Genomic DNA, 469,178 nt, shown 5'->3' with positions numbered 1-469,178 from the left:
AATGACCATCTGATAATAAAAATATTGGGGGTTAAGGTGAGGAAGTTAAGGGAGATGGGCAGATATATATAAGCTAAATAGGATATTGTAAAGAAAATCTAAAAGTTTTATTACCTTTATTTTTTCCAGTTTCTATCATTGCACTTGAGATTGAGTATAGTTTGAATTTTTCTCTGTGATCTTATTTCTGTACTAGAGCCAGGAAAGGTAAAATGGGTAAGATTTTAAGACACTGTGTTTCCGCCATCCCATCAACTTTTTCCTTTACCCCCATTGCGGATGCCTATAATTCTGCCATCAGAGCAAATTTCCTTAGTCAGATGGCAAAGAGGGTTTATTCTGAATTGAGTACTAATCTGAAATGTCGTAATGGCTGCCTAGGACACAGTGCTTGTAGGGATCATGAGGCCAATTTGATGGATCAGTTAACCCACTTTTATTTTAATTTTAGGCATGTGCAGATTGAGGTAGTTGGGGTATCCAGGTAAGATTACCCAGTGGGCAGTTGAATATGCAGGTCCAAAGTTCAATAGTGACAATAGAGATAGACATTTGAGACTTAAGTATAAAGTTGAACCTCTCACTACTCTCCACTTCTATCCGTAATAGACAGGGTGAGCCACTCATGCACTTGTTTCTTCTGAGTCCAGCTTGTTTCTCTGTACACTGGTGATCAAAGCCACCACCAACAGATAGTTAGAATCAGATATGAAAAACAATCTTCATTACAAGTTGTATTAGGTTGGTGCAAAAGTAACTGTGGTTTAGAATTACTGCATGTTTAGCACTCTGGGGGCTAATACAACAGGACAGTAGTTGAGGAAGTGTTTATGATAGTAAGATCATTATTCAAGTGACTGACCACGTTATTTAAGTTGGACAAAGAAAGAAAAAATCAGGAATAAACTTTAAAATGATTTTTTCCTCATGAGTCCCAGTAATCACTATGCCCAGGTACTGTATTTTCTTGCCTGGTTTCCTTAGCTCTTGTGAGGATATTTTCATGCATAGATACTTGTTCAAATTGATGTTTCTGCCGGGAGATGGACCTGGAGAATGCTATTATGCCATCTTCCTGAGGTCTCTCCCAAACCCAAGAATTGAAACCAATAGAATTCCCCTGTATTGTGCTAGCCATTTCTGGGATCAGGCATACTTTTCTCTCCCTATGTTAAATATGATTGAGAACAAGCAAAAATTAGCCTACCTCTTTGCTCCATAAATACCTGCTCCTGTGCACCTATTTAAACTGTTTTCATTTTGAGAATAACAGCTTCTCATGGTGTGAGTACTTCAAGATCCTCACCTTACTGGGCCTTCCAATCTAAAAGTATCATGTTATAAACTGCCCATTCCAACCAGTCCATTTCACAGGGTTTTAGGAATTCAGGAACTATCTAGTTTGTCTTTGTAAGCCTAAGCTGAAACTTGAAAAGAAACCTGGAGTATAAGGATAACCTTTCAATCACTTAGCAAATTCCAGTTTTTGTTGTTGTTGTTTTTGTTTGTTTGTTTGTTTTTTGAGATGGAGTCTTGCTCTGTCACCCAGGCTGGAGTACAGTGGCGCCATCTCAGGTCACTGCAAGCTGTGCCTCCTGGGTTCACACCATTCTCCTGCCTCAGCCTCCTGAGTAGCTGGGACTACAGGCGCCTGCCACCATACCCAGCTAATTTGTTTGTATTTTTAGGAGAGATGGGGTTTCACCATGTTAGCCAGGATGGTCTCGATTGCCTGACCTCGTGATCCATCCGCCTTGGCCTCCCAAAGTGCTGGGATTACAGGCATGAGCCACCACACCTGGTCACAAATTCCATTTTTGTTAAGTATCCCTCATAATCTCATACAGATACATGGACACACCTCTTACAGTGAATTCCTGTATCGTCTTTGCTACTGTCAGCAAGGAACTGCGCGTGTGTGCATGAGTATGCGGTGGAAGTGGTAACCTCCCACAGATTTCAAGTCCTTTTTCCTATAGTTAAAATGCAGGTACCATTGGGTGGGTAAAGTTCTGAGTGAATTGCTTATCAAGCATGAGCCAGATTTTGACTATTGTGTTGTGAGTAAGCCCACTCTCTACTGGGAAGTACTTGGGGGCTAAAGTGCTTGCCTGTATTTCTTCTGCAGATGTCACACCTTGTCACCAGCCACCCCCACTGTGAGAACACCCTGCAGGCATCTGTTCCCTTTGAGTAAATGCCACCCTCCAAAGTGTTTTATTCTTTCTACAGGATAAAACATGCTTTGTGAAAAGTCCATTCCTGATTCCATGATGGGCACACACGCCAAAAAAAAACATTCTTCTTAGAAGTAAATAAATGATCTAAAATACAGAGGATACAAAGTTTTGTGTTTTTCCCACTGGCTGCATCTTATCAAAGGAAAGATTCTTACTGCTGAATTATGAACAACTGATGGTGTGCATTAATTAAGTTATTGGAGTGAAAAGAAAAAAGGGAAAACTAGTAAGTATTTTGGTCAGCAGACACAGGAGCCTTTCCATGTAACAGAGTAGAGAAAGCCTGGTAAGATGTATTTTGTTGGATTTCTTCAGTGTTTGCCTGGGGCAGTGCAGCCCCTGTCTTTGAACAAGGTCAGGTGCATTGTGCATGCCCACGATTTAAAGAGCATTGAAAGATTCCTGCAGGGGGTGTAACCCCAGGAACAAATGGCTCTGTGGAGGAGAAGGGACCCCACACAGACTGCCTCTTTATCTCCCAAAGGTAGGGGCCCTGCAGGCTCTTAACTCGTGGGGGTGGGTTAACACCTGCTCCCAGAAAAAATGTACTCAGGCTATCTGGTCACAGGTAGCTGACTTCCTGATAGGCAAGGCTGGAGGCCCCTTTCATGGGGAAATTTTCTCTCTCCATATAAATGCAAAATGGATTGTAGATAACTGTATTATGTTTTCCAAGTTGAAGGTCAATAGGCACTAACTCTCGAAGCACGTAGCAAGGAAATCCCCCCATGAAAGTGTCAAATATGTGTACACATTTGTATGTTGTATATAGTTGTCCATTTTTTTATTTCAACATTACCTTTGGATATATTTTTATTAATCATTATGGTACACTTGATTAAGTAATTAAGAAAATTTGGGATACCTGGAGTAAATCAATCGGATAATTGATATTTATATTGAAGCTTACCGTGTGTGGCTACCAGAAAATATGTCATTTAGGGAATACTTTAATGACAAGTCATGGTCCCTGCTTTTAAGCAGTTGGCAGATTATTTGGAAATGGTGCATGCACACACATAACATTTCTAGCAAATCAACGAGTACCAACTTGTACAACATACCGCAGTATTAATAGAAGATATCAATGCTCAGGCTCTGTCAAGTGGAGGAATAAATAGGAGTTAATCAGAGCTGTCTTCCACAAGGATTTCTCATGTTATTGTAGAGGATGTGGCTCTCACTCCAGAGACTTGTGCTTGAAAGAAATGTCATTTATTTACCATTTTCAAATGAATTAATTCAGATTTTTATAATGATCAAAAGCCAGTGAATTCACCTTTCTTCTGTGAACACATAGCAATGACAGATGAAATATTTTTAAAAAGCAGGAAAATCTAACTAGGCTCTGGTTCAAGATAAACATCTCTGTGGACCAGAAACAAAAAAAAATCCCATAAATCATGGGTTGTCTGGGCTCTGGAAGTAGACACTGGTGACTGAGAGTTTGGTCCCTATGGGAAAAGGAGTTTTAAATGTGAGTGAGACCTGGAGCAGAGCCAGGCTTCCTATGTGATGCCAGAGGCGAACAAGGCTCGCTGCTCTATTATGACTATGGCTTCAGATGAAGCTGCAAGCCTGAAGAGACAAAGGGCGAAGATGAAGTGTGACTCCCAGGAACTGAGCCAGCACCACGCACTCAGTAATGGATCTGCTATACTCCACAATGTCCCCTAGGGGCAGTACATCCCAAGCTGGATTGTAAACCTGATTCTGGTTTAGAGTAAAAGGGCTGGGCTAGGTAAAGAAAACCACCAAATTCTTAGGGAGGGAAAAGTTTGAAAGGGATGCTTAAAATAAGCCTGCAAACCAAAGTTCCAAAACACATGAAGAAGTCTAATTTCTCAAAGGACAGCCAAAGAACAAGACTTGGTAGGATAGTTCAGAAAGAGTAATTCACCCAGATAAAATTTATTTTAGAGAATAGCCTGAAAATAGGCCAGAATAAATTTGTTGAGGTGGTTCAAAGACATAATAAAGGCATTTTTACATTAAAGAAATAAATTATGGAACATAAATAGGCAGAAATGAAATATTAAATCACATCATCAGTTCCTACATTGTTGGAAGAGCTGGGAACCAGCCTATGTAATAATCAGACTCCTTCCCCTACCTCGGAAGGAACGATAAATCTATGAGGCTTACCTAAATTATAAGATGAGTGAATGATCCCTATGATTAGTCCGTCCTGGTCATTGTTACTATCCTCGTGTCTAGGCTCTTATGGTCTTCCATGATGACTGAGCTACTTGAGTTACAGGTGGGCAGAGGTTATACTGAAGCTGAGACCCCTCCTGTTCACAGCTGAGACTACCTCAGAAGTCATGTCACTGAACAGAATGCCACCAAGAAGGAGGACACTTTCTCTCTTAGAACATTCCATTACTACTGTATTTAAATATATAGCTTCTCAGGCTGGGCTTGGTGGCTTAATGCCTGTAAATTCAGCACTTTGTGAGGCCAACGTGGGAAGATTACTTGAGCCCAGATATTTGAGACTAGCTTGGGTAACATGGAGCGATCCCATCTCTAACCAAAAAAAAAAAAAAAAAAAAAAATTAACCAAGGGAGGTTGCCAGTACCCAGTACCTGTGGTCCTAGCTACTTGGGGAGACAGAGGTAGGAGGACTGTTTGAGCCCAGGAGGTTAAGGCTGTGGTGAGCCATGTTTGTGCCACTGCACTCCAGCCTGGGCCTCAGAGTGAGACCCTGTCTCCAATATATATTTTATATATATCAGATATATATCCATATATATAACATATATATAATGTGTGTGTGTGTGTGTGTGTGTGTGTGTGTGTAGGGGAGAGAGAAAGGTTTTCAGAAATTTTGATTCCCCAGATCTGGGGCAGGGCTTGCTTAGAAATTAGCATTTCTGACAAATTCCCTTATGATTCTTGTGCAGCAGGCCCATAACCTGGAAAACACTAATACTGTTTATAATCCCCATTTTTCAAGTGATGAAATCAGGCAGAACCAGAGAGAACAATACTTGCCCAGGTCACACCGTTAGTTGTTGTTATAATAAAGCCCAACCCTTTTTTTAATGCTCATTTTGGGTTTAATTCTCTCCTGTTTGTCTAGTTTCTTGGGTGGAAACTGAAGTAATTGATTTGAGACCTTTCTTCTAATATAGGGGATTAGTGCTGTAAACTTCCTCCTATGCACTGCTTTAATGGAATCCCGCGAATACTGGTATCTTATATTTTCATTTTCTTTCACTTCAAAATACCTTTTAGTTCCCATTTCAAATTCTGTTTTGATCCATAGATAATGTATAGGTGTGTCACTTATTTTTCAAATACTTGGAAATTACCCTCCCTGGACCACACTGGGAAACTGTTTCTAGGCAATAAGTTGGGGGCACTTATAGGGCTCACCTCATTTGTTTCCTGTCTCTCAGATATCACTAGCCTTCATTGCCTGATGTCCAATGTCCTGAACATGTTTGCTTCACATATTTTGTTCAAGATTTTAGTTGTTTCAGGTGGGAGGGTAAATCTGCTCCTCGTTATTCCATCTTAAGCAGGAGGCCACTCCAGCCCCTACCTGGCCCCACAACACAGCTGGAGGGTCAAAGCGGGGCCATGCCACAGCTCTGTGTCCATACAAGATCCTCTCAGGGCAGTATGGTGGCCCCTCCCTGCTCAACCTCATTACCCTAATTTCAAGTTTCCTTCTGCTGCAGGGAAGCCTGGTCCTGCCTGCAAAGGGAATGGAGCTCCTTGAAGAAGGAACTATGTTTTCTCCAGCAGCTCACCAATGCCCAGTATACATTAGGGGCTCAGTTATTGTTTGTCTTATTTTCTTGACTCTACTCTGACGTATGACATGTCACTTTCCCCTCTTGACCTCCATATTGAGATCTGTGAATAAGAATAAGTGGGTAACATACCTTCTACCTTTAACTATAGAGCAAACCCTGAAATTAGAAGCAGAAGCTGAGGACTTGTGAATGGGGCATTTTCCCTGGCATGATGGATAGGACCTACAGATGTGGCTATTAGGATGTTTGCTTGCCAAGTGAATGTTTCTGCAGAATTTGACTCTGGTTTTCAAATCAGACTCAAGAATGACCTTTAGTGTTGGTGTATTTTGTTTGTTTGTTTTTTTCTGTGAGTTTGTGTATTTCGAGACTTTGACACAACAGCTTCTGGAAATCTTTTTCACAGAGAGTATGGAGGCTTCTTTGGCCAAATTGGGTGGGTGCAGGCTCCCATGTGCTTGGCAGCTGCTGTGTGAGCTGCAGCATGCCCCATGCATCCTGCTCTTCTACAGAGGTTTCTTCAGACATTACCCTGTGTCTGGCCATGTCATTTGTGACAGATGTAAAAGCAACAACCGAAAGCCTGAAGCTGCTGGGATGAGCACCTGCTGCGGAATCCCTTACAGATGTACTAAGAAAGTGCTCCCGCCCTCCGCCCTGCTCTTTCCAAAAAGACAGGCCACTGGGACTGCCAGGATCCAGCTCCCTGGAACACCACAGTCTGTGTGGGCAGCAGGCCTGGTGACAGCGGCCATGATGGTGAGGGCTGAGAGCCAGATGATTGGATTAGAAAAACAGTGGCCTGGCCTCCTGAGAGCAGAGAGATTCGGCCTCCATTTCCCACTGGGAGCCGCCATCTCATCGCGGCTTTCCTCAGGAGCACTGGGAAAGCTTCCCCAGGACCCCGTTTCTCAGCTTCCCTTAGCAGGACTGCCAGTGGGCTGCGGCGGCTGGGGACTGGGAGCAAGGAGGGGAGGGGCAGCCAATGGGCCTGAGATGGACTGACGGCCAAGGGGCCTCCACAGGGCCTGTCCCTCCCTAGCTCTGGGCCTGCACTGCCGCCACAGCCTCCGGGAGCCCCGAAGACTTAACAGATCCGAATTGCCCCATAGCTTCCAGAATGCAATGACATTTGCATGTCTTAATTTTTGTAAATAAAAGAAATCTGCTTCCTACACCCCTTTACCAAGGTTGATGGGAAGATTGACTATCAGGGCGTAGTTGACACTCTTAATCTTACAAGAACCTCAATCTTACATTGCCATGAAAAATGGAAGATAACCGAGTTGAGGTGGAGCTATTTTCTCTTATTTCTCAGGCCTTTAAGGGTATACCAACAACTAGCATTGCATACAGTCCCTCCAGCATTCTTCCACACTCCCACTAAGCTCAGCTAAGGAAATCTTTGCTGGGACCTCCAAGTCTATGCTGCTTGGCTGCCAGTTTCACAGAGTCATTTCTATGAGATTCTACCATCTCTAGAATATTGTAATGCAGTGACCTCATCGCTTTGCCCAGTTGCAAGAAAACTACCATACTCCAGGGTCAGACCCTGTAACATAATAAAATCTAGTATATTTGGTCTCAGCCCCTGGTTCCTGCCATAGAGCTCCTAAAACCCTTGTAATTTCCTAAGTGCTAGAAGTTTTAGAAACATCTTTTGTAAAATGTGGTCTTTGATCCTGGTTCCTGACACAGAGTGGCCTAAATCCCTTAGAATTTCCTGGGGAGGATAAAAGTATCTTGTGTTCTAATGAGGCAACTTTGGATAGGCTTCTGGCTAGCTTCAGGATGGGAACTGGTACCCCCCATAGCCATGGTTAGAGCTTGGAACTTTCAGTCCTACTCCCCATTCTTCAGGAAGGGAAAGGGGGCTAGAGATTGAGGTAATGGTCAGCTATGCCTCTCTAAAATTCCCTAAAGTGTGGCATTCAGAGAGCTTCCAGGTTGATTAACGTGCCCATGTGCAGGAAGGGTGATGCATCCCAATTTCACAGGACAGAAGCTCCCGGGCTTGGGATCCTTCCAGATCTTACTCTCTGTATCTCTTCATCTGGCTGTTCACTTGTATCCTTGGTTATATTCTTTATAATAAATCAGTAAATGCAAGTAAATGTTTCCCTGAATTCAAAGCCATTATAGCAAATGATCAGACCTGAGGAGGCAGTCATGAAAACCCTCGGTTTGTAGCCAAGTTGGACAAAAGCGTGGGTAACCTGGGACTCACTACTTGTAATTTGCATCCAAGCTGGGGGACAGTCTTGTGAAAGTGACCACTTAACCTGTGGGGTCTGCACTAACTCCAGGTAATTTAGTGTCATAATTAAATTGTAGGGCACAATTGGCCCCTGGAGAGTTAGAGTACTGGTTGGTGTGAGAATGCCCTGTTCCCACATTTGGTATGAGAAGTGTTGTGAAAGTAGATAAAAACAGTTTGTTTTTCCTATTTAGGCCCCTTTCCTCTTCCACCTAAACAGCACCAAGTCCCCATCTTGTTCTCTTTTCAGACAATGCAGCCCGTTCTCTCAATGGTCCTAAAGCAGTGTTTTTTATAGTGTGGTCCAAAGAACACTGGTGGTCCCTGGCAGCTCATCAAATCAGCTGCATGTGTTTCAACAGTTTCAGATAAATAAAAGCAAGTAAGCAACTTTGTTTCCAACCAGTTCACAAATTGGAAATGTAAGATTAATTATGACTTTTACAGAAAACCCATTGGATCCTTTGTAATAAACCCAAGCTTACCAGGAAGCCTCTGCTGGAATAGATGCCCAGAGGAATAAGATGAGATAGTGTAAGAAAGGACTAGTATAGGAGATAAGCCCTTGGTGTTTTGTAGGTAGCATTAGGCATTAACCAATGTGACCTCTGCAGAAGAGCACAAGAGGTCTCCTCACACAATATCACTCATCTTGTCATCTCCTTCAGCTTCCCCAATAAAAAGAGTGCAACGCAGCTGAAGCAGGATCTTCATTACAAGAAAATGCTAACACACCTCAGGGTTTAGAGTGCGTGACATGAAGACCCAACCACTATGCCACATAAAATAGTAACAGGATTGATGGTAAATGAAATCATGTAATGGAATCTACTGTCTTTAAAATCTCCGTCATTAGTCTCCATGAACATTGTTAGACATTTTAGGAAAAGTTAGAAAACATTTTTAGGAGAGAAGAATGAGTTTAGCCAGTGGGATAAAAGCTACCAGGTAAAAGCTTAAATTAGCACCCCTTTCCCCATGGTAACCCTTCCCCATCGCCCTCAAATTCAGCCTAACACATCATAACTGTATTGGTATATTCTTTTTTCTTCCCTGACACTAGAGTAACTAATAGGATCTGATATCAACAATCATGAAGTGGTCCCAGAACAATGCAATACAACCAAGAACAAGATTTTTAAAATGCTGCCTAAGAGCTGCCTCCTCCATAGTTACCTAACAAAGCTGTGCCCTAATCATCTCTCTGCAACTGCTTCTTCATTTCTAATCTATACTATGCAATTAACACCTCATTCTACCCCACTTTGTTCTCTGGACTTGATTCTTTAGCACTTTGTTTTGTCAATATAAAATATAGTTAATTATCACATTGTCTTCTCACTAATTGCTATTTGAGATTATTTTGTTTCCCCAACTAAATTTTAAACTTCTTGTGAACAAAGAGTATTGAAACTCTTTGGCATGCTATAATGACTAATATAGGCATAAATACCTAATTAAATGATCAATAATTGGTTGACTCTCAGGTTTAAATCACACATCAAAAATAAAACAAAATTGGATTATTTCTTAGTTTCTTTCCTTCTGAATTAGATGTTACCTCAGAGGCACTACAAAATATTAGACTTTTTGGTTATAAAATCCATTTTTTTTAAAGTCACTCTTAGTAAGCTAGTCAGAAAAATGCAACACCCCAGAGACATAGGGACATCATAGGAGAGTGAGGATAAAATGAACTTTCTCTTAGGGAATTATTTTAATTTCCAATTTGCATCTTTGATTGGACTAATTAGATTAAGAAGGATGGAACCATTCCTCAGGCATGTTCAGAAGAGTCAAATTTGGAGTAGGAGGAAAACTAAGGATACAAAAACAGGAGTCAGGTCAAAGGTCTTCCCCAGAGAGAGGCTTCATGACTCTGCCTGATGAAACCCTTACTGCCTGTCACTATCTTCAAAGCACAGAACAGTACACAGCCCAGAGCAGGCCCCAAGATGTATCTGCCCTGTGATTAGTTGACAAGATCACTGAATTGTGGGCTGATGACCCCAGTCACTGATGGAATCTGTCGGGCTCACTTTTCATCATCCTGGTACCCTTTTGTGAATAACTGGAGTTTCCTTCCTTCCTTTCCTGTCTGGTTTGCATCACTGACAAATTCCACTTTTTCTCTCTTGAGAAAGACATTCTTCCTCAGCCCAACCCATTATAATAGCACATTCCATTTCAAGATGAACTGGAAGATAGCCTTCATCATAAAACAACTGTAAGTGGTTGAGATAAAGCACCCAATAAAGCAACTGAAAGCAGAAAAAGGCAGAAAGAATTTGTGCCTTCTTATGGAGCAATACTCCCCATCCATCAGCTAAAAAGGAAAATCTGGGACACGGCTTAAAATTTTCATTAAAATGGAACAGAGCATCAGGAAGTCAGATTTAGACCAACAACCATGAGATATTTTTCTTACAGTTCCTTTCTCCTGGACAGTCTTGCAGTGGGCTTCAAAGTTCTCTCTGTGACCAAGTTCATCAAAGTTGCTTTTTCCTCCTCTTTGATTGTACCAGAGCTTTGGGAAGGGCAGTGAAGTAAGCCGAAATGAAATTGCCAAAGTTATGGTTCTCAAGTAAATGAGATTTTCTCTAATGCTTACCAACTGTCACCAGGTCAGATGGATTTTTCTGCTTGAAGTCCCCTGATGCATTAATTTCTTTGCTGTCTTATGGTATCCCTCCAAAAGTAACCCCAGCAGCCATAAAAGCATAAAAAGAAAATATATAGCATAACTGGTGCACAAAAGGATGGCAAGAAATAAAAAGTGGGGAGAAGGCAGAAAGAAAGGTCTTTAGAAAAGCATGTTGTTTTCTTGGCTTTTAACTCGGGGGACAATTCACATATCACTCCACTCAGACCTACCGGAAAATAGCATGATGTGACAGGTCTGGGTTGGCTGAACTAGAAATCCTTAAAGGTGGGTGCATGGGTTCTTTTCTTGATTCATCTAGTACAGTGATTTGGGAGAACATTTTTAAAGCAGTGAAACCACTATATATAAATCAGCTGAAAGTAGAGTGACAGTGGCTGAGTTAGGGATCTCACTAGTAGTGCTTCCCCTCCCCACAGGAGTAGCCCATATGAGTCTCAAAGTAATTGCAGGATTGGAGGTGCGAAAGTCACCACTCTAGAGGATTTTTGGTGATCCATCAAGTGACAGCACCAAGACTTAATTTATCTGAATACAAATGACTATCATCTAAATTAGGGAACAAGAAGATAGTCTCTGTTTCTCTCTAATGTATTCACATACAGTTTCCTCACTGACTCTGGTTTATTGGGCTAAAAATTAGCGTCATTTTTTAATAGAGATCACAAGTCTTATCGCCTACCAGCTAACTGCCCTCATCTTCCTTCCTTCGTAAAACATTTCAACAGATGTTTATTGTATCCCTCTTTTAGGTCTAAGGCACTATCTTATTGTTGAAAGTTACAAATAAGTATAATAGTAGTAGCAGTAACAGTTTAATAATGGTAAAAATAATAGCAAATATGTAGATAGTATTAACTTCCAAACACTGTTCTAAGCTCCTTATATATGTTAAATCATTCAATCATGTAAATGACACTCTAGGAAAGACATGATTATCATTTCCAGTTTATAGATGAATAAATCAAGGCAAGAATGATGAATCTGCCTCAGTTTAAGTTGATTTTCATTTCTCTTGCCTACCAAACCAGCAAACAAGCAGTGCACATAACATATATAAGATTAGCTAGGTGTGGTGGCTCATGCCTGTAATCCTAGTGTTTAGAGGGGCCAATGTGGGAGGATCACTTGAGGCCAGGAGTTGAGACCAGCCTGGACAACATAGCAAGACCCCATCTCTGCAAATATTTCTAAAAATTAGCCACCATGATGGCATGTGCCTGTAGTCCCAGCTACTTGGAATGCTGAGGCAGAAGGATCACTTGAGCCCTAGAGTTCAAGTGACATAATCATAGCTCACTGCACTCCAGCTTGGATGACAGAGCAAGACCTTGTTTCTGATATAAAAATTTTAAAAAGAAAAACAACAAGATTAAAGAGTAAAGCAAATAGCTGTCATTCTCCAGTTCCTTCTGTAAAATTCAGTGTTCCACTGGAGTGAGGATTCTGCTGTGTTGGAACACATAGACCCATGGGTTTATAGATTTATTATTCAGGAGTGCCCTGGACTGGGTCAAATACCCATACAAGTGCCATCTATTATGGCACAGTCATATCTCACTGCAGCCTCAAACTCCTGGGCTTAAGCAATCCTCCTGCATCAGCCTCCCATGTAGCTAGGAGTATAGCTACTAGTGTATGCCATCATGATCAGTTAATTTTTTAAAAAAATGATTAGGAATTTCTTGCAGCACCACTCTGCTTCTAAGTTCTATCACTTACTGCATCACTGGGTTTGTAGCAGGCCTGGCCATGGCCTAGTGACAAATAAAATCACTAATGTTTTATGTGTCAAATAAAAAAGTGCTGTCCCTGCCAGATACCGTTGGGTATCTTGTCTGGACTGGGTGTGAGACTGTCTGTGTAGAGTGTGAGGTTAAACAATACAACTTCCTGAAAGTCTCTTTGGTTTTCTAAGCAGAAAGCCCCCTGTTGTAGATATTTACTGAATTTTTTAAATTAACTTAGAGTACCTGAACATATTTAAAACAGATCCCCACTAATTTTACTTGAATTTTATGGAAACTTGGAGACCTATGTCAAATAACTTGCATCCTCTGTATAATGTGGCTTCAGACATTACAGACCCATTGGATGAACTAAGTATTTTCCAAGAGAAGCAAGCTATAAGAAATGGAACCTGGACCCCTGGAAAAAAAATCATCTTGAAAGATGAAACCTGTCAGGGAGGCTAACTAAGCAAGAAGGGCTAACACTTTAGTTCTGAGTGGGGATTAAGGCCCTCACGTACACAGCCAGATATAACCCCAACCCCAGAATGCCTGGGGGCTCTGCAAAAGAGAGGAATGAGGAATAGAGAACTTTGTCTTTAGAGGCCCTACAGTTCTGCTATAGGAGGCCCTTCTGAAAAATCTGGTCAGTCAATGAGAAAGTACTTCCCTAGTAAATTATGGGGAAGAGCAGCAGTGGCAATTGGTGAATTAGAGGAAGTTGGGAGCTGTGCAACAGGAACCTGTTGACAGCATAGAGACCAGTGGTTTCTAGGGCAGGCCAGGTATGATCAGCAGTATAGTCAGCAGGCTCAAGCTTGATCAGTTTCCTGTGGTGGTGCAGACACCAGTCTAGAGGAAAACTGACGGTAATATGGGTAGCAGCAAGGGCAGTGTCCAGTGGGTGGCTAAGTGGCAGCAGAAAGGTGAAAGTTCTGCAAAACTGCATCCACTGGGAGATGATACCCTAACCTGGGACTCCTGGAGGGAGACTAACTCCATGCTGAACCCCTAAATCCTAGAGGAAGAGTAAGGAGGAAGCTAGAATCATTCAGAATACACCTGTAGGCACACCTGGGGACTCTCCACTGTCTTTGGGGAGAGGAGATGACTTATTATCAATTAGGCAGGCAGGGGCTTTGAAGCATTGAGATTCCAGCTATTACTATAAATGTGACACTCTCACTGTATGAAGTCTGGGACTTAACAAGCTACATATATAACATTTGGGGTTTTTTGTTTGTTTGTTTTGTTTTTGAGACAGAGTCTTGCTCTGTCACCCAGGCTGGAGTGCAATGGCGTGATCTTGGCTCACTGCAACCTCCGCCTCCCGGATTCAAGCAATTCTCCTGCCTCAGTCTCCTGAGTAGCTAGATTACAGGCGCCTGTCACCATGCCCAACTAATTTTTGTACTTTTAGTAGAGACGGGGTTTCTCCGTGTTGGCCAGCCTGGTCTCGAACTCCTGACCTCCGCCTCAGCCTCCCAGTGTGCTGGGATCACAGGCATGAACCACCTAGCCTGGCCCATATGTAACACTTCAATCTTAGTCCCAATGAATGCAGTCTTCGTTATTTGTAAAGGAGTGCTGACAGAGTTATGTTTCAGTAGATATGTCTTTGGGGGCCTCTTTAGTTCATATGCTTCCATGTTTCTTAATTTATCAAACATTTATTGAACATCTATTATATGTCTGACAGTAGGCCAGGGGTTGAAAATATAAAAATACACACATCAAAATAAAGATGGTGTAGTCTCTGATCTCAACAGTCTTACAGGTTAGCAGGGCACTAATCTGTTAAGCAATGATGGGATGTGAAGTGGTCAGTGTCACAGAGAGGTACGGCCATGTGTAGGGAGAAGCAAAGAAGGGGCTGGTGAGAAGTTGCAGAACGTGGCATAGTGGGTGAGCTACACAGGGCATAATAGGTGACAATGAATTTGCTAGGACAACAGATGGGAGGCCGGGCATTTGGATCTGTAAGGGTAAATGGAGAATGCCCAGCATAATCTCCAGGCTTCTCCCTTCTTAGTATGCTGTGAGTTTGACTTCTATGGACTGCGTTCCCTCTTGTTCCCTGCCTTTCAGGTTTACATTTCTGAGGGGAGGTGCCAGCAAGAGGAAAGAGAGATATTTATTCCTCCACCTCCCTCTCCATCCAGTTTGATAGTAGCTTTGTTCTTCCATCTGACAAGGACTGCCTCCCAAGTTCTAGCAAGAGAAGGAAACAGTTACTAGAAGGGACCAAGGTTGGCAGCTGCCTGCTGTTGCTGGCCCCAGGGTAGGCACCTTCCCTTACTGGCTTCACTAATCCTGCCCACATCTCTACAGAGAATCCCTTTACTTTACTACCTTCCATTACCTTTCTGGGTGCACCACCTGTTCCCTGTTGGGACCCTGCATGATATAGCACTCTGAGTATAATAGTATATGTAAAGGAGATATGAAATGACACTGCTCAGTTAGGGAGCTAGTATTAGTTCACTGGCTGTAGGCAGAGCTCAAGAAGCAGAAGCAAGAGATGTAGCTGAAGAGGATGCCAGGGGCCAGGTCGCATGGAGCCTGGTGTGCTATGTGTGAGAGGCTTTGTCCCAGAGACTCTGCTAATACAACTGGTGTTCATGTATTTGACTTTTCTGGTGATTTCCTCACAAATCCTCAAAATTCCTTAAAATCTTATATTATCATGGCATTAGATTAAAAGTGTTTCTCTGCCTGTGAATTATAGAACACAGCTTTCAAATAACCTGGTTGAAAAGTAATAGAACTCCTCTATTTTCTGCCAAAAACCCCTGTGAATTACTCTTAGGAATGAGAACACAGGATTTGGTTGAAGGTAGTAGCTTTCCCCTTCCAATATGTATAATCCTTAAACAAATCATGTTCTGGTAGATGATCCAGAATTGAGTGTTTCCCTAGAATTCAACATCATTGTTCTTCACTTTTTATTTTTCTCCTAAACCAGCACAGAATTATGTAGGAAAGGTTAGTCAGATGAGAGAGTCATTGCAAGCCCAGAGAATAAAAGTTCTCAGTATATTCCATATTCCTTCTCAAATACAGACCTTCTTGCTAGCTGAGAGCAGAAGAGCCAAGTGGAGGAGAAGGCAGTTCTTTACTTATTATTAAGCACAGTATAGTTAATATAATAGGATAGTATTAGTGGAGTGATTGCTCTAAAACAGAGATACTTAAACTCTCCGGCCAGCCCTGAAAGAAACAGATATTGTAGGTGGGCTGATTCACACCCATTCACAACATTTTTCCCCCGTCAGCCTCTATCATAGAGAGTAGAAAAGTTAAATATTCATTTTACACACTTCCCTTGCATAATGATGACCAGCCAATGAAATGTAAGTGGAAATCTGCTAGGGATTTCTGGAAAAGCTTTTATAGCTCTGATAAAAAGAGACAATCATAGTTAGCATTATCCTCTCCTCCTTTCATTTTGACTTAAACATGGAAGGGCTGTCTGGAGCAGCAGCAGCCATCTTGTAAGCACAAGGTAATGACTAGGAGGAAAAAAAGTACACAAAGAGATTGAATCCAGCATGGCATTACTAAGCATTTAAAAGAACAACAGCAATGTTTCCAGATTTTTTGTTATGTTAGATTCTTTGAGGCTAATATTTGTTGAGCAATCTGCTCTTATACCTAAATATATTCTTAACAAATACACAGGAATAACAGAAAAACCAAAGATATTTGATACCTCTCATTTCTCAATTAGAATTAGTGCTTTTGTTTTTAAGATAATAGCATGTCTTGTATAATGAGCCAGTATTTTTTTCCAGAATACCTTGACATATCTCTACACAGAAATTAATGTTCCTATCTCAACTGACACGCGTTTGGCAAGAACAATAAGCGCACTTCCATTCTAGTTAAGTTTAGATTCCATGGTCATTGTTATAATAATTTTTGAAAAGACCTTCCCCTCTTTAACCCCTCACTCCCTCTTTCACAATCAATTGGCAAAATCTCAATAATAGTGAGATCCAACCATCCTCTTCTTGTAGGCACCCAAGCTGCTAAATACTGTAGATTGGTTTCATGTCAAGTCATAGTTGAAAACCTCAAATGGGTCCACAACTCTGCCCCCAAACCTAGTTATGTTTCTTTAGGGCTTACATTTCTACTCTCTAAGATAATTTTTATGCCTTTATCTTCTCAAATGTCTTATTCAACTTCCCCCTCCCTCACTCTCAGAGTTTACTTAGCAACTAGAAACTATCAGGTAACTGCCCCCGTCCCTGCCACCTCCGCAGCTACCCATCTTCTCTGGCTTCCCTCCTCTTGCAACTGAAGAAATGTCATTTCTTCAATTAAAGGCATAACCCTTTATGTACTACCCTTGCTACTCAAAGTGGTCTGTGGACCGGCAGCACCAGCATCACCATCACCTGGGAAAATGCAAGAAATGCAGACTCTCAGGCCCCATCGTACACCTACAGCTTCACAGTCTGCCATTTAACAACCTCTCCAGGGGTTTTCTGTGTTTATGTACACAAACACTTGAGAGCACTACTCTTGACTTTATTCCTTCTTAAGAACTTCATGCCTTTGGTAATCCTCATTCTTCTAAGTCATCATTTACTTTTCCCCTAGTAATACAATAGTTGATTCCTATCAGTAAACTAATAGTGTCTGAATTTTTATATCTAAGAAAACCAAACAGTCCTTTCCAATGACTACTCTGTCTCCCTAATTCCCTTTACCAGGTCCCTGAGATATTTTCTGAGTGTGCTGTTTCCACTTTCTCAGCTCCCACTCACTCATAACTCAACCTGCTATCTGTCCCCTCTACTCTACCAAAACAACCTTGTCCGGGTCATTTCTCATCTTCATGTAGTTAACAGGGCTCAGAACATACTACCCCAAATTGTGGTGCCTGGGCATACTGAATATTTGAAGCTGAAGGACACTGAGAAAATCACTGAGAAAATCTGACCTTCTCTCTCCCTTCTCCCACAAAGTAGGTCTTAAGGCCTTTTATTAACATTCTTATTCATGAAGGAAGACATGGGAACACAGAAGAATCTGAGGAAACAGGCCTTGCCAGGTTCTTCCAGTTTAGTACCATTAGATCATACCCCTTTGGTCCAATCATTCATCTACTTGACTGTGCACTCTTCATCAAACTGAAGCATTAAAAATACACAATTTCCCTGTTTCTTTGAGTCTTCATTTCTGAAGGATCCCATGTTGTATAAAACTTATCTTAAATAAATGTGTATGCTTTCCTCTTATTAATCTGTCTTTTATTATAGGGGTCTTAGCCACGAACCTAGTGATGGGTGGAGAGAATATATTACTTATTCTCCCCTACATAGCAAAACCCTCCCTTCTTTGAGCTTTTTCTTCCAGATCTCTCACAGTTGAGTACTTCTTCTTTTGTATATATTCTTTCCTTGCCCTTTATGAGCCTGCATTTTCCAGGTTTTCTTCCTTCCTCGTTGGTGGCTCCTCTGCAGTCTCTTTTGCCAACTTCTCTTCCTTTACCTCTCCATTAATTATAAGGGTTCACAAGGCTTGATCCTTGATCCTTCTCTACCTTGTCCCCAGGTGATCTCATCCAGCTACAGGCCTTTAAATACCAATCTGCTTATGTTTCTCAAATGTCTATCTCTAAGCCCTGAATTCCTTACTGGAATATTCACCTGCTATGTGACAAGTTCTATATGAATATCTTGTTAACATCTCAAAGTTGTCATGTTTAAAACTGAGCTCACTTTATTTCCCACTCCCACCTCTCAAAACCTTTTCCTCCCCCAGTCTTCTCTATCTCAATAGAGGGCACACCGGCCCCCCAGTGGCGTAAGGCAGAGATTTAGGAGTTATTCTTCATCCCTCTCTCCCTCACACCCTACAACGTATCAACCATTAAGAACTATTTTACCTTCAAGACACGTCTCAAATAGTCTACATCTCTTGGGCTCTACATTTTACCACCCAACCAAGTCACTACCACCTCTCACTTGAAACACTACGAAAGCCTCTCCTCTGTTCTCCCTTCTTTACAATTTTGCCTCCTCCAGTCTACTCTCATATGGAATCCTAAGTAGTCTTTTAAAATCATAACTCTGATTAAAAGTACCTGAACTGTGTAAATGGCAGTGAAAAGAAGACTCCAATGTCTTCTAATTGTATTTAGAATAAAATTCAAGCCTCTGCAAGTGTATGTATATTTGACTCTTGCCTCTTGCTACTCTCCTCTTCTCCCTCTATACCTTACTTCCCTTCATTTCCTTGAAAATGCTGAATCTTTTCTATATCCAGAAACATGCTGTTTTCTCTTCCCCACTCCTTCTAATCCTTCAGGGACCAACTTAAATGTCTCCTCCTTAGGGAACCCTGTCTTGACCACCATATTTCAATACTGTCCCTCATTCCCTTTACTCTCTATCACTGTACCCTGTTTACTTCCCAGCACTTCATATGTACATATTTGCTTACTTACCCACCGACTAGACCGTAAGCTTCATGAGTGCAGAGGTGGTACCTTCTTTATTCCCAAATAAAATGTAAATCTGGTACCTCCTGCTGTGCCAGTGAATAATGAACAAGCTCACCCATCCAACTATCTCCATCCTTACAACAACAAAAATAACAACAACATATTGCTTATCATTGTGTTTTTACACTGATAATGATTTAAATATCATAGGACAGAGTGCCCTAGCAAAGGCTTTTGAAACTGGGATGGATAGAAGTTAAAGAAAATGTCTTAATGATTGCAAAAAGTGCTCTGTTTCTCCAGGGGTAGTAGGTTGTTTTAATCTTGGGGAAGGCAGTTTTCTCAATTTGGGAGAACTATTAGAAGAGGACCTTTGCTTTCACATAAGTAAATCAGGTTCTTACCAAATTTTGTTTGGGAAAACTTTGAAGTCCTCATTGAGCTAAACCATACATACTTTAGTCTGGATGCTAAGTGCTCCAGGCAATCTGAACCATTAAGAATAATTAAAGCAGAGGGATGTCTTTGCAGAAAATATTCCTCACCCCTTTTTATGGGTTAGGGCACAAGTGTTTTATCAGGTAGGTTGTATATTGCACTTTGCCTGCAATTATCTCTTGTTCTTCAAAAGGCCTGGGTACATTCTTTTGTAAACAGAAGCTCACTGAGGCAACGACGACTGTAGAAAGTCAATAGCGAGGCTATTATCTAGTTCTATTATGTAGAGAACTTACTACAAGTCAGGCACTAGGCTAAGAACCTGGTAGATATTGTCTCAGTTTATCTTTTGACTTGTCTTTGAGCTAAGTAGTCTCTTTGCCCCATTTTATATTTGAATAAAACAAGACTCAGAGTGGCCGAGCTACTCTTTTTTTTTTTTTTTTTCCAGATGGAGTCTCGCTCTTGTGGCTGACTTACTCCTAAACTGTGATTTATTAGGTTGGTACAAAAGTAACTGCAGTTTTTGAAATTAAAAGTAATGGCACCCACTCCATAGCTACTTTTGCAGCAATCAAATAGCTGCTTAGCAGCAAAGCCAGACATTCAGCTGAATTCTGGGCACTGTTAAGGAGTGTGTTAACTAGGCAGCATTAAGTGCCATAAGTTAAGGAATGTCATAGGTTAAGGAGTGACCTTCACCACGTGCTGGAAGAGAGACACTAACAAAAACAACTCAACTGGACTGGACTGGTAGGGCACTGTCCTACACAAGATGTTGTTAAAGGCTGAAGGCATTATTAACCAGTATGTGCTGAGCCATCAGCCTGCTGGGACTGGTGAGCAACACCTTGTTCTTGTGGATGAGGTGGGCTTCCTCCACAAGAGAAGCCATTTCCACTGTTCACTGTCTTGGAAATAGGTTGCTTCTAGAAAAGGAAGTAATGTTTGGGGAGGTGGGCCTTAGACTGGAGAAACTAGAAATTGGAGATACTTTGGTTTCTTGACCCCCAACTTCTGGATATAACAAGTATCTAGCCTCTCTCATTCATTCATTACTTAATATCTGTGGAATTATATTTCTGGTTACAGGCTAGTGAGAACTTTTCTTGTTTAAGGTGACATTTTTTTACTATAACTGGAATTTTGTGTTTGTATTTTTGTCAAAAACCCTTAAGATGCTGCGGCAGAAATCCAACTTAACTAGCTTACGCAGGAATGGGAATTTTTTGGCCCATTGGCCTAGAAAGGCTAGAAGCCTGGGGCTCAAATGTCTCAAGCACTCCATGAAGCTCCCCCACCCCTCTCTCCTGGCTTTGCTATTCTTTGTGCTGGCTTCTTTCTTAGGCAGATTCTCCCATGTTGTGGCAAAGATGGTCCTTGCAAATCCTAAGTTTTACTCTCTTTACAGATAGCAATTCCAGATGAAGTATAAGAAAGGGTCACTTTCCTAAAAGCTCCCATAAAAATCCCAGAGAGGCTTTAGGGGTGACTTGGTTTAGGTCACATATCCCCACCTGAACCAATCAGGGTTCAGGCTAACAGGATGGGGCCAACCTGAGCTGGGTACCAGAGGAGGGGAGATAATGCAATTAGACAGCCCCTCCAGGCAGGTAGGTCCTGAAAGAAAATCATGTTGGACTGACAAAAAAGAAGCATATGTCCCTTATTAAAAGAAGAAAAGGGATGACAAGAAGCAGAAAAAAGGTTAAAATGTGTTGATTCCAAAATAACCAAGGAGCTGGCACACAATTGAAAATATACCACAAATAATAGGAGTGTCCATGGTTTCCGGAAGATACAGAAATGATTCCTAGAGCTGAAGCCCAGAGAGATACAACCTGAGACGATGTCATTCCCTTCAGAACCAAGGGAGAAACAAAGACTAGTCACAGATTGGAATTTAAGATGCAAGGGGGAAAAGGTGTCCATAAAAAACAATCACAGATGTTAGGTTTGTCCTCTATTATTTCTTCTAAATTAAATTTCTAGGCAGAGTATCCATATTTTTAAATATTTGAACGAGTTCTGAGCTAACAGCAACTACTTTCCCTAAAGCAGAATACCAGGGGATCTACATATGATCAAAGTGACATGAGTGTTTGCATGTAATATTTAGGGTGGCCAAAGACAGAGAGAAAGAAACTGCGTGTTGATGATGATCTTGAGATGCCATCTGACCCCAAAAGTTTGTAATCAGGCCCAACTGATATCTCAGCCAGTCAGTCTCTGGAACAGCAGCCTGACTGTGGAATCCTGTTAAAAAGCAATCTCAGGGAGCAAGGCAGATTTCATAGGCTATACATGATCTGGTATTAAGTATGTAAGTGACTTCACTTCAGAATTCCTTAAAAATAGGAAAGGGCATATAGATAGGGACAACATACAGAGGGAGAATGAGAAAAGGATTGGGGAATATATTGCACCTAGCACCTTATTTACACAAACAAAGAAACTTAAGAGAGGAATGTATAGAACTCCATAAGGCACACAGTAGCCAAGGGCCTCCTTTAGCACATAGTGACCTCATCACAGAGGGATGATCCCCATGGCTTTAGCCAAAGGACCAGCAGAAAGATGCCTCTGATTTTTAGCATTTCTGGTTATCATCTTTCCTTCACAGTGCCCCAGTCCTTTGCCCATAGCCATCCTCATAGTGCTGGGAATCTCTTTCAGTGGACAAGACATCTAACGATGTGAAAAGGATCAAAAAGTCCAGAATAGGTGAGAAAAACACACAGGGCTATGTAAGTGATGCAGCGGAAAGGTAGAGTGCTGGTGTCTATCTCAGCCAGCCCCTTAAGGGGGCTAACCAGTTCCATAGGAAATTGTCAAAACAACTGTTCCATTGAAACTTAAACACCAGCCATCATCCCTGTTATATCGTTTTGTAGGCACCCCTCATCTTTCAACTTCAAGAGCTAGGACACTATATCGCTTAGTTTTGAAAATATACTAATAAATACCATACCTTGCAGATTCATTTTAATCAGCCTTGTCTTGAAATAGCTGTTTACTAATTTTGCATAATATAATTAAATTCCCAAACACTATACTTAAGAACCACTAAAGATGTGACACCCTGATGAGAGTTGGGAAATTCCAAATTTAGGATGTCTACAATCCCTGGTGTTGTGAAAATAAGATTCTCCACGAGGACAGCAAATTGGAACGAGAATTAAAGAATACAGTTTCCCTTTTATTAAATATTACAATACATAAAGCATACAAAAGGCAGGAGGCTCAGACAGGCTGAGAATCTGGTTCAACATTTTCTCCCCTGGTGAATCCAGTACACAAACACTGATTTTGGCATTAGGTTTCACAAGCTCCTAGCTGCAAGAGTTTACAGCAAAAGGAAGAGAGGTGTGGTGAAGTGAGTTAATAATTTCTTCCACCTTCCAGACTGCTGATTCTTTCTCTTTCCTTTAATGTCTCTCCCTCTACCCACCCTCCACCACCAAGCAGGACATCCTTAATTTCTCCCTCTTCCCTTCGCATATTTTGACAGTCTCTTATCCATCCCACATGGCCTTTGTCCTAGTGAGGCCCTCATCGTGTTATACCTTATCTGGTTTATTGCAAAGGTCTCCCAATTAGTTTCCCACCCTCCAATATCTTTTTACTCCAGTCTTTGCTACTCACGCTGTCAAATTAACCTCTAAGAGTTGTATATTTCACTTTTGCTACTCAAATCCCACCAGTATTCCTTCAAACTCTTGTAGGCCATATTTCTAATATATTTTGAATGCTCCTCTACTCAAATGCCTCTGCCTCAGTTGAATTGATCTTCTTTCCCCCTAAAAAAGTAGGTAAATGACCTAGACAGTGCTTGGTACATAGAGGGGAGAATAAGAAATATTAGTTTATTCTGCTTGGGATAAAATAAAGCTATTATACTCCTAGACCTTTGCCTGTATCTTCCCTTTTATGTAATGTACTCCATTCTCTTAGCTGCCTGTCAAAATATGGTCTTTTTAAAAAAAGATAAAGTTTCACCTCTTCTGTGAAGCCTTTTCTATTCAGCCATTGTGATTATTCCCTCTCTAACCTTCTGTAGCAGTTGCTTCTCCATAGCACTATTTGGTTCCAGTCCAAGGGAGAAGAAGTTGGGGTATTTGCCCACTAACTCCCATGTAGCACAGGTTGAGAGCTGCTTCTGGGAGCATTGGCTCCCTGGCATGTTGGCCTGCCCCATGAATTGACCAAGAATGATTTCAGTCCCCCACCAACTGCCCCCCGACCACCCACTGCAAGAAAAAACAAAAACAAAAACACTCAGCCAGAAGAAAGTCTTGCAGGTCTTGCAATAGAAAGCTGTGGAAATGTAAGGGCATACTGAGGTCCTAGGAGCATGGGAGGGGCATCCTTCCATGGTGTCTTATTGTAGGGAAGTACTAAAAGTTTCCCCAGGGAGCCTCTTATATGTCAGATGGCCTCTTTCCAGCTCCCATGCTGTAGCAGTCACCCTAACCCCTCAAAATGTCAGTGTCAGCAAGTGACTTTAAGAACCCCTTTCTCTGCCTGCTAGACCACTGGCAGGAGGCACCAAAATGCCTAGGCAGCAGTGGATTCGTATGATGTTCTCTGGAATGTCAAGATAACCAAGATCCTTTGGATTATATGCTGTCAAAAAGCAGTAAACACCACCCTGGGGTAAGGTTCTGATTGAGTACAGCTGTTCATCCCAGGTGACTGGAAGCTGCTTTTGATCCTAATTCCTGATGCAACCTGAAGGGTATATATGCCAAATAAATAGTCCACATACCAAGTGCCCAAGTGTGAGATGCTATGTAGATATGTTCTAGAACATGTCAACACTGATACGACACTGCATCCAGCATAGCTGCTGTGATTGAGGCTATTTGATTAAGCTTACAGTGGTCAACCATAATTTGCCATGATCTACCTGGATTTTTTTCAAGGGCTAGGTTGGCATATTAAATGCAGTACCCTGGGCTTATACTCTGAAGCTTGTCTACAGAATCTTTGACATCTTAATGGAGATACTAGGAATGAAAAACACAGCTGCTTTCAACAGGGAAGAGTTGGAGACTTGGATCCACTTAGATGGTTTGATCTGAGAAAACTACAAGAATCAACCATTGATTTACGTAAATGATAGATACCATTACTAGAAATATAAGGGTTGTGAAATGCTCTGGCTATACATTGTCAAATGGTTGAAAAGTTACCTATGTGAGAAGCAGCAAAAACTGGCAAGGTAAGGGGCTGGGACCTCAAAGTAAGAAGCAAGAATGGTGGTGAAAGCCTAGGTCCTAAACTTATTCATGAGAAGTAGCTGTGGTCACTTCTGGACCAGGCTGGATAAAGCTTAACCTTGACTGTATATCCTACACATGGTATTTAGACTGAATAAGTCAGACTTAGGGAAATACACTTGTGTTTTTTGTTTTGTTTTGTTTTGTTTTGTTTTGTTTTTAGACAGGGTCTCGCTTTGTCACCCAGGCTGGAGTACAGTGTCATGATGAGATCAGGGCTCACTGCAGCCTTAACTTCCCCGAGCTCAGGTGATTCTCCTGCTGCCTGAGCAACCCCCCACCCCCCTAGTACCTAGGACTACAGGTGCAGGCCACCATGCCCAGCTAAGTTTTGTATTGTTTGCAGAGATGGGGTTTCGGCATGTTGTCTTGGCTCAAAGCAATCCACCCGCCTCAGCCTCCCAAAGTGCTGGGATTACAGACATGAGCACCTGGCCACACTTGCGTATTCTGATATCATTTTCCGGTGGTGATAAAAAGTCAGGGTTGGGCCTTCCCTGAGGGACTGGTTGTTTCCACTCTCAGTCATCCTGGGAAGAGTCAGCTCCTAGGACAAGATAGAGATTATAGACAGGTTTCCAAGGACATAATACTTTGAGAAGAAGATAAGCATATGAGTAGTGATTATTAAAATAAATAATTATAAGAAAAAAAAAAAAACAGAACTGAGTTATCATTCTTTTCATCACAAGTTTAGCTGCCCAAGCAGGTTTAGCCTGCAATCCTATGAACCAGTTCCACAGAAGGGAAACACACAACCCTTATCAAAGACCCACACAACTAAAAAGCAACTGTTTCATCCTGCAAAATAATTTCCAAGATGATAGAAACTATGCCAAGAAGAAATGGACTAAGGTCAAGGATAGAGGAATAAGCAAAAGAGCTCAGAAAAAAAAAAGGCAGTGGTTGGCCGGGCGCGGTGGCTCAAGCCTGTAATCCCAGCACTTTGGGAGGCCGAGATGGGTGGATCACGAGGTCAGGAGATCGAGACCATCCTGGCTAACACGGTGAAACCCCATCTCTACTAAAACTACAAAAAAATTAGCCGGGCGTGGTGGCAGGCGCCTGTAGTCCCTGCTACTCGGGAGGCTGAGGCAGGAGAATGGCGTGAACCCAGGAGGCGGAGCTTGCAGTGAGCCGAGATAGTGCCACTGCACTCCAGCCTGGGCGACAGAGCAAGACTCCGCCTCAAAAAAAAAAAAAAAAAAAAAAAAGGCAGTGGTTACACTGACTTTACTCGTCTCAAAATCTTTGATGGAAAAGACCAACTCTCCATGGACAGTCAAATATTTCTAGTGATGCTGCTGGAGGCTCTTTGAGGTTATAGTAGGTTATTACTGACCAGCTCAGGGAACTAACTTGCAGGGACAGGCCTTTGTCTGCATCTTCTCTAGTAATAACCCCCTCCTACTGCTCATGGGATCCATCAGCGGCCTGTGTAAGGCATTGAATTTCTACAACCCCATTATCAGAATGCAGAATTTTCTCTCCATGCCTCTTAAGGAATTTTGTTTTATGACATCATTTGATTTTCAGTGTCCCATCTGCATTGATTTCCAAGGCAAATAAACCTACTAAAGCTCATTAGAAAACCAACACTTCATGCAGTTACAAAACCACCCCTATCTATAGGGCATATGCTCTTAGGTATTATTAGGTAATATTAGGTATTATTCTACCACCACTGGATAGATCTTAATTATTGCCAAGTTTATAATAATAAAAAGTAAGTACATTAGTTCAGGCTTCATATCACATTAAAAAATGCTAAACATTACACCTGTGAACTGGTCACTTCTTTTCACAAATGTGTCCCTTTTTGCCTTTGTTCACAGTGCTGCCAAATGTTATACTTCCGTCTGATGCTAATGGATGTGCCTCTACTTGGTCTACTCTCAGCAGCTGTGACCATCATCTAAATGAATATAAGAATTGAATTAACATGGAATGAGTGCCCACAGTGTCCTGAACTATATTAAAAATGATGATTGATGGCTCTGTGGAGTAAGTTCCTATTTTCTTTGAAGCTCAACATCTGTGTGAGGAATAGATTAAAACTATCCCATACATAGTTTACCTCCCAACTGTGAACTAATAAGATGGATAACTCTACTATAACTGATTCTGGAGTTTATTTCTTTACTAACTTGTAGAGGTGTGGATAAGATTTTGAGAATTCATAAAACTGTAATCAAAATAACAAAACCACTATGTGAAGCTCTGTCTCTGCCAGGAAGTTGTTCAGTTTCCTCTTGGTATTTCATTTCAGACTGAGGAAGCTATCCCTGTATTCGTTGGGACACACAGAAAAGAGAAGGCATGCTCTGATGGGGTTTCTGAAGAGATTGTAATGAAAGACTTTTTTGCAGAGGTTTGGGTGTGATCAAGGAAATCTATAGGCAAAGCTGAGGATTCCAAGGATAGTACCAGGGCAAGTCAGTACCACCCTGAGACCTGAGCCCTGACAGAGTGAGGGAAGATACATGTCATTGGATCCTGGGAGAGCTGAAAGAGAGTAAGGGGCTTTGCTGGGGAGGCAAGATCATCAGGGAGGGATGCATTTAGCGCTACGGCTGCAGTTCCAAGCAAAGGGAGCGGGGAAGACACACTCTGACCTCTCTCTTCCTGCTCTTCCATCTCTTGCATTGCTTCCCACTGGCCAAGTCCAACCGGAAACCAGAGGGCAATGGAACCCAGATGATGGAGCCTGTGGAGGTCAGGATAGAGGAGGGTAGAGAATGGATCTGAGGAAGGGCAAAAGGTGAATGACCAACACAATCACCATCTAGACTAACACAAAATGCCACCCTCTATTGAACTGTCTTTTCTTGCTCTAAGATAGTATTTCCCCAAATATATTCCAGATGGGTGCTCTGTGTTGGGGGGATTTGGGGAGAGGAGAATTTCTTGTGCATACATTCATTTGGGAAACACTGGATTAACGTATTAAACTCACACTAAACAGAACTCTTTACTCAAGGAATTTTCAAAGCTGTACTATGTACATAATTTTTTAACAATAATTATTGAGAGTTATGATGAACCAGGTTCTGCGCCTAGCTCGTGATACGATGAATAGGACAGATACCCACACTTGCAGGACTCACAAACAAGTGGAGCACAGACAATAAGCAGTAAACCAAAAACTAATTAATTATAAAGTGTCTGATGAAGCTCCCAATGGGAATGAAATGTGCAGCATATCTCATACATTATTTAGCTTCATAAATCTTTGTTTCTGGAAATCTTTTGGAACGTGAAAGACTCTCTTTGAGAAAGACCACTCTAAGTTTTTATCAACTATTGGTTACATATTTTGGTCTGGAATTTACATGATTAAATGCTGGACACCTAGTTTTTGATAACAGCTTTTCACCCTGCTGGCCCTACACAGTCAATCAAAGAGCAAATCTGATACTTACGGAAAATGGGGAATGGGAAGATAACACAAAAAAGGAGAGGCAAAAAAAGGAGAACACATAAAAGAAGAATCTTAGTTGTCAAAGCCATTTAAATCAACTTAGCATTTTTCTTGCAATGTAGACTTTTCCTTGGAGTCCATCCTATAAGGCAAGGTGATATTGTTACTAAAGTTAGCATGAGGGTGGATGTGCATGAAGAAGGTAAACCTACTTCCAGGTTTTAAAGTAAAGTCCGCAGGGGTTCAACAAAGACGGAGAAAGCAACTGTCTGGGGTCATTTGTTCATTACACACATGTACATGACTTTTCGTTAGAAAGGTCTTCACAAGAAAATGTATGGCTTGTTTGTCACAGATGTGATTTGGTGCCCCACCTCCATTCTCTTTACTGGGCCTGTGCACGCCACCCCAGCTGTGAGTATTGCTTACTATTGCCTCCTAAGAGCTCACAGCTGCCCCTTCTCCAGCCTCCTCTGCCCTCCCCTCTTCCAAGGGGCAAGTGCTCTTGAGTGTTTTATGCCAGAGGTGCCAGTGAATCAGGCCAAGCCTCCGCTTTTCCTGGGCCACATCCTTGCTGACTCTTTCTCCTTCGCTCCTTCCCTCATAAATTCTTCCCAAATAGCCTTTCCATAGTTGTGGTCCCCTATTTTCATCAGGCTCCACAGGAAACGAATCAGAAGAGATTTGAAAAAAGTCACCCAGCAAGGTAATGCCAGGACATGAAAGACACCATCAGCCTCTTTATACTGTGCTCACTGGTCTTTTCATTTGCCCCATGGAGATCTAACACATTTGCTCATTTAATAGTTTTCCATTTTGATTTATCTTCAAAAAGAATATATGTGCAGAAAAGCTTATTGAACTAGCGTTCTCCACACCTATGAGAAGCTATTGTCCACATCTATTATCCACATTTATGAGAAGCTAAGCTGTTCAGATCATTTGTCATGATTCTTCTGTTGACCATCGATGCAAATTATAGACATAAATATCTATGAAGAAAATTTAAAATGTGAACTTCCAAGACCAGCACTCCAGTAAACTCTTTAAAGTGATAGCAAAGGTTACAATCCTTAAAGAATCTTTGCCACATATTAAATATTGTTAGCATATATAAGCATTTGCATTGCATATTATGATTTATAATACACTATCATAAATATTTTATTCATCCTCCCAGTAACCGTGTGACTGGAGTAAAGTATTGGAATCTCTATTTTATAAATGAAGAAACTGAAGTTCAGGAATATTAAGGGACTTGGTCAATGTCTAATAGTGATTAAGTTGCATAGTGAAAATTTGAGTTTTTTTATTAGCAAATTTTGAGGCTTTCTACTTTATTGCCTATTTTATCTACTTTGTCACATTGTATCATTTCTTAAATTGTTAGACCTTATAACATCAGTGTATCATTTAGTCATCATAAAACTCTGTAGTATTATTTGTATTCTAGAACACAGGACCTTCTAGAATTTCTATGGCATAACAAAACAGACTGCATAATCAAACATTTATCCTATTTCTAGGAAGTTGATGTGTCAAAATTTTTATTTCTCTCCACTTGTTATAAATTTGACTTGTGGTTCTATAAAATTAATGTCCATTGATTTCTTAGAAAACAGTGCATTCCCTACACAGACGGTTTGGTTTTCAGAAGAACCAAACAGTACATCATTATTGATTATGTATTGCCTTTCCTTAAGAGCTATTGAGAATGTGAATACTTTTCTAAATGGCTACACAGACATAACACTTTATTTAATTCATTTCCAAAATTCAACCAGTCTCCTAGCCAACTACAACATAGTTTAGTTTAGAAATATCAAAATATTGTTTCAGCAAAAAAAAAAAATTCAAGTAAGAAAATATTGCCCAAGTGTTAGCTTTTATATACAGAGAAAATATATGGTTTCAACTTGGTAGGAGAAAATAGAAATCATTTCTTCTCTGTGGGTTAAAAGAATATACCCTCCACGTACAGTATCTTCTTGAGTCTGTGCAGTTAAAAGTGACAATGGGACTGTTGATGAGCCAGAGAGAGAACACAGAACTATTGAGGGTCTCATGAGTATCTTAAAAATTATCATTCCAAGTGCCTTATGCACTTACTTCTAACTCTAGGCATGCATGAAAACAGCCAAGCAAATTTCATGTAATTGCCATACTCTTACAGTTCCAGAGGGAAATTACTGATCACAGTTATTTACTTAAACACAAATGGGAAACTAAAGTAACCTCAGGGTCACACTGAAACATGCCTTGACTTGGGTTACAACTTCAAAATTAATGGGAAAGAGCAGGCAGTAAGGTCATTGGGGTGCACTGAGCAGCCTCACCATAATTAAAGACCCGCAGGCAGACAAATGACATTATCCGCTGCTCTGGGAGGGGAGACAGTTTACCCATCCCAGCAGATCTCTAAACATCGGTAGTTGTGAGTTCTTGCCATATGGTTCTATGCCTTTAAGAAAGCAAGCTTCCTTCAGTGTTGTCGATGAACTGATAGTCATGGAAAGTCTTTTTAATTACTTTTAAATCTTCAGTAATCATGCTACCAAAGGATTTAAATATCACCCCCCACTTCAGGCACCACACACAAAAAGTATCCATAGGCCAGGCACAGTGGCTCATGCCTGTAATCCCAGCACTTTGGGAGGCCAAGGTGGGCGGATCACCTGAGGTCAGGAGTTTGTGACCAGTCTGGCCAACGTGGTGAAACCCTGTCTCTACAAAAATTAGCTGGGCGCGGTGGTGCGACACCTGTAGTCCCAGCTCTCGGGAGGCTGAGGCAGGAGCTTGAACCCAGGAGGCAGAGGTTGCCGTGAGCTGAGATTGTGCCACTGCACTCCAGCCTGGGTGACAGAGTGAGACTCTGTCTCAAAAAAAAAAAGAAAAAAGGTATGCATGTACAATTGGCTCTAACAAGCATAGAGAGCTTCACTCTGCAATCTTCAAACAAACAGAACTTGCATGTTGATCAAGTCACTCAGAGCCAGAGATCTAACCTAGATTCTTGGAAGTACAATACTATTTGGAAGATTATTATAATAACACGATGAAGTAAGAGTTAGAATAGAACAAGAAACACATGACGAGCCCAGCCAACCAAACCCTACTACCAGTTCTGCCACGTGAACACATTCAAGCAACAATTTAAACCTGTGGATAGGCTGAGATCATTGCAGTCATCTGGCTATTTCATTATGGCTGGGTTTGGGTCACTCTGTGAGCAGTCTTTCCCCAGAGGTGTGTCTTCACACAAGGAAATAGCTCTGCTCTGGGGCCTCCCAAAACTTCTACTTTGGCCGCTACTTTTTAAAATGAAGATGTCAGAGGGCTCATTTTTGAGAAAAATATAAACATAAGCAAGGCAAAGAACGCAAGTGATATAACAATAATGGAAAAAAGATTGTTTCTTTCAAGATAGCTGATAAAATTAGCAGAAATTAAGGTTTTTGTTTTTGTTTTTTGTTTGGAATGTAGTGTGTTTTTGTTTTGGTTTGCTGTTTTGGGTTGTGTTTTAGCTTTATCCACATAATTGCTTCTGATCTGCCTGGCCTTGGTGGTGATACACTAGATGTCGGGGCCCTTCGTAGGGTCCTGAAAGATCTCGTTAGAACCCAAGGTTGGGCTGCGCGCGGTGGCTCATGCCTGTAATCCCAACACTTCTGGGAGGCTGAGGCGGGCTGATTACCTGAGGTCAGGAGTTCAAGACCAGCCTGGCCAACATGGTGAAACCCCGTCTCTACTAAAAATACCAAAAATTAGCCAGGCATGGTGGCACGTGCCTATAATCCCAGCTACTCTTGAGGCTGAGGCAGGAGAATCTCTTGAACCCGGGAGGCAGAGGTTGCAGTGAGCCAAAATCATGCCACTGCATTCCTGCCTAGATGATAGAGCGAGATTCCATCTCAAAAACAAATGAACAAACAACAACAACAACAAAAGAAAAAGAAAAAAAACAGAGTTGTTACAGGAGCAGCTAACTTGATTCAGATCAAGGCCACCATTCCCTAAGCTTTCCTGGCTTAGAAGGAGTGATAACAGCACTTTAGAGACCAACAGTAAGAACGAGAGATTTTATTTACACTGCACTTTCCCACATGACATTTGAAAGGCACAATTGCTCTGAGAAGTTGAATAATGAGGAAACTGAGTCAAAGTTGAAGAATTGCTTGCCAGTTGAAGAACTATTTCTCTATCAGAGAAACAGAGCCACCTCGCCCAGGTGCAGTAGAGCCTGCTTGTCAGTGTAAGTGTTTGGGATGAGCCGGCCACAAAGACGCCCGCTGTTCTTCAGTGAAACTGACTCTCAGCAAGCACCTGAAAATAGTCATGTTTTTGTGTCTCTCTCTGATTCACCAGTATCTTCCTTTGTCATAGATTTCTACTTCATTTCCACCTTATACTTTTTTTTATATGCAATATCAAATTGCTTACAAGTACTTACAGAATTCTAGATGTGATATCTGGAAGATTTGAATTTTTAAAGTTTCCCATTCCCAAGCACTAATGTTCATGCTATCTTCTTCCCAGTATAACTGAATCAGATGAATAGACAAAACTAGGATTCAAATACTCATATTGTAGGCAGACTACAGAAACATCCGTATATAACAAGAATTTCTGATATAACAAAATATTCCATATGCTTTCTCTCCAATTATTGCACATTGTGTTAATTTTTTTTAAAATCATAAATATTTAATATTTAAGTGAATTGTTAAACATGCAATGCTGGCGTACTTGCTGCTGAGTACAAAAGCAATTTTAACATGCCACTCGGTTGATTAAGTCATGTGTATACAAGATCACACATGACATACATTCCTTCAAAGTTGCCTTAAGCACAGGGCCTACAACTACCTCCCTAGACAGTAGGATCAGAAGCCTATAATTTCTTCCAAAATCTTCTATGGCTCTTTAAATGAAAGCTTAGACAGAATACAAATTAAGCTACATGCAGAAAGAGGCATTTAAAAAAAAGAAGTTGAGGAGCTACCCTAATATTAATCTATCATTCTTGTTTTAAAGAAATCTATTGTGTGCTTTTATAATTAATTAAAGAAAAGGAAAATTACTCATTTCAGAAAAGTAAAGTTAGGTCATTTTTGTCTTCATGTTTTTAATGAGTCATAGGCAGGGTTTTTTTTTTTGTTTTGTTTTTGTTTTTTTAATGAGTGTTCTCTTTGTTTTTTGAAATAAATATCATCTGTTCTGAATGTAATGCTTTATTTTCAATTAATCCAAGACCTGAGAGCATTAGTTATCTTAGCAGCAAGTCAAACTAAAACACTGATTACAGACATTTAAACTTTGACCCTAAGAAATAGTTACTCTTCAACATGATTCATTTTATTTTTTTCTCCAGAAGTCTAATCTTTCAACCCTTCCCAGACAACCTATAATTCTGTTCCTTTGCCCTCTCTGAAATTACCCAAGTGCTGTCTGCCTTCGGGGGAGATTTATGGTCCTAATGGTAGAAGTGGTGAAGGTCAGCTGAAAGCTTCAGGTCTGTCTACCCAGGAACAAGGAATTCCTAAATAATTTCAGCAGGCCTAAAAATAATGATCGGTTTCAGCAACTCGATGACAGATAAACTACTACCCCACTTGGCAAAAGAGTTTGTTTCTCCACTGGGAAGAATTCATTTGCTGAGTTTCTCTGTATAATGACGATAACTGTGGGCAGAGTCAACGTGACTGACCGTGTAACATCATAAACAAGCCATTAAACCACAACCACGTCTCCTGGAGTTTGTGGGGTGATTTTCATTGCTCCCTTTTAAGTGGCACACAGTGATGGTTCTCATGCCAGATCTTTCACTTGTTTTCCTTAGGGCCGTGCAAGGCACTGTTTTATCATCCATCATGAAAGCTCTTCAGACCTGGCTTTTCCCAGCTTCTCTTAAAAGTTGTATGAGGTGGTTTCAACTAAGTTCTTTAGAGGCTTTGGTCTTGAACTAGGTTAATATCCATCAACTTTGTGAGCTAATAGTTGACTCTGATGGCTTAAGTCAATATTCTCTTACCTGAGAGGGGTTTACCTGTGGCTCCCCATGACTTCCTACCCTGCCTGTGGGTCAGTGCATGAAACGTTAAAAGACTAGATGGTGGGGGGAGGAGAATGTGAAGGTACCAGAGATTAGTGTAAGTACCTGTAGCTCAATGTCCTTCACATGGCATGACGAAGGCAGATATTGACAGCCACTCATTTGGTGTTCACTAAGCCCATTTATTATTAACTCCTCAGCACCTTCCATATTCTTCCCTTACTAATTGCATGCTTAACTTCTTAAAAAAAAAAAAAAAAAAACCTTGTCACAGGCATGGCACCACATTTGTGCACAACTCCACAAGTATTTGTCTAAACAGTGATTCTCTTAATCAATTTTTCAGTCTCATGTGGACAAAAAGTAGAAAAAGAAACATACCAATAGCATAAAGCAAGGATCTGGAAATATCAGACAGTTGAGTTCCCAAGACTTGGTTTAAACATATAGGTGGCATCATAAAAAAAATTATTGGGGGTGCAGAGCAAGATGGCCGAATAGGAACAGCTCCAGTCTCCAACTCCCAGCGCGAGCGACACAGAAGACCGGTGATTTCTGCATTTTCAACTGAGGTACTGGGTTCATCTCACTGGGGAGTGCCGGACGATCGGTGCTGGTCAGCTGCTGCAGCCTGACCAGCGAGAGCTGAAGCAGGGCAAGGCATTGCCTCACCTGGGAAGCGCAAGGGGGAAGGGAATCCCTTTTCCTAGCCAGGGGAACAGAGACACACAACACCTGGAAAATCAGGTAACTCCCACCCCAATACTGCGCTTTAAGCAAACAGGCACACCAGGAGATCATATCCCACACCTGGCCGGGAGAGTCCCACACCCACAGAGCCTCCCTTATTGCTAGCACAGCAGTCTGTGATCTACCGGCAAGGCAGCAGCGAGGCTGGGGGAGGGGCGCCCGCCATTGCTGAGGCTTAAGTAGGTAAACAAAGCTGCTGGGAAGCTCGAACTGGGTGGAGCTCACAACAGCTCAAGGAAACCTGCCTGTCTCTGTAGACTCCACCTCTGGGGACAGGGCAAAGTAAACAATAACAAACGCAGCAGAAAGCTCTGCAGACGCAAACGACTCTGTCTGACAGCTTTGAAGAGAGCAGTGGATCTCCCAACATGGAGGTTGAGATCTGAGAAGGGACAGACTCCCTGCTCAAGTGGGTCCCTGACCCCTGAGTAGCCTAACTGGGAGACATCCCCCACTAGGGGCAGTCTGACACCCCACACCTCACAGGGTGGAGTACACCCCTGAGAGGAAGCTTCCAAAGCAAGAATCAGACAGGTACACTCGCTGTTCAGAAATATTCTATCTTCTGCAGCCTCTGCTGCTGATACCCAGGCAAACAGGGTCTGGAGTGGACCTCAAGCAATCTCCAACAGACCTACAGCTGAGGGTCCTGACTGTTAGAAGGAAAACTATCAAACAGGAAGGACACCTACACCAAAACCCCATCAGTACATCACCATCATCAAAGACCAGAGGCAGATAAAACCACAAAGATGGGGGAAAAGCAGGGCAGAAAAGCTGGAAATTCAAAAAATAAGAGCGCATCTCCCCCGGCAAAGGAGCGCAGCTCATCGCCAGCAACGGATCAAAGCTGGACGGAGAATGACTTTGACGAGATGAGAGAAGAAGGCTTCAGTCCATCAAATTTCTCAGAGCTAAAGGAGGAATTAAGTACCCAGTGCAAAGAAACTAAAAATCTTGAAAAAAAAGTGGAAGAATTGATGGCTAGAGTAATTAATGCAGAGAAGGTCATAAACGAAATGAAAGAGATGAAAACCATGACACGAGAAATACGTGACAAATGCACAAGCTTCAGTAACCGACTCGATCAACTGGAAGAAAGAATGTCAGCGATTGAGGATCAAATGAATGAAATGAAGCGAGAAGAGAAACCAAAAGAAAAAAGAAGAAAAAGAAATGAACAAAGCCTGCAAGAAGTATGGGATTATGTAAAAAGACCAAATCTACGTCTGATTGGGGTGCCTGAAAGTGAGGGGGAAAATGGAACCAAGTTGGAAAACACTCTTCAGGATATCATCCAGGAGAACTTCCCCAACCAAGTAGGGCAGGACAACATTCAAATCCAGGAAATACAGAGAACACCACAAAGATACTCCTCGAGAAGAGCAACTCCAAGACACATAATTGCCAGATTCACCAAAGTTGAAATGAAGGAAAAAATCTTAAGGGCAGCCAGAGAGAAAGGTCGGGTTACCCACAAAGGGAAGCCCATCAGACTAACAGCAGATCTCTCGGCAGAAACTCTTCAAGCCAGAAGAGAGTGGGGGCCAATATTCAACATTCTTAAAGAAAAGAATTTTAAACCCAGAATTTTATATCCAGCCAAACTAAGTTTCATAAGTGAAGGAGAAATAAAATCCTTTACAGATAAGCAAATGCTTAGAGATTTTGTCACCACTAGGCCTGCCTTACAAGAGACCCTGAAGGAAGCACTAAACATGGAAAGGAACAACCGGTACCAGCCATTGCAAAAACATGCCAAAATGTAAAGACCATCAAGGCTAGGAAGAAACTGCATCAACTAACGAGCAAAATAACCAGTTAATATCATCATGGCAGGATCAAGTTCACACATAACAATCTTAACCTTAAATGTAAATGGACTAAATGCTCCAATTAAAAGACACAGACTGGCAAACTGGATAAAGAGTCAAGACCCATCAGTCTGCTGTATTCAGGAGACCCATCTCACACGCAGAGACATACATAGGCTCAAAATAAAGGGATGGAGGAAGATTTACCAAGCAAATGGAGAACAAAAAAAAGCGGGGGTTGCAATACTAGTCTCTGATAAAACAGACTTTAAACCATCAAAGATCAAAAGAGACAAAGAAGGCCATTACATAATGGTAAAGGGATCAATTCAACAGGAAGAGCTAACTATCCTAAATATATATGCACCCAATACAGGAGCACCCAGATTCATAAAGCAAGTCCTTAGAGACTTACAAAGAGACTTAGACTCCCATACAATAATAATGGGAGACTTCAACACTCCACTGTCAACAATAGACAGATCAACGAGACAGAAAGTTAACAAGGATATCCAGGAATTGAACTCATCTCTGCAGCAAGCAGACCTAATAGACATCTATAGAACTCTCCACCCCAAATCAACAGAATATACATTCTTCTCAGCACCACATCGTACTTACTCCAAAATTGACCATGTAATTGGAAGTAAAGCACTCCTCAGCAAATGTACAAGAACAGAAATTATAACAAACTGTCTCTCAGACCACAGTGCAATCAAACTAGAACTCAGGATTAAGAAACTCAATCAAAACCGCTCAACTACATGGAAACTGAACAACCTGCTCCTGAATGACTACTGGGTACATAACGAAATGAAGGCAGAAATAAAGATGTTCTTTGAAACCAATGAGAACAAAGATACAACATACCAGAATCTCTGGGACACATTTAAAGCAGTGTGTAGAGGGAAATTTATAGCACTAAATGCCCACAAGAGAAAGCAGGAAAGATCTAAAATTGACACTCTAACATCGCAATTAAAAGAACTAGAGAAGCAAGAGCAAACACATTCAAATGCTAGCAGAAGGCAAGAAATAACTAAGATCAGAGCAGAACTGAAGGAGATAGAGACACAAAAAACCCTCCAAAAAATCAATGAATCCAGGAGTTGGTTTTTTGAAAAGATCAACAAAATTGACAGACCACTAGCAAGACTAATAAAGAAGAAAAGAGAGAAGAATCAAATCGACGCAATTAAAAATGATAAAGGGGATATCACCACCGACCCCACAGAAATACAAACTACCATCAGAGAATACTATAAACACCTCTACGCAAATAAACTGGAAAATCTAGAAGAAATGGATAATTTCCTGGACACTTACACTCTTCCAAGACTAAACCAGGAAGAAGTTGAATCCCTGAATAGACCAATAGCAGGCTCTGAAATTGAGGCAATGATTAATAGCCTACCAACCAAAAAAAAGTCCAGGACCAGATGGATTCACAGCTGAATTCTACCAGAGGTACAAGGAGGAGTTGGTACCATTCCTTCTGAAACTATTCCAATCAATAGAAAAAGAGGGAATCCTCCCTAACTCATTTTATGAGGCCAACATCATCCTGATACCAAAGCCTGGCAGAGACACAACAAAAAAAGAGAATTTTAGACCAATATCCCTGATGAACATCAATGCAAAAATCCTCAATAAAATACTGGCAAACCGGATTCAGCAACACATCAAAAAGCTTATCCACCATGATCAAGTGGGCTTCATCCCTGGGATGCAAGGCTGGTTCAACATTTGCAAATCAATAAACATAATCCAGCATATAAACAGAACCAAAGACAAGAACCACATCATTATCTCAATAGATGCAGAAAAGGCTTTTGACAAAATTCAACAGCCCTTCATGCTAAAAACGCTCAATAAATTCGGTATTGATGGAACATACCTCAAAAAAATAAGAGCTATTTATGACAAACCCACAGCCAATATCATACTGAATGGGCAAAAACTGGAAAAATTCCCTTTGAAAACTGGCACAAGACAGGGATGCCCTCTCTCACCACTCCTATTCAACATAGTGTTGGAAGTTCTGGCTAGGGCAATCAGGCAAGAGAAAGAAATCAAGGGGATTCAGTTAGGAAAAGAAGAAGTCAAATTGTCCCTGTTTGCAGATGACATGATTGTATATTTAGAAAACCCCATTGTCTCAGCCCAAAATCTCCTTAAGCTGATAAGCAACTTCAGCAAAGTCTCAGGATACAAAATTAATGTGCAAAAATCACAAGCATTCTTATACACCAGTGACAGTCAAACAGAGAGCCAAATCAGGAATGAACTTCCATTCACAATTGCTTCAAAAAGAATAAAATACCTAGGAATCCAACTTACAAGGGATGTAAAGGACCTCTTCAAGGAGAACTACAAACCACTGCTCAGTGAAATAAAAGAGGACACAAACAAATGGAAGAACATACCATGCTCATGGATAGGAAGAATCAATATCGTGAAAATGGCCATACTGCCCAAGGTAATTTATAGATTCAATGCCATCCCCATCAAGCTACCAATGAGCTTCTTCACAGAATTGGAAAAAACTGCTTTAAAGTTCATATGGAACCAAAAAAGAGCCCGCATCTCCAAGACAATCCTAAGTCAAAAGAACAAAGCTGGAGGCATCACGCTACCTGACTTCAAACTATACTACAAGGCTACAGTAACCAAAACAGCATGGTACTGGTACCAAAACAGAGATATAGACCAATGGAACAGAACAGAGTCCTCAGAAATAATACCACACATCTACAGCCATCTGATCTTTGACAAACCTGAGAGAAACAAGAAATGGGGAAAGGATTCCCTATTTAATAAATGGTGCTGGGAAAATTGGCTAGCCATAAGTAGAAAGCTGAAACTGGATCCTTTCCTTACTCCTTATACGAAAATTAATTCAAGATGGATTAAAGACTTAAATGTTAGACCTAATACCATAAAAATCCTAGAGGAAAACCTAGGTCGTACCATTCAGGACATAGGCATGGGCAAAGACTTCATGTCTAAAACACCAAAAGCAACAGCAGCAAAAGCAAAAATTGACAAATGGGATCTCATTAAACTAAAGAGCTTCTGCACAGCAAAAGAAACTACCATCAGAGTGAACAGGCAACCTACAGAATGGGAGAACATTTTTGCAATCTACTCATCTGACAAAGGGCTCATATCCAGAACCTACAAAGAACTCAAACAAATTTACAAGAAAAAAACAAACAACCCCATCCAAAAGTGGGCAAAGGATATGAACAGACATTTCTCAAAAGAAGACATTCATACAGCCAACAGACACATGAAAAAATGCTCATCATCACTGGCCATCAGAGAAATGCAAATCAAAACCACAATGAGATACCATCTCACACCAGTTAGAATGGCGATCATTCAAAAGTCAGGAAACAACAGGTGCTGGAGAGGATGTGGAGAAATAGGAACACTTTGACACTGTTGGTGGGATTGTAAACTAGTTCAACCATTATGGAAAACAGTATGGCGATTCCTCAAGGATCTAGAACTAGATGTACCATATGACCCAGCCATCCCATTACTGGGTATATACCCAAAGGATTATAAATTATGCTGCTATAAAGACACATGCACACGTATGTTTATTGCAGCACTATTCACAATAGCAAAGACTTGGAATCAACCCAAATGTCCATCAGTGACAGATTGGATTAAGAAAATGTGTCACATATACACCATGGAATACTATGCAGCCATAAAAAAGGATGAGTTTGTGTCCTTTGTAGGGACATGGATGCAGCTGGAAACCATCATTCTTAGCAAACTATCACAAGAACAGAAAACCAAACACCGCATGTTCTCACTCATAGGTGGGAACTGAACAATGAGATCACTTGGACTCGGGAAGGGGAACATCACACACCGGGGCCTATCATGGGGAGCGGGGAGGGGGGAGGGATTGCATTGGGAGTTATACCTGATGTAAATGACGAGTTGATGGGTGCAGCACACCAACATGGCACAAGTATACATATGTAACAAACCTGCACGTTATGCACATGTACCCTACAACTTAAAGTATAATAATAATAAATAAATTTTTTAAAAAATTATTTAAATAATAGAGAACTACAGTTTTTTTTTTTTTTCTACTCTGTACCATCTCCTTTCAGTTTTAATTTCTAGGATTAGGATTACTTAAAAAGCACCAAATGAGACACCAACCACGTACTGTTCACGATCTCTGCTCTCAAAGAACAGTCAATTGTACTATTTTCCATAAAATCTTCACAAATCATTATCTTCTGTTTCTTGGCCCTCATCTGCCTTTCTCAAGGGGTAACATTGACTTCCTCCCTTAATGTATACAACATCAGGGATCTCATCTCAGACTTAAAATGTCTTCCAGGAATTGTTCTTTCTTAAATTTCTTCACTGTCTTCACCATTTCTATTATGTTCTGCTTCTCTAATTTCCTACAAACTTCCCCTAGTCATTTAGTGTTGTTCCTTTTTCTTTTCCAAGCTGAATTCATGTACAAATTAAATGACACAAACTATACATATATGCATGAGCTGTTTGGCTTATTTTTGTCCTTGCTTTAAGGTAAAACGCATTCAGTTTTAACAACTAATTATTTTATATCATTGTGCTGGTATGTATACCCCCAGAATACACACAGAAGAAAAGTTATTGGTTTTCTAAATACTAGGGCATTACCTCACTAATTGCTATTCTTGTTTAGAGCTATTTATGCAAGCTTGAAGGTCATAATTTAGCCTGGATTCCTTAAATAAGTTTCTGCCTCATTTTTCTTCCTTTATTTAAACTTGCTTTGTCCCTTTTTTCATCCTTCACTTTGATTATTAATCACTTGTCCTTGTTTTCCACCAAACTTAGATTAAATTTCTTAATAAAAATCTCCCAAATACTAAATCAGCATTTCCTATGCAGCAAAAGACGCAACTATTCACATTGTGCTGATGATTTGCCATCTATCCACAATAATATCTGCTTCCAAAAACAAAGTCAGACGTATGACTTTTGTTGATTTTTATAGTTTTGTTTCTGGCTTTCTCAGATGCTCTGGATTTATTGCCCCATTACTATGATTTGGTCCCTTCTTCATCTTTGTATTGTTGACCCTTCCATCTATTCACTGATACAATTACTTTCCTTCAAAAATGGAAATAAATCTGCCCAAACTTGGGATGGAATTATAATTTATTCTTTCAGTTGACTTCCTTGATTAGTTTCTTACTTTTCTTTAAGAGTAGTGGATATTTCACATCATCTCTTTGTCCTTGCTTGTCTACTAGAGTCAACACCTTACAGTAATTTGACAAAAGTCAGGTAGCACTGGTTACACACACATTTTTCTCTCACCCAATAAATTCTACACTCGTTCCCTAAGGTTTAATCAAGATAACCTTTCTAGTTCTTGGCTGAACAAATGAACCTTTCTTGATGTTTTCCAGTGAAGGGAACTAGCATTTACTGTGTGCCTTCCCTGCATCTGTCATTATACCACATTAACTCGTTTAATTATTGCCAACAGACTCATGAATTATGTACTATTATTCCTATTTTGCAAATAGGAAATAGACCACCTCACAGGTGGAGCGACTTTGCACAAATTACATAGCTGCTAAATAGCAGATGGAATTAGTGCCCACGCTAGCCTGACTTCAGAACTGCTGCCTTGTCTACAATATATCATTCTGTCTCTAAACCAATTCTACCTTTCAAGAAACAGAAGAACAAGACCTACCAACCAACCTTCTCCCCACGTCAGAATAATAAATAAATACAATTCACGTTTTTTGTAATGGTTCACCATATATTATTCCCAGGCGAGCTGGGGCAAGCAAGTCATTCCATAAGTGTTCATGCTAGAAAAACTTCTTATAAAATCATTTGTTTCCTTTAATTCCTAAAGTTTATTTAGATCTCTATTCATACTATTCTTATAATTTAGTATCACCAACACCTAGTTCCTTGAACTAAGCCAAAAATCATTAGCTTGTTCTTAAACATTGTTGATTCTGAGTATATATAGCATATTTGTGTCTACAAAATAAGCATTGACCATTAGAAAATTTAAAAAAACTTTTAAAATTTATCTCTATGATTCATCTAACATTAAATAATTGAATATGTATTTGAAAGCATCTGGATTTTTGACTACATGTCTTCATTTTCTCCCAGCTGTTAAGCATATAAATTCTGCCTGTCATTATCTCTTATTTGTTCTTCCTTTATAGAATTTTCTTTTTTTTTTTTTTTTTTTGGTTTTGCCTCCTTCAGTCCATTCCCATAAACTTATTCCATGGATTTTTGTTCTTTTATTGCTATAAAACCTTCCTCTCTCTGCCTCTAATTCATCTGACATACCATAATAACCATTGTAATCTTCTTAAAGCTTTGCTTCCATCCTTTTACCCCCTTGAACAAGCATTTCCAATTTCTACCTGTTTCATCAAATATGAAATTTCTCTAACTGCTGAGCTCTCAGAAATCGTGCCCTGCTCCCATCACACTCCTTTCTCACTGTTCCTCAGCACAAAACCTTCACTCTGATTAGGCTAGTTCTTTCTTTGGGTTCCATATGAGTCTTTGCTATATAGCCTAAGTCCCAGATCTGAGCCAATGTCATGTGGCTGCCTTGATTTAAAGCCTTCTCCACATCCTACTCCTGTTGTATAACTGGATGTGCATATGATGGAATGAACTGCTGGTAGACAGCCAGAGCATGAAGATCAAAGACACCAGGTAGCCTGGAGAAGGTAAAGGGAGCTGTCCTGCCAGGGAAACTGAGCACCAGTAATGGACCTGAGAGGGATGAGGAGTAGAAAGAAGTGGAAAGAAGGGAGGAAACTTATGGAAAAGGGGTTAAACCAGTGTTACCCTTACTGGAACAAGGGTCTTGAAGAAGTAAAGCATGAGTCATTTCTGGACTTTAGGAACTAATGGGAGATCACCAGATGTCAATGAACTAACTGGAAAAGTTTCTATTTTCCTTGTGTAGAAGCAGAGAGTTTAGATTCTCAAGACAGACTTACCCATACCTGTGGGCAAGGTGACTCAAGGCTGCAAAGATCAGAAAATGATCATATCAGGGTACCAAGTAGAGCATCACAGCATTGAAATTCCCAAGGGCAATTCAGCAGCTTTAAAGAGGACCATGATATGAGACTAATTCCCCCTTTCACAGAGGGCACGTTTGCTCAGTCTTACAATGCTCGACATCTTCCCTGTAACACCAGAACAGTTTCTAAGCTTATGTGAAACTTACATTTTCGCTTATGTAAGTGTGTGATTGCAGGGGAATGGTCTTTAATACAAATCCTAAAGCTGGCAGAGCTAGGCCAAAACCAGGTCTTTGAATTTTTTTTCCCTCTTGAAACTCATAAATCTTTTTATTCAACTATATATGAATCTGGAGATCTGTGGGTAGAAATTAATCTTCCTAGAGCTTCAGAGTGCCAAGGGGAATTTCATTTTGGAGTATTTGGATGGCAACAAAATAATCCTAAATTTGCTATTTGTATTATTACCCAACATCTTCTCTGGTAAGAGAAAGTGGGGTCCAGAAGTTTGTCCACAAATACTAAATCTCTAACAATAGCCTTAACCAGTCTAGGACTGGCTGTATTCTAACTTGGGACAGGAGTTTTAAAGAGCCTCTTAATTTTGCAGTCAACATTGGGAATTCAGCAAAAGGTTTATTTTCTAGTGTGATGCTCTTGAGGAAATGTATAGGCATAGCTGGTGAGCTCTGTCAAATTACTTAAAGTCTTTAAGTCCCAGATTCCTCAACAATAAAATATGTATAATTATAGTACTGTGGTCTAATAATATTGTTGTGGGAATTAAATGACATCATACATGCAAAAACCTGAGCACATCTTCTGGGACATGGTAAGTGTTTTATTATGAGAAGCTACCTAACTTTATTGATAGTGCATACAATAGCCCCTTTTTTGCTCATTGTTTGGAAATACAATGTATTTTATAAGTGACTAAAGCCTAATTCTGTATTAAAACTTTAAGATGTCCTTTTTTTTTTTAGTTGAAAGTATTTCTAAAATGTGTTTCATACATTTGTATTCTTCTTAATTACATAAGATAAGTAAGGTTCATTCTAGGAAAAGGGCAGAGGGGCTTTGTGGAAGGATATGGTACCTCCTGGATTTTCAGTTGTTGTATGTTTAAAAAAAATTAGACCCCAAGATGATGCTGACAAGGACTAAGAATTTCAAGACTAATAACAAATTTGTTTCAATTTTAGTCTTTATTTTCATCCTCCCCAAACACCTCTCAAGCCCTGAAGGGAAGGAATTAGCTTGTTTATTTAACAAATATCTATTGGGTGCCTACTTTGTGCCAGGAATTGTTCTAGATGCGGAGTAAATAGCAGGACATAAAACAGGAAAAACATCCCTGTTTATTCAGATAAACAAACAAAATGCCAGATAGTAAAAGGTAATAAGTACTGGGTAGGTTGGTAGGGGGTATACTTTTCAGTAAGCAGTCAGGCAAACCCTCGCTGGTAAAGTGATGTTTGATTAATGTCATACATTTGTTTAATATAGTTGTTGCCTGGGTATCCAATTTTAGGCCTGATATAAATTGTTGAAATCCAGGTATACCCTGTCACCTTTGCCCTGGTTAAAATGTTCCCTCCCGTGTGGTTGTTTTTGGATAGCCCGCTTATTCCTCATCTCACTGACCCAAAACTCAACACTCCCCACAGCTGCTGATCGTGATAAAAACCTAATGGCCAATGCTAGAGTCATGTCAATAAGTTCCCGCCTTGTGCATGTTTTCCTTAAACTAACCAATCCACAACATGTGAAGGAAAGCCTAAGGGATAATACCATGGACATTAAGAAAGGCATAGTTCCACAGGTTCTTTCTCTCTTTCACACCAGTTGCATTCCCTGCCACCATTGGATTCCTCACATCAGCACCCCTAACCTCTCTGGGTCATATGCATAATAAATTTATTCTGTTTCATAAAGTCTTTTGGTTTCATCACCTCATTGCATTTCACCTCACATACACACACACACACACGGGAACCTAGTCCCCACCCCCGCAGTCTCTCCTGGAGAGTGACTATCTGGGCTTATGGCTACCCTCAAGAGAGAGATCTCAAGACCCAATTAGAAAAGATCACAGCAATCAAAGACATGAAGGAAATGTAGGAGGAGGAATATAGAATAATGGAGAAAGTGCATTCCAGCAGAGGAAACAGTGCCATAAAGGCCCTGAGGTAGGTAGAACCTCACCTGCCATCAAGGAACAGCAGCAGGGAAGGGGATTGTGATGAATAAGACAGAAGGGAGTGGTAGGAAATGAGGTCAGAAAAGGTTTGTAGGATATGAAGGTTATTTTCAGGACCTTGGCCTTTTCTCCAAACCAAGGGAAAGTCCCTCCAGTGTTTTGAGCAGATAAATAATTTGACTTAAGTTTTCAAAAGGTCTTGAAACTCCAGCTGCTGAAAATAGACTCTGGGGAAACGGGTGGGGACAGAGATCAGTATAGTCATTTGGGTGGGAGATGGTGTGGCCAGGGAAGTGATTACATTCTCGATGTATTTTGAAAGTAAAATTGCTGATGGAATTGGTGTAGGATGCAAGAAAGAGTATCCACAATCATGCCAAGATTTTTAGCCTGAATGATTGGAAGAATGGAAATATGATATATTGAGATGGAGAAGACTACATGTAGAAGAAATTTGAAGGGGAGGAAGGAGCACAGTCCGGGAATATGTTTAACTTGAGATGTCTATTAGACACAATAGACAATGTCAAGTAGGGCATTTGAAAATGAGTCTGGAGTTTTGCAGAAAAATCCAGAAACAACCCCTCACATTAATAACCAATAACAAATCATTAAAATAATTAAATAGGGAAATGATATTTTCAATAGTTTCTGCAGGAAGTAAGTATTTACATAGAAAAAAGTAAACTTGGGTTCCTACCTAACACCATACCTATACATCAATCTGAAATGGATTATACATCTAATTGTAAAAGACTAAAAACTTTTAGAAGAAACATGGGAGAATATCTGCACCACCCTGAAGTAGGTAGATTTATTAGACCAGACACCAAAAGAAACACCAAGTGTAATGTGGAAAATTCATAACTCAAACTTCATCAGAATTTTAATCTTCTTCTAAAAATTAAGTCTCAGAATGACAAAATATTTTCAATATATCTGATAAATAGCATGCCTCCAAAATATACAGAGATCTCTTATAAATCAATAATAAAATAACAACCACATTTTTATACAGAACTCTTGAATAGTCACTTCATTTAAAAACATACAAAAATAATCAATAAGCATGCTCAGCATCATTAGTCATCAAGAAAGTGTAATTATAATACCCAAGAGTTAGTACTTCAAACCTATTAGATTATCTATAAGCAAACTTTTTTTAAAAAAATAATTTTTAACATTTATGGGTACATAGTGTATATAAGATATCTTGATATAGGCATACAATGTGTAAATAATCACATCAAGGTAAATGGGGCATCCAGCACCTCAAGCATTCATCATTTCTTTGTGTTACAAACATTCCAATTGTACTCCCAGTTATTCTAAAATGTACAACAAATTTTTGCCGACTGTAGTCACACTGTTGTGCTATCAAATACTAGATCTTGTTTACTGTATCTGACTATATTTTTGTGCCCATTAGACATCCCCATCTCCCACTCCCAACTACTCTTCCTAGACTCTGGTAACCATCATTTTACTCTCTTTCTCCATGAGTTCAATTGTTTTAAGTTTGAGCTTCCATGAGTTAGAACATGCCAAGTTTGTCTTCCTGTGCCTGGCTTATCTCACTTAACATAATCTCCTCCAGTTCCACTTATGTTGTTGGAAATGACAAGGTCTGATTCTTTTTTATGGCTGAGTAATACTCAATTGTGTATATGTACCACATTTTCTTTATCCATTTGTCTGCTGATGGATGCTTAGGTTGATTTCAAATCTTGGCTATTCCTAATCATGCTGCAATAAATGTGGGAGTGCAGATATCACTTCAATATACTCATTTTGTTTCTTTTGGGTATATCCAGTGGGAATAAATAACAAATGTGGGAGTGAGTGCAGATATCACTTTGATACACTGATTTATTTTGTTTTGGATATATCCAGTGGCATTGCTGGATCATATGGTAGTTCAATTTTTAGTGTTTTGAAGAACCTCCATCCTGTTCTCCATAGTAGTTGTACTAATTGTCATTCCCACCAACAATGTATGAGGGTTCTATTTTCTCCACATCCTTGCCAGTATTTGTTATTGCCTATTTTTTGGATAAAAGACATTTTTACTGGGGTGAGATGATACTCATTGTAGTTTTGATTTACATTTCTCTGATGGGCAATAATGTTCAGCATCTTTTCACATAGCTTTTCAACATTTGTGTGTCTTCTTTTGAGAAATATCTATTCAGATCTTTTGCCTATTTTTTAATTGGATTTTTAGATTTTTTCCTATTGAGTTGTTTGAGGTCCTTATATGTTCTGGTTATTAATTCATTGTCAGATGGATAGTTAGCAAATATTTTCTCCCATTCTGTGAGTTGTCTCTTCACTTTGATGATTGCTTCCTTTGCTGTGCAGAAGCTTGTTAACCTGTAATCCTATCTGTTCATTTTTGCATGGGTTGCCTGTGCTTTTGGGGTATTACTCTAAAATGTTTGCTAAAACCAATATCTTGGATAGCTTCCCTGATGTTTTCTTTTAGTAGTTTCATAGTTTCAGCTCTTAGATTAAAGTATTTAACCCATTTTGATTTAATTTTATATATGATAGAGATCTAGCTTTATTTTTCTGCATATGGATATCCAGTTTTCTCAGCACTATTTATTGAAGAGACTGTCCTTTCTCCAATGTATATTCTTGGCAACTTTGTTGAAAATTAGTTTACTATAGGTATATGGATTTATTTCTGGGTTCCTATTTCTTTTCCATTGGTGTACGTGTCTACTTTTATGCCATTACCATGCTGTTTTGGTTACTGTAGCTCTGTAATATAATTTGAGGTCAGATAATGTAGTTCCTCCAGTTTCGTTATTTTTGCTTGGGATGGCTTCGGCTATTTTGGGTCTTTTATAATTCCATATAAATTTCAAGATTATTTTTTCTATTTTTATTAAGAATATCATTGGTATTTTGATAGAGATTGCATTGAATCCATAGACTGCTTTGAGTAGTATGGACATTTTAACAATATTGATTCTTCTAATCCATGAACATGGGATATCTTTCCATTTTTCTGTCATCCTCAATTTATTGTATTAATGTTTTACAGTTTTCATTGTAGAAATCTTTCACTTATTTGGTTACATTTATTCCTAGGTATTTTATTTTATTTGTAGCTATTGTAAGTGGAATTTCTTTCTTTCTTTTTTCTTTCCTTCCCTTTCCTTCCTTCCCTTCCCTTCCCCTTTCTTTCTTTCTTTTCCTTCCTTCCTTCCCTCCCTCCCTCCTTCCCTCTTTCTTTCTCTTTCTTTCTTTCTTTCTTTCTTTCTTTCTTTCTTTCTTTCTTTCTTTCTTTCTTTTTCTTTCTTTCTTTCTTTCTCTTTCTTTCTGAGATGGAGTCTCATTCTGTTGCCCAGGCTGAAGTGCAGTGGCACAATCTTGGCTCACTGCAGCCTCTGCCTCCCAGGTTCAGGTGGTTCTCTTGCCTCAGCCTCCTGAGTAGCTGAGACCACAGGCACATGCCATCACATCCAGCTAATTTTTGTATTTTTAGTAGAGATGGGGTTTCACCATGTTGGTCAGGCTGGTCTTGAACTCTTGACCTCAAGTGATCTGCCCACTTCGGCCTCCCAAAATTCTGGGATTATAGGCATGAGCCATTGCACCTGGCCATCTTTTTCCTTTTTCAGATTGTTCACTTCTTGCAGATAGAAATGCTACTGATTTTTGTATGTTGATTTTTTACCTGCAACTTCACTGAATTTGTTTATCTGTTGTAATAGTTTTTCAGTGAAGTATTGAGTTTTTTCCAAATATAAGATTATATCACCTGCAAACAAAAATAATTTGACTTCTTCCTTTCTAATTGGGATGCCCTTTATATCTTTCTCTTGTCTGATTGCTCTAGCTAGGAATTCTAGTACTATGTTGAATAATAGTGGTAAACGTGGGCATCCTTGTCTTTTTTCCAGATATTCGATAAAAGGCTTTCAGTTTTTCCCCATTCAGTATGATACTAGCTGTGGGTCAGTTGTATATGGCTTTTATTGTGTTGAGGTATGTTCCTTTTATACCCAGTTTGTTAAGGGATTTTATCATGAAAGGATGTTGAATTTTATCAAATGCTTTTTCAGCATCAATTGAAATAAACATATGGTTTGTGTCCTTCATAGTATAGCTAAAATTAAATGTTGGCTGTTAATACCAAATTTTAGGAAAGATGCCAAACTCTAGAAATAACCCAAATGTGCATGAACACGTGCATGGATAAAACAAGTGTGAAATATTCATACAATGAAATTATATTCACCAATAAAAAAGAAACAATTATTGACTCATAACAATATGGATGCATATCAAAATCATTTTGCTGACTGAAAGAAGTCAGGCCAAAAAAAGTACATACTATAATAATATTCCATTCGTATGAATTATAAAGACAGAGAAATCTAACCTATAATGTTAGAAAACCAGAACCGTGATTATTACTTCTTTAATTAGATAGGGTTGACCAGAAATAACATGAGAGAATTTTTTGAGGTTACAGAAACGTTCTCTCTCTTGGTTTGGGTGTTACTTAAATGGGTATACTCACTTATTACAACTCATCAAGCTGTTTGAGTTCTGTTATGTCTTATTGAATAAAAAGTAATCTTGATTTTAAAATAAATTTGCTCTGTACAGCTGGTCAAAGTCATCCTCCCTGTCTTCCACATAAGCAGTTTTCCTCCCTGTTCTCCCATGTTATCACAAGATTCTCCTCAAAGAAATCAAGGGAACCCACAAGCAGAGTGTGAGCCTCCTAAGCCCTTTTAGGTACTGTTACTTCTTCTTAGATCTTGAGATGTTGGGGGTGAGAGGGAAGAATTTATAGAAAAGGCAGAATTCATGTTTATAGATATGTCAGAGCTATTTCTTCCAAGATTTTACCTTTCTCAGTTGTACCGAAGGTTAAAAATAACCTGATTTAGGTAGTTATGCATGTTGCAGAACAATATTACAAAATTTGCATGTTCCACAAGCAATTTTCCAAAGAGAAGAACGCACACTTGCTAAGTAATTGGCTCATTATTTTGTGAGCTGATTTAAATTTGTATTCCTTTTTAGTTCTTCTATATTTTGAACAGATCACAAATAAGGGCTGAAATTTACTACATAACATCCAGCTGGTAGAACAGGGTCTGGGTATTCTCCATTCTTCACAATAACCCAGTTCAGTCTGAGAGACAGACTCTGATTCTAAGAATATGTGAATGCTTATTTTTTATAGACTGAATTCTTTATGAATATCAATCATTTAGTGAAAGTCTCAGAGGTTTTGGAGATCTTTAAAGAAGTTTGACTTTTATTTAGTAATGCCAAATAATTTTTATTGAATTTCCAATACTACTTTGTAGTGTTTTCTGTCTCTCACCTTGTAGTCAAGCTAATCACAATTATTTCTATTTTTCCAACTTTATCAAGATATAATTGGTAAATAAAAATTGTATATATTTAGAATGTACATGATGTTTTAGTAGGTGTATACATTTTGACATGATTACTTCATTAATTAACATTTCATCACCTCACATAGTTACCTTTTGTATGTTTATAGAGAACATTTAAGATCTACCCTCTTAGCAAATTTCAAACATGTAGTACAGTGTTGTTAACTATAATTACCATACCATACATTGGATCTCTACAACTTAATTATCTTGCATAACTGAAATTTTGTCCCCTTTGACCAATATCTCCCTGTTCCTTTCACCCCCAGAACCTGGTAACCCTCCTCTTACTCTCTTGATTCTACAAGTTTGACATTTTTAAATTCCACATGTAAGTGAGATCTTCAGATATTTGTCTTTCTGTGTCAAGCTTATTTCACTTGGCATAACGTCTTCCATGTACATCTATGTTGCCACAAATGGCAGGATTTCCTTGTTTTATTCTAAGGCTGAATAATATTCCACAAAATCATTTCTTGATATATTCATGCTTCCAAGACCCTTGGGGTTACTTCCTATAATTTGCTAAGGGCCAGGAAACTAGAAACCCAGTCAAGCATTGTGTAAATTAAGTGCATATTCAACAATAATTGAAACTAGTATAATATTGATGCAGAAATGTATTCATTAATACAGCATAGAAATTGAAGAAGAAAATGCATATATAAGAATTTTAAATATTTTAAATAAATGAAAAGGGGGTGGATTATTTATTACATAGGTAGGGTTAAAAGACTAATAATTTAGGAAAAATAAAGACGTCTCCCTATTTATATCAAAATGAATTCCAAGTTGATTAAAGTTTTAAATGTACAAAAAAGACACCATAAAAATAACAGAACAATATAGGTGACTATTAAGATATTCTTGGGATGAAGGTGTACTTTCTATCATACTCAAGGCGGAAATAAAGAAAAAGGTAATTGATTTACAACATAAAACTAACGATTTTATCCGTGTAGAATGAATACAATTACAAGGCAATAAACAGATAGAAAAATAGCTATACATTTATGGCAGCCTAAGGATTAATGAGTTTAGTATGTTCAAAAATTCAATATAAAAATCACCCAAATGAAAAATGGAGAAAGAACATGCAAGGGCAATGCATGAAGGAAATATGTCTGCCAAGAGTAAGTATTAGAGAGACTCTCCTAAATAAAGAGGCACGTGGACCTGGGATTTATGACTACTATCTGGGTAATGTTATGGTCTTCCTAGCCCCCTTCTTGGTCCCTGAATGGTTAAATTTGCCAGTTAAAAGTATAGAGGTAGAGAAGGATTTTTATTGATGAAGCAGCATTTTCACTGGGTTTCCATTAATCTAAGACTACACTTATAAGACAAGTAGCTTAGGCTAAGAATGCAGATCATGAACATGGAGTAGATAAAAGTTCCTTTGTGTTTACAGCCTAGAATCCATGGTTTTGTCCTCATTTATGTAACTGGCCTACGTTCCTTAAAATAAACAGTGCTATGGACTGAATGTGTTTACACACAATTTTTATGTTGAAATCATAACCCCCAATGTTATGGTACTAGGAGTAAGGGCCCTTGGGAGGTAATTAAGTTATGAGGATGGAGCCTTCATGATGGAATGTGCATCCTTTTAAAAGGGATGTCAGAGATCTCTCTGGTCTTCTTTCCACTCTGTAAGGACACAAGAAGATGGCAATTTGCAATCCAAGAAGCAAGCCCTCACTAGAACCTGGCCATGCTGGCGTCCTGGTCTCAGACGTCCAGCCTCCAGAATGATGAGAAATAAATGTCTGCAGTTATCACCAGTCTGTGATAATTTGTTATAGCAGCCCAAACTCACTAAGACAAACAGCCATAGACAGACACCAAACGTTGTCTTCCATGTCACTGGTGCAGAGACAAAGGTGTGGAGGCAGTTCAGTGGAGTGGTTAAACTACAGGGCCTACACTATTCTAGAGTCATGGTTACCTCATTTTGAATCCTGGCTCGCAATTTGCAATCTGAGCTCTTAATCTCACAATCTGAGCTCTGAGCCTTACCTTCCCAACTGTAATATAGGGATAATATTATTAACTACCTTCTAAATTTCCTATGAACATTTAATGAGATCATGTTTATAAAGCCCTTAGCACAATTGACTGATAACATAGGAACTGCTCAGCTATTGGCTATTCTCCTTGTTATGGGCAAAGAACCTTAATTCTCTACCTTCTGAATAAAAAACATGCTAAGATATCACAGGATGATTTAGGTTGTCTTTATGTGGACATTTACATGGCATCTTGGGAAAAGTGTAGTACTTGGGATCAGGAGATCTCATCCTAGTCTCAACTCTGCCTAACCACATAATCATTTTGGGCCTCAGCGTCCCCATCTGTTAAAGTTGTTGAACTATTTATTGCTATATACGCTTTTCGGTCCAATGTTATGCCCTGGAGAAATGCAAAAGAACAGATAAATCTGGGTCTTTAAATATGGTTATATCTACAGTAGGTAATAATCAGGTCTTCGAGCTATAAGTCGAAGTGTTTAAAGCCTAAAAGAAAATATTTATTAGTTTGCCAAACAGCAGGAATTACATCAATCTGTTATAATACTGACTACGTCACATCAATCAGAAGCTCCAATTAGCAGTTAAACATCTTTGATTAATGTTTCAAAATTAATAAAATTTATTGTGTTATGAGATATGGAAAGCTCTTTAGTGGTAACATGTTTGTGAACCATTAGCCTGTGTGCTTAGCATTGATGAAGATATCCCAGCCACTAACAGTTTTATAAGAAAGCAGAAGTTGATGCTAATTTACAATGCAGAGCACATAGCAATAGTAATAATGAAAATGCCCAATAGTGTTGACCATTTATAGTGAGGCCACAACTGTCTCAATATCTTGTGTAGATTACCTCCTTTAATCCTCATAACAACCTCTTTAGTATTTCCATTTCACAAATAAGAAAACTGAAACTTGAAATACAGCTGGAATGTCCATAACACAAAGAAATGATGAATGATTCATGATGAATAACTCATTTACCCTGATGTGATTACTACACATCGTATGCCTGTATCAAAATATCTCACCTACTCCCAAAATATATATAGACCTACTATGTACCCATAAAAATAATTTTTAAGAAACCTCAAACTTAAGAATGGGATCTATTGTCATCTAAATAGAAGAATTTCCAACACTGCAGTGTTTCAAGAATCAAGAAGTCTACAAAAAACAGCTTGAAAACATTGAAATTAAATGTACCTTTTTTTCAGGCGAAGTATTGATAATATGCATATGAAATAGCTCTTACTGTTGAAGCCCCAATTTTTCGGGGAATCAGGGGTTGGTAAAATATGTAAATAACATATTGTTGTCATTTAGAAAAATTAACTGGATTACCCCCTTAAGAATTCTTACTGGGACAGTTTTACTCTACTCTTGATGTCTTCTTGCTATTCAGCACCCTCGACATTTGTAAATTTACGTAATTAGTGTGAAAGTGCAAAAATAAAAACATGAACTTTAGTATTAACCCAAACAAAATGTAATTAAGGAAGTAAATCTACACCAGAAAAAAAGAAAACCGTATAATATTTTGCAGTGCCCAAGAAAAATGGCTTTTGGATTATCTGCTATTAGGAATTATTTTGCTCATGTTGCCTTCTCTTTACTCATTTACATATTCATTTCATAATTATAGGGAACCTGCCAAATATGCAGGAATATGACCCTGAATTAAGGCAGATCACGGAAAACTGACGATGCTGAATTGATGTTGAACAACTGTTATCATGATTAACCTGAAGTTTCTTCTAGAAGTGTCCTTTGATCTCCAAATACAGCTGCAAAAAGTAAAAAAGAAAGAGAAAAGTCAACATCGGCCACAATTAGGGCTTTATCTTTTGGTCAGAGGGTTGAAGGCGGATTTACAGATAAATCTTTCACAACTGATTCCAATTATACCACTGAGTCTCACACACCATTGGTGTCGTCCTAATATCCCCCAAAATACAGAGGTCACTTTGAAAGTGTCTTAAACTCTCTCTCAATTACTAGGCTTACTTGCTGTTTCTTTGAAAATGACTTTCATGTGAAAATGCTCCAGCAACATAAAAGTTAATCACCCTCTATCATTACTCACATCTAGCAGCAGGGTAAAAAGGAAATTAAATTCTTCTTCATTCTCTCCTACAAAATGAATTAGAACCTCACTCAATCTTCTCCACATTATATGTAGAAATGGAGCACAACCCAATTCTTCTCTCTTTTCTTTTCTTTTTCTTTTTCAGAAAGCAAAAGGTAAAACACAGAGAATGTTCTCACATTTTCATAGTTGGAGAGGAATTCCAGGGAGAGTTGCATTTCTGCTAGAGGTGTATTGTGAAGGTGTGGAAATACAAATTAACGAGAGGTTAGTTCTCTACCAAACGAGATGTGACTTATTTACATCTTCAACATAAACCATGGAAAGCTAAATAATAAGTCTGTTATCCTAGATATTTTATTGTCAGTGTTCAGCAAATCCTTTATGTTCATTATTTAATAATGAGGCCCAATCCCCAAGCTTCCTTCTATTTCAAACTTTTTCGTAGACTGGCCTGAGTGTGAAATAGAAACCTTGTGCTTTACTAACTCCGGGGTGCTCAGCTTGAGCCCTATGAATAAAATATGACTCTGATCATTAAAATGTAATAAAAGCTGGTACTTTGAAGCCTTAACCTAAACAAGTTTGCTCTCTGATCTTGGGGGCAAACTTCAGCTGTTCTCTCAGCAGGGCCTCCTCTGCAGAAAGCCCAGGCCTCCTAGAAACGACTGCAACCTGGTAATCTGTGACCTGCACAGCTAAACACACAGTCAGAGCCATTTCCACAGTGAGATCTCCCAGTGTCTCTCAGTGTCTCGTCATTTTCAGGCTACCACAGCCTTCCCAATTTTCTGCCAGAAAGAACAGTGCACGAGGCAGGTGTCCGGCTCAGGTTGTAGAGAGGCTAAGTTTGAAGTTTAGCGTCCCTCATTTTTATCTTCCCAAAAATCCCCTTCCAGGAGAATAGAACAAGGTGACTTTTTGGTCAGCTCATTCTCTAAGGGAAGGCTGGACAAATATTCATGAAGATTGGCCAATAGAATTGAGAGAGAAGGCCGTCAAGTAAATAACAAAGAAATGGTGCAATGTGATCCGGTTGTGCTCTTGGAATTTCCTTTTGATTGGTGCTAATATAAGCTACTCAGTAGTGGTTGAGAAATATCCCCAAACTACAGCTGTTGCTGCCGCTGCCAGGATTGCCTAAAAAGGATATTGAACACCCAGAGAAAGATGTCCTAAGGCTTGTGCTCCAATGCTGTGGGGAAAAGGCCAACTTCACCTCACATCCCAGAAGAAAGTCACTTCTGTTTAAGAGAACATAGTGCAAGGTTTCTCTCCCATGATCACAGCATGGACAGAAAACAGAACTACTTGACTAGAGAAAAAAGATTTCATTGAAGAAAAAGAAAGCAGTAAGGAAATAAATAATCCCAGGCACTTCTCAGAGAAAGGAGAAAATATCTTAGCAAAACTAGCAATTAAATTCTTATACTTAAAGTAACTTTGGGACATCAAGTAAAAAGAGTGATAACTTCTGGGAAAAAAAATACATAAACAAAAAACTAAGAGTGTAAATTTAAGATCTCAAACATCCTAGTACTAGGGAGGTGTGACTATATGAAAGTGCTGGGGTTTGAGACTACTGAAATACTAATAACTGTAAGTTTTTACTCATAATACACAGCTAGAAGCAGAGATAAAAGTAACTGGTGGCCAAGCATCCCCTCACCCCCTGCCTGCCCCCTACACACTAAGCGATATCTGAATTTGGTATGGGGTTTTCGAAGCATACGGCCAACCTGTAATGTAACTCTTAATGTATGCTTATCCCAGATTTGGAACTCTGTTGAGCAAGTTTCTGTTTAAGAGGTTTGATCAGGCCGGGTGTGGTGGCTCATGCCTATAATCCCAGCTCTTTGGGAGGCCAAGGCGGGCAGATCACGAGGTCAGGAGATCAAGACCATCCTGGCTAACACAGTGAAACCCTGTCCCTACTAAAATACAAAAAAATTAGCCGGGCGTGGTGGTGGGCACCTATAGTCCCAGCTACTCGGGAGGCTGAGGCAGGAGGAATGGCGTGAACCCGGGAGGCGGAGTTTGCAGTGAGCCGAGATCATGCCACTGCACTCCAGCCTGGGTGACAGAGTGAGACTCCGTCTCAGAAAAAAACAAAAAACAAAAAAAGAGGTTTGATCAATAGCTTGAATCTTTTAAAGAGATCAAATCATCAGATAACATGGGATCAAGTTGTTGTTTAGATACAACACTGCCAAAGTTCTATGCTCAACTGAAGTATTATTTTTCACCTTAGCTCCTTACTAGGCAGGGTGCCCCAAACAAGCATAGCAATCTAATCCCAAAGTTATGCTGATATCTGGGAAATATCTATATCATTGACTCAATTTTTCTCTTTCATTTAAGCTAGAGTCAGGAAGGCTGGCCTTCAAACCACATCTAATCCTTGTACTCATTTCTTCCAGCCTACCAGATGACAAAATTTTTATCAGTACAGCTGAAACCCAGAGAATAACCCTTCAGTGCTGGGTGTAGTGACAACCCCATTAACACAGGGGTGACATTCAAAGTGTTTGCCAACCAGTCATCATGGATCCCTGAAGCAGGGATCTGAAGACTCTCTGCTGGTCCAGAGATTAACCCTTTGGTCACTGACAGTGAGGAGTTTTGTTCCTGAGAAGGGGCTGAGACATCAGGAGCAAAAAGGGCTGGGTGGGCAGGTGTACCTCTGGGCTGAGACCATCTGCAAACTCAATATTACAACAGCTGCTACAACTATACCACTTCATCCTGGCTGAATCTAAGAAGCAAGTGGCTCACAGATTGCAGAAGAGAACTAGACTTGTGAAATTTGAATATCCATAAAATCAAAACTTTAAATGCCTTGTTTAATGTACCTGATAGTGAACCACAACTAAAGATTCCTTCAAAACACCTCTGCTTCCCTGTAACCCATTTCCACCTTTCTCTCGATTGTCTCTCATTTTTCTCCATTATTTATCTTCCATTTAATACCTTGACTCTCCCATTACCTCTTTCCTTTAAAAAAAAATATACTTTTACATTTCTCTCTTTGCTCCTTTTCTTGGCTGTTTTCCCTTTCTTTTCCATTTCCTGTCTTATCACTTCTCTCCATTCTCTAAAATGTACTAAAGTGCATTTATTTTTTAAGTGTTTTTTGTAAGTCATTGTGGCTCACTCCACTTAAGAGCTATATGTAAGAAAATATACACAAAAGAAAGTAAAGTGAAAAATAAGCCTTTGTTTTCATTGTGTGCAAAAGAGGAAGGCATCATTTCAAAATTACTAGTTTGAAGATTCCCCACCTTGGCTTCCTTGGGTGCATTACGAAAGTCATCCTGTTCTTAACCTTCCCAAACCAACTGGCCAGACTTATTCCCATAAATCATTTAATTGCATTGTTCAGCCAAGGTCATGAGTTTGGCCATTGGGCTGCTTACCCCTCCTTTATCTTCCAGCTGCACTATCTACCCTCCAAATTTTCACAGCCTTGGTGGAACCTAAGGAGGACAGTCGTATCCCTTCCAACTGATAGTAGCCTAAGCCATAAAGCTTAGTCAGCAGATTTCAAGAGCTACTGCCACGGCCAGCAAATGGCATGCATAAAAACAGGTAGGATCTTCCAAATAAAGCAGGAGAGGATTGTTGGTATCCCATGGCACAGCGGTACTGAGTACACTTTGCCATCCTGGTTCTCTTTGCCTTAGATTGATTCCTTGCCCTTTCCCCACTCTGTTCTGTTTCCCTGGTTCTCAGGTCAGTTGGTTTCTGGCTGGGTTGGCCAATAGAAGACACTGTCTGGAGGAAGGAGATGCCAGTATGTTTCTCCCGTTTCCTATCTGCTTTGAACTCTTTCCCCGCTACTCTTCTGCTTTAGACAGAACTCTGGCTTGGCAATCCACTCCCTGGTTGGTTTTTTAGCCTCTTCCATCTTTTGTGAAATCAATCTCCTGAATCAAATTCCCTCTGTTTTAAGTGCTCACAATGGTTTCCATTATTCTAGTTGGACCTTGACCTTAATACTACTCCTTAGGAACAGCCACTTCCCTAACAGGCAACACCATTCTTGCCTACCTCCACTCCTCTAACACTCCCACTCCACACCCACACACATACTCAGGCACCACCTACACAAATCCACACCTTCCTTTTTGTCATTCTAGTTCAATTCCTGTCATTACAAGAACTGCAGACCTACCTTTTCTCCACTAGAGGAAATACAAGGCCAGGGTCTGGAATCAAGCAGGTCTGGATTCAGAACACAGAAGAATAGGTGCTGTCTCTCCAGCACCCAGCGTCTGTGCCTAACCCCAGCCAAGTCATTGTAAACTCAGCAGAGAAATGACAAAAACTTCCCTAGAGCCCCCTGGATAGATGCCAGGGAATCAGAAAACCTCATGAGCTAGCATGTGAGATTTCATTCAAATGTATCTGTTTTATTTTTATTGGGAGATGGTCTATTTATTTTATTGATTTCTCAAAGGGAACGTAAGCCAAAAACTAGTGAAGAAAAATGTAACCACATCAAAACTTAAAACTTCAGAGCATCAAAGGACACAATCAACAAAGTGAAAAGGCAACTTATGAAATGGGAGAAAATACTTGCAAATTGTGTGTTCCGATAAGGGATTCACATTCAGAATATATAAAGAACTCCTATAACTCAGTAACAAAAAACCCAACTAGACTAAAAAATGAGCAAAGAACATGAATAGATGTTTTTCCAAAAACATATACAAATGACCAACAAGCACAAGAAAAGATGCTTAACATCACTAACCATTCCTGGGCAAGATGGCCAAATAGAAACAGCTCTGGTCTGCAGCTCCTAGCAAGAGCAATGAAGAAGGCAGGTGATTTCTGCATTTCCAACTTAGGTACCCGGTTCATCTCATTGCTGGTTAGACACTGGGTACAGCCCATGGAGAGTGAGCAGAAGCAGGGTGGGACATCACCTCACCCAGGAAGCACAAGAAGTTGAGGAACTCCCTCCCCTAGCCAAGGGAAGCCATGAAGGACTGTGCCATAGGGACAGTGCTATCTGGCCCAGATACTACACTTTTCCCACGGTCTTCGCAACCCACAGACCAGGAGATTCCATCAGGTGCCTACACCACCAGGTTCCTGGGTTTCAAGCACCAAATGGGGCGGCTGTTCAGGCAGACACCAACCTAGCTGCAGGGGTTTTTTTTGTGTGTGTGTGCACCAGTGGTACCTGGAATGCCAGTGAAACAGAACCGTTCACTTCCCTGGAAAGGGGGCTGAAGTCAGGGAGCCAAGTGGTCTTGCTCAGCAGATCCCACCCCCACAGAGCCTAGCAAGCTAAGATCCACTGGCTTGAAATTTTTGCTGCCAGCACAGGAGTCTGAAGTCGACCTGGGACTCTCGAGCTTTGTGGTGGGAGGGGCGTCCACCATTACTGAGACTTGAGTATGTGGTTTTCCCCTCACAGTGTAAACAAAAGCCTCCTGGAAATTCAGACTGCGCGGAGTCCACCGCAGCCCCTTAAAGCCCCTGTAATCAGACTACTTCTCTAGATTCCTCCTCTCTGGGCAAGGCATCTCTGAAAGAAAAGCAGCAGCCCCAGTCAGGGGCTAATAGATAAAACTCCCATCTCCCTGAGACAGAGCAGTTGGGGGAAGGGGTGGCTGTGGGCACAGCATCAGCAGACTTAAATATTCCTGCCTGCCAGCTCTGAAGAGAGCAGTAGATTGCCCAGCACAGCACTCAAGCTCTGCTAAGGGACAGACTACCTCCTCAAGTGGGTCCCTGACCCCCATGCCTCCTGACTGGGAGACACCTCCCAGCAGAGGTCAACAGACACCTCACACAGGAGAGCTCTGACTGGCATCTGGTCAGTGCCCCTCTGGTATGAATCTTCCAGAGGAAGGAGCAGGCAGCAATCTTTGTTGTTCTGCAGCCTCCGCTGGTGATACCCAGGCAAATAGAGTCTGGAGTGGATCTCCAGAAAACTTCAACAGATCTGCAAAAGATGGGCCTAACAGTTAGAAGAAAAACAAACAAACAGAAAGCAATAGCATCAACATTAGCAAAAAGGATGTCCATACAAAAACTCAACGCAAAGGTCACCAACAGCAAAGACCAAAGGTAGATAAATCCACGAAGGTGGGAAAAAAAAAGCACAAAAAGGCTGAAAATTCCAAAAACCAAAATGCCTCTTCTCCTCCAAAGGATCACAACTCCTCACCAGCAAGGGAACAAAACTGTACAGAGAATGACTTTGATGAATTGACAGAAGTAGGCTTCAGAAGGTGGGTAATAACAAACTCCTCTGAGCTAAAGGAGCATGTTCTAACCCAATGCAAGGAAGCTAAGAACCTTGATAAAAGGTAGAGGAATTGCTAATTCGAATAACCAGTTTGGAGAAGAACATACGTGACCTGATGGAGCTGAGAAACACAGCACGAGAACCTCGTGGAGTATACACAAGTATCAGTGGCCGAATCGATCAAGCAGAAGAAAGGATATCAGAAATTGAAGATTAAATTAATGAAATAAAGCACGAATACAAAATTAGAGAAAAAAGAATGAAAAGAAACAAACAAAGCCTCCAAGAAATACGTGACTATGTGAAAAGACCAAACTTACGTTTGATTGATATAGCTGAAAATGACAGGGAGAATGGAAGCAAGTTGGAAAACACACTTCAGGATATTATCCAGGAGAATTTCTCCAACCTAGAAAGACAGGCCAACATTCAAATTCGCAACTACAGAGAACACCACAAAGATACTCCTCAAGAAGAGCAACCCCAAGACACATAATCGTCAGATTCACCAAGGTTGAAATGAAGGAAAAAATGTTAAGGGCAACCAGATAGAAAGGTCGGTTTACCCACAAAGGGAAACCCATCAGACCAACAGTGAACCTCTCTGCAGAAACCCTACAAACAAGAAGAGAGTGGGGGCCAGTATTCAACATTCTTAAAGAAAAGAATTTTCAATCTGGAATTTCATATCCAGCCAAACTAAGCTTCATAAGTGAAGGAGAAATAAAATCCTTTCCAGAAAAGCAAATGCTGAAGGATTTTGTGACCATCAGGCCTGCCTTACAAAAACTCCTGAAGGAAGCACTAAATATGGAAGGGAAAAACTGGTACCAGCCACTGCAAAAACAAATCAAAATGTAAAGACCTTCAACATGATGAAGAAACTGCATCAACTAATGGGCAAAATAACCAACTAGCATCATAATGACAGGATCAAATTCACATATAACAATATTAACCTTAAATGTAAATGGGCTAAATGCCCCAATTAAAAGGCAAATACCAGCAAATTGGATAAAGAGTCAAGACCCATCGGTGTGCCGTGTTCAGGAGACCTATCTCAGGTGCAAAGACACACATAGACTCAAAATAAAGGAACGGAGGAAGATTTACCAAGCAAATGGAAAGCAAATATAAAACAACAACAACAAAACAAAAAACTGGGTTGCAATCCTAGTCTCTGATAAAACAGACTTTAAACCAACAAAGATCAAAACAGACAAAGAAAAGCATTACATAATGGTAAAGGGATTATTGCAACAAGAAGAGCTAACTGTCCTAAATATATATACCCAATACAGGAATGCCCAGATTCATAAAGCAAGTTCTTAGAGACCTACAAAGAGACTTAGATTTCCACACAATAATAATGGGAGACTTTAACACCCCACTGTCAATATTAGACAGATCAACAAGACAGAAAATTCACAAGGATATCCAGGACGTGAGCTCAGCTGTGGACCAAGTGGACTTAATAGACATCTACAGAACTCTCCACCCCAAATCAACAGAATACACATTGTTCTCAGCATAACATAGCACTTATTCTAAAATCAACCATACTGTTGGAAGTAAAACACTCCTCAGCAAAGGCAAAAAAAGGGGGGGGGGGGGAAAGGAAATCATAAGAAACAATCTCCCAAACCACAGTGCAATAAAATTAGAACTCAGGATTAAGAAAATCACTCAAAACCACATAACTACATGGAAACTGAGTAACCTGCTTCCACATGACTACTGGGGTAAATAACGAAATTAAGACAGAAATAAATAAGTTCTTTGAAACCAATAAGAACAAAGATGCAACATACCAGAATCTCTGGGACACAGCTAAAGCAGTGTGTAGAGGGAAATGTATAGCACTAAATACTCACATCAGAAAGTGGGAAAGATCTAAAATTGACACCCTAACATCACAATTAAAAGAACCAGAGAAGCAAGAGCAAACAAATTCAACAGCTAGCAGAAGACAAGAAATAACTAAGATCAGAGCAGAACTGAAGGAGATAAAGACATGAAAAACCCTTCACAAAATCAATGAATCCAGGAGCTGTTTTTTTTTTTAAAGATTAACAAAATAGATGGACTGCTAACCAGACTAATAAAGAAGAAAAGAGAGAAGAATCAAATAGCACAATAAAAAATGATAAAGTGGATATCACAACTGATCCCACAGAAATACAAACTACCATCAGAGATTACTATAAACACCTCTATGCAAATAAACTAGAAAATCTAGAAGAAATGGACAAATTCCTGGACACATACACCCTCCCAAGACTAAACCAGGAAGAAGTCGAACCCCTGAATAGACCAATAACAAGTTCTGAAATCGAGGCAGTAATTAATAGCCTACCAACCAAAAAAAGCCCAGGACCAGACGAATTCACAGCCGACTTCTACCAGAGGTACAAGGAGGAGCTGGTACCATTCCTTCTGAAACTATTCCAAACAAAAGAAAAAGAGGGACTCCTCCCTAACTCATTTTATGAGGCCAGCATCATCCTGATACCAAAGCCTGGCAAAGACACAGCAAAAAAAAAAAAAAAAGAAAATTTCAGGCCAATATCCCTGATGAACATCGATGCAAAAATCCTCAATAAAAGTCTGGCAAACCAAATCCAGCAGCACATTCAAAAGCTTATCCACCACCATCAAGTCGGCTTCATCTCTGGGATGCAAGGCTGGTTCAACATATGCAAATCAATAAACATAATCCATCACATAAACAGAACCAATGACAAAAACCACATGATTATCTCAATAGACACAGAAAAGGCCTTTCATAAAATTCAACACCCCTTCATGCTAAAAACACTCAATAAACTAGACATTGATGGAACATATCTCAAAATAACAAGAACTATTTATGACAAACCCATAGCCAATGTCACACTGAATGGGCAAAAACTGGAAGCATTCCCTTTGAAAACCAGCACAAGACAAGTATGCCCTCTCTCACCACTCCTATTCAACATAGTAGTGGAAGTTCTGGCCAGGGCAATCAGGCAAGAGAAGGAAATAAAGCACATTCACATAGGAAGAGAAGAAGTCAAATTATCTGTGTTTGCAGATAACATGACTGTATATTTAGAAAACCCCATCGTCTTAGCCCAAAATCTCCTTAAGCTGATAAGCAACTTGAACAAAGTCTCAGGATACAAAATCAATGTTCAAAAATCACAAGTGTTCGCATACACCAATAATAGACAAACAGAGAGCCAAATCATGAGCAAACTCCCATTCACAATTGCTACAAAGAGAATAAAATACCTAGGAATACAACTTACAAGGGATGTGAAGGACCTCTTCAAGGAGAACTACAAACCACTGCTCAAGGAAATAAGAGGATGCAAACAAATGGAAAAACATTCCATGCCATGGATAGAAAGAATCAATACCATGAAAATGGCCATACTGCCCAAAGTAATTTATAGATTCAATGCTATTCCCATCAAGCCACCATTGACTTTCTTCACAAAATTAGATAAAAACTACTTTAAATTTCATATATAACCAAAAAAGAGCCCATATAGCCAAGACAATCCTAAGCAAAAAGAACAAAGCTGGAGGCATCATGCTACCTGACTTCAAACTACACTACTAGGCTACAATAACCAAAACAGCATGGTACTGATACCAAAACAAGTATATAGATCAATGGAACAGAACAGAGCCCTCAGAAATAACACCACACATCTACAACCACTTGATCTTTGACAAACCTGATGAAAACAAGCAACGGGGAAAGTACTCCCTATTTAATAAATGGTATTGGGAAAACTGGCTAGCCATATGCAGAAGACTGAAACTGGACCCCTTCCTTAAACCTTATACAAAATTTAACTCAACATGGATTAAAGATTTAATGGTAAGACCTAAAACCATACAAGCCCTAGAAGAAAACCTAGGCAATACTACTCAGGACATAGGCACGGGCAAAGACTTCATGACTGAAACACCAAAAGCAATGGCAACAAAAGCCAAAATTGACAAATGGGATCTAATTAAACTAAAGAACTTCTGCACAGGAAAAGAAACTATCATCAGAGTGAACAGGCAACCTCCAGAAAGGGAGAAAAATTTTGCAATCTATCCATCTGACAAAGGGTTAATATCCAGAATCTACAAAGAACTTAAACAAGTTTACAAGAAAAAACAAACAACCTTATCAAAAAGTGGGCAAAGGATATGAACAGACACGTCTCAAAAGAAGACGTTTATGCGGCCAACAAACATATGGCAAAAAGCTCATCATCACTGGTCATTAGAGAAATGCAAATCAAACCACATTGAGATACCATCTCACACCAGTTTGATTGGCCATCATTAAAAGGTCAGGAAACAACAGATGCTGGAGAGAAAGTGGAGAAATAGGAACACTTTTACAATGTTGGTGGGAGTGTAAATTACTTCAACCCTTATGGAAGACAGTGTGGCGATTCCTCAAGGATCTAGAACTAGAAAAAAATTTGACCCAGTAATCCCATTACTGGGTATATAACCAAAGGATTATAAAAATCATTCTACTATAAAAACACATGCACAAGTATGTTTATTGCAGCACTGTTCACAATAGCAAAGACTTGGAACCAATCCAAATGCCCATCAATGTTAGACTGGATAAAGAAAATGTGGCACATATCCACCATGGAATACTATGCAGCCATAAAAAACAATGGGTTCATGTCCTTTGCAAGGACATGGATGAAGCTGGAAACCATCATTCTCAGCAAACTACCACAAGAACAGAAAACCAAACACTGCATGTTCTCATTCATAAGTAGGAGTTGAACAATGAGAACATATGGGCACAGGGAGGGGAACATCACACACTGGGGCCTATCGGGGTGGGAGGAAAGGGGAGCGATGGCATTAGGAGAAATACCTAATGTAGATGATGGGTTGATGGGTGCAGCAAACCACCACGGCACATGTATACCTACGGAACAAACCTGCACATTCTTCACATGTATCCCAGAACTTAAAGTATGATAAAAAAGAAAAAGAAAAAGATTTCAAATAGTTTTACCACTTGCAAAAAAATATAACTAATCATTACAAAAATGCAAATCAAAACCAAATGAAATGTCACCTTGTAGCCATAGGATGTTTGCTACAAAAATACACAAAATAACAAATGTTGGCAAGGATAAGAAAAAATTGGAAACCTCATTTCCTGTTGGTGGAAATGGTGCAGGCACTATGAAAAACTATATATATAGCAGTTCCTCCAAAAACTGAAAATAGAATGACCACATGATCTGGCAATTGCACTTCTGCATATACATCCAAAAGAGTTGAAAGCAGGGTCTCAAAAGACCTTTGTATATTCATGTTCATAGCAGCATTAGTCACAATGCCCAAACAGTGGAAACAACGCAAATGTCCATCAACAGATGAATGAATAAACAAAATATGGTATATGCATATAATGGAATATTGTGTAGCCTTAAAAAGGAAGGCAATCCTGATACATGATACAATGGATGAAACATGAGGACATTATGCCAAATGAAACAAGCTAGTCACAAAAGACAAATAGCATATGATTTCACTTATATGAGGCACCTAGGGTAGTCAGATTCATAGAGACAGAAAGAATGGTGGTTGCAAGGGCCTGCAGAGAAGGGAAAACAAATGGGCAGTAGTGATTTAATGGGTACCAACTTCCCATTTCACAAGATGAAGAGAGTTCTAGCCATTGGTCACACAACAATGTGAATGCACTTAATGTATCATTAGATCATACACTTAAAAATTGGTAAGAAGGAAAATTTTTAGTTACTTGGATTTTACCACAATTTAAAAAATTTTTTTTAAGTTTTTAAAAGGAAGAAAATAAAACCTACCATATACTTGAGAATTTATTTTGTAGCCCAAAAGAATGGATTAAGGAAGATTGGATTTAGGTCACATTATATTTTTTCTTCTTCACAGCTTAAGTAATTTATTGGATTGAGGTTTGGTTAGAGATGTGTAACTGGCCAGAGTTTCTCGATGAAGATGGCTTTGAAGATGTAGTTTGCAAATGCTGATTTGGTTTTAAATTTTAATGGATATCATATGGCATATAAGTTTACTGCTATGCAGCCAATGCTAGTAGCTATGTCCTCTGGTAAAAAAGAAAGCAACATGATATTATAAAACATGATATGATAAAAGGAACATTAAACCTAGAGTCAAATCTGGGCCAGCCTGGGTGCGGTGGCTCATGCCTATAATCCCAGCACTTTGGGAGGCAGAGGTGGGAGGATTACGTGAGGTCAGGGATTCAAAACCAGCCTGGCCACATGGTGAAACTCCGTCTCTACTAAAAATACAAAAATTAGCCAGGCATGGTGGCACATGCCTGTAATCCCAGCTACTTGGGAGGCAGAGGCAGGAGAATCGCTTGAACCTGGGAGGCAGAGGTTGTGGAGAGCCGAGATCGCACCATTGCACTCCAGCCTGGGTGATAGAGTGAGACTTCATCTCAAAAACACACAAAAAAATCTGGGCTAAATCCTTGTCCTACCCCTTGTGACCCAGGGCAAATCAAACAACTTCTCTAAGTCTCAAATCCTTCTTCTATAAAATAAGGCAGATAATACCTGTTCCCTTATTTCACTGTTAGGAGCCTCCAATAAGAAAATATATGTGCATATACTTTATAAACTGTAAATGTGATTTCAAAGAAGGTATTAGTATAATTTCCACTTACGATCCTTGGTTTATGTTCTCTTTCAATTATTTTTACATCACTTTTCCAAATCAATCTATTATTTATTAGTTCTTTTAAGCAACTTAGCACACAATGAAGACTATAATAAGTGATTAATACCAGCCTTATGAAAACTATCTCCCAATCTTTATTAATGTACAGGCACAAATCTCTAATTATAATTAGCTGTTGCATGCCACTTTATATACTGTCTTTTCCATTTAACATTATACACCATTCTCAGGTATTAACATGCCATGTAGAATAACTATGGCATTGCAAACCATCAACATGCCATAGTTTGCAGCACGGTTCCTGAATGAGCATTGGTATTCAAATATCAACCAATAAACAGAAAGCTTTAGAGGAAAATCTATGTGCTGGATATAGCCTTGTACAAAACTGCCAGAATATAATCTGATGGGGTTGGGAGCAGAGGCAGTACCTACCTCCTTGGCTGAAAGAATTCTGAGGCAATAACTGAAGGAAGACAGTAATGATGAAAATACTCCTACAGGACAGAGACCTGAAGCCTGCCAACTTACTAACCAAGAAACAAGACTAGATTGATCACAAGTCAAAGACCAAAAGAGTCTGGTAGGGAGCAAGGAGACTGTGTACAAAGTGGCCCACAATTTCAGTAGTGGAATTCATGAAAACTTGAGTTTGAGTTCTGAATCTGCCTCCAATGAGGGCCACTTACTTACCATTGGTACTTCACTTTTATAAGTCTTCATTGTTCCATTTATAAGAAGAGATAATAGTAGCATCTTACTCATAGGGTTGTTTGGAAAAGCAAATGAGGTCATACACATAAAACACTCAGCAAGTGCTCAAAAACAGCAGATATGAAATTAAGTTTGGCACTATGTTTCTATACATAACCAAATACAACGTAAAGGCTAAATGAGGTCTCTGCAGAATATGCAAGTCATATCAATCTTGTGGGAATCGACATACTCACCGAAGGGGTGCTGACTGAGTCCTTTTTTAGGGATATTAAATATTTTACAAAAGCAGCACTTTGTTTGCATTCAAACAGTCAGTGAAAGGATAGCACCCATACCTTCTACTCTAAAGCCTTGACTGTCCCCTAGGTGCAGATCCAAAAATTCTAATTATCTAACACTAATAAAGCAATGTACCAGGCAGCCCTACCTGAAGTCTCAGAAAACGTCAGGTTGCAATTCACCCTTCATTAGATAGCTGTATCTATTAGCAAAGGAAAATATCAAAGTCCACTTCCAGATGTTACAGAGTTGTTAATGCGAAGAAGCTTTATCCACATGTGAAAGCGAATTCTGTGGCCTGAGGAAGGCAGGAGCCCTGAAAGCAGCACCTTTCATGGAGACTCACAGAGTTACTAAATTCTAAGGGTCTGAAACTGCCCAATAAGCCATGACACCCAGCAGCTTCAGAATGCATGTTTCTCCTTTTAGTATTGACCCAGAAGTAAAGGTCATCTCCTTGCTTCATGTGGCAGAAAAGATAGTTTCCAACATGCAGAAAACATTGAGGAGTTGATGTAGAGAACGGAAGTTGTGGAATTTTTCTCTTTTTTCCCAAATTTGTTCATTACAGGCATACCCTGTCTCAGACTCCAACTCATAGGTATATACTCAACAGACAGGCTATAAATGTGCACCAAAATACATGTACAAGAGAGCAATGGTAGCTTCGTTCCTAATGGCCCCAAGGTAGAAACAACCCAAATGTCCACAATTGGAATGGATAAATAAATTACAGTATATTCATATAAAGGAATAATAACCAGCAAAAATGAATAAACTACCACAGTACACAATATAAATGAATCTCCTAAACATAATTTTGAATAAAGAAGTCAGACAAATAAAGAATATATACCATATAATTGCTTTTGTAAAAAGCTCAAAAATAGGGCAGCTTAATCTATGGTATTGGAGGTTATGTCAGTGGTCACCTTTGGCTGGGGAAAGGGCAGGGGGAAGAAGGGCTTAGGGATTGGGAAAGTGTCAGTGAGGTTTTGGGATGCTGGGAAGGTTCAATTTCCTGATCTAGATGGTAATAAATGAGTGTGTTAACTTTGTGCTAATTCATCAAACACTTTGATTTGTGCATTTCTCTATATGCATATTATATTTCAATTAAAATTCTTACCAAAATAGATTTTTATTTTATTGTAATTTTTAAAATTTTCTGTATTTTATGTTTTGATGTCTTAAAAAATCTTTCTGGCTAGGGAGAAGCTGCCCTTCTTGGGGCTGGTCAATTCTTACAGGTAGAAAAGGGCCCAGCCTGGGTCACATCTATATGCGAACTAACCAATCCAGAGCCACACCTCCTCTATCTGGCCATACACCCCAGGGGGTAATATTTTTTTGTTTAATCCTCCCCAGGCCAGGTGCCAGAAACTAGGCACCACACCTAAGTCTAAAGCCTATGGAAATTATTCAAGCTAACCAGTCCAAAACTATTTACCTGGCCCTGCCTTGTCTTTTTCTGGGGAACCACAATAAAGTCAGTGACCTAAACTCTTCTTCCTTCTGACCATCTGGTGTCTTTCTCATGTGGCCCTGTGAGGTGTGGCATGACTTCCTCTTGTCTTTAGGATCTGTAAGCATCACAGACTTTGTTTTCCTGAACCTCTCCTATCTCTCTTCTTATGGTCACACCCAACTGACCATCTCATAAAAGAATACAGCACATTTATCAAATTGACTAACACCTTAAAAAAAGGAGATATTGCCTTACTGTATAGGACTGATGAACAATTCAATCTAATTTTCTTATAATGAAACCAAGAAAATGAAACCATGTGTTGAAGTTGCCAACCGGGGCATTATCATTAAGTTAAACTTCCTTCTTTTGTCCAAATAACCTGATCTGAAGCTCTAATCTAATAATTCATTATTACCATCTTTAAGTTTCATTATTTTTATTTGATCTGATAAGTTTCAGATATTCATTATTGCTCTGAAACTATTTTTTTTCATATGTACTAACAGTCTCTTTTAAACCTTGAGGAGTATCCCACCTATCTTAATAGGCCAAAATTTAATCAACAAATTCATTTTCCTTTTTCATAATTGTGTTAACGTGTTTGGTATATTCTCTCTGAATATTCCCAGCTTCAACATTTCTAAGGTTTCAGAAGCTGCTGATGAAACGCCAGTGTTGGAGTTTCTTTTTATACATGTCCTTCTGGCTTCCTGATCATTTTTGTTGCCTTCTTTGGACTGGGTCCATATTCATTATGTTTTTCCTAAGTTCACAATGTGCAGTGATTACATAGGAAGTGAGGAAGCTCTGCAGTGAGGAGACTCCCTCCATCTCTTGCCCAGCCTTTCCTGGGCCTTTGTGGCAGCTTTAAGGAAGACAGCGACTGGTCTGGTTGGCCGGGACCAAAGCTGTTAGCTCACCTTTCATACATGTTATTTAAAAAATGCATTATTTGTATATTTGCCACATTGAAGCTCATCTGCCTCATTTTGAAACACTCCAGAACAGATCCTTCTGTTAGCTTTCTAAAAAAAAAAATAGCTACCAGACATTCCTTGAGTTTGAGTAATTTTGCAAAGTTGGCAACTTCTGTTCTCCTGCCTTCAAAACAATTACAAAAGACATAAAAATATATAGGCCCAGCACCAGCTCCTACACGACCTCACATTTGGCCTTGCTGATCCAGAGAAGTACTCTTGTAGTTCTTAGTTTACATTTGCTGGCATTCGTCTGGTTTCTTATCCTTGATAACATATTTTCCAAAGCCTATGATAATACATTTTTAAAAGATTTTCACATGAAACCTTGTCTGACATTTCAAAATCCAATACATACATCCAGTAGTTGACGCATTCAAATAGTGACAATAATAATAATAATTCACATTGGAAGCTTATCGCGTACTGAGCCCCTCGCTAAGTGATTACATGCGTTTCTCTCTTTTAATCCTTTCAAATATCTGATGAGATAAGTACTGTCACCATTCCTGAAGTCACCTTTTTCTCCAACAGCATAGTCTTGATGAGAATTCTGGCATGTCTGATGCTGTCCACACTCTGAACACATTACTACCCCCTTTTCAGCTTACTTACTTCCTTAAATAATTGAACTAGATACCACATGTTGTGTGAAATATCTTCATGATCCCATCTTAAAATTAAAGCACCAAAGTGCATTTCAAAGCTAAATTGAAGTCAATTTTGGATTAGGAACACTCCTAAATAATCTGCCACTCTTAGCATTGGTAATCCACATTTGAATGTAAATAGTAACAATTAAAAGAGTAATTGGAAAAAACATTTGACTTAAAGTTTTGGTACAAAGAAAGGAACAGAAGGAATCCCTCCTTTTGTCCCACTTCCCTGCTGCATGCGAATGTGATTCCATTGCACTGGAGATGTTGCTAGCAAGCAAATATGTAGGCAGGCATATTCGATGTCTTTATGTTTGCTACTTTATTGTTTCACTATTGTTCTCTCTTCTCCAGTAAGAAGACAATGGGATTAGTGTGCCAGCCACTTATTTAATGTTAATATATGAATTGTACTTTAATTTTAAAGGACCATTACAAATGCCCAGATGCTGGTCTACAGAAATCTCAAGAAAGTGGTACTTAAATTTTCAGAGGAAAAGTTAAAGGCCAAGGAGTCACTGAGAACATTATGCTAATGTATACAAATACTCATAAACAGAATCCACTAAATTAGAAGCTTTGAACTGAATTGGTAAGATAAGTGAGGGTCACTATGACAATGTTCCTCTAAGACTGCTCCTCTAAAACAGGCTCAAATGAGGACAAGGAGATTTTAAAAGGCTTAATTTGAAACAAGCTGAAAAAAGAAGCTTGAGAGTGAAGAACTGCTGGACAGAAGTGAACTGGCATAAATTTCATTTTAGAAGAAGTATTTTTATGCTCAACATCATTAGCTCTGTGACTGAATCAAGAAGAACGCTTGAAAATTAATTACTCCTCTATTCAAAAATGGAGATAAGCCAACACATACAGGCCAAGAAAAAGCTCGTTAGCCAAGCGTGTTAATGCGAAAGTTCTGAGGTCATGGAATACTCTGTGCATACCTCAGTCACCTTTGGGAATTGGGCAATGAAGAAAGAGAGCTGATGGGACCTAAAAGACATCTATTCATCTCAAGTATAAGCCAATTTCACCAAGGTTGAATTGTCTCCTTGGAGGGGATGATAAAATATTCACCAGGAATAGGCTTTTCCATGGAGAAAAAGAAAAAGAAAAAAAAAAAAAACCTTAGATCTTTTCACTGCATCTGCCTTACTTGTCCTAACTGCAGTTGTAAAAGGAAGAAAGAGGGAAGGAGGGAAAAGCAGAAGGGAGGGAGGAAAAGAAGAAGGGAGGGAGGGAAAGGTTGCCAAAGGATAACTCTTCCTTCTTTGTCCAAAAGGCTATCTAACATTTACGGTGAGGCTAAGACTGTGGTATTTAAATTTCCCACCACTATCACATTTTATTCTTTTACTCTGTTTTATTCTTTTCACAGTGCTCATTGTCATGTGCTGGTTGTCATATATTTTCTCCACTGCAATGCAAGCTCCATGCAGGCAGGGGTGTTGTCTCACTGCAGCTGTGGCTCCAGGTCCTAGAACAGTGCCTAAAACAGTAGGCACTCAATAAATATTTGTGAAATGACTGCACAAATGAGTGAATTGCTGAGTTAATTAATTAGCTAGGGTACCAGAATATCTTGTTTTGTTGAAATATTAATATCCAGCTTCCTTTTCCTCATCAGCCATATTTACACGGAGGTAAGATGATTCTGACACCCTCAACCCCAAGCCCAATTTAGGAGCACTGTCTTATGCACATACACACACAGACACACATTTTTGTTGCAAGAAATTCAAGCTAAAAAAAATACACTCTGGTGGAAAGGGAAAAGATAGGAATGGACCATTTTTAAAAAAGAAGAGAAATAGCAAAAAAATACACCCTCTGCATTAAAGAAAAAAAATTAAAACAGAAATGAGATACCAATTTTTTTAAATCTTTGCCATTGGGATGCAAAAAAGCAATAATCACTTTTGCAAGTGTACAGGGAGATGAGCACTTTTATATGATGCTAGTAGGAGTGTCAGATGTTAAGTATTCTCTTCACACCACGTAGTCTTCATAGAGCTGTCAACTACAATATCCGTGCTTCTGCCACAGAGACAAACCCAAGATGGTCATAGGATCCAACAGAAGGAAGAGAAGAAGTTGTGCTTGGAAGACTAATTCTTTCCCTGATGCAGATTACTACAGATATATAAGGGCATTGAACTAATTCAGACAAATCAGTGACCCAAGGACTGATCTACCACTCTTCAATTGGCCATAAGTACATATGGACTTTTGGAGAAGGAGCAAGAAAAAGAACATTTCTTTTTAAAGAGACAAAGCCAGAAAAGATGCACTATCTAAGGCAATGGAAATAAAACTACCCTGTAAGTGTCCGGTTCCTATCAAACCAAAACCCCATAGAACGATGTCATTATCTAATAACACAGTAATGAAGAAAGTCAAAAGGAAGTGCCTCACTGAATAATGTGCTAGGAATTATGTGTGATCCTCTCCCTGTGTATGTTTCTTTCTTGAAAGATAGTAGGTATGTTTCATAAGTTATAATCAATTTTTATCTATATATATACTGGAAGAAATATGAACAATTTGGTGTTTAGTATCAATACTAAAACAATCTTAAATGGATTTTCATTTGCTTTGGCTGAACATAGATTAGTTAGATAACAAGTTATTTTTTCAATAAAAACCATCTGGAAATTTTCTGTTTCACTCATCTTTTTTCTAAAGTGATTTCAAGTAAGTAAATGCAAATGTATTCTCTTTTCAATATAATTTAAAGAGAATCAAGAATAATTTTCAGAGTTTTTAAATAAAATATCCACCACTAAAATAGTACACCAGGAATGTCATATCTATTCTGTCACTTCAGTGATGTAAAAGTCAAATTATTGAGTCCCCAGACCCATCTGGTGACAACAGGGGGAGGGATGATACTGACTCATCACTTTGCAGGAGTAATGGCAGATTTTGAATCAAAGTGATTCTGGGTAAGATTTCTGAGTTATATTTTTTATTATTTTCTCCATGTTTCCTCTTTAGGGATTCTGGAAATTACATTTGGTTGAATGGGAATGGTAAAAAATAGAAGAACCATGGTCTGTCTACTGCTGAGTAAAAGTTCATGGAAAGGCCATATGCCTGTTCCTCCTTTCCTTCCTACCCTTCCTACAAGTAACAGAATGTTTTTCTGAAAGTAAATGAGAAAAACAAGCCTTCACTTTCACCATCAAATCCAGAGCCACTGAACTTCCAGAATCAGTTGGCTCTAGATCTGATTCTTTATTGGCACTTATCTTCATAGTCATAAAATAGCTCAACGACTGAGCTCCAATCATCATACAATCACTTTACATTACTGGAGGCAGAGAAAATCATATGATTTATCATTCAAACTAGGCTACTTTTATTTTATCTCTTTTATTTGATTTTTCATTTCAATAGTTTTTGGGGTACAGGTGGGTTTTGGTTACTTGGATAAATTCTTTAGTGGTGATTTCTGAGATTTTAGTGCACTCCTCACCCAGGCAGTGTACATCATACCCAATATGTAGTCTTTTATCCCTTACTCCCAACCTTCCCCCCTGAGTCCACAAAGTCCATTATATCATTCTTATGCATTCTTATATCCTCATAGCTTAGCTTCCACTTATAAGTGAGAACACACCATGTCTGGTTTTCCATTCCTGATTTACTTCACTTAGAATAATGGACTCCAGCTCCATCCAAGTTGCTGCAAAAGACATTATTTCATTCCTTTTTGTGGCTAAGTAGCATTCCATGGCGTGTATATACCACATTTTCTTTATCCACTCATTGGTTGATGGACACCTACATTGGCTTCATATCTTTGCAATTATGAATTTTACTGCTATAAATATGCATTTGCATGTGTCTTTTTCACATAATGACTTCTTTTCCTTAGGGTAGATACCCAGTAGTGGAATTGCTGGATTGAATAGTAGTTCTACTTTCAGTTCTTTAAGGAATCTCCATACTGTTTTTCATAGTGGTTGTTTACATTTCTAACAGCAGTGTAAAAGTGTTCCCTTTTCATCACATCCACGCCAACACAAACTAGAATATATTTAAAAGTGAATGAAGCACTATTCATAATTATACAAGAACAACACATATAAACCAGTGCCATCTCAGGAAAATTGGGATATATGCTCACCCTACTTATTAGAGACAAAAGCATTTCCCAGAATCCCTGGGAGTTTGAAGGGGGCTCTCCTTCTCTGAGCACTTTGTCACCTATATATGCTTCTGTTAGCAAGGAAGAAGATGGATTTGCTGTTGAGTAGGCAACAAACTGTATACACCATAATCCCAGCCCTCAGTCCAGGTCTATGATAATAAACTGAATTTGCTCTTCAAGTCCTAGAAATAAAAAAGGTTGCCTGCTTTTCTGAGAACAAAGCTGTAGGAGGAAGAGATAGATATTTAATGGTGGTAACCATTCTTCCTCCTGGCTTAAATCCTCACAAATCCCATTATTAGACACAAAACCCTCCACTGTCCTATTTGAGTTAGTATTCTCATGGTGTGAAGAGCAGTACCCTATCCTTGGCAATGCCTGCACTTGGCTTTTCAGTGAGTGTGCAGTGGGATAATTATGGAATCAGAGAGACCGAGGGGTTGAGGAGGAATTATTTAATTATTTAGGTGCACCGACCCAGTTGGATTAACATCCAAAGGACTGAGCCCTGAACAAAGACTCAAGCTACCTTTTAAGCATTTTGTGGGGTGGGGGGAGATTTGTGCAGGGGGGAGCATACTTCAGAAAAGAGAAACAAAGACAGTTATTCAATTAAGACATGCATTGCATTATTTCTTACTTTTTAAGGAACATGTTTTATGACTTGAGATTATCTGTCTAGTGATCTTGCAGCTGCACAGCCAGAGAAACAGAGTCTTCACAATGCCTGGGAAAGGGAGAGATAAGGCTCACTAGCCACAGAAAAACAGGCAGTTAATTTTAAAGGACTCCAGCTCTTTCTCTTCTTCCGGGGGAATTGGGTTTTCTTACATACAACTGAGTTTTTGCTTACACATTCTTTAATTTCTTTTAATTCCTGTTCCAAGTGGACATTCATTCCCTAGCCCAAAGCACATGAATGCACATGCAGGCAAGCAGAGACACATTTCACTCTCACTGTCAGGTTGGATGGCATTTATATTCTCAAAGTTGAGAATTACAGAATAAATATTTTAAGATTTTATTCTAGTGTCATTCTCCAAGTCATAATAATAAAATATTGCCTCTTATATAACCTCTAACCATCCTATTTAAAAAAAAATCATTTGATGCAACTTTAAACCAAAAAGCATCGAAGTCCTGAAAGGTTATTGAAAAGTTTGGAAGCAGTCAAACAGATGTGCAATTAACATCTTTGGTGTCCTTTTCAGATGCCATCAGAAAAGGACACAAAATCAACATTCTGTTCTAAGACTTTGTTTCTTATGGTGTGAACACGTATATAACATGCCTTAAAAACTAAATGCTGAGAGCACTGAACCAATTCAAGTTCAATATGTTCACAACCAAAGGGGAAATACTTGCTGTCAGATCTTGACTTCCCTTCACATTTATAAAGTATGATGGTTAAGCTCCAAAAGCCAAGGCTTTTATATTCAGGATGAAAATAATACTATTAACCCTTAGATTTCTATTATTCAATCTTCATTTCTATCTGGAATAATTGGCAATGAAAAGTAGAAATGAAGAGAAACATTTTTACATTTGCTTAACTCTGACGCCTGACGTAAGAAGGCAAGTTGAGATTATGAAGACCATTGGCTAGAGCAAATGGTCATGAAGAGAATGCTGTAGGATGCATGTGCTTGCATGCGTACATGTTCCAGGATGATGCTGGTCACTCAGGAAGAACTCTGACTTAATCGCCACACCTCTAAGAGCATCAGTTCCAAGATCCCTGAAAACAGGAAGTTAACCTATATGTCGACTACTGATCCTCTCAGCTTGTGAAATACAGAAAACTTCTAATTAAGTGGAAGGCAATAGAAACCAGGTAAGATTCTCCATTTTTAAAATAATTATAACCCCATCATTCTAAACTGATAACTTCTACTTAGTTTTTAGTGTGTGGTAAAGAGGCACCATTCTTTCTTATTCATTTTTATTTTTTTGAGATTGGGTCTCGCTCTGTCACCCAGACTGGAGTGCAGTGGCACGATCATGGCTCACTGCAAACTCGAACTCCTGGGCTAAAGGGATCCTCCTGCCTCAGTCTCCCGAGTAGCTGGGACTACAGGCATGTGTTACCATACCCAGCTAATTTTTGTATTTTTTGTAGAGATGGGATCTCATTATGTTGCCCAGGCTGGTCTCAAACTTCTGACCCATGTGATCCTCCTGCCTCAGCCCCCAATGTGCTGGGATTACCAGAAGGAGCCGCTGCACCTGGTCAGCATCTCTCTTTCCATAAATGTATAATGTGCCCAAGAAAAGAGAGAGCCCCAACTCTACTTTGGCTTCTGTGGGCATTTACCAAGGAAAATTGGTATTCTCATTAACATGCTTCCCAATGGTTGTGTATATTCTCTCCTAATCAGTCTAGTTCATTTTTTTTTTTACATGATCACTAATATTTCACTATTATTTTCAGCCACATTGAATTAGTTAAAAACAAAAAAGAAATCAATTCAAACATTGAAAAACATTATATTTCTCATGAATTAAACAAAAGAGCAATGCTACCTTAGTAGTGGTCTCCTTCATGGCTCTTTTTTTTTTTTTTTCATGCAACAACAAGAAATGATGCAATGAAGAAGATATTAAATAGAGAAGTGCTTCTCAGGAATAGCAGCTTTCTGAATTTAAATTATTGCCAGTAATTGGAGGGGAAAGGAAAGGGGCTGTTTTGTACCTGTCAGACAAAAGAATTTTCCTTCAGTACATTGCAAAGTGAATTTGTACAGTCTCCTACTAAGATCTCAGTTTGAACCCTACAAGCATCACAAAGTCCACCTTCTACCTCGGAAGGCTTAGCTGATTTCTTTGCTTTGCAGTTCCTCATGCAGAGATCACATGTCAAACATATCATCCCAGGAAGAGCACCAAAGTGAAATGCAGTCAGGATCCTGTCCAAGTGTATTAGAGGGTTGACAAACAGTCAAAAAGACGCAGGTAAAAATTTTCTTATTCAGAGATGGCCTCAAAAAGCCACAGGGACATGTTTTACTTCTTTGCTTTTAACATGCCTCATTTATGTAGCCTAAAATTGTACATTACTTAGCAAATGGGCAGATAATTTTAGTCAGAGGACAAATTCCATCAGACAATGGATTATTTGCCCCATGCTTCACAGGCCTCAATGGTGATTCTCAGGAAAAGCACACCTAAGTCAGCATTCAAGGGAAAAGGATTAGAAAGCAAAATAACTCCAATAACAAGAAACAATTCCCTAAATAAGTAAATTTGTTCTCAGTATACAATCACTCTATCCTCTTCTGTGTATAAAATAAGTCTCTCCTATAGATTGGGGTGCTCTGAGCTAGCAACACTAACATTTAAGAATTTCATAGCAAAGTCATCCTTCACACTCAAAGCTATTGAAATAAAGCTTCTCTGCTTCTATGTGATTCTTCTGTCCCAGAACTTGAGATCCCCTTTCACCCCAGTATTATATCGTGATATGAAAAGAAGGTAGGTTATAAAAGTTAAATGAAAAAAATACAAAACACAGAAATATGGCAATAATAGTTATTCTTGAGGTGTGAATATTAGTACTGTGGGTAGTACTATTTCTCCTTTTCAACTATTCCTAGGGTTCTTCAACCCTATGTTATTTGCATAAAGAAAAATAAATGCATAAAAACTAATAGTCACAATAATTATATTGTTGATATACTCTCATTCTGAAATAAAGTATCTGTATTTTTCTTTTTTTTTTTTTTTTTTTTTTTTTTTTTTTTTTTTTTTGAGACGGAGTCTTGCTCTGTGGCCCAGGCTGGAGTGCAGTGGCCAGATCTCAGCTCACTGCAAGCTCTGCCTCCCGGGTTCACGCCATTCTCCTGCCTCAGCCTCCCGAGTAGCTGGGACTACAGGCGCCGGCCACCTCGCCCGGCTAGTTTTTTGTATTTTTTAGTAGAGACGGGGTTTCACCGTGTCAGCCAGGATGGTCTCGATCTCCTGACCTCGTGATCCGCCCGTCTCGGCCTCCCAAAGTGCTGGGATTACAGGCTTGAGCCACCGCGCCCGGCCAAGTATCTGTATTTTTCTAAATGAAAATTTTATGCAGTTCTCTTCAGGAGGTTTATTTCCTATTCAACTTTTGTCTTTACTTTTTTTCATTTCATTAGAATTTCCAGTTTTCTTTTATCTTACATTGGAAAGGGTTCTCTCTTTGATCCTCTTTAACAGAACGTTTAGACATTAGTTGAATACAAATAAGTTATATATACTGTGTTGTAACATATAAATATCTTCCAAGTATCTATGTATTGTTCCTTTACAGAAAAATCTCTTGAAGGTAGGGAAATTATTTTTCTATGCATTGTGTACAGCTGTAACTATGAGGGCTTAAGTGGAAAAGTAATACGGGCCTATTCTCTTACTTGAAAGAAAGTTTTATTTATCCATTATCTGTTCAAATGTTCCCAAAACCCATCAGCTGAAGTCCCAGAGTCCTGACTGATAAAGTGTGGAAGAGATGTCCTCTATCTGGGCTATTCTGAGAGTAAGGTCTATCAACCTTCTGCTGCTTCCAAATATAACCTTAAGATTGTGCCAGTGGAATACTTGTTTTTTGAGGAAGACTGCATACCAATGAGCCTGCCAGGTCAGTTAGCTACAAATGTACTTCCAGGTAAATCATTTAAGCATGCACAGCGAGCCCTTTTAAATACAGTTTCCACATTGAATTGAAATTATTCACATACACCTTATCACTCTGGACATGAGGGCTCCATGAGGACAGAATTTCTCCTTCTCCTTCCTGCCCAGTTCTTATCAGAGTGCTTAGTATATAGTTAACACTTATCAAGTATTTATTCAAACTTACTTAACAGTATAATTGATTATTTGAACTTTTAGATGAACAAGGCTATTACCAGGAAAATGTTTTTTAAATCAGACCTGTGTGACCGACACAGATTAGCCAAGGCATGACACTTCAACATCTCCTTCTGCCCAATCCTGCTCCCCCTGCCCTTCCTCTCACAGGAATTGATCCTTGGTTAACACTGTGCACCTCAAAGTCTGTTTCAGCTTCTGCTTCCAGAAAATCCAATCTATGACTGCTGGGAAATAAAATATAAGACAAAGTAGACTTCAAGGCAAAATACCTTAATGGCCTCTGATCGAACGTCACATCCTCAAAGAGGCCTTTGCTGAACCCCTCTCTAAAACAGATCCCCTTGATCACTCACACACGCTTCCCTCCTCTTCATTCCCCTCATATTGCTTTTTCTTTCTGGCAATATTTCTTCCTGGATTGTCTGCTTGCTTACTGTCTCCCTGTACTAGAAGATAAATTCCATAAAGCAAGGACTTTGACTTGTTCATTGCTGTAAGCTCAGCACCTGAGAGCACTGCCTGGAATATAGTAAGCATTCAATAAATATTTATTGAATGAATAAACCATTACCACATTTATTATCTTGGAAGCATAAAGGGAAAACCTAGAAGCCGGGTTCTACATAGTGAAATTTTAGTAAGAGTTTCTTATGGTTAAACTTAAAAATATATATCTGATATTCTAAATAGTCTCAACTGTTAATTGGATTCCATGGTTGTAACTATAAGCCTTTGTGCAATCATGGAAATAATTACAAATTCATAAATCCCGAAGAAATAAAAATCTGAGAGGCATTCCTAAGAGAATCATCATCTACCTTTCTCCACTACTGTATTTGGGTTTGGTTTCCGTGTCACCTTCTTTTGTTTTGTTTTTAGGGAAAACTTCAAGGGTATTTGATTTAGGATGTTCTCATGCTCTCAGAGGCTAGAGGAGGAGATTGTAATAGAGGGAAAATGCTGTGCCAAGGAAGAGAAGGATATGACATTATTCCGTATGAGCTCAGCCTAATCATTAATTTGCTTTAAAAGTGTGCATTTGCTTTTAAAATGATGTATTTAAAAGCATAGCAACATAGAGATAACTTGTAAAGCCTTGGAAGTAGATCCAACTACCTAGGAGAGAGCAGGTTTTCAACACTGGCTGCTCATTAGCGTTTATATTGTATCCCTTTACACTTCACCTCTGACACTTCACACTCCTTACCTGGTATTTCCTTCCTCACACTCCTCACTTCACGCTTCCTGTTTCCCATTCACAAATGGAAAAGTTTACCACAGTGTAATTCTATTGGCCTTCCCGTTCATCCTATGTGCCATTGTTGTCATCTCTTTTCCTTCTATATTCATAATAAACTCCACCTTAAAATGTTACTTTTTTGCTTTTAGTTAATTTATTTATTTACTTTTGAGACAGAGTCTTGCTGGAGTGCAGTGGCGTGATCTCGGCTCACTGCAACCTCCACCTCCCGGGTTCAAGTGATTCTCCTGCCTCAGCCTCCAGAGTAGCTGGGATTACAGGTGCTCACCACCACACTCAGCTAATTTATTTTTGTATTTTTAGTAGAAACAGGGTTTCACCATGTTGGCCAGACTGGTCTTGAACTCCTGACCTCAAGTGATCCACCCATCTCAGCCTCTCAAAGTTCTGGGATCACAGGTGTGAGCCATTGTACCCAGCCTGTTTTTGCTTTTAAATAGTCAGATGTCTTTTAAGAAAATTAGAAGGGAAAACCATATTCTTTTGTTTAGGTGATAGATTATGTACATTTTTCAATAACCATAGAACAAAATACTACACAGCAACTAAACCCATTGTGTAAGTAAAGTCAGTGATATTGAATATAATCCTTTCCTATTATAGTAATTGAGAAAAGGTTACAGAATAAAATCTGTAATATTATCTCAGTTATAACAGAATCCACATATATTTAGAAAATTGTATAGGAAACATATTCTTCAAAACCTCAACATTACTTGTTTTTGATCCAGAAACACTAGAATGTTTAATTTTTTTGTTTTTCCCTCCAGTTTGATATTCAGGTTTGTTGTAATTTCTATCAAAATCTCAGCAAGATTTTTTTTTTTTTAGTTTTTTAATTTCAATCATTTTTAGGGAAACAGGTGGTTCTTCGTTACATGGAAAAGTTCTTTAGTGGTGATTTCTGAGATTTTGGTGCACCTGTCACCAAGTCAGTGTACACTGCACCCAATATGTAGTATTTTATCCCTTAACTCCCAACCTTCTCCGTCAAGGCCCCCAAGTCCAGTGTATCATTCCTATGCCCTTGTGTCCTCATAGCTTAGCTCCCACTTATAAGTGAGAACATATGATTTTTTGTTTTCCATGTGTGAGTTACTTCACTTAGAATAATGGCTTCTAGCTCCATCCAAGTTGCTGCAAAAGACATTATTTCATTCATTTTTGTGACTAAGTAGCATTCCATGGTGTGTATATACCACATTTTCTTTATTATGGCCATTCTTGCAGGAATAAGGTGGTATCACATTGTGGTTTTGATTTGATTTCCCCGATCCCTAGTGATGTGGAGCATTTTTTTCATGTTTGTTGGCCATTTGTGTATCTTCTTTTGAGAACTGTCTATTCATGTCCTTAGCCCACTTTTTGATGAGATTGCTTTTTTCTCACTAATTTAAGTTTGTTGTAGATTCTGGATATTAGTTCTTCATCAGATGTACAGATTGTGAAGATTTTCTCCCTCTCTGTGGGTTGTCTGTTTGCTTTGCTGACTGTTACTTTTGCCATGCAGAAGCTCTTTAGTTTTATTAGGTCCCAGCTATTTATCTTTGTTTTTATTGCATTTGCTTTTGGGATCTTGGTCATGAAATCCTTGCCTAAGCCAATGTCTAGAAGGGTTTTTCCAGCGTTAACTTTTAGAAATTTTATAGTTTCAGGTCTTAGATTTAAGTCCTCAATCCATCTTGAGTTGATTTTTTGTATAAGGTGAGAGATGAGGATCCAGTTTCATTCTCCTACATGTGGCTAGCCAATTATCCCAGCACCATTTGTTGAAAAGGGTGTCCTTTCCACACTTCATGTTTTTGTTTGCTTTGTCAAAGATCAGTTGGCTGTAAGTACTTGGGTTTATTTCTGGGTTCTCTATTCTGTTCCATTGGTCTATGTGCCTATTTTTAACCAGTACCATGCTGTTTTGGTTACTATGGACTTATGTATAGTTTGAAATCAGGTAGTGTGATGCCTCCAGATTTGTTCTTTTCACTTAGTCTTGCTTTGGCTATGCAGGCTCTTTTTCAGTTCCATATGAATTTTAGAAGCATTTTTTCTAATTCTGTGAAGAATGATGGTGGTATTTTGATGGGGATTGCATTGAATTTGTAGATTGCTTTGAGCAGTATGGTCATTTTCACAATATTGATTCTACCCATCCCTGAGAACGGGCTGTGTTTCCATTTGTTTATGTCATCTATGATTTCTTTCAGCAGTGTTTTGTAGTTTTCCTTGTAGAAGTCTTTCCACTCCTTGGTTAGGTGCATTTCTAAGTATTATTATTATTTTTTGCAGCTATTATAAAAGGGTTAAGTTCTTGATTTGATTCTCCACTTGGTTGCTGTTGGTGTATAAAAGAGCTACTGATTTGTGTACATTAATCTTATATCTGGAAACTTTGCTGAATTCTTCGATCAGTTCTAGGAGCTTTCTGGAGGAGTTCTTAGGGTTTTCAAGGTAAATGATCAGACCGTCAGCAGTGACAGTTTGACTTCCTCTTTACTGATTTGGGTGCCCTTTATTTCTTTCTCTTGTCTGATTCCTCTGGCTAGGACTTCCAGTACTATGTTGAAGAGGAGTGGTGAGAGTGGGCACCCTTGTCTTGTTTCAGTTCTCAGAGGGAATGTGTTTAACTTTTCCCCATTCAGTATTATGTTGGCTGTGGTTTTGTCACAGATGGTTTTTATTACATTGAGGTATATCTCTTGTATGCTGATTTTGCTGAGAGTTTTGATCAAAAACTGATGCTGGATTTTGTCAAATGCTTTTTCTTCATCTATTGAGATGATCATGTGATTTTTAAAAATTCTGTTTATACAGAGTATCACACTTATTGATTTGCATATGTTAAACCATCTCTGCCTCCCTGGTATGAAACCCACTTGTTCATGGTGGATTATCTTTTTGATATGTTGTTGGATTCAGTTGGCTAGTGTTTTGTTAAGGATTTTAGCATTATGTTCATCAAAGATATCAGTCTGTAGTTTTCTTTTTTGGTTATGTCCTCTCCTGGTTTTGGTATTAGGGTGATGCTGGTTTCATAAAATGAATTAGGGAGGGTTCCTTCTTTCTCTGTCTTGTGGAATAGTGTCAAAAGGATTGCTACCAATTCTACTTTGAATGTCTAGTAGAATTCTGCTGTGAATCCACCTGGTCCTGGACATTTTTTTTTGTTTGTAATTTTTAAATTACTATTTCAATCTAACTGCTTATTATTGGTCTGTTCAGGGTATCTAATTCTTCCTGAATTAAGCTAGAGGGTTGTATTTTTCAGGAATTTATCCATCTCTTCTAGGTTTTCTTTTTTACGTGCATAAAGGTATTCATAGTAGCTTTGAATGATCTTTTGTATTTCAGTGGTATCAGTTGTTATTTGGATTTTTCTCTCGGTTAATCTTGCTAATGAACTGTCAATTTTATTTGTCTTTTCAAAGAAACAACTTTTTGTTTCATTTATCTTTTGTATTTTTTTGTTTCAATTTCATTTAGTTCTGCTCTGATCTTGGTAATTTCCTTTCTTCTGCTGGGTTTGAGTTTGGTTTTGTTCTTGTTTCTCTAGTTCCTTGAGGTGTGACCTTAGAATGTCAGTTTGTGCACTTTTAGTCTTTTTGATGTAGGTGTTTAGGGCTACGAACTTCCCTCTTAGCACTGCCTTTGCTGTATCCCAGAGGTTTTGACAGGTTGTGTCATTATTGTCATTCAGTTTGAATCTTTTTTAAATCTTCATCTTGATTTTTGTTTTTTACCCAATGCTCATTCCGGAGTAGGTTATTTAATTTCCATGTATTTGCATTATTCTGAAGATTCCTTTTGCAGTTGATTTCCAGTTTTATTCTACTGTGGTCTGACACAGGACTTGATATAATTTCAATTTTCTTAAATTTATTGAGGCTCCTTTTATGGCCTATCATATCATCTATCTTGGAGAAAGTTCCATGTGCTGTTGAATAAAATATGTATTTTGTGTTTGTTGGATGAAATGTTTTGTATATATCTGTTAAATCCATTTGTTCCAAGGTATAGTTTAAATCCATTGTTTCTTTGTTGACTTTCTGTCTTGATGACCTGTCTAGTGGTGTCAGTGGAGTACTGCAGTCCCCCACTCTAATTGTGCTGCTGTCTATGTCGTTTCTTAGGTCTATTAGTAATTAATTTATACATTTGGGAGCTGTAGTGTTAGGTGTGTATCTATTTAGAAATGTTATATTTTCCTGTTGGACAAGGCCTTTTACCATTATATAATGTCCCTCTTTGTCTCTTTTAACTGCTGTTGCTTTAAAACTTGTTTTGTCTGATATAAGAATAGCTACCTCTGCTCACTTTTGGTGTCCATTTGCATGAAATACCTTTTTCCACCCCTTTACTTTAATTTTATATGGGTCCTTATATGTTAGGTGAGTCTCCTGAGGGCAGCAGATAGTTGGTTGGTGAGTTCTTATCCATTTTGTAGTACTATCTCTTTTTAAGTGGAGCATTTAGGCTATTTACATTCAATGTTAGTATTGAAATGTTAGGTGCCATTGCATTCATTGTGCTCTTTGTTGCCTGTGAACTTTGTTATTTTTTGTTTTTCATTTTTGCTTTTTAACATGTATTTTTGTTTTATAGGTCCTGTGTGATTTGTGCTTCAAAGAGGTTCTGTTTTGATGTGTTTCTAGGATTTATTTCAAGATTTAGAGCTCCTTTTACCAGTTCTTGTAGTGGTAGCTTGGTAATGGCAAATTCTCTCAGCATTTTTTTGTCTGTAAACAACTGTATCTTTCCTTCATATATGATGCTTAGTTTTGCTTAATACAAAATTCTTGGCTGATAATTGTTTTGTTTGAGGAGACTGAAGATAGGGCCCCAATCCCTTCTAGATTGTCGGGGTTTCTGCTGAGAAATCTGCTGTTAATCTATTAGGTTTTCCTTTATAGTTTACCTAGTGTTTTTGTCTTACAGGTCTCAAGATTCTTTCCTTCGTCTTAACTTTGGATAGCCTGATGACAATGTGCCTAGGTGAAGACCTTTTTTGTGATGAATTTTCCAGGTGTTCTTTGTGCTTCCTGTATTTGGATGTCTAGGTCTCTAGAAAGACTGGGAAGTTTTCCTCAATTATTCCCCTAAATATGTTTTCCAAGCTTTTAGAAGCTTGGAAAGTTTAGAAGTTCTCTTCTTCCTCAGGAACATCAATTTTTCTTAGGTTTGGTCATTTAACATAATCCTAGACTTCTTGGAGGCTTGTTCATATTTCCTTATTCTTTTTTCTTTGTCTTTGTGGATTGGGTTAATTCAAAGACCTTGTCTTTGAGCTCAGAATTTCTTTTATCTACTTGTTCAATTCTATTGCTGAGACTTTCCAGAACATTTCACATTTCTAAAAGTGTGTCCAAAGTTTCCAGAATTTTGTATTGTTTTCTTTAAGCTATTTATTTCCTTGAATATTCCTCCCTTCACTTCTTGTATTATTTTTTGGATTTCCTTTAATTGGGCTTCATCTTTCTCTGGCCCCTCTCTAATCAGCTTAATAACTAACCTCCTGAATTCTTTTTCAAGTAAATCAGGGGTTTCTTCTTGGTTTGGATCCATTGCTGGTGAACTAGTATGATTTCTTGGGGGTGTTGAAGAGCTTTGTTGTTTTATATTACCAGGTTGGTTGTCTGCTTTCTTCTTATTTGGGTAGGTTCTATCACAGGGAAGGTCTAGGGTTGAAGGCTGTTGTTCAATTTATTTTGTCCCATGGGGTGTTCCCTTGATGTATTACCCTCCTTTTTTTCCTACGAATGTGGTTTCCTGTGAGCTGAACTGCAGTGATTATTGTCTCTCTTCTGAGTCTAGCCACCCAGCAAGTCTATCCAGCTCCAGGCTGGTACTGGGGGTTGTCTGCACAGAGTTCTGTGATATGAATCATCTATGGGTCTCTCAGCCATGAATGCCTGCTCCTGTTCCATTGGAGGTGGCAGAGGGTACAATGGACTCCATGAGGGTCCTTAGCTTTGGTGGCTTAATGCTCTATGTTTGTGCTGGTTGGCCTCCTGCCTGGAGGTGGCACTTTCCAGAAAGCATTAGCTTTAGTAGTATGAAGAGGGACCGGTGGGGAGTGGGACCCTAGAACTCCCAAGATTATATGCTTTTTGTCTTCTGCTACCAGGGCCCATAGGGAAGGACCATCAGGTGGGGGTGGGGCTAGGTGTGTCTGAGCTCAGACTCTCCTTGGGTGGGTCTTGCTGTGGCTGCTGTGGGAAATGGGGGTAAGATTCCCAAGTTACTGGAGTTTTGTACCTAGGAGGATTATGGCTGCCTTTGCTGAGTCGTTCAGGTTGTCAGGGAAGTAGGGAAAGCCAGCAGTCATAGGCCTCACCCAGCTCCCATGCAAACTGAAGGGCCAGCAGATTGGACACAGCAGGATAGAGAGTCACTGCGCCCCCCACCACAACATCCCTGAGGTCTGTTTCCAGGTGAAGGCTTGAAAACTTGCCCTGGGCTACCCACCTTTGAGCTGCAAAAGAAAAGGGCTTGGTTCTTCCCCTACCTGTAGAGTCTGCATACCTGATTTGCACCTTCTGCTGAGTTCTGGCCAGGAGGCTTCTCGCCCTGTTCAAATTGCCACAAACTACAGCTAGAGATTTCCTTCTCCCTGTGGAGTTTTACCCCCTGCTCCTCTGGTCACCCTCCTGATGGATCCCTGTGGTGCAAGGCAGGAATGGTCTGCTAGGGGATACAGCGAGCTCCCAGTGCCTTTCTGCTGCTTTTTCTACCCATGTATTCCACTAGGCTTTCTAAATTGACTCAGCTCCAGGTAAAGTCAGAAACTTCTCCCACAAACAGACCTTCAGATTTTCCAGTGGGGATGTGTGTTCGGGAGAGGAGGGTCTCCCTTTCCCTCTTCCATAGCTGGGTACTCACAGTATTTGGGGTGTCAGTCCTCTTCCTTCAGATGGTCTGTCTCAGCTTTTTCGAAATATTACTACATTGTCTTTTGGTCTCTATTGTTTTTGATGGAGTGTCCAGCCATAATTCATACCTTCATTCTCTACATAATGTGACATTTTTCTCTGTTTGCTTTCAAAATTATCTCTTATCTTTGAATTTTAGCAGTTTTACCACATATGCCTGGGTGTGATTTTCTTTGTTTTTTTGTTTTTGTTTTTTACTTGGGGAATCACTGAGTTTCTTTAACATCTAATTTGAGGTTTTTTTATCAAATTTGAGAAATTTAGACTATTTACTTTTTCAAATTTTTTTCTGCCATATATTGTCTTCTCCTTAGACACCAATTATACATATATTAGACCATTTTATATTTTCTATAGGCACCCAAGGATCTATATATTTTTCTTCAATCTTTTTTCTCTCTTTTCTCTAGATTGAATACTTTTTATTAATCTGTCTTCAATTTCACTGACTCCTGCTACCTCCAATCTGCTGTTTAGTCCACCCAGTGAATTTTTAATGTCAGTTATTGTACCCTTTAGTTCCAATGAGCTTTCTATAGAGTTGAGAGTTATCAAAAGGTATGATGTTAAAAACTGAGAGTCTTAATTTGGCAGCTTTTCCTTTTGGCTAGAACTGTGGGAGAAGTTTGTGGCTGAGACAGTCAAAGAACTGAAATGTTAGGGCATCAATAGAGTTCAGAAAGGTGAGAAAGTCTATGAATCTAAAGATAAACTGGATACCAGTTTATACCAAACGAAGAACTTTGGAGCAGGGAGAGAGAATAGGAGATGTACCAATCAATGCAGAAAATAGTCCAGGTGATGATGGATACCTGGAATAAAGAGTGGGACTATTAGAAGAACAGAAATAAACATGAATGAAACATTGTAGAAGTTTTGAAGCTTCCCTGGAGAGTAAGAATATAGTTCTAGAATAATGGATTGCATATTTAACTTCTTTCAGCTCAAAGCATTCTGGCAGTAAAATGATTTGCACCAACCATATGCAACTCTCCCAAAAGTCTCTGACATAGGCGTGGATAGGCTGATGATAAACTCTACCTCAATAGCAATATCTACTCTGCCCAAATATTTTTTGCAAAATTCATGTCATATTTCTATCTAGCTTTGGTATTCACCAACTATACCTAAATCGACTCAACATAATAACTTGTATAAATGTATAGATGGAGATGATTTTTCAATTTACAGAAGAAATGAATGTTAGAACTCTTTTTGTCAATCAGCATGCATCTGAGTTTGATCATGACAAAGTAGAAACATGTTCTTTTTACAATGGGATTATTACACTCAAGTGTGATTTACAAATGTAGTCTGGAGAAATTTCAATACTCTCCAGATTTTGGATCAAATGAAGTAGTACTGAAGAAGAACATGGATGTTAGAACTTGAACTCAACATGTCCAGCACAGCTCCTTAGGAAATTATCCCAGCCTCCTTCATGCTTGTAAGCTAAACAAGCAAACTGTGGCATCATTTTTAAAGAAAAATCCCTTCATTACACAAAGGTAACACAGTAAGATGATAATCTCATACACTGATATGGTTTGACTGTGTCCCCACCCAAATCTCATCTTGAATTGTAACTCCCATCATCCCCACCTGTCGTGGGAAGGATCTGGTGGGAGGCAACTGAATCATGGGGGCAGGTTTTTCCTGTGTTGTCCTCGTGACAGTGAATAAATTTCAGGAGATCTGATGGTTTTACAAAGGGAAGTTCCCCTGCAAATGCCCTCTTAAAGGAAAACACCCAGACTTTGTCTCCAAAAATGATATAATTAATCTGCCCAAATAGTAGCAATGGAAATACACTTCTTATACCCTACCACATACCTGTGATCCCTGAACTATTCCCTGCATGGCCCTGTGCAGCCATAGTACTTTGCACTGCTTTATGTATTTCCTTTGTGGACATTAAGATTTTTCACATCTGAGTTCTGTTCTTATCATTACAGTAAAGATTTACAAAAGAATATGCTCTTTACTTCTTTCCTTTTCTTCTGTGTCTCTGCCTTTCTTTCTGCCTCTCTCTCTCTCTCCATCTCTTTTTAACTTTCTCTTTATTTAGTCTCTGAAGGAGTTATATTAATTTATATGTCTCTTTATATGTCTCCTCATTTACTCCCCTATTCCCACCCTCACCCTTAACTTCCAGGCTCTCTCATAGTCTTGGAACTTTCTTGGGTAAAGGGAAAAACCTTCCATGCAGAAGGAATAGTAAGAATTGGTCTTGGAGGGTATGTAGTTAACTTCATTGTACTTCTTTTTTGGTGCATCTCTGTGAGACACAGAAAGTTATGAGAAGATTATGGTTTACCTTGAAAGTTGTGCCATTTACCTGGGGCAAGAAAACAATGTCAGGTCTTGAGACTGCAGAGTCAGGGACCAAATTTGACCTCAAGAGCTTATACAAAGAGGTAGAAGAAGGGCTCTTTCCAGATGTAGTTTGTAGCCAAGATTAGAAACCCCTCAGACTCATCTATCTGCTATCACAGCATACAAATGCCTGGAGAAATGTTTGTATTTAAGACCAAAAGTAGCTGGTAACTTTGGAAGTCCAATTCTGGGAAAGCTTGAAATGAGTTTAAATGAGCAAAATAATTGAAGATAAAGACTTTCACCTTAAACCCAGGACCACTGATGTAGTCAGTGGCCCTAGATAACCCACATTTTCTTCTTTAGTGAGTATATGTCACCCCAAGCTGCCAGGCTACTGTATTTCAGTGTCACATCACTGCAGGGCTTCTAGCTACAGGCTGGCATGGCACCTGATGGCCTAAAATCAGTGTTTCAGCAGCATAAAGGCAGCAACTACCAAAAAATAAGAGGACTGTTAGCTGACTGAGAAGGTTTCCTGGATTTCTGTCAGTAAAAGATGGTATCAAATTAGGCCTAGATCCTAAGACAATGTGGACACTGCTGGAGTTCTTAGAAAAATTCCGGCCGGGCGCAGTGGCTCACGCCTGTAATCCCAGCACTTTGGGAGGCCGAGGCGGGCGGATCACAAGGTCAGGAGATCGAGACCATGGTGAAACCCCGTCTCTACTAAAAAATAGAAAAAAATTAGCCGGGCGCAGTGGCGGGCGCCTGTAGTCCCAGCTACTCGGGAGGCTGAGGCAGGAGAATGGCGTGAACCCGGGAGGCGGAGCTTGCAGTGAGCCGAGATCGCGCCACTGCACTCCAGCCTGGGCGACAGAGCGAGACTCCGTCTCAAAAAAAAAAAAAAAAAAAAAAAGAAAAATTCCAGGAAGGAGAATATCAAGGAGGGAAGAATGATATTATGTGTGATAGACAGAATGGGACTCCATGACATTTAATGTGAATATTAAAAGTAACGAGCTGCTGTTCTATGCCCTGAGCTGAAGCAATTTTTGCCCCTAGCCAACCCAGAGGTCACATGCAGACAATTCCAGCACACACCAAAGTGCCTGCAGCTCTTTCTGTCTCTCCCCCCAATCCCCTTTATCTCTCTCTCTTTCTCTCTCTCTCTTTCTCTAGAAGGAGCCATAGGAGCATGTTCAGCTAGTGAACAGCAGCCTAGAAAAATTGGGAGTTAACAACCCAGAAGCAACCCTCAGCCCTTTGGGAATTCGTGGATAAATGTCTCAACTTTCTTGCTTCTCAAGGAGACAGTTCGTAGTTGTGGTCCACAGTATCTCAAAAGGCCCTAGGAAGATTGAGCCTCAGGTGCCCATGGCAGTAACCTACTCATTTGCAATCTCCTTCCTTCCCTACCCTATCTTGCTTCTTCACTCTTTCACGGTACTGTCTACAACTTTTTTCCCCTCAAACAAAGAAGAGACAGAGATGGGGGAAAAAAACTAACTTGTACCCAAATCCTTGCCTCAGGCTTTGCTTTGGGGGAAACAAAACTGAAACAAGCCTACACTATGAAGAGGGACGCTTCTGTTTAATCTATTTGCACATCTGGCTTCCTACTAGACTCAACTCTTGGGAGAAAAGGACTCAGTATTCTTTGCATCTACCACATCCTGATATTTTAAAATTAAAAAGGCTTTATCAGGTCTTTAAATATTTATCGAGCAAATGAATGATACCTGAAAAAGTCCATGTAAGCTACCACATTTTCTATCCTATAAGTAATGTGTTCAGTTTATTGGGTAAAATCAAATTGGTGACAACTATGATAGCCAATGAATGGTATCTACTTCTAAATAAAATGTCCATTTTTGCTTTTAGCATAGTGAGAAACAAAGATGAACTCACTATGCTAAGTGCAAAATGGGCATCTTTTGCTAGGCCTACCAAGAATTCACTGAAGAATTATCCACCACACACACAAGGACACATACACACTCACACACATGCACATACATACAACCATGCTTGCATACCCATATATACATGCACACACACACACACACACGACTTCTCCCAGCAAGGCAATACCAATACTATGCATGTCAGGAAGAGAAACAACACAGCTCAGGCAAAATGCCTTTTCATCCACCCAAAAACATTTGACAGAGTCCATCCAGACTGGTGAAACAAACTTAAGAGAACCAACTAGCTGCTGTCAAAATGGAAAAATATCTGAGACCCCGCATTGAAAGACAATAATTCCAAATGTATTTCTGTCCCTTACTTCTTCTGCTAACTTTTGTATCTTTCTTTTTCTACCACTACCCCAAATTAACTACATCTCTAATAGGACAAAGTATGGTCCGACATCAGTATGTTTTTCAGTCTTATTTTTTGTATAATCATTTTTGAGGTAAAGAAGCCATAACATACCATCGGGGTGGGAGGTGAGTCTCTTGGATGAAGTGGATATTCCAGTGCAGTATCATACTGAGATGAGGCAGCTTCTAGAGTAGGAACAGAGGGCTGGGAGACAGGCTAGGAACCCAAAGGGGAAGAAACTCCTCTTATTTTCTGTGTCAGCTACAGATGGGACTTCAAATAAAGCATTAAAATGTTCAATAAATTCCTGCTGGTTAGGGGTGGAAAAAAAAAAAAAAAAACCTTAGACAAATTACATTTAACAGAGTCTAACTGAGCAAGAACGATTTGTGAGTTGAACTCCCAAACCAAGTTCAGAGAGATCAGCCCTGCTGCGTGGTCGAAGAAGATTTATATGCATAGGAAAAGGAAAGCAATGTTCAGAAAACGGAAGTGAAGTACAGAAACAGCCAGATTAGCCTAATCAGCCTTTGCCTTACTTGAACATGATTTCGGCCACTTGTGATTGGCCGAAACTCAGTGGTTGGCACCGGAGTATAGTCTGTTTACATATCCATTTAGGTTAGATTCACTACGTATGAAGAAACCTTTACAATATGTAAAGAGGCAGTTTTAGGCTAAAGTTAATTTAGCCTAAAGGGAGGAGTAGTGGCAAATGGGGAGGAATTGTCAGCTGGCTGCTGGCACAGGGAGGCAGGCCGGGGGTGTCAGGGCTTTGTAGAGTGACCCTGTGCAACCACTTTATGAATCAGTGGTCAGTTATTTTGTGCTCTACTTCTTCAAGATGACCTAACCTTCAGTAAAGTTGTGTTCAAACTTTGCAGTGCAGCCTTAGCTAGCAGAGATTAAGAGAGAGGATTAACGTAGGGGAGGCCATGCCCTGCTCTCTAAGTCCTGAGTGGTGTTAACAGGAGCAAACAGCAGGAGAACAGAAGACAGCGTGTTTAAATAATGGAGAAAACAGAGCAAAAAGACCCAGGGAACCAGTTTCTACAGAAAACAGCACTCAGGACAGTTTTTACAAATGACAAGAATCACTTCTTGATTGTTAGCCCCCAGGTCCTTTTAACGTGGTCGTGGCTGACCCTTCACGGAAGTCTTCAGTTATGTGCAGTGGGAATCTGTTTGTTCTGTGTGATGATGATGACACCAGATTCCTTGAGAGACTCCCATGGTAGCAGGCTAGCTAGAAGTGACCTCTCCTTCTCTTGAGAGTCCATTGCAAATATTGCCCAGACATTTTTCATCTCCCAACTATTTGGCAGGAAAGAATAAATATCACTTATTGATTACAGTGCTAGTTTATTGCAATGACCAAGGTTAATGATTTGTTCATTTTAACCAGACTGATGTGTTTACATTAATCATTAGGGTCCAGGAGCAAATTTTATGGAATTTGAATTTTCTCCTTGATCTTGGCATTTCAAAATGTAATTCATCAGTCTCTGAATTCTTTTCTGCCACTTGGACATCAGCCTGTTGGACTTTGCCTTTTAATGTAAATCCATTAGGGTTAATCCATGGATGTTAAATTCTAGTTCTCCACCATATCGATTTCTAGGGCCCCTTTCTCTACACCAACCAAAACAAAACCTACATGTAGAATACTGAAATGCATTAAAAATTGAATATTGAATAAGACTATGTTTCTGAAATTTTTATATTAGGGCACATTTCCAAAGAAGCTCTTATACACCGATAGTCCAAATATCTTGACCTTCAAGAAACATGGGAGACAACCCTGTAGCCAGCCCTTGGCCTAATTCAGTTGAGTCCCCAGAGCTGACATTATTTATGGCAACATAAGCGGTTGGTTGGAAGAATGCCCAGGGACCTTGGCATCATAGGTACTTAAATAAATCAAATGATCCAGAAAACCAGGATTATGTGAGACCTCCACTTGAACTGCCAGCTCCCCCATACCCATTGGCAAATTCAAAGGGCAGGGAGGACCCTCATCTATTACAATGGAGAGCAGGGCCAGGGAGAATGAGGGAACCCAGCCAGGCATGCCCAGTGTTTAACGACATGAAGACCTTGTAATATCATGGTAGGGGGCAGAAAGAGATCGTGCCCTCGGAAATGAGATATGCTGACGAGAGCGTTTCCAGTGCAAACTTGGCTTTGAGAATCCAGGTTGTTCCTCGGGACCTTGTCCCGAAGCTCCACTAAAGCATACTTGCATTTTAAATCAGGTTTTGTCTTTTATTATTTCTATCATTTTACTAAATACCTTTACCCCTGTGGCTTGAGTTTTTAAAAAACGTGGTTATCTTGCAGTCTCAAACATTTCTCAGAAATTTGCCCCTAGGATACAAAAATTCTACCTGACTATTAAAGAAATACAACCTTACCATCCAAAAATTCAGGATAAAGACCAAAAGATCTAATTGAATATTGACCACATAAAAGCTATCTTGTTTATTCCTTACTTTCATATTCTTTCTTAAAGCAAATTTAAGCAATCTAGTCAGTTTTTCATTAGATCTTCCAGCAAGATCAGCAGGAAATTGGAAATGCTGCATTAGGATATTTAGATCATAAGTCTCCAAAACTGGAACCACATCTGTCTGCTGGTTCAATGAAGGCTTGGAAAGACCGATGAATATTACATCAGCATAACAGAAACACCAGCAAATATGCAGTGAGTTACAACTTGAATGCATCCAAGACGGACTGTACTTCCTTAAGAGTTAATTAGTCACTGTACATATAAATAATCTCACATGTTCTAATTCTCTATCCCAGGCAGGGTACCCCTGGATTGCAGCCTCTTGCTCCATTTCATGACTAGGTGTTGATGTGAAAACTAAGAGCAACTAATAAAAGGGGTTGGTCCCACGGAAAAGCAAGCATTCTGGGCTGTTACCTCTCTGACCTCCTTCTTTGTGTCTCTGGATTTTACCCTTGTATAAACACAACCCCCACAGGCCAAAACAGTGGAACAAAGAGCATTCCCCACCAGAACTTATCTTCAAAGTTTCAAGTCAGTGAAAATCTGATAGCAAGCAAGTCATGGTCTTATTACTTGAAATTCAAATGCAGATAGAATAAATTTAAAGATAGGAAAGGTTTGAGTATGGAAGTGAGAAGAGAGACCAAGAGAGAAAAGTGTCCCCACATTGCCACATTTAGCTTTAAAAAGTACCTCAAAGGTGTGTCCCCACATATTATTTGGGGTGCTGGCCAATCACAGTACCTAACCCACCCACATCCACTTTTAAAGGAAATTGCCCACCTAGCTGCTATGGGCAACACCAGGCACCCATACCCCCTTGCCTGTAAGCCATGCTATTATCCCCACTCTTGGACCACAGTTTCCTGGAGCAGAGGCAGCCAGCTTCTAGGCTGGACAGGGTCCTCTGTGGGAGCCTAGAGTGGAAATGACTTCCAAAACAAGAAAGCGCTGAGCAATTCAAATTATGCAGTAGGAGCAAATGCAGAAAGGGTGTAAGGTAAAAAAGTGACAAAGGCCAAAAGAGCCAGAGTTATGAGGGATTTGAACATCTGAATAAGCAGAAGCTACATCGTAGAGAGAGGGTCAGGGAGCCAGTTCCTGGGAGGAGGGCTAAAATGAGAAGACACCCAAAGGAAGTATAATTGGAAAGTCACATTAAAGGTATTGCAGTAGAGAGAAGATCCAAGCTCTTGTGCTTTATAAGGGTCTTGAATCCCAGTGGGCCTTTAGTTCCAGTCTCAGAGAGAACTGTCTGAACCACATTCTGTTCTGCCCAGGAGGCCTGGTTTCTACATTGCCTTGTAGCTGAGAGACTCGCTTTCTTTTTTCCCCACATAGAAAAACTAAGCCTCAGATAAGCTGGGCTAATGCTTTTCTGGTGGGCATATTAAAGTCTCCTTATGTAACAAGCATCAAGGACAGCATAGGAACACTCCAGATGAATTTACTTTTAACTGTCAAGTGCAATAGAACTGTTACCCATCAACATCTTGAGAAGCAGGCAAAAGAAGGATAATTAAACCCAGCCTTTCAAATAAGCAGCGTTGCAAAGGTTACAAAACACTGCAGAGTTGCCAAACTTGGTGAAATCAATTTCCATTTTGTTGCACTATGTGTCATGCAGAGATTGCTGAAACCAACAAAATGAAAAGCATTAATAATTGGTATTAATAGCTTGTACAAATTAATGTGCTTATTTGCCTAAAAAAATTAGCCAAACAATGCATTAAATGGAAGCCTTGCACATTATATAGTGTGAAGCATACAGACTTCCTATTGTTTTTGAAAATGAGGCATTTGAAGATGAGGAAATCTAAGCAGTTGATGAAAACTAAATGGAAATCTCATTGTCAAGAAAATGAAGTCAATTTAATGGAGTGTGGAAGGGGCATCTTAGTGACATCAAAACCACAGAAAATATAAAAGGTAGTGAATAAAATATAACCGATCTAAAATGAAATGGAAATAATTTATGTCTGTAGTTGTTTTGCAGCACTTGCCGACTACTAAATACTTCAAATAGTCATTTCTGGATCCTCCTGCAATGCCTTGGAGGGAGATGGAGAATAAATAATAAGTACAATTGGGAAACCAAATGCTAATGAGTTAAGTACCTTGTGAAAAATATTTCATGGATTCAATTCAAACAGGTATTGATTGTTGGGCAAAGCCATGGTTTACCTGTTGGCTTAGTACAGGTATCAGTGCTGGGCATGGTGGGAGGTGTAGGAACAGGGAGTTGAAGACCCTCTGTGCCCAATGTTTTGTTTATAATCATATCTCATCATATGCCCAGGCCATGTTCACTTCTTCCAGGACTGAGGTACAGGATTTCATGACTGTTAGACTCTGGGCTTCTTTCTCTGTTCTTCCTGTTCGTCTGTCTGTTCATCTTTATTAAGGATTCCACAGAGTTTGGTTTCTAACTGCTAACTACAAAGGATGAATATATCAAAAGTTGGCTAAAATTACAGAGTCTTAGAAACGTATCATAAAAAGGCAGAACTTCAGTTACATGGGGCAAAACTGGGAGCGGGAAGAACCTGCCTCTCAAATGGGATAACATATGAGATTGCAAAACCATTTCCTAGTCACATCTTATAAATTACTCACCTTCACACCTATTGACCTGCACAACACCATCCACCCTTCCTCCATTCAAGAAAACCACAAGCAGTAAGCTATTCTCATTCAGCTACTTGATCCCGAACACCTACTCTGAACCAAGCATCTAGTACATTAGGGCATAAGTCATTTAAACTCTAGCTACTTACAAACTCTCAGAACAGAGCTGCAAGAGCCAAAGCTGGCTCCCTAAGGGTAAACTATTGGGCCAGGCTTGCCCCTAGATTTAAGGCACTGCTGAACACTCCAGAGATCTCAAGAGAGCAAGCATTGCCAAGCCCCTCCGTCTGTGTGGTTTTCTTTCTCATCTGTGCAAATCTCCGATTACACTTTGCCTCAAGGCACTGCGGGTTTCTCTCAGTAAAAGAATTAAATGCTTATTAGGATTCTGCACGTGCACCCTGGGAACTGCATCCCACATACCACGGTGCTGTCCTTGCATCGTTAGCACAAACACTTACCCACGTCTGACAAGGGACATCAAACCACTTCAGGTAATTGCATTTCCAGAGCAGCTGATAATGAAACAGGGAAGATTTAGCCTTATCCCTTGCCTCACTCAAAAAGTAGATAAAAATCCAGCATTTTTGCTTTTTTTCCCTTCAATAATCCGTCAAAGTTTTGCCTTAAACTATTTGACTGTTTTCTCTCTAATCATGAGCTCTAAGTTTTTAACCATGTTCATTTGTTTGCAATATCTGCTTTATTATCTTATTTAATCATGGATTATCTTTCCACTTAATTAAACTCACTTTTCATTTTGAAACTTTACATTAAAAAGAAAAATACAGAAGTCTTGTAGAATTATTCCACTATTCTATCAGTCAAATAATAGTTCCCTGCCCTTACATAGTTAAAAACGAGACATTGTTACAATTATAATCAAAATCTTTCTCTTGTCTTTCTTCAATTCCAGAATTCTTAAAGCCAGGTAAGTAGAAAAATGCTCAGATCCTAAATACTGGTGAAAAAAACATCCTCCAAAATCAATGTTGGACATTCAATTTAGGATTAATTATAAGAAAAAATACCACCAAAACAAATGTGGGCATATTCATCCGTTTTCACACTGCTACAAAGAAATATCCGAGACTGAGTAATTTATAAAGGAAAGAGGTTTAGTTGGCTCACAGTTCGGCATGGCTGGGGAGGCCTCAGAAAACTTGCAATCATGGCGGAAGGGGAAGCAGGCACCTTCTTCTCAAGGCAGCGGGAGAGCAAAGAGCAGGGGAAGCTGCCGCTTTTAAAGCCATCAGATCTCGTGGGAATTCACTTGCTATCATGAGAACAGCATGGGGGAAACCACCCTCACAAACAGTCACCTCCCTCCCTCGACACCTGGGGATTACAGGTCCCTCCCGCCACAAGTGGGGATTACAATTCGAGGTGAGATTTGGGTGGGGACACAGAGCCAAACCACATCATATCAGTGGGTTTACCTATGTTAGTTAAAATACTTCATTATTCCTTATTTTACATTTCCACTTAATTATGTATTCATTTCCTTTGTCGGATAAGATATAAAAGGACTTTCCTTGAAGATCTGTCCAGAAGGGAGGCATTCTCTCAGTCCATGAATGAATTTTGGTTTAAATTTATTAGTTACAATGAGGATAAATCTTAATATTCAGGACTCATCTCTGACTCAGGATTGATTTCATAGTAAATCTAGTAATATACAGACATAACAAATGACTGACAACTTCAGAGAATTCTTCAGAAGACATATGCAAAGAGAGGAAACAAGAACATACAATCTTCAGGAACCATTGACTTCTTGATTGATTTACAGTTGAGCCCTAAGGAGTGGTGGGCATGAGTGGGATTAATATCCATTCTAGACACTGAACAGTGAACAAACATAAGGACAAAACCAAAGAAAAAGTATTTGAAGCTTCCCCTTTTTAAGGCAGTTTTTACATTTTCTGCTTCTGCTCACCTGAGGATGATGGCAACAGGTCTGTACAGGTAGGAGCCTATGATCTCGGAGAAGTGAGTGTTTCTGAATGTTTAAGGTTTATTCATTCAGCATGCATTTATTAAGTACCAGGATATACCATGTGTTTTAGGAGTCAATGTCTTACCCACCCCCATGCTTTGCAGGTTTCCCCTGATACCTGTCTACATTTGTAAGGTTGTGTACACAAAAGTGTACTCTGTGGAAACCAGATGCTCGGTGAAACAATGTTTCTCTCATGGAATAGTTTGGGAAGCGCTGCGTGCTCTTTCCCCGCCCTTGCAGATTTACAATGTACATTAATCACAATGGAGCACAATGCGAATTACAGTAGGCATGGGAGCTTCTTTATCAGTGTCTGCTTCTCGCTAGCTGTGTGCTTCGGGCAAGTCCATGCAGCTCTTAAAGACAAAGGCTCCCTCTCTTATCTCTGACATGATAGCATTGCCTCAGTCACCTTAACAATGGCCTCGCCACACAGCCTCACATTGTGGGAATCTGTAGCAGACAGTTCTGGTTGCTTATCTAGATGCATTTCTTCCTGCCTCCTTTCTCATTCCTGCTTTGTTCACATATCTAGCCTCCACCGTGCACCACACATGCCTCGTGCACCACACATGCCTCGGGGACACTGAGCTTCCTTTAGCTGAAGTAAGCCAAGGGTGAACACAGCTTTCTGGCTTGTGATTTGCTGGAAAGCTGGGCAAAGGCCTTTGCTTGGAGAGCTTCCAGAGGCATCCCCCTGCCTGTTTCCCTGGACACTGGGTAGGCAGTATGCCACAGCTATAGCCATCTAGTTACCAAAAGATATGAGGGAAGGGAGAATCGATAGAACAGCACAGAATGGGGCTGGAACCACTGGACTAAGTCCACCTTGAAGCCCTGTCTCTCTCTCTGAACCTCCAGTAATGTAAGCCAAGAAATTCATTTATGCCAATTTGGGACTCTCTGTTATTTGTAGTTGAAGCTATCTGATGGCTACAGCATTCTATAAAAGATGCCTTCCCTGACTGAGGATACTCAAAAATTGAATCAGAGTTTATCTTCAAGACCTGCTTGCCCCATGTTGCCTGTCCTCCAAATATTTGGAAAATATTTGCATTGGAACTGATTTTGAGTCTGTGCTTAGGTCCTGTGGATGGACTCACCTTGCGCATTGCTTTCCATGGCTTCTTACTGCCGCACTCAGCTATGATGCCCAGGGATTCAAGTCAGTGCTCAGAACCCTTGACATCCCGCTTGCCTGGAAGGGCCCCAGAATCCCTTCCTGGAGCTCCCACTTGTCGTAGGCAACTCAGGGCCATTCTCAATGTGTCAGCTCTGCCAATCCACAATGTCCTCCATGTGTTCCCAGACCCTTAGCTGGAACCACTTTTCATGAACTAAAAAATTCCTTGTGTAGTGGCTTAGGAGACTGTGAGCTCTCAACACAGAGCTTATGTTGAGGGCCTGGGTTTGTTTTTTTCTAAAAAATGATGCCCTAAGACTCCCAGGGTGAGAATCACCAATATCAGAATCTGATGCTTGTTAAAAATGAAGATTCTCAGACCTGCTAAATAGCATTTCCGGCATTGAGCTGCAAAAGCCCTATTTTTCACAGCCCCAACCAGAATGATCTCAACTCTGGATCACCGTAAAGACAGCTCAGCTTCCAGTCTCAGTATCTGATGAAAGAGAAGCCAAGGCAAGGAGTGAGGGGGGCTGGGCAGGAGACAGAATTGTGAAGATGAAAGGGGAGTGGGAAGAGTCATAGAAAGATGCTGCACTGTTTCAGATACACAGTAGAGGAACTGTGCCTAAAGGCGGACTCAAATCACAACAACTGTTTTTCAGTTTCTTGGACTTTCACCTTTGCGCATTTGTTAGCCTTTGTCTTCTGGCATGATTTGCACCCAGACACAACCACCATCACCATGTCACCCTCCACAAATCCTATAGTTGACAACACATAATGAGGCAAAAATAAAATAAAATAAAACGTCCAGGATCCAAAGGTCATAGCAAACTTTGTAACTGGTGAGCTACATGTCATAAAAGTTTTGCCTAAGGATCATTTCACGAATGTAAAACATAGTTTCCGATTTCATGCCACACCTCACCTCCCATGTCCATGCGTGTCCTCATTGTTCATTTCATGCTTTGCGTGGCTTCATAAGTTCCTTTCCAGTGAGAAAGAGAAACCAACTCACCTTCGCCTTCTTCCTTTTTCTTATGAAATATATTCCACCCAGTGATTGACATGACAGAATGCAGATTGTATAGAAAGTAATGCCGATAATTTCTGACTGCTTTCACGCAGAATTGAATTTAGGGAGAGCATTTACACATGGGTGAGGAAAAGGTGTTAGGTGACTTTTTTTTTCAAGGAATGATTGATGGATGGAATTCAAAGTTTATTCTAGATGTAGATCTATTGAAAGTGGACCTTTGACAGGCCATTCCCTCAGATCTTCCTCATATTCATAGCTAATCCCCTTGTCTCTTTTATACTAACAAATCTACATGTTCCCCATCTTTCTTCACTCCACTACTGGGATTCTCGTTGGACATTTTGACACTAAAGTATTTCTCATTTTCTTACCCACAAGGGGCAAATTAAATTAATCTGAGGCCTGGGATGCTTGGCCATTCCAGGTCCCTATGCAATGGACTTTAAATATCTATGCAGTGAACTCTAATGATTGAATTTATTTTTTGCATTCTAGTTTTTAAATAACATTGAAGATATCACAGAGTCAACTTAGAGTGCATAGGGCTTTCAGATTAGAACTCAAAGGTCAGGTGTTGGAGTCTGGGCCTTCTGATCACCAACATCACATCCATCTTTTATTCTTTCCTTTGGTGGCTCCCCAAGTGGCTGTGTTTCAGAATCATTTGAGGAACTTTTTTTAACTACACATTTTTTGACTCAACGCAGCGAATCTGACTTTGTGAAGTTGGGGCCCAGATTTCTTTTTTTTTTACAATATCCCCCAAGCAATCAGGCAGATATCAGGGACACATTTACTGAAGGCTTTTAGGGAGCACTTCTATCTGGTACAGGGGTTCTTAAACTTGCACATGCATCAGAAGCACCTGGAGGCCTTGTTAAATCACAGGTTGAACCCGCAGAGTTTCTGATTTAATAGGTCTGAGACGGAGTCTGAGATTTGCATTTCTAACAAGTTTCCAGGTGATGCTGTTGGGCCACACTTTTAGAGCCATGCCTGTAACCGAGGTTGCTTGTGTCTGTGTTTATTACTCATCAGCATACCTATTATGTGCCCAAAGACCAGGCTTCAGAAAAAGGAATGATCCTCTTACATCAGAGGTAACACCTGGATGAGCATTATAATCACCTGAGAGCTTTTTTTCTATTTGTTTAAATTTAACTTTCAGCTATTGGGGGTAGGCTTCAGCTTCATCTCAGAGCTACTGAATCAACAGCTCCAGAATGCCCTGGGGACTTGTTTTGTTTTGGAGTTACTCAGAAGATTTTATTACAAGGATTCGAAAACATTTCCTTAGATGAGCCAGTCTTGTGAGTTCATGAATAACTTACACAAAAAATTATTTTTTATCTGAAATTCAAATTTGATGCGGCATCCCATATTTTTATTTGTAATTCCCTGTTCACTCAGCTGCCTTTACCAGAAGCTTGTTTCCTCTGCACTCCTTCCTTTGCTCAACATACCCCGATTTTAAATGCTTAAGGGAGTGGAGGTGAGACGTGAAATCCATATGAACTTGATATTCAGGGTAAAGAAGAGAAATTAGATATTTCCTCAGGAAAGAAAAAAACACACACAAAAGAAACTTCATTAATCTATACAGCAGAAACAAAATCAGGAAAAAAAAAAGTGCTGTCTGCTAATGGTTTTTTTTTTTTTTTACACCAGACAATTTGTCAATTACACAGTCTAAAGAAACCCTGGGGAATAAAAAGATGCCAAAGATGCTATTAAAATTTCCAAGCGAAGCCCTACATAATTAATTTCAAACAAGTATAAGCTATGAAAACTCAAATACTTCAAGGTGTTGAGTGAAAGATGGGATAAATCTATATTAGGCTTCAAAACTGATGCTACCAGGTGAGTCTAAGTTTGGGCCAGAGACAGGAAGATAATGATGTCTGTTCCCTCCCTGTTTGATAGGACGCTAAGGAGCCTTAAGACGAAATGCTCCCGGTGCATCAACGATGAGAAAAAACATAAATACAGCTCAGCCCCTGACATTAGTACGTAACTACTAAGATGGAATCAGATACATGAAACAATCAAAACAGAAGACAAATTCACTGACTCAGAAGACAGAGAAAACAAGGGAAGTGATTTGGCCAACCATTGCTCAGGCTGAGTAACCACCATTAGCACCATGGTCCCTGCAAAGAAAGCTTCTTTCTCCTTAAGCAGTCTTGACATCCCATAGATTAGGGGTCAGCAAATTTTTCCTGAAAAGGGCAAGATAGTAAAGCTTTTAGCCTTTGCAGACTATACAGTCTTTGCTGCATCTCGGCAACCCTGCCATTGTAGCACAACAGGAGACACACACAATACATAAACAAGTGGCCATGGCTGTGTTTTAATAAAGACTTATTCACAGAAATGGGTGGTGGAATGTATTTGGCCTGTGGGCCATAATTTGCCAAATCATGTCATAGGTGAGCCCATGTGGCAAGGATAGCATCATTAATAGAGTGTACAGGGCACCCAGCATTCTAATGATGGATATTTAATTAGGGGAAAAAACCCATTCCATTAACTCATCACTATAAATACAAGGGCAGAGTGTTTAAAGGTCATCCCAAAGTGTGACTGAAGGCAGGAAATCAGAATTCTAGAAACAGGAAGAAGATGCTCATTCGAAATTCAGAGATTGCATTATAAGTGGAAAGAGAAGAGAATGGGACCAAATAGTTTAGCGTGTATTTACAGAAGTTCTCTTGGTAGACATGCCATGCATAAAGAATATGACTGAAGGAGGAAAAGGGACCCCCCTTGCCATTTTCTCTGACTAGAACTTTTGAAGCTACTACTGCTAAGGGTGCATCATATGACAAGGTGTCATCTTCCTTTATCAGGGAGGTTTCCCAGATATTCTCAGGTCACTAAGTTTGTATTAGCATCCTAAAATGCATCTCTCCCCCAAAAGATAAAAGCTAAGTAGCTTTAGCATAGAATTTTATAGTATAATACATATCACCAACGGTGCATGGACACAAATGTCAGTGACCTATTTTATGGTCCTGGTAACTGTTTCACCAGCGGTCTCCACATCAGTCAAGAAACACACAAGCATGCATTTACATTGTATAATTTAAAAGCTTTATTTCCCCCCACAATTAGCAAATAGATTTCATGTTAGTTCAACTGGAAGTTTTCTTCGTGGCAGTTGCCTTTCTCATTCACTAGTCTGTTGGTGGGGAAAACTGCTTTCTCGTGAGGGGAAGGGTTAGATTTCATAGAGACGCTCTGAGCTAATCACATAAACAGGAGGGTTTGACCTGGCAGCCTCTGAGGCAGTCAAGGAGGTCAAGAAATTCTTTCAGCTAAAGGCCTAGTCAGGTGGGACTAGTTGCCAGGATCCACTCTGCAGAACTGACCAAATGTAGTTCTCTTTGACCAGGAAGCCTGGAAGTCAGACCATCTTCTCAGGCCCTGCCAAATTCCCATCCTCAGTCCTGTGGCCTCATGTGGGAACATTTTATCAAAGCAAACCACTGGCTTTCGCCTTGGGGTCCAATGTGCACTCTTCACCAAGTGCAAGATTGATCTTCACTCCAAAGTTCGCCGTTCACACAGTTTTTGGCTTGTGCTTTAGAGGCTGGTCTCTGCCTCTCCTAGGAACGGTGGCATCACAGCAATGGAAGCACAAAGACCCAGGCGAGCACTGGTAGGTAGGGTGTGGGGGCACTGCTGCCAGATGTTCTCTGAGTGTGCATTACGGCAAACACTGCATTAGTGTGATTGGTGGGTAATTCTACATTGCAGATCATTCCTTCACAGCAAGACCTACACTCCTGTTACAAAAAGGAGAGAGGAAAGGACCGTGAATAATAGGAAGAAGAGGGAAGAGGCAAAAGAAAGAAAAAGAAAGAAAGATAAAAGAAAAGCTTCTTCAGCTCTATCTAAAGACAGACAATTGGAGTTGGTTATCCAATTTCGCGTCATCTAGGCTCTTGGGTACCCTTCCCCCACGAATGCCAATGGAATGGAAGGGAAAAACCATGCTGAAAGTCTTTTATCCTAACTGTGATTTATCTGCATCAAACCCAACCCAAGCATTAGCAAGGCAAAGAGGAAGAAAAACTGAATAAGAGTGCTTGATTGAATCCACAAATCTTCTAAAGGTTTGTAAGGGAAAACACTCAGACAAAAATGAAAGCTAGGAACCTTTGGGATTAGTCATTGATTTTCTTTCCTAGTGCTACTTGTTAGGGGATAATAATGACTCTGTATTGTCTATGCTAACACCTGATTCTTATCATTACAGCAACAATGGTTTGCTAATTATGGTTGCTGAGTGGTGTAAGAAAAAAAAAAGCTTGTCCCTAACAGGTGTTTTCAGGGGATGTTTTCAGGTAATACCAAACCTTGCCAGGTACAATGCCTCAACCTGATAAACCCAGCCATTCATAGAGGCTTCCAGGATGACTAGGTATGATAAAGGCATCAACTTTAGGCATCCATATCAGTGGTTCTCAACCCTGGCTGCACATCAGAATCACCTTGGGGAACTTTTTAAAAAGATCCTGACACCCAGGACCCTACTCTGAGGTTCCATTTCAACTGGTCTGGAAAGCCTGCCGGCCCACATCCCTCAACAACAAGCAGAGTGTGTAAAAGCTACCCACGTGATTCTTGTGTAGCTAGAGCTAAAAGCCACTGATTTAAGAATCATTTTCTGTACTTACAGGGTAAATCAAATTCTAAAACCTCATGAAATGAACGTACTTTCAAGTAATTCTTTTTTAAGCATTTCAGAATTCCAGGCATATAGAGGAGTGAAATGCTCATTTAGAATGATAGAATGAGAACATTACAGTGATCAATTGATCTAAAAGGTACCTAGAGTTCATCATATTAAACTGAGGCTAATCCTTCAGACTCCCTTCCTAATCTAAGCAGAAGCAGCAGATAAGACAAGGTTTCCTTCATAAAAACTGTCACCATAGTCCTCTTGTCATCTTCCAGTGTCCCTTTGCAGTGTTCTTGGTGACTCCTGGCCACCAACAGAGCAGAGCAGGCTTTGCCATTTTCTTGTGGATTGTTTGCTCTCAGGTCACCAGAGTTGGCCTTACATCATTCACCCACAGTCTGAGGTCTAGGGTCTAGCTCTGGAGTCTGGGAAATGCCGCTTGTTTATAGTAACATTATTTCTTTTTGAAGGACAGAAAGTCCAACTGTTCTTTGGTCTGCATTTTATCTTTGTATGGAGTCTTTCCTCAAAATGTAAACATGGTCAACATATTACTATCCTTCCAGCCTCTCCTTTGATCTACGACTTACGTTACTAGCATGAAAGTTTAGACAATAACACACACACACAATCCTTACCGTATGTTCAGAATCTCGGCTGTGGTGGCAACCGACAAAATGACATTCACTTCTGGAGGCGCACTTTTTAGTGATGGATGTGCTTCTTCCATGGCTGGTAAAGTGATGAACTGTCAAACAGTACTGTGTGTCTAGGCAAGAGGAAACAAAAAAACAAAACCGAGAAACAAGGTAATTTCATTATCCACATTACAAAAGAGATCGCTCAACAATTAATGCAGAAAGGACTCAAATTCAGGCCAGTCCTGGGGTTTCTAGGCAAGACATTTCATAGCAGTGAACTCTGAAGTTTCTAGGGGATATTTTTCAAGACACCAGCTTCTGAAGCACATGCGTGTTTTGAAAATGAATGTAAATGGGCACTCATCCTGTGGTTTCGGTTAGAGCTGAGGAAAAACTGAAAGCATTTATTTTATCAAACCATGGGTCTGCTCATTTGTTATGAAAATATTTATGTCTCTGGCCCTCTCTCTCTCCCTCTGAAGCACGTTCTTGAAATCTAAAATAAAATGAAAATTGTGAAGGTAAAATGCAATGGGGCAGAACACTTGTTTCATTATTCATCATTTTTCTCTTATATACTAATAGGCCATGTGGTGAGCTGGGGTGAAAAGCAGGTGCTTTGAATTACTCATCATGATCACCTTTTTCACTCATCTGTTAATTGCAAACACTGCATTAATTTTGCACCAACCTAATAATTTCTATTCTGGTTTTAATCCTACCAATATGTTAGACTTTTCTCATCAATGTATTTCCATTTTTCTCCTCCTCTTTAATTAACTCTTACTTTCCCTGTTTCCCACCCACCACCTCCTGCTTAGTATAGCTACAATACCTCATTTCTACCCAGAATTATCCTTAAGGCTTTATGCCACTCACATTTTATTATTTAGGGTTCTTTCGAGAAGTTTCATTCAATATCCTAGGACATTATTCTTTGGTTCTGTGTTTCTTTTATACTGGAGGCCAGTGAAATGCTTCTTAGTTTATTGATCAGAGACTACAACAGCAAGTCCAAAAAATTGGACTAAAGTTGAGAAGATTGGGCTTATGGAACTGCCTCTATCATAGGTGAGCAAGTCATGTTAGATCTTCTGAGCTCATTTTTTTTTTTTTTTTTTTGGTTTTAGGAAAATGATGATAGATAATAAGTGTCTTGGTGCTTTGATAGGGTGGTGGTAAGCTTTACATAATACAAGCAGTAGCAAGCCCATACTGAATGTGCACCATCAGCCAGGTACTCCTCTAACTTGTGTTCAAGCATTCAATCCTTACCATAAGCCTTAAGGTAAGTCACATTAACAGCCTCATTTTACAGTAAATTGAGGACAATTTCTTGCTTATGGTCACATAGAAAGAAAATGGTGAAGAGTAGGATTCTAACCCAGGAGGTTTTCTAGGGCTTGCACTTTTAACCAGAACATGATTCTACTCCTCAGTATACTTAATATTTAACCACGTGGCAACTGATACAGTTTGAATCTGTGTCCCCATCCAAACTTCATATCAAACTGTGAGCCCCAGTGTTGGAGAGGGGAGGTGATTAAATCATGGAGGCGGATCCTTCATGAATGTTTTAGTGCCATCCCCTTAGTGCTGTTCTTGTGACAGTGAGTGAGTTCTCATGAGATCTGCTTATCTAAAACTGTGTAGCAGCTCCCCGCTCTCTTTCTTGCTCCTGCAACCACCATGTGAGATGCCTCATTCCCCCTTTGCTTTCTGCCATGATTGTAAGTTTCCTGAGCCCTCCCCAGAAGCCAAGAAGATGCCAGCCTCAGGCTTCCTGTACAGCCTATGGAACTGTAAGCCAATTAAAGCTCTTTTCTTTATAAATGACCCAGTCTCAGGTGTTTCTTTATAGCAATGCAAGAACAGACTAATACAGTGATATAATGTAGAGTGCCCTACAAGAGTAGTTGACTTCCAGATTCAAAAGGAAAGGGAGCCACTAAAAGTTCTGGAGAAGACATTTCAATTTCTATTCCAAAAAAAGAAGAATCGAAAACTGGTAGCTGCATGTGTTCATACAGAACAGCACATATGCTAAGGCAGCCCTAAAAAGTCAGCATAAAAGCCAGGGTAAATAAAACAAGAAATGTCATTCTTGTCATATCCTGTTACACAGAGAACTTCTTTTAACAACCCCAACAGACCACAGAAGTGAAGCTGTAAAGTGAAAAGGAAACCTGAGATGACAAAGAACAATAGCCGTAGGCCTATTTGCCCCCAGAAATGGTTGACTATCTCTCCCTGAAATGACAAAGTGAAAAGTAAGAAGTTACACCCTCAATTAGAATTCCAGGTGGTTAGTGTCTTTGGGACCTGCCTGGCCTATAGTCAAGAATGGTCCTGTTATGCCATGCTGGAATGCAGGGCCATTCCGTATTGAGCCCATTAAGAGTCAGCCTCTCAGGTGGATGCCGCAGAGCTGACTCTCTTCCACCCTTCCCAGCTCTGATGTTTTTTTTGGTGATGGAAAGCTGCAGCTTCTCCTTTGGTTCAGCCATGTTTCAACAGAGAAGAAATCCTAAAACCCAGAAACAGCCACACATCATCTTTGCCTGCATGCTAAAATGGCTTTGGTTAATGACAAATTGGAGCATTACGCACAGACCTAGTAGGAACAGTGTTTTGGTACAATTCAAAACAATAGCATGATCCATGAAGATAAGGCCTAATAGGCTGGACATCAGTGCCGCAGTTTACTACTGTTCTAACCCTTGCTGTGCAGTTTTCAAGGCAACTTAAAGCAAATTGTTAAAGGATGATACTCTCTGAAACAAAGTAGTAAAGAGAAGCATCAACAAACCTTGAAAACTTTGAAATAAAGATACATTTCTGTTGAAAATGTAGAAATAAATCCCCAAATATATACAATCACGCATGCACATACACTCATAAGCGCACACACAACTTAAGTACGGTCCCTTGACAGAAATGTAAAAGAACCTCAAGAAAAACATATTTTGGTAATTAATTATTCTTGAAAATAAATAACAAAAAACACTGTCCACATGGATGTCACAGCCATTTGTGCTAAATTATGGCATAAGATTCTCAGGCATAGTAGAGGTCTCCAGTGTGTAGTATTTATTGGCTCCACACATTGGTTTTAACTGGAAGAGATAAGGCTATGCCACTGCTATAAATAATGTGGTATTGGAATTTCCAAAAGATTCCTGGCAACAGTAGACCAAAACTAGTTATCTCTAATTCCGTAAGAGTTTGTTTTTCTTGGCCTTTTATATCTGAAAAACCTAAAACACAGTACATCCTAAAATCTGAACAACGCAATCTCCTCAGAAGTAGGGTTTTAACATTTCAATTCATCCATCAGCACAGTCTGTCTGCTTTACTTCCAAGTTCATATGCATTCAATCATTCACCTCCCCACCTCCTCTGCTCCTACCAACCTAGTTCAAATTCTCATCTTCTGTCTGAAGACAAGAGTCGTCATTTGGTGTTCCCTTCTACTCTTGTCCTCAACCCTCCATTCTCCACACAGCAGCCAGAGCAATATTTTGGAACACAACTGCTGTGTACTCCCTAGCTTAAAACTCCCTACTGCCTTCTCATCACCTTTACAATAAAATCCAAACTATCAGAAAAAAGAAGCTCTTGCATGTCCTGGCCCTTGCTTCCTTCTCAGATCCTTCCTCCATCTCCCACTAAGCCTCTGCAGCCAGTCTCCTTCCTGTTCATTGAAGAGGCCAACTATCAACCTTGAAAACTCTGCATTTGTGATTCCCTCTTCCCGGTATGTTCTTCCTACAGATCTCCACATGGCAGCTTGCTGTGGTCACTCAGGTCTTAGTTCTAAGGTACAGTTCTCAGAGAAGATTTCCCTGACTATCTAATCAGAGACTTTCATTCATTCTGTCAGCAAATATTTACTGAGAAAACATGGGCCAGGCACTGGATTAGGCACTGGGATATATCAGTAAACTAAACAAACTAAAAAGATACTTGAAAGTTTGTTAAATGAATGAATGAGTTTCCCAAATATCAATGTATCTCAAGAGTACAGAAATCATCCTTTGTTTTGAGACGGTAAGTATGACTTTTCTAGATGTATAATCAAGTATTTCTGAAATTCTGAGAATGACTTAATCAATATTGTGGTCTATGTGTTCTCCCTGGTAAATAACATTTAAGAAACTCTTTCTTAAGGTACTCAACTTCAATTTGAGGCTTTGACACCAGCTTCCAAGAACTCTCAATATAGTCTGATGTTCGGATAGTCTCAGAAAAAAATACATCTGATTCCTAAAGTACGTCATCAAATCGGGAGAGATTCAAAAGAAATGAGATCACAGAAGTCTTCCAAACTCAGCACACTTACTTTGTGGACACCATTTGTCTTCTGCCCATCTATTGCAGTTATAATTATCCCCTGCATTTTCACAAGTAAAGCACTTGAAGCTATTTGGAAATGGTGTAGCTTTAAAGAAAAAAGCAAAGTGAAACAGTAAGTTACAGAAGACAAAAGTTTCAAACATCAAATATGGCACAAAATTAGCAACTTTAACAGATGAAACAAAACTTACAAGCTTTCATCCTTAAAATATCTGTTTCTAGAGAGCTAGATTTACCCATCAGGCTTTTGGGGACTTTTCTTTATTCCCTTTTGTTTAAATGTCTTCTAAGAATTGCCACTATAGAGTAATGAAAGTGGTCCCACAGCTACTTTGAAAGATGCATAGTATTGTTCTATTATCATTTATAATTTGGGAATAAGTAGGGGCTGAGGGGGTGAATGAGGGTGGGAGAGGTATTGGAACACATGTGTCATCCCTGAAAAGAACTGGAGTCAGATTAACCTGAGTTTGAATTCTGTTCTTCCCACAGATTAGTTGTGTGATTTTTAAAATTCTAAGCTATAATAATATTTATATTAATAATGAAGATGCTCATGACTTGCAGAAGTATAATGATTAAATGGGGGGTTGCAAGCAAATACCTTGTAGTCTCTAGCACATCAGATCATGCTGGTTTCTGTCCATATGCACTTCCAATACAGCTACCTTTAACCTCAAACAAGTAATCTCATCTGATAATATGCCAATTATTACAACATTAGACCTTGGCCAGGAATATAACATTTAATATGAGGATGATAGTAATTCTTAAGCCCTTATAATTAGACTAGTTTGTTATGGAAAGAAGGATTTCTGAGTTGCTGGCAGTCTGGACTGAGAGCAACTTGTCTTTACGCCTTTTTTTTTTTTTTTTTTTTTTTGCCTTCTTGTATCTTGTAACTTTAGTGGACAAGAAGAAAAAACTAAAATAATTTGACATTTCTGTGTAGACCAGGTATAGGACCCTGTGTACAACTTTCAATTCTCCCATTTTTGTAAGACAAAGACACTGTTTCATCCTCTTCATTCTATTAGTAAGATGGTAACCATCCTAGTAATATAACTAGAAGTTGGGGTGACAATCAGAAAGCAGTGGGAATTTCAGATAAAGGGGAGGATATGTATGGTAGCATAAAACAAGAACAAAATATCAAAAGCTAAAGTTTGGAGGACAAGAAGTTAAATACTGAGGATATATTTCAGTTTTGCCTATGTTCGAAAGTGTATTAGGTAAATAAATAAATAATGACATCCATTTTCACCAATTAAATCAGTACAGTTAAAAAATACTAATACTCAATGCTGGTAGCTAAATGGTTAAAGTATAAATTGGCACAACCTTTTTGATTTAGTAATTCCAATTCCAGGAAATCTATTCTAAGGTCATTAGCCAACTGAAGAGAAAGTGCATTTAAAAAGATAATCAGTGAAGAATTATTTAACATTTAGGTTGCTTGTGATTTATTTTTCTTTCTGATATAAAGTGTGGGGGAATAGTGAAATAAGCTACAGACCAGCCTTATGATTTTTTTTTTTAATGTAGAAGACATTAAATTATCTTCAAAGACATTGGGAAATATTCAAAATATGTATAAACAGAGGAAAAACTGTGTAAAACTAAATTTGTACCATCTCAGTATATCACATATGTAAATACACATACATAGAAAAAATACTGGAAGGAAAATATTCCAAAAGAAAAACTCCTTTGAATCTTGAGGTTATGAATAAATTTTATTTTCTTCTATATGTTTTCTGTCTCAGGAATTTTCTATAATGAACATGTATTACTTTTTTTTCTTTTTTAAAATTATTTTTTTCTCATCATAAAATTGTACTAAGCTTAAAAATTTCAAAATTTGTAAAGAAGTTAGGGTCTATGAAAATGATGTCTGTGCCATGTCTTTCAGCTATCAGTATATAATTATTACCAATTTAGGAATGTATAACGGTAGTTCAAGGTGTATATGTGTAGTATATGTATGTATATGTACATGTGTAGTATACATGTGTATATATGCACACACACAGAGATAACCATCCCAAATAATAAAACACAAAGTAAAGAACAGTAATAATATAGATCTCATTTAGGAGTAGTATAAGAAGAGGGGGTTCTCACACCTGACCATGTATCAACAGTATCAGGAGAGCTTCTTAAAAAAGAAAAGCAGGGAAAAAAAGAAATAAATATATTCTGCATCTCACCCTCTTGACTATTAAATCTCTGGAGAAGCGATTAGGGATATGCAGTTAAAAATCCTTTCATAATGATTCTGATATTCTTCCAGGCATGGGAACTACAGGCACTCACATGTATACCAAATAATTTTTTATTTATAAGAATCACTCTTTAATAAAGTACATCAAAGAAGTTTTACTTGTCTAAAAAGAAAGGAGGGTTAATGACATATGTATACAAACATGTATCTATACATATGTATGTAAAATGTATTAACATATATGTCCTGTAGATGACATACACTAATATTTGCCTATTTTTAAACTATTAGTGGGAAAGTTGAGTCTTATGTAACCTTTGCTAATGGTGATTATGCGTGGTAGTAATGAAAATCCAGGTGATATTTCCTTCCAAATTTCAAACAAATAAATCTGTTTTCAAAATCCTTAATGGCCATTTGAAAAAATTAATAGATCATTTATGCAGAAACATTCAACAGCCAATTTCCTTCTCCATGGAAGACACAAAGAACAATGAATTTCCTCTACTATGCCATGATTAGGAATGGTGTTTCAGAAGAGTGTGTGTGTGTGTGTGTGCGTTCTTTTTTTTTTTTTTTTTGAGACGGAGTCTCGCTCTGTCGCCCAGGCGGAGTGCAGTGGCCGGATCTCGGCTCACTGCAAGCTCCGCCTCCCGGGTTCACGCCATTCTCCTGCCTCAGCCTCCCGAGTAGCTGGGACTACAGGCGCCCGCCACCACGCCTGGCTAATTTTTTGTATTTTTTAGTAGAGACGGGGTTTCACCGTGTTAGCCAGGATGGTTTTGATCTCCTGACCTCGTGACCCGCCTGCCTTGGCCTCCCAAAGTGCTGGGATTACAGGCGTCAGCCACTGTGCCTGGCCCCAAAAGTGTTTTTTAAAACAAGAATGCTATTAAAACTTCAGCAGGAAGCCAGACCATTTTAAGAAATGGAGAAACTTTCACTTACCATACGCTTACCCATAGAAGTAATGGAGACTTTCTGTTTTATTCTAGGGATAAACCAAAGGTTCTGGGAAAGACGAAGTTACAATAAATGGAAAAGGGGGCTTCATATGAACACTCTGACCCCACAGCCACGAACTAGGATGGCAACCACCACTACTTACGGTCGAGAGGAGGCCTCACATTATAGAAGTTGATGTTCTTGGCAAATGCCCAGCTTTCTGAGAAGATAACGATCTGGACAACAGCTATAGCGAGAGTGTGACAGAGGAGCAGCATGCTGACCTTGTGTGCTGGGCGGTCCAAACTCTTCTATCTATGGTGAAAAGACACACTGGTTCAGTTTCTTCATATTTTACACATCAGTGGGTGTTTGTTTTGCTTCTGTTTGGAAAGCTCCATTATTCAAATATATCCAACCATCTAACCTGTTCTGTAGGGCCAGGACCTGTGAGTAAATTGCATTGTTTTTGATCAGATGAAAGGTGAGTAATGACCTCCTTCTACTGGTCAGGCCTCTGCACTAGCCAGGTAGGCTTTAGCAGCACACACGATGGCCTTTTGAGTTCAGAAAGGACAAGCAGGCAGAGCTGGCCTTGCTGCACCCCATTCCCTCAGTGCCTGCGGCTAGCTGGTTTCCTCTGTGCTGAATCACCGGATTTCTTAAATCAACTGTGGTTCTGAGGCATGTTGAGCCAAAGTCACTGGACCACCTATCTGTCAGTTCTATTCCTTGAGTCAACATTTACATTTGATAAATTTTGCAACTCTTTCAAAACCTGGAAGAAACAATAAAAGTGGGAGCAGTGAGAAGGATGGCAGGGGAAAGGACAAGGAGTCTGAGAAATCAAATCTCTGCTAGATCCCAGAGCACACTGATAGTAAGAAGAGAGACAAGAGTCGCTGTAAACTGCCAGCCCCTCCTGTTTCTGTCACCCTGGACACAACAAGCTGCCAGGAGGTTCTAGAGGAAACAGAATAAAAGTTGTCTGAAAAACTGACAACCATATAATGTTAGTCCTGGTCCACAAATACTACTCACTGTGTTTATAGACTTTAAGTAGGCAGGGGAAAATCCCAACAAAATGACAGACATGTACATAGCACTGAGGAAAAGCTATGACATCTTAAGCCCCCTGGCTCTGCTCCCCCAGAGGCAGACCTGGTAGCAAGAACATTTATAATGTCACCATTGACAGGTTTCCTTTGACAAGGGGGAGGTGTGGGCAGCAGAAAAAGTATGTTAACTGGGAACCCAAAGACTTTGGTTTAGGTGCTGGCTCTGCTATTTATTAGCTGCCTGACCTTAGGGAAGCTCTTTAAACTCTATTAACCTTAATTTCCTCATCTATGAAGTGGCTTAATAATACCTACACTGCCCACATATGTAGGTAAATGTGAGCATCAAATGTAGGTTCAGAAGGAATCACATAGGATTGTGTACATAAAAGAACTCATCATAAAAGTTCTGTGAACATACTGGAATACTAGAGTTCAATAATATTGGCTGAACTCCTTCTTGCTGAATCAACCGGTTTCAATGGGTTTAGGGAATTTTTCAAAGGAAAAAATTCGATCTCTGCATATACAAGCATAATCCTTCACATGCACATTTTGTTTGAAGCCAGAGCAATAATGCATAGATTCTATGAATTTTCTTCTCTCTCTTATTGTGGGTATACTGATTTTGCATGTGTCGCTAATAAGGCCTGCCTATGGGGATGGAACTAAGTTATTAGACAATATGTAGCCACAACATCCTATCATCCCTATTGACGGCGTTTGCCACTAATAGAACTGAGTTGCTAAGAAAGTACTCAGAATTATAAAACAACAACAACAACAACTTGTGTGAGTATGTTTCAAAAAACAATAGCGAGACTTTCTACCTGCATTATAGCTCATGTACATAATCATACCTAGTGATATATAAAAATATATATAAATCTTTCCTGGTTCATTTTAGAAACCAAGATTGGCCTTTCAGTTATTGGATTTCTAAATTCTATTCTTATGCTCTTTCTGAAGAAATGGACAGTTAGCAAAAAATATTATCCCTTACAGTCAAGTGGTTGTACCGATACAGATTCTGCTTCTCCTATTCATTTCTCTGAATTGGTCTATTCCATAGTCATTATTGTACCCTTCTTTATACCAGTAGAGACCCTTTGAGTGGGGGAGACTAATTAATCCCTTTTTCACAGTCTCAGAATGACTGTTCCAGTAGCAATCCTCAAGTGTTCTTATAATATGGAGAGAAGGCCTAAGATACAGGTTTCAGTGTCGTGTTGTCTATATTCAAATCTCTTTTTCACCACTAAGCAACTATGGGACCTTGGACAAGTTGCTGAATTTCCAAGACTTGGCTTCCTCATCTCTAGAACAAGCATAGGATAGTACTTACCTCATAGTTTTGAACCGAGGACTGAACGACCCAGTGCATAGGAAGCGAAGCACATAGTTCGCATGCACTGAGTCATTGAGCTGAGCACATGTGCTGAGTGCATGGTTAAAGCTCTATTTATTGAGCACTTTCTATTCAATAGTAAAGAGCATTGGCTCAAATACCTGCAATCAAAACTGCTATTTGGTGCAAGCTCCTTAACTTCCCTGTACCAAAAATTTTGCATCTATAAAATGGGAGTAATAATACCCACTTCATAGGGTTGTGGGAATTAAATTAATGCCTGTAAAGTACTTAGTTACATGCGTGGGATTTTACTAATTTTTACTAAGTAAGCACTTACTATTATGAACAAATCCCCAGTTTGGTACCACAAGTAAAAAGTTTGGTTTTCCTCATGTAATCTCAGTGTGAGACAAAAGCCCACTCATTCATTCAACATGTTGTTATTGATACCTAATAAATAACAAGTTATTGTTATCACTAACTCCCCAACAAGGTCTTGACTCTAATGCAAATTGCATTTTAGAGGGAGAAGACAGGCAATACATGTGGGCAAAACATAATTTCAGATAGTCATAAGTTTCATGAAAGAAACACAATAAGGCGAGACGATAGTGAAGAGAAGGTGCTACTTTACACAGACAATGGACCCAGTGTGTCTCTCTGAGTAGGTGACATTCGAACAGGTAAATTAAATGATGGGAAAGAATCAGCCAAGTAAAGAATCAAGGGAAAAGTAACGAAGGTCCTAAGATGGGAAGAAGCTTGCCTCATGGGGAGAACTCAAAAAAAGCAGCCAGTGTGGCTGGAACATGAAGAAGTAGGGGACTGGACAGTCAGGGAGTCGGCAGGGCCAGATCACACAGATGCTTACTTGCCACGGCAAGAATTTTGAGTCTAGCAAAATCAAGATATTGTTTAATTTAGAACATCTAATCGTGAACAATGCCAAGAATGCTTTTTCTCTATCAAGTAATTAGTCCCAGATTCCTAGCCTTATCTCTAGTTCCTGAAACAAAGCGATACAAACGATAGTGAACATAGAGGAATATGGAATTCAGATACACTGCAAAAGTCTCTCTAAGAATAAATGACAGACAACTTAAAAACAACTGATCGAAAACAAACACAAGGATTAGGCTTCTTTCTGGTTTTTCTATCCTTTGAAATAGCACCGTAGGAACCCTAGCTTCATTATCATTGTACAAGTGAGGAAACTGTGGTTTGGCGGCAACATATGTAATGATCCCAACACAGTTCTCAGAACATAGTATCCTCTCAAAACACTTCCACATAGCACAGCCTAGCCTGCTAAACTTGAAAGCTAATGAGAAGTATACAAAAAAAAATTGCTTCCATATAGACAAAATGTATTTTCATTTCCATTTTTAACTAAAACAGCATAGACTTATTCTATCAAAATTCTGCAAAACTGCCAAAGTTTTGCCTGTCAAGTGAGGAAAGTACTAAATAAAAATGTCTTCTATTTCCAGAGCATGTTTTCTAATCTCTTACCATCTACTGCTTCTTCCTGAGGACTTATATCTATCTCTATCTATTCTTCAGTGTGTAGGTTTGTGTTAACATGACTGTTTTATTTTTCACAACTCAAACACATTAGGATAATGAAAAAGTAAATGACTAACTCTAGTAGCTGACAGTTGTTTTACATTTAGAATCATTTCACAGAGACTCTGAACTAAAAATTATCTGCTGAGACTTTGCTGAGTAGGCTTTCATTGCAGCCTCTGTGGCAGAACAAGGTCATGAGAGAGCTTATATTTTGCTCCAGAGGCAGAGAAATCTTTCATATGGATTAGATTAAGTCATTCAGGTTATTTTCTCCAAAGCCATCACATAGAGCAGTGTTACTTCTTCATACGCAAAGACAGGTGGCCTATGAGTGTCTTTAGGTTATTTGCAAAACTATGTGTCTAGACATGTTTTCCCTCTGGGTGGAGTATCTCAAAGGAATCCACATAATTGATTGTAGAGACCTACATAATGGTTAAGAGCGACTTCTTGCTGTTTCAGAATATGGCTATAATAATTTGGCTTCCTGTGACTTAGACATTTTCATATTTTGACACTAAGAGAGAAAGTTCCACATATATATTAGGTATCTGGTCCACTTCGTGAACTCAAGGGTAGCTCAAAACATTTTTCCCAACACAGAGCTTATTACCTTCATCCATCTTTCCCACATAGTAGGCCTGGTCAGAAATCCCTCACCGATGATACTGATCTTTCCTGTGTTTTATGAGTCCTCCCTTTGGAAGATACATTAATACTTGCTCCAGAATACAGAGTGCTTCCTTGCCAGAAGGAAGGGATTTCTGCAAGGCATATTTATAGGGATACAGCAGGGATGGGCGACTCTCAGGCTTCCAGAGAATCGCAGGTAGCCAGATTTGTAAATTTAGGAAGCCCCACCTGAGACTTTGGCCTATTACTGACCAGAATCAAGGACTTACCTGGCACTTGGTCCAGAAGCATGACTATTTCCCAAGTTTGAGTCTGGATAATCACCTCATCCAACATGTGGCATTTTACACTTCCAGGGAAAAGACAGAAAGTTGATGGGGTCTTCAGGAAGCAGCACATCTTTGACATCATAAACTCTTTTGAGGTAGGAAAATGACCCACATTTTTTTGTTATATTCCCCAGGCCATGCTCAGTGCATGCTAGATACTCAGCAAATACTTTATGGAATAGAGCCAACCTCATTAGCTATGACCTATAAAGACTGCCTTAGTTAGTAAGCAAGACAAAAGTGGTGGGCCGTTTAGAATTGGCAGGGTGTCCAAAGATGATAAAGAAATGATGAAAGGTGATTTGAAAAAGAAGAGACTAAACAAAGGTGGTAAATGCTGGCATTTCTTGCACAATTGCTAAAAATGAGTCAGCAAGCACAAGGCCAACTTCAGCTGCCAATAAAATAAATGAAATAGATAATGTAAGGGGAACAGCTCTGGTAAGTCCAACATGCCTATCAACACTCACATTCACACCTTCCTGCAAGCACCACTTATCTCACAGTAAGACACTTTAATGACAATCTTTAACAGGCCTGCCTTCCCTTGTAAAAAGAATAGAAGGCAAAGTGGAAATTCAAACTGAAAGCTGAAATTTTACTCAGAAAGAGTGGAAAAGACAAAAAGACTCTTCTTCCAAAGGGAAATTAGCCAGAAAAGTTTACCATTTACAACAAGGGTTGTGCTACTTGCCTCTGGCTGTTAGGCCAGCTTGGCAACTGGAGACATGCTGGTTCCCATTAAATTTAGGAATAACACTGGTGGGGCTTAGTCAAGACCAGGTGCTCACTCCCTTCCTTGCAGGGGAACTGAGGCTCCAGTTCCTAACCTTCCCTGGGCGTTGGGAACCTAGTTCCTACAGCTTCAATTTCTCTTTGCCAATAGGTTCTCTATTTCTGGTACATGGAGGGTTGTTTTCCCCCACAAGTTTAAATATGAATTATTTTAATTTTAATATATTTAATCTAGCATTCTATGTGCCTGAAGCAGAATAGGAGAGAGAAGTTGAGCTTACAATCAACCCCAGATCCATCGAGCACAAGACTTTACTCTTGGATAACAACATTCAATAGGGAAAAATAAAATCATGATTCAGGCTTAGCCATCATTATAGCTTGTCTGAATCTTGAAAGTAGTGCAATTAAAAGTCATGCATTTGTACCAGTTACCGTACTGAGCACACTGTCCCCGTGCGCTCAAAAATTATTGGGACCAAAAGTCAATATGAGCCACTGGTAAGATGTGACTGACGAGAATTAATAACAATCATCTTTGAGAGGAGGAATAACAATGAGCTTTAGGTTCAGAAATACCTAGAAGAAAATTCTGGTTCTACATTTACCAACCAGGTGACCACAGAGTTAACAAATATTGTGCCCATTTGCCAGTAAGAAAAGTGAGTCTTAGAGTCACGCAGGAAACTTCTAAGTTGTGGTGTGGATTGAGCACAATTACATAAGTAAAATACATTTCACTTAGGTGGGGTTCAAGAAATCTTAGGTGCCTGCTTCCCCCATTTCTCCCTCCTTCACCCTTGCTTTAGACATTATTAGCAGCATAATAGAAATCAGATCAAGTGGCATAAATGTTCAGCTTCATTGCATACTGGCTAGAGTACACCTGGTCAACAGGCTTGAGTTCTGTTCACTGATTTCTTAAGAAGATTTAGAAATTCTCTCTATTGCAACCAAAGGAAAGTTGGAATGAATGACTGCCAAAGTCCCTTCCACTTCTAATATTCTATACTTTTTACGGAAAGAGATTAATGAAGAATTCTAGTTATTGCATACAGTCATAAATGTAATACAGCAGTCCCATCACATTTCAGATTCCTGCTGTACTGCTTTAAATAATCTAAACTTACAAAAAATCTCATCAAGCACAGGATCATAAACTCAGAGAAACAAGTAACTCATTTTTTAAGTATAAAGGTGTACATTTTGCAATGCCAAAAACAGAGCTTTTTCTACTACATGCAACCTGATCAAAGAGAATGTCTAAAGCAGCACCGATGTTAAAATAATTTCATTATGCAAATCAATTTTAAATCTAATCATGAATTAATCCATGGCCCATAAGTGTATAATTTGGGTGGAGAAACAGTCTAATCAATTTTAAAGACATCTTTTTAAATGTGATTCAAATTTTAAGAAAAAGCTAAAAGACTCTTCTAAGGTAACAGCTCTTCAGCTACATTTCTGTCACAGACAGGATTTTATACCTTTTTGGAGAAGCCTTTCATGACATTAGAAAGGCAACGAGGTAAGAGGTCCACATAGACAAAATTTAAGAGCAGCCAGGCATGGTGGCTCATGCCTGTAATCCCAGCACTTTGGGAGGCCGAGGTGGGCAAATCACAAGGTCAAGAGTTCAAAACCAGCCTGACCAATATGGCGAAACCCCATCTTTACTAAAAAAATACAAAAATTAGCTTGGCGTGGTGGCACATGCCTATAATCCCAGCTACTCAGGAGGCTGAGACAGGAGAATCGCTTGAACCTGGGAAGTGGAGACTGCAGTGAGCTGAGGTCATGCCACTGCACTCTAGGCTGGGTGACAGAGTGAGACTCCGTCTCAAAAAAATAAATAAATAAAAACAAATAAATAAATAAATAAACAAAAGCTTAGATGTTTAGGAATTAGAAACTCCCTTAAAAAGAGTCAAGACTGGCTTGTCATGTTTTATGCAACTATTTGGACAAATGGTAGGAACCTAATAAGAATGCGTTGATCAAATTTGAGAGTCTCCTTCACACAGGTGGCATAATTTTTACCCTCTTTGCTTCTATAAATGATTTTTAGGAGGCTTATGCCAAGTCATGTATGCATTAAAGCTCTTACAATACTGAATAAAAGCCATATTGGATGAGAGGATAGTAAAGATCCTAATCCCTTCTAGGAACAAAGCACTCAGCTGTGGGTTTCCCTTTGCTCTGCACTTCCTAGAAGCCAGGGGAGACATGGGACACACTGATTCTCATTATTTGAGAAAAGATAACTCTTCCTGATACTTAATTCTCTAATTAATGAGTCATACCATTACAATATAGGGGGCACCAAACAACGTATGAATAATGTCTGAAATTTGTTTTGAGGACCTCCAGATGCATTCGTCATTTGGCCATTTATTTATCTATTTATTTATTTATTTTTCTTGAGACGGAGTCTCACTCTGTCATCAGGCTTGAGTGTAGTGGTACGATCTCGGCTCACTGCAACCTCTACCTCCCGGGTTCAAGCGATTCTCCTGCCTCAGCCTCCTGAGTAGCTGGGTCTACAAGGGTACGCCACCATGCTCAGCTAATTTTTGTATTTTTAGTAGAGAAGGGGTTTCACCATGTTGGCCAGGATGGTCTCGATCTCTTGACCTTGTGATCTGCCTGCCTCAGCCTCCCAGAGTGCTGGGATTACAGGTGTGAGCCACCATGCCCAGCCTGGCCATTTCTTTGAAAAAGCCAAGGACATAACATTGAAAGGTAATTCTATACAGATACTTCTCCTATCAGGTATACAAATGAAAGATTTGTTTTTCTTTTCCATGGAAGAGGAGTGTCTTTATACTTGAGAGAAAGATATAGCTGGACAGAAGTTCTGCAGGAGAGCTGCTCTCTTTACTGAATTCATTTCTTTCAATAACCAATCAAAGCTCTCCTAAGAGAAATCGAGGCTGAAATGTCCAGCAGCTGGCTAAAGGTCCATTACTTGACATTGGTTGAGTAGAGGAGTGTATCATGCCACAAATGCAGTCTAATACATGACACTCAGTTGAGGAAATTTAGCATTCATCGTCAATCAGTGTGTAAGGTGACAGCTAGCGCTTTTTGACTTCATTTAGCCTCAGCTGACATAGAAAAATGATTGTAAAAATAAAGTTTTCATACAGATGTGTTTCTCACTTGAGAAATTTCTCTGTATATGTGTGTTTGGATAGGTGTATATGTGCATACATACATATATATATTTTATTGAATGAATTCATTGCTTAAGCACGATCTATGTGCCAGATTACAAAATTGTCCCTAGAACTCTGTTTAAGAGACAGTATTCCCTATCATCTCAGCTGCCTTCAGCACCCACATGGTTAAGTGGGAGAGCTGCACAATGCAGAATTGTTACCAGGCATCTGTCCCGTCTTTTTACTTCCGTCCCAGGGTTTTATGTCACCGACCATTGTTTATAAAGCCCCCACTCACTCAACTTCATTCTTGAATCTACATCTAGAAATATATTAACCAAGTAAAGAACATGTTTATTGATATCTATCATTTTGAAACAGGAGGGCATTTAAAAATGAACAATAAACTGCATGCTACGGCAAAAGAATATCATGCTGACTTTTGCATAGTCACAAAATCCAGAACAGATTATTCAAAGAACTCTCTGGAAGCTGACAAGCTTATAAAAGCAATCCTAATAAAAAATTTCTGCGTTCTGCATATATAACAAAGTTTACAGAGTGTCACTTGCTCCATAAATTGCCACTATTACCACTTGGAGCAGAAAGAACTGTACATAGATAAAGATATATATGTGCATAATTTCATATTCCCAGAGGAAACTGAAAAATTATGTACATTAGTGTTTTAATTGCAACATGAAAAACTACATTAAATGGTTCATGATATGGTTCCTGGTCCCACAAGGGTAAAGTCAAGTGTAAATGCTGACTAGTATAATGGGGAGAAACCGGCCTTTGGAGGCGCTCAGGCCTGGGGGCAAATTCTAGCTCTGTCCAGGATCTACTGCCTCTAGGTGATCACTGGATTGCTCTGAGTCTGTTTCCCTATCAGTAAAATGGAGATATCACATACCTATATTACAGAGAGTTTTGTGGAAATTAAAGGAGAATAAAAAATAAGCCCCTACTTATTTCCATTTTTGTCAAATTATTAAATCAATTAGAAAGCTTAATGCAGAGATTTATTGTTCCTCTATGGATGATCATACAGGCCAATATTATTAAGGCCATACGATAGCTGACAAGATTTAAGACTGAAATTCAATATACATATTTTCAGCTCTCAAATTCTATGATTATCTGAGCACATATGACAGCAGAATGTAAAATTCCTTTGAAGACCAATTTTAAGAAAACTACTCTAGCATACATGTGAGAGTGATATTTAGGCCTCACTGGAGTGTTTCCATTTATCAGCCTTCTAGTAAATCTATATGATTTGCCTATACTCATAAATAACATGCAGTAGTTGTAATAGCATTTGTTTTAAAAAGCAACAGGCTCTGTGCTTTCACTCGTATCACTGTTTTATTGCCTCAAGTGTGTGTCACACTCCCCATTCTGCTTTGAAGGTCCAGTTCAAATACTTTTCATTCACAAAATCTTTCCATGCCTACTCCAGCCCATGAGGTACTCTCTAGCCTGAAGAAAGCTTGGAGTTTGCTTGTGGACACAGACTGTCCTCCCTTGCTTGGCTATGGGTTGGGCAGAGAAGGCCCAGTCCATGTTTGGAGACGGGCTGAAGGTCTCCAAGTGAACACAGACCTCATACACTTGCAGATATTGCGAATTTTTAAAAATGACTTTTCACATTTTTACCATCATAATTGCCATTTCTATTTTGATTGTTTATTTAAGTGAATAATCTTTTAAGTTTTGTGACAATCTTTTAACAACACTCTTTTCAGTTACCCACGTGGGGATTATGAGAACTCCATTTTCAGCAACTGAAGGTCTGTTCAACAATGGCCTAGTACATTCGCCTGTGATTCAACACACACTGTGTGGGGCCTGAAATACACTACAACCACACCACCTTCCCAAGCTATCCCAGTCGGTGAAAGGGAAATGAACTCTGCTTGGCTTCTCTCTTTGCTTCTCCAGAAACACCCTCTATCCCTCTCCACCCTACAATGTGCTCTGGGAAGCTGAGCTAAAGAACACTCACACGGTTCCCCTTCCACTGGCTGCTGGTTTGGTTTTGCCAATAGCAGGTGCTGGTAGATTGGAAGATGGAAAGACAGTGAGATTGGGCATTTATTCCCCTGACTCCCTCCCCATCAGGTTATCATCATGCCCCACAGATCCTAGCAGGGGGCCAACTCTGCAGCTCCCATCTCCTGGATTCTGGCAACTGTTTTCTCCTGTCTTCTAGGCCTATAAAACAATACAGTGGGCCGGGCGCGGTGGCTCAAGCCTGTAATCCCAGCACTTTGGGAGGCCGAGACAGGCGGATCACGAGGTCAGGAGATCGAGACCATCCTGGCTAACACGGTGAAACCCCGTCTCTACTAAAAATACAAAAAACTAGCCTGGCGAGGTGGCGGGCGCCTGTAGTCCCAGCTACTCCGGAGGCTGAGGCAGGAGAATGGCATAAACCCGGGAGGCGGAGCTTGCAGTGAGCTGAGATCCAGCCACTGCAGTCCAGCCCGGGCTACAGAGCAAGACTCCGTCTCAAAAAAAAAAAAAAAAAAAAAAACAACAATACAGTGGAAATGATTTTCTCTGTTGCTAACTCTGGAATCTGTTACTACCCCTAAATCTGGCCCACATCATTGTAAACAGTCCCTTTATTAACTCTCTTAAATAACGCCAGGTTGTTTATACCGGGTGGTTTCTGCCATGACCCTGACTGAGCCTTGAATCTTGGCTAGAAACACCAGGAAAAGAGCCATTCTGGACCAAAGCATTATGGCTTGTTTTAGCAGAGGTATTACAGGCAATGTTGCAATGAATAAAGGGTAGCCTCTTTACTATGAAGTGTAAGGGCAATTGTTATGATCTATTAAGTTATAGGAAACCAACAACTAGATTTATGCTACAAACCAATCAGGGTAAGAAGGAAGACATTAGTAAGAAAACGAGAATGAGCAGTACACCAGAAAATAAATCTAGCTGAAGAATATTTTATAATTTCATACAAATATCACCACCCTCTCAAAAATTTAGCTTTTTCTGCTTCTACCATCACTAAAGCACATCATTAAATAAGCAGAGAGAGATGGGCAAGATTCTCAAACTTTAATAAAAGGGCTCAGAAAGATGGGCACATGTTGGTATGGACATAGCGTTGAAGCCCACTGAGGCTATACTATATTCTGGGCTGTACCCTTTTACTGCATTATTATACCTATCAATATCTACAGAGATGTAAGTTTATTTGAATATAATAAATTCACTGAAAACTGGAATCCTCTATTTGTGTGATGATGCTTGGCCCTATAGTTTCCTTTCTAAGATCGAGTATTTCAAGAAATAACACTAGTTTCCTACTTGACAAAAGGCTTCTCACTTAAATTAAGAAACTACTCTTGAACTGCTGACTGCTTATTATTCTGGCGGCCTCTCATATTCCACAGTCCCAGACCTTTTCACTGCGATAATGTTCTCAGGAGCCTCATGTGTCCAGGGAAGCCCTTTCCTGCACCTTCCAAATTTACTGTATCCCCTTTCTTAATCAATTTTATTTCCTCTTCACCCTCTTCTTCTCCCTGCTACCCTCACTCAAGGTCACCTCAAAGAGAAAAAAACGTTTAAAAAAGAAGCTGGAAACGCACACTGAGATCTCATTCATATTCTGCACTGATTTCCAGACCATAAAACTCCTAGAGAAAGTGTTCTTTGATAATGCCTAAAATAGCCCCTTTTAGCTTGTGTTTTGAAAAAAGCACACCTTGGATGTACCTTTAAAAGGAGTTGCATATAACAACAGAACTGAAAGAGGCCAAGAAAAAGGATTCATCTCGTTTTTATTCCTTTTTTTTAATTAATGCAGAGATTCTTCTCACTAAAAGTGCCTAAGAGAGACTGGCCAAAGTACTTGGTGAGGTGGCCATCTGGAAGGTGAGAGGACTGGGGAAGCACCAATGACCCTAATTGTTCACAGTGTATGGGATGTGGAGCCCACTGTACCCAATGCCCAGCTCACATCCACTGACGGGAAAGACGACTTCTAGTCCACAGACTCACAAGTCTGGCAACTGTCTTCTGCTGTAGGTAATAATCACTCCAGCAGTGAGCACAGCTCATCACTCTCCCACTTAACACTCCCCCAAAGTCCCCCAAAGATTGCCCATTACAGTTTGTACAGGATAAACACTTGGAACATAATCATTGAATAAACGCTTGATTGAGGTTGACTTCACCATTCTCTTCAGTTTGCAAACCCCACTCCCCTGGCTCTAAGGCAGATCAATTTCCATTTACCCTTTAGTGTCTGTGTTTGGACAGTGGGCAGTTATTCCTAATTGAGGGCTGAGAGGCCTCAAATGAACACATTCCCTATACCACATGATTCATCTTTAAAGAACTTTCCCATCCGAAACTAATTAATCCTCTCCACATCCCTGTGAGGTAAGAGTGGTGTGATCATCTCCAGGGTATAAGGAAATTGGGGATGAGGAGGTTACAAGCTGTGCCAAGGGTAATTAAGGGTGTCTGCAGGGGAATGAAGTCATGATATACCAATCCCAGGCCATTCCTCCACCTTTCAGCATGCTTTGACCGACTGAACATTCTCTGGGTTTTGGTGAAGACATAGACAGAGTCCAACAGACATGAGCATTTCGGGGGAAAAAAAAAAAAAGACTTGCCCCTGCTAAACACTTGAGATGTCTTTCCTACAATAAGTTGGTATTAGAAGTCACTTCTTTGCTAATATCAAAGATGGTATCCAAGAAAAAAAAAAAAAAGCCACTTCTCTTAGTTTATTCTCCATAAAAATATGTCGTTAGGTAAATTTAATACTGTCTCCCGGAAAGAAGGCTGAGAAAAACACATCTTCATCTGTCTTCCTGGGAAGCACACAGTGAGGTTCACTCTAACGTCTTCAGAGGCACAAGCCAGCCCACTGGCAGCCTTGAGGTTCAGGGTTGCTGCCTGTCCAGACCTGTGATCTGCCCGGAGCAGGATGATAGTATAGCCCTCCTCAACACACTTTACCCAGGCCTTGCTTCTCTGCAGCGTGTCTCTCAGCAGCTCCCCAGAGAATGGCATAAAGCAAATATTTCAGCCATCTCTATCCTAGACCTTTCTCACTTTGATGAAGAAGAACCAGGATTGGTGATTTCCAATTCAACCACCAAAACCGTATCCTTTTTCCTTTGCTGGCTCCTCTTCTTCCTCCCACCTGCCCCAAGCTTCAGGCTTTTATGTTATTACTATTTACTTTCTCATGGTATATTAGAATATAACTAATATATAACTATATAATAGGAGGATGCTATTACGAGTACTTTCATTAGGGACCACATTCACTGTCACACATTTGACTCCCATTTCTCTACTGCCGGTTTCTAAATCACCAGGCCTCTCCCTGACCTGAAAAGGCTGCATTGTAAATTATAATTTTCTTCAATTTTTATATAGTATGAGTTGGAGTAGGTAATTTACTATTTCGTTTGGAGAATAACTAGTCCTAATAGTGAAACTCTGTAATGTGCCAATAATTAAAACAGTATAGACAGGACTAGCATATGATCAGACAGACAAATGAAACAGAATAGGAAGTCCAGACATAGACTCAAATACATATAAGAATTCGTTGTGTCACAAACATAAACTAGTAAAGTAGGGATATACACTTAAAGAAGTTGAGTTGGGACAACTGAGTGACCAGGAAAAAAATAAGGTTGGATACATACCTCATACTGTACACACAAAAACAAAGCCATAAGCATTTCCAAAAAGAATATTTGAACACAGAATAATTTTATTAAGTAATTTTACATTATTTAATTAAGTTTTTAAGGAATTGTTATCTTACTGGTTTAGAGGGTATATTCTAAAAAGTCCATCCTTATATGTTATTGGTACATATATAGATGCACTTATGAAGAAAATAATATATCTGGAGTTTGCTCTAAACATTCTCAAAATAGGTATTAGAAAATAGATAAAATAAGATTGGCAAAATATTCCTAATTGTTGAGGCTGAATGATGGATAGCTGGGGTCTATGATACTATTTTCTCTATTTGTATATGCTTAAAATTGTTCATGATAAAATGTGTTCTTTTTAGTGCCAGAAGAAAATATGAGTGACTTCCTTGGAGTGGGGAAAGGTCTTTCTAACTATGATTCAAAACACAGAAAGTATAAAATTAAAGTTTGATAAATTCAACTATATTAGACAACTGTATGTATAACAAAAAAAGTCATAAGCAAATTTAGAAACAAATAACAACTTGGAGAAAATATTTTCAACTCCGATCATATTTAAAATAATAGATAATCTCACTAGTATGGAAATAGCTACTAGAAATCATAAGAAAACCATCAGAAATCCAATAGAAAAATTGGCAAAGAAAATACACATTTCATAGAAAAATCCATCAAATGGCCCTTAAACATCATGAGAACAGTTGAGCATCTTTTTGAATAGGAGAAATGAAAATTAAAATTATACTTCATAACTTCTAGATTTTGGCCAGGCTGATAGATGAACATGTTTGCTTAACACTTTCCTTTTGAGAAGACTATGGGAAATCACATTTTAATATATTGCTTGGGGGAATACAAACCCTGTGGAGCAATTTGGCAACACTACTGAAATTTCAGATGTACTTACCCTTTACCCCAAAAATCCTACTCTAGTTTTATTCTACAGGTAGACTTGCATATATGTACAACGATGTATTGGCATCATATCATTGTAGCACTGTGTGTAATAGTAAATGTCTGAAAACAACCCAAGTGTCCATTAAAAGGAATACAGATATGTGCACACACACACAGACACACACACACACATTACCTATTGTGTTACCAATGTTACTTCATATGTTACCTATTGTGTTAGAGAGGAAATAGTATGAAAAACACTATATGTGTTTACTCATATATGGATAAATATACTCGTAAGAATACTTAGGAAACTAATAAAAGTGATGGCCTACAGGTGGAGAGCCAGGGATAAAACAAATATAGTACAAGGGAACAGAAGTGAGAAAAGGACTTCTCAGAGTATAACTCATTTCATTGTTTTGATTTATAATCCATGTGAATGCATGACTTATTCAAAAATTAAATTAAAACAAAACAATTCAATTGGCTCTATAGTTTATGGTTAAAGCTCAACAGTTCTCTCTCATGGACCAATGACTTGGAAAATTCAAACAGCAGATGGTACAAAATAGCATTTTTTTGTTTGGCTTTGAAATGCATCATTTGGAGGTGGGTGTAGGGGTACCTGACAATTCACCATCCTAATTACATTTTGCAAATTGCACTGATAACGTCCCCTGAGATCCTGGTAAGAACACATTCACAGTTGTCTGAAATAAAAGCCAATTAAGAATGAAGGTAAGGAAGATCAACAGCCAGGAAGCATTGCCTTGCTTCCCCAATAGGTTTATTTCCATGTATGTATACAGTGTTGTGATGTGCTGGCTATTAGCAGCACTTCTCCCTTACTCTATAGACCAACAGGCATCAACTTTTCTGTCTCCCAGATCTATTTCTATCTTGCCCCTGTGCCTAACTTCAGATTCCATGTTTAGAAGGATTTATCTAAACTCTACGTAGAAGATAATTCATTATCCATTTTTAAGATTAAAAGCACATAATTGCCATAAAAAGTGATCCACATGAGATAATTACTATTTAACATGATGTATACATATATACATGAGATATATATATAATGTTGGACAAATCAAAAAATTGTTTTTATACACTCATTAGCCCATATTGTTTTATTGCCCTTGAATAGACAATTTATTTTATGCTTTGTGAAATATTAAAAATAGCTCCATCTCCCACGACTACATTTGAGGTTCTGGGACCCCAGATTTCAGGCTGCTGAGTAGGCAAGAGAAGGAGGCCTGAGAATTCTCACCCTTTAGCCCCTGGTATGAAGTCTTCATAGGAAGAGGGGCTACCATCCACTCCAATAGGAAAGGAAGCAATAGTTTCTTGTACATATATATGAAGGGGGAAATTCCTGTTATTTAGCTTAGTGAAAAAGCTAAATATTTTGCCACACCTGGGCTATTTCTCAGCATTTCAGTTTCCTTACATGTAGAATCAGTCTTAAAAGTTAGAGTATAACATTGGGCAAGTTACTGAATCTCCCAGTGCCTCAGTTTCCTCATTGCAAAAATGACAGAATAATAGAAAACAATGACCTCAAGTAAGTGAGTTAATTTGTCTCAAGGCACTTAGACTAACGGCAGGAAGAGAAAAAGAACTCCATAAATACTAGCTACCCACATGAGACATCTTAGAGGTAAGTAGGTTTAAAACTACCTCTCTGGAGCCAGGTGACCTCCTGAGATGTTAGGAATATATCCTCTGTCACCATTTTCCTTAGACTAATTAGCCATAATACAAATGGAAAATGATTGATTTTCACAACCTCAACTTTACTGGGTGTTGAGTGATTTACATAACACTGTAGCTAGGAAGTCCCAGAACTGCATTCCTTTCTTTGGCAAATTTGTATGTCTTCCTCCAAAGGTAATATTTATTCATCACATCTTGTCTGAGTAATGACTCTGGGCTGGGGTTAGGTGAAGAATGTCAATCCTTTTTCCCACCCTCGGTGCAAGGGCTTAGAACATGGGAGCAGAGGAAGACATCACATTCAGATAAAGTCAGAACCAACCAGTCCATGGCTTGACAAAAGAGTTTAGAAGAGATCCAAGGTAGGGCCTATTTATAAGTGAAAAAACAAGGCCTCCAATTTGCCTCCAGAATCTGACACCGCTGAGTCTCTACTTTGCATCACAGAGGGGATATTAAATTCATGATCTAGAAGTAAATGAGAGAAAATAATGTGTATAATCAGTAGTTTAAATGTGCACTTGTCTCTCTCCTATACTGTCTCTTCACAACATCCAAAGAGGTGAGCAAAAGAAACTAGGAATGCTGTACCCAGGAAAAGACAATTTTACAAAAATGCTCCCCCAGTCATTGAATCTTAGGGAAGAAAATGGAACCAAACTGTGTCCCTGATGGGAAATGACAAGAATAACTAAGGTTTTCCCAGCTAAAAGTTTGAAAAATATGCTTTGCCACATTCAAAATCTTCACCCACTTCTTTCTTTCCTTACACTTTCCTTACCAAAAAGCCACATTTTAATTAATTTCATAAAATAATCCAATTTATACCCTCTAAGGCAAGCTTGTCCAACCCATGGCCCACAGGTCGCATGTAGCCCAGGACAGCTTTGAATGTGGCCAAACACAAATTTGTAAACTTTCTTAAAACATTTTGAGATTTTCTTTTGCAATATTTTTTTTCAGTTTATCAGCTATCGTTAGTGTTAGTGTATTTTATGTGTGGCCCAAGATAGCTCTTCTTCCAATGTAGCCCACAGAATCCAAAAGATTGGAGAAGCCTGCTTTAAGTAACTAAATACGTTTATTCAGTTACTCAACCAGTATTTACGGGGCACCTACGATGTGTCAGGCGTCATTTTGTTCACTGACGTTGCCTGAGTTCCTGCTTTCAGGGAATCTTACTTTGCAATATTCTGCTGGAAATGTCTCTTCTGCATTTCCTTTGTTTGGTTTACTGTGATTCTCATCTTCTTCTGTACAATGTCTTTCACATCTAGAAAATTATAATCTTATAACAATTGTATCAAGTCATGAGACCATGACAGAGCAGGCTAAGAAATCATAGCCATTTGGGCATAAATATTTAAATACATGCAATACACTTCATTTAGTGCATTATTCAAATTCTGGGCTTATACAAACATGTTTCCGGAAATTACCAGCTGCTTCCTTTTGTGAGCTCAGTAATTCTTGAAAAACAAGACTCAAAGGACTTACAGGCATACCTCAGAGATATTGTGGGTTTGATTCCAGAGTACTGCAATACAGCAAGTCACACAAATGTTTTAGTTTCCTGGTGCAGACGAAAGTTACGTTTACACCATACTGGAGTCTATTAAGTTGTGCCTACCTTAATTTTAAAATACTTTAAAATGCTACCAATCATCGGAGCCTTCAGCAAGTCATGATCTTTTTGCTGGTGGAGGGTCCTGCCTCAATGTTGATGGCTGCTGACTCATCAGGGTGATGGTTGCTAAAGGCTAGGGTGGCTGTGGAAATTTCTTAAGTCAACAATAAAGTTTGCTACATCAATTGAGTCTTCCCAGCATCAAAGATTTCTCTGTGGCATGTGATACTGGTTAACAGTATTTTACCCATAGAACATTTTTAAAAATTGGAGCCAATCCTCTCAAGCCTGCTGCTGTTTTACCAATTAAGTTTCTGAAATATTCTAAATCCTAGCTACTCAGGAGGCCAAGGCAAGAGGCTCACTTGAGTCCAGAAAGTTGAGGCTGCTGTGAGCCATGATCACACCACTGCACTCCAGCCTAAGTGACAGAGTGAGACTTTTTTCTAAACAAACAAACAAACAAACAAACAACTGTTGTTTAGTGTAGCTACCTTCGTCAATGATCTTAGCTAGATCTTCTGCGTCACTTGCTGCAGCTTGTCCATCAGCACTTCCTGCTTCACCTTGCACTTTTATGTTATAGACATGGCTTCTTTCCTTCATCCTCATGAACCCACTTCTGCTAGCTTCAAAGTCTTCTGCAGCTTCCTCACCTCTCTCAGCCTTCATAGAATTGAAGAGAGCTAGGGCCTTGCTCTGGATTAGGCTTTGGTTTAAGGGAAAGCTGTAGTTAGTTTTGTCTTCTATCCAGACCACTCACACTTTTTCTGTATTAGCAATAAGGCTGTTTTGTTTTCTTATCATTCATGAGTTCACTGGAGTAGCACTTTTAATTTCCTTCAAGAACTTCTCCCTTGTATTCTCAATTTGGCTGTTTGGCACAAGAGGCCAAACTTTCAGCCTGTCTCAGCTTTTGACATGCCTTTCTAGGTAAGACTAATCATTATTAGCTTCCGATTTAAAGTGAGAGATATGTGATTCTTCTTTTCACTTGAACACTTAGAGGCCATAGGGTTATTAACTGAACTAATTTCAATATTGTATGTCTCAAGGAACAGCGAAGCCCAAGGTGGGGAAGAGAGATGAGGGAATGATCAATCACTGGTATGGGCAGAACATCCATAGCATTGATGGATCAAGTTCACCATCTTAGATGGGTATACTTCATGGTGCCCCCAAACAATTACAATAGTAACATGAAAGATCGCTAATCACAGATCACCATAGCAGGTATAATAATAATGAGGAAATTTGAAATATTATGAGAAGTACCAAAATGTGATGCAGAGACAAAACATGAGCACATGCTGTTGGAAAAATGGCATTGATTGTCTTGCTTAAACCTTTCCATAAACCTTCCATTTGCAGAAAACGCAATCTCTGTGAAGGCAATAAAGCCAGATGCAATAAATACATGTAGGCCAGTATTTTCCAAATCAGCCTCCTTCTACTTACATGAGGTCATTGATGTCATTTGCCTCCTTTTCTGCCAGCCCTAAACTAACTAGGGAGGAGAATCAATTGGAATTCCTTCTCCCTAATAGCTTTCTTTCCTTTTTCTCCAAACCTTGTATTTTTCCCCACTAAAACCACCTATGCCAAAACCATAGTTCAGTGAAATGAGTGTGATTAAGCAAATTATAAGCCAGCTCAGGGAGTCGCTCTAATTACTCTAATCAGGGATAGGTTCCCAGCTCACAGGAGGCCTGACTGGCCTAGAACTCTTGCTTCTACTGGTGGGTGGTGTGTCAGCAGATGGCAATCACTGCTGCTATTTCACCAGCTTAATGTGAGATTGTTCTAGTTTTGGGCTTCAGACCCTCATTATTTTTCAATTTCTTTAATTGGTCCACTGGAAAAAATCTTGCCTTTAATCCCTGAGTGCCCCAGAAGCCCATGCAACAGTTGGGCATGGTGCCAGATTCTTCAGGAAGAAGAATACGTGTATAGGAGGAGATGCCGGTCTCCCTTTCTTACCGTATTCGAGCTCCCTGATGGCAGGAGTAATCTTTCATCCCTAGAAATGAGCCTGACATGGAGCAGAGACCCAAATGTTTGCTGAACATCTTGGAATGAACAAAGAAGAGAAAGCGAAGTCATATTTTCTTTCAAGAGGCACTTTATGGGAAAAAGGATTTAATAAGAAAAAAATGCTTGTACAGGGAGCATGCCTATCGCATACTACATTTAAATGAGAACACATACTACATTTAAATGAGAAGACAGAGACTTAGGAGTGTTCTAAGCCACGTGGCCACCACTCCATACACACCTGACAGCAATGCATATCTGGTTTCTCATCATTAACTCAAAACAGTCAGAGGTGGCAAGTCTGTATGAGAAAGAAAAAGAAAGAGAAAGAGGCTGGAGTGCAGAAGAGAAGTACCAAGCTGGTATCAAATCACAAGCTTCCATCAGGAAAACAACAGCCAAGCTACAATCAACATTCTAACAAGCTTTATTTGGTTATAAAATTCTTCAAGGAAAATTCTAGAACTTCAGGAATATAATACCTTAATGAGGTCTACTAGGTGGTGGTATATCAAAATAATTGCTATCCCTTCTTATACTTCTACTTAACTTTCTACATATTTTGGCAATGGTAGCTCATAAAAGAAAACTGAGAGATGTTTCAAGAGTTTCTTTATGAGGCTGAGTTCCCTGGGCCCTGCAGAAGGACAGATGTAAGAAAACTTGGCAAAGTTCACAGCTGCTCCACGGCCACACATTGATGAATGTATCCCATGTTGTTGGCTTCCTTCCATGTAGATAATTATGTTGCACACTGGATTAGAAAAGCCATGTTTTGGCATCATCAATCCAAATTTACCTTTGGAGTTTCTCTCAGTGGAGAAAGCATTAATCAAATAAAAAATCAACTTTTTTTATTTTATTTTTTTTTTTTTTGAGACAGTTTCGCTCTTGTTGCCCAGGCTGGAGTGCAATGGCACGATCTGGGCTCACTGTAACCGCCACCTCTTGGGTTCAAGCGATTCTCCTGCCTAGGCCTCCCAAGAAGCTGGGATCACAGGCATGAGCCAACATGTCCAGGTAATTTTGTATTTTTAATAGAGATGGCGTTTCTCCATGTCAGTCAGGCTGGTCTCAAACTCCCAACCTCAGGTGATCCGCCTGCCTCGGCCTCCCAAAGTGCTGGGATTATAGGCGTGAGCCACTGCGCCTGGCCAAATAAACTTTTAAAACTGAAAATACAGGCATATACATATATATGTATACATATACATACACATATATGTATATGTATTTTCCTTTTATTCACTGAATAAACATTCTCGAGCACTTACTGTGCGCTATATGAGGAACTAGAAATAAAAATTTAAGTAAGACATGGCCCATGTCCTAAAGTGATTTGAAGTAGTGATGAAGGCAGTCCATGTACAAACCACAACCATGTGGCAGTTGCTATAGGGACAACGAGTTATGGAGCATTACTAACTCTACAACATGAAATTTTCTAAAATGCCAGCAATTTCTGTAACTTATAGTAGGTAGGGAAGCATATTATTTATGCTGAAACCATGCAGAGATGTTCCCAGAAATAAGCACATCTGCAGAAAACAAATCTACACACATTGTAGATTGGCCAAGTAGAACAAATGGCTCAGGGAAAAAAAAAAAAAAAAAAAAAAAAAATTCTTTTCTTAAAAAAACAAAAAAAGCATGCACACTGGTTGGGATTTTCTGCAGATGTCATCAGAATAAATGGATGGGTACAGACAAGTGCTTAGGTTTGCAGTATGACCAGGTATCTTGCTGAGGCTCAGCCTACACACCCTAAACTAGGAATTGGGCAATTTCCTACTTAGAGGATTTCCAGCAAAGTCCATAGCTCTATCTCCATTTTTGGTTCAGAAATTTCACCCTTCCAGCAAAGTTTACTTCTTCCAGAAGCGTAAGGTACAGTAGATACATCAAGCTTGAAAGGGAAAAAAATTAAATTTTACTGATCACCAACTTACCCTTTGCAAATTAAATCTTCAGTGTATTAAATGGTACCCAGAATGCCCGCTTCTCTGATAAGAATTTATCACAACAGGTTCACCTTATTTTCCTAAAGGTATTCTAGTTATCTAAAAGAAATGGTATATTTCTCTGTGATCCAAAATGAAATAATTTCCACTTACATGAAGAAGTATTTGCCATCCACTTACTGAAGCACTGAGAGCATTCACTTTTATAATGGACATAACTTAATGCAGGAATCTTTTCTCATGGAAAGTATTTGACTAGGAAAAAATCGAATGCAAAGTAATGTGGGCTGTTAAAATATATAATCCCTTGACCCTATCGAAGGGCATTTTGGCTATTTCTGAAGCAGCAGCCCCTTCGGTAAATAACAGCAAATCCTGACAGTCTGAGATGCTTTCCTACTGAAGGGGACTTTCTCCTTGTTGGTTGTGAGCATCCACAGAGCTTTAGAGAGGCAATGCTGACTCAAGGGACAGACAGCTGGACTCATTCTAACCAGTGCTAGGACTGAGTTCCATTTGAGTTAATTTTCAAGAGAGTATCTCACCTAAGCAACTTATTTACTGCTCCTTCTTCAGGTGTTCCATGTCTGTTTTAAATCCTTAGAATTTCAATCTTGCTGTGGGAGGACTGCCAAAACTTCAAGTATTTCTCTGATGATTAAATGGCTGCTACTGCCAGCACACCAAAAATAGTAGGTGTTGGAGGATATCAGAAATCAAAGTTCTATTAAACAGATCCATATGAAGTATGTATTGTGTGGTTGACTCTGTGAGAGCCACGGAGTTTTAAACCATATGAAAACTCTTCGACCCAAAAAACTGATGATGCATTAAATAACTGGAGTAAGCACAGAGCAGCGTATAATAAAGAATTAAAATGAGTGCTATAGGGTACAGAAAATGATTATGATTATACCTCATAAATACCTTACTATCAAAAAACAAAAATTATAAAATATAAAGTGCTTAAATTAGATGAAATGCATTCACATACAATACCTCTTTGACTCTTATAACCACGTGGTAAGGTAGGTGAGGCAGATATTATATTATTAACCCCACTTACAGATGAGCAAACTATAACCAAAGAGGTCAAGGGGCTTAGGCAATAGCACCCTGCAGATACACGGCAGAATTCCAGAGGGCAGCCATGGTGCTCTCTTCTGGTTCCCTAATCTTGCTGCCACATCACGCTGCCTTTTCCTTGCCGTGGGAGGGAGAAGAAAGAAGAACTTGAAGGGTGAACTGTAAAGGATATTGTTGAATGAAAAATAGGATGTAAGATTTTTCATGGGGAAAGGCAAATAGTGAGAGGGGCAAAGAGCATGACCAAAGGTTTAGAGGCAGAGACTAGAAGAATGATTTCGTGAAATGGATATGTATTAGAAGGAAGTGTATTAGAAGGAAAACAGGGTGTGATAGGAAAATGGAATTATCCATGGAGGCTTCAGAAAGGCAGGAGTTGAGTTTGAGTCTTTCAAGCAATGAGACTTTTTTGCAAAGGAGACTGCCAGGATCAATGCAAAGTTTAAGGAAGTTGATATGGTGTTCCTGTGCTAGACAGGTTCAAGGGATGGCAGGTGGGAGGCAAAGAGTCTGGGCTTCTGGAATCCAGCAGGAAGTGGCTGGGGGCCTGATGTAGTTCTGAGATATCAAGGTGGGTATGCCTGGCAGAATTCATCACAGATGCCTTTGTCATTTCATGTCACTGAACAACATCAAAGCTGAATGACTCTGGCTACAAGGGACAGGAGATGATTAGTGTTTACAAACTTAACATGGATTAAGCCATTTTAGGTTGGTTCCCTTAAAACCTGCAAGATACGCTGTCTCCAGGATTCAGGATTAACAAAGCTAAAATTACCTGCATTTTCAGGCCTCTGTTTAATGTGACTTCCTGAACTCAGCCAATCTGTTATTAGGCTGGAATGGATGGGGGCCTTACAACCCTGCTGGAGTTCCAACGGATGAAGGGGATTTGAGAGGGGTTGAGGGGTAGGTACTCTGGGTCCCTCACCCCCTTTAAATGAGAATAGAATTGATTTTATAAAATTGCTTCTTTTAGGATCTTTCACAAAATTTTATTTGGGTAAAGGCTTCCATAGCTTAACACATCTGAAAAGCCAACAATCTAGTCCATCCCCAGCCACAGACAGAGTGGGAAGCAGGACCAGTGAAGTGCAGGGCCTGGTCTCAGGTCACAGAGCAGGTGAGGCCCCCTGAGAGGCCTTTTTAAAGTACGTCAAATTGGGCAACTGAGGACTGAAAGAACAAAAATCATTTCGTGTACTTTGAAGCCCCAGGGTCAGGATTCTTTCCAGGCCCTTTTTGTGCCTGTGGCAGAGCCGGTTCCCAGATGTCCTAATGAGGACAGCACACACAGCCAGGATGGAGGATCAGGACGCAGCTCTCGGCCACCAGCAGCCAGGCTGGGCCTCAGATCGCGGGAAGTGAGACCGGGAGCCTGTCTCAGGGCTGAGCCTCCTGCCCACAAATTAAGCTTAGGATGCTTCCAATAGGAAAGAGGGTCTAGTTAACACTTCCTCTGACTCATTCATAGTTCAACACTTGATAATTTCTTTTCTTCCTCACTTCAGTCTCCTTTGGAGGGGCTAAGACTAAGGCCAAAACAAAGTAAAAATCCACCTCCACCACCACCAACAAAAACCACCTTAAGAAAAGGGCTGTCATGCCCTGGGGAAGATAAAGAAGAGCTGCAAGTTTGGAATTCTCACAGTTACCAAAGAATTATGACCCAGAAGCAGGGAATCATTAAATCCGGCTGGTTTCACTCGTATAACAGCATGTAACATTGTACCAGCTCCTGCACTGCCCGCTGAATCAGGAAGTTTAGGGAGAAAAAAACCCAGCAGAGCCTCTAGTAAATCTGTCTTTTTGTATTCAAATCCTAAAAAAGTATTCCCCACACCTCTTCACCTAAGGCTTACCGTCACCTTAACTATGTTTATCGAGACAAAGTGTCTTCGCAGATGCTACAGCATTTCTCTTCTTTGACAGCAAATACTGATTAAATCTTCCGGGAGAAAAGTTAGGCAAACCCAAACCCAGTTTCTCTCCAGTTACAAAGGGACAGACTTTCCATTTCCGATATTTCCTTTCCTTTTCTTATGGTCAGGAAAAATAAAGAAATAAAAGTGACAGAATTTTGTAGAAAATGTCTCCTGAAGATATGGTGGTTTTGGTTTTAACTTAGGTTGAATGATTTCCTACCGGTTTTGTGAATTATCTAATCTAACTAAAAGAATTCCTAAACCAATGAGGCTTCCTATTAATTTAGAAAAACTGGGGAGAATGTAGATGCTACACAGACCAACAGTGCCAGGTGAGCTTTCCGCTGGCAGGGCGGCATACTAACCTTTCAGGATGGAGGATGCTGAGGGGACTGACTTTGCTGGCAGTGACATTAGTGGCAAGAGACTGTATATTATGAATTAGCACATCTCTATGAACTGATTAACTTCTGGATATTCTGAATGCCTGGTTTAAAAAATAATAAATCAAAATGACCTTTCAGGCACTCACCAACACTGCTAACAGAAACATCCCAGTTAGAAATCTGGGTGGAAAACATGTTTGCAGCACATATGCTGATCTGAGCAATAGAGCCTGTCTCCTTAATCACCCCTGTTAAGAATATAAAATCTCCTGAAAATAAGTCACACAGCTCTCTATACATCATGAGTAATTCACCAACATAAAAGCTACAGATTTTATCACCATTATCGGCACTGCCAGCTAGCTGCTAAGAGTTATTGAGATGAGTAGACTTGGTTTGAGGGTTAAAACAGTGCGTGTGCTGTCTCTGAAAATCATCTGCGTAACTGCAGAGCTTTCTAATTCACGTTGAAGACCCATCATTATGTCAGGAGAAATTGAGGCTCTCAGGTCCCCAGCCTGATAACGCAATACACAAGCCTCCCTTCGGGTTCTTCCTGAAGGACCAGCATCACGGTGGGAGGTGGCAGTGGGCCAGCCAGCCGGCATCCCCTCGTCTCCTGCCTGCAGCTAGCTGGTGATTCTGAAGTCAGTGTGTACCGCTGCGACTTTCTTTCCCCACTCCCAAACTTGGGAATCTACAAATTGACTAATGAAGGAAAAATAAGAAATCTCATGACCATGGTAGTAGACAGAAATGAAAACTGATATATACTGTTATTCTTGAGTTCGATTTTAAAAGCAATCTCCATTCCACCAAGCTCTAAAGGGCTGCCTCTCATTCCATCGGGGAAGGTGGAGAGCACGTTTGTGCAGACTAGCCTGGCCTTTGACAGATTTATTGACAAGACCCACTGGCTAGAGTAAGTACAGGGATGCATCATTTGTTGAGAAAGAGAAGAATATATACCACTGACAGGTTTTCAAGAGCTCATAAAACAGCCGTTAGGCCTAGAAGATCATGTCTACAATGTATTAGTATCAGGAAGAGAGCATTAAAGGCATTTCTCAAGTTTAACGGAAAACAAAATTTCAAAAGCAAGGTGAGTTAGCTGCCAGTGTCTGAAGTTGATGGAGACGCAGAGTCCCTTGACTTTGACAGGCTCTGCTCTGTGAACAGGGACTACACACTGCATGGCGTCAGTCACTTCGTTGTTTGTTGTCAGCCGAAAGGACAGACCGTTCAGGTAGCACTGTTTAGTCTCACGGGGGTAGGGGAAGTAAAGTGATAGGAAATTGACTTTTAGTTAATTTTGCACTGACCTCTAGATCACAGTGGTGGACAAGATGTTGTCTTTATAATATTTTAAAATAGATTTCTAAAAGATGAAAACTAAATATGAAAACCCTGAAATTACGGGATGGCGAAAGAGAAAAGAACAATGGACACTGTCTATATGCTGAATCCACATGGAAAGATCGTGCTGGAAGCCTAATTACCTCTCAGCCTGAGCATTTAAACCTCTGGCCCCTAATGGAACACGAGTTCTTCTTAAGACTTAGTGTATTTTAGATTTAATTGGATTCAAGGATATTTTTCTCAGATCCTCAACTTAAGAACTATTAGGCACTGTTTAACCTGAAAAAAACAAATACTTCTTGGAGTCTCAATTTTCTCATCTATAAATCAGGACAGTAATACTTCCATGTTAGGGATATAGTACAGAGTAAATTATAAAAAATGCAGTGAAAAAATACAGTGAAAATAAAATTAATAAGTACAAAGTGTGTTTTACAATGCCTAGCATATAATAAGTGCTCAACAAACATTACCTTACTTCCAGTTCTACTCACTTTCAATAGTACAAACAAAACAAAACAAAAACAAAAACAAAAACAAAAAAGCTCTTGCAGAAGGGATACAGTGCCAGGTTGTGTAGGAGAAATGCAGTTTGAGCTTTCTTGTTGTTTGGGCAGCAGATTTCGTGAACCACCATCAGTCCTATAAACAGGCTCTGCACATCGCCTGCTAAAGCTGCTCATTGCAGAGAATGGATAATGAAGCACCGGCAGGCATGAGATTTGCTCACAGAGCATTAGCCATCTACTCCAATCCCTTGCAGATCCCATAGCAAAGCATCCTGCTGTTGACTCCCAAAATGTCGGGCCTCTAAGCCAAAAATCAATGTATGAGTTGTTTCATTGCCCCGGGTAATTTGCATCCATTTTCTTTACAAAAAGCAATGCTACTGGCTGCCAAAGTAACAAGGTGAAGGGGAATAAGAGACAGGAGGAAATAGCCAAATGGGAGCAGAGCTAAGGTAACCAAATAAACATCTCTCTTTACTGCCAAGATACTAAAAACATAATCCCAGCCAGCTTTGTGAGTTACCACCTTAGCCACATGGCTACATATTTGATGGAAACAGAGATCCAACAATGGAAAAATAAAAGCATTTCCCCACCAAATGAGTAGCTGGAAATGCATTTGAAGAAGAATGGCATTGGGGTGTTCCAGGCTGACCCTCTCTCCAGGCAACGCTAATCAAATTTACCCAGTTCACGTGCTTGGGGGCCATTTCTCTAACCACAGATGCTGCCAGTTCCACCTGCAATCTAAAAACCCAGACTGTGCATTCGGTTCCTCAGTTTGCAACAATAATAACTGAAACACCATTTTTCATGCCCTACAGAATGCAAACACAGCTGAATTGATCCACTTCAAATCTTCATAAACAATTCAACTGAGGATGAAAGCAGGTAAGACGTTTCAAAGTGAGGATGTTTAGATGACCAGGTACATGGGGATGGTGTGTGTATGGGGAGAGGCACTTTCTAGCAGAGTTATTACTGGTTTAAAGCACAGGTGCTACTCTAATTTTAAAGTTTGTCAGGTATGCATACTATATGGCTGCATGGGACATCTTTTAGAATCAAATCCACTGCCTTCTGTAGTCTTTGGGGTGGCTGCCATGCTAGCATGTAGGTGGCCCTCAGGCAGGCCTTATCAACTGCCTGTAGTCCCCTGTTTAGCCCGAATGCCCCACCAAAGAAAAACATCAGACATAGTTTGGAAGTCTGTGAATCAAATGGTTGAGGAAAGGGCAAGAAAGTCAGTAGATAACATGACCAAGTACAAGCCACAGGTCAGGGGTTAGGAAGTCACGGGGGCAGGCAGAGGGGTCTTTGCAGGCATTTGCAGTCCAGCTCCAGAGAGCTTATCAATGGAGATTTTATTCCCCTGTTTCAATACCCTGCCGCACTTTTTGAAACTAGTGATTGACTCCTTACTCTGTAAGGCCCAGTTCAAATTTTACTTCCCTTGTCCTGAGCTCACCAGGTGGTTGTCTGCTCTCTTGGACATATATTTACTAGGTATGATTTACTCTCTTACGTTTATAAAACTCCATATTTATTATACAAGTAACACAAACACACACGTGTGTGCATACACGCACATACAGTCACATGCTGCATAATGATGGCTTAGTCAAGGATGAACAGCGTATACAACAGTGGTCCTACAAGATGATAATGGAGCTGAAAAACTCCCATCCCTTATTGACTTCATAGTCATAACATCATAGCACAGCGCATTACTAACATGTTTGTGGTGATGCTGGTGTAAACAACCTTACTGTGCTGCTTGCTATAGCACAGACAATTATGTACAGTACATAATACCTGATAATAAATGATTATGTTACTGGCTTATGTATTTACTATATTTTATTATTATTTTAGAGTATACTTTTATTTATTTGTTTTAAAAAGTTAACCGTAAACAGCCTCAGGCAGGTCCTTCAGGAGGTATTCCAGAAGAAAGCATTGTTATCATAGGAGATGTCAGCTCCATGCATGCTATTGCCCCTGAAGATCTTCCAGTGGGACAAGATGTGGTCGTGGAAGACAGTGATATTGATGATCCTGACCCTGTGTAGGCCCAGGCTAATGTGTGTGTTTGTGTCTTAGTTTTTATGACAAAAGTTTAGAAAGTTAAAAAAAAAAAAAAATTAAAAATTTTAAAAAAGAAAAAAGACTGATAGAACAAGGATATAAAGAAAAAATATTTTTGTATACCTGCAAAATGTGTTTTAAGCTAAATGTTATTACTTAATAGTCAAAAAATTAAAAATGTTTTGGTTTATAAAGAATTACAGTAAACTAAAATTAGTTATTAAAACATATTTTTAATAAATTTAGTGTAGCCACTGTAAAGTATAAAAACACTAAGTATAGTGTTTTTAAAGTCTACAATAATGTCCCAGGCCTTCACATTCACTCACCACTCACTCACTCACCCGCCCAGAGCAACTTCTAGTCCTGCAAGTTCTATTCATGGTAAATGCCCTATACAGGTGTACCACTTTTTATCTTTCATACAGTATTTTTATTGTACTTCTTCTATGTTTAGATATATTGGATGCCCAAATACTTCCCATTGTGTTACAACTCTCTGCAGTACTCAGTATAGTAACATGCTGTATAGAATTGTAGCCTAGGAGGAATAGGCTATACCATATAGCATGGGAGTACAGTAGGCTATACCATCTAGGTTTGTGTAAGTGCACTCTGTGATGTTTGCGCAATGACAAAATTCCTTAATGATGCATTTCTCAGAACATATTCTTATCATTAAGTGACACCTGACTACATACACACATATACACATACACACACACACACACAGAGATGAAAGAGATTATGCACAGAGTATTATAATTATATATCTCTTCCCTTCCCTAGACTATAAACTTTATTTTTTTATTTCCAACTCTTATTCTAGGTTCAGGGGTACATGTGCAGCATGTGCAGGTTTGTTACACAGGTAAATGTGTGCCATGGCAGTCTACAGCACAGATCATCCATTCATACAGGTATTAAGCTCAGTATCCATATTCTTCCTGATTCTCTCCCTCCTCCCAACCCCCAACCAGGAATCCAGCAGCACATCAAAAAGCTAATCCACCACGAACTAATAGGCTTCATCCCTAGGATGCAAGGTTGGTTCAATACACACAAATCAATTAATGCAATTCATCACACAAACAGAACTAAAGACAAAAACCACATGGTTATCTCAATAGATGCAGAAAAGGTCTTTGATAAAATTCCACATCCTTCATGTTAAAAACTCTCAATAAACTAGGTATTAAAGGACCACACCTCAAAATAATAAGAGCCATATATGACAAACTCATAGCCAATATCATATTGAATGGGCAAAAGCTGGAAGCATTCTCCTTGAAAACTAGCACAAGACAAGGATGCCCTCTCTCACCACTCCTATTTTACATAGTATTGGAAGTTCCAGCCAGGGCAATCAGGCAAGAGAAAGAAATAAAGCGTATTCAAATAGGAAGGGAGGACGTCAAACTATCTTTGTTGGCAGATGACACGATGCTTTTTCTAGAAAACATTGTCTCAGCCCAAAAGCTTCTCAAGCTGAGAGCAACTTCAGCGAATTCTCAGGATGCAAAATCAATGCGCAAATTACAAGCATTCCTTTACACCAAGCTGAGAGACAAATCATGAATGAACTCCTGTTCACAATTGCTACAACAAGAATAAAATATCTAGGAATACAGCTAATAATGGAAGTGAAGGACCTCTTCAAGGAGAACTATAAACCACTGCTCAAGGATGACACAAACAAATGGAAAAACATTCCACGGTCATGGATAGGAGGCATCAATATTGTGAAAATGGCCATACTGCCCAAAGCAATTTATAGATTCAATGCTATTCCCATTAAACTACCACTGACATTCTTCACAGAATGAGCCTATAAGGTTTGTGAAAGCAGGAACCATGTCTTGCAAATTGAGTACTAGACACAACACTGAACATTCACAAATAAACAAATCTCTGAATCAATAAATAAAGGTGCAGATTAATGTGCAGATAAGTAGCTGGTTTGTAAGCAAAGAGAAAAAAAAGGAAGTGATTAGTTAGGTCCAGGATGTGTATCATAATGTAAAGTCAAGTCAAACAAATCTCCCTTCTTTTGTGACAAGATATTACATCAGTTAAATTCCATACACAACCTAGATTTTGGCAAAGCAATAAATAGAACATTCTATCCTTAGGGAAATGATAGCAAATTATGAGCTGCCAAATAATTTTTTTTAATAGATAAGTCTCAACCCTAATGTGTTAACAGTATCCTGTGGAACTCTGTCCTTTACTGTAGTTAACATTTTTATCAATTACTTGAATAAAGATAAGACATTTTATCAAAGTTACTGATGGCACAAAGCCAGGAATAGCAGCTACTATGTTTCATAGCAGAATCAAGATGAAAAAAAAAAAAAAAAAAAAGGCCTGATAGACTAAAGCATCAAGCTGAAATCAACAAGATGTTAAAGATAAACTTATGGTTCAAATAATCAACAGCACAAGCAAAGAGTAACCAAGACCTCGCTAGTTAGCAATTCATCTATATGAATTATAAATAATTGCAAACACCGTGTCTTTTTTTTTCTTTCTTTTTTTTTTTTTTTTTTTTTAAAAACACAGTAATAGTACTGCTGCTTAGAGAAACTAATGCACAATGGAACCTCATCCTGAATCAAACAAAATTCTTCTTCTTCACAATTGTATTAGTCAGGGTTTTCCAGAGAAATTCAACCCATAGAATATATATATATATATTTATTAAAAGATACTGGTTCATGATATTAGAAAGGCCAAAAAACCCCATCTGCAAGCTGGAAACCCAGGAAAGCTGGTGGTATAGTTTGGAGCCTGGAGAGCTGGGATCTAATGGTGTTGATTCCAGTCAGAGTCTGAAGGCCTGAGAACCAGGAGCGCTGAAGGCAGAAGATCCATGTCTCAGCTCAAGCAGTCAGGCAGAGAGAGCTAATTCAATCCTCCTCTGCCTTTTCGTTCTGTTCAGGCCCTTAATGGATTGGACAGTACCCACCTACATAGAGGAGGGCCATCTACCAATTAAAGTTTAGCTCATCTCTTCTAGAAACATCCTCACAGACACACCCAGAAATACTGTTTTACTAGCTATCTAGGCATCCCAGACCTTCATGATGAGTGTGATCACCATTGGAATATTACATCCAGTTCTGATTAGGAGGTTCACAGAACAGATGTCCTGGTTGGACCACTGAACAAGGCATGTATCAACTCACATGCTGTATCAACTCTGACCTGAAATCACCTCTCCAAGAAGAGCTTTGCCCTTACAAATCCACGCATGTGGTCGGGTAGGTTTTGAAGCCCATGATGACTGGTCTGAAGGAGGAGATCCTGCTGCTGATACCTTAATGGAAGGAGGGTGATACAGTTTGGCTGTGTCCCCACCCAAATCTCATCTTGAATTGTAGTTTCCATAATCCTCACATGACATGGGAGAGACCCAGTAGAAGGTAATTGAATCACTGGGGTGGCTATCCCCATGCTACTATTCTTGTGATACTGAATGAATTCTCACAAGGTCTAGTAATTTTATAAGGGGCTTCTCCCTCTTTTGCTCATTCTTCTCCTTCCTGCTGCCATGTGAAGAAGGACATGTTTGCTTCCCCTTCTGCCATGATTGTAAGTCTCTTGAGGCCTCCCCAGCCATGCTGAACTATAAGTCAATTAAACCTCTTTCCTTCATAAATTACCCAGTCTCAATATATCTTTGTTAGCAGCCTGGGAACAAACTAATACAGAAGCATATGGAAATTGAGGAGGAAATGAGCCAAAAGGGCAGAGGGTAGAAACCAGGGGCCTGGGAGCCATAAAGCAGGGTGCTTGAATTGAAGACATGCAATTCAGGATGGAGGGGAATCACAATGCCTTGGGCTCTCACATAGATCACCAGTTTTTATTGTAGATCCTGCGAAAGAAACCACAGAGCAAATTTCAGTAGTAGAGTGTTTTCTCCCTAAACCAACACATCTTCAGCAGCATAGTGCCAATGTTCTTACATCTTTAAATAGTGGAGAAGAGCGTTGAAAAAATATTTTTCTCATTCAAACCCTTTCCCTGCCATCCATATGTTATTGTAAACATGTGGCATTTCTTGAGTCCTCTTTTCCATATACTCCTTTCCTCTCCACCCATCCCACTCACAGATATAAAGTAACAACAAGAAAATAGACTGGGGATATGGGATCAAAAAAAAAAAAAAATCTGACTTCAAAAAAAAAGCTCTCACATAAGGAATGAGAAAAACAGAATTCCTATCCTTGAGTTATAAAAATTGAAAGGGAAGGGGAATTTTGTAGACCCAGAAAGTGATGAAATGAGGAGAAAGACATCAAGTTTACCCAAAAGGTAATAAAATATTTTATTTGTTTTTTGATTATGAAAAAGAAAATAAATCATTAAAATGACTGTCAGAATGCCTCAAGGACAAGAGCATGGAATAGGACTTGGTTATAAATGTTGTGGAGAGTAATAAAAGACTTGGTGTTGTTTCCTTAGCATTTACCTGGGCTGAGCCTTCCTATTTCAACACAGGAATCACAGGCAATGGTAAAGTCAATCCGCTCCTGGGCACACATTATTGCCTTTCCATTCAGGCCTTATCCGAGAGCACCAGAGTGGCTGCTCCCACCTGCAACCAGGTCCTATCTCACACTGATCCAACAGGACATGCTGGCAAACCGCCAGGGCTTCAGGATCACCATTTGTTTTATTTTCACAGCTACTAATTATTTCATATATGCCTGCTTATAAAACATTTATTTTTCTTAGTTCTCAGGATTCAAGATGAAGAAGACAAGGTTCCTGCCCCAAGGAGCTCTGTCTAAAGTCTAAAGGGCCTTGGATTAATTCTGATGTTGTTTAATGATGTATTTATTTCAAGTGCCTGAAGACACAGAAAGGTGACAGGATAGCTCTTATAACAGTGACTGTTGGTTTTATTTAAACCTAGGAAGGATTAGTTGAGAATCTGTAGAAAAAAGGTAGGATTTTCTATTAACCCACAAACTTACATTCAGCATTCTGCCTTGAGTATTTCCTTTTGATTTTCTACATGCCAGGTTCTCCCATAAGCCATGATGTTTCAAAATACAGCCCCTACTCAAAGCTATGTGTCTCTAGATCTGTAATAAATATTAAGACTTTTGAAATAAACTGAACCTTGAAATGAACTGAACACACATGGCTATCAATATGATTTCTATAACTACCCATACATCCAAATTCAATCCAGGACAATGCAGTCTCACATTTGTCTCCCAAATCAGGCACAACAGGACCTAAGAATAGCACAGAGAACAGTGACGTGATAGAAGACAGATGGTATTTGTAAAATGGAAATGACTCCAGCTGCCTTTCAATACTCCTCATCTATGATGGCACATGTCAAGTGTGAATGCCCTCTCAGCACTGTCACAGAACAAGGCCTGAAAAAAGGTTTACTAAAATCCCCCATGAATACTGAGTGGCTAACATGCAACATGACTATGAAATTACAGGCAAGAGGTACAGGCAAATAGCTATCCATTTTCATAGCTGTATCTTTGCCCTTGTGACCAACCAGACTAGCTGTATCAGCTGGTCACTCATATAATCACTCTGTACTCACCATTAAGATGTCCACTTTTGGCAATACTGACCAATACAATTTCTCAAATAGAGACATGGCTGAAGACCTGGGCCTATGAAATATCTTTCTAGAAGGAGCCACAGCTTCCATGTCCAAGGCACATTTATATAATTCACATTACTAAATAGAAACCATGGCCCTAGACTCCCATTGCCTGGAGATTTTTATTCAGTGGAAACCAAAATGCACCAGCCTGGATGACTCAGGGGGAGTGGTAATGATGGGATGAGTAATCACTCTCTTGAAGTTGCTAGTTAGGATAAGAACAGTTGTTCATTACCTGACGGGACAGGTTTCTCAGGCTGGCAGGGAACAGAACAAATAAATCAATGTCGCTTTCCTCCCTAACATCTTAAAACCCTGTATTTAAAGTCTGCATTTCAGCTCACAACTCAAGAAAAACAATCCCCAGAACTATCCATTTGGCCTCTGGTGATAACAGGGATCGACTGAAGATAGGTGAAAAATGGAAGAGAAGAGATGTGTAACTTTAGTTTCAGGAGAGAAATCCTATGGGAACACTAGCTGGTTGTCTCTCTTAGGTCACTCCCTTGGTTATTTTAGGAATCCCTTGCATACAACTAATGCAATGTCTTTTTGAAACAAGCCAAACACACACGTTGACAAGGAACAGTAAAAGCCTCTAAAATGGCAGTCCAGTTTAAAGACTTGACAATTGAGAACCTTATCCCCTTCAAGGTCATGCTCCAATTAGACTTCCAGAGTACCACTTTCTCCTGTTTGGTCAATCAGGACTACCAATGCCTGCCAGCTTTGCTTTTTAGTAGGTTTGGTTAATTAACATGAGTTTGCCTTTGGTTTTTGCTAACATTGTCTGTTTTGGGGAATCAGTGGTGCCCAGAAGAAGGACGTGAGTGTGATGTGTGTGTTGAAGACGGACAGGTGAGAGACAGCTGGGTCTCTCACCTAGACCCCCAAGAGCAGGTCCATGAATGAATTAGGGTATTTCCTAATTAATCTGAATTAATCATTTCCTAATTAATCTGAATCTCCTTACCATTTCCATGCTGCATTACTCTAATTTACCCTTTTTGAGGGGATATGTTAAAATACAGTTTAATTACAAATGAAGCACTATTTAAAAACCTATAGAAAATACACTGATTTAATAGATGACAAGTAACTGTCTACATAATTGTTGTCCATGAGAGTTTTGTTAGATAATACCTAATAGGCTCATACCATGTGTGATTTTGGCAACAGTCTGTTTGGGTACCCTGCTAAGGCCCCAAAGTAAACCTAAAAAGACTTGACCACACGTTTGATCAAAGCATACCTGAGGCTTAATGCAAAAGAGAAGTTAGGCCCCTATGATCAGAGTGTGTGCTGCAGGTTACATTATTGTCCAAACACATTCATTCATCGTCTATCTGGCGGTTACACACATCTGCCATCCAGGAGTAACAACCTTTACTCTTTTTCTTCTAGCAAGGACCTACATTCAGAGAACAGGCATGGGGAGACACAGCTGATAGCAGACAGACCTCAATATTCACAGTTTAAATATGGACATGACTATGGTGAGAACAGGCAAATCATGCATGGGCTTGCCATGTTGAGACACAGAAGAGGTTTTCATCTCCATTCTAGAAAGACTTCCTGAGGATAAAATTTCAAGAGCAGCTTAAGGTTAAATTTTGAATGCAATGCTTTGGTTGGATTGTTGATAACAAGCTTTAAAGAAGGTGCCACTGAGGATTATGAGAACGTTGCTAAAGTGGCTGCTACTGTGGACTGGAATCTGACGGGTGCATGTGCAAATGTGTAAATATGCCTTTAGCCATTCAAAGCACCATCCCCAGTTCGTCTTCCTCGCCAAGAGCCAGCCTAGAGCAAGGTTCTTTTTTTTTTTCTGAGACAGAGTCTCACTCTGTTGTCCAGGCTATAGTGCAGTGGTGCAATCTCTTGGCTCACTGCAAACTCCGCCTCCCTGGTTCAAGTGACTCTCCTGCCTCAGCCTCCTGAGTAGCTGAGACTACAGGCAAATGCCCCTGCACCTGGCTAATTTTTGTATTTTTTGTAGAGATGGGGTTTTGCCATGTTTGCCACGCTGGTCTTGAACTCCTGACCTCAAGTGAACCACCTGCCTAGGCCTCCCAAAGATTACAGGCATGACCCACCACACCTGGCCCAAAGTTCTTTTATAAAAAAACAAAAAACAAACATAAAAAAAACCCCTCTTTCTATGTTTATTATTGTTAAGCAATCATCATCACTGCAAAGAAAAAAATCAAAAGAAGGGGCTCCCACAGAGTTTCAAGTATTGTCTTTCCTGCAACACTGGTCATAAAACCAACAAGAAAGGGGAACAATTAAACCCAGAAATCCTAGGGTGAGTCAGAATTGCAGTGATTTAAAGGAATTGCCACATCTGAAACATCCTCTATGGGGACAAGGTGAATAAAACCTCCCTTTCAGGAAGCACGATGACTTACTCATGCACGTTGAGGACCCTGTGGTAAACCACAATTTTCTGAGCCCACTAAATCATGCCTGCTCCCCCACTGTCCCAGAAGACCCAGCTGTCTCTCATCTATACCTCACCACACACATACCACACTCACATCCTTCTCCTGGGCAGCACTAGTGCCCCAAAATAGGCAATGTTAGCAAAAGCCAAAGGCAAACTCATGTTAATCAACCAAACCTCCTAAAAAGCAAAGCTGCAGGCTTTGGTAGTCCTGATTGACCAAACAGGAGGCAGCAAAAAGGACACTGGTAGGTTTGCCAGATACATCACAGAAAGCAATTAAGTTTATGGTAGGGTAAAAACAGCTCCAAAGCCCTCTGAAACAAAAGACGCTTCCTGCCTGTGGTCTGTTCTGGGCCATTCTGTCATAATGGCAGGCTGAGCTATTCAGCTGCAGCAGCCAACAGTAAAACACTGTTTGGAGAGAGAACCATCCCGATCTCTACTGCAGAGACCTGCCTGTCAGGTTTTCATTTCTATGCTAGAGGATAAACTGTCCCAGCTGGTTTGAATAAGAAAAGAGGAAAGTGAGCATCCACAAGAGAAAAAAAAAAGTACTTGATGCAGGAGAGGATTGTAAACTCTTCAAGATTAGTTGAAGGAAAAGATTATGAAGGTAACAGAGTTTCCAATGGTATGGGGAAAATATCCCTAGGATGTCGTGGTCGACAAGCAAGAAAGCTGTCCTTCTGAGGAGTTTTTAGTGTGGGAAGGTGAGCGATGATGGGACGGGCGGGGCAGTCTGCAGCCTGGGTCTCCCTAGTCCCCAACCTGTGATCTCTCCTCTCTGGTGGGGCCATGCATGTCCAGATTGCCCATTTTCCAGGTCAGATTCTAGCTGGAGTTCACATTAGGGTGAACATGAAAGTTCTCACGAGTGCAAAGTTGTAGCAAACACTCTTGGTAGCAATGGAACAGACATTGATGCCAACCTGAGCCCACATAAGACGAAGAGGGTGTCAGAAGGAGGCCAGTTGTAGAGTCAAGAGACAAGGATGGGATTTAAGGGAGATAAGATGCTAGACAGCCAGAGTGACTTCCCTTAAGTCTTAGATTGGCAGTCTGTCCCTCACTCCAGAGCTAAATGGAGAGTAAGACATGGCCATCCTGGAGACGCAAGTCTAGTTCTGGCTCCTATATGTGTTCTATGCCCCTCAAACAGAAAGGGTCCCTAATTTATAGATGAGAAAACTGAGGCACAGAGAGGTTAAGTAACTTCTCATTGTAACTCATATTGGTACTATGAGTCACTTTATTCATGGCTGCAAGGATGACCTCAAAAATGTCGGCAAAATTTGTCATTTTTCTTAGATAAACCACCTGTTCTACCTGGACACTGGACTGAATTTAGTTCAACAAACCATAGATTAAAAAGACTATCAACCCACCCTTTCCTTGGGATAGTCCTTAAACAAAAAGCTAAATAAGCACAACATTCTTTTCTTTGGGGCTAAGTCTTTCGGATTACTTGAAGCCAAAAAATAAGAGGCTATCTGAAAGGTTATAGAGGGCGTTATTAAATATCCTCATTCTTCAAATGCCTGTCAACCAAAGAGAAGAATAAGAACCCTCTACCCCCACCCCTATCCCCAGGAAATACCGTTGGGCTCATTACTCTGTGTTCCATGGCATAATGAGTGTCTTTATTACATCTAATTAGGGTCTCCTATAATGTGACATAACCATTTTTGGTCACTTGGGTGTACCCAGAAAGGCCTAGCAACCATCTCTAAATAGCCAATCCCCCTGTCTCTAGAAAAACCACACAGTCCAAGACAGAACTCTGCTAAGAGTCAGGAAGATGTAATTTCCATTAACTCAAGAAGCATTAGGTTAACATGCAGACTCTGAAGCCTGACCTCCTGCAGTGGAATCCCAGGTCTACCACTTAGCTGTATGACTTTGAGGGAAGTTACTTAACCTCTCTGTGCCTCAGTTTCCTCACCTATAAGTTAGGGATAAAAATCATACCTATTCATAAGATTTTGTAATGATCAAATGAATTATGATATGTAAAGGACTTCTAGTAGTGCTGGGCATATAGTAAAAACAATATTAGTGCCTGCTTGTGTTGTTATTAACTTTATTATATTCTTAGGTACATTAATGAAGACCTCCACTTTCCAGACTTCTCTCAGATGGGCTGACAAGACCATCCCTATTCCAGGATTTTTAAAAGACAAAATAAAATAATTTTAAAGTAATTTCAGATTGCTTTTATAACAAAGTTAAGAGCCTGCAATAAATTCAAAATGGCCATGAATTCTTTGCAGCTACTCCAAGTTAGAGGTGGAGTCTATTTCCAGTCCCCTCCCCTTGAATCTGGGCTGGCCCTGTAGCTTTCTTTGACCAACAAAATGTGGCAGAAGAGAGGCTGTGTAATTTCTGAGTTTAACTTACAGTTTTTGCTCTTGTCCTCTTGCCAGAAAGTCTGTCATGTGAAGGAGGCTGAGCTAGCCTATTGGAGGGGGAGACGATGGGCAGAAATGAGTCATCCCAGCTGAGATCCCCTAGAGGGGATCACCTAGCTTCCAGGTACCAGCTGAGCGCAGGGGTATGAGTGACCCCAGGTGAAACTAACAGAAGAATCACCCAGCTGAGCCCAAATGGAAATGTTAGTAAAAGTGCCCAAATTGCTGACCCACAGAATCATGAGCAAATTAAACAGTTGTTGTTTTAAGCCACTATGTTTGAGGTGGTTTGTTATGCAATAAATAACTGATGCAGAGCCCTCGCTGATACAAATAAGGCTTTATTATCAATAGCATTTCAAACACACACACATAAAACCAGGCCACTTGGTTATTTGCCAGCAGGTTTACCAACCATCACATGGTGCTTCCAAGCTCTTATCTCACTGACCTAGGGCCAGTGAGGCAGCACATTCACTTGGAAAAAGCGAAGACCAATTACTGATCACATTTGGGAAGATGGAGGCAAGCTTTCAGCACCAAGGTAGGGTGCCAAGTTAGATCCTTGTAGAGGGATATCGTGGGAATACAGGATTTTGTTTGTTCCTTTTAGTCTGCAATAGAATACAAAGCCAGAAATGCCTGAATTTGGCTTCCTTAGAAGCAGTGTTATTCCTGGGTCTTGGATATTGCACAACAGTGTGGGTAGATACCTTCATGGCATGAGTCAGAAAATTCAAGGTCAGCATCACTAAGGGAGAATCAGGGGAGCCAAGTCAGAACCAATTGTGTCATTTCCATGGTCCAGATATGTGGTTCCAAGAATGCAGGAAGCCCTGAATGCCTTCATTTTATTCTGCTGGTCAAAGCAAGTGAAGGACTTCAGGATATGCCACTCCAAAACAGGCTGTATTAGTATGATTATTTTGAGCTGAAGGCATTCGAAAAACAGCAAATGCAGAGAGAGGCTTTCTCTGAGCTCCCCTTATCTGCCTAAAGACAGACAGACACTCTAAAAGAAACTAGGTTGTCATCAATTCCCTCTACAGAAGTTTCATCAACCAGGGGAGATTAACTCTTATCACAGGTCAGGAGACTAGAACACACACCCCACCCAGACAAACTCTGTCACAAACTACCGTATCTCCCATCTATTCTTCTGCGGGCCCATTCATCTTCCCAAAAAATCATTTACTCTTCCCTTAGTTGCCTACATCCCTCCTCCCCTCTCTCCTGCAAAGAGAATATATGAGCTCCTAAATCTGACTGTATCTTTGGATATTGACTTTTTTTTTTTCCCTATGATGCACTCATGCATATAATAAATTTGCATACCTTTTCTCCTGGTAATCTGCCTGTTGTCAGTTTATTTCATAGACCCAGTTGTTGACCCCACAGGTTAGAGTGAAAGTCTTCCCTTCCCAACACAAGAGAATGATTACATTTTAAGCTTTGATTTTACTGTGACCTAAGCAAAAGGTTACTTCACTCCAGGGCACAGGGGTAAAAATAGCAAGTTCCATAAATCAATGTTCCCTCACCTGTAACATGAGGGAAGAACTGATACCCAAATTTATAGGGAAATTACTCTGAAATATGTGATGAGAGGCTCTGGAAGCTTAAGTCTCCATTTGTTATAAACAAAGCTACCACATTGAAATGAAAACAATCTTATGCAATTATTTGATAAGCTGGACAGCCATGGTGCTAAAGGTTATTACACAAGCCTGGTAGCCTTTGTCTGTGCATTACTTATTTATTCATCTGTTTGTTGATTTCATACCTTGTACTATTTTGTGGGTATGTCAGCATGGAGGAAAAAGTTTGTTGAGGGTGCAGAAGCGAGAATGGTAAGAATTATATAAAAGTAAGACACCTCTCCTTCCAAGAGCTTACAGGTCTGATCATCTTGAAAAACAAAATTCCCTGCTTAAGCATCTCAGAGTAACTCCACTCAGCCCAACCAAAATTGCTGCATCTATTGAAACTCCTCAGGTTATGAATCAAGAGGGTTCAGAAAACTCCTGACTGTGTGGAATCACAGAGCTGATGAGATGTTCACAGATGAAGATGCCATAAAATAAAGTAACTTACCCAAGAACTTGCAGCTAGCTTTGGCGCGGAGCTGAATCTGGGCTCCAGGCAAGCAGGACTCCTGCCCCACCCCACAGAGACCCCTCTCAAGACGCAAGGTATTTACAATGTGAGGGGATACAGGCACCCCACAATTCCAACCCAGTTGCCCAGAAAACAGAAATTAGCTATCATATACGGTGAGCAGAAGCTCCACACTTATCATGTAGGAGCAAGTCAAGGATATAACTTCTTGTGGTGTAGACTTAAGGCTCTCTAACCACACACATTTAATAGAGTACTCAGCAGCCATTAAAATAGGCAAAAGCACAAGAAACGACTTGTGTTACATTTAAAGTTCAAAACTTAAGTACATACAGACTATGTGAAGAAAGTCAATATAAAGGGGAAAACAACAGCAAAATGCACTAAAGTGTTCATGACTAAAGTGGCATCTTTTAAAATTGAGTGATTTTTACTCTTAATTCTTTCTGCTGTTCTCCATAGGCCAAATATACTTTAACGATCTTGAACTACTAAAATGCTCTTGAATTTGTTGGCTACCTTCAGGCAGAAGAGATAGCTAGAGTGTCAATAGTAGGTGGTGGTTGGGGCAAAAGGGAACATGAGCAGGGGCGAGTGTGGACATTGAGTAAAGCCCAGTCGTAAATACTCCGTGTTGGTTGGCCCCATTCGGTGCCGTTTAATTGGTTACATCCCAGTTCTGCCACTTTTTGGGTTGATTGTCTAACTTTGGGCAACTTACTAATCTCTTAGGTAAGCCTCAGTTTCCTCAACTGTAAAAGGTGGATATTAATAGACCCTTCCTTACAGGAGTGCTGTGCAGATTGAGTGATAGAATGCGTACAAAATGCTTAGGGTGTTGCCTGGTAGACAGTAAGAATGAATAAATGTTACCTGTAGTGATGGTGGTGATAGAGATGGTTAATAATAGAGTTACATCTTACCACCACAGTGGTGGTGATGATGATGATGATCCTGACATTGTTTAACACTGTAACTAACAATGAATTACGTTTCCTTGCTTTGGAAAACGACCCAATGTTCCCATATGTCTTATGACTACACCGTCATTCCTCTGATCTTCATGTCCTTTGGGTTTCTTACTAGCAGATTCTCAAGTGGAAGTTACAGCTCACATACCACCCAATATGCCCTGGGGAAAAGAGTGATGATAATATACAAATTCCTGCTTGTTGCCTTGGACCTTATTAGCGTCATAAAATGTTATCCATTTAGAAAGGCATCTTAGTAGATATTTTACAGAATGCTGCTTTGTACTTGAAACATATAATTAACACACACAGGGGCTAACAATTCAATCTGCTCTTTAGGCAAGAAACAGGAACATAAACATGGCCCTGGCCAGATCAGCACATAATCTTAAATGATTTCCTTTGCATGTTTCCTCCCTCTCTTCCAGCCATCAGATGCAAAGTGGGAGGCCTGTTTGACAGGCAGAAGGCCTCTTGGCTTGTAGTTGATAGTCTTGATAGCCAAGAAGACCACTGAGACAACCAGGCCCAGTCCCTGAAGCCTCACACAAGCATTCCTTGGCATTTGCCACCTGCTCTCAGAAAAACCAGACCTCTGATTTGATGTCTTCACCTAAAACAATGGAGTCAGGCCTGACACACTAACCTGGTCAGCCTGTGCAATAAGCACCACATCTAAAACCAAAAGGCAAAATGCATCAAGTAAAAAGCAATCATCAATTAAACACATAACTTTCAATGTGCCCACGTCCATCCATCCTGTCTCTCTTCTTTGTTGGGGTAACACTCTTGTCCTGTTTTAGATCACTAAATATTTTCTAAGGCTTAACATGTAAAGGTCCTATAACTACAAATGCTCAATAATTAGTGCACATGTGTTCTAAGTGTATTTAGCAATGCATTTCATTTAATGCAGACACTTTTGAACACTGCTCCACATCCCCGACACACCCCCTATCCACCACTGAGAAGACTACTCTGAGGAAGTTCTCTTTCAATTGACCAAATTAGCTTCTGTGGTAAGCAGAGAAGTCTTTGATCTACTAACCATTCGCTGAGCATGGGGACTCCCCTTTTTGGTTCACCAGAATTGTAACTTAAGCTCAAGCCAGGCTTCCAAACCGCAGGATCACAGTGAGCAGTGAGGGCTTAGGATGGGAAACCCAGCAAACTGCCGAGGAGATGGGAAAAAGACACGATCCCAGGACTTTCAGGAGTCCATTCCCAACAACCTAACCGGAGCTCCCAGATGAAAAGCCGAAGGCTGCTGTAACAGCTGCCATTCTTACCTTAAGAAAGAGAACGTGGTTGTCAGGCTCCTCTCTGGAACAGTGAAAAGGTTTGCACTCAGAATAATCAGCCTACCAGAGATAAAAAAGATAAGGTAAGAGCCACTGCTGATGATGAGTAACGTTCTTGAACAACTGGAATGTTTTCTAACAAAAGGCAGGTTTCTGGATGTTTGGAGACGTTTCAGAATAGAACAGCAATACAGTCAATTGAACAATATCAAATGCATGAAATCCCTGGAATCAAGTCAAGGTGGGGCCGTTAACATTACAGAGAGTGTGAGCTAGTGTTTTATTAACACACACCTGGGCCCCATCTAATTAAGAATGGTAATAATTGGTGAAATCATACACCTCATCACATCACTCCACAAAAATGGCTGTTTACCAAAGAGCTGGCAGAACTCTCTATAACACCGGCATATATCAGGGTATTTGGCAGGCTGTAGCATTCACACATTCAACATATCCACAATGAAGACTCTGTGCCATTTAACCTGTTTGGAAGACAGTCCTACCAGCTGATGAAATAATGACAACATGAGTCTTGAACCCAGATGAGGAGGTGGGAGGGAACTGGAATGTTTCCATATATGCATTCAAATGAGCAAATATAAAAGACAAAACTTATGCCCAATTTTTTCTATTATATATTTATACCTTTTTTTTTTGTAAGAGATGGGATCTCACTCTGGCCCAGGCTAGAATACAATGGTATGATCACAGCTCACCGTAGCCTCAAATTCCTGGGCTCAAGCGATCCTCCCACCTTAGCCTCTTGAGTAGTTGGGACTTCAGGCATGTACCACCACACCTGGCTACTATGATAGTTAATTTTATGCATCAACTTGGCAAGGCTATAGTGCCCCTCTGTTTGGTCAGACATCAGTCCATGCTGCCAAGAAGGTATTTTTAAGATGTGATTAGCATTTAAATCAGTAGATCTTGAATAAAGCAGATTATCTTTCATAATGTGAGTGGGCCTCACTTGATCAGTTGAGGCTTCAAAAGACTGAGGACTCCCAAGAAGAAATTTTGCCTCCAGCCTCTCTTTGGACTCAAAATTGCAACAGTAACTCTTCCTTGGATCTCCAACCTGGTAGCCTGCCGTATGAATCTCAGACTTGCCAAGCCCCAGAATTGTATGAGAAAATTCCTTAAAATAAATCTCCTTGCCCCTACTCTCTCTCTTTCTACACACACACGCACACACACTCTCTCTTGGTCAGGGTTCTCTGAAGAACCCTAATTAGTGCTAGTATGCCATCTAATTTCAAAAAAGAATGAGTTCATTTGCAAAACATATATACTATGTAGAGAAGACAACATAAAAAGAGGCTATAAGAACACGAGAAAAAGTCCACAGAAATGTATGTTGTAAGGTGCTAAATTATTACTAGATGTGGTTCATAAATTAGGCTCTGAGCATGCTAGTAGCCAAAGCAAAGAAGAAAATAGACACACTATGGTCACATTGAACAAAATATAAAATACCATACACATACTCCTCAAGAGTGTTAGCTTCATGTCATTGAGAAATGTCTTCCAAGGTGTCCCTACCTCAGGCAAATTCTTACAGGATCCTTTATCATCCACATTTGGGGAGGAAGAGGACAGTAATTAATTAACAATGTCTCTAAGTATACACATTAGGGGGTCTCCTATAATGTCTTCTTACTGCATCCCACAACATGAAATATGACACCAAAGTACAACTCACTAAAGTGATCTGGCAAGGAAAAAAAACACATAAAAATCTGATTATCTGGCTTGATCCAGGGATAAAAGTTAGAATTTCTGAAAACACTAATGAACTCCATATCCTTCGAGATATTTTCCATAAATGTTATTATTTCTTGCAACAAAAAGTTGGGTAGGAATTGGGCTATAACTGTCTGAGACTACAGTCCTGGCAACAGCCTGGAGTAGAAGTTTTCTCTATTGCTGATTAGTGGCAAATCCATAGAAAAACTGCCCTCGGGCAGGTTTTTAAGCTCAAGTAATATATGTCTAAGGAATACAAAGTTTAAATTGTGTATGTTTGTATGCATGTAAGTCTGAAATATGCTTTCTGCATTGGAATCAATGTTTTAAAACTTTTTATTATGGTAAAACAGGCATAATAAAAAGTTTATCATTTTAGCCATTTTTAAAGTGTCTAATTCAGTGGCATTCAGTACATTCACAATGTTGTATGACTATCACCATTATCCATTCCTATAACTTTTTCAGCATCTCAAACAGAAACTTTGTACCCATTAAACACTAATTCCCCATTTCCTCTACCCCCAGCCCCTGGTAACCTCTATTCTACCTTCTGTCTCTTCTAGTTTGTCTATGTTAGGTACATCATATAAATGGAATCATACAATATTTGTCCTTTCTTGTGTCTGGCTTATTTTACTTAACACATTGTTTTCAACTTTCATCCATCTGGTAGTATATATCAGAATATCATTCCTTTTCAGGGCTGAATAATATTCCATTGTAAGTATATACCACATTTTGTTCACCCTGGAATAAATTTTTATATAGTTAATTCACCAAGTAACTATAGAGTACTTACAATATGAAAAGCCTTTTAAAAATATCAACTATATTCTTTAGAACTGCATATAAGGGGTAGAAGAGCTACTCCACAAGAAACCAGTTTATCATACAAATCCTAGTTTCAGAATCAGTAGTAGCAGCAAGAAAACAAAAGTCTGTTAAATAGTTTTTCTTCCCTAAGGGTTTGGTAAATCTCCCCACCCCAATCTTAATTAATGTTCTTCATATTTAAAGCTGAAGCGAAACTACAATATCCCCTGCTATGTCTAACTCTTCATACCATGTGCCTAAAGCTTAGAATGTGTCATTTCTGACCCCCTACCCAGTGTTAATGAGCTTCTGTCAAAAAGCTGATGTCAAGAAGTCAGATACTGCAGTAACCTGAAGCATTGGTTTCTATCCCTGCTGGTAAAATATCATCCAAAAGTTTTTCACTTCTAGGGTATATAAATAAGGTAACCAGCCTTCTATGTGCAAACATAAGTCCTCAGAAGAACACAGCTCTCAGCAAGAGAATCTAATAGTTGAAAGAAAAGAAGAGGCTCTACTGCTGGTCTTCACTTTCAACGTGTATAGAAGGGCAGATGGCATGAAGCAGGCATGTCAATGCACACCTGAGTTCACAAAACTGACACAGTGTGAGTCATCTAAAGATGTCCAGAGGAATTCGACAAAAAACAACCATTTTTGCACACTGGCAAGGGAATTGCAAGCAAAATCAATAGCCATAAAGGATTCAGGCCACTTTGTTCAGCATAAACTTCTCAGCTGGGAGGATCTGCTGTCATCCCAGATTGTTAGCACTTGGCTGAGTTGAAGTTCATTCACTACTTTTGTGTTCAGGTAGTTGGGAACATGCCATTTAAACAACAAAAGCTGTCGTAGAAAATTATAGAGAATTAAGTCTGGAATTCCTCCTGTGTGTTTTTAAAGACTGACTTCTAGAGCAACAGGTTTTTTTTTTTTTTTTTTTTTTTAAAGACAAAATGAATACTGTTAAGATTGTTCTTTTTAGTATATAAGCAAGCAGTCCTTTACCTCTAAAACAGGAGACATTCTCACAGGCTGCAGAAGCTGGACCCCAACAGGCTGAAACTAGGATGCTAACACAAAGGATCTCAAGTTAGCCGAATCAGGAGCCCCCGAATGAAAAAGGCACTCAGCTCTCTGTCCCAAGTAATTACTTACCCCATCTCAGGACATCAGTAATATGTATTCTGGATAGATGAGATGCACAATTTGAGCGCTAAACTTTTAACTGTGAATACCATTCCTACCCTCCAAGTGTAATTAAGTTAATTCAGGCCTTTTTGATGTACAACCACACCCCTACTCCTCCCAAAAAAGTCCCATTGGCCTGAATCCAATTATCAAAGGTAAGAACCCCAATAAGGCAATCAACGTTTATCAGTTATGAAATTGAACTTGAACTTATAGAATGACAATTCCCTTCTGTTGTGGGCTGAACTGTGTACCCTGACCTTACCACACCACATTAATATGTTGAGGTCCTAATCCCCAGTACCTCAGAATGTGACTGTATTTGGAGAGTTTTAAGAGGTAATTAATTTAAAATGAGGTCATATGGGTGAGCCCTAATCTAATCCAATAGGTGTCCAATAGAAATAGGGACACAGACATACTGATGGAAGAAAATATGAAGACACAGGGATAAGACCAGATATAGGCTATGGAGACAGGCCTCAGAAAGACCCAACCTTGCTGACCTGACACCTTGATTTTGAACTTTCGGCTTCCAGAAGTATGAGAAAATAAATTTCTCTTATTTAAGCCACATCATCTGTGGTGCTTTGTTGTGGAAGCCTGAGCTAATACACCTTCCTTTCTCTTTCCCCTCCGATTGCATGGATTCCCAGGGAAAAGTCTGGAAAGGTCACAGGGACACTCTGTGTCCTACTCAAAGACCTCACTGTCATTCATTCCCTTATCCCCAAGCAGGGTAATCTCTAAATCCAAAGACAGTGACAGACAGGAACACCTCATAAACATCGTGAAGATCCCGACTCTGAAACAGGAGACCACTGCCTGCCCCATGCCCTCTGATCTCCATAGCATGGGACCGTTCCGCACCCTTCTCAAATGCTCTGCGCTGACTAGAGGTTCCACTGCAAACAGCATCTTTGGGATGCTGTTTTCAAAAATCATATCCTCACTTCTCTTACCTTGACACCCAGGGCTGGCTCAGATGCCTTAACCAATCATAGTTTCCTCCCTTTCTGAAAAGAAAAGGAAGAGTAGGGGCAAAAATCCTTGCACATTACAGAAGCAAGTCCAGAGTAAGACATTATCAGCAACAAAAAGACTCCCAGTTGCCTCAAGGCTTGATTCATAAGTAATCACTTTTTCCTTCACTGGAAGAGTTCACACAGGAGAAGTGATTGATGTCCTTTGTCAGTGCTGGGAGCCATGAACACCATAGTTAATTTCTACAGCCTCCACAGACAATGTTTGACCTATAGCATAGGTGGGCATTAGGTCCGACTCCCAATCCTATGGCTCAAAGGAGATTGCAGTGTATTCAGAGGGGGAATAAAATAAAATGGACGCTGGGAGGCAAGTCATAAGTGACAGTGGTAGAATGAGGGACCACTTAACCTGTCCTCATGTCCTACATCCATTACACTCCCTGGTCTTGCTCCCCAGCCTCCGGACAAAGCCAAAACAAGCTGAGTGCAGTTTTACCCAGAAGTATCCACAAATTAATACAAAATTTCCTTTGTTATTAGAAGTAATGCCCACAGCACTCCCTGGGGCAGTAAACAAGGCCCTTGGATCTCTCCAGGCTGCAGTGATGGGCTGGGAGTTCTCTCCAGGGCACATTGCAGCCGCAGGGCAATACTGACACTTGCACCTGCCAAGTTGCAGCAGTGGAAGGAAAAGGAGAGGGCCTGATGCAATTAGCCAGGTGAATAGAGAACTTGTCAAACCATTTAGATAAGACAGTCCATGAATGCATTCAGTTCCCATGACCAGAGGGTGATTGTGCTTCTGCCGGCTGCTGATTCTGCAGGCTGCAGAGCATTTTCCTAGCAAGGAAGTGAGAAGCAAAAGGATGATTTCTCAGCCTGCAAGTTCCAGGGCTCTTGTGGTAATTCAGCATCCATCATGCCTCAAACCAAGAGGTAATTTTACTTTAAGGGATCAAGAAACATACCCTTGACACTGAGTGACTTTGTAACAGAATCTCAAACTCGATGGTAGATTTTTTTAAAAAATCAAGTATGCAATTAATAAAAAAGAAAAAAGCTTCCATATGCAGTTCAATATTCCTTACTTCCCTTACCAATTGGTTATGTATTAGCTTTGCTAAATGGTTTTGTTCCAATTGTTGGATTGTGAGTATTTGGGAAGTCCATATGGAATCATATTATCTTGTATCTCTTTCAGTACCTAGCATATAGCATTGGACACAAAATAGAAATTCAATAAATGCTCAATTACTGATTGCTTCTTGCTTTTGAAATAGTTTTTCCTGTAGGGAAGCAAATCTACTGTACCTGCCTCATTTTTGAATAACATCACTCCGCCACTCTCCCCACCCCACCCCATCCACATCACCAAATGTTGCTAACATCAGCAACAGGATCTTCTCAAAGAATATCTATCTTTTCAGTGGATCACATAAAATAACAAAGTTTAGGATGGAGCTGGTGGTAAATTCTTGTGCTCTATGTTTAAATCTGAACATAATCTGAATTAGTTTCCTAGGTCTGCTATAACAAATTACAAAAAAAAAAAGGTGGCTTACAACAACAGAAATCGATTCTTACACTTCTGAAGGGCCAGAAGGCCATAGTCAAAGGTGCTAGCAGGGTTGGTTCATTCTGGAGGCTCGGAGGAAGATGTGTTCCAGGCCTCTCTCCTCCTAGTTTCTGGTAGTTCTAATAATCATTGCCATGCTTTGGCTACATAACTCCAATCTCTGCCTTTTCTTCACATGCCCTTCCCCTTGGGTCTGTGTGTCCCCTCATTTCTCTTATAAGGACACCAGTCATTGGACCTAGGGTCCATACTCAATCCAGGATGAGCTCATCCTGAGATTCTTAATCACATCTGCAAACATACCAGAGGTTGGGACTTGGATTTTTTTTTTGCGGGGGGTGGGGGGGGGAGCCGCGGGGAGAGGAGATACAAATTCATATAATATTCAAAATGAGAAGACGTCATCTTTACCACAAAACTCCATCTTCTTCCCCATTCTCTTCATATTATTAGAATCACCATCCTCCTAGTCAGGGGCCAGGCTGAATTCTTGAGTCATCTTCAAGGGCTCTCACCTTGTTGCTCCCCAATGCCAATAAATTCCATAATCCACAGTAATGAAGGACAACTGAATCAGCTGTGCCCTGCAAAAGTGATCACGCCTGTCCTCTCTTTTCCATGCCTGCCGTCACAATCACCCTGGCCCTAGCTGGGATCACCTGTCTTAGACCAGGTCAAGACTTTTTTTTTTTTTTTCTTTTTGTCACAGAATCTCGCTCTGTCGCCAGGCTGGAGTGCAGTGGCACAATCTCGGCTCACTGCAATCTCTGCCTCCCAGGTTCAAGCAGTTTCCCTGCCTCAGCCTCCCAAGTAGCTGGGACTACAGGAACACACCATCACACCTGGCTAACTTTTTTGTATTTTAGTAGAGACGGTGTTTCACCATGTTGGCCAGGATGGTCTCGATCTCCTGACCTCATGATCTGCCTTCCTCGGCCTCCCAAAGTGCTGGGATTACAGACATGAGCCACCGCATCCCGCTAAGACTTCTTCTTAACTATTCTCCCAGTTTCCTTTACTGATCATACCACATACTACTGACGATCCCATGACACTGTCCAAAAGCTTTCAGTGGCATTGAACCAAATAAAACCCAATCTATTTATAACCAAGCACCCAGGCCCACTAGAATGGGTCCCAAACCCCTCTCACAAGCTTATTTTCCACTGCTGTCCTCCATTTGGTCCAAGCCCTCGTCAAAACAGATGACTGACTGGCCTTAAAGAGAGCCTCCAAGTCTTGGAGGACTCTGCCTGGGATTTATTCATTAATTCAAGAAGCCCCTATCTCAACCCGTGTTCCTTGTTAATATCTTACACAGAAAAGCCTAGCTCAAAACAACTCATCTAAAAGACCCTGTTCAGCTTTTATCAACCACACTGGATTCCTCCTTTTAAAATTTAACAGCATGCTTGACAGATGAGGGATTCTTGTTTTCTCCTCCCTTAGGGTATTTACTGCTCCAATAGGGGACTTAGTGCTTCCTTAGAGCACTTGCCATAAGCCTCACGGCAGAATATAGATGGAACTGTTACCCACTGCAATGCCTAGGTGACTTAGCTGGACCCCTACCCTACTTTTGTTGCCCAGTGTTTATGCAACATACCTAAATGCCTACTGAGCTTTAACCCTGCTTATTTTTAGGAAACAGGATGTCTGGGGTCAGAAGTCCTTCTTAGGCAGCTTACTCAACCTCTGAAGAACCTTTAGCTTCATTATAATTCAATTTCCATACTGAATGACACTCCCACTAGTGCTAAGACGGTTGACAATCACAATGACAATGACTGGATGAGACGAAAAAAGGACAAAATAAAGGAAACTCTTTGATTCCTAGAAAATCTTTATCCCTTTCGAAGAAAAAGCATGAATATGCCTCCCACTGTTCTTAATGCCCAGCCCCTTCATTAAGGATGCCCCATATCCGTAACTTCCAGTTCGTAGGAACCCAGAAGTTGATTTGTGAGCTACACTCCCACTTGTCCAATTCCATAGCCATTGACTAAAGCCTGTGGTGCCTGACACTCACTTTTGGTTTTGTGTGTTGGCTTCATGAAAATGAACAGGAAAGAGCCCCTTTCTGGGGTAACCAGGACCCCGGGTAACAGAACTCTGCTTTAGTTACATACATACCCCATGATCTAGCACAGGGCCTTGCATATGACATGCACTCATAAATATTTGATCAATAAAAGATATATAGAACAGGTGAATAATACAGCCCCTGCCTTTAAGGAGCTTGCATTTGGGGACCGGGGAGAATGCGATAAGCATAAAAGTGAGTAACAGTGACCTATACCATAATATTCTAAGTATCATAAAAGAAATATAAATGAAATTATGTAGGGAGCACAAAAAAGAAAGCTTTTCAAAAGAAAGGAGTCTTATGAAGGAGGTAGAACTTAAAATAGATCTTGAAGGAGAAACAATATATTGGTGAGCAAATGTCAGAGAGTGAAGGAAAAGAGTTAAATACAGAACCAAAAGCATCTGCAAAAGGCACAGAATGGTGAGTAGTGGAAGGCAAGGCCAGAAAGTGAGGCCAGCATCTGGAATACCACAGTAAGGAATTTGAAATTGAGTCTGCAGGAGACAGGAGCCACGGAAGGCTTTGGAGCAGAGGTGTGATGTAGCCACATCTGCATTTTCAGATGACCATTTACACAGCATCGCAGAAACCAAGCTGGGATGTGCATCAGAATCACCTGGAGAGTTTCCAAATTGCTTAATATATACAGAAAAGTACAAATAACAATACAACACTTCTCCATTCTCCAACAGCTTGCTAACAAGACACCAAGAACCAAGCTAACTTGTTCTATAGAATCCCTGAGGAGTTTGGCACCTAAGGACATCCATTGGCAAGAAGGCAGGAGTGAATCTTAGGTTGAAAACAAGGTGATTTTTAAAAAGTAGACAGAACAACTTAGACCTCCAGAGCATCTCCTGAGCCCTATATGGCACGGCACTGATCCTATAGAAGACTAGAGCTTCCTCCTTTTGAAAAATTTAACTAGAGGGTTCTCTGGACTTGAAAGCATCAGGCAAAATGAAGCAGTGGATAAAGTATGGCACGGAGAACTGGGAGATTCAGCCACAGTCTGAACACTGAAGCACCCCGCACCTATACAGCTGCAGAAACACAAGCCTTCTCCCTGTGTCCTCCTTCCCACCTGGCCTCTCTCCTCCAGGAGACTGGAGAATTCTTCTCTGGAGAAACTTCAGGGTCCCAGAGGATACCATACATACCTACCATACAGCACCTACAGGAGAGCCCCACCTATTCATACTGAACTTTCAGCTTAAAGACAGCCCAGGATCACCAGACATTGGAGGCAAACCTCCCACATGAAAAAGTGGGCCCAAAAATAACAAATAATACATGGACCTCAGAGACAATAAGGCATATGAAAACTATGTATTTTTTTCTCAAAAGATAAAAATGTCATCTGGTTATTGTTTTATAGATGTAATATTTCTTTATAAAAGGAATAATGAGAATAGGGTAGGACTCTTAGAAGTAAAAAGAAGTTAGAAATTTTTTAAAAATCAGTAGAAGGGTTAAAGATGATGTCAAAGAAATCTTTCAGAAAGTAGAAACATTTGTGAAGGGAAATGATAAAGGCACAGATCAGTACACGAGCCAAACGAGTTCTAGAAACAATCAAAGGGAAGAAAAACGTAAGCTAAGAAATAATCAAACAAATATATATTTTTAATTTTCTACTACTAAAATACATGAGTCTCCAGTTTGAAAGGGCTCAGAGAAGGCCCAGCAAAATGAATGAAAAAAATACATGTACATTATTGTGAAATTTCAGAACCAGAGAAAATCTTAAAAGTTTCTGGAGAAGGGGAAAAAATTACAAATAAATGATCACAAACCAAAATGACATCAGACTTTTCCATAGCCACATATATAGAAAAGCATGGAAAGTAACTACAAAATCTTAAAACAAACAAACAAACAGCAAACTATTTCACTCTTTGTTCAGCCCTTAAACTTGAGAGATAATTTTTCTGATACAGAATTAAAGATACTTTTAGATATGCAAAGGGTCAAGAATTTGACCTCCTATTAAAAGATGCCTAGGAAGAAATCAGGGGGTGTGCACCAGCAAAACAAAAGAGTAAGCAAATAAAGAGGATGATGGATTCAGAAAACAAGAATATTGTAACAAAGAACCACCACAAAGGGAAATAGCAATACAACAGCTCCACACCAAGCATACAGAGCAACCCATCCACATTAACGCAAGAGGACTCAGGGTTCCAAGCTGCTTGTAGCAATGATGTTTACATATAGTCAGTCAATAATATTCTAGGTAAAGTGAGAAGATATACAAGAAAGGGAGTAGGTGATCACAGTACATGTTGGGTAAGCAGTGACAAACTGCAGAATTATAATGTCAATTGTTACCACTAATTTAACTAGAGACTTTTGATATAACAAAAGGTCATACATAACATCTAAAACTGGTAAGACAAGAAAGAGTGGTATATGCATGTTATTTAGAAATGCAGAGGTCAATACCAAAAGAAACAGCTACAACAATAAAGGAAGGTGGTCTCTACAGAGCAGGACTAAAGGATGTGGATCACAAGGCTTCCATTATATGCCCTCTAGAGGTTGTATGGAGATAAAGAAAGGGGAAGGATTGATTCATGGATACTTTCTGAGGGTAGATGATATGAAGGAAAGTTGAAGATGTTCTTCTACAATTAGAAGTAGGGGAGGTTGGTTATACATAGGGAATGAATCAGGGGGTTAGGGAGGGTGAGAAAAGAATTTAATCAAGGAACCCATATTATGGTGCATGTGATACATTCTTGTTCCTTGTGCAGAAGTCTTCCCTGGCTGCTTGGAATATGAATTCCTCAAAGGCAGGTACTTCCTTTGTACCTTCTACAGGAATTTGCATTCAGTAGTTATTTTAAAATTGTAAGTTGAATGTTTGAAAAATCAACTAAGATTAATAGGGCCAGCAATTACTATGCAGACAGGACATAGGGGTGTGTGTGTGTGTGTGTGTGTGTGTGTGTGTGTGTGTGTGTGTGTGTAGGATTTGAGTACAGGAGGAGACTAATTTATGTAATTTATGCTCAATAAACTATGAATGAAAGAAAAATAGAATATAAAAATCACACACAAAATTAACTCTTGGAAATCTTTCTAGAGAGCTTAGTTTCTTGGTTTGGGCTTTGTTTTTTACCTATAAATGAAGAAAATAACATGTGAAGACACATAATTCAAGTTCCTTCTATTAGGCTGGAGCAAAAGTAATTGCAATTTTGCCATTACTTTTAATGGTGAAAACTGCAATTACTTTTTCATCAACTTCATAGACCTCTGGTCATTCTTGTGTGACTCCAAATGCCTGGAATGTTCTTCCTACCCCCACCCCTTGTCAACGTATCCTTCAGGTTTGAGTTTAGCTTCTTTCTTAAAGGTCTTTCCACGCCCTCTTCTGCTTTGGTTAGTTCCCTGGGTACTCTCCCTCATATACAGCACTCACCACCTCTTCACAGCACTTAGCATCATTTCCAATTACATATTTGATTTGGTGTTGCAACTACTGTTTGCTCAATAAGACTGCAGGTTGTAGAAGTCTGTAACACACATGTTCATCCACTGTCCCATAATCCTACTCTTTTCAGGTCAGCCAAGGGCTCTTGTCACACCTGTGAGCCATTGCATCCAGGCTTCCTCAGCACTGCTCTAAATAAGAGGAGGCAAACTGGCAATCTAGAGGGTACAATGGCCCAGAGAGGTGTTTAGTTTGGCTAACACAGTTTTTTAAATGGAAATATTCACACTAAAGTCTATATTTCTAACCTCTATTGAAATAACAAAAGGGCTGGCCATTTCTGCTTTACATGATAACACCACATGTCTGGAACTAGAGTGAGAAAAGAGGCCAAAAATGTATAAGCCTGGACATCCCTCTAAGGAGATGGTTCAGAGCTACAATGAATTTGCAAAAGGTCCATGACCCAAAAAGAGATTAAGAGCCTTGAAACAGCCCCTCTTCCTTCCCCAACATTTTATCATCTTCTAAGTGTTTTGCCCTCTGCTCGCCCCACATCTGTAGTTTGGCAAAGATCCGAATTTCACTCCTTTAATCTCTTTTCAGTCACTGCCTCCAGCCCTTAATGACTTTTATGACTCTTTCCTAAAAGCCTCCAATTTGTCCAAATCCAACTGTGAAGTCCTGCATTTCTTTTCCCTGGAAAGATGTAACACAGTTTAGAATTACTAAGCAAGGGTTCACCTAAAAGCTTTTAGAAGAAATATCCAAGATTTGACATGTTAAATCAATTTTCACATGCAGCTGCTCAATTCAGAAAGGAAAATGCAGGGCACTCCAGAGAACGGGAGGCACTGGGATATTGCGTAGAGATATTTCCTTTGCCTGATTGTGTACTGAACTGACGGGCAAATGGGTCAAGAGAGATTTGCTCCATTAGCCATCCTGAATATCCTGAAAACAGAAGAATGGAAACTACCCATAGCTCAGAACACATGACTACCATCATTTCTGACTATACACACACACAACTCAAAACACCCTACACACACACACACACACACACACACACACACACACACAGGCCCACGTGCATAAATTTGCAATCAGCCAATCAGCCAGACCTGCCCTACTCAATCTTGAAGCTTCTTGTAGTCACAGCAAAGCATCACTCAAGGCTGGGCACGGTGGCTCATGCCTGTAAACCCAGCACTTTGGGAGGCCAAGATGAGTGGATCACCTGTGGTTAGGAGTTTGAGACCAGCCTGGCCAACATGGTGAAATCCTGTCTGTACTAAAAATACAAAAATTAGCCAGGCGTGGTGGCGCTCGTCTGTAATCCCAGCTACTCCGGAGGCTGTAGGGGGAGAATCACTTGAACCTGGAAGGTGGAGGCTGCAGTGAAATAAGACTATGCCACTGCACTCTAGCCTGGGTGACAGAGCGAGACCCTGTCTCCAAACAAAAACAAAAACAAAACAAAACAAAACAAAACCACACACACAAACAAACAAACAAACCCTCAAACAAAGCATCACACAGTGTGATCTGACTGGAGGTAGTCACAATACATAAATAAATTCCTATCAGATGAGAATTCATTTAAATTCCTCTCAAAGCTTTTCAAGAGGCAGAAAAACCTGTTCTTCAGCAATACCCTCCCCTGGATTAATGACTTGGGTTACCCTGTTTATCACAAATTAAGGTAACTTAGTAGTTGGATTGATAATAGCTCTTCCTCCTCAAATTGCTTCACCATGGGGTTTCTGCTTCATTTTTTGTTTTGTTTTTGTTTTCTTTTGAACATGTAGAGTCTGGGGCCGCACATCTACCCCCGAACCTCCTGGAAGCAGAGTAGGCATCAGGGCCTTGGGCAAAGCAAGGCTCAAAGAGAATCTGAGTCAACGCTCTGGGAACCGCTGAGAAGCTGGGGTTCTGCTTCTCTGCCCTGGAGTCTCAGACCGTGTGGGAGGAGCCCTTCATCTGACCATCCCCAGCAATCCCACTGGAGGGATGAGGCCTCAGGAGAGTGCCTGTATTTGTGATACAATTCTAGAACTTTCCATGTGTGCACCTCCAGTTTCTTGTGCCCTACCTGACAGTGTTGTGAAGAAATAAAAAATAAAAATAATTTATAGAAGATTCTACAGTGTTTGAAATATGTTCCAGCAGGTAAGCACAAGGGTCTTCTAATTCCACAGCTACCAGCCCTAAAGTCTCCAATGCCTATTGTTCGTTACTATCAGAATTTTCCTGGAGTTGCTTTTCCTTCACACATCCTTGGGGTTGTTAATATTTGGAGTCTCTGGGGAGTGGTCTCTAACAGCCATAATTCAGCCAAGACTGTCTAAACTGAGAGGGTCTTTAAGATCTAGGGGTTCTCTTTACTGGGCCTTCCAAATGACCCCTAACCTGATTATAATACTTATCTACAAAAATGCCTCCAAAGGCTCCCACTGCTCCTCAGACAAATGCAAACTCCTTTCACATAGCCTGCTGTGGCCCGGCCCTGCTGCCTACCTCCCATCTTGCCACTGCCATTCTCCCTCATTCACACGGCCTTCTTTCTGAGGTTCATATTTGCCACGCTCCATCCTTCTGCAGAGCCTCTGGATACAGCATCCCGCCCCTCCCCTATGGTGCCCCTTCCTCCCTTTCACTTGCTCGTAACTCTTAGTCTTTCTTTCTATCTCAGTGTATGCACCACTCAGCCTGGAGAACCTGGCCTCTCTCACCAAGATTAACTCCACCTAATAAAGGTTCACAGCACAGTCCATTCCTCATTCTCCCATGAGCATGCCAAATCATTGCAATCTTGCATGTGCTTGTATAATGACATGATTAATATCTGTCCCTTGCATTGGATATTAAGCTCTGCGAGGATAGGACCGTGTCTGTTTTTGTTCACTCATATCATCATTGGTACAGAAGAGTTTTAATGAATATCAGATGGACATGCAGATGGAGGCATGAATATGCCATCTCAGCAGAACTGTCTTCTTCCCTGCCCTAGTTTGCATACCTTATCCTCTCCAGTTTTCACCTCTGGCCATATGTTTCCTCTGCCCAGAAGTTCCTTTCCCCCAACTGTCACCTGTTTTCTTTCAGAGGTCTGCCTCCCCTACTATGAGGAACAAACCTTGTGCACCTTCCTGGATTCCTTAAAGCATTGCCTTTATTTCTATTTCTTTTGATTGGCACCTTCACTTTCACTGGGTCACCACTCTGTTTTGCATTGACCAGAATGCCACACCACGGAGCTTCCTGAGAAGTCTCTGGGGGTGGAGGATGCCAACTTCAAGTGAAGTAGCATTAGCAGCTCATGGGACAAAATTTTGCTGATGTTAAAAGGGAGAAGAGAGGGAGACTGGCAGATACATCCACCCCTCTTTCTCTCTTCTATGGGCTGTTTCAACATGTGGCCCCTCCTTGTGATCCTCCTGCATTAGGTGCAGAAGAGACAGATGTGGTTCTTCAGGCTTGCCGGAAGGCATCAGTCAGCACAATAAAGTATCCCAGTGTGTTCACTGTATCTTCCCCTGTATCACTTCTCTTTTCCCTCACTCTCGCCGCTGGGCTGTGTCTTCCGAATAAATTGTTAGTATCTTAATCTTTTTCTCAGACTCTGCTCTCTTGAGCATCCAGGCAGATATCCTGTGATACCCCAGGTCCCCTCAAGAGCACAACTGCATTTATCGTCCAAGCACACAATCCAGTAGTTTGAGAAGGGTTTCTCTCTAAATATCCTGTGAAAGGATGAGGCTATTGGAAACTTGGCCTGGACTAACAGAAGGAAACTCATAATGCCTCTGCTTGAATCTGCTCTAGTCAGAACCCACCATCAGTAGCACTGATTTTAATTCTGAGAAGTCTAATTTAAAACTGTGTTTCTCAACATTTTCAAATGATGGACCGCTTAAAGAATCTGATGGAGGCTATGAACCCCTCTTCCCAGAAAAAATGCATATATGCATCTGTTCACTGTCAGTTTAGGGGGTTCTCAGGACCTCTGAAACCCCATTCGTAGATTTCGTATTAGGAAACACAATCAATGGGCAGTGACAGGTAGAGCAGTTGACACCAGGTTTTATAGGGAACAGCGGAAAGAACAAATTCAATACAAATCAGGGGTGGAAGAGGTGCAAGTTTGTGTATTTGAAGGCATGTCAAGTGGAAAAGCCATTAAATGTTTGTTCCTATAGTATCTCCTCTTCTGGGGGTGACTTCTCTAATTTCCACAGAAAGGTTTTGCTGTCCTAGCCTCATGAGTATGCTGTAATTCTTACTTATAAAATACTACTAGTTTTGGCCGGGCACTGTGCTCACGCTTGTAATCCCAGCACTTTGGGAAGTCAAGGCAGGTGGATCACTTGACCCAGGGGTTCAAAACCAATGTGGCCAACATGGTGAAATCTCATCTCTACTAAAAATACAAAAATTAGCCAGGTGTGGCGGTAGGTGCCTGTAATCCCAGCTACTTGGGAGGCTAAGGCAGGAGAATCCCAGCTACTTGAGAGGCTAAGGCAGGAGCTCAGGAGTTCAAAACCAGTGGGGGCAACACGGTGAAACCTTGTCTCTACTAAAAATAAAAAAAATAGCCAGGTGTGGTGGTGGGTGCCTGTAATCCTAGCTACTTGGGAGGCTAAGGCAGGAGGTGGAAAGCGCAGTGAGCTAAGATCACGCCACTGCACTCCAGCCTGGGTGACGGGGGAGGCTCTGTCTTAAAAAAAAAAAAAAAACCCAAAAAACAAAACACACACACACACACACACACACACACACAAAAACAAAAACGAAAAAATAAAACAAAACAAAGAAAACCTAGTCTTTCATCTAAAGGGCCAGATAGAGGTTCCACTTTGGACAGAAATGTCAAAAAAGACAGTGCCCAAAGACCTCACCCCCATTCTAGTTTTCTTTCTTCTTCATAAAAGTCATTCTGAGCTTGTGCGCCATACAGAAACTGGCAGGAGGCTGGCTTCAGGCCATAGTTTGCCATCCTCTGCATTAAGCTGAAGCCACTAATGAACCAGTCCATCTCCCCCATCATACTACAAGCTCCTCTGAGGCAGAAGTCATCATTTATTTTGCCCTGGGGCCCCAGTTCTAACATAGTGATGAGTACACAGTCGAAGGTTAATATATGTATGTTAGATGAAAGAATCCGCCACAAAGACCTCCCTTATCATGCAGTTTGAACTGATCTCATCTCATCTCTCAGGACCTGCTGACCACACTTACCCAATTATGTGGAGTGCAGTGGCTGTCCACTGACTTGAGAGGCTTAACAAAAAAACCAGAGAATCCTTTCTTTGCCAATTTTCAGGTTGTTTTTTCAGTTTCTGATGTGAAAAGCATAAAATAACCACTCACTACTTATTTCCATAGCTAGCCTTTTAAAAGTAATATTCGAAGTGGGGATGATGCCAAGAAATCTGTTAAATATTCGTGTGCAGCTGTTCACATCTTAGCATTTAATTAGTTATAATTGCAATTTAAAAACAATTAAACTCTGTGGGAGTTATTTACTGCATCTCGTGGTGATTCTGTCCTTATGCTCCTCAGAGGAGACAACTGGAAGGAGAGATCTGCTGAGATTGATAAGACAAGTTATTGTCACCCATAGTTAATTTCCCTTGTCATTGTTTTAGGGTGATGGAGGTGTGACGATTTTTTTGTTGTTGTTGTTGTTTTGCATCACATGTTACAATTTTAGAACACAAATTTCTGAACTTTTCAAATGGTATAGTCAAAACATGGTGTAGATCTGTAGTTTTCTCTCACATCCTCAGCATAGCAAGACCAAGAAGAACCACCATTTCTCACCAAAGGTCCCTGCCCAGATCATAAACTCATTGTCTTAAAGTTGGAACTAAAATTTACATACAATGACCCAAGAAGCTGAGATGGAAAAACAAAGGGGAATTCGAGTGTGCTAATGGTCTCATCTCGTACAAATAGAAACTACCAATTAAATTAAACTTTCCTGGGAAATAAGTGGATTTATACATCTTTTTAAAAGTGTAGTCCATACATGTAATATCATAGATGGGATCATGTGGGAAATAATGGACAAAAGGAAAAGATCTAAGGAAATCTGAATAAATATGGACGTTAACTAATAATAACATATCATTATTGTCTCATTAATTGTGAAAAATGTACCATACTGATGTAAGATGTGAATAATAGCAGAAACTGAGTGTGGAGTATATGTGAACTCTTCGTACTATCTTTTCAACTTCTCCATACATCTATAACTGTTCTAAAGTTAAAAGTTTATTAATTTCTAAAACTAAGGGTATTCCCTAAAGAATACAATTAAGATATGTAGGTTGTAATCAGATGAAGGAGGAAAAAGTAGGTTTAAAAAAATATTTAGTTCAAGAGGGCAGGAAACCAGGTGTAGTGGCATGCCCTTGTAGTCCCAGCTGCTCGGGGGGCTAAGAAGGGAGGATCACTTGAGACCAGGAGTTCAAGGCCAGCCTGGGCAAAATAGTGAGACCCTGTCTCTAAAATTAAAACATTTATTTTAAAAAAGACAGGAAATAAGAAAAAGTTGTCTATGGGGGGAGAGGTTGATAAGCATTATATACAACACACACAAAAGAAAGTGGCAAAAGCAAGGTTTGTATTTTAAGGATGCAGTATCTCCTGTCCTGTTCCCCTACTTTAATATTTGGCTGGCACTCTCCAATTCCCTTCTCATTCAAAACTTCTTTCACTCGTATCCCAGACCCCTTATCAGTGATCTGCGATTCAATCAACCAATGAACAAATATTCACTGAGCCCCTGGTGCTGGTGTAAGATCCTCAGTAAATGCTACATGACCCCATTCCTGGAAAAAAGCAAGGCAGCTGCCCCATGGGTCTTCCTCAGGGGCACCTCCCAAGCCCGGTGCAGTGCTCAATACACATTGGTCCAGATTGTCTCCCCGGCCTGGGTCTGCACCCTGGCTGCGTGATGAAATCACCTGGGGAACTTTTAATAAACGCCAACGCCAATGCCCAGAGCCACGCCAAACAAGATTCCAATTTAACTCGTCTTAAGTGAAGTTAGCCAGAACACCAGTATTTTTTAAAAGCTGAGCAGAAGTTTTTAATATGCAGCAGGGTTTCTTATACAGGAATCCATAAGGTAAGTGATAGCAGACTAAGTCTCGATGTTATCAGTTAACAATATAACAGTACAGGTGTGAGAGTTCTAAATTAGTACTATCGTCTTTCCAGCAGCTACCAACTCACTGTGCAGACAAGACTGGAGTTACGCAGTTGCAAACCAGGGAGCACCAAAGACTGCCAGCAAGCCACCAGAAGCTGGAAAGAGGAGAAGAAAGATTTCTCTACAGATCTTAGAGGAAGCATGGCCTTGCTGACACCTTGATTTCAGACTTCTAACACCCAGGACTATGAGACAATAAATTTCTGTTGTTCTGAACCATCCAGATTGTATTACTTTGTTACAGCTTACCTAGGAAATTAAAATTAATACAGTTTCCAATTAGGTACAGGGGGTAAAAGAAGAATAAGATAAAACTTCATAATCCAATAGAAGGTTGGAATTTTTTTAATAGTAAAAGGAAAAAAAGAAAGAAAGATTTCATATAACAAATACAAAATAACATGGCAGAAATAAATTCAATGTATCAGTAATTCAGAAACTAGGGACACATTACATTCACTTGGAATGCAAAACGTTGAATGGCTTTACAAATCTGATTCATTGCTATGTAATTCCTAGTGACATTTCCAGAATAACAGAACAAAATGATAGAAAATATATAAAAAATAGAGAAGATGAAAAGACACACCAAACAACTTTAAAAAAAAAAAAAAAAAAAAGCTGAGATGGTAATACTGATATCAGAGGCAAAAGGCAACAATTCATAGTGACAATGCACCAAGAAGATGTCCCTAAACAACACAGCCTACAAAAATTTAGAGGAAAAACTGACAACTCTGAGGAGAAATGGAAAATCCCACAGTGGAAAGTCAGTAGGGCTACAGATGATGTGAACATGACCAGCAAGATGATTCTAAAAATACGCTGAAAATTTTACTCCCTGTGAACAGAATTCACGTTCTTTTCTCTTTTTTTAAGTACCTGGAGTATTCATAAAATGAACCATGTACAGGTTTCCAAGAAGTCCCAATACATTTCAAAGAATCCGGGTTACTACAGACAACACTCCTTGACCAAAATACAATATTTTTTATCACTGAATTCAACTTAACTTTGACAGAAATGCGAATTAAACTAAAATGAAATTGGATTTTTCAATTACATTGCAAATACAAAAGAACAGTAACATCCTGTGTTGGCAAGGATAGGAGAAAATGGGGTGCTTGGCCATGGCAGAGTGTATATGGACAGTATTTGGCAGTATCTGTCAAAATTTAAAATATACATTTCCCCCTTTGTTTCCAATCCATTTCCAGGAATTTTTCTTACAGATACACTTAACAAATGTATGAGGATTGTCATCACAATATTGATTGTTATAACAAAAGATATAAAAACCTTAATGTCTATCAAAGTGGGAATGACTTAATTGCAGTTTTCTCTTATAGTTAAATATTAATAAGAATTAGGCAGCTCCATGCTCACTAATTGGAAGAGCTCCAAGACCTGCAAGGTGCAAAGCAACATATATAGTCACAATCTTAGTGTTTACAAGGAGAGGAGTATTTACATTACATAACCAAGAACCTGCTAACATTAGGTGCTTCTGAAAAGAAGTACAGGGAGACAGGATAGACCTACTTTCACTAAATACCTTTTTGTAGTATTTGCATTTTTACCATGTTTATGAATTACTATTTAAATAATAAATAGGCAGAAGTCTCTAGTCATTTTATTTATTCATTTAAAATGAAACATCTAAATAAAATGAAGTCTCTGGTGATAAGCCTAATAAACTTATTGCAGATATTCCAAATTCCTTTGCACAGTCCTTTTAAATTCACTTATTGATGAACTGTCAGGGCTAACTTGTCTTTGCAATGAAACCAGCAAACACGTTCAACAAGGCTTTCAAGGAGGTCATTACCTGATTGGTACATGCAAACGTACTCAGTAAAAACTGCAGGGCAAGAACAGTGCAGACAAATGGAAGACTTCCCTAGCAAAGCAATGTGATGAATGCTGGCTACCTCCCTGATTTCTCTCCCAGCTGTACCCCATGTGGATGCACCAAGTACAATTGTGGCCCTGCCTCAGGACCTTTGCATGCATCGTTCCTACTTCCTGGAATGCTCTGCCCCGGACAGTCACATGGCTTACTCCCTGGATTCACTCAGCTCTCTGCCCAAATGTCACTTAGTCACAAAAGCCTGCCCTGACCAGTTTATCTAAAAAAAATTCTACCCTGTCGATCTCTATTTCTTTACCTGGTTTTAGTGCTTTTTTCATCACTAAGCACTACTTGATGATTTTTGTTGGCCTCTCACATTAGAAGGTAAGCTCCATGAGGACAGGGACTTTTTTACTGTTATCTGTCAGTACCTATAGCACCTAGTAGGCACCATATAAATATGTGCCTCTATCATAAAATTTGCAGATGGGAAATCTAAACATTGTTTTCTTTATGTTTTGGCCAAACCCCTTCTAAAGTGTTTGTTTATTTTTGCAAACTGCAGCTTCCTCTCTCCTTTTATGCCTAACTAATGATCAAAGATAGGACAAATGGAAAAAAGTTTTCTCTGGAGAAAGAAAATTCAAGGATGGAGAGGAAGAATTTACACCATGATGCTGGATTTTGTGGAAATTCACTAGGCATTTATTTCCTTGGTCACCCAATCATAAAAGTGAAGGAAAAAACCTTCTTTCAGCCAGTGTGGGGAATACAACAATGCTACAAAAGTACTGGCATTCTAAATGCAACGATGAGCTTAAAGAAATTATTTGAATCTAAGAGTGTGGGAGGGACATTGGTTCTCATGGTCCAGCAGGTGTGAGTCAGATCTAGCTAACTCCCCGAGGATCAAGGATTCAGCTGCCATGCCCTGAACAGACACCCCCGATTCCTACAAGTTCAACTCTCTAGGAGACTTCTCCCATTTACCTTCTCTGGACCTCACTTAGTGCTAACCTATGTGAGGGAATCACTGGGACAGAAGGAAGCCTCCTCGCCCTGCCACTTCCCAGCAGCCCTGCCCTGAAGGAACTCCCCACACTTTGGTTCTTTAAGGGAGCCCCACATCATGCAAAGCACTGAGCCACAAGCTCGCTCATTGCCTTGGTGTCACCAGCACTGACCGGGAAAAGATGGTGGTAGGTGTAGGCTACAAGCCAAACACTCAGGGTCCCCAGCCCTTTCCCACCACAGCCTGTCACCCAGGAAATAGAGAACAAATCTTTCCAATCCCTCCCACACGCACAAGGTCCTCTGGAAGCAGGTTATATACATTTGTGAATTTATACACAGCCTGGTGTCAGGCCAATAAACTACTTCTGGAATTCAGTTCCAGTAAAGAAAAAAATAAATAAATAAAACCCACCCCCATGCAACAATGAAAAAGGAAGGAAGCAAGAAATTTTAAAAAGAGGTGAGTCTTCTATTCTTCCTACCTACGGGCTTTTCCAGTCTCTAGGAAGTTCTTCTTATAGTCTAACCTAATTTCTTTTTGAACCAATGTAAGACTTATATGTCTCCAATTTTCATGGGAAATGGAGAGGAGCTCACAACTATGATCCGGATTACCTATCTTCAAATACTTCAGGGCCTCTCTCCGCCTTCTGTTCTCTAAGATAAACAAGTTCTCTTCTTTAAGTCTGTAATAAAAATCCGATTTATTTCATGGCCCCCTTGATCTTGAAACACTGCAAATTTGAATAAGAGATTTTTTTTAAAGTAGTTATGTTGCTGCAAGTTCTGCTCCTGTAATACTTAAACTTCCCCCATTATGATACCTCTTTGCTTGTTATATTTTAAACAGTGCAGGGAATGCGAAAAGATTTGCCTTGCTAGCATCTGTCACTGCCGACCCTGGGTTGCCTCTGAAGTGTATGCTTACAGCATTTACCTAAAATTATTAAGTGCTCTGGTGACATTATTACAAGAGGGGGCAGGAAGAGTGTCAACCTAATGAAGCGGCAGATTCTATCTGATGGTTTCCATCTGAAAATGGGCACAGGCCAGGCTGTGTGCTAATTAAGCCACCAAGGGCCCTTCACCCTTGGACAACAGTAGCCTTTGACTACACCTGAGAGGAAAATGAGCTGCCCCCTTTCTAGTGCTAATAAGCTTAGTGGAGAACGGGTTATGTTTCATGGGAAGAGCTATGCTGTCCCCTTCCAGGGCAAGCATCCAAAGCATAGGGGCTCCAGGAGGCAATAAACCATTCCTTCCCAAGTTGGAACTTGAACTACCTTGCTGGAGGGCTGACACTGTGGCCTTGAGTTCAGGACTGCCAGCACTTCACGGTGCTACATGTCATAGCGTTTCCATGTATCCTTATTGAATAAATGAATTAATGAGTTATTAAGATTTACATTTGGTTCTGAACTTCCTAGTAAACAGCAAGAGGAATATACCAGTTCACGTAGTTTTCATGTGCATAAGACAGAAGAGAACATTACTTTAGAAAATATAACACTGCCAAAATTGTTTTGGAGAATGTTGAACACACGCTTCTGTGTGTTCTTAAAGTCCTCTGCTGATGGTCATGTGCAATGGCTCACACCTGTGTAATACCAGCAATTCGGGAGGCCAAGATAGGAGGATTGCTTGAGGCCAGGAGTTCAGGAGTTCAACACTAGCCTAGGTAATATAGCAAGGCTCCATCTCCACAAAAAAATTGAAAATGAGCTGAGTGTGATACACATACCTGTAGTCTTAGCCACTTGGGAGCCTGAGGTGACAGGATCGCTTGAGCCCAGGAGTTCAATGATACCGTGAGCTATAATCATACCACTACCCTCCAGCCTGGGTGACAGAGCAAGACCCTGTGTCTACTTAAAAAAAGAAAACCTCCTCTGCTGAAAACCCTTGCAAAAGGTCAGTGCTCTTATTCTTTATTTGCTAATGGAAAGATCTGTTGGTCACACATGGATTTTCCCATCCACATCTGCACCTGCTTATACAGCAAAAATAAAAGTCAGTAGCTTCTTCTCTACATCTTTAATAGCCAACATGAATATACTATGGAGTCACACTCATTCAAACTGTTGGGCCTGGAACAAGAAATCACATGGAGTACTATTCAGCAATAAATTGTTTCTCATCAAGTGGTCAGATTCTACCTGCTAACAATGTGCAACTAATTCTAGACTTCCTTTCCCTCTCTAGGTTCATATTTATCAATGACAAGAGTCTGAATCCATATATTCAAACAGGAGTTCAGAGAGTAGAAAAGAGAACATAATTTGTGTTTTTTAAAAAAGTAATTTCAATGAATAATGTCATCACACAAACTCTTTCAACTCAGCAGGAAAGAAGCCACAGGACATTCTAGCTTCTAAGCAGGATAAATAGAAACTTGGAGGAAGCAATTAGCCTTCTGAATTTTGGAATTTAATGATACTTTATAAAGAGTGAAAAGATTAACTCCTAATGTTAGCCGGGTTGACGTGAAAACAGATAATTTTACATGGTATTAGAGGTAATGGTATTGGCACATCATACCAAATTGCCCCAGAAAGATTGTATTAAAATTTAAAATATGTATTCCTTTGACCCAGCAAGTTTACTTCCAGTAATCTATTATAATGAAATAATAGATTATTTCTTTGTAAGTTACAAAGATATATGTATAGGGATTTATTTATAGTACAGATGTGTTGTTTATGAAAGAAAAAATGAAAAAATCTAAATGTCTACTAACGAAAATTTGATTAAATAAGCCCTGGCATATTTAAAGAACTATAATGATTGTTTCACTCTTGTATGCACAAATATTTATTGAGCATCTGTTATGCCGAGCGTGGTTCGAAGCACGAGTTATATCACATAAAATATACAAAAATCTCTGTCCTTGTTGAATTTATATTCCAGACAAAAGTTTTTGAATAAAATTTTAATTGGTAAATTTTGAAATACCTACATGTTTTTGAAATAGAGACATACATATATTTCAGAGATACATATTTTCTTAAACATAGATAAGCCAGATGTGCCCTTAAATGAACCCTCTGCAATCTCTCTGAAGCCCCTGTGGGTCCCTTACTTGCAAATGGGAAACCACTGGAGTATCTTAAAAATAAAATAATAGCAGCCTGAGCTTTGGAACACACTTAAATGGATTCACTCATGGCTTTGATATACACACTAACTGCATGATCTTAACAATTTAATTAACCTCACTCATCCAGTTCCCCCTCTTTGACTCACAGGATTACTATAAGAGTTCAAAGAAAAAAAAATACCTAAAATCCTTTACACAATGCCTAGAAAACAGCAGATGCTCAATAAATATCTGCTGCCTTCACTCTCTCCTTAGACTGCCTTGGCATTCAAAACACAACTTCTCACTGCCTTTCTTTACTAAGTTATTATCCAACTTAAAAGGAAATGCATCCATCCAAAACATTTAAATGAAGAATTATTGTTGCTGGATCAAAGGATTTTTAATTTTCCTCTCTGTCCTCTTTCTCTATCTTGGCCCATATATACACAGCAAAAATCAATCAATCTTCTTTCCTTCAGCAACCACATCTTTGTACTCCTTAGCACTGTTCCCTCTTCACAGAATAAGCTGCCTAAAAACATTTTTTAACTAGGCCAATATTCATTAGCTTACTTCCACCAGTATTCACATTTTTTTCACAAAATAATTATTTTCTCACAAAGCTTATAAGTCAGCAAGGACAAACGCCTCTGCGGAATTTGGAGGAACCATACCCTTCTAAACTAACGGCAGCACCCTCACAATTTGTTTTCTATTGGATGTTTTTCCTTAATTCACACACTTCACTTAATGCTTCAGCACAGAAAAATCTTTCAGCAGAATATCTATTAGATACTCGCAATCATGAAAATAAAATCCAGTGGCATACAATAAGATGGCTTGTGACCCACTGCCATCTGCGAGTGAGACGTTGTACCAGTAAATCTGCTAAGAAGCTAATGAAGACTCGGAATCTCTGGATGCTAGAGTTGGCCTCTGGCTGTCAGGTTCTACCAAAAGCCACGGTAATTCTTTCATTTAGTCCAGGGCACTGGTAGCTTATGAAATATTGAAAATAATGTTTCCTGTGAAACTCACTGTTTCATCAGATAAATACTTTCAGGCACTTGGCACCAAGGGGATAAAAATGCAACTTCCGAAGTAATGCTCTGTTAGGCTTATATGCATATGAAACTGTGAAACTAATATATTTTTCTTTTTGCTTTGCTTGCCAGAATGTTCTGAATAAGATACAAATCTTAATAACTCATTCATTCTTCTACGTAGTCAATAAACATACACGGAGCCGCTATTACATGTCAGCCACCATGCAAACTGCTGGTAATTTTAAGCTCAAGGACACAGTGTCAGCCTGCCAGAAAGCCATGAAAAGATATGAATTAGCAGGTAGCGATGACTATGATTAGACATTCATGGGATACTCTGGGAACACAAAGAAAGGGTACAACTCCCAGCCTGGGGTGGGGAGGGATGGCAGGGAGAATCAAGGAAAATATCCCCTTAATGTAACATAAGATATCAGCTCTGGTTCTTAGTAAATTATCTCTCATTTGATTTATGAGGTTTCTTAATTCTTTCTTTAAAAATGTTTTAAGCCTCTAGAAATAGTTTGGAAAAAAACCGCATTTTTTTTTTTTTTTTTTTTTGAGACAGGGTCTTACTTTGTTATCCAGGCTGGAGTGCAGTGGCACAATATTGGGTCACAGTTGCCTCCACCTCCTGGGTTCAAGCGATTCTCCTGTCTCAGCCTCCTGAGTAGCTGGGATTACAGGCACCTGCCACCACCCCCAGCTAATTTTTGTATTTTTAGTAGAGATGGGGTTTCACCATATTGGCCAGGCTGGTCTTGAACTCCTGACCTCAGGTGATCCACCCACCTTGGCCTTCCAAAGTGCTGGGATTACAAGCGTGAGTTACTGTGCCCAGCCAAAAATACCCATTTCTTTATTCATACATACACATATTTAAATATGCACACAAAGCTCATTAAACAATAGCCTTTTAACCTAAAGGAATTCTCAAAACTTACAAAAAAAATAGTTTACAATTGACATTACAAAGGGACCCTGGGAAAATCAGACACAACCACAAGTAAATTTTTTTTTTTTTTTTTTTTTTTTTTGAGACAGAGTCTTGCTCTGTCACCCAGGCTGGAGAGCAATGACGCAATCTTGGTTCACTACAACCTTCGTCTCCCGGGTTCAAGTGATTCTCCTGCCTCAGCCTCCCAAGTAGCTAGGATTACAGGCGTGCATCACCACACCCGACTAATTTTTGTATTTTTAGTAGAGATGGGGTTTCACCACGTTGGCCAGGCTGGTCTTGAACTCCTGACCTCAAGTGATCCACCTGCCTCAGCCTCCCAAAGTGCTGGGATTCCAGGCATAAGCCACTACACCCGGCACTACAAGTAATCTTCAAAGATGGTTCCTGTAAATATTTCCCATGATTCTAAAATAACTTTGGTTTTTAAATATTATTTTATGAATATAGTATGTTCTTAACCTTGCATGCCTCGCTACTCTTTATTCCAGCACACCAATTCCAAAGATCTTGATCAAGTAGCCCTGGGCTGGTAGACAGTGATTGACAACCCAGATTTGACTACGTGGTCTCAGGATGGATCTTGGCTTGCTTCCAAATATGGCTAATGCAAAGCTCTTGCATTCCACTGCCTCCTCTTATACCAACTTTTCCCTCTGCCACATCATATACTGTGAGAGAATGGGGTTGTTGGCATAGCTTCAAGTTATATCATTGATTCAAATCTATCCTAAGCAAACCTACTTTTATTTCAGATGAATATTCTCTAGTGATCTGAATTGCAGGGGCAGTAAAACAACTCTACATTTATGTAAGCATTCCCATCCCCCAAGGAATAGTTTTCCAGGTGTACAGATACCTTAGAAGCGATAAAGAGTTTAGTAGGCTAGAGTCTTTTTTGTGGCTTTCTAAAGAATCAGAATTCCATGTAATTGAAATATAATGAATTTGGTGCTTAACAACAACAACAACTGCCTTAATAAAGTACAATCTAGGCATAATTCTCATTTAATAGCAGCCACCTCATAAAACTACGGTTAAAATGAGAATAGCCAACTTGTAAATCAGAAGCAGCCAAGGTAGTAAGATGTGACTGCAGAGAAGAGCGTAGGGAGAAGCTGACTCCATACCATTAAGCCTTCTGTCCGGTCCTTCTCCAGCTCAAGTACACAGGGCTCGCTCTCTCTCCTTTCTTCAGGTCTCTGCTCAATGTTCCCTTCTCGGAACCACACTTCATAAAATAATACCTAAAGCATTCCCCAGCCCCCTTCCCTGCTGGCGTGCTTTGCTTACTCTTCCTTCCTTCTTCCTTCCCTTCCTTCCTTCATTTATTTGTTTATGCAGAGCACGTGCCACCACTAGAAACATATTGCTTGCTGGTCTTTCCTCTCCCCTCAATATAACATATCCCCAGAGAACAGGAACCATGGTTTGTTCACTACTGTATCTACAGCATCTAGCACCAAGTAGGCATTCAATACATATTTGCTACATGGATTTTCTTTATTTCACTCTTTTAGCTCACACACATTCTCTCTGTGCATCTCCATACTGACACCGAAGCACACTGAATGAAGGTAGAAAGAACATTCTCTAACCTTCTCTTCTCCCTGATTCTAGCAAAGGAAAGGACTCTACAAAAAGTCAAAGCCAACTGAAGCAAGTGCCCCAAGAAGTTCTGCTAATCTTGCAGTAATACATCTAGGATTATACCTTACAGACTGACATGTGAATGTATTTTGACTTAGTGGTTCTGATACTCTTGAAATATGCCCAACTCTGCCTGGTTCCCAAAACTATTCTCTAAGATATTCCCAAAGGGAGGAGAAATCAATAGCAATGCCTAGTTATGATCTTGAAGTGAAGCAGATTTACGCTGGCTACCCTACACCCTTTCCAGCACCTAAAGTCAAAGGACAGGGAGGAAGGAAAGGTACTAAGACCCACTAATTATCAATGAAACTATACTAATGAATATAGTGTTTTATTGATAACCACTGGGTCTTAGTACCTTTCCTGGATCTTAGTACCTCATTAAACTGACCACAGAGCCTTAGTACCTTTCCTGGGTCTTAGTACCTCATTAAACCGATCACATAGCCCCAGTTTCCCAAGATTACTTTGCAGATTAGAATTGCACTAGCCAAAGACATTCAATTTCCTGAATATGAGTCTGTGGGCCCTTTAAATCTTAAGTCTGGCTAAAGAGGAAGCAACCCAGAGGTACACAGAAATGAGAGGCTGTGGGCCACATAATTCACTGGAGATCTAGAACCTAGTAAAAACAAAACTCTGAAATATGATTAAATAAGCACTACAGTTCTCGATCCATAATTGTTCTTGGTCTGTTGCTACAATGAAATGCACCATAGAAAAACATTTTAAAATAAGTAAATAAATAATAGCATCAGTTTCCAGAAGCTGAGGGCTTTGGACAGACTTTGAGACATTCTAAGTCTCAGTATTCTGTGTTGGTGCTTGCTACCAAAGTGTTCTAATAAATTGCCTGCCAAGCAGCAATGAAGCAGAGCCCTAGCAATTCATTCAACAAGCTACCAAGAGTGGAAGGCTAATTTAATGGGGCAGGGCCAAGCACAGTTAACAAACTGCACATCTGTAAAATGGAAATAGGTTGTCCCCAGTCTTTAGCAGTAAGACTCCTTGCTAAGTAGCTCTAAAAAGGCTTCAAAGCCTTTCTCCTTCTCGGTGTGTAGCTGCCAATGAGTTCATTTCACTTCCATCTGCGGAAAAGGAGAGGGAGCCAGAATGTGGGGCTTTGGCCCCACACCCACTAGAGTTGCCAGGTTGAGAAATCGAGCTGCATCTAACCCCTTCCCAGGAGAAAGGACCTACGCAATCATGTTCCACTTGTCAGTAACCTATGTGCCTTTCTATGTCCCTTTACTTTTGCCCAAACCGAAACCAAATCATGGTACATGAAAGGTGAGTCCATTTCCACATGAACCCTTTGTAAATCTGTCCCAGGCTCCCTGGGTTCCATCTAGAATGCTGCTTCTGTTTGCTGCACACAGGCAATCTGGCATGGCCCTGGAAAATTTACATTTTCAAAACCTCAAAAAAATAAACTTCATTCTAGGCACGGCTCTTCTTTAAGCATGCAGGGAAATAAATTCTGTCTGCCCTATTTCATTTGATTCTATGCAACCAGCCCTGACTTGCCTATGATTGTTTCTTTTAAAAAAGGGAGCACGACAGTATAAAAAAGGACCCAGGATGCATGGCTTTGCTCAGCTCCATACTGGGTTAACTTCGGCATGCCTCTTCCCCTCTCCCAGTCTCAGTTTCTCCATAAATAAAGCACAAATGACAAGACTAAAATGATCACCTGAGAGTGCTGTCTAAGATTCTGTGGTTCTGTGGATTTTTCTGAGGTGTTTCTCTCTTTGAAAGAAGTATTTTCATCATCAATTCTTTCTAGCCTCTCATTCTGTTTTAGCTCCCAAAGACTTTGCTGGTCAGACGTCCTTCGCTTTATGTTAGGAAATTTTCACTGTGACTCTTCAGGTCAGTCACACAAGAGACTGACTTAAGATCCAGGAAGGGATCTGACAACTTTCTCATCCTTTGATCATTAAACTTAGGGAGCAGAGAAGTGGTGCTGACCAACCATACAGGCCCACATATATATTTCTTTTGGGATTCTGAAGATGGGCCCTTTCTAACTCTGGGCTTACAAATAAATTATTGTGCAGAAGGCTTGCAGCTCTAAAGTAATTAGTGGCCTATATCACCTTCCCAAGACAATTCTCTCTTTCCTCTTTCCCTCTTCTTTTTCTTTCTCATATTTGCTCATTCTCTCTCTCTTTCTTTCCTTTCTTTCCTTCCCTCTTTCTTATCCTTTGTCTTTTTACTCAGTCCTGCCAGTACAACTAAGGAGGTTATTTAGATCTATTGGCGATCCATAGGAAAATAAAATAATCAAAAAATTGCAGCTTATCTTCAGTGAACAGAACCACAAGATTAGGACTCAAAGCCATCTGAAGCACTTTCATGTTGGCAACATTAAGAAACCTATAACATAAAAGCATACAAGATGAAATGAATCCACAATCGCAAATTAAGATCAGCAGCTACCTTTACGTCAAAACATTCTGAGACACAGCTTTGTGTCAAAAGTTCTTTCATAAAAAGTCAATATGATTAGGGGAAGATACTGAAACCACATTATTTAACCAATGAACAAGCAGTGTAATCCCTGAGATTAATGAAACTCCGGATCACAAATGTTTAATATATTTTTGCTAAGCATGAGTAGGTCATGTGGTGAGGATTTATAGTTAAATAAAAATATCTTCTCTACATCCACTTGTGAACATAATACTCACAACATCCATGTGATTAACAAGAGCAGCCTAGTCCAGGAGGGTTGCCAACAGCAGGCAGAAGTGTGGCATATCTAAACAAATGAACATGAAAAGGTATCATTATGACTGATATTGTAGACATTTGGGATAAAGGGATTTTAAGTAAGTAGGGGGTTTTAGGCTGGGGACACATTGTAAAGAGGTCCTAAGGCTCAATAACCTTTCCTAACCACAAACCAGGCACAAGAAAGACCCAGATTTTGTATTTTTGTACACTTGTCCTTGAGTAGAAATATTTGGCAGGACACAGATGGAGTGGATACACATTTTTAGTGTCTGCAGGAATTAGGAAGGGGAATGCAGTCAATACTCCTTTCCTCAGTCACAGAAAATCACTTAATCTAGCTCTGTTGTAAGTTAGTGGGACAAGGCCTGATACCCTCTGTAATACGCAGAATCTTTTGGTTTTGAACATGCATCTTCAACTTTACCACCAGGTATAAAACAGAACTTGTCAGGTACCTAAGATAAATAACCAGCTTCTGCCCCTCCTGGATTAATTACTCCATGGATGTGTGCCTAAATAAAGACTCATTATGATATGGCTATAGGACCCAAGCCAAACCACTCTGTCCAAATTAAACTAGTGACTTCTCTTCTCCTCCCCTTCAAAAGGCATTTAAAGAATTTTTTTCCCCTAGAATAATAAAAATGTCATACATCTGGAAATTTGCCATTTTGAGAGCAAAGGCTGGAGGACAGATCAGTTGATTGGCACAAACTGTCCTCAGCAACAGCCTCATGGGGGAACAAATCTTCCCTCTGTGTCCTGACCAATCCAAGGCTCGGAAAACCAGACTTAAGAGTTGGAGGGAGAAAAGCTGCCATTTGGAGTTGTGGTCCAGTTGGCCTCTCAGGGGCCTACAGGAAAGAGGGGGGTGTACCCACTTAATTGGAGCACAAAGCCTGCAGTACCCAGGCTCCTGGACCAAAGTTGAGGACCTGGGATGAAGAGGAAGCAGAAGTCCAGGCACTGTGTGAATACCTCCTCTTTCTTCCTTCCCAGACACCACGGCCCTGTGTCTGGGAAGGAAGGTCCCAGGCTGACCTCCATGCAACAGCCAATACTTATAGAGTTTCTATCTTGCACCAGGCATTGAATTAGAAATGAACAATACAAAGATGAGTTATACAGGCTCTCTGGTCTGCCTACAAAGCCCCATCAAGAAGTCTGCATAAAGTCCACCATAAGTCTCACCTATGTCATCATAGCACCAGCAGCTGGGGATGCTGCATACACCATAGGAAAAGCATTATAACTCTAAACAGCACTTAGAACTCCTTACCACTTCCTCCAAGGAGATACCCTTGGCTATTACACAACTGAGGCTGCATCCTGTTGACTTAAAGATTATCTCCAGCTATAAACCAGGAGGAGGAAACCCACAACGCTTATTAGTCACTTATACTTCAGCAGGAAGGAGTTCACTGCATCCGTCCCAAAGATGAGATTTTTCAGATAGAGAGTTTGAGGAGGGGTTCCCTAAAGAAGTATGGGTTGGGACACATATGCAGAGGGTAGCCCAGGCCTGGCACTTGTCCAAAGTGTTTTGGGCCACACTCTCAAGAAACATCCTGCTTCCTATATTTTGTACATTCCCAAGTTTGTTGAAATCATTTATACCCTAAGCAACTTTACCCGCTAGAGCTCTTACATTTATTTGCTTTCTTATTAGCATCTTAAAAGTCTATAGGAGATGACTTTTTCAAGAACTGTCCTAAACATATGGATTTTGGTCATTCTTACCTTGCATATCCCTGGCAGATAACCAGCAGAGGACCTTTTTGTGTTTAAAGGATGTGCCATATATGCTGAGTTTTAGAAAGCATGCAATCGACCCCCCAAATCTCACATGCCCTTTGCTATTCACCCACTCAGCATTACATTTCAAGCAACCACGGATTACTCATCATTTTTCATCAGAAAAGAGATGAGGTTCCCCAGGCAAAGTCTCCTTTTCTCTCATTTGTGAAGTTAGGGCATATGGCCTACATAATTCTCATCAGATATTCTTATGGTTACAACCAAGGGGATCAGAACACTAGGCAAGATAAAAAATAGAGCAATCTCTCAAAAGCAAAGAAAAGGCAGGTGATATGTTCTTTACTGGTATTTCTTGTGCACCTGAGCAATGAACAGATACATAACCTTCTACAACACATCCTGTTGCTATTTTGTTGATACAAAGGCTCTGTAATTTCCCTAAGAAATTTTGACTTGTTTTGTTATTTTTTGAGAGATAAAATTTAGGAAACGTTCACATTCAAAGGCCCTGTTACCACTATTCATTGTGAACTGCTTAGTGCCTTACACATTTCTTTCAATAGTCTCTATCCAGGTGAGATAAAAACACTAAAGACTGCCTTGATTAACACCAAATAAAACCCAGTTCTATCTCCACCTTCCATCCTTGTGAGACTCTCTCATCTAATTACAGTAACTGCTCAACAATAATGTGGAAAAGATGCAGTGCCAATGATTAGAACTAGGGCAAGAAAGTAGTTTTCATAAAGTATCCCTAAAGCCCATGATTTAGATCTATAATTTGAACCAAATAATCTGCTCTACTAATTAAAGACTGGCCTGTCAGGAGATTTAAAATGCTATTTGATGGAACATCCCTAAATGCCATATCCAGGTCTCTGTCAAACCATCTAGAAAATGCAATTCAATTCCAGTAAAGTTTATTCCATGATAGATATGACTAGGTACAAAAAGAAATATTAGACTCAAGCTTGATTTTCAAGAAGCAAATGATGGCAACATCATATCCAAGAAGAAAAAAAACAAAAAGATTTTAGAAGCAATAGGTTATATTTTTCCTTTTAAGAAATCATATAAGTGATATATGTTAGCTGAAAACATATCTTTTAAAGGAGCTGAATACCCAAATATGGGGTCCACTTTGTTTCTTTAAAAAAAAAAATCATCATTTACCTATGCAGTACTATATTTTGAAGACATACCTCTGGCCAATGACCTCAAGGTGATCAGTCCAACAAAGAAGATCATTAGGTAGAATGTGAAATGGTGCTGGGTATTAGGGCACCATTGTACCCCCCAAACCAAGAGTAGAGTACTTCCAGGTCTTATTTGACACTTAGGCCCAAGTTAGCTATAACTGAAAGGAGACGAGGAACTGGGGGTATTCTATAAGAAATCCATTTTTCTGCATCTAGCACATATTCTGCAAGGTCTTCCTGATACAATATAACGGGATCCTGGGTAATTATAACAATCTTATAATACATTTATGACCATCAAAAAATTAAAGACAAAGTCCCAAGAAAGTACATAGATATACACATACATACATACACACATACAAGGAAGAGGGGAGGAAAGGAAGGAAATATCAAATCAAAATAGTAAGTGGCAAGCATACACCAAGTCAGGGTTGCCCTGGGAGCAGGTGCTGCTAAGACCTCTGGAACCAGAGACTGAGCAATGGGACCCTTGCATGGTGGGGCAGCTGAACCTGAGACTTGGGCAATAAGTCAAGCTCCTTAAAGGTTACGAACGCAGTCCCAGATCAGTCCTGATCCCAAGTTCCAGGACACAAGAAATTTAAATCTTCTCTGGAGGAAAGTTCTCAGTTTGAGCCGTCAATATTACTAAATTTTACCAAATATAAGCTCACACAAATAATTTCTCAAAACACAAGAAAAGAAAACAATGAAAATGAGAGTTGGCATAAATGACAAACAACAGAATTACACCCTCAATTACCAAATAACTAGTATTCTCAGACAAATAATATTACTATATAAAAAATATTTCATATAATAAAATATGAAATATTAAAATGAACAAACAAAAAGAGACTTTAAGAAAATAACCAGAAAGATCTGCAAACTAGCCAAAGAGAATTACAAAACAACAACAGTATAAAATCATTAAAACTGAAAACTCAATGGACGGACTAAACCACAGATTTATATAGCTGAATAGAGAATTACTGACCTGACAAGGCTTATGAAAAAAATAACCAGAATGCAGTACAGAGAGAAAGATAAAGAGATGGGAATTATTAAAAGGCTATTAAGAGGCATGAAGCACAGAAGAAGGTTGAACACAAGCCTAATAGACGTCCTAGAACGAGAGAATAGAGAATGGAGAGGCAATTTTGTGACACAATGGCCAGGGTTTTTCTAGAACTGGTGAAAGACACCAATCCAAAGATGCAGAAACACACTATATCCCAAGCAGAAGAAATCAAAAGTACAGTTGACCCTCAAACGACACAGATTTGAACTGCGTGGATGCACTTACACGTGGATTTTCTTCTGCCTCTGCCACCCTTGAGATGTAAGACTGACCCCTCCTCTTTCTTCTCCTCAGCTGATTCAATGTAAAGATAAGGATGAGGACCTTTATCTGTCTATTTCACTTAATCAATGGTAAATATATTTTTCTTCCTTATGATTTTCGTAATAGCTTTTTCTTTTCTCTGGCTTACTTTATTGTAAGAATACAACATATAATACATATACAAAATAAGTATGGATTGATTGTTTATTTTATTGGTAAGGCTTCTGGCCAACAGTAGGCTATTAAGCAGTTAAGTTTTAGGGGAGTCAGAAATTATACATGGATTTTCAACCATGCAGAGGGGTCAGCACCCCTAACCCCACCATTGTCCAAGAGTCAACTATATTCCACATCTAGAGACATTGAAATAATACTACAGAATACCAAAAGCAACCACAATATTATGAAGGCAGCCAGAAAGAGGTCAGCAATTAGACTGATAGTTAATTTCTCAACAGCCACAACTGAAGTCAGAAGATAGTAGTCATCTTCTTTTCATTTTCACTTGCATTTGTTTAGTTATGAAGAGTTTAAGTATCTCTTCTCAAGTTCAAGGGTCAGTTGTACTTATTTACCTATAAACTGACAGTAGTTATCTTCAAAGTGGTAGGAGAAAATAAGTCTTAACTAGAACACCCAATGAATAAATTTTTTAAGAATGAGAAATATATTTTCTGATAAACAAAAACAGAGGGAGTTTACTATCAACAAAACTTCACAAGAATTTCTAAAGACCTTACTTTAGCAAGGAGGAGATAAGGAATGTCAAGGAGCAGAAAAGTTGGTATATAGGTAGGTAATTTTAATGAATATTTTTAAACTGTCTCTGTAAAACAAAAGATATCTACACTGTGGTGGTAAAAGAAGTCAGAACTAAAATATCGGACAACAATAGCATATAATTCAAGGGAGAGTGATTGGAGTTAAAGTACTCTAAGATGCCTGAGTTGTTTGGAAATGGGGTTAGGATAGCAACTTTATTCACAGTGGGAGAAAGTGGTTTCATAGCCCTAATCTGCCAAGACCTCCAGCCAGGACTTCCTCACCACTTTCCCTCCTAACCTAATCCATCCCAGCCAAGCCTGCCCTCCACACTTGTGATGGGGAAGAGGTTGACTGGTTTCCAGACAGAATTAAACTCTCCAGAGGAATCCCATGGCCCCTGGAGGCAGGGTGGCTTCCCTGGGTGGAAGAGGGGCTTAGAGCAAAGAAAATCCTCCAGGAGGAGGGAAGTGCGTTTTGGCAGCTTAAACTTTCAGCTGTGTCTAGAGAGTAATCTACTTATCCTAACTTGCAGGGCAGGTGTGGCTTTGTTTGTGAAGGGCTTTGTCCGGGCTAGGTGTTGTTTGACTTTGGCAAACAGGCTTGGTGATTAGTGATTTGTGAAGTTACAGCACTGACTGGGAGGTAAGATGTGTTTGAGTTCCTGGGTTTTACCAATCCAGAGGATTAGGATGGCGGAAATGAGGCAACACGAAAAGTTTCTGTTTCACTGGGAGAACCCAATTTCCGCCTGGAATTTTTCTGCTAGACACAGTCTGACCACATCGACCCACATGACCTTTCTTCTTAGAAAATAATAAATCACAGAAAGACCATCCTTCGAAGGCTTCTTTGTAACCTGGTTGCTGAGCCTGGGTCTACCTAAAGGTTGGGCTCTAGGAAAATGACCTACAGAAGCTTCTTGTGGCCATTTCTTCATCATGTTCCCTGACAAGTTGGACAGTGGGGCTGGTACAGGGAGCAGGAGGTGGGAAAACAGTTGGGGAAGAGCAACACTGCAATTGGAACCCTAACTTGTGGAATTCAGGCTCCTTTTTATGTAATCCTAAATCAAGTAAGTAGAAAGGTCAGTTGGCCGGGGAGAAAATGTGTAACACATTTAAGTGCCACTTCCAAATTATTTATGAACTATCTAATATTTTCATGGGGCTCTATTTCTGATGAACTCCATTAGAGGAATTAGTGAACAGTGGCAGTAACAGCTAATAGTTGCCCGGCTAATGCAATTTCAGAACTGTTAGAAGTGATGCTACGCTTGTGGGTTGCTAAGGACAACCCTAGTTAAGAATGCTGAGCTACTCCAACATGCACACTTGTTCATGGTATCGTGTGATGCCCACTTAACATCATGGGTTTCAGAACCCCTGCCAAAAAAACAGACCATGCACTTACCACCAAACTCACCATTACCTGGGTTTCCCACATGCACATAATTGCCCTGAGCATTGATAACAATTATCTGCTATATGCAAAGAGGAGACAATGTTCTCTGCCCAGCGGAAAAACTGTCATTGATAATTACAAGGTAGCTGGTCTCAGCCCCCAAAAAGGACTATATATTGGCATCCTCCAAGAAGTGTTGTATTCATAAGCCATATTCTTGGAGGGGTTAGTGCAGTGAGGAATTAAAAGGACAAGACATTCTTTAATATTTTCAACAAAGGGAATTAGTACTTCAGAAAAATTAGTGAGTAAATATTTATGAGAGTTCAGTATGCTGTTTGGTTATGGTAAAAACAGGAAGAATGGCCCTTGGATTCCATAGGAGTGGGTCCTTAACTAGAAAAGCATACAGCAAAGGAGCCCGTGGTGCCTTCTTGGATAACATCAGGTGAGTATTACATTTCCTAAATATGTGCTACTAAATCATCCAAAACTTCATGAATTCTTGGGGTGAAGAATTGTGGTTTTTTACAGCATTTATTATTTATTTATTTATTTAGAGACGAGGTCTGTCTCTGTCGGCCAGGCTGGAGTGCAGTGGCGCAATCTCAGCTCACTGCAACCTCTGCCTCCCGGGTTCAAGCAATTCTCCTGCCTCAGCCTCCAGAATGAGTAGCTGGGAGTGCGTGCCACCACGCCCAGTTAATTTTTGTATTTTTAGTAGAGACAGGGTTTCACCATGTTGGCCAGGATGTTCTCGATCTCTTGACCTTGTGATCTGCCTGCCTCAGCCTCCCAAAGTGCTGGGATTACAGGTGTGTACAGCATTTTTAAATAGTTCTTTTCTTCCTCCCTCCCTTCTCTTTTCTTCCCTTTTCTCACGAGGAAGACATAAAGGCCAAGATTACCAGTTTAATGCCCTTTCCTCCACATAGTAATTGTCCACCTTTAGTCATGTACATATCTTTTTTTAAAGATCTTCTCTTGAAGTCTCATAATGTTAACTCTAATTATCATTATTAGGGTGTTACTTAGAAAACAACCAACATAAACTCAGGTCCAAAATCAGACATACTACCCTTCATCTACCCACACCACAGAACATGCATAAATAAAGACAACCCAAACCATAAAGCCAATAGCATTCAAGTTAAAAGCACTAATTTAACATGCTGGATGATGTTCTGCTGAAACCACACTGTTGCCCAAATGAGGAGCTGTACGGTACTGATCACTGTGGCATGGATTCTCCAGAGCTCAGCAAGCATTTACTTCCTGTTCCATGTGATGACTGAATTCTCCTGCCACCTTCCCTTCTGGAACTACTGTGAAACCTTTCTTCATCAGCCTGCTGTATGGGCATTTGCTCTCTGAATGTAAACAGTGCTTTGGGATCAAATTAAATGTACCATGATTTTTTCTTAAGAACACTCCACAATGAAAATGGTCCTGCTTGACACTAATTTGAACACAAACCTAACATAGGTGCAGGCACTGAAACCATGTCACAGTACTCAGTTATAAGGTAGTCATCCAAATGACCCAGAAAATGCCTATCTTAAATTCTTGTTGCCATCCAAATAAAAGCGACATGTGAAAATCTCTATAGGGGACTCACAAATCCCCAAAGTCCATAAATGTTCAGAGGCCCTCAGCCCCCAAAGTGAGAAATCGCCCTGTGGAATGCTGTCTGGCGATGTGGTTACACAGACAAGCTGCCCTGAGTATGTACTGAAATGAGAAACGTGCTCTCACTCATAGGTGGGAGTTGAACAATGAGAACACTTGGACACAGGGTGGGGAATATCACACACCAGGGCCTGTCGGAAGGTTGGGGAGGGGGGAGGGATAGCATTAGGAGATATACCTAATGTAAATGACGAGTTAATGGGCGCAGCACACCAACATGGCACATGTATACATATGTAACAAACCTGCACGCTGTGCACATGTACCCTAGAACTTAAAGTATTAAAAAAAAAAGAAGGCCAGGCGCGGTGGCTCAAGCCTGTAATCCCAGCACTTCGGGAGGCCGAGACGCGCGGATCACGAGGTCAGAAGATCGAGACCATCCTGGCTAACACGGTGAAACCCCGTCTCTATCAAAAAACACAAAAAACTAGCCCGGCGAGGTGGCGGGCGCCTGTAGTCCCAGCTACCTGGGAGGCTGAGGCAGGAAAATGGCGTAAAACCCAGGAGGCGGAGCTTGCAGTGAGCTGAGATTCGGCCACTGCACTCCAGCCTGGGTGACAGAGCGAGACTCTGTCTCAAAAAAAAAAAGAAAAGAAAAGAAAAAGAAAAAAAAATAATTTTTCAAAAAAGAAAAAAAGAAATGAGAAACATGTTTCCATCAAAACCTGGAGGCACTGAGTTAGGAGCTGGAGCAGAACTGAGACAGCTATTATAAAGAATAAAATCAGAGCTAACGCAAGATGACTAGAAAGATGGCCACAGAGCGAGCACGGCGTCCACAGACTTGTGACACGAACTTGGCAGTGCTGAGTGTTCTTTCGGGAGCCCCCAGCTCTCCCACTGTGACGCAGTTTTCATGATAAAATTGATGCACTATTTAAGGCTTTTCTGGAAGCTCGCAGTCCAGAGGTGTGTGAAACACAAACCATGCTTGAGATTCCAATAAATAGGTCCCCAGTGCTGCTACTGAAACAAACCTCCACAATTACGGTGATAGTTTGTTTTGGTCTGTTTCTTTCTCGTTGGGGGATTTTCCATTTGCCCCTTCACCTCCACCAGCACTGAATCCATTATTGGCCCTGCTCTGTGTTCCAGGAGGGTGACTCCTGAAGGCAGCATCACCCAGGGTCCCGTGCCAGGTGACTTTTGGTTGGGTCCTGCCAGTGGGAGGCACTAGCATGAGACTGGAGGGAGAGAGGAATGGGAGGTTGGCCTCAAATTCTCTCCCACTGCTCAGGTGCTTCACTGCGGCATCTCTGGTGAAAGCTCTGTCCTCCTACAGCCCCGGGGCCAGCAGGTCCTACTTCTCCATGGCTGCAGCTCTAAGTGCTCATGCAACATTACTTCCTTCCACCACCCCTTCAGCCCAGGGCTGGCCATGAGCCCTCAGGAAACACCATACTCCTCTCTCATCCCTTCAGCCCAGAGCTGGACGTGACTTTCCGCTGTTGGAGTCCCTTGTTTGCTCTTTAACCCTGCACACACTTCTGTGAGTATAGCCCTTCAGGACGTCCTCTTCATTTGAACCAATGGGATGAATTCTGTGTTCTGCTGGGACTGCTACAGTCATCCGATTTGGTCAGTCAAATCAGCACTATGTGAACTCCTGAATCCAGATTAGAGTTTTGAAAATTAACCACATAAAAAAGTAGAAAAAGCACTCACCATCTCTCAGGGAAGCAAACCCATGAAGATAATTGTATGAACAACAAAAGTGAACTTGGACCCTCTAAATCCACTCTTGAAAAACTTTAGCTTCAGAAAACAATACCTTAGGAAATAAAAAAGCTATCTTCATGAAGAAAACTAGTATCATGTCATCTACAGCAGAGGAAATTTTAGAAACAAACTATATGTCCAACAGGATGTGAATTGTTTAATTATGACATATCAACTTAATGGACTATGATGCCATCTTGAAATATTATTAAGACTTTGATGGGCGGGGTGGCTCATACCTGTAATTGCAGCACTTTGGGAGGCTGAAGCAGGTGGATCACTTGAGGTTAGGTGTTTGAGACCAGCCTGGCTAACCTGACTCTACTAAAAATACAAAAATTAGCCGCGTATGGTGGCACGCACCCATAGTCCAAGTTACTTGGGAAGCTGAGGCAGGAGGAGCACCTGATCTCAGGAGGTAGAGGTTGCAAGGAGCCGAGATCACATCACCGCCCACTTCAGCTTGTGTGACAGAGCAAGACCCAGTCTCAAAAAAAAAAAAAAAAAAAAAAGGCTTTGTAGCATAGTAGCAAAAAATGTCTATACTAACAATGATGAGTAGGACAGATATTTGGACATGCATCAGAATTTTATTTACATAAAAATATATATGCATGTCCCTAAAAGTTAGACGACATTTCACAAAACTAAATCCTATGTTGGAGAACTCAAAATTCTAAGTACTATACATTTCTTTTCTAAAATATCCTTAAAAATGAAACAAAAGAAATAAAACAAAGGACATGATATTCAGAGACCTCATGGCTATAGCTTGTGACAGCAGAGGTGCATTCTGGGAGCTCAGGGCTCCCCAAGACTATATACCCTGCCTTCCAATCAATAAGCAGCCTTAAGCAGAACATTTAACTTCAGTGTCCATTCCTTTTCTCTGCAGTAGGATGACTACTGACCCACTCACAATAATGTGCATTTAATAAAGCTAACTGGACTGCAAGATTTTTTTTTGCTTTCATCCATATGCCCCACTATAACTACTGTCTATATATGCTGGCTCTAGCTGGGAAAATTTAAAATGAAAGCGTTTCCTTAGACAATTTGTTGTTGTGCTTGTGAGCTCTGTTTCAGAGATTGCACACTTTCATTAGGAAGTGGTAGGATGAACATCGCCATTTGGGGGCCTTCATTGGAGCTTTTAAAATATGTTTCACACTCCTCCTTAAAGAGATCCTATCTAGCAGAGTGATAACAGATTGATGGCCATGACCTTCTTCACATTCTTCTAACTCCTTTAAAATGAAATCAAAGCTCTTGCTGCTGGTGCCTACGGGCCCAGCGCCAAGGCAATGTAATGAAGGCTACATATCATCCCTCACCCTCAAGACCGTCAACTGAGTTCATCGTTAATGTGTTCACGCCACCAAGGTACATGTCAAAAGACAGGAAAATCCAAGAGAAATGTACTTTCCCCATTCCCAAGGCCTATTTTCTTAAACAGTGGTTGTCAGAAAGACAATGTCTTCGTGTGGAAGACAAATATGATATCATATTGACATTACAACAAAATAGTTTTACAGACATAAAGCTTCTTATGCTTTAATTTTAAACTGATGGTTTGATATCTTCCTAAATTGTACATTTTAGCAGAGTTTTTTAAACTAAAACATTTGTTGGTCTAAAATACATATTAACTTGAAATATTGCTATTCCCATTTCATAGCCAAGTGATAATAATTTTCTTTAATTACACATTAACTCCAATGTATTACTTGGACAGGCAGTTATTGTTTTAACAGGGTCAAGATTAATGGGCAGGTGTTCCGCGATAATCTGAATGAAAAGAAATAGAGGAATTATACATGATTCATTTTCTTACTTTTCTGAGCTGAATAATATTAATAACACTGCCACCTTACATTTATAAAGCACTTTTCAGTTTCAGAGTATTTTCGTATCTGGGATTACACTTTCCTGCATTTTTTACCTTTGACAGATCCTACCAGATAATACACAACTCTACCGCTTTTCAACTTTCTGACGCCCAAACATTGTGTTTGTGTGTTTATAACAATGGAATACGGTGAGAGGCAGTAGATTAACCACAGCCTTTAGAAACAGACAGACCTGGGTTCAAATCTCAGCCCAACCATTCACTACATGACCTTGAATAAATTACTCTGAGCATCAGTTTTGTCATAGTTAAAATGGGGTCAGTGGAAGAGCTAAATAAGATATCACGCAAAAGGTCTGAGACATATCTGGCACATAGCAAGAACTCAAGAAATAAAGTAGTTATTGCTGTTATTAGCAGCTATTTCTACTCTGTCTTAAACATTTTCTTGCCTCCCTCTTTTTTTGAGATGGAGTCTCGCTCTGTCATCCAGGCTGGACTGCAGTGGCCGGATCTCAGCTCACTGCAAGCTCCGCCTCCCGGGTTTACGCCATTCTCCTGCCTCAGCCTCCCGAGTAGCTGGGACTACAGGCACCCGCCACCTCGCCCGGCTAGATTTTTGTATTTTTTAGTAGAGACGGGGTTTCACTGTGTTAGCCAGGATGGTCTTGATCTCCTGACCTCGTGATTCGCCCGTCTCGGCCTCCCAAAGTGCTGGGATTACAGGCTCGAGCCACCGCGCCCGGCCTCTTGCCTCCCTCTTATTTGTTTTCTTCAAAATATTTGGATTCAGAGACAGATGGAGGATGCGGAAAATCAAGAAATATTCATATTAGTACCAAAATGTGTACCAGAAGGAACTGCACCGGGGCAATCTCAGGTGTCCTCTGCCCTGAGGGCCTTACTCGAGCAAACAGTCTGCAAAAACTCATCCATTTTCTTTCTGCTTAACAGAATGTAAAGTTAACTGTGCTTTGTATAAATCCAGTATTTATTGGTTGGCATTCCTGTGTTCTCCGTTTAAAAGTACATATCAAACCCAAGAAAACTTCTCAAATAAAAAGTGCTCTCTGGTTACTGTGGTACCCAGCCTCGGTAGTGGTCCCCAGAGACTGCACCCGCTGGTAGTCACAGCTATGTAGAAGCCCCAGCCCCAGCACACACACTGAAGACTGGCTAGTCTCTTATGCAGCCAATAGAATTAGGTGGAAATGAAGATGTGGAACTTTGAGGCTGTCATAAAAGACACTGGAGTTTCTGCCTTGGTCTCTTGGATTACTTGCTCTGGGGAAAGCCAAGCACCACATCATGAGGACACTCAAACAGCTCTGTAAAGAGATCCACATGGAGAAGGACCAGTTCGCTAACACCAACTGCCAGCTTAGAAATATATCCTCCGGCCTTCAGATGACTGCAGCCATAGCCTAGATGTGACTACAACCTGGTGAGAGACCCTAACCCAGAACTGCCCAGCCAAGCCACTTTGGAATTCCTGAATTCAGAGAAATCATGAAAGATACTAAATGATTATTTTAAAACAGTAAATTTTGGAGTACTTTGTTACATAACAATAGATGATTTTTATAATAACGAGGATAATTTGGCAAGACTAAATTGGAACAACTTGACCCTTCACCATATAGCTACGTAACCCAAAGAGCAGGGACAAAAATGACAGATAAGCAACCAGGTCCTGCTATACAAAGGAAAGTGGCTTTAACATACATGCACATATATTAAGCATAGCCACTTCACATACTGACAAATCCCCAAAGTGCCACACTAATTCGAAAAGCCTTAAAAAAAAAAAAAAGGAATGAGGTCAGGCACAGTAAACCACACCTGTAATCCCAGCACTTAGGGAGACCGAGGCGGGCTGATCACTTGAGATCCAGAGTTTGAGACCAGGCTGGCCAACATAGCGGAACCCCACCTCTACTAAAAATATAAAAATCAGCCAGGCATGGTGGTGTCTGCCTGTTGCCCCACCTACTCAGGAGGCTGAGGCACGAGAATCGCTTGAACTCAGGAGGCAGAGATTTCAGTGAGCCAAGATCGAACCACTTCACTCTTGCCTGGGCAACAGAGGGAGACTCAAAAAGTCTCAAAAAAAGAAAAAAAAAAAAGAGTAATAGCCTACCAACCAAAAAAAGTCCAGGACCAGACGGATTCACAGCCGAATGCTACCAGAGGTACAAAGAGGAGCTGGTACCATTCCTTCTGAAACTATTCCAATCAATAGAAGAAGAGGGAATCCTCCCTAACTCATTTTAAAAGGCCAGCATCATCCTGATACCAAAGCCTGGCAGAGACACAACAACAACAACAACAAAAACAGAATTTTAGCCCAATATCACCAATGAACATCGATGCAAAAATCCTCAATAAAATACTGGCAAATCGAATCCAGCAGCACATCAAAAAGCTTATCCACCATGATAAAGTAGGCATCATCCCTGGGATACAAGGCTGGTTCAATATACGCAAATCAACAAACATAATCCATCACATAAACAGAACCAAAGACAAAAACCACACGATTATCTCAATAGATGCAGAGAAGGCCTTTGACAAAATTTAACAGCCCTCCATGCTAAAAACTCTCAATAAATTCGGTATTCATGGGATGTATCTCAAAATAATAAGAGCTATTTATGCCAAACCCACAGCCAATATCATACTGAATGGGCAAAAACTGAAAGCATTCCCTTTGAAAACTGGCACAAGACAGGGATGCCCTCTCTCACCACTCCTATTCAACATAGTGTTGGAAGTTCTGGCCAGGACAATCAGGCAGAAGAAAGAAATAAAGGGTATTCAATTAGGAAAAGAGGATGTCAAATTGTCCCTGTTTGCAGATGATATGATTGTATATTTAGAAAACCCCATTGTTTCAGCCCAAAATCTCCTTAAGCTGATAAGCAACTTCAGCAAAGTCTCAGGATACAAAATCAATGTGCAAAAATCAAAAGTATTCTTATATACCAATAACAGACAAACAGAGAGCCAAATCATGAGTGAACTCCCATTCACAATTGCTTCAAAGAGAATAAAATACCTAGGAATCCAACTTACAACGGATGTGAAGGACCTCTTCAAGGAGAACTACAAACCACTGCTCAATGAAATAAAAGAGGACACAAACAAATGGAAGAACATTCCATGCTCATGGATAGGAAGAATTGATATCATGAAAATGGCCATACTGCCCAGGTAATTTATAGATTCAATGCCATCCCCATCAAGCTACCAATGACTTTTCTTCACAGAATTGGAAAAAAACTACTTTAAAGTTCATATGGAACCAAAAAAGAGCCCTCATTGCCAAGACAATCCTAAGCCAAAAGAATAAAGCTGGAGGCATCAAGCTACCTGACTTCAAAGTATACTACAAGGATATAGTAACCAAAACAGCATGGTACTGCTACAAAAATAGGGCTATAGACCAATGGAACAGAACAGAGCCCTCAGAAATAATACCACACATCTACAACCATCTGATCTTTGACAAACCTGACAAAAACAAGAAATGGGGAAAGGATTCCCTATTTAATAAATAGTGCCGGGAAAACTGGCTAGCCATATGCAGAAAGCCGAAACTGGATCCCTTCCTTACACCTTATACAAAAATTAATTCAAGATGGATTAAAGACTTAAATGTTAGACCTAAAGCCATAAAAGCCCTAGAAGAAAACCTAGGCAATACCGTTCAGGACATAGGCATGGGCAAGGATTTCATGTCTAAAACACGAAAAGCAATGGCAACAAAAGCCAAAATTGACAAACGGGATCTAATTAAACTAAAGAGCTTCTGCACAGCAAAAGAAACTACCATCAGAGTGAACAGGCAGCCTACAGAATGGGAGAAAATTTCTGCAAGCTACTCATCTGACAAAGGGCTAATATCCAGAATCTACAAAGAACACAAATTTACAAGAAAAAAACAACCCCATCAAAAAGTGGGCAAAGGATATGAACAGACACTTCTTAAAAGAAGACATTTATGCAGCCAACAGGCACACGAAAAAATGTTCATCATTCACTGGCCATCAGAGAAATGCAAATCAAAACCACAATGAGATACCATCTCATACCAGTTAGAATGGCAATCATTAAAAAGTCAGGAAACAACAGGTGCTGGAGAGGATGTGGAGAAATAGGAACACTTTTACACTGTTGGTGGGACTGTAAACTAGTTCAACCATTGTGGAAGACAGTGTGGCAATTCCTCCAGGATCTAGAACTAGAAATACCATTTGACCCAGCCATCCCATTACTGGGTATATACCCAAAGGATTATAAATCATGCTGCTATTAAGACACATGTACATTTATTGCGGCACTATTCACAATAACAAAGACTTGGAACCAACCCAAATGTTCATCAATGATAGACTGGATTAAGAAAATGTGGCGCATATACACCATTGAATGCTATGCAGCCATAAAAAAAGATGAGTTTATGTCCTTTGTAGGGACATGGATGAAGCTGGAAACCATCATTCTCAGCAAACTATTGCAAGGACAAAAAACCAAACACTGCATGCTCTCACTCATAGGTGGGAATTGAACAATGAGAACACTTGGACACAAGGTGAGGAACATCACACACTGGGGCCTGTCGTGGGGTTGGGGGAGGGGGGAGGGATAGCATTAGGAGATATACCTAATGTAAATGACGAGTTAATGGGTGCAGCACACCAACATGGCACATGTATACATATGTAACAAGCCTGCACATTGTGCACATGTACCCTAGAACTTAAAGTATAATAAAAACAGATGAATGACATATATGATTATATAAAAATGTACATTGTCTATGAAAAACTATAAATATAGTAAATACGTAGTATATTAAAAACTATAAAGTAAAAATCTAATAACAAATGGTGAACATTATCAGCAATGTAGGATAGACTGAGGGTTACTACTCTCCATATAAAAGAGAATGTATAAATCAATAAAAGGAAATCACTCAATAGTAAAACAGCAGATATGACTGAGAGATTCAAGTAAACAAGAAGGGACTGAGCTCAAAGACTGAGCTCTAGGGCACTAGAGTATTTAGATATTAGGAAGAGGGGGATTCTGCAAAGGAGACCAAGCAGCGGCTACCAGGATGGGGGGCAACTAGAAGCTTCTGATGTCCAAGAAGCCAAGGATCAAAGAATTTTGAGAAAGAGAGAGTGATGAAAAGCTCCAAACCCTGTTTACAAGGTCAAGGAAGATGAGAACTAAACATTTACTAGATTTTGCCACATGAAATCACTGGTAACAGCCACATATCATCCAATTTCTCTTCCTATTGTCAATAAATGTTTGCTGAGTGCCCATTACATGTCAGGCACAGTACTTCTTGAATTTAGCTTCTATCCTTTTATGTTGTAACTGCCAATATGTTATGACTGCTAATACAGTTCGTTCCTTCAGGTTACTTCCAGGACATGACTTCCAGATTCTTGGGTGTGGGGCATGAGAAAAGAGTCAAAGTGGTCAGATTCAAATCTACTAGGTGTCAGAAAATGGCACAACAGCAAATTAGTAGTAAATACTAGCAGAGGGTTAGGAAATATCTCACTAATAATTACAATTAACAATTTTAAGAATTATTTATACCTAGAACAGTATGGTTAGGCTAGGTTCTGCTGCCATAACAAACAACCCCTCAATCTCAGTGATCTGACACAGTACAGTAGTTCTCCTCTATTTTTGTCAGAGACATTCCAAGACCCCCACTGGATACCTGGAACTGCGGATAGTACCAAACCCTACACATACTATGTTTTCTCCTATACATACATAACTATGATAAAGTTTAATTTAGAAATTAGGCACAACAAAATATGTAAAACAATAATAATTAAATATAACAAGTATAACAATATACTGTAATAAAAGTTATGTGAATATGGTCTCTCTCTCTCTCAAAATATCTTATTGTACTATACTCAACCTTCTTGTGATGATGTGAGATGACAAAATGCCTACATGATGAGATGGAATGAGGTAAATGACATAGGCTTTGTGATGTAATGTTAGGCTACTATTAACTTGAACATAAGCACTGCAATACGGTCTCAGTAGATCTGACAACCAAGATGCCTACAGGCAGGTTGCATATAAAGCATGCGTATGCTGGACAAAGAAATGACTCATGACCGTGAGAGGTTGTGTCACACTATTCAGAACTGCCTACAATTTAAATTTTATAAATTGTTTATTTCTGGAATTTTCCATTTAATATTCTCAGACTGAGGTTGACCATAGGTAATTGAAACCTCAGAAAGTGAAACCACAGATAAGAGGAGGCTGATATACTGGTTTCTTTCTTGCTTCCTCAAAGTCTACGATGGGTCTAGTCACCTCTCCTGGATAAACATCTTCCATGTGTTGCCTTAGCTTCCAGATAGATCTAAACTGTGAAACATTCCCAACTCTAAACATTCCACAATCACCACAGCAGAGAAAGAGAGTCCTAACAGGTCTCACATAAGCAATTAAGTGATCTGCTCAAAAGTGGCTCATGTTCAAGCACAACTCAATGGCCAGCAAGAATCATAAGACCTATTCAATTGCAAGGGGAGTTGGGAAGAGGAATCTTCCCATGAAGATAACCTAGACTCTTCCCATGAAGATAAACTAGACATGGGTGAGCATTCTAAATTTCTACTATAATCAGGATTCTAGTTTTTCAAAGGATCTGACATCTAATCATTCATTTGACCATGAAAACATCCCAATAAGGTAGATAGAAAGCTGCTTAGAATTTCCATTTACAGATGTGGACATTGAAGCATAAAAAATTTAAACAACTTATCTAATTAGTGGTAATATTTAATTTAAATCACTGTAGGCTGGGCATGGTGGCTCACATCTGTAATCCCAGCACTTTGGGAGGTCAAGGCGAGAGGATCACTTGAGGTCAGGAGTTCAAGACCAGCCTGGTCAACATGGTGAAACCCCATCTCTACTAAAAATACAAAAATTAGTTGAGTGTGGTGGCGAATGCCTGTAATCCCAGATGCTTGGGAGGCTGAGGCAGGGGAATCCACTGAACCTGGAGGCAGAGGCTGCAGTGAGCAGAGACCATGCCACTGCACTCCAGCCTGAGCAACAGAGCAAGACTCCACCTCAAAATAATAATAATTATTATTATTTAAATCACTATGGTGAGGACTGCCTTCCAGCTTTATGAGCTTTTTTTTCCCCCCCCAAGTCCATGTTGACATTAACTAGGGGAAAAATTAGGATCACTGATATCTGTAGTCATTATGGTTTATCTAAAATATATCACAGAATAGAATACTACATGATTCTCTAAGAACATTAGACAAAAGAAGACCCTTTGAAATAGCTAGAATTAGTCCTTTCAAACATAGTCTTGGCATTGACTGACTGACATGAAAATGAAAGCCAAAACGCTTAGGATGGAAGAACACTTTGGTTTCCCTAAGAACACTTGAATCTCCTGTCTCTGCATCTATCACTAAAGATTAGCCCTTAGAACAGTAGTATGTGAACCCCCTTCACGTTAACACTGAACTTTAAATTTCAACTTCCCAACAGTTTTAATTTGGAGGCTTCTGACAGCCCAGCTCTAATGGAAACCAGTCTTCATGACTTCTGTGTTAAGCCTTAAGGTACAATTTCCTTTTCTCAGATATGTGGGGTCTTGATATGGTTTTAGGACAGCAGGGAAGAACTGCACTGGGGATTTCCTTTATCATGAGTGATTTAATTCAGCAGCACAAAATGCTAACACTTTTCCAAAAGCAATGTATATCCTGGATTCCTAGATCAAAATGAAATATCACTTGGCATTGAGATAAAAGCATTACTTATAATTATAAGACTTTTCTCCAAAGGTTGTATATTCAGAAAGAGTTGAAAGAGTGATTAGTTATAAGCTCTTATTTTTTTTTCAATCCTTAAATTCCATACATGAATCCTTAATCTAGAGGCTGGTATGTGAGTAAAGTACCAAACAAGAGCCTCAACAAGTATCAGGTCAAGCCCTTGAAGTTTTGTCCACAGATTCCCTTCCCTTTGCTTTATTGAGCTTTCAGAGGGAAAGAGGAAGGAATGGAATGTCCAATGTCAAGATAAATGGCATATACCCAAATCTAACAATTGTCAACCACCTAATATTCCATCTTAGAAATGGACAAGTGTTTTCAGTCCAAAACTCTACACCATCTTGTCAATACCTTACATAGCAAAGGCACTTTATGTAGTGAAGATAATTTCATCTCCTGAAAAGTAACCATGCAGCTCACTCCAGGAAGCCAACTGAACTCAGTTTTTGTGGTAGTCAGAAAAAGCCTTACCCAGAGAGTGTGGAGAAGGTGCCAGATGAGTGTTCCAATTAAAACAGCATGAAATCTGGGTTTTATTCCCAGACCAATCAATTACTAGCAATTTCCATATCTATTTTTTTTAAACCCACTACAGACTATATTGAGACTCAAATGGAACTGCATATACACATGAAAGCACTTTACATTTGAATAGTGCCTTACAGATTGCAATGTATTTTACTTAATATTGTTCCCCCTGGTATATATGAAGAACTCAACCTTATACTGCCCCCTGAGCCAGGACAGAAAACTTTGCAGTAGAGTCTCTTCACATCTCAAATGCTATTTATCTTTCTTGACTTCATATAAGAATTTTGCACCTAAAAGTTGACCTTGATATCCTTTCAATCTCATTGGTCTTCCATCCTTCTCCGCATTGTAATACACAAATCTTTGAGCAAAAGCATCCAAGAGCATTATTGGGTCCTTTGAAAACTTTCAAGGGTTCCACATCCTTTAAAGTAGGGGGATCACATACTTCAACATCCAAACTAGGACCCCTCTGAAAGTGAAAGCGAACTCTGTAAATAATGACACAAAGGCAACAGAAAAACTAAGACTGTCTTTACAAGCCAACCTCCTTACAAATCTAAAGGTCTATGCTGAGGTACAACTTAGGGAACAGATGAAACCTTGAAGGATATCTATAAATAAAAACACATTTTCATTAATTTATTTTTCTGATGCATTCCATTTTCTCCACCTGATTTTTCCGATGGTAGGTACCATGTAAACTTTCATTCCTCTCCTACTATACCTTCTATCTGCTTTCTTCTCCTGTTCAACAAGTCAGTAAACTGGGAAGAAAAAATACATATCACCGGGTGTTTCTACTTAAAAGAACTCTTTGTTTATTTTGGCTTATTGGTTCTACAAACACAGAAACTCTACTGAATGGAAAATAATCATCAGTTATATTCCCATCACCTAGAACCAAACACTGCTAACAATTCAGCAACAGTTGTTCCAGTTCGTTTTCAATAATTAATTACACTAGTAACATATGAGTACTTCTGTCCCTTTTAAAAGGAACAAAAAGTTTCGAGGAATAATATAATGGCCCAAGAACTTACTAATTTTCAGGCACTTAACATTTAAGTCATTCCATTTAAGCCTCATACTAACCATTAATGATGGTAGTATTTTTATATACATATTACAAAAAAGGAAACCAAGGATAAGAGACATTAAGGGATGTGTATGGGAGCCAGATTTTAGTCCCAAATATTTCCAGATTCCAAAACTCATTCTATTTCTACCATATAATATTATTTTTAAGGCTTTATGCATTTCTTCCTGTCTTTTCTCTGCATAGCTTTTTGTTTAACCTAAACATACTATGTATACCATATTCTATCTTTATATGTATTTTCACATATTAAACCTTGTGAGGATTGCATCTGAACAAGAGCACTGCAACTTGATTGGGGAAAAAAATTAAACAGCACATAAAGTTATAAAGGGCAAAGTACAATTTTCCTCTATTCTCTCCATACCAAGGTCCACTCAATCTGTCTTTCAGAGGTAACTACAGGGAACTTCTTTTCATATCTCTTCTAAGACACCTAAATCAGTCAGACATCCATCTCCTTACAACCCATTTCTGTGTTTCCCTTTACAACACAACTTCAACAGTTGCCTATGCTCTCTGTTGCCATTTCCTCTCCTCCATTCTCTCTTGAATCCACTCTAATTAGACTTTCATTCTTACCACTTCAACCAGACTGCCCTTGTTAAGGTCTTAATGTCTTCCATACTGTCAAATCCCAAAGTTAGTTCTAAGATCTTGCAACTGACATAGTATATCACACCCTCTTTCTTGAAACACTTTCTTCTCTTGGCTCCTAGGATATCACTGTCTTGGATCTCATCGTGCCTGTTTGGCCATTTCTTCTTGGTTTCCTTTAAAGGCTCTTCCTCATCTTCCTGACCTTTAAATGTTGGACAACCCCAATCTTTAGTCATCTCTCATTCTCTATCCATACTTACTTTCTATGTGGTCTCATCCAGACCTAACCTTTAAATGCCTTCTATATGCTGATGACACTCAAATTTACATCTCTAGGCCAGACTTTTCCCCTGAACTTCAGAGGTGTGTATCCAACTGCCTCCTTAACACTTTATAGAAAATCTCAAACTCACCATGTCAAAACTGAACTTCTAATTCTCCACTCCCAATCTTCTCCATCCCAGTAAATGTCAGACGAAGAGACACACAACAATAATAAAACCTTGAAATCACTCTTAAGCTCTCTCTCCCCACCCTCATCCTACCATCAAATTCATCAGCAAATCCTCCTAGCTCTAACTTCTAAATACATCCCAAATCAGACTGATTTCTCATCACTTTCACCACTCCCAACTCCTTTGGCCTGGAAGATTATAATAACTTCCAACCCGGTCTCCCTGCTCTACCCCTTACCTACAGTCAATTCTCCACAAAGCAACAAAGGTACCCTTTAAAAAGGTAAGTCAGGCCATGCCATTACCTTTCTCAAAACCACTAAATGGTTTCTGTCCTGCTTTTAATAAAATCTACAGTTCTTACCACCTTCAGCAAAGCCTTACATGATCCCCCATCCTCCTGGGGGTCCCTCTGACCTCACCTCCTACTATTCTCTCCCTTACTTTCTCACTACACCTCAACACACTAGCTTCCTTGTCCATCCTCAAGAATGCTAAGACCATGCTCTCCTCCTACTATTCTACCTCAGCACTTCGTATTCCATTTACCTGTAATGTCCTTCTGCCAGATAGCTACCAGCCACGCTACTTCACTTTATTCTAGTCTCTGCTTGAATATCGCCTTTTTGAGAGTTCTTCCCAGACACATATAGAGTACTGTATCCTATTCCACTCCCCATTGTTCTCTCTTTTTACTCTGCCTTATTTTTCTTCAAAGTACATATTACTACCTGACATAGAACTATTGTCTGTTTCCAGACACAGAATATAAACTCTTTGAGAGGAAAGATTTTGTTTTATTTGCTATTCTATATTTGATATCCCTTACATTGTCCGTATTCAAAAAACAGTCACTGAATAAATGAGAGAAACATATCTCTAATCTATGTATATTTTTACATTAAAATGGAATTACATAACACATAAGGTTGCCATATTCAGTAGTCAGATTGAAAAACTTCATAACTCATAAGTCTTATAATACAGTACTCAGAAGGGACTTCCCTCAATATTGGGGAGTACTTAGCCCTAGACTAAATGCTGCTATAGTCCTGCCTAGCAAACATTAAAAGAATGTCAAAATTTCCAAGAAATTTAACTGCATCCTAAAACAAGGTTCAAGAATATTTACAGGAACACAAAAACATCCAGCACCCAATAAAGTAAAATCCACAATATCTGGCATCCACGCAAAAATTAGTAGGCATGATAACAAGCAGAAAAATACATCTATAATGAAAAGAGAAAATGAATCAAAACCACCCAGAACAGACACAGATGTTAGAATTATCAGACAAAGGCACTGAAACTATTATAACTGTACTCCATATATTTTGAAAAGTTAAGTAGAAATATATATATCTATAAATGTACAGCCCCAAATCAAACATTTGCAAATTAAAAAACCCTGCAATGTCTAAGATAAAAAATACATTGGATGGGATTAATGGCTAATTAGATATTGCAGAACAAAAGATGAGGTGACTTGTCAACATAGCAATAGAAACTATCCAAAATAAAACAGAGAAGGAAAAGACTCTTTTTAAAAGAAGAGAACATGGCTGGGTGCAGTAGCTCATGCCTTTAATCCCAGCACTTTGGGAGGCCGAGATGGGTGGATAACTTGAGGTCAAGAGTTCGAGACCAGCCTGACCAATATGGTGAAACCCCATTTCTACTAAAAATACAAAAATTAGCTGGGCATGGTGGCATGCACCTGTAATATCAGCTACTCGGGAGGCTGAGGCAGAAGAATCACTTGAACCTGGGAGGCGGAGGTTGCAGTGAGCCGAGAACATGCCACTGCACTATAGTCCAGGTGACAAAGCTAGACCCCATCTCAAAAAATAATAATAATAAATAATAAATAAAGGGAACTGAAGGACAACTTTAAGTAGCCTAAAATACTACATGTAATTGGAATTACCTTAAGAACTGAGAATGGGGAACAGAAAAAATATTTGAAGATACATAGGTTAAAATGTTTCCAATTTGATGAATATTATAAACTTACAGATTTGAGACAGTAAAAACCTTGTGCACAAGAAACATGAATAAAACTACAGCAAGGCACACAATAATAAAACTAATCAAAGCCAGTGATTAAAAAAAGAATTAAAAAGTAGCCAGAGAAAAAGGGCAAATTATGCACAGAGGAACAAAGATCAGGAGGAAACAAATTTCTTATCAGAAACAATGTAAGCAAGAAGATGGCGGAACAATATCTTTAAAGTGCTGAAAGAAAAAAGAAAAACTATCAACCTAACATGTATTTCAAAAACCGAAGTGAAATAGACTTTCAGACATACAAAAGCTTTAAGATCTGCACTACAAGAACTATCAAAGGAAGTTTCAATTTAAAATAAACTGACACCAGGTGGAAATATGAATCTACATAAAGGAATGAAAAGTACCAGAAATTGTAACTGCATAGATAAATGCATAATATGTTTTCTTATTATTTAACTCTTTTTAACAAATATCTGACTGTTTAAACAAAAATAATAATGTATTGTGGGGACCCTTACATATGTATAAGTAAAATATATGATGACAAAAAATGGTATAAAGGCTAGGGGCAGTGGGAAGGAATTTATACTCTAAGTGAAGTGAAATGATATCACTTTAAGGTAAACAATGTAAGTTAAAGATGTATGCTATAAACTCTAAAGCAACCATCAAAATAAAACAAACAGGCATAACTAATCAGCCAATCAACAAGCTAAAATTGAATTTTCTTTAAAAACTCAATCCAAAAGAAGCCAGAAAAATAAGGGAAGGGGAACAAAGAACAAAAGGGGTGATTATACAATAAATAGCAAGATGAAAAACTTAAACACATCAAAAATAACATTCAATATGTGTTCTAACACCCCCACTGAAAGTCAAAAGTTGTCGGCTAAATAAAAAAGAAAGATTCAATTATATGCTGCTTATAGGAAACATACTTTAAATGTAAACATAAAAGGGTTAAAAATAGAATGATGGTAAAAGATTCACAATTCTGTCACGAGTCAACAAACAAACTGGAGTGACAACATGAACATTAGGCAGTATATATTTGAGGGCAACGAAGGTTTTCAGGGATGAAAATAGCCATTTCATAAAGATAAAGAGGATATAACAATCCTAAACATTATGAACCTAAAAACAGAGCTTCAAAATATGTGAAACAAAAACTCATTGAACTGCAAAGGTGTATTAGTCCATTTTCATGCTGCTGATAAAGACACACCTGAGACTGGACAATGTACAAAAGAAAGAGGTTTATGGACTTACAGTTCCACATGGCTGGGGAAGCCTTACAAACATGGTGGAAGGCAAGAAGGAACAAGTCACATCTTACATGAATGGCAGCAGGCAAAGAGACAGAGGTTGTGCAGGGGAACTCTTCTTTATAAAACCATCAGATCTCGTGAGACTTACTATCACGAGAACAGCACAGGAAAGACTTGCCCCCATGATTCAATTACCTCCCACAGGGTCCCTCTCACAACACATGGGAATTCAAGATGAGATGTGGGTGGGGACACAGCCAAATCATAACAAAGGGGATGGAAATAAATCTACCATTATATTGGAAATTTAAATACCCCTCTTTCAATAATTGATAGAACAAGTAGAAAAACAATAAGTAAGGATATACTATCAACTAACTTGATTTAAGTGGCAGTTATAGATCCCTCCACCCTTCCAAAGCAGAATACACATTCTTTTTACACATATGTGGATAATTACCAAGATGGAATATATTCTCTGCCAAAACACAGGTCTAACTAGATTTAAAACATTCAAGTCATAGAAAATATGTTCTTTGAATATAATAGAGTTAAACTAGAAATCAGTTACAGAAAGATAGTTAGAAAACCCCCAAATATTTAGAAATGAAGCAATACATCTACATAAACCAGGCATCAAAGAGGAAGTTTAAAATAAAATTTAAAATTGTTCTGAATTAAATAAAAATCAAAACATGTCATATCAGAGTTTGTGGGATATTGCTAAAGTATCTTCCTAAAGCACTTAGGAAGAATTTTATAGTACTAAATATCTATGCAGTAGTCCCCCGTTATCCTCAGGTTCACTTTCTGCAGTTTCAGTTACTCGTGGTCAACTGTGATCTAAAAATATTAAATGAAAAATTCCAGGAATAAACAATTCATAAGTTTTAAATGGCATGCTGTTCTGAGTAGAGTGATGAAATATCACACGGTCCAGCTTCATCCCAACAGGGAGGTAAAACATCCCTTTGTCCCACATATCCACACTGTGTATACTACCTGTCCATTAGTCACTTAGTACCCTTCTCAGTTATCAGATTGATTACTATGGTATCTTACCATATAGGCATTTTATCATCTCACATCATCACAAGAAGGAAAAGGGTTAGTACAGCACAATAAGATATTTTAAGAAAGAAAGACCACATTTACATAACTTTTATGATAGTATATTGTTATAATTGTTCTATTATTAGTTAATCTCTATTAATAATAATCTATTATTGTTAATCTCTTATTGTGCCTAATTATAACTTAAACTTTATCATAGGTGTGTATGTATAATAAAAAAAATAGTGTTTATAGGATTCTGCACTATCCATGGTTTCAAGAATCCACTGGGGGCCTTGGAATATATCCCTCGCAGATAAGGGGGGATTGCTGCATTGATACTGAAAAAAAAGTTCTCAAATCAATTACCTCAGCTTCTACTTTAAGAGAGTAAAAAAAAAGAAGGGAGGAATTTGCTCCCAAAATAAGCAGAAGAAATGAAATGAAAAAGGACAAAACAGAAATAAATAAAGTAGAAAGCAGAAAAACAATAGAGAAAATAAACAAAACCAAAAGATGGTTCTTTGAGACCAATCATTTCATAACCTTCTATACAGATTGATTAGGAAAATAAGGAAAAAAACACAAATTATCAGTATCAAAAAGGAAGAAGGAAAGAGCTGACAACACAACATATTCTACAGATACTAGAAATGTAGTAAGGTAATATTATAAACAACTTTGCATCAATAATTTCAAAAACATAGATTAAATATAAAAATACTTAAAAGATACAATCTACCAAAGCTCACTCAAGAAAAACTGGCAACCTTTGAATAGCCCTATATCTATATTGCTCTATCAGAGCAATTGTATTTGTAGTTAAAAATCTTCTCATGAAGAAAACAACAGACCAAGATGTCTTCACTGGCGAATTCTACCAAATGTAACGAAGAAATAATACCAACTGTATACAAACCTTCCAGAAAATTAAAATGGAGAAATACTCTCCAACTTATTCCATGAAATCAGCACTACTCTAATACAAAAGCAGAAAAATACATTATAATAAAAGAAAATTGCAAACCAATATTCCTCATGAATATAGATGCAAAAATCCAAAACAAAATTTTTGCAAATTGAATCTAACAATACATAAAATAATATATCATGAACACATAGGTTTTATTGCAGGAATGCAAGGTTGGTTTAAAATTCATGAAAAAAATAGTCAATGTAATTTACCATATTAACAAACTTAAAAAGAAAAATCATATGATTATCTCAAGAGACACAGAAAAATAATTTGGCAAAATTCAACATCCATTCCCAATAAAAACTCTCAGCAAACTACAAATAGAATGGGATTTTTAGACCTGATAGAGTAGAGTATCTATGAAAAACCTACAATTAATATATTATTTAATAGTGAAAGACTGAATGCTTTCCCTTATGAGGAGAAACAAGGATGTCTGCTCTCACCACAACATTCAGTATTGCACAGGAGGATCTAGCCAGTGCAATAAGTCAAGACAAAGAAACAAAAGGCATCCAGACAGTAGTAACACTATCTTTATTGGAGCATGCCATGATAATCTATGTAGAAAATCTGATGGAAGCATCAAAAAAGCTACTAGTACTACTAAATGACTTTAGTAAGTCTGTAGGATATAGTAAGATAAATACACAAAAATCAATTGTATTTCTACATACCAGCAACAATCAGGAATTAAAATTTTTTTAAGCCATTATTATTTATAAATACCACCAAAAATAGAAACACTGAGAGGTAAATCTGACAACAATCTGAAAGAATCATTCACTACATAACATTGCTGAAATACATAAAGAAAACTTAAATAAATACTGAGTTACTGCATTGTTCATGGATTGGAAGACACATATTATTATATTAAAATTGCAACCCTCCCTTAATCATTATATACACCCTACAATTAAAATCCCAGTGAGCTTTTTTTTGTAGAAAGCAACAGGCTGAGTCTTATTCCAAAATCCATATCAAAATGCAAAAGGACTCAGAATAGCCAAATCAACTACTTGATTTCAAGACTTAGCACATAGCTACAGTAATCAAGACAAGGGCGGCACATTGATCCATGGAACAGAATAGGGTCAAGAAATAGACATACATTAACAAATAATATAAATGACTGACTCTTGACAAATGTGCAATGGCCATTCGATGGAGAAAAGGATAGACTTTTCAGCAATGGTGCTGGAGCAACTGGATGTATATTCACAAAAAGTTGAACCATTCAGAGCAATGATAATTGTTTAAAATTATGGATATGATAATTATCCCAATTTGATCTTTACACTATATATACATGCATTGAAACATCACATCGTACCCCATAAATATGCACAATTATCTGTCAATTATAAATTTTAAAATTTCTTAATTAAAATTTAAATTAAGAAAAACAATAACTCAATAACTCAAAATGGATCAGACCCAAAAGTAAAACCTGAAATTATAAAACTTCTGGAAGAAAATATAGGAGAAAATCTTTATGACTTTGGGTTAGGCAAAGATTTCTTACATACAACACTAAAAGCAAGATCCAGTAAAAATTTTGATAAATTAAATTGCATCAATATTTAATTCTTCAGTTCTTTGAAAGACATTGTTAAGAGAATAAAAAGACAAGCCAAAGATTATAATAAAAGATTTGCGAAGTATATATCTGATAGAGGATTTACATACAGAATACATAAGAATGCTCAAAACAAATAATGAGAAAACAACCCAAATTTTCAAATGGGCAGACACCTCACCAAAGAAAATGGTATATAAATTGTAAATAGCACATAAAGAACGTTTGACATCATTACGCACTTGGGAGATGCACCCTCACCAACACACAGTATGTTAGCCATTTTATCTCTTAAACCCAGAAGATAAAATAGCTAACATACTGGGTGTTGGTGAGGATGCAGAGGAACAAGAACTCTCATACACTGCTTGTGGGAACATAAAATGGTATCAGTCTTTGAAAAACACTGTCTACACAACTACCAAACGTTCCAGCCATTGCAATCCTAGCTGTTTACCCAACAGAAAAGAAAATATATATCTGTACAAAGATCTGTACACAAATGTTCATACTAGCTTTCTTTGTAATAGCTCAAAGCTAAAGCCAACCCAAATGTCCATCAACAGGCAAAAAGATAAACAGATTGTGGCATAACAGTACAATGGACTGCTATTCAGCAGTAAAAATAATGATATGCATGGCCGGGCATGGTGGCTCACGCCTGTAATCCCAGCACTTTGGGAGGCCGAAGCGGGCAGATCACTTGAGGTCAGGAGTTTGAGACCAGCCTGGCCAACATGGTGAAACCCCATCTCTACCAAAAATACTAAAAAAATTAGCCAAGTGTGGCAGCGTGTGCTGTAATACCAGCTACTTGGGAGGCTGAGGCAGGAGAATCGCTGGAACCCGGGAGCCAGAGGTTGCGGTTATCCAAGATCATGCCACTGCACTCCAGCCTGGGCAACAGAGCAAGATTCCGTCTCAGAAAAAAAAAAAAGATATGCACAATGTGTATGAATCTCACGAAAATGATGCTGAGTGAAAGAAGTCAGACAAAACGCAAATTATACTGGCAGAAAGTACTTCCCTGCCTGGGCAACAGGGCAGGCAGGGATGGGTGGGAGGTAGAGATTTCCAAGGGGCACAAGAAAACATTTGGGGGTGATCAATGTGTTCATTATCTTGATTGAGGTGATAATTTCACAGATCTATACTACATATGTCCAAACTTAGCAAACTGTACACTTTAAATATGTGCGGTGTATTTGTAGGTCAATTGTATCTCAAAAAAGTTGTTTATAAATAATAAGATGAGATTGCCTACTTGAGGGTGCCCTTTGCCAACCTAAATTTTGGCCTCATTGCAAAAATTTTCTTGAACAGCATTTACGAACAGACTGACATTGTTAAGCTTAATGCTCTGTGAAATCGTCTAAACTAATTGTTTCAAAAGCCTGTGGCAGCAGTTTTCTGAGATTATATCAGAGGACACTTTTCTTCTTTATGTAAACATACGTTAACGTTGCCACTAGATATCATGCAACGCTTTCACTGTACTCATCTCCACCATGTTTGTGCCAACTGCTGAATGTGTTATTTCATCTAAAGAGGACCGAAAACAATGCCTTGAGTTCCCTTTGTCATGCCTGTCACGATACAGCATGACTTCTGCAGGAAACAGTTCAAGGGAGACAGTAGATCTGAACCACAGGTGGACTGGGTGGTGTATGTGTACCTAGAGTACATTCATGTGTGGGAAGACTGAGACACAGTGAAGGACATGGACACAGAGGGACACATAAGAGGACCCTGAGTCAAATATTAATTAACAGATGTGTTCCCTTTCTGGAAATTTCTTCCTTGGCTGGGCACGGTGGGTTTTGGAGGTCAAGGCAGGTGGATAATTTGAGGTCAGGAGTTCGAGACCAGCCTAGCCAACATGGCAAAACCCCATCTCTACAAAAAAATACAAAAATTAGCCAGGCATGGTGGTGGGCACCTGTAATCCCAGTGACTTGGGAGGCTGGGACAGGAGAATCGCTTCAACCCAGGAGGCGGAGGTTGCAGTGAGCTGAGATCGTACCACTACATTCCAGCCTGGGTGACAGAAAGAGACTCCATCTCAAAAAAAACACACACACACACACACACAAAACAAAACAAAACAACCCTTCCTCGCAGAAAAAATATGGGGCCAATCACTTGACTTCCAAATAGCTGTCCTCCCTCCTACATCTTCTGGTCCCACCCTCAGGAATTCAAAATCTCCAAATTGATTCCTCAGCTTTTGCTTATGGAACGAGTATACAAACAACAGATACACGGGCATACTTGTGCATCTGAACCCCAAATACCTCCAAAAACAGTGCAAATGTTTCCTTTTATTTGCTTCTTAGCAGAAGTTGTCAGAAACCTGTATTATTGTGGAGGCCCCTCTTCCTCACGCTCAATAGTTCCATCTCACTGCGTCTCTTTACACTAACTCAGTTTCCTAAATTCAGCTGTGCCAGTAGTAACTTGGATTTGATTAAAACAATGAAGATGGCCCATATTATTGTTTACCAACTACTTTTTAAAAGTGATTCGTTCATTTTCTATATTAATTTATTTTTTCAATGTGCCTTTACTTCTTTGAATAGGAAGCTAGTAGCCCTTGGTAAAGGTAGAGGTAATTCTAAAAAGAAATACAATGAACATTAACGCTGTGAGTAAATGCCTACGGAATTTCCCAGAAGCCTCTGGGTCTACATGCAGCTTTCTCTTTGTGGCTGGTATGTCTAATTAAGGCATCTCTAGCACTTGCTGATATCCTTTTCTAACAAAGGGATACTTTATTTTCTTCTTAACTAATGAATGGGACTGAAAGAGTTTTTAAAAGAGAGTAATTGGTTACATGTTTTGAGTGGGCACTACCTGAAATCATCTCAAGCCATCCGAGTTCCTGCCTCTGAGATCTCATTGAGAGCCTGTCTTTCTGAGCCTTGAGGCCAAGATGCATTCAGAGTTCACATAAAAGTCTGACCTACTCTGAGGACCCGGTTGTAAGCGTCAGGGCCCCACTAACCCATATGGCACCTTTGTCCAAATGAAAAAAGTGCCCACTCTCGGCAGATGAGCCCTGCTGTGTTCAAGGTTTGGAGAAAGGACGGTGCCTGTGGCAGTATTTGAAAAGGTCTCCCTTGCTCCAGGCCAACATAGCCTTCTGCCAGACAGCACATGAGGTGGATCTTGGCCCCCCTTCAGCTCTTGGCTGGGTGCCCTTGGGCAGTGATCAATAGGCACAACTATACATGAGGGTTTGCCAAGCATTACTTAAGCTGCAGCATTTTCACTAGTTACTATACATTCATAATTCTGTGTCTTTTAGGACTTTTTAGGGCTACTTGTGATGTCTCTCCCCACTGCACCCCAATTGTGTTCTATTTTCTGCCTTTGGCATGTGCAGTTGCTCAATACGGGGATGCAAAAGGGGATTCTACTGGAAAAAAAGGAAGCAGTTGCAGTTCCCTTGAGGGTTCCAGATGTTCCCTGGTTTGGGCTCATTCCTGCTTGCCTTGTCACCTGCTACATTTAAGGCTGGCTCTGGAGGAGAAGCACCCCTTATGGAGACGGCTAGGTTCCTTTCAGTCGTGCTGATATTGAATAGCTGAGTAATTAGCTGTATTTGGAGGTATGCCTCTTTTGCCAACGGCACATACTGGTGAACATCAAGTCAAGGTAAATTATTGAAAGCAGCAGAACTGACAACAAGAGGGTCTATTGTTTAAGTAAATGCATTCTGACTGTCTGAAGACACAGCTCTGACCTGCAAGATTAGAACATTGACAGGGGTTGGTTCAAGAAACAAGAGGTGAATTTAAAATGCTGCAGAGAGCTGACGGCAGGAGGGCCTGGGTTATATTAGCACAGACAGGAAGCAGATTTTTAAAAATTTGTTTTGCTTCTTACACTTTGAATTCTAGGTCACTCACAGCTCAGCCTGCATGATAATTTTTAAAAGAGGATTTTAAAACATAAGTTCAAAGGTGAATTTGTTTAGCCTTTTACTATAGCTTACATAAAGCTACCAACTTAACAAGTCCACATAAATAAGACAGACTTAGCTCATAAAGACCAGTGGGAGTTGGAGGGATTGATGAGAAGGAACTAACCCTGTCCAAGTACAGGAGCATTGACTGGTTAGCCCTCTTTGAAGGTAAATCTAAAAGGTCCTCTAGCTCAGTCTTAGGACCCATGCCAACTGGTGACAGGGCAAGGGGATCCAGAGGATAAAAGCAAAGGTCCTCTGTGCCAACCCCTACCAAAACAATGCCCCATACCCAGAGGCAAACGACCCCTTCTGCCTCCAGTCCGGGCTTTTTTCTGCCAAAGTCAAAGGATATCAACCTAACTTACGCTTTTAGAAGATCCAAAAGGGGCTGCTTTTGAATACTAATTTTGAAAGAAGGAAGGAGAAAAAATAATCTGTCTAAACCAAAAGTGTCAAACCAGCATCAGTTCATGAGCCAATGCCAAGTGATGAGGAGTGATTGCTTTGAACACTGAGTTAAGAAGGATTCTGGGGTTACACCTGGGACCAAAAGACAAGGGGCTATGTTTGATGATAACTTGAAAATACAGGATGACCCAGTTTAGATCATCATGTACGCTACCACAGCCCATCCCTCTCCAGCTGCCCCTGGCCAGCATCAAAAAATCAATCTTTTCCTAAGAGGAAGTAAGTTGGTATAAATGTTCTCTTTAGAACAAAAACACGAAACTGAACATGATGAGGACAAACTGCTCATTCAGAACAGCATCACTGAAACAATGATGAGACCCCTCGGGCTGCCCAGAACAGCTCTGTGAGGCCTGTGTGACCCCAGAAAACACTTCCTAACCAAAGCCCCTGGCTGCCTAGTTTTTAAATATCACACTGCTGTGTCAACAAGCTTATGAATGGTCTAACTCGAATCATAGACAATCTGGTGTCGTCTCACCTTAAGTGCTAGTTCTATTCTCAGTTCTGAGACAAACAAGATTTTAAAGGTCTCTGAGTTTAAAACTTGTATTCATGAATATCAGCCCGCTAGAAAAGGAGGCATTTGACCCTAGACCATGCATTGCCCTGGTGCCACGGACAAAGTTTTTGAGAACTCTTGGAGGCCCAAGACGGACCTAGCTACCTCCTGGTTATTAGGACTCACTTCATTATACAGAAAATGTGGTATTTGACAGTTTTAGAGTTCCACTGGGTTCCAGGGAGAAGGATCTCAGAACACGGATTGCCTCCTGCTGACCCTGCTATGACCCTACCATGAGGGGGCCAAGGATCCTAGGTACAAGGATCCTAGGCCCAAGGAACTTGTCACAGCCTGGGGATGACACCTTTAACTCCTGCCCAGCTGAGATTGTAAAGGGCCTGGCAGTCCCCAATGGGGGTGACTCTCTCTGAGTTGCTAGTTTAGCAAATAAAAATACAGGATGCTTAGTCAAGTCTGAATTATAAACAACATATTTTTTTTTTAGTTGTTATTTACTGTAATTTGGGTTTAAATGGATGACCTGGCATTTATCTGGCAGTTCAGAGACCTACTCTGGTCTGTGAAGAAACAGATTTAAGACAAGTGCCTCTGTCCCTCCCTGAAGGGATTTACCTATCCTCCCGAATCCAATGGGCCACAACAGCAAAGCTTGGTTTCTTTGCAGATTTCACTAAGAATGGGCAGTAGACCTGCAAAAGCTCAGTTCATCAACTGTTGTACATGGAGGGTGTTAATGGGCATTGGACATCAGGAAACATTTACTTAAGCAATTGTTTTGGCAGCTGGTCAGGAATTCAGGAAGCATTCTAAGCCACTGATCATTACTGTGACAGTTCAATATGTGGGAAAGGCATCTGGGAGCCTTGCGAAAGTGTAGGATGTGGCAGTGCATCAAAGTCCCGTCATCAGGCATTTGTCTTAAACTCTTCACTGTAAGGCAGTATGATAAAAAAAAAAAAAAAAGAAAGAAAAGAAAAAGCACATGTATATATACATAAGTAGATATACAAAACAAAGTTCCAAGGTACTCATACAAGAGACAAGCTTAACTTACAGAAGCAATGCAAGAAACCAAAGCCATTTTTTTTCTTTCTTTTCTTTTTTTTTTTTTTTTTTTTTTTTTTTTGAGACAGAGTTTCATTCTTGTTGCCCAGGCTAGAGTTCAATGGCACGATCTCAGCTCACTGCAATCTCCGCCTCCTGGGTTCAAGCGATTCTCCTGCCTCAGCCTCCAGAGTAGCTGGGATTACAGGCGCCTGCCACAATGCCCGGCTAATTTTTTTTGTATTTTTAGTAGAGACAGGGTTTTACCATGTTGCCCAGGCTGGTCTCAACCTCCTGACCTAAGGTGATCCACCCTCCTCAGCCTCCCAAAGTGCTAGGATTACAGGTGTGAGCTACCACACTCGGCCCAAAGCCATTTTTAAAAATCTCCTTGGTCATATCCTATACAATTCACGTGGGGAAAGCAGATTTCAACAACATGGATCAAACTCAGTCTAAGAATGTAAAAGTTACAGAAACTTAAGAAAATTTAGGTCTTAGAGATTCAAAATTGAACTAAGAATGTATAAACATAGGCACTTGCTCAAAAAGGTGTGCTGAAATCATTCAGGGAGCACATGAGGGCTGGGTCTATTATCTCGTAGGATTTTCCACCTCAAAAAGTGAACAAAAGACAAAGTTATAACAAGTAATTATTCACCATTTTTATTTGCAAGATCTTTAAAAGATACTGCCCAAAGTAATAAAAAAGTGTAAGATTTCACTCAATGATTATTTTTCTATTATATTACCTTCTATTTCTTCTCTAAATACACTGTATGTCTATGCATTAAAAACCATTTGAGTACATGATGGAATGACAAAAATACCCCATAAAAATCTGTTGATGTTTAGATTCAAGCACACTCATATTTCCAACTGATGGATCAACAGCCATTGACTTTTTCCAAAGCTGGTAAAGCAATTGAATGTATTTAAGACTTTTTATTGCCTACTCTGTAACTTTGTGTAAATCTCTGATAATATGGAATCCAAAAACTCTGCTTTCTTTCTTTTACAATTATGCCTGGTTACATCTACTCTATCTTCCAAAAGAAAGTACAAGGATCCTAGGCCAGAGGAACGTGTCACAGGCTGGGGATGGCACATTTAACTCCTACCCGGCTGAGACTGCTAGGGCCCAGCAGCCCCCAACGGAGGTGACTCTCCCTGAAGTGCTAGTTCAGCAAATAAAAATACAGGATGCTCAGTCAAATCTGAATTTCAGAAAAGCAACAAATAACTTTTTAGTCATTAGTTACTGTAATTCAGGTTTAATTGGGTGTCCTGGCATTTATCTGGCAACCCTACTTCCCTCCACAATGTGTTTCCAGGTATGGTGTACACAAAAGGATATTCCTTCCTAGCATCCTGTTGGGAAGACTGCAATTTAAGCAGATAAAAAGTTGAAGAACATTCCCATTGTCTGCATCTTGTTCCTGAAGGCCTCATACTTTAAGGACTTTCACAGTGGCTTTGTCCTGCACTTCCAGTAGGAGAGGTTCTCTTTGCGGGGGTGGTGGCGCAGGGCAGGAGCAGAAGACAGTAGCGCATGGTGCCATGGAAGCAGTGTGCCCACAAGTCTTTCAGGATTCACTTCTCTAATAATGCACAGCTCCTAGGGCGTTTTATGCATAATATAATGTGTTGCTATTTTTGAGCACCTGGTTACTATTGGCCAGAAACTGAAATTGGCAAGCATGTTTGGATGCCTCCCATTGAGAATGGAGATTTAGCTCCACATTTTGAGAAGTGGCTCAAAAATACTCCTATAAAAACAACTGGAGTTTTAGAGGTTCTATTCACAATTTTAAAAAATTATTTCCTTTGGGCCTGGAAAAAGCAGCTGATCTTTCTTTTTCTTCCTCTTGACCTCTACAACATTTTGTTTGTTCCCTTCTGCTCCTGATGAGACCTTTACCTACCCACAACTAATGAATCCCTCAGTCAGCAACTTGCTATCTTTTCCCACCTGCAGAGAGTATGTTTAGGAAAAAGACAACTAAGAAGAGAAAAAAAATCAACCACCCAGGGATATTCAGAGGTTTAATTATTGCCTGGAAAGCAACACCCTTTCACAACATCTTTAAGACTGATTTTCATAATTACTTGCTGATTGAAACTGGGGCTTGCAACAGAGTAAACTCATTTCCATATTAATATTAAGTAATGATTAATGTGGCTCAGGACCCAATTCGGACCCAAGTAGAAATGAAAGAAATTTAACCCACAAGTGTAAATTTGCTACTTCCATTCAATAACTAACATTCAACAAACTTACATTTATTTGTGCTGTGATAACTCACAAAGAGGGAGTTCAGACAGTTACCTCATGCCATCACAAACACATGACCTCCTCAGACCTGACATCCTACTGCCCATTTCTCTCTCTCTCCCTGTCCCTCCCCACTGGTTCTAATGCTTGTTTTTGTATCTTCTCTACTTCCGTGTGTGTGTCTCTCTCTTTTTCTCTCTGTGTCTCAGTCTCTCCGTGTCTCTTTCTGTATCTCGTTGTCTTTGTCTCTCTTTTTCTGTGTTTGTCTCCCTGTGAGCCATTCTCTCTTCTTCTCTGTCTTCTGGTTGTGTCTCTCTCATCACTCTTTTTGTGTATCTTTGTGTGTGTCTCTGTCTCTCGCCGGGCTTCCCTGTCTCTCTACGTGGGTCTTTCTGTGTGTGTCTGTGTCTCCTGTCTCTCTTTCTCTCTCACTGTTCTTCTCTATGTGTGCCTCTTTCTCTCTCTCTCTGTATGTGCATCTTCCTCTGTGTGTCTCTGTCTCCTATCTCTCTGTCTGTCTGCCTAGGGTCTCTTCATCTGTCTCCTGTCTCTCTTGTCTCCTATCTCTGTCTCCCATCTCTTTCTCTGTCTCCTGTCTCCCACTCTCTGTCTCCTGCCTCTTTCTCTCTCTCCCTCATTCTAACACTCTCCCTGGCTCACTCTCTCAGCCCCTTGCATCACAGCTGCACCCTCTCCCTTTCACTTACTTGAGATCTCTTGCTCCATCCTGTGCCCTCTCACATGGCCTAGTTCATGGTTTTGCTCTCACTCCCTCTCTCCAGCCCCACGGAATCCAACAGCTTCAGCACCAAACATAAAAAAAGCAACAATTAACTAGATTAGCTAAGAGTAAATAATTTTTATTGTTTGATCTAAATGCATACAAATCTCTAAGTATTCCTATACTTAACCAAACTCCCATGTGGGGGAAATACACAGCTACACTATTACTAATTTTCACTGTGAAAATTAAATGTCTTCAACTGTATTTATCTGACAGCACAGTATCACAATGGATGGAGTGCATACTACCCTTTCAAAAAAGTCCTTCTAACTTTTGCCTTTATTTTATTTTATTTTATTTAGATACGGAGTTTTGCTCTGTCGCCCAGGCTGGAGTGCAATGATGCAATCTCGGCTCATTGCAATCTCCACCTCCCGGGTTCAAGCGATTCTCTCACCTCAGCCTCCCAAGTAGCTGAGATTATAGGCACCTGCCACCGTGCCCAGCTAATTTTTATATTTTTAGTAGAGACGAGGTTTCACCATGTTGGCCAGGCTGGTCACGAACTCCTGACCTCAGGTGATCCACCCGCCTCAGCCTCCCAAAGTGCTGGGATTACAGGCGTGAGCCACCACTCCCGGCCACCTTTCTTTTAATATATTATTGGTTTCCATGCCATAGTCTTGTAAAATAAAAATTCTTAAACATTAAAAATTCCATGACAAGCCAGAATAATGATATAATAATAATTTCTTATTGTTTTGATAGCAACTGTTGGAGTTGCTACTTGATACATGCCTCATCCTCCTTAAAATTCCTTTGATAAGAGGCAAAGCAACACCAAGCAAACAAAGCAGCCATAATATGGCAGGGGTTTTGAGTAACAAGGTAGATCTGTCTATTGACAAGGACAAGAAATGAAATTTGGGAATGCTAATGGTGCTTATGTTCATATTTTCTATATTTAGCTTTAAATATTTTAAAATAAAATCTATTTTTGTTTATTCTTCTTCACAAACAAGAATCTGTCTAAGAGCTAATGAGTGCTCTCAAGAATCCCAGTCTTACAGGAAATGCATAATTATTCTACTGCTCTAACAGGCACCACATCCAGAACCTAATCCCTAAGTGGTTAACCACAGGGCAGCAGTCTCCCGACAACCTATTCATTTCCACCAGTCTGGGGTTCAGGAAGATTTTTCAGGCAATCCTTTAGATACTTGGTTTAGCAAATCTAATTATGATCTTTATGCACACAATATTTTCCCCAAGATTATATCATGTCCCTGGCATTCCAGAAGTCAAGTTATAAGGTTTTATTTAATTTTTCAAATTTTTTCCAGAGTCCAATCATTCCTATGTCATTCACTCACATTTATTTAGTAAAATTGTATGCCGACAGTCAAATCCTTTCTTAAGCATTTAGAAAAGAAAAAAAAGTTTTACTCTATGAACTATTGATTATGTCTACTCATTCATACATAGGGATCAAAAATAATTAAACCAGCACCAAAAAATAAGTAGATAATTATTTTCTTATTTGCTGGAGAAACTCTTTTCATTTATTATACTATGTTTATTTTATCCATTTCTTGTTCCACCACTTTCTATCCATTCCATAATATCAAAGTCATATTCTATTTGAATACACCAGGAGAAAAAGTCAAGAAAACTCTTGTTTCATTATAATCATAAAGACAAAATTGATGTAAAGGAGTTTCAAAGTGTTAATAAGAATTACAGATGAAGAAGCAAATGCATCAACAAACTGGTAGAAGAGCTGGATGTAAATGTGAGAAAATAATTTAAAGTAACCATCATAAATTGGAAAAAAAACCAGATTATTCAAAGACAAAAGCTGAATAAGCAAAATAAAATGCAGATTCTTAATATATGCAAGAAATGTAGAAGAAAATTTGAGGTGGAACAGAAATTCACAAATTGTTTGTTAACGATCACAGGTAATGAAGACAATGTGATACTGGAACATACAAGTAGAAACAGGTAATAAAGAGATCTAGTTCTGTCCAGATAGTGAACAGGTACAGCTCAAAATCTCAAATCCAAAGGAAAATTCCTGAATTTGATGTTTAAAGAGATGGCCCATGGGCACTTAGAGGAAAAGTAAAGATCATCAGAAACCACCATGGATTGTCTCAGAATGATGGACAGTACACTACTCTTATTTCCTTTTGGAATAGCATGCCCAGTCTTATTAATGGCAATACTAGCAGGACATCTGACAGTTTATTGTGAGGTCCCTTTAGACCAGGGCCTATTCCTGCCCTGGTTCTAGCACCAACAGGCCCTTCCTCCACATGTGCATCTGGACCGATACAGACTACATCAAACATCTGCTTGAATCTTGGAAACCAACCTCCACCACCAATGCCTCACATCCCCACTTCTTTGATCTCTGCCAAAAATGTAAATTCCTACCTATGCATTCCCAAACTCTTCCTCATCCTTGTTCTCCCTGGCAACCATCTTCCTCTGCTCCCTGCCCTCCAAACCTTTCCACTGTACCTTCTGACAGCCTTGTTCCAGGTCAAATAGCCCTTAAGCATCTATATCTCTTCTCAGAATACTGTTTCCAACATTTGACTTAAATTGAAATTTGACTGCCTCTTAGAGATATTGCCTATTCCCCTGCTGATGCCAACTATTCCCTTCTCCCAATCCAAGACATGTGGATTAGTTTGTCTGTGAGTGACAGAATCCCCAAGATAGCAACGGCTTTAGAAGATAAGACAATGTATTTCTCTCATACATAAAAATAAAAAATACCTTGGGGTGGGCTTCACAGACTCAGGAAGAACCCAGGTTACTATTATCTTACTGGCCCACCATCCTCAGGAGGGCCTTTTGCTTCATGGTACAAGAAGGCTGTCACTTCACAAGAGAGCACAAACATATTGAAGTTAGCAAGAAGACAAAGGGCTTCTTTTTTCTCTCTTTAAGGAGGCTTTGTGTCAGGTGCATATGCCATAGCCACTTATACTAAGGTGCATGTGCCACATCCACTTATACTCTCTATTAGTCAGAATTTAGTCACATGGTTGCAGTAGTTGCAAGGTGGTCTGGGAAATGTAGTCTTGCTCTGGGTGGTCACATGCTCAGCTAAAAATTATGTTATAAGGAAGAGCAGATATGGAAAGTCAACTCACAATCTCTGTCTCAGATGTGAATATCTTACTCCCTGGGCTACTTCCAGATTGTATGCCTGTCTTGGTTTATAAAGATCGCCTAGTCACTTCCACATACTCATTGATACCTGGCCTGTGGTCTTCATGACATTTCAAGTCTAAGGCAACTCTCACCACATTCACAGAGCCTACTCAGCACCCCTGCATCACAATTATTCTACTTCCTCAATGCTGAGACTTCCACTTCCCCTCCAGCTCTTCCATCATCTCCCCTATCCACACATTAAACCCTGTCATCACCTTTGATATCTTAAATTCACCCCCCATCACCACGATCGCAACCACCAATCCCAATTTCCTATCCTTCCAGCTTTCTCACTCTCTACCCTGACACACATCAAGACCTCTACTCCTCTGAGAGCTACATTTTTCCCAGTCTATTGGGTTTGTACTCTCTCCCTCTCTCTTTCTCCCTCTCCTTCCTTCCCACATCCCCCACCCACCCTTCCACCCACAGCCCAATCTGGACAACACAGTTGTTTACAAGAACTATCACCAGCAGCCCAGATTCCCATAGAATCACACCGCACTTTACCAGCAAACCTCCATCTTCAATTGATTATTTCTAAAGCAGTAGTCCTCAAAACTGGCTTAAATTTGTCACATTATCTTAAAATTATCCTTTTATGCCACTTTCTCTTCTACGAAGGCCTGTAACTTCTCTACATTTTATTTCTAAAAGGGGCACAGTATGTGATTCACAGGAGACATCTAATAAATGTTGATTGGTTTATGGGTGGAATGATGGATAAGTAAATTAAGGACAAGAAGAACAGAAACTGGACTGTAGTATACTTAGGTAGACGTGTAGATTTGTACCTACATTTTCAAAAAAGAATGCCAATCATGATTAATATAAACGCAAGGGAAGGAGTGAGAGGTATTGTTCATTACTTTATCCTTGTATTTGTCCTACTTAGAAATATGAATGAGAACATCGTTGGCATGGTTATTAAAAAATACCAAAGATGTGACACTAAAAGAGTGAAATAAATGTGGTATTCCAGAGCCAGATCTGAAAGCTCTCACTAGGCTAGAATAATGGTCCAGAACTTTACTCTTTATATATATAAATATATATGTATTCTATATAGTCTTTATATATAATCTCTTTCAATCTTTATACATAACCTTTTTATTTTATATAATCTTTACATATAAATTTATATATATTAAAATAAGGATAAAAGTAAGGTCCTTCATTTCATTTAGGTCCTTTACTTAGATCCAAAATCCCGACTTCACAGAGGCAGCAACAAAATAGAAAAACAGAATTATACACATGAAAATATATCTGTTAAGGTTTCATTTTATTGCAAAGTTGAGTGTAAATCAAGAGTTCCCCAAAAGCTAACGCTACTGCATTCTATCTTAATAGACACAAGACATCAAGAAGTGAGACCTACTTTAGTCTGCGTATAATCACACTTTAACCACTATTTTTAATTCAGGGCACTCACGTGTTTTCAGAATAATTTGAATGGACCAGAACAAATTCAAAAAAAAAAAAAAAAAGTAACCACACAAAACTCATGGGAAAAGTGTGCATGTGAATCACTGTTGTAGCTGTTTCTACACTTAATGCATTAACATTGCCAAATGCTGTGGTTTTACACCCTTGTGATTTCAAAATGATCAATGCCTGTCGCTTAATAGAAATCTGTTAAATAATTAAATGAATAAAGACAAATGCTTATTGCTCTTATATCAAGTTTTTAAAGATTTAAGACCCTTCTATTTGCTTAATGTAACCAATATCTTTGGGTCCTCTGCCTGAGTTATCACCCCCAAGAGTCTGAGATTTATTTTTAAGAAAAGTGGCGTTCTTTCAAAATAACTAAAATATATTATATATCTCCATTTATGTAATTCTTATAAGCAGAACTTTGGTAAGTCTGGTTTAATATGAACAATCCTGGAGGAACGGACTAAAAGTACTGACAATATTAATAAAGATCATTTCCTCACATTCTATGACTACCTCTGACCTCTCTCACTTGAGCTCAAAGAAAAGAATTCTAAAATGGAACGGAGTGATCCAGAAAAGCTGATTCAATTGTATTATTTAAGTGCACATTGATTTCATTCTGCCACTTAAGTCACCATGACCCTCTGTTCAGTTGAAAATTATGTCAGAACCATTCTTGGAAAATCAGTCAATTTGCCAAAAAGGGAATATAATTGTATGCAGTCCATATTATGTTAATGGTTAGCTGGATTTATGCCCTTCAAAAGGTGAATTCACATATTTCTGAAATACAAAGTCTTTTTCAGGGATATCATCTGTTATCATTAATTCAACATCTTGTGATGACACAAAATCCTCACCACACTAAAGTAATGGAAAGATACACAGAGAGAACTACAAAATTTACTGACCCTTCCAATACAGAAATCAAGGCAGAGCCATAGATTTTGGGTTCCCAGAATAGGTTGTCTCCATCCCCATTACACACTCTTAGATGTATTTAATAGAGGAAGAACGTGAGGTAAGATCTGAGCACAAAGGGCCAAGATTTCTACCACAGCTGTGAAAAATAAACATTTGGCTGCAATAACAACACTCCAAACACTCACCCATCCAGCCTCTGCACAATTAAGCAATTCTGATTTTTTAAATAAATTTACTTTGTTAATGCTTTTTTAGTGAACCATCAAAATATTTTGAAATAAATGCTTTAAAAAGCCTTACAGCTACAGGATGAACAAGACTGCACAGCAACAATTAAAACCAACCAGCACACAGAAAACCAGGAATTGTTAATAGACAAAAGAAGCTGTCAGAAATTTACTTCCTCTATTTATTTAAAATGAATGCTTTCCTTAAATTTTCTACCATATCCATTGAAGCATAATATTTTCAAGCAATAAATACACAGAATATGAGTTGATCATCCCTGAAAATATATTAGCATCAGATTTGAGTATTTTAATTATTTTACAGATTCTTTTGTCCATATTAAGCATAAAAAGGAATGGAAGAAAACATTACTAAAGAGCTTAGCTATGAGTTAGAGTAGAGGGCTGGCAAACGCATGGAATGCATGTTACCAATCATCCCTCCAGAACCTGCAGACCCAGCTAATCCCAGCACTTCCCACTGCATCCAGAGGCAGCCTCCCCATCCTCAGCCCAGCATGCCAACTGGCCCCTTCCAATGTGAAATCAAATAGGTTAATCAACGCCAACTTTGACTCACCATAGATTTCTACACAACAGAAGATGAACTAATTTCCTGGAATGTTCATCCATGTTTGCAAGACTCTTTCATGTTCCACCACATGTCAAATGACTCTTTCAATACTGAAAAATAACGATCACAGAAGTCTGAACTTGCACACAAATTCATGTATAGTACACTAGGCACTATACTACACACTTTACATGTATTCTATCTTTTCATCCTCATTATACTGGGTACTAATATTATCACCACTTTAAGGAAGAGGAAACTGAGTCTTTGAAAACTCTTCAAAAGGAAGTATGTGGTAGCTCTGTCCAGTCTTCATTCCAAAAACTGTGCTTTTAGCCAGCACTCTGAGTACTGTCTCCCCTTTTCTTCTCAAAGGCTCAAATTGTATATTTTATGAAACCTTTAACAGGAGAATTTCACAAACTCTATTTGTCCTGTGTCTCTTGGCCCTAACAAAGTTAAACTACTGCAAAAATCCCCTAAGTTGTCAATGCCACAACATTTTTGTTTAGTTGTTGCACAATGGTCCTACCACTAAATCTCTTATTATTGCATTTAAATTTCATTGAATGTTATTGCACGTGCTTAGAATTCCTTTGTGATAAACTTTCAGGAAGATTGTCATGTGGTAGAGCTGCGCAGAAATTATTGTGTCCCTACATCGTTAAAAGTGGAATGGGAACCATCAGCAAGCGGCAGGAGAAAAGACAGCATGGCTGGGATTTGCTCCTGGAAAACAGCACTTTCCATGTAATCCTTGGTCCAAAGAAGAAAGAAGCAACCATACCAAGAAGACAACCACACATTCACATAACTAAATTTTGAAACTAGAAAATCAAAACACTTGGACAAAAGAACATGTATGATATGAATGTATCTGTTTGAATTTTCCTCCCCCTGCCAGCATAACTATATTCTGGATTGTTGTACCCTAGCCTACACTGAAAACACAGACCACAAGCAATTAAGAAAACATCCCCAAATCCTAAACATTTCAAAGAAAACCTCTGAAAGACTTTAGGTTAGTCTGTTTTCCAGATGTCTCAGAAGGTTCTAGAAGCCACTCACCATCACAGAGAAGCAGCTTAGGACATACTTGACACCCACAGAGAACATAACAATTCCAAAGGTGGACAGTAGGGGACATAAAGTTGTGGGGGAGGGGCAACAGGAGGAGGTTACTGTAGGGGAGGGAGCAAGGAGATATGAATCCTGTGTTTACGAGGCCGAATGTTGACGGGAGTTGAAAGGCACCAGAAACCAGAGCACTAAATTCTTTACCTGCAAAGAGAGATGTGAGATGAGCATTACCCCCTAGTGATGGCCCAGAATTATCAACCCTGCCAATAAAGCAGTAATTTTCAAGTTCCATGTGCCTAAAATCTCCTGAGGCACATGTTGAAAATGCCAATTCCTGGGCTCTGTTTACATGGGCTCTGATTCAGTAGATGCACAATAAAGGGCCCAGGGATGAACATGTTTTAGAGCACTGCATGTAATTCTGATGCAGGTGGGCCAGGCTGAGAGGCACAGAATTTCCTTTGGGCACTAGGTCCCAATTCTGCTAGCTGCACCAAGTAATTGTGAGTACCTGTTAGTAGGTGGGCAAAATTTTGGCAAAGTGCCTCATATATGGAGAATTTGCACAACAAATACACAATCTGCCTGTTGGAGAGGTATAATTTTTTTTTGAGACAGTCACACTCTGTTGCCCACGGTAGAGTACAGTGACATAATTACAGTTCACTGCAGCCTTGAATTTCTGGGTTCAAGCAATCCTCCTGACTCAGCCTCCCAAAGCACTGGGATTACAGGCATGAACCATCAAACGCAACCATATTACAACTATTAAAGATTATTTAATGACCGCTTTCTTTACATACCTGAAAATCTAAAAAATTGGAGAAGAAAAGGAGAGCATGAGGTAAGTATTTTTTTCTCACTAAACTCAATTATTGTAGATCACTCCTTAACTTTACGATTGTTCTTATTTCTGATACTTTTTTTTCAGGGGAAGGGAGAAGGGAAAGTGGCACACCAGAGCACTGTTTAGGAAACTTGCTTTTAACAGTGTAAGGTTACAAGTATATTCATGATTGTCAATATTTGAAACAAAGAATAGGATATGTTTCTTTAGCTCCCGTTATGAGCTGATTGTGTGCCCGCAAAATTCACATGTTGAAGTCCTAATACCCAAGTGCCTCAGAATATAACTGAGAATATATATATATGAAAATATATAACTGAGAATATATATGAGAATATAACATTTGGAGATAGGGTCCTTTTTTAAATACCATCTTACTTCATTGATAGGAGATACGGTCTTTAAAGGAGTAATTATATTAAAACAAAGTCATTAGAGTAGGCTTTAATGCAATATGGCTGATATCTTTATTTAACAAAAAGAAAATTTGGACACAGATCGTTTCAGAGAAAAGTTGATGTGAAAATACAGAGAAAAGACAGCCAGCCTGGGAGAGGCCTGGAAGAGATCCTTCTCTCATAGCCCTCAGAGGAAACCAACCCTGCCGTCACCTTAATCTTGGACTCCCAGCCTCAGAATTGGGAGAAAATACATTTTTATTGTTTAGAGTACTGGGTCTGTGATATTTGGCATGGCAGCTCTAGCAAACTAATACATCTCCCCATAGAAAAAAGGGAAGCTGTCTTTGTTCATCCAATACCTTCCCTAGGACAGCCTATGACCCCTTACCCTTTGTCCTGGTTCTGATGGGAGGCCAGCCTTGCTCAAAGTTGACACCCCAGAGTAAGACTCAGCAAAAGGAAAGAGAGAGTAGCACCAGATTTAAAATTATCTCTTTGTGATACTTTGAAGCTCATGGGACCATGGCTGTTCAACTTCCTGCAGCTGCTTCTCCTTTCTTCAGTCTGGAAGAGCAAGATGAGGACTGGGGAGGTGAAGGCTGCTATGAAACCAGACCCAATATCCACAAGTCCAAAGACCAGCCCACTCTTCTCCTTGCCTTTCTGATCAGGGAAAGAATGGATGGCTGCTTTCTATTTTCTAGATGTAGCCTCCTTTGATTTTATTATTATGAAATGTATACAAATGCTGGTAGGCTGTTTTACACTGGGACGACTGCATATTGGGGAAGTGTTTATGTGTATAGCAGTGGGGGAGTACATTCTAGAAACCTTTGATTTTGGAAGAAGAAAATGGGCCATCTTCCATCCTGGTCAAAACACTTCATCGAAAGTGCATCCATGCATTGAAATAGCTGAGCCTTCCACCTGGCAATGCTCTGGATTTTGACGGAGTTGTTTTTAATGGACCTTTCTTCTGTTGCCTGCAGTAATTGAGGCATAGATAGCCTACCTTCCTCTTGCAGGTAATCCCAGTCCTCACTGATCAGCCTTCTGAGCAGAGAGCTGCCTTCCCATCCTCTCCCACTAGTCTGTGATCATTCTTCTCCCATATCAGTGATAGACAAGTTGGAGAAAGGATAATGTTTCAAATCACACAAAAATGTCTTAAGAAAAGTTATCTTAACATACAAGTTACTAGAAGAATTCTTCAGTCTCCTCTTCACTTTAGCAATATTTATTTATCACCAAATTCTTTCTTAAATTCTACAATGTTATAACTGGCTCAAAGAATGTTGATTCTTTTTTTTTTTTTTTTTTTTTTTTTTTTGAGACGGAGTCTTTGCTCTGTCGCCCAGGCTGGAGTGCAGTGGCACGAACTCGGCTCACTACAAGCTCCGCCTCCCGGGTATACGCCATTCTCCTGCCTCAGCCTCCCGAATAGCTGGGACTACAGGCGCCCGCCACCTCGCCCGGCTAGTTTTTTGTATTTTTTAGTAGAGACGGGGTTTCACCGTGTTCGCCAGGATGGTCTCGATCTCCTGACCTTGTGATCCGCCCGTCTCGGCCTCCCAAAGTGCTGGGATTACAGGCGTGAGCCACCGCGCCTGGCCAAGAATGTTGATTCTTAAAGAGAACTAACTCTCCACATCCACAGCCCATTGCTGGGACATTCCAGTCTTTAAGCTTGTTGCCAATAGTTAAGAAACTACTTTAAAGGACTCAACTCTTATGTAAACAGAACTTACCTAACTCAACTTCCTCAAAGGCAAAAGAAATCCCAAAGAAATGTCAAAACTGGAAAAAAATAAACAATTCTCTTAAGCCACCCCTTCCCACTCCAGTTGAGGCAGGGGGCCAAAGTCTTCCCTTCATTTCTTTGGAGTTTTGGGTTTGGGTTCCTACTGCAAGGGCTTTGCCACCAACTCAGGGTGAAAAGGACATGTAGCAGATGGACCTGGCACATAAAGAGATGAACAGCAGGCCACACAAAGGCACACTCTCTGGGGATACTGAGGGGCACAAACATGTAGGGGTTAGGACCATGTAGTCCAGAGACAGATGGCCTGTTTGCAAACCCAGTTCTGGCAAGTCTGAGATGTGTAACTGGGCAATGGACAACCTCATGGTGGCTCAGCTTTCTCATCAGTATGGGGACTATGACACATCAGCACCTGTGACAGAGGTGTCAGAGGCCAAGAGGATCAATGCACAAACAGCTCAAAGAGTGTGAGATGCTGGCTGGCACATACTAACTGGTAAGCAATTTTAGTTGTTTTTGCTGTTGTTGCCTCCCATATCTTTGAGATCTAGTCTGTACTTCATCTGGAGTTGGTATCCATGTCTGTCTATGGCTACTCTTTCCCAGTCACTGACACTAAATCACAGTTAGGCTGACTTTGAGAACCAAGAATTCCACAACTAACTTTGAGACAAAATGAATCAACAGAAGAAACTCAAAGGCAGACAAGGCTAGGAGTCTATGGGAAAGGTCGCCTAAGAGGGGAGAAGATGCAGGCAGAACAGCTCACATAACACCACAGGTCAACAGAATGTCCTTATTAATCTGAACATTCCTTGTATCATCTTAGATTTTAAAATATGAATGAACTCATGTTTTTTTAAAATCTATTTCCTACCTCTGTCCATTGAACAAACCTATGATGACTCCTGCTAGCAGCAAGCCCACCAGGCATCCACATCTAGGTTTCTTAATGCATCCTCCACAAAATATACCCAGGGATTCTTAATGCATCCTCCACAAAACATACCCAGGGATTCTTAATGCATCCTCCACAAAATATACCCAGGGATTCTTAATGCATCCTCCACAAAATATACCCAGGGATTCTTAATGCATCCTCCACAAAACATACCCAGGGATTCTTAATGCATCCTCCACAAAATATACCCAGGGATTCTTAATGCATCCTCCACAAAATATACCCAGGGATTCTTAATGGATCCTCCACAAAATATACCCAGGGATTCTTAATGCATCCTCCACAAAATATACCCAGGGATTCTTGGAGTATCTGGGATGGAAACGTGTAAGATGAGCCCAGGACATCTGGTGGTGCCAGAAAACAAGGCACTATTTGTCACAGGGGCTCAATTTGAAGGACAAGTAGAGTGTCAAAAATAATAATGCCTCTAACTGATCATAAATATTAAATAAATAAAAATCATGGCTCCATAATGATACTCAGAAAAAGGGTGAGTGAAGAAAACTCTTCTTTACAGAGGAATGCCAGTAACTCAAGGTAGAAGGAGTAAAAGAATCACAAAATCTTAATTTTGCAACTCTAGTGGAGTAGCTAATACAGGCTACTTGACTTAAAGGAAACTTAAAAACTGGGTTGGAAATTTGACAGCATACTTGCACTTTGCAAAACATCACCCCACAAACTATTACTAGTTGCAATTACAAATGTATTTTTTTTTTTTTTTGTGAGACACAGTCTCGCTCTGTCACCAGGTTGGAGTGCAGCAGTGCAATCTCGGCTCAATGCAACTTCTGCCTCCCAGTTCAAGTGATTCTCCTGCCTCAGTCTCCCAAGTAGCTGGGACTACAGGCGTATGCCCCCACACCCAGCTAATTTTTTTTTTTTGTTTTGTTTTAGTAGAGACAGGGTTTCATCGTGTTAGCCAGGATGGTCTTGATCTGCTGACCTTGTGTTCGCCCTCCTCGGCCTCCCAAAGAGCTGAGATTACAGGCAGGAGCCACTGTGCCTGGCCTAAAGTGTATTTTTACAGTGGAAAGATCTAGTAGTTATCAGCTCAACATCAGTAATATTGAGACAGCAGGGCATCGTGCCATACGAAGTTCACAGCATCACATATGAAGTAGCTTTGGCAAAAAATGTTTAACCTGAATCTACTCATGCCTGTAAACCTAGCTTCCGGTTTACAGGAAATACACAGGATAGAGGAACAAGTAAATGACATGTAAAGAAACCATCAAGAAACCTATAATACGGGGCGTTCTCTAAGACAGCTAGGCTAGACTCTTCAAAAAATTAAAAAGGAAGGTGTAGAGACTGCTACTGCTTAAAGAAGAATAACCAAATACAACGCATGCATCTTGATTTTTATCCCTGTGTTGGAAAAAAGCTATGTTTTCAAATAAGCAGGGAAATTTGAAAATGTGCTAGATACTATTAGATAATAAAACAGAATCATTGTTAAGTTTTCTTCGGTACAATATTGCATTATGGTAATGTAAGGAGAATGTTCTCAGGAGATGCATCTCGAGTATTTAGGGGTGAAATGCTATGATGTCTGAAACTTAAGAAAGAGAGCGAGACAGAAGAGCAGACACAGCAAAATGCTAACTGTATGCTGTTGCAACACACAGGCATGGTATGCATGAAGCGCTTTCCTTTTTTAGAAACTGCTCTGCAGGTATGCCCCCCTGTGCCATTTTATTCTCATTCAAGGGTACTTTATTCAACCTCTCCAGAGTTTAGCCCAGAGACATGGATTTCTGCGTTAGCTTCATTATCTGACAGCAGGAGCATCTGCTCTACATGCTGGTATCAGGTTTCCTGTCCAGAGGCACACCCAGGTGCAGCCAGGGAGTCAGTGAGAAAGCTGTTCCACACCCTGAGTTCCTTATTTCCTACAGGCAATGGGGTAGAAAGGGAGTCCTGAATTATGGCTGTACCCAGCCAGGTAACGCTGACAAGCTTTTCCAGCTGCCTTACTACATGGTGATTATTCACCACACAATGGAAGTCCACCCAGCCTGGGCCCTCCACTGCCACAAGAGGAGCCCCAAATGATTTCAAATAATAACAGTGCCAACCACAGCTCTTCAGTACTCATTACATGCCAGACACCATTCTAAGTGTCTCACATTTACTATAATTCATGGATTTCCAGATGGGGTTAATCTTTACCATAGTATCATTAAGTAATACTATCAAGTACTGAATGGAAAACGCTATTGGCAAAGGCGAAAAAAAAAATTGCAATATAATTTACATTCGTAATGCTAAGTCATCTTTGCTACAAAAAGCAGGAATTGGTACAGGGAGTGGGAAGAACTTCACTATTTGTCTCCTAAAAACCATTAATACAAGCCCCCTTCAAATTCTTGCATGTCTACGCATCTATAATCATTTATCGTGAGAAAGAATATATCACAGTCAAAATCACAGCTTGCTTCCTGACGTGGGTTTTGTCTATCATAGCAGTGAAAGCAAGAGAGGTGAAGATCTATGACCTCATCCAGCTGTTCCTCCTGGGGCCTCCCTAATCGGCCATTTTGCCAGTGCTCATATCTCTCTTTTCACATTAATGTCAGAAAGTTCAAAAGACTTAACCAGATGTTTCCCTGCTCAGAGTTACTGCAGTCAGTTATTAAGGGGGAGAAAATAAGCTTCAAATATCCCATGGGGAGAGAATAAAGTGGGGTGGGGAAACCTGCAAACATCGAGGAAGTTAGGCATTTGAATCTGTGAGGGCAGCAACATGAACATGTGTAAAAAAGAAGTGTGGAAAACCAGGTGGAAAGTGACTCCAGGACTTAACTACACAATACCTCATAGAAGACAGGATTTTGCATTACTCAAACAGGAAGTCTTCACTGGAATACCACATAACCATTAGAATAAACGAACTCTCACTATAGGCAACATGGGTGAAGCCGCATATAATGTTGAGCTAAAGAAGTCAGACACTAAAAAGTACATACTCTAGGGCTATATGATATTTATTTAATTTTTTAACTAACAAAAATTAAATGTGTTTTAAAATATGTACATAAAATCCAAATCAAGCAAAAAATCTTGATGCTGATAGACTTCAGAATAGTGAGGAGGGGTAGGGATCATGAAGGGCACGACAGAGAGGCTTGCTGGTCAGGTTCTGTTTCTTGATCCAGATGCCACTTACCCAGATATGTTCTGTGTGAGAATTCATTAAACTGTATGCCTCTATCTATACACAGAAAGCTGTTCCACACACTGAGTTCCTTGTTTCCTACAGGCAATGTGGTGGTAAAGGAGGCCTGAATTTTGGCTATACCCAAGCAGGCTCAGCCGACGAGCTTTACATTAAACATCAGTAATATCTAGATTAAATTTCCAGATGTATATACATCAATAAAAAGTTTAATTCAAAATATGAAAACAATTTAATGTCCCCACCCCAAGAGACCTCTGACTTCTACTTCTGAAACAACCTCAGAAATGGTGGCATTACCTAAAATCATCAACTTAAAGAAAGTGAAGAGCTCAAGGCAATTGGGAGCTCACATCTAGTCTGTGTGTAAAGTGAAATTAGACACAGCTTCTGCCACAGTCTTACAAATAACTCTGCAGGCATTAGCAACAATTGCTAGGGGAAGTAATTACAAAGGCCTTTGATCTTCTATCATGTCCTCTATCTGAGATCTCAAGAAGCCAGTAAACAAACAAGGCCCAGCAGTCCTCGGACAGTGCCACCTGTCTGCATCTGTTTACAGCACCAGGCCCAGATCCAGTCACCTTTCCACAGGAGCAACTAAATTCAGGAAAGGACCTAGAGGTTACTAAGGTCCTAGTATAAGAACATCATGACTTAAACTGCCTTCATATAAGTTAACTCCCATCTACTCTTTATAAACAGGACCCTGGTCAGATAGCAAATCTATGTGTCCTAAGTTGGCATTGCCTAATATACTGGATTCTTCTTTTTTTTGAGATAGAGTCATGCTCTGTTACCCAGGCTGGAGTGCACTGGCGTGATCTTGTCTCACTGCAACCTCCGCCTCCCAGGTTCAAGCCATTCTCCTACCTCAGCCTCCCTAGTAGCTGGTACTACAGGTGCACGCCACCACACCCGGCTAATTTTTGTATTTTCAGTAGAGTCGGGGTTTCACCATGTTGTCCAGGCTGGTCTCAAACTCCTGACCTCAGGTGATCTGCCCACCTCGGCCTCCCAAAGTGCTGGGATACAGGCATGAGCCACCATGTCCAGCTAATATACTGGATTCTTAAAAGTGAGAAAGAATAGAGAACTTGAGAGAAATAGAACAGCCCGCTACATCAGACCTCCCAATTCTATCTGACTTTCTTGCCTACTGTTACAGGTTGAATTGTGTTCCCCCCGCCAAATGTACATGTTATACTTCTAACCCCCAGTACCTCAACAGAATTTGGAAACAGGTCCATTGTGCACGTAATTAGTTAAAATGAGGTCATACTGGAGTAGGATGGGCACTGATCCAATACGACTGGTGGCCTCATAGAAGGGTAAATTCAGACACAAACACACACACAGGAAGAACACAAGTTATAAAGTTATACGGCCACAAGCATAGGAAGTATTAGAAGCCAGGAGAGAGAGACCTGGAACAGTTCTTTCCCTAATGCCTTCAAGGGAGCCCAGCCTTGCCATCACCTTGATTTCAGTCTAGCATCCAGAACAGTGAGATGATAAATTTATGTTGCTTAAGCCACCAGTTTGTTACTCTGTTATGGCAACTCGAACAAAAACACACCTACATAGCCCCTTTGGCGATGCTGATAAACAAAGCAGTGCTATCCTTATCTCAGAGATCGGGAAAGAAGTGCAGAGAAATAGAGCACATTGCCTGAGATCACAAAGCCATCTAGTTTAGAATTCAGGAATGAGATAAATTTTGTTGCAAAAGGTTGTGAGCAGGAAAGAAACGACACACTCCCCTTTTCTGGAGGCCTGCTAACCCTTCTGGGTCCATTGGTTTAAGATGCTGATGTCTAAAGGGAACTCTGGGGGCTAAAGCATATCCCGGAAGGTGCCTTCTACCCCTAGAAATCTAAGCCAACACCAGCACACCTTCCCCCATAGACTTGTAATTCCCACTGCGAGAACGAATTACTCTTCAAACGCCTGAATCTGCTAAAAAGAATGTAGTTACTGAAAATGAGGCAAGAAAAAAAAGAGAATATGAATAGAAATGGCATTTTAATAAGTAATGAGACTTCAAGGGAGGCTGGTAGTTCGGAATCACTTCTGAACTTTAATACAGAATTAATCTACACTGTCTTCCAAAAACAGCAGTCCAGCAAAAACCTTGCACAACGGTGTCCATTTCAAACGCAGCCACAGAAAATAAAAAGGAACCTCTAAAAGTGATCAATGTGAGATTTTATGTTAGGGTTTTATGAATTGATCTCTGGTTATTATGGATCAGCTATGGCAAAAGTCCAAATTACATTAAACATAGTAATATCTGGATTCAATTTAGTATTAGCTAGAACAGTACAGCAAGAGTTACATTTTATGAAACAGAAATGCTCTCATTTGAGAGACATTAACTAAGTACCTGCCATAAGCTGGATACCAGTCCAAGCACCAAGCACTGAAATTAGACCCTTGGAGGACAAAACAGACACCAGTCCCACCCTCATAGAGCTTAGAGTTGAGCTCACAAACTAGACTTCAGAGGTAACTCACACCATGGTAATATTTGCAGGTCTGTCTTTAAAAAAAAAAAAAAAAAAAAAAAAAAGACAGGATCTCACTCTGTTGCCCCAGGCTGGAGTGCAGTGGCATGATCATAGCTCACTGCATCCTCAAACCCCTGGGCTCAAGTGATCCTCTGCCTCAGCCTCTCAAGTATCTGGGACGACAGACACAAGCTACCATGCCTTGCCGATTTTTATAAATATTTTAGAGAAGGGGGTCTTGCTATGCTACCCAGGCTGGTCTCAAACTCCAGGGCTCGAGCTATCCTCCCACCTCAGCTTCTGGAGCTGCTGGGACTACAGGCATGAGTCACCATGCTGGCTATATAGGTTGGTCTTTAAAGGTAGAAATTAGGTGCCTCATTAGCACAGTAGGGAGAAGGTCAGTCTCATTAAAGCGAAAATTCAGTGATGACAATCTTAGAAATTTCTATTTGTTCTTTCAAATTTTAAAACGGGCCAGACCTCCATAGCTATCTTTGAAATGAGTTCCTCTTAGGTACATTGTATGGGAAGAGTGTTCTCCCTTGTGTTGTGTGGCAACCATGGAAGGAGACAAAGGTATAGCTTGAGAAAACCAAGGTCACTGATTTAACCCCCAAAGGACCAGGTAACTTTAGAGACTCTACTCATTATCCTGGCTGGCAACCCCAGGTTTTAAGCCAATGGTTTATAGGAAGACATTATGCTGTCCAAAATACTCAGATGCTATATGTGCAGAACATTTTATGAATGGGAAGGGAAGCAAAAGCAAACACAAATAAAGACCCCATTATAGCAGGAAATGTTCAGGCCTCTGTGCAGAGATCACGGCGTCTTCTGAAGGGAGGCAGGGGTGCAAGGTGATGGCGGCGTTCCTTCTGCTGCCACAGTGGGACTCCCTCAGTCATTCAGGAACCCTCTCCTGGCCTGACAATGTGGCACTGTGACCCCTGCCCTGACAATGTGGCACTGTGACCTGACATCCTCAGCCTAGCAGGTGAATTAACAGTGCTGACTGTCACATTCCTCAAGTGAATCCTAAGATTCTGAGCAATTCAGAAACAGACACTTTAACAAAGTCTGCCCTCCAGGAAACAGCAGCAGTTGCTTCAAGGAGGCAACTCAGCTTCAGCCCAAAGCTACACCATTAGGACTTGAGGCCATTCCAACTTGCTTTCTTTCTGAATGACATCAGATCACTTTTAGCCAAATGACAAATTGGAAGAATAGATGCCAGTGTGATTAACTTCAGTTTTTATATTATTAAATTTGCAATTTGTCCATTAAAAAGATGCCCAGCACTTCAGAGGATCAGAGCTGGCTCACTGTGCTAATTGGTGTTGAGTTTTCACTGTGGCACAAGTGAGCTTAAAATTGGGGCAATTATAATTGTATGTATTTATGTGGATGTGCTCAGCTCACCAATTTTAAAAAACAAGATACTACACATGAAAAAGTAAGGATGGAAACCTTCAAAGCCACTCTCTTCAAATCACTTTAAAAGCAGGCTGAAAACAAACACTTTGAAGCCCTGCTCCAGCAGAGTCCTGGGGAAATTACAAAAAGAAATTAAACTATAGTTACAGTTCTCACTTCTCATTACATGCCACATTGTCTTTAAGAAAAAAATCGAAATGTATAAAAATAAGGTTTTCAAATACAAAAGGATCATATTTGCAGAGTTAATCAATCATGTCCAGGCAGTTATTTCAGGTATGCCAGAAAACAAAGCACTCACCTTCCCAGGCTGCAGGAAAGCGAGGAAATTTCACTGCTCTCCAGACTTTTCTACAAAGACATGACTGGGGGCGGCCTGTGCTCTGGGCATGTCCCCAGTCTGATCTTTTGCCTTATCTTTGCAAAGTTGCAAGCAGCTTCCTGGGAATTAAAAATTAGCTGCCAGGGCATTCTGTGGCATTTTACAGGCCACTGGTCACCAAGTCGTCCATGGCCATGCATTCTAACAGACAGCAGTTCGGCTATGGCCGGAGGCACAGTTTGTCATCACCGCAAATTACAAATACCAGGAGTGCATGTGGAGCTGCGGGGCTACAAACCCTGCACCTACCGGGTTAGGAATGTTTTCACTTCTCCCTACTAAGAGTTTCCTCCTCCTCCTCACAGAACCTACTCCAACCCCAGCACATCTTAATCTCAGCACTACACAGCCAAGGAATTCACAAAAATGCCTGAACATCTGAGGTTTAAAATATTCATAACAACCTCCACTGAATTAAGGCAACCAAGTTTTCCATCCACTTTCAACTCTTGGTCTTCTTTAGAGATGATTTTTTTCCTCTACCTTTTAAGGTAATATATCCACATTATAGCCCATATATTAGATCCAGAACAGTTTTTATAAAATTTCATCACATACACACAACCACCATTAACATTCCCTTCTTGTCTTTTTTTCATAGAATTTTATTCTGCCTCATACCTAACTTAAAACATACTCTAAATATTATTTTACTGGTAAAATGGACATAGTACTACCATTTCCTTATCCATTCCCTTCTTGTTAGACAAATAACTCACTTTCAATTTTTCTTTATTATGAATTACACTTCAAAGAACATCTGTATGACAAATCTTTTTCTGTGTGTCAACCATTCCCTTGGAAATAGATTTCTAGAGTTAGGCTGAAAACTTCCAAGAGCTGTTCTCTGAGTCCTGGGGAAATTTTTTTAAACTATAGTTATCACTTCTTATTATATGCTGCATTCTCTTTAAGAAAAAAAAAATCAAAATGTATAAAAATAAGGTTTCCAAATACAAAGGGATCATATTTGCAAAGTTAATCTATTCCGTCCAGGTTGCTATATAAGGCATGCCAGGAAATAAAGCCCTCACCTCCCCAGGCTGCAGGAAAGCTAGTAAGTTACTCTAGTGCTACTCTGGTAGCTAGTAAGTTACTCCAGCGTTAAATCCTGACATTTCACTTTCCTATATTCAAAACCCATTCTCCCGCTCCTCTGGATTCTTCTCCGGGCTCTCCTTCTCTCCTTGATTGGCCTTAAACTCCGTCAGCCTCCTGCCTCATCAGCCGTAGCACTGGCCATAGTTTCTAAGGCTTTCTGTCTTTGCTTTGGTCTCTGCATGTTTTCACTCATCCACCAACACTGCCGAACACACTCAGAAAAGTACTCTGCTAACATTGTTTTTAAAATTATATGGATTACATATTTATCTTACCTGCTTTTCAGAATATATGACATTTAGTGATCAGAAGTATTTATTGGGTATGTACCACAGAAAAACAAAACTAGGATTGTTATATGACCAACTTTATACTTTCCTTTTTGTTAAGATTTTCCACAAACCTGTAGTCAAACATAGGTCATATTCAAACTATGCACATTAGTTACAGGTTCTTCTAACTTCTGCCCTCTATTCCTTCACTTACAAAAAATAAATGAGTTTTCCTTTTTCTTTTCTCCAAGAGAAGTCTGACAACTTTTAAACAGTTTAAAAGCATGATTTGTTGGTTGTTGTTTGTTTCAGTATCCTATGAACTATTTAACTTCATCACATGAACAGATTTAATACAAACATACACATTAAGTCTAAATTGGTCAGAAACGTATTCAATAAAATATACACACTGCAAAACACAATGTAAAACCACAGCCATAAACATATAGACCCATCTAAATAGAAACAATCTACACTTGATTGTGTCTACATTTTTCTATTACTATAATATTTGTTTACTACCTATCCAATCAGCACTGGCACTGCCCCATAAGGAAGCAACAGCAAGTGCCAAAGATTTGAGAACAATTTATAAAATGGGAGGGAAATAGAGGGGAAGGAAGATTTCTGAATTTAAAAATCAAAAGCATAAAGTTTATGGAGCATCTAGGAATTATATACTCACTGGATTTATAGTAAAAGTTTCTAAAATACATTTCTATATGACTGATTGGCTCACTGTGTTTTATAAAATACGAAGTCCTTAAAAAGAGAAAAGGTGCCTTGTTTTCTCTAAGACTATTAACACTGATTGAGCACACTGTATTGTATATTAACAAAATATATACGATACTGCTAATATGGGTTGCCTTGCGGAAAAAAACTAGCTGCCTAAAGGAGGAAAAATGGGGTGGGGGATTCTCACTGTACATTCTTTTGTCGCCTTTAAATGTTAAATATGAGTAAATTACCTATTCAGAAAATAAATTGTATTTTAAAATTTTAAAGCATTTCATAGGATATTCTGGGAGCTCAATAAATGTTAACTCAAATTAATCAATTTCCCAGGAAAGTAAGTGGTAGGCCCGGAGAGATCACTTAGTTAACATTTTTCTTCAAAGAAGGAACCTCCCTTCATTTAGCTACCTTCTAGGATCATGGCAATATTATATTTTTATTATAATAACATTTTTTCACCCCAGTTACTCTTCTCTGAGGCTGGAAGGGCCCACCAGCACACCTTGATTCACAATTGATTGCCAAAAGCCTCTGTGCGTGCCCTTAGAAGTCAGGTTCATGTTGCTGGAAGCAGGGAGAAAACCTCAGAGAACAACCTCTACTCTGTAGGTTGAAGAATCAGGCCTATATGATATAATTATTCCTATTAATGGCATTAAAGTTGATGTTTTAGATCTATATAGAAATAACTGCAACTAAAATCAAAAACAAAAGGAGAGAATAAGTGAGAGAGCACGTGTGTGTGTGTGCACATGTGCCATCACAAAAGTGGCCCTGTGGTCAACCCTTTGAGTAAACATTCACTTCAGCCTCTGACCTGAACCCACATTGACCCACCCCACCTGGACACTCACAGGGCTCCACAGCAGACACCTTCTTTATGTAATTTGGTCATGTCTTGGCTATAAGATCCTCTGAAAGCACTCATTGCATTTGAAACTTCTGGATTTATACTGATCCTTAGATGCTTGTATGGGTTCTGATTTTCTATTGAGTCTCCATAAGCCAACGGAGCATGGTCTGTCGAGGCTTCCTTCCCCAGACCCATCACTTCCGCCCTCCTTCTCCTTTCGTACGACCGTCACCCTGGTCTGGGTTTCCACGCCCTCACCCGAGGTTGCTGTCCTCTCCCTCTCTCATTTAGCGTCTGCTTGTAACTCAGAGGATCAGCAACATGGGCTAAAGGGAAAGGATCAGAGACAGGCAAATCCAGGCTGGAGGGAACCTGAGAGCATCACCCTGCTTGCAGAGTTTTGGCGATGGTCCAGCAGGTACTTATAGAAGTGCAGGCACCCGTGCCCACTTGGGTCCCCAAGTCTGTTATCCAAGAAGACACAGCAGTGGTAGGATGATAAGCAAAAGCACTAAGTGGAAGAAAAGGAGGCTTCAGCAACACAGCGGATCTTCCTAACATTCTGCTCAGCACAGAGCCCCAAACAGCTGCAGGACACAGCCCAGAACCAACACTGCCTCCCAGCATCATGGCAGTGGGCTTGGACAGGACGACGGCAACAACAAGGCAGATCCCAGGACCCAGCCAGCATATCAGTAACAGCAGGAAATCAAAGAAACTCAGAAACACAGATCAAGAAAACACCATGAGGGTGGAAGCAAGGGTGTCATTCAGGGCACATGCCTTCTCTCACTCAGGGCTTCAGCTGGTTTTCTACCTGCCAGCTAATGGGTGTGAAGCTCTCAGGGCGCCTCTGCCCACATCAACAATGGTTCAGAGACCAAGAGATATGCTGGGCTGGGCCTGCTAGTGAAAAGCAAGGGAAGCTACAACTGCACGGGGTTGCAGAAAAAAGTGACAGCTGCTAGCCTGCCATTCCACTCACTCAAAAACTCTCAACAGCTCCGCCTACCTCACCATTATCATCATCATTAAACCCAGCAGTGACTGGGCATGCAGTACCCATGAAGTCATCACCTCTTACTATTCTTCCTGCTCACTATTCTCTAGCCACTCTGGCCTCCTTAGTGTTCCCTGAATAAATGAGGTTAAGTTCCCATCGCAGGGCCTTTGCACTTGCTGTTCCTTTTGCCTAGAAGGCTCTCCCCATAAGTACCTTTACAGTATTTTCTCTCTCCTCCTTCCATCTTGACTCAAATGTCTCAGGCTTTCCTGACCACCCTATTTAAAATTGCAAATCCAGGCCAGGCACGGTGGCTCAAACCTGTAATCCTAGCCCTTTGGGAGGCCGAGGTGGGCAGATCACTTGAGGTCAGGAGTTTGAGACCAGACTGGCCAACGTGGTGAAACCCCATCTCTACTAAAAACACAAAAATTAGCCAGGCATGGTGGTGCTCACCTGTCATCCCAGCTACTCGGGAGGCTGAGGCACAAGAATCGTTTAAACTGGGGAGGCAGAGGCTACAGTGAGCTGAAATCATGCCACTGCACTTCAGCCTGGGCAACAGAGTGAAATTGTGTCTCAAAAAAAATAAATAAAATAAAATAAAATAAAATAACAAATCCCCTCCTTCACCATTCTAGCATTCTCCCTTTCCCGTGTTATCCTTCACAGCATTTACTATATTGACCTCCTGTATGTTTACTTATGTATTTGTTTATTATCCTCTTCACCAGAGGAACGTGTGCTGAAAATCAAGAAACAGTAAAACATAGGGAGACTGAGGAGGGCAGATCACTTGAGATCAGGAGTTCAAGACCAGCCTGGCCAACATGGCAAAACTCTGTCTCTATCAAAAATACAAAAACTAGCCAGGTGTAGTGGTGTGTGCCTGTAATCCTAACTACTCAAGAGGCTGAGGCAGGAGACTCATGTGAACCTGGGAGGCAGAGGTTGTAGTGAAATGAGATTGCTCCACTGTACTCCAGCTTGGGTGACAAAGCAAGACTCTAGCTCAAAAAAAAGGGGGGTAAAGCAGCTTTCAAGAGAGAAAAGGAATGTTACCAGCAAAACAACCAATGCCATTGTGCCCTTTTTCTTATTCCCATTGCAAAAGCCATTTGCCTCCCAATCTTTAACATCTGGACTGAGAGACCTTGTCCTTGAAGTTTTCCTTCGTGGCTCTTTGATTCCCTGTTCTTCTCTTTCTCCAAATGACATTGTTTATTCTGTGCAAAACTTCACACTAACCAAAAGCGTCTGCCTCTTTGTGCTACTGGAGAACTTAAATGAGTTAATTCATGCTTAGAAAAGTACTAGGATGGTGCTCAGTCCTTGTTAAGTGTCCAGGAAATTACAGCCATTGTTATTATTTAGTATATGGACCTTCTATTATATCCACTGATTCAAGTCTTATTTCTATAGCTAGAGCATAAGCAAACTGAAGGCAAAGATCTTATCCTATGTTTTCAGATTTCCCAGAGTACTTAATCCAGGTTTTCAATAATTATTTGACAACTGATTGAAACAAAGTATTTCAACTTTTAAAGATTTGCTTGAAAACCCTTAGAACCTCTATTTAAACAGTGATTCCAATCCTTTCTCTCTCCCAGGACTGACCTGGTATGCAAATACAGCAAATCCCTGAAAACGGCATTTATAACAGGAGCTTTGCTATAGCATGAACAGCAAAGCCAAAATACTATACAAAAGATCAAACAAATATTGACTAAAAGAATTTTCCCCAAGGCAACTGTTATAGTCTTATCTTGAATAGAATGTTTACACAGTTAATTAAGTATTGCTATGGACTCAGCAAAATCCCAGGCAGACCCTGCCAAGCTGCGTTTTACATTCCCACTGCTTTATCACTATTTACAGAGCCACGCACAAGTCCCTCTCTTCCTAGCCCCTCACCTATCAGTCCTGCTAATGCCGGGTGTGGAATTAAATGATAAGTAAGTCATACACTTTTTATCCGTAGACAAGAGAGAATGGAATCTCAATGCCAAGGATTCCATTTACCTATCCCACGGCAAATATGCTCTGTCATTACCCTCCCAGAAATCAATCAGGCTGCATCTGTTACTACCTGTTGACTTCTTGGAAATGTATGAAATAGTAGAATCCTGTAGAGAGAGAGGTGTTTACTGGTTTCACAGAACATGCCTCTCTACAGCAGATACTAATGAAAGTTTACGTCCTATGATTACCAATCAAGAAGCCTGCCAGAACACCTCAAAATTCACCTCAAAATCACAGGCTGTTCTACATAGTGAAGAAGCTGATTGCTAGCTTACAATGGGTTGTCTAATTATGGAGAAGGTCAGTTATGATGAATAGAAGCCAACAAGAGTCATTCACAACCTTTCTTCCTTCCCTCCTTCCATTCAGCCATTATTTATTGAGCACTTGTGATGATCCAGGCACTCTTCCAGGCACTGGGAATACCATCAAAAATTACAATTACCATAGTATTAGGAAGGTTATATGAGGGAGGAAGGAGATCAATAAAATAAAGAGCTTAAAATTTTATAGTGTGCTAGATATTAATAAGTGCTAAAGAGAAGAAAAATTAAGAAGCAGAATATGAAATCCCGAAGCCCCAGCAGAAGGAATAAACTTGCAGATGGGTAGCCCAAAACATCCTCAGGGAGAAGCCACTATTTGAAGAAAGTGAGAAAGCCAGCCTTGTAGCTTAGTGGGGAAGAGTCTTGCAGGGGGAGGAAATTGAAATGCTAAGGTCCTGTGGCAAAGCATGGCTGGCGTGTTGGGGAACATTAAGGAAGCCAGTGTGGTGAAGCCTCGTGCTCACTGGGAGACATGGAAGGAATAGGCCCCAAGAGAAGCAGGGGGCAAGACCCTATAGCGCCTTGCTTCCAAAACATATGCATTTTTATTCATCACAGAAAAGCCACCTGTTTACCAAATTTTCATTTACTCACAACTCTCCAGCCATTATTTTTCTAAGAATTTATGTATTTCAAGAAAATGATTCACACACACACACACACGTACACACACACACCACCCACCCCTGCAATTAAAAAAAAAAAAAATTGTACAGCTAGCCAACATATTTGGCTGGGGAAAACTCTTAAGCTTCTATTAATAAAAATGAAAACTGTTCATGGCTTTGAGTGTAAGCCTCTGTAGGACTGGAACCAGGCCTCACAGTAGTGGACACTGCTCAGCGCCATGGACAACTGGGCACTCAGTGATGCTGTGGAAAGATGTCACGCTGGCTAAAAATAATAACATGCAGAGTTACAGTAGACGGGAATGTTGAAATTTACCACAGGGACTTTTTTTTAATGTGGCAATGCTTCAAAGTCTTTGGCAAATTTAAATGCCAAGCTGGCTCATGCAGTATCCAGACCACACATCCTTCCTGCCCAACCAGCTTCTCAACATAAATAAGATGCTATCAGCCAAAATCTGTGACACAGCAGGGTTTGGGGTGGTACCTTAAGATCTGCTATCTTCCAATTCTATTCAATCCTAATCAACCCAGTTTCATTTATCACATAAACAGTTTTCCATTACAAACATTCATAAACAATTCCACTGCAGTGCTTCCATGTACCTAGGTATAGACGGTCTATGTCGCCAAGGCAAAAAGCACAACTACAAGGCATGTCCTGTGTAACAAAAACTAGCTATTATGCTACATGGATATTTTGTGTAATAAGAAAAACTAAAAATATAAAAAACAGTTATGATTATTAATGACCAGTCATAATCCTGCCTCCATCAAGTTCTCCCAAGGCCACCCCCACCAGCCCACCCACAAAATGGACAAATTCCTGTGGCTGGGTCACTTTTCTGGCTCTCCCTGGTTAGAAGTTATACCAAAACTGGAAAAAAAAAAAAAAAAGTCTACATAATAAAGAACTTCGGGGTGGGGGCTGGGGGAAAGCAGTTGAAACGTCAGAAAGGTATGGATAGGGAAGTAAAAATGAGTTTTAAGAAGAAGTGGAACAGTATGGAACAAGAGACAGAGGAGATACTTTTTAGAAATGTTTCTTAGAAGACCCCAGCAGCCAAAATGGTGAAGCAAATTAAGCAGAAGTTTGCTTTTCAGGAAGCCTTGGAGGCTGCAAGTGATAAACCTGGAGTAGTTGACTTCTCAGCCACATGGTATGGGCCTTGCAAAACGATCAAGCCTTTCTTTCATTCCCTCTCTGAAAAGTATTCTAACATGATATTCCTTGAAGTAGATGTGGGTGACTGTCAGGATGTTGCTTCAGAGTATGAAGTCAAATGCATGCCAACCTAGTTTTTTAAGAAGGGAGAAAAGGTAGGTGAATTTTCTGGAGCTATAATAATAAGGAAACTCTTGAAGCCACCACTAATGAATTAGTCTAATCATGTTTTCTGAGAACATAACCAACCATTGGCTATTTAAAATTTGTAATTTTTTATTTACAAAAAGTATATAGAAACTATATACCCAACTGCCATCTGGGTGACAATAAAATATTAACAAACAAAAAAAAGTGTTACTAATGTTCTCTGAAAGATGCAAATGAAGCTTGAAAATTCAGAAATACTTGTTTGCCACTTTAGATTCTGAACTGTGTTCCTCTCAATGCTAAGTTGTATCAATTACTCTAGGAACAACTGGACTTGGAGAAAGAGTCTAACTCGTGGACATAAGAAATGCACCAGGCCGGGCGCGGTGGCTCAAGCCTGTAATCCCAGCACTTTGGGAGGCCGAGACGGGCGGATCACGAGGTCAGGAGATCAAGACCATCCTGGCTAACCCGGTGAAACCCCGTCTCTACTAAAAAATACAAAAATCTAGCCGGGCGAGGTGGCGGGCGCCTGTAGTCCCAGCTACTCGGGAGTCTCGAGGCAGGAGAATGGCGTGAACCCGGGAGGCGGAGCTTGCAGTGAGTTGAGATCCGGCCACTGCACTCCAGCCTGGGCGACAGAGCGAAACTCCGCCTCAAAAAAAAAAAAAAAAAAAGAAATGCACCAAGTTTTTCACTTAACATAATACATTCTGCATTATTGAGGGCAATGATGTGTTCCAAAACAAAGCATGGTAAAGGGGCTACAGGAAAAGTCACGGCCAGACTTCTCCTGCCCTACCTCAAACACAGAAGCCAGTTATTCTACAAAGGTTAAAAATTACATGCTGATGTCTTCTCAAACTGCCTAACAAAGCAGAGATTTGGGCAAAGATTTTTCCAGTCTCAGCAAAGAAGCCCAAGAAACAAAAACCTCCCTCCTCACAGTGGTGAGATGTTCCCCACTCACCTTAGAAAAACAGGACTTTCTGTTGAGAGCACTCCCTCCTTCTCCCCTCCTATCAGGCCAGTTTGAGAGGAGGGTGGTCACGCCTTCTTCCAAAGCAAAAGCTTTTCTACCCTCTAGAAAGTTTTGGTCAAAGAAGATTCATATATAATACAGAATACATGCTACCAGTGAGTAGTCAATTACATTTTTCTGTTGCACAAAGAAGATAATAAATTCTCCATTCAGACTGTAAAATAACTATTTGAGACATTAATGATTATACCAGGAATCTTCCTAAATTACATAAAATTTAAATAAAAATTAGAGAAAAACTTTTCTTTCAAGACAAAGATTAAGAGAATTGCCTTAAACCAAAGGAAAAAAGCAAAGACTATATAGTACCACTTTATCGCCCTACAAGGATAATATATAATGTCTACAATCAGGGAAAAAAAAAAAGGAAGTTTTAAAAAATTATATACAGAAAAGATACGAAATATATATATACATATTTCAAATCTTATCAATAAATATACTAGAGGGGTAAATTCCTTTTTACTTTTTACTTTTCTGTGTTTTCTGAAGCTCTCATGGTATGTATTAATTTATAATGGAAAACAAATTTTTTTTTTTTTTTTTTTTTTTTGAGATGGAGTTTTTTGCTCTTGTTGCCTAGGCTGGAGTGCAATGGCGCAATCTCGGCTCACTGCAACCTCCGCTTCCCGGGTTCAAGCAATTCTCCTGCTTCAGCCTCCTGAGTATCTGGGATTACAGGCATGCGTCACCATGCCCGGCTAATTTTGTATTTTTAGGAGAGACGGGGTTTCTCCATGTTGGTCAGGCTGGTCTCGAACTCCTGACCTCAGGTGATCCACCCGCCTCGGCCTCCCAAAGTGCTGGGATTACAGGCGTGAGCCACCGCGCCCAGCCGGAAAACAACTTTTTAAAGGATGTTTAAATTATTAAAACACTCAAAGATTAAAATGTTTATTAAGGGTCATAATGTATACATATAAAATATGATCAGGAAAAAGCATTCACCACTGACCATGCCACCTTTCCCAGATAAATCATTTACATATTATATACCAGTGCTTCTGAAACTGAAGCAGGCATAAGAACCACCTGGAGAGTGTGCTGAAATACAGGTGATAGGAATGGTAGGCAGCCATAAAAAATAAAGAAATCATGTCCTCTGCAGGAACATACATGTGGCTAGAAGCCATTGTCCTAAGCAAATTAACATGGAACAGGAAACCAAATACCACATATGCGCTCTTAGAAGAGAGACCTAGGCCGGGCGCGGTGGCTCACGCCTGTAATCCCAGCACTTTCGGAGGCCAAGGTGGGCGGATCACGAGGCCAGGAGATCGAGACCATCCTGGCTAACACGGTGAAACCCCATCTCTACTAAAAATACAAAAAATTAGCCGGGCGTGGTGGCAGGCGCCTGTAGTCCCAGCTACTCAGGACGCTGAGGCAGGAGAATGGCGTGAACCCGGGAGGCGGAGCTTGCAGTGAGCAGAGATCGCGCCGCTGCACTCCATCCAGCCTGGGCAACAGAACGAGACCCCGACTCAAAAAAAAAAAAAAAAAGAAGTGAGACCTAAACATTGGGTACTCATGGAAGTAAAGATAGCTACAATAGACACGGGACTACTAAAGGGGAGTGGAAGGAAGGGGGTAAAGGTTGAAAAGCTAACTATTGGGTACTATCCTCACTATCTGGGTGACAAGATCAATTGTACCCCAAACCTCAGCATCATACAACATACCCATGTAACAAATTTGCACATATACCCCCTAAATCTAAAATAAAGTTGAAATTATTTTAAAAAGGAAACAAATAATGGCTAATAGAACATAGTGTCTCTAGACACAAGACACAAATAGCCAAAAATGGTACTGCCCCATCTGTACCATGGGCCAGTGAACTATATAGCCCATGAACTAACAGCCTATTTTGGTAAATAAAATTGTATGAGGGCCAAGTGTGGTAGCTCAGACCCATAATCCAGACACTTTGGGAAGCCAAGGTGGGCAGATCTCTTGAGCTCGGGAGTTAGAAACCAGCCTGAGTAACAAAGCGAAAACTAGTCTCTATGAAAAATACAAAAAAAAAAGGGGTCAGGCACAGTGGCATGCCCCTGTAGTCCCAGCTACTTGGGAGGCTGAGGCAAAAGGATTGCTTGAGCCTGGGAGGTGGAGACTGCAGTGAGCAGAGATAGTGCCACTGCACTCCAACCTGCCCAACAGAGTGAGACCTTCCCTCAAACATAAATAAATAAATAAGTTGTATTGGAACACGCACACACAGAAGACCCCCACAGGTAATAGAACCTGATAATCTGCATTTTAACACGCTCTCAAGTAGTACTGATGCTGCCAATCAACCGGGCTCACTTTGAGTAACAAGGTTTGATGTAGCAGGAAGTGACTGGAGTCTAGCTTGGGTTCTCTCCCAGGAAGCATGCCACGCTTATTCTAGATTGGGCAGAAGAGAAAGTGAACTCAAGATTCCACCTTCTTTCAGAGTTCTAAAGCAGGAGCACAGATTCATTTCTCTCTAATCAACCCTTGGTGATTAAATGCTTCGTCATGTCCTTACTAGCGGGTCAATGAAATTTAAGATAATCATGATTCCAGGACTAACAAGCTTGTTAGAGCATCTGATGGAACCAGCCTTTGGATCAACGTGGCAGACTGCCTCTGCCCTCCCTAGAGTTCGTCACACACTTAGCAAGTATTTTGACAGTAGTTTTCAAACACCACATTGTTTCCTACTATTTCCATCATTTCCAAAAAATGATTTTGTTGGATGTCTAAGAATAGGAGGTAGTCCATGAATTCAGTATCTATCACTCATAAGGAGACAAAAGAAGGCAGACACACTTCATGAGCTGCCCAAGAGGGAGGGAGGGTGAACTTCAAAACAGTCCAGGTAGTCCCTGTCCTTTTACTCCCAACTATGCACTCCTTAGACACATCGCAGTCCTCTGGGAGCCAATGCCAAAAATCATACTCAGAAACTCCAAAAAACCTCAGTAATACAATGCAGTGCCTAATAAATTACTCAGGCCCCACTCAAACTCCTCCACCAGGCCAGCCCATCAAAGCACCAGAGGGTGACCATCATGTTTCCTTACACCCTAAGGAAGAAGGTACCTGGCTGAGAGGCCTCCACGTTCCAGAGAGTGACAGCCCCTGAGAGGAACTAACTTAATTAACCATTCAGATGAGCACAGAGAATTCCCACCAGCCTCCAGGTCCCCAAACACCGTATCTGCCATTTAGTCCCAGTGCTGTCATTTCCTGCCTGCAGTGAGCTAATTACACACAGTGGGAATTCTGGAGCTGCCGGTTCTAATGTTTATCCGCTGTTAACTTGTTGTGTGACCTCAAAGATATGTCTCTAGTGCCTTTATTTCTTCTGCTATAAAAGCAAGATAAGGGAAAGACATGCTTGACAAAGTGCCCTAATATAATACTAGAGTCACTGCTATCCTCAAGATGCTCACAGGAATTGTAATTAACATGTCTCTTTTACTCAGGCCTTTAAAGATAACTGATGACATGTTGTCAAAAGTGTGGGATCTCAAACGACATTTTCTCTTTTGTTAAAACAGGTTTTAGTGGCAAATACTACCTATAAAACTGTTGATAAAAGCGGTATTGAATGTGCTTCTTTGTAAATCATTGATTCATTCAAGGGGGTGTTCATAACCATAACTCTAATCATGACTTCATAAGTAGAAAAGATACTGGAAAAGTCACCCTAAGTTAGTTTTCCATAACCTTAACATCCAGCATTGAGAACATAGGCAAAATAGGACTGTACTTCTAAAACTATGTTTTAGAAGACTAGTTAACAACACAGTCTGTGCTGCTATATCAGAAAAGCTGGTTACAATACATTTTGTATAAAAAACCATCAGTACAATCAGATTTTGTAAATCTATATGGGCATGGAAAAATATTCAGTAAATGGCAGCTATTAAATTCCAGAGTTATCTGCTATGGCCCTGGCCCTTTACTTCTGCATTTGGGTTAGCAATATATTCCAGTTACAACATGTTGTTAATCATTTATGTGTCACAAATTTACTGTGAATTGTCCCAGTCTTTTATATAGAAGTTTTACATTAAAATATTCAAACTTGTTCATTTTTTCCTTGCTAGTTGCTTCTTTTGCTTTAAAGTCAGAAATGGTCACGCCTGTACAAACTTAATACATATTATGTTTTCTGCTACTTTTTCTATAATTTGATTTGCAATATTCAACCCTCGGGAGTTTATTTCTGGGATATGGCATGTTTGGTGGGTTCTAAATTGATACTTTATTATGTTAAACCCCTGTATTAAATAATCCTTTCTCACTACTTTATTTTGAAAACTTTAGCTACATGTAGTTGGCAAATTATCCTAATTCACTTTTAAAATATAAGACATAAACAACTCAAAGTAAAAACTCAAATATACATGGCAGCTTTTTAAGAAATCTCAGTAAGACATTATCAACAAATCAAATCATCATCAAGCCATTTCTACCTCAGTGGAGCATCAGTCAGCTAAGAATTCCTGTTAAAATCAGTCCTTCCTATTCAGCAGAAGACTTTGACAATGTAATTGTAGGGTTTATAAGTATATGGTAGCTGAGTCATCAACTACTGTTTGAATTCAATAGTGTTATGGGGAGGAGCTACTTCTTGGGTGGCAATATTATTCTAACCCTGAAACAACTGAAAATAAAACCTTTTGGCCTGAAAAAAATAAAAGTAAAGAAGTAAAATTCATTGTTTAATTTGGTCAAGATTTGGCACCATCATTTTCACTCTATCAATTTTTCCTCCAGATATATTAGAAACCTGACATACACGATATGTACCATATAAATTTGCACTTCTTGTTAGGTTTCTAATGTCTGCATCTTGCCATTCCCATTAAGATATAAGTTCCTGAAATGCAAAGGCTGTGCTTAAATAGGGAAGGAAGGGAGAGAGAGAGAGAGGGAGAGAGGGAAGGAGGGACTTGGTGAAACTTGCAGCTCCTTCTTTACTGAGCCTTGCTTACAGGGGACACTCAGGAAAATCTGCCATTAGACAACTAGTTCAGGACTTCGGCCACAAATGATACTTAACCCAAAAAAAAGAGAACATGTATCACTGAAAGCTTTCATTTGAATTCATCTCCCCTACTGACTAATATAGACAGATTTTTGCCATCAATTCACACCCTGAAGCACAGGACATGATGATCTTTCTTTTCATTTGCATAGCTATGATTCGTCATTATCTAGCCCTATTTTTTACTCAACAAAATAACATTGCACCGTTAAGATTTCGGCATGTCTATTCTTGTCGTGGTTATTTTGAATTTTGCCTTTTAGAAGCAACTACTTTAAGAAAAAAAAAATCATCACTTCTCAGGTATACATTTGGCTTGATTTTATAACTTAAGCTCTTCTGGGTTCATTTTCCTGCTGCTTTTCCATGTAGGGAAGGAATGCCTGAGAGAGGTTCCTCTGGATCAACAGAGTTGATGAAGTCCTCAGCTTTGTAATCTCTGCTTTTAATCCCTTTCTCCAATAAATGGGCTAGAGAAATCACTGCCATCGTCACCATCGTCATCAATGCTACAATTTACTAAGCATATTCTAGATGCCAATCACACTGCTACATATTTTACATGTGATTTTCAGTGCTTTTTTTGTTATCCAAAAGATTCTACGATGTTTCTCCTTCCTATCCCTGAAAAAATGCTCAATTTAATCTTGCACTTAATTAGTAGGTATAATTTTACAGATACTGTTTAACTTTTTACCTAATAAATAACTATCATTATAAGAAATTTGATGCTTACTTTTATAAGGTACTTGTATTCTCCAATGTAAAATAGAAAAGTATACCCTATAAGAATGTCTTGTCCGTCCCCACTTCTCTCTTTTCTGTCTGGGAAGAATGGATATGCTTGTCACACAGCATAAGGAGTCCAGGGAAAAGGAGGGAGATTATTTTACATGCTGGCAAAAGAATGGTATTTGACTCCTTCCATCTCTGCCCCCATCTTCCCAAGCCCTGGGGAATCGAGGAGCACTGAGAGGTAGAGTTACACACCAATAAACACTAACCGGGCTACCTCCCCTGTCCTCTCTCCCAGAATTTGCCAAGGATGTCAACTTGAGAGTCAGGCTTACCTCACAGAGGACTCCCAGGGACTAGAAAGAGAACCCCAAGGAGTCCACCAAAAATGCAACTCCTTCAATTATATTGGGATAGAGTCACCTAAAAACATATATAAACAAACACATATTTTATTACTAAATCTAAACATTAACTCTTATCATAGCAATTCACATGTTCAAGAATGCACTGCAAGGATTGCTGGAGCCCAGGAGGTCAAGGCTGCAGGGAGCTATCATGGCTCCACTGCACTCCATCCTGTGTGACAGAGCAAGACCCTATCTCAAAAAAAAAAAAAAAAAAAAATGCACTGCCGACTGGTAGGTCTGAGAAAGGCTACAGAGCACGGCTGCAGAAATACCTCTGCTTATCTCTAAGCTTTCCATTAAGTATCACTGGAGATACCACCATCCCCATATCATTCCACAGAGTCTAGATCCAAATCCACAACAGCATATTTTCCCTTCTCTCCCAAAGGCTCTGAAAGCAAGAGGAAGAACACATTTGCTAGGCCCAAAGGTTAAGTCCGAAATGACTGTAGGAAGGTCACTAATTGAAACCAGACCCTTGGGGTGCCAAGCATGCTCAAGGTGGGTGTCAACTGCCCCTCATGGAAGTTCCCTCTGGGAAGCTACAAAGATGCAGATCAGGAGACATTAAATGCAGCCTGTGCCCCATATTGTTGACCCCGATCCTTCACCTCTCCCTGTGCTCCTACCCTTTTACAAGTGACTCTGTAGCTCCTCCTACTATAGGAGAGCAATATAAAGTCCTGCCCATTGATTCTGGGCTTTGCTGGGTGGAAGCCTAGGCCTTAAGAGGATTGCAAGTCTCCTCTTACCCCTGACAGCTGTACCACTGCCTTGGGAAGCTGCCCCAGGATGCCACTGCCCTCAGCCTAGCATGAGACCGAACTGTATGCCCAGCCAGGTCTCAGCCAAACCCCAGGAAACTCACAATTGCAGGAGTAATAATAAATAATTGTTGTTTTAAGCCACTGTGTTTTACAGTATTTTTACATGGTATTATTATGCGAGTAGTTAACTAATACATAGTGTAGGAGACTGCTCATAGAAAATATGATATGCCCCCGTCCCAGAAAAAGGATAACTAGATTTTTGTATGTGCTGTTGTTATGAGAGGTTTAAGTGAATTTACTTAGTTATTGCTCACAACAACCCTACAAGACAGATAGGATTTTTATCCCTATTTTAAAGATATGGCAGCAGAGAGAGTTAAGTAATTTGCCCACAATTGGAAAGTGGTCAAGGCAGGATTCAAACCCCAGTCACCTGGACCCAGTGCCCTTGCTCATAACTTCTGGGCTAAATGGCCTTGCAAAGTGCGGAGCCCACCTTGTCTAACCCTTTGCTGTGGGTTCCCATGCCCTCTGGATAACATTTGACCTGACCAGCACTAGTAATTAGTACAGTAGTCAAGGCCCTGCATAGCTCAGTGCCTGATTATCCTGTCCAGACTCCTGCCCCTCCTCCTCCTCCTTCTCCTTCCCTACCCCTCCCTCAAGGCCTGCTCCCACCCTGCTGAGCCTACAGTTTACCAAATCCACCAACTTCCTCAAACCTTTGCACCAGCCACTCCTTCTGCCTGGACCACCTTTAGGCCACCTTCTGGGACACAGGCCCAGGGAAAACTTCTGAAGGAACCATTTCTTGTCCCCAGACAAGTGCACAGGCTGCCTTATTCTGAGTGTTCTCCCAGGCTCCAGAAACTTCTCTACGGAGCACTAAGGATTCCAGGCTGTGGCTGTCTGCTTAGCTCATGTCTGAGCAGGATGAAAGCCCCTTGAGAGCATGGCCTAAGATCTGTTCATCTTTCAGCCCAGGGGTCAGCAGGATGCCCGCTCCCATAGTGAGAACGCAGTAAAAACTGGCTATATTAAAAGGCAGGTGAAAGGAACAATGTTGTAATGAAGAAATGGATAGGGAGACAGGAGATTTGAAATTTCATTTTAAAATAACCAAGTCTTCATTTCTAATAACGTTAATTAAACTGCTCAACACCCCTGGGTCTCAGCTATCTACTCTTCAATTGGAATCTTTCTTTCATGACGGTTTCCTCTGCCAAGCCTTTCCTTGCAGGCTGATGTGTTCAACAGAGTGTCTTGGGACAAGTGACAAAAGGCACTATATTGGCTTGGAACCGCAGAAGGAATTGAAGGCCTACTTCCTAAACATTCACTCCTGGCAACACAAAAGTCCCCGTACCGTGCTTCCAAAGGAAATGGAGGAAAGTGTGTGGCAAAGGAAGGCACATTATTAAGGAGTGAAAGGAAAAGATTCCCATGACAGAGAACAGATAGGTAGGGACTAGATATGGAGTCAAAAAGACTTATTTAACAGAAGCGAGCAAGTGACTCATGGGGAGGCTCAACACTCAGAATCCTGTGCAGCTGACAGGTGGTTATCACTGCTGTGCCCTCAGACTTCCCTTGACAGAGAGCTGAACAGGGCCCAAGATGGAGACCATGGCTGCCCTCAAAATCTCACATCTCCAGGCCTCTTACAAGAGACAGATCACAATCACGGAGCAAAAAGGGAACTATATCCAAGAAGAGTGAAATGGACTGGCTGGGCACTGTGGCTCATGCCTATAATCCCAGCACTTTGGGAGGCCAAGGCGGGTGGATCGCCTAAGATTAGGAGTTCAAGACCAGCCTGGCCAACATGCTGAAACCCCGTGTCTACTAAAAATACAAAAATTAGCTGGGCATGGTGGCAGACGCCTGCAATCCCAGCTACTGGGGAGGCCGAGGCAGGAGAATCGCTGGAACCCGGGAGGCAGAGGTTATAGTGAGCTGAGATGACACCACTGCAGTCCAGCCTGCGTGACAAGAGCGAAACTCCGTCTCAAAAATAAAATAAAATAAAATAAAAAATAAAATGTGAAATGGACTGTTTCTAGAGTCAGAGGCTGAGACTCTATAAACACAAATTCCTGTCCCCACTGACAGCTTCATAATCACTAATGAGCAGTGTTTCTGTTGCTGAAAACACACATTCCTTGCTTGTGTTACCTGAGAAAGATGGGGAACCCCAGAATAATGGATGCTTCTTGGTCTCTTTTACATTAAGCTTAGACCAAAATGCAGAGTTACAGACAATTGAATATAAGAATCAGAAGAGATCTTTGAGATCAGGGCACCTAGTAGTTTTCAAAAACACTTTGTTCAAACAAAAGCTTACAAAAGGATAAGTATAGGAGAGGACACTGAGACTGCTCCCATTGGGGTGCAGGGGCCAGGAACCCCAGTTGTTAGTGCAGGGACAACCTCTGAGATGGCTTGATGGAGGCTTGGGAATTTGGTTGGAAAATCATGGCTTTAGTCCAAACCTGCATTTTGCAGCTATGAAAACTATGGTTCAGAGGGCCAAGGTGACTCATCCAAGGTCACATGGTCAGAAGGCGAAAGGACCAAGAACAGAACTCAGGCTCCTGGCTGCCAGTCCAAATGCCCTTTCTTCTACATGTTGAATGCCACCCCTTTCCTAGGAATGGACCTCCATACTTTCCCTTTCTTGGTCCCCATTAGCAAGTCCCAGGCCACTCGAGAGCTTAGGCTATGAAAAACAGTAACTGAGTAACAATACGTCTTACGGATGCATTCATCACACATCACAGGGAAAGCCCTGCGATGACCACCAATCCCCACCCCAGCTCACCCATGACATGGTCAAATCATCAGAGGCTTGCGATGACCTGCAACTTTCTCAGGATCCCCTTTCCACCCCTTTCCTCTTCTGTTGCATTTCTTACAACACTGAATTAAAGGACTGCCTGCAATGCTGTAATTCTTCCATTTGCTGGGTTCGTCCCTACACAGTATTTGTGTTTGGTTTTAAAATGCTATTTGCTCCACTTTTAATTTCCTTTTAGAGAGCTGCAAGAAAGAAGCCAATATTTAATCGTAGGAACTGGAGGGGACTTTACAAGCCGCTTACAAGGCACAAATAGAGTAGTTATTTTCCTATTTCCCTTCTGATTGAATTGGCTGCTGTATCATATGCAGTAAACAATGTGAACCCGAAAGCATTTTTACATCCTTATCTCACCCTCCCATACAATCAAAAGAAAAAATGCACTGTAATAAAAAAAAAAAAAAAGTGCAGGACAGGGTCAGGGTGGGAGACTAGAACTTTGTACTTATTTAAAAGTTAATTAAACTTGAAAGGTTTGTGGAGACAATTCATTTTGTTTTGTAGCCTAAGACCGTAAAGTTTGCATTCCATTTTACCAACAGAATGATAAAAAGTAACCTGATGTTATTTTCATCCTAATAATAAATAATATATAATAAAACTAGAATAAAGAGTTTCTTTTTAAATAGAAAAGTAAAAACAAAAACACATGTAGCATACAAGTCTGAATTGACTTACCAAAAAACTATGTAAACTATTTTAAGGTATGACCTATGCAATTGCTTTACTTTCACTCTTTTCTGGAAAGATGACTTTGCAGTAAGCACACAGGCTTGGCTTGACTTTATAGGTATCCTAGTTAATCTTCTGAATTGACAAATTTAAAATAGATGGGGTATACTCTTGAGAAAGAAAGTTGAACATACAACTAATAAGAACAGGAAGGATCCCCAAAGCTTTATAGGTAACTCAGATTTGGAGTCGGATAACGTCCCGCTCCTTGTCAGTTCCCGGTCATAAGCATCTATGGACAATGCTGAGAAGTCTTCGCAGGCGAGAAGAAGCAGGAATCCTAGATGAGTCATATTGAAGATGAACCCGCGGCCGGTGTTCACAACAAATGGAGCCAGGAGTGGGCTGTACACAGATTGCCTCCCTACAGAGGATGTATGTATGTGTGTGCATGCGTGTATGTGCATGCGTTGTGTAAGATAAAACATTTCAGAGAAATAAGAGTTACTGATGAGAGAGAACAAGAATTGTTAAATAAGGTAAGCAGTTCCTCCTCTTGGAAAAATGTGGACTTATTGGAAAAAAGGATTTCCAAGGCTCCAGTTCTACAATTCTTTGATTCTACAAGGTAGAAAGTGAATCTTCCAACAGCACATTGAGACCGCAAAATCCTGATGGTGAAGCCCATGCCGATCACCTGTTTCCTTCTGACAGTGGTTACTCTTTAATGGAAACCACTTACCAGAATATGTAACTTCATAATCCCTGTGTGTCTCCACTCCGTGAGCACCCTGGGGACATGGCCTGTGTTTCATTTATCTTTGGGATCCCAGCACAGTACCTGAAGCATACAGTGGGCACCCCAGATTGTGGAAAAGCAGGAAAGAAAGCTAGTACTTAAATTTTATTTTAAAATATTGAATGTTTACATATTAGATAATGTTAGTCAAATTCCTTGGCACCTATATGTTACATGAATATGTTCTTCAATTAAAATACGTCTTTTCTAGTAGCCATTATACCAAGTCTCCCTATGCACAGGACAAAGGAAATATTCCCTAAGAGAAATCAGCCCGTACCTCCTGCTCTATCACTCAGATCCTTAAGAGTATAAAAGTAATCATAGAAAAACAGCATAAATCACACTGGCCATCTCACTGATCAGGAATGTCAGACAGAACAAGACAAGGATGTTGCTCTCAGCACTATGTGCTGTCTTTTCTAGCAAAGGCAATTAAGTAAGGAAAAGAAATAAAAGGCATTCAGATTGGAAGAAAGAAGTAATACTACCTCCATTTAGAGATGACATGATCTTGTATGTAGAAAACTCTAATATGTTCACCAGCAAACGGTTAGAGTTAATCAACAAGTTCAGCATGATTTCAGGATACAAGAGCAAAACACAAGAATTAACTGTATTCCTATGCACTACCAATGAACAACCCCCAAAATGAAACTGACAATGTCATTACACCGCATCAGAAAAGATAAAGCACTCAGGAATCAACTTAACAAGAGAAGTGCATAACTTCTACATAGAAAATTATAAAACATCATTGAAAGGAATGAAAGAAGACCTAAATAACCAGAAAAGCATCCTGTTTTTATGATTGGAAGACTTACATTGTTAAGATGGCGATACTCTTCACATTGATTTACAAAATCAGTGCAACCTCTAGCAAAATTCCAGCTGGCCTTTTTGGTAGAAATCAACAAGCTTATCCCATGGAAATGTAAGGGACCCAGAATAGCCAAAATAATACTGAACAAGAAGAAAAAAGTTGGAACACTTACACTTCTCAATTTCAAAACTCTCACAAAGCAACAATAATCAATATTTTCTGGTACTGCCAATAAGGCCAGATGCACAAATCAATGGAATACAATTGAGAATCTAGAAATAAAGTCATGTATTTATTATGGTCAGTTGACTTTTGACAAGGTTGCCAAGACAATTCAATGGCAGAAAGAACACTCTTGGCAACAAACAGGGCTGGGACAACTGGGAAGCCACATGCCACAGAATAAATGTGGAGTCCTAACTCACACTGTATACAGAATTGACTAAAAACAGACCAAATATCTACATAGAAGAGCTGAAATTATAAAATTCTTATAAGAAGCCTACGTGACCCTGGATTGAGCAGTGGTTTCTTAGATGTGACACCAAAAGCACAAGCGAAAAAAGAACAAGAAATGGATAAATAGGACTTCATCGAAACTAAAAACTTTTTTTTTTTTTTTTTTAAACAGAGTATTACTCTGTCACTCAGGCTGGAATGCAGTGCTACAATCATGGCTCACTGCAGTCTCAAACTTCTGGGCTCAAGAGGTTCTCCAGCCTCAGCGTCCTGAGTAGCTGGAACTGCAGGTGCATGCCACAACGCCCAGCTAATTTTATTTTTTCTCTTTTGTAGAGACAGAATCTTGCTGCATTGCCCAGGCTGGTCTTGAATTTCTAATCTCAAGTGATCCTCCCGCCTTGGCTTGTTCAGGTTACAAGTGTGAGCCACTGCACTGGTCAAAATTAAAACCTTTCGTGTTTCATGTTTCAAATGATACTACTAAGAGAATGAAAAGACAGCTTACAGAATGCAATAAAATATTTGCAAATCTTATATCCAACGAGGGTCTACTATCCAGAATATGTAAAAACAAGATTATAACTTTAGAATAAAAAAAGAATCTTAAAATGGTAAAGTATTTAAACAGATATTTCTCCAAAGAAGATATACAAATGGCCAGTAAGCATATCAAAAAATTCCCAACTCATTAGTTATTAGGAAAATGCAAATTAAAACCACAAAGAAATACTACTTCACACCTACCAGAATGACTATAGCAAAAAGATTGACAAAAAAAAATCATCAGCAAGAATATGGAAAAATTGGAACCCTCACACATTGCTTGTGGGAATGTAAAATGGCATAGCTGCTTTAGAAACAGTTTGGCAACTTCTGAAAGGTTAAACATAGAGTTACCATATGATCCAACAATTATACTCCTAATTGTATATGCAAGAGAACTGAAAACATTCCACACAAACACTTATACATGAATGTTTGCAGAAGCATTATTTGTAATAGTCAAAAGTGAAAACAACCCAAACGTCCATCAACTGATGAATGGATAAACATAATGTGGTGTATTCGTACAACGGAATATTATTCAGCCATCAAAAGGAATGAAATATTGGCTTATATTATAACCTTGAAACCATTATGAACCTCAAACCTCAAAAACATACGCCAAGTGAAAGAAACCAGACACAAGAGACCACATATTATAGGATTCTATTTATATGCAATGTCCAGAGTAGGCAAAGGCAAATCCACCGAGACAGAAAGTGGATTAGTGGTCGCCAGGGAATGGAGGGAGGTGGGAACAATTGCTATTGTTAATGGGTATGAGATTTCTTTTTGGAGTGATAAAACCCTCCTGGAATTAGATAGTGATGATGGTTGCACAACTTTTTAAATATATCAGAAACCACTGAATCATATACTTTAAAGAGGTAAATTTTATAGTATATGTATTATATCTCAATTAAATAATAATAGTGAGATATTTTCAAATACTACTGGTGAAAATGTTCACTGATAGAACTTCCTGGACGAGAGGTTTGAAAATGGGTATTATATTTGACGCAATAGTTCAAATTTAAGAATTTAACCTCAGTAAATAATTAGGAATGTTACAACTTTAGCTGTAAACACGTTCTCTGCAATGTTGTTTATAGTATCAAAACACTGGAAATATACTAAAGGTACAATCAAGACTTTGTTAAGTTATTTATGGTACATTCATTCAACAGAATATAATTCAGTCATTAAAATTATGTTTATGATATACTGTTAACAAGACAAGGGAGTATAAAAACACAATGTGCAGTATGATCCTATTTTTGTTTGTTTTTAACTATGTACCTATCTTATCTCCATATGTATGTATGTATGTATGTATGAAAGGTATCTATCATACCCCCATATTATAGAAATCATAAAACTATTCTGTCGAACACCGTAGCTGGTAGCCACGTGTGAATATTTAAATATAAATTAATTAGAATTCATCAGAATTAAAAAATTCAACTCCTCAGTTGCACTTTCCACATGTCAAGTGCTCAATAACCACCCAAGAACAATGTCTACCGTATTGGGTGGCAGACAGCATTTCCATCATGGCAGAAGCCTCCATTGAAACAAGCCAATAGAGAAGAATGAACACCAAATGGGCTTATGGGGGCTTTTCATTTTCTTCTCTTTATGTTTGTTTTCCCCTTTTTCTTTAATAAACATAAACGTTTAGAATAAAATAACACTGTTCTTTTATTTTCTTAAAGAGTCAAGGTAAACTAAAACAGGGAAGAAGGGGACTCAAAGAACACTCACAGGATAGTCACCCACTTGGTGTGCTGCAAATTGAGCAAGTCCCTTCCATCTGGACAGCAGTAGGGTTGGTGTTCATCATCTCCTTTGCCCAGTCAACACCTCTGCACCCACCGAGCTGTGGGTGGTGGGGTACAGGGAGCAGCCCCAGACAAGACCACAGACTCCCACTGTCTTTACTTGAAGTTCAGCAATTTTCCACAAATAAATATCTTCTCAGATTGTTGCACGTCTTTGATAGATTACCAGAGTGATAAAATGGCTGCTTCTGTTCATTTTGTCCGGATTTATAGTAGCTTTCTGGGAGAGAGAACTTGCCGACCTCCTCATTTGGCCATAAGCCAGAAGTCCTGACTCCTAACATAGAATTAGAAAATAATGATCCTGGACGGGCGCATGGTTCACACCTGTAATCCCAGCACTTTGGGAGGCTGAGGCAGACAGATCACGAGGTCAGGAGATCGAGACCATCCTGGCCAAAAGGTGAAACCCTATCTCTACTAAAAATACAAAAACTAGCTGGGAGTGGTGAGGTGTGCCTGTAATTCCAGCTACTCGGGAGGCTGAGGCAGAAGAATCACTTGAACCCGGGAGGCGGAGGTTGCAGTGAGCCAAGATTGTGCCACTGTACTCCAGCCTGGCGACAGAGCAAGACTCCATCTCAAAATAATAATAATAATCCCAGTATTGTATGAGGCTTAGGAAAAGAGGCACTCTCAAACTCCCAGGTGAAAAAATAAATTAGTTCATGCTTTCTGGAGGACAACATGGGAAATATATATCCAAAGCCTTAAAAATAATACAGCCCAAAGTGCTGGGATTAGGCGGGCAGATTACTTGAGGTCAGAAGTTCCAGACCAGCTGGGCCAACATGGTAAAACCCTGTCTCTACTAATAATACAAAAATTAGCAGGGCATGGTGGCACATGCCTGAAATCCCAGCTACACAGGAGGCTGAGGCAGGAGAATTGCTTAAACCCAGAAGGAGGAGGTTGTAGTGAGCCAAGATTGTACCACTGCACTTCAGACTGGGCAACAGAGTGAGACTCCATCTCAAAAATAAATAATAATAATAATATATAGACCTTTACTAATTACGTCATTTCTAGAAACTTGTTCTATTAAAATAATCATGGGTGTGCTCAGAGATTCAGCTACGAGAATGTATATGACAGCTGTTTGTAACAGCAAAAAGCTGAATTCTAGCTGAAAGTATAGCAACAGATATACTTTCATGATTAAATATAAAATACATTAAAAATAATGTTGTTGGCCGGGCTCAGTGGCTTACACCTGTAACCCCAGCACTTTGGGAGGCTGAGGCAGGTGGATCACGAGGTCAGGAGATCGAGACTACACTGGCTAACACGGTGAAATTCCATCTCTACTAAAAGATAGAAAAAATTAGCCGGGCATGGTGGCGGGCGCCTGTAGTCCCAGCTACTCGGGAGGCTGAGGCAGGAGAATGGCATGAACCGAGGAGGCGGAGCTTGCAATGAGCAGAGGTCACGCCACTGCACTCCAGCCTGGGTGACAGAGCGAGACTCCATCTCAAAAAGAAAAGGTTGTTCAGGGATATTTAATGACATAGAAAATGTTGATAAATATTATGTTTTAAACATGAGTTGTAATGTTAAAGGTATTTCATTTTTGTTATATGTATATGTATACATATATACATATACATTTAGAATAAATTAGAATGGTTAAGATTAAAATGTAAACAGTGACTATTTCTATGTGGTAGGAAAATATCTGGATGGGGTGGGAACATGTTATTTCAGACATCTTTTATAATGAATATATATCATCTTTGTAATAAGAAAAAAGTTATTGTTTTTAAAAAGGTGAAATCATATTAAGACAGGAAATCTTTGAACTTATAACTTGAAATAAAATTATCACTACAACTAGCTCTGGACTTCCTGGGTGCCACGACAAAAAGAGAAATATAAAACAGAGGCGTCCCCTGTTTGATTCACTGGCTCTTCTCAGGAGACAAACTACCATCCCGGCACCAAATTCTAGGAGAAATGTATAACGCACACTTCTCAGTAACACGAATGCCACCTCTATGGTGCTGGCACAGCAGGGGGTTACTTGCGGCCCTCGTCTTTGTTCTAACTTTCCTGTAGTTGCCTAAAAACTGTGGTTCCCACACCTTACTAAAAGACAAATAAAACACACTGTGCCTAGTTTTCGGTAATGTACTTCATTCTCTGTTTTTTACCCTAGTGAAATAGTCCCAAAATGCAGGAGATGTTTTCAACACGACACCAATGATGTAATATCTGGCTTCTGTGCAATATTTTGATGGTGACATGGTTTCACAATGAGCAAGAATGCTCAGAAGACTGTCTCCAGGGTGAAATGGATCATGAAGAGCAGTAGGTGTAGCATACTTTGAGAATTACATTTCTTAGTAATAGAGCTGGTTAAGGGCCCCCGAGAAGAGAAGGTGGACAAAACTAGGTCAGTAACTATGGGTGATTGCTCCAAAACTTGATGGAAGTCACAAAAAGGCAGGTCTTAAATCTACCAGCCTTGAACTGACCCCTTGCAAGCTGAACCTCACCATGACAAGAAACAGAATCCAGAGCAACACACAAACTACCTTTGTCCGAGTCACAGCCGCTGAAGACTCCGATTTGGGGGGCAAGGGGAATGTGGGGAGTTGAGTCTAGTACCTTCTGTGGACTTTGTCTATCCTCTGCTATAGAAACAATTCAAATTAGATTTCCCCTTTGTATCTAACCTACAGTTTCTCTTAGTTACTATGAATCCAAGTCACTCGAGACAGCCAAGGTGTTGGGAGACTGCTAACATAGCTTTTTCCTCCCTCTGAATCTTCCCCATCCCCAAATACCTTCCACTCCATACATATCTGATGTTTACCTTCAAGGCCCCAGTCAAGTCTTTCCTGACCACGTGTCTGATCTTTCTTTCATCTGTGACCTCTAAGAGCACTTACCCACGACATAACTAACTTTTTGATACTCACTTTGCATGTCACGTGTCCCCAAACAAGCCATAAGCTCTGAAATCCTGGGCATGTTACCTAGCACCGGCTGTAGTATCTAGTGCGTAAAACTGGCCAGGGTAGTAAAGAAGCTGGAAACACTGCTGGAGAAATCAGCTTTACACCAGACACAAGAACACTCTGAGGTACTAAGGAACCTGTTTTGAAACCTTCAAAAGCTTGTCCACTGGAAGATGGACTGAGCAAGCGTTTTTCATACTGTAAGAAGCAACACATGGGCGATCATGTAATCAATTTAGAGGTACAAGACTTATTGTAAGAGTAACTGCTGTTTCATAAAGTGCTTGTCGCGTGTATGAGAGCATGTATGTGTATGTATGCACGTGCATGCACGCATGCTCATATACTGAGTCATGCAAACTAATTTCTTTCAAAACAGTTTGCAAGGTAGTGAGTTACATAAACAGATTAAAGACGGGTACATTTCAATGATGAGAGAGTCATTGAAAGTTAAATGAGGAGAACTCTTAAGTTTTCTCCCCATTCTATGAGACTATCAGCTTAGATCACAGCCACTGTGTACCACTGAAGGCACAATTAGGAGAGAACTGATTCTAAAGGGTGGACGTATACAGGCTGAGATTTCATTTGGCCATTTATATTGGAATAGCACCTCTGTGAAAGGCAAGATTGAAAGTGATACTTAGACCAGGAGTTTTCAATGCAGATGAACATCAGACTCACCTGGGGAGCTTATAAATAATATCCATACCTAATCCTGACGTATATCAATTGAAACACTGGGGCCCAAAATTTGTGTTTCCTTTTCAAGCTTCCCAAGTAAGGGCGGACAACCATTGATTTATATGTACCAAATGTGTAAATTATATTTGATAAAGCATAAGGGGAAGGGAAACAACACCAGTATTTAAAAGATCACCAAAAGAAAGAGTTTGAAAACATGAAATCAGGGCTTCTGATTTTTGCTCAGGATGTAGAGAACTGAAAAGAACATTATTACCATGCTTGCAAAAAATAAAAAGCCAGGTAAAGCACAAGATCATAATCTTCTCAAATCCATGAGAAAACTCAGGCAAAGGAGAACAAACTAGCCCAAAATCTAGAGAGGCATTTGCAGGAAGAGACAAGACATGAGCACTTGAGGCAGATGTACCTAGACACTGACTAACAAGCATCAGGTCACAAGTAACAATGGACTACCACTGAGAGAGTTGAAAGAGCATGGAGACAGACCACTCTGGGGCCCAGTACCACAGGAAGATCAAAAAATGGGAATGGCAAAGGCCTTTGGCAAGCCAGCTCCAATCCTAAACACAAGGTATCACTAGAGGAATTTGAAGTCTGGGGGCACACGGAGAATAACCAGAGGAATGAGAACCCTCAAACCCAGTTCATCTTCTGATTAGATTGATCAATCTTCACACTAAAGGCCTGGTAAAAAGGAATGGCATGCCTATTCTCATGCATAAAGCCCATCTCTGTGTCTAATGTCCTATATAAGATGTCTAGTTATCAACAAAAAAAAATTATAGGGCATGAGAAAAGCAAGAAAAGATCATACTGCGAAGAGACACTGCAATGAATAGAACCAGACCTAGATACTGAAGCTATCAGACAAAGAATTTTAAATAAACAAATTAATTATAAAAGTCCTTAGTGGAAAGGGTAGACAACCTGAAAGATTAAATGGAAAATGTTTTCAGAGAGAAAAACTACAGGAAAGAATCAAATGGAAATATTTGAAAGGCTAAACACAGTAACAAATAAAGAATGCTTTCAACAGGCATTCTTCAGTGGACTTGATACAGCAAAGGAAAAAAATCATTGAACTTGAAAATAGATCAGTAGAAATTACCCAAACTAAAATAAAAAGAGAAAAAAACATGAATAAAACAGCAAAAAAGAATGGAGTGCCCAAGAGCTGTGGGACAGTATCATAAATTCAAACCTAGGTGTAACTGAAATTTCAGGAGAAAAGAAAGAAAATAGGCAGAATAAATATTTGAAAAAATAATTGCTGAGAATTTTCCAAAATTAATAACAGATACCAAATCACAGATCCAAGGAGCTCAAGAACATCAGGTATGATAAATATCAAGAGTGTGCATGCATGCATACATGTGTACACACACACACACACACACTTCTAGGCATATCATATTCAAAGACCTGAAAACCAAAGACGAAAATAAAATCTTAAAAGCAGCAAAAGAAAAATGAAACATCAATAAAAAGGAAGAAAGATAGGAATTACAGAAGACTTCTTGTCAGAGGCATACAAGAAGAGAATGAAGCAACATTTTTAAAGTCCTGAAATTTTTTAACAAATGTCAACCCATTGCTTCTCAGCCTTTTAGCTAAGATCAAGTATAAAAATTGTCAACCCAGAATTTTATACCCAGTGAAATACCTCCCAAAAATGCAGGAAAAATAGACATCAAAGACAAACAAAAACTTAGAATTCATTGCCCGGAGACCGACACTACAATAAATGTTAAATTAAGTTATCCAGGCAAAAGGACTATGTTGCCAGACCGCAACTCGGATCTACACAAAGAAATGAATGATGGAAATGATATAAATGAAAATCAAAATTCTTTTTTCTCTTAATTTTAATTGCTATGAAAGATAATTGAATATCTAAAGCAGGAGTAAACAAACTATAACCTACAAGCCAAACCTAGCCCTTGGTCTATTTCAGCATAACCAATGAGCTAAGAACGTTTTTTGAAATATATTTTTAAAGAATTGTTTAAGAATAAAAGTTTATGCAACAGAGACCATCTATGGCCTCAAATCCTAAAATACTTACTTTCTGGCTTTTTTACAGAAAAAGTTTGTTGACCCTTGGTCTAAAGCAAAAAATCTTTTATTTATAGCTGATATAAAAAATGATAATAACAATAGCACAAAAAATAAAAGAGAACTGTGAATATACTGCTATAAGACTACAAATGAAATAGTATAATATTACTTGAAAGTAGACTCTGATTAATTAAAGATACATATTATTAACTCTAGAGCAATCACTAAAAAAATTTAAAGAGGCATAGATAAGAAGTCCATAGTGGAGATAAGGAAAATATAAAAAAATGCTCAAGACCAGGGAGTCGAGGCTACAGTAAGCCAAGATTGCGCCACTGCACTCTGGCCTGGGTGACAGAGTAGGACCCTGTCCCAAAACAAACAAACAAAAACAACAAAAAAAACCTCAAGAAACAAGAAAAAAAAGAATAGATAGAACAAATAGAAAACAACTAGCAAGATGGTCAATTATAATTAAGCCATATCAATAGCACAGTTAAGTGCGAATGGTCTAACATACCAGTTAATGGACAGATACTGTCAGATTAGTTGAAAAAGCAAGACTCAAGTATATGTTGCCACAAGAAAGCCACCTTAAGTATACAGGTTATTTTATAACCTAAATATAAGTTAAAAGTAAAAGAACAGAAAAAGGTACACAATGCAAACATTAATCAAAAAAAGCTGGAGTATCTATATTATTAACACCCAAAGTAGACTCCAGAACAAGGAATATTAACAGAAATACAGTGGGATATTACATAATAAGAAAGGGATCAAGATGTTCTCCAAGAGGACATCACAACCCTGAATGTGCATGCACTTAATAACAAAGAGTCAAAATACATGAAGTAAGAAGTGATATGACTAAAAAGAAAAATAGAAACATCCACAATTGTAACTGGAAACACTAACATTCCTATCTTGGTTATAGAGAAACCAAGTAGAAAATTAATAAGAACACAGAAGACCTGAACAACCCTATCAAGCAACTTGACCTAATTGATATTTCTGCAACTTCCCACCCATCAATAGCAGAATACACATATTTTCAAGTGTGCATTGAAACTCACCAAGATAAACCACATTCTGGGTCATAAAACAAACATGAACAAATTTAAAAAAACAGAAATCATGCAAGTCATATTCTAGGATAATAAAAGACTTAAACTAACAGAAAAACTTCTAGAAAACCCCCAAATCTCTTAAAATTAAATGATATACTTTTATATCATTTAAGGTCAATAAGTAGTCTCAAAAGAAATGTTAAAATAGTTAAACTATTTAAAATAATTAGTTTAAAATTTATTTTATTTAGTTTCATTTCATTTATTTAGTTTATTTAGTTTAAAATATGTAAACTAAATGAAAATTAAAATATACATTTCAAAACTGTATAATGCAGCTAAAGCATTTGAGGGAAATATATAGCATTAAATACTTCTATTAAAACAAAAATCAGTAATATAAGCTTATCCCCTAAAAAATAGAAGAGTACATTAAACCCAAGCAAAGAGAAGGAAAGCAATAATAAAATAAGAGCAGAAATCAATGAAATTGAAAACAGAAAAATAATAAACAAAATTAAACCAAAATCTGGGTCTTTGAAGAGATCAACAAAATTGATAAGCCTCTAGACAGACTGAGCAAGAAAAAGACTGAAGACATAAATTAATAATGTCTAGAATAAAAGAGGAAGTATTATTACTGACCATTCAGACATAAATGGCTAATAAAAGAATACCATAAAAAATTCTATATCAATGAATTTGACAACTTAGGTGAAGTGGACTGAATCTTTGAAAGATACAAACTAACAAAACTTATCAAGAAGAAATAGATAACCTGAATAGTCCTATATCTATTTATAAAATTAAATTTGTGCTAAAAACCTTCCAACAAAGAAAACTCTAGGACCAAATGGTTTCACTAGAGAATTCTACACAACACTGAAGGAATAAATAATACCAATCCTACATAATCCCCTCCAAAAATACATTACAATCAAGTGGAATTTATCCAGAGAATGTATGACTGGTTCAACATTTGAAAATCAATCAGTGCAATTCACCATATTAAATATTAAGAAAAGTCATATGATTCTGTCAGTTGATGGTAAAAAAAGAATTCAATAAAATTCAAAATCCACTCATAATTTAAAAAAACACTGTCACTAGGGGAGGGGGTGAGGGATAGCATTAGGAGATAGACCTAATGTAAATGATGAGTTAATGGGTGCAGCACACCAACATGGCACATGTATAAATATGTAACAAACCTGCACGTTGTGCACATGTACCCTAGAACTTAAAGTATAATTAAAAAAAAAAAAAAAACACTGTCAATAAACTAGAAATACAAGGGAAATTCCTTAACATCATATTGTATCTACAAGAAACTCAACTAACATCATACTTAACAGTGAAAGATTTATTGCTGACTGCTCCATGATAAGAAACAAAGCAAGGATGTTCTCTCTTATCACTGCCATGCAACACTGTACTGCAATTCTTAGCCAGTGTAATAAGTTGGAGGAAGGGAAGGAGAGAGGGAGGAAAGAAAGACAAGTCATTTAGGTTAGAAAGGAAAAAATAAAACTGTCTCTATTCACAGATAATACGATTGTCTATGTAGAAAATTCCAAAGAATCTAAGAACAGATGAGTAACTTTAGCAAGGCCACAGGATACAATACCAACATACAAAAATCAATTGTATTTCGATACACCAGCAACAACAGCAATCCCCAAAATGAGATACTTAAGTATAAATCTAACAAAATATGTGCAAGATCCATATCCTGAAAACTACAGAGTGCTGATGGAAGAAATCAAAGACTTAAATAAATGGATGGTTATATCCTGCTCATGAACTAGAGGACTCAATAATGTAAAGATGTCAATTCTTCCTAAATTAATCAGTAGATTCAATGCAATTCCATTCAAAATCCAGGAGAATTTTTTGTAGATATTGACAAATTAATTCTAGAATTCATATGGAAAGGCAAAAGAACTAAAAGAGTCATAGCAATTTTGGAAAGGAATAAAGTTGGAGGGCTTACATCATGTGCTTCCAAAATGTATTTTAAAGCCACAGTAATCAAGATACTGTAGTGTTGGCACGAAGTAAGCACACAGATCAATGGAACTGAATTGAGAGTCTAGTAATAAAACCCTTACATTTTAGCTAATCGATTAGTGACAAAAGTTCTAAGACAATTCAAGGGAAGAAAGGACAGTCATTTCAACAAATGGTGCTGGAACATTTGGACTTCCACATACCAAAAAGAAAAGACCTTTGACTCATACTTTATCCCTTATACAAAAATTAAAGCAAAATGGACCATAGACTTAAGTGTAAAACATAAAACTGAAACATAAAACATGAAACTTCTAGAAGAAAATAGAAATGTTCAAGACTTTCTGGTTAGAGAATTCCTCAATTCAACAACAAAAGTTGGATGCATTAAAAAATTGATAAATTGGTTTATCAAAATTAACCCAGAAGACACTGTTAAGGGAATAAAAATGACAAGGCAGTCGTTGGGAGAAGTAATCTACAAACTACATTTGTGACACAAGACTTATACCCAGATTATTACACTGAACAAGAAAACTCAATAAAAACAGGGAGTTAAAATTACCTCTGCATAACACTTCAACACTTTAAAATTTTATTTGCATTTCTGTTTCTTCCAGGCAGTAATGGGTCCAAACATAACCTCTCATCAATTTGTATCTGTAGCACATTATTTAACTTTGGAATTGGATTTTTGATCTGTTAACTTTTGGTGTACTTTATACTGACCCCAAAAAAGGTTAGTTTTCTTTGAATTCAGGAGATAAATTCAAAATCCCCTGGAGGAGGCCTAGGCGGGCGGATCATGAGATCAGGACATCGAGAATATCCTGGTTAATACGGTGAAACCCCGTCTCTACCAAAAATACAAAAAATTAGCTGGGCGTGGTGGCGGGCGCCTGTAATCCCACCTACTTTGGAGGCTGAGGCAGAATGGCGTGAACCTGGGAGGTGGAGCTTGCAGTAAGCCAAGATCGTGCCACTGCACTCCAGCCTGGGTGACAGAGTGAGACTCTGTCTCAAAATAAATAAATAAATAAATAATATAAATAAATAAATAAATAAATAACGAACCCTTAGCATGAATCACCACATTTGTAATCACCGTATTTTCTCCTTTCCCTGCTACCAAAACTAAACAATTCTGGAACATAATGATGAAAGAAATGACCCTTATCTTCCCTTTGCTCATATTTCTTCATTTATTTCTCATGACCTGGTACCACGTTTTTGAAAGTCATTATAAATCATATTTAGGAACACTGTGAGGTATAATAAACAACCAAAGAAATTCTGCATGAAAGAAATCCTATAAAATTGAGTTATTTAATATGTAACTCTCTTTTTCCAAGTGAACACCTGTCCTTTTTGCCCAAAACCCTACCTGCTTAGACCATACTGCTCTGCTGGAAACAAGAGAGAATAAGCCATGATTTCCAGCACTATATCCAGTTTGTTTCTAATGATTGCACTCTTGTCTGGATCTATCTTATTTTTTATTACAGTACTTCTCACTGCCTGACTTATTAGACAAAACATAAATAAATGTCTCCTTCCAGTAGACTGTAAGCTCCAATCCCCAGCACCTAGAACAGTGTCTGGCACACAGTAGATGCTCAATAAATATTTGTGAAATGAATGACTGCCCAAGGCATTTCTCTCTACCTCATTCCCTCACATTCTTCCAGTGATCCTGGCCAGCCCATGGCAGTATTGTTGCTGAAAATAGGAAAATATGCTGCCCTGCACTTCTGCTTTCTTCCAGGATTACTGACCATGTCTTTTTGCCAATTTCTTTGCTAACTAGATATTGAGGATGAAAAGCGGCATCCCTGGTTGCCCAATCTAATTCCAAAAGTCCAGCACCAATGTCCACCAATGTCTACCATATAAAGCAGAAACAAAGGGCAGCACCCACTTCATGTTTCAGATGAAAATAGGATAAATGATTTCAAAGCAGTTCATGGTAGAGGCTGGTTTCCTACTAAATGCAACTATCAAAGCTATCACTCATTGGACTTAGCATCAGGAGAATTGTTTTCTAGTCCAGGATCTACCATTAATTGCATCTTCACCAAGTCCCAGCCTGTTAGTTTGAAGACAGTTAACAACACTGAAACAAAGACATGATTTAGAGCAAGTAAGTGTTCTCAACAGAGGGATGGGGAGTTACCAGGGAAGGTAGGCAGTGGGTAGCCCAGAAAAATCATCTGTGAGGCTTTTCAAACTACAAAGGGTTTGAAACTCCTCTGAAACTCCTCCACCCCAATCCACCCCTTGAGAATTACCACCATAAAGTGAGCCACTGTTGCTATTACTATTGGGAGTATGGAAAACTCAGAAAAGCTTTTCCAGGTTTCAAGTGTAAGCTCGTAGAGGAATAGGACCAAGATTTACTATGCTTCTTAGTAACATCCACAGAATCTAATACAGGGCAGTCCTGTCTTTACTTACTTTTCCAACCTCAGCTCCTTTCCTCCCCTCAGCCACACCCTAGGCGTCTCCCATGGTATTGGACTTCTGATTACCCATCTGTGCCAGACCTTGCATCACCTGTCCCCACCTCGGAGAGATACAGTTGGTTGCCCACATAAACAGCCCAACAGGCAGTCTCACTTTCCTCCTTGCTAACAGAATTCTGATTGTGTTCAGACATGGGGCATGGATGCTCAGAGTAGGTGAGCCCCTCCTACAGTCCAGAAAATAGCTTGGGCAAAGCAATCATAGGCCCCTCTTCTCCTTTGCCAATGACTGGTTTCAGGGTAAGCATGAGACCACTTTGGCCAGTGACACAGGGCACTTCGGGGAAAATTTGTTCTTTGTTATCTACGGAAAGACTAAGCAGCAATCCCTGACCTTCTTTTTTCTGCTTTGGATGTTGTCATGTGAAGGCATGATGGAGCTCTAGTCACCCTGGAAAACCAAGATAATTTTCTAGAAGCCACCCAAGAGCTGTGGCCACTTTGAACGACCTACCTTCAGATGTTCTAAGCAAGACAGTAGGGTAACCTAAATAATGTTACAACAAAAAGTGTCCCTCCAGAATCCTACCACATGGCCTAGAAAATCTCTCAACTTTTTCTCCTAGACCTGTCCTTCTCATCTTCAATTCAAAGCTCAGCTACACTTTCTTTGGGGAGTCTTCACTATGTCCCCAGACAGATGAGTCCTCGACGATGTTATCTACATATCTGTCTTTCCAACTAGACTGTGAGTTTCTCAAATGCACGCATTTTCGCCCTTGGCAGAGGCCCTGGCATATGTTGAGCATTTATTAAATGTCGAATGAATGAATAAACAAAAAATGAATGAAAGGATGGACACACAGGATGCCTTCCATGCATTAGATAAAGACTTGACTGACGGAATATGGCCCCCAGGGTGTCTACATTCTACTGCAGACTACCTTTAGATGCTGGTGAGCAAAGACAGAGATAGTACAATGAGCGTGTCCTATTTTGTCAGACTTCTCATTGGGAATTGCGCCCCCTACCGACATCCCTTGCAGCTGAGGTGGGCCAGTCTATTAATCACAGCCGGTCATGTGCCCATTCCTGTTGTGGAAACCTCTTCCTATCTGCTGAGATGGTTTGGCTCTGCTGTGGTCCAGTATGTCAAGAAGATTGTTATAAGGGGCCGTGCAGTGGCTCATGCCTGTAATCCCAGCACTTTGGGAAGCCAACACGGGCAGATCACTTGAGGTCAGGAGTTCGAGACCAGTCTGGACAACATGGTGAAACCCCATCTCTACTAAAAATACAAAAATTAGCCCAGCGTGGTGGCCCACGCCTGTAATTCCAGCTACTTAGGAGGCTAAGGCAGGATAATCGCTTGGACCTGGGAGGTAGAGGTTGCATGCAGTGAGCCGAGATCATGCCACTGCACTCCAGCCTGGGTGACAAAGTGAGACTCTGTCTCAAAAGAAAAAAACAGAGAGAGAGAGAGAGAGAGAGAGAGAGAGAGAGAGAGAGAGAGAGGCTGCTATATGGATAGAGAAGATGGGATTCTCTCTCTCCCTCTCTGTCTCTGTCTCTCTCTCTGAAGGAGCAGATAAGCCTGAAGGTGCAAGCCCTATTTATAGTCCATACTAAGAACCAGTCAACACAGAGAGAAAAACAGCTAAGATATACACAAGAGAGAACTAGCCCTGGAACCTTATATGAGCCTCTGGAACTAGCTACAGCTTTAAGCTAAAATCCTCGACCTTTTCATTTATGTGACCCCATCAATTTCTACATAGAATAAGGCAATTTTCAAGTGACCAAAACCCAACCCAAAGAAAGCAATTCTGACAAATACGACGGGTAATGATGAGGGCAGTCTGATAACACCCCCTCCATCTGCAGGGCCTGTGCACTGGCAGCCCTAATCTTGACCTCTGGGATGGTGTCAGCAAGTAAGGCATCCTGGAGGAAGCCTAACCATGAACAAGTCAGGGAAGGAAAGAATGCCCCCACCCCACAACACACACACCACCACATCAACACAAAGGGGAAAAAATCAAGCAGTATGCTATGTACTCCATGAACATCATATAATCTAAGGCTGTTGTCATGATTATAATATTAATAATACCTATTTTACTTTAAGGGAACTGAGGCTCAGAGCAGTTAAGTAACTTGCTCAAGGTCATATAGCTAGTTACTGGAATTTAAATAGCATTCTAGACTTTTCCCACTTTCCCACTCCTGATCCCCAGGCTTTGGGAGGTGGACAGTACCCCTCCACCCACCAGCTCCCCGCAAACGCCGCAGGGCATACAGACCTGAAGCCTGACAACACAAGCCCCCTGGAGTCAGAGCAGCCTCCAGACCCAGCTTTTGAGAAGCCCCAGGTAACTAACCAATGTGTAAGGTCGGTTATTCAACAATAAAAGTAAAGAGCCGGGGCAGGGGAAGCGGCGGCACCCGCGCTGGCCCCGCGTGAAGCGCGCAGAGGAAAACACTGGAGCTCGCTCGCCCGCTCTTGGCCCCACGATCGGCCTTGAACCCCAGCCCCAGCTCCGCGCTCTCTCCAGCAGTTTGGCCCCCAGTCTCTCCTCTCCTCTCGGCTCTGCCGAAAGTCTCTGACCCCACAAGGCTCTGGACGATTACAGACCCACACCGCTCCAGCCTTGCTCCGGCCCCCTGCTCCCGCCCCGTCCAGATGCTGGCAGCTGCTAGCCCCGAGGCAGCGACGAGACCCCGACGCCGCCACTGCGCCGCGGCCCCGCGAGCTCCTGACTGCCCTGGCGCGCCCGGCAGGGGCGCAGCGCATCTCCCGCCGCAGTCGCGCGGCCCGGCACTCGCTCCGGCGCGGGGTGAGCCGTCCGGAACCCACCACCGCCCCCGCCTGCTGCGCTGGCCCCGCTCACCTCGCCCCCCGCGCCCGCCGGGCCTCTCGGCGCCCTCGCCCGGCTCCCGGTACCGGCTCCCAGCGCGCCCGCCTGGGGCCGGCGTTGGCTGCGGCCGCGCGGGGCGGGGCGCGGCTCCTCCCCGCCCTGAGCCACCTGGGGCGCGGGAGGGGGCCGGGCCGGGACAGGTGAGCCCCGCCCGCGAGGGAGCAGTCCCGGGCCCGGCTCCGCGGGGAAACCGCAGGGCTCTGCCACGAGGTTGAAGGGAGGCCCGGACGGGCGGCCGCGTGGTAGTGGCCAGCGCTTGGGAGGCAGCGAGGAGCCTGTTCCCACCCAGCCAGCCCGGCTCAGGAAGTGAAAGAAGCACGGGATTCGGACCCCACCCAGCTTAAAGAGGGAGGGTCCAACCCCTTTCTTCCTAGAATGTAGAAACGAAGAGTGCAGACCCTTGGGAGTGAAAATGATTGGGTCAAGGGTGCAGGTGAGTTAGTTCAGGATTGGAAAAACTCTGAAAGACCTTTTTTGACCATTCCATCCAACCCCGTCCCCACCTTGCCCACCCCTCAAGTGGCAAGGCCTAATCTTGGCTTCTGTGATGATGTCAGCAAGTAAGGCATCCTGGAGGAAGCCTAACCATGAACAAGTCAGGGTGGGACTTTAAATAATGACATTATTATTTAATGTCCCCCCTTTAAATAATGACATTAAGCTATAAATAAGATAATTTCATATAGTGACGTCCTCCCCACCCCTGGACGGGAAGCCCCAGGAGAGGCAGGAACCTTACTTGTCCACTACTGAATTACCGGAGCTTTGAAAACTCAGGGCACTTAATACCTGATGAGCAGACTAGGTGGCGCCCAGTCTTTTCCATCCAGCCTTAGGCTGGTCCCCTCGGCCCAGAGCTGCTCCAGCGTCATTCCAAGCTTACTAGGGAGAATCCAGAGGCAAGCTGTCCGCTTCCAGGCCACCTGTCCTCTCTCTACTGCTTACTGCCCACCCACTGCCAGCCAGGCAGCTGGGTTGTGGGAGGTCTACACTCCCAGGGCACCTTATAGTGGTCAAGCAAATCTTTAACTTCTGGAGATGCCACAGACAGGAGAACTCTGAAATAACACTGTCCAGCCAGGCTTGCACTGTGGAAACACAGCTCAAAGTATGGGCCACTGACTCAAGATCCCATGGCTGGTAGCAGAGCTGATCCTGGGTCTGCATTTCTGAAGACAGTGGGCTGCTCTGGGGCCTTTCAGGGGCTGCTGGTTATGCCTGCAGTGGGGAAACCTGGGTACAGAACTTCTGCAGAAGTGGGGTCTGGGTTTGGTCCTCTGCTGAGACTTCTAATCTGTCTTTCCAGACCTCTCAGGTCAGGCATCACCTGAGCCAGCTTGCATTTATTGAGGCCCTTGACAACTGCAAAAACAAAAACAATGGTATTTTTAGGTGTTCCATTTAACAGATTCACACACACACACACACACATACACACACACACGAGGTAATGTATCATGCTGCTACTCACATGTTAATTTCAAGACTCATTAAAAAAATCCATTCCGTGAAAAAATTCATTTCACTCAGAAAGCACTGTACAACATGAAAGTTATATGGAGAACATTCCTTCTTATGACTATTTCAGTACACTTCTGTGACTATGTATTAAACCTCCGAGGCCAAAATGGGAGGATCTCTATTAAGGTGAGGTCAGGGCCAAGAAGCCTGCTCCACCCCCCCACTGACAACAAGCCTAACACTCTTAAGGTCTAGACACCCAACCCCTTCAGTGGGTTCTGTACAGATGGGTATTTCAGATCAGGTGTTGCCTGGCTGGCTACGTCACACTGGGCAAGGCCAACCTAGAAAAGGTTATATGGGATGCCCTACCTAGGTGTGCCCTACCTGTTGCTGCTCCCTCTATGGTGGCAGGGAGTCTGGTGTCCCAGGGTGGGGCTGTGGTGGGGCCTGCGCTTTGGGACAGCCACTTGCACCAGCAGGTAGGGCTGAGCAAAGGAGCCCCTCTGGGTCTCACGTGAAATGGGCCTAGACCTTTTTATGTGTTGGTTTCAGTCAGTAGAGCATGTGATCCCCTGTGATTGAGGCTCCTCCTGCTGTGTGTGTGATCTGGGCTGGGCCAGTCTGCCAAGTGATGCCACCCAGACAGGCCTGAGAATCATCAGGAGGGTACAGGTTCTGTCCCAGTGCTTGCTTGCACGTGATCTCTCCCTCCCCACCCCACTCTCTCTCCTGGGCTTGCTGAGCAGCCTTGGGCGTGTTCCTCAATTGTATATTTCTCCTACTTGGAAAATGTGCAGCTATGAAATCAGAAAAGATCTCTGCTTGAACTTTTTTGCTTAAAAGGGGTATCTGAAGTTAAATAATCCATGTAAAGTGCTCAAGCACAGCGCTAGCACAAAGCACCTGCTCAGTGAATAGTAGTTCTGCCTAGCAGTGCAAAGAGAGCCAGCCCACATCTGATCAACATTAAAATGCTGGAAATAGGGACAAAACCATTGATAGACTTCATAAGACTCTAGAATGAATTAACTAATCCTTGCAAATAACTATTTATTGCTATTCTCTACTGGTCTCTAGGAGAATGATATTTGAACTAGAAAATCTTCAGTTTCTGCTCTATCTCTAGTTCTCTGATAGTATAATGAAATATAAATTATCCAAAGAAACAACAATCCAAAAAACTTCTGAGTCTTAGGATATATTTACCTTCCTAATTTTTCCTGTTTTTAATTAGGACTCAACATGTACATTAATAATGTATATCTAGCCAGGCATGGTGATGGGCACCTGTAATCCCAACTACTCGGGAGGCTGAGGCAGGAGAATCGCTTGAACCCAGGAGACAGAAGTTGCAGTGAGCTGAGATTGTGCCATTGCACTCCAGCCTGGACAACAACAGTGAAATTCCGTCTCAAAAAAAAAAAAACAAAAAAACTGTATATCATTTTCTGAGGACATTTTTCAATGAGACAATGTGTGTAGCATTCCTAGCACATAGTAGCTGCTCAGTTAATTATGACTACTATAAGAATGTATAGGGAAGTGGCCAGAAATATTAGGAGCAGAAAGTGCCATGAATTCAAGTAGGCAAAACTGAGAACCACTTTATCAGGTAGCCCAGATTTTAAGTTCACACTGGCTCTGGAATCAGACTGAGTTCAAATTCAGCCACAACTTACAATGTATGCTAATCTCACTATGCCTCAGTGTCCTCATCTGTACAATGAGATAATAATACTAGAATTTCATAGAAAAGCTGAGAGACAGAAATAGCAGAATAACTGCCCTTTAGTGAGCAGCTGCTTCATGCCTGGCTCAAGTGAATGCTTACATTCTCTTTCAAGGGTTAACCTTAGAGTAGGAATTCTTAATCGAGAGCCACAGACCCTGCAACTGAATTTGATATTCTGTGTCTGTATCCATTTTTCCTAAACAGCGCATCCACAGCTGTCGTTAGACTTGCAAAGCCATTTGGGTCTGAGGAATGGTTAGGAGTCACTGCGTTCCAGACATAGCCGAGACAGGAGTTTTGGAGTTGGAAGATCTGTTAGAGACTGCTCAGACCACCATTTCCAAATATCCTTGAAGGGGAGGATCACTTGGATGTCTGCTCATGACAGAGTTCACCCCTAAACATTCTCATTCGGGAGAGCAGAGCGGCTTTTGAATGAGCGCTCCAGGGGCTCCTCACTACTGGCAAGCTTGGGAAACTGATCCCACCCAACCTTTTCATTTCACAGGTCAGGAAGCAGGCCCAGAGATGAGGACGGCTCGAAACAGTTCCCACCCCACGTCAGTCAAGGGCCTCCCTCACCTCTGAGTCAAGTCTTCACCTCACCTGAAAGAAGGAGGGGAAATGTCACTCCTTCCCACAACCCCAGTTCACACAAGGAGCACTCCGAAAACAAAATCGGGCTTCTCGTAGGAGGATAATAAGAAGTACAGCCGGCCAGGCACAGTGGCTCACACCTGTAACCCCAGCACTTTGGGAGGCCGAGACAGGCAGATCACTTGAGGTCAGGGGTTTGAAACCAGCCTGGGCAACATGGCAAAACCCCATCTCTACTAAAAATACAAAAATTAGCAGGGCATGGTGGCAGGTGCCTGTAATCCCAGCTACTCAGGAGACTGAGGCAGGAGAAGCGCTTGAACCCAGGAGGCAGAGGTTGCAATGAGTTGAGATCGCACCACTGCACTCCAGCCTGGGTAACAGAGCAAGACTCCATTCCTGCCCCCCATCCCCCAGAAAAAAAAAAAAAAAATGCAGCCACCTCTGTGTTCACTGCTTAAATCTTAAGGAAGCCTAGACCCCCCTCTTGACACAGGATTGCAGATATGTCACTTCTGCCAGTGAGCAGGGGTGTGTCCTCCTACACACACACACACACATTTCTCATTGTATGCAGCATTACTATTTGAACAGCAGAGGCTATTCAGCGATCACGTTCAGGTAATAGCCTGCAAAAATGTAAACGTGTTGTCCTGCTTCCTAAAGCCACACACTAATTAGACACCAACCAGGGGACTTGACAGGGGATTTCAGTGGTGCCATTTAGTTGTGTGAGCCCCATAGTGGGAAATACTTCTTTCCACGCAGATCTCGGCAGGAACTGAATCTGAAGCAAGAACAGGGCAGGCAGCTGCCTCAGCAAGAGTGGTTCTCAGAGTTATGCTTCAAAAATGTCCATGTTAAATGTGACGCCCAAAAATGTCAGCGCCAGAATAATCCGACAAAATTCAGAATCATCTCTTATTGACCAGTGAAATTCTCTCCAGGCTTACCAAGGGCAGGCAAGGATGTGTGTGTTTCTTCGGGTTTTTGATGTTCACCAGTTGCAGAGTCCTGATGTAGCAAAAAGTTGAAATAACCTCCCTGAAGTGAGTTGGGCATACCTCTCACGTACGAGGCCAGCAAGCAGCTTTTCCAAGGTGGCAGGTAGCAGCAGCTCCATTTCGCTGAGAAGACGACTCTAGAAAGATACAGGTGGCCCGCTCAGACCTGTGCTTGACTCTGAGGTTGGGCAGCAAATCAGCTTCTCCCTATGTAGCCCTCACTATTATTTTTTACACTCTCGGGGCCTGTGGATCCATGTGAATTTGCCTGGCTGGTTAAAACACATCAGCCAGGATGAAATTGTCCTCTTTTACCTGGGTTTCAGAGCAGGCACTGAAGCGTGGGCTACAAATGTATGGGTCTGCCCACAACATTGCTGGCCACAAAAATGCGCAAATGCCTTTGGCGTTGTATTTCCAGGAAAGAAGAAGTTGATTATTCCAGTTTGCTTCTTGCTTCTGAAGGCAACACAAACATACTCACTGTCTTTTTTTTTTTTTTTTTTTTTTTTTTTTTTTTTGAGAAAGAGTCTCACTCTGTTGCCCAGGCTGGAATGCTACGGCGCAATCTCAGCTCACTGCAACCTCCGCCTCCAGGATTCAAGCGATTCTCCTCCCAAGTAGCTGGGATTACAGGCATGTGCCACCACACCCAACTAATTTTTTTTGTGTGTTTTCAGTAGAGATGAAGTTTCACCATGTTGGCCAGGCTGGTCTCGAACTCCTGACCTCACATGATCCTACTGTCTTGGCCTCCCAAAGTGCTGGGATTATAGGTGTGAGCCACTGCACCCAGCCCTCATTGTCCTTTTGATAGGTAAATGAGGGAAAGAAATGCCAGTGTGGAGGACGTTATCTGTGTAAAATCAGTTCTATTACCACTAAAACACCAAGCACAATCCTTCCTGAGGAACTTTGCAGCTCCTGTTCATCTGTTTGCAGCTGTCTCCCAGTCTCTGCATGGCTGCCTCCCTCACTCACTAAGGCCTTCCCTGACCACCCAGTCAAAACTAGACTGGAGTTACTTGCCATCACAGCACCCTGGTTTATTCTTTTCATAGCACTTGAATATACTAAGTCATTTTAGAAAGTGTTGTTCATTTGTTTATAATTTGCTTCTAAGGAAATGAAGACTCTATCTTGTCTTATTCACTTCTCTCTCCAGCTCTGAAAACAATCCTTGGTATAAGATAGGTGCTTAAATATTTATTGAAATAATGAATGAACACTAACGTTTTTACAAAAGGCTTTTTCGGTTCATCACATGATGATTTCAGCTGCTTCCATACGAAGCAGCTTAGATCTGGGAGTAAACTCAGCTCAGGAAGTGAGGCAGGATGTGAACCCAGTCTCTCTGCACTCCTCAGCAGCCATGTGACCCCAGGAGAGCTCAGCCTCTTGGTTAAGAATGTGGACTCTGGAGCCAGCTCCACCTCTACCTTGATTTGTGATGTTGGGCAACTCACTTAACATCTCCACACCTCAGTTTTTTCATCTGTATTTGGGGTGAATAACAGTGCCACTGCCACCCTCACTCATTCCTTGGAAGAGATTCCAGAATGCATGTGAAGGACTAGCCATTCCAGAATGCATTGTGAGTCAGGCGCGATACTAAGAGAGGTTAGATAACTTGTTTGAGGCACTTGGTTGATAAAGAAAGGGTTGGAACTACTGGAACTCCAGTCTACACTGCCGAAGTTCACTCTTGATCACACGGCTCCTGCCACACAGTACTCACTCAACAGATGACTGTAGCAAAACATTTCCACACAACTAATGTCAATACTTCGGCTAATGGAGTCAGGAAGGTGCATTGCTAGTGCCATTCTTGTGACTAGCTTTGGTCTTTGCCTGCTCAGGCTTGGTCCAGCAGAGTGAGCCCTGAGGAGGCGGGTGGCGCGCCGGGCTTGGGCTCTCTCCTGACGGTGTGCATGGTGCAAGGTAGGTCATTTGACCTCACTGGGTGGAACCAGATGATATCCAATGTCCCTCACAGTCCTCTCTTCTAAGTCCTGGTGGTGTACTCTTTATTTCTTTAAGAACTTTCCAATTTATTTGTTCAATATAGGAAAGGGAAAGCTATTTGGAAAGCACTATTTGTTGACAACAACTCATAGGGAAGATTGGGGGCGGGATTCTGTAGCAGCTTCCAACCCGTACCACTGAGATGGACAAGCAGAGGACTGTAAGAGACGGAACCTGAGCTCTGCAGTCAAAACTAACAAAATGGTCCTGGACACGTGACTTCAACTCTTTGGATTTTGATGTTCTCGTGGGTTTATGACAGTCTGGAGACAAAGCATTTAAAGCAGAAGCCCTTATCACAGTCATCTGGTGTTTAGGAGCAGCAGGCCCACATGTGGACAGTCATCTTGCACTGAACAGTGGGTTCCTGCCTCTGCTGTGTGTGCTGGGACAGGAACTTTTCAAAACCTGGGTTATGGAAGGGAAGCAGACACCTTGTTTCCAGATGCTGGCAGAAGCCGAGTGTGCTTTTGTGTGCTGGTTCGGCTAAGTGACTCCTTGAGCATCTCTAATCTCCCTTTGGGGAACTTGTTAAGCTCTTACAAATATTCTGCCAGGATTTTGGCTCTCAGCATTAACCGTGATTACTGGGCTTCTGCCTCCATGTATGGGAATCTGAATGGACTTGATTCATGATCCAGCGCCAGGACATTGAGTGAAGGGCACTTACCTGAGCCCTCTGGTGTGAAAAGCCACAAGGCATAAAGCATGGAAACTAGCCTGAAACCCTATTCCCTACACCACACTTCAGAGGGTAGGTCATATTCTCTACTCATGAAATACCCTAAGAGTGTATTTTCCCCCAAGAGGAAAGAGGGTGAAGTGGGTACAATGAACTGGATGTTTGTGTCTCCCCAAAATTAATATGCTGGAATCCTAATCCAATATTAGCAGGTAGAGCCCTTTGAGGTGATTAGGTCATCACGGTGAGTTTAGTAGTCATTAGTCATGAATGAGTCCAGTGCCCTTATAAAAGGGACCCCAGAGAACTTTCTCCTCCCTTCCACCATGTGTGGACACAGCAAGAAGTCAGGAATCTGCAACCAGGAAGAAGTCTTCACCAGAACTTGACTGTGTTGGTTGGCACCCTGAACTTGGACTTCCAGTCTCCAGGACTGTGAAAACTAGCTGTGTGTTGTTTATACGCCTCCCAGTCTATGGCACTTTGTTATAGCAGCCCCGGCTGACCAAGACCGTGGGAAAAGAAAGAACCCTATATGGAGAGCTACAAAGAGATTTGATGTCACTGGGTAGAATCAGACAATTCCCAATGTCTCCGCATATTCTCTCCTCTTCTACTCTAAATATTGGTGATGCCAGGTAGAAGGCAATAGCTGGGGTCCAAGATGAACATACTTTCTCCTAGGAAGTTTTTGACAATAACAATCCCTTATATTTGAGTAGCACTGTTGTAAAATGTCTTCCTACAGTTTCTCATCTGATCCCCGAAAGGCACTGTGAAGAATGGAGCATCGTGAGCTAAATTCAGGTATGGAGATGAGCTCACTGAGACTCTGCATAGTTAAACCACTAACCACAACCCCCCAGCTGGTGGATGGGAAGTTGAGAGTCGGATCCAGGTTCTGCATGCATCATTCTTTCCATGTGAAGTTACTCAGCAGTACCACCGCCTGCCAACCAATACTCCAGAGGTATTTTGCTGTTCCATGTAGGTCCCAGAAAGGTGCTGCAGGGCAGCAAGGACACTGGGCTGGAAGTTGCCGTCTGCAGGCAGGCAGCCAGGTGGACGCTGGCTGACGGAGTCAGCATCGTGTCACCTAGATACATCTGCCACCAGCCTTGCTCCCCGGTAGCCCATCAGAATACCCTCAGACAAGAGAAGCACAGGTAAAGGGAGGAGCTCGTAAGGGAACCCCACTGTTTTTAGCCTTCTGTGGTTGGACTTGCACATGCATGTATGGTATGATCGGCATGTTTCTTTTTTCTAAAACCTAGAGCTCTGAAACAAGATCCTATTAGTCATCATGATGGGGCCAGAGGTGAGGTAAGGGACAGCCTCATCTGAGGCCTCACACATCCCTGGGAATGACAGGAAACCCATCCAGTGCCCCTCAACCCTTCCCTGAGAGCCATTTCAAGTGGGGCAAGAGAGTACTGAGAGCTTTTTACTGAAGAAGCAGAAGAATATAGGTTATACATGTTTTAATGCAGACAGAAAGAATTAGTACCTTAAAGAAAAATAAATCCACATGGATGATAAGTTAAATTCCTATGACACACAATTTGAAAACTGACATGGAGTAATGGCTACACTTCTTCTAGGTATGTTAGGTATGACAAAGATTCTGACAAGGGCACTACTGAGATGCAGCCTTCCTGTAGAGTTCAGTGTCATCAGGCACCCTTGCTATGAGGCATCCTCCTGCATTATTCTTTCTTTCCTAGATGCATTTGATTGCTTAAAGTAATTCAAATAACAATGAGGTCTCAGATTCCAATGAAAGGAGAGAACAGAAAAGTTGCAAAGGCATAAAGCTTTGTATAAATTCTTTACAAAAGGGTTTTTGAGGTTGGCTGCTGCTTATCACTATAGAGACAGAGTGAGTGAGAGAGGCACACACACACATATATGTATATCCCAATCACTATTCAGAGAGGCAGTATTACTACCTGTTGAGAACATGAACCTTAGAACCAGACTGTGTAGGTTTCAATCCTGGTGCCTCCTCTTGCCAGCTGTGAGACCTTTGGGCAAGCTACTTAACCTCTCTGTGCCTGTTTCCTTACCTGTAAAGGAGAGATAATGGTGCATTCCTCATGGGGTTATTAGGAGGATTAGATGGATTAATACATGTAAAGCACTTAAAACAGTATCTGGCACACAGCCAGAATAGTGCCCTGGAAATAATTGACTGCTTATTGTAGCTTTCTGAGCATTACGAGATTCTGATGCTGTTTCATTTCATCCAGAACAATTTGTCAATTTCTCTAATTTCATGTACATTCTGAAGGAATAAAATATTGTTGTAGGTAAATCTTGAACAACTACACTATGATAATCATTTGCGATCTGGGCATGGGGAAGGGTGAAGGTTTGAAAGGTGCTCGATGGCAAAGAGGGCCTCCTGGAAGTCCAGAACAAACTGCTCTTGAAGCAAAGCAGATGGAGAATCCCAGCCTTTGCCATCCAGGGTACTGGAGGCAGAAAGACCACCAACAGTGGTTACCTATAGGATTTTTTTTTTTCATTATTTTGAACCCAACTAACCACACAGAGAGATTGGTGTTTTCTTTGCAAATTGGACGAAGAACCACCAAACACCAAAAGGAAAGTGAAAACTCCATGGCTCGGGATGCCTTTTGTCAAGTAAACCCACATTTTCAACTAATGTGTCATCCAAGAGGTGACTCCTACCTCTGTTCAGTGTATTATGTACACAAGACAAATAACAAGACACGACCTGTCACAAATGCTAGAATGAAACCTGCCAATACACACATCACCAGTAATTGCCTTTGCAGATTATTGTTCCAGTTCCACTTTCTCCCACAGATACTCCAGCTCGGTGCTTCTGAGGCAAAGCCAGAGGCCAGTTCAGAGCTTGGCGAAACAAGAAACCTCAAGAAAGTCTTGCAGGAACCAAGAGAACACTGGTATCAATGCAGTCCGATTGCATCGCAGAGCCGCTGTGTTCTGGGATCTGTGGGAGTCATTTCCCATTGATATTGAAATTTGCTTTGTAATCTGGTTCTTTCAGAGAACTGCTTTCCCATCTATAACACACAGGCATCAGCTGAATATTCAACTACCACGTTTGAAGTTTACTACATAAGTCACTTTTAACAATCTGGTATCTGGAAACTTCTTCAGAGTTCTTGGGAGAATAACAATTTCGAAAAAGATGGGCAAGACAGCATAAAAGCACACCATTTGCAGTGCCCTTAATTACATGTTCACTTGACATCTATCCTTTCCATTTTTAATCAATTAAGGGAAAGAGGTTTACTGTCTGGCTCTCATGCACCGTTAATCAAACCAAGCACAAGAATGAGGATGCTTTACATACACAATGTCATGCATGGTCACACGATTCTAGTGACCCAAGGTAGGGAAGTCTCCTTGTTATGATAGCAGAAAAGAAATTATCCTGTGTCCTGGCACTGGTTAGCCTCCAAAGGATTCATGCTCCAGTGTCCTCTCACAAGATCTCAGACCTGTACATTAACACTAAGAATCAGTAGGTTAAACAGGAATGTAAACACCCCAAATCCTCAAAAGATGCTGATAATCTTTCAACATATGCAAATAGGGCTCCAATTCATTTGGTGGAGAATTAATGCCCTTCTCAAGCAAGAAGAGATTCAGATATTCAGTGAATACACTGCTCTACTGAGCTTTCAGTCATTCCTACTTTTAAAAAAGCTAGTAAGACTTTTTTTTTTTACATCAGTTGCTATCTTTTCAGAACTGAAGTGACAAACATCAAGTTTTCTTAGTTCTGAAATGAAAAAAAAAGTTTAGAGCGGATATTTAAGCAAAGTAAAAGCAAAAATGGTCAAGGTTGACTTTGCTTATGCTGCGTATTGGGGCACCTGCTTACTTGAAGTGAACTCTTTTGAGGCCAGAAAATGGCTCATCCTCACCCAGGCACTGACATCTCCAATGACCATATCTTCAGGATGACTCAAATAAGCAGAAACAGACCAGTCAAAGTTTAATTGAATTTTATTTTCCACTTCTAGTATTTTTCAAATTATACAACATGCAGTCTGCCAGAGTACCCATACATCTTCATTTTAGAACCTAGAAGATTACCAAAATTTTCCGTGGGCCAAAGGAGGGTGACTTCCAGATCTTTTGTTACATGGACTATAGTACAGCATCATTATTGATATAAACCACCATTCTCCCCTCAAACCCCCCAGACAAGTTTGTCCACAATTTTTTAAATGTGAAAGCTACTGTACAGATACATAAAGCCCAGAGAACACACATCTGCAGTACACAGGACACACTTTACAAACTAGACATGGATAATTCTACAGAATGCCCTATTCCCCTTATATCTGCACACAATGAACAGTATTTAAAATTGATACACAATTTTTAAATAAGTAAGCAGACTTCATGGAGCGGCGCTTCCTTTGGCAGTTATCCAGCCATTATTCAATGCTTGGTTTAAAAAGTCTAAATTGTTAGTGTTAAATGAAGCAATTTTAGATTATGATGGTTTCTTTAGCTTGCTCAAGATTCTGGGCTAGACAATGAAGTGAAATCTTCCCTCCACCCTCGGCCTTTCCCAGTATGTCATATAGCTAGAGTCCAAATATCTCCTGCCCTGCTTTAAAAAATGCACTTCAAAAGAGGGGGTTGTTAAGAACTTTTATTTGCTTTCAGTTATTTCTATAGGAACTAGAGCTTCTTTATGTAAACTTTAGGGCTTTAAAAAAGTCACTAGATGCTACATTCTAAGCAAACCTTTTTATTTCTTCATTTATCCCAGTGTATCTATAAATTCTGATTTCTTAATCACATGGTTCTATTTCCTTTAAAAGTCTTAATGTGAAACTGTTATTTTTCTATCTACTACCTGCTGTTTAACAAAAGTGAAGTGTGCAGCATTTGAAGAGATGATATGTTTGCACAGAATTCTCTAGTAATTGACAAAAAACACATTTGGCATTATGTATTTTAGTTCCCAACCATAAATCTTGATATCTCAAACAACATTCTCCTAATTTACCAATCCACCACCCTGCAGATAAAGATTATTCGTATAAACCATCTGGCTGTTCTCTTAGAGCATCAAAGAGTAAACTTTGAAGAAGTAGCATGAAATATAAAATTATTCATAGAGGAGAAAAACACACAATACCCACTAGTCAAAAGCTGCATATAACCAAAATCATAATCACGAGCTTAGTTGTTCAGAAATGTGGTTTCTACACTTAAAGTACAGGGAGCAATAGTCTAAAAACCTGAAAATTGCACATACGTGGCTTTTTTAGAAAGTGGCCTACAGAGAACATGGTCCTGATATAATAACTGGCTTATTATACATAGCAATATTTAAGGATCCATTTGAATAATCCATTCCAATAATTTGCCTTCCTTTTAGTCACAGTATAGGAAAATTAGATTAGAAGTCCTATAAAGATTGAAGCTAGGTGAACTGACTGGCTGATCAGCAACTAGCAGAATTATCTTTAAGAGACATCAAAGCCAACTTTCTTTGTGAATAAAAGTAAAGCGAATGTTGTCAGTCCCTTGTAGAGATCAAGCAAAATGGAACTACAAGTGAATGTTTCCCTTTGAAACATGAAAGTGCCAAGCAATTCTTTAGAAGTAGAAAGGGGGTACCCAGGGAAAAATCACTCTGGAGAGAATCTAAAACAATCTATTTTATGATGGATATTAACAAGAGCCAAACACCATTACTGACCTTTGTTCAATTTCCAAACAAAAAGTAATGGAGAGTAGTGGTAATGACAATTACTAATTGGCAATCATCTCAAACACCAATGTTTTAGCTGCCCAAATCAGAAGCAAACATATTAACAAGGTTATGTGGCATATGTTATTACCTGATAAACTTTGCAAAACCTGCCCCACAAGGACCCTTTTATCAGACTGCAAATAACGATGGAGCAGGTATATTGGGCTGGCACTGATAACAAAATTAAAGAATGAAAAAAATTTAAACAAATGCAAAATTGCCATCTTCACGAAATAAATACTTCAATAGTTTGTCCTCCTACCTCTCCTTATTCCCCCCCAAAAACAAAACATACATAAACAAAGTGCAACATTTAACAAATAAATTAAGTCAAAGCAGGTTTGCTTTGCTAGGGAAATTTTATACAAGAAATGTTTGGATGTCAATGCACAGTTCTTAGCACTTACACACACACACACACACACACACACACACACAGTTGAACTACCTTCGACTCACACAGTCATGAGAAAAGCCCAAAGTCTCCTAGCATATATTTCATTAGAGTGGTGAAAGCTTCAGGGCACAGTGCCAGCTCCTCATCTTGGGCACACAACACGATAGGATAGGAGCTTTCACCGAGATTGGTTTGGTTGTCATTGACTTACCCCCAAATTTGTCAAAACAAATAGCAGCACACAAGGCCAATTTAACTGAATCTTTGTCAGTTTCCCTGAAAACTTTACTACTTGGAAATTGATCTTCTTAATAAGTACAACTGGAAGCAAGGGTTGATTCAGCTTTAGATTCATGTATTTGGATAGAGCAATAACTAAATGTAAAATATCCATTTATATGGATTTTTTCTAATTGTGCCTAAGAAGATGAAACCTATTTGGTGCCAAAGAAAGAACTCATATAAACAGTTGGCAATGATGGGTTGAAATAATAACTTATTCATGACAACTTATTCATACACAAGCACAAAGAACAAAATTGTGTCAAGTACTTTCTCCCCAAGGCTTCCTTTTTCAACTGCTGGAATGATGCTGGATTTCTTCAGCAATACCCACTCAAGCTGAAAATGGTTAGAGAAAGCAGCCGTTCCCAATGCCAGCTCCAGAACGATCAGGGAGGAAGAAGTGAGGAGAGGGGCAGCCATATTTCCACTTAAAACTTTGCAGCGTTTTCAGCACTTCTGAAAGAATGACGTTCAAACCGGCCAGCCGAGACTAGTTGCTGCAGGTTGAAAAGCAAGCAGCTCGGAGGTGAATTTTATTACTTTTTGCATTGACACAGATGTATCTGAATGAACAATTTCTACACTGCTACTGTCAGATTGTTTTTCTGCCCCAAAGAAATTTGCTTTGCATTTTAACAGGTGCCATTACTAAAAGGTATATTTTACAGATCCAAAGATGTGACCAGGATATTCAAAATGTGTCTTCGGGGTAATTTGTTTCGGAAAAGTGTTCAGAATGAAAACTTTGAACCCTAGAGCAGCACTTTTTGTTCCCTAAAAATATAAAATAATGTGTTTATTTTACAGGAAACCAGACAGTTGAGGCAGAGCATGGTCTCCCGCCTCTACGGTACTTGGTTGTTCCCCTCCAGGGAATGGCACATTAGGGTGTACAGATGGGACAGTGCACTGCCCAGAGGAGGCTCCAGGAACCACCCAGAAACCACCCAACACCCCGGAGGCCGAGTCAGCAGCAATGGTTCTGAGTAGTAAGTGGATCTTCTGCAACCATCTCCTTCAGATTTCTCAAAAAGAGAAAAGTCCGAGCACACATCTGTACACACAGAAACTCTACACAGCTCAAAAGACCTGAAACTGGTGTACTGCAGATGGCTGGAGTAAGCAAGTATAAAAAAAAAATGGAAACTGTAGGGGGGAAAAAAATAAAGGAATTGGTGATTAATGTAGTCCTTGACATGCTATGTGGAGTCATATCTGTTGAAAGAGAACCAAAGAGAAAACATAGGAATTAGAGAACACAGTAGAAATTTACTTCTCAAAAAAGTTTTGTTTAATTCTAGATGTTTAGACCAGAGCTGTCAGCAACAAATATAACATAAGTCACATATTTTCTGTTTGTTTGTTTGTGAGACGGAGTTTCACTCTTGTCACCCAGGCTGGAGTGCGGTGGCACAATATTGGCTCACTGCAACCTCTGCCTCTCGGGTTCAAGTGATTCTTCTGCCTTAACCTCCCAAGTAGCTGGGATTACAGGTGTGCGCCACCATGCCTGGCCAAGCCACATATTTAATTTTAAATTTTCTAGTGGCTACATTAAAAAGTGAAAAGACATAGGTAAGATTAATTGTAATATATTTTATATAGCCTAATATATTCAAAATAGTATCATTTCAACATGTAATTGGTATTACATATTGAGATCGTTTACATTACAATATTACTACTGAGATTTTTTTTTCCCACACAATAGTGTTTGCAATCTGGTGTATATTTTACACTTTCAGCCCATCTCAATTTGGACTTAGCTATATTTTGAGAGCTCAAAAGACACATGTGGATAGCAGCACATGAACAGCACAACCTCCTATTTCCTGATTTTGCTTTAAGTATTTAGTCCTGACAGTCTCAACGTTCTCTTCCATAAATTAGTATTTGTTGAGGCTATGGATATTCAAAGTAACATAATGTATTTTCTCATTCCTAAGGGGGAATTAAAACATTTCTCATTTGCCTGCACTGAGGATAGCAAGCAGGTGCAACAGGGCCCTAACCCAGGCTCTCTGTAGAAAGAGGTTCCCAGTTCCCAAAGGCATGCTTCGTCTCCATCGGATAATAAGATTCTCCAAAAGACCACCGCCTTCCATTTTATTCCACTTCCCACCAGAGGTTCGGCTGGTGCTGGGCACATCTCCAGGATGAACGTCTAGACCAGTCTGAGTGGCCTCTGTCAGCCTGTACCCAACACCAGTAAGCTCAACTTTCAGAAGACACTGAAAGGCTCTGCTTTCTGTCACCAGCTGGAGGCCCTAGCTCTGAGACCTTGCTATGGGTTTTGTGCAGAGCTCATGGTACTCTAGGGGATGGGGACAGGGATGACAAAAGAGGGAGGTAGAGCCTTATCCTTGAGAAAAACATGGAATTATCTGGTACTGGAAAATACAACCGCCACTAAGAAAAGCCCAAATTCTCTTTTGATTAAAAAAGAAAGAAAGAAAGAAAGAAAGAAAGAAAGAAAGAAAGAAAGAAAGAAAGAAAGAAAGAAAGAAAGAAAGAAAGAAAGAAAGAGCCCTCCGTAACCTGACACACGCTTTCTGTTTTGCCTCTAGAAGGCTTATATCAACATTTGGTACCCAACTGTGGTAATATCTCAGATTCCCGCTACCATGCTCTTTTTTTTTCTTCACTCTCCTGATTTATATGTTATAATATTGTAAACAACCTCACATATTTTGTATAAACCAACAGGATGTAAGTTACATATAAATAGAAAAATTCTCTGTCTAGAAAGGGGTTATAAAAGTAGAAAAAAAGCAAAGCGAGAAAAAGGGAGACGAAATACAGAACAGAAACTGAGTAGAAAAAAAAAACCACACACATTCTTTTTAAAAATACCACCTCTTGGTCAAGTGCAGTGGCTCATGCCTATAATCCCAGCACTTTGGTTTGGGAGGCCACAGCACGTGGATCACTTGAAGTCAGGAGTTCAAAACCAGCCCAGCCAACACAGTGAAACCCCAACTCTACTAAAAATACAAAAATTAGTGTGGCATGGTGGCATGTACATGTAGTCCCAGCTACTTGGGAGGCTGAGGCAGGAGAATCATTTGAACCTCAGAGGCAGAGGTTGCAGTGAGCCGAGATCATGCCACTGCACTCCAGTCTGGGCAACAGAGTGAGACTCAGTCTCAAAAAAATGAAAACAAAAACAAAAACAAAACCACCTCTTCACTGACAAGAAAAAATATTCAGAGAACTCATTTGGTATAATCTCCCACAACGGCAAAGCTACAAAACTAAGAAGGGCTTAAACAACCCTAGAGGGTGATATTCCTGTCATTTTTAGAAGTCACAGAGAGTAAGATGTCTTTGGGAAGAACATGGCCTTTCTGGTGAAATTTTGGGCTTATTGTCAGTATTAGGAGTGAAAAACCTAAAAGCACGGTCATAGTTGTTATTTAAAATCCATTTTGAGCTGAAAACCAATAGGAGTGCTGCCTGAATGCCACCACTGAAATTGCCATTTCACTTTCTCCCAGGTCGTTTCTCCACGCACGCCGTCGCCCTGGTCAGATGAGATCCCCTTGCTCGGATGAGATGGCCGTCCTGCGTGCCTGGAGGCAGGGAGGTGCCGGCACATACCTTGGATTGTGGGATTATGACCTGACGCAATGTTTGCAGCCAAACTGTGTTGACACAGCAAGCACTAGACACAAATGCAATGGGGCGGCCTCAGTAACTCCAGCAGACCATGAAGTGACATGATTTCCCCCTGGAAGGCCCTTCAGTCAAAACCCCCGATCCCCGCTGGGCAAGATTCAGCAGGTTTTGGCTGATAGTTTGGAAGAAATGCGGGGCCACAAAGGAGGCCCTACCTGCTTAGTTTAGTCACCTCAAGGAGCGTGAGGGAGGAGAACTGAGATTGTGACAGGTTGCTGAAGGGAAAAGCACAGGAACTCTGCCAATAAAGGGTCCTTTCTTTACTAGGATGCAGCGTTCCTCTTCATCCCCAGTTAAGGATCTCTACAGGCCTGTCTGCTGAGAAGTCTTTCTAGCAGGCCCAAGAAACAAGGATTCCAGTAGGATGCTCCCATCCATCCTTCCCACTATCGGGATCTTCATCTCCTTAGATAAATTCATGGGAGAAAATAGATATAAATTTCAAAGGTAAATGAGATACAGCATTTCTGACTGTTCTAATCCCAGAGAAACTGGGGAGTCTGGAGAATCTTTAAAACCCAGTCCTGTTGACTCTCTTCCAAGTAGCCAGTCACTCACTTAGAGGCAGGGGACTGGACCAACCGACCTGCTCTAGGACTGCCAAACTGGCGCTCTGCCAAACTGGAGATGGTAATTCAAAGGGGCAACGTGTGACCAGATTTAGGAGGAAATAAAATCACCTTTCTTCAGAAGGGGTGGGGAAGGCTAATGAAGGAAGTTAATTACACAAGGGTTTTGCAAGAAGTATTTGGAGACCGTTTTCACCCCCAACTTGGGCTTTTGCAATTGCTTGCAGTGGATTTAAGCTTAATCCAAACAGTACATAATTTTAGTTTTTCTTTTGCCTTTTTATAATTCAATCCCCACATTATAAGAATTACCAATTGTACTCTACTTATCACTGCTGAATAGAAGTGGATTTATCTCATTGGAGCGTTGGTACAATCTGCTATGGAGGAACAATTTTAGTTGCTCTGAATTTATGACTCTGAGAACCACGAAGCTGAGGAGTATCGAAGTGTTGGAGCCTCCTGTGCTGTAGACGGAATCAGGAATTCTTGCCTCCGGATGCTCTACAATTCCTTCCTTTTGGGTTGAGAATGCTAGTTTCAAAGTCCTCTGCCTCAGCAGCATCCACCTACAGTTATTTCTGTCCTCTCTCTCTGCAGTCCCACCTCATCTGTCCTTTTCAGGTCTGTCCCCATGACCACTTTAACATTAGCTAACATGCACGGGGGCCTAATTTTTGCCAGGTACTCTTCTAAGACTTTTTTCTCTCTTCTTTCACATTCTCTCATTCAATCCCAGACAAGCCTGTGATATGGGCACTATGATCCCAACTTCCCCATTCCACAGTTTTCTTAGCTGTCCAATGGCCAAGAATCTTGTCTGGTGTGACAAGGGGGGATTCGCTTTATACACTTCAACCAAAACAGCACACTGTAACAGACAGAATGCAAAAACAGCTGGGGGGAATCCAGCTGCCATCTATTAGATAGCCAGGTGTCAAAGAGATTTGCAAAATGTAAAACAATGTCATTGGGCTATTTTTTGTTTTGAAAACAGTTATTTTCATTACAAATCACATTTATGGTAACATGTATGGGCTTATTACTATTTTTTAAATGAATCTGACAGTATTCTAAATTTTTTGCTTTAATTTCCAGTATGATACATATCAATATATATAAATTCATTGATCCTTTTTTGTTGGTCCACTTTTTTGAGAAAGATTGTCATTCTGTCACCCAGACTGGAGTGCAGTGGCACAAACATGGCTCATCACAGCCTCAAATTACTGGGCTCAATCAATCTCCCACCTCAGCCTCCAAAGCAGTTGGGACTACAGGCGTATGCCACCATACCTAGCTAATTTTTATTTTATTTTATTTTATTTATTTTTTGTAGAGACAGAGTCTCACTAAGACTGGTTTCAAACTCCTGGCCTCAAGTGATCCTCCTGCCTTGGCCTCCCAAAGTGCTGGAATTATAGGCATGAGCCACATACCCAGTCCATTGATCCTTTTTAAGAAGAGTAAAGGTCCTAAGGCCAAGAACTTTGAGAACTGTTGCAGAGAAGATCATTGCTCTTAGCCCAGGATCTACCACTCGTAGGTGTGGGATCTTGACAGCTCATCCCGCCTCTTTGGGATGTAGAATGAGGAGACGGGATCAGGTGATGAGGACAACACAGATGAGCACAGAGTGCTCGTTCAGTGTCAGGCACTAGGCTAATCTTCATGTATTTGTTTTTATTTGTTTATTCATTTTTGAGGCAGGATCTTGCTCTGTCACCCAGGCTAGAGTGTGGTGGCATGATCACAGCTCACTGCAGCCTCGAACTCTCCAGCTGAAATGATCCTCCCAGCTCAGCCTTCCAAGTCACTGGAGCTACAGGCATGCACCACCACACCTGGCTAATGTTTTTATTTTTAGTAGAGACAAGGTCTCGCTAAGTTGCCCAGGCTGGTCTCAAACTCCTGAGCTCAAGCCATCCTCCAGCCTCAGCCTCTCAGAGTGCTGGGAGTACAGAAGTGAAAGAATTGAGACACACCACGACACACAAAAAACAGGCATCCCAAACTCTACAAGAAGCAACGCACTCCGGGGTTGCATTGCACCTAGCTCTTTATTTTCAGAAAAAGCCCTTCTTTCATTAAATTATGTGAAGTGGGTTTTGTGGTTCGGACTTTTTATTTGTGGTTTTATTTCAATTTAATTGCCAAATTTGTTTTTGTTTACAATGTGCAAATACTTAAGTATTATAATACAATAATTTAAATCAACTCTGGGGATCTGTGAGAATTGTATTCCTTTTAAAGTACTCTATTTACTACTCAAGTTTGAGATAAAATGGTCTAAATATACGAAAACCAAGAAAAAAGACCATTCTGCCTTCAGTCTTTCAGAAAACATCTGCAGTTTCAGCAATGCCCCACTGGCGCCATCTGGTGGAGACATTTGAACAAGTCCCCTGGCTTGCCAAAGCACTGCCTGGAAAGGAAGTGGATCTCCAGGGCCCTCAGAACCAGGGAGCTGAGCAGACGTTTAATCAGGTGTCTGCATTAAGTGTGAGGCTGCAAAGAAGGACTCAGCACTGCCTGAGAGGTCGATTTTACACCATCTCTGGTCTCAAGAACGAGACCCTGCTTCCTCCCTCTTTCTCACTAATCATATGGCTTCTTGCCTGCCCGAGAAAACAAGTTCTAACTAAGGTGAGCTGGATCTTGCCTCCCAGTGCACCCCATCTACCACCCACCTGCATCTGTGCTTCCTCCTCTGCCCGGCTGGGCTATACCATCACCATCGCACACAGCTATGCTGTAATATCTCCCATCTCATGACAGAAAAGCAACGCAGCCCCACCTTAACCCCACGTCGCTCCATTTCTCTGATCTCCTTAAAATAAAACCCCCAAAGTGGGTTCAGCTGCTGGCTCTCCTTCCTCACCTTCTCTCTCTAGTCCATGCTAAGGTCACTGCCATCTGGCCTTCTTCAACCACCCAGTCTCTGTTGTCATCTTACTCAAGCTCGGAGCTGACCACCTTCCTTCTAGGGTCAAGGTCTTCACTTGACCTCTGTGCCCCCACATGTTCCTCAGGCCCCTCGGCTGGTGCCACCTCCTTTCTCTGACCTTCCCATTTGCCAGTGCCTGGGCCTGGTCCAACTCACCCCTCAGCTCTCCTCTCTGCTGGGCCCACCTTTTCTCTAGGTTGCCTCCTTCAGACCCGTGGCCATAAACACAATCTACAGGTCACAAGTCTCCAGCCCTGGCCTCGCCCCAGCCTCTCTGCTATGCTCCAGACCCACGGATCCAGCCACCTGTTCCACACACCCACTTGGGTGGTGGGCTCAGCTGGATGTCTGAGAGGCAGCACATAAGCAACATGATGGAAACGAAGCTTTCCCACAAAACCTGCTCAACCCCCGATTTCCCCTGGCATGGTTAAAAAGGGACCAATGTCTCCTAATTGCTGGGGCCCACAAAAATCTAGGAACTACCTTGATTCCCTTCCTTCCTCGTCCTCTTGCTCTCAACGCTCATCAGTAAGCCTGATAGCTGAATCAGCTCTAAGCAGGCACTAACTCGAGCCACTTCTCCCCTGCTGCCACCACCCGGGTCTGGTACCGGACCCTCCCCCATGGCCACCTAGGGTACCCCCTAGACAATCCCCAGTGCTTACTGTTGCCCCATTCCTACCCCTTCTCCAGGGTCCAGCCCAGAGTGGCCTGTCTAATCATGAACCAGCTCCCACTGCTCCCATGCCCACAGCCCTGGTGACCCCTCGCACTAGGTCACAATCTAACTTGCCCCCAGCCTCAACACCTTCATTTACTTGGGCCCAACTCCCTCCCCATCCACTCTAATGAAGATGGGTTCTCCCAGATCAGGAGCTACCGCCTTATCAGCCTTGTACCGCCTTATCAGCCTTGCTAACGTTCCTCGTTCCTCGAATAACCCTCATTCATTCCTACCTTTGAGTGATCATCAAACCACTCTCTCCCAGGTTGCTGTGTGCCTGGCATTTTTCATCACTCAGTCTCAACTTAAATGTCACCCCCTCTTCTAAAACAGTGTTCCTATTCCATTAGCCTGTTTCTGTTTTCTTCTGAGCACTTACCACTACTTGAAGTTACCTTGTTTATTTTCTGTCCATCTTCCCCTAACAAGCATATCACTGCACAAGAATAGAGCCTTCTTGTCGCATTCTGTGAAACCAAGTACAGAGCTAGGCTCTTGATGCCTGAACCCCCTTGGCTGGTGAGAAAAACTGAAGCTGACAGAAATCAAGCAACGTGCCCGATGTCACATGGTTGCACTCCACTGCCCCATAGGTAGCTCTAGCGTTTGAAAAAGATCATCTCCTCCTGAGGCAGCCCCCTGTGGATCTGAACCAGATAAGATCAAAGCCAGCATTATCCTGGGTTCTTTTGATTTTTGTACATTGGCATCTTCATTGGCTTTGAAACCTTGAGGATAAACCAAAATACTCATTATGGCTATAATTCTTGAACCCTGAAATGAAGCAGAAGGAAATTCCAAAGATATCCAGCTGTAAGAGTATGTGCTCTGACTCCACAGGAGGGCTGGGAAGACACCATTGAGATAATTTCCACCCAGGGAAGAGACACTTCAGAATGAAAATCCCAAAGGTCAGGAAAGACTGTCTCAAAAAGGCTTTGCTGTCATCTAAGCAATGAATTCCATATTTCCAATTATTTTTCAAAAAATGATTTAGCATTTCTTTACTTTTCATTTGCAATTCCTGAATCTGTTGATTACTACCCCTTTTTAATCTCCACTGACAAATGCCCAGTCATTTCTTAAAAATAGTCATAGCTTGTAGATAAGTAAATTTTATATATATATATATATATATACATACACACACACACATAAAAATAAGATAGGCTCTCACTCTGTCACCTAGGCTGGAGTGCAGTGGCATGATCTCGGCTCACTGCAACCTCCACCTCCTGGGTTCAAGCGATTCTCCACTTCAACCTCCCAAATAGCTAGAGTTACAGGTGTGCATGTACACGCCCAGCTAATTTTTCTATTTTTAGTAGGGAAGGGGTTTCACCATGTTGGTCAGGCTGCTCTTGAACTCCTGACCTCAAGTGATCTGCTCACCTCAGCTTCCCAAAGTGCTGAGATTACAGGCATGATCCACCATGCCCAGCCAATATTATCTTTTTTTTTTTTTTTTTTTTTTTTTGAGACGGAGTCTCGCTCTGTCGCCCAGGCTGGAGTGCAGTGGCCGGATCTCAGCTCACTGCAAGTTCCGCCTCCCGGGTTTACGCCATTCTCCTGCCTCAGCCTCCCGAGTAGCTGGGACTACAGGCACCCACCACGTCGCCCGGCTAGTTTTTTCTTTTTTTTTTTTTTGTATTTTTTAGTAGAGACAGGGTTTCACCGTGTTAGCCAGGATGGTCTCGATCTCCTGACCTCGTGATCTGCCCGTCTCAGCCTCCCAAAGTGCTGGGATTACAGGCTTGAGCCACCGCACCCAGCCTATTATCTTTAAAAGCCCTTATATCAGCTCATAGCAACAACTAGGATACTCAGTTAGAAATAAGCCTTCCCTACCCAGTGGCTAGGATTTACTGCTATAGAGGAACTAAAAACCATTTAGTAACAACTATATGAATTAAAGGACACTATAAACCAACATGTATCAACTACCATGTTCTGCAGTGCTCATCTCTACTGGCAACTAACATTTTTATTGAGCAATTGTTATGTGCTTAGAAGTATGACCTCATTTAAGCCTTCTGTCAATGCCAATGACCAAAATAAAAGATTTTCCCCATTTCATAGATGAGGAAACATACTCTGAGGTTAAGTAACTTGAAGGAAGTAGAAGACCTGACACCTGAACCCAGGTCTCTTGTCCAATGCCAGTCCCCTCAGCCACACTGCCATCCTGAGAACTGTAAGAGGGGGCCTGTTTATTTTGTGACCTGATGAAAGAAGCATCTAGTTACAGAAGCTATGTGGAGAAGGTGTGTTAAGGAGGCTCTGAATTCAGATAAAACCATCAAAACCACTTTTAAAACTTTGAGTAAAGAAACAAATTGGCCGGGCGCAGTGGCTCAAGCCTGTAATCCCAGCACTTTGGGAGGCCAAGACAGGCGGATCACAAGGTCAGGAGATCGAGACCATCCTGGCTAACACGGTGAAACCCCCGTCTCTACTAAAAAATAAAAAAAACTAGCCGGGCGCGGTGGCGGGCGCCTGTAGTCCCAGCTACTCGGGAGGCTGAGGCAGGAGAATGGCGTAAACCCGGGAGGCGGAACTTGCAGTGAGCTGAGATCCGGCCACTGCACCCCAGCCTGGGCGACAGAGCAAGACTCCGTCTCAAAAAAAAAAAAAAAGAAAAAAAGAAAAGAAACAAATTGCCAGCTGGGTGCAGTGGCTCATGCCTGTAATCCCAGCACTTTGGGAAGCTGAGGTGGGGGGAATCACTTGAGGTCAGGAGTTCAAGACCAGCCTGGCCAACATGTTGAAACCCTGTCTCTACTAAAAATACAAAAACTAGCCAGGCGTGGTAGCACATGCCTGTAATCCCAGCTACTTGGGAGGCTAAGGCAGGAGAAGCATTTGAACCCAGGAGGCAGAAGTTGCAATGAGCCAAGATCATGCCATTGCACTCCAGCCTGGGCGACAAGAGCAAAACTCCATCTCAAAAAGATGATGATGGGTTGATGGGTGCAGCAAACCATCATGGCACATGTATACCTATGTGACAAACCTGGACATTCAGCACATGTATCCCAGAACTTAAGTAAAATTTTTTAAAAAAATGCCATAATGGGTGAGGGTGGTTCTGTCACTCCAACGGTGTTGAAAGTCTCCCCAGACCTACTGATTTTCACTCTTCTGTATGAGAAGAGGCTACACTGGTGATGAATGGCCAGCATTTGGTTGTTTGGAGCCTACATAAAATATGGGACTGGCAGACCTTTGTTGGAACCCATGAAGAAGGTGACTGTCCCGCTGCATAATCTCTGGACCCCAGAATCCCTGGACCAGTATATTTAGTAAGGTCTTGCTGGGAAACACACATACACATGTGTCTGTGCTTTCATCAAATGAGGTGATGCCTGTAGTGCATCTAGGCCAGTGCTGCGGCATATTAGGTGATCCATAAGGCACAGTGTGTCAGCTGTCCACCCCAACATCCACTCTCCCTGTCCTTGCTCAAAGAGCATTACCTTTCTTTGAGGCAGTGATGTGCCCAGCTAAAAGACTACCTTTTCCAGCTAGATGTGGCCACATGGCCCAGTGCTGCCCAGGGAAAGGGAGGCATCAGCATCGCATGGGGCTTCAGGAAGGCTACTTAAAGGAGATTCATTTAGGATGGCTGTTTTTGCCTCTTCTCTGCTTCCTCTCTGGTTGCTAAACTTGGAATGTAGGCATGATGGCTGAAACTGAAGTCATTTGGTGACCTTGAGCTGGCCTTGAGTTCGGGAGGCAGGCACTTGCTTAACCTAGTTAAGAGGCTAGATTTCTGTTATCACTGTGGAGATTCTTTACAGACGTACCACCTTCCAATTTCCTTTACATAAGACAGAAGTAAACTGCCATCCTGTATAAACCATGGAGAGTTTTCAAACTTCGATGAATATCAGAATCACCTGGAGTACTTGGTTAAAAAGACAAACAAAACCCAGGCCCTCCCTCCTCTAAGGAGCCTGGGCCTCTGGGTGCTCAAGGATGCTCACATCCACCAAAGTTCCAGGACCACTGCTTCAGGCTTTTCTGTTCTAAGCTGCCCAGCTGGATCTCAGAGTTCCCTTCAGGTATCAGCCTCGATACTGACAACATGTAGTCAAAAGCAACTTTCTAACTTCCAGTTTCATTCCATTTCTGATTGGAAGCAGAGATTAGATAGGAATGGGGTGGCCCACTGCCAAGACCATTTCCCATTTTCCTGTCTAGAAGATGGCAGATGATGGCAGGCACACTGCCCGCCCGTGGGCTGCCTCCGCCTTCCCTCCTGTTCCCACTACTCTGACCAGCCCCTGGCCTGCTCCTTGGCACTGCCTGGGGCAGCACAGGTGAAAGTTGTGTGGGGACAGCCACCAAAGCATTTCCCTTGGAAGTTTTAGCCTAAGCCTGGGCCATGACAGGACCCTGAGTGATGGCTCCAGCCCCTCCTGCTCGCCTTCTTGCCTTGATGCAGAAAGGACTGGATGAGGAGGGGTCCAGGCTTCACACCTTACATGCTTGCCTGCCTTGGGAGCCAGCTACCCTAGCAAGGGCTTAGAGTCCAAGGACAATGTTCAGAGTCACCTCTTCCCATCTGCATGTTCAAAGTCAGAGTTTTTCTAAATGAAATTTTCTGGTCACCTAGTAGTCTTTCTGCCCGCCCAACTAGTAACCTCTTTTCTCCATTTCCATCACACAGGATGACAGTTTTCGCTCTCTGCTTCTTCGCTTTTGTAAAGTATATCACTCATTCCTTTTCTTTTTGCTAGGAGAGAAATGTTGGGCATGTGGGTTGTGGGCAGAGAAGCTTGCAGACCACCATCTCAAAGAAAAAAGCGCCCTGGACCCACCTAGGTATCTTCTTAAAATCCCCATTTGTTGAGTTCAGATACTAAACATAAAAACATCACTTCTATTATCTGGCTCTTTCTTTATATTCTGTTCCTGAGACTTAAAGCAACCCCCAACTTCTGTCTGCTCTGGGTAAAAGCAGTTGACAAACAGGTAATGCCCTACAGGATGCCAACTACAGAGGTGAGTCCCACAGGCAAAAAAAAACAAAGCTCAGCTGAATCACTCACCACACCTACCCCTGGAGGGGATTAGGCCCGGCCTGGCTCCAGGTCCCATGGGCCCCAGGCAGCCTCAGCTAGAAGACCCCAGGGCTCTAGACTGAGTGAGGGTAGGTCCGGGTCTCTGTTTACCTGGAACCCCCAGGGCGTGTGCTGGAATAGAGCCCAACTCCTCTCTACTGAAGGTCCACTGCCAGGCAGGGGTTTTGGAAAGGCAAGAAGCCTCTGTCTCCAGATAGAGAAACCACCCTTGACATGGGACTCACTTTGTATTTATTTCTGGTAGTGAGTGGAGTTTGAAGAGCTGCCTCCTCCCCCTCGAATGGCATGGACAGCTGTTGGAGATGAGGCCGGGTAGTGTCCGGGGCGGATGGGCTTGGCTGTATCCAACCAACAGAAAGAAGAGAGAATAGACATTTAGAAAAGGCTTAACAACAATCCTGATACCTACAGGTCACCTGTGACAACGAAAAGTCACAATTCTTATCAACAGTACTATTCTTATCAACCACCAGATCTCTCTGGAAATGGGAAAACGATCAGTATAGTTAGCAAATCCAAGGCATCCAAATATTTAGGGGACAGAAAGAACTTAAACATCAATTAGCTCATTTCTAATTTGGGCCAAGAAAAGTTAGAAAAAAAGATTTTGTTTTATCTGAAATGGATCATAGGTTCCCCATGACTTTCAAGGGCATCTGTGTAGCCCCTGAAATTGGATGCAGAAATCTGCCTGTGATGCTGTTTTCTGGGGAGAGTGTCCATAGCTTTTAATAGATTCTCAAAGGGTATGAAATCCTACACATGCAATGAACCACTAATCTAAGGTATGATTTAAAACTAGAAACATGAAGCTGCTGGTTTACAATACATCTACACAGCAATATCTGATGGGAAATAAATTACATGTTTTTGCAGATGTTTCAATTTAAAAAAAAAAGGAGAAGCAGCTGTTTAGAGAATATCTCTAAATTGTTTTTATCCCTATGGCTCTATCCTGGGAAATAGGCCTCTGGCTACACCCTCATTTCCTACACGGGCAAAATGCCCAAATCCATACAGGTCTTGAAGGGGCTGAGACTCCAGACCTCCCCAGGTTCTGTGCCAGCCTGTAGCCACACCCTGTCACGGATGCCAGCCTGGCTCTTCCCGGGGTATTTCCAAACCTGCACTTGGAGGCTTTCCCTGGGGCTCTGGCTACATACGGGTTCCTTCATGGTCCCACCGGGTGCAGAACACAGGGGCCCTTCACACCTTGCAGAGAAATATCCTCCTATTCCAGTATTTCTAAGAGTGTACCCATTTATAGCCCAAGACCTGGGCCTACGGCCTTGGCTGGCTTCTCTCTGCCCAGCTCAGAAGTTTTGAAACCACGATGGATGCCGGAATATCTGAGTAGGAAAACGGGGGCGCCTGACATTCCCATTCCCCCAGGGTGGGCACAGGGTGCAGGGAGGGCCGCGGCCTGCGGGCTCCATCCCAGTCTTTCAGATGTTCCAGAGTGGGCTGGCGCTGTCTTCACCTTTTTAGCAAATCTTAGCTGGGAGGCCGCAGTAGCTTCTCAAACCCCGGGCGCCACGGTGCACACACGTACCGATCTGGGCTGAATGGGCCCTTCTGGCCATGTTCTTGGCCCGCACGGCCTCCTTGATGCGATCCACCTCCTGCTGGTAGCGCTTGCGGTCCCGCATGGCGTTCTCCTTGGCCTCCTTCAGCGCGCTCTCCAGCGCCTTGACGCGCTCCGCCGTGGCACGCAGCCGCTTCTCCAGCTTGGGCAGTTCACAACGCAGGTCTGCGTTGTCCCGGACCAGCTGGGGCAGGAGGATAAAGGAGGGGAGTTACTACCAGGCAGGCTGCACTGCGCAAACCAGAGCAGCCAGAAGCAGCCCCTGCTGCTGAACAGGCGACCCCCGCTAGGTCGTCCTTGGCACTCCGTACAATCACAGAGAGGAAAGGAAAACCCAGACTGTGGACTCCAGTGAACACGTGATTCACGCGGTGCAAGGAATGGTGGGGTGGGGATACAACTAAAAACTATTTCCCACCACAAGAAACTTTCGATGTGAGGCAGGATTTACCTCCTCTTTTGTTTGGGTGTGTGTAGAGGAAAGGCGAATTGTGTGAGACAATCAACCACTTTATGAGAATAGTAAATTAGCATGAGAAAGCTGAGACACTTCAAGCCGGTTCAAAAGGACTCAGTGAAAAACAAGCATGTTCCTGAGCTCTCAGAGGGCCTCCTTCCATGCAGAACCCACCGTTTACACTGGCATGGGGTTTGGACCCAGCTTTGCAACACATCCAGAGGCTAAGAGGAAGAGACTGCGCCTTTTCGCTGACTGAAGAAGCAACAGGCCAGCCCTAGGTAGGAGTGGGTTCAAAGGTCAGCTCTTTATGTCCTGGCCATCTGACTTGGCGTAAGTCATTTGACCACCACAAGTCTCAAGTTTCTCATCGATAACACAAGTGTACTACATAATAGGGGATCCAGGTGGACGGAGAAAGTTTTGAAAATCAGAAAGTGCTACACCAAAGTGAGCTACTGCTGGATCTCCTGCTTTGTTCTCCTAGCACCAGCTCTAGTGCCTGGCAGAGAGTACGTTTTTAACAAATGCTCATTCAATCCATGAATAAAATAATGCATCTCAGCTGGGTGCAGTGGCTCACGCCTGAAATTCCAGCACTTTGGGAGGCTGAGATGAGTAGATCACGAGGTCAGAGGTTCAAGACCAGCCTGACCAACATGGTGAAACCTTGGCTCTACTAAAAATACAAAAAATTGGCCAGGCATGGTGGCGCACACCTGTAATCCCAGCTACTTGCGAGACTGAGGCAGAAGAATCGCTCGAACCCAGGAGGCAGAGGTTGCACTGAGCAGAGATCGTACTATTGCACTCCAGCCTGGGCAACAGAGCAAGATTCCAGCTCAAAAAATAAATAAATAAAATTAAAAATAAATTGTAAAACATGTATCTCAGAGCCCTATTTCAAGCTCCCTGGCAGTTCCTGCTTTTGTATTTCTCATCGACAATTTGAGTAGCTTCAACTCTCTAGAATCTATTATCCTCCCTCTGGGGAAAAAACGCCATCATCAGTAATATTGAAAAAGTCTTCACAAGTCAAAGAGAAATGACATCTCCTTGGCCATGTGGTCCAAAAACTTGGGACATTTCCATCACATCCCAATTCCTAAAGAGGGAAAACAGCCATGCACACACCAACATTTAAAAAGAAAGTATCCAAGACAAATGACCTGCTGAAATCACTGGTGAGTTTGGACACAGTTATCACTCTCTGTCACTCTAGACAAATGCCAGCGCATCGCAGGCACCCGAGTGAGCATCTGAGATCGCTAGGAATGGGCAGCTGAGCAGAGAGGGTGCTGGCTCCAGTCCCGGTCCTCTCACGGTGCAATGAAGCAAGGCACCAGTCTGTTTCCCCATCTGTAAAAATAAAGGACTTGAACCAGCTCAGTGGGGTCCACTTTGCATTCTGTGGAGCTTTCAGGTCCACAGAGGTACCTCAGAGGTGGTATGGGAGACACGGAGGCTAGTTGGTGTCCAAAGTCAGGGGTGGAGGCAGGATGAAAAGACAGGCCTCTGAACACTTCCCTCTCCAAACCCAGAGAGCTCAAACCCAATGCTTTATATTTGGCTTTGAGAAAAGAAAGTCCTTTATATATATGGGAAGTCACTGAGAACTAAAGGATTTGTAAGGACCTTTCCAGCCCTCTTGTCCTCTGATGGAGTACAGTTCTTTTACCTTCAATCTCAGTGCCTTCTCCGCACACCACAGCCAAACCTGGTGGGGCTTCTTTCGGGAGAGAGGAGGGAAGCAGAGGAGAGTGGGCAGAACTTTCCTACCTGCTTGTGAACCTTGGTGAGCTGCTCCAGGTTATTCTCCAAGAAGGAAATTTTCTGCTTCTGGGCAGCACTGCCGCCTCCATCATCGCTGTCCAACTCCACACTCTGCATTGACACCAAGGGGTCAGCAGGACGGGCTGTCATCCACCCACCCTCCACCCCAGGATAATGTGGATGGAAAAAAAGAATCCCCATTCCCACCAAAGGGTATTCTGAAAGTGAAAATAGAGAGAGGTTCTAAAAGTTTAGACTCAACAAATCCCCCAATTAATTTCCCTTATTAGTACGAAAAGTGATTTAAGGAGGAGCTATTTTTTAGGGAGCTAAAACAAAACAAAACAAAACAAAACACTTCAAAATCTGCTTTTGAAAGTTACAGATGATTTATCTTCAGTAAAATATATGTCTCCCTTGCGTGTAGTAAATAGAGACTTCTTTTCAAAAGAAAGCATTCCAAAATTCATTAAGAAACAACAACTGTGAAAACATAAACCCAGGACCTAAATTTGATTTCAGCCATCATGATGGGATAACAAGTCACCAAACTTGTAAGCAAATGTCTGTGGTCCCACTGGGAAGTCTTAATGGCCTCTGCTTGTCCCTTCAGCTTCCAAATCTATAAAATTCATTAATGAATCAAGCTCAAATTAATCATAGCATCTGGGTGCTGGGTAAATTCTTGAAATTTATCAAATCTTGAAATTGGCACAACGCTGCACTCCTGGCAAGCCAAGTGGCACAGATAAATTGGAAAGTACAGGTGCAAACACATCCTGGTGTTCCAAGGTGGAAAAGCAGGTTTGCTCGGTCTGATTATAGAAGAGATCATCATCCTTTTTCTGAAAGGTAATGGCTACATGAGCATCTCAAACCTGCAGCTCTTCAGTCTAAAACTGAGCTCCCCAAAGTTGAGCCTTAGCACCCGGCTCCCCAGGGGAGGGTTTGTTGAGACTTAGATTGCCACACTCCAACCCTAGTCTCTGATTCAGTGGATCTGGGGTCGGGTATGAGAATTTGCATATCTAAACAGTTTCCTAGGTGATGCTGAGGCTGATGGCCAGAGAACCACCCGAAGAAAACCACTGGTCTAAAAGCAGGGCTTTCCTAGAGAGTTTTTTATCATTAAATCCGGAAGTCTGATCTCAAGCTCCTAACCCTCCCTAGGACCAGAGCCTCCCATGTATGGTCATGGCTTCCACCTCCTTCCTCGGACTGAACCTTTTCAGTCCATGTCATAACCTCTGGCCAGATGCCCTCCCCGTCTAGTCTCCTTGTCCATCACCTTTGCTCTGGCTTCACTCTCCTGCCAGGTCCAGGCCCCCACGGTCATTTGTATTTTGGACCGTGCTTACTAACTACCTAATTGCCTTGCCATTGCCATGCACGCCTTGAAATTGCCCATCATTTTCTGCCTTCTTTATTTTCATTTCCAGGATTCTAAACTCACTTAAATCATGCTGTCAGGGGCCACAAGCTTCTGACTCAACACCAACACCACTGCTCAGCAATCCTTCTACTTTTCCATAGTCGCCCACCTCGGCTGCCTGAACCATGTCTAGTCTCCTTGGGCTTCCCATTCTTTTCCCTACTTCCCCACCAAGGACCGAGCCTACACATAAACCAAGAAGACCCAAATCATCAAATGTGGCTTCTTTCCACCCTCATGTGTTTCCCCGCCGATCCTTCCAACTTGACTTCTCCACTCCTCCCCTTTAGGAATGTGTGTCCCTTCTCCTTACCAAGACTAGCTAATACATCCATCTACACTATTAATCCTCTCCCTCTCAGACCCGACCCTATCTTTATAAGGCATTTGACCTCTTTCCCTTGGCTCCTTCACACTGACACACATTCACACATTCAAATATGCACACACATTCATACACACATGCACACACTTTTCTTAAACAGACCCTCCTTCAATCCTACCATCCCTCTACACATGGCCCATTGTGTTGTCCATCACTTTTAAACACTGAAAGAGTAGCCCTCTTGCTGCCTTCACCTCTTACTCCTTCCTTAAACCTCTGCAAGCTGTTTGGGTGAGTCACCATTACAGAGCGTCTCCAGATTGCTGGTGTAGCAAGAGGACAGAAGCAGCTCAGATCCAGAGACCCCACAGGCCTGGGTTCCAGACCCATCTCTGGCTCTTCCCACCAGTGCAATATGGGTAAGTTATTTAACATCTGAGCCTGTCTCCACATTTGCAAAAACAGGAACACTAAGCACCACTTACATGGTTGCTGGGAAAAGCAAATAAATACTGGATGTTGACGTGCTTCACAAACTCTAACCTAGCCCCTAATGGCCTCTTAACAAATAAATAAGAGGCTCTCTTGGTCCAGCGTCTCCAGGCTTCCGGGCAATGCTTTCTGAAGCGACTGCTCTAAATGTTTCTGTGTCAAGAGCAGTCGCCCTCACACAGTGGGGGCCAGAAAAATATGTGTTCATTTGAAATGAAGGCCAGGGAAAGCATTCTGACTTCCTTTTACTAAGAAGGAAAAATCAGATGGGAAAATGTTACCAAGTATTTTTTGCCTCCAGCACATTCTTTTAATAACATTCTCTGGTGTGAAGTAATTAATTTTTAAGCATAACCAGCTCCGACTTAAGCAAGTGGTATTTCAACTGAAAATGATTCTTCCCTGCCATCTTTGATTTTCTTCTCAGTCCCATTCAGACAAAAGAGAACTCACTTTTTTAACTCGGGTGGTCAGATCCTGGACAAAGAGTTTCCGAAGGTTGTGCAGTGTCTGCAACTCTCTAGACTGGAAGAGAAGATTTTTAAAGGTCACTTAAATGTAGCAATTCACTGAATTTATGGCACATTTGGCACCAGATCATTCCCTGAGACACTTCCCGAGCCAGCCATGGATGCCGCTGGTGCGCCCCCTTCCCTGTGACACCCCCACCCTGACCATGCCCACTGCTGGACCTAGTGTCATTACTGGAGCACCTTGAGGTGCACAGCCTGAGAACCCAAACCACAAATTGTAAACTAGAACAAAGCCTGCTCATCTGTTCACAGTGGAACCACACATTTCCTCACCCACAAAAATTCAAAAGGTTTCCTCACAAAAATTCCTATTGGGCTACGTTGTATCAGGATGAATTCCTTTTTTCTTTTTATTACATAAATGTTACAATGTAATACCAACAAGCTTAAATGAAAAGTTAGCCACAATATCTCACTGTAACTGATTCACATTTTTCACGTCTCCACACCTGCTTCAGGCGCAAGTCCACACGCTTGTTTGCTTTACATCACTGAGCTTATGGATGGGGCATTCCGTGGACTTTCCTCCTGGGTGGCCCTGGGCAAGTTATCTAACCTTTCTGTGCCTCCGTTTTCTTATTGCTAACACGACAATAAAAACAGTAGTTGCCTCATCATTGCTGTCAAGATTAAATGAGATGAACCTTATAATGTTCTGAGAAAATTTTCTGGTACATATTCAGTGCCCAATAAACGTGACTAGTATGAATTTATTGATGCATATTTCATATCATAAAAGCCATTTCTTCATTAGGCTTGTATTGCTTCCTTTTATTGTTGTTGTTAAAACTTTCACTGTAATCTTGGGGACATTTTTCCCCTTCATTTTGGATTACTTTCTACAAATGAAACCTTAGGAATTAGATTGCTGAGACAAGAGCCTGAGCCAGATCTGGTGATCTTTGTTAACAAGATCAGAAGATCAAATATTTCTGTCTGTTCAAGTCTTCATGTGTTTACTATAGGAGATATGATTAGTTCCTTGTAAAATATTTTCCTATAGAGGAAGAGGAGAGAGCTAAATTCTGCATGCAAACTTTTTTATTTGTCTAAATTGACCTACTTTAACACAGAATTTCAAGGGACGCAACTCACACACGCTCACATCTAAAAGGAAAAAAACATACTATAAAGCTATACAAACACTAAGCTTCTTGCAATAAAAGTTCTCTGTTAATTTAAGGTCTTATTACTGGGTCCAATTCTGTGTTGAAATAAGAAGCACCTGAAGTCAATTGTGTCCTCAGATGAGGTAAATTACTTTCTGCAGGAAACCAAATGGATCTGTGATTATGAATAATGTGCACACAGGACCTGTCTGAGGCTGTGCCGCCTTTCAGCCCAGGGGCAGGGGTGCAGTACTCTCTATGTTACACATTGTCCCAGGCCCTGCCAGAGGGAGCTCAGCCTGGATACCCTGCTCCTTAACACCTGCGCCCGCCCTGCATGCACTGTCTCTCCCATCAGTGGTTTCATTACTGATTGAACTGTAATCACACTTTACATTTTTCATAAAACCACCACCACACCAAAACGGAAAGGGAACAGAGGACGGAATGAGAACAGTGCTTTGTCCAAGGGCCAGGCATCTCCTGGGGTGTAAATACTAAATATAGAGTCCTGAGGTTGGGAACTTTCTCTCATTTTTGTTTGTTTTTAGGGAGATTGAACAATAAACAGTTTGGGAAGGGTAGTATAAATCATTTAAAATCACTTGTCCCTTTTATTTATGCACATTGTGCTCAGGCAACTATCATTCGGCCTCCTGTGGTAGTGTTCCTTCCTCTATCACGTTCATCACCCCTCCACCTCCCCACACATGTCCCTCTTCACAGGTTGCTACCCTCCATGCCAAAGCTCAAGGCTCAGCTTCCTGTCACAGTGGACAGCAAGGGTGGGACCAGCAAGGAGGGAATATAAGTCTCATCAACGCACCCAGAGGAGAGCTCCCGCCCCAAAGCCCAGACAGTGTCCTGTTCCAGCCAGTCAGCTGCCCGGGGCCAGGGATGCCCCGACGGCCAGTCGGCCTTTTCCACCATTGTGCCCTGCAGCGGGCTTCCCGGGCATTCACCCCCTGGTCAGCAGGCTCCATGCCCCACCCACCCCACCCAAACACTCCAGGAGGCAGAACAGGCCCTGCGCTGAGGAGAGCGGCAGAACAGTCAGCCAAGGACAGCGCGTCTATTTCTGAAGAACATTTACGGCTCAGGGAGAATTCCAAGGCTGAGTGAAAACATCCGAGTCTAAAACAGCATACACTGCAGGGCTCCAATCTTGGATTTTAAAAGCGTGCATGCGATGCATGTGGGTGGTAAGTGAGAGTGAGGGAGAGAATGTGGGTGCCATGAAGCCAGTGGGTCTGTCCGCGTGCACGGGCTGGGCGAGGGTGCGAGTGGGGAGCAGCCTGGGAGGGAGCGCGTGGAACCGCGCCCAGCGTGGGAGGGAGAGAGGACGAGCAGGGAGACAGAGGAGCTAGTGAGGAAAATACGTCATACAAAAGACGCAAAAGACCACTCGAACTTCAAAAAAGGCAAAAGAGCTGATGAAACATTCTTTAAATATCACACTCCTGAGCGTATGAGAGGAGAAAGCATGTGAGTCCATGAGCATGGAAATGAGTGTGCGTGTGAGTGGAGGTGGTTGTGACTGAAAGAGTGCATGAGGGTGACATGTGTGAACGCGCCTGCGTGCATGTGAGGGGGCGTGTCCTGCGACAGCATCTGTGCCAGAGTGTACAAGGGAGTGTGAACACGGGTGTGGGTGTGAGTGAAGGCAAGCAAGGGGAGTGAGGCTGAGCAACTGCACAAGAGTGATTGTGTGAATGTGTGAGTGAGAAAGTGTGGACAGTTAGTGAGAATGCAAGCTGTGTGCGTGCATGCAAGTGCGCATGTCCTGTGTGTAACAAGAGTATGTGTTGTAAGTACTTGTGTATGGAGCAGCATGCAGGAGTGAGTGTGGCTGAGCAGAGGCATGAGAACATGACAGTGAGCAGCTGACTGCAAGGGACGTGTGAGCCCCGGTGTGAGTGTGTGATGATGTGCTCGTGTGCTTGAGTTGTAGATGTCAGTGAGAACGAAAGAGGGCGTGGATGGCTAGGGACAGTGGGGTGAGAGTGCCTGAGAGCTCACAGGTGTAAAGGAAGAGAAGATCCCAAAATATTTCATTGATATCACTGATCCCTAGCTGGTAGAAATATAGTGAAATTTTAATGTTCAATATTTTTCTGAATTTCTATAATTATCTATAATTAGGATTATCACTTCTCTGGTAAAACAGATGCAGATGAAGCAATTGTGTGGCTTCGTTTCAGGTTCCCCAGCAGCAGCCCCCTCCACAGGCTCCTCCTCCATGCTCCAAATGCCCAGCTCCCTTTGGACACAGACATCTTCTGTCTCCAATGGCTGGTGCCCTCATTTCCGCTCCCTGGCTTTGAGGTGCAACAAATACTATAAGTCCAGGGGCCAGAGCACAATCTCGGGGCCAGACCCAAGCAAACAGTTGCCACCAATGTGGGGTCACCAGGTCCTTGGAGATGGATCAGTCCCACACAGATCCACATGACCCATGAACGGAGCCAAAATGGATGACTGTATCTAACCAACAGTTTCTCCCTGTCGTTGAATCATGTGAAATGCCTGAACGTGTTTTCACCAAATGGAGAGGCTATGTTAGAATAGTCTGTCTTGAAGCGCAGGCTGTGGGGCATGGAGCCAGGCAGCTATCCCACAGAGCAGCTGAAATGGAAGCCGACCAGAGGAGATGATGCCAACAAACCCAGACACAGGACAGAGAAAACCAACCAGGGTTTCAAATAACGAGCGCTTGCAAAGGGAAGTTGGGCCCATCACTCCTCCACCCAAAGCCCTGCAGGTCTCAAAGTTTTACCTGGCCTGCATCACTGTGGCCTTTACCTCTCTGTGCTCACCTTATATCCCTGTCCTTCCCTCAGCTGCAGCTACACACACCTCCCTGCTGGCCCCCAACATGACAGTCCTGGGCTTAGCTCAGGGCCTTGGCATGAGCTGTTGCCTCTGCCAGGAATGCTCTCCCCCACATATCTCTATGGCTCACTTCTTCTCCTTCTTCGAGTCCCTGCTCAAAGGTCACCTCCTCATGGAGCCTCCCCCAGTCACCAACCCCTGCACATTCTATAGCCATCTGATAGAGTGCAAGATTTGTTTCCTTACTTTTTATCATCTCTCGCAGCTAAAGGTAAGCTTCATAAGGACAGAGATCTTATCTCTGTTGTTTATGGATATATTCAGGCACCTTGAAGAATGCCAGCCATTAGGAGATGCTCAATAAATATCTGTTGAATGTTGAGTGGAAGTATGTCACAGAGTACAGGGCTGTAAAATTGCTAAGTTGCAATTCAGCTTAATCCTCACTCAGGGGCTCCAGGTTACTGCTCTAAGGATAGGTGGATTGGTTGATTGATTCTGTGAAGAGTTGAGGACTAAATTCTACAAATCCTACTTTTCCGTAGAATGTCTTATCTAAAACATTACACAGAAAGGTGTGCATGGATAAAATTTTGAAATAAACAATCCGACAAATCACAAACAAATCTGGTCTTGGAGATGAACATAAATCAGGAAATATCTTGACATACCACTGTCTCCTCCAGCCCTTTGAGGTCTTCTCTGGCTTGTTCCCTTTTATCATTGAGCAATCTGAAAAACAAAAAGGAACCACAGACCACCATAGGGGACTCAGAGATTTCAGCAGATACTATTTGCATCCACAGATAAATCAAACAAAACTAACCAACAAGCACACAAATAGCCATTGTCTGTTTTTAAATTAGCCCAATCTAACCAGAATATCACGGGGATGAGAGAAAATAGGGGAAATATTTAGAGTGCACTCACAAGAGCTTTTCCAGCTTCATTTCTCTCTCTTGGTCCTCTATTTTCAGCTTGTTATAATCAGAACTGAGCTTCTCCTGTTCCAGTTGCAGTTTCTGATTCAAACTGAAATTCAGAGGAAAAAGCAATATATTCCACATCAGTCTGAAATTCTGAGTCATCTGGCTAAAACCGTGGTTCTGTTCCAACCCCATTAGTTCTGTACAATAAAGGCAGTAATTCTGCAGGATTTGGAGGGATCAGAGAACAACCTCACAGCTTCCTCCCTGCCCAAGTGAAAACTAATTTCTGGGGTGCATCTAAGAGTCATGAAACATAAGGCTTTGTGGATGTATTTATAGTTTGCTTGTGCAAGAGCTTCAGGGGAAAAATAATGAGATGGAAGAAGGGCTGATATTTTAAAACACAGAGCCCATGTAAGAAGAACTCTGCTTCCTCAGCCCCTCCGACGGCATGCGCTCACTCGGGGAACCTGATTTGGCCATTTCCACCTTCCCTCCTTTCTGCTCTGACGTTCTAAAAACATCTCCCAAGTCCAAATGCCTCACTGATACCGGGGCAGTTTCTGCCCTCAAGGAGTGGGCACGGAGAGAGAAATTATGAAGAAAAGACAGCCTGGGCTCTGCTGCAAACAGAAACTTGCCATCTGGTTGAGGGTGTTTGGTCAACATTTACATCAGTCTAGGACTCATAAAACCTTTCCTAGAGCCACGCCTAAGCGCCTGTAAAGGAACAGCTAATGCACCACCAGAAGGAAAGCCCAGAGTCCATTTGAAGGGCACAGGCCGAGGAAGCTTCCCCACCTCCTAACTCACTCACCAACCCGCCCTCTTTCTCGCCTTCCTTCCCTCCCACCTCCCCCTCCCTTCCAGGTGAATAGGTGAGGGTGATTAATCAGAATAATAAACGTGAGATATCCCTGAAAGGGAAAGCACATGGCAACAGCAGGGGGTGGCCCGGGAGGAGAAAAAGAGGGAGGAGTCTAAGTGCCTTCCTTCAGGGACTGGGCACCGAGTCTGGGTCACACCATTTAGACTTTTGCTTGGGTTACCATTCTTCTCTTTTAAAATGCAAATATACCTTTCAAGCGGCTCACACACATTGAAAAGGGACTTGGATCAGTAGTCTGGAGAATTAAAGTCTAACTCCAATCTGATTCCTATTTAGCAATGTGACCTTAAGTAAATCATTTCACCTTGCTTCCCATATAGAAATCTGTTTCTTCATCTACAGAAAGTGGGAGGGAAGAGAACAGTGAAGACCCTGGGTGGGGTGGGGGTGGGGAGATCAGCATTTCAATATAATTGGTTTTCTTTGTAATCCCAAGTCTTTTATGCAGAGCATTTGAAAACATTATTCTGAAGGAGCAGAGGGCATGTCAGAGGCTGTGACAAGGCAGGAGCACAGCATGAGGGGGTGTCACCAGAGAGAAACTGCAATGACGCCATCCTGGTGGCAGTGCCACAGGTCGCTGGCACCTCTGCCTGTGCAGACACATGACAGTGTGGGGTCCTAAGAAGTGAGCACATGGAACTAGGTGGCTGGGTGGCACAGGGAGTGTGTATATGTAGGGGGAGAAGGGGAGGCAGTGGTGCTGTCTTCTCTCGAGTGTTTATTAACCTACTAGAACCGTGCAGTCAGGACCAAGTTTTTTTTCTTTTTTCTTTTTTTTTTTCTTTTCTTTGGTGCTTTCATTACAGATGCTTCCCCCATCTACTGCGGCATGCATCCATCCACGGAATCACCTATGTGACCCCGGCCGGCCCTCGGGGACTAGGAAAGGCAGCTGGGCCCGCCTGCCACCTGCCACGCCAGGGTTCCAGGAGGCTCAGCTCCAGATGGGAGAACAGACCTTGGAAGCAGCCCGCCCAGCCTGCTGTGTCACCAGGGCAGTGCCCATAGGGCAAGGTGAGCAGGGCGCTTGGCTAAGAGCCACATCCTTCCGGGCTTCCCCAAGAGGACCGAGGCATGACCACCCCCACACCCCTGGAGTCCTGGGCCAACTCACTCCCGAATCTCATCAATGATTTTCTGCTTCTCCTCAATTTCATCTCGGAGTCTAGACAGCTGCTTCTGGTGAGCTTCCCGGTGGCTCTCCATCTGCTGCTCCAGCGCCTTCTGCATCCCAGGCCAAGAGAAACATGTCATCCACTCGTTGGCACTCAGCCCACTCTGTGACAAGCCCTGGATCTGGACCTACCTCCTCCCCTGTGTCCCTCAGATGTCAGATCCCAAAACTGGGGGCATTTCTGACTCTTGTGTGGCCAGGACCCGGCCTTGCTTTATTGGGTAACAAAACCCAAGATCTGTTATAAAACCAAGTGGGCCTTAGGAGCCAATTAGTCCACCAACTAAAAGTGTTCCCTTGACCTTCTACAGCCCAGCCTGAGCTTCTCCAGTCCACCCTGAGCTTCTTCAGCCAGGTCAGTCAGAGGGCACCAACCTCTCCCTATTCAAGTAACCTCAGACAAACCCGTAACCTGTGTGAGCTGCACTCCCTCACCTGTAAAATTGAGATAAAAGCCCCTGCCCTGCCCGCTGTACAGATTTATGATGATGTCCAAAGGAGACCTTTCTGCCAAAACACTCTGAAGACAGGAAAGGGACTCCCACAAGGCATGATTTTATTCTGCTGGCTGGAGTAGGGGCATGCCGTGGACATCACTTTAACTGTGGACTTTGACTCAGTGAGGCTCATAGTTTGCCTACAACTAATCAAAATCCTACATCTTCTCCTGCCTCATTTTATTCACCTAAAAGTCTTACTCCCCAATCCATTTTCCTTTACTCTTTAAAATGTGACCAAAAGAAAAATCTCTGTGTTTGAGATAGAAACTCAAATGTGGTGTGTTCTTCATAAAGGTTGGAGGAAGAAATCCTTAGAAGTTAACTCCGACAAAAGAGCCCATGCAGTGATTGGGGGTGCTACCCTATCCCTCTTCATCAGGAATGAGGAAGACAAAGGTATTAACGCAACTTAACCATTCTCTACAGACATCTTGGGGTTTCGGGACTTGTTCATTTCTAAGCCAGACCACACTCTGAGATGGACTCTGAGTGCCCAGCAGCTCCTCTCCCCTCTCCCCTGCCACACACAGATCTGAAGGTGACAGATTTTCCTAGAACAAGCATTTCCAATCCAAATGCATCAAATGCACACTGGGCTTAATGGAAGGGGCGGTCACACGCACCTTCATTTCCTCAGCATCCTGCAACCGCGTCAGATGTTCCTTCTCCTTATCCTGGAAGCTGACTTCGTGCATTTTTTCTGTTTTGAATTTTAAATGATGATTTAAGATTTAACCGGTGGGACTCACACCCAAAATCAAAAATTAAAAAAAATAAAAAGCAAGAAAAATGGCAACAGAGTGAAACATCAGCTTATATCAGCAGTTAAAACCATGGCATAAAGCAACAGGCAAGGACTTCTGGCCAAAGCCAAGGCTGCCCCCTCCTGCAGCATTCCTTCCACAGGGAAGTGCAGCAACTGTAGGGGACAATGCTCACGGGGGCGGTCCTCCTAGGACTGCACTCTGGCTTTATGTCACTGCACACCTGGGAGGGCTTGTTTCCCACCTGGTCGCTGTGAGCAGCACAAGGTCATGTGCACAAATGGGCCTTGCAGATGATAATGCCCTCTGTGACTGTTAAGTGGCCTGTGGACCCATGCCATGATGGGAGTTCCAGGAAGACCTACTTTACCTCCCATGTGTAGGCGTTTATTCTCTAAGAATCTGGGGCAGGAAAACATACTCTAAGGATGAGAACATGGGAAATAGAAAGATAGCATAACACTTTTGAGATTAAATCAGAAGGCCCCACGTTTGGGGCAGGGCTGCAGTGTGGCACTCCTGTCTCAGCATATGCTTGGTCGCTGGCGCTCTCTGAATGCCAGGTGCAATGGGCAGCCCCAGCTGTGGAGCTGGGGTGCCAGGGAGCAGAGTGCTTTACGACAGTGACATTCAATTCATTATTTCTCTCTAGTCTGTTCCACTTCAGGTTTTCTTGCCTCTATTTTATTTCAACTCAGTGGCCCCACTGCAGAGACCACTGAACGCAAGAGAGAAACGTGATTTTCCATGTGCAGTTTTTGATGGTGCACCTACTAACATGCACGTGTTACCACACAAAGAACATGTTACGAGGTTAGAGCAGAGAGTGGGTATGTTCTTTCTTTTTAAATCTGCCTTGGCATCTGACACAAAATGTATTTACTGAGCAAACTGTACAACAACAATAAAGAATATAAAAATTGATAACAGCATCACCATCCCAACTACCCTATCAGAACCACTTTTACCTTAAATATGAATTTCTAGGAACCCATTCATCCATTCTTTTTTTTTTTTTTTTTTTTCTAGACGGAGTCTTGTTCTGTCACCCAGGCTGGAGTGCAGTGGTATGATCTCAGCTCACTACAACCTCTGGCTCCCGGATTCAAGCGATTCTCCTTCCTTAGCCTCCCGAGTAGCTGGGATTACAGGCTTGTGCCACCATGCCCAGCTAATTTTTGTATTTTTAGTAGAGACGGGGTTTCACTATGTTGGCCAGGCTGGTCTCGAACTCCTGACCTCATGATCTACCCACCTCGGTCTCACAAAGCGCTAGGATTACAGGCATGAGCCACCGTGCCCAGCCGCATTCATTCATTTTTAATAGTTATAACCATAGTAAAGATACAATGATATATTGTGATTTTCACCTAACATTGCATCATAAATATTGCAGCACACCTTCACGTATTTCATGTGAAAAAAAAGTTCTATTAAATAACACACCATAGTGTGTTAGCTATTAGACACTTAGATGGCTTCCTCTTTTTTGCTGATCTAAAATTCTGCAATGAATATCTGAGATGTGATGATCAAAAGGTATGAAAAATGTTATAATTATTAGTATGTATTTTCAAATGGCTTTCTGAAAGAATTGTAACAATTTTCATTGCAACTCATAATATATATGTTCTAGTTTCACATTACATGGCACATACATTCTTAATCCTGTTCTAGTTTCTGCATTTCTAGTCCCTTCTCTTGAATCTCAGCTTCTATTCATTCATATTTATGAAATGCTTCCTATGTGTGACGCACTTCCCTAAGCTCAGGAGATCACAAGGCTGGCTGGCAAAGGGAAGAGCTTGTTCAAGGAGGTGCCAGTGAAGCCACGGCAGTTCAAACTTTATATTAAGAGCAATGGGATGCCATGGAGGGGTTAGAAGTGTCGGTTTGGACAGAGAGAGAATGTGAATTTTAGGATCATCCCTTGGGATGCCACACAGTGGCTGGCCCAGAGCAGACTGAGGGTGGGCATGGGTAGATGGATATAGCCACAGTCCTTAGTTAACCTGGACAGTGAACCAGACAGGCCTCTGGCAGATGGAATGAACAGGCTCTGGTGACCAACTAGAGTCAGGAGGTGGGGAGTGGGGGATTCTGATTTGGGTAACTGGGTGGACTGTGGGGAAATGGGAAGATAAGCAGATTCAGGGTGGGAACGGTCTCTTAGAAATCTCTCCTTTTAAGCCGGGCGCGGTGGCTCATGTCTGTATTTTTGGGAGGCTGAGGCAGTCGGATCATGAGGTCAGGAGTTGGAGACCAGCCTGGCCAATATGGTGAAACCCTATCTCTACTAAAAAAGACAAAAATTAGCCGGGTGTGGTGATGCACACCTGTAGTCCCAGCTACTCAGGAGGCTGAGGCAGGAGAATCGCTGGAACCTGGGAGGTGGAGGTTGCAGTGAGCTGAGATCGCGGACTGCACTCCAGCCTGGGCAACAGAGAGAGACTCTTGTCTAAAAAAAAAAAAAAAAGAAAGAAAGAAAGAAAGAAAGAAAGAAAGAAAGAAAGAAAGAAAGAAAGAAAAAAAGAAATAGAAATCTCTCCCTTTTTTCCAGTTATGCTATTGTTTGCAGTAGACCTAGAAATACTTCAACTGAGCAAAACTAAACATCATGATTCCAGTCAACCAGAGGCTGTCTGCCTTAGGCCAGGTGTTTGACACCTGCGCGTTAGTCAAATATTTACCCTGGGCTCGGAGCTTAGCCAGCTCTTCGCTGAGCGAGTCCTGGGACTCTTCTAGCTGCCTCCTCTTCTGTTCCATGTTCTGCATGTAGTCTGTCAGAGACTTGATCTTGGCTTCATGCTTTAAACAAGCAAAAAGGAAGAGTGAATGACTAGCAGGTGGTCATCCAGGCTGGCCTGGAATTGTCTGGTGGGAAAATGTGAGACAGGAGGGGTTCCTGAGTCCCTTTTCTGAGTGCCACCACCAAATGGTGCCCATTTCACCCTTGCCTCGGTGTTCAGAATCACACCAAGACAGACCTCTGCTTTTCCCTGTGCTTCTTGGCTTCATTCCCCACAGACACCACTCATGGCAGGCCCCTCCTCACCATCCACTTAACGTGAGATGCCGAAGGCCAAGCAGGTTTCGCTCCTCAGAGAAAAGCGCGCACAAGAGAAACAGGCTGGGAAAAGTGCGGGGCTGAAGGCCTCGTTCATTGAACACGCACCTCTGGATTCCATCTTCACCATTCAAATATTAGGTCTTTCCTTTTTCTGTCCTTCAGACACACCAATTCCCATCTCAGGACCTTTGCATTTTCCTCTCCCTGGAAGCTTTCCCTCCCCACCATCACCACCCCACCACACACCACACACACACACACTGCCCTGGCTAGCTCCTTATCACTCAGGCCCCAACACTTTCTTACAGCACCTAACGTCAACATCATTTGTCTTGTCTTTTTTAGTTGTTAGCTCCCTGAGGGTAGGTGCTTAATAAATATTAGTGAAATGAATGAATGAATGAGAGCTTGTTGGCTGAACAGGGACAGTGTTCCTGTTCCAACTTTTAGGCAGATGGAAAATGTGTACAGAACACTTCCCTCTCCAGATCTGGGGAGCTCAGCTTTAGGCAGGAAGACCCTGGAGACTGAGCTCTAATCTAATGAAATAACTTCTCCAGAAAACACAACTCCGTTGGAGCAGTCATCTTATAAGCACAGTTTTTGGTGACGAGGATGAATGTAAACACAGAAGATAGCATTTCAGTTGGAAAGACTGCCAGGTTCCTTAGATCACATCAGAAAATAAAGAGCCATGGTTTCTGTTACTTTTGAACTTCAGGAAATAATGGTCGAATCTTTGCAATGTATGAATTGTAGCAGAGTGCAAACCACCACCTAATGGAACCTGTGTTTGTTGCTGATGTAGAAAGAGAACTTTAGAACAGGTACTCTTTAAACTCAACACATCCTAATGTTCTTGACTCTGATCTCATACAGCAAAGTCAGTGTCAGTCTGAGACCCAGATGATTCAGAGCACCCCACTGGGCCCTCCTCTGGCTGCACCCTACTCCACTAAGCAAAGAGTTCACAGGCCAAGGGAGCATGTCCACCTGAACGTATGTCTCCTCTAGACCACACTCAGAGTACTGGGGACCTAGAAACTTCCTACTCCAGGTCTGAAGGCCAGGGTTGGCCCTACCTCTTCCTCACCCATTTACACAAATGGCAGTTGGCATCTAACAGTTCCATCAGTTCACACTGGGTACAAAAGGGACTTGGACATGGAGTTGGTATGTCCAGCCTGAAAGAGAAGAGGGTGGGCTGCAGGCCATGGGGTCTCTATTAGTACCCTTGCCTTGGCCCCCAAATGTTAGAGGCAGGCTGGTCAAAGCACATGCTGTTGGTATCATAGATGACCTAGAAATCACATATGAGGTGCACTGTTCCCTTATGTACATCATTTTTATTTTCACTTTTCATAAATAATAACTATATAATTATAAACAATAAAATTCTAAAGCAAATCCAGAAAAAGTGGTGTAAACCACAAACCAATGTATCGCCTATTTCCCCCTGATATTCTTGGTCTTATCTGCAGGAATGCAAAGCACAACATAAATCTAACTCAGCATTTTCATTTTCACGTAACTGTATATAATTAGACTTTCCCAATGGCTAGGTTTTTACATTTTTTATAAGAGCTGTATAATATTATTCCATGTAACTTTATCTTATTAGTCTATCAGTGGATATTTGGGCAATTTATTTTATTATAATCCAAAATAACATTGTCTTCAATACTTTGCATAAAAGTTTTTAATATTTTTAATCAGGAAATGAGAATACCATATGAAATAAATTTTTTTTCATTTTCATTAACAATGAAAAATACTGTCAGTGAAATTACTGGACTAAATTATACTTACATTTTTATGGTTTCTGATTTCCACAGTGCTTTCCAAAAGGACTGACCAAATTATACTTTTCTCAACAATGTATGAATATATCGATTTTACTATCACACATTAGCGTGGAATAATCTTTTCAATACATTTCTGCTTATTATGTTGGTTATAAAATGGAACCTTGTGGATTCATTTTAGACAGAGAGGTTGGAGATGTTTCTGTGATTACACATTATTATGGTTAAAAGCACACCAGAACAAAGTATGCTTTTGTCTGCCTCAGTATTATTTGACACACCAATCCATGCTGGTATCCGTTTCCTGTTTCCTCCAAATGACAGCCTATTTTAATGCCTGGCATAAGGCAGTAAGTAGTGTACAATTAGACCCCTCCTGGAAACACCAGACCCAAATACCAAGCTCCGATATCAGTGGTAGCCCAGAAACTGGGTTGTTGTTTTCTGAGGCTACTTTACTAAACTGAAAATGCCACTCCAATAGGAAGAAGAGCAGCCTTACTCAATAGGCAAGTGAAATGTGCCCTTGGACTTGAACAGCCCCTGAAGACATGGGCTTTGGGTTCACACACATTTTTTTTGAGTAGCCCAGCTCTGTCATTCACTGGCTCTAGGTGTTAGGACATATATTTAATCTAAATCTCAGCTGCCTGTCTGAAACAGAGGAATAATAAAACCTGCCTACCAGGATTTTTTTAAGATTAAGTGAGAAAATGCATGTGAAGTACTTAGCATGGTGTATGGTACATAGTAAACGCTCAATAAAATGCCACTTGCTACTGCTACTATTAGTAGTAGTTTCTGTTTTTCCATATTAAAGTGGACCTATGGTAGAGATTAAAAGATGAGGGAATATTGCCTTACTCATAGGAATTTTAGAGATTCCACCCAATCTTTTACATTCATTAGCTAGCTAGCTAGCCATCCATCTATGGGAAAGGACTCATCAGAATTCATGTATTTCTCACAACAAATTGTAGCTCTAAGAAGAGACCTGGGCTGCCATCGCCTGGGGAGGCCAAGCTTACACAAAGCAAAGTCCATCAACTAAGCCTATGGCGCACCATCAGCACCAGCAAGGGCATGGAGGCAGCAGATCTCAAGACAATGAGGGGGAAGGGAAGGGCCCACCTGGGAGATGAGCAGCTGGCAGGCTGCCAGTTCCCGCTCGCTGGCGTTCATCTTCCTGTTGGAGTCCATCTGGGCACTCTCGAGTTGTTTGCTGCGGTTCACCAGGGACTTGACCTCTGACTTCATCTTGCTGATGTACAGGCGGGCCATGGTAAACTCCTCCTCAATGACTCCATTCACATCTGCCAACTGAGCACAGGAGGGACACACTAAAATGTTGCCCACAATTTCTGTAGGTTCACGGACTCCCCTGAAACCCGCCCCTGGATCCCCAAGGTGTCCATGGATTTCTGGTTCAGAATCCCAATTAAAGGACAAGCGGAAGGTACTAAACATTCAACCCCAAGTTCTCCTAAACCTCAGGTCAAACTTTCAGTTGAAACCCCCTACTAAATATAATCCTCAATTAATTAGGTTTTTAATTACCATCAATTTTTAGAGAGATGACAGCATAAGAAGAAACACTGAAGATTTTTAAAAGGAGATAACTTCAAAAAGGTATTCCATTCAATGTCTTACACCTTATATCTCTGTAACAGCAGCGAGACCCAATGCTCCTAAAGGTGATGCTGAATTCCTATAAAAACTCAAATCAAAACTTCATTAATGTTCTCCACAGTGTGCTTATTCAGGTAGAGAAGTAGTATAATACCTTGAATATGTTTCTATAAACAAGGATTGAAATAAAAAGGTGTTTCCATGTTTAGTCCTCAATTAAATAGAAAATCGAATGAATAAGAATGTACCGTGAATTACCAGAGGGCTTCTTGATGAAGGTTTCTCAGCATAACTTTTCATTACTACTACCAGTCTATTTTCCTTTGCCTTTTCACACCTGCTCCTTTCAAGCAGACAGTTATTTAAGATCCTCTGAGAACAACAATCTAAATTCACCTTAGAAGAGAAGATTCTGACAGCCAGAATTCTTGCATGATCTATATTTGGTTTCTAAGTTTCAAAGCTCTATTGGAAACAAAAGTTGAAGCAAGATACTTGGGATAGAAACCCATCGGCTGAAATGCAAACAGGGTCTTGAAGAGCAATTCACCAAATGAACAAGTAACTGTGTGCATATTTTATTTAGCCACCAGAGGGCAGCCTAGCACCTTAAGAGAAAACAAAGAACCCCGTCCAGAATCCAGCGCAGAAACAGAGGCTTCCATTGGTTGAAAGACAATGACTCCAACCATGGTTTTCTGATGTTCCACAGTACGCTCCCGAGTGCCCACTTATGTCGTTATTGCTGTCATTCACTCATCATATAACTATCTGTTCAGTAAACATTTAAGGGCTACAAAAATGGAATCAGGCATCAGCCTTGAAATTTGGTAGCAAATATGAAGTACACTAGACACTGCTGAGTGCCTGTAATTTGGCATCAATCTTACCATAAGAATTCAACAATATAAATGGCCAACAAACACATGGAAAAGGCTCAACATCATTAACTATCAGTGAAATGCAAATCAAAACCACAATGTGAAACCACCTTGCTTCTGCAAGACTGGCCATAATCAAAAAAATTAAAAAATAATAGATGTTGGCATGGATATGATGAAAAGGGAATGCTTTTACACTGCTGGTGGGAATGTAAACTAGTACAACCACTATGGAAAACAATGTGGAGATTCTTTAAAGAACTAAAAGTAGATCTGCCACTCGATCCAGCAATCCCACTACTGGGTATCTACCCAGAAGAAAAGATGTCATTATATGAAAAAGACATGCATGTTTATGGCAGCACAATTCGCAATTTCAAAAATATGGAACCAGCCCAAATGCCCATCAGTAACGAGCAGATAAAGAAAATGTAGTGTGTGTGTGTGTGTGTGTGTGTGTGTATACATATAAAATCATGGAATACTACTCAGCCATAAAAAGGAATGAAATAGTGGCATTCACAGCAACCTAGGTGGAATTGGAGACCATTATTCTAAGTGAAGTATTAATAACTCAAGAATGGAAAACCAAACGTCATATATTCTCACTTATAAGTGAAAGCTAGCTATGAGGACACAAAGGCATAAGAATGATACAACAGACTTTGGGGACATGGAGGAAAGGGTGGGAAGTGGAGTGAGGGATAAAAGAGTACATATTGGGTACAGTGTACACTGCTTAGGTTATGGGTGCACCAAAATCTCAGAAATCACCACTAAAGAACTTATCCATGTAACCAAACAACACCTGTCCTCCAAAAATCTATTGAAATCAAAATTTAAAATTTAAAAAAAATTCAACAATAGTACATGTCAAGTGACTCCAGTGTCAATAATACTGCAGAATGTATGTCAACAGCAAGAAAATGGACAAGTATCTATTTCTGACTCTACCTTCATGGAGGTCCTTGTTAAACCCATTTTACTTCCGACTGCCAAAGATCTGCCTACCAACACCATTCCTCACCACGTTCCTTTTCTATTCCAATGGCATGGAGACACTGGGTGAGAAAAGCATGCAATCTTCAAGTTCAGTGTGTTCTGCCATTGTCTTTAGTCCAGTGTAGGTGAGGGATGAGAAACACCTTTCTGAGCCTGACCAGGTGTATCTTACATCTTGTCCAGTTTCTGCAGAAAGATAAGGTAAAATCCATCTCTTCCACATGGAATTCACAGCCTACACCAGATCCTGGTAGGAAAACGCTGCTAAGCCAGCAGCTCTGGCACCCTGGGAAGAGAATGAATCCATCTTCTTTTCCAGGTCTGTTAAAGTAGGACACTTTGTCTTTTATGCCCAGATCCCATGTAAATTGAGGAAGAGTAAAAATATAGATATGTATAAAGATGGGCTTCCTCCAAAATGAGAGCTAGACATTTCTTCTTCCAAACCAGAGCTATAACTTCTGAAGCCAGTTCTTGTCCTTGGAGATCTAAAAGGAGATTTTGAGTTTGTGCCTGATGGATAAAAACAATACCCCTAACAAATGGTTTTTAACTGTGAGGTTTCTTACCACTACAAAGTTCATATATTTAGTAGTTTCATGTTCAAAGGTTTCCAGTAATTTTAGGACACTGTTATTTCAAAAAAAAAAATCAGTTTGTGTTGAAATGTTATTTATAACTGTCCCAGAGTCTGATAATGCCCCAGTAGTGCATACTAGACCATGGGATCCTGTATCAATGACCAACCCACGAGAAAAGACCACACCGTCATGAAATGTATGGAAGATGTGGCCTGCTGCTTCTACCTGCCTATACAGGGAGTCGCCCCCACCTCTCCACCTCCCTACCCCGTCTCTCAAGCATGGAGTGGCTGTGCAAGATGATGAACTACTGCCATTCCTAGACCACACCCAAGGTCAGTAAGGTGCATGTTCACATTTAAAGGCCTACAAGTCAGTGTGGGCCAAACGAAAATTAGGCAGTGAGTCCAATTCAGTTCATTTACTCTACCTCAACTTTCTATTCAGTTTCTGGCGAGATTCCTTTGAAGGTAGCGAGGTAAGGTAGGCCCCAAGAAATAAAAATAAAATCCTAAACCCCCAAATGACTGAACACACCCCCTCGTGGCCAAGGAGACCCCAGAGGAATGTTAAATACCGAGTTCCAGGCCATGACAGATTGTGAAATTGGAAACGCCTGGTCATACCCCTTCCCTCACCAATCGGCAGTAGGCTTTCTTCCCCAAGGGTTAAACAGAAGCCAGCCCTTTTGAAATATTCACTCCACTGCTTCACCGCTGATATCAACCACGGCCTGCCCCTGCCCTTCTCTTTTGCAATTTCAACACAACCACCAACCAGTGTTCCTTCCCCAACAAGAGACCACCAACCACGAAGTGGCTCTGGTTCTGGCCAGGCTACTAAGGCTGCACGCAGAGAGCCTTCATGTCCTCTGCTTCACTCTTTGATGTATAGGGCCTAATTATAATACATTTAAATGTTAAGTCTCTAAACCAAAGTGAACATGGACTCATGTTGCATACATGTTTTCCTACTACACGCGCACATGCCACTCCTTCATGAATCTTCATAACTCCTCCTGTAACCTGTTGAATAAGTATATTCGGCCACCCTGTGAAAAACATAAATCCCTTTCTTATTCTTCCCACCCTCAAAGTGCTTATTTCTGGCTTCTGGCCAGAGGTTACACTTCCCAACCTGTAAGAATGATCATCCTGCAGCCTGCAACCCTTTATGAAAAATAAAGCTCTCCTTTCCAAATGTATGGACCTCATCATACTTCTCTTGACAGTTCAGTGCCACCAGTACATGAAAGGAAGAGAAGACTCACTCATAAACTTGGATAAAGCTATCACGGGGCTCATCTTGTTATACGCTGGACTCATCTTGTTTTGTTGATGAGACAAAATGACTGGACTCTGGAAATGTTTCAAGACATGATTGAGCTGAGGATATATGGGTTTTTCTGTTTTCTGGCTGTTCAGAGCTGTCATATTCTAGAACTATGGACTGGGGAAGGCTCCAATAGCCACATTTTCCCCCCATCCCAGAGTCCTACCAGGAAGGATCTTGTGAAAATTAAATGGCATTTCAGGAACAAAAATACAAAACCACTGAAGAAAATTTCCTTGATCTGTTCATTCTCCTATATCAAAAGAATTACCATATCAATTCACAGTTATGACCAATAAGAAAAGTACCTGTACCTATAAGGATAAATCTAAAACAAATGTGCAGAAGTCATGTAATTTCTGAGATGATAATCTTCGATATTGTCTGAGCTTATCTTGTCATTTTATAAATTAGAAAAATGAAGCCCAAAGAAGTACAGTGACTCACCCAAAGTCACACTACTCCATTGGCTCTCATCACCCTAATGATGAACTCATAATTATACGAAAAAAACAAGAATGATATAAATGAGGGCTATCAATGAAATTAACTAGGACATCCAATGTTTGGAATCCAAAAATAATCTCAAAAACATGCAATTGATTATTTAAAAATAATCTCAATCTCAATCATACTTCAGAGTCCCAAAAGTAAAGACTCTTTTTTCAATACTGAAGCACCCAGACACTCCTGATTTCATTAGCATTTTCATCAGCTCTATTTTAGAACTTAGCATAAAAATACCTTCTTCCTTTATCGTTATCGGCAGCAAGCATCAACTTCCCATAAATCAACTCCACCTTCATATTGTGAGGCCACTTAATCACCTCACATCAAATTTTATTGCTCAACACCAATGTATGGTTCAAAAAATTAAATCTTCAAATACAAAATCACCAAACTGAAGCTTAGTAAGATTAACTCTATAGTATCTGAGAAGTCTGTGCTAGAATTAGATTCATTCACAAGGATTTATGAAATAATCGGTTACAATGAATGTTCCATGAAAGAACGGTTACGTTTATGAGAGGTCATGTACTCTAAGCTGAGACCTGTTACGCCATCCAAAAAGGGCTTTCAACATTTCCCAGAAATAGTCTACAAAAGAAGCCTGATCTTGGGAGCTTTTCCAGTATTTAACAATCCCAACTCACATCTTGAGTGTTCCCACTAAGCAGACTGATGTAGAGTTCAGCCTTTTAAAGATAAAATGGCTAAATTCAAAGAATTTGGTTTCAGGAAATTGTGACATGTAAGGTAAGCAATGTAATACCATTCCCCAGCTCAACAAAATCAACATATATTCATCAATGACTCCTTTGTATAACAGGCTATATTATTATAAAGATATGGTGATCAAAACATTGTGGTATTGGCAGAAAGATTTGATCCATGAAACAAAATAGAGAGACCAGAACCCCCCCCCCCCCACATACTTTTGGGAGAGATGGACACATTCATTATCTTAATGGTGCTGATGGTTTCATGACTGTACACATATGTCAAAATTTCTCAACTGCATACTTTAAATATGTGCAGCTTTATGTAAATTATGCCTCAATAAAGCTTTGTTTTGTTTTAAAAATGTCTCTATCCTTTTTTTTGGTTAATGACAACAATTGGCCTTTCTATATTCCAGCAAATTGTTACCTGTTCTTGGCTGATACCATTTTTAATTCTATCTCTTCCTTCTATTCCTAGCTTCTGGACAGCTTTATACCACCCCTATTATCCCCACATCTCTGACTTTCTTGCTGTCAACAGCACCAATGGCCAGGTGTGGTGGCTCACGCCTGTATTCCCAGCACTTTGGGAGGCAGAGGCGAGCGAAACACTTGAGGCCAGGAATTTGAGACCAGCCTGGCCAACATGGAGAAACCCTGCCTCTACTTAAAAAAATAATAATAATACAAAAATTAGCAGGGCCTGGTGGCACATGCCTGTAATCCCAGCTACTCAGCAGACTGAGGCATGAGAATTGCTTGAACCCAGGAGGCAGAGGTTGCAGTGAGCTGAGATTGTGCCACTGCACTCCAGCCTGGGTGACAAAAGCAAAACACTGTCTTAAAAAAAAAAAAAAAAAAAAAAAAAACCAAGAACAACAATGTGTACAATCCCAAGGGATTCATCATGATTGGATGATTGACTTATGCCAATTATAGTAATCCTATTCCCCTTTGCTTTCCCAGAAATGTGGAGTGGTCATGTGATCCAATTCTGGCCAATGAAGTGTAAGGATATGTCTCCTGGGGACTTCTGGGATACATTTCCTTCCTGGATTAAGCCTTGGATGTGGCTGAGTGAGGATGTGATGATCGGTACTACAGCAGCTATTTTGCTACCATGAGGCACAATCCTCTGGATTATGAAAAGGAAACAGGCTGAGGACAGGAGAAAGGAAATAGAGAAAAAGCCTGAGAATTTGACATTGTTGAGCCATGGCACCAAACCAAAATTTGGTTCTCAAACTTTAATAAGCATAAAGAATCACCTGGAGAATCTTGTTAAAGTGCAGATTTTGATTCAATAGGTCTGAGTGGGGCCTGAGAGGCTGTAGTTCCAATAAGCTCCTAGGTGAGGAAGATCACACCCTGAGTAGCAAGATTTTAGACGTCTCATATTGTGAATAATTAAATATGATTTTATTGCTTAAGCCACTGTTAGAATCCTAATACTTTCACATCGACTTGTTGGAGAATTTTCACTCCACTGGGTTCTTTTAGAAAAGGAAAAACACAATTCTGAGACTAGAACTGTTGCTTAAGCGATTTAATTCCAAACTTCTGCAACATTAGGAAATAAGTTTGAGAAATAAACCAATTTACACAAAGCCAACCAAGATTTGAAGACACTGCCTAGACCTGAAAGATCATTTTTTTCTCCTCCTCCTCACCCCAACAAACAATTCACTCAGTCATTCAATTTGCCCTTTTTTCATTCATTCAAACATTAACCAGCACATGGCAGACGCGAAGCATAGTGCTAAGCATTGAATGCTTAAAAGAGTAAAGCACAGACCCTGCTAACTTGATAGGAGCAGGTAGAGAAGATAAAAGAAGGGCTGGCTTACAGTTTTCACATCATTGGTGCCAATAATTCCACCAATCTCCCCCAGATCTTTCAACAGCAAATTCAGGATCTCAGTTGCCCTTTTCTTCTGGTGGTTGCTAAGCTCTTGTAGCTGGCTCAGCTCTCTCTGTGTGGTTGTTAATGTAGTCTGAAAAACAAATTTCAACAACAAATTCAAAGAGTTGCCCATCAATTTCATACACTCCACATTACACATAACACCATCATGTAGAATGGATTTCTTTTACATGACTTACATGACTTCAACCTAAGAATTCTTTTAAGGCAAACTCTCGCATAGCACTGCATTCTTGGATAAGAAGATGAACTCTTTATCAACAAGTTATATCACATGGCCTGATACATTATATGTCTACATATCAGATGACAATTCCAAGTCAGGGAAATAAGTTATTAAAAATAAGTAAAAGCCAAAAAAGAAGTCCTTAAGTTTATAACATGTAATTGCATCTTCCTACTTACCAGATATGCTATGTCAGTCCTATCTGTTTCATTTCAGGGTCTAAACTTACCTGCAAGGGTCCCCACCTCCACTCCTAAACAAACCTGCTCCCTGGGCCACCTCTATATTCCCACCTAAATTGATAAAGACAGATGGGTCTAGAATAGATGGCCCAGAGGTAGTTTAATAAGTTTAGAAAACAACTTCAAAAAAAAAAAGTCTTCAAATTTTCAGAGTGAAGCTGAATTAAACACTCATCTTTTTTCAAAATTAGGTCACTTATTACAAACCAACAATAGGTTACTTATTAAAAACCAACAAATAGTTGGTTTCTCATTATATAGCAGAAGCTCTATTTTCTTGTCAAACTTTAATAAACTCTTCTCTTTTTCATCCTTCATGTATCTTGCCAAAAGGTATGTATTCTTAACTAACGTTCAACATCAGGAAAACAGTTATCTATTTATAAAATTCTCCCATATGCAGCTACAGCATTTTTAAACAACCTGTCTAATTTTAATAGCCTTCTACACCAATCTAGTAATACTTTGGTTTAATGACAAATTAAAAACTGTATTATGAAAAATGTTTCATTGTTTTAAGAAGCAAGTAATATGAAGGACTAATTAAAATAATCCGATAGAAAACACTAAGCAGAGGAAATCTAAGTCGCCCCCTTTCCTAAGCGACTTCGGAATGAGTTTGTTTTATTTTGTTTGGTATTGCCAACTGCTTATGTCATCTTGTTTTTAAAATCCTCAGAGGCAGTAGTCCCCATCTTGGGAAGCTGCTAGAAAAGTCTTCCTCCATGCAGCTGAATGTATGCCGTGAGGAGCATTTCCTGTCAGCCTCACAGTCGGCAGATCAGCATTCTCCTGCGCCATCTGCTACTTCTTTTTAAACTGGATGCTTTCCACAAAGCAGGCTGGGCACAAGCCCAGGACACCAGGCCACTGGGCAGAGGTACTAAGGACAGCAGGTTAGAGCCAGTCAGCTTCTCCACCACCCATTTTCCAGGTAGAAAAGGACATATCCCACCCCGCCATGCCAAACACTCACTGCTCCTGCTACCGCTAGCTCACTGCAGAACCTACGGCGTCTTTCATTTGGAGAATCTGGAAATAAGGGAATGTGCAGGCTGAAGCACTGGCTTAAAACAGAACAGCAAATAAACAAACAAGGGCAGCTTAGTTCCAGGCTCCTGAAGGTAACAGCCAGGACAAGAAGCTGACTGGAGGGAATGGAATTCATTCAGGAGGGTATAAGCAAGAAGAGTGAAGTCCATATCTTCCACGGGACCCCACTCTTGCCAGTAGCAATGCTTTGAGATGTATGTATTGATACTGTAGCATATGCACAGATGTGCACTAAGTGCTTTACATAAACTGTCACTAATCCTCACACCATGCAAGCAGCATGTTATCATCACCATTTTTACAGATAAGGGAATGAATACTCACGAAGCTTAACTGTCTCAGCTAAGGTCTAAGAGTTATGAAGTCAGACTTGTAACTAAGATTTTTCTGGCTCCAAAGTCTGCACTCTTGTGACTATTTCCACAAAGCATCCCCACTAATGTTATCAACTCTCTGGATATAAAACAGTCATGATGTGCAGTTCCAGGATGAGTGAACAAAAGTCACTTGCATGAAGTATTTCAATTGTTGGAGGGACCTCAGGGAATGCATCTAACACTGAATAACTATTCAGCTACTGCCTCCTTATACCATGTCTGTCAATGAATATCAATATGAGTACAGGAATGGCAGCCAAGGAAGTCCCACCCCCTAGACACAAATGCTCCAACCGTTTTCTGGGCCAGCTCGTCTGTCAGCTGCTCATTGGCCCGGGTCTTATCCTCCACTTCCTGTGATTTCTGGTCATAATTGACAGCCAGCTCCTCCAGGGCCTGGAGAACTTCTTTCACCTCATCCTTGGCTGCCTCATTTTCAATCTGGAGACGTGTCAGCTCCTCCTGTATCTTCTCATAATCTCTTCTTGTGGAAGCTAAAAGCTGGGAAAATGAGATGGCATGGAACTTGTGAATCTAATGTTCAAATGTTTATGTTCTATGCTGTATCCAAAAGTAAGTAATTTAAAAGCCAGATATAAGAAAACAAGTTGGAAAAGTTCAGGATGATGGGAAACCCCACTGTATGGTCCAGACGATAAAAAAATAAAAGAAAAAGGCAGATATGCTCTTATTGCAAAAATCTGCTTTGTGTGCATGTGTTTTGTTTTGTATGTTGTTTTTCATATGTTGTTTTTGTTGTTGTTGTTGTTAGTTTACAGCTGTATACCCTTAACTCAAAGAATGAATTACACATCAAAAATCACTGCATTTTATAGCTATTCCATATTTTAAGCAAAGGATGGGGCCAGGCGCAGTGGCTCATGCCTGTAATCTCAGCACTTTGAGAAGCCGAGGCAGGTGGATCACCTGAGGTCAGGAGTTCAAGAACAGCCTGGACAACATGGCAAAATCCCATCTCTACTAAAAATACAAAAAAAAATAGCTGGGTATGGTAGTGCACACCTATAATCCCAGCTATTCGGGAGGCTGAGGCAGGAGAATCGCTTGAACCCGGGAGGCAGAGGTTGTAGGGAGCCAAGATCATGCCACTGCACTCCAGCCTGGGCAACAGAGTGAGACTTCATCTAAATAATAAATAAATAAACAAACAAACAAAAGATCTGAGTCATTTCCAAGGAAATGACAACAAATAACACTTACATAGTTTTTACATGTTATCAGGATTTCACATTGTAAACGGGTTGACTTCACAATCAACTAAAACAGTGTACAAGAGTGATCGGTCACCTTTTTTTAACATCCATCATGAAGATACAGAAGGATGTACCCCAAACATTATCATTAGTTAAAAGCAAATATCTGGGCTTGCCGACGCTCTCATTATCTTCGTTCCTATATTGGTTTTCCTATATTGAACAGATACTGCCTTGATAGTATAGAAAAATAAAAATGTTAAGGAGTTTTAACAGTAACAAGAAGGAAAGTTTATCTCAGGCAGCTGTGCCAATGTTGGGGAGACTGGAGTAGAATGGGAGGTAGAGGGCAGGAAACTCAAGCAAATGGAAGGCCTCGACTATAGCTAAGAGAGAGAGAATAAGGAAATATGGTTCACCTGATTATAAAAGTGTAGCTTGTCTCTCTATCAAGGGAAGTGTTTGGGCAGGGGAGGTAATCATTGCCCTAAAGAGATGAAGAGGAACAAAGAGGAGGGAAATGGTTACAGAGTCCTTTATGCCTACAGAGGCCTGGGACTGAGGACAGGAACCCAGGCACCTGCTGTCATTGCACAGTGGGATTCAATCCATAGCATTTCAGCAACGAAGCAGAAAGCAGCTTAAAGCACAAAAGAGAACAACAACTTAAACGGTCCTCAGCAAGGGAATTATTAATTGTGCATGTTTGATAGGTTGGCTGGCTATCCTCTGCTTAGGTTCTTGTTTGTAAAATACTTGGCGAAACACAGTGTAATAAAAACACTTACTGAAGAACTGAATGCCTTTGGGGAGAGACTGAAAAAAATTTGCCTCCTTTTTAGTGTATTAAATACATGCTGGCGCAGTACTCGGGCCCCATTCTCTTTGCCTTCCCCTCCTCTACCTTCTATTTTTGTTTTTGTTTGTGTATCCCTACAGGACAGCAGGAGAACATGGTGTATATCAAAGATCTGAGCCAGCTGATTGCAAAACTGAAGTAGGACTCAAACAACAGGACACAGTATTGCTGGGTATTTGGAGGCAGAATCATCCTTGCCCAAGGCCAGGTGCGGTGGCTCACACCTGTAATCCCAGTGCTTTGGGAGCCAAGGCAGGAGGCATGCTTGAGGCCAGGAGTTCAAGATCACCCTTAGCAACATAGAGAAACTCTGTCTTAAAATGTTAAAAAACTAGCTAGGTATGGTGGCACACTCTTGCAGTCTTGGCTACTTGAGAGTCTTACACGGGAAGATCACTTGAGCCCTGGAGGTTGCAGTGAGCCATAATTGCACCACTGCATTCCAGCCTGGACAACAGAGAGACCCTGTCTCAAAAAAAATAAAAATAAAAAAGGATCATCCTTGCCCGATCACCCAACCAAAGGTCTCTGCCCTTCCAGGACGAAGTGTAGCCACTGGCTACTCAATCTCAAAACATCAGGGGTTTTTGAAAGTCAGACATGTATTTTCTAAATTCAGTGATAATCAGCTTGTAAGAGGCAGTGAAGGGAAATCTACCAAGAAATTTCCACATGATTCTGTGATTATGAAAAGCTTCTTTGCCAATTACATTCCTGGAATAAACATCAACAACAAAGAGTAATAGAAGAACTTTGTGGAAAAAAAATATATTGCATTCTTTACCTCGTCCTGATCCAACATCTGTTGCTTCAGCTTTTCAGCCAGCTGGCTCTGCTGGTTAATTTCATCATCCTGAAACGAAACATCATGTTTGGTTTTTTTTGTTAGTTATGTCATTTTTGATATCCCAGTCTCCCAATGACAGGCGACTACCATAAGCTTGCTAATAAGAAGGAAGGAATGGTGTGGCGTTGCTGCACAGAAACCAGACAGGTTCCGAGATCTCATTCAGTTAAAATACCTCTTCACCCACCTTTCTCAGCAGATGAAACAGCTGAATATTCTGGAAATATAATATACTGCACATTCAACTCAATTCCTGCTCATTGAGAAATCAGAGATCTAGAGTTTGGGAACTGAAAGGGACGTTAGAGATATCCCTTCTAATTCAAATATGTTAAGAGTGAAATTCCTAATTCAAAAAATAAAGGAGTGAATTTCTATCTAGCTGCACTATCATATGTTATTGTCCCAAGTCTTGTCAAACACATCAGTAAGCAGGAGTGCTACCACCGGATCGGTAGGGAGAGCCAACGTTTCCACTTCAAACCTCTCAGACCGGAGAAACATGAACTGGAGATTTGGCACTGGAAGACCTCCCTCTCAACTGGAAGTTAATTTTCTTCACAATTTAAAAACAAACAAACAAATGAAAAAAAAAAACAAAAAACAAAAAAACCTTAGGGCAGCTGAGGGGCAGAAGCATTCATGCTTACTTTCTCGGCTGTCACTGAAGTGGGAAAGGCAAATTCGCTCTTCTCTCTCTCATTTTCTGCCACTAGGTGTTGCTGCCACAAAAGCAAGGGTATTTGCTGCCTACATCTCCCCACCTCCCCTTAGACTTGGTCCACCCCCAGTGCAGGCTAAGCAGCAGGCAGATGACGGCTAACTACATAAAAAACACAGTCTTCGCTGCATTATTTTCACGACTTCAAATAAAATTTAAAACAGCCTGGGAAGATAACAACCTGGCTTCGAGGGTCTAAACAACAGACAGCGTCAGATTCCATTGAGCATCCTTGGGCACTTCTTCGTGCCAGGTCCTGCCTAGGTGTTTTCATCAGCAGCCCAGAAAAATGCACCCTGTACTGTGCCTTTTGCTTTTTCCACAGATGAAATCCAACCCACACTTAAGGGCCTGGGTCACAGAACCTCAATGTTCCACGGGATATTCCCCAGCCTGTTTGGTGGTATCTATGCATACATTTGAATCATGTTAATTTAATGTCACAAACTAATGCTTTCCATGGAGAAAGAAAATTCTAAAATCAGCCATAAAGGATTTGAATCTCCTTGTCCTTTATGTAGAATATCATTTGGCTTCGCTTTTCTGCTCAAAGAGATCCTGTTTCTACTGAACTCTTTACACCAATGTTTCTTTAACGGTTCTATTTTCCTGCACGAATCATATTTCTGGCAGGTGAGTTAGGGAAATTATATCAGAATGAAACCTCCAAAAACTGGCACTTCTACAACTAGAAGACTATTCTGTAGATATATTTTCTCTTCTACTTTATAAACGTAGCATGTCAGTTACCAGGAACGATTTTGTGTTTATGTTCCTGAGCACTTAAATATTAAACAACTTAGCATAAAGGATTCAAAGAGTTTACCATTGGAGAGCCACCATCTCTTCTCCTGGGACAAATGAACAAGCACTACAAGTGATATAAACCATGAGAGGAGAGAAATGGAGTGAACTCTGTCCTTACACTGTGCTCATTTCAAAGCCTGAAGATGCAGGCTTCCTCCCAACAGGTGACAAGCTGGGATGCAGTGATTTTTAAGGTACAGTGAAAAACCAAGGGCCCCTGGCCCCACCTGGGAAGGATGAAGAACAAGGATGATATTACAGAAGACGTGGATCACTTGTATCACAGACATTTCCCAAACTACATTTACCCTTTATTAAGGCAACTTACCTAAGGAATTAATGAGATCCACTGTGATTTTTTTTTAAAGTCTTTCAAAACTTCCAGAATAATAAGCTGTGCTTATATCTACACATTCAACTGCATCTCTTAGAACATGCACAAGCATGCTCACTCTGATGCCGGCTCTAAAGATCTAGTCCATGGATAACAGATTTTAAAGTACTTTTCAGAAAGTATTTTATACTTGAATTTTCTTATACATGAAATAACATGAGGCCAGGTACAGTGGCTCACGCCTATAATCCCAGCACTTTGGGAGGCCAAGGCAGCTTGATCACTTGAGCCCAGGAGTCCGAGACCAACCTAAGCAACATGGCAAATCCCTGTCTCTACAAAACATACAAAAAAAAAAAAATTAGCTGAGTGTGGTGGTATGTGCCTGTAGTCCCAGATACTCAGGAGGTTGAGGCAGGTGGATGGCTTGAGCCCGGAAGGTTGAAGCTGCAGTGAGCTGTGATTTCACCACTGCACTCTAGCCTGTGCAACAGAACAGACCCCATCTCAAAAATTAAAAAATAATGCGGCCGGGCATGGTGGCTCAGGGCTGTAATCCCAGAACTTTGGGAGGCCAAGGCAGCTGGATCATGAGGTCAGGAAATCAAGACCACCCTGGCCAACCTGGTGAAGCCCCATCTCTACTAAAAATACAAAAATTAGCTGGGTGTGCTGCTGTGCACCTGTAGACCCAGCTACTCAGGAGGCTGAGGCAGGAGAATCACTGGAACCTGGGAGGTGGAGGTTGCAGTGCACCAAGATCGTGCCACTGGACTCCAGCCTGGGCAACAGAGCGAGACTCCATCTCAAATAATAATAATAATAATAAATAAAACAAAATAACATGCACACCCTTATAAATGAGGAACTGGTCAACCCCGGTTGTCAACAGGTCACTGGTCACCTTTAATTATAAAGATGTTTTTGTTGCAATGGCAATCTGCATAAAAATAATCAACTTTCATTTCTATTTAAGCCTGGTTCATGTCAGGATCTCCAAGAGCAGAGCAGTAGTGTAGAGGGACAGGGACTAAGAGACAGGGAGTGCCAGCGACAACTTGTTCACAATGTGTCTCTGCTGGTGGCCCGCTTGGCACCTCACCCCTTCCACACTACACACAGAAGTAAGCAGAGCCCAGTCCAGCCCAGGAGAAAGAAGGAAACTAATATTTACTGGGCACCTGCAATGTACTGGAAACCTTTAATCCTCACCACAACCTTTCGAAGTAACAGATATGAGTCCCACGATACAGATGAGAAAAGCACCTTCAGCGGGGCCAGGCATCAGCCAGGACTCAGCGTTATTGTCACAAGTCTGCCCGGGTCTCAGTGTCATTGTCATAGGTCTGACTCCACAGCGCATCCTTGCCCATCACACAGCATGGCCTCGGGAGAGTACCTGTGCTTGGAGCCCTGGTGGGGCAGCACGGAGGGACAGAAGGGGCAGCTGGGAGGAAACCGTGTGGTCTTTCTCCCTCCACACCCTAAATAGATTCACTGAGGTGGACCAGGTCCTCATTTAAAGGGCTGAGGGTGAAATGGGAAGAGCACTGGGTGGGAGTCAGAAGATATATAACCTCATCCTAGCTCTGCCGCCTGTGTGTGACATACCCTTGGGTAAGTCACATAACTACACTGGGCTAGTGCCTCACCCAGACCTAAATACCTCCTGTTCTACCTTTCAGTAAACTACGAAGGGGCCATATCCCACCTCATGTATTCTTCAAGTGTCAAACCACCTACGTCAACAGAAACATGGAAGCGCCTCCTAGAACATTTCAGAGAAGGACCCCTAAGAATGACAGCTGGTGAGACATAATCAGGCAGTCTATGGGAAGGGTCACTGAGGGCAAACCATTAGCTCTGGTGCCCCCTAAGGCTAAGGTTTTTAGGCTCAGTCCTCTCCCACATCTCTCAGCATCATTGTGTGGTGGACAACAAATACTAGCCTCGAACAGTGGGTCTTACAGAATTTTCAAAGCACATGCTGTAGGAAAATGACATAACGAAATGGCCTAGGCTGACCATCAGGAGACGGAGACTGTCAAGCCAGTTCTTCAGCTACCAACTGAATGCCTTGGACATGGCATTTTCATCTCTCTGTCCTAATCACTACATTTTGTATGCTGGATTTGAGACTCTAAAGTCTCTCTCTTGGATCAATGAAAGTTCCTTGTGCTGCCAAGGTAAATGATCCCGATTCCGCCATGCAGGCATCTATTCATAGAGAACTGAGCACAGAAACAGCTTCTCACCCTCTCACCCAGGATTCTCTGCGATTACTAAAAATGAGCCCATCGGATCTAAAATGAGAAAAAAATGCATATGGTCTAATGTTCTTTACTGTTTAAACAATAGCAATTCCTTGGAGAAATCAAGAAATTGCATATACTGTTAACTTACTATTGATCTATTTTTTCTCTTTGTTTGAAGCTTTGCATAAAATACATAGACAGAAATGGAAGATAACGGTATGCTTGGAGCCTAAAGGGCAAGTAACCCATCTCATGGGTGTGAATATTTTATTAAATGTGTTTTCAGAAGGGTAGGATGACCCCAGAATAACACTGTGGTTATAGTGCAAGCTCTTGGAATCATAAACAAGCAGAACTACCTTCCTTAAGGCAACCAGTCACATTCGGCTTGCAAAGGTTATACCAGACTCTGAGCTTTACCCCAAAGAGAGAGGCCTGTAAGATTAATGGCAATGTTAACATAACAAAGCTGTTTCACACAAGCCAGAGGTGTCCCTAAGCACTCTGAGCTGAACCACAATAGAAAAGATTAAATCAGACTAAAAATATCAGCAACCTTGATGAAATGAACTGAACTGAAAGGATTTAGAATATTCCAAGGGCAACATGCCAAGATCATATAAAACATCAATTTAATTCTCATGCCTCTGGGATTCCTAACCCAACCTTTAATTGGTTCTACAGTGTTCTCCAACGCCTCTTTTCTTCTATGCCAACTTGTGCATTTACATGACTATTTGAGTCCCAAAAGCTTGTCATAAAATTGGACATCCCCAGTTAGCATGTTCAAACTACTTCATTCAAGAATATACCCGTGAAAAGAGCTTCACCAATTAGGTAAAGCCATCAGACCACACTACTATCTGTTTCTCATCCCAGAGCCTTATAGCTATATGATTAAAGTACATGCTTGAATTTTGGGAGTCACCACCCTTGCCCCTAGCTGAGGCTACTGCTGGAGTTTCCAAGAGGTGAAGAGAAGAAAGGAAAGGAGACTTAAAGATCACAGACACTCACACACCCCGCCTTTCATGCAGTAATCAGCCCAGTCCAATCTCTAGAAGACAAGACTCTAAGTAACAGCTGCCTGTCTGTCTAGGCCAACACACTGCTCTTTCAGTCAAGTTCCCTTTAACATTTCCAATCCACATGAATCAAGCTCCCTGAGTCTGCACCATTAAAGTGCTAGAGTAGGTATTAGAAAACCAGACATAAAGATCGGGCTGTAGCCCTACATCAGCTCCACAGGGAGCTGGGACCGCCCTCTTTCATCTTTGTAGCGGAGTGAGAACTATAAATCTCTGGCCACAGACCTTGTCATCCAGTTGTCTGTAGAGACTGGAGATCTCTTCATCATACTTCTCTTTCTCCTCTGTAGAGATGCCAGCAACAACAGGAGCAATATTGTCTATGATGGGGGTGTTATCACAAGGCTCCAGGTTCTTCTGGTCCTTGGCACTGATCTGTTCATCCTCAGGCACAGCTTCTCCTGCAAAACATAGCCGAGCAGAGTTGGAGATTAAAGAAATTGAGTATGAAACCCTCCAGGAAGAGTACTAAAAATAACCAGTCCTGGTGAAAAATACACAGAGGACACAATAAAGGGTTGTGTGGTTACAGTTTGTGTTCTTTCTATTTGATAAGAAAGGTCTTAGTGAATTGGCCAAAACAAGTCTAAGAAAAAAGAGAACTGTGTAAAATCTCCCCTCTCAAGATGCATCCCTGAAGTAAACCAGTTCCAAGCTACTCCAACATGCAGAGATGCCTGAATTCTTTACATTCATTTTGCTTTAGTTGAGGAATATCCTGGGGCTTTACTAGAGTCATATTCTCTCTAGTGATTGATTAAAAAGGAAACAGACCTCTAAGGCATCCTAATTATGAATTAATTATGTCACTGTTTCATTAATAGAAACAGCCAAGTAAAGAAACACACTGGCATTGTTCGATAGAACACTGTAAGGCTCAAATCCTCTGAATTCAAGAATCTCTGAATCTGAGGTCAGAAGACAGGGTAGCCCTGGATCCAAGACTAGCGCTGCAAAAGCTCACATTTCAATACCACTGTCTCCCCCAGAAGCCAGAATTAATTGCCTCTGCTGGAAAGTTCAAATAGAATAATCTACTGTGATATCAGGTAGTCTTAGGAAAGAAATGCAGCCAATCTAGACTATCTTGCAGAGATCCTACCTACGACTTCTCAGTCTGCAGAGTAGCATTTGTTGGGGCCTTCAAAGGAAGAATTGCCAAATTTGACAATCAAATTGATGGAAAAGGTACAGCTCGCAAGCTGGCCAGTGGCTATCTCCAACAAGAACATCAAAGACATAAAGTGCATAAAAAGGATTCTAAGAAAACTACTGGCCCCACTGAGTCTCCCAAATATCTTCCTGGAAAGCAAAACCAAACCCAACATACTTTTCCATCACCATGTTTACCATCAACACGACAATCATCTTGCTGCAGTCAGTAGTCAGAGTGTCTGCAGTATTCCAAGCCTCACCCCAGTTCTCAGCCCACAAAATCCATTTTGTAAAAATTCCCCAGGAAAACTGCGTTGAGTCAGAGAGTTTTTCAAAAATAAATGACAGAAGGCAGGGCACAGTGGCTCAGGCCAAGATGGGCAGAAAACTTGAGGCCAGAATTCAAGACCAGCCTGGCCAACGTGGCGAAATACCATCTCTAGTAAAAATACAAAATTCAGTATTTGTACAAAAATACAAAAATTAGCTGGACGTGGTGGTGCACACCTGTAATCCTAGCTATTTGGGAGGCTGAGGAACAAGAATCGCTTGAACCCGAGAGGCGAAGGTTGCAGTGAGCCACGATAGTGCCATTGCACTCCAGCCTGGGCACCAAGAGCGAGACTTTGTCTCAAAAAATAAATAAATAAATAAATAAATAAATAAATAAATAAATAAAAATAATAGAGTAACTGAGATCTCAATCTGTGGCTTCATTAACAATATATATCATGCTTCAAGGAACCCACCTGAACACTGTACACATTTATCTCAATATAAACAAAACACTGTCATAGTTTACTTCTGCTGCTTATGACTCCATTATCTCGCTGAATAACCACAAAATACGACATGGGGCCTCCGTGTTAAGTAAAATTAACACCCAATGTTTTCACTTTTGTATCACAGTTCCATTTGAAGCAGCAACTTGAAGCAAAACATAGAATAAACTATTACTTTGCTGAATATAAAATTGAGCCAACCCTTTTTCCTTTTCCAACAAGACTGTGCTATACTTAAGCCTTTTTTCTAAAATTATTGACCTGAAACAAAACCAGAATATCAGAGTAGCCTTTGAACTGAACCTGAACCAAATCAATATTTCATTCAGTTCCAATTCCTGGCTTAAAATATCCATCAACAACCTTAGTGTGCAGACTGGATTTCATCCAATTAAAGGATCTATATTCTCTACAGTCTGCTAAATCCATGGGCTATAAAAGCAGTATTGTGTTTTTTTTTTTTTTCTTAAACATATTAGATAGAGATAGATAGATAGACGGAGATAGATAGATAGATAGATAGATAGATAGATAGATAGATAGATAGATATTCTAACCACACAAATAATTCAGGATACATTCTTAACATAAACAACTCAAGCAATGTGGAATATACAACTAAAACTTGAAAGTCCTCCTTCACCCCTCCCTTCTAATTCTGTTCCTTCCCCGGAGAAATTCACCACTAACACTTTGGTAAATATCCTTCCTCTTCTTGGATTGTGACAGTATCTCTAATTTTTGAGCTCTAGCTTCTAAAATTTGGGAACAGGGCAATCCAATACAGTATGAATTTAATCTTCCAGCTTAGGCATGACAAAGATGAAATTCTTAGCTGTACTAGACCAGACACCAACCAGAACATGGTCACATTATCCACAGGCCAACTCACTCCAAGTAAAGAGGTAAGATACAAAAACATCTGGAAGAGACATATTCCCTGTGTTCTTTGGTTTCAAATGGCCAAAGAGGCAACGGTATCATGAGGCTAGGGTGAGCTAAGGAGCTGCCCAGTGTGTGTTTTGATTCAGCTGAGTGGGCAGGGGCTGGGGATAGACTTCTATAATCTTAGCAGCAAGTGACCTGTTCTAACCAAAGTCACAGGCCTGACTTCCCCTAAAGCTGCCCTCTTCTCCCATTAAGGAATTACAGCATCACCAAGTAGAAGGGTTGTCCCAGATGGCAGAAATCCAGCAAGCTAGCCAATGCTGCTACAAGGCACTGTGAAAGTAGTCAAGAGACTCCGTCATCTCCAGTGCTATGGCAGGATGCTAAAGCCACATTGTACCTTTAAACAGGTCTCATTAATCACAAGCCCATCTCCTGCTTCCTCTCTTGGTTTACTTTCTGTAAAGGAGAGGAAATAACAATGCCTTTATCACAGGGTTGTTCTAAAGATAAATGAAGATAGCATATGTAAAAAGCACAAAAGGCAATATTGTTTAAAGTCCATCTCTTATCCCCTCCTCTCCCTGACAAATTTGCAACTTTGTAGGCTTGGCAGATAAATTACTATTTTTACTTATTCTGTGATTTGTGTTTCTGAGATCTTCACAATAACTTTGTGGCTGGAGCTCAGTTCCAAAAATAAAACATGGTATAGCCATGCAAGTCCCTTTCAGGTTTATTTTTATTATTATTAAAACAGTATTTGAAACCTACAGCAGACTTTGTGGTTTCTCTTGAACAATTCTCTCAATCAAAGCATTAACATGTCTCCTACAAAGCTACATCTAAACAACCAGTTCTTTTCAGTTTATATTCTAAAGGTCAGGCAGTCAGGATTATTTTTTACAGCAGCCATTTCAACGGAGAAGAACAAAGCCACAACACGCAGTAACTAAAGCAGCACATCTCCTGCCCAGAGAGGAACCAAGAGCTGGTTTTCCAACACCACTGCCCTTCAAAGGGCCGAGAAAATGACTTCCAGAAGCGTCCTGGTAACTACACCGTCCGGCTCACAAACACGTCCGGGGACTGTAAATCCCCAACACTAGGCAAGACCTGACACTAGCTTATCTGTCTCCATGGCAATCTCACCACGCTAATGGAGAATATTCCCTGCACTGCAGTGGACCGAGTCCCTGGAGAAGCCCCCACATGGTGATTATGGAATAACTGATTCGAACAAGGAAGACAGCAGCAAACAGACTCTAGAGAAATAATGCCCTGAACTCTGATGGTGGGAGAAGGAGAAAAAGACCACCAAAGGAAGATTAGCATCTATTTTTAGTCTCCCTCTTTGCATTAAAAGCAGATTTCTCTTAGTTTAGACCCTGAGGCTTATACCTGCTGTCTATAGGAAAAGAGCTCATAATATTGTAAAGCATCTGAAAGGCCTCCCCCCACACACAGACTGGAAACCTTCCCCTTCTTTAAATAAGCATCCTGGCATTTACCATTGTCAGATATAATTACCTTTAAGGACTAAAAAGATTTGTGTTTACATAGGAGCATTCACTGAAGCATACCTGTAAGGCTTACAGAGCATTCTAATTATAAAATAAAAACTCCCAGAGGGCGTAAATAACATCTCTACAAAAAACAGAAATCCATCAACGGCAACAGATGAGAATGACACACTAATCAAAAATTCTCATTAGGGCTATTAAAATTTCTAAAATAGGTTTTTGGGGTTTTTTTTTTAAAGAAAGAAAACCATTAGACTGCCAGTAATTCATTAAAATTTCACACATGAAATAGCAACAAGCTAGTTATCCTTTTCATAAGTTGAGTTCCTAAAGCCTCAGGAGAACACAGAAAGGTAATTGCATTCTCTCAGTAACTCTGGAGCAGATTTGCTGGTCACTCACAGCTTCCGCCAGAAACCACAGCAGATCTGGCAAACGAGATGCTTTCTTTTAATACCAATTAAATAGGCCCAGTGGCAGACCTAATGGTAGGTAATTTCTATATCAAAGAAACTAAAAGGAAATCTTTAAGTTGCCAGATGGGTGAGAGCAGCTGGCTACAAGATGTCATTATATAAATGTGATGTTAAAAAAAAAAAAACATTCCTTGATGAGATTATTTTGCATGCAAATAGCATCTTTCACCCTCATTCCTAAAAATACTGTAAGCAGCTTAAAACATCCTCTAATCCCTCCTAGAGCGATTTTCTAATAAACTGGTCACCTGGGACTCTGCATCCTCCTTACATTCATGACCTCCTGAACAGGCCACAACATTCTCTTAGTGGACAGACTAAGGTATTTCTATTACAGGGTTTGGTTGTGTTCTCAAAAGCAAGCAGAGGGCCTAGTAAATTAGATCTCTCCAATGAAATGTTAATTTCTGAGAGTCCATTATAATCATGGATCTGAGAAGGGGGCCAGCATCTTTGAAAATTTAATGCTACAAAAGCAAATTGTGTTCCAATTATGGCGGTCCCAAAGTTCCACAAAGCCCCAAATCAGACTAGAGGCTACAGATTTAGCTAGTTACTGAACCATGCCTGCTGGCCTCACGGGTTTTGAGCTGGATGAACAAATCTGCGTTAGAGACTGCCGATTTTTCCACACTTTCTCAGTCTGTGATGAAATTATTTCTTTGCATGACTTCAGCAGATAAGGTAAATCTACATCCACAGTTTTTTAATCTTACAGGCAATTATACAAGAGAAGTGAATCTGCAGATACACCAATTTGCCAGTCATTTCCCTGTTCTCCTGACACCTGGATTTTCAGGTCCTCCTTTTTCTGACTTAAATCCCTGTAAAAAATTATTTTTCAAGTGTAAAATTCAAAGTATCAGAAGAGAGCACGTGTGAAGACTGACCTGACAGCAACAAGGAGCAGTGCATGCAGGCTTCACCCCTCCCTCCCCGTCCTCCTGTCAAGAGTTTTCTTGATGGATTGGGAGGAGGTTAGCATGAGCTGGAGCTGTAATTCACTCTGAATCCAACTATCTAACTCTATCTCCATATATAGGATTGTTCGAGTCTTTTCCGCACATATGAGCAACAAAGCAATAGAGCTTTAAAAAAAAATTCCATTTTCTGGCAACTGCCCCACTCCATCTATCTGTTCCTTAAGCAAGTAGGCTGAACGAATCTCTGTGAGGCTAAAGATCCAACAGAGCCTCCAGATTCGAAGAAAGACCAGCCATTGATTACGGCCCACAAGATGTCACTAGTAGATTGTAGTGAACATTTGTTGTTTTTCAGCCACTCGATACCCATTCTTACAAAATAGCACCTCAACTTTCTTTTAAGGAATTAGCCCCCTCAACTGTGTGCAGTCTTCATCAGACAATTGATCAAAGTGCCCTGCCAAGGCACACCAGCAAGCACAGTATTCCCACTTCTATCCTGGGCCTCTGCTTCTCCAACATAATCACATAGAGAAGGGAAAAAGCGTTAATTCCAGGTGCGTCCACTTAAGAGACCTGCCTGTCTCTGCTGCCTGCTGCCTGCATCCCTGAAGCAGTCCCAGCCTACACTTGTTGGAACCTGTTGCCTCTGCTATCCTTTGGAGTCTGCGAATCATTCGTGTCCTTCTAACGCATTCTCTTTTGGCTTTAGCCAGGCAGTGTCAATTCCTGTCGCTTGCAACCCAAGGATCCTAACTAGCACCCTGGGGAACAGAACCAGGCCAGTGGGTGGCTCTCCTTAGCCCCATGCACATGCCCGGAGTTATCCTGCCTCCATGGTAATGTCAGAAAGGAATTAAAGCTTAGTGTAGTGTATGTGATATGAGTCACAGGCCTTCTTCTGAGAATCAAGGTTCAACAGTGCCCAGAGGAGAAAACTGCTCGGCCTACATTCTGAAGTGGCCCCTGTCTTAGCTACAGCTGCTATAAGAAAAGTACCATAGACTGAGTGGCTTATACAGAATTTATTTCTTACAGTTCTGGAGGCTAGAAGTCCAAGATCAGAGTGCCAGCATGGTTGGGCCCTCCTGGTGAGGGCCCTCTTCTGGGTTTGCAGATGGCATCTCATTATAGTCTTACATAGTGGAGACCAGAGGGAAGGAAGCTCTCTCAGAACTCACAGGACACTAATCCCATTATTGAGGGTCCATCCTCAGAACCCTATCTCCTAGAGGCCCCACCTCCTACTATCACCACCTTAGGGGTTAATATTTCAACATATGAATTTGGGTAGACACAAAACATTCCATCTATAGCACCCATTGAGCTACAAAGGGTTGAAAATTGGTACAGGTGGAGGTGTGGGGGAGGGTGAGACCAACCTCTAGGCATGTAATAGATAATGTAGTATTTCACCAATTTTGAATGATTTAGGGCAGGGCATGCCCTGTCCTGTGGCACAGTACCATCACTGGATCAAACTTATCTATTTTCACTTACCTCCATTATCTGCCTGCACCTGATCTGTAGTTGATTTCCTACTCCTTTGTATTGCTACTTCATTCTATGTAACAGCAAGTAGGAAAAAGCACAAGCATGCGCACGCACATGCGCACACACACACACATGCACACACACTCGGCTACACACACTCCTTCCTTGCTCTCCAGCAGCTGAAGTATAGCAGCCAAACTCTTAAATTATAAATACCATGCAAAGGAAGAAATCTTTTTCCCGGGGAGAGTGCACACAATTGACAAGGCCTCTTTAACTCGTTGAGACCGCAATGTGGAAATATCAATACCCAGGAAATGTTGAGGGGAACTGAGTAGCCACCTCCTGCAAGTTTAGAACCAATGTGTGTGTTGAGTTTCAAAGGAAAGTTGGCAATATCCTGCTGCTCTGGTTTTAGTGAAGGGCACTGATGCTTTTTTACTCCACATCTCAAAAGCCCAGCTCTCACGTTTACACACACCAGCCATGCCCTCATTATCTTCTGCTCTGAAGAATTAGGACATGTGGGGACACTATGGAAGGGCTTCCAGTGCCCCCTTTTTTTTTGGCATGATATTTATTACACCCATCTACTTGGCCCTGCACACAAATCAGCTTGATGAGCAGGCTGTGCAGACAATAGAAAGAGAATGAACTTTAGAGTCAGGCCCACTCTGTTCAGATCGCAACTTTACCAGAGACTGATCCACTTGGGGACATTTTTGGGCCTGTCATTCATGGTCATATTGGCTACTTGAGGGCTAAATGCCCAGACTCAGAACATAACAAAAAGCCTGGCCTGGTCTGTTGCAGAGTTACTCTTTGAGGTAGATCTGCCCCCTCCATGGGACAAAGGACCTCTCCCCACCTCCTCACTGCCTCTCACTACTCTCCTTCTCGCCTGAAACTTACATCACTAGAGTCAGTTCTCTACATTTAAGAACTTTGCCTCCAGAAAAATCACCTTTAAATACAAATGTTAGCTGGGGAGAAAAGGAGAGCTCTGTGGAATCCCTCCAATTCCCTTCTCCCATCACAACCAGTGGTGACGTGGCAATGGGGGTGTTGGGAGCCTCTCAGACTCTCTCTATCTTCTCTTCTTTCTCTGTAGTCCAAAGGGCCCTCACGCCTACCTATGCCTTCAATTACTACCAAAAGATTGATGACTCCAACTCAAGCAGATCCTCTGAGCTCCAGACCCTCAGACCTAACTTCTTATCTGAATAATGTTCCCCTGAATGTTTCACGGGAACCCAAAACTCCCTCCTCCCTCACCCCTGGTTCTCCTCCAGCATCCCCAGTCTTAGGGAATGGTCTCGCCCTCCATCCAACTTGGCAAGCCAGAAAACTCACAGCTGTTATTGAAACGTCCCTCTCCCATAGCCAACTCCTCACCACACCCAGCTAATTTCTCCTCCTAAATACCTCCCAGGTTCATCCATTTCTCTCCCTTCCTACTGCCCTCTCACTTCAATACCATCACCTCATCCCTGGAAGACCACCCCAGCTCCCAGCCCTCCTCTCTGACCTGCAGTCCACTCTCCAATACAGCCGATGGATCTTCAAAAATTCGAAGGTATGACCTGCAGCTTAACACCCTTGACCAAAATCCTGAACACGGGAGAGCTCCGCCTATTCCTCCAGCCCATCTCAGGCCAGTGCTCCCCGCTGGCCTCTGTCCTCCATTCTCGGAGCCCCCACCTCACCTCATGTCCCCTATTTTGCCCGGCTAACTGCTGCTTCTCTCAGATACTAATCTCCATATTGCATACTCAAGGAACTGTTCTTCACTGGCTTCTCAGTCAAGGTCAGGGCGCCCTGTTGTATAACTCTTGACACCTGTGCTTTCCGTTCTTTGTATGCAGCATGGATGACCATCATACATTTATTGGTAAGGACTGGCATTTACCTCCTTCCCAGCTCAGACCGTCCTGAGGGCAGAGACCACATCTGACTGCCCACCCTTTAATCTCCAGCACCTGCATTAAGCATATGTTTGCTTCACATACATTTATTGGAGGTCTACTCTGTGCCAGAGTATATCATCATACATTATTTTTCCCAAATTATGTAACTTAAGGGCTCGTGTAGGATCTCATCCAAGAGGGCACCGAAAACAGCACATTTCTTTTTTTTTTTTTTTGAGATGGAGTTTTGCTCTTTTTGCCCAGGCTGGAGTACAATGGCATGATCTCGGCTCACCGCAACCTCCGCCTTTGGGGTTCAAGCGATTTTCCTGCCTCAGCCTCCCAAGTAGCTGGGATTACAGGCATCTGCCACCATGCCTGGCTAATTTTGTATTTTTTAGTAGAGACAGGGTTTCTCCATGTTGGCCAGGTTGGTCTCAAACTCCCGACCTAGTTGATCTGCCTGCCTCGTCCTCCCAAAGAGCTGGGAGAAAACAGTACATTTCTAAGGAGATTTGCAAGGTGTTTGAAGATTGACAGTTAAAATGATGTCCAAGTAAAGAGGCCAAAAACAGGACTGAGTGCCCAAAAGATGCTAGGCATGACGGTGAGTCAGGCAAACAGGGCAGTGGGCAGATCCCAGAGAATGGCATTTGATGAGGGATAGAGAACTGCAAGGTTAAAGTTTGGCAAGAGATGGAAAAGGATGGGAGAAAAAAGGTTCATTGTCCACCCTGTAATGTTTCTAAAGCCAGCACCTCCAATCCTTTACCAAAAGGCTTTACTAAATGTCCTGGTCACCCAACAGAGAACTGACCTGGAGGATTCCCGAAATAAAACTTCATATGGCTACTCCCCACCTTGCCAACTACTGCTCCCGACTCTCCCATTCCTGCCAAATTGCAAAGAATCATCCACCAGCCTCAGGTGCTGAATTATTCAATTATTCTAGCAGCTTTCCAAACACGTGTGCTGCTAGAAAATCTTTCAAAGTAAAAGAATCATGTTATTTAGGCTACTAGGTCATTTTTGAAACCTGTCTTGAATTCTCGTTTGCCACGTAATTGTTTTTCTATTAAACAATAGCTCATTGACACCTCACCCTTACTAGCAAAAAGCAGTGGCAAACATGTAATCACAAGACAATCTGCTGCAGTTACGAACAGTCAGTGTTACCTCCGGATCCTGCCCAACAGCCCCCGGGTTCCTACCCTTAACCAAAGCTGAGGTACTGCTGCAGCACCTAAAGTACTGAGTACAGCAGCAGAGGACCTGAAGAACCACTTCCAACTATCCGCCATTCCCCTACACACACACCAACCTGCCTTATTTTAGTTAAAAAGAAAAAAAAAAATTAAAAAGCCTTCTACCTTCTAACCTACGTCACAATGCTAAAATCACTAAAATAATCTGTCTGCACTTAGATCTGGAAACCCCTCTTAACACCTCACCCACAACCCACCCACCCACTGCATGTCAGCTCTCTGAGATATTTTCTCCCAGTAGAACAAACCAAAGAGAATGTTTTGGGGAAGAAGGAAAACGAGTCACGAACCAAGCCTTTAAGACTCCATTTTAGCACAGGGCTCCTTCAAGAGCCCTATATTTCTGGCATGAAGATGAGTTCGGTCAAAAAATGCAAGTATTTGCCAGAGGTAGACTTTTAACCCCAAACCAGTGATAAAACTCACATAGGAGAGAATGACATTTTTCATTTAAGTCAAAAGCAGTCTGAGCCACTAAGTCTCAGGCACTTTCCTCTAACCTACAAATAGGGGTACCAGCAAGTTATTACAATATTGGATAGAGGGCATCTCATTGGAAGCAGATTAAGGCAGTCTTGCAGATAATCACTGGTCCACACTAACAATGCATGCTAGCCAAGTGATGGGATGGGGATGGTGCCTGTGTTAGGGACTAAGAAAATCTCTGCTTGTTCATACAGGTTGTTGCCAGGAGGAATCAAGCTGTACCATTGTCCCAGCTTTCCCAAGTGCCTCCCAGGATGCCAACAGTCACAAGAAGAAGAAAGCACATACTCGGCCACGCATGGTGGTTCACGTCTATAATCCCAGCACATTGGGAGGCCGAGGTGGGTGGATCACTTGAGGTCAGGAGTTCAAGACCAGCCTGACTAACATGGTAAAACCTCATCTGTACTAAAAAAAAAAAAATTACAAAAATTAGCCAGGTGTGGTGGTGCGTGCCTGTAATCCCAGCTACTTGGGAGGCTGAGGTAGGAGAATGGTTTGAATCCTGGAGGCAGAGGTTGCAGTGAGCCGAGATCACATCACTGCACTCCAGCCTGAGTGACAGAGCAAGACTCTGTCTCAAAAAAAATAAAAATAAAAATAAAGCACACACTCATGCCTCACTCTTCCTCTTTACTTTTCCTTACCATTCCTCCACCTGTTCAGCTCCATCTCCAGATGCTGGATAACATTCTTCAAAGTCTTGTTCTTCTCTTTTTCTTTTTCATATTTCTTCTTCCATTCTTCTGCTGTCAGTTCTAGGTTCACAGAGACTGTATTCTTGATGGTCTTAGCTCTGGGATTAAAAACAAAAGGGGACAATTCAGCTCATTATTAGCATTAGCTAAATCAGTATGATTAAGCCTGAGATTCCTCATGTCAAAAGACTGGAGATAGGGAAGCAGAAAGGATCCTGTGGCTTTCACCAACCATCCTCCTAACTGGACTAATGGCAACACTACCCCTTGAGGCTTCAAGATCATCCTTTCCTTTTCTCCTTCACATCCTACCGGTCTCTAAATCTAATGAATGTTTATTTGAATTGTCTCAGGGTTTCCTCTTTCCCTCTTCCCTCTGCTACTGTCTTAGTCTGTGTCCTCAGCCATCCTTATGGTTATAGCCTTTTTCAAATGTTCAGTACCCTCCTTTAAGCCCCCTGAATACCATCACCAGATTTACCCTCCTAAGTTGACGTTCTTTTCAGTTCAATTAACGTTTACGAATTTGAGGTATACCAAGACAGATGGACAAGGTCTCTGGCCTCTTGGAGCTTGGAGTTTCTTATACCAATGATACACAAACAGAAATAATAGAATCAATTATTTCTCTTCCTCACCTGTGGTACCCAGAACCACCCCTGATGTATTTAACACATCAACACATGCCTCGTACCGTAGCCAGGTGATACCATGGCTCCCTGCTGAGCATGCGCCCCACCCCCCCATCACAGCCCATCATCACCATGTGGTGAGGAGGCCCCGCAGTATTCAGATCAACCCATTTTCCAAGAAAAATCAGAAACTGTTTTTTCTTTAATTTGTGTCTCCCAGTTTTAAACTATTTATAAAAGTAATGTGTGGGACAAACAAACACGCCTAATGGCCACCATTTTGCCACTTCTAGTACAGGAGATGATGCGGTCTCCTGGGGCACATGGCCTGGGGGGTTGTGATGCCACAGGGATGCTACCTGGAGAGTAACCCAAAGGGGCTACTGTAGACAGAAAATCAGTAGCTGCACCAGGTGATACCAAAAACAAAAGTCACAACTCACCTCGGCATGCACAGAAACGAACACCTAAGTAGCCTTGTCCAATTGAAAAGGGAACTCCACTTAGGCTCGCTTTTTAAGAAGCTAAAGCTTCATTAAAAACTACGTGATATCCTGTTTTATTTGCTATTGACTTTTTCATTTTGAACTTCTAGCAGTTATTACACCATCATATTTGCCAGCACAATCTGATTTGTGATTCGGGTTAATTACCGTTGTCAGCAAATGACATCCTGATTTCTATTTCAGTGCAAGAAATTCAGCAGTCCTCACCAGCACTACAGATGTCATTCCAAAAATTCATTGCTAAAGCAGACAACTAAATAACCCAACTGTCAAAAGAGGAGTTCAACAACTTCAATGTAAGACTCCATTTAAGAATTAGACCAGCCATCCCATTACTGGGTATATACCCAAAGGATTATAAATTATGCTGCTATAAGGACACATGCACACGTATGTTTATTGCAGCACTATTCACAATAGCAAAGACTTGGAATCAACCCAAATGTCCATCAGTGACAGATTGGATTAAGAAAATGTGGCACATATACACCATGGAATACTATGCAGCCATAAAAAAGGATGAGTTTGTGTCCTTTGTAGGGACATGGATGCAGCTGGAAACCATCATTCTTAGCAAACTATCACAAGAACAGAAAACCAAACACCGCATGTTCTCACTCGTAGGTGGGAACTGAACAATGAGATCACTTGGACTCGGGAAGGGGAACATCACACACCGGGGCCTATCATGGGGAGGGAGGAGGGGGGAGGGATTGCATTGGGAGTTATACCTGATGTAAATGACGAGTTGATGGGTGCAGCACACCAACATGGCACAAGTATACATATGTAGCAAACCTGCACGTTGTGCACATGTACCCTACAACTTGAAGTTTAATAATAATAAATAAATTAAAAAAAAAAAAAAAAAAGAATTAGAATAACTCTCTCTTGTTCACTGCAGCTTGAGGCTGAGGTCCCTATAAGTGCTTCGAGCCTAATTTTTCAAATAGCAGCAATTTTATTATTACTTTAAAGTCATAAAGTCTGTTCCTGTTTGACACTCTCACCTCTCCTACTGACATCCTCAGGCAGTGCTGTGGATATTTCTCAGACGCAAGCACAAACACCACAAGCATCTATTATCAACTTAGTAAGGCAAAAAGTGAAAAATAACTCATGGCTAAAATGCTTATGGACACTTAAGGGCACACTTCAAGGCTACTAATCTTACTTTTTAAATCATAAAGAGTCCCTTGATACTTTAACACGATACTAGAAAGAGAAAGCTAAAGCCTCTATGCTGTACTCAGGCAGGTTTAGCCAGAGACACATTCTGTAAGCAGACTCAGCAAGGTTATTACCATTGGTGTAACTGGTCCTCATTCTCAAAGTACCTTTTAATATTGCCTAGAAAATCGCCACTTCTGTAGTAATCAGGGTCCTGGCAGGAAACAGATGACCTGCTTGAATTGCATGATTTGGAGAGTGCTTAACAAAGGTTTGGAAAGGTGTTGGGAAATAACGAGGGTTAATGTGGTACCCACATTAGGTTTGGGGGAGCCATTACTACCCTTAAGCTGAAGGGGAGCCAGAGAGAGAAGGCTAGAAGGAAAAGATTGCCTGGTAGGTATGAATTGTAACCGCCATTGGTAGGGACACAGCTAACCCAAAATGATCTGGCAGGGAGGAAGCCAGGAAATAAATACCTGAACCTCACGCTCTTCTCTCCTTCTCATCGCCTGCCTGTGTTCCTTCCCCACTAGCTTAACATAACTGGAAGCCAGAGGAAAAGGAGCCCATTGCATGAGCCCAAACCAGTCACCCTCCTAAGTCACAGAGCAGGGCAGAGATGGCACAGAAAAGATCCAGGAGTCGCTAAAGATGCGCAACCCAGGCCGGGCGCGGCGGCTCAAGCCTGTAATCCCAGCACTTTGGGAGGCCGAGACGGGCGGATCACGAGCTCAGGAGATCGAGACTATCCTGGCTAACACGGTGAAACCCCGTCTCTACTAAAAAACTACCAAAAAAACTAGCCGGGCGAGGTGGCGGACGCCTGTAGTCCCAGCTACTCGGGAGGCTGAGGCAGGAGAATGGCGTGAACCCGGGAGGCGGAGCTTGCAGTGAGCCGAGATCCGGCCACCGCACTCCAGCCTCGGCGACAGAGCGAGACTCCGTCTCAAAAAAAAAAAAAAAAAAAAAAAAAAAGATGCGCAACCCAACTTCCCTTTGGAACTCAAATAACAGTGGGAATCCGTGGCTCACGCTGGAGCCCCAGACTTCATTCAGCCCAAATGGGGCAAGCGGGGCTTTTACATCCACTAAAGGTAGAATATGAAAAAATCAGCTTACACTGAGAAAGATGTTAATTCTCCTAAAATTGTTCTAGAGAATTAAAGTAATCCCCACCTTCCCCCAAGAAAACACTAAGGGGCTTCTGTATGTGTTATACAAATTGGCTAGCTGATTCTGAAATTTATAATAGAAATGAAAAACAAAAACAAGAAGAGCAAGGTCAGTTCTGAAGATCAAAGTCAGAGGATTGAATACTAACACTTTCTTATAAAGTAAAACTGATCAAATTGTCAGAAACATTGGAATAAAAACAGAATAAACTGTCCAGAAACACGCACTCAGAGGACAGTCATCTAACTTATGACAAAAGTGCCCATAAAGAAGAGTGGAAAGGGCCGTCCTTTCAATACTGGGTACTGAGGGGAAGCAGAACTTTATCCCCCACCCCCAATACCATGTAAAAAATTCTGTTCCAGAGAGATCCCAGACATAAATGTGAAAAGTAAAACAATAAAGCTTCTAGAGAAAATATAGGACAGAATCTTCAAGATCTTGGTGTAGGCAAAGTATTTTTTGTTTTTTGTTTTTTGTTTTTTTTTGAGACAGAGTCTCACTCTGTTGCCCAGGTTGGAGTGCAGTGGCACGATCTTGGCTCACTGCAATCTCTGCCTCCCAGGTTCAAGCAAGTCTCCTGTCTCAGCCTCCAAAGTAGCTGGGATTACAGGTGCATGCCACCATGCCTGGCTAATTTTTGTATTTTTAGTAGTGATGGGGTTTTGCCATGTTGGCCAGGATGGTCTCAAACTCCTGACCTCAGGTGATCCGCCTGCCTCAGCCTCCCAAAGCGCTGGGATTGCAGGCATGAGCCACCGTGCCTGGCCAAAGATTTCTTAAATAAAACATAAAAGAAAAAATAAATGTGACTTCATTAAAATTAAAAACCTGTCTTCATTAGAAGCCACAATTAAGAGAGTTAAAAGGCAAGTTACAAGGTGGGAGAAGATATATAAAATACATATACCTGACAAAGGACTTACCCAAAATAACTCTTTTAAATCAATAAGAAAAAACTGGGCAAAGACTTGCAACAGGCACTTTATAAAAGAAGTGCCAATAAAACACCTCCTAAAAAGGTGTTTAACATTATTAGCCTAATAATGGCTAAATTAAAACTACAATGAGATACCTTAACACACCCAACAGAATGGCTAAAATATTTGAAACCGATAATGCCAACAGTTGCTGAGAATGAGCAATGACTGTAACAGTCAACTGCTGCTGGAGAGACTGTGAATTATTACTGTCGTTCTGGAAAAATCTTTAGTAGTATCTACTAAAGTAGAATATTTCACACCTTATGACCCGCTCCCACCTAACAGAAATGAGGACATATATTCACCCAAAGGCATGACAACAAATGTCACAGTAACTTGATTTATAATCACCCCAAAATGAAAATAATCCAAATATCCATCAACAGTAGAATGGATACATATAAGCCATATTCATACAACAGAATACTATATAACTGTGAAAAATAAACTGCTACTACACCTAACAATGTAGATGAAGTTAGGCATAAAACGCTGCATGAAAGAAGCCAGATACAAAACAGTACTGCGTGATTTCACTTTTATATAGTTCAAAGACAGGCAATACTAATCTATGTTGATGGAAGTTAGGGTGACAATTACCCTTGAGAGTTCGGTGTTGACTGAGAGGGTCCAAGAGAGAGGCTTCCAAGATACTGGGTGGCGGTCACATGTGCATACATATTTGTAAAAAAAAAATCAGTCATACACTTAAGTTTATGCATTTTACTATATTATATTCAATAAAAATTGAGTTAAGAAAAATAAACTGATGTAGAAAGAAATCAAGTCAGACACAAGAATTTCCAGATGCAGAATAAACTAGAGTTACCAAGAGAGATACTGAATTTTTGTGCCCCGAGGCTTATTGCGTGTGTGTTTTTTTTTTAATAGAACAAATATTCTCCTATCTAGGATGTCAAAAACAATCTTGCAAAGTGAAATAAAGAGGGTCTCGGTCCCTCATTCCCTCAAGAGAGTAAGAGTAAAAGGATATAGAACATCTACAATTTCTTTTTCTTTCTACCATTAACTTTGGCAAATTTAGAGAATGAAGGAGCCTAATGATCACTAGCTTCTTTCTATTTGGACATTCAAAATTCATTTTCCCTTAATTAGCTTTAACTGATTTCAGAGGTAAAAAAAGAAAAAGAAACTGCCATCAATGTGGTTACACAGTGTTTTGCTGTCTTGTGGTTTGGATCTAGGGCGTGAGGCTGCCGGTGGACATGATCCGGAGCTGGAGCACAGGCCTACACGTGTGCATTTATTGCTCAGCTTTGTTTCAAAAAGAATTTCAGGTAGGAGCTTACAGGGAGACACAAAATCAAGAAGACAGCAGAAATTAAGAAGTGCTCTTATGGCAGGTTTTGTGATTTTTGTCTAGCAGAAGCTATACAGCAATTGTGATACCAACCAGCCTTATAGTTCTGGGACATTATCTCTTTGATATAGAGAAACAAGCCAATGACCCACAGAAGCCTTATTCTAGCCACTTACTGACTGCTCACTCATCCTTTTTAAAGGTCAAACTGACTGTGATACTATTTGATTAATCCAAAGTGACCTGATCATTCACAAAGAAATACAAAAGTGGGTTCTTCATTTCTAAAAACTCTCAGGGTTTTCAATCAGAGCCCCCACTGTGTACACAGATACTAATGTCTGTTCCACCAGTTACAACCATAGCAGGCACTGAGCAAAATCCTAAAGGCTACTCTGAGAAAGAATCCAAAGGCTACTCTGGGAAAGAATTTTAATTCAGTCCTAAATTTATACCCTAACAGCAAGACCTGCTTTTAAAACTGAGTCAAATTGTGAGTATGCCATTATCAGAGTATCTGTTTTATATCTTTTCCTTGTTTTGGCTTGCTTCAGCAAGTCAAGCACTACTTTAATGATATATGATCTAGGCGTGCCCCGGGTATAAAATCTCTTCTCCCCACAGGGAGGGAATTAGGACCAAATTTTTTAAAGACCTCAAAGCTTATGAATGTTAACCACCCTTAGAAAAGGCAGACCAAGCCCAGTGGACAAAGAGCAGTGGCCACAGTACATCTTCCATCTAGATACTGCTACGGAGAAGTCAGAAAAGATTCTCTTAGATATATTCTACTAAAGAATGGAAAGAGGAAACTACCTCCCCATTCTCGAGCATTCTGCTATTTCCTTCCCAGCACCACTCAATCTTTCCATCACTGAATTTGCAGTTTACGTGTTCAGAAGCACATGGCCAGCTTCCAAGACTGCTCATGGTACCCATCTTCACCACCGAGGTTAAACACCCACACATGATGGCACTGAAGGCATCCTCATAAGTTGGCACTTGAACAAAGCCCTCCTTGAATGGGGAAAAGACCTAGAACCACTGCATTCTGATGAGTCTCATCCCCACCTGCTTCCCTAATGGTTTCCTATACTCATATTTCCTGGCCACAGTCAGTTCTAAAAGACATGAGGAGTGCCTACCATTGGCGTTTCTTCTAATTACTTTGGCTTCCCTGGCATAACTACAAAGATGTTTGTTCTTGGTACCTTCATACGTTTTGTTTCAGCATCCTCCTTGTCTCACCAGGTGTTCAGGATAGTGCTGGCATTTGAATAAGGAGCTCTAGACAACCTCACACCTTCAGCACATAGAATAAATCTGTCATGTGTGATTCTGCACCGTGAATGGTGTGTGCGAGAGAGAAACAGTGATTCTCCCACCGTGGAAGCAGGAGAGGATAGAAAGTATAGCATTCTTCACTATCAGTCAGAGCTCTCCAGAGAAACAGAACCAATAGAAGATAGAGACAGGTGATAGATAAATATAGATAACATATTATATATCCTATTGTATACATAAGATCTTATATATATATACATACATATATATTATATATCTCACTCTTTTATTAAGAAGTTGACTCCCATGACTATGGGGGCTGGCAAGTTTGAAAGCCATAGGGCAGGCTGACAGCTGAAACTGAGGCTGGAGTTGATGTTACCATCTTGAAGCACAATTTTTGTCTTCTCCGTGAAACCTCCATTTTAGCTCTTAAGGCCTTCAACTGAGTGGATGATGCTCGCCCTTATTATTGAGGGTAATCTGCTTTGCTTAAAGTCAACTGATTGTAAGTGCTAAGCACATCTACAAAGTACCTTCACAGCAATGCCTCGATTTGCATTTGATTAAGTAACTGGGCACTACGGCCTAGCCAAGTTGACACATAAAACTAATCCGAAACTAACCTTCTAATTTACTCTGAGACCTACTTCCCATCTATAACACCAAGCCTTCTTCTGATAGAACCACTGCTCCAAAGCACCTTCCCGGCTTCTGGTGAGGGAAGGAAGGAGGGTGGGAAGGAGAAATTAAAATTGTGTGCCTTTAAAAAGTTCTAGTCACCTGAGAAACATTCAGAAATGACATGGATAAGGACTGGGCATCTAGTTAAATGTATGTCACCCACGGTATTTCTTCCCTCCAAGAGCAAAAATTAACCCTCTTGGTGTTTCAGCAATAGCTCCCCCAACAGGAATGATTTAAGCCTTTTTTTCTTTCATGTCAAAGTGTAGTCAAGTATCTGCCTTGGCCAAAATGCTCATTCTACTCTCACAGGTAACATGTTCTCATGTTCTGGTGATGTACATTTCATATGCACACTATTCAGGCTCTGCCTAATCTAGCTACCACGAAACTGGCAGATGACACAATTAAAATGATGACATGACTTTTTTAAGCGCACATCAGGAAAAGAAGAAAGAATATTACTTTCCCTAAGATATCAATTCTCCTTCCACATTCAACATACAAATAAAGCCTTTGAATTATTCATGCTGGATCAATCAAAAATCCTGGTGCCAAAGATGTGCTGATTCAGGTCTTCCTAACCACATTGGTCTGTCCCCTCAGAGGGCCTCTTTCCCTTCATTACCACCCCAAATCAAGGTACATTAAATAGGCTTCCAACACAATCGGGGGATTTGAGTTCACACTTCTAAAACGTAAATATCTTTTTCGAATAGTGCTGTAAAAGTAGTTTAGAAGAGTAATTAAAGACTACAAAATAGAATTCTAGAAGCCAGAAGAAAAAATCAATAAAAGTGCTCTAATTTGAGTCTGGCTTTTTGACTTTCTACTGCCTGGGAATTCACGTGCTGCATCCTCAACTAGATTAAAAGCTCTTTGAGAATGCAGGAGACAGCACTTACTTCTTTAATGGCATGATGCTGGGCATTCAGGAAACCAAAGGAAACAACCCCGACTGAATGGAAGAACCAGAATGCTGGAAACCATCATTCTCAGCAAACTAACACAGGAACAGAAAACCAAACACTGCATGTTCTCACTCATAAGTCGGAGTTGAACAATGAGAACACATGGACACAGGGAGGGGAATATCAAACACTGGGGCTTGTCAGGGGGTGGGGGTCTAGCGGAGGGATAGCATTCGGGGAAATACCTAATGTAGGTGACTTGTTGATGGGTGCAGCAAACCACCATGGCACATGTATTCCTATGTAACAAACCTGTACGTTCTGCCTGTGTATCCCAGAACTTAAAAGTATAATTAAAAAAAAAAAAGAAAGAAATAGACATGGTAAATTTTTCACTTTAAATTCCAGTATCTAACCTATAATCCTGAAGAATGCTAGCAGGACTCTTGGTAGAGTGCTTTCAGGGATCTGCAGATTTAACTGCTTCGAAACAAATACTACATTGTGTTATTCAGAGCATCAGTACAGTCAAGCAGAACAACAAACGTGTACTTGCTTCACGTCCTTGAAAGAATCACAAAGGAATCACTGAGGAACCTCATGCTGCCCTAAGGTTTGCCCACCTCTGCAGTAAGAATATAATGAACACTCATTACAATGAATTTAGGATGTGCCCGGCAGTCTTTTCTGAGTTCAAAGTGCTTAATCTCATTAGCTACCACATACCATGTCTAATCTGATGTTCAGTCTTGTGTCTGCTGTATAATTGGGTTCAATGAGTATATTTAACAATACAGCAGGTATTGGCCCTGTAGAATAGTTCAGCATCCTTAAATAATCCATTAACTAACTTGGGGATAAAGGGAAAGGAACGAAACCTCACACATTTCCAATAACAGATTGGAAAGCAAACCAGATTCAAACCCAACCAAACTTCTGGATGTAATGGCATCAAAGTTCAGCAACTGCCTTAATTTTCCAACATAAATAAGCTTTAGATAACCTTACACAACAAGCTTTAGATTCATCTGTTCATTCATTTGATAAGCATTTATTTATTGACCACCTACTGTGAACTAGTTGTGCAGAGTGGTTGATGAGAAACTAATGTCTGTGACAAACTCAGTCCCTGCTGTCACAGAGAGCAGAATCTAGATGACTCTGATAAAAGAATGTAGACCGAACTATTTCATTTGAAAACATAATTTACATTACTTTTTATTTCCTGGAAGCCCAAATTATCTGCAGTATTTTTTATTTGTTCATTCCCAAAATGTAATTCTAATTCTACTTTATTTAATCCTCTCCGTTATATGACAGTGCTGTCCGTTACAGTGCATTACATTCAGTCTAGTCCCATCTACTACTATGACCTTTTCAAGGCTCAATACTGTGAGATTATTTAAGACAAAGGAAAAGCAGAACTTGCAATCACCGATAGCCGGCCATCGGTCATGGACTTTTTTACCTGGACTCATGCCAGCCCTTGTGCTAGGTAAAAACTGAAGCAATTCATATAATCCTCCCAATATTCTTGAAAATAGGCATTATTATATCTCTCTCTCTATGAGAGAGAAGACTGAGGCTCAGAGGGGAGAGGTAAACAAGAGAATGGGTCAACAGCAGAATTAGCTTCAACACTGAGCTTACTGAACCAAAGGGCTGTGCTCAGACCATGCAGCCTAGGACATCCTTCATGTTTAGTCACTTACTGGCTGTGTGGTCTCAGGTATGGTATCCAATGGCTTTGCACCTAAGCCTTGATTTCATACTCTGTACAAAGGTGAGATAATTGCTATCAGAAGTGCTATAATTTTGACACACCTGACATATATTAGACACTAACTGATATTCAAAATGCTTCCTGTAGACACTGCAAATACCTCCTGATAACAGCAATGCCCCAAGGTGACTGGGCCTTGCAAAGATAGCCAATGCCCCACGGTGACTGTGGCTTGAAAAGAGCCAGAATATTTTTGCTTTGCTGGTAAGGATTTTTTTTGAAGAGATGTTTCCTTTATAAATGCATGTAGAGCTGGTTTGCTCAAACATGTCTTCAGAGGAAATTGTTAAAGCTCAAGTTTAAGACACTGGGCAGGGTGCGATCTTGTTTTCCATAAGCAGATGCTGGTTTGTGGGTTTCTGAGACCCTCGAGGAACATAGGTGTTATCCTACTGCAACCCCCTTAGCCTAAGCATTTAACTAATCAAGGAAGCAATTTGGGAGGAAGTAAAGGACCCAAATCCAGTTTAAAAGATATATTAGCTCTATAACATTTCAATATAATTATTATTTATTTAGACATCCCACAGGTGCCATGGCTGCATAATTCTATGTTCTGTTGAGGGCTCAGGAAATGACTGGGGCTTAATGCAGTTTAAACAAGCCATAACAATTTCCCAGACAGAATGCCCACCCCCATCTGTCCTTTCTCTCATCTTAAACTATTCCTTAGGCATAACCACACAACACACACTCCCAGGGAGGAGGCAGGGAAGTGCTCTGTGCATCCATTCACAACTGAGCTAGTTAATGCCCACAGAGCACTGGTGACTTGTCTAAAGATCACATGATTGTTCAGAATTAAATGAACCGATGGCAGCAGAATCCACATCCAACCTCAGCCCTAAGCTCAGCTCACTGAGCACTGAAGATGTTCAGATCACCCAATCCATAGCACCCCAAGCACTCTGGGAATGAACACAGAGGCACGAGGGCTGAAGGATAGAACCTAAACACTGGAACTGAGGAAACATGCCTGAAAGAGGTCAGGCCTTGGACAGTGGGAGGGGGTAGGTAAAAAAGAAAGTGACAAGAAAAAAAGGAAGATATGAACCAAACCACACATGTAACTCTTGCTTTACGATTATGGAGTCATACCTGCTGCCCACCTATGGACACCTCCCAGGGATCTAGGAAGTCTCATGTGGGTAATTTTAAAGGTAGGAAGCTGTTATATATGTCTCTTCTCAGCATACAGTCCAGACCTCCTACCTCCAGTGCTGGTAAAGATTCCTTCCCCTTCTTTGCTTTTTATACCTCTATTCTGCATTCACATAATTTCCTGGGTGTTTTATCAGCAACTGTGGAATGGATCCTAAATACCAGAGCTAAAGGTAGTTATCAATCTTGAGATTTATAAACTTGAAATAATATGAACCTAAAAGGTAGACTCCAGTGCCATGAAGAACAAAAGTAACACCCCAACGCATTTCCAATTCACATCTGAAATAAGTTTAGCTGTTTTGCTTTGTTTTGTTTTAAACACCATACCTTTGACTGGCGTGTTCTTGCCCATTATTTTAAAGTATAATTATTGCTTTGGCCTCAATAAGTGATGCCTCAAGTTTACGTATCACCTGCTAGATGTAATTGAGTAAAAGGCTGTTTGTCCCTTACTTTATGATTCTCTGACAATAGCCCCTTGCCACTCACTATTATTTTTTTCTTTTTTTGAGACAGTCTTGCTCTGTCGCCCAGGCTGGAGTGCAGTGGTATGATCTTGGCTCACTGCAACCTCCACCTCTTGAGTTTAAGCAATTCTCCTGACTCAGCCTCCTGAGTAGCTGAGACTACAGGTACATGCCACCACACCCAGCTAATTTTTGCATTTTTAGTAGAGACAGGGTTTCACCATGTGGGCCAGGCTGGTCTCAAACTCCTGACCTTGGAGTTTGAGACCAGCCTTGGCCTCCCAAAGTGCTGGGATTGTAGACGTGAGTCATTGCGCCTGGCCTTGCCACTCACTCTTAAGACCCAAGACCTAGCTCAGAGGATGAGTCCTGAGAGACCACACATACCTCTGTCCAAACATCAGTGTGGACTTGGTCTCAGCCTCATTGAAGACAGAAGGAGAACAGCAAATGACGATGGTGGTTCTGCAGTTCCCACCCAAAGAGTCCTGAAGAATCCGAGTCATCTTGCTGTCCCGGTATGGCACATGTGTTTTCTATTTAGGAAAAGAATAAGTATTGGTTTTGACAGCCCATTCTGAGAAAAACCAGAGGCAAGCAAGTCAGGGATGAAGACACTGAGCTTAGAAATCGAGTAAAACAAGAATTTGTGGCCGGGTCTTTGGATCTTGCCCAAGTTTAAAATGCCCATTCTTTGACCTATGTCATAGGAAATTGGCATCATCATTCATACTTTTCAGTAGATGGGAACTCCCAGGGAGCAGGCATCCACAGCCAGGATTCCCTCTGTCCTTTTCCAAACAGAAAAACAAACCAGTCTCTGGTGTGTGGCAAAGGGACTACGAGGACCCAAAAGGTGGTTTCTCATAATATTATTTAATAGATGGGGGCAGGATCACTTACTGTCCCTTCTGCCAAAGCAGAGATCACATTTCCAAGAGCAGACAAAGACTTATTGATATTTTTAGCTTCATCGAGAACAGCTCCCTCGGCACCAGTTTTGCTGACCTACCAGAGAGAAAAGAAAGCAGTGAGCAGCACAGGACAGCGGAAGCACAAAGTAGAAATTTCAAATTTACACAAGGGCAAAGGGGGACAGCCTCCTGGAAAGCAAGGAAAAATAAAAGTAGAGAAGACCCACAGTGATAAAAACCATCCTTCACGTATGAGGCTGGGGATTTGGTCTCTCCTGCCATCATTTTCCTCTCAATTGGGTTTTAGTGGAATAGCTGAAATACCTCAAGTGGTGGAGCTGCAGATGCTTCCCCAGGGGCCATCCATCCAGGGAAACCAGGCTCCAGAAGTGCTGTCACCATGGGTAGCTCGGGCCCTGGGAGACTGAGCCGCAGTCCCCATGCCGAAGGGAGCCCAGAGGGAAGCATGAAGAGAAAATGTTGTCCTGAGCCACAATGAATGGGCATATTGGAAAAATGTAAGTTACAAGCTCCAAGTTCAGGCAGATGACTAGATGTGGTAGGGTTGGTTATCCAGACTCTGTTCCTTCCCTACTTATTCTCACAACAAGGAAAAAATGAAAAATATCCAAAAAGCAGAAAACTTGGGAGAGAAATGAAAAGTCAAATGTATATTGCATTGTAAATTTATCTTTTTTTCCTCTGCAGCCAGGGGGACCACGCAGTTTCTCCTTTGCTGTGTTATTGCTGGTAATTTCATCTTGACAGCATTTGCTCTAGGTAGAGGGCAGTTTACAGATGCTAGAAAAAAAGGGAACTCAACATGATTCATGTCTCTGCTGACTGGACAAATGATGCAGGGGGAGCAGCTGCTCTCTCAAGAAAGGAAGCGAGGAAGCAATGTTCAACTACGCAAATTCCAATCTCATATAAAGGAGAAACTCCTGATGACAGAAATGAATTCATGTCCAGGGGGAGGTTTATTTCAAAAATAGAACAGATTCTCAACTCCCTTGGAACTGTTTGTGTGGCTCCCCTACTTACACATAGAGAAATCATGTAGCTGACGGGTCACAAACAGTAACAGTCTATGTTATTTTAAGCAGTGTTATTTTAAGATGCTTTTTTATTTGAGCATCTTAACTCCATGAAATATACAAGGCAGGTATCATCTATCACCCTCCTTTGACAGACAGGAAACTGAGCCCCAGAAATATCAGACTGCCAACCTAAGGGAAGAACGCCATTCAGGAGAGATGGGAACTAAAGCCCAGAGTTCTCTTCTACAAGATCACACTGACACAGTCATATGGACACATCTAGGGCAAAGGAAAACAGGTGTGTATGAGCAAAAGAAACTATGTGAAGGACATGATTTCAAACACCTCATAAATATCATTAGCAATAACCACTGACACTGTGCAGAGGCAAGCCTCCACTCCAGTCTGCCAGTATTAAGCAGTTTTCAGGTGTATTTAGACTCTAAATAAACAACAATGCTCCATTATTTCCATTCTGTTGCGCATCTGTTTAACTAAAGTTACAAGCCCACACTAGTAAAATTTTAGATTCCCAACTAGAAATACACAGATGACTTTCCGCTCACGGTTTTACAAATGCATACTAGAGGACAATCCAAGTAACCATTACTTACTTGGATGTAAGTCGCCATAACTTGGCATATGGGAACTCAGTGGTGTAGTGCAATAAGTAGGGATCAATCATACAGTTAGGGAGACTGACCAAGCTTCAAAGCTGGCCTTCATGGGGACAATCAACATGATGTCAGTGATGATGGAGGCCAGAGGGCATTGTGCACATGGCCTTGCTCTGTGATGTTGCTCCAGGGAGATCAGTGCCTCGAGACAGGGTTTGGCAGCAGAAGTCTTTGGTGCTATGGAAGTGAGACTGGAGATTCTGGGAAGCCTATTGCTCTGGAGTACAGCCCCAGCCAGGGCCTGGGAGGGCATGGGTCAGGGTGTAGACAACAAAAGAGAGTCTGGATAAAACCAGAGAACAGTAAACGCTTGCAGCTAAGGCTGATTACAGGCCGCACTGCATGAGACAGCCAAGGACTCCCACATGGGATACCGTCAGCCCATGCCTACTGCTGGGAGAACCAGGGAATGCAGGGAGTGCCCCAGGTTCCAGACCTTCTATCAGCAAAACAAACCTGCAGAGGCAGGACTGCCACATTCCAATGGCAAAGCTCGTTCCTGGCCTATTAGAGTTAGGTACAACATGGGATTTACTCTTTTCTTAGAAGTTAATATCCCTCCCACATGTGTGCAGCTGCCTCTGCCACAGGCTAAGTCAAACCAACTCTTGCCTAACATCATCATAAGGGCCCATCAGGGATAAATCAGAGTTGGCATGCAAAGTACCTGCCTGCGACACCAATAAGAGACCTCAGGACCAGAAAAGAAAGCAGGGAAAAAGGGTTAAATGTAATAACACCTTGGCAGAGCCTCAGAACCTTTAAAAGCTCTTTAAAGCAGGAAAATAGAAGAGCATAAAAATTATACCATTGCACACTGAAGCAAATAAAAGGGGAAAATTATAGATAATACAAATAAAGAACCAATTACCTTTTCGCTCCCAGCCAAATCAACCAAATAAAGTTTCCCACTGAGTTTTTTTTCAGTCTCTACATTCTCTTGTTTAATATTTATCAGGAAGATACTGTGACTTCTAGAGCTGTGTTCATTCATGTCTGAAAAGGAAAATAGTTTACTGCTCTACAAAGAACATGTAGGTTTAGGTAGCAAACCTCTCATCTAAAAAGCATAACAAGTCATGCCTAGTAGCTCCATTTCATTGAAGTAAGTCCAGCTACTTTTAAAAATTATCTGAGACCCCTGTTTCTTCTGAAAAACAATGCTCATTCTAGAAAGACAAGATTTTAAATGTCTTCAAGGAGCAAAGAAATTAATCTAAAAATCTTAGTCAACAGTCTAAGATATCAGATTTTCTAGCTCTACCTGAAGTCCCATCCTCTAAATTCCTACTATAGCATGACTTTCCCCTTGAAGAATTCACTACTTCCTCCCCTGCCTCACTTTAAATTCCTCAGACTTTAACATGATTAATACATGATGTAGTCTATCTTAGTCATGTGCATAAGCCTTGCCTTATCAGTAATATCATAAGCTTTCTTAAGGAAGGATTAAGACTTTCCTAAGCAAGGATTAAGATATACACTTCCATAACCTATGCTAACTGCAAAGAAGGTTTCAAAAATTAAATATGCTTCATTAGGATGGGGTACTGGAAATGAAAATGCTTGCAAATCCTCGTCTTTGTCTGCCAAGCAGACAGAGACCCCAGCAACCATCCTATTCAGCCTTCATCAGCAATCAGTTCTCAAAACCATTTTACCAGATTATATGTAAAAAGCTCTAAAGATTCATTTTTTTAAAACTGTCCAGACTAACAGTTAATTCAGCAAAGTTGTAGGATACGAAATCAACATGTAAAAAATCAGTTGCATTTCTATGTACTAACAATGAACAACCCAAAAAATTAAGAAAACAACCTTATTTATAATAGCAAAATAAATAAATAAATAAATAAATAAATAAATAAAAGAATAAACTACTTAGGAATAAACTTAACCAGAGAAGAGAAAGACTTGTACACTGGAAACTACAAAATGTGACTGAAAGATATGAAAGAAGACATAAATAAATGGATTGATTAGAAGACTTAATATCATTAAGCTGTCAGTATAACCCAAAGCTATCTACAAATTCAGTGCAATCTCTATCAAAATTTCAATGACATATTTCGCAGAAGTACAAAAATCCATCCTAAAATTCATATGAAATCTCAAGGGACCCCAAATAGCCTAAACAATCTTGAAAAATAAGAACAGAGTTGAAGGTCTCACACTTCAACAATATAATGGACTTTGGGGACTTGAGGGGAAGGGTGGGAGTAGGGCGAGGGATAAAAGACAACAAATAGGGTGCAGTGCATACAGCTGAGGTGATAGGTGCATCAAAACCTCACAAATCAGCGCTAAAGAACTTACTCATGTAACCAAATACCACCTGTACCCCAATAACCTATGGAAAAATAAAAAATAAAAGTTACCACAAAGTTACAGTAATCAAAACAGTGTGGTATTGACATAAAGACAGACATATAAATCAATGGAACAGAATAAAGGGCCCAGAAATAAATCCTCACATATATGGTCAAATGATTTTCAACAAGAGTATCAAGACCATTTCATGTGGAAAGAACAGTCTTTTCAACAAATAGTGTTGGATATCTACATGCAAAAAATATATTAATGTTGGGCCCTTACCTTAGAGTACATGCAAAAATTTACTCCAAAAGGATCAAATACCTACATATAAAAACTAAAACTATAAAACTCTTAGACTAAAACACAGGAGAAAAGCTTCATGACATTGGACTTGTCAATAATTTCCTGGATATGACACCCAAAGAACAAGCAACAAAATAAAAATAGACACTTCATCAAAATTAAAAACTTTTACCTATCAAAAGACACTATCAATAGTGTAAAAAAGCAATCCATGGAATAGAAGAAAATTTTATAAATCATATATCTAATAAGGGATTGATGTCCAGAATACATAGAGAACTCCCTACAAGTCAACAACAACAAATCAACCTGATTAAAAAATAAATACAGACCTTGAATAGACATCCCTCAAAGAAGATATACAAATGGCCTATAAGCACATGAAAAGATGCTCAACATCACTAATCATTAGAGAAATGCAAATCAAAACCACAATGAAACAGTACTTCACACCATTTAGATGGCTATTATAAAAAATAGTAACAATAACAAGTTGGCAAGGATGTAGAGAAATGAAAACTCTGGTGTTCTGCTGTTAGGAATAGACAATGGTACAGCTGCTGTAGAAAATAGTAATAATAGCAAACAGTAGCTGTTCCTCAAGAAACTGAAAGTAGAATTACCATAAGATCCAGAAATTCCACTTCTGCTTATATACTCAAAAGAATTGAAATCAAGGACTCAAATAGATGTTTGCACACCTTTCGTCATAACAGCATTATTCACAATCGCCAAAATGTAGAAGCCACCCAAGTGTCCATTAATGGTTAAACGAATTTTTTAAATGTTGTATATACATACAATGGAATAATATTCAGTCTTAAAAAGGAAGGACACTTGCTAGCGCGTGGATGAAACTTGAAGACATTATGCTAAGTGAAATAAGTCACAGGAGGACAAACACTTTATGATTCCACTTATATGAGGTACCTAGAGCAGTCAAATTCATAGAGACAAAATACAGTGAGCAAGAGGAGAATAAAGAGTTGGTGTTTAATGGGTTCAGAGTTTTGGTTGGAGAAGATAAAAAAAGTTCTAGAGATGGAAGGTGGTGCCATTGCACACAATGTGAAGGTACTTAATGTCACATAAATGCATACTTTAAAATGGTTAAGATGGCAAATTTCATGTTAAGTATATTTTATTGCAATAATAAAAGAAAAACTTTACCAGAATGGTAAGAATAATAGCAATTTTTTTTTAGACTAGCAGTTCCAAACCAAGGCACCAAAATGCATTATCGGATATGCCATAAATAATTTGTAACTAAAAACAGCTTCAGAAACAGAGTGAATAACGTAAATGAGAGATGCTACTACTGTAAGAATATCTGTCTTACATTCTTTCGTGTGTGTGTGTGTGGGTTTTAAGCAAGAGAAAAAGAAGTGGAGTTTGAACAACACTGTATCCAGGTCTAGGCTCACCTACGAAAGTTGCTATATATATGAATATCATCTGATGCATTGCTCAGATAGCGAAAATGTTGAGAATTACACTTCTGGACCACAGAATCAGAGAGTCTTGGGTAGAAGAGACTTAAAGAGTCTAGACCAGTGAGCCCACCAATGCCTGAATCTCTTTTACAACATAACAGTGAACTCACTACCTCACTAGGTAGCAGGCTGCACTTGGGGCAGCTATAATGGTTGGAGAGTTCTCCTCATAGGGGTCGAAATCTGCCGCCCTAGAGCTCCAACAATCATGGGTATTCTAAGCATTGAGATGGAACAGAACAAGCTGACCCTCTTTCTTAGTGTCAGCACCTTCAACACGGTAAGATATATTATATCGTCCACACACCCTCCTCTAGATTTTTTCCCTCACGCGAGCTATAAACCCTTAGTTCTCTCAGCTTCTGTTTATGTGAACTCACTCTCATTTGTCCACATCCCTCTTAATAGCATAGACAACTCTCATTTTTCACGGACCCTCTGCTGCCCAAATCCCATTTGCACTGCTTCCCTGAGACGCAATGAATATACTGAGGAAGGAACTGCAGAGTCAATGAGCCGATCTGAATGTGTCTGCTAGTAACACGTCGGAAGGCTTTCCCTAAAGCTCCTGGCTCTGCTTTCTGACTTCCTTCTTCCCTTTCTTTTTCTTGTTTACAGAGGAAAGAAAACTAACATGGTTTATTTCCACGTGTGTGACTGCAACGTATTATAGAATTTGTTGGTTTGGAATTTTTTTTAACCTGAACAATAACATGATTAAAATAAACAAACTGAGGAGTTTACTCTTTCCCTCCCTTTGGTTGGCTGGTTGTTTATTTTTCCTAATGTTCAGGCTTAGGCTGTTATCAGGGTCCAGTAAGTCTCACCTAACATCTCCAAGACCTCAGAGCCCTGTGGACAGCAGAAGGCACCCTTTCCCATGACTGCCTAGACACACTCATAGCACACATACCCTAGCGTGTGTGTCCGAGCACTGCTCTCTAACCACCTTCCCATGCATTCTTTCATTTGTGCCTCATTCCCCACTTCCCTAGGTTGGTAGGCAGACATCTGTCTCCCAAGCTACAGGGGAGGAAACACCCCCACCATGCTTACTTGTCACAGCCACGTGTCGGTTTGCTTTGCCTTCATCTATTACATCCATGACTTCCTCAGGGCTCGACACAAACCGCTCAGTGCACCCCTGGAAGAAAATCAGTTCAGGTTCAACATTAAAAGATTTGAAAAGCAACGATATTTTGAAAGGCTGGAACATTTTCCTGTTTATCTTCTAGAGGTGCAGATAAATAGAAAAGCTGAAATATCGATCTAACAACTTCTCCTCCTTGCCCAGGGCTTGAATTCTACATTAAAGAGAAGTCTGAGCAAGCCCTAGGAAGTACAGAAGTAAACCAGAAAAAGAATTGTCAAGTTTTCCTAGGTTTCTGAGTACATATTCATACTCAACAGCAACACTTTAAGAAGACAGAAAATCAAAGAAGAAAATCAATGAGAGAAGAAATGGATGAAGTTTTGCTTTGCCTTCTATCTTTATTTATTTACCACGATGGCTGCCAATAATAGATACTTTGATGTTCCACAGATAATGCTATAATAGGCGTTTCCAACTGCAAAGTAAAAACAATTGCACTCAATACCAAAGCCTCTTTAAATGTGAATAATATTAAATAATAATGTCGTAAAGCAAAGATACAATTGAAGAAAATAAATGTCAGCTTTTAAAACCAGATGAATATTACATTTAAGGAGCCTGATTAAATGCCTATATGCTCTTTACAGATAATATTCTGTGCATCTTATGTAATAATTATTATGACAGAGACTGCAGAGAAATTAATGGCATCACCAATCAAATCTTCCTCATACCTTTACATACGGGACTCTGTTTTTATCTTCATGAACGGCCAAGTTGGTCTTGGATACTACAGAGGTGAGAATGACAGCATGCAAAGAAGAAAATAAAAGTTAAAGACTCTATATTGGAGGAAAAATGGAAGTTTGTTACAAAGGACAGGCAAATCTAATCTCTTTGCAATACGCAAGTTTAAGCCTTGGCTGAGAATGAACATATACCCTGAAGGCAACAGAGTATCTCTATAACTTTTCATTAATTCCTTAAGCAGAAGTGTGATAAACCATTTCAACCTCCCCGGACTTTTGTTACAGAACAAATAAAGGACAAGCACTGAGGTTACTTACCATCAAGTAAGTCCCTTATTTTGTCCAAGTAGATCTCAAAATAGGAAACCTAGTTAAAAACAAATTGAGTTGGGAATAGACATGCCACAGTGTATTTCAAAAATACCATTATTAGTACTTATGAAAGCTTTTATCATGCATGGCTAAGAAGAGTAAGAAGAGAGGTTCAAAGTGAAGACTCAGAATCTGGCCAGCTCTACTGGGATTCCCCTGCTTCCTGCTAGCTCTACGCTTCCCTAAGTGTGGACCATTCTCCATCCCCACACATCACAGCTCCCTTTGGTTGTCATTCAGGTGTTCTTAACATCGTGTGCTAGACACTTACAGGAGGACTCTAGACTTTATGTTAGACAAGCACCAAGCAAGCTTAGAAAACAATCAGTAGGCCTCACCTTATTGCATGATACTGACAGTATCATGAAGGAGCAGGGACTTAGTCCAAATGTTCACATGCAAGAAGCCGGGAGAGGACAAGGGCAGTGTTTTTAGAACTACAAGAGCTCAGAAAGGTAACTGGGCAAGAGCTGGTAACGGTGGCCAGCTCTGGTGCATCCAGGAAAGATCTGAACAAAATGGGACTTGAAAAAAGGTGATTAGACTGTGAGAAGAAAAGGAGGCTTCCTATTAGTCTCAAGGCTCAGCTGCAGCACCACCTTCATCAGCATCGCCTAAGAACCTGTTTGAACTGCAGAACCCTGAACCTACTGCAGTCCTGCTGAATCCAAATCCCAGAGAACAGGACCTAGGAATCTGGCTCTCAATTCCCCAGGCGATTCTTATGCTGGCTGATGTCTGAGACCTGCTTTAACTAAATGTGAGGTCTTAGGGACCCAATTTACACATACCAAGACCCTATGCTTCAATTGTCCCATCTGTCACATGAAGCCATAGGGCTTTACGATGTCAAAAATCCCCCTCCAGGATTCTGTACTCTGTTTACATTTGCTTTCTGCCTACCCAATAAACTTATCTGCCCTATGTTCATAAGTTCTTTTGAAATCTAAACAAGGGAATGGGCAGAAAGGAAAACAGTTGTAAAGCTGTAAAGCTGGGATGTGACTACTCAGGTGAAACCTCATCCTTACATCCCAGCTCTGGACCAGTCATGGGGAAGCGAAGACTCTAACCCAGCACTGCTCCCAGTTCCGACTCAGCCCTGATCCATTATTTTTAATGTGCCTCGGTCTGGAACCACCCGACTGGAACCATTCCAGCTACTCTGAGATGTGGGGTCCTGGCTTGAGCCCTGGAATCCGCTGCTGGGCATCTCTCCTGGCTGCCTGTATCCCTAGCAACATCTGCCTGCTTGAACACCTGTCAGACTCCCCAGTGAGTCTGAGGCCCATCTCTCATGGACACATCTATGTGACATTTCAAAGACTCACATCTACAGCTTTGTCTAATCTCTCATGCTGCCACACTCCCCAAATCCTTATGGGTCTGTTTGGCCTCCAATCCTGCACATCTCTAACCCAGGCCTTCCTGCAGCCAACTCAATTCTAGTTCAGTGCATTCTATTTATTTCAGATTTGTCTGATTTTCAATCCATTGTCTATTATTTTTGAGATCTTAAACATGTGGCCTTATTTCCATCGATTACAGAGAAAATTAATTATGTCTTTAAAAAGTCACAAACTAGATACTGGCAAATCTGGCAATTAGAATCATATTCACATTTAACGTAAGTAGAAACAGGATTCTGATTTTATTAATTTCTGCTTTTGGTGTGTGTGTGAGGGTGGCGATTTTGTTGTTTTGTCATTTCAAATATTTTGTGAGACCAGGTGGAAGAAAAATAAACAGGCATTGTTTGGCATTAAGAAATAGGATGTTCGGAAATAAAGTTTAAAACGTCTGTGGGACTCATTTTAAGGAGCAGATTTTCAATATTGCCTTAATCGGTCCTCTTTTTCTTGATTTAGCCTCTCACTACTCAGTTCAAAATGCGAAGTAGTCAGCAACTAATTTGCCCACTTATAATTATTATTTATAAAACAAGTAAGCATAACTACAAATGCTACACAGAAATCTGGACTGTAAAATTCAGCCCTAGAGACTAAGAGTGTTGTTCCTCTCCTCCCCCAACTTCATGCTAGGGCTGTTTTTATCTTAATAAGATTCTAACACAAGACCCTATTTTGAGGGCAGTAATTGGTTTAACATCTTATTCCAGGATTATCACATAAGAACCCTGCAGTAGTTTAAGCTATTTAAATGCAAACAGCCCTAAAGAAGCACTAAGCTTCTAAATCTTGATCCCATCAAAGCAACAAGCTTCTGTATCCTTAGATATAAAGAATCTTGGCAAGAAGGAGAAGCAGGCTTTAGCCAACAAAAGGACTCCTAAGGAAAAGTGATTTGCTAGATTTAGAGTTGGGCAAACAGTTGTTGCCTTCTTTTTATGTCATTTACGAAAGGTATATAGTAGTAAGGGGAGAAGTTTCATATAATTGAAAAGGTATCACATATGCCTAGACCTAGGTCAGACCTAGGGTCAATTCTTAGCTTTATCAATAACTTGCTGTTTAAGTTGGGCCTTCTAACTCCGCGTCTTTTTTTTTTCAGACAGAGTCTCTCTCTGTCACCCAAGCTAGAGTGCAGTGGAGCAATCTCAGCTCACAGCAACCTCTGCCTCCCGGGTTCAAGTGATTCTCGTGCCTCAGCCTCCTGAGTAGCAGGGATTATAGGCACACACCACCATGCCTGACTAATTTTTTTTTTTTTCTTTTTTTAGTTGAGACAGGGTTTCACCATGTTGGCCAGGCTGGTCTCAAACTCCTGACCTCAGGCGATCCACTCGCCTCAACCTCCCAAAGTGCTGGGATTACAGGTGTGAGTCATTGCGCCCGGCCTAACTAACCGTGCATCTTTAAACTTCCGTTTCCTCATCTCTGAACAGATGGGCCTGGTGCACTAAGATCCCAGCCTGAAGGGAAATCTCTTAGCAGATCTGCTCAGCAAGTCTTCTTAGAACTGCCCCTTCACCCTCCCCAGCCACAGTGGGGGCCCCCAGACAGCATGTGCATCCTGGACACAGCTCATCAGGCAGGGGGGAGCCTATGTAGGCTGGGCCAATGAGTCCCTTCCCAAGGGAATTTGGGGTTGGAAATAAGGGAATGCTGGAGCAGCAGCTGCCATGTTGCCAACCCCTTCTCCCACCAAAAAGAGAGAAGATGCTCCAGAACAAGAGAAAGAAGTCAAGCAAGAGGGCAGAAAAGCAGGGACTGTAACGGATTTGGGGTTTCTTTTGGAGGTGATGACATGCTCAAGAATTAGATAAGGATCATCATTGTACACTGTTGGGAATATATTAAAAACCATCAATCTATACACTTTTAAAGGGTGAATTTTGCGGTATGTGAACAATATCTCAATTGTTTAAAAAGTTTAAAAAGAAAAAAGAAAAACAGGGCTTAGATTTCCTGCCCTCCACACTTCATCCTCCACAAAATGCTTACTGTCAGATTCTGTATCTTATAACAATATCCTCTATTTGCTTAAACAAGTGCCTTTCAGTCACTTGCAAAAGAGGTGTTCCAATGAATATATCCTAATAACAAATTTTAATATTAAACAGCTACAGTAAGAGAGTAGAAATCTCTCTTTCAATGCAAATTGAAGTCCATAACAAGTTCTGGTTTAAAACAAAAACAAAATACAAAGAGGAAGATAAAAAGGAGGAGAATTCCTCTTCCCAACATTTCTCAGAGTTCTGCTCTGTGACACTCTGCTCAAAACACAAGTCTGTGATACTCTTAGGGGGAGAAATGTGTCTATATTCAAAGAAGCTGGGAAATATAATCTAATACATGTCCCCTTTGCAGAGCACGTTGAAACTTGTGATAAATTTAACACTGTTCAAGGAAGCACTTCCCCAGCTCATTTGGCCTTATAGCCCTTTTCCCTGCAAGCCCACCATTAATAATATGAGGCACTGTGTTCCACAGAACACACTTTGAGAAATGCTGCCCTAACCCACACACAAACACATTTCGGTCATATCCATGGAGATCCAGAGGATAAAGGGTAGAATTCGGGCAACAATCAAGATGATTTCCTGCTAAAGAAGACTTTTGCTTTCATTATCTGGATATTTCAAGCAAACTCTCCAGATACCTGTTAGCCTAGGTGAGTAAGGAAGAGGGCTCTGCTTACCACAAGAATGTAATTTAAATTAGTAAGATCATCTTTTATATCTATTTGAAAGGAGGAGGGATAAGAAATGTTATCTGGGGCCCAGTGTCTTCTCTTGACCAATCAGTAATACATACCTTTATGTGAAATTCCAGGTTCTCATCCATGGAGTAGATATGGTCAAAGATATCATGAGCAATTCGTGGGATGATCCCCATGAGCTGGGGGTCGTGCAGCTTCCCCTAGCGAGTGAAAATACAAACACAGGCCGTTAAAGGGTGCTGGGAGACACAGGAGAGAGAGGAGGAACCATTGCTGGGTTCCTTAGACAGAACCTGGTGGAGCAGGAAGCACCCACGTGTGCCTGCCGGCTCCCTTGGGCATCTACCTGACTTGCCAACAGACCAGAAGTTGGTGGAAAAACTCAATGTGTTCATCTGTTTATCCAGCAGGGGAGCACTTGTGCTGTTAAATTCTGAGGCCCACAGTATTGCCTCCAGCGGCCACTCAAGACAGCAAATCAGTGTCTATGTGGCTAGTGTGGGGTGAGGAGGAGAAGGGAAAGGGAGCAGGAGAAGGAATGAGAATATATGGGTTTGGGTTTTGAGTATTTACAAACTGACCTGAGCCTGCAGGTCCAAGTAAGGTAATGTTCTTTAATGAAATAACCTTTAGAACTGATTTCCAAAATTTTTCAAAATTTCTAAGAACCTTATTCTGGCAACACTTTCAGTATCATTTAACAGATCAATCAAGAAAATACGCTTCATCAATTTCTTTTAAAAATCTGTAGTCCCCAGGCTGAATTGTTCTAAATAAGTTTTAGCTGTTTCTAACACCTAAATCCATGTTTAAAATAGTCTTATATTCTTCTTTCCCCCCTTTTCTACTTTACTCATTTTACCTAAGGGGATGGGGACAGGTAAATTATCCTGCTATTTGGATATTACCAAATCTACTTCTAAGGTCCAGAATTTGCCACCTCTGAAGATTTTAGAAAAGATGCCATAGGATCTGACAGCAACTCCTAATGAAGACTTCCAGAAGCATTTAAAGCAACACACAAGCTCCAGAGAGCCTTTGCCTAAGCCCACCATCAAATAAGCACTTAAGTTCTCATATGAGTTCAACAACCCATCAGTGAACAAACACACGGTCTGCAGGTTTAAAGTGATCAGTGCCAACAGTACACCCAGAGAATTTTCCAGATTTTTTTTTTTTTCTTTAGACAAGGTCTCACTCTGTTGCCCAGGCTGAAGTGCTGACTGCAACCTCCACTTCTCAGGCTCAAGTGATCCTCCAACCTCAGCTTCCCTAGTAGCTGGAACTACAGGTGTGCACCACCACACCCGGCTAATTTTTTGTATTTTTTGTAGAGACAAGGTTTTGCCCTGTTACCAAGGCTGGTGTCCAACTCCTGAGCTCAAAGTGTCTGCCCACCTTGGCTTCCCAGAGTGCTGGGATTACAGGCATGAGCCACCTCATCCAGCAGTCTGGCTTCCAGCAAAGCTGTCTCATCTGGAAAAATGGGTACTCCTCTGGAATGCCCTTATCTATTAAGAATCTAAATAGTTTGATGTATTGATATTGTTTTTTAGTTTGACTGCATACTTCCTAAAGATAGGGATGGCCAGTGCATGTATATTTCTCTCCATTGCTTACAAAATTTAGTATTTATTACATAGCATTATTGTATAATTTAAGTTAAATAGGATATATAAAGTGCTTAGTGACATGGGACGGGCTCAAATAAATGTTAGTATTATATCACTCAGCTCATAGGAGGTTCTCACGAACAAGTTGTTGGAGTTTATTTCACCTGAAGGGTCTGAAACACATTTCTATCTCTGACAATTAATACATATCTTAGGAAAGAAAACAGTGCCAAATGACAGACTGACAATCTCAGATCTTGATAACTTTTAAACTGTATATTCCATCATAAACATGTAACAAATTAGACAATGGGCCCCCACATGCTCTGAAGCATGGAGATCACTGGCAGGAACAATACCTATGGTGAGAACATCATTTCCGTATTGTCAAATGTCATGACTCCACTCAGCCAATCAAAAGACCTCCCCTACCCAAGCCCTCCAGAGCTTTTTAATAATTGATGATAATCCTTTAGCTTCTCCTCAGTAGCCCATAGCCAGAGAAGAACGACTGATAATCCAAAAATCATTTATAATTGACTCACATCTATTTTCCTATATGCTTTCCCTTTCAATGGATTTATCTCCCCATTGATTCCTGGCTTATACAAGTGCTGACATCCCTTTGTTTGCCTTTGTCAGGGCAAGAACCAAGGCAGAACCAGAGATGAATCTAGGACACTCTCTACTTTGTGTCTCTCTGAAGTCCTCACCCTAAAATCAATGTGAGAAAAGTGAGTGTTCTCATAATAATGCCTCCCATCCCCACAGGAACAGACGCATACCCAAATCCACTGCAGGCCTAGCAGCTGGCCTGCTTGATCCAGCTCAGATGCCCAAGAGCGGTAAGGGCTTTGTGTGCAGTAAACTAGGCCTGCTGAAACAATCTGCAGGTGTGCGTATGCAGGGGAGGATGTAGGGCATGTGGAGCGTGCCTGTGTGTGTGTGTGTATGTGTCTGTGTGTGTCTGTCATGTTAGGGGAGCATATGGATGTGTGATGTGTGTGTGGTGTATGTCTGTGTGTGATACATGTGTAGGGTGTGAGGGTTATGTCTGCATGTGTGGGGGCGTGTGATGTACGTGGAGTATTAACATGTATGTGTGATGTGGGGCATATATGTGTGTGAGACGGATGTACGGAATGTGTGCAGGCATGTGCTATAGCGTGAATGTAGGAAGTGTGGCGAGTGTGGGAGTGCTTGTGGCGTGTGGCATTCTGTGGTGTGTGTGTATTGTATATGTGTGATATGTGGTGTCTGTGTCTGTATGATGTATGCGGTGTGTGTGTGTGTGTATATGGGGGTATGTGTGTGTGTTGTATGTGTATATATGTGGGGTCTGTCGGTATGTGTGCATGTATATGTGGGAGCGTCTGTGTGTGGTGTCTGTGTGTGTGTGTATGTGGGGGGTATGCTATACAATGTGTGGTGTGGGGTATATGGTATGTCTGTATGTGTGTATGTCTGTGTGTGTATGCTGGGGGTGTGGTATATAGTGTGTCATATGCATGTCCATATGTAGGTGTGTGAGGTGTACATCTCTGTATGTTTATGATGTATGTAGGGGTCACATGTGGTATACATGTGTAGTGTGTGCTGTGTTTGTGTGTGGTGTGCATATACCTGTGTGTATATGTATGATGTATGTGGAGGAGTGGTATGTGATGTCTGTGTGTGCAAGTGTGTGATGTGTATATGTCTGTGTGTGTATGATGTATGGGGGCATGTGCAGTATGTGTTGTGTGGTGTGTCTGTATGTGTGTGATATATATGTCTGTGTGTGTTTATGATGTATGTGAGGGCCTTGTGTGGTGTGAGGTATGTCTGTGGTATGTATATGTCTGTATGTGTATGATGTATGTGGGAGGGTGTGTGGTATGTGGTGCGTGGTGTGTCTGTGTAGGTATATGTGTGATGTGTATATGTTTGTGTGTATGATGTATTTAAGCAGTATGGTATATGGTGTGTGGTGTGTCTGTGCGTATATTATGCATGTGGTGTGTCTGTGTATATGTGTGTGGTGTGCATATGTCTGTGTGTGTATCCTGTATGTGGGGGGTATGTGGTATATGGTGTGTCTGTGTGTTTATGTGTGTGTGTGTGTGATGTGTGTGGGAGGTATGGTGTGTGGTGCATCTGTGTGTGATGTGTCTGTGTATATGTGTGTGGTGTGCATATGTCTGTGTGTGTATCCTGTATGTGGGGGGTATGTGGTACATGGTGTGTCTGTGTGTGTATGTGTGTGTGTGTGTGATGTGTGTGGGAGGTATGGTGTGTGGTGCATCTGTGTGTGATGTGTCTGTGTATATGTATGTGGTATGCATATGTCTGTGTATGTGTACAATGTATGTGGGGTATGGTATGTGGTGTGTAATATGTCTGTGTGTGATGTGTCCGTGTGTATATATGTGTGTGGTGTGCATATGTCTGTGTGTACAATGTATGTGGGGGTGTATGGTATGTGGTGTATGGTGTGTCTGTGTATATATGTGTGTGGTGTGCATATGTCTGTGTGTGTATACAATGTATGTGGGGGTGTATGGTATGTGGTGTATGGTGTGTGGTGTATATATGTGTGTGGTGTGCATATGTCTGTGTGTGTGTATGATATATGTGGGGGGTGGAATGTGGTGTATGGTATGTCTGTGTATATATGTGTGTGGTGTGCATATGTCTGTGTGTGTGTATGATATATGTGGGGGGTGGAATGTGGTGCGTGGTGTGTGGTGGGTCTGTGTATGTGTGTATGAGAGGTGCTCCTTAGAGGTCTTCACTGCTTCTACACTGACCCTTGCAGATGAGATGTGCAGTCCAGACCCACAATGCACAGTTGCTTCGGGCAGTAAGAAGTGGGAAAACAGCTGAGAGCTATAGAAATTCAGAGACTAGAAATGTCCCAGATTTCCAGTAATAAATGGGTAATATGGGATGGCTTCCTTGAGGGACACCAAATCTTGAAGAATGAGTAAGTTTAGGAATGGGCAGAGAGGATGTGGGCAGAGAAGGTGAGTGGGAGAACAAGGTACAGGAACTGAGAAAGAACAGGGAAAGTGTATTTTAGCTGAAGGATCAAAGATGAACTTGGGGAGCAAAGAAATCCACTGCTTCATCACCTTGTTTCTCCCAGAAAGCAAATAGGAGAAAGATCTATATAACTGCATCCTGTATAATTTTATCCACAAACTTTTCCCATGGAATGTGATCTTTTAGGAGCACATGTGAAAGAAGAAACAAGACCCAGGCCACCAGCCACTGAACAAGACTCTTTTTGTTCCAACCCCAGTTGCCTCCTTGACCTCCCAAGCAGGGCAAGAGTTTCCTGAAACACTTAAGATGTCAGCCCGTCAGTACATGAGCACCGTGCGTTCAGATAGCCTTGTTCGAAATCACTTGGCAGGCTTGGCGGGGCGACGGGGAAGCCTGTACCATTCAGATGACCTCCAAGTGTCTCTTTGGGCAGAAAGAAAAAACACAAAGTGTCTCCATCCATCTATATCAGTGTGCAGAAGAGGATCACAAAGTAGGGCATGGGGCCAAGAGAAGCCCTTCCCAGCATCACACACTGAACAAAAAGAACAGTCCGTCCCCTTTTCCTCAGCTGGAGCTGGAACCCCCTGTGTCCTCCCCAGCGCCAACCCTGGGTATGGGCAACACAAGCCCAGGACCTTCTGTGTGTCGGTGTCCACCGAGCTTAGCATTAACACCGTCCAGTGAGTCATATATTTACTGAAAACCTACCTTAAGTGCTCCATCTTGAGAAGCTAATCTTTCCAATTTTATGTAGGCTTATCTGTTAGTTCCCCTCAATACAAGGTAATAGAGTCATTACTGGAGGTCAGACCAAAACCAGGGGGATTAAAGTGAAAAACAGCTTTAACATGTGACTGCTCTGTCCACTCAGGAACACTCAGGGAGTTAACATCCCCTTCCGAAAGCCTTTGGAAGATCACAATGTGTAATTTGAATACATAAAATCCTCCTTTCAGAGAATGCAGACCCTGTATAGGGCTTTTTTGACTTAATCGCATTCCAGGATCCTGGATTTCTTGGTCTCCTGCAGTATCTGTGACTTCAGCTTGAGGCTCCTCCTTCCCTCTGTCTTCCTCTGAAAATATCCCTTACCTTTGCTCCAATCTATAATTACCCTACAGAAAGAACTCGATTAAGTGAGGGGGTGGGTGGCACTAGGAAAAAACTCCCATCTACATCAACTATTTCTAACTGTAGGCACAGGTATGTGATCTGCAAAAGTCACAATAAAGAAAAGCAACTCATTACAATCGACCTTTTAAAACTGACAAAGATGAAGAGGTGACAGAATTTAGGCAACCAGAGGTGAAACCTGTCCGGAACCCAGTTCCTTTCAGGTCCCCCATGAGTCCTCGCTGGGCAGGCATTGTGGAGTTTACACTGTAAGACACAAAGGGCTTGAGAGCCTCTAGTTTAGCAAAATATCTCTTATACGAGTTTTTGTTTTTTGGATTTTTATTTTATTTATTTATTTTTATCTATTTATTTTTTGAGACGGAGTCTTGCTCTGTTGCTCAGGCTGGAGTGCAGTGCTGTAATCTTGGCTCACTGCAACCTTTGCCTCCCTAGTTCAAACGATTCTCCTGCCTCAGTCTCCCAGGTAGCTGGGACTACAAAATGTGCGCCACCGCGCCTGACTAATGTTTTTTGTATTTTTAGTAGGGATGGGGTTTCACCATGTTAGCCAGGCTAGTCTCGAACTCCTGACCTACATGCTGGGATTACAGGCATAAGCTACCACGCCTGGCCTCCCATATTAGGTTTAAAGGCAGGGCATAGCTCTTTGCCATCACCCTATATCCATCTCTTCTCCCGAAATAAGATGTTACACTGGGGAGCATTCTCTCTCTTGATGTCTTACAGTTTAAATTTCTGGCATTTAGCAAATACCTTATATTTTCTAATCCCAAAGCTTAAAAGGTCACTCTTGTAAGCATTCCAAGAGATTTGGGGGGATTTTAAATAATGCGGGTTGCTTTTGTTTGTTTGTTTTTGTTTGGTATTATATACCGTTTGGTAATATAAAAACAAAACAAAAACCTCCGGACTGATTGAATTCCTCACTAGACACCATATCTCTCTTTCAAGTGCCATCTGACCTATGAGGGAGTTTTTGTCCACAGCTACTGGACTAGGTGGGACCCAGGAAATGCAGAACTGTCACTTTTGTAGAGTCTCAAGGTCAAGAGTCGGGGGCCCAGTAAGAGAGGGAAAGGCGAGGGGCCGGGGCAGGAGTATGGGGATACCAGGGCCGGCGTTTCCAAGACGTTCTGCAGTAGAGTGTGAGAGGAGGAGATGGGCTGAGGCCACTCAGGTGTCAGGGGAAAGACCTGCTTAGTCAGAAAGAAGTGATAAATAAACCTCATGCTTCCTTTAATCTGTGCAGTCTCTGAACCACTTTGTCTTCAGCAAAACGGGTGAAAGAGAGTCAACACCACAGAAATGAGATCCCCGGCACTGTACCCACACTTGAAATCAGTATGAGCAGAACATCAGAGCCCTGAGGATTTTAGCCTCGTGCCTTTGAAATCTCCTCTTCAATAGGAATGATTCATAAGCTAAACCGATTCTGCAGCAGCCGTCTCAGTGCTATTCCCAGGAGGGCATCGTAAATGAAAAACCCTAAGCTGGAAGAATTAAGGATTCATCTTACCCTGCTGCTGAATTCCCCAAACTTCCTCTGTGCAGTTTCTTATAATAACCATGTTTACCACCTCTCCTCACCTGTCAGGTGGGTCTCACCTTTAGAAGAATTATCAGGCCCTGAAGGCCCTATAGGATTTGGTGATTTAAAAACAAAAAAAAAAAGGAAAAGAGGAGGCAAAGGGGTTCAATTTTGCCTGCAGACCTGTTTTGTTTGCAAAACAGACTGAAGCCACAAAGTTCCACAGCCAACAAATGGAGCTGGGGTCATACCCTGAAGTGCCTTCAGGGAGCAGGTATGTAAGTTAATAAGGAAGGATGCCGAATATAAGTTCATCTTCACCCCAGTGTGCATGAAGTGGGCTGGGTGTGAGTATAATGGAGAGTCCAGCCCCATATATGTGGGGTGGCCAGGGCCAGGACCACAGGCACCATTTTCACAAATACTAACAGATATTTTACCAAACTTCTCCTAGGTGACAGCAGCTGTTCCCTGCACTAGAAATGTTAACAACCTAAGATGGAAAATTTGAATGGTGTGAAATCATCCAATTTTTAACATTGCTTACAATTTAAAAAATATACATGATGTGCAGGCCAAACAAAAATACGTCTGTGGGCTGAATGTGGCCCATAAGCCAACTTTTAAAAATCTCTGATTTTTCATTTATTCTAAGAGATGTACCTTCCCGGGGGCCTTCATCAAGGTAAATGATTTTCCCAATAGGCTTTCCCAGTTAGATTGAGGCTGAAGTCCAGAATGATGTTCACACCACTGCTTAGCTAATCAATGATTGGTTCTGAATAGAATGTATTCTTACCATCACAAAGTGATCAATAAAGGCCTTTTAAAAATACTGAATTCCTGAGACTTTATTTTTCACTGCTATTTTAAAACTTCTCAAAGACATAATTAATTGGCCAAACATAACCGTCTCTATTTCCCAGTAAAGAAAGCCACATGCACCTCAAGTTTTGCTGGAAACGTCAGTTGCATTCAGTCATCTCAGAGATTCGCATTAGACATTGTAATCTTACCTCCATGGTGTGGGTTTTTCCTGATGAAGTCTGCCCATACGCAAAAATCGTCCCGTTATAACCTTCAAGGACATCTGTGAACAAGAAAAAGAAATTAAAATTAACTCATTACTTTGATCATATGCTGGTGTAGGTTGCATATTTTAAAATTACATTTTCCAAATGGCCCATCTCATTTTTCATACAAATGATATATTTTAACTCCTTGTGAATTTTAAGTAGAATTATGAGATAAGAGCAGAAATGCAGGCCTCTGTTGTTCTACAAATAGAAAGAAACGGACTCATACTTCACAGAATATATTAATGAAGAAGGAGGCAGACACACGTTCTCCCAACGACATCAAAATGAAGACAGAGACATCGAGCACAAAACTTTTTTTTAGTAGAAGGATATTTGAGTTTTCTTCTAGAAGTCCATCTATTGAGATTAGTTGGGGGAAAAAGAAAACACTATTCTTATGCCCTAAGTTTCTGGAGTGAGATGAAGAATAGAATTTCTTTCCTCAGTTTAAACCCTGGCCCAGGCTAGCTCCTTGGGGAGGTTTCTCCTGAAAGCCCTACCAGAGCTCCTTGAGTCCAGAGGCGGGGGAGGAAAAGGGCCCCACTCTATAAACAGAGCCTCACGGTGACAATCCAATCAACCCAGAAACTAGCCGGGCCCTCACTTAAATTTAATGTCTCTGTGTTTGCACTGACAGTGCTAACAAGCCAGCCCAGGCCCATCAGCATCAGGAAACATCTTTTAATTACACAATGAGAGCACTGTGCAAAGCCTTCCACACTGCAGGTCGGTGCCACATCACACAGAGACAATGGGAGGCTCGAGGGTGGAGGCTGCTTTTTGCCGAAGAGCTGAAGATTATCTGTGGGAATTCTTTCAAAGCAGCAAAGGTGATTAAAATATATTTAGCACTCATTTCCCTCCTGCTTTCCTCCTTCATCCTCACAAATATCACTGGAAGAGGAACAATGCATGATTAATATCCTTGATCCTCCATTCAGCATAAGGGGAGGAAGTCTTCATTTGCACAAGGTGCAGAGGCAGGGAGAAGGGCCCACACCGAGGTGTCCTACTCAGGGTCATGTGAAAAACCAAGCTAGGCTTACTTCAGGCTCTATAAATAGAGTTTTTCTTTTGGGGGCATGGTAGAGGGGGTCCTCTGAATTTTATGATCCTGGTTTGCTTCTGTTTTGCTTAGATGGGTTTGCTTTTTTGAATTTATATAAATTCTGATTTGTTATGTTTTTAAAAACATTTTTAATATACATTTGACCGATCTGAGGTTGTTGAAGTGTGAACTGGGATAAGAACGAAAAGCAATATTTTATTTTAGGAATCTAAGAAAAGGAAAATTAAGTGTCAGGGTTTTTTTTTTTTTTTTTTTAAATTCTAGCAGCCCTCAAGAGTTTGTATCAAGCTATATTGGGGGTTGGGGGAGAGGAGGGACGGAGAGAGAGAGGAGGGAGGGAGAGAGAGAGAGAGAGGAGAGAGAGAGAGACAGAGAACGTTCACAGGTATCAGACTTCGGCTAATGGTTCCCCTGGTAACAGTGGGAAGCAAAAACTTGAAGTAGTCAGTGTAAGGTTTGGAGGTTCAAGCTTCAGTTTCCATAAAAATGCCAAACTACTCAAAGAAAAGATTCCTCAGGCCAGAGCAGACAGAGCACCTCTACATCAACATGAATATGATATGCTTTGAGGGACCCAAAGGAACAAGGCCCCACCCTTAGGTTAAACTTTAAAAATGCCATATTCATAACACAAACAACTCCAGCCTATTGGAATGCTGGCTATATCACAATATTACAGTTTCCATTTATTCAAAATTACCATTTTTTATAAATTAACCATCCCCCTACACACACACACACACACACACACACACACACCCCTGAAAGCGCTTTCCTTGTCTTAAGCCTCTGTGTGTGAAACACTCTGGAACCCACTGGCCCAGGTGTTAGAACAGCACCGAAGTTGCCAGGGCCAGGGGTCCAGCCATCCTGACCTCTACTGGCCACCCTGCAAGTGCCGATGTTCCCACGCAGGAGGCCCCGGGGAGGTGGTACCGAGCAATCTGCCACACCAAGGAAACTCAGCTCAGAGCTCAGCTTCCTCCTGAATTAGGCCACACCAGAGGCCTCCCAGGTCTCATGCACGCCCCTGAGTCCATCACTGTAACAGAAGCTCGTCTGTGGCTTCACTTGTTTTGGATTAAGGAGCTGAGAAGCGTGCGAGACTGTACTTGGAGAATCTGTTTCTTGCTGCCGTTTCGTCACCGAGCACAATTTTTTTCCCCTTCTTTTTTTGTAAGAAAAGAAGAACACGTAAAACCCCACTAGAACAAACTCCACTCGGCCCTGGAAGTATTTACAATCAGGTTACAGCTCATTCACTGCTGCAGAACCTCGCTCCAGCGCTCAAGGTTGAAGGGAGCCGACGTCGCCCTCTATCGGCTCCGCGCTGCACTAGAAGGTAATTTAAACGAAAAGGCTCTTTGAAGCCGGTGTTCTCTATTTTCTTCGAAACTCCAGGTTTTCGGGGCTTGTTTTCTGTTTATTGTTTGTTTGCTCAGTCTGTGTTTTGATTTGCTGGTGAGGGGAGGCACAGAGGGGAAGTGGAGAAGGAGCCCAGCGCGTTTCTATGGCCACCGCGACCACAGGCAGTGGGGGAGCCGCAGCGGGAAAGGCCAGGACGCGCTCTGCACTGCGGGGGCCACGCCGCCCCCGACCCGATTCCCACAGAAGCGCCCACAAAAGGCACTTTCATCACGTCCACTTCCCGCTCCTGGGCCCACGGAGTGCATTTGTTTTAGAGTCTCTGCAGAAACAATGACTGTTCCCACATTTCAGCCACGCTCCGCAGACAGAACGTTTCTTTGTGTTGGTGCCTGGTGTGATGTGACCTCCACTGGTACAGCACAGCCCGCTGCACCTCGGGCCACAGCACTCTTCCATCCCGCAGCTGCATGAACCCCAGAAGGAGCTTCCGCCGCAGGTGCCCAGAGCCTTCTCATCTCCCAGGGGAGGAAGGATAGCAGTAGATACTTAAAATGCTCCTTGCCTCCCATTTGCCCAGTTCTGAATCCAGGTCTTGCTAAAGCAAAAGAGTTAATGCCATTTCCAGATTAGAATTGGGGGAGGATTTGATCATATCTACCCATCAGTAGTCCTAAGGAGGCATCGGGCTTCCTACTGACTCTCCAGGGGAAATGGGGGCCTGTAGGGTTTCTGGTGATAGTGGCTGACAGGCCATCCTCACCAGTCACCAAACCACTCAGGCCACAACCAGAGGATGAAGAGGCGGTCCTGCTGACCACCCGAGGCCAGCCCGCGTGCCGGCCGGCCAGACTAAAGGCTCGTCACTGTGCCCAGGCAAGGGCATGCTGCATCTTCAGAATGGAAACACGCCTCATCACTGGCAGATCACCAGGGCCACCACAAGGTGTGGGAGCCACCATCCCTGTCCCCTCTTCTCTACCCTCCTCCCACACCATTCCCAGCCCTGTCTTTTGCAATGCTTAGTTAATAGTCCATATGGCCTGTCGGAACAGGGACCGCTCATAAAATAATTGTCATCAAATGCTCGCTGTGTGCTCACCAGGAAGGGAGGCAGGGGAGTGCAGAAGAACATCAGTCAGTCAGGCCGACAAGCCCAGGCTTGAGTCCCAGTCCATGGCCCCCCAACCAATCTGGCCAAGTTACTTCACTTCTCTGAGCCTCAAATTCCTCTTCTGTACAATGAGGAAAATAATGCTCACCCTTCAGAAAGTTGTTGATTTAAAATGCAACAACATATGTCAAGTATATAGACAGTGCCTGATAAGTCACAGCTAAAAATATTTTTTCTTCTTCAGAGTCATATGTAAGATAATAACAAAACAGATCTGGTAATATCATCCTAAGTTTAACACTCTTCATTGGGTCCACATTGTCTGCAGGATAAAGTCCATCCATTTCCATCAAATTGCTCCAGCCTAACTTTCTCAGCCTCATCTCCCATAATGCCACTCTGCACCCTCTGCCACTCCAAGTTGCCCAGGCAGAATTTGTGTCTTTATGCTTTTACTTTTACAATCCCCTCTGCTTGTACAACCCTGCTATATTCTATAGTCCTCAGGACCCAACCTTTCAGAGAAACCTTCTTTAATTCTCCACTCCCTCTCCCAACCAAAATCAATACAAGTGACATTCTTCCGTGTTCCCGTGGCATTTTGCATACACCCTTTCTAAAGTACATAATGCCTATGTGTGTGATGATTATGTACACATCTGTCTCTTTCCCTGTACCCAAAGCTCCTTGCAGACACTCTTACATAGCATGGCGACTCCAGTCCCAGCAGTGCTTACCCCATGGTAAGTACTAAATACAACTTACACAAATGAATGATTAAAAGAAACAACTGAATGAATGAATTTTAAAGGAATCAGAACTGGAAGACAAGAAATCCCCTTCGGTCTAGCATCTGGATCATCTGTATCTAGTTACTTTGGAAGGCAAATAATTGGCGTGGCTTCTGTAGGCTGGGACATAGTTATAGTACTTCGATAATAGCATGCAGTTACCATGGTGTTTGACTCCTAGGTGTCCAAAGGAGCCTTCCCATTTACTGTGCTGGTAGTCACAAACCTACAACCTCTTTGAGAAGAAATGGAGGAGAATTCTACATGCCTTTTCAAGCAACATTTTGAAAAACAAACACCGAAGATGGGAGCATGAGAGATGCCAGGGCTCTACAAACATTTAAAGTATTTTTTTAACCCAGTGAAGTGGTAGGGAATGAAAAACCAGAGAGAGAATAAAGTCATCAAGTTAAATGGAGCCTCCCAGATGCTCCAAATCATTAAGAGTTTAGATGGACTTGAAAGGAATGCTCCTTAGTCCACCCATTATCAGGAATCAAGGGGACTGTGGTACCCTAAGGAAGCCATGCGATTTAATTGTTGGCCTCTAGAAAAAAAGGGCTCCACAGCACTACCTCCCAATCTTGATTTAAATAGGGTTCCTCGTGGCAAGAGATACCTCAGCTGTACCTGGTCATCTATTCCAAGGAGTTCTTTCTTGTATCTCTATGTTTTAGCTTACTGATTCTGAAATACATGGCCACTTCTCACATTAGCCTCAGTGGATATTTGTGAAAGTTCAATCAGACCTTCATCAATTCCTTTTTAAAGGAGAATAAGGCATGTATGTATGATCATACATATTTATGATACCCTAGAAATGTCTTTTTGTCATATTATGTCAGGGCCTGATTTTATTCTACTAGATGGTTTTCTTTATAGCTCACTATATACTGGGTCTCAAATTATCCAGAGTTAGGCCGCATCTTTACAAGACCTGCCCATTTCTGACATTTCATACTGTAGAGAAATCCGAACATTGAAAGAGGCCCAAACTTCTTTTGTGAATAAGGACTCAAGGAGTATTACTATAGTTTGTTAATCACAGGATTTTTTTTTTTAACAGAGTGCATCCATTTCTAATTATGTCAGCTTACAGAGGACAGGATGTATTTAAATGGCCCTCATGTTTACCACAGCATGTGGTAAATACTATTTGTTTGTGGTAATGAAGGGGGAGAGAAAAAGAAATTCTGGCACATATGTGATTAATCTTACTTTAATAAAAAATATATGAATGAGTCCAACAATAGGGAGCGGGGCTGAGTAGGAGCAAACCAAGAAAGATATACTGCAAAAACACAGAAAACATGTTTAGATAGAAAGAGAAGCAGAAGAGTAAAAGTAGAGAGACGACAAAAATCACCACCCAATATAGGTCCATACTATTAATTCAGAAAGAGCTCAAATTCAGGCATATTTTTTTCTCATTGGGTTTCTATAAAAATCTCACTGTGAAGACCTTCAAAATTAATTGATGTCTGCAGCAAGAATGTGAATAACCATCCACCTCAGCAAGGAACATTACATGCTGACATGCATCTCCCACACAGGTGTCCAGGGTCAGAATTAATCGAACAGATGTACCCAGAGCTGATTTTCATGAATTTCAAATACTTAGGTTAGTCAGCTTCTAAAAACAAGCAGATCCAAAGTGACATGGTAGGTTATTTTGGTTTTGTTTTTACTTCTTGCTTTTTAAATCCAGAGCTGCCTATAAAGGGGGCAGCATCAAGACATTTGAAAGCACAATCGCCATAGCATTCACATTTGAGGGCAAGGATTTGATGATGAAAAGCAAAGTAGCAGGAGATGCCCCCCAGCTCTGTCCAGATGGCAAGCCTGCCAATGCAAGCTTCAACCTGCCCCTGATTTGAAAGGACAAGGTAGAGCAATGTGTAAATTGCTTCATCTCCCTGCTGCTATTTTGACATGAATCCTCCAGGGCCAATGCCAGTCCTAGAGAAAAGGACTGATCTCTAAGACGTAAATGTAGGCTTGAGGCTACCTGTTTGGAGGAACAAATGTCAGGATCTGGGTGGGATGGTTGAAAATGGGTTAGGAGAAAGCATCATTAAGGAATGCTGAATAGCAAGACCAGGCTCAATAACCTACACAGTAATGTGATTTTATGACATTGTAGAAAATTTCTAAATGGCAAAAATTTTCCATATTTAAGTCTTCTTGCTGAGAGACATTAGTAAAAGGGAGACAGATGCACAGAATAAATCAACCAAATATGTACAACTGAAGCATCAGGAATATATATTTTCTCCTTCAAAGGAAAAAGGAGGTTCCATACCTGCAGCAGTGTTTTAAAATGGTTACAGAAATAGTGTGAATACAGCTTACCTTCCTTTAAACTTTTGGGTGACAAAATAGAAAAGGTGGCAAGAGAAATAAATATCCTTGAAAAGGGGAAATAGAGAGATTAAATAATTTGCCTGACATCATAGCAAATCAGGGCTAGAACCGAGGCTATAGAATTCAGTGTTTCCAATTAGCAGGCCTCTGCTTACAGTCAAGGCACATTGATTCCTAGGCTGCAAATATCACTTAATGTTTTCAATTACTCTGAATGGCCCAGGAGGAAATAAAGAAATAGCACTTACCTTTGACAATTTGCTTCGCACATGCATTGTAAACCTGCTCTTGGCTTGTGTTGGGAGGTAGCACTCTGTCGAAGACATATGGCTTCCCTTGCTAAAAAAGAAAGACAAAGGAAAGAAAAGGGTGGGAAAAAAAACACATTAGACGTTTAGGAATAAAAAAGCGCTGACATTAGTAGCTAGGCCATAGGCACTAAATCACCAACCCTATTCTTTAAGGCAGTTCATTACCAAGAGTAGGGAATTTTTATAGCATATACCACACATGCATTGCGTGTATGTGCACTGTATGTTGAGAATCTGAGATTTTAAAAAATTTAAATTTAACCACTTTTTAAATGAAGGGTAAGCTGAGACTCATTCATTCATTCGAACAAGTATTTTCTGAGCACTTACACAGAGCCTGGCACTGGACTAGACGCTGAAAAAAAAAAAAAAAAAAAAAAAACACAAAACAATCCTGCTCTTGTGAATCATTCAATTAGGTTGAGCAGATAGCTAATAAGCAAGAAAGCAAACACAGAGGAAAATGCAAAATGCCTAGGTTTAAAATGGCAGGACAGAGGGAATGCTAGAGAGGGCAAGGAAAGCCTGGTGAAGAAGGACCACTTAGCTGTATCTTTACAGAATCAGGAAGATGGAGGCTCCTGAAGAGCTGCAGAAGCACATCCCAGGCAGGAGCCCAGCAGACAGCAAAGGGCCTGGTGTGTTCAAGGAATTGGAGGGCAAGCAAATCAGGAGCCAGTTCATGCAGGGCACAGTTAGCCAAGGTGATGTGCTTAAATGTTAGTCAATGGGAAGATGGGACAAACAGATTTAAGGAGCTCCTCTTCTTAGAAAGCTACTATTGCTTTGTGTCCAAAAGAATTCTTGTGCTTTCTTTCTCATGCATAAGTGATGCTTTAACTGGGTTGAGGCTTCCAAGACAAAGAGGGCCCTTCTGTACAGTAAATCAAGAGATTTCCCCAGGTGTGGGGTCTTGGGATTTGGTTTGATGCTCAAATGTATGTGTTTCAAGGAAATAACTAATAGAGGGGAAGAGAAGAAACTCCACTGTGCACTACATGAGCCCTGACGCCCAATCACTCTATGTTCAATAAGGAGTTACTGGGCATTTAGGTGCCAGGCACAGTGCTGAGTGCTGCAGAAGCGGTGGGTGGGACAGACACAGCCCCTTCCCTAGAAGAACCCATCCTGAAGGCACCTCTTCTCTACCACCACCACCCAGGCAGGGGGCAACCATGCTCACCCTCTTCCACAGCCAGACTCACTCAGGAGGCCCTTCATCTTCATGTTCACCACATAGCAGAGGGGAGGGCAGAAGATGAGAAGGGAGGAGAGAGGAGAGCCAAGAGCCTCCTTTTCTCCCTTTGTGCCCCTCCTACATGTGGCTCTGGACACCAGGAACCACCCAAGGACAGTAGGACTCCTCAAAAAGATAATTGCTCATGAGGGATCCAAGAGCAAGGCTTGTTACATCCTATAACCTTCACACAAAGTAAGTACACAGCTGTCAGAATGGCTGAATGTTCTACTCATTTATTACTTGGGTAGAGCTGGACTGGAGGTAAATTCCTAGCCCTTAAGCTTTAGTCTTTGAAAACTGGATAGCGCCAACCAGGTAAATGAGCTACTTCCACTTGGTCTTAGAGAAATGGAGAATTTTCAGTTACTATAAAATTTTGTTTTGATGCAAAGCAGCAGAACCAGAGTCATTCTGCTAAAGTTATAGAAAGAGAACATTTTCTGATGTTTTGTTTGCAGTAAGTTTCCTTCAGTTAGTGAATCAAGGATTTGGTTGAATAACCAATACACTATTCCTCACCATAGTGTATTGCCAACTATCAGCTTACTACATGATTATTAAGCTTTATCTATTTGTAAAATTCAACTAAATGTCAGTAAGTTAAAAGGTAAGAATAAATATTTGCAGAGTTTGCCTGGGTATTTGTTATCAATTGAACTTTCTGGAATAAAAATGTAGCTTTGCTTAATTTAAAACAAATCCACTATTTATCCAAACAATGAGAATCACCAAAATAAAGCATCTTGTTTACAGCTTGATCCTGCTCTGGGTTTTAGAGAAAATACATTTAATACAGCAGACAAAATGACCTATTAAATTGTAGCACATGGTACGGAAAAAAAAAAGGACTCTTCAGTTTTGCCCTTCTGTTTAAAATGTTTATTAGAATGCTTTATGTTTTCACTTTAAGAGAAGTAGAGATCAAGAAGTCTCTATTCCTCATTTAAATAACGTAATTTATCAAATGAGAAACATAATACAGCGATTCTTCATAACCTAAAGTTAACTACCAAACAGAAGTTGCCTTCAAGTCATTATGATTGATACTAAGAAAAGATAAAATTTAGAAAGTGATTTGTTATGAGACCTATCTTGTCAGGTTTAACACGTTATGTAGTTAAAAATGTAAATATTCTTATGTGTCCTGTCTTGCACTGGGTTAGTTATAGGTTTTTATTTTAGGTCAACCTTAAAGTCTTGGAAGATATTGATCAGAATTTAGTTATTGAATATTTTCAAAGAACTGACTTGTGGCATAGCTGTACCAGCTGTCTATATAATTGCCATTTTAAAAAACCACTAATTACTCTTTGCTGCTTTAGTAATGGTATGAAAATCTCACAAATCCTAATTGAGACTTGAACAAAGACTCTTGCCCCAGAGCCCCCAAGGAGGTAAGATTGTCCATTTTTTATTCTACCATGGCTAAAGGTTTCTCCAGGCATGCACTGGGCCCAACTTGCTCTAGTCATCACTGAGTTTACAGCTACAGAATACACTTTTCAAATGACATTTAATGCAGGTTCTGGGTACTAACACTTGAAACCTAATGATGAGGTCACCAGTCACTCCTTCTGGAGACACGATTCCTTTCCAGGTGTCTATGCAGCACATGGTTCTCTCCAACCTCTCTGGCTACCTCCATCAATGTCCTTTGTTGGGGTTTCTTTCAAACTTCTAAATGGTAGTGTATTCAAGACCCAGACCTCTGCCTCCTTTCTGTCTACACTCTTGAGTTTCATGTAATTTAAATCAATATTTCAGCCTTCATCTCTCTTCTAACATCCAGATTCAGATGTCCTCTAGACATTTCCATTTGGGTGTCCATGAGCCATCTCAAACTTAACCAACCATAAAAGAGCCATCAAGCCCTCTGTATCTGAGTAAGAACTATAACGCCAATCACCTAGTTACTCAGACTGAAAACTAAGAACCATTCAATATGACTGTCCCATAGATTCCATATCCAAACTATATCCCAAACCCTATCACTTCTCACCATCTATACCACAGACACTTAGTCCATCATTTCTCCATCAGTCTCTTCTACACAAAAGCTATCAGCTCCTGACTGATCTCCCTTCCTTAATTCTTGCTCCTATCAAATTTCCACTTAGCAGCTAAAATGAGCTTCCTAAAACTGTAAATCAGATAATAATTCCTTGCCTAATTCCTTCTACAGCCTCCTATTATTCTTAGAGTAGACCCTCTTTGCCCTCAGCTGCCTGCATTATCCTCTGTCTCACTACATTGTGGCCCCATGAACTTTTCTCTGTATGATGCTTATTCCCCAGTTCAGAGCCTTTGCTCTTAACTCTTCCTTTCCCTTATAATTATCCCACTGCAGATATTCATTTACCTGTCTCATTATCGCTACTCTTTAGAACTCAATTCAAATTTATCCTTCCCTGAAGGCTTTCATGATCCTAGGAGCCCCATACCCACCCAGGCATCACTCTCTATTACATTACCCTATTTAGTTTGCTCCATAGTAGTTAGTATGTGACTAATTATCAATCAATCTAATTAACCACTACAATTATAGCATTTTACCAGCTAAAACAGAAGCCATATAAATCCCAAGTCCTAACCCCATGTAGGGAAACCTGCTTCAATTTATGAAGGGAATCTGGATGAGACACACACATTCCACACACATTATTACTGAAAATAAAGTATACAAGCTTTGCCTTGAAGCCTGCATGTGGAACAGTGCTAATTACATAGGTGCAGTATAACTAAAATTAATAACTTACCAGGATCACATACAAAAAATAACAGCAGATGGTTCTTATACTTTTATAGTTAAAATTTTTAAAAATCATACCACCAGAACTCTATCAAGTTGTTGAGTGCAAGGTGTCTGGGAACCATATGGCCTGCCTATTAATACATTTGACCCATTACCCAACAACTGTTTCCCAGCCTGGAAGGAATATTACTCTGGGAGACAACAGAAAACAAAAGACTCACATAAACATTTCGAAGATGGGCACCAGGAGGGATGTTAAGGAAAGTGAAACTAATTATCCCTAAGAAGAGATCATTAAGAAGTAATCCAATAACAAGCTCTAAGACTGACGACGAGTTGTGGCATAGGGTTGCCAATGATTTGAATGGTTTTTCTTCTCTCTTTATCAAGAAAGAACAAACAAAGGCTAAAATTTCCACAGAGAGATTTAAACTCACTCTGTGGAATTACCTTCTGACGCTGAGGAGTACTGTATTCAGAAGAGGAACTGATTATGGAGAACAATAATTAACTCTGTGTTCCAAGCACTTATATGACTTCATTCTTGAAAGTACAGAAATGACAAGTTCTTTCAGCCTGTACTGCCACCTTAACACTGTCACCACCACCATCACCAACCACGATGACCCAGGCCCTTTTATACTCTAGCCCATTTAATTCTCATAAGAACTCTATGAGCCGGTGAAACCCCGTCTCTACTAAAAAAATACAAAAAACTAGCCAGGCAAGGTGGCAGGTGTCTATAGTCCCAGCTACTCCGGAGGCTGAGGCAGGAGAATGGCGTAAACCCGGGAGGCGGAGCCTGCAGTGAGCTGAGATCTGGCCACTGCACTCCAGCCTGGGGGACAAAGCGAGACTCCGTCTCAAAAAAAAAAAAAAAAAAAAAGAACTCTATGAGCTAGGTATTATTATCCCCATTTCACAAACTGGAAAACTAAGGCCAAGCCATATTATCTGCTCTATCACTTAGGGGAAATAACTGCCAGGCCCTTACTTCAAGTGTTCTTCCTTTACGGATATTGTTTTCCTAAAAAGCTTTGGATTTGCCAGAAAAGCAGGAGACATCCAAAATAACACATGCTAAGAGACTGAAGCAAAGTGATTATGAGATAACAAAAGACAGAGATCCCTACTGTAGCCTACGGCAGTCAGGAAAGTGTTAACCATGAAGGTACTGCTGACATGAAACCATTGAGGAAAGAAAAACTGAAGATCTGGGAAGAAGGCAAGATTGTGTAGGGGAAAAAAAGCAGAGGGCATGCAATGGCAAGCATTCCTTTCAACAGAAGGAATTAAAAATGGGCAAAGGCCAATCAGAGGCTAGGGAAAGACAGATGCAAGGCTTGCTATGGAAAGTTGAAGTTATTTTTAAAATTCTACAATTTTTCAGAGCCAAAAGGTCCTTCCAGGTCATTTCAACCTATCATCATGTTTTATAAATAAAGTGAGATCAGGAGAGGGTAGATGGTGTACATGCAGCCAGCCAGGTAGGCAGCAGATGTGTGCCTCGCATCCGGACCTCCTGCCTCCCTATCCAGTGCCCTAGAAGTTCTACTTTAAAATCACTTGCTCTCTCCAAACATCAAGGAAACAATAAGCCTGAATTTCTGGTCCTTTTTTTCCCCTGCTCTCCTCCCAATCAATTCTAAATTATTTTCAAATACAAAAGTAATTAGTCCAATGAACAAAGAGTTGTTGCTTAAGATGTGGTTGGTGTCATTCTGTTAAAAAAAAAAAAAAAAAGTTGGTGACCAACCTACATCAGGCATTTGCATTACACTAAACTTATCAAGCAGTTATCCCCTAAATGAAGTGAAATGAAAAAGTGACGATCATTCACAATGTACCAGCTCAGGAACTTGGCATCCTACTACCCTCTCAACACCCAAGTGCGGAATCACATCTTGGGCCCCTCCAGGCCCCCAGGCCTGTGACTCCTGAGCTCAGCTCCACAAAGCATAGGGGCCATTTAATTTCCAGGAGCCCCAGCAAAATTTACCCTGTTTCAAGGCCATCCTCTGCACTCTTTAAAAATAAACAAAATTTCAATGTTCAATCATAAGGTCTACTCACGAAAGGTGAGGAGCCATGTCTGGTACAGGTGCCTGTACACTCACCAGCTTTACTGTTACAGCTTTGGAGCCTCTGGAAACTTCTGTGAAAATACCAATGACAGACCTGCAGCAGATGCTGTCAGGGGCCTGATTATCCTCTCAATCTCCACCGCTTCCATGTAGGCTAGTCTAACCTCCCTCGGTCAGTTCCTGCATCTCTCTGACCGGCTAGTCTAACCTTCCACGGTCAGCTCCTGCATCTCTCTGCCTCAAGGCTTTTCTGGCTGCTGGAGCCCTCTTGGTCACCCTCAACAGGCCAAAAGGACCTTGTGGGTACCAATCCCAGCAGTTCTTAGTCAACGGCTATTAAGAGTTGGGGGGCTTAGCCAAGCACAGTGGCTCACGCCTGTAATCCCAGCACTTCGGGAGGCCGAGGCGGGTGGATCACGAGGTCAGGAGATAAAGACCATCCAGGCTAACACGGTGAAACCACGTCTCTACTGAAAATACAAAAAAATTAGCCAGGCGTGGTGGCGGTCGCCGCTACTTGGAGGCTGAGGCAGGAGAATGGCGTGAACCCGGGAGGCGGAGCTTGCAGTGAGCCGAGATCGCACCACTGCACTCCAGCCTGGTCGACAGAACGAGATTCTGTCTCAAAAAAAAAAAAAAAAAAAAAAGAGTTGGGGAGATCAATACTTTAGTTCCCATGCCCAGGGGTGGTAGTGCAGGGGTGACCCTGAGGCATGTATTCCAAACCAGCATGCAGACTTCCCTAGTGGGATAAGGCTCCCGTTACCCCTAGTGGGAACTCACGTGATGGCGCACTCTATACGGGTCCTTCACTTCCCTGCCTAGCTTCACTCTTCAACAGTGTTTCCTAGGATCATCTCCCAAAGAAACCTGCACTTCCATCCTTGCCTCAGGGTCTGCTTCTGGGGGAGCCCCAAGTAAGGCAAAATTCAAGACCTTTTGCTCTCAAAGGGTTTTTCGTTCAGTAGGTCCTAAGAGATCTGGACTGGTGGAGTCACTGTCAAATATGAAGCCATCACATTTGGTTGGTGCTCAGCCAACAGATTGAATGGAAATTCAAATCCTTACTAAAATCCAACAAGCTGAGGCTTTGGTACAGTATCCTGGAAAGGGGGTATACCTTTTTCTTCATAAAAGGATGGTTGCTGGTCGCTTACCAAGCAATGGTCCCACAGGACCACATCCACCCAGGGAATTATCAGTTCCTTACTGACACAATTCTAGAAGCATCAAAGGTTCTTGAAGGCCCTGGCCTAGCAGAGCACCTTAATGGTGCAGGGCAGGTGCTCAATAGATGTCTGTTGATCATAATGATGACTAATACCTGCCAGATGGGCCCCAGGGACGCTAGAGGAGGGTGCCACCCTCAAATGGTGTGCAATACAGGAGATGCACACTGTATTTCTCCAGTGTGTCAGAAACTTCACTTATTTCCCACCATTCTTACTTCCACCAAGATTTTAGCAGTCCTGAAGTCACTCTGTCTTTCTACACTCCTTTACCTCTTTACCCCATTACCTACCTTCCCATTTATCTGAAGCTGACCTGCAAATTGCCAAGGCAGGAAAAACCCCACTTTGCACATTGGGGCAAAACATCCCATACCTGGCAGTGACCACCAGCTCTTTCCCATCACCGTTATACCCTCTCCAGGGTCTACTCATTTGCAATGGCAGCCTCACAGGGAGACCCTAAGGCCATGCTGATGTCTCCAGCCAGCAGAAGCCTCTACTCCAGCTCCCCATTCTCCTCTCCACTCCACTGTCTGCCCAGTCTACAGTGGAGTGACACTGTCAGTGGGGTATAAATGTTAATCCAGAGCTGCCCCTGGACATTGCCCTCCCCCTCCCCACAGTGGCTCCATGCCCCAAGGAAAGCAGCTGGTGCCAGTTCCGGCCAAAGCCAAGGCTGCTCCCAGGAGAATCTGCAATGAAACAAATGTCCACAAAGCAGCCACTGGCTTCTAATGGAGTTGCCAAGGCAATGCCAACCAGTTCACGTATTAAGAATGAACAAAGGCAACACACAAGAATGAATCTTGTAAGCCTTCCTGCAGGAAACCAGGCTAGAATTCTTTCCTTTCTGCCAAAATTCCCACTGTGTGGACACACAGGCACTGTCAAGATCACAGACAGCTACAAAAGAACATTCTGAGAAGGCAAACTGCCCAAGCGATAATGAAGGAATTCAGTATCATTGCCTGGCTAACAGGCATAATGAAGACAGAAGTGTTACTTCTGTTAAAGAGAATAATGGAAACTGTGCCTCAAAAATAAGATTCTTATGTGTATGTGATTTTCATTTCAGATCAAAATACAATGAACTCCTTTCTCTCCCATCCCCAAGCTCTTTTGCCTTTGAGTGCTGCGTACCCTTACCTACAGGGGGTAGGAGGAAAAGTCAGGCAACTGGTTCTAGTCCAGAAACTGGCCCCTCAGCTGCTTTGAGATCTTGATCAATTTACCCATATTTTCTAAGCCTCTTCCTCTCTGTAAAGTGAAAGATTGAACAGTTCTGGCTCTAACAAGCTATCACAGTGATGAGCAGTAAGGAATGCTGTGATTTTCCCATCAGAATGCTTTCTGCCTTGACCTATAGCATGAGAGAAGGTAAGCTGTAAACAGGGGAGAGCTCCGTGTTCTCTGCACTCAGAGGAAGGAGCAGAAATTGCTGCCATGGTTATTTCAGCAGATCTAGTTTTCTGCCAAGTCAAGTCTGAAAAGAAAAGAAAAGGAAAACCTTCACTGCATGGGAGGTGAAAAAGCCATTTCACAGAAGGTAGAATGGAGGATCTCTTGTGCCAAATGGAAGATAACAACGATAGCACTGAGCTTTCTCTCTGGGGCACACCGCCCTGGTGGGGCTTCCTGGCATACTGCAGTACCAACCGAGGTCAAACAGCCGCTCGACAAACCTCTCCCAGTTACGCTGAGTCTCATGATGGCGCTGCCAACACGGGAACATGTGGTGACACATGTAAAGTTCTCTTCCCTTTAGTTAAAAAATCAAAAACAAAAGCTTTTCCCCAGGCCTTCACTTGGCTAAGTATGTTGCATACAGAGGCTTCAGAAAAACACTGCAAATATTTACTGCCAATAGAATTAACATTTGTTAAGTTTTTTTCACTCTTCAGAAACAGCTTACATAATTATAATTATCCCATGTATTGAGCAGCAATTTTACTTTTATAATAAGTTAAGGCCCCTCAGTTCCATTTGTTCCTCATGATTTTGGGGGTGAGACAAGAATATCAACTTCACTTTCTGGGAATGGAGAATAACTTCCCATGGCCATGTGGAAGGCAAAACTTTGAGCTGAGACTGGGATCCAGAATTTCTGGTTCCCAGCCAAGCCTTCTACCCATAACACCATATTGCATCTTGTAACTGTTCCCTCAACTATAAATTTTCTAAGAATTCCACACATTTGGGTTTCGAACATGATGCAATATAACCTAGAGTGCAATGGCTTGCTTCTACATATTATGGATAAAATAACTCCCATAAATTACAAGGAAAATGTCCCACAAAAGAGTATAATTACATTAACTAAAACCAGCAGTAGTCATTAAGTTCAGGATGCCTATATCACAATGGGTATTTAACACGCCACTCCCATTCAATCATAGTGCACTAGCACTATAAATGAGAGCTGCTGGATGCAAACTCCAAATAGGTCTTTAATAGTCAACTACACCTAAATGGACCATCTGGAACTTGGGCTCTACAAGGCTCATGCATCCCAGGGCACATCATCTTAGTTGTCATACAGGAGAAGGGACATTTGACCCACAGTAGCAATGGTGGGTTGCCCAATTGGCAGATGAAGTACTTGAAGCACTAAAATATATATACAGGCCAGGCGCAGTAGCTCACACCTGTAATCCCAGCACTTTGAGAGCCCATAGTGGGAAGATCATTTGACGCCAGGAGTTTGAGACCAGCCTAGGCAACATAGCCTACATACACCTCTACATACACCTCTACAAAACATTTTTTAAAATTAGCCAGTTGCAGTGGTGCACACCTGTTAGTCCCAGCTAGTCAGCAGGCTGTGGTGAGAGGATCATGTGAGCCCAAGAATTTGAGGCTTCAGTGAGCTATGATCATGCCACTGCAGTAAGGCCTGGGCCACAAAGCAAGACCCTGACTACAGCATATATACACACATAGAATTTTTTCTTTAAAAATTTTTTGTTGCTGAATTCAGCCACAATTTTATAAGCCAAAAATCTTTAAAAAGTGGTTTTAAGTGTAGTTGACACACAAGCATTGCATCTTTTAAAAGATTTCTAATTTTAATTAGAGGACGGGACACCATATTTTTCAACGCTTAGGTATTGGAAGAGCCAGGTGGCCACACACATGTGGAATTTGAAGAACAAACTCACCCAGTACTTCCTTCTGCCACCCCCTGCCCTGCTTCCTGACTTGAAGTTCCACCATTTGAACCAGTAATGGATTCAATAACTTTTAAAAGAAGACCATGATTCCAGAAAGCTAATTTATCAAAAATAGCCCTCTAGTCTTCTGCCAGGAGCAGCAATTAGCTTATCAGATTCGTTAGTTAATAGAACCAAGATAAACCAATTGTTCATTTCTAAGCAGTGAAGTGGGGATGGGGAGAAAAGAGGGAGGGGCAGGAGGAAGGGAAGGATTTCCCAAGCCAAGCAGGGAAAAACAGTGTGATGAGGGAGATGGCACCAGAGGCAAATGTCATTTCCTTCACGACCAGCCTAGGATGGACCAGCAAATAAAAGTTTAAACCTACTATCCCAAGCAGCTTTTGCCCAGCAATCTAAGGTAATAATTGTTTAATATACACCCAGGCTCAGGTACTGAAGGGCCACTTATTGGCACCCTCTTCCTTAAGAAGGGAGCCCTGTATTCATCCAAGGTTTCCTCCCAAAATCTCCCGCTTCACAGGCTCCTTTCTTTTAACGTAAAGCATGCTTATGTTTTCTTATTCTCTTCAGTTTTCTCTTTGTCCTTCCTCAAACTACTGCCCCAGCTCTAGCCCCTTTCTCTATCAAACTATTTAGAAGGTTGGTCTTCTCATGCCTCTACTTCCTTATCCCTCCCATCACATCCTGCCACCTAATTTTTGCTCTCATTCATCTGCCTTCTTAAACGGCTTCATGGCCTCTTAATCTTCAATTCTAAGACACTTTGATAGTCTGCAATATCCTCAATATTCATAAGTATAGAATCGTGCACCAGCCCAGCCTTGTGGACACTCTGCTCTACTGTCCCCCTGGATGCTGCGTGCTCTGGCTCAGCTTCCTTCCTCTTTGACCCCTTATTTTTCTCTGTCACTGCCAATTTTTATTTTTCTCATTCCTGCCAATTCCAAATGTAAGAATGTCTCCAGATCTCTCACTGGGCTTCTTCTCTTCTGTTTTGCACCTTCCGTTTCCATACTGTCTTGCATGGAAAGGCACAAACATTCCTGTAGTTTTAGCCACATGCTGTACGCAGAAGATGAACAAAGTCCATCCTGAACTCTGAGACCCAAACATCCAGGATAAAAAGCTCAGAGCCATCTCTCCCACAGTTGTCCCTCACGACTGTCACCCAGTCAGTTGCCACAGAGTGGTCATTCATTTCTTTGATCTATCTCACTTTGTGTCTCAACTATTCTTACTACTTTTTGCCTAGACTTGTGCAAGGGCCTTCTAAGTGGCCCACATGTCTTTCTTTTCTCCATTGTGCTCTACATCCTTTGCCAAATCCATCTACCTCTGGCCCGGCAACTAAAAGAGTTTCTAGGATGCCCTGTGCTATATGATCCCCCTAGTGAGACACCTTCCACAACAGTGGACCTACCAATCCCCAAAGGAGCGTCCTTCCCTACTGGACTTCACTGCTCTGATGATTCCCTCTAACCGGAATGCCATCTCAATGATTTGACTGTGTTATCTGTCAAAACACTACCCATTCCTCTGGAAGCACCATGTCATGGAAAGAATGCAGGATCCAGAGTTAGAGACTGGGGTGAGAGAGGACTAATATATTTGACTGATTCTCGTATGCTAGACCCTATGTTTTACCTGGGGCATAACAGAGATTGCTGACAACTATTCTTTAATGTAATTGCCACTCTTCATTTTGCAAGTGACAAGGTCAGGTTCAGAGATGTCCATGGCTTGTAGAGGGTCACAAAGCCCATATCACATTGGCTTCATATGGTAGTTGTGAGAACAAATAATAAAAGGCATATAAAATTACTTTACAAATTGCAAATTACAAATTGCATGTACGTTATTAACATTATGACTTATCTTACCCTTTTATAGACTTTTAGTTATTTAAGGACATATTTTCTATCTTACCCATCTTTGGATTCCCTTCAGCATTTATGCTAAGTATTAAAAGTGCTTAAATTAATAGCTGTTTAATTAAATTGGATTTTTGATGTCACATTTTGAATTAATAGAATTTCTTAAATTTTACTCCAAAATTAAAGCTGCCACTTATTGAGCAGGTCCAAGTGCCAGGCAGACTACCGTGAATCTCCACAGCAGTGCTCCAAGGTTAGCATTATTATACCCATTTTACAGATGGAGAAATCAGAGTTCAGAGACAACACATAATAGTCGTACAGCTGTAAGCAGGAGAGGCAGGAGGGTCTGATTTCAGAGCTTATGATTTCTCACCATTAAAGACTCTTGACCACAGATATCCAACTCACCTAGACCCACCAAAATCTAACATTTCTGCAACAGAGGTGATTCCCATCTCTTGTGAGCAGAGAAACATCATTTTCCTTTTTATAGCCATAGTGCTGAGAACTCTTTTTCAGATTCTGCTCAGCATTAATTACCACATCCTCATGAACACTGGCATAATCAGCCCTCTGCCCCACATAACTAAACATCTTTCTTACAGTTTTACAGATTTAGGGTTTCTCTTCTTACTGCTTTATTCAACAGACACTGACTGAGAGTCCTCCATGTGCCAGGTACTGTTCTAAAACACTGGGAACCCAGCAGGGATGAGACACAAGGTTCCTTGTCCTTATGAAGCTTTCATTCTGAGGGAGTGGAGAGAGACAAGCAATAAACAACCAATCAAAACAAAGATGACTCCTCTGAGTGTTGTGATATGCGGGTCAGGGAGGATGGCTCTGAGGATGTGACCTCAGAGCAGAAGCCTGGAGACTTGCCAGCTGCGGGAAGAGCAGGGGCAGGGCACTGCAGGCAGAGGTGACCCAAAGCATGAAACCTTGAGCTGGGAAGCACATGGTCTGTTGAAAAGTGGGCTGATGTATTTGAAGAGAGCAAGGAGCAGAATGGTATGATGAGGTGATGGGGGATGAGCCAGGCAGAGCCCAGTGCTGCAAAGCCCTATAGCACATACATCTGTAACATACCTTGAAGCAAAGGAATGGCCTGATCTGGTTTCTGTTTTGGCTGCTCTGTGGAGATGTGGTGCCTGGGAGGCAATGCTGAAGTAGGACAAATGTGAACACCAGTGAGGAGGCCATTATAGAAGTTGAGAAAGGCATAGGACAGCCTGGAAGGAGTGGGCAATGAAGATGGAAAGTATAGGGTGGGTTTGGAGTAGAGTTGGGAGGTGGGTCCATGGAACAAACTTGGATGACAAACATCCATACAATAAGCTTTTGCAAATGTCCATGAGTCTGATTCACTGGCCTCCATGTTGAGTCACAGGCCACATATCACTCACTGAAGCCAGCCCAACATCAATGCTGAGCAGACCAGGAAGGACCATTCACTCTTATTCCCAAAACACTCTTCAGAGGTTGCCTCTCCTCCTTCGACCTCCAACTTTGAGCATGCTAAGTGTGGAGCCGTCCAAATAATCCAGAAATCAAGGCAGAGAGAGAACTCAAGGGTGTTTCATGTCAACATTTCATCCCCACAAAAATCCCATGAAATTGGTGCTATCCAATTCTCCACCCCATGACAGGGAGAACATGTCAATTCTCCAGTGTCATTCAACTGGCAAGTGGTAGATCCATAGTCAAGCCCAGGTCTGCCTCACTCCAATGCCCAAGCTCCTTCAAGCACCCCACCTATGAAATCCAAAGAGACGTCACTGTGTCAAGGGCAAACCTCACAGCGGCTGGAGTGACCGTGAGTTGATCACACGCACTCCTAAAACTACTCTGAGTTCTACCCTTTGACTTCAGTCTCTTTTACTTTAAAAAAAAATCTCTACATGAAAATACCTTTATTTATTTAACATATAATTATTAATGCTTCCTGTGTCAGGCAATCTGTGAGATTCTAGGAAGCCAATACTGGAAAGGACATAGTGCCCAAGCACTAAGCATTCAGGGTCTAATAGGGGAGGCAAAGAAGCAGGGAAGGAAGCAGTTTTTCTCGTCTAGGTACTTTAAAGCTCCATAATATATGCTCTGGTGAAATTTGGCTGGTATTTTCAGGGACTTCACTGCTTTTGTGCCATACTGGCCTCATCATATAGATAACATCACAGATTCATTCCATCTTATTATTCTGTAAAAGTGATGTCTAATTAAAAAACAAAGAATCAGCTTTAAAAAATGCAAAGTCTCATACAAAGTAACCTTTTCCATTTTAAGCAAGCATTCAGAATATTAGCAGTGCTAATCAGTACCTCACTAAACAGTTATGACTGATTCTAAGCACAAAGTGGGGAATGAGAGTAACAGAGTATTTACTGGCTGCTAAAAGCAGGTACAATGGGGAGCATGCTAGAGAAACTGTCTCACTGAATCCTCAGATAACCCCGTGATATAGGTAATACTGGAGAAACTGAGGCTAGAGTGGCCACATGACTTGCACAAGGCCACCCAGTAAGTGTGGGATAGAACAAGAGCCCATGTCCATAACCCCTTTCCTATTACACTAAGGTAAGGGTGGGCCTTTAAGGTGACCAAAGGGTTAGAAATAACAAACAGAGTGGATGAGCCTGGGTTTATTTTGTCTGGAGGAGAGGAATCTTTGAGGGTGATTAATTAAAGCATATTCGGGATATTTTTTAAATAAATGGAGACAGCTGTTCTCCATCATCCCTGATGATAGAAGAAAAGGCCTTCACCCTCAGCCTGGCAGATGAAGACAGAGATAAAGAATGTGCAGACTGTGGGATCTTGCTGGGAAAGAGGCAGGACTCACCTACTTAGTCTGTCTCTGATGCATTTCTTTGGAAAATGTATGTTGACAGTGCTTCTAAAAGTAATCATATGAGCTGAAAAGATCTACTTTCAACTCTGGTAAAGAGTAGGATGCCTTTTCCAGATTAATTCCACATCAGTGTTTGTGGGCAATGCTGAAATAAAAGAAAATCCAGGCTAGCCAAAATTTTTCAGGTAAATAGTGGCAAAAGCAACTGAGTGGCTGGACAGATTTGAGACAGGAACAGCCAGAGGACTACAGCAGGGACTCCCAGTCTGGAGACTCTAACATAGATCTCCAGATGACCCCAATGACTGGGAATTGCTTTTACTCTGGACAGCCTGCTGGGCAGCCCCAGTCGATGTATGTCCGGGTCGCTAACCACTTTGACTGCCCCTGAGCCACAGAGTCAGGCAGGAGTCAGGGACACGTAGGTACTCTCTTCTCCCTGCCCCTCACCTTCCTCCTTCAGGGCTACGTTGGCCACAAAGGCTGACTCCACGTCAGCTACTCAGACATGCTCTCTCCTCACCTCCTCCTTCCCACTCTTCCCCTGATGCCCACAGGCTGGATTTGAGGTCAGGAAGCACTGGGCTTGGAGCCATACACTGAAAATGACTTCCCTTTTCTTCCTAGATTAGATTTGTTGCAAATGGCTCTGCTCCCACATGCTCCATGATCCAATATACCCAGGAATAAAACCTAAGGGACATACGGGTACAGGGAGCTAGATCAGAAGAGACCTCAGCCTCCTAGGTTAATGCGCAAAGCTTGCAGCTGGTCATGCAGTGAGCTGGGCCCTTTCCATGGCCATAAATCCACACCTGGGTGCATTAATGCCACTGCGTCTGGAGTCCGTGTCCTTCACAATGGAGAGTTGAAGCAACTGCAGGCTGTCCTTCACAGGCCATATCCTCGAGGAGGTGGTCCTTTTGACACAGGTGGAGGTGACTTCACTTCCCCCGACATGGCCAGTCAGCCACTGTTAGGGGACGGCTCACTCTACAGTGTTTTCTTAATTAAAGAAGCTTCACAGGACAGCAGCAGAGGGACCAAAACAGGTAACATTGGATCAATCCCTTGGATTAGGTCTGAAAAGCAGCTGCCACCTTCATTTTCCTTTTCAGTTTTTTCTTTTTCTTTCTTTTCTTTTTTTAGAGACAGGATTCTTGCTCTGTCGCCCAGGATGGAGTGCAGTGGAATGATCACAGTTCACTGCAGTCTCAAACTTCTGGACTCAAGTGATCCTTCCACCTCAGCATCCTGAGTAGCTAGGACTACAGACACATGCCACCACACCCAGCTAATTGTTTTAATTTGTATTTATTTATGTATTTATTTATTTATTTATTTTGAGGTAGGGTCTCACTCTGTCGCACAGGCTGAAGTGTAATGGTGTGATGTCAGCTCTCTGCAGCCTCAACCCCCTGGGCTCAAGCAATCCTCCCACCTCAGCCCTGCTGAGGAGCAGGAACTGCAGGCATGCACCACCACATCCAGGTAATTTTTGTATTTTTTGTAGAGACAGGGTTTCACCATGTTGCCCAGGCTGGTCTCGAGCTCCTGAGCTCAAGCGATCCTCCCACCTCAGCCTCCCAAAGTGCTGGGATTACAGACATGCACCAGCATGCCTGACTTAATTATTTTTATTTTATTTTATATTTTTAGAGATGGGGTTCTCACTATGTTGCCCAGGCTGCTCTCAAACTCCTGGGCTCAAGCAATACTCCTGCCTTAGCCGTGATTACAGGTGTAGCCTCTGTGTCCTCCTTCTCAGTTTTCCAGCACTGTCAGGCCCTGAGCTCCAAGCCTTTCCTCCGGTAAAGCACATCAGTTACTTAGATGCCAACTGTGGCATCTCCCTCCCGTGGGACTTCCTTATGATCAATGAGTCAGTATTTCCTGAGATTCCTCGGTCTCCACTTTCACAGCCTGGTTCCCTCAAGGCACTCATACTTGCGCTTCACCCTCTTTTTCTGCTGAATTATTTAGACATCACAAATTGGCTAAAATGTACTTGCTGAATTTACTGGCAAGAGAAGAGGCGGCTTCCCTTCCCTTTCCTCTGCCTCCCCTTTTTCCCTCTGGCCCCAAGGGAGTCTCACTCCCTCTGCCCTCCCTCCTAGGTAAACCCATCCGATACAGTTTGGCTGTGGCCCCACCCAAACCTCATCTTGAATTGTAGCTCCCATAATTTCCACATGTCCTGGGGGGACCCTGTGGGAGGTAACTGAATCATGGGGTGGGTCTTTCCCGTGCTGTTCTCATGGCAGTGAATAAGTCTCGAGATCTGATGGGTTTACAAAGAGGAGTTTGCCTGCACAGCTCTTTTTTGGTCTGCCATCATGTAAGACATGCCTTTCACCTTCCACCATGATTGTGAGGCCTCCCCAGCCATGTGGAACTGTGAGTCCATTAAACCACTTTTTCTTTATAAATTACCCAGTCTCGGGTATGTCTTTTTCAGCAGTGTGAAAACAGACTAATATGCCATCCTTCCACTCCTTGACCCTGGCTCCATCTTTCCCTTCTCGCATGCTTCCTCCATTAGCTAAAAGCATGACTACATGTGTGCTATCCTTAAAAACAAAAAACCTGCCCTCCACCTTGCTTCTACCTCAACTCACTGTGCTATCACCACACATGAAGCTTTTTGGAAATAAGTAGCACACACTCCCAGCATCCTTCCTCTCACTCCTCATCATGCCAGTCTTTTTGCTAAATGGGAAGCAGCAAAGGCCCCCACAGCTGTCCCCTCAGCAAACCAATGCCTCTCCTCTGCCATCCCTTTATCACCCTCTCCAAGCATCTGCCCCTCCCGCTTCTGCAATGATTTCTCCCCCGACTCTGCATTTTTTTGGTGTTCTTCCAACTTCTTTAATTTCTCTTCTTTTTAAACATTGGCCTTTCCTAGCATTAAGTTTTTGTCCTTTTTTCCTCTCTACACCAACGTGTCCTAACTCAGAGATTTGGGTGGCATCATCACAATTTTTGGCATAACCATGTACCATCCACTCTACCTTTAATTTAATATTTTTCTTTAAATTAGCTTATTTTTCCTTAAATATACTTTCAATGAAACTTTTGTATTACTATTGTAAGTGAAAAATCAGTATTACATGCTATAAACAGAAGGCAATAAAAAGAGATACAATGAAAACAAAGCAGTATGAATGAGCTCTAGCTAGAAACACTGAGTGTCAAGGACTCCAAGACTAGGACCTGTTCTTTACTTTAATTAAGAGGAAATTCCAAAGTATTAGAGATTAAACACTAGCACCAAACTGAGGCTTTCTCTTCGATAGATTCAGAAGGGCTGAAAGAGGAATAAAATGAAAATAACTTTCCACTACCTGATTCAATGTTATCTAAGGCCACGTCTGCTGTGTACTGCCTAAAATTATCAACTACACAGGTAATTTTCCTACTAAATACTAGAGTTAGTTCTCCTTCCTCTGTGACTCTCTTCAGGGGACTTAAGATTGTAACTTCTTCAATGGTTGCCATATTAGCTACTTTCCACATGCTTTTAGAAAATGAGATTACAGACATAAACTAGAAACAAGATAGACAACAAACACCCTAAATGTCAAAACTAGTACAAAAGAGCAGTAATCCATCCAAGCCGGAGCCCAGATCTACCCCAGATGGCTCTATCCATCAGGGTTGGAGCCTGGAACGTATCAGAGACTGCCCACCATCAACACCTAATCCATAATAATAAATGATAGCCAACATCTGAAAGGTTTACATACCAAATGCAGCACATATATATGCTGCATATATACGCACCACATATATACGTACCTCATATATATGCTGTTCAATCTTCACAATACCCTCGTGAGATCGATGCCATTATTATTCCCAGTATGAGGAACCATTAGAGAAGTTAAGGAACTTGCCAAGGATCTCTTGTAAGTGGCAGATTCAGGATTTGCAGCAAGATCATCTGATTCCAGAGCCTGTGCTCTTAATGCTTTTGTTCCCCCAATGCTGCGACACACAGCAATTTTAAACCTCACAAACCTCAAAATAATAGCCTGCTGCTCTTAAGCACAATTAAGACAATGGGGTTGACACAACAGGAAAACCATTCAACATGTAATTAAACATAATTACTGGTGTCCTCTAATTGTTTGGGAAAATAAATCTCCTGCCCTTGACAAGCTATAATTCTGGTGTGTGCTAAGAAGGTTCAAGTCTTCACTTCGATCTGTATGCCTCCAGCACATACATACATTATTCATCACATTTCTTGGCGAGAAGCAGTAGAGTGGCTCAAAGATACATACCTTTGATACGTAACTTAGAATCAAATAAGATAGGGCTCAGAGAAATCTAAACCATCCTGCCCAAATCTTCATTTTATAGATGGGAAAACAGGGAAAAAAAATAACTTCCCAAGAATATACAGGGCTCTGTCTTCTAGTTAGCTCAAGGCACTTCACTGGTTAAACAGGTTAAATTCAGACCAACAAAGCTAAAAACTTGCCTTCACAATTTAGTAGCTATGTGACCTTGGGCAAGTTATCTAACCTCTCTGAGCTCAGGTCAGGATGATAATAATACTGCAGCAGCACTCTCATAAAATTTTGTGAGGACAAAATGGCAATATATGTAAAACACTTGGAACAGTACCTGGGCACGTGGCATTCGATCACTGCATCTAGCCACAGATACTACCGCTTCAGACAGTGAGCCACACCTGCATGACGGGCCTTGGAAATACTTCCAGGTTCTCATCAGAGCCACTAAAAACAGCAGTAAGGGTGTGTTCACATCTGCTAAGGAGCAGTTAAAGGGTGTCTACAACATCTGCCACATGGAGCTAAAACTAGAAAGCAAAGACGTTTAGCTGAGGTTCTTTCAAGGAGGGAGAAGGGCACGGGAAACAGACCTGAGTGCCTTGCAGCATGAGACTTACATTCTGCTGGAATGAGCTTCAGTGCCAGTAGCCATGCTCTTGTGCACAGACCTGTTTATTTAACAGGACAGACAATCACGCTTCCAGAAGGACAAAGTTTTTAAAAGCAACATGAGCATTTATTTATGGAGCATACACTTAGTAAATAGCACTAGGTGTATGGAATACAATGAAATCTAGGGTAGGACTATCAAAGCAGCCTTGGCAAATACCCAGACCGAGGCTACCCATCTTTCTTGAACCCCAAGCAGACATCACTCTTCAGCCACAGCACACTTGTCCGCAGAGCCCAAGTACAGCTCAAGGGCAGCCTTACATTCCCTCTCAACCCAGTGCTCCATGCAGCCACTACCTGTGCATAACTGTTGAATTTAGGAATTAGAGGACTAAGCAGGCAAGCAGAGAATGAGGCACAGGACTAAAACTCAGCAGGGGTCGAGAATTATTTTACTTAGCTTCTCTTGATTAGGCATTTGAATTTAAAACAGCTAGGAATATAATACATAATACATCTGTGTGTGTTGCAGGGAAAAGGTGTAAAGGGTCCAAGCTATAAAACATAACCAATGTGAAATGCTCTTTGCCGGAATACACAAGCACTACAAAATATTCTCATTTTCCTTGGACTCCCATAAGAAAAACTAGCAGCATCCTCATTTGAAAGAAGAGATGTGAAGCAACAGAGATGGTAAAGTACTTATTACAGATGTTCCTGGGCTGAGGGCGGTGGCTCATGCCTGTAATCTCAGCACTTTGCAAGGCTGAGGTGGGTGGATCACTTGAGGTCAGGAGTTTGAGACCAGCCTGGCCAACATGGTGAAACCCCATCTCTTCTAAAAATACAAAAATTAGCTGGGTGTGGTGGCGTGTGCCTGTAATCCCAGCTACTTGGGAGGCTGAGAAAGGAGAACCACTTGAACCTGGGAGGCAAAGATTGCAAAGACTCAAGATCGCACCACTGCACTCCAGCCTGGGCAACAGAGCAACACACCATCTCAAAAAAAAAAAAAAAAAGTTCCTGGCACGAAGAAGCTGTCTGCCTTTCCCCCTATTGAGCCATTCACAGGGAGAACCCAGGACTCAAAGAAATAGAACCACAGAAGAGAGAATCCAGGAATACGAATGGCACTTCTGCTGGCTAATTTGACCACAAAAGGTGCTGGTTGCGCAGTTGCTGCACAGAAAGGAGGCATTAACATGAGGGGAAAGAAAGGATTTCCGTTTTGTCATGGACCAAACCTGACTGTTAGAACCCCAAGCTCACAGTGTGAGAAAGAGCAGCAAACCCGGTGAAAAGGTCTCTTCCATGCACATTCCACCCTTGGGAGGGGCAAGAAGTAACCAATCCTGTTAATTCAAGTCAAAAATCTTCTTTAAAAACCATACCTTCCTTACATTTGTTCCAGGGTTCTGGCCTCTGCAGGGGCTATCGACTCTTTAAGAAGAGGCTGTAACTGACACCATATCTCACATAGGCCATCCTCCAGATTCCTTAAGAGGTGACAAACAGAACTTCCTCTGAAATGTCAGAGATTGATCGGGGGAGGTTTCCAGGAGCAAGGAGCTAGGAAGGCTGGGAGGGATGGAGGGACCAAGTGTGACAGTGACAGGAGCCTGCCACTGGGGTATCCGACATGGGTGCACCACATCTGCTCAGCTGGTTCCCAGAGCACTGATGGGAGGAAGTTGCTTAAAAATATTAAATTGATAAATAGCCTGTCATCAGGAATAATTGAAAGCATCTTATATCTCAGTTTAAAACCTCCTTAGTTCAGTTTCCATGTTGCTTGCTTTTTTCTTTTTCTTGAATGAGAAATATGTTCATATAGTTCAAACACCAAAAACTATAAAGGATTTTTTAAAGGTATAAGGTATAAAAGTGAAACGTCTCCCTCACATCCCTGCCCTCTATTCCTGCACCTGCCAGCTGCTCACCACCTCCCAGCCCCACCACTGCTGCTGGTGCCTCACCACTCTCTCCAGAGTTCTTTCTTTGTGCACACAGAAGCAGTCAACTATACATCCCTAATGGTTCCCCTTTGTGCCATAAAAGGTGGCAGGTTATATATACCTGTCTCCACCTTGCTTCTTCCACTTAATGTATCTTGAAGACTTTTCCATGTATCAGTACATGGAAAGCTTTCTCATATTGCTTTATTTTTCGTTTACATATAATGATGTATAGATATGAAGTATTCCACTAGATGATTTTGACAATTAGATGTCCTGGCAACACCTCGCAATAACCACTTAAGACTAAATAGGGCACTTGCATCATGTCCCTTTCTGGTCAACCCCATCTCAGCAACCACCATTTTTATTTCTGTCACTGTAATGCAATGTGGGTTGGTTAGGGTTTTTTTGCATTTTATAATGATATTAAGATATCTGTTCCTGTTAGAGAGCAGCACTGAATGTTCATGAGCTATTCTCTGTGAAGAATCCACCAACACAGGTCCCTGCCCCACCCTACCTGCCTGCTTCTAGACCAGGAACCATCCCTGTGGCCCCACCCCTACACTTGCCCTCCAACACTGAACCATAATCACTTCTGAAATTTTCTCTTTCTTCCTCTGGTATGTAAGTCCAAGCTCCATTTCTTTGTCCCCAGTGCATCTCCAGTACAAAGCACCGATTAAATACTTGCTACACCCTTTCCCAAAGGCAGTTTGTGATTAGAGAGTAAAGGTGTCGATCTCTGACCAGTGTTGCTATGGGAGTGACTAAATGCAAACTTCATTTTACAATTAAAGTAACTGTCAGAGAGGAGGCAGGAAGATTGTAAAGAGGCAAACGAGGGTAGCGTGGGATGAGAAAGAGCCATTCCCAGGGTTCTGTTGGCAGGCAGGGAGAGGCCCCTGTGTCAGCTGACTGTCTGCGCTCAGGGAAGGAAAAAATGAGGAACATTTTAAGACTTGATTTCCAAGGTTTTGAAAACAAATCAGAGGCCTTTCTTGGGCTTAGCATAAAACCATCACAGATAGACATTCCCCACATGACTAGATCACTGGACTGTAAGCTTTAAATAGAAAATGGTGAGGCAGTGTGGGTTATTGGACAAAGAGTGTCCACAATGATATGTGTTTAAGGATGAAGGGGGAGATAAATTATCAGGAAAACCATCTGCTTCAAGGTCTGAGAAACAGAAAGCGCGGGCAAAAGAGAGACGTCTTTGGGGAATACTGACAATCGAGCCACATAGAAGGCAAATGGGAAAAAAAAAATCACAAAATCAGCAGAATAGCTTTCCAAGGAACAATCAAACAAGGTACCTGAAGAGTAGAAAAACGGTTCCAAAAAGCTGACCAAGCAGCCCGATTCTGGGGCAGCTACCAACCTTAATTGTCTCTGCATTGGTTCGAGCCCAGCTTAAAGTTGGGCAGAATGAAGTGGCCGTTATCCCACTTGCTTTCCATGAGATCTGAAATCATTCTGCTGCCTTAATGCCCAGGCATACGCTGCATTCAGCTGTGAACGCAGGAGACGTACACAGAAATATAAGAAGGGAAAGCCTAACTTCATGGAATTCAGAAGAAGAAATACCCATGAGTTGGCTGAGGAAATCTATTGCAACCATTTTTAAGGAGTCTGTTGGTAAGTGGGGAGTATAAATTATCCAATTGTTTTTTTTGATTTTTTTGTTTTTGTTTTTGTTTTTTTGAGATGGAGTTCTACTCTTGTTGCCTGGGCTGAAGTTCAGTGGCACGACCTCGGCTCACTGCAACCTTTGCCTTCTGGATTCAAGCAATTCTCCTGCCTCAGCCTCCCAAGAGATTAGGGTTACAGGTGCCCACCACCACACCCGGCTGATTTTTTGTATTTTTAGCAGAGATGGGGTTTCACCATGTTGGCCAGGCTGGACTTGAACTCCTGACCTTAGGTGATTCGCCATCGTCAGCCTCCCAAAGTGCTGGGATTACAGGCATGAGCCACCACGCCTGGCCCCAGCTGTTTTCTTATGCCAAGCATAAGCACATCTAGATGTTCTCATTTAAGAGAATAAAATAAATCTCTTTAATTTGCTTTACTTCACCTGTTCCATTTTCATTATTCCAAAAACTGGCATTGCCAATGGTATTTAATAATAAAGCAGCAAGTAGTCTTGAAACAAAAATAACATTAAAAGGAAACAGTAGGATATGGTTTTATATGCTTTGTCACTGATGCTTAAAAAAAAGATTAAAAGATGTTCTATTGCAAAAGAACTATATAGGCTAATAAACCTGAGTTCTGAAAAAAAAATACTATTTAATTAATATCCTATATAGTAAGCATCTAATACAATTCTTATTTTAGCAGAGATTGTATACATAAAGTCTCCATTTCATATAAAATTTTCTTTGAATACTAGATGTTTGGTTATTAATGTGAACATAAACACTTCAAAATATTACTTTTTTTCTTATATTCACTTCTGGTAAAAACTTGTGTTTGCTTTGTAAAAAAATTAAATGATACTATGTAGTAGGGTGGCGTTTCCTTTTGTTGCTATAAAAAATTAACAGAAATTTAGTGGCTTAAGACAACAAAAATTTATTATCTTTCAGTTCTGGATATCAGAGGTCCAACTCGAGTCTCACTGGGCTGATGTCAAGGGGCCTGCAGTGCTGCTTTCTTCCTGGAGGCCCTAAGGGAGATTCCGTTTTCCTGCCTTTGCCAGCTTCTAGCAGCCGCCTGTATTCCCTTACACAACCCCTCTCCATCGGTCCGTCAAGTCTCATGAGGCCATCAGTTTGGTTTCAACTTTTCTGCTTCCTTCTTCCCCATTTAAGAATCCCTGTGATTGCATTGGGCAATCTTTATTTGAAGGTCAAATGGTTAACAACCATAACTCCATCTGCAACCTTAATTCCCACTGGTCATGAAACATAACATATTCAGGTTCCGGGATTAAGAAGCGGAAATCTTTCAGGGCCATTATTCTGCCTACTACAGAGGAAATGAGAATTGTCTCATGAGATACTCACTTCAGGGCTCTGTGGCCTCTACATGTAATGACTGGTTTGGTGGTAACATTCAACATGAGCCTGCCTATTCTACTGTAGGGAACTGGCAACTTTGGCTTTTTCAGACTGGAGAGAGCCTCTCAATCTAGGACTCTCCACTCCCTAGGTGCCTGAAGGTCTCCATTCCTACGTGGACTAGACAGGACATTTGGCAGGAAAGGAGGGCTAGGAAAGAGACAGAACTTCCCACAGTGGTCTACATGCAGAAGGCCTCAGAGCCAGTCTTTGATGGGAGGAAGGCACAGGGTGCAAATCAGGGCTCAATTCCTCTCCACTCACTCAAACCCTGAGCTTTCTCTGCTAGCCAGCACCGCCTCTCCCTGGAGCACATAGGATTATATATATGTATTTTTTTATTTTTTTTACTTTTTAAGACTAAGTCTCACTCTATCACCCAAGTTGGAGTGCAGTGGCATGATCTCAGCTCACTGTAACCTCCGCCTCCCAGGTTCAAGTGATTCTTATGCCTCAGCCTCCTGAGTAACTGGGACCACAGGTGCACACCACTACAACCAGCTAATTTTTGTATTTTTAGTAGAGACAGGGTTTCACCATGTTGGCCAGGCTGGTCTCAAACTCCTGACTGCAAGTGATCCACCTGCCTTGGCCTCCCAAAGCACTTACAGGTGTGAGCCACATCACCTGACTCACAGGATGATTTTTAAATGCATTCTATACACACTTAACAAACATGCCACTAATCTGGAAAATTTATTTCACTAGTGCCTAGCATAGTGTCTGGACCAGAGCTGGGACTCAAAAATATTTGCTGCATTAATAAATATCACATACCTTTACAATACCTGTGAGGTGGAGCACTGAGCTGAGCAGGACTAGAGAATGCGGAAAAATAAGATTCTGATGTCCTTCAGCCTCTCAAATGTGCTAGGAAAATTCAATTTTTGAAAGGAAGCTATAATAACTCCCAAAAGTTCAAGAAACCTTAGTCTACTATGTGCTGGTTCATGAATTAAACTTATTAGATCATAAGCAGCATTTTAAAAAATAAAATGAGATAGAGTAGAATAGAAAATATTAGAGAATATCACATATATTAACAGTGTCATTTCTTAAAACTATTATTTCAGATGTGTGTCTGTGTGCTCAGGTGCAATATATTTATATTTCTTGTTAAAATGAATCATGATCTTGGCCGGGCGCGGTGGCTCACACCTGTAATCCTAGCAATTTGGGAGGCCAAGACGGGCAGATCACCTGAGGTCAGGAGTTCAAGACCAGCCTGGCCAACATGGTGAAATCCCATCTCTACTAAAGATACAAAAAGTAGCTGGATGTAGTGGTGGGGGCCTGTAATCCCAGCTATTCAGGAGGCCGAGGCAGGAGAATTGCCTGAACCTGGGAAGTGGAGGCTGCAGTGAGCCCAGAGATCGCACCATTGCACTCCAGCCTAGGCGACAGAGTGAGAAGGAAGGAAGGAAGGAAGGAAGGAAGGAAGGAAGGAAGGAAGGAAGGAAGGAAGGAAGGAAGGAAGGAAGGAAGGAAGGAAGGAAGGAAGGGAGGGAGGGAGGGAGGGAGGGAGGGAGGGAGGGAGGGAGGGAGGGAGGGAAGAGGGAGAGAAAGAAAAGAGAAATGAATCATGATCTCATAGTGAAAAAAAGTGGAAAACTGCAGCTCTACTAAAAATATTCTCATCACAGAATTCTGGAATAGGCTTGCCTTTCGCAGGATGATAGTTACCAAAAGCTCAGTTCTGAATGGCTAATTTTTAACTTCTTAGGTTTCTATTGTCTTTTGTCCCAGACAGTTTCAGCAAGGCATAATGATGCTAAGAGAATACCTCCCTTTGATTCTCTGTTCCAGCACACTCTCAATCCCTTACCAAAACATTTGCCTGGGATTCTCTTTTCTCACTGAATAAAACAGGAGACACAATAGCATCATGATGCTCCAAAGGGGAGGCAGTCCATGAAATGGTCTGGTTGCTGTAGAATTCCTTTTATGTAGCCATCCACCCCATTGTGAAAGAAGCAGCTGGATATCCAAGTATCTTCCAATACTCAGGCTTCAAGGTCCAATAATGTCTATGCCTCCCTGGGAAAAGCTGGCATGCCGCTGACATGGCCCCTCTACTCCATTGTTTGCAGGCTCAGCTCAGGTATGTGTTGTTCACTGCTCACACAAGCCACTCTCTAGGATGGCTTGCCGAGAGTGCTCTTCTAGGGAATCTAAACTTTGTTGTTTGGAAAAAGCCAGGAAACCCTTCATGGGCTGAGGATGGGTTTCCCGGCTTCAGAGGATGGGTCTGAGTTTTCACATCTCTCAACCCCCTTGCAGTATATAATGGCTTTAGTATATAATACTCGTTTCAGACAGAACTGGGTCCACCCCAAAATTTAACTGTTGAAGCACCACATTAGAGGTTAGCAAAATTCGTAACACCTAGTGTGACTGTATTTGGGGATAGGGCCTTGGCGGGGTGGGGGGGTGGGGGCGTAATTAAGGTTAAATGAGGTGATAAGGGCTCTGACTCAATAGGATTCATATGTCCTTATAAGAACAGGAAGAGACACCATATCTCTGTGTGTGTGTGTGTGTGTGTGTGTGTGTGTGTCGCACAGAAAAGCAGGCATGTGAGGACATGCACGGTGAGAAGGTAGTCATCTACATGCCAGGAAGATAGCCCTCACCAGAAACCAACCTTGGCACCTCGATCTTGGACTTTCAACTTCCGGAACTTTGAGAAAATGAATTTCTGTTGCTTAAGCCACTCTGTAGTATTTTGTTTTGACAGTTCAGGCAAACTAATATGCTAGTTATATTGAATAGAGTTTCATAGGCTATGTTTTGTGATCATCCATTTGAAACGCAAATGTTAAGAGAAAAGAGGAAGTCACAGAAAAATATATAGAGTATTTTTATAAATATTTTGGAGATTCAAGATCAAAAAAAAGTAAGCAATCTATCATCTAGGGCCAAAAAAATGTTTGCCATAAAACCATAAAGAATGATAAAAGTAGGGCCGGGCATGGTGGCTCACACCTGTAATCCCAGGACTTTGGGAGGCTGAGGCAGGCAGATCACTTGAGGTCAGGAGTTCGAGACCAGCCTGGCCAACATGGTGAAACCCCATTTCTACTAAAAATACAAAAATTAGCCGGGCGTGGTGGTACACACCTGTAATCCCAGCTATTCGGGAGGCTGAGGCATGAGAATCGCTTGAACCCGGGAGGTGGAGGTTGCAGTGAGCTGAGATTACTCCATTGTACTCCAGCCTGGGCAGAGACTCCGTCTCAAAAAAAGCAAAATTCCAGGGAGTGCTTGCTTCAGACTGAGGGTGTTAGCAGCTGAGATGAAGGGAGGGTTGCGTATTGGTAAAGTGATGTTAAGCAGAAGGTGGCCTCATGGGTGTTAATTTCATTGGAGCATCTCATAATTTTTTTGTTTTATATATATTAAGCATTTTAGAATAGAATTTATAAAAGTAAGGTGTTAGAATAATATAACGCCCATCAGTTATACTTATTCTTGGGGAGGGGAGATGGGATAAGGAGCATTTCTACTTTCCAAATCTTAACTTCCTAAAGTTTTAAAAAATCAACCTAAAATGTATATATAATATTTGGAATAAAAATGAAAGAAAAGTGAAGAAAAAAAGTAAAAAGAAACTACTAAACACTTGTGATTACTTTTATACTTCATTTAATCATCTCTCCCACCCTATATATATATTGCACTAAACATTTGAAATGTAAACTTCGGCTGAAATTAACCTGCCCTCTTTTGAAATGAAAATAATCGCCACAGGGTTGTAATAATAATTCAATCACTGGTTAGAGCTTGGTTATAAGGAAAACACCAGGAAACAGACATCCAAGGAAGGAAGTCTCTTATTTCTTTTCATTTCGAGGCAATTTAGGTAAATTACAGACATTTCCCTTTCAGAGCTGAGGACTATCAATAGAATTTTAAGTGTGGTCCATTTATATTAATGTCCTCAATGTAGAATTTCTCAGACCTTTCTTTCTTTATGATGCCAGCTTTTAGTTCACATTAAAATAATTTTATGACCAGCAAGTTGCAAAAAGAGAAAGGTGTTTTGTACATGTGGCTTCCACATTTTGGTAGAAGGAGGAATCATTTCAAGGCCATCATTTTCTGTACTTAGAGATTCACTCTAATTTCTTTCCTTTTGGCACTGCCAACTGGATAACTAAATAGAAGATAATGGAGTTTGGATATTCAATACAAAACTATTTTCATTCTGTGGAAAATGAAACCACTTTGCAAACTACTATGAAACCACTGCAAAACCGCTTTGCCCAACCCTTAAAAGTCTTTCATGTTCCATAATCCTTTAGTACGATTCAATCACTCGTCAGTGGTACTGTATTCCCAGTGTGTGTATGTGTGTGTGGTGGGGGGTGTGTGTGGTGGAGGGTGTGTGTGTGGTGGGGGTGTGTGTGTGGTGGGGGGTGTGTGTGTGTGCTCTTCTATACGTCTCCTCTACTAAACAGTGAGTTGCTTGAAGGTAAGATAAATGAACTGCGCTCCCCTAAGAAATGCCTCCATTTGCAGTTTGGTCCAAATACAGCGAATTGCACAAAAGCAATATGTAGGCAGCCTCTTTAGTCGTCAGGTGGAAGCGATAATGGGAGGTAGGGAGGTAATGAGACTAAAAATAATCATGAAAATGAGAATGTAAGTGCCACAAGAAATATTCATCCATTCATTCATTCCATCATGTATTATGCGTACCCATTCGGAATGTGTTGAGAATATGAAAATAAATCAAGCAAACCCTGACCTGAGAGGAGCTCACACTCCAAGTGGGATAATTCCAAGAAGGAAGGGACTAAAGAGAAATGGAAATACCTCACTGTGAGTTTCTAGGGTGAGAACAAATTTAGAGCCACAGATAGATGGGAATGGCACTCCAAGAAGAGGGAACCTAATCAACAAAGGCTTGGATGAGTGAATGTGCAGACTGAGTTTAGGACACAGTGGATAGTTAGGTTTGAGAAAGGCAGAGTCCTGAAGCGAAGTAGAGTGATCAAGGCAAAAGGCTAAAGGGAACATAGTGTGCAGGGGTTTGCTGAATCACAGAAACCAAGTTGGGGAGTTCAAACTTATTTTAGTGAGCAAAGGAGAAGCCTTACATGCTTTTGAGCAGAGAATTAGCATAATCTGAGTGGCACTTCAGAAAGAAGAGTTTAGCAACAGTGTTCAAAAGAGACCAAAGAGTAGAAAGGAAACAGGATATTGTATTCCAAGACTACTGGAATCCAAGCAAGAGCCAGTCAAGGTCTTCAGGACCCATTTATGATTAAAAACAAAACAAGCTAGGTATAGACTGTACTTTCTTACCTTGACAATAAATATCTACTAAAAACACAAAGCAAACCTTGTTTTAAGATCAAGAACAAGACAAGGATTCTAAGTATCACCGATTTTATTTTAAACTGTCCTGCAGGTCCAATCCAATGCAAAATTGTAGCCAGAACAATGTCGTCCTCCAACTATTAATTAATTAAATAAGATATTCATATATTTATCCTTTTGGATGCTAAGTCAAGAACACGTAACAGTTGAAACTCATTTGGGCTACCAGCCATAAAACTGTGAAATGCAAACTTCAACAGTACCCGTCCTCATGGGAACCTGAAAAGGGTTATTTGAGGTCAAAAAACACAACATTTAAGGAGAAATGTCTCATAGGAGTATTTCTGATCCAGCTATAGGATACTATAGGATACAGTGGAATACCAACTCAACTAAATCAAATTTCAATTCCTCTAGCCCTCTTTCAAGCCCCTCCACCTCCAATCCCCTCCTTTCTAGCCACCTTACTGTCTCCTCTATACTCAGGCCTCTCGAAAGTGGCTCACGTTTCCTTGTCCTTTCACACATAGTGATCATTGCTCTTTTTTTTGTTTAGAGTCAGGGTCTTGCTCTGTTGCCCAGACTGGAGTGCAGTGGTGCAATTATAGCTAACTGCAGCCTCCAACTCCTGGGCTCAAGTGATCCTCCTGCTTCAGCCTCCCAAGTAGCTGGCACTACAGGTACGCACAACGATACCTGGCTAATTTTTTAAAATATTCTGTAGAGGCAGGGTCTTGCTATGTTTCCCAGGCTGGAACAGTGATCATCTTGAATACCTTCTCTCCCCTGTAGAAACTGTTATTCCATCTTTCCTTTTCTGTTTATGCCTTGCGTGTTCTTTAAGTTGTATACAAAAAGTATCTCTATTTAAACATTTTTAAAAGTTATTATTTATAGGTTATAAATACGTATAACAGCAGTATAGGTAAATTTTTCACAAATCAATTACTTTCTTCAGTAAACAGTACTCAACGTGATAGTTAAGGCACCAAAAAGGACCTCTGTATTTGAGTGACTAAACCTATGCAATAAAGAGCAGCATTTTGTACTCAAAATAAACTTTGTAGAAAAGGAAACATGTCATGTCTTCTAAAGTAAGATAAAAAACGCACCCAGAAAGGGGGCCCACAGCATTCCTTTCCTCTCTTTTTCCACCCTAATTTCCTCCTTATATTTCTTTTCCTTTTGTTTACCTTACTCAGGTTCTCCTGTCCCGGCCTCGGGCTTGCCAGTGATGCCCAGAGGATGATGTGCCTGGTGGCTGAGCTCTTCCAGAACTAAAGACATGCGAATCCCTGAGTATCCATAACCATACCATCAAAGCATGAAGTAATGCCTTGTAAGTGGTGTCACCACACCTCCCAGAAGGATGGATTCCTACCAGAAGCAGTCAAACACAGTGCCAGATCATCTAAGTGAAACGGATCCCCCCATGGGTGCTGCTATTGGGATACCAAAGGTCTGAAGCTCATCCAATGCAATAGCAGAAATAATTACAGCTGTGAGCATGTGCAAAGAGCCCTGAGTTAGCCCCAAGTGGAAATCACCATCTCCAACCAATTCCTCTGCCAATTGATGGATGTTGGGGAGTGGGGTACAGCAACCCCTCCAAGTCCTTCCTCCCTCTATATAGCACAGGAGACTCCCCTCCCACCAGTCTGGCCCCCGAGTGCTGACTGGCAACAATATTCCAAGTTAAAATAGTTTGCTAAATAGTTATACAATTAGTTTACAATTCATTTATATCAGAGGAAAAGACAGGGAAAAAATGTCTAAGATACATGAATCCCAGACCATTGCTCTCCAAATCTTTTCAAATGATTCATTTCCTCTATTTCAAAAATGAATTAACCACCAGATGGGCCACTCATACATTCCTGATGGTTGTAGGAATTAGTAGACCCTGAATGGAAAGCGATAGGATAATATTTCATAGGATCAAATTAAAATGTTCCCAGCATTGGTTCCAGGAAATCGGCTTCTGGAGAATTTATCCTCCAGAAATAATAATTCAACAAAAGAACACAGCTCTGTGCATGCAGATGCTCATTAGCCCATCACCTAGAGTAAGGGAAAGTGGAGATCCCAATGAACAACAATGAGATGCGTTAGCAAACTGTGATCTATCAGCCCAATGGACATTTAAGCTATCACTGAAAAGTAGAAACATGAAGATATTACACAACATGGAAAATGTTTATGGAATATATTTAGGTAAAAAGGAAAAAAAGGCAGAACTGTGTATCAATAGTTGGATATACTTTTTTTTATTATTATTAAGCACCAACCAAGAGAAGAAAGGAGGACAGAAAAAATAAAATGGAAGATGTAGGGTGGGGAGATTAGGGCTACGTTTGTTGCTTGCTTTCATGTTACCATCACAGCGTTTTTGCCGTTTACAAAGGAGGAAAAAAATCAATTCTGTGCCAACCCAGACAACAGAGACCTGAGTGGGGGGTGGGAAGAGAGATTTTTCAGCACAGAATCAGACTCCTTCTCCAAAGAGTTGTGTGGCCTTCACCTGCAAGGCGACCTCTTCTACAAGCAGAGGCCAGGACAAAAAGAGGCACCTGTGAGCGACAAAGGCGGTTTCCTTGGTTCCCCTCACAGCGCCAAGCGGAGTGGCCGCCTCCCACCACAGGGCCCCCTAATGGGCGCTTTTGTCCCGCTGGGCGGAGGGACCTCATTAGAAGTCGCTGGTGCTAAAGGGAAATGCATTTCCAGAACAGGAGGTTTCATCATTCCTAGCGTTAGCGACAGAATGGTGACAGAAGGTAAGTGGCAGATTTGCATCACCGCGTCGCTCCTCGCCTGGAAATTGGAAACAGGCCGCCGGCAGAGGCGACCCCCGAGGAGCGGCGAGCCTGGAGCGCCTTCCCGGGGCTGGCGACTGGGGGCCCCTTCCGGGGGAGCCAGGCACCAGGCGGCAGGCAGCATGCCACCTCTCAGAGACCAGGCGCCCGTGTCGCCTCTGGGAGTTCTCAATGTCACCTACTACGAACGCATCTCAAACCCGCTGTCGCAAACGGCTTGCACGTACTTAATTGCTACGGTGCTCAGCGGGGACCCGCGGGGTCGCAGCCCTTGCTGCGGGGGAAGGGGTAGTGATAGGGGTGGGGAGGGGCCAGCCTCCAGCACACATTCTTTCTCGCATCTTTCCTCAACAACATTCAAAATGCAAACATGTAAAGCAGCTACGGAGAAGTGCAAAGTAACCGAAGCGGACTACTAGCGCGGGGAGGGCGGGAAGGGGGCGTAGAGTGAAAAACTACCTACTGGGTACTATGGTCCCTGCCTGGGTGCAAGATACCCAAGTAACAAACCTGCACATGTACCCACTCCATCGAAAATGGAAGTTGACTTTTTTTAAAAAATTACATTTTCTAAGCAGATTCCTACCCCGGCTTCAAAGTAAGAATCAAATTGTCCCTCTGCCTGAGGTTTCCCTGAACAGAATCGAATGTGCTTTCTCTGGCTCCATCCATGTCTTCTTTCCATTTTCCTTTGGGCACTGATACCAAGCGATTTTTTTAAATTTGCTTTCCCCCAACTGGACTTAGGTTATTGATAGCAGGGATCTCGTCTGACTTATCATAGTAAATCCATGATGCTTAGTACTGAGCTTAGCACACAGTAGACTCTCCATATATCAACGTGAAACTGAAATAAAGGCAAAAAAAAAAAAAAATCAGAATGTCACATCTAAATGTTAGAGCCGTGCTGCCCAAGAGAAATACAATGCCAACCACAAATGTGAACCACATATGTAATTTTAAATTTTCTAGCAGCCTCATTAAAAGAAGTACAAAGAAAGGTGAAATTCATTTTTAATAACTTAACCTAACATATCCAAAATATTATCATTTCAACATGTAATGAATATTTTTAAATATTAGTAAAATATTTTACTTTTTGTGTACTAAGCCTTTGGAATTTGATGGCTATTTTATACCTACTGCTCATCCCAATTTGACTACCTACATTACAGGTGCCCAGTAGTCACGTGCAGCTACCATTTGGACAGTGCAATGTTACTAAGGAAGTAGCTATCAAACAGGTGTATAATTTCCCCCTTTCAAACTCTTTTGGATAATTGTCTAGACCAGAAAATATTGTTTCAAATACATCCTCAAGCCAGTCTTTACCAAGAGCCGTATTTATTAAGAAAATTTTAACAAACACATGAGCAAGCAAGTGCTGTTACTCCAGGATATATCCTAGGGGAGTCTGGGTGTTTTTTCTCTCACTTGTTTGAGCAGATAATTAGCAGGTTGTGGTTTTTAGTGAAGTAATTAATTATTCTGGAAGAGCTAACCACTTCCTTCCCTTCTAAAGTCTACTTTACAACAAATATCATATAAACAAACAATTAGTAGTTAGAAGGATTTGATGCTATCATGATGACATTAGTACCAGGGACCCAGTGCCAGAAGCCTCCCCTAACAGCCCCCTCTTCCCTGCTGGGTGGGCAAGTCTGATCTACACAAGAATAGTGATACTCCAGGTATCCAAGCACCACCTAAGTAGGGCACCCACACCTGTCATCCCAATACGGAACCTGGCCAAAGTCCCAGGTGAGGAGGCTTATGTGGAGTCTTCCCATTTCCTTACCTCCACACCCAACATCCTGCAGCCTAACCTATTCTAAACCTTAAGACCAGCCCAGCTGGGCCTGAATCTGTGGAGCCAGCTGAACTTATCCCCTCAGCAGCATTCCGGGAGGAGAGAGAAAAGTCGGCCCTGGCAGCCATCCCAGGAAACCAGACCCTACAGTGGTCAGCCTGTCACAGAGGGGAGATGCCAGAAGGAACTGACAGCCCCACTCGGGATCCTGCCCATCAGGAACCAGAACTGGGAGAGGTCTGGATACTGACCAGATTGGCATTTGTCCCTGTCTATGGGGCAAGAGGTGGCTGTGAAAGGGGAACAGAAGTCCCTTCCCCCATGACTATGGGAAGTTTCTAATATGGATGCAGTTGTTATGTGCCCAGATTCCCAGGTGAAAATCAATACTCTCTTAGGAGTGAGGTGCCAGACAGGTCGCTCAGAGAAAAACTAAGATATAACCACCTCCTCAGAGAATTGAAGCCGACTGCTTGGCCTTTCCTCATAAGGCAAAATAAGACCTGGAAATGGGAGAGACCACTAAAAGAGTAAGCCTGACAAAAGAAGAGTCCCCGCCATGTGTCAATACAGAATTGTGTAACCAACACCTTCAAATAAAATACTTCTAAAATAATATTAGTGATCTGCAGCTCTTAAGAACATACCCTGAAGCCAAAGATGCTAAAAGCATAAATCACCAGGATTTGTTTTTTATGTGCACTTTTCCTCCAACTCCATCTCCCTTCAAAAGTTTTTCTTTAATGAGAAGAGGAATATGAAACATAAAGAGAACTACAAACCTTTTTCCTTAAAGTACTGTGTGGTGCTGAATTCTGTTTTCACATATATGCTTTCTCTTCAGCCCTGTGGACGTATTTTCTAGCGTTCAGTTCACATCAAGGATGGGTATGCACTGGCGGAAAAGCTAATATGCAATACACCTAGACACACTTAAGAAGATTGCTCCGAATGTAGTTGATGGCAATCTAATAAGAGAGGGTACTGAAGACAAATGAGACGCATTTCCCTGTTTCCCTGACGCTTACACAAGCTAAGACAAGGTGAAGCAGCAGCAGGGAGAAGGCCACAGAGCGGGAAGCTCTTTAAATAGCTTTCCAGGTGACCCTGACACACTGGCACTGGTGGATTACAAAGGATAATCGGAACATGACCGGGCTGAGCATGGTGGCTTACGCCTGTAATCCTAGCACTTTGGGAGGCCGAGGCGGGTGGACTGCTTGAGCTCAGGAGTTTGAGACCAGCCCGGTCAACATGGCGAAACCCCGTCTCTGCTAAAATACCAAAAATTAGCCAAGCGTGATGGCACGCGCCTGTAATCCCAGCTACTAGGGAGGCTGAGACAGGAGAATTGCTTGAACCTGGGAGGCAGAGGTTGCAGTGAGCCAAGATTGTACCATTGCAGTCCAGCCTGGGAGACAGAGCGAGACTCCGTCTCCAAAATAAATAAAAATAAAAATAAATTGGGACATGACCATTGTGAGGGGGGGATAGGCTGGGAATCTTGGTTAGCCCTGATGGCCCCGTGCGTGCTTCTACCGCCACACCTGACTCTACACTAGACAAGTCTATCACGGCAAAAAGCTCCTCTTGTTTCAAGGTCAACATGTATGAGCATTTCTTTCTTCTCGCTGGAAATCAACAGTACCTAGCCTTCTGATTTGAACAAACCAACTGCAATAAGAAAAGTAGAACTGCCTGGGTATTTGATAGTAAGGAATTACTGTTAATATTTTACATGTGATAGCGTTATTGTGGTTATGTTAAAAATAAAGAGATACATATTGAAGTTTGTGGATCAAAAGATATGAGATGTTAAGAATTCGCTTTAAAGCAGTCTAGTGAGGTTGGGGAGAAAGGTTAGGAGAGTATACAAAAGATAAGATTGGCCATTTGCTGATCATGGTTAAAACTGGTTGATACATTTTGTTATTCTTTCTACTTTGGTGTATGTTTGAAATTTTATATAGTAAGTTTTCTAAAAGAGTACCTAGGAATCAAGAGGGGAGAGAAAAAGCAGTTCTGTCTAAGGCTTCTCTAAGGGGGCTGGATGTTTTCCTTTCTTAGCTTACCATTGCCCAGAAGATATCACAGGCCATTCAATGTGAGCGCCAAGAAGAAAAGGTATATCCATCCTGTTTTTCTCTAAGACTACAATCTTGACCTCTGTCTCTGTCTGCCTCCAGAGAGAGATTTAGCTTTTGATCACCTCCAACAAACAACATCATTTAGGATATTGAAACTGACAAGAGACAGCCTACAAAATCCTATGGTTTACATTAAAAGTCTGAAGGCATTGCCATGTTCTGGATCTGGGGGTTAACAGTGCATGACAAAGCACATACCCTCGGTAAGAATTTAATTTAGCTTGAATATGAAGGAATGCCTTATGAGATAAACTGGCAGCAGTTCCATGGGGTTAGCAGAGAAGTGAGACTATAAAACAGAAGATAATTTGCTATTTCTAAATTGCTCCCTCTCAGAAACTGTGCTGGGTGTCTTAAAATCATCTTGTATATACTTCTACCCAGTACTCTGAATTCTAGGAACGTATTCTAACAAAATAATTGGGCAAGTCCACAAGGAGGTATGTGGACTACTGTTTATATCATGACTTTGTTTATAATAGGAAAAAAAAACACAAAGAAATAGAAAAACCCAAAGGTCCATCAGTAGGAAATAAAGTATTGATTAGGCATATAATGAAATTATATGCAACTTTTAAAATGCTGAAAAAGTATAGTGCATTAGACTTCAGACATCAGCATCTAGTTTAATATACTATACTATTAAGTAAAACAGAGTTTTAAAATAGATTTTACAAAATATCTTTGTTTTAAAACAAAGTGTGTTGTAAGAATAGAAAAGAACTGGAATATACAATAAAATGTTAATTGTCATGTTTTCTGGTTAGTAAAATTAAATGTAATTTTTTTTTTCTTTTTTTTTTTGAGACAGAGTCTCACTCTGTCACCCAGGCTGGAGTGCAGTGGTGCGATCTCGGCTCACTGCAAGTTCCACCTCCCGGGTTCACACCATTCTCCTGCCTCAGCCTCCCAAGTAGCTGGGACTACAGGTGCCCGCCACCCCGCCCAGCTAATTTTTTGTATTTTTAGTAGAGACAGGGTTTCACCGTGTTAGCCAGGATGGTCTTGATCTCCTGACCTCGTGATCCTCCCGCCTCAGCCCCCCAAAGTGCTGGGATTACAGGCGTGAGCCACCACGCCTGGCCTAAATGTAACTTTTACCTTCTTTATGATTTTTTGCATGGTCTAAATTGTCTTCACTGAGCAGGCAACATATTGGGACCCCCACATATACAAAAAGAAGCTATTTATTTTAAGACAATGATAACAAAACCATAAAGATGTCTAAAGGAGGAAAGACAAATTGCCAGAGCTGGACAGAGGTCAAAGTGACAATCCAAGCAAATAACTCCAAACTCTGACAGCCAAGGAGGGTCAGCACCCTTTCATTTTTTTCAAAAGATGTCTCATACTGAGTAACTATTCTGTTTCAGGCCTTGGAGATGAAAATAAATGGGACACAATTTCCTGCCCTCAAGGTTTTCAGCCTAATTGGAGGAAAGGACAGATTTACAAATAAATGAAATGCACTACTGGGGAAGGGCAAAGTACAGTGATGCTTAGGGGGAAGGGGCTGGTTCCACCTGGCTGGCAGGAGAGGGAGAGAGTGGCTGATTAGAAAAAGTGTCAGAGGAGGTATTGTGGGCTGAGAGTCTAAAGGCGAATGGATGCCCTTCCAAAGCTCACAGGCCATGCAGGTAAGCTTTGAGAATAGTTACCCCAGGCACGTGGGTTGATGTGAGCAGCTGAGGGAAAAGGGATGGGCATTGAGCAGCCTAATCTTCTTGACGAGGAACAGAAGCACAGATGAAATGTGGGGTGAGGGGTAAGGCTAGAGAGTACGCAGGCCTGCAGTATGGAGGGCCTGGAATGCCCCTACTGAAGCATCTGGTGTTTCCAACCCGAGGGCACAGGGAAACCTCTGAAGGGTCTGCACCTTCCCAAGATTAATCAGCCAGACAACAGTGCAGAGAACTAAGCACTACTGGGCCTTATCTGGATGCCTGCCATGGACTAGCCACTGGGCTCAGCACACAACGGCCCTAGACAGTGGAGAGTGTTGTTATCTCTATTCTACAGGTGAGAAAACTGGAACGCAGCGTGGTTTAGGAATTTGCCCAAGTTATCACAGCTAAGAAGTGGCAGAGCTCAGAGCTCAGAGTTCATCCTGGCTATCTGACTTACCCCCAGGTTCAGTGCTGTGAAGACACTATGATGAATCTAAAATAGTTTTCTCCCGAGTTCTCTATGATATTTACAAACAATCTCAAACTCAATGACTCAATTCCTACTAAAAGGAACTTGGTTGACGTGCAGCAAATGGGTTACGCGGAGAGCTTTCTCAGCCACAAAATTAGAACTTTATGAAAAAAAACCTGGGGGAAAGTAAGGTGGGACTGGATCTGTCAAGGGGCTTATTTTTTTTTAACTCAAGAGAAACCACTAGAGAGTAGGCAGTTTGTTTTTGCTTTTTTAAATAAGTAGACACAGGTGGGAAACATGAGGTAAGGACTAAAGGGAAATCAAAGGTGGGGGGAGGTTTCCAACTGTGAATGGGAAGAAGAGCTGAGAACAGAAAACATCATTAATAGTGGAGTGGGGCCAGACAAGCACAGGTGAGGGCAGAGGGAAGCCTCCAGTGGTACGCAAGTTATTTATGGAAATGCAGAAACTGACATTTATGGAGTCTTGATTTCAGGCAGGGAAAGGGGGGGGAAAAAACCTTCAGTCAAGATACATTTACTAAGCAACTACACAACTACAGTAAAGGAGACAAAATTTTAAATAAAAAAAAGAAAAAGAAAAAGCTACATGGGAAGATATACACACGCACACACACACACAAACATCTTATGCATGATCACAAAGGAACAGCTAACATAGTTTAGAGCTAAAGGAAACACGAACTTTGCCTTTGAGGATAGTTAGAAATACCAGAAATAAGATGAAAACAGTGGGTATTCCAACCAGGAGAATGGGGTGAACAAATGCCTAAGAAATGGGAATGCAAGAAGGGTTTTCAGGGGATAGCCAGAAGAGGGCACTAATTTGTGGAGGCAAAGCTAAGTTGACATGAGGAAGGTCACCAAGGGAATAGGAGACATAGGAGGTAATCAGCACCTATTGAGCATTTTCTCTGTGCCAGACACTCTCTCACCTCTTCATTTCATTTTGTCCAGATGACCCTATGAGATAAGTAATTATTATATGCACTTTCAATACAAGAAAACTCATGCCCAGGAAAGCTAAGCAACTTGAATAAAAAAATTAAAAAATAAAAAAAAAACTAGTTTTTTTGAGCTAGTGAATCTATACTTGGTTTTATCTCACTCTTCCTGCTACCTCTATCCACCCCATTCACTGTCTTTTGTGTGCCCACTGTGAATAGTGAGTGGCCTCAGTGACATATGCCAGATTATAGCTCTCTATGATGTTCACTCAGTCCATGATTTCACAGGGTACATGTGAAGGAAACCACTAACTCATTTCAGGTAATATAAACATCTCTGAATTTAGGGCACAGAGGAATGAAGAACTGATACATCCTGACACCACTAGATTAGAATGCACTTAGACAAAGTGACTAAATCAACTTACTTTGGTTTAAAATGTTACTGCTTTTAGATGGAAATGCAAAATGGTACAACCACTTTAGAAAACAGTTTGGCAGTTTCTTATAGAGTTAACCATATGGTTACTTTACAGCCCAGCAATCCCATTCCTGTATATTTACCCAAGAGAAATAAAAATGTATACTCACACGGAACCTATATGCAAATGTTTATAGCAGCTTTATTCATAATCATACCAAACTGGAAGTAATCCAAATATCCTGCAACAACTGAATAGATAAATAAACTATGGAATACAACTAAGCAAACAAAGAGATGAATTAATGATACACATACATAAATAAATCTCAAAGAATTTTTAACTGAAAGAACCAAGACTGAAAAAGATACTTAATGTATAATTCCATTTTATGACAATCTGTAAAATTATACAATCTGTAAAATCTATAAAATTATAGACAGGAAGACAGATAAGTTGTTGCAAGAGAAGCATACGGGCTTTTATTTTATTTATTTTTTGGAGTGATAAAACTGTTTTGAATCTTGATAATGGTGGTGTGTGGTAGGCAGAATAATGGCCCCAAAAGACATCCATACCCTAATCCCTGGAACTTGTGAATATATTAGTGTTACATGGTAAATGGAACTTTACAAATGCAATTTCAGATACAATTAAGGTTGCTCATCAGATGACCTTAAAGGAGGAAGATTATCTCAGATAATGGGGTGGGGAGCTCAAGGAAGGAAGAAGAAGAGTCAGAGACATGCATGCCTGAAAGAGAGGACCTTGAACCGCCGTTGCTGGCTTTGAAGATGGAGGAAGGGGAGCAAGTAGCTATGACCTGAGAGTGGCCTCTAGAAGCTGAGAACAGCCCCCAACTACAGTCAGCAAGGAGATGGGTGCCTCAGTCCTACAACCACAGGAAACTGAAATCTGCCACCAATCTGGTGAGCAAAGAAATGGATCCTTCCCTAGACCCTCCAGAAAAAAACATAGCACTGCTAATATCTTCATTGTGGCTTTATAAGACTCTAAACATCAGCCCACCTAGCCCATCTGCTGGATTTCTGACCTATAAAGACTGTGACATAAAATAAACGTGTTGTTTCAAGCCTTTTATGTTTATAGTAACTTGTTACGGCAGCAACAAAAAACGAATTAAAACAAGATAGTTACAAATCTCTACGTATTTGCCCAAAGCATAGAAGTATACACCAAAAAAGTGGTATTACTGGCTGGGCGGAGTGGCTCATGCCTATAATCCCAGCACTTTGGGAGGCTGAGGCAGGTGGATCACTCAAAGTCAGGAGTTCAAGACCAGCCTGGCCAACATGGTGAAACCCATCTCTACTAAAAATGCAAAAATTAGCTGAGTGTGGTGGCACGTGCCTGTAGTCCCAGCTACTTGGGAGGCTGAGGCAGGAGAATTGCTTGAACCCAGGAGGCAGAGGTTGCAATGACCCAGGATCATACCACTGCACTCCAGCCTGGGTGACAGAGCAAGACTCAGTCTCAAAGAAAAAAAAAGTGGTATTACTGCGTGTAAATTTGAAAAAAAAAAAAAAATTGTTTTAATGTTATTGCTTTGGAAGACCATTACTGCAGAAAAAGGAAGTTTTCAGGTGTAGCCATATTTCTTCACTTAATCTCTAAAATCCTAACTCAGGCTTGGATTTGGTCTCCGTCCAGGCCTCTTCCCCATCCATCCACTGCCAAGAAAGAATCTAAGCTTCTGAAGACTGGGGCCACTTTCCAGCTCAGGGTTTGTGGCTGATGTTTTGCTCTGGCTCTTAGGCCATAACTTATGTTCCCTCAGGAGGAAGCACTCATCTTTAACAACACCTGCTTTCTCAGGACTGCAAACAAGAGAAAAGCCCAATAAGAGGAAAGTGAAGTGTGAAAGTCCATTTCAAAGAACTTTATTGAGAACTCACCAAGTCAGAGAGCTTCCATCAATACAGTTGCTTCAAAACCAATAGGCAGAGCCCAAAGTAATGGATAACTCACCAGGATTTTTAACAGTTAATGGAGTACTCTGAGAAATGCTGTAAATCCAATATTTTTGCTGAAAAATTAATGTATTATGGGAGGGAGCCTATTTCCTAATAACTTACCCACCCCCACCCTCCACTTCTAGCTCACCATCAGTATCTCTAACTCTTCTAATTTTTGCCAAAGCTGAATGCAGTTCTTTCCCAATTTTCTTATATCATTTTAAGTATTATATACACTATCTTACCAGGCCCACTCAGAGAAACAGCACTTACCTTTAAAATTATTTTTTAACTACTCCCCACAGCCTACAGCCAATAAAAACACTATAAACTGTGTTAAATATACCAAAGTAAAGATTTCCAGAATTCACAAAGAGATCAATAAATATTTACTAAGTGCCTTCTATGGACAAAGCCTTGGGAAGTATAAAGGAGCAAAACATGCATGGCTCTTGTCTCTAAACATGGCTTACAATGTCATTAGACATATGACCAAAGCTAATAATAATCCAAGGCTAAAAACTTAGGAGATCATACGCAGAACAAACGCTATAGGAGTTCAAAGTGGGGAGAGATTGTGGCTGGTGTGGTCAGGGAAAGATAGCTTTGCACAAAGCTGAAAAACTGCAGGAGTGATGGAGAACATTTCTCCCAGACAGGACATTTTCATAAAAAAGAAATCTAGAAACTCCACTTGTCGAGTCTCTTTCTTGGAATGCATCTCCATAACAAACAGAACTTTAAGGGAAAAAGTGACCCCATTTTCAAAAACACAAAGAATTTCTAGGATTCTGCATTTGGACTAACAGATAACTCCACCAAAATTAATTCTTTACTTGTCTCTGTTTGAAGGTGACATATTTCTGGATGATCTGGGCTTGCTTGGTCATCCCCAGCCTGTGCCCCTAGAACTAAGGAAGGTTGTGTACATCTCAGACAGTTTTCACCTGCAACTGAGCCATATCAGTCGGTTCCAATTGAATTGACTTGGGACCATTCTACTCATTGTATATGGCATGATACAGACTGCCAGAACCCTCATTGCCTTTAGTGCCGCATTATCACTTAGGAACGGGAAGGATCCTAGCACATGCCAACCCAACTCCCAACACCCTTTAGTATCTGGCAGTCTTCTATTCTGTACATGCACTCACCAAAAGATACATAAACGAACGTTCATAGCAGCACTAGCCATATTAGCCCCAAACTGGAAACTATCCAAATATCCATCAACAATCAGACAAATTATAGAATATTCATATCATGGAATACTACAAAACAATGAGGATGAATTTGACAAGCATAACACTTAATCCCAAGAAACCACACACAAAAGAGAACATACTCTATGGTTTTACAGAATATAAAGTTAAAAAGAAACAAACAAAACTAATAGCATCAGAAGTCAGAATCGTGGTTACTCCGAGGCAGGGGGAGTTAGGGACTGGAAGGGCCACAAGGGGGATTTCTGAGGTCCTGAAATGTCTGTTTCCTAGTCTGTGAGGTGGTTACAGGGAGCATTTACTTTATGAAAAGTCATCAAGCTGTATACTTATGATAACAGTTTTCTATACGAATGCTTCATTTCAATAAAAAGTTTACCTTAGAAAAACTGAAAACTGTTGTATTAAAGGATTATAGTAGGATGAGCAAAAATTACTTCATACTTGAAAAGCAATGTGTACATTCACATCCACGATTTTTATTTAAGCTTCTTATTTAATATGGTGACTTGGTTTTATTTAGCCACTAATATATGTATATTTAGATAAGGAAATATATACTCAACAACATCATAATATTAAAGAAAGATAATTCTAAAATTAAGGATCTCTGCCTTGCATACAGGTCAAGGAAGACGATTTATTACTTCACTTCATTGGTTCTGGGAGAAGAGGAAGAAAGGAGAAGGGAGAGGGGAGAGGGGAAAGGGGATGGGGAAGGAAGGAAGAGGGGAAAAGAAAAACTTCTTCAGGCTCTTCAAAACCTCTGGGAAAAAAATAGGGTCGCCAGAACATGTTCCAGTACTGTACAATTATTTGTTTAAAAATTGTTACAAGTCAAGGGGCAGGGACTAGATGTCCCCAGTAACTCCCACTCTATCTAAACCAGTCTGGCTCAGAAAGTAGCAGATCAGGCTGTAGGCAGATCCTGACTGACAGCTGTAAACCAAATAAGTCACTATCTGCCCCAGGTACTGCCCATGTATATGTCACTAACACTCATCTGCCATTAACTGCAGAATTTCCTTCCTCATCAATAATCGTAGCTTATATCTTCTCTGCAAGTTTAACACTAAACAGAGAGAAAACCCCGCTTTCCCGCCCTCATAGGTCAGCTCACAGAATGATCACCCATCCACAGCGTTTGGAGGTCAGACTTTCCTGATGACTGTGAAAATGGGGAGGGGAGAAGAGGTCGTTAACGGGAGCAGCCTTTTAAAGCGAAGTACAGGTTAAAGCTCTGAGGCCAGAGCCTTGCCTAGGCTCCTTTAGCGTGGAGAGCTCCCGCCTTACGGGTACAGCTGGCACCTGCTGGTCCCCAGGGCCTTTCGCAGGGACTGCGGCAGACAACCTTGGCAAAGATGCTGGGGACCGCCCGGGCTGGAAAACGTCGGCCTCAAGTGTTTGAGAAAGGCCAGGCGGACTCCTGCAATACCCTCGGTAAATTGTCACCTGTCAATCACTTGACCTAAATACACCAGCCACTGGGGGAAGGGGAGGAGGGGGTTCGTCGGAGCATGCTCAGTGATCAGGATGACATCACTTAATCAATGCTGGGGACGGGAAGGCTGCATCAGCAGCCTGGAGCAGACTGCCAGGAACGTGTCAGCGGGGACTGGGAGGCTACCATTAACTCGGTCCCTCCCCACGCGGCTCGCATACAAAGGGGGTACCATCAGCCACACACGCTACGGACAGCGGGCGGGGGACCGGGCTGGTTTATTTCATCTGACAGATTCCTTTAAGAACTAAAATCCACTGGTGTTCCCTCCCCCCACCAGCAGCTCTAGCTCCAGAAAGGAAGCTAAGTAGGGGGAGGGGGTCGGGGAGAAAAGGTGGGGAAGGGAGATAGACGGCGGGGGCGGGGGGAGGTCCAAGCCGCACGAAGTAACTTCTGCTCTTGGCACAGAGGGCTATCTGGCTGCGCTCTGAGCCCCCTCGCCCCACAGATGTGGACACAGCCTCCTCTCCACCTAGAGTGAGGCGCATCTAGAGGGTCTGCAGACATGGGAGGGAGGTCAGCCCAGAGGGGAGGGATCGAGCCGGGACTCCCCATCCAGGGCAGCCAAGCGTGAGAGGAAGCGGGAGACACACCAGGCCTCCAGGGGACACCGAGGCCACCAGTACTCCCCCAACCCTCCGCCTTCCGCGCGTGGAGCAAGGTGAAACACCGCGGGGAGCCGCGTCTACACTGCCGCGGGAGCTCCGAGACGCGGCTAGAAATTTTCCTGTACCTTTTTTTCTTTCTTTTTTGTTAAGATCGTGAGAAGAAGAGGCAAGGCGTTTGGTAAATCGAATTGATTGATGCCCAGAAGCATTTGCTGGTTGCAGAGCTCACACTTTAAAGGGGGCCTGGGCACCCGGTCTGAGGGTCACCTGAACACACTACCCACGAGGCGAGGCGAGCGTGGGGAACAATGGGCCCACCCGGGCCCCCACCCTGCGAACAATGGCGGCGCCGAGCCCGTCCTCGCCCCCCACCCCCACCCCCGCCACCCCCGCCCGGCCAGTCGCCCCCGGCCGCCTCTCCACCCGCCCGGGAGGGAACCATAGGGCGGGGAGCGAGGGGTCTCTGGTCAGGTCCACCCGAGCGGCCAACCCCGCGGGAATGTCCGAGGGGGCGGCCTCAACACCTCCACTGCGTCTGGGGCATTGGGGCGCCGAGCTGCGGCGCGGAGCAGTAGGGGAGGCAGACGCCCCAGCCACTTACCCCGATCACCACGGTCTCATCGCCTTTAAATTTGGGGATGAATTTGTCTCCGCGGAGGATCTCCGCTTCGTTGAGGGGCCGGAACCGGCACATCACTTTGATGCTGCATTCGGCTGGATCCGCCATCTCGGCCGGCGGCAGGGAGGGGGCGCGGGGATGGGTGGGGGGTCGGGGCCGGGAACGACGAGGGAGGAGGCCGCGAGCCGCACCGCCCACAGCTAGGCCGCCTCCTGCAGCCTCCGACGATGATTCTCAGCAGGTCATCGCGAGCCCGTCCGGCTGGGCAGCCCCGGCCGCTCCGAGCCCGGGAAGGTGGGCAGCCTCTCAGCTCCGGCCCCTCCGGTTGCAGACCGGCCTGCCCTGGCCCTGCCCCGCCCCTGCCCAGCGCCCCCCGGCCCACCTGCCCGCGACCACGCGGAGGGCGGAGGAGGCGATGCGCAGGGAGCGAGACTCGCCGGGCTCAGACCTCCCGGGCTCCTGCGCGCTCAGCCATCCTGCATCAGCACCAGCGCTCTCTGCCGCCTTGCGACCCGCCCCTTCGCCCCGCCCTCCCCTGGCCCGCCCCGGGACGGTGACGTCACCGTCGAGGTCCACCCGGCCCCCGCCCGACTCCGAACGCTGTGCATCCCGGGACTTGTAGTCACTCTACCTGCCGGGGGAAGGACAGGATGCGACCTCCAAGAGCCTGCAAGTCAGATGTGGCTGCCCAAGTCAGGAACAGGATGGAGGTCATATCCAATACTTCCGGTTAAAATCTCTAGATAACTAGGTCTGGATCATCCTGCTCCCAAGAGAAAATCACTTGGGAAACATCTCCCAATAGCCCCTGGGTTTCATTCTTCAACTTCTACCACTAGATAAGGATGGATGTTTGTTCAGAGGTTGGGTTTGATTGGCCTTGGTTTAGGTTGGCGTCTAGGGCTAAACTAATCAACCAGAATCAGGGACTTTGTAAGATTATGGAGGAATCCCCTGATGGGAAGCTTCCCAAAAGAAGAGGGATGGTATTCCCAGACATGGTGCCGGGCTGGCAGAACAACTGGGTGTCCGCTCTATTTTTCCAGGACTTCCTTTTCCTTTAAGACCCAGTTCAACCCTCCTTCTGCAGAGAGATTTTCCCAGCTCACTAAACACCTATAAAGAGTTGGTGGCCCTCCTTGATGTTCCCCTAATCTCTTGTGCCTGTCTCTAGCACTGCACTTGTGCGGAGATATCTGCTTAATATCTTTGTGTCTGTAGCATCTAGCACATAGTGGGCAGTATACTGAATAAGGATTCTACCCTAGGAAGAAGCAATGCCTGAGTGTGAATCCCACCTCAGTCACTTACTAGACGTATGACCCACGGCAAGGTATTTAATTTCCTTAAGACTCAGTTTCCTCATCTCTGTCCTTGGAATAATATCATCTTGTGGTTTCTGAGGGAATTAAAAGAAACGATGCTTTTAAAGCGCCTGGCATGGTGCCTGACATGTATATGGTATAGGCTCTTGAACGTTAGATGTTATTGGGTGCTGAACAAATGATCATAAAACAAATAAGTTAGTTAATTTTAGGAACACATCTGTTGCTTAAATTCGGGTAATACCTGAAAATACAAGTGTTCTCTGCCTAGCTGACAGGACAGATCTACTAAAATCAACTTTTATAAACCCTTGTTAAGTAGTACCAGTTTTATTTCCTTTCCTGATATGCAGTGGAAGTAAATTAAAAAGCACCACCTTCTCATCTGTTTTTAAATTAAGTAATTCTCAGGCTGTGGCTCAGAGACCCTTCATCTTAAATAGTCAACTTCATAATATACTGGAGAGGACAATCCAATTCTCAGTTTCCCTGAGCCCACCAGAAGATGCCCAGAACCTTGCATACACTGATTTATCTGAAGAGATCAGGATTATGTCAAGTGGACAGAGACGTGTCTGTGTGTCACTGTGTTCAGTCATCATTCATTCGTTCATCTGTTCATCCATCAGCTATTAACTGAGCAAATGGCATTTGCTGTCATTCTGTAAATTTAGATTTATTAAGTGAATCCTTTTCAAGGGAGATACCACAGGGCCTCTCATTTGAAGGGAAGTTGCAAAATAAGTTATTGCCCTCAGGCAGCTTAGAAACTAGTGGGAGTACAGAGGATGAACTTCTCAGTGATGTCTGAGAAGGCTTAATATAGGAAATGGGCTAAGTAGGATTCAAAACAATTGAAAAGGGACACCAAAAGATAGGTAACAGGCCAGGCGCCGTGGCTCACGCGTGTTAATCCCAGCACTTTGGGAGGCTGAGATGGGTGCATCACTTGAGGTCAGGAGTTTGAGACCAGCCTGACCAACCTGGTGAAACCCGGTCTCTACTCAAAATACAAAAATTAGCCGGCCATGGTGGCACGTGCCTGTAATTCCAGCTAATCTGGAGACTGAGGCAGAAGAATCACTTGAACCCAGGAGGCAGAGATTGCAGAGAGCCAGGATTGTGCCTCTGCACTCCAGCCTGGGTGACAGAGTCAGTCTCCATCTCAGGGAAAAAAAAAAAAAAAAAGATAGTTAACAGAAGAAAAAAAAGATAAATTTAACTACATAAAAATTAAAACTTTTGCACATCAAAGGATGCTATCAACAGAGTGAGAAGGCAACCCATGAAATGGGAAAAATATTTACGAATAATACATCTGATAAGGAGTTAATATACAAAATATAAAAAGAATACCTATAACTCACAACCAAAAAAAAAATTTAAAAAATGGGCAAAGGATGATGAGCTGGGCTGGATTCCATCCTGGTAGCCAAGACTAATTCTCCCTCGAGTTCTTGGGAGATGGGCCTTTGGCAAGAAGGCTGGTGTTAGTGAAGCGTGCCCGACACCACAGAAAAACCTACTTTTAAGGAAATGTAGCATCCATTGTGAACATGGAAAATTAAAGATAATTCACCATGCCTGTTGTGGCTTCAGTTCCTAAAGAACTCTACCTCAGTTCTTCACTAAAAGACCTCAATAAGAACACAGAAGTTAAACCAGAGAAAATAAGCACTAAGAGGATTACTTCCATTCAATACTTGGACCTGCAAACGTCAAAAAAGCCATTGAAGAAGCTGAAAGACTCTCTGAAAGCCTTAAACTAAGATATAAAGAAGCTGAAGTCTGGAAAAAACTTGAGGAAAAGGACAAACAGGAGGAAGCACAGTGTCTACAACAGAAAAGCCAGGAAACAGGAAGAGAGAATAGTGGCACACTGGCTAAAGGTTCTTTGGAGAATGTATTGGATTCCAAAGACAAAATCCAAAAGAGCAATGGTGAAAAGAATGAAAACTGTGAGACCAAAGAGAAAGGAGCAATCACAGCAAAGGAACTATACACAATGATGACGGATAAAAACATCAGCTTGATTATAATGGATGCTCAAAGAATGCAGGATTATCAGGATTCCTGTGTTTCACATTCCCTCAGCATTCCTGAAGAAGCCATCAGTCCAGGGTGGGTTACTGTGTAGTAAAGTAGTAAACTACACAGTTCACAGTAAGCAGTGAACTGTGCACCTTAGTAAATGTTACTACTTAGCATTCAAGCTAAATGTGATAAAGTAGTCTTTTCCTGTTAACACAGAAGTTAAACCAGAGAAAAACCAGAGGTGTTAACACAGAGTTAAACCAGAGGTGTTGTTTTAAATGTTTGCCTCTTTTTTTTTTTTTTTTTTTTTTTTTTTGGGAGGGGAAGGGGGAGGTGCGTTTTGGGAACAGAGGTTTAATAGGCAAAAGAAAGAGAAAGGAGAACAGCTGTCTCATTTTCCAGAGTGAGAGGTGCCCAAATGGGACTTCCCTAAATCTTTGCTTCTTAAAGACACACCTTACCCTTTTTGAAGCTTGAAGTTACGGATTTCCTAACTTTTGATTTGGCTGTTTTCTCCTATTTGTGGTATTTAGAATCTTATCAAAAGAGAAATGAAGTTGCCTTTTCCGTCTCTCCCCAGGTGTTTGTTGACTGATTTTTCCTATTATTTTCTGTTTATAAGCATTGAATGATATGTACCAAATTGACTAAAATTGTGAACTAATTGAATTGTTTTACATATTGAAATTCCCTATATTATCTGTGACACAAAAGTATCCAAATTCTGTATGTGTGCTTAAGTTAAAAGAGTACAGTCTGTGATGCCAGACTCTGTTCAAATAACTGTCACTTACTAGCTGCATTATTTCTAGCTAGTGACCTAACATTTCTAAATTCATGTTTCCATCTGTAAAATGGGGATAATTGTAGAACCTGTCTTACAGAGGTTTCAGGAGACTTCAGTGAGAAACGTTATATACACACGCACACTTTAGCACAGGTCCTGGCATGAGTAAGGACTTGATTTAAAATTTTTTCTTTCTTTTTTGGTAAAAAGGTCTTTAACCTATGAAATAATATAAAGTGACTTGCATGGGTATGTTGTACATTAGAAATCATGACAGTGGCAGAGCTAAACCTCCAGATACAGGGCTATTTTCACTATTTCGAGCATTCTTATACAGATCCTATTACCTCTCTGGGTCTTAGTTTAAAATTATATATCTTTTAAATTAGGTAATAAAATCTGTATAGTTCTTGGCATATTGCTTGAGAAATATTTGACCTGAGGCATAGAGTGCTTTGTAAATAAGCTATTTAAAATTTAGAGTTCTTAGGCCAGGTGTAGGCCACCTGTAATCCCAGCATTTTGGGAGGCCGAGGTGGACGGATCACTTGAGGTCAGGAGTTCCAGACCGGCCTGGCCAACGTGGTGAAACCCCATCTTTACTAAAAATACTTCAGTCGGGTGTGGTGGCACATGCCTATAATCCAGCTACTCGGGAGACTGAGGCAGGAGAATCGCGTGAACCCGGGAGGCGGAGGTTGCAGTGAGCTGAGATCCACTGAGATCCATAGTGAGTGCCACTGCACTCCAGCCTGGGCTACAGAGGGAGACTCCGTCAGAAGGAAAGAAAGAAGAAAGAGAGAAAGAGAGAGAGAGAGAGAGAGAGAGAGAGAAAAGAAAAGAAAAAAGAAAAGAACAGAAAAAAGAAAAGAAAGGAAAAAGAAAAAGAAATTAAAGCTCTTTGAGAAAAACACGGTCAAGGTGGTGGCAAGCTGTAGTCTGCCTGCTCCGGCTCCTGCTCCTGACTCACTGCTGTTGCTCTCACCGAGGAACCAGTTGGTCAGGAAGACGCGCAGCAGCCGTGGCTTTTAAAGATACTGGAAAAACACCCGTGGAGCCGGAGGTGGCAATTCACTGAATTCAAATCACTCTTTATGGGCCGCAGCATAAAATCCCTGGAGGAGGTGTGTGCTGACTTGATCAGAGGAGCAAAGGAAAAAATCTCAAAGTGAAAGGACCAGTACAAATGCCTATTAAGACTTTGAGAATCGCTACAAGAAAAACTCCTTTTGGTGAAGGTTCTAAGACATGGGATCATTTCCAGATGAGAATCCACAAGCAACTCATTGACTCAGTCCTTCTGAGATTGTTAAGCAGATTACTTCCACCAGTATTGAACCAAGAGTTTGAGGTGGAAGTCACCACTGGAGATGCTTAAGTCAACTATTTTAATAAATTGATTACTGGCTGTTAAAAAATAAAAAATGAGCAAATGACTTAAAAAGACATTTTTTCAAAAAAGGTATACAAATAGCCAATAAGCACCATAAAAAGTATGCAATATCACTAATCATCAGGAAAATGCAAATCAAAATCACAATGAGATGCCATGTCACACCCATTAGAATGGCTACTATCAAAAAAAAGAAAGAAAGAAAGAAAGAAAAGAAAAGAAGTATTGGCCCAGACATAAAGAAATCAAAACTCTTGTGCATGGTTAATGGAATGTAAAATGGTACGACTGCTATGAAAAACAGTATGGTGGTTCCTCGAAAAATTTAAAATAGAATTTCCATATGATCCAGCAATTCTACTTCTAATACCCCCAAAAAGATTGAAATCAGGTACTCAAACAGGTATCTGTACACTTGTGTTCATAGCAGCAGTATTCACAATAGCCAAAAGATGGAAGCAACCCAAATGTCCATCAGTTGATGAATAGGTAAACAAAATATGCTGTATATATGCAATGGAATACCATTCAGCCCTAAAAAGAAGTTCTAACATGCTACAACAGAGATGAACCTTGAAGACATTATGCTAAGTGAAAGTAAGCCAGTCACAGATGGGCAAATGCTGTATGATTCCACTTATATGAGGTACCTAGAGTAGTCAAGTTCATAGGGACAGGAAGCAGAATGCTGGTTGCCAAGATACAGCAGGGAGGGGAAATGAGGAGTTATTATTTAATGGGTATAAAATTTCAGTTCAGGAAGATGGAAAACATTCTAGAGACAGATGATGGTGATAACTGCGTAACAATGTAATCATAGTTAAGGCCACTGAACCGTACACTTTAAAATGGTTAAAATGGTACATTTTATGTTGTATCTGTTTTACCACAGTAAAAAAAAAAAAAAAAAAAGATAAAAAAGGAAGTAAAAAAAAAAAGATAAAAAAGGAAGTAAAAGTCTCCTTCCCCAAGACCATGGCGTCGCTGAGATGTAGCACCGTCGTCTGCATGATCTGCTTGGAGAAGCCCAAATACCGCTGTCCAGCCTGCCACGTGCCCTACTGCTCTGTAGCCTGCTTCCGGAAGCACAAAGAACAGTGCAACCCTGAAGCTCGTCCTGTTGAGAAAAAAATAAGATCAGCTCTTCCTACCAAAACCATAAAGCCTGTGGAAAACAAAGATGATGATGACTCTATAGCTGATTTTCTCAATAGTGATGAGGAAGAAGACAGAGTTTCTTCGCAGAATTTAAAGAATTTAGGGGAATCTGCAACATTAAGAAGCTTATTGCTCAATCCACACCTCAGGCAGTTGATGGTCAACCTCGATCAGGGGGAAGACAAAGCAAAGCTCATGAGAGCCTACATGCAAGAGCCCTTGTTTGTGGAGTTAGCAGACTGCTGTTTAGGAATTGTGGAGCCATCCCAGAATGAAGATTCTTAAGATGGATTATTGTGCTACTTGCTCAAACATGTGCTTGACTCCCAGAACCTGCCTGCTCCCTCTCCCAGGAGACCAGCTAGTGTGGGGGGCCCCAGGCAGCAGAGGTTTCCAGGATGCAGACTAGGTTATACAGGCCTTTACTGGCATTGATGTGGCTCATGTTTCAGGCAGACGTGGGGCCCTTAAGGTGGCAAGTCCTTTATGGAGAAAAAACTTGACATTCAGATGGTTGTTTTTAAATGTTCTACTTTTGGTACAGTTGATAGACCTCATAAATGATATCAAGCTTTACACTTCATATGGAGTTAAACTTGGTCAGTGTTACTAAATAAAATCAGGATGTGATTCTACTGTACATTGCATTATTCATAATTGTTTGAAATTACATTAAATAAATCAACTTATTAAATAAAAAAAAAAGGAAGTAAAAAGCCGAAAAGAGGTGTTTTGGTCATTGAGATGATGAGTTCCCCACTTCTCCTCTTGTATAGGAAGAATGTGGTTTGGAGAGTTGTCCCAACATCCAAGAATGGGTCTTGATTAGCCTCAGTCAAACGTGACCACCCTATTCTTTTTCCCAATGATTGGTTCAGGGATGAGCAAGAGAAATGTCAAGGAGACAAAATAAAAAGTTTGCCAAATTTGTGGAAAGAAATTATGTTACTCTACCTTTCCATCTCTGGCTGGAGGGAAATATCCAGCTCCAATTGCTATTGGAAATATTCTCTGACTTCTTGGAAAACTAGACCAGAGATGAAGTCAAAGATGCATATGACAAAACCATGAGGCCAAAAAACCTGGGTCCTTGGTGACATGATTAAGCCACTGGGATCCACCAAAACCAAAGCCCACTGTGCTCTACACTTCTTGTTCATGAGTCAATAAATTTGCCTGTTCTTTAAATCTTGAAGGTGGGGGACAGCAAGAGTCACAGTGCAGGGATTGGGTTAAGTTTATGTGCCCAAAAACAGTGAGGAAACCTGAGTAACTAGAGTGGAATTAATAAGCAATTCAGTCAAAAGGCAATTTGGAATCCAATCATGCAAAAAACTTGATGGTCAAGCGAAGGATTTTTATCATTGGACTAACCTGGAATCATCTTTGGACACAAAGCAAATCAAATAATTGTGGCAATTAGTTGGTGCTGTTGATCTTAGACTTTCTAGATCTGCATGGTCCAAGACAATAGCTACTAGCCACAAATAGCTACTGAGTACTTGAAATGGGACGAGTATGACTGAGAAACTGAATTTTTTCATTTTATTTCATTTAATTAATTAAAATTAAAATTTAGAAGCTGATACCTAATTCAGTTATTAGAAACTTTTAAGTGTGTTTGGAAAAACTTGGTAAATCCACATTTTCAATTGTAAATTTTATAAAATCTAAACACAGATCAAGTATTTCTAATAAAAATTTAATGTCCATAACAAAATGGGCTATCAGTGTAAAATACAAGCAGGACTTTGAAGACAGTGTGAAAATGACTGTAAAATATTTCATTGATAATTATTTTTGTTGGTTACATGTTGAAATGGAAATGCTTTGGATATACTGGGTTGAATAAAATATATTAAATAATCGAATAAAACATCACCTGTGTTTCTTTTTCCTTTTTAAAATTGACTTCCAGAAACGTTTGAATTACATATGTAGCTCATGAGATATTTTTATTGAACAGCACTGATCTAGATGGCACTGTCAATTCAACATTTATTGTTCCATAAATAAGATCCAGAAAATGTACTGATGAGGAGTATTGTGTCTTGTGGATGATCCTGGACCCTTGGACTCTGGGAAAAGTGAAAAATGGAATCCAGTTTTGAGGATTTTCCCCCATGATAAAGTTTCCTCCAGTGAAGTCTCTGCACCCCTCAGTCTGTCAGTGGTGCTTGAAGGAATTACAGCCCAAGGCAGAGACAAAAACAGTCTCCTGCCCCACCAGCTCCTGGCTGAGATGGACATGGCGGCAGCACCAGCAGCAACAGCAGCATCCTGTTGCAGGAGGACCAGAATCCCAGAGATGCAGCAGTGATGAGATCAGATAGAGTAGCCATCCCACCGCAAAGCTGAAAAAGGGTTTAGAATACAACCACAGAGGAGAGGTGGGCTTCCCTTGGGAGGATGTGAGACCAACGCTTCTTCCCCCGAACATGTTAGAGGAAGGTGATCCTGAAAGGGAAAGGGAAAGGGAAAGGCAAACCTGCTGTTATACAGAGAAAGTCCACGGGAGTCACCCAACTCTCCTGCTCAGCACTCCCCTCCACAAAGCCCTGCAGTCCTCAGCATGCTCCAGACAGTCTACGTGTGCTATCGACTCACACTCTAAAATGCCCTGTGGATTTCCTCTCACCTGTCTGCCTCTCTAAATCTTAACTATCCCTCAAGATTCTACCAAACTTTCTACAAAATCTTCCCGATTACAGAGGTTTCCATCTGGGGTAATGAGAAAGTGCTGGAACTAGATAGAGGTGATGGTTGCATCATGTTGGGAATGGACTTAATGCCGCTGAATTGTGCACCTTAAGGTGGTTAAATGGTAAATTTTATATTGTGTGTATTTTACCACAATTTTTAAAAAAATAGAATTTAAAGGAACCTTTCTGAACAGCTCTAGCCCACAGGGCTCTCTTTCTTCTCAAGTCATCAGTCCCTCTGACTCAGCACCTGATGTCTGCCTGCCCTGCAATCACTTTCATATTGTCCGATACTCTTCTCTAGTTCTTTTCACCTCACAGTATTCTTCTTCATGCTGTGTGTGTGTGTGTGTGTGTGTGTGTGTGTGTGTGTGTGTCTTGCTTCTTTATGTTGTGGGTATCATATCTTATTTACATGCTTGATAAATACTTTCTGAATGATCAATCCATATCCATCACAATCATGATAATGGCAAAGACAAATGAATCAGTAACGAACCTGAAAGAAATGATGTTGCATCGCAGATGGAGCCTTTGGTTCAGGATCCTTTATTTTTCATTCCAGGTCAGCTGCTAACAAATGTTGTGACTTTGGAAAATGTACTCAACTTCTCTGACTATTTATTTTTTTACCCCATCTGTTGAAACGGTGCTAAAAATATTATCTACTCTGGATAAGTGAGAATGAAAAGAGAAATATTTGAGAAAATGCACTGGAAATAAAGTCTGGAAGAGGCTGTAAAGAGATTAAAAGAACCATTCCCCTACCCCCACCAAGAAAACACGAGAAAAGAAAACAAAAATTCTATATTAATATGAAATTACATGATTATTCCAAGGTCTGGCATAATGCCAGGCGGAAAGGAGCAACTCAATAAATCTTCGATACATTCATTTTTCATTCCATTGTTTTAACAAATGTGGATTCTCGGTTGCAGAAATGAATCCCTGAGGGTCTCAGTAAATGAACCATCTGCTTTGGGGAATGATGACGTCTTTCTACCTTGATTTGTGCTCATAGTTAAATTAACAGGTGTAGTAAGCTCTACAAGGAAGGCACCTACCTGCCCCCTCTCCTTCCTGACCTGCAAGGCCTCCTCGCAGCAAAGATTTGCAGGTCCTTCGAGCATGGTTAATGAACTGGGAAAGTCACTAGACAGCGCAGGGTAAGGGTCTCAAACCTGAAGTTCCCGGCCATGATTTATTCAGCCGTCTCCACCAGTAACACTTCCTCAGCTCTAAAAGCTTCATTGTGAAGATGAAACACAAAATAGAGAATTACCTAGATCACTCAGGCAACAATGAACAGTCTTGAACTTGCTTGAACCTGGTAGAAATCAAGGCCAAAGCATGTGAATTTTTCCCACCCTTTTCTCCCCCTGAGTTTTCAGACTCATTTTCCAAGCACTGTTTCCCTCTATTCAGCCCATTCCTGGAGAGCCATCTCTGTACCGGTCTCTACTGCCAGTAAGAAGTGTAAATTGAAGCAATTATCTGGATTGTTCAAGGGAAAAAAAGCCTCAGACATTCTTCTGCCTGAGTAATCTGGGTAATTGCTTCAATTTTCACATCAGCTCCCCATCTTCGGCAGCCTCTGGGATGGCCATTTAACTCAAACCCTGGGGTTTGCAGGTTACCATGTGGGTCTAATCATTTCTGATTGCCGGGGCCCAGCGCCATTCCTATAAGTACAAAAAAAAAATCTGACCCTAGTGAAGATTAAAAATCAAATGAGCAGATAAAAAATATTTTTAAAGATGTTTAAAAAATCCCTTTAAAACTTGCAGAAATAATCTGTTGCCATGGAGTAGGAAATGTGGATGTCTCTCAAAAGTTGTCGCCTCAGTTCAAAACGGCCAGATAACCGAGCCTCAGTGGGGAAGAAGTAAAGATTATCACATCCCTTTAGCATGACGTTAGCTGATCGGAAAGAAAAAGCCCTTTCTCTTCCAGGAGAGCTGACACATTGACTGAGATTCATGTTACTAGATTAAACCTCCAGTTTAGTATTAATTCTCACTGAAAAAAAAGTCAGGGCTATGGAAAATAAGATGGCAAACCATTGAGTCTAAGGAGGGAGAGGAAAGGAGGGAGAAGAGCCAAGCTCTGTGTCCTGGTGGTAGGGTGAGGGCACCTGTGAATGAGCATTGGCAGTCTCAGGGCAGCATGCGGGCACCAGGCACTGGGCCCGGTGAGGAGCTGAGATACAGGAGGCAAAGGGCTTCAAAGTCCCCTGTCTGCCTCAGGGCTGACCCCGCGTGACCTGCCTGTCAGCTATTACCTCGTCTTCCAGAAACTCTGTCTGACTCATTCATGCCCCATTTGAATACAGAATTCAACATTGGTAGCTCTTCTAAACATGCACTTGCAGGGCTGTATTAAGAAGTCATGTAAACGTTACTAAAATGCACTGAGAAACACAGATGAGGGATTTCTACTGCACACCTGTAGTCTCCAGAGTCCCATCCCCATCATGCAGCCACAGAAAGTCCCTTTCTCTCCTGACATTCCACGTGGCTCTTCTCTCCCACATCCTGACTTCCCCTGGACTCTTCCTCCCAGATGCAGACAGAGCCAGTCCACGTATCCCAGCTCTGTCCCAGGTTGCAGCCCCAAACCTATCACTGTGCTCAGCAAAACTAAAGGGTATCCTCTAGTCACCAGCTCCATCCTCCTCAGAAGTTGTGGGAAGGAAGAATGAATAGTAACGTTTTCCATTACCCACAATGGCAATACACAGCCGCATCCTTAGCAAATCAGTTCCTTGTATATACGTTCAATAAAGACACTTGAGACTTCCAAAGTTGATGGGGTTCCCTATAGAGATTTCCCTTTACTTTTAAAAGCAGTAAATGGAATGGGCTTTTCTTCAACAGAAGTGAAAGAAAAATACCCAAAGACTAGAAGAACTAAATGCTTGTATTAGTTATTGCCATGTAACAAATTACTCCAACACTTTGCAGCTTAAAACAACATTTGTTATTTCATATCAGGTCAGGAATCTGGGCACCATGTTTCTAGGTCCTGTGGCTCAGGTTCTCTCTCATGCCGCCAGGGCTGCTGTCATCTCAAGGCTCAGCAGGGGAAGGATCCGCTTCCAAGGTCACTCATGTGGTTGTTGGCAGGATTCAGTTCCTCACTGGGGTTTGGCCAGAAGCTGCCCTCCATTCTTCATCACGTGGGCCTCATACAGCTGTAGGCATCACCAGCAACAAGTAAGAAAGAGGGAAGAGTGGTAAATGGCCTTGTTGAGCGAGCATCTGGAGGTATTCCAGTGGCTGAATGTGATTGGCGATTTGCAGCATCCTCGCATCCTCCAAGAGGTCAAAATGCAAATCTTCCTGAAAACCCTGCCCAGCAAGACCATCTCCCTGGAGGTGGAGCCCAGTGACCTCCTCCAAAATGTGAAGGCCAAGATCCAGGATAAAGAAGGCATCCCCCACTGACCAGCAGAGTCTCATCTTTGTAGGCAAGCGGCTAGAAGATAGCTGCACTCTTTCTGACTACAACATTCAGAAAGAGTCAGCCCTGCACCTCTTCCTCCATCTGAGGGGTGGCTATTAATTCTTCAGTCTTGCATTCGTAGTGACCAGTGATGGCACTAGTCTGCACTAAAGCCATTTGCCCCAATTTAAGTTTATAAATTACCAGTTTCAGTAATAGCTGAACCTGCTCAAAATGTTAATCAGGGTTTTGTTGCCTGGTTAAAAAAAAAAAAAAAAAAAAAAGAAGAGGGAATAAGACAGAAACCACAGTTCTTCATAGCTTAATCTCATCCATCATTTTTGCCATATTCCATTGATTAGAAGCAAGTCACTGGTCTAGCACACATTCAGAGGGAAAGGGTTACACAAGGGTATGAACAATAAGAGTCATGTATCATCCGGGGCATCTTAAAAAGCTGCCTGCCACAGCAGCCAACAAATGAATTAGTTGTTCCTTCTGGATCACTTACACTGAAATAGAACAGAGAGTAGAGTCAAGGGATACAACTTTGGAAACAAAATAAATCCTTCCCTCAAAAAGCCTCAGTCTAGCTGGAAGATAAGCTATAGAAAAATTAAAAGAGAAATAACAGCCATTCTAAGCAAAAACCCAAGACAGCAACCATCAAAGGAAAAAAGCAATATATTATACCTCCTAAAAATATAAAGTTCTATACATCAAAAACTGTATGCAATAGCAAAATAAGACAATCAGTTAAGGAAGGTTTCTGCAACGTGTGTGACAAAGAGTTGATATCTTTAACAAAGAATTATCGGCCGGGTGTGGTGGCTCACGCCTGTAATCCCAGCACTTTGGGAGGCTGAGGCAGGTGGATCACAAAAGTCAGGAGATCGAGATCATCCTGACCAATATGGTGAAACCCCATCTCTACTAAAAATACAAAAATTACCTGGGCTACTCTGGAGGCCGAGGCAGGAGAATCGCTTGAACCTGGGAGGCAGAGGTTGCAGTGAGCTGGGATCACCCCACTCCACTCCAGCCTGGTAACAGAGCAAGACTTTGTCTCAAAAAAAAAAAAAAAAAAAAAAAAAAAGAATTCTCACAAGAAAAATGACAGTTGTAAATTCACTGTAGAAAAACTAGCCAAGACCATTAAAACACAATACATAAAAGACTTATCCTGAAGTACATGAATAACTATTCAGCCTCATTAGTAACCAAAGGAATACCTATTCCATTGGCAAAGATTACAAAGAATAGTGCTTGATGTTCTAAAGTATACCAGGAAGGCAGCCTTCTCTTACCTTATGGTAGGGGCATATGTTTGTAAAATTTTTCTGAGAGGGCAACATAAATCAAAATCCTGAAAAACATACAGGTACAGACTTCTTGCCCAAAATGGCAAAGGGACAAGGTATGCAAGCACTTGTTCTCTCAGGGTTAAAGAAGTACAAAGTTGTGTGGAGACATCTGGGGAGTAAAATTGAAAAATCACTGAGAGCCTTAAACAGCAGGTCACAGTGTATAGGTGGCCTTCAGCCAGCAGCGGGAAGTCACTAAAAGTTTGTACATAGAAGAGTACTCAGGTAAATGAAGATTACTAAGCACAGTTAGAAACACCAATGGGATTGGAAATTCAAGGACAGAATTGTAGAGACTCATCACTCTTTCCATGGGATCTCAGACTCTCCCCCTTTGACTCACTGTCCAGCAAAGCCAAGCAGGTAGAGCTTCTTACTGATTGGAGACTTGGGTGAATAGCTCCAACTTTTTGAGCTCCTTTGATCTTTGATATTTGAGACCCATTGGCTTTCAAGCCAGAGACAGCACCCCCCACAGGGCATGGAACTGGTATACCACGAATGGCAGCAAGGGAGGGGCATAATCCGGATGTATTGGGTTGTAAACAACAGAAATATACTTAGGCTAGCTAAAGCAAAAAACAGAGAGGATTTAATTATAATTCTTGAAGAAATAAGGTTGGACTACAGCTGAGCTCAGGAAAAAAAAAAAAAAAAAGACCGATAATTATCCCCTTGGAGAATTATCAGAGAGCACGTGCACTCTTTCTTTCTCTCTCAGTTTCAGTTTTACTTCTGGACTCTGATGGACTCAGCCCAGGTCAGGTGCCTCTGTTGGACAAAGGAACTCTGACCAAGAGCAAAATTGTGTTCAGCAATTATGGCTGTCATAAGTACTCCTTTAACCAAATGAATTGGGCTGGGGGAGGGTGGGCAGGCAGGTCCAGAAAAGGGAAAACAACCACAGTGTTGCTATGAACGAAACTTGGGGATTAGTGGAGGCATGAAAGAGACCTCATCCTTTCCCCTGTGGAATTCTTCCCGAAACAGATGCTGATGCAGCAATGTTCAATACTGTGTGTCCTCCATATCACTCATTTCATATTCAATTCTACCAGAGCCAAATGCCCCTACTTTCTATTCCTCCCTGCCAATTCCCTACCTCCCAAAGACACACACAAATTACTTACTGACAGCCAGTAACATCCAGATCTCATAGAACATTAATATGGCCGTTGGCCAGCCTGCCACCAACAGCCTCTGCTTTGGAAGCCAGCTGACCACTTGGCCCCACTGCACAGCAGATGGCTTGGAACTCTGAACATGACTTTAGTTTTCCTTAAATGACCCATTCCCTTATTTATTTATTTATTTATTTATTTATTTGTTTATTTATTTATTGAGACAAGGTCTCATTGCCCGGAATGGAGTGAAGTGGCACAATCACAGCTCATTGTCTTGCCTCAGCCTCCCAGGTAGCTGGGACTACAGGCATGTGCCACCACACCTGGCTAATATTTTGTATCTTTTTTTTTTTTTTTTTTTTTTTGAGATGGAGTCTTGCTCTGTCACCCAGGCTGGAGTGCAGTGGCAGGATTTTGGCTCACTGAAAGCTCTGCCTCCCGGGTTCACGCCATTCTCCTGCCTCAGCCTCCCAAGCAGCTGGGACTACAGGTGCCTGCCACCATGCCTGGCTAATTTTTTGTATTTTTAGTAGAGACAGGGTTTCACCGTGGTCTCAATCTCCTGACCTCATGATCCACCCGCCTCGGCGTCCCAAAGTGCTGGGATTACAGGCATGAGCCACTGTGCCCAGCCTAATTTTTTGTACCTTTAGTAGAGATGGGTTTTCACCATGTTGGCCAGGCTGGTCTTGAACTCCTGGCCTCAAGTGATCTGCCTCCCAAAGTGCTGGGATTACAGGCTTGAGCCTCTGTGCCCAGGCTGACCCGTTCCCTTTTAAGAGGAGAGGGAGTAATTGAATTACCAATGAATTAATTGGATAAGACATTCTAACTCAGAAAAGAGATGAATTGGTATAAATAATACTTAAAAAGCCCAATCCTTTCATAAATAGTGAAGCTTCCAGACTCTGCTAATACAAGCATATACTTGTGGGCAGGGCCACAGCTTGAACCCACTTGGCAAACAATTCCCCAGCC

The 469,178-nt window shown here is 41.1% G+C and overlaps 2 protein-coding genes and 2 pseudogenes across 5 annotated transcripts; 2 read left to right on the top strand and 2 right to left on the bottom strand.

The window, feature by feature from the left end:
• Nucleotides 1-106,972: 106,972 nt before the first annotated feature.
• LYPD6B (LY6/PLAUR domain containing 6B) lies at nt 106,973-288,840 on the bottom strand. Of its 4 annotated transcripts, XM_038002147.2 has the most exons (8): nt 288,747-288,840; nt 231,366-231,458; nt 193,166-193,236; nt 161,788-161,859; nt 116,913-117,064; nt 113,567-113,665; nt 109,222-109,352; nt 106,973-107,684 (listed from the first exon to the last, which is right to left on the bottom strand). In XM_038002147.2, exons 5-8 carry the CDS (start codon nt 117,025-117,027, stop codon nt 107,520-107,522), a joined length of 510 nt encoding a protein of 169 aa, XP_037858075.2. In that variant the 5' UTR covers nt 117,028-117,064; nt 161,788-161,859; nt 193,166-193,236; nt 231,366-231,458; nt 288,747-288,840; the 3' UTR covers nt 106,973-107,519. The 4 variants fall into 4 exon arrangements, with proteins under 4 accessions (XP_037858075.2, XP_072876366.1, XP_037858076.2 ...); XM_073020265.1 differs by lacking the exon at nt 161,788-161,859; XM_038002148.2 differs by lacking the exon at nt 193,166-193,236.
• On the top strand, nt 258,230-258,680 carry LOC140712671 (thioredoxin pseudogene; annotated as a pseudogene).
• An 11,424-nt stretch (nt 288,841-300,264) lies between the features above and the next one.
• Nucleotides 300,265-453,371, bottom strand: KIF5C (kinesin family member 5C). Its single transcript, XM_007964944.3, has 26 exons — nt 452,852-453,371; nt 406,106-406,196; nt 399,092-399,165; nt 390,863-390,967; nt 386,592-386,640; nt 386,259-386,314; nt 385,488-385,575; nt 381,191-381,315; nt 378,592-378,696; nt 378,076-378,224; nt 365,557-365,705; nt 354,236-354,411; nt 348,743-348,811; nt 346,180-346,386; nt 343,911-344,057; nt 336,547-336,735; nt 333,231-333,348; nt 330,400-330,476; nt 329,217-329,326; nt 327,212-327,313; nt 326,953-327,013; nt 322,261-322,332; nt 319,565-319,669; nt 317,296-317,512; nt 315,968-316,081; nt 300,265-303,950 (listed from the first exon to the last, which is right to left on the bottom strand). Exons 1-25 carry the CDS (start codon nt 452,975-452,977, stop codon nt 315,975-315,977), a joined length of 2,874 nt encoding a protein of 957 aa, XP_007963135.1. The 5' UTR covers nt 452,978-453,371; the 3' UTR covers nt 300,265-303,950; nt 315,968-315,974.
• Nucleotides 453,372-459,375: 6,004 nt separating this feature from the next.
• Nucleotides 459,376-459,870, top strand: LOC103217060 (zinc finger HIT domain-containing protein 3 pseudogene; annotated as a pseudogene).
• The last annotated feature ends 9,308 nt before the right edge of the window (nt 459,871-469,178 follow it).

The sequence above is a fragment of the Chlorocebus sabaeus genome, chromosome 10 (genome assembly GCF_047675955.1).
Source record: "Chlorocebus sabaeus isolate Y175 chromosome 10, mChlSab1.0.hap1, whole genome shotgun sequence".
Taxonomy (NCBI): domain Eukaryota; kingdom Metazoa; phylum Chordata; class Mammalia; order Primates; family Cercopithecidae; genus Chlorocebus; species Chlorocebus sabaeus.
The sequence above is the reverse complement of the archived record's forward strand: the minus strand, read 5'-3'. Positions and strand labels throughout refer to the sequence as shown.

Bases quoted from the DNA above. Each gene is read 5' to 3' on its own strand.
- LYPD6B (XM_038002147.2), bottom strand. From the start codon at position 117,027: ATGCTGCTCCTCTGTCACACTCTCGCTATAGCTGTTGTCCAGATCGTT. The intron at 113,666-116,912 runs GTAAGTAGTGGT...TTTTCTTTAAAG, and splicing joins TGTGAGGCCTCCTCTCGACC to CTACACCATTTCCAAATAGC. The intron at 109,353-113,566 runs GTAAGTGTGCTG...CCTCTTGCCTAG, and splicing joins AGACAAATGGTGTCCACAAA to ACACACAGTACTGTTTGACA.
- KIF5C (XM_007964944.3), bottom strand. From the start codon at position 452,977: ATGGCGGATCCAGCCGAATGCAGCATCAAAGTGATGTGCCGGTTCCGG. The intron at 330,477-333,230 runs GTAAATATTTGA...AATTCAAAACAG, and splicing joins GGCTAAGCTCCGAGCCCAGG to AAAAAATGCACGAAGTCAGC. The intron at 327,314-329,216 runs GTGAGTTGGCCC...TCTGAATTTCAG, and splicing joins ATCATTGATGAGATTCGGGA to TTTGAATCAGAAACTGCAAC.